Genomic DNA, 576,716 nt, shown 5'->3' with positions numbered 1-576,716 from the left:
GATGATTAACGAATTTTGTTTTGTGGCAATTTATCGATCGAAATTACCTGTGGAATTGTGATCCGAATACGTTAGTTTGAGAATGTATTTAGTATGAGAAAATAATTTATTGAAATTCGTTGCAGATAGTAAGTTATTGTGTATAATACAGTAGTTTTCTGAATAAATTATAAAAATAGTTTATTAATTGTTAAATGGTTATTTATATTATTATTATAGATTTAGCCATACGGCTCACACTCCCTCTAAGGGGAAAATTCACTCATCCCAGATACCTACGGTATCAAAAGGATTGAGCTCTGGTGGGACTCTTTCCATGTTATCGAGTCCTAGGTGACTTGGTACATCGGTGTATCTCCCAAAAATTTTCGAACGCATCTGGACGTCGAAAGTAGCACAGCTTTCTGCATGATCTTATATAGATGTTCATTTAGACCCAGCTTTCTTATGTTTTCTAGAAGGTTCTTCGGGATGACTCCAGTGGTAGAAAGAATAATAGGTATCGTCTGGGTACTTTCCATGGAGCAGATGTCGCATCAGACCATAACCCACTAATCGCTAATGTCACGCTTAAGCTTAAACGTATAAGAAAACCACAAAGAACTCCAAAATTAGATGTTAGAAAACTGAAAGAATTTGATATAAAAATCAAACTTCAACAGAAAATATACGAAAACATTGATAAATTAGATACTAACCCTTACGAGATAAACAAACAATGGTAAACACTAAAAAACTGCCTCCTCGCTCCATGCAAAGAGATATTAAAAGAACCGACACGAAAGAAAGACAATTGGATGACCGACGAGATACTCGGCATGATGGAACAACGAAGACAAGCCAAGAACAAAGACAGTCACAATTACAAAATCATTAACAACGAAATCAGAAAAAAGATAAGAAAGACAAATCAAACTTACTATGAGGAAAAATGTAAAGAGATAGAGGATCTTCAGAACAAATACGACCTATTCAACACACATAAAAAGGTTAAAGAAATGGCAGGACTGCAAAAAAGAAACCACAATAAAACTCTTTTAGATAAAAATGGAAATACTATGATAACGACTGACGAAAAACTAAAACGATGGGAAGAGTATATGGAAGAGCTCTTCGACGACGAAAGAGGAAACCCACAAGACTTGTCTTTTGAGGACAGAGAAACAAGTGCAGAAATTACAAAGGAAGAAATAATGTATGCATTAAAGAACACCAGAAACGGAAAATGCCCGGGGCCAGATCAACTGCCTATTGATATCCTTAAAATAATAGAAAATGAGTACATTGATGTCCTCTTAAAGCTTTTTAATAAAATTTATCAATCGGGTGACATACCCAACGAATGGTTGACCTCAACATTCATTTGTCTCCCAAAAAAGAAAAATGCTAGAGAATGCACTGACCACCGTACCATAAGCCTGATGTCTCACACACTTAAATTGTTTTTAAAGATCATTCATAAACGCATTTACAAAACACTTGATATGGATATTGAAGAAACTCAATTTGGATTCCGTAATGGCGTAGGTACCCGTGAAGCTCTATTTGCATTCAACGTACTAATCCAGAGATGCTTGGATGTGAACCAAGATATGTACGTCTGTTTCATAGACTACAACAAAGCTTTCGAGTCCGCCACAAAGAGCTAATGGACATCCTCAAAGCAAAACAAATACAACACAATGACCTTCGAATTATAACAAATCTATATTATAAACAGCAGGCACACGTACGCATTAATGAACACACATCAGAAGAGTTCCAACTTAAAAGAGGAGTGCGACAGGGGTGTGTATTGTCACCACTACTATTCAATGCATACTCTGAAGAAATTATGAAAAGAGCTCTTAAGGGAGAAACAGCAGGAATCAAGGTCAATGGAACACCAATTAACAACATTAGATATGCGGACGATACTATCATAATAACAGACAACCTCCGAGACCTCCAAAAGCTAATGAACAAGATAGTTGAGTATGGAGAGGAATATGGATTATCAATAAACATCAAGAAAACCAAATTTATGAGGATATCAAAAACCCAAAATAATGGTGAAAGCCTGACAATTAACGGTAGTTCTTTAGAACAAGTTGAAAACTACCACTATCTTGGCACAATAATTAATCACACAAACGATTATTCCAAAGAAATCAAAGTTCGAATAGAGAAAGCATCTGGACGTCGAAAGTAACACAGCTTTCTGCATAATCTTATATAGATGTTCATTTAGACCCAGCTTTTTTATGTCTTCTAGGAGGCTCTTCGGGATGACTCCAGTGGTAGAAAGAATAATAGGTATCGTCTGGGTACTTTCCATTCTCCATTGTCTCCTGATTTGTATTTCTAGATCTCTGTAAATTATTGGTGTTGGGTATCGCCACATCAATAAGTCTTGTTTGCTTAGTAATTTTATTAACTAGTATGACATATTATTATTATAATTATATTATTATTATCCAGATTTAGCCATACGGCTCACACTCCCTCTAAGGGGAAAATTCACTCATCCCAGATACCTACGGTATCTGGGATGAGTGAATTATTATTATATATTATTATTATTATTATTATTATTATTATTATTATCCCAGATTTAGCCATACGGCTCTCACTCCCTCCAAGGGGAAAATTCACTCATCCCAGATACCTACGGTATTAAAAGGATTGAGCTCTGGTGGGACTCTTTCCGTGTGATCGAGCCCTAGGTGACTTGGTATGCTGTAGTATCTCCCAAAAATTTTCGTACACATCTGGACGTTGAGAGAAGTACAGCTTTCTGCATGGTCTTGTAGAGATGTTCATTCAGACCTGACTTTCTTATGTTTTCTAGGAGGCTCTTCGGAATGACTCCAGTAGTAGAGAGAATAATAGGTATTGTCTGGGTACTTTCCATTCTCCACTGTCTTCGTATTTGAATTTCCAGATCCCTGGATCCACTTTGCGATCTTTTCGTTTTGTTTAACACGAAGATTATTGTTGTTGGGTATCGCCACATCAATTAGTGTTATTATTATTATTATTATACATAAGCGAGGGCAGAGGAACTAAGTCCCCATTATGCCCAAAAACAAAGAAATTCCATTAATAACCTACTAGTAAAAAACAAAAATTACAAATAAAAGAAATAAAATTACAATTTTTGGTTTAAAAGAAAAACAATATTTTAACTATAATGTAAAACGGTCACGTCTGTTTTTGAACCAGTTGGTAGAGGGAGCAGAGACAATGTTATCGTTAAGGTTATTCCAGCACTCAGAAACTCTATTTGGTAAAAAGTTCTGCCTTGATCTTGTAGAAAAATTGTCTTTCTCAGTTTGAACTGATGACCTCTGAGGCGTTCATCTTGATTAATGGTAAACATTTCATCGGGATTTCCAAAATTGAATTTTAGTATTTTAAAAGTTGTAATTAAGTCTCTACGTTGTCGGCGAAGTTCAAAAGAAGTTAGGTTAGCCATACTAAGTCTTTCTGCATAAGAAGGTCTTCTCGGTCCCAAAGAAATTCGAGTGGCTTTTCCTTGGACGTTTTCCAACATAGTCTTGTCCCGAACCAGATCAGGATCCCACGTTGGTCCAGCGTATTCAAGTATGGGTCTTACGTACAGAGTGTAAAGTTTACAGAATGATTGCATTGAAACTCTCAAAAAATACCTCTGAATAAAATACAGTCTGGAGTTCTCACGTTTACAAATAGAGGTAATATGGTCGGACCAAGTTAGGCTACTGCTTATGATAACACCAAGGTCGTTATACGAAAAAACAGAATCTAATGGCTGCCCGTTAACAAAGTACGGCACAAGTGGGTTTATATTTACCAATTCGAAGCACTACACCTTTTTCCGCGTTTAAAGGTAGTAACCACTGGGAACTCCAAGTTAAAATAGAGTCCAAGTCCATTTGGAGGGTTAGCTGGTTTGTGATTGGATTGGCATATATTTTTGTGTCATCAGCGTAGAACGATATTTTACTTGAGACATAATAAGGAACATCGCTGGTGTACACCGTAAACAGCAAAGGTCCAAGGACGGAACCCTGAGGCACTCCACTTTCCACTAACCTGTTCTGTGAGAAAGATTCGCCAACTCTAACTTTGTAATATAGATCTGTCAGAAAATCATCTATCCAACGAAGTAAAGTACCGCAAACTCCGAAATGTTCTAGCTTATGTAGAGAAATCTAGATAAACAACGTCGACCGGCTGCGAACTGTTAAGGGATGACGTCTAGTCGTTAACACAATGTAAGAGATTGGTTAGAGTAGAGCGACCAGAGACAAATCCATGTTGTTGTGTTGGAATAATATGTTCCTGGAGAAGTAATTTGGTCATCTCCTCGGAGATAATGGCTTCCATAACTTTGGCAACTACTGGCAGCAAGCTAATCGGACGATAATTGTTGGGGTCGAGTTTGTTGTCTTTTTTTAAAATAGGGGTAACGGAAGCTAATTTCCGACTAGAGGGTAAGGAGTTCTGGATGAAAGAAGTTTGCATAATTAACGTTAAGGGTATTGCAAGCGTGTCTGCGCACCTTTTTGGTTTGGTGTTAAACCATCTAAACCGGGTGAAGCGGCTGTGCAAAGTTTAATTAGGTGTTGTTTGACATGATCCACTGTGAATTCAACTTGCTGTAAGGATGCGTCGACACAATTACAGTTAATAGCAAGTAGATAACCATGATTCTTTAGTAAAAACCTGTGAAAATGCTAAAGAGAGAGTTCCGGAAGATTCTTTGTCAGAAGAGCCTAAAGTCGGGTTGGATTTTTGAAAAAGAGGAATGGAAACTTTAGACGTCATGTTTTTAAGTTATTTGAAAATCTGCGGTGGCTTTGGAAATCACTAAGAAGCCCGGTGTGAATAAATTTTCGCCATAGATGTCGTTTGTGACTAATTTGTTTAATTGCTGTTCGATTTATCTAGGGTTTAAGGTTGTTTTTATAACTCTTACGGAAAGTGGTATTTGTAGAAATTATATTGTGTACTTTATCGAGAAATGCAATCCACATTAATAAGGGGTCGTTTAAGCTTGCAAAAAATAAATGCCAGTCGATTTGAGAGAGTTTAATGTCCAATTTAGAAAAGTCGGTAGTAGCAATATTATTTTTGCGGCGTAATATTTGATTGAACTGAATGTGAGCCGTTATAACTGCATGATCTGACTTTCCTATAAAAGAACTGACTTCGAGAGATGAAATCAGCTGTTCGTCATTAATAAGCACTAGATCTAAAGTAGAAGGTTGGTTATTATTTCTAAATCTAGTAGGTTCTGTAATGAGTTGTATAAGGTTTGAATTTACTGCAAAGCTTTTAAATAAATTATGAGCGTTTTCGGCGTCAGATAATGAAGTTATTGGCCAGGTAATCTCTGGGAAGTTAAAATCTCCAGTAATGATAAGATTATCAAGAGATGAAAGTTCTTCAAGTTTTGTGAAGAAAACATTATCGTGTGCAAGTAGTGTAATAGGTGGACGATATATACATACTAAATTAAGGCAAAAAGAATTTTTAGTAACAGACAAGTGAATTGCATCTATTCCAGTAATATCTACTAGCGGACCAACTCGACATCGAGTTTTTTAAATGAAATTTTTATTTTGCGAGAAAAATATACAATATATACAATGACCGGAAGTAAAAATATTTTTATGAATAACTCAAAAACTATAAATGATAATTTCGTGAACTTACATTTTTGAACTCTACGTTGAATTCTCTATTGATTTGACTAATAAAAACGAAACCGGAAGTCGACCTCAAAACCGGAATGCAATTTTTAGTTCATCAAATGTCGACATGGATATCATTTAGCAGTTAATTTTGCATGCTGATCACGAATCCGGTGTCAGATTTGCTCTATATTGACGTTTTATGCGCGTTTCGGGTCACTTCCGGTGTCGGATCTCAACCGGAAGTACATATTTAGATTCGTCTCGACGAGACCTTTCGATCCATATATACATTGTGGGGTCTAAAACTTAAAGTAAATTTTAACTTCCGGTCATCTCAAAACCGGAAGTGAATTTTTGTACCAAAAGTATATCTTGACAATCTCATACGTAATACTAATAATATTCCGAAAAAATATTTTATTTATCTAATATGGTTTTTGAGTAAAGTGGTGGACAAGAAAAGGGCTTAGCGTTTTAGTATATAAGATTAGCTTAATGTTAATTTTGACAGTTGTGGTAATAATATTAGATAAGTAAATGCATACATCGCCACCCACACGATTTTTTCTGTCTTTATCTCTATATAGTATAAATATTACTAACACAAATACATTAACAAAATGCAAATGTTGGTTCGCAGTAAATAATTTTTTTAAAAATAAGCAACGATCTTGGTCTCCAAAAAAGAATTAAATAGAAATAAAATAAGTTTATTCATACGAATCGGTTGACAAACAAAGTAATAATTTAAAGGACTCCTTCTTCTTCTTCTATCCATTTTGGATGTTGGCGACCGTCATGGCAATCTGTATTTTGCAAACTGCTGCTCTGAAAACATTTGTGGTTGTTGTGTTAATCCACGTACGTAGATTTTTCAGCCAGGAAATTCTCCGCATTCCTGTTACTCGTTTTCCTCCTACTTTTCCTTGAAGAATTAATTGCAGCAACCCGTATCTTTCGCTGTTCCTCATAATGTGACCGAGGTATTTAATTTTGGCTGTTTTTATTGTGGTTATTTTCCTTTTTGGATTTTTAATCAAACGTCCTGGTTAGTTACATGCTCGGTATAGGATATCGTCAGGATTCTACAATAAAGCCACATTTCGAAAGCCTCAATTTTCTTACAGGTAGTGTCTGTGAGAGTCCATGACTTAACTCCGTACAACAGCGAAGGAAAGATATAACATCGTCGTAACCTGATTTTTATGGGTACTCATAAAGCGTGGCATTTTTTAAAATGCAGATCTTGCTTTCTCTATCCTAGATTTTATTTCTAGGGAATGGTCCCAATTTTCATTGACGTTCCTACCAAGGTAGGTGTTTATTTTTACTTTTTCTATTGGTTGACCATTCCTTCTTAGAGAACATTTTGTTTTCTTAATGTTCAGTGAAGGTCCATATCCCTAACTCTCTAACCCTCTCTAATCCCTAACTGTAATTCTATTCACTAACTCCTGGGGGCTTCATAACTGTCATCGAATACCACCGTATCATCCACGTCTTTGATGTTATTGATACATTCTCCAATAATTCGAATTCCGACTTCAACATCTTTTACTGCTTTTTGAAAGATTTCCTCAGAGTATATGTTAAACAGCAAGGGTGATAGTATACATCCCCTTCGGACCCCATTCTACAGGACAGGATTCACCTGCCTCTGTATGGATAAACGATGTTTGATTCCAGTAAAGATTGCTAATAATTTTTGTTACGTTCCAAATTTAAAGTAGAAAGTGCCACCTCTATTTTCAAAAATTTAAACAATTCTAGACGTGTAAGATCGGTTGCCTAAAATATATTATAAGCAAGATGGCGAAAATAAAATTAGTATTTTTCAAATAGGGGTAATGTCTGGCAAATTATGCTGAAGTTAAGGGAAAATGTCCTCTTTTTGTGAAGAAATTAATTTAGATCGTTCTTTCTAGAGTTATCTTGGAAGAATGGGAATCACAAAATTTAAATGTTTGAATCTCGGTATTATTCGGTGACCTCCGTGTGTCAAGTGTTCGGGAAGACCACAGAAAGAAAGTGATTCTAGGTTTGACCGTGATACCGAAAAGTTCGGGCTAGTTTAAAAACGATATTTTGTTTTTTTTTGCTGCTGTTCCATGTGGGATCTGGACTAGTACGAACCGTGTGGATATTCAAGGGGATTTGCTGCCTTCGTGGAAGGGTTTTTTGGGAATATCCACAATTTCGCTAAAAAAAGGCGGATCTACAGTACACGTGTCTACCGGAGTCGCATTTAGATCAAGAAATTAGCCTTAATCACGAGGCCAAATAGCCGACTACGTTTCGGTTCAATTTGGGATATTTCAAACCCCTAATCTGGCTAAGAAGGGTGAGTGTTAGAACATTTCGTTTTTAATTAATTAAAAAGTTGTAGTTATTTTTTTATCCCATCTCTAAAAAGCTATTCATATTTTCATAAGTTGTCATACATTCAATTTCAATCACTAGGTTTTTTATTTTTCATTTAAAAGTGTATTTCTCGAGATATTAAACCGTTTGCATAATTCTTCTAGGATATCAAAGTTATAAGCAGTAAGCAGTAAATTTCGCGAAATAATAGACCAACTGTTCCTTTTGGCACATCCTGTATAAAAAAAACGGAACTATGATAGTACAACTACATGAAAATATAAATCGTTCCTCATTAAGAGAGGAGTTTTACATGGCAACGTGGTATCTTCAAAGCTGTTTAATCTAGCCGTAGAAAATGCATTCAAAACTATGAATCGGTCAACACAAAGTCATCAAAGTTATTGATAACAATTTAAATCATCTCAGATTCGTTCACAACATCGTGATTATAGCAAGCACAATAAGGAATTACGAACTATTATGTAGGAACTCGCATATAGCTCCCAATACGTCGGAATCAAAATAAATATAGCAAACACAAAAACAATGATAAACACAGAAATATAACAATAACTAGGAATCAGATAGAACAAGTTCAAGAATATAGCTACATAGGCCAAATTCTAAAACTTGGCAAAAAGAACCAAAGTGCGCATATCTTCAGAAGAGCAAGACTGGCATAGGCAGGATTTGGAAAACTCACTTGGATACTTAAGAACTGCAAAATACCTCAATACTTGAGGAGCAAATGGTTCAACCAGTGCATCCTTCCTATAATGACATATAGATGTCAAAACTAGACTCTAACTAAGGCTTCAACAGAAAGGAAAATATTAGGTATACGTATGTCAAAAAGAGGAGCGACTGAATAAGATCAAATACAAAAGTGGAAACAAAAATTGCCAAGCTAAAATGGAGCTTCGCAGGCCACACTTCTAGACAAAAAAACTAATCCACAATACAACATTGGAGACCCTACAAAGGTAGTCGATCAAGAAGAAGACCACAGATTAAATTGCTAATTTTGGCATAAAGGTTTTTTCCAGTTCCACCGTCAGGGGTTGGGGGATCAGAGGTCGTTTTTGGTGTCATTCAATAGATTTTTGAAAAATATTGAACGCGTGTTTTATCCGATGTAAATTTCACGAAATATTTGACCGTCTGGCTTCTTTTGTTACACCCGGTGTATAAAATAACATTTTATCAAGTAAAACAAATGAATCTATTACGCATCATAATGTTTATTTGAACCACATAAAACTTTATAGTTCTTCAAAGCTAGAAATGCATGTTTCTTTTTTTAATCTCTAATCATATTATTACTGCATTGTATCAAAATGATAAGTAATTAGTTTAAAATGTCTTTATATTCGATATTTTCTATCCATTACCTTGAATTTATTGAATAGTTATTACTTTCCTTAATAGCTAGCGATAAAAAACGAAACATACAATTTATATAAAACTTAAGAGCTTTGAAATGGAAAACACAAATGTAGAATACAAACATAAAAGTTATTTTTTTATAATTTTTTATAAATATATTCATACAAACCGAGTGAACATTTTAGAATTTGTCATTATTAAGAAACAATAAATAAACAAATCGAAATTAGACTCTTTTATTAAAAGTCGAGCTTTCGAAACTGTTTAGGTTCTTTACCAAGACAACTAAAATATATTATAATTAGTTTTATGACATTCTATTAGTAAAAAGTAGTTACTAAATGTTGAGTTTGGAATAGGTTGCACGAAATAGGTGTTAATATGGAAAACAATACAATATGTACATAATTGCAAAATACAAAAATTCAAACCTATATCATGGGAAAATGAATCAATCCCTACCCTCCGCAGATTCCAGGTGTTTCCTGACCCGGGAAACTAGTATAATACCTGCTTAGGATCCCTTATCCAGGGCCACGGAAGTCCACAACGACAGCCACGGCGGAGAAGAATACCTACGGTACGGTGTGGATGGCGGAAGTGGCAATAACTTGATTTTAGGGATTGTATAAAATCACTTACCAACCCGACTAGTCAGCGTAGTGTTTTAATGCTAAAAAACCTCCTAACAGGAATATGGCGATATCTAAAACAAAAGGAATGGGTCCCCAGGTGGGTAGACCATACAGTAATGGCAAATCTCACTCCTTTGGAAAAAAAGGACAGTTTCATGGAATCTGGGGGAAGCAAGAAATCGATAAAAACCACACGATTGAACATCGCAACTCTAAATATAAGGTCCTTAAGCAAAGATGAAAAAGTCTACGAACTCGAAGAAGACATCAAGGACTTAAAATGAGACATAATTGGTCTAGATGGCGTAGGATTTCTAATTTTCAAGAAATATGCACATAAAGTAGAGCAATTCGTAGGAATATCTGAAAGAATTGCAATGATTGGGCTAAATGTAAACGAGAACATCTCCCTGAAAATTATTCAAGTATACGCTCCAACCGCAGTACATCTCGATGAAGATATAGACGAATTTTATGAAGAAACTAGCACGAATTATCACAGCACGTATACGATGATAATAAGAGACTTCAACGCTAAGATCGAACAACGACTTGAAAAAACCGAAAACTATATAGGACAATTAGGCTCTGGAGTTAGAAATGAGAGAGGAGAAACCTTGGTTACCTTCCTACTAGCACACGAATACTATGTAATGAACACATTCTATAATAAAAAACCTCAAAGAAAGTAGACGTGGCTATCTCAAGACGGAAAAACTCGGAACGAAATAGATTACATAATGTGTAACAAAACAGATATCATACAGGACGTAACAGTAATAAATACGGTGTCAGTAAATAGCGATCACCGAATGGTTAGAGCCAAATTAGAGATAAAACATAAAAAAATAGAAATTAATTTAGAAAAACTTGGAATATAGACACAGATAAACTAAAATCGAATAAAAAACAATATAAAAGCAAGTTAAAACCCGCAAAAGTATTAAATCTAGATAAACGTAGCTCATATAAAATCAATGAATTCATAACAAAACAACTATTAAATGCAAGCTCACAAGTGGCAACCGCTAACAGGAAACGAAAATCCAAAATAAGTGTAAAATCACAAAACCTGCCGAAACAAAGAAAAGATCTTCTGAGACAACACAAAAGAAACACTGCAGAATTTAAGAAACTTAATTGAGTAATAAGAAAACAGATAAAAGAAGACATTAAAAAACATCAAGAAGACCATATAAAGCAAGTCATAGAAAAAAACCGAAGCCTCAAATGCACCAAACCGAAACTAGGAAATAAAAACATAATAACCATTAAAAATCAACAAGGACAACTAGAAGAAAGTAAATCTAATATAGCAAACTCAATTGAAAAGTTCTACACCGATCTGTACCGTTCCAGAAACGATCCCTCTAACTCCTCAAAGCTGAACTTGAAAAGGCACATAACAAATGTCAACTCAGAAGTGATGCCCGAAATAAGCCACGAAGAAATAGAAAGAGCAGTAAAAAACATAAAAAGGAATAAAGTTCCTGGAAGCGATGGAATCCCAGCAGAAATAATGAAGGAAGGCGGAGAAAAGCCATCACATATCAAAAATACTATTTAATAAATGTCTATTCGAAGGTAACATGGAATACTGCTAAAACAATACTAATACACAAAAAAAAGACACCACAGACCTAAAAAATTATCGACCAATTTCACTTCTTTCACAACTTTACAAAGATTATTACAAATAGGTTAAACATTACATTTGATGGATATCAACCAGTAGAACAAGCCGGATTTAGAAACGGGTAAAGCACCTGTGACCATCTATATACTTGGCAAATCCTAATAGAAAAGACTATCGAATACAATCTCCTATTATGTTTGGCTTTTATAGATTATGAAAAATCTTTTGATAGCGTAGAACTGTGGGCTATAAAAGAAACATTAGTCAACAACCCTATCGACTCCAGGTACAGAATATTAATACATAATATTTACGAATAAGCTGAAATGATAGTGACGTTGGGTAATGGAATCGACACAAAACCAGTACAAATCAACCGAGGCGTAAGACAAGGAGACACAATATCTCCAAAATTATTTACAGCTGCTCTAGAAGATATCTTCTAGAGCTCTAGTTTAAAAAAAGTTTTAACCTGTTTGTCCTTGTTTAGTGTAGTGTTATGTACATTTTTATGTTTAATTTTATGTTTATACCATTCTGCGATTGTTGGATAGCCCAAAATTGACTAAATGCCCCTGAAGATGCTTTAGGAAGCGAAAGTACTTGGGCAAGATTTAATTATTAAAACTGTGCTCGATATCTGCCTTTATTTAATCAAAGTTCATCTATTCGACCATTCAACTTTATATCAATCCATATTTACATATGTCGATTTCATGGCAGCTGAAATTGAAGCAGAAAATACTTGACAGCCGTACCTGACGATGCGAGTAATAATGAACCTACAAATTCTGACGATAACTCTAATAATTCTGCGATCACACCAGATTGTTATTGCAGCCACAATAATTTATCATCTAATTCTCCCACTCTTCCATCTGGACCTAATAAGCAGCTTGAAACTATTTCCAAAACTAATACACAGCTTGATGCTATTTCTTCAACTAGTTCACAGCTTGTCGCTATTCTCACAACAAGCTTTTACAGAAAGTCTGTCACGCCTTCCAAAACACCTTGTGCAGAGCTTGGTGTAAAAAGAAAATTATTTGAAAATAAGCCCACTCCATCAATTCCTTCCATATCTGGCACTTCAAGAACATCTCTGCTAACACCATATGATTTTTCTCCCGTTGAAGAAAAAACCTCTAATCGTGGGCGTAAGCCAAGTAAGTGTTCAGTGATAACCTCTTGACCTTACAAAAATGATTTGATCCAATCTCTCAACAAAGACAAAGGGGAGTAAAACGAAGTAGGAAAAGGCAAAGAAAAAAGAAAAGGAAAGAAATAAAAAAAAGGAAAATGTAAACAGGTTACCAAAGTCACAAAGAATCAAAAAAGAAATCGGGTTCTAGTAGCGAGGATGAGAAGGAATATGTGCCTGCAGATGATGAGAGTGTTTACAATGAGTTTCCTTTTACACAGCCTTTACAAGACGAAGCTGACATAACGTCTATGATTTGCGGAGCACTTTTTTCAGAGGATAATATTGGTGAAATATAGGTCAAGTGTTTATTGTGCCATTTGTGGGCACATAACGAGTGCGCTGGGGCAATATGTGTGTGACGTTTGCAAATAGTTTTTCCCCTAGTAAAAAAAAAGAAAACTTAATACAATCAAACACATACGTCATTGTCTATAAGTTATTTGATATGTTGTTTGTATTTTAGATATTAAAATATATTTGTCACGCATTTATCTCATTTCACACAAATTTAAGAAAAATTTTTGTGGTACTTAGCTCATATTTAGGATCATTATTCAAACGACGCCAAAGTACCAATTTTTCATTATTTGTAGGCAGCTTTAAACTCCAAATTTTAAAATTAGTTACAATCTTACAGGGTGTTCCATAAGATGGTGGTAGACCAAGCTTATGTTTTTTTAAATGGAACAACCTGTATTTTATTTTAAATTTGAAATGTGCTTTACTTCCACATCACAACAATGTAAAGTTTTATTATGTTATACCGGGTATTTAAAAAGTTATAACCAATTTTACCTGAAATTCGTATCAAGTTTAACTCCCTGTGTAATTAAAAAGGAGTATAGGATTTATAACATTGATCTATTGCAACCATAGTTTTTTAATAATTGTTAAAAATTATAAAACATATTCGTTTTCATAATATTCGTTAAATCAAATACAGGGCAAGTCAAAATGCAAGTACATTATTTTCTTGGTAATTTTAAATAGAACACCCTGTATTTTATATTACTATCGAAAATTACTAATATCGTACTTCAAATTTTATGAAGTACTCCCTATACCTAAAGTTATCAGTTTTCTAGATATTTTTATTTTTCTATCAAAGTATTAATTTGGTAGATATTTTAACGTTTACCGATAATTATTGTGAGTTGGCCATGATTGATTTGTCAGAAACTGACAGTTTGACATTATTGTTTATTAATTTGGTAACGAAATAACGACACATAAAAGAAAACAATTTATTTCAAATAAAATTTATAAAAAATAACCGACGGAATATTAAATAAAATAACAATACATAGAAAAATAAAAAACAACAGTAATTTTAACTTATCTTACTTAAGTAAGGTGTTCAAAATGACCTCCCAAAACATCTATGCATACTTGAAAGCGCTCATTGAAAGAGTTGCTTACATTATTAAGCATTTGTAAAAAAATACTTTGAAATGTAATTCGGATTCTATTTTTCATAGCATCCTTTGTTGTTGGAGGTATTTTATATACTTCGTTCTTAACGTAACCCCAAAAAAATGAGTCCATTTTATTGAATTTTGGTGACCTTGGGGGCCATCTTACCGGTCCATCCCTTCCGATCCATATATCCACATTTCACCAAACTTATCATTAAGTTCACCACGTACTAATTCGTTGTGGTGCGCAGGAGCACCGTAATGTAGAAACCACATTTGTTCAAGTATATTAAGTGGAACCTCTTCTAATAATATCAGTAACTGATTTACAATAAAATCTAAATAAATCTCATTATTTAAGTTATCATTAGACTTCGGCAAATATGCATATTGCATATTTTGCATATTGTGCTTTTTTTTTGCAAATATTTCATATTTTGGCATATTTGTATAAAAGTTTGCATAAAGTGCATAAAAGTTTAGATTTTTATACTGTATTTGAAAATTTTTAAACATACCAATTTATTTCAATTCTTGTATAAAATTTTGTAGTCATTTTAATCAAGAAATGATCTAAATACGTAATCTCTACAGGTACAAAACATTTACAATTTCAAAGAAGATCAATTTAAGTAGCCCTCAACATTCTTAGAAAGTCTCGGTCACTGAGGCATTCAGTTATTGGATAATCGCTAAGGGTTCGCTCATTTGCATTTTATGATCTAATCCCCAAATCTATCTACAATTTATTGTATCTTAACAGCAGGTAAACGGCTAATAGTTTTGTTCCTAATTTAGGGATTTTCCAAAATCTCCCAGTTTATTGAATTAGGTACTTAAACATTTCTAATTTGATGCTCAGATTTGTAAATCATTTTTGTTTTGATATTCAAAGCGTAAACACTCGTTGTGCGTAACAAAAAGGAAGATTGTGATTTTATAATGCCTAAAACAACCAGTGCTTCAACTTGGATTAAACCTTATAAAGAGCTGTCTATGGATATGGGAAAAATCTACTGTTTGGTCTGTGGCAAAATTGTAAGTATCTAATATTTTCTATTAAATATCTAATATTTCATACATACAGGGTGTTTCCAAATGACACTTACAACGTTTGACTGTAGATACTTCTCGACAAATTGAACAAAACGATATAGTTAATGAGGGGTCAAACTTATTTACTTTTCGAGATACAGGGTGTTAAAATTAAAAAAAATTAAATTCTTTTAGTTAATAACAACAATAACTTTAAAACCAATAAACGTATTTACTTGAAATTTAGTACTCGTAGGTTGTTTTTAAATGAAAAATAGCTTCCTCTAGTGAGAAAAAATTGTCCATGGTACAATACAATGGTGTGTATTTAGAAAAATTTTTCACCTTTACTTTTTTTTTTTTGAAGTCAGCTATTCTAAAACACAATTATTTTTATTGTAATTGAATTAACAAAAAAAAACTTTTGTTGAATTTTAAAATAAGTTATATGATGTACTAATGGTTAGTAACAAAAACTAATTTGTGGATTAATACTGCATTTAAAACACTTAGCGAGTGTTTTTTTTCCAAACCAGTTATTTGATTAACCAAAAACACCTTGTATATTTTTATATTTTAAAGGTTGGGTTAAAATAAAGGTTTTTATTTTTATTTATAGATAGCATGTGAGAAGAAATTTCAGATAGACCAACATGTGAGAACTGCTTCACACATTGCAAAAAAAGGAAAAATAGGAGGAAAATATCAAACTTCAATGGCTAAATGTTTCCAATCTACTTCAAAAAAATTAGATGAGCAAGAAACTTTTAATGAAGACTTGTGTCGCGCATTAGTGTCTGCAAACATACCGCTTTCAAAATAAGCAAATGTAAATTTTAGTTCGTTTCTAAAAAAATATTGCAAACTTAATGTTCCAAGTGATCGGTCTCTAAGAAGAAATAATGTGAACGGGCTATACTCGTCGGTGTTAATTAATATTAAGGAAGAAATTGCAGATAATTATTTTTACATATCTGTAGACGAAACCACTGATTCCTCAGGAAAGTACATTGCTCATTTATTGATTGGTGTTCTTAAAGAAGATACCTTACCAAAATCTCATCTTATTTCATGCCAGCAACTTGAGAAAACAAATGCTTTAACAATTTCGCGTTTTATACAAGAAACATTAGCAACTTTTTTTCTTCCGACAACTATTCCTTCTAATAAATTACTGCTTATTTTATCGGATGCTGCTCCTTATATGGTGAAAGCAGGACAAAATTTAAAAATATTTTTCCCAGATTTAATACATGTTACTTGTGTAGCGCATGGATTAAACAGAGTTGCAGAGGAAATACGAAAAAAGTTTCCTCTTGTAAATACCATGATATCCAGTGTCAAAAAAGTATTTCGTAAATCTCCTATAAGAATTCAACTTTATAAAGAAATGCTACCTAACATTCCTCTTCCACCACAACCTATTTTAACGCGATCGGGAACATGGTTAGAAGCAGCTAATTTTTATGCAGATCATTTTGTTAAAATAAAGAACATAATTGATACGTTAACAGATGAAAGTTCCCAATCTCTTTTGGATTCTAAACAAACTTTTCAGAGTAACTTGCTTCAATAAGAACTTTCATTTATAAAATCAAATTTTAGTTTTGTTCAAAAAACAATTACTCAGTTATAATCACCAAAACTGTCATTGTTCGAAAGTACAGCATTAATAAAAGAATTTGCGTCATGTTGTCGGAACGTTAGAGGTAATATTGGAAAAGATATTTTAAAAAAATTTGAAGCTACTATGGAAAAAAATAAAGGTTACCATATTCTTTCTGAAGTAGTCAGTGTTCTAGCTGGAAATATTTTGGAAACAATTAATTTAGAACCAAATGTTTTGGTTAGTTTGAAAAATGCTCCCGTTACATCAGTTGATGTTGAACGAAGTTTTTCCATATATAAATATATGTACTCAGACAGAAGCCACAGAAGTTTTTGTTAGAAAATTTTGAACACCACTTGGTCATTTATTGTTACCATAATTCTAAATAAGTTTATTCATACTTAAAAATGATGTAGTTACTTAAAATAAATGTAAATCTTAATGAATAGTAGGAAATATTTAGTTATGTACACTTTTTTTTTAAATAAAATTGTTACTATTTTACGATTTTTTTATTTATTTGTATGCATATTTTGTAAAATATTTGCATATTTTCGGGTAAACACGTGCATATTTATGCGCATATTTTCTACATTTTTATTTGCATATTTGCCGAAGTCTAGTTATCATTAAAAAAATATGGTCCTACTACATGGTTACCGACGATACCTCCCCACACATTTAGAGACCATCTTGTTTGACTATGTGTTACTATGTGGTATGGATTATTTGTTGAATAGTAGTGAAAGTTATGCCTTTTAATAGAACCGTTTTGATGGAATGGAACATAATCAAAAAAATCTCTCTGCTCATTAATTTTTTCTAAGGCCCGTTCACAAAATACTATTCGTTTCTGAAAATCATCATTATTTAATTCTTGATGCTTTTGAATATGATAAGGGTGCATCTTGTTTTTAGATAGAATGTTTTGAACAGAGCAGTAACTAAGTTCTTGTTCATTGGAAATACTTCTTATACTTGTGTGTGGATTTTCTGTAACTGCCATCAACACACTCATTTCGTTTTCCTCTGTTACACTAGTTTTTACTCGTTCATGTTTTTCATAGTTCACTGCTCTGCAGGTTGCCTCCTATCTGGAAACCGTTCTTGATAAATTCTGGCTGATAGAAATGAATTTTTATTGCATTCGCCAAATATCCAGATAATATCTACCATTTCCTCAGTAGTAAAATTCATTAATGCTAATTTAAATTGAATTATTTACTCAGTTACTAAATAAAAATTGTTGCTAATTGACGGTGTACCCCAATACTGAATTAATAAACAATAATGTCAAACTGTCAGTTTCTGAGAAATCAATCATGGCCAACTCACAATAATTATTGGTAAACGTTATAATATCTACCAAATTAATACTTTGATGGAAAAATAAAAATTACCAGGAAACTGATAACTTAAGGTATAGAAAATGATAAAAAAGGTGATAAAAAATACAGGGTGTTCTATTTAAAATTACCAAGAAAATAATGTACTTGCATTTTGACTTACCCTCTATTTGATTTAACGAATTTTACGAAAACGATAATATGTTTCATAATTTTTAACAATTATTAAAAAACTATGGTTGCAATAGATTAATGTTCCTATACTCCTTTTTAATTATACAGGGAGTTAAACTTGATACGATTTTCAGGTAATATTGGTTATAACTTTTTAAGTACCCGGTATAACATAATAAAACTGTACATTGTTGTGACGTGGAAGTAAAGCAGATTTCAAATTTAAAAAAATATACCGTTCTGTTTAAAAAAACATTTGTTTGGTGTGATACCATCTTATGGAACACCCTGTAAGATTAAGATAGATTAAGATAAGTTTAAAGATGCCCGTAATTTTTGTCAATAACTTTTTTTTGTAATTTTTACTATAACAGATCTACTGAGCTTTCTCACACGAATCAATCACCCATCCAGTAAATAGTCAAAAATAATTTTTTTTTCCAAAACTATATTTTAGAAATATTTTATTTCAAAGCTCTCCGTGCTATAGCTAATGTTGCTTTTTATATATTATATCAAGAAACACCATCGTATTTGATGCAAAATGGCATAACCAAAGAAAAGTGATCAAATTAAGTCAAAAAAATTAACAGAAACTATATAATAATTTAGCCTAAGGCCTAATGAGACTACTTAATAGACGAAGGTTCAACAAAAGATCTCCAGTCAAACTTATAGATAGAATCCAAATGCAAGATTTTAATTAAACCTAATATGTAAGTGATCCGACTGCAGAATCAGGAATATGTAGGAAGGTGTTATTGAAAAATTTACTCAACGGCACTAATTAGATACACTAGACAACTTACTTAACGTAATTATATTATAAATCCTTAATAAATTGGAAAGCATAAAAAACTGAAAATTTTAAAATTAGGTTTTTACTAGATAAACTAAAAAAATTGAGTAAAGAATATAAAAACAATCAATGCAACAGATAATCGATAAGCCGTAGTAAAAAATAACAATAAAAATCGTTACGTTATGACATAACTAATGCATTACGAGCGTATTATAAAGACACTACTGAGTGTAAGAAAGAGTAGCGGGAAAAATTGAAATACCTTTTTAAACAATAACCATCCATACTATCTGATAGAATTTTTTTAATACTATCCTAATATTGTATTTCTGTGTTGACCGGTGCTCATAAATTAAAGCTGCAGGTATTTTATGAAGGTCATACATGGATGGATTAAAAAAGTTAGATAAAAAACTATTATGTTAAAACTTTGTGTGCACCAAGATATTTAAAATAAAATAAGTGACAAAGTCTTTATAGTATTTATCATTTACCTAAAATATTTGACAACAGATATAATTGAAAATATATTTTTGATGACTGTCATTAATTAAAATTAATAGTACTTAAGTTATTTTCTTTAAATTCCTGCTAACGATTAAAAGCATTTAGAACCTTTTTGTTGAGTTACAGTTTATTTAAATCTAAATATATTCAAAATGCAATAGAGTTGATAATTTTTGCTGAAATAGTTTTGATAATATAAAGTTTCTAATGGATAGATACACTTTATAATATTTAACCTTAAACTTTGGTAAACAAGAAGGCTTAAAATCCTCTAAGAATAAAAACAATTTCCCAAAATACCCAAAAAAAACCACTTGCCAGAGCATATTATTTATCTTCCCGCAAAATCTGACAGTAAAAATAAACTCACCTTTTTTGACAACGAATCGTAAAAACAAGCGGCAAACTGCAAACTCTACAAGGATCAGTAACAAGTGTTTTATCGTAACACCGGAGTAAAAATAACAACAAAATCAACAATTGCACTTCTTCACTACCGGATCATCGTATGCATCTGCAGTATCGCGCGCACAAATTCTGTCAAAATCAAATGCTTCGTTATCAGTCACAGTCACCGAGGACTACTGCGTTCTTTTGGAGCAGGATATAAGAAGGAGCAAGCGCAGGCGTCACATTAGATCGATAGGCATACCACGCATCCCGCACTCGCTGAGTCCTTACGGCAGCGGTGCAAGATCTCGAAAAAGTCTCAATTTTCATTACATTAATATAAACGATTTTCTGTTATTACATATATAACACCTTACACTCCACCACATAAAAAAAGACATAAATACAGTATGAAAAGATAAACAAATAAAGATTTAAAAAATATGATATATGATAAAAAAAAGTAATTAGATAAAGTTTCTTAAAGTTGCTATTTAATTTATTAATTAAACGTATGATTATTGTATATTGTTAAATTTATTAGAAATAATAGAATGAGCTTTTTTTTATTTAAACACAAAACTACGTCAACCGCGCAGGGTTATTAGTGGATATAACAAATACATGAAATATTACATTAAATAAAATTGAATAACTTGATATCTTTTAAATAGCTTAACACTGTCGAAATTTTTTTGGTGAGAACTGTCTTGAGATCATCATCTGTGAATCCGTGAGATCTTCTTTTTTTCTTGAATTGAGGACAATCAAGCAGGATGTGTTTCACAGTCAGTGGGTTAGAGCAGCTGGAGCAGATAGGTAGTGGTTCTTTTGTTATTAGGTATTTGTGTGTTGAGGCAGTATGGCCAATTCTTAAACGATTAATAATAACTTGGTTTCTTCTGTTTAAAGGAGTCTCCAGGACATCAGTTATTTTTGGGCAAATTTAATTTAATTGAGTACCTCATTTTTCCCAATAATTTTGCCAAGTATTAATACAGTGGATTTTAACCAGGTTTTTTAGATCGGTGTACGGATATGTCTTAAATTTTGCAGGATGTTTTGAGTTCATTCGACTTTTGTTAGTCAGTTGGTTTGCTTTTTCATTTCCGTAAATACCTGTTTTAACTATATTTCAGTTAACTAAAAATAAATTTAAATGGATTTAAATGATTTCAGTAAAGCAGCTATCTGTCTATAGATAATTTAGAAAATTATGAGCAGAGGCAAACAAAATATTATGACGGTGTTATAATATATATATATATATATATATATATATATATATATATATATATATATATATATATATATATATATATATATATATATATATATATATATATATATGTTCGGAAAGATTTCCGCGGTTAGTACAATTAAACTTAGAGCTAAGATTAATATTATTATAAAAATTAATATTAAACTCACCAGACATCCTCTCTGATGTCTTCTTCAGGGCTTCCGAGGTCTCAGTCTCCCGAGCCCCCAGACACTACTACACTCACTAGGCACTTCTAGTTCACTCACTGCAGTAGTGAACTAGTGAACTAGTGAACATCTTATTGTTTATATTTGTTATATAAAAACATTCATTGTTTATATTTGTTCACGACTTGTTTCACGACAGTGTGGCTAACAACTTACTTGATAGACTAGTTTTTAGGTTGATTAAAAGTTTTGATACAAGTTGACTGGAAGACTGTCAAGATCCAAGTTAAATTTTTAACGGAATAGATGACGCTCTCACCAAAATTTGTAATTTTTGTAACTGTGACAGATTTTGAGATAGAAAACAATATGAAATTGCATTAAAGCTTGTTGTAATAATCTTAAATGCCTTTTTTAAAGCAAGTTTATATGAACTAATTCTCATCTGGGGGAGGTCTGGCAATAAACCCGAGTTATCACTTTGATATTATGAATAAATAGATCCAAAAATGGAAATAATTTCGACGTGAACTATTGTTCTCGAGTAACAGTAGATATAGTAGTGTCTATCTTTTTTTGACAGTGATCCAGAGCACTACAAGGGTCGGCAGAATATTAAACAAAGAACTAAGCAGGCAGCACAAATGTGGTGCCGTTTTTAGAAAAATATACATCGTTAAAACCTTCCATAAATATCAACATAAATAAAGAGTAAAAAGCTTAGTACCGAAAAACCAATTAATGATCTAGAACAATGATATGAAAAACTACATTATCTAATGAATATTACAAAGAAAAAAGATATTAATATATTGCAAACGGTGATTTTTAATCCTAGTAGTTGCACACGGTTTGAATGAATGAAATTAATGAAAACAAAGTTGTATCATGTTAGTTACACAATTTATAACTTAAGAACGGCTGTACCGATTTGAATAATATTTGGTGTTTTGGATTCGTCTGAATCCATATAGTAAATATCGTAAAAGTTCACAACAAAAAAAAATAATCTTGATCTTACAAGTATTTTTCTAGGAGTTGGTAACACTGCAACAATTGTCAATATTAAAGAAATATCGATATCGATATAAATAGCGAATGTTAATTGCGGATATTGCTGGTAAATCTTCGTGGGTCGATATCATTTCAATACTTCGAACTTTCAAAAGTGTATTGTGTTTATCATTTAGTACACAAGTCAGCAGCTTAATTTTCTTAAAAACTGTAATCATTTGGACTTGACAATCGCTGAAGCAATTGTTTCTACATCTTCAAGTGACGTACGCTCATTATTTGCGATAATTATTTCGGCATGCTACCCACTAAATCCCAGTAAACTGTTAAACAAATTTAAAAATGACATGGCTGAAAACATTTTACATTGAATTTGTATTAATTTAGGGAATCTTAATCTAAAGGTAAATAAGAAGGTACACAACCACATTTTTCTTCTGATCAAAGACGTTTATGGTGTCATGTGTGGCAATTTGTTAGTCAAGTTAGGAATACCATCGCCAAGTCGCCAAATTAATTAAAAATTAAAACGTGATAGTGAAATGATCGAATGTATTATTGAACCAATTAGTTTGAATGACAGTATCAATGTTGAACTCACAATAGAAGGAAGTGCACGATAAATTAATGAAACTCGCTGACAACAAGCAAGTAAGTTGCATTGGTAAACGATCTGCTGAAGAGTTCTTCAAAGATTCGCTGGCTATCGGTAATACCCGGGTATAACCCGCGTTATGGCTTTCGACGAACCCAATGGTTTAATTTGGTTATCTCTAAATTTGTGACATTTCGTTTTAACAAAGTACGAGCGTATTAATAAAGTATTCGCAAACATCATTGCTAACCAAAAAAATTCAATTAATTGTGTGAACGAGCAATTTTAGCAGCAAACAACAAAGATATAGATTACTTAAACTTAATAATTAAAAAAATTGTTATTCCACTGAATTCCTTCAAATATAACGATTATTTAACAAAGACGTGCGCTTGGCTTACGACTGCAAAATTTACAACTCATGGTTAGCTCGGTAATCATCTAGAATTATAAAAGGGGATGCATTTGGTGATATAAAAACTTATAGGTATAACACGCATAAAGATATTCAAAGGAAAATTTAAGAATATGGACGTTCTTATTTTGAAAATTTCGATATATTAACCGATATGCCATTTGAATCATAATAAAAGTGATATGACAACTGGTATGTTCATTTAATAGATTTTAATAACAGTTATAGACCAGGTAATAATGGACCATTTTATGTATTTTTTGAACACAAAAATAAAAATTTAGGGAGACTTTTTCCAAATAAAATAGGGCACTTTCTTTTTAAAGTCATCAATTATATCACGTTTAAAACTTAATCATGGTCGCTTTCCAGCACATTTGTTTTGGATTGGTTCCTTAGATTCTCCGTGTCTTCACTTTCCAGAAAACATTTAGTCAATTTTCATAGAGTGTAAAAAATATACTGCACATACAGATATGCTGTACCAAGAACTGAAAAATTTTGTAAGTCTACCAACTAACATCCCTACTTTATTAGCACAACAAGAGAAAGAAATATACATTTTAATCAAGTTTGTTTTAGAAGCAAAAATATATATTTAGCTCATATATGGTTAAATATATGTCTATTTACAAACATTATGTAATTAGAATCCAAACCTCTGTTTTATCCCATTTGTAAATACGTCCTGCCCGTGACCTAGTCTAGTTTGTCTTAATAAAAATGTCTTGATTGGTCCCTAGACAAGAAACGAGTGGCCATGTTTTTATCCTTATCCTATCCTTAATAATAAAACAAAAATAAAAGTATTTTGTGGCAAATGGACATGTTCTAATGCCATCTACTATCTACACACACACATACACCTATACACACACACACACACACACACACACACACACACACACAAATATTTAGAACATTAAATAAAAATTTGTAGAGATAATCAGACCCATGAACTGAAGAAAATAATTGGTCTTGGGTGGGCAGCGTATGGAAAACAGCGAGAAACTTTTAAAAGTGAGCTGCCCACATGCCTGAAAATAGAAATGAAGTATTTGATCAATGCGTCCTCTGAGTGTTGACATACGGAGGAGAAACACACCTTATCTTGAGCCTCATCTATCACACAGAGAAGGATGGAGCGATCCACAATATCTTAATAACCCTGCGAGACAAAATAAAAAACGAACACATCAGGAGAAGATTCAAGGTGACTGACGTCATCGAAAGAATAGCCAGAACGACGGATGGGCGATAAACAAATAAGGTATTGGAATGGTGACCAAGGAAAGGCAAGAGAAGCGTCGGTTAATGTGCGAACGAAGAAGACAAAATAAAAACTTTATAAGAGTGACGCGAGATAGACAAGCTTGGAAACACGAAGAAGTGACCTATGTTCAGCATTGGACTTTTGAGGTTGAATAATGATGTGAATAAAATTTAACTTTAAGTTGCAATTAATATTGTCTATGAGCACGTATGTTTGGTTATACAGTAACTTCCAACACTTCAAAAAATTAGCAAAAGTTAATTACTAAATTTACTAGATGGTTGGGACTGGGTTCAGTAAACACATTATACCTAACATTATATCTTCTCATTTAATATGATCCTGCTTATTATAGATATTGTCATAAATATTTATCTTTTAAAAGTTTAAAATCTAGATTAAATATCAACTTTTTTTAAATTTAGAAATGTTTATCTTTTACAGCGTTGAAAGCTAAGTTGAATATAATTTTTTTGTAAGATTTTATTTGTTCATGTTAATAATATCTTAAGACAATCCCCTTAAATCTATACTTTCTTGCTTATAAATTAGATTTAAATCTTTTTGTCCGCCATAATATTAAATTTGGCGGGAATATTTTACATGCACAATTCGGCAACACGGAAAACTTTTAGAAGTAGCAGCTTATTCTCCGACGTACCTGTATATCCGTACACATCGTATCGTAAAACAACATTGTGAATTGGGTGATGAAGCTGCCCTTTTACTGTCTATTCTTCGAAGGGTATCATCAATGTGTGTCCCTCTTTGATATTCTCAATGGAGTGGAACATTGAGAATTTTTACGTGATTAGATCGATTTGGAGTGAACACCAAAAAAAGAAAGATCCTTTTGTCCTTTCTTTTCGGAAACGAATGTGGTATATATAATAAGCGTTTGTAAAAATGTGTTAATCAACGAAGTATTCAATTGAAAACATTTTAAAGATGAAAACTGTTTCTAATTGAATAAGCTTAATATAATTTCTTTCCAATTTAGTGAAAATATGTTTATTTTGTTAAACAAATGATTGATAAAACGAAAGCCACAATTAAATCCATATACCTATTGATAGATTGTTTGTGTTAATTTATTCCTTCTAAGTAATAATGCATTAATATTGCCAAACAACAGCTCATGAATTTGATGAAAAACTTGACAATAATCCGCTTTCAGAAGCTATTTGATATTTTCAGCAGGACAAAAGTCCATATCACTAGTGACTGCAAGTTTGTGCTTTCCTAAATGACCATTTTAGTGATTGTATTGAGAGAAGAGTATTTTATATAAATATATATATAGCTAATAATATATATATATATATATATATATATATATATATATATATATATATATATATATATATATATATATATATATATATATATATATATATAAAAGCTGTGAAAAACCAGAACCGCCTTCTATAAATTAAAGAAAATTCTAATTACATAATAGAGATATATTACGTTAAACCAAAATCAGATTAATAGGCTGCTACATATTCTCCACATTTCTGTATGGTATAGAGAGCTGGAGATAGAGAGCAATTTGCTGTAGCCAAAACTGTGTTATATAGCCAAACTTCAGTAATGGAGAAGGCACCTTAAGAAGAAGATAGAGAGCTGGAGCCTTACAGAGACATTAATAAAAAAATTGGAGGCCTTTGAGATGTGAATATATCGACGAGTATTGCGGATAAGTTGGGTTGATCAAATAAGAAATACAATAGTTTCATTTTCAGTACCTGAAATTGAAAATAATATGACACAAATTACGATAGTTGGTAGGAATAAAATTAAGGTAGAACTCAATAATTTTGCTAGTGCTAATAAATTATTGGAATCTAAAAATTTAAAAAGCAAACAGTACGAGGCATATATTTCAACGTTTTTTACTCAAAGGAAAGGTAAATCTGTAGATAAAGAGATAGAAGAGGATGATTTGACATAATTAATTCAACCTAGGTTTGGAAAGAGGTTTGAAATTTTACATGTAAAAAGAATAATGCGGAAGTGGTATAAGAAAATTGATCTACTATCTACGTAAGAACAGGAACTGTAATAGTAACTTTTAAAGGTCAGTCTATATACGTGCTCAATGTAGACGAAAAGATATGTGTGAAAGATGCGGTGACGAACATAATAAATCAAATTGTTCCAATCCAAACAATATATTTTGTGTATTGTGTAAAGGAAAACATAGCCCTACTGACAAGGGAGCAAATTGTACGGAAAGAGAAAAACAGGAGTATATTAAAAAGATTATGAATACTGAAAATATTACGTAGCTAATAATAAATATAGAAAATATTATTCAACAGTAATTAAAGGTAGTATTAATAATAACAATAAAACGATCCAGTAGTATTATTTCTAGTAATGTAGACAAAGAAATAATGGAAGCGCACAAAAAAACTTTCAAATACCAAAAGTACAAAGTCAGCCTTGATATAATTTTAACAACCCTATTTATCTTAATAAAATACAGATACAAAACAATAATCAAAGTAATATAGGAGAAATTATAGTAAACTTTATTTCAACAACTTTAAATCAGATTAATCACAATTTATGTGAAAAAACGTTGGAATTACTGGAAAACAATATTTCACAATTATTATTAAATCGTGATGGCTAATATATCATTTGTTTAAAGGAATGCGCGGCCAATTAAAACAAATAAGGGTTATTTAGAAAAATTTGTGTATGACAATAAAAAAGATAGGACTAATATCAGAAACATGGTTAAAGAAAAGTAACTTTATTAACTTTATGGGTTATAATATCTTTAGGAATGATAGGGATGATGGATATGGTGGTGTAGCCATAATTTTGAAATATAATTTTTTATAATAGTATTACTTTTCATCCAATCAATGACGTCGTATATAATAGCATATTAATTAAAATTAAAACCGGTATAAAGATTATCATTTATTCTATTTATGTAAAACCAAATCTCAAAATTACGGTAAATGAATGGAAAAAGTTTTTTAATAGTATGGACAAGCCTTTTATAATTGGTGGTGATTTTAAGAGCCACAATTACGTTTGGGGTTGTGGTACTGTAGACACTGTAGGAAAAAATCTGTTGAAGCTATTGGCAACTGTAATCTCGTACTTTTAAATAACGACAATGAAACTGAGCGTAGACCTAGTAGTATTAATAAATCGGCAAAAGACCTTACAATATGCTCATCAAATATTAGTCATTGTTCCGATTGGGATGTTGTAAACAATACTTTAGGATCAAATCATTTTGCTATTGTTATAATGTCAAATATTAATGATAATAAAGCTGAATGTGTAAATACAAAATTACAGTGGAATATAAATAAAGCGGACTGGTCTCTTTTCTTTTCTATCACTGATAATTTCATGGAACTCGATAATAATTTTTTTAAATAAATTAAACGAATATTGTAAAATATGTATACCGGAGAAACGAACAGGGACTAATCCACGATTTAGGAAAACTTGGTGGAATGACAATTGTAAAAAGGTTATTCAAGAACAACAACTTGCTTCACGCAAGTTTAAGTTACAGTCCAATATACAAAATTATATAAATTATAATAAATATGTAGCAGAAACCAAAAAAGTTATATTAAAGAGTAAGCGTAATGCATAGAGAAATTTTTGTGACACTTTAAACAAAAATACACCAATAAAAAATATGTGGAATCAAGTCAAACGTTTACAAAACATCTTTAAACCACAAATAAATCCAGTGACCGAAGAAGATTGGGTTGAGGAGTTTTTGAGAAAATTATGTCCAGATAATATATTTTCAAAATTTAATGTAATGAAAAGGAAAAACTCTAATCATCCACTTTCGATGCCATTTAGTTTATATAAATTAAAAATAAGTCTTAAGAATAAGAAAAAATTTTTAATCAAATATGGCAATCAGAAGATATTCCAGATAGCTGGAGAGAGTACCGGGTGATTCCCATACTTAAAGCAAATCGAAATTATAATTCGGCAGAATCTTATAGAGAGAGGTATTTCATTAAGCTCCTGCGTAACAAAAACACTGGAAAGAATGATAACGCTTAGGCTCGAAAGATGGTTAGAAAAAAATATCACAAACACAATTTTTATTTCTAACAAAATCATTTTACTGTGGAAGCAGTGAGCCACTTGGTAACAGATATAAATTTAGTGTTTACGTCAAATTCTTCAGTAACAGCTCTTTTATTAGATATTGAATCAGCATACGACAACGTTAATTTAAGTATACTAAATAACAAATTGACACAAATCGGTCTTCTCGAATGTTTCTGTCAAAAAATAATAAAATTATATGACTGTAGAAAAATTTATATATCGGTAAATGGTAACACAATTGGTCCAAGGCTAGCGATGGATGATTTACCCCAAGGAGGATATTTAATTTATAATGCTGATCTAGTAAAAAAGTTTAACGTTACAAGAATTTTACAATTTGCAGATGATATAGTCATTTATCAAGAACACATTAAAATAGAAAATGCAGTAAAATCCATTGAAGGAGCCAAATATATTAAAACATGGAGTGAATTACATGGACTAAATATCTCTATCTAAATATTTTTACAAGAAAACGAAAAGAAATACCCAACTACATCTTAATAAACAATATCTTCTATCCACTGCAAAGTTATGTTAAATATTTGAGTATTACTCTTGATAGACAGCTTCTCTGAAAAGAACATATAGACAATATAGTTAAAAATAGTAAAGGGAATAAATCTTCTTCGATTCGTGTCACACTTACGATGGGAAGCAGATCCAAATATTTCTGTGTTATTATTTAAAAATAATATAAGAGCTATAATCGACTATGGATCAAGATTATGCAGTGACGCATCACAGTGTAATTTAAACAAAATAGACAAAATCGTTAATAAATGCCTCAGATTGTGTATAGGAGCTCTAAGAAGTACACCCGTTAGTAACCTACAAGTCGAATGCTGTAAAATGCCAATGGATATAGGACGAAAAAAACTTGGCATCATACTTTTAGTTAGATTGTACGGGAAAAAGTCAAGTTTAATATCCAAAACACATCAGCTGTTCTTAGCAGACTTAACAGAAAAATATTGGATAAAAAAGAAAACTCTAAATATAGTAGATTTCTATTCAGAAATGACAATATATGATAAACAACTATATAAATATGACATAAACCCAAATTACAATATTGACTTTAATACTATTTATATCTGACAGTTCACAATTGTTTAAAGATTGTTATATGCTATAAACAGTTACATTCAAAAGTCTCAAAGGTGTGGGATGCGCATAACAATATGAAAACAATAACAAAAACAGTAAAATGCTTAAACTCAATTTAATCATGAGTATATACACAGCTGAATTATTAGCGATAATGGAAGCCTAAAATATTTATCTAATATAAATCATTCAAAGTTTACAATTTATAGTGACAGCAAAAGTTCTTTAAATAAAATTAGTGCCATAAATCCTAAATCAAAACTAAATTACATAGAATTATATATATATATATATATATAATAAATAAAATTAAAGAACTTCAGCAACAAGGCAAAAATGTTAAGTTGGCATGGATTAAAAGCCACTGTGGAATAACTGGAAATGAAATAATAGATGAATTGCCAAAAAACGCGGTGACACAAGGGGTATTAACTCAGGAGTATTATCTTTGTACGTTTAGAGATATAGAATTATACATATTCGAAGTGCTTAAGAAAGGATGAAAAGAAAGGTATATTAATGAGAATATAATTATAAGAAACCAATACAGAGCAATCAGAAACCATATTAAAGATAAATCTTGGTTTTCTAAAATTGAGTCCACAAAGGATATGACAAGAACTATATGCCGAATGAGACTAACTACTGTCTTACACCATCATAATATATGTTTAAAATGAATCTAGCTGATAGTCCACAATGTACTTGTGGCCAGATGGGTAACCTACAACATAAAATTTTGGACTGTTTTCTTATATCTAATAAGGTTAAAATTTCTTTTAATTCGCTGTATTCTTTGACCGATGTCTACCATCCCATTAATTTAAATTATTTATTAACATTAGAAAATAAAGAGTTTTTATATAGATTATTGTATAAACATCTTTTAGATATTAAACACAAATTGTAATTGTAAATTAAGTAAGTATTTCTTTGTAATTTGTTAGAATATAAAAAAATATAAAAAAAAACAATAGAAAAAGATAATTAAAAAAAATAAATAAAAAAAATAAAATAAAAAATATAAGAAAAAAATAATAAATAAAAAAAATAAAAATAAAAAAATGTGTAACTTGGACAGTCCATAGTAAAGTAGCTGTTGAATTAAGTAGATAGCTGCAGAAGAGTTTGCAGTGGACCTCATCACCTATTTTATATATAAATAACTAAAAAAGCACCTAATAGAAAAAAAACTCGAAACAATTTACCAAAAAAAAAAGACTATATATTAGAGATCAATACTGGTAATAGATTTAGGATAAGATTGTATACGAAACAATGAGTAATGAAAAAATGAGTAAAAATTTTAAGATTGGCGAATGGATTTAGTATCTGCAGTCATATAAACACAAACAAACAACAATAAACAACTTTATTTTGTTTTTTTTTTTGCTTTAACCACGTCGTAACATATAAATATTAATAATAATTCATAGGGTACACTTTTAAAGATCAGGAGTTTATCAGATTTACTTCATTATCTCCTCAGCTACATGATGAAGAAACTACAAAAAGAATATACCAAGGCTGGCCTAGATATTAACCTCGCGAAAACAGAGTACCTATCTACAAGTGAAGAAGACATAGAAGATCTGCAGATTGATGACAACGTAACAATCAAAGAAAAGGATAAATTCAAATACTTGGGGTTTATAATCACGAAAAAGGCAACAACAGATGAAGAAATTACACAAAGATTAGGACAAACAAGAACAGCAATCCGACAACTTAACTCAATATGGTGGGATAGACACCTAAATATGAAGACAAAAACACAGATTTATAAAACATTAGTGCGAAGTATTATGATATATGGAACTAAAAATTGGATCATAAACAAGAAAAACAGCAGTAAGATAGTAGCAACAGAGATGAAATGCCTGCGAAGATGCTGCAGAGTAACAAGAATGGATAGGAGAAGTAATGACGAAATAAAGCAAAGAACATCAATAGAAACAGAAATACTAACATACATAGGACAAAGAAGACTAAAGTGGTATGCACATGTAAGAAGAACTAGCGACAGCAGATTAATAAAAAGAATAACCGAATGGAGCTCCATAGGAAAGAGGAAAAGAGGACGACCCCAAAAATCCTGGAGGAACGAAGTAGACGACGCCAAGAGTAAGAAAGGCCTAAACGATGAAAAATGGGACAACAGAGAAAGATGGAAACGGTTGAGCGAGGGAAGGCAGTGAATACTGTAGAATCCCTGAATATATATATATATATATATATATATATATATATATATATATATATATATATATATATATATATATATATATATATTAATATGATGACAAATTTTCCTATATCTTAATGATATTACTTACCTCTTTACTATGGAGTTTTATTAACGGTTCGATCTGTTTAAATAAAAACATAACTGTATCTTTTGTTAAAGGAAACCCAAAAAAAAAAATAATTGATCAAAAAATTATTCTAAACAGTTCATTCTATTTTTGTAAAATTTTGTAGAAAACTAAAATTTACACTTAAAGTGAACTTTTAATTAATTTAATGTTGACATTTAAATTGATTATTATATCGGGCATTATTAAACACACTATTTTATATTGTTATTAATTTGATGGGATGAAATTTATGACTTTTGACATTTATGATAAATTTTGTCGTTTGAGAATCCTTACAAATCGAATTTTAGCATCGATCTTTTATTTTTCTGTCTGTTTTACCATCTTTTATTAACAGATATACTTTTAATTTTTTAGTTTTCATTTAATTTTAGTATTTTGTTAGTTTCTTTTCATGTAGTTTTTAATTTATACCTGCTTAGAGTAAAAATATGATAACTAGGAACGAATTGATCGAGAGTAGCGAATCGACGTCAAGACACGCTATTGCATGACGCTACTCGTGACGGCTGCATTTTGTGGCGTTAGTTCCGTGACGCTCGCCTCACCATTTCACTATAGAGAAAAAGTAAAATACAATGTCAGTATAAAAGCTTCGTTTTAAAATATTCTGCTTTTCTTTACCCTTTATCATATTAAAGAAATAGATATAAATACAAGGGAGCTACAAAAACCTGAAATAGTTTCTACAACGTCACGAAGGCAGGGGTCGACGTTGTTGATGAGCTCTTAAGAATATATAGTGATTCACTAAATAGTAGAAGATATCCCAATACATTGGATTACTTTCTTCTAAACACCGCTACTCTAAACGCCTTGATTATTTGGAGATCATATAATACAGGTACAACAATTACCCTTTGAAAGTTTTTGAAAGAACTGGTAATTTTACTTAAAAAATAAATACACGTTCCAGAGGCAAGAAAATCCACACAGCAGAAACCTGGGAAAAGTATAGGAAAAGTCTTCAAACTCAAGGTGAAAGTACATGTTTCACACCAGTCAAAGCGATACATTGATATCGGGTAGACGTGTTTATCGATAAAGTCATTAAGCTCCCAGTTTTTGTGACAATTAGAATATTTAAATTTCGTGGTGTTTAAAAATATTTACATATTATTGTAAAATAGTGATAAAAAGTGAAAATATTCTCCCCTGATGGGGGAGAATACCAATAAGACGCCAATGCGCGAACTAAATACTGCTGAAGTTGTTAGTGTTAGTGAACAAGATATGGATACAGGAATTAATACCACCGTTTCTCCTGCTACGAGGGAAGTAAAACTTTTTAATATCAATTCTAATAATTACGACTTTCAAAATTGTTGTGTATATGTTGAAAAGACCAATGATCAGAATATAGGCCGATTGCACCCTATGGTTGTTGGTGATATTTTACATCAAAAATTAAAAATCAACAATATTAAGGAAATTAAAAGTATAGGAAGAAACCGTGTTAAAGTAATCCTCAAATCTATTTTGGATGCAAATAAATTAGTCAGTAATAGTCATTTAAAAGACGATAATTTAAAGGCGTACATTCCCAATCACCTCTTAGAAATCAAAGGGCTGATACGTGATGTCGATACCAAATACAACATTGAATATTTGAAAAAATATATGACCTCTAGTTCACAAATTATTGATATTAAAAGAATGCACAGGAAAATAGAAAAAGATGGAAATACAGAATATGTACCTAGACGTAATGTTATAATTACATTTGAAGGCAATTGTTTACCAAACTATGTTGTAATTAATTATGTATATTTTCAAGTTGAAAAATTGTTAGGTAAAGTTACACAATGTTATAAATGCCTCAAATTTGGACACATTTCTAGACAATGTAAAGGTACACAGGAATACTGCATACGATGTGGAGAAATAAAAACTGATACACATACATGTGATGAAAAAAAAATGTATTGCATACATTGTAAAAGTGATAAGCATATATCGATCTCTAAAAACTGTCCTTTTTTCGAACATCAAAAAAAAATAAAAAATATCATGATTGAACATAAAATTTCATATTTGGAGGCCAAAAATTTAAACGATTCTTCTTTTTCTGGTCTTATTTGTAATAACAGATTTGAAATATTGTCAAATTCAGATAGAGAGTTTCCAAAATTAACTAACACATCTGAAGTTAATAAACCTGCTTATTCCAACCTATTGAGGCCTAATTTACAGAAAACCAAAAATATTAGTCAACCAAGTTGTAGTAAATCAAGCACTGATTATAGAGAAAATAAAAAAAGAAAAGTATCATCTCCAACTTCCGAATATCCTACATCTCCTCACATCCCTTTCAGATTTGGACCATCTCAACCTTTACCACCCTTAAACAAGGAAAGTTTTTCAACTGTAGACAATGATAAAAATAAATTAGTAGATTCTTTAGTAATTCTTTTCTCAGATTTTATTCAAAATATTAATTGTTTAGAACAGGCAAAATCACTTGATATCAATATCTTAACCAAAGGTATTAATAATGTTTTAGATAATATTTTTAAAAAATAACTAATCTAATTACTTTCAAAGCTAAACTCAAAATAATACAATGGAATGCTCGATCAGCTGTTGCTAACAAAAACAGCCTTCTCAACTTTTTAATAACCGAAGATATTGATATAGCTTTAATAAGTGAAACTTGGTTTAAACGGGATGTTGTTTATAGTTATAGAGGTTATAATGTAATACGCGAAGATCGGGATGACGGCTATTCCGGAGTTGCTATTTTAATTAAAACTGGTATTCCCTTTGAAAACATAAAAATTAAAAAAAATTATAATAAAGAATTGCTTGCTTGTGGTATTAAAATCAACTATAACAAAAGTCATTTAACTTTACTCTCTGTATATAGGTGTCCGAAAGCTAAAACTAACACCGAAGATTGGGATAAGTTATTTTCTCAATTAAAACACCCTTGTATCATTGGAGGAGATATGAACGCACATAATTCTCTGTGGGGCTCATCTAAAAATGATAAAACAGGCCATCAAATTGTGGAGACAATTCAGAATCTAGATTATGTGGTAATGAATAATGGACAACCAACTTGCCAAACGAGACCAGGAAACACAGATTCCATGATTGATGTCACATTTAGCTCACCTTCTCTCTTTGATAAAATTTCGTGGTCTGTAGATACTGATACCTTGGGATCAAATCACTTCGTTATAAGGATTGTAATCGATATCTTGGGAACTGATGCGAATATCATTTATCCCAGCAGTAAGTGGAACATTAAAAAAGCCAATTGGTCATTATACTCTCAGTTTATTGAAACCTTATTAACTAACAACCCTCACGCCTACTCAGACACGCAAGAAAAATATAATTTCCTTATTGACTGTATTAATGAAGCTTCTAAACAATCAATTTGTCAATATAAATCATTTAAATGTAAACGTACTCCCGCTCCGTGGTGGGATTCGGAATGTGATGAATCCGTTGCGGAAAGAAAGAAAGCATTAGTAAACTACAAAAAAAATCCTTCTTTTGAAAATTTTTGTAAATGCAAAGAAGTGAATGCTCGTGTCAAAAAATTCCTGAAATTAAAGGCCAAACAAAGTTGGGTTGAATGGTGTTCAAAATTAAATAAACAAACTCCATCTAGTCTTATTTGGAACCAAGCAAGGAAAATGAACAGGAAAAAAGTTAACTTTCCACTGCCTCTAAGTAACACATGGGTAGACGACTTTTTTGATAAAATAGCTCCACCTTACGTAAATAATCAGATAGATGTAATACCATCTGAAACTCTCTCATCTGATCAGAATCATTTTCTCTTAACACCTTTTTCAAGAGCTGAATTAGAGTTTGCCCTTGATAATCGCGTTAGTACCTCACCAGGATATGATGCACTCAAATATCCTATGATACAAAATTTGCCAGATAACGCAAAAGAATTACTTTTAAATATATTTAACCAGATAATTTTTGAGGGTAAAGGCATAATCGATTTTAAGCGTATTATAGTTGTCCCTATTCCCAAACCGGGAAAAAACCCTAAATTAGCTGAAGCTTACCGACCTATATCATTATTATCATGTATATTGAAGACTCTTGAACGGATGATTAAAATTAGGTTAGATTGGTGGCTAAGGGATCAAAGTCTCTTACCCGCTAACCAACATGGCTTTAAGAAAGGTTATGGAACCTTAGATTCCTTAACAACACTTGTTGTAGACATTCAGAATAGTTTTACCAGGAACAGTTATGTACCTGCTTTATTTTTAGACATCGAAGGTGCTTACGACTCGGTATCTCTTACAATTCTCCAAGAAAAAATGATTTAAATTTTTTCATATTCCAGCGCAGTTTGCTTCTAACGTTGTGAACTTGTACACAAATAGGATAATTTATTTAAAAGACAATCATACTCTTATAGGACCTAGACTTAATAACAAAGGATTACCTCAGGGCTCCGTTTTGAGTCCTATTTTGTTTAACATTTACACAGCAGATCTACACAACATCACTATTACTAATATTGCATTTAATATTGTACAATATGCTGACGATTTCTGTTTGTATACAGAACACAAAAAATATCAGCAATCTATTGAAAACCTGAATGAAGTGTACGGATTCCATAAAAAATGGTTTATAGAAAATGGTTTCGAATTATCCTGCAGTAAATCACAAGTTTGTTTATTTACCAGACATAACTTTCCTAATGCTAGTGCAATCAATTTAAGTGGGCAGCAATTTTCCCTTAAAAACACAATTAAATATCTGGGAATGATACTCGACCAGAAATTGACCTGGAAGTTACATATTGATGACATGTTGAACAGATGCAATAAGGGATTAAACTTTCTTAAATCAATTAATAAAACTTGGTGGGGATCGGATGTTGAAGTAAGTTTATTATTTTACAAAGCTAACATACGATCTATTTTGGATTACGGAAGTGTTTTGTATGGATCAGCAAGTAATGTACTACTAAATAAAATCAACGTTTTACAGAACTCAGCCTTACGAATATGTTTAGGAGCCATGAGATCCACTCCAGTACAAGCTTTATATTTGGAAGCCTTAGAACCTCCTTTAAATATAAGACGAAGGTTTTTGTCCAAAAAATATTTAATGAAAGTATACATACTGAAATCATCTCTATACGAAAAGATAGTCACTTTGAATTGCCATGACCTGACAAATAAATATTGGCAAAAAAAGAAATCTCCCTTACTTTGCGAAGCGTATAATCAAAATATAGCACTTTTAAAAAATATAGATAGAACGAACTACATATTAAAAAATTACTCTTCTTTCTTTTTACATACAGATATTATTGTACCAAATTATAGTGAAAATATATATTTAAATAAAAATATTGTTCTATCTATAACAAGCAAATACAAAGAGGCAATAGCTCTATATACAGATGCGTCTAAATCTCCAGATGGAACCGGATGCGCTTTTTTTATACCATCGGAACATATAGAAAAGAAATTCAAACTGAACCCGAAAACTTCGATTTATACAGCAGAGGCTATTGCAATATATGAAGCTTTATTATATGTAGCTGAAGTTGAGTTTGCCCATATTCTAATTTTGTCGGACTCCTTAGCAGTGTTAAAATCCATTGGTAAATATGGACCACCTAACTTACAAGACTGCCCATACATTTATAGAATTAAACATATTATTCAAACTCTTTTAACTAAAGGAATCAATGTACATTTTCTCTGGATTAAAGCACATGCAGGATTTGAACATAACGAATATGTCGACTTATTAGCCAAAGAAAGCATTTTAACCGATACTGGTATTCTACATAAAGTAACGCTTTCTGACAGTATTGTTTCTTGCAAGATAACATTACTTCGAGAGTGGAGCTACCAGTGGAAGGAATACTCTTTTGTGAACCAAAATAGATACTCGATAATTCAGCCAGATATTCCCAAATTTCCTTGGTACAAGTCTTTTAGAGCTTCCAGGAGGCACATAACCTCCATTATTAGAATACGTTTCGGACACGCATGTTATCCAAAGCACCTATTTAAAATAAAGGTTTTGGATGATGACAAATGTGAGCATTGTGGAGAGGAAAGTGATTTAGATCATATATTTTTTGGTTGTTCTAAAAACAGAGTCTTCTCATCCAAACTTATAAATGATTTATTAAAATATAAAATAGCAGCTCCTTGGAATATACTATATTTATTATCACTTGGCTCTGTAGATATTTACAACTCCTTAATTAAATTTTTAAAAGACAGCAAATTATCATTATAATTCTCTAAAAATTATTTAGTTAATCTTGTTACCTTTGTCTTAAACCATTTGTATAACTTCCTCCTCCCCGTGACCTAGTGTTGTTGTGTCTTATATAAATAAATTTGAGGGGGGCCTAGGGCCTTGATAGGTCCCTAGGCGAGAAGAGTGTGTCCCTGTTCTCCTAATATCGATGTAATAATCTTTTATTTTGATAGGGCATTTAGGTAAAAATTATAATGATGACTGTCTTAGTCCTTTTGTGTCTGGCTGTATGACGATAAGTCTAAGCCAAAAAAAAAAAAAAAAGGTGAAAGTAATATTAATTGTCAGAGATTTTTACGATGATGTCATACGTATTTCAGGAAATCCCACAGGAACTCATTTTATTGTAGCCAGTAAAATAGGCCTTTATGGGCCACTGTAGCCATATTAGCGACGAATGTTAGTACAGTTCCTTCGACAGTACTTAGAGTATCTTTTTTCTAAAACTTAATGTTATTGTTTTTTTATGTGACGCTTTACCTTTATGTTATTAATATAATTGTAGACTAAGAAATCTTTTTGTTCCATTTAATAGTTTTCTAAGTTTGCCTGATTTTATTGTTCTTGAAAATGACAAATTTGAGTAAAGTTGGTTTTGACTACATACAGTATTTTATTTAGTTGTTTTTAGGTAAAGCTCAATAATTTTTTTTATACCTGTGCGGTGTTTGTACACTGCTATCTGGTCACAAATGACCAATTGTCATTTATTTTCCGACCTAACTTAATAAACAGCAAATACTTAAATCTAAGGGCTTACCCTATGGCTTATTCTTATTTTATCTATCAACTACTGCACTACAACTAACATGCAATAACTTCACAGCACTATACTCTGCTTTTTACACTAAACTGTTACACATTTACACTAACTCAAATGGTTTTGTCCTTATGAGTCTTCTCTTTAGTTCAGTGTTGTCAAGAACCTGGATTGCCTCGACGTTCACATGACTATGCAGCCTCTGCTCGTGACTTGGTGCTGTTCTCTTGATTATTTCGATCACAGTTTCCATACCCAGGTCCTAGTGGAGGTTACTGTTACGGATATACCAAGGAGCATCAACAATGTTTCTCAGTACTTTGTTTTAAAATCTCTGGATAATATGTAGATTACTAGCTTTGGTACAGCCCTAGAGTTGGCACCCATATACCCATACTGGCCTCAGTATTTGCTTGTAGATGGATAATTTATTATGAATTGATAATGTTGATTTTTTTCCAATCAGCCAATACAATTTCTTATATTTAATATCAAGCTCCCCTCTTTTCTTTTTGACATGGACTTTCCAGCGCAGCTTCGCGTCTAGGGTGATGCCCAAGTATTTTGCTGATGTTGCATAAGGAATTTGGGTATCATTAATTCTAACTGGGAAATTTTCTATTTTTTTATTTGTAAAGTTAATGTGTGCAGATTTAGTCTCATTTAATTTTATTCGCCATTTTCTGATCCAGTTATGTATTTTATTTACTGATAGTTGCAAATTATCAGTCGCTTCTTCACTAATGTCTCCTATCGCTAGTATGGCTGTATCATCCGCGAAGGTGTTTTGTTCTAGCTCTGGAATGTCACACGTATACAATAAGTACAGGACCGGACCTAAGACACTCCCTTGTGGCACGCCAGCTTTGATCTCCCTTAAGTCGTTTTACACTTCTTCTTGTTTTAATCTTGAATATCTATTCGAAATGTGTGATTTCAAGATATCTGAATACTGTTTAGGCATGAACGTTCTTATTTTATAGTTTAAACCGTCATGCCAGACTTTATCAAACGCCTGTGCTACCAAGAAGACTGTAGAGCAGACTTTCTTTTCTTCTAATGTTTTTTCTATTATATTAGTTATTCTGTAAACTTGATCTATAGTGGAATGTTGATTTCTAAAACCAAATTGATGATATGGTATAAGATTTTTTCTTTCAATTATTGGTTTTAATCTTTTCAATAGAAGTTTTTCAAATAGTTTTGACATCACCGGAAGGAGTGATATTGGTCGATAGGATGTCACTTCATTAGGAAATTTACCTGGTTTGGTGATCATAATCACTTCGGCTACTTTCCAGAGTCTGGGAACATATCTCAATCTAAAAGCAGCATTTATTAGGTGTGTCAGCTTAACTATGGCTTTTCTTGGTAGATTTTTTAATAGTTCTCCTGTTATGAGATCATATCCTGGAGCTTTCTTAGGATTTATATTCTCTTTTATCTCTGTTGATACTTCTCTAAATGATGTCAACGTTATTCTTTCTTCAGTTTCGAATGGTTCTTTCCATCTCAGTTCTTCACCATCATTGTCGTTGAGTTTGAACGTCCTTTCTAAATGATCTGCAAATCGTTCTGCTTTCTGTTCGTTACTTCTAGCCCAGTTGCCGTTTTTCAACTTGATAGGAGGAGAATGAATATTTGGTCACTTCATTCTTTTTGTTGCCTTCCATAACAAGTAATCTGTGTTATGGTCAGCCGTTAAATTACTTAAAAAATAATTAATTGTTGAATTTTTTATATTCTGTATCACCCTTGTTAGTTTTTGTGTAGCATTATTTAGACTAGTTTTGTCTCGTGGAGATCTGTATTGCTGCCATTTTTTTCTTAACTTTCTTTTTTCTACTATGAGTTCTCTGATTTCTTTTGGATAGTTGTTCCATTTTGTTCTAGAAGTTATTGTAGGAGTATTTTCCCAAGCTACCTGTTGGGATATGTTTTATAAAAACTTCTAATTCGTCATCAAGTTGCCTCGTGTTTCTTAATGGCACAGCAAGATTAATTTTATATTCAAGGTTTATTTTGAAGCTCTTCCAGTCAGTTTTTTTATTAGTCAATATTGATTAAACTCTTTTTTAATCACTGTATCACTCATAGTTAAAATTATCGGTGAGTGATCAGAGTTCATGTCCCAGCCGTCATTGATATCCAGATAATTAATTAAGATATTTTTGTAAATAAAGAAATCCATCAGGTCTGGAATTTTGTTTCTATCGGTAGGCCAGTATGCTGGTCTACCAGTAGAGATTACTTTACCCTTTTGTTCCTTAACAGCTGACAATAGTTATTTTATTTTAGTTGTAGTTAGGCTAGAGCCCCAGTAAGTATTTTTTGCATTAAAGTCGCCACCGATGATGTATCTTTTTCCTAAAGTGTTCATAAACTCTTTTATTATTCTCTTTTAATGGAGTGTCTAGGAGGACAATATATTGAACTTATATTTACGGTATGTGTTTTCATCTTCACACAGACTGTTGTAGCTTGTATGTGCTCAGTTGCATATTTTAATTCCGCATGATGCAAGATATATATATATACAAGGATTTCCACAGTTTTCACTGTATTCCTTCACTCAACCGTTTTCTCCAATTTTTCCTGTTTAGCCAGTCCCCTTCCTGTAGGTTTCTTCTGCAAGATATTATCTTTAATTATACCGCTTCCTCCTTTCGCTGTATTATCTGGGTATACAGTACAATATACTCTATACCTCCTATATTTTACATATGACTGTTTAGTAAAGTGTGTTTCAGAAACGAGACACAGATCAATTTTCTCAATGTCTAGTAATGCTTGCAACTCGATCTGATGTTGTAACAGTCCATTTGCGTTCTACGCCACTATTCGTAGGTCCTTGTCCATTTCTGATTTTCGGAATAGCTCCTTTAGCGCTATGCTCTAGTCGGGTAACTCTGATATCGATTTGAGTTATTTTGTCATTAATCTTGGTGAGCTTTTCCAATATCATTTTTAATGTAATATCAATTTCTTTTTCTTGTTGCGATGATGCATGTATCCTTGCATTCTTTGTTACATCGCTGTAACTTCTATTTTTACTGACCTCTGCCGTTTTTAGTTTTTTGCTTTCAATAACTCTATGGGGCGCTTTTATAACAGTGTCTTTGATAGTTCTCTCGTTTCTAATTGTTTGTAATTTTTTAACTACATAACATCCGCGGTAGTTTGCAGGATGGTTTTCTCCACAATGAACACATTTTGGTTTATCTTCTGGTGGTTTTTGGCAATCTTTAGTAAGGTGTTTACCAATACATTTTACACATCTTGGCTCTTTTTTACAGTATTTCCACGTATGTCCGTAAGCCTGGCATCTTTTACATTGTGGGACCAATCTGGAACTCCTTAATGGCTCGATTTCAACTCTCGTACTAAGTATGTGTTATGCCGTAAATCCTATTTATATCTTCATCCTGTATAAATGTTAGGATGAACATATCTAGTTGTTTTTTAGTTTTCCATTTGAATTTCTTGTCAGCTTTCATGGCTTTATATTGTCGTTTTTGTAGGTCTTTTACTATTTTCTCTGGTGGCCATGTGTGATGCAATTTCTTAACAACAACTCTAATTGGCCTCTCTTGCTGATTTTCATAAGTGTGGTACGAAAGGTTACGCATATTTAATTTCTCTATTAAAGCTCTGTAATGATCGCTATTGGCTGTAATAATTTTTATAACTTCACTGTTTATGATTTTCATAGTGAAGGTAATACCAGCCTCAGTCAGGACCTTGCTCAGGTCAATAGCACTTTGAAAACCTTCTACTACAACCGGAGGTGGTGGTTTTGGTTTTTTGATAGGTAAGCTCAATAGATAACACTAAAATTGTATTTAAAATTACCTGAAACTACTAAAATATGAAGTATGATATTTTCAATGATTTTTTAATTTAACGTACGTCATACCTAACAGTACTACTGATGTAACTTTTATATATGATCATATAAATATATGATTTAGCTGTGCTGTTCCACACCCACATCTGCCTGTTCGGAGAACAACGATTTTGTGTAAATGAAAATATCCATGCAAATATCCATACTTAATACGACAAGTTAAGAAATTGGTTAAGAGCTACTGTTAGTTATATTGTAAACAAATTAGTGTCTCTACATTAACCGAACTGAATCCAACGTCGATCACATTTAAATTTATTACACTGGTTAACATATGCAAGGAGATCACATGTGTTAAATTTTGCAATCAATATATGTGGGTGCTTTAGTGAATTTTTAGCTATTGAATCCCAATATGTCCGAATTTCCCTTAACCCATACAAAATTAATATCACATTAAAAAGCAGATAATTTTAGTAACTTTACTGTTTTAAAATTGTATACTATGTAAAATTAATACCACACTTTAAAATATTGTAAAGGTTTTTTAAAAGACAGGAACATTATGCAGCGTCCAATTAAAATTCCTAAAACTGACAACAATCCGGTAAGTTTCGAGTATACTTCCCATTTTCAAATAGAGCTCGGAAATAAAAAGAGTCTGAAAGGAAAAGGGACTCAAGCGAAAATCCGCATCGGACGGAGGGATTTCTACCAACCATCAAACCTACAAATATTTGCCAAACTGCCTAAACTTTTGTACTCAAAAGGACATTATATTTTATACGGGGCTATCAAGTGTATTTTGAATAAATTATTATATATTTGAACGTATTTGTATTGGCGAAAATATTTTAATATTATTTTTAGCATGATTTTGTTAGCATTCGCCAAGATATATTTAATATATTTATGCTCTAGCCTTTGGCATTGGCTTAAAGCTTTTCTAAATATTGCATTTATATGGGATTAAGCGACAATTTATTGTAATAAAAATTACATTTCAAAGATTAATATAAAGTTGGGAATTATTTTAACCTGTAGTTGTTTATTATATGGCGCTATTATTTCTTACTTCTTAGTTGTTTATTACTTAGCCTCGATATTGTAGCCAAATAGCCATGTTTTGAGTTAAAATTTTGAGGGTGATCTTGTACTCTCGGATTGATATTAAATTCTGATGTTTTGTGTGTTTATGTAGTTAATTGTAGATGATATGACTTCTTTTAGTATTGGTAACCAGAGACTGCTTTATTCTGTTAATGGGTTTGCTACAAACTTTTCTTCCTTACGTAAACTGAGGGCTGCTTCTTTGATTTTTCTCTTTTCATGGTACTCATTGAGCACAGAGTACAATGCAAATATGTACTAAGGTACCCTTATTGATCAGACATGTAAGGAAGAAACCGAAATCAACCTGCGATTGACCAAGAGCAAGAGATGTGCTGGGGCCGTGAACAAAATAATTAAGGCCAAAGATATATCTCGTAATACAAAAAGATATCAGCTATCAAGAAATTCATACAGAACAGATGGGAAGCATGGGAATGAAAAATACTTCGCAGAATGTTTGGTATAAAAGTAGTAGAGGGAGAATGGAGAAGACAAACTAATGCAGAAGTATACCAATTGTATGCTAACTCTACTATAAGAAAAGTGGTGAAAAAACGTAGACTAGAATAGCTCGGATATCTAAAAAGAATGCAAGGTAATAAGACAAGTCAAGAATATTGGTTCGAGAGTACCTGAGGGTAAAAAAAAAGAGAAAGGCCAAGAAAGAAATGGAAAGAGGTAGTGATGGAAGATGTCAGAGAGATGGATATCAGAGATTGGAAGCTGGCAGCTAAGAACAAAAAACGATGTAAATTATTTATCCAGAAATGGGCCTAAGAGGCTTGTTAACGCTACACATACATACAAGATGTTTAAAAATAATAAATATTTACCTATATAAAATTATTTTAAAATGAAAATTTTGATCAAAATTTGAACAGATAATTCAATACTGGCAATACATTTATGACTATTAAATTTTAACAATCGTTACGAATCGAATCTTTTATTGACAGATATTCTTTTAATTTTTTACTTTTTATTTATTGTTTGTATTTGGGTATTTTTCAGGCAGTTTTTAATTTAAATGTGCTTAGAACAAATATATGATGACTAAAAACGAATTATTGATTTAGGGCAGTCACTCGATGTGTAAAATCGCTATTTCGTGACGCTGCCCGTGACTCCTTCTCGTAGCGCTAATTCCGTGACGCTTGCCTCAGCAGTTTACTATAGAGACAAAATTAATACAACTCCAGTATAGAACTGTGGCGTCAATAATATCTATTTTATCTTTATGTTACTAACTTTGCATATTTAATTTCAAAAATTATTTTTGATACATGTAAGTTTGATATTACAACAAAAAAGGCGGCAGAACTCTTTAAATCCGCCAAAATGTTGAATCAAAAACGTCTTTTAAAGACTCCCCAACGGGTTCTTATCCAAAATCGCGTATCGTACAACGTAAATTGCTGCCATCTACAGCTACTTATTATTCCACATGAGTTTCGTTAAGGTATATTATAATAGGAATATGTAATCAGTACATTGTGCAATCCCGTTTTGTGTGTTTCTGACACACATACACCGAATCAGAAACGTTCGATTCAAGCATTGAGGTAATATAGGTACAAGAGACCTATTTAAAAGCGGATACATGATTAATTGTGTATGTATTATTAAGAATAGAGTTCCGTGTAGCTTATTTTTGATTTTAGATTTTTTTTACAATAAGCGTAGAGGAAAAAGCAAAAATATTGACAGGCGTAATACGAATATTATATCTAATTTATATTGGAATCAAACTGCCAAGGTAAGAGTTGACAAACAGTACACCCAAAATATCAAAATACAGAGAGGAGTTTGCCAGGGTAGCGTGCTGTCCCCAATACTTTTCAATGTCTACAGTGAAGCGGTGTTTCAAAAAGCGCTCTCATAATAGAAGGTATATCTATCAATGGAGAAGTTTTTAATAACTTAAAAATAATGTTTTGCAGACGATACAGTAATAATGACGGATAACAACAATGATTTACAGAACGTAATGCAACGCCTTAATAAACGCTGTCATGAGTACGGACTGAAGATAAATTTAAAGAAAACTAAATGCATGATCATGACTAAATTTGCACATGCAAATATCCAACTGACTATTGAAGATACTGCATTTGAGAGTGTTAATAACTATAAATACTTAGGAACATGGATAACATCAGATGTAGACCAAACCAAAGAAATTAGGACACGCATTGAAATAGCACGTGCATCATTCATTAAACTTAATAAGTTTCTTTGTTGTCGGGATATAAGGTTAGAACTACGCCTGAAAATGCTTCAATGTTACGTATTCTTTAATCTTCTTTATGGCTTGGAAGCGTAGACACTAAAACAAGTCCATCTGAATAAGTTGGCCGCCTTTGAATTTTGGTGTTACAGAAGAATCCTACGAATATCATGGTTTCAAAGAATGTCAAACGTGGAAGTAACTGGAAAGCGAAATGTGGGAAGACGAAGAATATCCTGGCTTAAGAACTTAAGGGAATAGTTTGAATGCAGTAGTGCAGAACTTGATTTCCAACTATGATTTCCAACCTTCGATAGAAGATGGAACTTAAAGAAGAAGAAGTAGAGGAAGCTGCTTGTTTCTTTGTTTTATCAATATAAAAACAAACAAAAGATAAGATGACAAAGACAAAGATCAACCCTCTTTCATTTATTTATAAAACACGACAGGCCTAGGTCTATCATTTTTTTTATTTATATTTGATTTTTAGTTACTATATTTAATTAACTTTTATAATTGTTCCATATAGGTACTTGTTTACTAGTGCTTTATATATTCCTGCGTCTAATGATTTTTCATGAGCCTCTAAAAAACTGTTTTCACGAAGAAGCATTTGAAGCATTTAGACTCTACGTAAAATTCAAAATAAACAATCCGTACTGGTGGGATATGGCAATAGAGGAAGAAATCAAATATAAAACAATAATATTTACGTTTCAACGGAACGCGTGGGAGAACGTGATAAACTGACATATTATGTACACAGCAGGTATAGTAAACGGTATGCGGTGTGTATAGTAACAGATGCTATCCAGAGGAAAGTATTTCATTTTCTGCACATACGTTACGATTTAAAGTACTGCAAAACTGTACATAAAAATGAAAACTATGCACTGTATGACTATGATACTGAATGTTTGTTTTTTTTATTAACCACATTAACCACTGAGGGTTATTAGCGGAAGGACAAAATACAATAATTGTAATAATAAGATAATTAATAATATAATTAGAAAGTACGGTAAAACTTCTGTTAACGGCCACAACGAAAACCTCTGCTAAACGGGCAGTTTTGCCTTTAGATTTTCTAAGAAATTATTGTAATTTTACCTGCCAACAACGGACAGTCAGGTAAAGGCGATTTAAGGATTACAAATGGGTCTAGGAAAATCCAAATATGTACATAACTTATTTTAGTCACAAAACTAATTATATAAGTAGGTACTTATGGTTATAAAACTAGGTACTTTAGGTACATCAAGTTTAATTTGGAAAAACCCATTTTAGAATGTATTCATCCTTTGTACACTTTTCTAATTTAGTTGCGATATTCTGATCTAAGGGTAACAATGTCTTCGACTAAAAAAAATTTTTTAGAATTATTATTTAGCGTATGGCTAAATACACGGAGTAAATACAGTAATAATTGTAAAAAACGTAAGTACATAATTCAAAAATATAAACATAAGATTATATAAAAACGAACATAGACAAAATACAGATAAAATACAAGATAATACAAACAGATAAGGTTATATCTTTAAGTCAAGTTGAGCTATCCATTCAAGGCTTACAGGCGTAGTTTTGAAAAAGTCTTTTGGGTCCCCTCGATATGCCCTCAATTCACATGTCTCCACCATGTGTTGGATGGTTTGATCTGGAGCTCCACAGTCGCAGCTGGAGGTAGGCTGTTTTCCCCATTTATGTAGGTTGTGTGCGCATGTCCCGTTCTAATTCGGTTTAGGCTCTTCCATATGTTTCGTGGCTGGTCGAAGTCATCAGGCTTTTGGACTGGGTCAATAAGGTTGGATACTTCAGGTGGGGCTTCCTCAGTCCACAGCGTGCGCCATCTGGAGGTAACATTGAAATCACCTGCTGTTAGCTGTTGGGCTGTTCTTATGGGTGGTTTTCTGGATGGGAGTCGGTTTGCTGCTAAACTCGGGATGTCTTCATGGATTGGTAGTTGCAAGTTGCTATTTACTTTCGAATACTCCGTTATCAAGGCCTTTTGTCTTAGTAGAATAGGCGGAGGAATATGGCTAAGGATCGGAAGCCAATATAGTGGAGTAGTCTTGATGCAGCCGCTTATCATTCTCATTGCTATATTAAGCTGCGTATCAACTATTTTCACATGATGACTATTTAGCCAGACCGGTGCACAGTACTCTGCCACAGAATAAACCAAACTTAGCACAAATGTTCGTAGTGTGTCCGCAGATGCGCCCCAGTTGGTACCACAAAGATTCTGGATAAGGTTATTTCTACTACTTATTTTTTGTGCAGTTATTTGTAGATGTTTTTTAAACGAGAGGGTCCTGTCCAAGGTAACCCCCAGATATTTTGGGTAGGGTTAGGGTAGGGGTAGGGTAGTGCTACATTTCTCATTTTGACCTCTAATTTTTGGTTTGCCTGTTTGTTATTGAGGTGAAAACAGTTTACCTCAGTTTTATTTAAGTTGGGTATCAGGCGCCATTTTGTGAAATATTCATATAGTTTTTGAGGTCATTTGTCAGCACGTTTTGAGTAATTTCAAACTGTTTGTGTTGTACTGCTATTGCTAGGTCGTCAGCGTAGCCAAACTTTCTTCCATCAGTGTCAGGTAGGTCCGATATAATATATAAGTTGAAAAGCATCGGAGCAAGGACTGATCCTTGGGGTAGTCCATTATTTAATTTCCTCTGTTTGCATATGTCATTACCGTGGATTACCTGGAAGTATCGATTAGAGAGCATGTTGTTTATTAGTTGCAATATTCTTTGGCATAAGATTAGTTTGGTTAGTTTATAGAGGAGCTTATAGGCAGCTGTCAAATCCACAAAGACTACAGCCGTCTTTCGTTGCTTTTGGAAGCCTGCTTCTATATGCGTAGTTAGACTTAGGACCTGATCTGCGCAGCTTCGATTAGGTATGAAACCTGCTTGTTCGAGTGGGATATGTTTAAGAATTTGTGGGCCTATTCGGTTTAGGAAAAGTCGTTCCAGCAGTTTATAGCAGCAACTGAGAACCTACAAATCTATCGTAGCTTTCCGGTGTGGTTGGAACCCATCTTATAACTTTATAAGATGGGTATATATAAGAAAAAAGAAGTACTTGTGACTCGTTTGGAACAAATATATAACTGTTTTGGATGGGTTGTAGTCAATAAAAGGGCTATTGGTTAACTATTTTTTTAATCTCGAGCTTTCAACTGTGTTTACAATTATTATCAAGAGCTAAAAAAGACAAAATATCTTACAAGGTTGAACTAAAAAGAAAAAACAATTTTTGTTAACTTACCAAATAAAAATTAGTTTAGTAAGTAAAAATTACTGCTAATATATCTTCAAAATAATTAATATAAAAATGTTTTAATCTAATAAATGTTTCTCTGAAAATTTTTATAATTTTGAAAACATTTTTTTTTTAATACAAAAATAATTGAATTTATAAATAAGTTAAAATAGCAACCAATTACAAATAAGCCTCAATGTCATAAATGCCAACATAAAATTTTTATTTTTGACAATTATATTGCCAAAAGTAAAATTTCGTTTAAACATTCTTTTTTGTTTAGTAACAAAAAAGAAGAAGATTTATTCACCGTTGACAGGTGTCTGAAAAAATGTAACAGATATATGGAGAATTAAATATGACATTTTTACAATTTTTATATATAAATCATAAAGAAAGAATATAATTATAAATTTTGCTTAGATTTTGAATTTCTGATCTTTTGTTTAAATTATTATCACTTTTGCTAATACAAACCATTTCCAAAAAAGTCCTTTTAAATTTATTACTTTCACTACATAAAATTTTAATGTTATCAAAATCCATAATATCGTCTTTATCGATTACATGCTCTGCCAAAGCACAAGATGGTTTTTTAATTCTGCAATCAATTTTGTGAGAAATAATGCGGTTTGAAAGATTTCTTCCGGACCGGAAGCCCTTTTATTGACTCCAACCCATCCAAAACAGTTATATATTTATATATATATATATATATATATATATATATATATATATATATATATATATATATTGTTATGATATGTAAAATCGAGAAAAATATTGGTTTGTTTAAAAATATTTCAAAGTTCAAAAACATTAAAATAATTCAGATAAGTAGGATAATATCCAACAAACCTTTCGGAGAAGGAAAGTTATTAAAGTCTTGAATTACCTGTACTAAACAAAATGTAAAGCTTTGCATAAATTATTTCTTTGTTATACTTGAGTGACCCGCATAATTATAAGTGAAAACAAAAAGACAATTGAACGGGGTTTTCCAAAATACATTAATGCAGTGATTAGAGACAAATAGAAGAGATTTTAGAAAGAGGTTTTTGTTAGTTTTTAAGAATTATAGAAAATATTATTTGTAAATAAGTTTTAGGAAATTTTATAATTATAGGTAAAAATTTGTTTGTTATCGAAATGAAAAAATGGGGGAATTGTGACGAGTTTTGATTGGCGGAGATTGAAAAAGGTGGGATAAGTATGTAGGAAAAAGTTTAGCGAGATTGAGGAGAGAGAAAAGATAGGCGAGTTGATTTTCCAAGTCTGAAAGACGAACAGGGATTGTTCTCTAGGTGGTTCCCAAGAAGTAGCAAGCAGTAGTGTTGAATGTTAGTGAGTTTTTGTGGAGTTAGTGTATCTGACAGAAGCTGAAGCAGCAAAATATTGTAAGTCATATTTTCCTACTTATATTCCAAGAGTCACTGTTCAGGTCAACGAGAGATTCAGTTTATCGTAAAGAGAAGATATTCCAAGAGTCAATTTTTCACTCGGGCCAACGAGAGATTCAGTTTATCGAGAGGAGAAAGGCTATCATAATTTGAATGATTGTTGCTTTTGAAGGAGATCATTAAGGACGATATACTTGCAACAATCTGTTGTAAGATTGCTGATTACATAGGGAGCGGTTGAGAGGAGATAATACAGTCTACAAGGAACAAGGATTTGGATCACTCATCATCAGAGAGAGATATTTTTGTTTTCTGCAGTTTTTTTTTCTTTTATTGATAACACAATTTTTACACGTAATTTAGAAAAGATATAAATATTTTGATTAGGAGAGTTAGAATAGTTTGGGATTTTGAGTTTTCAATTAATATTGTTTGTACCATTAATTTTGATTGTTCACGTACGGAGAACAAAATTTTGAGAATCCTTATATGAGATTTGTTTATTGAAAACTTTTGAGTGTGAATTATTTCATTATTTTTATTTCAATATATAGTGTTAGATCATATGTGTTTTTTATTATTCCGGTATTCTCTGGACCTTACCTTTCACATGTAATAGCATAGATATTGAAGCACGAATTTAACCCTGAGATAAAAGAATTAAAATTTGTGATAGAGTCATAATCATATCATTTAAATAATTTTAATTAATCAAAAAAATTAATTAGCTAATTATTGCTTGGCGCACCAAGACTTTAAATATCACAATAACTGGCTTCCAAAACGTGGGGCTTGAAAATATCGCAGCTTTACATTTGAAGGAAGGGAAAGAGATCTGGAATAAGTACAGGTGATCCAGAGATAAAAACATATAACATTGAGGGAATTTGAATTTGAAAGTATTTTGACAATTTTTCCAGGGAATATAAATTTGATTTATTGATTGATCGTAGTTAGTGGATATTTACTGCTATTGAATTATTTGATTTTATTTTCTTTACCAATCGTACATTTGACATTTATTTTGAATTATTTGAATTTTACTGATTGCATATTTGATATTTGTCGTGAAAATTTAATACATTTGGGAAGAAATATTGTCGTGTTCTGAAACATATAGAGTGTTGTAAAATTTCACATTTGGCGGGGACAAAAACAGTAACGAAAAGAAACAACATGTCGACCACAAGGAGTCAAAGCAAAATGCAAGAAAGGAAGGAGGATAACAGAGAAGAGGAAACAATTGTTGAAGAAGGATCGGATAATGAAGAAAATGTTACAATAGTTGAGGAGAAAAAAGAATTATCAGGAATAGATAAAATATTACAAATAATGCAACTCCAGTCACAAAAAATGGATAGAAATCAACAAGAAACAAAACAAACAATAGAGAGAAACCAACAAGAAACATCACTAAAAATGGATAGAAATCAACAAGAAACAAAACAAACAATAGAACTAAATAACAGAAATATAGAGCAGCGTTTGGAAAACTATGAACAAAAATTAGAAGAAAATGATAGAAAAATGGAAAAGCGTTTGGACAAATATGAAAATGAGGTAAAAGTCTGTTTAGAAAAAGTCAGAGAAGAAACAGAGAGGAAACTAGAGATGCAGAGAGAAGAAATAGAAACTAAAATGAAAGATATTAAGACTCTACAGAAAAAGGAATTAGAACAGTTAGAAACAAAATTTGAAATGGCTTTACAAGAAGACAAGAAAGAAATAGAAAAACAAATTGAGGATATCAGAAAACAACGAGATATGGGAGACAGGAGAGAAGTACTCATCCAAAGTCCGGGTGACATAAAAATACAGTTTGGCGGGGATATTCGGAAAACACACCCAGTACCGTTTGTTAAAAATTTGAAAACCAAATTACAACATATTAGATATTTTGACGATTGCAAAGAAACAATTAGAAACCATTTGAAAGAAGGAGCAGCGTTATGGTATGAAAGCAAGGAAGATGAGTTTGAAAATTGGACAGATTTTGAAAATAAATTTCTCAACTATTTCTGGGGGAAAAATAAACAGAGAGAAATCAACCAAGAGTTACAGAATGGAAAATATCACGAAAAAATAGGAATATCTGAAGAAAGATATGCTTTGCAGAAATATAACAATTCAAAATATCTAGAATACAAATATTCTACCGAACAGCTGGTAGAAATGATCAGCAGACATTTTGAGGAAACGTTGGAAGATCACGTGATTTTGAGAAACTATCAAGATATTGATAGTTTGTGCCAATTCCTTCAATTAAAAGAAGCGAAAAGAAAAGAAATGAGAAATAGAAGACAACATGACCAATATAATGGACCGGAAAGAAGGTATTCATCAAATTATGACCAGAGAAACCGACATCCCAGATCAACAAACGAATATAGGCCGAGAAATTACAATAATTACAATAGACAACAAAATTACGATAACCGGAATGATACACAAAATAGAACAAATGAAAATCACAACAGGAATAGAGATGCACAAAATCCTCCGAATAGGAATACGAACGAACAAAGGGACGATAGAAATAATCAGAGATTCCAACGACAAAACAGAAGAGAGATGAATCATGTGGCAATAGAAAAGGAGGAAGAAGAAGTATTCAATTAATCCAGACAGGATTTTCAATAAGGCATCCACTAAACAAAAGTAAAAAACTCTCCGGTATATTTTGTCACCCGAGAGAGTTTATACAGTTGGCGGGAAACGAAAAACAAAATTCTAATTCCAGTCTAATTTTTTTAGATGCATTTATAAAACATAAAGCGATTAAAATTCTGATTGATTCTGGATCGGAAATTTCGTTAATCAATAAAAAACTAGTAAAAGAATTAAATATGGACAGATTTGTGTATAAGATTCCGAGGGTTGCTTTAGTGGGTGCAAATAATAAAAAATTGACGACAGTAAACGAAGGTTTAGGAGTACGGATCAGAGTGGGAGACCAATTCTATATTATGCAATGTGTGGTGATCGAAGATCTAAATCATGATATGATAGCGGGAATTGATGAATTGAGTGAAAAACATATCACCATCAATTTTTCGGAAAATCAACTGGAAATCAGAGCAGAACCAGACAACATAGAAGAAGAAAAGGAAACAGATAGGAGAAAATTTTCTAAAAGGATAAATGGACAAGAAAAACATAAAGAAATCAATATGACGGTAGAGGATAAATCGAAAGCTCAAGAAAAAAATCAATCCGAAGAGGAAAAGAGAATAAAAAAAAAGAAGAAGAGTTCGAAAAGAAACCAGAAAAAAAAGGAAGTTATAAGCAGAAAAATGGAAGAAGCCGAAACATGGTGCTCGGAATACCAGATAGAAATTAAAGATAAAGAAAAAATAGAAGAAGAAATAACGGAAGAGGACAGAGAAGAAATGGCAATTATGGACGAGAATCCAGAATTTTGTGAAGAAGTAATACGGACAGTGAACACATGTGAACAAACTGAGGATGAAAGAAAAATAATATGTGGAGAAAACATGGAGAAGGAAATAGACAAGATTTTAGACAATTATGGAGATCTTATTAATGAAGAAAGCCGAGTGGCTAAAAATTATGAACATTCTTTTAAAGTTAAAAACTTAGAAAATTTTAAATCGAAAACATATCCAATCCCGTATAAGTACAGGCAAAGCGTCGGACAGGAAATTGAAAATATGATCAAAGACAAGGTGATCGAAAGATGTGACTCTCCATATATCAACCCGATAGTATGCGTAAAAAAATCAAATGGTGATTTGCGATTATGTTTAGATGCAAGAAACATTAATTCGCACACAATCGCGCAATACGAAGCGCCTTTGAACATAGAAGCCATTTTTGGACGAATCACAGGATCACACATTTTCTCCAAAATCGATTTGAAACACAGTTTTTGGTTAATACCTTTGGCAGAAAAGTGTCGAAATTATACCGCTTTTTCTATCGACGGAGTGGTGTACCGATTTAGGGTAGTACCATTTGGACTACAAAGTGCATGCGCTGCTTTGGTTCGCGCATTACACACAATTTTAAATAGGCATGGAGAATTTGTTGTACATTACATAGATGATTTATTAATTTTCTCACCGGATATAACAAGCCATCTACGACATATTCATACTGTTCTCGAAGAACTTGATCAAGCCGGATTAAAACTAAATATTCAAAAGTGTCAGTTTTTCCAAAAAGAGGTATTGTATTTAGGATTCAAATTAGACACAAAAGGGATTAGTCTTGCAGAAGATAGAATTGAAGTCATAAACAACTACCCTAGGCCAACCAATTTAAAAACTTTGCGGGGATTTTTAGGAATGGTAAACTATTTCAAAAAGCTGATACCAGACCTCAGTACAAAAGAAATACCGCTAATAGCATTACTTAAGAAAAATGTCAGATGGAAATGGGGAACGGAACAAGAAATCGCTTTCAAAAATTTAAAAGGATCGTTTTCCACAGCTGTAAGAGTGCACCACCCAAGATATGAGCAACCTTTCATTCTCAGGACCGATGCTTCCATAAAAAAATTTGCAGGGGTGTTATCACAGATACAAGACGACATAGAGGTGCCAATATGTTTTGTTTCCCGTGTAACCAAAACGTATGAGAGAAAATACAGCGTTACTGAATTAGAGTTTGCCAGTGTGTTATTTTGTGTAAACAAATTACGTTTTTACCTACTTGGGGCAAGATTCACCATTGAAACGGACCATGCAGCGTTGATACACATAATGAAAAATAGGTTGGTAAATAATAGAATTCATAGGGGCATTCTTTTACTCCAAGAATATGATTTTGAATTTAAATATATCAAAGGAACGGACAATATTTTGGCTGATGCGTTGACGAGAGATGAACAATTCCGTAAAGAGGATCACAAAACTCTCCACGTAGGCATGAACATAATGAGAGAAGAAGCAGGCTTATTTTCTTTGGCCAAAATCAGGGAAAATCAGGAAGAATTGAATGAAAGAGAAAAGCAAAGGGCTGAACAAGAAAATAACCTATATTTTAAGAGGGTCGACGGTAAAGAACTCTATGTAATCACGGAGCAAATGGCAAAAGAAGTTTTTGTAAAGTTACACTGTGACAACGGACATATTGGAAGTAGAAAGGTGTGGCTTATGTTCAGGGAGAACTACATTTGTCGACAGGACTATACAATAGCCAAAGAGATGACTCGAAATTGTGTGACATGCCAAAAGTGTAAAAGTAGGAACTTTAAAAATGAAAACGTCACAAAAAACGTCGTAGCTCGGAAGAAACTGGATATTGTTGCTATTGATATGTTGAGCGATTTGATACCAACAACTCAAAGGAATAAACACATATTAGTTATGGTGGATCTTTTCTCAAAATATGTTAAATTGTACGCATGCAGAACCACAAAAGGAATTGAAATACTTAGGAAGATAGACAATTTTATAGAAACGGTGGGAAGACCAGACAATATTTTATTGGACAATGCGACATATTTTAGGAACGAACGTTTTAAAAGGGAATTAAGAGAGAGGGGCATCGATACAAAATTTATAAGCATCCGTCATCCACAGAGCAACCCATCGGAGCGTTTTATACAAGAAGTCACAAAATTTCTACGAATTGCCGCGGAAGAACATCATCGACATTGGGACAGAAAAGTGTTTGAGATCGAGACCTATTTAAATTGTGCTCCAAATACGGTTACCAAAGAGACGCCTTTATATATAATGAAAGGAACAATGCCTACAAGACCGTGGGAAGACACCGCCCCCAGACAATACGAAGAAGTGATCGAGTTGGTTCAAAGAAGATTGAGACGAAGTGGAGAGAAATATCTCCAAAGACAAGAGAGAACCCGAAGAAGAAGGCCGATCAAATTCCAGAAAGGAGATAAAGTCTTAGTGAAGGCACTGAGGGTGTCGAATTTACAAAATGGTATTTGTGCTAAATTGATGCCGATATTTGAAGGTCCATATAGAGTCAATACGGAAAATGGGGTAAATAGTTATGAATTAGCGCACATAGAGACAGGAAATATACGGGGTATTTTTAACATTCACGACATCTATCAATATCATGAATAGATTTTAATATCATAGTGAAATAATTTGATCCTAGAAAACTTTTGTCATTTTTAAAATCTAACAAAGAGTTTTCGGCAGATCAAATGGCGGGGATTTGTTATGATATGTAAAATCGAGAAAAATATTGGTTTGTTTAAAAATATTTCAAAGTTCAAAAACATTAAAATAATTCAGATAAGTAGGATAATATCCAACAAACATTTCGGAGAAGGAAAGTTATTAAAGTCTTGAATTACCTGTACTAAACAAAATGTAAAGCTTTGCATAAATTATTTCTTTGTTATACTTGAGTGACCCGCATAATTATAAGTGAAAACAAAAAGACAATTGAACGGGGTTTTCCAAAATACATTAATGCAGTGATTAGAGACAAATAGAAGAGATTTTAGAAAGAGGTTTTTGTTAGTTTTTAAGAATTATAGAAAATATTATTTGTAAATAAGTTTTAGGAAATTTTATAATTATAGGTAAAAATTTGTTTGTTATCGAAATGAAAAAATGGGGGAATTGTGACGAGTTTTGATTGACGGAGATTGAAAAAGGTGGGATAAGTATGTAGGAAAAAGTTTAGCGAGATTGAGGAGAGAGAAAAGATAGGCGAGTTGATTTTCCAAGTCTGAAAGACGAACAGGGATTGTTCTCTAGGTGGTTCCCAAGAAGTAGCAAGCAGTAGTGTTGAATGTTAGTGAGTTTTTGTGGAGTTAGTGTATCTGACAGAAGCTGAAGCAGCAAAATATTGTAAGTCATATTTTCCTACTTATATTCCAAGAGTCACTGTTCAGGTCAACGAGAGATTCAGTTTATCGTAAAGAGAAGATATTCCAAGAGTCAATTTTTCACTCGGGCCAACGAGAGATTCAGTTTATCGAGAGGAGAAAGGCTATCATAATTTGAATGATTGTTGCTTTTGAAGGAGATCATTAAGGACGATATACTTGCAACAATCTGTTGTAAGATTGCTGATTACATAGGGAGCGGTTGAGAGGAGATAATACAGTCTACAAGGAACAAGGATTTGGATCACTCATCATCAGAGAGAGATATTTTTGTTTTCTGCAGTTTTTTTTTCTTTTATTGATAACACAATTTTTACACGTAATTTAGAAAAGATATAAATATTTTGATTAGGAGAGTTAGAATAGTTTGGGATTTTGAGTTTTCAATTAATATTGTTTGTACCATTAATTTTGATTGTTCACGTACGGAGAACAAAATTTTGAGAATCCTTATATGAGATTTGTTTATTGAAAACTTTTGAGTGTGAATTATTTCATTATTTTTATTTCAATATATAGTGTTAGATCATATGTGTTTTTTATTATTCCGGTATTCTCTGGACCTTACCTTTCACATGTAATAGCATAGATATTGAAGCACGAATTTAACCCTGAGATAAAAGAATTAAAATTTGTGATAGAGTCATAATCATATCATTTAAATAATTTTAATTAATCAAAAAAATTAATTAGCTAATTATTGCTTGGCGCACCAAGACTTTAAATATCACAATAATATATATATATATATATATATATATATATATATATATATATATATATATAATCAAGTTCAATAGAGAATTTTTGCCAGTCTGCCTTTTGAAAATTCCCTCAACACGCCGTCATATAGGACATTTCACAGAATGTGACCTAGTACTGAACCCTGCGGAACACCATGGGACAAACTGATGCTGGTATCTTTTTCTCTTATGGACCTGTCAGTAAAATATTTGTCCATTACGTTAACCAGGTACTCACTAACGCCCAATTCTCTCAGCCTGGACATGAGTTTTTTCCATGATGCTGTGTTAAAGGCATTCTTGATGTCAAACAGGATGAGAGCGACCCACCTCTTTGTATCCTGCGTGACTAAAGAGGTTACTTCTGCATACCGAACTGAGAAGGAAAATTGGCCGAAATCGCACCCCTTCCTCTTCACCTCTACCTTTCGGGATAAGGACAACCTTAGCGTCTTTCAACTGCGTTAGAAACTGCTATTGTTCAAGCAGTTTGTTAAGCAATTCTAGGAAAACCTGCGGGTATCTTAGTGCGGCGATTCTTACTGTCTCCGAAATGACTCCATCTATGCCAAGTCTTGAAGCCCTGCCCCCAGATATCCTTTTCGAGATCCTGAAGCAAGTAGTTCACATAGTAGAAAAATAAATAGTTTAGTGTTGGTTAAATACTTTTGTAAAATGTGTACTATTTTTGACGAGAATAATAATAATTTTGATTTCCGAAGTGGAAATCGAAATGTCAAAAATAAACCTATTTTCAAATTAAATTGGGGCTAATTCCCATCAAAAATAGTAAAATAAAATAAATTTAGCTCTTGTTTTATTTTTGTTTTATTCTATGCTTTTTTAATATTTTTTTCTTTTTTCAGCGGAAACTTTATGCTTTTTAAACGCTTATTGTAACTTTTTTATCCTGTTTAATGTGGACCCTAATTATAATATTAAGACATATATGTTTCCTTTATAAGATTGTATTTTTCGACTCTAAAATATAATTTTAGTTCGTTTCTATCTTTACGCCCTTTATGTTGATATTTTGTAAAATAATTTAAATTATTTAATTCATTTTACGATTTACATCATTCAACAAAGAAGGCACATTTATACTTTTACATTAAGCCCCAAATCAAAAACATCTTATTTCTCATGAATACAAATCACAAAACAACATTCATAAATGAAAGGGTGGTCTTTCCGTGTCTTTTGTCATAAAACAACACTATAAAGATGTAAATATAAAGGCAACAAACGTATAACGAGAGCGTTGACTAGGTGAGTTAAGTATGAAGCTGCATTTGCCAGTTACCATCGAAATATGCAATTTCCAAGAATGTCTTTCCTCCACTCAGTCGAGCTTTCCATTTCGCAATAGATGTATGCGACAAGCGGATATGAGACGTAAATTAGGTGGAGAAAAATAGATGAAAAATGATAAAATGTGTCCAATGGGAGTTTATGAAAGGATTCGTCGTAGGAAGCTAATATGTTCGTATCCTGTTAAACAGAAAAAACGTAAAAAGAGTTTGTCGAAATATATCTACCTATATATATATATATATATATATATATATATATATATATATATATATATATATATATATATATATATATATATATATATTTATATATACAGGGTGTTTGGTAGGTCGATGGAAATTTTTTAAGGGATAATAGGGGATGCCATTTACAAAATTTTTTGCTAATAATGTTAACGTTTCCGAAATAAAGTAAAATTTGTCAATATTCGACAATCCGACGTTTAAAAATTATCTAGGCGTACTACCTCCCTGTTTTACGAATGGAATAAAAATGTAAACCTAAAACACTGACTCTTCGCATAAAATTTCCATCAGCTATCGTCATTCTCCGAACGCATAACAAACAAAAAACAATATACCTGCTATGGTATGCTATGGTTCAACAATCACTATCCCACTAGGTGGATCGGACGAACTGGACCGTTTTTGTGGCCTGCTAGATCGTCCGATTTAACACCGTGTGACTACCTAATCTGGGGCAGATTCAAAGAACTTGTTTTTCAAGTTCCAAACCTAACTAGAGCTTATTTAATGGAAAGAATTATCGAAGAAGATGACATTATAAGGGCAGAATTGATGTTAAAAGTAACCACATCAGAAATACGACGCAGGGCAAGAGCGTGCATTAGGAATGGTGGTTCTCATTTTGAACAACAATGACTGTTTTCTGAAGTTTATGTACATACTTAATAAGGCATAATAAATGTTACAAAAAGCATGATGTATCGTTGTTATGTTTTACCTTTCTTACCCGTTTCATTAATGAAGGTTACTTTAACAATGCATTGATATTCAACGAAGGGTTTTTGCAATCTGAGCAAGTAATACGTAAGGTATTTTGTATGTCAGGGAAGTCTCTGGCTTGGATAATTATTTTTAAAAATAAAATGAAAGAGCAGCTTTATTTTCGAATATTGACAAATTTAACTTTATTTCGGAAACCTTAACAGTTTGAGCGATACATTATTAGCAAAAAATTTTGCAAATGGCGTCCCCTATTATCCCTTAAAAAATTTCCATCGACCTACCAAACACCCTGTATATATATATATATATATATATATATATATATATATATATATATATATATATTTATTGTATATATATATATATATATATATATATATATATTTATACATTTTTTCAGACATCTATCAATGGTGAATAAATCCGCTTCTTTTTTGTTACTAAATAAAAAAGAATTTTTAAACAAAATTTTATTTTTGACAATATAATTGTCAAAGGTAAACATTTTAAGTTGGCATTTATGACATTGAGGCTTATTTGTAATTGGTTGCTACTTTAAACTATTTATAAATTTAATTATTTTTTTGTTAAGAAAATGTTTTCAAAATTATTAAAATTTCAGGGAAGAATTTATTAGATAAGGGCATTTTAGAATTAATTCTTTTTGACATGTATTTGCAGCAATTTTTATTAACGAAACTAATTTTATTTGGTAAGTTAACAAAAAATGTTTTTCTTTATAGTTCAATTTTGTAAGATATTTTGTCTTTTTTAGCAGCTCTTGATAAGAATTGTAAACACAATTGAAAGCTCGAGATATTAAATAGTTAACCAATAGCCCCTTTTATTGACTCCAACCCATCAAAAACATTATATATATATATATATATATATATATATATATATATATATATATATATATATATATATATATATAATATACACAAAGAAATAGTTAAAATAGCAAAGGAAGAAAAAAGTAAAGGAAAACACAAAAATAGGCTATAGGAAGTTGTTCGTGAATGGGAAATAATGAATATGGGAGGAAGAAAAACAACAACTAAAAGAAAATACCAAAGAAAAATAGCCAAAAAATTAGTAGAAGAAAAACAACCGGGGAGAAACGGCAAGGCAAAGTAATACGACTATTGAAAACGGAAAAAAAAAGACAAAAGAAAGGCAACAATCCAAGGATATAACAAAAATTGGGACTTGGAATGTGAGAGGTACTTATGAGCAGCGAGCTTTAAAAAACTTAGATCAAATCATGGAAAAATATACAATATATATTCTTGCCCTGAAAGAAATGAAGCAACTGGGAAATGAAATATAAAAATAGGAAAGAGCACACTGTTCAAGAGTGGGGGAACCAAGAGATATTTTGGAGTGGGATTCATGGTGTCGGAGAAAGTAAACAAAGCAGTTGTAAATTTTTAACCAATATCAGATAGGGAATATACAGAAATACGATATAAAGATAATCATTTGTCACATGAAATCGAAAGTCAAAAAAATAGGAAATATATACAACAATAACAGGGGGACGAAGTTTACATAAGGAATCAAATGAAAACGAGAAAAGTTAATAGAATTTGCTACAGAGAACAAAATAAAGGTAGCTAGAACAAAGTTTGATCACAAACACATTCATAAGGTAACATGGACTTCTCCCGGTGGAAAAATAAAAAATCAGATAAGATCCTAATTAAAAGTAAACTTGATAAGGCCATAATCGATTGCAGGAGTTACAGAGGGGTAGATACCAACAGTGACTATACACTAATAATAGCAAAACTAAAACAAGAACTACCAATAATACCAAAACCTGTTAGAGATACATTAAATTACCAATTAGAGCGCCTTCAAGAAAAGCAGGTTATAAACAGACTAGAGGAAGAAATAAATAAAAAACTAGAGAATTTAGTCAAACAGGATATAGATGAAGAATGGCAGACCATACAGACAGCCATGTCGGAAGCAGCAGAAAAGTGTATAAGAACAGAGCATATAAAAAGAGAGCAAGACTGGTTCGATGAAGAATGTAGGAATGTTTTGGCAAGAAGAAGCAGGACAAAACTACAAAGAGATAAAGAAAATACCCAAAATGCGATCGAAAACTATGTGGAAAGAACAAGGAAAGTGAAAAGAATTTGCAGAAAAAAGAAAATTGAACAGCTAGAAAAGCAATTCAAAAACATAGAAGAAGCCTACATAAACAAATAGGTAAAGAATTTCTACCAAGAAGTTAAGAAATCCAGAGAAACTACAAAGAATAATCCACAATATTGCATAAAAAAAGGAAGGCTTACTTCTAGGTAAAACAACAGAAAAATTAAACAGATGGGCGGAATATTTCGAAGATTAGTTAAATATAGACCAACAAGAGAAACTTGTGAAGTGCAGGAAAAAGTGGTAACCCAACTAAGATTTTTAAGAAAGGTGGCGAAAATTGAAGGAAATGATATTTTACTTGACACTAATAATTTGGCAAAAGGAAGGATTGCCGAAACAATGGAATAGTGCTTTTATTTGTCCTATCTATAAAAAAGGAGACAAAACGGAGTGCAAAAACTATAGAGGTATAGCACTATTCGAAGTAGTCTAAAAAAAATTATTAGGAAATATTAATAAAATATGATAACAAAGTGATTGGAGAATACCAGGGAGGTTTTAGATCAGGAGGAACAACTACTGATCAAATGAGTATGTTAAAATTATTACAAAATAATAGCTACGAACAAAACTTAGGATTACATATGTTATTTATCGATTTTAAACAAGCATATGACTCCCTAAATCGAACGATGCTATATGAGGCCATGACAACATTAGAAATACTAGAAAAGCTTATAAGACTAGTGAGAATGTCGCTTAGGAAAACGATATATAGGGTAACAATAGAAGGAAGCTTTTCAAGACAGTTCACAGTGAGTAGAGGTTTAAAACAAGAGGATCCGCTATCAACGAATTTATTTATCCTAGTTTTAGAACAAATCGTAAGAAGATCAAATATAAGCACAAACAATAATATTTTTAATAGCAGAGAAAAGTGCATAGCATACGCGGAGGATGTGGTGATACTAGCGAGAACAAGATCTTATATAGAAAAAGTTTTCCAGAAATTTGAAGAAGAAGCGAAAAGATGTGGGATTAAGAATAAATCAAACAAAAACGCAATAAATGGAAATGAGAGGAGACATAACAAATAATAACAAATATATCAAAATGAAAGAAGCAAAGACTGTCTATAGTTTTGAAAAAGTGTCAGAATTTGAATACTTAGGAGTAACCATAACGAACATGGGAACAGAAGAAAAAAAGATAGACAAAAGATTAATGAAGGAAAGCAGAGCGATAGGGTCACTAAATTCATTACTGAAAGCAAAAAATGTGTCAAGAACAGCTAAACTGCGAGTCTACGAGACAGTAATGAGACCCAGAGTGGTGTATGCCAGTGAAACGTGAATTATGAACCAGCAGGAAGAAAAATAAGTAGAGATCTGGGAAAGAAAGGTGTTTAAAAAAATCTTCGGAGGAATAAAGACGGCAGAAAATATTTGCAGAAGACGAACGAATAAAGAAATAATGAAGCTGTATGGAAAACCAGCACTTACGGCAAAAATACGAGCCCAAAGAGCTAGATGGCTTGGTCACATTATACAAATGCCAGAGAATTGAAATGTTAAAACAATACTGAAGGAGAGAGAAATGGGGAAAAAAAAGAGGACGTCCAAAGAAGAAGTGGTTGAAAGCAGTAAAGCAAGACTTGTCAGAAATAGGCGTGAGAAATTGGAGAGAGATAGCAAGGGACCAAAAAAAATTGAGGAAAATAACCAAGTTTTTAGAAGCCAGGTGCCTACAAGGCCTGTAGCGCTGTTTTCTTTATACTTTTTTCTTTTTTCTTTCTTTCACTTTCATTTGCCATTTATTGACCGAGGAAACCTCTGCAATTCAACCATTGAATATATTTTAAAATGAAATGAAAAACCATTGAATATATTCATTCGGAAAATCCGAATGAAAGCATGTATATGTGATAACAAAACACCAGAATACACCACAAAGATAAAAGTCGAAAGCTTACAGGATGACTCCACAAGATACCTATTCCAAAAAAAAATAACCGAAAAAAGCAGAAATACATATATCACAGAAAGTGATGGAGTCGAAGAAAGCTGGGCAAAAATTAAGTCTAATATCTTAGCCTCGGCCAAGGAAGTTCTTGGTGAAAGAAATATAAGTAAAAATAAATTGTTTCCCAATGCGAAGAACTCCATGGTTTTGTACAGAAGTAAAGGAAAAATGTAAAGAAAAGAAAAAAGCTTACCTGAAATACATAAGAGGCATACCATAATTACAAGACAATTAGAAACGAAACACATGCACTTGAAAGAAAAATAAAAAATGATTACTGGGAACGCTTTTCGAAAGAAATGGAACATGATTTTTACGGACTGCAAAAGAAAATATGTCGCTTCATAGGTGGTCAAAGAACGGAGGTAAAGGAACTAATAAAACCAAAACACATACAAAAGGATACGTGGATTGACTGCCTAAAAGAGCTATATGCAGAGGAAGAACAAACGACGCTAGAACAGGAAACACAAGAAATTACCACAAATGACGAACTTAATATAAATGTACAGAAAGTTCGGAAAATACTTGAAAACCTGAAGAACAGAAAAGCAGCAGGTAAAGACGGGATACCAAACGAGTTACTAAAATATTGTGGAGCAGCAATGACAGAACAATTAACAACGTTAATTAATAAAATTATAAAACATAATAAAATACAGGAAGAATGGAGAACAAGCGAACTAATTCTACTATTCAAAAAAGGAGATAAAAAGATCGAGAAAACTAAAGAGGTATAAACTTGTTAAATACTACGCTAAAACTTTACAAGTGTTAATAAATCAGAGGATAAGTTTAGCAGATGAACAACAGGGTTTTCGTAGCGGAAGATCGTGTACAGATGCAATCATCATCATCATCATCAGTGGCATTAAAGCTCGTTATTAGCCAAAGCCTTCTTCAGAACAATCTTCCATTCGCCCCTGTCTCTGGCAACTCTTCTCCATGCTTTAGCTCCGATGGATTTTAGATCATCCTCTATGTTATCTTGATACCTAAGTTTTGGTCTTCCTCTGGCTCGTCTTTCCACTGGTCCTCTTCTGTCGAAAATTTTTCTGATCATTGTATCTTCATCTCGCCTAATTACATGCCCTACCCATCGAAGGCGTGCTAATTTAATATATTTTACAACATCAGGTTACCCAAAACTTCTATATAACTTAAAGTTGTAGCGCCTACGCCACAAACCCTGTTCTTGGATTCCTGCATATATTTTTCTTAGAATTTTTCTCTCGAAACGTTTAAGCAATTCTTGGTCTATCTGTGTAAGTGACCACGTTTCAGATCCGTATGTTAACACTGGCCTTATTAGTGTTTTATATATGGTAACTTTAATTTTTCTGAGTAGTTTTGGGGCCATATGTTTTATCAAGCCATAATAGCACTTATTGGCAAGGACTATTCTTCTTTAATTTCTTCGCTGACATTGTTGTTTTTGGTCAGCAGCGAGCCCAGGTAGACAAAGGTGTCCACACCTTCCAGTTCCAGATCATCAATTAATAGTCTAGGTATCTATTTGCCTGATCTAGTACAATACATATACTTGGTTTTCGCACAATAAACGCACAGAAAACCAAGTACAGATACAATATTAGTTATAAAACAAATTACTGAGAAATCACTAGAGTATAATAGACCAGCATTTCTGTGTCTGATTGACCTAAAGAAAGCATTTGATAGAGTAAGACTCAAAGATGTAATTAATTTTCTGTATAATAGAGAAGTTCCCCTAAATATTATAAAAATTATCGATAACATCTACAAAAACAACAAAATAGAAGTCAGAATAGATGGACAACTTATAGAACCTATAGAAATAGGCAGCGGAATAAGACCAGGAGAATAACAAGAAGGAGGATACAGAATAGGAAACAAAGAAATCAAAATACTTTGTTACGCAGACGACGTAATATTAATAGCCCAAGATAAAGATAGTTTGCAAAGACTGGTCCACAGATTTAACATAGAAGCAAAAGAATTTATTATGACAATCTCATCTCAGAAAACTAAAACAATAGTAGTCAGCAGAGAACCAGTCAGATGTAAAATAGAAATTGATGGCATCAGTATTGAACAAATAATGGAAACAAAATACCTGGGAATTACACTGTTTAGCTATGGAGACCTGACAAAGAAGTGAGAGATCAAGTACAAAAAGCAAATAGACTGGCCTTAATAACACTGTATGGCGAAACAAAGACATTGAAACAGAGATGAAGTCAAGAATTTATAAAGCCAGTGTAATGCCAATAATGACATACACCTCAGAAACAAGACCCGACACAGCCACAACACAAAGGCTACTGGAAACGAAAAGTATTTAATTGACGGCATTTGGATATGCGTTCCATGATACAAGTGCAATTTGATAACGACTTTATGTGACAGTTCGTTTTGCGTTTATTTTTAACTGGACTTTCTATAACTGGATAGATGAATTTCTATATCAAGAACAATCTTCTTCTTTGTCAACCCTTTTCCATACACTCCTGAATGTAGGTCTCTCCCAATTGCTTCCATCTTTCTTTATCTTGCGCCAATCTAATCCACTGGTTGCCTGCCACTGTTCTTATGTCATCTACCCATCTTTTTTGAGGTCTTCCCATGCTTCTTGTTGTCGTCCTTGGCCTCCATTCTAGAATTCTCCGTGTCCACCTGTTGTCATTATATCAGGCTACGTGACCTGCCCAACGCCATTTCATTTTTGCAATTTCTTCCACAATATACCTAATCTTCGTTCTACGTCTTATCTTGGTGTTTCTAATCTTGTCTCTTAGTGATATTCCAAGCATGATTCGTTCCATACAAACAATAGAACACTAGAACTTTCATATTTCTACATTAGAGTCTATACTTATTATTTTGATGTTTTTTTTTTCTCATTAAACTCTTTATCTTAAAACAATAAATGTGAGTAAATCTGACTTAAATGGCTGAGGTCAGATTTATTGCTTATGGTTTTCTCTAAGATAAAGGCATCTCAAGAAAGAATATTTTAGAATAATTGTTTTTAATTATCTATTATTTTATTTTAATTACTTCATACGTATTTTGAGCATGTCCAGATAAAGTGTTATTTTTTATGTCTACACATTTTATTTTATTAAATATGTTTAATATAGAACACATGACTTGTTTATTTGCTAAATCTATTTTGATCTCTTTTCCACTCGCAAACAACTTTCCTGAGAAAAAAGTAATCCACAGCTAATAAAGCGCTCCAGAAAAACTTAGACATATTGCCTTTCAAGTATGGGCGGTCTGTGTGTAATAGCGTAGAAAAACGTAGAATATGAGAAAGAAAAAGAAACAAGAGCAAAACGAGCACATATTGATCAAATACCGTACAGTTTGGTGCGTGGGATGCTGCACACCGTGACGTCACGAACACTCCGAGGGCGTGCAGAACATGTCGTCACACTGTGTCGGATATCGGAACGGGGTTATTGTGCACGAGCAAATAGAGGGAAAACTAACACGGGAAAGGTAAATTATCCGTAGGCGAAAGGTATCCGACATGTTTATATTCACTTGACTGGCCACTGTGGAATTATCTCCTTAGTAAAAAAAATATATTTTTTTAATAATCTACATGCATCTTTATTTTCGCACTTTAATAATATGTACGCGAAATAGACTGATGTAATGTTCGTTCGCTGTATCTTTGCACATGTATAAAATTATTCACGAACATTTTTAAATTTTGTCTCATTTCTACTCACAGAATATAAAATGTTGAATTTAAGCCGCTTGTCCAACATTTAATAATACATCAGACAAAGACAGTAATATACCAGTCTGTGATAAATTCTCATCATTGAACCAGCTTATTGTGAACTTCACAGCGTTGTGGTGTTTACAAAAATTATATTCATATTGTTTAATTTTCCATTACATTTTCGTGCCTTGAGTTTATAATTTTTCTCAAAAAGAGTTGTTATATCGACTAACTGCTCACTTAGTGTTGGATTCCTTGATGTAATTATAAATTTTGCAGTTAAATTTTCTTACCTTTAATTTGACGTATCATTTTTGAATCTGGCTAAAACTCTGTCTAACGGATCGATATAAAACATAATTTGTTGACATAAATATCAAAAAAATTTCAAACGGAATATTTTTTCAATGTTTTTATTTTTAGAGTATTTCGGAAATACATCAATCTCAGCAACCCGTGCTGAATTTGTATGAATATTTTGAGTTGGAAAAAAGGAACGGAGGACCCTTATTGGCATCTTTGGCTTGTGTTCAAGAGGTATTGTAATGAATTGTATGGTGTTTAATAGTTTACCTATCATGAAATTGTTTTTAATTTAAGAGGGTAGCGGCTGCATTGAAAATATCACGGCGTACAGTATGTACAATTAAAAAACGAAAAGAAAGCAATCCTGTCCTTTCAAGTCCAGGCAAAAGTAGACGTCGTCGTAAAAGCGAGACAACTGATCTGCCTGAAGGAACTAAAATGGCAATACGAAACACTGTGTACAATATGTACTTACAAAGTAAGTATAAGTTCATATTGTACAAAATAAAAACGATCTGGTTTATACCCCAGCCAATGTTTGTTTCATATCAAAATTCACTTCTAAAATAAAGTTTCACTATTATTACTAGTTTTTATTTTTTTTTTAGAAAAGCATGTTAGTCTACAAAGTTTGAAATGTGAATTAGAAGAAAAAGAAGTTGTTACTATGGGAAAACATCCTTGAGCATCGTACTGAGAGATATAGGATTTAAATATAAAAAGGATGACAATCGAAGATCATTATTCGCACGAACCAATATTGCTGCTTTAAGAGCAAAATTCTTTCATAAGTACTTCGAAAACCTGGAAAGTGTGCACCCAAGAGATCTTGTTTTTTTGGATGAAACATGGATTTATTCAAAAGGAAATAGAACAACTTTCTGGCAAGACACTAGTAGCAAAAGTGTACGTAAACCAGAAGGTTTTGATGGTAAACGTTTCATAATTGTTCACGCTGGTTCTTCTAAAGGATTTATTTCTGCAGCAAGTTTGTTGTTTTGTTCTAAGTCTAAACATATTTATTACCATGGAGAAATGAACAACGACATTTTTACTAAGTTTATAAGGACACAAGTAATTCCCAATTTAAAAGAACCATCGTTGATTGTAATGGATAATGCTCCATATCATAGTGTTCTTTTTAAAAAGCAACCTACCACTGCTTCAAAGAAAGATGAAGTTGTTACCTAGCTGAGAACAAATAACATCCAATTTGACCCAAAATTTACAAAACCTGAATTATTACAAGTTGCAAAAATAAATAAAAAAGAAAATTTTCTGCAAAACGTATCACAGCTGCACTAGAACATCCTAAACATTCGCCTAAGGTTAATAACATGTCAGTGTATTCAACATTTGAGTACATTTTGATTTGATTTTGCAAATAACAAGGTTTCAAAACTCTAATTATTGTTGATTTATCGTCATAACAATCAATAAATGTCAGATTTCCATGGCACACTTGGAGAAAATAGAGGTATACCTATTAGAACTTTATCATTACTACCAGCATCAATTATTACTGAAAAGAAATTAAAAGAAGAATATACAACACCTTAATAAAAAGTATCACAACATATGGATGCGAAGTGTGGCCCCTAAAAGACAGAACAGAGAAAATGCTTAGAGCAACAGAAATGGACTTCTGGCGCCGCTCGGCGGGAATCTCCAGACGCGACAGAATAACAAACGAGAGAGTCCGAGAAATCATGGGGGTTACACATAATATTGTTGATGACATCAAAACGACACAACTCAGATGGTACGGACACGTAAGGAGAATGCCGGAGAATAGAATACCAAGACAAATTCTTGAATGGCAACCAAGAGGTAGGCGAAGACCAGGAAGGCCTAGAAGAAGTTGGAGAGAAGGAGTTGATAAAGAAATCAGAGAAAGAGAACTGGAGGACGATCTATGGAACGATAGAATGAGATGGAGATTGGAAATCGGAAGACGTCGAAGAACGTTGTAAACCGACATTATATATATCAATTATTACTTCATAATTTTCAAATCAAAATATTCCGAAAACGGTACACCGTATCTAGTTTTACCAAGAATACCTTTTTCGTGTAAAATTGAATGATGTTTAAGTTTACTTGAAATTTTGATTAATAATTATACTCTTAAAAAGGTTATATTGACTAATACTTAGTACGATCCGTGTAAATAGCGTCCTCTATGAGAATCAGATATAAAAACAAATTCATGGGCTGTATCAGCTTCCAAAACATATTCATATAAAATTTCATTACAATGATACCAGTAGTTTCGGCAAAATCGTAAAAAATGCGTAAATTTTTTTGTTCTTCAACGCCCTGTATCTTGAAAACAAATGGCGTTACAAAAATTTTTTACTAAGCAAACCCCAATTATTTTTCAGTTTTTTACCTACCCTAGAGACGGGGTTACCTTTTTTTGAAACACCCTGAATAATTGGAAATTGAAACGTCAATAAAGGTACTTTAACCTTTAATTGTGGCTTATTCCCATTCAAATAGTAATTATTTTGTGACCATTCATGTATATACTGTACGTTACATTTTCTCCTACTGTCTTCACTTCTCTTTTAATCTCTCAGCGTATTTCCCGTAATTCTTGTCAGTACTTCTATCTCTGCCGTTTCCAGTAGCCTTTGTGTTGTGACTGTGTGGGGTCTTGTTTCTGAGGCATACGTCATTATTGGTCTTACACTGGCTTTTTAAATTCTTAACTTCATTTCAGTGTTAATGTATCTGTTTTGCCATATAGTGTTATTGAGGCATCCTGTCAGTCTATTTGCTTTTTGTACTTGATCTCTCACTTCTTTGTCAGCGGCTCCATAGCTGGACATTGTAATTCCTAGGTATTTTATTTCCATTACTTGTTTTATACTGATGCCACTAATTTATATTTTATATCTGGTTGGTTCTTTGTTGACTACTATTGTTTTAGTTTTCTGAGATGAGATTGTCATCATATTAAATTCTTTTGCTTTTACATTGAATCTGTGGACTAGTCTTTGCAGAGTATCTTCATCGTGGGCTATCAATATTGCATCGTCTGCGTAACAGAGTATTTTATTTTTTTGTTTCCCATTCTGTATCCTGTTTCTTTGTTATGATCTTTGATGATTTCATCCATGATTAAATTGAAAAGCGCATAACTCAATGAGTCTTCTTGTCTTACTTCACTCTCTACTTCTAAAGGTTCTGTAAGCTGTCCATCTATTCTAACCTTCATTTTGTTGTTTTGGTAAATGTTTTCGATAATTTTTATAATATTTAGGAAAACTTCTCTATTATACAGTAGATGGATTACATTTTTGAGTCTTACTCTGTCAAACGCTTTCTTTAAGTCAATCAGACACAGAAATAATGGTCTATTATACTCTAATGATTTCTCACTAATTTGCCATATAACGAATATTGCATCTGTACATGATCTTCCACTGTGAAAACCCTGTTATTCATCTGCTAAGCTTATCCTCTGATTTATTGGTACTTGTAAAATTTTTGTTGTAAGTTTTAGGGTAGTATTTATAGAGCTTACACCTCTGTAGTTTTCTGGATGATATTTTATCTGTTTATTTGTTTTATAATTTTATTAATTATTGTTGTTAATTGTTCTGTTATTGCTGCTCCATAGTATTTCAGTAATTCGTTTGGTATCCCGTCTTTAACAGCTGCTTTTGTGTTCTTCAGCTTTTTAAGTATTTTACGAACTCCCTGTATATTTATATTAAGTTCGTCATTTGTGATAATTTTTGGTGTTTCTGGTTCTAGCATCGTTTGTTCTTCCTCTGCATAGAGGTATTGTAGGTGGTCAATCCACGTATCCTTTTCTATGTGTTTTAGTTCTAATAGTTCCTTTACCTCCGTTCTTTAGCCTCTTATAAAGCGCCATATTGCCTTTTGCAGACTGTAAAAATTATGTTCCCTTTTTTTCGAAAAGCGTTCCTAGCGAACATTTTTATTTTTCTTACAATAGCATGTGTTTCGTTTCTAATTGTCTTGTAATGATTGATTGTCTTTATTATTTTTTTTTAATAAACAAAATATAGTATTGGACCTAATTTGCAAGTTAAAAGCCTATATAGAAAATTGAATGGGCTTTAAAACGATATTTTATTTAACCCCAATTGGTTATAAAAAATTTTGGGGTGATTTAAGGTCCTGCCTTAAGAGTCAAAGCAACATAATCGAAAATACCGGGAAAATGTTTTCCCCTTTAATCGAAAATCGGTGTGTCGCTGGGTTTTTCAAAAATTTCGCAATTCCTGATAATGCCTCTGTTTCGCTTTCGTCCGGCTACCCTGTATATGGGTAGTAGTGGTATTTTCTTATTTCTATGGTATCTTTTATTTGGTTCATGCTTCCTTAATGATTTTTCATAGACATTCCCTCTCTTGGGTGTTAAGCATTTTATTATTTCCTTTGCGATTTTGTCTTCCTTTATTGGCTTTTTCAATTTTTAGCTTTTGTAAATTCTATTGTAGTTCTGTCTCTGGTATATTTTGACTTTGTTTCCACATATTATCTATTGATTAATTTTTCCCCGATGTGTCGTCTTTAGTTTGTTGTTTTTTCTTTAACTAGTTTGGTTACTTTCCTTCTAAAGCCTATTCATGTTTTCATCTACTTCAATATTGTAAGTTTTTGATCCTATTTCTTTTATTTGCCTCATAGACTATTCAGCTTTATTCTTTGTATTCCTCTTCGTGATGTCATTTCCTTTTCTGTTTTTTCTTTATGCTTTAATTTGGTTACATATTTTCCAAGAGTTTTTATTTCACTTTACTTTTTCTCTATAATCAATGTTTAACCGTTCCGTTCAGTTTGTATTTTTTGTTCTAAATTGCTTTCCTCATAAAAGCCGGTCATTCCTTCCATAGGGCCCACGTATTCTCTATTTCTGTTATCTTTTGAAATAAGTATTTATTTATTTTTCTCCAAATTTTTTATTGCCCATTATTTTATGCATTATTGTTTTGCTGTATTAGTTCTTTCTTCTGTTGTTGAGACACCGTTCTTGTGCTACTCATGTGAACTTATCTTATAACATTCTTACTAAAAGTTTTAACATTTTATTTTGTTCCAAATTCAATTTCCAAAATCATTTTTCCTGTATAATTCAATCATTTCATATTATTTATATTCATTTTTCCTATACCATAGCTTACCGTGCAGCTCATGCTTCTATTGTAATTGTTGCCTATCCTGGCCTTCCTATAAGCAATGAGTTTTAGCGATTTAGAACCCTTTCTAGCTTCGTCAACTTCATTTTGCTGTATTTTTTTTTCCACCTTTGGTTGGTACATATATATGTTTAATTTTTGCCTTTTTGGTTCGGTTTTAGCCCGACCTCTAGTATTGTTGTGTTACATGATTCTTTATTTATCATATTTTATTCCCCTGAGTGTCATGTCTGAATGAAAAGTTCAATTTGAATTTTAAGTTTTTATTTCAAAAACATTTAATTCGAAAGAATGTAAGAGAACACTTTGTATATTAAAATAAAACTATGTTTATCAACGGAATATAGGTATATTAGAGAGACACAAATGCATATTTTGATGTGTACATTCCACTTTGTTAGTATCTAACCATAAATATTGTCTATAGAACTAGCGAGATAAACGTGGTCAAATGCGAAATACAATTTTAGTTTTAATTATATAGATGGATAGATTCAAATTGTACTATAACTAAACTGCATCTCACAGCTAAACGAAGCAAGCCTGAACTACTAATTTGTTAATTCCTTTTAATTTTGAATTTGCCCGAATTAATACATATAGATTTTTAATTAGTCAAGTTCTTAGTTATTTTCTTTGACTGAATACAATCATAGATCTTTTTTTTATAATATAACATGGGACGTTTACCTAAAACAAATCCACTAGAAAACGAAGTTAAAATGGCAAAACAATCAAAGAATTGATAAGTAATAAAACGAAAAGTAATGAGTATGGCAAAAATCATGCGTCACCAGACAAAATTTGCTATTAAATTAATAAAACTTTTTTTTATTATATATAAATCGTAGTACCATTTTCCAATTAAAAGATAAAAAATAAATACAAATATAATAATAACGAAACAGCTTCACATTTGTCAAATACTTATCCGTCAGCATACTTGGAGAAGGACCACGTTCCACTGGTGGAACTGTTAGGAGACAAACTCAAAAGAGTACATAAAAGAAAACCACAATCATACGATATATTTATAGTAAAAGACCTTAATAAAACAAAGGGGAGTCCAAGCCTCGTTAAACGAGCAAGTGACTTAAACTAAGTGTTCAAGTTAAACTATTATAAACAGATTACGGAAATAGTTCAAAATATAAACGAAAAACACTAAAGGCAGATAAATCGTTTAAAAAAAATAATGGATGACAAATGGTATACAAGAGCTGGTAGTCGAAAGAAGAAAATTCAAATATGACAGAAAGCGATAAATATATCAATGAGAGGGAAAATCAGGGAAACGAAAAAAAAGGCAATGGCAAAATGCGAAGAAACTAAGACTCTAGAGTTAAAGTACAATAGCCACAATGTACATAGGAAAACTAAAGAACTCACAGAGTTAACAAAGACGTAAGGGAAATCTAAATGATACTGACTTAAACATCATCTTGAACAAACAAAGTAAAATACGAACGTGAAAAGAATACATAGAAAAACTGTTGGAAGATCTAAAAGATAGCACCTTTGAGCTAACAGAGGAGGTAAATGGTGGACCAGAAATATTGTATCAGGAAATTTATTCTGCAATAACACATCTAAAGCATGGTAAAGCAGCAGGCCCCGATAATATACAAGTAGAACTACTCAAACTAACGGACAACGAATCAATAGCAATAATAACAAGAATACTCAACAACATAAACAACTCTGAAGAAATACAAACAGAGTGGCTAAAATTCGAGTTTATTGTACTTAAAAACAAAAAGGAGCTAAGATATGCAAAAAATACCATACGATAAATGCTGTTGGTACAAAAAAAGTCTTATTTAAAAGATACCGAGACGTCAATTGCGATGTATACGCATGTCTTAATGATTAGGAGAAAGCGCTTGATCGAGTAGAGCACGCTAAAATGAACCTTTACTGGAATCAGACCGCAAATCTCAGAATTGAATGTGAACACATCGAATAGGAGAAAAGCATGCGGGGATTAAGGCAAGCAAGCAAGCAATAGTTTAATCCAGGCTGAGAGACTTGCACACCTCTTAAGTATTACATTAGGATGATACAATTCAATTAACCGAGGAGGATTAACTTGCGTACACAAAAATCACTCCACCCTGCTCCAATGCACCAGACCATTCACTTTCCCCCCGATAGAACTCTGATGCGCTATAGAGGCTCTTTTCTCAGCAAAGTGATTGTTATGTGGAAATTCTGGGTACAAGGCCTGCTACACGAAATTCTACCACGAACAATACAGACCAGCGTAAGGCGCTACACTCTCGCTATTTCTAGTGACATATCATCGAGTATGGCAAGGCTATATGTTGTCTCATGTAATCTTCAGTCTCTACTCTGAAAAAATATTTAAAAGTCATCAAAAATATTTAACAAGTACTCACAAATGAGAAAGTCAAATAAAGAAAGGCCGAGAGATTCTAACCATCACCAAATCTCAAGCTATAGTACTTCTAACACATGCAAAATGAATCTAGATTTGCCCTTCTACAAGCCAGGCTACAAGAAAAAATATTTAAAATGCGAGGTGCAGGAAGAAAAAGAACATCCTGGTTAAAGACGCTCAGTACCTAGTTCAACACAACATCTGTGCAGCTTTTCCGCACTGCTGCAGACAAGATAACGATTGCCATGAAGATCGCCAAGAAACAGAATATACACATAAAAAAGTAAAAATATTATAGATTTTTTTATTATAACCAATAAATTAAAGAAATTACTATTTAAATGGGAATAAGCCACAATTAAAGGTGAAGGTAAGTTTATTGACGTTTCAATTTCCACTTGGGAAATCGCTCTCAAAATACTAACATTAGTAAATTAAACAAATTTTTTTTTTTTTGTTACTTAGTGAAAAATTCTTCCAATAATTTAAATTTATCTGACTCATTTATATTGACCATTCAGAAATACATTATACATTTTAAAGTTTTTAACATTAAAATTGTTAACGGCAGTCATAAAAGATAAAATCGAGGAAAAAGCGAACATGGCAGATGAACAACAAGGCTTCCGAAAGAACCGCAGCACAATAGACGCAATTTTTATTATCAGACAAATAATAGAGAAGTCTATTGCATATGGAAAACCAGCATACATGTCCTTTGTAGATTTAAAAAGTGCTTTTGACAGGGTGAAGCAAAATGACATCTAAAATTTATTACAAGCTGAACAAATAGACCATCAGATAATAAGGACAATTAATGAAATTAACAAGAACAACAAGACCAGAGTTATATTGCCAACAGGGGAAACAGAATGCATAGAACTAAAAGGAGGAATCCGCCAAGGAGACTCGCTCAGCCCATTGTTATTCAATATGGTGATGAATCAAATAATTCACGAAGTAAGAAAACAACACGGATACCACATGGGAGCGCATAAAATCAAGATACTATCTTATGCCGATGATGCAGTACTAATTGCTGATAACTAAGCAGCTCCACACCTTCAATATCACAGCAAACAAACTTAATATGAGAATATCAGTAGAAAAAACTTAAGGTATGGTGATCAGTAAAGAGCCGCGTAGATGCAAACTAGAAATAGACGGCAAAATTGTAGAACAAGTAATGAAATTCAATTACCTAGGAGTACAGATCACTAGTGACAGGGATATAAGAACAGAGACCATAAGGCAAGCATCAAAAGCGGCAAGAGTAAGTGGTTGCCTCCGAGAAACCATATGGAGAAACAAATATCTGACCACGGAAAGCAAAATGAAAGTATACAAGACAACAGTAAGACCAATCCTAACATATGCAGCGGAGAGAAGGACCGATACAAGAAAGACGAAACAATAAATCAACAATATCGAAATGAAAGTATTAAGATCAATAGCGGGCATATCATTAAGAGACAGACAAACCAACAGAAGTATACGCGAACAATGCAAAATTCAAAATATTAACAGGTGGATAAAAACAAGAAAAAAAACTGGAACGAACATGTAAACCGAATGGGTCCAGATAGATTACCGAAAATCTGTAAAAACAACAAGCCGTATAGCAGAAGACCCGTTGGAAGGCCGCCAAAAAGTTGGAAAGATAATGTACAGTCAACAACGACTGAAACAGAATAAGAGGCAGACAAACAGTAGTAATCCTAATCGCGCGAAGAAGAAGAAGAAGAAGATTTTAAATTAGATGACTTTAAAATGATATTGCCAATATTGTTGAGCTGCGTTCCTGGGACGACCTTACTTGTAGGATAATTCATTCGATTACATGAAATCAACTTTAACTTGAGAATACTCGTTAGAAAAATCATAGCATGTAATTAGTCTTTAAAAAGACAACCACATACCATGATGACAGTAAAATTAGTTAGTAATTCCATAGACATAAAGTAAGTATATTAGGGGAAGTCTAGAGGTGGCACAAATTGATACTCAACGTCTAAACTCTATTTACTCAATATGAAAAAAAGCTAAACTGCACGGTTCTGGGAGCTGTAGAATAGGAAGAACAAAGAGAACCTCGCGACAGGATATGTTGGTAAAGGGGATTGATATTGGTATAATCTAACTTATGGAGAAATCTAATTAGGGAAACCGACACCGCATAGGGATAAATGCAAAAAGAATGATGATAATCAAATCATCAATATTCGTATATTCCTACAAATGATCTATATTTAATTTTCTTTTTTGTTTTTGATTTAAATACTTAGTAAATAATCTAAAAAACACTGACCTACTTAGATCATTTAAAGTATATTTTACCTTCTGCACTTAATCATTTAAATTTGTTACATTTTTATTAAACTTTTCGCTTGTTTACCGTAAGCCCACTCTTAATTCCACTCACAAAAACTTCCTTATTCTTTAAAGTCAGCCGTTTTTTCAAGTGTATAATTGGTATCATCAATTTGAGAGTAAAAAAGTAAAAATGACAAAACAATTACTCAAGTTTCAACGTTTTTATTAGCGTGGGTAGATGTGGTTTACGGGCATCGTTTCATGGGTAATTTAAGAAGGAAATTGAGCTGCTAGCGTAGGAAGGCATTGGCTTTGTTCCTCATGTTTAATTTTTTAAATATTTACGTGTATCGAACGTTTTAACTACGTTAAAGGTCAGTTTTATTTTTTACTGAAAACGGTTTTTTTAAACTGCTAATCGAAAAGGGGTTTTTCTTATCTAGACTTTATTGAAATTACAGTTTTTGTACAATTTGTTTTATTTGAAACAACATTTTGAATATGTTTAAATTATTCATTACAAATAATTGTTTTATTAACTTCTTTTATCGTTATTGAGTTTTATAAACAGCTTTATAAAAAAAAAATTTCTTTTCTTCTCTTGTTAAGTGTTTTTCATGTCTATCCGAGCAAGGTGTAAAGTGATACAAAAAAATTTTTTAAATTTTATGCATTATTGAATTTGTTTAAAAGTATGTTTCCGTTAACATAGTCATGATCTTATAACCTTATAACTTGGGGTTATAAGGTTATTTTTTTTGGTAATAAAGATAAAAGTATGGATTGGCGAAAGAAAAGAAAAAAAAGAAAGAAAGAGAAATAAAAGCCAGGCTTAACAATTGGATCAAACGAGAGATAAAGAAATGTTGAGAAATAGAGGCAAGTGATATTAATGGAAGGGAATTTAAGTGAAGGATAGTCAAGGTTGTTAACTAAAATTTAGTGAGTGAGAAAGAGATAGAGAACAATAAGAGGATGAGACGTAAATATTCAGGGAATGGAGATCGGCTGGCTTTTTGTGCCATGTTAGAAGACAATGGATGCTGATAAAGAAACAACAGATAAAAACCGAAGATCGCAGAAGAGGAAAGGAGTTGAAAACAAAAAAAATGGGCGCCAGGAGTAAAGGTTTGTTGGAACTTCTACTCCGTTGATATTACAGTGGGAGTGCTACAAAGTATAGTGATAAACGATAAAAGTATAATTTAATCCTAAAAACTATTTAAAACCCAAGTAGCTTAGAGAGACCAGGTGTAGGTAAAGTGAAACGCAATATATACAATATGTGGTTTTATTCTAGAAAAATGTAAAAAAATGGCTTGATTATATAATATAACGTATAGAAATGTAAAATATATGATATACTCTTTTTTTTTATAATTTTCCCTTTGTTTAAATCAAAAATTTTTACAATATACAAAAAAAACCTGAGCGATTCCATATCAAAACTTCAACAAAATACGGACATAAAATTTTGAGTGCTTTTATATTAAAACTTTAACAAGATACAGATAGAACATTTTGAGTGATTTTGTATTAAAACTTGAACAAGATACAGGCAGAACATTTTGAGTGATTTTATATTAAAACTTTAACAAGATACAGACAGAACATTTTGAGTGCTAGTGACTGAGCGCATACATGGTTGTACCATGAAAAATTATAGTTATAACAAGATTTAATTAGCTTAATAAAAGTTTTTTTTTATTTAAATACCAATACTTAGGTTGATAAGTACTTACTATTCCCATCTAGTTTTGCTTTAAATCGCTTGCCAACTAGCACTGATTTTCAAACAAGGCGGCCAGTTCAATACTTGGTCCGTATAATTAGAGTTCTTTTTTGCTCGATACATTAATTGATATGAAAATGGCTAAGGTTACGGTAGCGTAGTGCTACAATCTATTCAAAATATTCATTATTATATTTCAAATTAACGCGACGAAAAAATTTTGTTACTTAAAGTGTAGAATGTATAAAGATGCTGATCCCGAGCCTAAGGGACTGGGTAGATTGTCTGTTTTAGGGCGTATCTTCATAGGTTCAGAAAGACAGATACAGATAAATGCCTATACTGCGAATATTCCGACATTGTTACTCACACAATGCTGGAGTTTAATAGATGTACAGTGGAGAGAAACAGAATGTATAAAGAAATAGCTATGAACCCTGTGACTGTAAGAGATGATCGTGAAGATGACGGGAAAGACGGAGGGATGGAATAGTGTTCACAATTACATCCAAGCAGTCATTAAAAAAAAGAAGAAGAAGAGATACACCAACCGGGCTAATGACAGAGGTAAGATCTAATTGCTATTTTAATGGGAATAAGTCGCAATTGAAGGTTAAAATAAGTTTATTGACGTTTGAATTTTTGATCTTTGATCTTGCACTGATAACTTGTTTATACTCCAACAATTATTATAAAAAAGAATAGCGGTTGGTACAGAAGTACATCCAGCCTTCATCGACCTAGAAAAGGCGTATAATACAGTTCCAAGACTTAAATTGTGGCAAGCTTAACAACAACTCGACATTAGTCCATACCTTTTAGGAATAATTACAGAAGTATACAGAGATATCACTACTTACCTAAAATCGGATATAGACTATCAGAGCCAATAAAAGTAACTAAAGGACTAAAACAAGGATGCAGTATGTCACCCTTACTGTTTAATTTATATATTGAGGTAGCCCTAGATCTAGAATTTATGATAAAGCGTCTATAGAGAGAATATTTAAAATGGGGGTTACAAGTCAGCATGAAGAAAACGGAATATTTACTTAATTATCAGTTCAGATGCAAGGTTTGAATTGTTGATAGACGAGGACGTGGAAATCAAACAAGTGAAAAGATTTAAATATTTAGATCCACTCATTGCTAAGAACGGCTTAGGAGAAACCGAAATTAAACACGAATTAATCAGGGACGTAAAATTGTAGGATGTCTGAACTCCTTATGGTGGGATCACCACATTTCCAAAAGGAACAAAAAAAGAATAGGGCAAACCATGGTTGAATCAGTTCTCTGTTATGGCTCTGAAGTATGGACAATTAATGCAGACCTGAAAAAAAGATTGTTGACAGTTGAAATGGATTATTTGAGAAGAAGTGCTAGAACATCAAGGCAAGAAAGGAAGACTAACGAATCTATAAGAAATAACATGAATGCTACAGAAACGGTCATTGACAGAATAGAAAGAAGAGGTTCAAAATGGTTTGGGCATCAATTGAGAATGCCTGACAAACGTTGGCCCCAAAAACTTCACAAATGGAAGCCCCCTGGAAGAAAAAAAAGAGGTAGACCTCGACACTCATGAAATGAAGGAATTAGAAGAGCGATGGAATCGACAGGTTTGGAGGAGGAGCATGCCTTGGACCGGGAGGATTCCCGGAGGAGAACGGGAATACGGCGATAGCCGTCTTCAAAATGTATTGTATTTACAAGTTGGATTAACGTCAAACGTCAATAACCTAATTTTAACCTTCAATTGTGGCTTATTTCCATTAAAATAGTAATTACTTTAAAATGCCACAAGAAAATAGCTTCAGAACAATAGATAAGATCTAGATAAGAGAAGGGAGTGTTCCAAAAATGTCGTCAGCCTTACAGTGGCCACCCCACTTTCAGAGTACAGTACGTGCGACAGTCAACTGCGCATAAGTAAGAGAGGGTGGTTTTAGTTGGTAGGCAGGATAATAGATACCTGAATCTTTGGAACTGCTATCTTTAGTACTTTAAATTAAACTAAAACCCAAATTGTAGGGACTCAACACGGAGGTAGCATAAAAAAATTTCAAACCCCCCCCCCTAAGACAAATTCTGGGTGCGCCACTGCTTCTATAATAATCAACGAAGTAACAACAAGATAACAGCAATACTTCTAGAAGTTCTAGGGGCAGTCTGTAATTTTAAGAATATTATAAAATTCTTGAAAGACATTAATAATTACCACAAAGTTTAAAAGATATGCAATCTATTAATTTGTCGCTAATTGGTCAATACGAATATCTAACTAAAAAAAATTGAATTAAATATGAATAAAAAAAAACTAAGAAATTTGTTGAACAATTTTCGAATGTATATTAAAATCAGCCACCGGCTCTATTTCGATCCATAGCTAAACAAATGCGAATATCTTGCGAATGATGATTATCAATATTCAGTGACACTCAATGAAACGTATTTTATTTTAAGGATATTATTTACATTTTACAGCATTTGTGTCTATAAAGGGTCGTATAATCGAATATGTATTTTATCTAGAATATCCAATTTCGGATTATAAATTCCAATAAAAACAATCAGAACCATAATCCAGCGAAAATCCCGGTTTTTACGAAAGTTTTACGCTTGATTTCAGGGGAAAATGAACATCCGAATTGAATTGCGTAAAACGGAGGATGTGAATGTTTGCTCACAGTAAATTGGTCAATAGCGATAAAGGTTTCGTTTGCTAAACCGCTAGGTGTGACATAAATCAACTTGATTTTCATATCCATTAAATGCAAATACATTTTCTAGAAACGTATAGGGATGTTAGCATGGTTTTCAGTTTAGAACATGACACATTTTTAAGTATTACGAAGCTTATATAAACTGCTCGTCTAATATTATGGATTTTGCTTTTTAAATTACTATTCATTCCTATTTCAGAAGCCAACAAGTGAAGGGCTTCTACTAATCGTATTTTTAATAAAAACTTGTTAGTTTAATGTGATTGTTTATCAAGTAAATATTGGTAAGTCGATATCACTTAAAGACTTTCGACAAATAAAATTAGGCCAGTCGTTTCTGGACATACTTAATATTTTGGCATCCAAAATCATCATCGTCTTTGGCTCGACAATCCTCTGTGGATCTTGGCCTGCTCTAAGATTCGTTGCCATTCTGTTCGGTTTCTGGCAACATGTTGCCATCTTCTGATTTTTAATATCCGTAAGTCGGTTTCATCTCTATCTAACCACCTAATTCGCGGTGGGCATTTGCTTCTTCTTCCTACAGGTGTTCCTGTGGTTAGCTTTTTAGCAATCGTATTTTCTGGCATTCGTATTATGTGTCCAGCCCATCTAACTCGCTGTGTTTTAATGAACGTTATGACATCTGGCTCATCAAAGAGCTGATACAATTCAAAATTATATCTTCTGCGCCACTGCCCTTGGCCGTTCATAGCTCCAAATATTTTGCGGAGTATTTTACGCTCAAATATTCCCAAGTCTTTCATCTTTCTGCGTTAGAGTCCATGTTTCTGCTCCATATGTGAGGACCGGCCTCAGCAATGTTTTGTATATAATAATTTTAGTTCTTCTTTGAATGTTTCTTGGAGTGGAAATGCTTTTGGAGTCCAAAGTATACCCTAAACTCAAGCCATTGTTATGAACGCTATCCCAGAGGTAGTGCTATTTAATTACATAAAGGTAATCGGCGAAATTGTTACCCCTAAAGAAATAACCTTTGCTTTACGTATTTCTAACCAGCGTATATGCATCTATCTTTCTTCCGTAATCGTAGTAGATAATCTTCTAAAAAATAATCCGACTATTCACACCTGCAAAGAGGCTACTACTTTCTAATGTGTGTCCTTCGATCCCTAATTCACTCATTGAGCAAGCACTTAAAAATGAACTTGGATTACAACTTGCTTCCCCTGTCTCGCTTATCCATTGTAGTTCACCGGAAGACGAATATGCTCACATATTCAGTTTTCGACGCTCAGTCTTTGTGGTACCAGATAAAGAATACTTTGAGTTAAATACTTCAATTATAATCTCATATAAAAATACAAATTATAGGATCTTTATTACTTCGGACAAACTTGAATGCTTTTTATGTAAGCAATCTGGACACACTGCAGACTCCTGCCCTAACCCTCAAAAAATATCTAGCAAGCCCTCTTCAAATCCAACTTCTAGCCAAATCCCTTCTATTATCTTCCTTCTACTATATCTCCTCTTTCATCCTCCTCAAAAGAAGAAATCTGTTCAAATAATTCACCTACTGACATAAAAATCCCAAATGAACAGTCTCTAACACCAGTATCTGTCTCTTCTAGTTCTGGCATAAAAAGAACTCATTCCACTGATACAAGTCTTAAATCACCTTCTTTACTGGTTACCGCTAGCCCCCTAAACTTAAACTCTAATAACACACCAAACTCAACAACCTTCGCAACTCCTAAATCAGCTCCTAAAATAAAAACAAAAACTGATGACAAAGAAATTGGTAAAATAAATCCATCTGCCATCATTACAAATGATCAACAAACGTCTTTTATGGTATTTTGGATTATTCCAAAGGAACAATCTGGCTACCAAATACAGCGCTCCACAAGAGATAATCTGGTAATACTTCAAACCCATATCTCCAACGCAATAAATTGCAAGCAAGATTTGATAGCAACTATATTTGATATAGGGGGGGCATTTGATACCATCTCTAGAAATGCAATCCTTGACAAACTTTTTGAATGTAACCTTACTGGCAACATATACGCATTTATCAAAAACTTCCTAACATCTAGATCGTTCAGGGTTTCTGTCAATAACTTCCTTTTTTCTCCACATATCCAACATGATGGAGTTCCTAAAGGTTCAGACTGTCCAGCGTTTTCTTGCAATATGCTCTATGCAAGAGAGATATTCTCTATTCTCTCTTGCAATTCTCTAGGATTTTTGCAATAAATTACAAGTGGTCTTTCTTTATAGATTTCTATAACCATAAACTCTTGATGCATGTATGATTTCTTTGCCATAATAATTAGTTCTTATATTTCAAAAGTTATACTAACTGGTTTTCACAGTGTAATAACATATTGTTGTACAACATCTTACAGCACACAATATGCAAAGTGAAAACTATAAAATGCAAAACGCCGTATACTGGATGCAGATTTTTAAAAACAAAGTTCCTGCATCAAAGCAACAAAATGGAATTATCTGAAAATTCAGTTACAAATGGAGTCGAATTACAACGCCCGCTGTTATGCAATTGTATTTAAAAATAGCAGAGAACATAAAAATTCATATGTGACATATAATATCCTTCGACAATAAAATTGAGTTTAACTTTGTACATCCTGGTTATAAGCTTTTAATTATTTATAACAAAAATTGTTTCGATCATTAAATTTTCTTAATTGGGAAGTTCGTCTAATTAATTTTATGCGTATTGGTATTTTATCACTATTTTTGTATTTATTTTTTAATAATATTATCGCATGACCTGTTTTTTTTTCGTATTAGAGTTTGAGTATATTTGCCAAATCACTGTCCAACCTTCATGCACATTATAACACATTATACAAAAAAAAGATGTTTCAAAAAAGGTAACCCCGTATCCAGGGTAGGTAAAAAACTGAAAAATAAATGGGGTTTGCTTAGTAAAAAACGCATTTTACGCATTTTTTACTATTTTGTCGAAACTACTGGCAACATTGTAATGAAATTTTATACGAATATGTTTTGAAAGCTGATACATCCCATGAATTTGTTTTTATATCTGATTCTCATAGAGGGCGCTAGTTACAGGGATCGTACTAAGTATTAGTCAATATAACTTTTTTAAGAGTATAATTATTAATCAAAATTTCAAGTAAACTTAAACATCATTCAATTTTACACGAAAAAGATACTCTTGGTAAAACTCGATACTGTGTACCGTTTTCGGAATATTTTGATTTTAAAATTATGAAGTAATAATTGATGCTGGTAGTAATGATAAAGTTCTAATAGGTATACCTCTATTTTCTCCAAGTGTGCCATAGAAATCTGACATTTATTGATTGTTATGACGATAAATCAACAATAATTAGAGTTTTGAAACCTTGTTATTTGTAAAATCAAATCAAAATGTACTCAAATGTTGAATACACTGACATGTTATTAACCTTAGGCGAATGTTTAGGATGTTCTAGTGCAGCTGTGACACGTTATGCAGAAAAGTTTCCTAGAAGAAACTTACCAAGTAAAAAAACATTTAGAGCCATTGAACGACGTTGTCGAGAAACTGGGAATGTGAGACCAAATAAAATAAATTCTGGTAGACCAAGAACAACAAGAACAATTAATAAAGAAAATAATATTTTAAATTTACTTGATCAAGATCCAGCAGTTACCGTAAGGAATATAGCAAGACAAACAAATACTTCTTCTTCAAGTACTTGGCGAATACTGAAAGAACAGCAATTACATCCTTATCATTACAAACAAGTCCAAGAGCTCTTGCCAGATGATCTACCGGTTAGAGTGGATTTTTGTGAAACATTGCAACAAAGGACAGCCCACAATCCAAATTTTTTAAAATGCATTCTTTTTACGGACGAGGCCACCTTTACGCGACAAGGTATGTTTAACTCCCATAATGCACACTACTGATGTGATGAGAATCCACGAGTCAAAAGGGTATCACATTACCAACACTCATTTAAAGTTTGGGCAGCAACTTTAGGTAACAAATTAATAGGTTATCATACTCTACCTGGAAATTCAAATGGTGATATGTATCTTGATTTTTTAAACAATCCCTTATTCGAGATATTAGAAGATTTAACGCTAAACGAGCGAAGATCTTTATTTTTTATGCACGATGGAGCTCCACCACACTTTGATAGAAGGTGTCGTAATTGGTTGAGTAATCATTTTCCGAATCGATGGATTGGTAGAGGTGCAGAAGCTCCGATCCATTGGCCTCCTCGGTCATGCGATTTTAACCCTTTGGACTACGCAGTTTGGTCGTATATTAGGGGAAAAGTCTATACTACAGAGGTAAATTCACGCCAAGAATTGGAAGAAAGAATTCAACGTCAATTTAATGACATCATAGCTGATCCCCTACTGTTTAGAAGGTTAATGGAATGTTTAGAAAAAAGAATAGACTTGTGTATTCGCGAAAACGGAGGGCATTTTTTTGAACACTTACTGTAATTGAATTTTATTTTATCTTCTTAGTTATTAATTTAATTTTCTTTTTGTGAGTTTTGTTTAATTACTAACTATTTTATACCAGCATCAATTATTACTTCATAATTTTTAAATCAAAATATTCCGAAAACGGTACACAGTATCGAGTTTTACCAAGAGTACCTTTTTCGTGTAAAATTGAATGATGTTTAAGTTTACTTAAAATTTTGATTAATAATTATATTCTTAAAAAAGTTATATTGACTAATACTTCCTATTTATATATACTATTTATATAACTATTTATATATATATATATATATATATATATATATATATATATATATATATATATATATATATATATATATATATATATATATCTAGTTAATGTATTTTTGACTTCTTTTACACTAAAGATTTCTGAATGTTAACAATGAAAAAGTGACAAGAACAATAGACATCTCAGAATTCTAAAAGAAAATAAGAAATAAGTGTTAAAGTAGCATGGACTGCTCTTAAAACTAAAATAACAAAGATAAAAGAAGAAGACGTCGGTTTCACGAAAAACGACAAAAAATAAGAATGGATAAAGCAAAAGATCATGGACAATATGAACGTAAGACGTTAATATAACACAAACCCAATAGAAGACAAACCAATCAATAAAATCATTAGAAAAAGTGCAGAGAAGCTAAAGAAAACTGGATGTAAATAAAATGCCTAGAAATTGATAAACTTCGACAAATAATACGACATGTATTATTACAATTATGTAATTTAATGTTTATCAAAAAAATAAAAGTAATGACCGGTAGACACAGAACGAGACAAGAGAAAAATTAAGAAATAGTAATAACGAAATAATTAAATTATAGGTATACAAGAAAGAAAAAGTTATAAGTTATAAGTATACGTTGAGATAGAAAAAATACATTTAGAGATATTTTTACAAAGATAGACCTTGTGCTTCACCATCCACAGAAGGTCGAATAAATGAAAAAGGTCCAAAAATAACCAAAGAAATAATTTATGCAGTAAAATCTCAAAAATACGGAAACGCCACAGGCTCTGACAATATCAATGTCGAAGTGCTTAAATCAATTGCAGACAACGAAAGTTGCTGCAAAACTTAGTACCAGCACTATTCAATAAGATATATGATAGGTAAAAACCATTAGACTGGCTAAAATCAACATTCGATATATTCTAAAAGAACCCAATTCTTTACAATGCGATGACTAGCAAATATTAAGCTTAAAGTCCTAAAAACTTTTCTCAGAATCATCTACATACATATTTACAAAAAGGGAGTTTTAGATATGTGATACTCAATTTGGATTTCGAAACGGATTGGGAATACCAGAAGCTCTGATGTAAAACCACCAGAATAGAGTTAAAAAGATATACAAATCCGACTCGGAGTGCAACAGTGTTGTGTCTTATCACCGCTATTATTTAATTTTTATTTGGAATCCATATTCAGACAAGCATTAAAAGAGGTCCAAGGTGGAACCAAATTAACAGAACAAGTATATCCCACATAGTTACGCTGATGATACCGCCCTGCTAAACGATGATAGAACTGCTAAAATATAAAAAATTCGCTAATCCGTTATAGTGAAATATTCAGCTTAAATCTATGCAAATGTTGTCAAAACTAAAATTATAGTATTTTTTAACAAGGTACCAAGGAATGTTCAATTATATGCCAAGGGACAAATAAAACACCTAACATCGATAAAAAATTTGGAAGCAAATTTTAACCGCCAGTTTAAGCCAAAAAAATCTATCAAGAACCGAACAAGCAAGAAAAACACTCATGAACATAAAAACATTTTTTACAAGATCAGACCTTAGTCTAGAGCTCAGAATACGACTGATCAGATGGTTCGTTTTCATTACTCTGCTGTATGGCTGTAACAGTTGGACAATGGACTATGAAACAGAAAATAGAATAAATGCCTTTGAGATTTTTAATATACACACGGATTCTAAGAATTCCATGCGTACTATAAGTTACCAACGATAATATACTTCAGCGCGTGAGTAAACAAAAAGGATTACTAAGCATAATCAAAGGGTGGAAAAAACAATACTTGGGTCATGTTTTTATAGGTGAAAAATATAAATTACTTCAAATAATATTGGCAGGTAAAGAACAGGGCCTTCTCCTTCTCCAGCTGATTCTCCAGGGGAAGGTAAATGGTAAGAGAGGACCGGGAAGAAGACGCATTTCCTGGCTTCAAAATTTACGAAAGTGGTATAACACGACTACCACTGAACTGCTCCGCGCTGCAATAAACAAAGTAAAGATAGCCGTGATGATCGCCAACATCCGAAACGGATAGGCACTTTAAGAAGAAGAAAGAACAGGGCAACACATCAGTAGGAAGATGCTAAGACTCGTGGCTGAAAGACCTGAGGAGATGGTTTAACCGCTCATTAGCAGAAATCTTTCGTGCACCGGTTTTCAAAGCTGTAATTTCTATTTGGATCGCCAACCTTCGAAAGGATACTGAGCAACAGGAAAGACCTGAGGAGATAGTTTGACCACTCATCAGCAGAAATCTTTCGTGCAGCGGGTTCCAAAGCTGCAATTGCTATTTGGATCACCAACTTTCGAAAGGATACCAAGCAATTGAAAGAAGAAAGCTTTTATAAACATGTGATTGATATTTGAACTTTCCAATGCTATCCTCAATTTTGTTATTAGGATGGTGTGGTATGCTTGCTGAAGATATATAATTAATATGTAAGTTTCTAGGTTCCTTACTGATCTCTTTATATGTTTAGGATAGGATACATTGTCAGTGCATGATCTTCTTAAACAAGAGCTACTTTGTTATTCTAAATAATATTTTTCTTTAGACATATTTTCTATAGTTCTTGTTACAATTCGGTTAATCCCTTTTTGTGTCTGGCAAAGTGTGCAAATCTATCTTTTAGTATTTAGTGTTCACTTGTTTATATTGTTATTGTTATTTGATATACCATTATATTTGTTTTGTTTATAATGTTAGGACGATTGATTAAAAAGTAGGGCTATCGAAAATTGTGTAGTTTCCATTCTTGAATAATTCCTTCAGGTACGAAAGATTTCCCATTCCTTCTTTAGAATTTTTTACTTTTTCCATGTCTATACTTACGTATTCACCTGGTATGTGCATTGATTTTATCGTTAATTTAGCAATGTATTGCTATTGAGTTCTATTAGTAATTCTTCATAGTGTTTTTCCATTCTTGAGGTTTTACGGACTAGATATAATTATGAGCCTTGAATTCGTAATAAGTTTTTTTTTAATTTTACTTTTCTCTTTATCTTCGTAATGTGTACCGTTCGTTATGAACTTAAATTAATAAGCACTTACATTAGACATTTTTTTATTACTGTCATTTGCTTTCATTTGAGGTCATTTTTATTTAGATGATTACATTTTAAGTACCTTAAAATCAAAAAAAACTAGTTCTATATACGGGAAAATAACATTTAATAGATTTTCCATTTAAATATACTTAAAATTCGAACAAAAAATACCACAATAACTTAAAATGGTTATAAATAATATAATTTATTATAGACAAATGATCAAAAATTAAAAATAACGAAATGATGAGATAATAAGGATCTAAGTATAGATGGTATATCTAGGTATAGATAATTTATCAATTTTAAATAACTGCTAGGAAATAGATTATATTAATCGGAGACAACAAAGCTTATAATTTTATGAAATATTCCGCTCAGAAGCTTGTTGGAGCTGTAGGAAATTTTGATGGAATAGGTGATGATTAATTACGAAATTGAAACTTTTCATATAACACGTAATACTTGGTATCACTTTGACAATACGTAAAAAAAACTGGTTTTAAAATGCATGAATTTATAGTTTATTTTTATGAACGAGAGAGTAATTAGCATAATTTTAACTGGTAGCTCCGACCACTCCATGGGCGTGCTCAAGATTAATTGAAAAATTACTTTGAATAATTGTAAAAAATAAATAAATTATTTCAGTGTTATAAAGTGTTATGTGTATGTAAACAAAAGTGACCTCTTTTATCACACACTATATTAGAACTGACTGGCCTACATTAAAAAGGGTTTTAAAAAATTCACATTTTTTTTAATTTTTAAAAATTACAAAAGAGAAAAAGAGTTTTTAAAACCGTCTAAGGTATGTTAAATAGATGAATAAAAATATTAATATAAAACTTACAGCTACTTGTTACAAATCCAAATCAGATTCAGAAGATGAACTTTCAGAACCAAGATTTATAATAACTGGCTCGATCATTTTATCAGTAATATTGTCCAGCTTCCACATTTTTTCCTCTTCTTTAATAGTGTGATTTACTGCCTTTTCCCAGTTTTCAGGTTTTACATTATTTACGGCCTCCAAAAACAACTGTTTAACATCATGAATTTTAAAAGTGGTATTTTTTCTTGAAACTTCACTCTTTATCTGTGCCCATACCAGTTCAATCGGGTTTAATTCACAATGATATGGTGGGGATCTAAGTACTGTCATTCCACGATTTTTGGCAATTTCATCAATTTCGTATTTTTTAAATTTTTCTTTATGAAGGGCACACAACGAATAAAGTTCCTTTCTTATAGATCCGGGATGGTACGTAATATTTTTTGAACTCAGCCAATTCTGCAAGTCTTTTTTTAACCACTTGGTTGTGGGCAGTCCTTCTATAAGTCTGGAGTGATAACTTGCATTATCCATTACTATTACACAGTTCTTAGGAAGAAGATCTATCATTTGTTCGAACCATTCTTGAAAGACATCAGCGTTCATGTCTTCATGGTAGTCACCGGTACGAGTTGATTCAAAAGTTAATAAACCACCTTCAACAAAACCGTCTGAACTGCCAATGTGTACTATTATCAGCCTACGTCCCTTTCCTGATGGTGGGTTTAAACCAGTAGATAAGTTATTTACAAAAGCGTGCCTTTGACTTGTAACAGTTTCATCCTGCCAAAATTTATTTGGTGTATGACCCTCGTTGATCCATGTTTCATCAAGATAAAATATTTTTCTTTTTTGGTTTCTCATTTTCTTTATGGTTCTTAGAAAATGTCTTCTCCATATGACAATATCGCTTCTTTCTAATAAAATAGACTTTCTGGGATTCTTTTTCCAGCGGAAGCCTATTTCTTTTAAAAGTTTCCATAACGTACTTCGACTCATTTCTGGGTAATCCTTATCATCTCGAACTGAGACGAGAGAGAGAACTAATTATCTAGTCAATTACTGTCGTAGATTCCTGGAATTGAAGAATTAAATGTTTGATTGTTGAAACCCTTACTTCGTGGAATGCACTCATTTTGGATAAAATAAAACGTTTTATTTTATCTAAAGAATTAAACTTTATTTTGCAAATAGGCAAAGAATTAAACTTTATTTTGCAAATAGATAAAATAAAACGTTTTATTTTATCTAAAGAATTAAACTTTATTTTGCAAATAGGTAGGTACTTATTAAACTTTTATTGGTTATATATAACCAATAAAATAAACATCTTACATTTCTTGCAAATTCATTAGTACCTGTTAACCTCCATCACTCCGACACTGGCAAACTTATTTAGGGATTAGTAATGCTCACAACTATTGTATTCTATTCTGCTTCAACCTTTATACCTGGTGGTCATACTCAATTTAAAATTGTTTTCCTACAGTTTAGGGATTTGCATACATAATTTATTGTTTTATTACTCTCTCATACATAAAAATACACTATAAAAACAAGTGATGCCTTTCTGGTCTGACCTATTTTAAGACTAATCGTCTTATAATTTGTGAATTCGAGTAATAATTAAAATTTATTTTATGTAAGCGTTAACTGAAAACACATTTAAAATAAAACACTCACTCTTAAAGAAAAAAATTCACTCTTCCTATATCAAACAAATTGATGGTTGGAATCATAAGTATGCTGTTGCTAGTGTTGCCCAAATGCAAGAACAAGACGAGACTTAGACAGTCTTAGTCTTGGTCTTGCGCCAATATACCTGGTCTTGGTCTTGGTCTTGGTATTGCGCTTGCGGTCTTGGTCTTGGTCTTGCAAGTCTCGCAGTTACCCATTAGCCTATTGCTATTTATTAAACGTTACTTAAAATCTTAGAACATCGCAATAGACTAGGTACATTTTAAGCTTGACTTAACATAGCCATAATAAAGACCAACCAAATTAATAAATGTCTAAACAACTGACACCGAATGGGATTTGAACCCACGATTTCAGCGATCCGTATTTATGCTCTAACCAACTGAGCTATCTACCATGTTTCACTGGGGTCAATCTGTTTCTTAATAAACGTTTGCATTTAAGCTAACATGTGATTAAACATGGTTAAAACACAAAAAAAAACAATTTAATAATAAATAAATAATAAATAAACTTGACTGTATTTTAACGAACATTAAGACGCAAGAGTCTCGCAGCCTTACTCTTGTTTTTGCTCAAATCTTGCACGGTCAGTCTTAGTCTTAGTTTTTCTAAAATTAGGCGATCTTAGTCTTGGTCTTCGTCTTGGTCTTGGTCTTGCAAAAACGCAAGAACAAGACCAAAACTGCAAGAACAAGACCAAAACTGCAAGACCAAGACCGATTTTGGGTAGCACTATGGTCTGTTTTTTAACCAGGAGGAGTAATTCAAATTTTCCGCGACGTAATTCTTGTTTCTAATTGGTCCAACCGCAGGCAAGTTTACTCCACTAAATTATGACATTTTGACACTAATGACATTTGTGAAATTTTAAATTTCAAAATATATATCGACGATTTTTTGTATTTTCTGCGTTATTCCTTACATTTTTTTAGATTTTTCGTTTGTATTTATATAAAAACAGTTCTTTTCAGAACTATTTAGCGACATATTAGTGTTATTAAGATAACAATATGGATTCAATTAATTTTTCTTCCACCAAAAAAAACGCCGAGTAGATTTGGGTCATTTATCTACAAATGAGAAACAATGCATTATAAACATGTATAAACAAATCAAAAGTGATAATTCTGGAATGAAAATAACAAAAATAAAACAGGCAACAGGTTAGTTTTGCAGAATAGTTATAGTTAAATCAAGACTTACTAAAGTAATGTGCTAATTTTAGGTGTTGGGAATTCAACTATTTACCGAACAATTAAAGAATATAAGCAGACCGGAACAGTAAGATGTTCTAAAAATATTGGCGGTCGACCTTCTATTCTTGCAACATACGATGAAAAAGTTAAAACATCTATACGCCAGAGAGTACACAGCTTCTTTTTCAAGAATGAAATGCCTACATTAAATAAAATTTTAAGTGAAGTAAACAACCGCCCAGATCTTCCAAATATGTGTCGTTCATTATTATATAAATTCTTGAAGCAAATCAATTTTAAGTAAATAAATATAGGTTAGCCATAATTATATAGTAAATAAAACGTGCCACCCAAAAAATATATTATGTCTGAATTAGGGAATCAATTAGAAGATAAAGAGCTTTAAAAATATTTAAAAATTACTGAATATCGATTTTTTTTTGTATTTTCTTTGCTTATAACTTTAAAACTATTCATTTTGGAGCAAAGCCGTACAAAAATAAAATAAAGGTAATGATTAAATTTCCTGTAATGGCTCATTGATGCAAGTATTAATAACAGATGGATACTCTGCAAGTACTACTACACCAAGATTTCCCAATTAGATTTCAGAAGATGTATTGCTTAGTCATATCTTAACAAATATACAAATGCATGGTGGAAGACCCAGTTCTTTGAAATTTAGTGTCTAGCTTAATAGAATATCAGACAACCTAAGGTGCGATGGAAACAATCACCTTTTAATAACTATATCTAACAACAAAAGATGTTGCTGTGAAGGATAGGGGTGTAGCAGTAGTACTCGAACAATGTGTAGCAAATGTGATGTCCGCATGTGTATTGACTGCAATAATTATATTTTTCATATGAGGACATTCTAGTTTTAATACAAATTTCGTTGTGTTTCTTAAGAATATATTTTATTTTAGCTACAATACTATAATGACCTAGCATTACATTTATGTAACACATGTTTTTTGTTAGTTAATAGATTTTTAGATTAAAAAATTATTAATTTGTCTATTATTATACATTTTTAATAAACATATATTAGTTTCTTTAATATATACATTACAAAAAAACTCGGGTCATAATGGGTTAAATTAACATTCATCAAAATAGGACCACATAATATGAGGAAAGATGAAATACTTTCCAAAATAAACAAATGTCAGATGGACATATAACACGAGGAAGACCAAAGATTAGATATAGGTAAGGAACAAATACTTAGAATAAGTCATTGAAATAGATTGGAATTGAGAAATAAGTATTCCTGAAGAGACCAAACCCCAAACAAAAAAGGTTGTCAAGCCAATGATTATGATCACATTTTGAGAAATAATAGAAAAAAAAACATTTAGTATGACATTCAATAGTATTCTCATTCTCATGCAAAAAAATTGTTGAATAAAATGTCTCCTAGAATTTAACCATTGTTCCACATCATTAACATTTCTATTTACCAACACATCAACATTTTCTACAAAATCATCATCACCATCATTATTTTCCCTTAAACCCAGATTGTAAGGTAATTGCTGTAGCACATATTATTGCAAGAGATGTATTTAATTTGGATTGTAGACCTTGTTGAAAACAAGGAAACTGTCTTTTTCAGGTTCCAAAATAGCTTTTCTACAATACAATATTTCTTGTTCTTATATGTGCACTATTGTATCTATTTTCTTGATCATTACCTAAAAATATACATATATACATACAATGATTATACATACATATATACATACACTTATTCTAAACATGCCAGTGGGGGTGGCTTCTATGATTGTATTATAATCAGTGTACAAGAGAGAAAGTTTTTAAGTTCAACAACAATATCCATAATCTCCCTTCTATGACCAGAAAGAGCTACAATTCATTTAATGGAGGCTGCATAATGAAAATGTCTATTAACTGTACATTTGAAAAATGGGCAATCCCATATAGACGATTGCCCATTTTTCAGACTGTGATAAATAAACTCTAAAAATTCTTCAACTTCTTCATAGCAGTCTAACATTTTTTTATTGTAATTAGAAAAACTAAATAATATATATTGGAAGTGAATTGGAAAAAATTATTATTCAAACATAAACAAACAAAATTAGGTTAGAATCGATGTGAGGTTGTCCAATACTGATTACTGGATTACCGCAAGGCCGAGATAAGCAACCAAAAAAGAAGATGTATTTGGTGACTTTTCTAGTAACTTTCTTGGGTGTGAATCTGTCTTTTTAGTTTACTCCTCGTGGTTAAAAAAACAGAGTATAGCTGTTGCCTATAAGATCAAGACCAACTAGGTCAATTTACAACACGTTTGCTTATACCATTATTTCCTAGAATTTTTAAAAATGATCTGTTTTGAGAACGAATTCCGCAGTGAAAACCGAAGCGTTAAACGTTAGTTAGTTAAAAATGTATTTTTACATACTTACAAACAATTGTGGCCTAATCCCATATAAATACAATGGCGGATAAATATGGGGAGCGCACTTCACACCCACCCCCTGCCCTTGCTGTCTCATTTTCGTTATTGCCTGCTCCAGTCAGCCTGCACTCTATTTATTCGTATCTTTCTTTAGTCCTCGATACTATAACTAACATGTTAGTCATAGTATCATTCTTCAATCGGCTCTAGTGAGTCCGTGAGTCAAGTTATCGAGTAGTTGTACTGTCGTATGCAGCACGCGCAGTCACGTCATCTTATTTTATATATTTCTGTATGACACATAGTTATGATCTCGAAACGTTATTCTGTCTAGTATTGGTTCGAGCATCGCAAATATTCTAGTGCAGCGGTGCTCAAAAGGTCGATTGCGATCTACCGGTCGATCGCCAAAGTTTTTGAAGTCGATCGCGATTCACGGAGAAAATACGGGGACTGTTCTGACTCACCACACGTGCATGATCGAAATAATTATGATGCTATGTACTTTTCTTTGCAATTTGACGAGTCAACCGATATGACTGATACCGCCCAGTTGTGTATTTTCATTCGGATGGTATTTTCTGACATGTTGGCTAAAGAATAATTGTTAACAATGCTGCCTCTGACAGAAAAAACTCACGGAGAAGATATATACAACGTTTTTATAAATTTTGTGAAACAATACGAGCTACTGATTTACAAACTCGTATGTATTACAACAGATGGTGCACCATCCATGACTGGTGTTAAGAATGGATTTGTTGCATTATGTCGAGCTAACGATGAATTTCCATCGTTTTTTTCATGTCATTGCATCATTTACCAGCAAGTTTTGTGTTCCAAAATTTTAAATATGGACAACATCATGAAAATGACAACAAAAATTGTGAAGTCAATAAGAGCGCGAAGCTTGCAACGAAGTCTTTTTAAAACACAATTGGAAGCTAGCGACTCTGCTGAATACACTGATTTACTTCTGCATACAGATGTGAGGTGGTTGAGCCGTAGAAAATTTTTAGATAGGTTCTAGAAGCTCTTCCCGAAATAATTTCTTTCTTAGAACGAGGGGACGACACTCATCTACTTTAAAACGAAAAATGGCTCAGTGCTCTAGTTTTCCTAACAGATTTAACAAATCATTTGAACCTCCTTAATTTTGAACTACAAGGTAAAAATAAAACAGTTATCGATATGATGAGCGCAATACATTCTTTTGTCAACAAATTAAAATTATTAATTGAACAAATTAGCAGAAAGGATTTAAACAACTTTCCATTGTTGAAAAAAAGGGTAGCCGCTCATTTGAATTATGTTTATTACGAGACGGAGCTGCAAGTACTTCATAGCGAGTTTGAAAGACGCTTCGCTGATTTTAAAAAACTGACAGCTATTAACATTCATGTCTAATCCATTTTCTTGTCAAGACGTGGAAAAAATAGCCACTGAAATATCAGTTACGTTCAATATGGAGATTATTTCCGTCCAAAATGAGATACTGACAATAATTTGGATATACACCTTAAATCCAGAGTGACCGATACGACATTTTGAGACAAGTAGCTCTGCAGCTCACAGCATTATTTGGATCAACATACTTGTGTGAGTCTGCATTTTCCTAAATGAAGATAGTGAAATCAAAATATCGTAATCGACTAACTGACGAACATCTCTCTTCATGCTTGCGTTTGGCCCTCGATAATTACGTACCATCATATGAAATAAAATTAATATGAAAAACATGACTTTAATTACAACTCTCTGTAGTTACAACTTTTTATCAACTAGAAATGTACAATAAAGTTTTTTATTTTCAAAATTGTTTTTTTTTACTATGCTTTGTTTTTAAACCAGGAGGATTAAACTAAAAAGACAGATTCACACCCAAGAAAGTCACTAGAAAAGTTACCAAATACATCTTCTTTTTTGGTTGATCATATCGGCCTTCGACGGTAATCCAAAAATATTATATTATACTAATACGTCGCTAAAGAGTTCTAAAAACAACTGTTTATATATAAAAGCAGAATAAAAATTTAAAAATTAAAAGAATAACGCAGAAAACAGAAAAAATCGCCGATATAACTTAATTAACCTATAAAATGCCATTAGTGTCAAAATTTCATAACAGTGGAGTAAACTTGTCTGAGGTTGGACCAATTACGAACAAACATTGCGGCCCGGTAAATTTGAATTGCTCCTCCTGGTTTAAAAACAGGGTATAGGAGTCGATCTCCGGACGCTTACAGTTTGTGGTAGATCCCATGCAGTATAAGTCTGAGCCTGAGCACCAGTGTTCTAGTGTTTTTTTGTACAGAGAATCTTCGATATGTAGCCTTATAAAGACGGGTTATTTGCCGGATCGGAAGCTAGTTTACATTCAAAAGCAGAAATCTTTAGTGCGAATAAAGTGTTTATTCCAGAATAACTGGCATCTAATTCACCTACGTCGTAACATTATAATAAAAATGGACCGTTATGTAATAAGAAACAGAAAAGTAGAAACATCTGAATATTCCGGTTACTCACTATACTTTCACGATCATTTTCATTTTCTTTTAGACTCCCATCATATCTATGTCCCCGCAAAGGAATATTTTGCTTTCCATAAAATATCACTGTTTTGAGTATCAGTACAAAACGGTCTTTGTTTTCTCTAATGCTTTCTATTCTTTGTGTTCACAATTCATTTATAACCTCAAGTTCGCGGTTGTCTTGTGTCGACAAAAATAAGTTTGCATTTATTGACGCTTTTACGTGGTACTTGAGCTGAGAGTGGGTCTCAAGGTTACCATCTTTACCAATAAGTTTGACAAACTTTGTTAGTGTTTCAGTTAGAAATTTTTTGGTAATAATGGATTTCTTTCCTTTAACCATTTTGGTATTCACAAAAATTGAACAGGTAATGCAAAAAAGTCTCTTTTAACTTATAAGATCATCAGCCATGGATTCTGATCAAAGTGATTATCATGCACTTATCTGCATTCAACCCGTCCCCTCTTGTTGTGCTTGGAAGTGGGAAAGACCTTTTTTCAGGTTTCTTTTGAGCTGTAAGAAGTTTGTATTTTATCTTTTCACTAATATTTTCTGGTCCTCATTATCATCATCACTGGCTCGACAACCCTTTTTGGGTCTTGGCATGTACCAGAATTCTTCTCCATTCTGATCTGTTTCGTGCTTTTTTTCTCCAGTTTTTTATTTTTAAGGTTTTTATATCATTTTCTGTTTTTTCTAAGTATCTCAGTTTCGGTCATTCTCTTGTTCTTTTTCCTACTGGTATTTGTTTGAATATTTTGTTTGGTATTTCGCGTTCTTCCATTCTTTCTACATGTCCTATCCAACGCAGCCGTCCTATTTTAATGAATGTTATAATATCCGGATCCTGGTATAGTTTGTATAGTTCAGAGTTGTATCTTCTTCGCCATATTCCGTTTTCTTTTGTGCTCTTATATATGTGTCGCAAGATTTTTCTTTCGAAGGTGGCTAACAACGTTCCCTCTCTTTTAGTGAGTGTCCAGGTTTCTGAGCCATATGTGAGTACCGGTCTTATTAGGGTTTTATATATTTGGCATTTTGTTTTTCTTGCGACGTTATCTGATCTTAGTTGCCTAATTAAGCCATGGTAACATTTATTTTATAAAATAAATAAATGTTAACATTATTATAACATTTTGTATTACGAAGGTAACATATTGTATTACAAAGGGCACAAAGAACAAAGTCTAAACGGCGTAGGATTTCTGGTTTCTAAGAAACATGCTAATAAAATAGAACAATATGTGGGAATCTCAGATAGAATTGCAATGTAAAAATCATTCAAGTGTACGCCCCAACTTTAACACACCCCGATGAAGAGATAGATGAGTTCTACAAGAAAATAATAGAAACCAACACGAACTATCACAGCACTTACACACTTATAATAGGAGATTTCAACGCTAAGATTGGACAACGACTAGAAGAAAGCGAAAACTATATTGGTGAATTCGGCTATGGTGTTAGAAATGAGAGAGGAGAAACCCTGGTAAACTTCCTACATAGCAACAAATATTTCGTAATGAACACATTTTATAAGAAAAAACCGCAAAGAAAGTGGACGTGGTTATCACCACACGTGATTACATCATGTGTAACAAGAAAGGTATCGTAGAAGATGTAACAGTAATAAATAATGTCTCTCTGGGTAGTGATCACAGAATGGTTAGAGCTAAACTAAGGATTAAGTATAGTAAACGTAGAATTAACTTTAATAACACGATACAAATAGACACAGAAAAGCTAAAAGTCGATAAAGAAAAATATGCTAGCAAATTAAAAACCGCCCAAGCACTAAATGTAGAACAACTCAGCGTTAATAAAATTAACTCAGTAATAACAAAAGAACTATTGAATGCTAGCTCAGAAGTAGCAACCCGCCATAACAACAAAAAATCCAAAATAAGTGCAGAATCGAAGAATATGCTGAAACAACGAAAAGAGCTTCTGTCACTAAACAAAAGAAATACCACAGAATACAAAGAACTTAATCGAGCCATACGAAAACAGATAAAAGACGATATTAAAAAACATCAACAAGAACATGTAGAAAGAGTGATAGAGAAAAATCGAAGTCTGAAATATACCAAACCGAAATTAGGAAAGAAAAATATTATAACTATGAAAAATCAACAAGGCCAACTAGAAACAAACAAAGCTCAGATATCAAACATAGTTGAAAACTTCTATACTGAGTTATACCGCTCAAGAAACGATCCCCGCGACTCTTCAAAGCAAAATCTGAAAAGACAAATAACAAACGTAAATTCTGAAGTATAATAATAGTCTCCCGTTTTATACCGCTGTCGCGGCTTTGGGAGTATAGCAGGGTAGTCTGCTATATCTAGGGCCTACGGTATACAAGGAAGGTAACATGGCCAGTGCTACGCTTCAACCGTCTATTATTACCCCTGGTTTTACCCAAGGTACTCATTTTTATTCAGGCTGAGTCGACCTGGGGCCTATAGACATTTTTAAAATGTCTAGATGTTCTTGCCGGTGGTGGGATTCGAACTCCGGACCACCGGCTTGCGAGGCAAGCATCCTACCGCTTGCGCTACGCAGGCCCTGAATTCTGAAGTAATGCCCGAAATAAGCGAAGTAGAAATAGAAAATGCAATTAAAGAATTGAAAAGAAATAAAGCACCGGGTAGTGACGGAATTCTGGCAGAAATGTTGAAAGAAGGCGGAGAAGAAGTCATCAGGTATCTAAAAATATTTTTTAATAAATGCCTATTTGAAGGAAACATACCAAAGGAATGGAATACTGCTAACACAATATTAATACACAAAAAAGGGGACAATACAGATCTGAAAAATTATTGTCCAATATCACTACTATCACAACTTTATAAAACATTCACAAACATAATTACAAATAGATTGACAACAAAGTTCGATGTATATCAACCAGTAGAGCAAGCCGGATTTAGAAAAGGGTTCAGTACATGTGACCATCTTCACACACTAAAGGTCCTAATAGAAAAAGTTAACGAATACAATTTACCAATCTGTTTAGCATTTATAGACTACGAGAAAGCTTTTGACAGCATAGAATTATGGGCTATTGAGGAAGCACTGGTCAACAACAGAATAGATTCTAGATATAGGATATTAATACATAATATATATCAACACGCTGAAATGGTAGTCACGATGGATAACGGAATGAAAACGAGGCCAATAAAAATCAACCGAGGAGTAAGACAGGGATACACCATATCTCCAAAACTATTTACTGCCGCACTTGAAGACATCTTTAAATCACTAAATTGGGAAACGAAGGGACTATCGATAAACGGAAAGTATTTAAACCATCTAAGACATGCAGATGACGTAGTACTAATAGCTGACAGCTGGAAAGAACTGAAGACGATGATCGATGAGCTTCATACGGAATCCATAAAAAAAGGACTGAAAATGAATCTGAGTAAAACTAAGCTAATGTTGAATAAAGATGATCAACCGACGATAACCATCCAAAGAACAAAAGTGCAACATGTACAAGAATACATATATCTGGGTCAGAATATCAAGGTAAACAAAGAAAACCAAACTACCGAAATAAGCAGACGAGTAAGAATGGGATGGGCCGCATTTGGAAAACTCTCATACATACTGAAAGACAAAAAGATACAACAAAACCTTCGAACCAAAGTGTTCGATTCTTGTATCCTTCCCGTTCTCACTTACGGAGCTCAAACCTGGACATTCACAAAAAAGAACATGGACAAGATTCGAAAAACTCAGCGAGCCATGGAACGACAGATGCTTGGTATCTCACTAATAGATCGGCAAACGAACGAAGCAATCCGGAACAAAACAAAAATAAAGGACGCCGCGAAACAAGCAGCTAAATTAAAATGGAAATGAGTTGGACACAACGAACGTCTCGAAGATGATAGATGGAACAAAGAAGTCGGAAACTGGCGACCGTACGATGCGAAGAGACCAAGAGGAAGACCTCAAATGCGCTGGAGCGACGATATCAAAAGAGTCGCAGGACCAATGTGGAAACGCCTAGCACACAACAGGGATGAATGGCGAGAAATGGGAGAGGCCTTTATTCGACAATTCGGATAGAAAAAGGGCTATAAACAAAAACATTTATTTGCAATAAATATTCGCCTCTTTTTCTATTTAGTTCTATTTTTGCCTCTCTAGTTCTATTTTTGCACCTGAATAGTTACTGGAATCTTCAGGTGTTTCTACTTTTCTTTTTCTTATTACATAATGGTCCATTTTATTAAATTGTTACGACGTATGTAAATTAGATGTTAGTTATTCTCGAATAAAGACTTTATTCGCACTAAATATTTCTGCTTCTGAATGTAAACTAGCTTCCGATTCGGCAAATAACCCGTCTTTATAGGGCTATAAATCGAAGATTCTCTGTACAAAAAACACTAGAATATTCGCGACTTTGCTCGATCCAATGCCAGACAGAATAACGTGTCGAGATCACTAGAATTTCCGCGACTTTTCTCGTAGATGTGTTAGCTATCTATGTGCCAGACAAAAATATATGAAATAAGATGACGCCGCCGCGCGTGCTGTATAGGATAGTACAATTACCCGATAACTCGACTAACGGACTCACTAGAGTAAATTGTGATACTATGACTAACATAGTATCACATTAGTTCTAACGAATAGAGTGCAGGCTGACTGGAACGAGCAGTAATGAAGGTGAGACAGCAAGGGTGGGAAGCGCGGGCCTTACATGTATCCGCCTTTGTGTTTATATGGTATTAGGCCACAATTGTTTGTAAGTGAGTAAAAGTACATTTTTAACTAACGTATGATGCTTTGATTTCCACTGCGGAAATCGTTCTCAAAACAGATTATTTTTAAAAACTCTAGAAAATAATGGTATAAGCAAGAAAAATATTCCAATTTTTAAGTTAAGAAAACTTTTCTTGATATTCTAAATGTTTAAATATGTGTCTTCCTTATATGCGGTATGCAGTAAATCTAGTTAATCTAAACCCAACTATTTCAAGTAAAACTTGAATCTGCAAAGTTCTGACTATTATACATACAGGTAAATTACTCCTCCAATAATAATAGAATATAACAGCATGCTACAAACTGGCAAATGCAGAATATAACAAGAATTTCCAAGCTGAGATGAATTGTTCGATGAGTATACTAAATTTATAAGAAGGTCTAAATATATCGTTCTCAACAAAATTGATATCAGTGTGGAAGCAGTATTTAACGTAACCGTACCTTATAAATTTTTTTAAGAAAGGTTCTGGGTAATATTAATCAAAAATAATATTATTGAAAATACAGGGTGAGTCATGAGGAATTGTGTATACATCTATCTATCAAATGACCATTAAAAAAAGACTGCCACCAAACGTTATACTACTACCACCTAAGCAACTCATTTTTATTCAAACTAGAAAAAAATCAGGTTCGGTTTTAAAACATTAGTTTGTTTTTTTTAGAACAAAATACTTGCAAGAATTAAATTTGTTCAAAAAAATATTTAATTTTTAAATATTAACACTCAGCTGTACGGATAAGGTCTGTCATTCCGGGCAAAACCCTTTTTTTGCATTAACTTTACAACTATTTGCTAAAATTGTGCGATATATTAAATATCTTTTAAGGTTAAGAATCTGCATATAAAAAAAATAATACATTCGAAATATAATGCTAAATGGACTGACAGGCCTCACTCGTCCGTTTATATTGTAACGAAATATTTTGCCTATCACATAGGGTATTACTATGGGAGGTTAAAAATTGGGGACAGAAACTATTGGGGCAGAGATAGAGCAAGCCAAATAAATCGGAACTTATGCGAACGGCACTCAGGGTTTATTTGGAGTAGCTGGGTCGTGGATAACTGAATGAAACAGGGGGATTAAACTGGGGCAACTACGAAAAAAAATGAAACAAAACGGTACTTACATGAATCTCCCACGGCAAGTGGGAGATGCTATAAAACTTGTTACTGGGCTATAAATTGTGGCAGAAAAAAAATTATTACAAATAAAGAAGTATCTTTAAATTGAAACTATTTATAGAGAGGTTAACCTTCTTTTAAAAACAAAACAACCCAATGTCAAAAATAATAAAGCTAGCTGTCATATGTCAACATTGAATTTTAAAACGGATAACAATTAAAATTACAGCTAACCACGCCCTAAGATATATAATTTTAATTATTACAATTTGTTTTTCACGTGACAACGTCTTAAATTAGGTTGTGGCTCGGAGTCATTTAAGAAAAAGTGTAACGCCCGCACACGTCTGTTACAGTCAGTCGCCGAACGAGAGAGAGGCCCGCCGGACCGGCGAATGCCTTGCGTCTCTCTCCCACTCAAACATGATCAGTCCGCTGCGCGCGGCACTAGAGAATTAGGCGCGTTGAATCGCTAAAGTTGAAAATCGTTGAAAGTATCGTCAGCTGTGTCTGTAGTGAAAATGTGGAGTGCTTAGATTCGTCATTTACAACAACTACAACAATAAAGGTAAATAATTGTACACTAATATTTCATTATCGTAAACTATGATTGATTGATTAATTGTTAGATTGACACAAAAGTTGAGAAACTGAGTTTATAGGTTATGTCATACTATTGACAAATGTTGATAGTGTTAAGTAAATTATTAGTTTAAATCACTCTGCAATCAATCGTAATTCAGTCGATTGAGAAGAAACAGCGCGTATTGCTAGTCAAACATTTAAAATAACAAATTATAACTTCTAACCTGTCAAAACAGGGCGACCAAACAAACGAACTAAACCGACCAATCACCACGCGCGGAGTTAGAATTTAACTGTGTTTAGCAAGAATTTCAAATTCCAATTTTAGTAAATGTTTTAATTTTCAACTTTACCATTTACATTTACAAATTTTAATTAATTTCAAATTTATTTAGCAAAAATTTGAACCTTCGATCTGAATAAGTGTTTTGATTTTCAAATTGATTCTTTAAAATTAAAAATATTAAAATATATATAATCAGAAGTGAACGTCACATAACATTATCTGTACTTATTATTATTTAATATGTAGGCAAATACATGTGACCATACTTGGTAGACACAATTGGAAATAGTAATTTTTTATAACTGAAAAAAATAAATATATAAAATACTGGTAGCAAACAATAACTTCAATGATCGATATCTCCGCAACTAATTGATATATCGAAAAAAATTTCAAATAAATTTTGTAGAAAATAATAAGATCAATAATATAATATAAAATAAATAATATATAAAATAATATATAAAAATATAATATATAAAATATAAATAATATATAAAATACCTAATAAATCGGTAATGCAATTCTTATTTTCATTCAATTCCTTGTTCCTATTGTGCAATTTAATAATATTCATATCAATAAATATTCTACCGAGAAAAAGACGTTGTCACGTAAAATCTTCGCCCGTAAAACCGACTTTACAGGCAACCGATTTTTTTTTTTAAATTATGAAAGCAAATTATTATTCGAAATGTTATTATTCCTTTAAAAGTTTAAAACAAAAAAAGTTATCTTGATTTCATTAAGTTACATTTTACTTTAAATTTCTGGGGGTAGGAACTTGAAGTCAAACTCTCAATTCATCTCCATACTATGAAAAAAGTATCCTGAAACGGCTGCTTAGGACGAATACAAGTCTGAGGCTGAAAGTTGAGGTATTGGAACACACCTTGGACTCGGCTTCTCACAAAACAGGAACCATCTTGGTTATATTTCAAATTTGTAGTACACGACACAAATCTCTTAGATACGTAGAAAAATAGCGATTACTCTTTCTAAACTGACATATTACATAGAGTGAAATTTACTATTTTCAACAAATTTTGCCGGCTTCTATAACGACGTGTGTCCCATTTGACCAAATCTTCCAACCTGACTTGAATTCACTCCGACCTTTCTAATCGTACCGGCATCTCCCGTCTCTTACCCCGCTCTCGCAGAGAAACAACCCAAAATTCTGGTTAAACACGGCATCTGACCTTGAATCATGCTTGCTTTCAGAATTGCAGAACTAAGACGTAATATTTGAAATATTTTACTGCCAGTTCTTGTCAATGCGTCTCAAACAAGTTTTTGTAAACACAAAATTGGGGAAATATTTAATACTTGCTACAATGTATATATATATATATATATATATATATATATATATATATATATATATATATATATATATATATATATATCTCCATATATATTATATATATATATATATATATATATATATATATATATATATATATATGTATAATCAATAACCCTTCTACCCTAAGGTTTTGGGTGTAAAGTTTTTTTTAAGTTTCATATACAAACTTCCTCCAATTCTTCTTGTTGCTTGCCAATTTCTTCGCTTGCTCCTTGGTGACTCCTCTCCTGTCTAGGATGGCGGCAATTTCATCGTCCCAGGTCTTCATCATGGGTCTGCCCCTCGGTCTTTTCAAGGTTCTTCTCGCTTCCCACACTTGTTTCACTTGGCTTTTTTATCCATCCTTACCATGTGGCCGTACCATCTCAGCTGGGCTTCTTCGATTTTCTTCTCTATTGATTGAACTTTAAGGCGTTCTCTTATTTCATCGTTCCGTATCCTGTCCATTCTGGTCACCCCTAGTACTCTTCTTAGATACGTCATTGAAATACTTTGCAGTTTATTTTTTAGTCTGGTGGTGAGCGTCCAGCTTTCACATCCAAATGTTAAGATAGGTACAAAAACTGTGTTGTAGATAGCTATCTTTGCTTTTTGGGATACTTCTTTTTTCGATAGGAATGTGCTCTTAATTGCGTGGTATATCCGGGAAGCGTTTGCTATTCGATTGTTTATCTCTGCTTCTTGTGTACCCCTACTCTCTAGTTGCACTCCCAGGTATTTAAAGGTTTCGACTTGTTCTAAAGTATAGTTATTAATTTTAATGTTTGTATGTTGGTCTGTTTTCCCACATACCATGACCTTGGTTTTACTTTCATTAATTCTCAGGTTACGTTTTTCAAGTTTATCTCTCCATATCTGGAGGTTTCTCTTAAGTGCGTCCTCGTTTCTTCCAAATACGACGAGGTCATCTGCAAATGCGCACTCCGCTATCTGTATCATGTCCAGGTTTCTATGTCCAACAAATATTCTGTTTCTTCTCTAGTTTCCTTCATTACATCATCTAGTACAATATTGAACAGGATGGGGCCTAGTACACCTCCTTGTCGTAAGCCATCATTGACTCTAAACTCTTCTGATTCCATATTATCTGTTCTTACTTTATTTCTTGTGTTCTTGTATAGGCTCATAATAGCTTTTCTGAGTTTGCTGTCTACTTCTCTGTTTCTTAGGCTTTTGTCTATTTCGGTTCGCGGGGTTCTATCAAATGCTTTTTCGATGTCTATGAAGGCTTGGTATAGTTCCGTGGTTGTATTTCGTGCATTTTGTATTAGATGCTTGAGTGTAAAAACATGGTCATGGATGCTTCTTCCCTTTCTGAAACCGCTCTGTGACTGCTCCAGCTTATGGTCTACTTCTTGTAGTAGTCTTTTCTCCAGTACTCGTTCGTAAACTTTGTAAGGGATACTCAGGAGAGTTATACCTCTGTAGTTGCTGCATTCTCGTCTGTCACCTTTTTTGAAAATGGGTAGAATAACGCCCACTTCCCAGTCTTTTGGGATCTTGTTCCCATTCCATGGTTTATTGCAAACTTTTCTAAGCATTTCATTTCCATTTTCTCCCATATTTTTTAGCATTTCCGCAGTTATCTTATCATAGCCAGCTGCCTTTCCTCTTTTGAGCCTGAGTATTATTTCTCTTATTTCTTCTATTGTTATTTCGTTTTGGTTTGGGTTCTCATATGGGTTTTCTTCAGTGTTGTCTATTTCATTATTATAGTCTTTTTGAGTCAGAAGGTCTTCGAAATATTCTCTCCACCTGTTCATAATATTTTCGTTCTCGCAGAGGATGTGGCCATCTTTGTTTTTAATTTGTTTTGGTGTTTTTTGTCTGTTCTCTGTTCTTAGGCTTCTCAGAGTTTTGTAAAATAGTTTTTGGTTAGTGTGGTAGTCCTTCTCCAGCTTATTCTCAAAATCCTCCCAGCTTTTCTTTTTTACTTTAATCACCATGTCTTTTACTTTTGCTTATATTTTTGATAGCTTTCTGCATTCTGGTTCCCTAGATATTTCTTCCACGCTAACTTCTTGAATTTGACCTCTTCTTTTATTTCATTACTCCACCAATTCGTACATTGTCTGTTTTTATTGATTTTAGCTATTCCGCAGATTTTCTTGCCCCCATCTAGGAGGGATTCTTTAAGTTTTTGCCAAGTTTCTTTTAAGCCATAGTTCTGGTTTAAGTGCTTTTGTAGACTATTATTCACATAGCTTTTGTATTTCTGTGCTATTTTCTTATCTGCTAACTTGTATGACCTAATAACTGCGTTGGTGAGGTTTCTTGGGGTTCTGTCTCTTTTTCTTGGTAACTTCTGCGTGCGTTTTTGTTCCACACCGATATTAGTTCGGGATACTACCAGATAATGGTCGCTATATATTTCTGCTCTCCTTCTGACTCTGACATCTTTAATACATTGTCTTAAAGGTCTGTTTACCAAAACATAGTCAATAATGAACTTTTATCCTCTACACTTGACTTCTCTGGTATATTTGTGCACATCTTTGTGTTGAAAAAACGAATTCATAATTATCAGGTCATTCTCTCTACAAAAGTCTATAATTCGTTGACCATTATTGGTTCTTACTTGTTCTCCGTGTTGTCCTAGTACATCCGAGGATTCTTGGTCTTTTACGCCTACTCTGCCATTGAGATCGTCAATTATTATTATGTTACTTTCTGCGCTATCTATGATCTCCGTCGCCTTTTCCCAAAAAATGTCCTTGGTGTTCGCTCTTTCGGTATCGTTTGGTCCATATATAACAAAGATGTTGACTGGTTTCTTCTCTTCGGTTGTCATTCTAATTTTTAGGATCCTTTCGGTAATACATTCCCAATCTTTAATGCTACTTGTCAAGTTTCTATTGATGAGACAACCAACTCCTTCACGTGCTCTTTCTGACGGGGGTACTCCACTGAGTATTAAAAAATGGCCATTTTCCAGAAACTGTGTGCTGTTACCTTTTCTTTTGATCTCTGTGATTCCTAGTATGTCTAGGAATCATGCTACAATGTAACTTTTGACAATATACACAATGTAGTTCCATCTATCGTTTAAGCACTGAAATACGATGCGGATGATTCCCCAATTAATTAAAACTGTATCCTGTGGTTCCCCGTTCTTTAAAAATGCATTTGTAAATAATAAAACAATAAATTGAAATTGTCATCAGGTACATGTTTAGTTTTTGAGTTTTTGAGTAGTGAGCACGAATTAGGCACGCTTAAGTGGAGTAGATGTGGTAGATATAATGGCTTCAACGTATAATGTAGACAAGGCCACTAGAAGATGGACAATGGTAACATTTTATGGACTGCTAAATGTGCTTGTAATTAATGCTTTTGTTATAACTAGGCGCAATAATCCAGGCATACCCTGTAGCAAAGACGGAAGAATCTTTCAAAAAAATTTAAAAATTGACTTGGCTAAACCCAACATTGCAGCACGGGTTTTAAATGGAGACGTTGCCTAGCGGTGTGCTCCAGATTGCCCCAAAATATGCACATATTACGGACTGTTGTGGCGAAGTGTCTAAACCAAAATTAAAAAATAGTGCCATTTCTCATTACGTGTCCGAGATATTCTAACTTTCTCCTTTTAATCGTATACATCAGTTCTCTTTCTTTCTCCATTCTTTGTAGTACAGTCTCGTTGGTTATCTTATCCGTCCATGATATCCTTAGGATTCTTCTGTATAGCCACATCTCGAAGGCTTCTAGTTTTTTCTCTATCGCTTCAGTGAGTGTCCAGGATGCAACTCCGTAGTATAATATCGAGAAGATATAACATCGTAGGGGCCTGAATTTTATCTCCAGATTAAAGTTGTGGCTTTTAAAGAGTTTGACCATGTTGTTGAATGTACACCTAGCCTTCTCTATTTTACATTTTACTTCTTGTGATTGATCCCATTGGTGACTATTGTTCCAAGATAGGTAAACTGTTTTACTCGGTCCACTGGTGTATTCTTGATAAGCATTTGGACGTCTCTAATTTTATTTTTGCTGATGACAATAAATTTAGTTTTTGATATGTTTACTTGTAGTCCAAATCTTTCACTTACTTCATTTACTTTGTTTATTAGTTGCTGTAAACTGTTTAAACTGTCTGCAAAAATAACGGTGTCATCTGCATAGCGGATATTGTATAAGCGTTCTCCATCTAAAAGGATTCCATGTTCGCAATTATCCTAGGCTTCACTAAATATTTCCTCTGAATATAGGTTGAATATTATGGGTGAAAATATACATCCTTGTCTAACGCCTCGCAGAATCTGGATCGCTTCCGTCGCTTTATTTACAAGATTTGTTCTTATTGTGGCTGATTGGTTCCAGTATAAATTTTGTATTATACGCCGGTCTTTATCATCTATTTGAACTTTTGTTAGAACATCCATTATTTTTTGGTGTTGAACTGTGTCAAATGCTTTTTAGTAGCCCACAAAGCAAGTGTAGATATTGCAAGTCATATCTCTGCATCTTTGGAATAATGGAATAATACCTGTAGACTAAACAGATCTCTCGTACCTACGCCTTTCATGAATCCGAACTGTGTGTCTTGTATTCTCTCCTCGCATATCTTGTATATTTAGTTTTAGGTTATTCCCGCATTGGACTTATTAACCTATATTCTTCGCACTTTTTCGCTCCCTGTTTCTTTGGTATCCTAATAAATTCGGAAACTAGCCAATCTTCTGGAATATTGCCTATGTCATAGATATTATTGAAGATTTTAGATAGTATTCTTAAAGATTCATCATCAAGAAGTTTAAGAAATTCAGACTGTACTCCGTCTGTTCCTGGAGCTCTCCCTTCTTTTAGTGACATTATGTGACATTAGTGACTGGTTCTTCCTCTCATCAAAAAATAAATTTCGTATGTAATTAGAGAATGTATTTAGAGAAATAAATAAATTGCTGGTGTGGGAACGTAAAATTCTTCGAATGATATATGGCCCTTGCAGAGACAGCGTGACAAACGACTGGAGGGGCAGATACAATAACGAGCTAGAGTCTCTATTCGGAAAAGAAAATCTAGTCAGATATATAAAGGCCAATAGACTCAGATGGGCAGGGCATGTGATACGCAGTAACGACAATCGCCTTATTAACAATGTGTTCTGGGAAAGGCCAGAGGGAAGAAGGTCTGTAGGGCGGCCTAGAAAAAGGTGGAAAGATGCAGTCAAAGAAGATCTAGAGAAAATGGGAGTGCGACAATGGGAATTACTGGCACAGGACCGACAAACAATGGAAGGCAATAGTAAACGCGGCAAAGACTCACGAAGAGTTGTAGCGCCATTGATGATGATGATGTAATTTTTGCAGGTATTGTCACCCCTTCGTTGTCAGTAACAAGTTTACTTATTCTTCTGTTTTTAAATTTGACTGTAATTTCTCTTACCTTTTTATGCACGTTGAAGTCGTTGTTACTTTGTAGAATTTCGATTTCTTTGCATTTTTTCTCCAGTTCTTTCTGTTTAGCTTCTCTGAACTTTCTCTGTAGAAATGAGTCATATAGTTATTGTTCTTGTTTTTCCTTCTTTTTTCCATCAGCTGCAGAATCTCTGTCATCATCCATGTCTTATTTTTGCCTTCTTCGTTTTTCATAAAATTGTCTTTAATGTCGTCTATCATTTTATTAAGTGATTATATCTTCTCTCCTGTGCTTTCCGTTGATTTTTTTGAATTTTCTGTTTATTGTTTTGCTGACTATTTCTTTTAGTTCACTACATTTCAGTTTTCTCATGTCATGTTTTTTTACAGTTTTTCTTACATATTTTCTTTAACTTGGTTCTATACACGCCTACTAAAGGATTGTGGTCAGATTGAATATCAGCGCCTGGGTAGGTTTTAACACTGTTGAAACTATTTCGATATCTCTTGTTAACAAGTATATAGTCTATTTGTTTTCTTATAATAACGTCTTCTCCGTTGTCTCTAGGTGAATTCCACGTATACGGGCGTCTAGGTGGTAGTTTTTAAATCCTTCTCCTAATCCATAAGAACACATATGATAATAGGACCCTTCTTTTCCGTTACCTATTTTAGCATTGAAATCTCCCATGTCTTATAAGGTTGCTTATTTGTTTGTAAAATTCTGATATTTCCACATCACCGTGGTCTGCTGTGGGTGTATAGACTTGTATAATGTTAGTGTTTATCTATGACATATTTATTTGTAACAAGAAGATTCTAACGTTCACTGGTAAGAAGTTGTTGGCATGTTTGGCTATACGTTTATGTGTGATAATTTCGACTCTGTTTTCATATTTACCATTTTCTGATCCTGAATACTATACTCTGTATTCTTTTATGTCAGAATAACTTGAGTTGGGCCATCTCATCTCGCTTGTGCCCATTATTGCTATTTTCAAGCGTTCCATTTCTTTGATTGAGCATTGGATTTTTCCTGATTGAGCCATAGTCCTAACGTTCCAAGTGGATATTCTCTTCAGAAAATTCGTGTGGATTTTTCTTAAAGGTGTGGTATTGGGCATTTCACAGGGATTTTGCATATTAACGACCCGGGAGACCCTATGGTCATGGGAATCACCTGTCTTGCCGGATCTTGGTCTCCGATGTCTATGATTAGTAAGCGAGTTTGTGTTGTACAGCGATTATGATTGTACTAGAGATATGTATAGGGATCTTTAATATAGTGGTTTCTCTTTATCTTCTATATTCTTATGCCGTTGACCAAACCACTGATTCTTCCGCCTTTGGGGCCGGTTTCTCAGCACCAGGACAAAAGAGTGCCGCACCACCTACCAACTCGTCCGCCCGAAGCCGTTGGTCAACAAGTGAGGGATTGCTTATACCGGCAACCATTCGATGAACTACCTGTTGGTCCACGGGAGGTATTGTATTTTCCGTTTCCCCGTTCACATGTAAGCTCTAGAATTTTAGTCTCTTATCAGGATATTAGCAAAAGTTAAATAATAAACCTCATGCAAAACATAAATTGCACCCTTACAATTTTTTTTTATTTGCTATGAATGAAGTTTTTTGTTAAAAATATCATTTTTTCAGATGAATCTTCATTTTATCTAAACGACACCGTAAATAAACAATACTGTCGATACTGGGAATCAACAAATAGCAAGCAATCCTACAGAAAATTTTATTAGACATTATTTACAACTATCTACAACTTTATTTTTATTACTTTTTATCGTAAAATGGAAAATTAAAAACGTTATTAACAAAAATAGCTATAAAAATTTTTTAACAAATTTGCTTTTGGGCTTTATAACTTTTCTTCTAGTCATTTTAGAATAAAATTACATTTAAGCAATAATATAGAGATTTCTTCAAAGAATAAATTTCGCTGCAAATTACTATAATTTCATTAATTTTTCGAGGTTTTACAGCGCTCCGAAGTTGACCAGGTTTGACTACTCGTAAGTCTACGATAAAAACGAACGTCTGATAAAATTTTCCGTAGATTTGCTAGTTTACGAGATACACCGCGAAAACCCTTTGCACCCCTTATTCCAAGATGAGAGTATTCAACAACTCGGTTAATTTCGGAGCGCTGTAAAATCCAGAGAAATTAATAAAATTAAATAAATTTGTAGTGAAAATTATTCTTTAAAAAACCCCCCTATGATATTGATTTAATGTCATTTTATTTTAAAATAACCAGAAAAAAGTTATTAGGATCCAAAAAAATGTGTTCAAATGTTTTTAGTTATTTTTTTTTATAATATTTGTATTTTCCGTTTTACGATTGAAAGTAATAGGAATAAAGTTTTAGATACAGCGCGAAAACCGTAAATGATTTGAAAATTATGAACGGATTCTACAAACACAAAAATATACATAAGTACACATGGACTCAAGAGACAAGAAAACTAAGATCCATTATTGACTACATTATCATGAACCACAAAAGCTCCATCAAAGTGAAAGACACCAGAGTGAAAAGAGGGGCAGAGTGTGGAACAGATCACAAACTTGTGGTGGCATGGATGGAATTCCCCTATATCTGGACAAAACAAAAACATACATCGATTGTTACAACGGGAACGACAATAAACGAAAAGAGGCTCAAATTACATCTATTGCAGGAAGAATCAATAAAAGATTTATACAAAAGAAGACTAGACCAAAAACTAGAAGAATTCAGATATGACACGTTAGATGAAATGCATGAACACATAAAAACCTGCCTGATTTCAGCGGCCTTAGAAGCTCTTGGAGAAGACGACCAAAGGAACACCCATCAGAATATCAAATTAAGGGAAGACACATTGAAATGCATAAAAGAAAAGAGAAAACTACACATAAAATACCTAAACACCAAAAACAGGAAGACTTAGACCTATATAGAGCGAAAAACAGAGAGGTAAAGAAAAGAGTAACAAATGAAAAGAACGAACGATGGGAACAAGCATGCACAGAGATAGAACGACATATCGGAGGAACGAGAAATTCAGAATCATGGCGAATATTAAAAGCACTTCAACGAAATAAGACAGAGAAAACCCAGATCGGCAAAATTAGTGAAAACGAGTGGCAAGAATACTACGTAGAACTACTTACAGAAAACCGTCCCCAATTTCAGGAAGAGAATATAGAACATGCAGGAAATGGGGCATACGACCAGATAGAAATAAGCCTGGCAGAAGTTAAGAGAGCAATCAAGACATTGAAGAACAAAAAAGCCAAAGGACCCGGAGGAATACCAAACGAACTAATTAAAAACGAAACGGAAAAGTTATTCCGCATCCTACATAGAATGTTTGAAAGAGGACTAAATGGAGAAGAAATACCTGCGGAATGGACACAAGCATACATCACATCCATACATAAGAAAGGAAACAGGAAAAAATGTGAAAACTATAGAGGAATTAGTATAATATTGTCGGTAGGTAGACTTTACGGAAAAATTATTAAGGAAAAACTAGAAACTGAAATAATAGGAAAAATTGGAGAAGACCAAGCAGGGTTTACAGTAGGAAAATCATGCCTAGATCATACGTACACATTAGAACAACTGATAGAGAAGAAAATGGCAAAAGGTAGACCGGTCCATCTGGCCTTTGTTGATCTAAAGAAAGCATATGACTCAATACCTAGAGTCAAATTATGGGAAGCAATGAATGATCTCGGAATCCGACAAACACTAATAAAAGCAGTTAAAGCACTATACAAAGAAAACAAAGTAGCTATTAAATGTGGAAATAAAGCCTACAATCCATTTAAGACGACAAAAGGACTTCTACAAGGCTGTGCTACGTCCCCTACTCTGTTTAAAATATTCTTGGAAAAGACACTCAAACCATGGAGGAGAAAGTGCGAAGGAATGGGCATACCAGTAAGAGACGAATACCTATACACCTTAAGTTTTGCCGACGATCAAGTAGTCATCGCACAAGATGAAGAAGATCTCAGCTTTATGCTCCGAAAACTAGAAGAGGAATATAAAAACAACGGAATGGAAATAAACTTAGAGAAAACCGAATACCTAACAACAGAAAACAAGGATATGAGAAACCTAGAGATAGACGAGGGAAGACAAATAAATGGAACAGATAAATTCAAGTATTTAGGAACCATAATATCGAACCAGGGAACAACAGAAGAAGATATAAACAACAGACTGAGACAAACAAGAAACTGTATAAGACAACTAAACTCAGTGTTGTGGGATAAGAACATTACGATAAAGACAAAAAAGAGAATATATAATACCCTGACAAGAAGTATCCTGACATATGGGTCCGAAAACTGGACAATAAACAAGAGAAATAGAGGTAGAATAAGAGCAGTAGAAATGGAGTTCCTGAGGAGAAGCTGTAGACTTACAAAAAGAGACAGAATTGAAAACGCAGAGATTAAGCGGAGAATGGGAGTGCAATCAGACATAATCGACTATATAGAGGAGAAGAGACTATCCTGGTACGGCCACGTCAGAAGAGCGGGCAGAGGACGCTGGATAAACAAAATCACAGAATGGAGCCCGATTGGAAGAAGAAAGAGAGGAAGACCCCGAAGGTCATTCAGAGATGAAATCAACGAGGCTATGGAGAAAAGAACCCTGCGAGATGGAGACTGGAATGACAGGGAAAATTGGAGAAAACGGTTGAGTGAAGGAAGACAGTGAAAACTGTGGAAATCCTTAGTAGTAGTAGTAGCGAAAACCGTTTGCACCCCTTTTTCCAATATGTTGGCTAGCCGAAAAGTCTGGCGACCCCACAAGCTTGAACTTAATGTTATTGTTAATCCCTCTAACATATCAAGAAAATAAAATTGCTCCATTTTAAAAAAAACAACCCTGATGTAATTTTTCAATTGACTAATTGGCAGTACTATGCTACTAGTTTCTATTATATTATTTTACGTTTAATATAATCTGTGTACCTTATTCAATTTCAAATATTTTTAAAGATTTTATTTATGCCTATTAACATTTAATAGCGGAAAATATTATAAATGTTTAAAATAGTAACAAAACGCTATATTAGGCGTTTCTCTATTACTCGACTTAGTTCTATTTCTAAAACGCCAGCTATCAGATTCTGGTATATCTCCTTTATTTTTGGCCTCTTTTCCATTGTATCATTTTTGGCGGAAACTAAACTTCTCCTGCGGCCTCCTGGGGCACTTCTCCTATTCTATCCTACAGGAGTTGCCAACTGCAAGCGGTTTCTTATTATCTTCATCCGTTGATAGCCAGAACAGGGCTGTATCACACTTTATTGTCTGGTCATACTGTTTGATGTAATTTTGTATTCAATGTTTATAATATATTGTGTAACGTTATAAACGTGACATCTTTATTAATTTATATTTAAATAATTATTTTATTTTAATTTCTTTATTAATTTATTAATTCCATTACCTTCAGTTTCTTTTTTACTATTTTTTCTTCAAAAAGTAGTTGGCGCCCTCTCTTTCTCTTTCTTTCCGGTAGAATAAATATTTTTCTTCTCTCCCTCTCTCTGTCCGGTAGACTAAATATTCATATTACATCATAGGCATACGTCCAATGTACAAACTTTATCAACAGAAGCATCAATGATAGAACTGGAGAATGAACTACAACACATAAAATGGGATATAAAAAGTTAGGCGTCGAAAAGAAGATCAAATAATACTTAAGTCTTTAAATATGTTTCATTTCAGAGGAAACGAAGATTAATCTTGGAGGAGTGGGTTTTTTAATTCATAAAAAATGGATACCAAACATAATTACAATAAAAAGTATATGTACCAGAGTCATTTATCTTATTTTTTAATTTAAACCAAGATACAAACTTAAAATTATACAGGCTTACGCACCAACTACGAGCCACCCGGATGAGGAAGTTGATCAATTTTATGAAGATATCAGAGCAGCTATACAAACTTCAAAAACAAATTACACATTGATAATTGGAGATTTTAACGCCAAATTGGGATTCAAACAAGATGATGCAGAATCTGCTATGGGAAACTTTGGATTTGGTGAGAGAAATGAGAGAGGTAACAGGCTTCTTGACTTCTTACATCAGGAAAATCTCTTTGTGATGAACTTATTCTTCGGAAAGAAACCCCAACGTAAGTGGACATGGAAGAGTCCGAACCAAAGAACAAAAAATGAGATTGATTTCATAATATCAAATCGAAAAGATATTGTTCAGGATGTAACAGTATTGAACAAATTTTCAACAGGGAGCGACCATAGACTAATTAGAGCAAAAACCACTTTTAACACTGAAGTTGAAAGAACAAAAATGATCCTCAAAAATAAAAGTGGAAGGTGGCTGTTCCCAGAAGATATAACACTTTACGAAGAAAATATTAAGACTAGTTTGGATACGCACGACTTAGAGAATATCAGCATCAATGAAATGAACAATAATATTACTCAAATATTGAAAGAAGCTGAAAAGAGATACTGTCCTTGTCCTGAAAACAATAACAAAAAATTAAGCCACAACATAAAACATCTTCTAGAGGAAAGAAGAAAACTTAGGGAAAATCAGGATCATAACCAAAATGTACTAAGAATTTTGAATAAGAAAATTAAAAAGGAAGTTAGAAAAGATTTGAGACGATACAATACGATGGAAATAACTAGAGTAATAGAAGAAAACAAAAGCTTGAAAGTACTCAGACACAGCATGTCCATTGGAAGAAAAAACGTCCACAAATTAAGAAATAAATAGGGGCAAATGATTAAGGATAGAGTTCAAATTATGAACACGATAGAGAGTTTTTATAGACAACTATACAAAGAACAGCAATGTAACCGTAGTGGATAATTACCAAAGATAATCAATCAGAGATCTGAAATTTTACCGGACGTAACACCCAATGAAGTTTAAAGGTCAGTTCAAGAAATGAAAAACAATAAGTCCCCCGGAGACGATGAAATAGTGGCAGATGCCTTGAAAGTGGCTGAAAAAAGATTATGGCAGGTCCTTGCCAAACTATTCACTAGATGTTTGCAGGAAGCAATAACACCAACCCAGTGGTATAATGCAGAAATTATCATACTTCATAAAAATGGGGATGCTACCGACTTCAGGAATTACAGGCCCATAAGTCTACTTTCACATATATATAAACTATTTACAAAAATAATTACGAAACGACTAGAAAATAAATTGGAATTTTATCAGCCCATAGAATAGGCGGGTTTTAGAAAAGGCTATGGAACAAACGATCACCTACTGGTAATAAAAAATTTTATAGAAAAATGCACTGAACAAAATAAACCACTAGCTTTAATATTTGTCGACTATGAAAAGGCATTCGACACCGTAAATCAACAAAAAATGTTGGAAGCCTTGACAGAATGCCGAATTGACTATCGGTATATAAATATAATTAAATACATATACCAAAACGCAACAGCCAGTGTTAGAGTGGGTGATCGTCAAACCTAGAAATTCCCGATACAACGTGGAGTACGCCAGGGGGACACCATATCGCCGAAACTGTTCACTACGCTTTTGGAATATATATGTAAAAGGGCAAAACTGACCGACAAAAGCATAAACATAAACGGAGAAAAGCTTAGCCATCTAAGGTTTGCAGATGATATTGTACTAATAGTCAGCGAAGATATATGCGTAGGAACAAGATTCATAGACCAGGTAATGGCCTATAAATACCTAGGTCATGAGATTCGCATAGGAAAAGATAAACAAACCGTTGAGCTTCTCCGTCGGATAAGACTGACTTGGGCAAGCTGAACCATATTTTTAAATCGTCTGATATACCAATATGCCTTAAAAGAAAAACGTTTAATCAGTGTGTTTTGCCAGTGTTAACTTACGGTACGGAAACGTTGACTATAACAAGGAGAACTGTTCAAAAGATCCGTGTGTGTCAAAGGGCGATGGAGCGTGCTATGTTGGACGTTTCACTACGAGACAAGATCCCAAATCGCCAGCTACGACAAAGAACAGGTGTGGCTGATGCAGTAGAGAGAGTAGCAACACTGAAATGGAACTGGGCAGGTCACGTGGCTCGAATGACAGATAATAGATGGACAAAGCAGATACTGGAATGTAGACCAAGAGATGATGAACACGTTGGACTGACGATCTAAAACGTTGCCATAGGAATTGGATGCAAGAGGCACAAGATCGAAATAGATGGAAAATTATGAGGGAGATCTATGTCCAGCAGTGAATAAGCGAAGATTGAATGATGATGATACGTATACGATATAAATACAGACAATACAGTTACTTCGTCCCAATGTACAACTAACATTGTCCCAAGGGTAAGCCATATTTTGAACCTTGGGACTAGTATATTACTGTAAGTACTGAGTTACACGTTGGTTATTATCGATATTTTTATTATCAGTTTAGTTAGTGCCTAAATCTACCTTCTTTTACCTGGATCAAATACATTTTAGTTTTAGATGAAAGAAAAAAACATAAAAAATTAAAAGCAAATTTTGCTCCAAGGTACACGCCTTTCCCCTAATTAAAATATATGTGTAGAGACAAATAAATGTTAACTTTAATATTACTATTATTGCTATGACCCCAATATACATTATTGGGATCTTGGAGTTATTTTTTTGGATTTAAAAAAGATCTAATTTTTAATTTCTGTACGAACTTCGTAAAATAAAATACACTTTTAAGATATGAGATAACTTGAAGTGTTGTAATAAAAACTTGGTAGTTATACATACTTTCCGCTTCGAAAACTAAGAAAAGTTGCTATTTACTTACGCCTGTTTGCATTGTGCTTACTTTGAATTAAATTCTGGAATAAAACTTTACACGCGACTTCATAATTATTCCATGAAATTTAATATTTAAGCCAAAAAGTCTTGGTAAGATTATTTTACTATTCTAATATTAGAAAGAATATCACGACTTTTATTATTCTTCGCGAAAAGTTTAGAAACTTTTTTATAAATAAGATAGTAAGCCACTTAAAAAATTAATTGAAATACTAATGTATTCTTAAAATGAGTAAAATGTATGTTTTCTTCTTTGAATATTTTCGGCCTTAGGTAGTCATGGGAGCTATGCTGCAATATTTGCAGCCTATTTACAATATCAGAATTGTATTTAAAATGTTAAAAGCTGATGTTTTTCTTTTAAAAGTTAATAGGCCAGGAAACAAAGCACCCTACCTACCAATTTTCCTCATCAAAATAAATCGATGGGAAACTTTTTGCATTCGATTCGGGAAAGTGTCAAGAAAGTTTGTGAACAAAATTCATAGTGGTCAAAGTATTTTGAAAGTGTATAAAAAATGAAAAATGTGCACCTAAGAAAATATTGACAGAAATTAGTTTAATTTTGTTTCTCGGGGGTGTTCAAAGCCGCTAAACACGAATATACTAACGACAATGGTTCTCGAGCCACCTGTTGCTAAGGGTGGAACTCATCTGCTGGAGTATGTTAATTTCATTTAAATAATTCAACAGTAGTGGGTTTTTGAGGTCGCTGAATACAAGTATGATAACCTACCAGAATTTTCAGTTCGATTGTAGCATCGGAAGCGAATAGTTCTCTGTGTGATCGAAGTGCTAATTAATAGAGTTGTTGTTGTTTTTACCAAAAAATGGAATTAAATTCAGATGGCAGAGGAAATCCACCTGACAGAGGAAGGATTGACGATGTTGCTAGTAATATGGATTATAAAGTTAATGAAAAACAAAAGCAGTCTGAGGAAATTATCAATATTGATATTAATACACAATCAAAACAGGTACCGATAACAAATTCAAAAAACTTTTTACCAGATTATCAGGTAAGCAATAAAACAAATATTAATATAGGCCAGTCCATAATGTCAGAGGTGAAAAATAAATACAGTCAAGGTGACCAAGGTCCTTATTTTATTTTTATGCAGAATAAGGAGGGTAACAAGAATAAAGCGAAAAGAAAATGATCAACTGGTGGAGACGGGTACGATAGTGGTGTCTTTCAGAGGCCAAATGATTCCAAAACAAGTAATCATTGAACGAATGATATACCAAGTGGAACCTTACGTTCCGAGAGTAATACAATGCCTTAATTGCATTAGATACGGACACGTTACGTCACAATGTCGAGGTAAGAAAAGATGCAGCAAGTGCGGACAGGAACATGATTCAGATGTATGCGATTTAACAGATCCCACTTGTATATTATGTTTCGGAAACCATTCAGCATTAGATCGAAACAAGTGCGCTGAGTTTGAAAAACAAAAGGGTATTAAATATATAATGGCAAATGAAAATTTATCTTTTGAAGAAGCAAAATTAAAATGCAGCAGTAGCTATAGGATAGTCCTGAATTTAACAAACACAGTGGAAATAGGTACACAGTGACAACCAAAAGAAAATGGAGCGAAGGAGCTCAAAATAAATCAGTTTATCCTTATTCAAAAGAACACGAAAATATACTGGACACTGCAAGCGCTTCTGCTTACCCGTCGCTACCAATTATAAACAACCCATTATACCAAAATCAAACAAAAATAGTCCAACAAAACTCACTAACTAGTAAACAAATTACTGATAATATAGTAACAATATTTAAAAATTTCTTAGACAAAAACTTAATTCCAATAGCAAACAAACAAATTTTAGACGACATTAAAAGTAATATAGAAAAAGTTTTAAATGGCCCTAGTAAATAATAAGATTTTACAATGGAATTCACGATCAATAGTGAACAATAAAGGCCATTTTGAAAAGTACATTTTCGAAAATAAATTCTTAGCTGTTCTTTTAAGTGAAACTTGGTTAAAACCGAATTCAAAGATAAGCTTTTCCCAATATAACATCTTCCGTGAAGATAGATCAGATGGTTATGCAGGAGTAGCGATATTATTAAGAAAAAATATCAATTTTCAGAACAATTTAAATTTTTATAAAATAAATGTCATGTGCGTTGCAGTACAGATTAAAATAAATAATAAAAACTTAAATTTATATTCCATTTATGCAAAACCCAAATTATGTGTGTCAAAAAACGAATGGGTTAAATTTTTTAAAAGTTTACAAAAACCTTTTTTAATAGGGGGAGATTTCAACTGCCATTTCCAGTTTACTTAAGGAATGCCATGTTTAATGTGGATATAGAAACTTTATTTCCGGAACATTACCAAATTTATACCGATGCCTCAAAAATGAATTCGAGAGTGGCCGCTGCCGTGTGGGACCCTAGGACAAGGTATAAAGAGGGTATACGACTTAACATTTAACATTTCATTTAACTCAAAATAACATTTTCAGCAGAACTTATTGCAATACTGAGAGCAATGCAGTATGTAAGCAGTATAAACAATAACGAAGAGAAATTTCTAATCCTTACAGACAGCAAAAGTGCTTTACTTAAACTGGAAAGTTTGAAGGACATATCAAACTACATATATATTGACATTATTAAAGCATATATCGCACTTAAGGCTAAGGGCGAACAAATATCATTTTGTTGGGTAAAAGCTCACTCTAATCATAAACACAATGACATAGTAGATACTTTAGCTAAGAAGGCCACCGAACAAGAAAATGAAAGTGAATATAAATTAACATTAAATGATGTTTACGCTAATATTACCAGCAATAAAACCAAAAACCTGGCAACAATGGTATAACAACTCAACTAAAGGGCTATTCTACAAAAACATACAATTAAATATTCCAGCTAAATCATAATTTAATCATTACCACGGCGAAAAAATCGCTGTTTCATACATATGCAGACTTAGATTTGGACACTGCCTAGTTCCAGAACACAAATTTAAAATAGGTGTTAGTGATAGTAATCTTTGTGAATGTGGTGAGTTAGGATCTGCAGAACACATGATACTAAACTGTAGACTAAAGATAATAGAAATAAATCAATTCATGAATCAAGTATATAGAGAAACCAATATTACAAGACCTTTTAATCTAAAAACAATATTATCTAGTTTAGACGAACGTGTATATGAGATCCTAATAAAACACATATTTAATATAAAATTAAAATTGTGAACTATTAATACATGTGTTTATCCCATTTGTCTACCTATCTTTCCGTGGTCTAGTCTTGTGTGTGTGCATTGCTCTGAAAGACCCCTGAGCAGAAGTACTCCTTGTTGACATTCCTTATAATGTAAATAAAAAACAAAAAAAAAGAATATATAACTATAATATTTTATGATATAGATATATCTATATGTGTAATATTGTATGATTGTAGCTGAAGAATAAATTATCCATTTATTGTTATAGAATCTAGGTATATCTTTAAAATACAAAATCTTATTTTAATAGTAATATGTGACATAAATATCTGTAGAGCAAACATAAGTTCGGCTAATGGATTAAGTCCACAGTCAGGAAATTTGATGACACACACATACCAGAATTTTATGTTATTTTTTTCGAAATTAGTCGAAAATCATTACATAGGGGTTTTCGAGAATATTATGACGGCGTTGGCCCCCGAGATACCTGATGTCCACCGGTGTCTTCTGAAATTTTATGTTATTTTGATTCAAAATCAATCAAAATTTATAATATTATTCAGCGACCTTAAAAAACCCCCGAGTAATGACTTTTGACAGATTTCGAATAAAAATATCATACAACTCCAGGAGACGAGGTCCAACCTCCACCAGGTAACTCGAGAACCATCGCCGACATAATATTCGTATTCAGCGACCTAGAAAACCCACGAGGAATGACTTTCGTGTGAAAATTTCGAATGAAAATAACATAAAACTCCAGGAGAAAAGGTCCACCCTGAGCACCAGGTAGCTCGAGGACCATCGTGGTTATCTTATTCGTATTAAACGACCTCGATAATTTCTAACTAACAAAGAGTTGCAAAGTTTTTATTTTCTATGAATTTTGGAAATGCATTTTCCTTATGCACAAAACTGCAATTTTCATTTTATCATTCTGGTTTAGATCCTTTACAAAGCTCTTTTTACAATGAAACTGAAGAAGGGTCTAAACATGGTTGTAACGAGAATTCTGGAGAACCTTATCGAGATGATTTTAATTTTTCTAATCAATGATGTAACTGGAAACTGGAAGCAACTTCCCAACTGGACTTTGTCCTTTAAAATTCTAACAGCATAACTAATAAACCAAGTATAAAACTTATACTCAGAATAAATCAGGTATAGGCAAAATCACTACCAATAAACATGGAATAACTTATATATAGATATAGGTTATACTTGATATAAGAATTTTATTCCAGGATTATACCGACCCACACTTTTGTTTAACCTATTTTCTAAGTCTAAGTCTAGTATAACCTACTTTATGAATGTCATAGTCATCAGTGACAAGAATATATTATTTTTTGTATTGTTTTGTGAGTAGCTATATAATAAAAAAATGTGTTTAAGAGGTGTTGCGGCTATCGAGGAAGTTGATAATTTAATTAACGTGACGGAAAATACACGAAAAAGAAAAACTTTTAAAGAAAAAATAAATCCCTTTTCAAAATACATTGATAGAGAATTTAGAATAAGATACCGCTTTTCTAAAGATGGTGTAAGGTTTTTAAAATACTCAAACTCAACATATAAGATAGCAAATAAAGATATATTTTTGGTGTCAGTTGTCATTGTCAGTTTTCACTCAATATGTCGTTGTTTTATGTATTTGTGCAAAAGATTGCGACATTGCCAAACTATTATTTCGGAATTAATTGGGAATACTTATAACTAACATATACCGAGTTTATTTGTAACATATTATTTTAGTATTATATTTACCTTATACTTAGGATAACTCTTCTAGGTATAAATACGGAATAACCTTAGAATACGAGTGTTTTATTAGTAAGATAGTGAGTGAGTTATTAAAAATTCATAAAGAAGTTCCTGATCTTTCTCATTTGGCTGCAGATCCTAGAACCCTTCTTGCTTCACCCAGAAAACTTGAATTGAAGGATGTTTTCTCTGGAAAATATTTCTACTTTGGTCTTAAAATAAATACTCTGATCCATATGATTCAAATTTCAAAGGTATTTTTATCTTCGCAAAGAAACAATGTTATAGAAATTTGTGTAAATTTTGACGGAATCCCACTACAAAAGAGTTCTAGTAGTCAGTTTTATCATAGTTTGTGTAATTTGTTTATATATCCAAAAATTGTAGGTTTGATAGACATTTACCATGGTTATGAGAAACCAAAATTTACAAATGAATATTTGATTGATTTTGTAATAGAGGCTGGTTTTTTATTAGATAGCTTAAAATCATAGCATAGTTATGATTTTAAAAGGTTTGTAACTTGTTAACATAAATCAATTTAAGGTACATTTAAGAATTTACATTATCGCTTAAGTGGCCACCTACTGGCTGATGAAGCATATCGTTAACTGTGTCTTATATGTAATTTAGATGGCAAAATTTATTTGTTTTTTAAGTGTCAAAGTGTAATTACTGCTCATTTGGTCATTAGAAATAAATACCAATGGTTGGGTTGGTATTCTTCTAGTTCAGGCGAGATTCATTAAAATTAGAGCATTTAAAATTCATGTGTTTAATTTTACGCCTTTGAATGATGATTTATTCACAATAAGCAAAGTATAATGAACTAAATCTGAAATTAGTTTGTTCAATTTATAAATGTACATTAATTTTGTTTTTAGATGCTTCTTGGAGAAACTCCAAAACCAGCGCTGCCATGGGGAAGGAAATTGAAACTTGATAATGAAATATCTGAAGAGATCTAAAGAGAGGGCAGATGATGAAATTAAAATATTAATTATGTAATGGTTAAATTGTGTGGTTGGTGGACAGAAAGAGATAGACAATTTTTTAGACATTTTTATTTAAATGCTGCTGAAATAAAACAGACAAATTTTCATATGAAGTACTGATCTTTTTCAACTTCTGATTTCAACTTTAAAACTCAAAAATTGACTTGTCTGCTTTACCGACCACAAAATTGTAAGGGAAATCAGAATGGGAAGGGATAAGGGAAGTTAAATGATGCTGTTTTTAGTGAGCCACAGTCATTTTCAACGATTTTGTCAATTTCTTTAGCAGTATCCACAATCCTTCTTTCCCCTGTCTAGACAAGTGTAGTCAAAGACCCTATATCAGTCACAGCCATATTCACTCTTTAACTATTAAAATTTTTGACATTCTAGCATGCTTACAGTGTCTTAATACCAATAAATGTCTTGGTCCAGACAGAATATCCTAACTTATTTCTAAGGAATTGCATTCTTTTATGTAGGCTTCTATGGCTTATTTTTATTAAATCTGACTGAGGATTACTTTCCATCACAATTTATTTATTAATTTCATCCTTAAATCATTGATTTTTGATTATTGTTCCATTATAATTCTTTCTGCTATTCCTAAAATTTTCGAGGCTTTACTGACTGATTTTTTGACAGTAAATCTGAAGAATCAGCTTCATACTGGTCAGCATGGTTTTTTGTCTGGTCGTTCAACTTCTACTAATTTACACTGATTATGTTATAATTGTATTGTCTACAAGCACTGACTTGTCTACAAGTATCCATTGTTCTTGTAAATTGTGAAGATCAATTCTTATTCTGGTATGATCAATTTCCTGAATCTGGATTCTCTTACCAGAAGAGTTACCTTTCAATCTTTATTCTTAAGCTTGTTCATAAAGTGACCAATCTCCTGAATTATTTCAGCTAGTTTGCGTCAGAAATCACATTTCCATGTTCCTTACCGCAGAATTAATTATGTTTCAAATATAGGTATGGTCTGAAACTTCTGTATCAATAGCTTTAGGTACACTAAAATGCAAAATGATATTTTTTATAAATGTGTACTTATTTATTTTATTCATGTATATTTTATTTTCAACTGTAATTTTGTGTATTTTTCTATAATGTTGCATTTTTGTATAATTTTGACAGTGGATTTGTCCCGTATGTTAATAATAAATAAATATAAATAAATGTAATAATAAATTTAATATAAGTTTCTATAAACATTTACGTGTTATTTCCCAAAATACATTCTTAATATGCACAGGATGACGACACTTTTAGTACTTTATACAATGGCGTTGACGCCTAATTTACATCCCCATCGCTAAAATAGACGCCCGATGTTATTGAACGTTACTAAAAATAATTACAGTTTACCAAAAATTACATTTAAAAAAAGAGCCGATGACGTCATCACTGTAATGTGTATCACCTTGTATAATGAAATTTTATTGTAAAATGTAGAACATTAAATTTAACAATCGGCGTGTTTTATATTTTTTTAAAAAGGCGTTTCATTTAGGAAGTATTGAATTTATTCCATACTTTACGAACACTCTGCATATCCGTCTCTAATTATTTGTTAAGTACCCTTCAAATTTAATTTTATTCTCACTATCTTTTTATCGAGTTGTCATATCTTATTATAATAATTGGTCTTTATTTTTTGTATAACCTGTTTTTCCTATATCTCTATTTTAGTCAGATTCATCCCTTTTTTTGCTTTGTGCAACCGCGTAAATTACTTTTTATTGTTGTCTTCTGGTATGTCAGGTTCTATTAAATATTTCTCTAACAATTATAAAATAAAATAATTATTTGGCGTCTCAGCTCCAAATATTTGAGTATAATATAAATAGAAAAATTTAATACTTTTCTGTTAATACTGTTTTACCTCTGTATAAATACAATATTTTACATAATGTAATCTAATTTAATTTTACAATTTTATTAGGATTTTCAACCACTTGTGACCTCTATTATCAAGTAGACAAACTAAAACGATATTTGGCGTGTTATGCAACTAACTTAACAAGATCGTAGAATGAGTTGCAGCCTTGTGATATCTATTTTTTGTGAAAACTAATTAATGCATAAGAAAAATAATAATGTTTTTAACATAATGTATTTTTAAAAAATAACATTTACAACCAATCTAACATTGCAAATTTATTTCAAAAAATGTATAAACTGGCTAAGGAAGTTAGTTTATTTAACTGTTTTGTTACTTTTCGAGTAGAGGTTTTTTAAATCTGTTCTTTGCTAATCGTGAACTAATAGTGTACTTAATCTTGAAGACATTGTATTAGGATATAAATATTTAGTATTATAATACAAGACTAAAATTAAACAGGCTGTTTAATTTTAGTAAAATAATGTTGGAAAACCGAATATAAGTATAGTCTAAAAGTTTTTGAGAGCTGCTATTCGCTTTAGGAATTGTGTAGACTGTGAGTTTACAGTTCAATATTAGGAATCATAATTTATCCCCCACAGAACGATCGTCGCTGCCACGCTCGTTCCGTGGGTTAGGTTCAATTTCATTATGTTTATGTTGTGTGTCTGTCAGTTTTCAGCTTTTCTTTAAGTTGAGAAGTAATTTAATATTTCTTGTGTGTTTCAGTGACTTTTAAATATCCTTATTAAAGACTTTAACTACTATTTTAGTGTTGTTAGTGAAAATGTCGGACTATGCTACTAATTTCCCACCTCAAACATACTCTTCATCCTTTTATATAAATTCATTGGCAGAGGTAAGTGTTATTTTTCTAGGTTATGTTGAACTGAAAATATAAACATTGTTGTGTATAATTTGGGTTACAGTTAAATACATTGATTATTATATGGTTATAAATTATAAACGATAATTCGAATAAACCTTTCGGCATGTATGGTCAAAAATTGCATAAATTTAATAAATCAGTTGTATACATAATCATTCTCAATATGAATTTATTATTAATAGCCTATAAACATAAAATATAAATGGATGTTATTACTCTGACGTCAACCGGGTAAAAAAATAAATGTATATTTGTATGTTTGTCCTTCAAGACAATTATCTCACAGATAAAATCCTACAAATACGAGAAACGGTCAAGAAAAATACCTAAAGAACAATTAAAACAACCTCGTAGACAAATAAATAATTAAATTGTTTGTTAGCTGAAGTTTCAGGTATAGCCATAAATAATTAGTTCCTGGTTAATTAGATTGAGTCATTAAACCACTGTGTTAAGTCTACAAAGTAGTTTTTTCATAGAGAACAGAAAAAATTTAGTATTTTGGCACTGGCTCTGTTAAAGAGAAACAAATAAATTAATCAAATAAGAGTGGTATACGGAAGGTATAGAAAAAATTGTCTAATAATTATTTTTTACTTTTCATCTTCTGAACTGCATTTTACAATATACAGGTTCCCGGCAATTTGTCATCATCCATCCTCAATACATGACCAGTCCATCAAAGTCTCTGGAGTCTAGCGAATTCTGAGATTTACTGAAGTGTTACCTTGAACAGTTTGTATGATTATATCTAGATCTGCATATCCCAATTTCCTGAAGATCTTCCTTAGAATTTCTCATTCGAAAACTAGTATTCTAACTAGTATATACAATTATCGTTTTATAGACCTTAATCTTTGATTTCCGATCTACGATGTACGATTTTGGAGCGGAATATATCAGTTAGCGGGAGATAGGCTCTGTTGCCCTTCATTATTCATTTTTGAATTTCGGCCTCTTTTGTTCCCCCTGTATCTAATTTGACTTCTAGATATGCGAAGCTGTCCACTGCTTCAACATCGTCCTTTGCTTTATTTTGATTTCTGGATCTCCACGCTCTTGTTTGTGTTAGTGGTTTTTCTCTTTTGTATGTTTAAGTCCAATCTCATTGGCCGCTCCTTTTAGTTGTAAATCTGTTAATGTTGTCCACGTAGGCGGCAAGTTGTATAAAAATTTTTGTTAGATTTCCTCGTCCGACAAGATTTATTTAAAATTTGTTTTACAGTAAACAGCTGATCTATTGTCGACCTTCATTACAGGTAACTCCTTTGATACTCCCCAATAAAATTTTTATTTATTGAGGATACTTAGATATAACAATTTTAGCAACTGAATACAAGCTGGTTATGCCTCGAAAATTTTCACGTTTAAGATGGTCCCCTTATCTGTACAATAAGTGATCAGATCCACAACATGCTCCTCTTCGGCTTTTTACACACTAGATGTTTGTGGCGGCCTTTTGTCTATTCAGGTGTGATTAACTTGATAGGCGACTACTCCACCCAGCATGATCTATGTTGCTTTATGTATTTTCAGATGCGCAAAGAGCGTCGAGCTTATGATGATGTTTTTTTTTTGGTGCTCAAATTGATTTGTCTCATACTTATTTTTTCATGTAGTGAAGTGTTTGCCAATTATTCCTAAGAATTGTGCTTCTTTGCCTATTTGCGCATTCATATTGTCAGGGTGTCCAGAAACTCTCCTGACAAACGGACCGAAGATTCCTCAGATAATTTAAGACAGTTTAACCCAAATCACCTGGTCCGAAAATGCTTTGCAAGGGAGCTATAGACCTACCATAATTACGAAACTCTTAACCAGGATAGTAAATGGTGGATAGGGTAAAGTATAAAAAAAAACGATTAAGCTGCTGCCAAAAAATTTTTATTAATAAAATACCTATTTTTTGTACCATTCAACTTCTCGCTTGTATGTACTTTTTTTAATAAAATGTTATTTTTTTTTTTATTTTTTCGTAAAAATCGTTAAACGTCATAGTAAAGTTTAATTTACAGTATAGTAATGCTTGTACGGTAGACTCCAACATACGGCTTCTATCGTCCGACTAAATATGTTTCATCTTCATCATTGAGAAGACACAAGGATCTAGGGATCCCACCTTAAATTTTAACCTTTACCATGCGAGATGCGCTATGCACCATTACGCAGATGATTTTAAGACTTTGACATTTTTGTTTCTCCTAACCTAACCTGTATCTTTTACCGATTAAAAAAGGAGATCAATGCTCATCATATTATAACCACAGTATAAATAGTCTATACTGTGTTATAACCAATAAGAATAACCTTGGTCCATCCTTGGCCGTTTTCTTAGGTTGTTCAAAATTTCTATAAATATTTTGAGAACGATTTCAAAACATCAAACTTTGGTTCATTAAAAAATGTGATTTTCATTACAACCAATAAATTGTGGCTTAATCCCATATAAACATAATATTTAAATTAAAAAAGAAGTTTAAAAAAGTTTCACTGTAAAAGATTTTGCTATTTAGTAGTGGGAATAAAATGTAAAGAAACATACAAAAAACCAGTAGAAGTACTCAATGTTTGTCAAATAAAACAAGAAATAGGCTTTTTGAAAGAGGAAAGAAAGAATTTTGGAAATTAAGATAATATATTATGAATAATATGAAGGATAAAATTTTCTTTTAAATTAAGAATTAGTTGTAAGTTTTTTATTTATGAGATTTGCTAGTCATCATTTAAATCATAATTTCGATAAGACTACATAAATGAAAGATTATAATTGGTTAATTAAACATCTAGCTTAAATCTAGTTTTCAAATAAATTGTCAATTTATTATTTCTTGAAAACACAAGCCAAAATTTTAAAATCATAATATGCGTAATGGAGCATCGCGCAGATCGCATGATAAAGGTAAAAATTTAAGGTGGGATCCCTAGATCCAAGTTGAGAAGACACGCTCTAAAGGAGCGGAGGTGCCTGGTAAGCATAAAATATATTGCACCATTTTTACCAGGTTGGGTGTATCGATGTGTTGTTCATGAAAATGTTTAAATAGTAGAACAAATTTGTCAACATAATGAATTTGTATCGTCGTGGAATTCCATTCACCATTCTTTGATTCTATAAAAACTTTCTTAAGTGACAGCTCGTCAAAAAGGTTGTCAGTATTAATATTTTGTCGATCGTCCGAATTGTGTATTTTATTTGTAATTTCAGCAGATCCTTCGATGTCGTCCCATAGCAATACATGATTCAGTCCAATCCATTCGAAAACGTTGACTCCTCCGAAACTGTCTTCCCACAATTCAATGTATGAAATGCATCGTCGGTAAAAATGAGTTACTTCTGTTTGAAATTTATCAATATCCTGGCTACTACCAAGATTCTTTAATAATAATTGTTTCGCTCTTTGTGGTAAAAAATTGCTGTCCATGCGTTCTTGAAGATTAGATTTCAATCTTCTTAATTCCAAAATAATGTCAGTCGCCTTGCTTCACTTTTTTCCATGAGTAGTACAGTCTTGTTAAAATTGTTTAATTGTCCATGCACAAACCAAAAATATAACTCACCCGTTTCACTTTCAAAAAAATCTCGCATTGCACGTGGACAGTTATCTTGGGAAAGGAAATATGCTTTTAGTCCTTCGAATATATTTAAAATTTTCTCAATTGACGGCAAAAGAGAAAGAAATTTGGTACTTCCATGTTGGATTAGGTTTTTATATTCCATATCTACACATTCACAGAATTCCTTCAACTCAGTTACTCGAACTGTGTAGATATGAAAATGTTTATATATTTTGACAACTAGTGCTTCAATTTCGATTGGTAAACCATCCACAGCATTTTGAAGTGCATTGTGTACAATATGTGCGCCACATCCAATTCCTACAATATCAACACCGAGTTCTTGTTTAAGTCTTCTGTAAACAATATTTTGTCCTCTTCTATGCACACCTCCAAAATTTGAATTACAATTGTCGCCACAAATTGCAGCTACTTTTTTTGTAATGGCATGACGACGTAATGTTGAAATTATATTTTGAGTCAATATTTCCGATGTCTCACCCTGAACGGACTCAAAATTCAATAGTTTCACATGTACACCTTCTAATGTACACGTACACATGTACACCTTTTTATTTGAGGTGTCGTTAGTAACACTTACGAAAAAAGCCTTCTGTAAGTCGGTGTGTAATTCTGACAAAGACAAAGGTGCCAACATATTTAAAATGATCGCTTCACATTTGGTGCTCAACCCCAAATTTTGATTTAAAAAATTTTGAAATCAATTTCGAGGTATAATCAGATGTTTTGAAGCTTATATCATGCATTGCCGTGTGATAAGCGAATGTGTCCTCTTTAGCTGCAATAATTAAATCGTTTTGAATGGGATCATCATTTTTAAAAAAAAATTTTGATAGAAGAAGTACTTGCAATCGCCGTTACAACAGTCTTGTGTGTTGGCACACTTTAAGTGATCTTATATCTGCTCGCTCACCGTGTGCAATTGAAAATTCTGAAAAGCATTGCTGGCATTTCACCCTGCTATTGTCACTACAAAGCTTTTTTATAAAAGTATAATCTCTTTCAAGTTCGCTTGTGAATTTGCAATTTCTTTTCGGCATTTTAAATCAAACACAGAAATTAAATATAACACAAGTGTTTTCGTATTTTACCACCGTTCACAAAAAAACGAAATGTAATCGCACTGCAAATGATTAGGGTAAACTGAGATCTGTTTTTTTTTTTAATTCATCAATTCTTGATTTTTTTAATGTTTATATTCTTTAACGACTCACTGAAATAATGTGTTTAAGAAATGTGATACGGTGAATTGCTGAATTGGTCATTTTGATGATTTCGAGAATTAAGCAGTCTTCTGTGGGAACCCTATTAAAATATCTTATCAATCAGATGTGCAGTCATCATTATTAGAATTGTTTATATAATACGAACGTGAATAATCTTATTTATTATCAGTAAATATGAATCCAGGAGGAACAAAATCATTCGTATGAAATCACTTAAAAAAAATTCAAAATTACGACAGTTTCGTCAAACCGGGACAAAATGACAAACGGGCCGGGATTCCGGGATCGATGTCCAAAACCGGGACAATCCCGGTTAAACCGGGACGTATGGTAAGCCTAAGCTAGAGCTCTCTGAAGATGGCGCCTTGTAATTAGTTTTTTTTTGATACCTCCAGAATGCTTCTATTTACAAAAACGAAAACTAGTACGATTAATTTTTTTATCCTCTAGAGTTGAATTGATTCCATCAGTTGCGAAGTTTTAGTACCGGTTATAGGCGTCCGTTTTAGATAGGTCAACTGTTATTTTAACGAATAACTTTTTTGTCTTTATTTTTTAAGCATTCTTGATACTAGATTTATTAAATTTGTATGTATTTTAGTACATCCTACTTAAGTGGGTAGGATACGCTATTTTCTAGAAAAATTGATTTGAAGTTTTTTCGCCGTGAAAGTTAAGTTAATAGTTACCTTACTTAATTTGATAAATTAAGTATCTTTTGTTTCAATAAATGAAGCACAAAATTCGTAACAAAAGTTTATCTATGAAAAGAAGCAAAAATCAAATTGAAACAAAATCTTCTTTAAAGATTTTCAAAAACGAAGTATTTATTACGATGGAACGAAAGTAACACAAAAGAACAAGTACCAAAGGTAGATAGTTACAAAAGATGCTCGATGTAATGACCATTAGTCTCTATGCATAAATTTGCCCTTTTACTTACAGATTGCCGAATTCTTGCAAAAATTCCAAAGTTATTTCTAAATTCGTTGCAAGCATCTTGTATCCTAAGCCAGAGTTGTGCACGATTTTGTATCGGAATGAAATAAACAAATGCTTTTATGTATCCCCAAACACAATAATCGCAAGGATTCAAATCCGGTGATTGCGGGAAAAAGCAATTTAACCGCCTCTTCCAATGAAGTGGTCTTCAAGTATCAAGAAATTCTCGTACATTCCTATCAAATTGGGCCCGACAGTTATTGTGCAGAAATTATAAGCTTTACAGAATATTTAAAGGCACAACATCTAACAAACCAGATAAAACATTTTGCAGGAACTGTAAGTAATCAGCACAATTTAAACGAGCAGACAATTCCACATGTCTAAGTAGATAATCACCAACGACTCATATCCAGATGTTTATGCTAAACCTATGCCGATGCTTAAATTCTTAAACAACGTGGGGATTCTCACCAACGTACGACTAATAATGTGCATCATGTACATTACAAATTCCATTTTTTTGCAAATGTATCTTCATTGGAAAACAAAAGATATCTGAAAGAAATCTTCATTTTGATTTTTCTGATGTTGTAACCGTTTAGCGAGTAGGAAAATCTCCTTGAGCAGTGCTTTTTGTACCTTTGTAAAATGAAAAGGATATAATAAATTTTCGTTGTGTAAAATATTTCCCACGGAAGGCTTTAAAGTTGTTGGATACATGGCAGATGGTCTTCGAACGCTAATTTCTGGATTTTCCTCAACTTTCATTAAAATAACATCTTCATGTGCTGTTGCTACATCAGTACGTCGCCCTGTTTCGTTATGTTTTGGGACCACTGAACCTGTTTCTATAAATCGTTGATGAAGAGCTGTAAATGTTGAGTGAGTGGTATGCTCACGATTGGGAAAATTTTCGGCGTATCTACGTTGTGCTGCTCGAGCGTTACATCTCATTTCGACTTAAACTAAATGCATATTAGCGTATTCCTCATTGGTAAAAACCATTTTTGTTGAACTGAATTTGTTGTTTGAATGCCACAAATTGAAAAACTAAAAGAACTTCGAGGATTGTCGATTGTCGATTGTCAAATGTTGTCAAGTGTTGTTTTCATTGTCAAATTGATTGACATCAATTTGACAATGAAAACGTAGGTTTTACTTGTTGACAGTTCAAAGCCAATTAGTGCAAAAAAGTATTAATTTAACTTTCATGACAAAAAAACGAAAAATTTTCAAATCGATTGTTCTAGAAAACAGCGTATCCTACTGACTTAAAGTAAGAGTACCTTTTAGTACTAGAAGAGCTGAAAATTTAATAATCTAGTATCAAGAATGCTTAAAAGTTAAAGACAAAAAAGTTATGTGTTAAACTAACCATTGACCTACCCAAAACGGTACTAAAAATTCGCAACTGATGGGACCGATTGAACAGAAGATAAATAATCGTACCAGTTTTCGTTTTCTAAATAAAAACATTCTGCAGGTATTTAAAAAAAAAAAATAATTACAAAATGCTATTTTCAAAGAGCTCTAGCTCCATTAGGAAGCATATTCGAAAAAGGTGAATTGAGTTACACTGTCTTAGCCCCCTTTCAGACGAGGATACTGTATCCGAGATACGCGTATCCGAGACGCAGATATTACATAGACTCAAATGGAGCTTTTCAGACGGGACGCGCGAGAGATACAGTATGCGAGATACCGAATTCAGTATCACCTTTCTGTCGCCGGCGACTGAATGCGTATCCCAGATACAGAAGAAACATTACGTTAAATGAACGCTTTCAGACACGAATACTTTTGCACCACATTCCATAGACGCGCGATTTTCTGTCGAATAATTGTGAATAAGCAACGAAAGAAAGACGGTGTTTTCTGAATATAGTTATACGTTCCCTTGGTTTCTCTTAATTCTACAATAGGATGAACCCACAAATTACGTCGTCTTTTCAGATTCTTTTTCTTATGTACCACAGCATAACATACTCTTCTAAATCCATACTCCAAAAATATAACCGCACTGCACTGCTACTATTTTCATACTGACGAGCATGCCCGTGAATCCGATACAGTCGCCATCGAAAATTCTGTATCTCGCATACAGTATCTCGGATACAGTATCCACGTCTGAAAGGGGGCTTAAAATTATGTGAGGAATCTCTGGTCTTCGTTTGTCAAAAGAGTTTCTGGACATACACCCTGTATGTAAGTGGTTTTACGGTAATAAGTATTGTTCTGAAGCTATTTTCTTGTGGCATGTTAACAACTTAGTATCTTTACTGGGAATACCTAAGCCAGAATTTTACTTTAAAATAAGTTTATTTTGACGATTCGATTTCCAATTCGGAAATGTATTTGGAGAACGATCTCGGGTTTATTCAATGTTAAACATTCCACGAACCGAATGCTTAATCCGTATTCGTTTGCATGAGTCGTCGACGATAAGACTGTCCTATCTGAGGGTGTCTGAGACTTGTTTATTGGTCTCCTAATAGTCACATTTTTCTTTTGCGGGGATGGGTGACTGACCCATTGCCCAACCCTCCTGCTTTGCCCGGGCTTGAGACCGACTGTCACACCGTGACTACTCAATCCAACCAGGAGTTCTACAGGTTCCACAAATTTAAAGAAGATAATTGAAAGGCCGATTTTTCAAGATATATTTTTAAAATTATTTGTAACGTTTATAACGAACGTTTGTAACTCGCTATAAAGTATTTAAATTCCTGATAAGCGTATGAGCTATTAAAATCCGTGTTCTGTAGACCAGGGAAGTAAACGTCACTTTTTTAATGATAAACAATACATAAACAATGTATGATCGCTATTTGATTTTAATTCCTAAAGGTGAAGATCGGTAAATTTATGGAAACGACGCAATTTAACTGAAAAAACATAGAAAATCCTTTAAACTGATAGTTTGTAAAGTTATTTTTATTAATTTGTTGCCTAATTATTGTAAAAATAGCACCAAAAATCGATTTTTTAAAAATAATTAGTAATTTTTATAAAAATGCACAATAACCTTTAATGTAACGTTTAGAATGGGGACAATATCACAAATATAAATTTTAAGAAGTTTTACTTAATGTTTATTGCAAAATTGAAATTGTTTATCCCAAAAAGCTTTATTAAGAGCGTTAAAGCGTTATTAATAGGTCTACATGAATTAACGATTAAAAATATTGTAAAACAGGTTTGCAAAAGTACTGTGATTTTAAGCTTATAAACAAACATTGGTTTGAATAACTTTTCAAATTAAAGAGGATATGGTTTAAAGCTGAATAGAAGAAAAACGGACGGGATGCTTGAGTAGAAAAGCGAAAAGCGTGAGTATTATTCGGTAATGAGAATGTTTTTTATAAGAATTCAGAAATATGCAATAATATCTTTCTTCTTCTTCGTGTGCCTCATCCGTTAAGGACGTTGGCAATCATCATTACTTATTTTATGCCAGTAAAGTTAGCATATCCATTTTAAAAGGCCGAATTCAGACAAACACTATAATTTATTGCTAATTTATTACGGAAAGGAAAAAGTTTCCGAGAAACAGTGGGTATGCTAACTTTACACGGTAAAGCTAGCATAGCCATAGCTATATCTCGGCAAGGTAAAGGAGTACAAGGCCCATCTTGGCGGCATATTTTATTGGTAATTAATTGCTGTTGATTGGTACAATAACCCATTCCCAAAAACTACCCCATCATCACTCAGCTCAAAACACATCCCCGAAAAACCTAGATATCGGCCGAAAAACCAACCGCAAGGAATTTATTGCCGAAGTTTTACGCAAAGAAACAATATATTGCTGCAACCATTACCGAGAAACAATGACGGTACTAACTCTACGGTAAAACTAGCATAACGATAGTTATATTTCGACAATGAAAAGGGTCACAGGGCCCATCTTGCCGGCATGTTATTTTATATATATATATATATATATATATATATATATATATATATATATATATATATATATTTAGAGATTCTACAGTATTCACTGCCTCCCCTCGCTCAACCGTTTCCATCTCTCTCTGTTGTTCCATTCTTCATCGTTTAGGCCTCTCTTACGCATGGCGTCGTCTACTTCGTTCCTCCAGGATCTTCGGGGTCTTCCTGTTTTACTCATTCCTATGGGGCTCCATTCGGTTATTCTCTTTATCCATCTGCTGTCGCTAGTTCTTCTTACATGTCCATACCACTTTAGTCTTTTTTGTTCTATATATGTTAGTATGTCTGTTTCTATTGATGTTCTTTGCTTTATTTCGTCATTACTTCTCCTATCCATTCTCGTTACTCTGCAGCATCTTCGCAGGCATTCCATCTCTGTTGCTACTATCTTACTGCTGTTTTTCTTGTTTATGATCCAATTTTCAGCACCATGTGTCATAATACTTCACACTAATGTTTTATAAATCTGCGTTTTTGTCTTCATATTTAGGTGTCTATCCCACCATACTAAGTTGAGTTGTCGGATTGCTGTTCTTGTTTGTCCTAATCTTTGTGTAATTTCTTCCTCTGTTGTTGCCTTTTTCGTGATTATAAATCCCAGGTATTTGAATTTATCCTTTCCTTTGATTGTTACGTTGTCATCAATCTGTAGATCTTCTATGTCTTCTTCACTTGTAGATAGGTACTCTGTTTTCGCGAGGTTAATATCTAGGCCAGCCTTGGTATATTCTTTTGTAGTTTCGTCATCATGTAGCTGAGGTCGTCTTGGTCTTGTGCAATCACTACTTGATCGTCTGCAAAGCTTAACGTATATAGGTATTCGTTCATACCGGTACTCCCATGCCTTCACATTTTCTTTTCCATTTAGTCAAGGCTTTCTCTAAGTATATTTTGAATAGGGCTGGAGATGTGGAACAACCCTGACTGCAGGAGCCTTGTTGTTGTGGTGAAGTCGCCTATGATTCTTGTTCCCATTTTAATGGACTCTTTATTTTCTTTATACAGAGCTCTTGTAGCTTGTATGAATTCCGTCTGTATTTCTAATTTGTACATTGCCTTCCATAGTTCTGACCTTGGTACAGAGTCATACGCCTTTCTAAGGTCCACAGATGCCAAGTGTATATCTCTATTTTTTGCTTTTTTCTTTTCCAACAGTTGTTCCAGTGTGTATATGTGGTCTATGCATGATCTTCCTGCCGTGAAGCCTGCCTGATACTCACCGGTTTTGCCTTTTATCGCTTGCTCTATCTTTTCTCGCAGTATCTTCCCATATAATCTTCGTATTGATGATATTACGCTTATTCCTCTGTAGTTTTCGCATCGTTTTCTATCTCCTTTCTTAAATATAGATGTCATATATGCCTCCGTCCATTCCTTTGGGAGCTGTTCTCCATTTATGGCTTTCTGAAATATCCATTGTATAATCCGGTGTAATTTTTTTGATCCGTATTTTATAAGCTCAGGTGAGATGCCTCCAGGTCCCGGTGCTTTTTTATTTTTGATTGATTTTATGGCCGTTCTCAGTTCCCTATCTGTTATTTCTATTTCTTGTTGTGGGAATCTGCTTTGTCTTCGCCTGTTTTCTTTTCCAATGAATTGTGGTCTTTGTTCTGTTAATAGTTCCTTGTAGTAGTCCTTCCGTTCTTTGTCCTGTAGATTTCCCAATTTAATTTTTTCTTTTGAGTTTTGTTTCAATCCTCTCAGTACTTTCCATGACTTCGAAGTTCTTGTACCTCCTATATATGTTTCAATATTTAAGCAGATTCTTTCCCATTCTTTATTATTTTGCTGTGTTATTTGTTTTTTCACTTCTCTATCTTTTTCTCTATATTCTTTATAAACTTCATCGTTGTTTGTAGTCAGCCATTTTCTGTATGGTTGCTTTTTTTCTTCAATTATTCTTTTTGTTGGTTCATTTATTTCATAATAGTGCTGTTTATTTATTATACCTATGTTCTTTTTCCCCAAGGGCTTCGAATGCTGCTTGCTTTATACTCGCCTTTATATGCTCGTATATTTCTTCGATGTTGCCGTATCTAAATTCTATTAATTTTTGGCCTAGACGTTGTTGGTATAGTTCTCTTATTGATTGTTCTTGGAGTAGTTCTATATTGTATTGTTTTTCTCTTATAGTGTTCAACGGTTCTTCTATGGAGGGGGTCTTGTTGTGTTTCCAATTAATGTTATTTTATTGCTACTTTATTGCTGTTGATTGAGACATTGACCAATCGCCAAAAACTACCAGATCATCCCTCTATCGCAAAATTCATCCCTGTGAAAACCAAGATATCGGCCAAAAACGTTGAAATCCGAAAAGTGAACCACTATGAAATAATTTCTAATTTATGGCTGAAGTTTTATGCCAAGAATCGCTTTATTGCTGCAACCGTTTCCCAAAAATAATGATGACTGAACCTATTTTAGCGTCGTATTGTATTGCTAATTAAATTTTGTTGAAGAATGTTCAACTTAATTGCTAAATAAATAAATAAATCTTTTTGCTATATATTTTGCATAGACCAGATAATATTTCTCTTAAGCTATAATATCCATATAATATGGCAGCTACGAGATACAGTTCATATTTTATTGATAAATTTTTGCTAATTTAAAGTACTTCTCACATTAATGCGACCGTTAAAAATAAAGGTCGTGACATATTATCGTGCACGTTGCGTTTCCAGCACATAGCGTTTAGTTTCCGAAAAATATAATTTAAATGGTTTTAAATATGAACAACGCACACTGTCCGGAACATAGCGTTTCAGACACTTTTCCGTTCGTATATTCGAAAACAATATTTTACTGATGCCGACGGCTACGTAACGAGTCGTAACCGGTTGGTAAGGATAAAGTGAATTAGATGTCCGTCGTTTTCCCCTTGTTGTTTATTTAGGTATTTGGTTGATTTTGATACAGAGTATTTAAAAAAATAATTTTCGAGGCTATTTTGTCATTTATGCATGTGTTTTTGTTGCTCTGTGACAATTAATCACGGAAGTGATAAACAATTAGGACTTTTGTACGGAAGTGATACCTCTTCTTTTTAAAAATACTTTTTGGTTTGATATGTATGGCTTCGTTAAATGTAGTATTTTGTTTTTTAACTGAAGGTGAAATTAAATTTAAAACATATTTAAACTGAATCCTATTCATTCTAAAATATCCATAATATTTTTCATCGTCATCAATTAATTCTCTGTATAAAGTCCAGTATTCACATTCCTTCTTCCTTTCTCTTAGCATTGGATGTACTTCAAACCTTCTTTTTAACACATTTTTTCATTCTTCATCGTTAAAAAGAAGAGCAATTGCACATAATTTTTGTCGAGAAAAGCGAGATCATATCTTCACCGAACCAAACTGAAACGTTCTATGTATAAAAATGTGAACGCGCAGCCCAATTGCTGGAGTGGAAACGCTACGTGCCGGAAACTATACGTGCACGATAATATGCCGCGACCTTAAGAGTGAATTCTCAAACAGTGTGTAAAAAAGTATGTATAGATATGAGTAGTGATCTTAGTAAACAAATATGGATAGTCGAAAATAAGGTTTTTTTGTTTTGTTCTAGGGTGATAAAACTACCCTTGTCATCGATACTGATGATGAAGATGACAACCCGAGTGAGAGCCAGGTTAAGAATTCTCCTTTACTGGATTGCTTTATTTCAACGGTAAGTAAGCCTGTTTTAGTAGTGATATATTGCCTTGTGTTTTATAAATCAGCCTTTATATAGAGAATAATAATCCTATTGGAGTTATGTGATGTACTAAGTTACCGAAAACCGAACAACCATTATAAATTATTATACTTTATTTTGTACAATTATACAGAGTAGCAAAATAAACAAACGATCGAAATTTCAATATGAATAAAACAACTAACAGGGTTAAATCAATTAATCATGTGTTGATGCACATCGATGCTTCTGATTAGCTTGTCAATATCTTCCTGGTGTATCCCGTTCGCTGCCGTAATTAACTCCGTCCGAAGTGCTCCCAGAGTTTGAGAAGGATACTCAAAATTAACAAGTCTCCGACGAATCGTGTCCCACACTTGTCTAATTGGGGATAAATCTAGGGATCTTGGGTTCCAGGACAAAAGATTGACTCCAGCCTGTTAAGAGGAGTCCGTGGTAACTCTCGCAATATGTGGCCTTACGTTAGTATGCTGATGAGGTTGATGATATATCTGAGATGAGGTTCCAGCATTTCTTCTACGTCTCCTATAAAGATTGGAAGTGACCCTTATCCATAAGCGATGGCACCCCACACCATAACCTCAATAGTGCGGTTTACGTGCCGTTCGACAAACACTCTGAATTTCGGCTTTCACCAAGTCGTCTTCCGACCCTAGTTCAGTCATTGTGCATCCCAAACAGACTCGAGTTTCATCACTAGAGACCCATTCCATTTCTGGCCGTTCTATGCATCATATAAGACAATTACGTCGATGTTCAGATGTAAGAAGTAGCACTCAGTGTGGCCGAAATGGAAAACGGCCAAACATATAAATTCGACAATAATTTGTTCTCATCCCTATTGATCTTCCATTTTCTATAAACCATTGATTTGCAATAGACCTATTAGTGATGAAGAGATTTCTTAGAGCCATCATTCTTAGGTGCCAATCTTGACGCTCTGTTCTTCGGAGTCTTCCTGCGCCCTTTGATCTTTCTTGATCGGCCTTCTTGGCGTCATGTCCGATAGCATCTTAACACAGTATCTAAACTTCTATGAACACTATCCACAATTTGCCGAAAAGAAAGGCCTGCTTCTCTTAGGTCAACTATCAAACTCGCTAGTTGATGGAAATTTCCGCGTCATCGTACTCTATGCACTGTAAAAGACTTAAGGTGACTTTTACTATCTAAATCGGAAAAAAAAAGACATTTTTAAATATTCAAATCAAAAAAAAAAATTTTTTGCCACTTTTAGTTGTTTTTCACCACTGCAGAAGGCGTCTTCCAAAAGAGGCATTTTAATTTGGTAGACATTTTTCAGCCTCCTGTAATTTTTTTTTAATTCCAACGGGATCAAATTCGTCAGTCTTACACTAATAAATAAACCTTTAAAAATTTTATTTTTTTTAATCGATAAACACATGTTTTGTAGATAAATTTACCCCTCTAATAAACAGGAGGGTTGGTTTTTTAACTTTTTAGAGGTTTATTTACTAGTCGTATGTATAAAGTAAAAAAAAATTAATATAATGAGATTAGTGTAGTAGATTTTGAGAAAAACGTATCCCAATATTGTTCTAAAGCTATTTTCTTGTGGCATTTTAAATTAATTACTATTTAAATGAGAATAAGCCACAATTAAAGGTTAAAATACGTTTATTGACGTTTCAATTTCCACTTCGGAAATCGTTCTCAAAATACAAACATTAGTGAATGTTTTGAAAACAAAAAACGTATCCCAGTTTTGAAAAGTGTGAATTCGAGAAAAACGTCTTTAAAACATTTTTAACACAATTTTATACAATAAAATAGCCATATTAATTATTTTACTTAAAATCTGCGATTCCTGGTGCATATAGGATTTCCCCACTAACCAGTAAAAAATGTAAATGATCGGTCAAAGGTTTTGTTTTCCATAACTCTGCCCTTTTTTGATGTCTCGCTGTTTGTCCCTTTTTTGATGTCGCAGAGATTTGACCCCTAAAAATCATACTTAGATAGAACAAGCTTAATTTTGCCGAGAATATCAATTTTTATGACCTTAAAAAAGTTGCAAAAAAGTTTACCACTTTTACCCCCGGAAGTACCTTGGTATTACCCTTGACAGGAAGTTAACATGGAACTCACACTTAGATGGTAGAGCTAAAAGAGCATCTATTGCCTATGAGTAGTGTCGACGAATGGTCGGACGCACCTGGGGCCGTACGCCCAGGGTGATCGCCTGGGTCTACACCGCTGTCATTAGGCCAATGCTAACTTACGGAGCTATTGCTTTGGTACCAAAAGTGCTACAGGCAACAGCGATTAACAAACTAAACCATATTCAGCGGATGGCTTGCATAAATATAACAGGTGCCATGAAAACCACACCAACGGCTGCAATGGAGTTGATCATTGGCATCACGCCTCTAGATATATATGTCAAAGAGGTGGCGCTAGTGACAATGATGCGACTGCGCTCAGCTGGTGCAAACCTTGATGTATGAATGGGACAATTAAGAACTCGTTTCTGGCGGGGATAGCTGGATGCGCTACTACTGCTACAGGCAGGCTGCGACTCAATTGATCCAAAGTTTGTCTTTAACAAACCCTACAAAATTGAAACAAGGCAGTATATGAAGACAAACGTGGCAAATGCCTATTGCATATACACCGATGGCTCCAAAATGAAAGAAGACTCAGGATGCGGGATATACTCCAGATCACTGAACCTAAGAATAAAGTGGGGTATGGGCAAAAATGCCAGCGTAGTTCAGACAGAACTGACTGGTATCTTCATAGCCGCAAAAGAGATAACCCAAAAAGGTATAGCCAGGGAAAACTATAATGATCTGCACAGATAGCAGACAAGCGCTACTCACCTTGAATAGACCACGTGTCACATCAGGTTTAGTAATGGAGTGTCACGAGTCACTAACTCAAGCTTCGGATGGTAATACCATCATTCTGAGGTGGGTTAAAGGACACAATAGGAATAAAGGCAACCGCATTGCTGACCAATTATCTAGGAAGGCGGCAGGCCTAAGACCTTAGGACCTGGGGATCTTTTTGGTTGGTCAACTACAACAATCGCGGAAATTGTCAAATGTCACTCCCATACGCAAACCGTAAAAAAATGGGAAGAAGGGCAAGGATGCAAACTTGCCAGGGTAACACTAAGTAACCTTGAAGAGTCAACATAAAAGAAGTACTTGGGAATGACCAGGAAAAACCTACGTTTGGCAGTTGGTTTTTTGACTGGTCATTGTCAACTAACCAAACAACTCCACACACTGGGGCTAGCAGACACACCTCTATGTAGAAAGTGTAAACGAGAAGACGTAACTGTAGAGCATGTCCTATGTGAATGCCCGGAGTTATCGTTAATACGAGAGTACGCGTTCGGCGAGTCCTGGTCCACACCTGCCCACATAAGAGAAATGTCTCCTGGTGACTTGTCCACCTTCCTAGAAATGGCAGGATGGACAATGAGCTAAGGGTGACAGCTCCCTGGGAGGATGCACAATGGGTCAACTGTTGCCTAAGTGCTGTGAAACTTAACTTGCCCTCCCTACTCTACAGATACAAATACCCCCGGACTTCTCCTTGTAGAGGGGGCTTTTAGGGAAAGGTAAAATCTCAAAAAAAAACGATTTACCAAAAATCTGATTGCCGTAGACAAAAATATTTCCAATAAAAAATGTAGCTGAGATGATTTTTAACACAAATATTAATTAGCACTTTTTCTGTAGAATAAACGGTTCTCTCAGAAATAACGAAATTGAAACGATCGTCAATTTGTAATGTCAGTTACGCGCGCGAAATTAATATTCAATAAAATTTGTATCATCTCGACGGTAAAAATTCGGTATCTTTTGATCTGAGTGTCTTATTAACAAAAATCAAGATGCGCTTTAAAAGTGACGAGTGCATCTTTCTTGTGCAATTTTTGTATTTTGTCGCAAATGAAGTCAATTTCTATAAATGTGGTCAATAGATAAACGTTGCGCGATTTTTGCCTTTTTTTTACAGTTCTCATGAGATCAATAAAATTTGTCACTTTAATTGACCGGTCATAGTAAAATTTCAATTTTTAGAGACCAGTCTTCAAAACCTATAAGATGAAATTTAAATTTTGGGCTGTGGCAACAAATTGAGGATTTGAAATATTAAATAAAAAACGCAGAATTTAAACTTTTACGTTACAAACAATCGCACGTCACGGGAACTCCAAGAAGATGGTTTTGAGTGTAATTCGTAGCAGAAGATGGTAGTTTTAAAAACGTACTAGCATAATTAAAAAAAACAGTTTTAAATGTTTTAGATCGTTTGTAATGCGATAGTTTAAATTCAGCGTTTTTTACGCATATTTCAAATGCCTCACATTTGTTACCAAAACTCAAAACTAAAATTTCATGTAATAGGTTTTAAAGACGGATATTAAAAATCAGAAGATGGCAACATGTTGCCAGAAACCGAACAGAATGGCGACGAATCTTAGAGCAGGCCAAGATCCACAGAGGATTGTCGAGCCAAAGATGATGATGATGGAGTTTTAAAGATTAGGCTCTAGTTATCGAAACTACACAGTGGCCGGTCAATAAAAGGGATAAATTGTATTGATCTCATGAGAATCATAAAAATTGGCAAAAATCTCATAACGTAAGTTCATTTAACACCTTTATAAAAACTCAGGTTATTTGCGGCAAAATACAAAAATTGGGTACAAAAGCTACACTCTTTACCTTTAAAATGCATCTTGATTTTTGTCAATAGGACACTCAGATCAAAAGATACCGAATTTTTACCGTCGAGCTGATAAAAATTTTATTGAATATTAATTGGGAGCGCGTAACTGACATTAAAAATTGCTGATTGCGTAAAGCGTTGTTTCTGAGAGAACCGTTCATTCTACACAAAAAATGCTACTGAACAGTCTTGTTCAGAATTATCTTAGCTACATTTTTTATTTGAAATATTTTTTATATGGCGTACAGATTCTTGATAAATCGATTTTTTCCGTTTTCCTCCCTCTACGAGGGGGGTTTTAGGAGGAATCCCGAGGGTAAAAGTGGTAAACTTTTTTGCATCTTTTTTGGCGTTCTAAAATTGGCATTATCAGCATAATTCAGCTTGTTCGTATGATTTTTAGGGGTTCAGTGGCATTTTGGTCTCTGACGACTGAAGTATTTTGGCTTGAGCAATACGAGTTTCGTCGATATTTTCCAACCAATCCGTTTGCTATTCTCCAATTTTCGTTCCAAGTTTTATCTTAAATTTTGCCGAGAAACTAAGTAATTCAGAATTGTTTTCTGCAGTAAACTAATACCTTTGAATTTTATTTTTATGCCTTTTTAAATGCGTGCCCTTACTTCTACTGTCTTTTAAATGACCATCAGATTTAGGCATTGTTCCAATTTTCAAAATAATAATTTTCGATAAATTTCAATAACATTAAACACGTGCTCGCTTTATAAGTTTTCTAAAGGAACTGTCGAGTTGCTGGTGCACAGGTGAAGCGGGGCGCACGGAGTTGCATACAACCGTATTTTAGCTCTGCTGCATATCGTTATAAATACAGCCATAATTTCGTTTTTATTTTGAATTTCTTAATACAATTTTAGGACAATATTTCTATGATACTAAGGATTATATTTACGTAAAAAAAATTAAAAAATCGATTTTTTTGAAAATTTCGAAAGTAAAAGTCACCTTAAAAAATCCAAGCTGATCGGTATTAAACTTAAAAGTTAAAATTTTTAGTTAGCAAATTTTAGTGTTGCAAATTTAGAAGAAGAAAAAAATGAATAAAAAACAAAAACCTAAATTGATATATATATATATGAAATTCTACTCATTTATTGTTTTTTTTAAGACAAGACTGTATGCGAAATGTTATTAAAATAAAATAATTTATAATGGATGTTCGGATTTCTATGTCACTTAGTATATTGTTGCTATTTGATTATAAACTATATATTTTTTATTTAATTTGTATAAACAAAGTGCGGGGATATTTACGATACTTAAATATGTATGATAAATTGTACTGTTGTTTTGATAAATAAAATCGTGAGCCATCAAACGTAGAAAGACGTTTTCTCAGGAGACGTGACTGTGAAGCTTTTCGAATAAGAGTGACGTGCCAGGATGAACTGAATTATCCTTTTTCCTTTATTGAATAAAAGGATTTTGAATCTTTGCTATAATCTTTAGAGAAATATAATATTGTATATTCTGTAAGTAAATGGAAAAAGGGAAAATACAGGAAATGGGAAGAGACAAGGAAAATTGGTATGAAATTTTTGATTATTTAACAATAAAACATCGAAAACTTTGTTTTCAAAATTTTCACAAAATTTATATGTATTATCACTACAACTGTTTCGGCAGAATGCCTTTCTCAAGTGATCTATATTTGGTATGTGTTTACACTTTATAGTCTTTAACTGAATAGGTTGAGGAGGGGAGAACTGTTTGTCTCAAGTTGGTCATTCAGAATTATGTCTGTGTTTTTTAATTTGTTAATTTCCATAGATTCTAATAAAGATAGCTTATGGCCTTTATTTTGAATGTGAAGAATTTGAAATTCGTCATTAAAAGAATGATTATGATCTAGAAGGTGAAGTGCGTATGTAGAATCTGTTTTTCTATTATGAAAGCCCTTTTATGTTCTGCTATACGTTTGTTAAAAATTCTACCAATTTGACCGATGTAAGTTTTTTTTTTAATTTTTGCTCTTGTTGTTTTTAATATATTTGCATAAGTTGTTGTTTGTTTTAAAAGCTGATGTTATTTCTTTCTATTTTATGTATTTGGCTATTTTTGTTGATATCTTGCCTGTATATGTAATCGAGTAGAAGGTACTGGGTTTTTTCTTTGGTGGTGGAAATACTAATTTTAGGGCTTTCTTGTGTGGTTTTTGATTTAAAATTTTATTGTTTGTTTGTTGTACCCATTGTTTACTGCTATTTGCTTAATGATATTTAATTCTATCTCAAAGTTGTATTTTGACATAGAAATTTCTATTAATCTATGTAACATGCTATGGTAAGCTGCCAATTTATGTTGTGTAGGATGAAAGGATGAATTGTGTATAGTCGTATCAGTATAGGTAGGATTATGAGATACGAGAACACATGTTTGTTATTAAATCTGATAATTTTTAAATCTAAAAAATTTATGGATTGATTTTGTTCTGTTTATATTGTAAATTCAATATGACTATGCAGTGAATTAATATACGGTAAAAATTGGCCAAGTATTGGACTGTATTAAAAAATACAGACATAATTCTGAATGACCAACCTTCTATACTTTGTCTCAAAGTGACTAGTCTGTACAGGGTAAGATATGCAATGCTAACCTTATGGTATTTTCGCCGAGACGTTGCCAGTTTTATGCAGTGGACGATGGCGTTCTCTATTGGCTATCTTTCAAAATAAACGGAATAAACCAGGAGTTCTCAACAAATCCTCACGTACAATTTTATGTAATTTACAAATATCGTTTGCTAATAATTTTACATAATACTATACATTATTTGTTTCTAATAGTAACTTATCATCTTTTATCTTTTATTAGTAGCAGTAGTATAATAAAATGTGCATTAAATAAACATTTGTTTCAAAGTTTAAAATAATTCCGGTAATTTCTACTAACTGCCAAATAATTTAAAATGTTATTTATATCCCTGCGGTGCTAATTACTGCCATAATGTGTAAGGAATTTGTAATTTTGGTTGATATCAACTGCAAATACTTTCTTCTAAGTTATTCAGTAATTAAGAAGCAATTAGAGTAATTCTTGTACAGAATATTTTTAAAAGCTTGATACATCCAGGGCCTTCATTAGTCTTTATTTGTTCTTCGGAGCGCGTAAACATATTCGAGTTACGATTATTTGTACCATCTTGGATGTACTGTTACTGTTTTGTTATTGTTATTATTTGTTGGTGGCTGTTGTTGTGATTTGCTGATGGCAATTATTGTTATTTTCTGTTGTTGGCTATTGTTATATTTGACGCCGAATTTTACCGCAAAATGGAGTAAATTGTTCAATGGAAACGTGAAAAAGCTCTGAAATTTTCAGAGAAGCAGATACTAATGAATATTATTAATTATCATCTTAATCAGGATAACAACGATTATGTATTAAGTGTAATTAGGAAAGTGTCAGAAATGAGTGGTGTTTACGAAAAGACTCTGTTTCGCATACGACAGGAATATTCATCACCTGCTGGATTACAATCTCCAAAGAGCAGGCCCAAGAAGCGAAGGATTGGTAATTCTCGTGACAACAAGTACGATGAAGGTGTCAGGGGCCAAATTGATAGAATAGTTTATCAATTTTGTCGTGACAACATACCACCAACAATAAACACCATATTAGCTGTTGTAAATGTCGAAGAAACTTTGCCCAACTTTTCACGGGCCACGCTACATCGCTTGCTGAGTGATATGGATTTTGTGTTTATAAAACGTGGCAGAAATTCAATTTTGATTAAAAAACCAGAAATCATCTCTTGGCGTTATCGGTATTTACGCGCAATTCGTAAATACCGTGCAGAAGGATACAACATAGTGTATTTGGATGAATCATGGGTAAATATCGGGCACAGTGTGAAAAAAGAATGGGTTGATAAAACAATTACATCTCATCGCGATGCTTTTGTTCGCGGTCTGACAACAGGATTAAAAGCTCCAACAGCTCGTGGTGTACGGTTCGTTTTATTGCACGCAGGATCTACCAGTGGATTTGTTGATGGAGCAGAGCTCACGTTTTTGGCAAAGAAAAATACTCAGGACTACCACGACGAAATGGATGGACCGACCTTCGAAGATTGGTTCGAAAATAACTTAATGCTAAATTTGCCAGAAAAAACCCTAATTTGCCTCCTATCACAGCAGAAAGTCAGAACAAATTCTCAACAGTTCAACACTAAAAAAAGATATTCAAGACTACCTAAAATGCGAGTTACGTACCAGGTCACTAGGCCAGAGAAACGGAAAAACTACGTAAACCACGTAATAGCAACAGAAAAAAAAATGTGGGAAATTGACAATTTGTTGGATGATATCGAACCAATTATTATAAATATAAATAACGGAGATAGTGATGACAGTGACGATAATAATGATAAAGGGAACTAAATATAATGGTTTATAATTACGATTACTTACACACGAAATTAAATACAATGACTTCTTTTATTTTCAACTTATTTATTAGTTTTATTTTTGGATATTTCTACGTTTTGTTACTGCCAACATATACAGTGCGGTTTTTAAAAGTCCTTCCCCTCTTAACTTTTGAACGGAACAATACAAATAAAATGTTTCTTTATACTTTAGTTTTATTTTATTTATTTTATTTTTAGATTTATCTATAAACAAATGGTTTGTATCGCTAGCACATACTGTAGAATTAAAAACAAACTACTTGTGTGACATAAATAAAAGGCATTTCTTAATTTCTATTTTATTTTAATTTAACCCAAGTATATTGTAGCAAATATTATTTATGTTTGAGAACCACTGACAGAAGGAAGCCAGGCAGGGTCGTTGGTGGGCATTAGTACTTAAGCTACCCTCAACACAAAAGATGGATTAGGATAAGTAGTTATAAATAGAAGTGACGTTTATTTTAATACAAGTTTGCAAAGAAGTATGGCATCGATGTTGTGTATTTACCCTGTACAGACCAGTCACTTTGAGACAATCTATAGGTCATTTTTTTAATGACGAATTTCAAATTCTTCACATCCAAAATAAAGGCCTTAAGCTATCTTTATTAGTATCTATGAAAATTATTAAAATAAAAAATACAGACATAATTCTGAATGATAAGACAAACAGTTCACCACTCCTCAACCTATTCACTTAAAGACTATAAAGTGTAAACACATACCAAAAATAGATCACTTGAGAAAGGCACTCTGCCGAAACAGCTGTGGTGATAAGACATTTTATAAATTTTGTGGAAGTTTTGAAAACAAAGTTTTCAGTGTGTTATTGTTATATAAAATGAATTTCCATCAAGTAATGGTCGAATCCATCACTTTTTATTATTTCTTCCCATGGGCTTATGCTGTTTTGATTGTTCTTGTTCTTCAATATTGCTATCGCTTTTTGTTCAAATAAGGTGTAATATTACAGTATCTATTATGTGATCCAAGTTTGTATCATTTAATTATTTTCATGATTTATTCATGTTCTTTTTGGCTGCAACTCGTGTAGTGTGCATATTTTACTGCGCTTAATTAGGGATTTAATCGGTATTTAACATACTTGACACAGCCCGGATGGTGATCTAATCTATCCTGGATTTCTATATGTGCTTCAATTTTTACTATGCGGTTAAGGTATGTACGTCTATAATTTTAGCTAACTACTTAAACTCAATTTGGCTAAAGTTTTTTTGTGAACAATTGTGAGTTACAATTGATGCGACGCATTTTTTTAAATTTTAATCGTAATAAGTTTTAAATTCAAGAAATTCGAAAGAAATTTAGCATGCTACAACAATGCAAAACGTAAGCTCATGCGTTAGAATTCAAGGACAGAACTCTACGTTCTTTGATATTAACATTGGTCTGCTAGCATGCCTCTTCTTTAATATTGCCTTGAAAAAGGCAGTCAGGCAGATAAATTCGCCTTCTTTGAGTTCCGACAATAAAGGTTGGCTATAACCATTGCAAATTCTCATCTATTTTTTGCTTTTCTTAAAAGCGTCTGTGTATTCAACCAGGTCCAATCGCGAAAATTTTTCTGCCAGGATATTTATCGTCTACCAGGACCCCCTTTTCCTTCGATTTTATCCTTCATATTCAGCTGCAACCACTTATACTACTCATTTCAAGTATATGCCTGAAAAATGCTATCTTTCTCCTTTTAATATTGGTCAAAAGTTCTGTGTCTCTTCCCATTCTGTGCAACATAATTTCGTTCGTAATATGATCGGTCCATTGTATTTCTAAAATTCTTCTAAAAAGCCATATCTCAAAAGCTTCCAGCTTTCTCATTATGTCAACATTAACAGTACAAACTTCGGCATCATAAAGAAAAATAGAGTGGGTATACCATTTTACAATCCGATATCGGATTTGCAGATTGAGTCTTTTACTGGTAACCATGGTTTTTGTTTTCTTTATGTTTATTGTTAAACCAAACTGTTCCCCATTAACGTATGGTCCTAAAGTTAAGTTTTGGGAAAAATTTCAAAAGCATATAACTCTGACCACAATAATCTTATATTTTTATTAAATTATTCAACAATTTAACTTAACTATCCTTATTATAAATCAAAATTCAAATGACAGACAAGGGACCGTTATTTTCGATTTGCCTAATAATTCCCCTGACACGTTACATCATCCTTTGGACGACCTCGGCGTCAATTTCTCTAATTGTTGTATATGTTTGGCGTCTTAACTGTTCCTGATTTTGTGCTTCCCATCCGTTATTATAGACTTTCCGACTTAATATTGCCCAGAACTCTTCAATTGGACGAGCCTGAGGTAGGTTGAGGGGATTGTCTGCTTTCGGTACAAAGGTAAAGTAAATTTTCGACTTGTTGACGAAATGCACTCGCCTTAAGGTTGATCTTCACCCTCGATTAATTTGTTTCTGATCCTAGAGATGGCTCTACTGCGGCATACTACTGTGGTAATTTTTTTAACTTAATCGTAGATTTCTACATGATGACTCTGTAATATTTTCAAACCCTAATATAAATTACAGTTTTCTATCATTATATCCATTGGCTGAGTTGCCAAGTTGTGTAGACAATAGTTTTATCAAATACCTAGTAGACCAAATAAGGAAAGATATCTTTAACAACATCTTTATGTATAATATTTTACTGCTCCGCTGTGTCAATCGGAATATATTAAAGTTACGCATTTGCAAGAACATAATCCACACATATCATTGAAAAATGACACATATTTATTATGTAAACATTTTTATCGACAAAGAGGTACTTAGCGGCGCTATCTGTGAATATCGTATTACCATTAAATTTATACATGCAATCATATATTAGATTTTTGTTGATATAATAGTTAAAAATTAAATAATCTGGTATTATTTAATATTTTAGTGGGATTTATATGAAAAATGGTCAATCGTCAAAAATGTTATTTAAAACATGCGAACATGTATTTCTTTTGGTCTGGTTATTACTGGTTTCAGGTTTGTTATCTTCCTTATTAGTGCGTCTTTTTCTCTTCTTTGTATGTGTCCAAACCATCTCAGTCTGTGTGGATTAATAAATTTCACTATGTCTTCCCCTTCGGTTATATTTCTATTTCTTATTTCATGCTTCATTAGTCTTCTATATTCTCCTTGTTCGGGCTTTATTGGGCTGTTTATTCTTATCATTTTGCTTTTAATAATTCTTACTTTTTCTTTATATTTTACTTTTTATTTATATTTTTATTTTCTTTATATCTATTTTCGTAAGACATATTACTTTCGCTACGTATGCTATCACTGGTCTAATTGCTGCTCTATATATTTTTGTCTTTGTTTTTTGCTGTTTTTTATCTTTAAGTAGTGAATGATATTTCCAAAACACGATGTTCTTCTCTCACCTTGTGTGCGTGGTAGTGTCATGCGTTGGATGTACGATTTGGGGTAGTTGATGCCTATTTAGTTATCACGGTTCTATTTGGTCTAATTAGTTCTTCAGTTTCCGTATTCGACCATTTTATAAAGCCAAATGAGTATGTGAAAAGTGGTATTGCGTATGTGTTTATTGCTTTTACTATGTGCTTGGAATTAAGTTTGCTTTTGAGTATTAGTATCCCAGATTTAGTCATACGGCTCACACTCCATCTAAGGGGAAAATTCACTCATCCCAGATACCTACGGTATCAAAAGGATTGAGCTCTGGTGGGACTCTTTCCGTGTTATCGAGCCCTAGGTGGCTTGGTATGTTGGAGTATCTCCCAAAAATTTTCGTACACATCTGGACGTTGAGAGTACTACAGCTTTCTGCATAGTCTTGTAAAGATGTTCATTCAGACCTAGCTTTTTTATGTTTTCTAGGAGTTTCTTTGGAATTACTCCAGTAGTAGAGAGAATAATAGGTATTGTCTGGGTACTTTCCATTCTCCACTGTCTTTGTATTTGAATTTCCAGATCCCTGTACTTGGCGATTTTTTCGTTCTGTTTAACACGAAGATTATTGTTGTTGGGTATCGCCACATCAATTAATGTTGTTTGTCTCTTTAGTTTATTAACTAGTATGAGATCTGGTCTATTATGTGCCACTGTTTGTTCTGTGAGTACAGTGCGGTCCCAGTATAGCTTGTAGTTGTCATTGTCAAGTATACTCTCAGGAACGTATTGATAATATGGAAGAAGGTTTGTTTGAAGAAGTCCCAGTTTGATAGCTATCTCTTGATGAATGATCTTTCTTACTGAGTCGTGCCATTCCTTATATTCAGTTGCAGCAAATGCCTGACAGCGTCGGTAAGATGTTGGATGGTTTCCTAAGCTTAACATCCATATCGGCATTTGTTATTCTGGACCTGAGGGTCTTTGACGATATATTTCAGGTAATTTTTGGTTTGTATAACCTGATCCTGAATGGCCAGTAGTGAATCTTCTGTTTCAGGGAACATCTTTCCTGACGTCAGCAAATAGTTCGAGGCTATATTGTCGACATGGTCTTGACTGACCTCATTGGGATGTCGCCCGTGCAGAGGTTCACCCATCAAACAGAGTAAGAAATAGGTATGAACCCTGTGACTGTAAGAGAGATGATCGTGAAGATGACTGGAAGTACGGAGGGATGGAATAGTGTTCACAATTACATCCGAGCAGTCATTAAAAAGAAAGAAGAAGAAGAGAAATACCAACCGAGCCAACGACAGAGATAAGATCTAATTACTATTTTAATGGAAATAAGCTGCAATTGAAGGTTAAAATAAGTTTATTGACGTTTGAATCTTTGATCTTTGATCTTGCACTAATAACTTGTTTATACTCCAACAATTAATAGAAAAAAGAATAGTAGTTAGTACCAAAGTACATCTAGCCTTCATCGACCTAGAAAAGGCGTATGATACAGTTCCAAGACTTAAATTGTGGCAACAACTCGACATTAGTCCATACCTTTTAGGAATAATTACAGAAGTATACAGGGAGAACACTACTTACCTAAAAATCGGAAATAGACTATCAGAGCCAATAAAAGTAACTAAAGGACTAAAACAAGGATGCATAATGTCACACTCACTGTTTAATTTATATATTGAGGCAGCCCTCCATAATTGGAAAAACCACTGCCTGGGAATGGGAATACCCATAGGAAATGACGTACTGTTCTCCCTGAACTTTGCGGATGACCAAGTCGTCCTAGCTCAAGATTTTTATGATCTAGAATTTATGATAAAGCGTCTATACAGAGAATATGTAAAATGTGGGTTACAAGTCAGCATGAAGAAAACAGAATATTTAGTTATCAATTCAGATGCAAGGTTTGAAGTGTTGATCGACGAGGACGTGGAAATCAAACAAGTGGAAAAATTTAAATATTTAAGTGCACTCATTGCTAAAAACGGCTTGGGACAAACCGAAATTAAACAGCGAATTACTCAGAGACGTAAAATTGTAGGATGTCTGAACTCCTTATGGTGAGATCGCAACATTTCAAAAAGGAACAAAAAAAGAATAGGGCAAACCATGGTTGAATCAGTTCTTTGTTATGGCTCTGAAGTATGGACAATTGTCAATGCAGACCTGAAGAGAAGATTGTTAGCAGTTGAAATGGATTATTTGAGAAGAAGTGCTAGAACATCAAGCCAGGAAAGGAAGACCAACGCTACAGAAACGGTCATTGACAGAATAGAAAAAAAGAGGTTCAAAATGGTTTGGACACCTATTGAGAATGCCTGACGAACGTTGGCCCCAAAAACTTCACAAATGGATGCCCCCCTGGAAGAAGAAAAAGAGGTAGAACTTGACGCTCATGGAATGAAGGAATTAGAAGAGCGATGGAATCGAAAGGTTTGGAGGAGGAGCATGCCTTAAACCGGCAGGATTGGCGGAGAAGAACGGGAATACGGCGATAGCCGTCTCCAAAATGTATTGTATTTACAAGTTGGCTTATTCCCATTAAAATAGTAATTACTTTAAAAGCCACAAGAAAATAGTTTCAGAACAATAGATAAGATTTAGATAAGAGAAGTGAGTGTTCCAAAAATGTCTTCACCCCACTTTCGGAGTACGGTACGTGCGACAGTCAAATGCACACAAGTAAGAGAGGGTGGTTTTAGTTGGTAGGCAGGATAATAGATACCTGAATCTTTGGCATTGCTATCTTTAGTACTTTAAATTAAACTAAAACCCAAATTTAGGGACCCAAAAATAGGGACTCAAAATGGAGGTAGCATAAAAAAATTACAAACCCCCCCCCCCCCCTCAGACAAATTCTGTGTACGATACTGGTTATGCAAGAAACACTATTCTTATAAATACTAAAATAATTAACTAAAAACGCCTAAATAGGTTTTTAACTAAATAGGTTTTTTATAGATATATGACTTATAAAGTGTAAATTTTATGATATTCTACTTTCAAAATAAAAGTTGCAGTATCTACTATTCTGTAACTCTGTAAGTTTAAGCATGACCGGTTCAAAGTTCAAACCGATAACATTCCTATTAAATTTTGTTGTTATCTGCCAAAGTGTTGTACAAAGTAATCGATATGGCAACCCTGTTAGTGTGACGTTTTGCTTGAAGCGTTTCGAAGCCGAACGTAATGCTATCTATCGATGATAAATACTACCATTGCTTCAGATGGAGCCATCTCCCTACATTATAATTTGAAGGCGGCAGTTCAAGACATAATTCTTGTTTAACGAGATTTTTCATATGTTTAGGAAAAAATATTTAACTTTTTGTTGCAAATATTTTCCACTTTTACAGTTTTATATATGTTGTTACTAAAAAATTTTTCGGTTTCTTACCGGTAACTTTATTATAAGCCGAAACATATTATTTTTTCCTATTGGAACAAAACTGTAAATTCAAAAATTTTCAAAAAATTCATAAGTATTTCTTATAATCATATCTTGATGCTGTAAAAAAAATTAACAAAATCCTATGTTTGGTTTTCCCGCTTTATACTTGGTAAAAAGTAGTTTTTTTGAGTTTTTTCAAAAACGAAAACATGAAGTTTGTTTAAAAGTTGTCAAAATACTTCTAGACATCAAATATACCTTCTCAAATTTTTTCAAATTTTTTGAATTTGGGGTTTGTCTTTTGGGGGGTGCAGATCAACCTTAACGCGCGGCAACATCTCGGAATTCTCTCTAATTGATCCTCTGTGTATTTTGGAGCTTTCCTTCTTTTCCCGTAGATAATATTGTTACTCGATAGGGTCCTGTATACTGTAGTCTTTCCAACATGAAATCTTCTGGCCAGTTTTCGCTGTGAGACCCCAATTTTGTTCTTAGCTGCTTCAATCAGTCTTGCCTCTCTTATATGGTTCAAAATCCGCGGTCGGCCACTTTTACGCAAGTTAACACATGGTATCCCTTCTTCACATTCTCTGATTGTGCGATAAATTGTCGATTTGCTTATGTTTTGATCTCGATAAATATTAACAATATCGACATTCGCCCAACCATATTATAAACACCTCGACGAATATCAATTGTATAAGACATTTTGCAGAGCACAAACCAAAATATTCTGCTTTGTTTATTAAATGTCAATAACTGATGACATTTCAATTCCATTGCCTTCTTTGTTAAATGCATTTTGCTTCTCAATCAGACCAGGTGAAATTTTTCCCAAAACTTTAGGACCATACGTTATCACAAATTTTGTTTAGTAGCGTCTGCAAGTCTTTCTCACTTTCAGCGATAATAACTGTATCGCTGTCATTTTTTAGGTGCTTGTGTAAATAACTCTTCGGAGTATATATTATAGTAATGATGAAAGTACACAGCCTTGTCTCACACCTCTACTTATCTGTTGCACATCTGTACTATTTTCATCTAATGTTACCACAGCCTGTTGATTCCAATAGAGGTTTCTCACTATGTTAATATCATTTTTGTCGAGTCCTTTTTGCTTTACACATTTCATGAGAATGTTATGTTTAACTTTGTCGAAAGCTTTCTCATAGTCTATAAATGAGACGAAAAGATCTTTTTGTTGGTCTCGACATTTTTGAGCAAGAGTTGTGAAACTATACACCAAACTGTCTATTACTCATATCTGCTTCGCACTTTCTGAATATTCTTGCATGTATAATGTATAACCTTTAAAAACGTTTTCAATAATTGTGACATTAAGCTCATTAATCTATAGTCATTACAGTGTTTGGGATTCTTGGTTTTTAGCAGCGGAACAAGGTCGATAGCAGCCATTCTATAGGTATCTCACCAGATTTGTATATGTTGTTAAAGAGGGTATTTATTGCGCTTGTTGCATATAGCATGCTGGACTTTAGATTTTAATATTATTGGAGCTTCCTCCCTATTAATTTGTGTAGGTTCCGTTCTTGTGTCCATGAAAAGATCTTTAATATATTTAGTCCATATCTGTTTTATTTCAATTTTGTTATTAAGTGGTTTATTATTTTTATCAATTAATCGATTTTTTACAAGTATATACGTTGGTTACTAAAAACCCCCAAAATGTTCAACAGATAATCCAAATTAACAACCTTGGAGCACGTCAAAGAATTCAAATAATTGGATCGCTAGTAAACACAACAAACACAAGAAGCAACAAAGTAAAAAGACGCATAGCAATAACAAACAGAACTCTCCATGGTCTTCAGGAACATCTGAGAAATATAAACCTAAAATGTGCAATAAAGCTTAACATATACATTAATAAAACCTGTTTTGGTATATAGTTATATGGTATATAGAGGTATATGAAACATGGACTTTATCCCAAACCGACGAGAGATTGCTTGGTATCTTTGAGAGAAAAATACTTTGTTTCTCTTTAATATTCAAAACAACACATAGGAGAAATCAAAGAACTGGATCTATAAAATACTTTGTGGATGCAACAATTTTTATATGAGGGAAACCCCAAGACCACTACGTGTTGGGATAAATGAGCATGAATCATACATCAAAAACAAAGACTTAACAGATCTCACATATGCAAACATGCCTGGGACAATGGTAATGGAAAGATGCATCAATAGTTAATTATGGAAAAAAACATACTGTAAAAAGAAAAAAATTAAAGTAACAGGCCTTAGGATAGGATAGGATAGGAATATTTTGATCAGGAGATTTAGAACAACAACTTTGATTTGAAATTTTAATTTGAAATTTTAATTTATATTCTATATACCATTGATTTTTAAAGGTTCACGTACGTATAACAAAATTTTGATAATCATTATATGCGATATTTTTTATCGAAGATATTTGAATATATAATGTTGTATCATATATTTTTTTTATTATTCCGGTATTCTTTGGACCTTACCTATCATATGTAAAGCGTAGATATTGAAGCACGAGTATAACCCTGAGATAAGAAAATTAAATAGTGTGATAGAATCATAATTGCATCATTTAAATAAGTTTAATTAATTAATTAATTAGCTAATTAATCTTTTGGCGCACCTCAGACTTTTAATATCGCATTAATATATATATATATATATATATATATATATATATATATATATATATATATATATATATATATATGCTCGTAAAATATGCACGGTCATCCATTTGAGAAAAAAAAAACCGAAATTCCCATTGTCTTATAAGATTGTCAGAATATCTGATAACAACTTAAATACCATTATGACGATTGGCCATATTATACAATGCCGATAAAACAAAATGCATAACTATTCTATTCGCCGTTTCTTAATTTAAGCATTCCAAAAATGATCCTCACATTCTATAATTGAATATCACGATTGTAAAATTTATCGGTATGTTTTTCTGTTGTAAAATTAACCGCAAACAATAGACGAAATAGTTACAAACTAATCGTTAATATAATAAATAAATAACGTGTTGATCAAGCCCACGGTATAAAATATACATATGAATGAACAACACTGTTCATTCATATGTATATTATATACATATGAATGAACATAGGGGATATGCTGGATTTAGGTGTAAATATGTCAGAGAATCATCTTCATCATCCTCAGCCCATAGTCGTCAACTACTGAACATGGGTCTCATCTAAAAATTTCCATTTGGAACTATATTGCGCTGGCGCTGTGGCAATCTCCAGTTGGTACATATCCTCTTTATCTCGTCAGTCCATCTCGTAAGTGTTCTTCTCGGGTTTCATCTGTCCGTTCTTGGTCTCTACTCCAAAATTTTCTTGGTTTATCTATTATCTTCCACTCTAGCGATGTGTCCTGTTCACTTCCATTTAATTTTAGCTGTGTTTTGTAATTTTCTCTATATCACTTCTTTTACGAATTTCTTCATTTCTTCTCTATATCTCAACGTTTTGTCCAACAATGATCGTTCCATTCTACGTTGCGTCAATTGTAATTTACATGCAGATGTCCCTGTGAAAATAAGTTTCTTCGCGGCATATGTAAGAACTGGTAGAGCACATTGATTAAATGCTTTTCTTTTTAAGATAATACGTTCGTCACCTTTAAAAATATCACGCAGTCTTCTATATGCTACCCTTGCAATCTTGCAGTGCCTTTAGAAGTGCGGGTAGTTCGAAGTACCAATATATCAAACGGTTTATGAAATTGTACAAACGTTAGAAATAGTGGTCTATTATATTCTATAGATTTTTCGATCAAGACTTTAATGCATTGTAGATGTTCATTTTATACCGTAGTTGGAGTGAAAACCAACCTGTTTTCTTAGCTGATACTGTTCAAATTTTGTTTCCAATCGATTGATTATTCTGGTGAATAGTTTGTATAGATGATTGAGTAGACAAATCAGCCTGTAATTCTCTACGTTCATGTTGTCTCCCTTTTTATGCTGAAGAATTGAATGGAGTTATTCCAATTTATAGGGAATTTTGACTATACGAGGAGAGATTTAAGGAGTCTTTTCTTTTTTTCAGAAGAGAAGTTCCCCAAGTTTCTCTAATTATTCCGTCATCACCGGACTACTGGTGTTTTTCATTTTTTTTTACATCACCATTTTTACCCCAAGCTGCAAAATTTCTTTTCTGCTTGTCGCCATTTTCCGTCTCATTACCTTCATGCTTATATTTATTTTAAGTATAGTCTGTACATTTTTTTTATGTTTAAATTTCCTAATATCTGTTCTCGCGGCTTTCGATATGTATTTGTGGGCCAATGTCCATATCACTTTGTAACTGCCTTCTCTCTATTATTTTGAGTTGGTAGAAATAAACGGAAGATTTGTTGCATAAATTAGGATGGCGATCTTACTACCATTTAGAGCGTACTAAGTAATGGAATGAATTCCAAGTCGAAGGACCACCCACTAAGGTGGGAAATAACAAGCATTAAACAATACGTAATTTAATGATTAACTTTGTTACTACAACTAAGTTAAGATCTAGCTAAAGTTTTAGCGCAAAGTTTTCTAAACCGCCGATCACTATCCAATTTATACGAGTCCGCGAAACACCACACGAGAACACTGTTACAGTTTAAATATGTTTCTAATAAAATTGTCAGATAAACCAAGGATGTTTTCTTCAGTATTAATATACTTGATTAAGAATGAGCGTTTGTGAAACATATAACCTTTAAACTAAAAGCTATATAACAATAACTAGGTATACTCAATACACGAGAGTCTATAACTCAAACCAGAAATGCGTCGAATTTGATCGAATACTAAAATAACACTAACCTATGTGCTAGAATTGAAAACTCTAACCAAGACGCGACCAGCTAAGCTGGGATACAATTTGATACTGAATACATGACTACTTTCAAATTATCATTGTCTCACCTATCAGAGGTCAGGGGAAATTTCTATTAGGAAGCTGAAACCCCCTTTTAATGATTGCTGACTGGGATTTCCAAGGTACCAGTTTTCAATGGTTTAAAACAGCTTTTGAATCTTTATACCAGAAATTTCTTTGGAATTTGCTAGGAGAAAGTTACCTCGGTAGATTTTACGAAATTAGAAATTGTTTGCTACCAGTGGCGTAGCAACACTTGGATAAATTTTTTTACAGAAATTATTTATCCATGAGTTGTATTTCTAAAGCAATCTTTTCATCTCGTTAAGTCCTTGACAAAATGGCTCTTGTCTGAGTGTGTCAACTATGTGTTTGTTTTCTTATCTACACCGTCTGATGTTATGATGTGTTCAAAAGTGTAGTTATTTACGTGCTCTTCAAATGCTTGTTTATCTTGTGGGCGTGTTTAGTTAAAGTATTTCTTTTTTCGGTAAGATAGTTTCGAAACAAATTCAGATTTCTGCTTTAATCTGGAGCCTTCTAAAAATTGCAAGGCATAGCCAGACGTTGATAAAGACGTTAATAGAGACATGGGGAATCTAAAATTTGCATACCACGACATGTCTCGTCAACTAAGCAGAAATCCTTAACGAATTTGTTTCTTGTACTCATACAGAGTAGATCCGAATAAAATGAAAAAGACAGAAAAGATTTGATTTCACGTTCAAAGCGTCTATGTATCTGTTGATACGTATTTCGACTTAATAAGTCTCATCAGAACAGTTATTCATAGCCGTTCTTAACGTGAAAAATAATCTTCTCTGTCTTATTAGGAAGCAACAATAAAATGGCTTCGTTATGGACGCAATAGCGACATCTGATAGAAAAATCGGTAAGATAGTTTCGAAACAAATTCAGATTTCTGCTTTAATCTGGAGCCTTCTAAAAATTGCAAGGCATAGCCAGACGTTGATAAAGATGTTAATAGAGACATGTTATAATTAGGTTAATATCTCAATGGTCGCTCTAATCATCCTATAATCGTTGTTTGTTGAGAATTTATTATAAACGATAACATCATTTAAATGTACTTTTTGTCTGTAATAAAGGCAGTAAAAGATAAATAAAGATAATAGATCCTTAAAAATCTTTCTGCGAATCTAGAGTATCTCGAATATGAATCCTAAACTTGAAAATTCCAAAAACTGGGCGGTCATTGAGATACACACCAATGAATAAGATTTAAATTAAGGTCATTGAAAAGGTGAAATAATATCAAGACAAATAAAATTACCAAATAAAAAATGGTTCGAATTAAGATGTAGGAACCTTCAAGAAATCTGTAAAACTCATTCTACCATTTAATAGAACGAATTTATTTTTTACGTGAATCATTCCGCAAGTTCATTTAACGAGCATGTTTTTTATTGGCAAAATGAATTATAACTAACAAGCCACTAAATCATAGCGTGATTTAATCAATCAGTACTAAAAATAACACTTGCTCGAATAAGAAAATATTATTTAGTGTATAAAAAACCTTACAGAAGCCTATTAAATTAATTCGATTTACTCGAACGAATTGACATGCTGATGAGTGTAAGGAGAATTTGCGTCACGAGTGTCTTGGCCTTTTTTTGTCGACAGAGCGCCGCAACCTGCATTATAATAGATGAAATTCATTTTTACTATATATACAAAAACAAATAAAAATACTTAATATCATGGACATATTCTCAACATATATATATATATATATATATATATATATATATATATATATATATATATATATATGTATATATATATATATATATATATATATATATATATATATATATATATATATCTAAATTAAGGATCACTCGAAGAGAGGTGTGTTTTCGGTCAAAAGGTGGAGAGAAAAAAGACAAAGAAGGTGGCTACTTCATCTATTTATTGAAGACGTTTCGCTTTCTAATCATAAAGCATCATCAGTTCATCTAAAAAGAACAATATGAAAAACCAAACATCCATAGAAAATTATTATAAGTGTGTTATCTCAAAAAGACATGTAGCAGTCAATGATATTAAATATGTAATATGTACTACGTATATATATATATATATATATATATATATATATATATATAAGTGAGGTTCCTACAGCCTCTGCCATTTCTCACATTTCGACCGCCATCGTTTTCTATCCATCCACTCGTCTTCTTTGATGGCTCTATATCTCATTCTGTGCCGTACATTTTCTTCCGAGGCAACTGAAAGCCTTCACCTTCTTCTTATTTGTTGTGGTATGTAATTTAAAGCTTTCTTTGGTCATCTATCTTCATTCATTCGCTTCACATGACCATACCACACTAGTTGTCTCGTTTCAATTCTGTCCACACTGGAATATACAGTATTTGTCCTCCTAATATCTTTATTCCTGATAAGATCTTTTTGGGATACACCACATGGTCTCCTTAGAAAATCCATTTCTACTACTTCTATTCTTTTTCTATCTTTTTTCGTGATCTGCCAAACTTCTGCCCCATAAGTCATAATAGACTCTACCAAGGTTCGATAGATTGTCAATTTCGTTTCTTATCTAATATGTTTAGACCATAGTAGAGAGTTTAGAATGTTTACCTTTTTTTTTTCCCTGCTTCGTTCTGTTTTCGATGCCTCTTTTGGTAGTGCCTTCTTTAGATATTATAGATCCGAGATATTTATATTCATTGCATATTTTTTGTTTCTAATTTCTAACTCTGGATCTTCTTCGTCATCTCCTATTTATGTGTATATATATGTCTTTGACAAATTCATATTGAGGCCCCATTTTTTCTATTCTTTCTTTAGTTTTCTAAACATGTAGTCCATGTCTTCCTCATCATTCGCTAGGACTACCTGATCATCTGCGAAAAATAAAGTTGTTAGACATTTACCACCGCCTATGTCTATTCCCATTCCGGATACTTGTTTCCTCCACTGCTCTAGCAATGATTTAATATATATTTTAAATAAGGTCGGAGATAGGGGCTTAAACATCCTTGTTTAAGCCCCTTTGTTATTGGAAATGATTCAGATATAAAGTTTCTTTCTTTAACGACACTTCTTGCATTCTTGTATATATTTGCGATAGCATCCACATACTCTCTACTGAGACCTACTTTCGTCAATGTTTGAAACAGTTTTTTCAAAGGTACCGTATCGTATGCCTTTTCTAAATCTACAAACAATTGCCTTCCGTTTTTTGATTACCTGCTGCAGAACGAATATACCATCAGTGCACGATCTTTTGCACGAAATCCATTTTGTTCTTCTATATCTTCGTGTTCTGTCTACGTCTACATATTCTCAAAATGAAATAAAAAATTTAAAGGAAGAAAAACGCCAAAATTTCTGTCACAACATGAGAATTAATCCGAGAAATGTTCGGCTTTAATTAATAATACAAGGAAAGATAGATGATAGACCAGTGCCTAGAAAACGCCGAATTTATGTTCTTAAAAATCTGCGTGTTATATGTCGTGACATGCAGAAGTCACGCAGCTGCCACTGCAAGAAGAAAATTCTCAAAACGTGGTCGTCAATTACCATCAACAATTAGAAACGCACATTCTCTACCCAATTTCATTTCAATTCCCTCCTTCCTCGCCATGCACATGAAGGATATGTAAATTCATCGGGGTATTTTAAAGCAAGAAGAATCCTGAATATATCATGGACCGAGCATGTAACAAACAACGAAGTCATGAGAAGAATCAACAAAAGAAGGGAAGTATTGGAAACCATCAAGACACGAAAGCTGCAATACCTGGGGCATGTTATGCGTAATGAGAGATACAACCTACTTCAATTGATTATCCAAGGGAAAATCCAGGGCAAGAGAAGTGTAGGAAGAAGAAGAATCTCATGGTTGCGTAACTTGAGGGAATGGTACGGATGCACATCAATTGAACTATTCAGAGCAGCAGCATCTAAGATCAGAATAGCCATGATGATTGCCAACCTCCGTCGCGGAGATGGCACGTGAAAAAGAAGATTTTAAAGCCGACTCAACGGATACGAAAATGTCTTTTTATAGAAAAATCTACTTTCTTTTTGTTTATAATGTAAGTACTTTGCCACTGTTACACTGAGGCGGTCACTAATCCTTTAAAGCGGGGCGGATCTGATTAATGGTGGCATTCTGATTGTTGCAGGAAAAGTTGTGTGATAACTTCACTAATAATAATTAACTTATCCTCCCTCTAAAAATCGAAAAAATTAAAATAATATTTAAAAATTACTAATAACGTCTTTTTTTCTATTTTCCTTTCTTAACTTTAAAAAGATTCATTTTGGAAAAAGTCGTAATGAAATAAATCAGCAACAATTAAATTTTCTATTAGATACGACTGGTTAAAAATATTTTTAGCAATAAATATAAAAGGGGGGGGGATAAGCCTTTTCTTATTCAATGTTTTTCAATCACTTAGAACCTTTATAGTTGGCCTAGAAAATCTTCAAAATTTTTAATGCAATTCTATAAATTAATTCTAATAACCTAATAATAATAATCTCCCGTTTTTATACCGCTTCGCGGCTTTGGGAGTATAGCAGGGTAGTCTGCTATATCTAGGGCCTACGGTATACAAGGAAGGTAACATGGCCAGTGCTACGTTTCAACCGCCTATTATTACCCCTGGTTTTACCCAAGGTACTCATTTTATTCAGGCTGAGTCGACCTGGGGCCTATAGACATTTTTAAAAATGTCTAGTTATTCTTGCCGGCGGTAGGATTCGAACTCCGGACCACCGGCATGCGAGGCAAGCATCCTACCGCTTGCGCTACGCAGACCCTTTTTAATAACCTAAAATATTTAAATATTATGGTTGTATCGGATTAAGTCAAAGTTATTGGTTGTAATGAAAATCACATTTTTAACTAACTAATATTTGATGTTTCGAATTCCACTCCGAAAATCATCGTTTTCAAAAAAGATTAATATACAAATTCTGGAAATGTGTAATCAAAGTTTTTTTATTGGTTATGTCATCTCAAAATTGACATGCTTGATCTCGATCTTGTAGGCAAACAGCATGTTATGGCTGAACAAAACTTGAGGGTGGTGTTTTTACCCTAGTAATATCAAATTATGACAGTTTTGTGTATTTTGTGTTATATGTTTTTGAAAAAAACTCTATTGTAACGTAAATTGAGCATAAAATATGGAAAGTTAGCAACATCATACTACATCAGGTAAATTAAGATTCAATCTGAAACTGGCTGTTTCCCGAGAATCCACTACCTCCCCGTGTGTATTGTGTTTATAGATAAGTTTAAATATGTGTTTATGTGTATTGTGTGCTGCATGTGTGTTGTGTGTAAGATTGTAGTACCTCCTATTACTCCGCTATTGTTGGTATATTCTTGGTGTTGACTTCTTTTAGTATTGGCAACCAAAGCCTTCTACATTCTGCTGATGGGTTTGCTACACATTTGTCTTCGCTGAGCAAGTTTGTGCCCTAGATCTTGCGGAAAATGATAGAACAAGGTTTGAATTTAAATTTAGGTCCTTGGTAAATTTAAAAATAATTTTTTACGTGTGTTTTTGAGCTTGAAAATAGTAATTTTACGTTTTTCTCAGTTTTAAATTATTTATAACTCGAAAGCGATTAAGTTTACAGAAAAACTACAAAAGTCTTATTTTATTCAGAATGATCCAATTAATTTAAAAAAAAAAATTGTCCGGGCCGAAAAAATTTATTGTTACAATTTGTTTAAAAATAAATTGTTTAAAAAAATTTGAACCATTTTTCGCATGGGCGACCTCTTGAACCTTGTTTTGGGGACTAATGTCTAGAGCCTGACCCACTACTCGGTGCAGACTTGCGCAGTTCATTGCTTTACATTTCTGAATGTGTCAATGGGGTTTATGTGTATTGTTGGTTGCGAACATTTTTTCTTATAAATTAATAATAGTATAATTTCATAATAAGATCAAAATTGAACTAAACTTTTTGCGCATTTTTTCCAATAACAATTTGTTATTTTATGTACAGGATGTTGACTGATTAGGTTAGGTTAGGTTAGGTTATAGGATACAGGTTATATTAGTTACTATGATACCAATTTTCTTATTTTAAATGAAACATTGGTTATATCATAAAATTTTTGGATTCTGCACAAAATTCCCAGAACTTTTATATATTGCATGTTATAGTTTTAATTAAGTTATTTTAGGATACAGGGTGGTTAATAAATAGATCACTCTCTGTGTGTCTCCTTATGACTTTAAAAGGTTCTAAAAATAAATTCAATAAAGAAGAGGGAGTCCACTGTCGTATCTTAACTTGTTTTTAATAATGTATATATGTACTCTAAGATATGTACCTATATTCTTTTAAAATACATATGTCAAATAAATTAAATCTGCCAATACTTTTACCAGATGTCATATGGAATGTACATAGGTAGGTATTTTAAAGGTTAAACATTTAAAAGTTAATATAGAAGGGATTGTGTATTTAATACATTGTATATTAAAAACAGTTAAATAAAAGCATGGCATGCCAATAGATTAAAGTTTTTTGAATTTTGTGTAGGATACAATAATTAAATAATATACCTGGTGTTCCATCTAAAATAATAATGTTGGCATCAGTATTTACATGACATCACATTATGTACAACACATTTTTATTGGAAATATATGCGCAACAAAAAATATTAATTGACGAGCAAATCCATCATGGGCATGATCCATCATTTAATAAATAAACTTTATATAACTGTGCTGTATAATGCATTTCGAAACGGACAAATTATTCATTTATAGATATTACAAAAAAAAGGTCTCTAAAACGTTTTTGAGCAGGCCAAAAAAATTCACATTATAAGGCATGAATGAATCAAAAAAATAAATGTTCAAAAAGAAAACACAGAACTGTGAACGATAGAAATAATCGAAAATTTATTAGTGTAGTCTGTAACTGTAACAAACAAGACAAGAAAACACTAAGTTGTCACGTCACTAAGACGTCATACGTAAGTCTGTCAGTAATTTCCCCGATTAAAATTCATACTAGGCAACTTACATTACGCGGCTCAGAGTAGTGGGTCAGGCTCTAGACCAGTGGTGCTCAAAGGGTCGATCGAGATCGACCGGTCGATCGTCAAAGTTTTTGAAGTCGATCGCGATTCACGGAGAAAATACGGGGACTTATCTCTTCCTCTTCACCCGAAAGTTGCGATAATGCCGATTCGGCATATCAGCATTCACAGATAAATTATTTAAACTGCGAGTGTGCTGTATCGGCATTGTATTTCTGTTAGACAAGCATTAACCATTCATTACTAGGTTATTACTAGTAAAACATTTTAGTTATATATTATTTACACTAATATTTGAAACTGGATATAAGTGCCGCGAACAAGAGTAAAACATACTGTTTCCTATGGTGAAAGATAAGTGTGTTAGTCTTGTTTGTCGGTCTTTGTCGGCCTTGTAAATGCAGAAATTTAGAACAACATTATAAAACTTCGCATAAAAACTATGAAAATGGCTTTCCGCAAAACAATTTGTTTAGAAAACGGAGAGTGTAAGACTTGAAACGTACCTAATTTAAAGACGGAACAATCAATGTTCACTAGGCCGGTTAAACAGTCAGTAGCTGAATCAATTGCGTCGTTCAAAATTTCTTATATATTGGCACAACATAAAAAACCATTTGAAAGTGGAGAGGTAGTGAAGGAAGCATTCATTGAGGCTGCGAATATATTATTTGAGGACTTCAAAAATAAAACAGATATTATGTCTGCCATCAAAGAAGTCCAGTTATCACGTCCAACGGTTACTAGACGTATCGAAATCATCATCAAAGATTTGGAAAGCCAAGTTAAAAGTGATGTTATGAAGTATATGTACTTTTCTTTGCAATTTGAGAAGTCAACCGATATGACTGATACCGCCCAGTTGTATATTTTCATTCGGATGGTATTTTCTGACATGTTGGCTAAAGAAAAATTGCTAACAATGCTGCCTCTGAAAGAAAAAAAACTGGCGGAGAAGATATATACAACGTTTTTATAAATTTTGTGAAACAATAGGAGCTACCGATTTACAAACTCGTGTGTATTACAACAGACCGAAGTACCGGTTTACAAAGCAGACTAAAAATCTAAAAATTAAAAGAATAACGCAGAAAACGCAAAAAATCGCCGATATAATTTAATTAACTTATGAAATGCCATTAGTGTCAAAATTTCATAACAGTGGAGTAAACTTGCCTGACGTTGGACCAATTACAAACAAACATTGCGCCGCGGTAAATTTGAATTACTCCTCCTGGTTTAACAACAGGGTACAGCAGTCGACCTTCGGACGCTTGCGGTTAATGTGGTAGATCCCATGCAGTAAAAGTCTGAGCATCACTGCTCTAGACATTAGTGTTTTGGGGTATCGCAATGAAAGTGATTATGTGAAAAAATCTGATAAGAATATTTTTCCAAACGAACCCGAGCTTTTCGCCTTCGTCTAATGTAAATGTTTATGATTTGGCAATCATTTCTATTTTAATGGATTGATTCGAAAAAAATTAGACACATTAAATTTTCATACCAGATTATTTGCTGTTATAAATAAAAACATACTTAATTGCTTTGAATACTTCTACCGTAGGTGTTTGTATACGGGGTCCTGTAACGGACATTCATATTTCTAATTTTATTTACAATATGTTTGTTGTTATCGTGTCTATCATATATTTGGCCCAAACAACCTTAAGTGATATGTAAGGAGTTTTTTAAATAATATATTAATTAGCGTTCTCGTACTTAAAATTTTGATGGGTGCATAATTTTATGCAACAGGTATACGTTTTGAATTTAACTAGTCCTAACCAATATCTAACTTTAACGTCCGAATTAGGCCATCGTTCTAACCCAGTCTTCTACGCGTTAGAGGAAGTTGGCTTACACCAAGATCCAGGATACTCTAGGAGTTTATGGCTTCGGAAGCTTCAAAAGCTTTTTCAACAGAATCACTTTGATCTGGTTCGGTTGGATAAACGCTGATTTAAGGGCTTCCTTTTTTTAATAGTCACAACCGGCACTAACATATAGAAACTCATAAGATTAATTAGGAGGTATTTTGCTGTTATACTCTTAACCACTAGACTTATCTTAGACTCAAACGCAACTAAAAAACTTGTCATTGAAAGGTTTGACGTCAACAGACAACTTTTTTGGAAAAAAAAGATACAACAAAAGATATAGGCTAAATTAAAATGGGTTAATAAACAAAAAAGTTATTGCAAACTAACAAATTGCCAACAACAAAATCGCTGTTTTTGAATATTGTTAATAACTATTTTATTGTTTATTAAAATTGGTTTGAATGTACCTGACCTTTAAGATCTTATCCCGTTTGAATTGTGTGCAAAAGATGGGTGAGATCGGTTGAATAGTTTTTGCAAAATTTAATTTGTTTATAAGATGTTTTGAAAAATGAGCCAATTTCTAAGGCCGGTCCAGATAATTTGACTGAATGTATCTCAAAAATCCGGGCTTATTTTCTTTGTTAAGACGTATAACCTATAAAAAAAATACATTTATGTGCACACAAAATTATTTAATAATAAATATTACTTTTTAACATTGTAAAAATTTACAATAACTCCGTAGATAACAATTTGATACTGTTGATAAATATTATTTATTTGATATAATTATATTTTAAATAAATAATTAAAAAAATATCAATAAAAAGCGACTTTAGAAAAGGTTTTGCACATACCTTAGTTATTAGCTGCTTTGATTTGGACAATTTTGCAATAAAAATACGATAAATGTTATTATTTTAACGTTTTACCCCAGTTTAAAATAAGAAAAAGCAAATTTAGTCCAGTAGAACCCGAGATATGTCATTTTTTTCCTATCGCTTTATCTTGAAACTGTGTTAGATTTTTTAAGCAGGGCTGGCCCTTCATTCGGCTAGCCCCACTCCTTTTACTCTAGTCGAAACGAAAATTAGAGTATGTTTCAGGCGTAGTGGCGGAAATTACTAGGAACAGTAAAGCCTCACCAAACAAAGCAGTGGCGTTACAAAAAATACTTATGATTTAAATCAAATTGTTAAAGATAGGTACAGACAATTTATTAAAAAATAATATTAGGATATATTTTTGGCAATATTGTACCACATTTTAATACATACTATTATAATATATCACATACATATATTGTCTGTATGTGAAACCATATGGCGGGAGTTTTAAAGAAACATGTCCACATTCTTGCAGCACTTTGTCAAATTTATATTGAATAGGATCTTGTTTGTATCTTTTGATGATTTCATACAATTGCGGTTTTAACATTGACGTTGCAAATGGTAAATTTTTTTCTGTCAACCAAGATATCATATCCATTTTTTAGAATTGCTAGGTGTACGGGTAGGTGCTTTATTAATTTGTACATTGTAATATGACGCATTATCAGTAACAACAACAGATCCAACAGGCAAATTGGGGATTAACTGTTCTTTCTTCCATTTTTCATAATTTTCTGAATTCATATCATCATGTTAATCTTCTGTCTCATCTCCTGACCTAAAAATCAAAAGGGCATTCTGTATAAAACCCATCTCCCCACCACCATGTACGATAACCAACCTACTTCCGTTTGAAGTGTTTTTGAACAATCCTTTGCCACTGTCATCTGTGCAGCTATTTGGCGTAGTGTGTCCTGCATGCACATAGGTTTCATCAACATATTCAATTGAGTTACCTTCACTTCTGTAATATTTAATTTTGTCTAAATATTTAATGCGTAAAGCACGAATATCATTCCGTTTAATTGATAAACATTGATTTATCTTTTGTTTTCTTCCATTTAAATCCCAAATCTTTCACAATTCTGTAGAGAGAACTCACACTTCCAGTCCACTCGTACACCTCTTCAAGTCTTTTCTGCAAAAGCTTCAAGGATACACGACAACGTTCAGTCTTAAGGTGGGTACACATATGCGAGTCGAACTGTTTGCGAACTGCTCGTGAGCTGTTCGCGAAGAGTTCGTTGAAAATATGTTTATGTTCAGGCTATCCAATACCCTAAGTATCTAATAACAAACCGAGAATTAATTTACTTCGTTATTCTAAACATTTCGGTATTTTGTTTAGATTATCTGTTATTAATTTCTCTGGTTACTTTTGAATAAGCCGCGCCCGTTCAGCAATTTTGTTTAACCGAATGATCTCATCACACACTTAGCAGAAACAATTTATAGTTCTGCGAACATTCTTTGTGTTTGTCCCAAAAACCGACAGGCTGTGGTTCCTGACGAGCAACGAACGAACAGCTCGCAAGCGGTTCGTCCCGTCGTACAAATTAACGAATATAGCGTTCACAAACGGTTCGCGAACAGTTCTGCTCGCATATGTGTACCCGCCTTTATGAAAACAATTGAATGGGATTTATAATGAACTGTTTGTCATACTCCCTCAAGTCTGTCACGGTTGCCTTCCTTTAAGCAAGTGTTGTAGCTGGAAATGTTAGTGTATTATTTGACTCTGCGTTTGTTAACATACTCGCTTCTTGAATTATCCTTTCTACTGTACGTAAAGATACTCCAGTAGCTTCACTCGCACGTTGTTTAATACTGGTTCGATTATCTTCAGGAAATAGTATTTGCATATATTTAAATACATTGTAAACTATTCCTTTGGATTCTGGTGTCAATCTGATCTGTTTACTCGTACTACACTTAATCATCTCCATTCTACAAAATAGTTGTAATACGCGTGGTAGCACCTTTCTTGTTTAGACTCGACAACATAATGAGACTAAATTACGAACTCGTTCGAAATCCAGTGACTAGAAATTCTCAGACATAATTCTTATCAGTTTTTTGTATGTTCTTAACGAGTCGTTAAGGAGTCATTAATAATGACTTCATAATTACGGTTTTAAGGTAACTGATACTAAATTAGAAATTAACTTTTACGAAACTTTATAGAGTATCAATTATTAAAGATGCTATTATAACAAACAAAAAGTTTGGTATCTATAATAATTTCTGTGTACAATCAAACTTCATTTATTATTTAAGTGAGTAATAATTTTATAATTAGTGCTATTTCAAATAATTTAATTTTTTTAATATTGCAACGCCACTGCATGGGTCTGATCATAGATATTCTATTGTCTGCGCGATTAATTTCGTGGAAGCGATCGCCACTCGATTTGAAATAAGCTGTATCTTCGTTTACAACACTCCTGTTTAACACAATAACAAACACGATAAGACGCTTAATTTCAGTTACATAAACAAATTTTAACAAAGAATAAAAAAGTTATTAACAATATTCAAAAACAGCGATTTTGTTGTTAATTTTGCAATAACTTTTTTGGTTATCATCCAATTTTAATTTAGCATATACCATTTTGTGTATCTTTTTTTTCTGAAAAAATTGTCTGTTGACTTCAAATCTCTAAATAGACAAGTTTTTAAGTTATGAGCAAAATTATGAGTTTGGCGTTTTGAGTCTTTTTGTAATATCTTATACTACACATTTCAACTGTCAAATCCGTCTATACAGTCATGACGAAAAAATTATTATTTTGTATTATTTTGATTGGTCTATTAACAGGTTGACTGCCAGGCGGTCGTATACGACCGACAGTTCAATAAGTACTTCATACCACGATGGTCGTATGCGACCTGTTTGATGCGGTCTGTGATATAGTTCCTGTTTTGCCAGAGGTTCTAGAGAGAAGCGGAGTTATCGCAGCATTAGACCGCTGTGGCATACAGTCGTCGCATATACATATCGATATCAGTCTTCATTTGGGCAAAATAGGGGAGACTGAATTGATATCGAAATCTTGACATATATTTCTTTATTTTGAGTAAAAATATAATATTCATTCCAAACTAAATAACATATTAAAGTTAAATAAAAACATGAACTAAATTAAAAATTATTAGTTATTTGGAATGTTTGTATTAACAGTCTCAACAAAAGTGTGGTTACTACTTTTTTGACCAGATTTTTTGTTATGTTTCACCAAATCTTCTCTTCGTAGCAACTTTTACAGTATTTTTTTCATTTTATTAAAAAGTCCTTAATTTTTCACCAAAGTATGAATTAGCATCGATCTCCTTGTCATTCGTATTTGTTGTTGTTCCTCTTTGGAATAATTCTGTGCCTCTATGTTCTCTTCATAATTTAGGAGCAAGTTTCTTACAAGCTCTCTTAATTTAGCTATTTTCATCTTTTTATCGGCTACTTGGTTGAAAATAATGTAAAATTTACAACTGATGTTCCAATAAGAAATTTTACAGCGAGCTTTCTGTATTATTTCAGTGGTTCGTATTATAACTTGCCATTAGGTCTTACTGATCAATTGAGGACTTTGCCTCATTGTATTTCACTTCAGTGTATTCTAAACGACTTCGTCGTTTAATTGCTAATTAAAGTTTTGGTAAAGTGTCTAGTAGGTAGTAACAAGACATCTCTTTTATCTTTCCACTTCAAAACGCAGATACCTCTCTTTCTTTTTCCAACCCGAACGTTTCTCATTTTTTCAATTTTTTATTTAGTACTTCTTTTTGGATTCCACGACGATTTACTCTTAGCATCCCAATATAGTGCATTTTCTTGTCAAGTAAAATGTTAGCTAATTCGAGGCTTGTATAGTAGATTTTAGCTACTATCGTACTTCCTGAATTCAAAAGGCGTTCTGATAGGTTAATCACTACATTTGTTGGTACATAAGCATTACCTTTATGTTTCTCCTTACGTGCATAAATCCTTATATTAACTTCATACTTATTCGTTTTTTGTGGTATGTACTGCTTTATTACTAGCCGGCCTTGGAAAGGAATAACAGACTCATCAATACAGAATATACGCCCTGGTGTATAAACTGCTTGAAAGTTTTTGACAAGTTTATCTAGCAGTGGTTTTACTTTGTGCAAGCGATCACCATCTGGACACGTCCAAGTTCCATCTGAACCTTGAAACTCTCAAAAATGTTCGTACTAATAAATAAAAGTGTATTGTTCAGAACAATATATTGCTTATTGTATACGTACTTCAATCAGTATTCCTATTTAATTTATTTACAAATATGAAAATAATAGTTATATATTACCTGAACGTTTATTGTTTAGAACAATATCAACCATCACTTTACCGCGACCTCCCATTTTATTTCAAAAAATTGTTTTTATTATTATCTAACTTTGTATGAGTCGTGTATCCCTAAAAATAACACGAGCACGTTGTCTTACTAACAAACAAACCTCTGATGAAATATTAGTTAATCCAACTACTCGCCAATGGCAAGTCTCATCATAAACAGAACGACCGCTTGGCACCACGGGAATAAGTATGTCGTCTACGTCCCGGCGGTCGTATTCGACCGCTAACATATTTTTCAAAAATTGGGACTTAAAATTAAAATTATTGAAACATTAGTAACGGAAGTATTTCACTTGATTAGATGCACTATTTTCACCATAGACTTTTCTAACATTTTTTTGTGGCAGTCAACCTGTTAATGGAATTCTAACAAGTAATATTAAGATTAATTAATAGCTAGTAAACGGGAACAGACATTTGATTTTTGTGTCCTCTCTGTATGTAAAAACTCTTTAATCTACTAATTATTGGAGATAAACTATCGCTATCGTTTTGTAAAGTTTGCAGTACCCTGTATATACATCTGGTGATAAGAAAATTCCATATCGACGGTCAGTGTAACAACAGAACGACCATTTTATTTTTATTGTTCCAAAGAGTTTTAAGTTTGCTGATAGTGGCCGTAGCGGCATTTTTCACATAAGGTATGTACTTTTCCTTTTTTCTCTTACTAGCTGCTATAGAGCCTTTAAATTATTGATGTTTTAATCCAATACCGTACTGTTCGGAGCAGAAAAAACACTTTAAAGGTCAATTTACGTTGTTTAGATATGAGATTTCCTTCGTATTCGTATTGGCGATTTAAAACATTAATATATTTTTCTCTTATAGGAGTTTTTACAGTAATAGTGGCTTGTTTATATTTAAAAAAAGATTATTTTAATGTTTTTAAGGGTAACATACATTTTTAATGTTAAATCACTTCAATGTGCATCTAAAAGAAGTTAATTGACTAAAAACTATCATAAACAATCATATAGGTAGAGTAAAAGGATGCATTAATACCCTAATAAATGTAGCAGCTTATTTTACATCTAAAATTATTAGAATTGTTAAAGTTGTATGTCTTAAGCATAAAATGCCTGAAGTATATTGAACACCCAACCTTTAACTTAAAAGAACTTATTTAACTATACTGACAGTACAAAATTAAAAAGTGGATAAGAATATAATTGATAATGTTCCAAAATGTGTTTATTTTATTTGCAATCGATCAAAGTAAGTAAAAATTAAAGATAGTTTTTTTAATAACTAATCAGTTGCATCTGATGAAAGACGTTTCTTAACTTTCCGTTACAGCGAAAGAAACTTACATCACGTCAGTTCTTTTTAAGAACAAATAACATAAAAACATACATTACATGAAAAATAGTTTACCAAAGTCTTTTTGTCTTGGAAAATGTTATTTTAAGCTTAAATCTACTACTAATAATAATAATCTCGAAAAAGATTATTATTATTAGTAATACATTTAAATCTGTATCTGGTCTTACATCTTTATCCTTTACTACAAAGTTGCTGTTGAGCACTCCATTCCCTTGTAGATCTTCTTTCGATTATTTTTCTCCCATCATTTTTATACGTATATTATGTGTATAAATTGTATTGCATCATGGTATATACAACGTCCGTTCGGATGAAGATTCCTTATATTACTACTGGATTACATCGCCATATAATATAAAAATGTTTCGTCTTGTTATTTATTTATCGTTTGGCAAACACATTTAGAACAAAATTACAAACACTAGTAATATAGGTATATTATGACAAACTTTAAATAGTTACAAACAAACATCAAGTGTATTAATATAATCAATTTACTCTGAAGTTGCAAACAGGAAGTCTTCAGGGCTACCATTATAGGATCTTGAGGGACACTCTTCAATAATGTGGTCGATGGTTTGGTTCTTCTCACAGTCACATTGAGGAGACGAGTTCTTTCCCCATTTATGTAGCATGTATGCACATCTGCCATGTCTGGTTCGTATCCTATTTAGAGTGGACCATGTTTTGCGTAGAAGATCAAAACCTGGTGGCTTGTGGGTAATGCAGGGCATGTTATTTTGCCATGCGTTCCATTCTTGGGGCCATGCATTCGTGATGTTAAACTCCTCATGTATCATTCTTGCCGTTTTCATTGGTCGTTTTCTAGAACGGAGACGGGTATTTCGTGCATTCTCGGTATCTTGGTGGATCGGCAGGTGTATATTGTTCATGATCTTTTTGTATTCACGTGTAAGTACGTCAACTCGTCGTAAATGTGGAGGTGGGATGTGACTTAATACTGGAAGCCATTGGGTGGGAGTTGATTTAATTGTACCAGCTATCATCCTCATAGTGCTGTGCAGCTGAGTGTCGACCTTTTTTACGTGTGGACTGTGTAGCCAAACTGGAGCACAATATTCAGCGGTCGAGAAAACAAGGGCTAAGGCAGTAGAGCGGAGAGTGGAAGCCGATTCTCCCCAGGTGGTACCGCAGAGCTTCTGTATAATGTTATTTCTTGTACTGAACTTTTGGGCAGTTTTTGTTAAATGCTCTTTAAATGATAGCGTTCTGTCTAGTGTTACGCCCAGGTACTTCGGTGTTTTGTTGTGGGTAAGTGTGGTATTTTCAAACCCTATGTTAAGTTCCTTTCCAGTAAGTTTATTGTTCAGGTGAAAACAACCCAAAATTCCAGAAAATATTTGCCCAATATATATAAGTCTGCCGTCAGAACTTCTTCAGACGTTTCTAGTGTTCTGCATCGTGTAGTGAGGGCCTAGTGTTCGTCTGCTAGTCCGGCATATCTGCTAGGTATAAGCTAAATAGTAGTGGAGAGAGCACTGACCCCTGTGGTAGACCATTCTTAAGTTTCTTTGGTGGGCTGATATCTGTGCCCATCACTAGAAAAGTATGGATTTGCACCAAATGAACGTATTTAAATATCTTCTTCTTCTTGTAGTGCCTATCCGTTTCGAATGTTGGCGACCATCATTTAAATATAACACCAACAAAATGCGTGTACCAGTAAACGGTCCTCGATATAGCAGCGATAATTTTGGTCACATATGTATAGGTTGTACTCTACCCCAATAGAATGGCTTTCGCTATCGAAAACGATGTCTTCGACTACAGCAACCACAAAAATGATGGCGAAACAGCCTCCACCTATAACTAAGACACGACTGTCTTGTTCGGTCGATGGAACGACTCTTTCTCGGTAAGGCGTTGGTGAACGGATTGTTTTTTACCAGTTGAGGCTACGTGTGTGCGATAATTACCCAAGCGATCTACAATTTTAACGAAATACATTCATTTCTCTATGTTTCATTGTTAACATACTACAATATATGGATGAACAGCTCAATTCATTGCAACATTGTATAACAACCGTTTATTGTTCGCTAGCGTCTGTGTTTTTGTACACGAAATCTTGGCTAACAACAATCTCTAACAAAGCGTGTAATAATTTTCTTTTTGTAACGTTCTTGGTTACAGTAACAGTAACTTAGTGCTCATTCTCATCTTCATCAAAATAAGGACAAATTATACTAAGTCCAGACACAGCACACCAAATCATAACTTGTTTTCTATGCAGTGGTTTTCCTACAATGGCATTTGGAAACTTCAAAAAATCGAAATCTTCGTACACTAGAATCAACACTCGTACACAAAATTTCTCTTGTACGTGTATTTGCAACTTTTAGTCTTTGTCCAATTTGAATGCGGTAAGGACAGTCACAAAAAATTTAAACAGTCGACATGTGGATGTTTCACTAATATTCAGTTTAGTAGCAGTCCGTCGAAAACTTCGCTTTGGAGACTGTAATATCTGATTGATAACGCGTCCATGATTGTTGTTAAGAAGAACTGTTTTTAGACGACCGGAAGATCCCTTGCACTGACACAAGTAATAATTTATTGAACTACCTTACTTAGTAGACTTGGAATGTCAGTACAGAATTTTTGAGGGAATGACGACTTGAGTGTTTACACACGATATATAGTACCTATATGCTGCTTTACTGCTGTTCATTCGTCGTTCATGTTTTGCGAAATTTTAAATTCTGTAAAGCGACAAGATTGGAGTTTATGTCTTTTTTATGTTAAAATATTGTTGTTAAAATAAAATATTTTTATGTGAAGATTACGCACATATAAATACATTAAACAATATTTATGGTTTTTAGATCTTAATGGAAAGCACAGCGACCCCTTTAAAAGGTTAAAACTATCTATCACTTATAATTCAAAATGACTATTTTGTTTTTTTCGACGCGTCAATAGGAACATATAACAATCTAAATGCGGATTGCAACAGTTTGTCGGGTAATTAATATGTATCACATGTGCGATTGAAAAAAAAATCGTCATTCCATTAGTCAAACTCAAGGTGTAGTCAGACTTGATTCTACACCTCAAATTAATAATTCATATGCGGCCATCCAGAAACATGGTCATTGCTGCGTACGACACATTAAAAAGTGTAATTTATGGTGTTAGTTGTGACATTAATATACAGATCGTCTAAATTTAATTTATTACATCAGAATGGAAATAATATTGACACCTATTTAATATATTAAGGTTGGAGGGAGACGAATAACACACAGTCAAGATATCTACAGTGTGTCCGTAAAGTATGGAATAAACTCGATATTTCCTAAATGAAAAGCCTTTAAAAAAAAAACAAAAACACGTCGATTTTTAAATTTAATGTTCTACATTTTACAATAAAATTTCATTACACAAGGTGAAACACATTAGAGTGATGACGTCATCGGCTCGTTTTTTAAATGTAACATCCTGTATTTTTTGACATTTTTAGATCGATAAAAATGAGCTGATTCCAAAAAAGTATAATACTGGGGGTCTAACGGATATAATTTGAAAGACATGCGCTTAGAAAATTAATTTTTATTGATTTATAATGATAATAAATTATAAACAAATTATAATAAATAACTTAGTAATTAATACATGAAATAATAATACATAAGAAAGTAATCCAGTAATGAATACATGACTTAATCTTAAATGTTCGAATTGTAGCCCTTGTTGTATTTGACAGTAACCCAAACGTTGTACAAATTCTTGTAGAACCTGTTTATGCTTTCTTAAGAAATATTGTTTATTTTTTTACGAATTCTTGTTTTTAAGTCTCCAATATTTGCAGGTTTCGTTTTATAAACAACATTCTTTAAATGACCATACATAAAATAACCCAAAGGATTGAGGTCTTGCGACCTCGCTGGCCATTCAATATTTCCACGTCTTCCAATCCACCTGTTCGGAAAAATTTCGTTTAGGTACCTTCGAACATCTAAAGCATAGTGCGGAAGCGCACCATCCTGTTGAAACCATAAACTTTTATCAAAACCTCCAAGATTAATTGTACTGGGGAATAAATTAACTAAAGTAGGTACGAGATACCCACTTAAAACTGAAGGTATGCTAGCCCGTTTAAAGTATCTTCGAAATTGTAGGGTCCAATGATTTTATTTCTTACAATGCAAGCCCATACGTTTACCTTTTGCGGGTGTTATGTATGATGTTCCCGCATCCAGTTGGAGTTTTCTTTTGCCCAGTATCTACAATTCTGACGGTTGACCTCGCCATTTAATTTGAATGTAGCCTCATCAGAAAAAATAATTTGAACCAAGAGAGGGTTTCGGTGGCTGTTATCCATTATTATTTCGCAAAATTGTATTCTTTTATCTGGATCATCCTCGTTTAATTCCTGTACATCTGTGCATTTTACTTACTTTACTTACTTTTACGTACTTTGTATACCGTTGTTTTGCAAACATCGAGATCACTACTAACCTTACGAACAGAAGTGTGCGCATCTTCTTCAAAAGCAAGTAGAACATCTAATGTTGTAACATAATTTACAGAGAGGCGACCTGATTTGCGTGCATTTTCAACCGTACCAGTTTCTCGAAATTTCTTTTCAATCTTACTTACTGTTGACTGCGTGATGGGTATTTCTGGATATTTATCATTAAATAAATTACACACTTCCATCTGAGTTCGCGATCTGTCTTCATACCCAATCATCATGAGTATTTCAATTCTTTGCTTTACACTCAAATTCATTTCTACTTAAAATTAATTCTAATAATACAAAACATTCACGAATTAATACAATTATTGTACTACTTAATTCTTATTAAACGTTACTAAAAATAATTACAGTTTACCAAAAACTACAAGTAGGCTACTTTTTTGCAATTGATAATAAATAATTTATTTTCTAAGCACATATCTTTCAAATTATATCCATTAAACCCGAGTATTATACTTTTTTGAAATCAGCTCATTTTTATCGATCTAAAAATGTCCTAAAATGGACATGACGCACACTATAATTCACAGTTCCAAATGCTATGAACCTTGGACTGTGGAAGTTGAATCAATCTTCACCTGTTGGCTGACTAACCAGTCACAACGTAGATTTTATAATATATGATATTTTGGATTGACCTCGCTTGCTTTGTTCATTGGTTTTCTCAACCAATCACTGGGGCGAAAATGGTGATCTTAACCACCATTTCCTTTCATTTTTTGGCTTTTTAATGACAAGTTGTCACCCAAATTTATCATATTCTTTAAATGTACCGCTCTATTGCACTAGAGGTTGGTATTTCGCCTTACGGTTCTGTCATATTTTCACCTCAAGGCCACTGTCTTTTCAAGTTGTTGGCGTGTGTGTTACACCTGTTACATTCATTTGCCTGCGGCACCTAGTAAGCTAAAGACTGGTAACTTCATTTTACTTTTAAATATTATATTTCAATCTTATTCTATTCAATAATGTTACCTAAAGTCAAAATTAAATTTAAATGATAATATACTGTTGAAAGTGCATCTTATGATCTTTCTAGTTCTCTACATATCAATATTAATGTTTTTTACCTAAGTTTTTTACAAAAATTTTTTTATATACATGGATGAATATCACATGTTCTTTTGCTGTGCTAAGTTTGTTAGTTTCAATTAATTCTTTATACAACTTAATCTCAAAATGTCCATTGTCATAAGCTTTTTCACAAATTTAATATCATTTAATATCATTTAACAGTATATGTACAGTTTACAAATTAACAAATTTAGCACAGCAAAAGAACATGTGGTAATTGTACATGTATATAAAAAAAAATTGTAAAAAGCTTAAGTAAAAAACATTAACATTAATATGCAGAGAACTAAAAAGATCATAAGATGCACTTCCAACAGTATATTATTAGTTAAATTTAATTTTGACTTTAGGTAACATTATTGAATAGATTAAGATTGAAATAATATCTATAAATAATAAATAATATTTAAAAGTAAAATGAAGTTACCAGTTTACTTTTAAATATTATACATAAATAAATATATAAATATATAAATATTTTAAATAATATACATATATATATATATATATATATATATACATATATATATATATATATATATATATATATATATATATATATATATAGATATATAATATATATATATATATATATATATATATATATATATATATATATATATATATATAAATGTATGTCCCTGAGAAAGAGAGAAATATGCAAATTGTCGGATTGTTATAACAAAATTGTTAATAAAACATTTTAACATTTTTTTAAGTTGCCCATGAGTTTTTTTTATTTTTGTCTAATTTTACTGCACTATTCTAAAAATACCGTAACAAATACATTACCAGTTTTGATAAATGCATGGAAGCATGGTTTATCAATCAATCGTACTTTGTGATAAGAAAAACTAATTAAAGGAACTAACTATATTTAGATTATTTTAATCGGACATTGCTAATTCATTTAATGTTTTTGAAACCCAGCAATACGTTCGTTAAAGAACCTATTAATTTATTGTGGGTGTTGAGGTTTTTATTTTATTCATTAATTCAAGTGTTACGGTTAAGGTATTTAGTTTTTGTAAAGATTTTGTCTGCTTTGGAAGTTATAGTTTTATAGTATTTTTTATGATTAAAAAAAAAGTTTTTCGGTTCACGTATTAGGCCTGTTAAAATAAATTTCATTCTATTGGGCATCCCACACGTCTCTTTCTTGCACATTTATATCTGATAGGTTTAGCGATATTCCGTATTGAATTTTCTATTCCCTTATTTAGATTACATATATTAAGCTCAGTTATTAAGATAATAAATACAAGAACATTAAGAATTGAATACATAAACGTATATTTGCTTCGTGGACTTGAAAAAACGTTTGATCATATGATAAAGAAACACTATGTTTATCATTATATAAAAAGCAGCTGTTCAAGACATCTTATCTATCTAATCCATCTAAAAAACCTAAATTGTTCACTTCTGAATGTAGACTTGCCTAAGTTTCTGCCACTTCTCTCTATCTTGTATCCTTTTCATCCAGTTTCCAATAATTTTCTTTATGTTGCCGTTTTATCTGCTGGGTGGTCTGCCTCTATTTCTGTACGCTTCGTGTCTGGACAACGTTCCTCTATCTTTTTTCTCACCACTCCACCGTTATTCTACCATATCCGGCCGAATTCCATTTTAGATGTATAAAAGCCTCAACTGCGTCTCGCACATCAGTCTTGTTACTAAACCCTTAATTAGGAACTTGTTTCTTTTGACTTATTCACAGCATTGAACTTTCATTTTCTCTGCATTATGTCTATTTTTTGTATATTCTTTTTTGTCATACTTAGTGTGTTAGCACCATAGATTAGAACAGGGAGTGCCCATTGATTGAGAAAACTTTCCTTTTTAGACATGGGAATATCAAACTTCAATATGCACTTTAATTTTCTCCAAATACTGCCCAGGTAAAAGCTATTCTTCTTTGAATCTCTTATAAGTTTGATTGTCTCTTTTGATCCCTATCTCATGCCCCAAATACTTCTACCTAGCTACTTGAATGATGTTAATGATATTTCTTTGTAGAGGAGCATTAGTGACTAAATTTAGTAGAAACTGGGTTTTTGTAGACGTATTGAAAGATGGTTTTAGGGAAGGGGTAAGGGATTTTATTTAGGTAGGGACATAGGGAATATCAACATGCCTTGCTCTCGATAAAGGGATTATAAAGAAAGAAGAAGAAGAACTTTGAAGAAGTAGACCTGTCCTACTGTGTTTAAGTCCGACATCTATTATTCTTAGTTTTTTAAAATACTGCAATTCTTTGGACCAATTAGTAGAATAGGGGATATGAAAAGAATGGTAGTTAGAGACAATTTAGTTGTCAGAAGATCTAAATTAACCTTAGATTAACGGACTTGTTTAGCCGCACGTGATTACCGGACTATCGTAAATTTTAATACCTATAAAAAATGCCTTGTAATTACACAACGTATATTCAAAATCTGAACAGGAGACTTTTTATCACTATGATAACATATTTTAAACGAATAAAAAATAGAATTGGTGAATGTTTTAAACACTCGGTGCAATTTTTTCCACGATACTCACCGCATATCGCATGCTTGCATACTTGGCAATATGTAGTTGTCATTCACCGTTTTTGGCTTGGACAATAAGAGCAAATTTTTCTTTTTCTTTATTGATATGTGGGAACTTCTTCTGCAGCAGGTATCTTTAAAATGTGATCTATATCGTGACGAATATTTCGACGACAAGTAGCGGTTGCGAATCTTTGTCTCATCCATGGTTCGGTAAGAAACTGGCTTAAATCAACCATATACTGGTACCGAGAGACGGGCTTTTTACCTCGTTTTAATGTGTTGTATGTGTAAATGACATAGGAATTAATACTGGCTATACCTAATAACCATATCACAGAATACACACAACGGCTATCTTCGGGTTTTTCTGTTACATCTCATATTGGAACACATTTGGTCAAAAGTATCTACGCCTGATTTTGTGTTATTGTAATTTTTTATAATTACAGGCTTACCTGTTTCTTCTGGTACTTCTGCCGTTTCATGCAAAGTTGAAAGCAGTAAAACTAATTTCTGTTTTTTAGGGACGTAAGATAACAAAATTTTCTTTTAATCAAAACAGAACATCGGAGAGTTTGCATTTCGATCTTTTAGTGTCAACATCTCTGTGAGAATTTCTTTCTTGTTTTTGCGAAAAGTACCTTATGCTGTTAATTTATATGGCTCTTGTAACAGTTCATCGACTAGTTTCACTGACATAAACCAGTTTATATGGTTACGTTCCGGTTTGATCCATGGACAGATTTTGTTAGTTCTTTAACATAATGCTCTGCTAGTGACAAACCATTGGTATTAGTTTTCTTTCCCAAATAGGGACTTACATCCAATATATATTTACTGGAGGAATCACATAACATAACAATCTTAATCCCATACTTTGAAGGTTTATTGGGGACGTACATCCTGAAAAGGCATCTTCTTCGGAATCCTAACAGTTGCTCATCAATTGTAAGATATGATGATGGAGTATATGAAGTGCGGCATATTTAATGAAAATATCCCATATTCCGCGGATATGAGTGAAAGGATCATTTACTTGTCTCTCTTGCCTTGTTTGCTTTTCGTCAAATCTTATACAATTTAGTAGAAATGTAAAGCGATTACAACTCATACACGCTCTGTAAAACGTTCCTGAAATGGAGGTGTTAAACATATTTTTTGCAGATAAATGGTTATCTTTTTGAGGCAGAAAGAAAGGACAAGAGGAGCATTAAGGCTCTTAATTCTTGAATTGATATTTGAGACACATTTTCATGATTATTATGTTTCTCAGCTTGTCTTACAATTTCTCCATTTGTATGTTGCAAAATAATTTCAAGTAGCGTGTTTGGAAAGAAATGTAAGAAGTGTTCATTAAAAGTATTACAGTTTTTAGCGGTACCTCTAAATAAGATGCCTCGCAGCTGTCCTTCTTGATTTATGGGGAACTTTGGTCGACCACTTATGACCGTTCTTACCCTTAAAACTTTTTTTTGTTGGGACCACTACATACTTTGATTCTCCAGATATCGATTTAAAAACTTTTTCAATATCCGAAATGGCATCTTGCCTGTCGGTTCATTAGAACAAGGAGATACAATCAAATCTTCGACAGTTTCATTATCTGAGTGTGAAGATTCTATCTCTAGTTTATCTTCTTCCCAGTCGCTGCCACTGTCTTCGAAGGGATCTGAGTCAAAGTCTTCACCATTCATAATACGCGCAGCCTCTTCTTCAAGTTCTTTTTCTGTCAGTGGCCATTTGGAATCGATTGTACTGAAATCCAAAATATATTGTTCTGAAGCTATTTCCTTGGGGCATCTTATGTAATTTACTATTTTATTTGGGAATACAGCCACAATGTTAGTTTGAAATTAAATTACTTAACGTTTCGACTTCCTCTTTTTGACAAACACTTTGACAGTGTTTGCTTAGTTGACAATAACCAGGTAAAAAACCAACTGTCAAGGTTTTTCCTGGTCATTCCCAAGTACTTCTTTGTTGTTGACTTTTCAAGGTTACTTAGTGTTACCCTGGAAAGTTACTTAGATGTTACTTCCATCTCTTTCTTGGTCGCCCAAGAAAGAGATGGAAGGACGCAGTAGCCAGTGATCTACGCAAAATGGGAATACAGCAATGGGAAATAGCTGCTCAGGATCAACAAAAATGGAGGGAAATAGTAAACGCGGCCAAGACTTACATATAGTTGTAGAGCCAAATAATGATGATGCTGATGACTTTCACTTCGGAAATCGTTTTCAAAATACCAATTACAAAAAACGATTTCCAAAGTGTAAGTCGAAACGTCAAATAAATTAATTTCAAACTAAAATTTTGGCTGTATTCCCAAATAAAATAGTAAATTCCAAAATTTATATTTAATACAAAAATACAAAATAAAATAATGAGCTAACAACTTACCTCTATGAAATTTATTCGAAGACGATGGAAATAGGCAAAAGAAAATGTACACCTTCTAATAAAACTATCGTAGATTCCAGAGCTTCGTAAAATTGACGACGAAGGTGTGAAAACTATATTGTAGAAATTTTAATTGGTACAACTGCACACGACACTATCTAGCTAACGACTAAATTAGAAGATAACGAGCGGCCTGAGGCCGAGTGGTGACCGTAAGTAGCCGAAAATACTTAAGAAGTATGCGAATCGTAAAATTTACGAATGCCCGGTAATCTAGGGTTAAATAAAGAATATAATCCGGTACTAGTTCGCGCAAAAAAAAACAACATGCACAATTAAGAGACGACTGGACAACAACAGTCAACAGAATGGTATAACGTCATTATATCCATTTATTTCCTAAACTTTTGTGCTTCGGCCACGGAAGGAGCAGTTTCGTGCTATCTGCCCTTGTCAGCTTTTGAAATCTAGAAACAAAAACCTGCGAACACTGATGTTGAGCACGTGACTATCTAGACATTATTTAGATTTAGATGAGATTAAATTATTAACATTTAGATATGAAGCCTTTCTTCGCGTCATACCTTTGTAGTATAAGACTTTGAAGATCATGTCTCCTGATTCGTATTATACCAATCTTTTGCAGTTTGTACATAAGAAGCATTTTACGATGGATGACAATCCAATTGGGTGTAACAGCATAGGTAATCACTAGGCATGGTAATGAACAGCATAGAGAAATATGTTGTAAATAAAAAGTTTTTAACTGTGACTGCTGGAATGTCATTAAATATAAGTTCGAAATGTGGTTACACTATAAAAATATATATAACTGGATAACATACACATGTATGTGTATTTTCTATTTAATGATTCCCGTGGCTTTTATGATCAACATAATAAAATTGCCACGTTTTCCAAAAATACTATATTTCATTGTGTTCACTACCAGTTTAATAAAAGTTCGTTACTCGATATTGTACATCTGGGTCCTGATTCTAATTGAGATTTCGACTCAAAACATGTCGAAATTAATATGGCGACGTCGAAATGCGACTTTGCGAACCTTGTGGATTTCAGCTGAACTAACCAAACGACGTCACTAATTTTCGACTTATCGAAATTAATTTCAACTTCAAGAAAGTGGTTGAAATTTCATTTCGAGTCGAAATTAATCTGTCATGACTGACTGGACTGGGAGAAGTGAACTTAGGTTCAGTTTAAGTAGGCGGTGTTTTGATCCTTGCAAGGAAAACTGAGGCAAAAAGTATCAATATGGCTGTGTTTTACGGACATTTGCTAGTTTTGGAGGAATTAGAGAGGTTAGATATCCGACGTTCATAACGGAGGATAAGAAGAATGTTACGGGATACTCAAAATTCTTTTTCACTAAGTGATGCTCAATTTAGGCAGCAATTCCGGCTTAATAAACAAGCTGCAAATTATTTAATAAGGGTATTAGAACCATATTTGGAAGAAGGTGTTTATGCCTCTAGGATACCCAAAATGTTTAGGGTTAGTATTACTAAGCTGCAGTAAATTTAAAAATATATTAGAATATAACCACTAAGTCAAATCTTAGTGGTTATAACTTAAGGATCTCCCACATCGCCTTTTTTTTTCTTGCCATCTTTTCTTTCAATTCAAAATATAATTGAGAATGGCCAATATTTATGATTTAACAACTCAAACAAGAAAAAAAAGACGTTCACGTAACGTAAACAAAACAAACATTCAACAAGCGTAGTGCAGCCAATAAACAACAGGGCCAACCCAAATTTTCAGCAGTGTCAAAATGATAAAGTAAATATCCCCAGTTTTAACTACAATCGAAATGAATGAGAATCGCTAGCGATTGCGACTGTCATGGCGTAGTCGCTTTTAAATTTCGACATCGAAATGAAATAGAATCAGGGCCCTCGTTGCCATATGTTTTCGACAGTTTACACATTGGGAAATTGGGAATCAACAAATTTTTGTCAAGATGGGAAAGTACATACCAAGAACAAGTCTTTGTTTATAAAATTATCTCGTGTCAAATATTTGGCTTGTGATAAAATTATCGTAAATACATATAATTTAGACGTACAGCCTCGAAATATGTATTTTGATACGTAATAAATTTATTTAAAACTGTTGTTAACAAAAGAAAGTACTTTAATAAGTGCTAGGCTAAACTTTTATTAAATAAGATATTTTTAGAAATCCAGTCAGTGAAATCTGAGGACTCTTTTGACTATGACCAATCAGATTGGACAACGATTTAGGAATAGTTTTTTTTTTTAATTTGAAATAAAATTAAAATAAAAATTTTCGTTAAATGTAGATGTAGAGAATTAACAACACATACCAATAGTGTTGAACTGATAGCCAATATCAGTCTTAATACATAAATTTGTCGACAAAGCGGGAAACCTTTTATTTAGGCCGATATACGGCGATACCGCGTAATTTTCTATGCATCAAGTTGCATGAACCATCAAGTTACATGAATGTTTGGATTTAGGTTCTACTTACCCTCCACATCACTTTTGAACTTGTGCCGTTGGTTGCTTTTTATCTTTTAGGGGTGAAAACTACCCCTATTAGAAGACAATTATAATTGTAAATTAATCGGGTAATTGATTTAAATCATATTTTAATGAAGCGAGTGAATATCAATTAACATTAAATAACATAATTTAATTTTTTATCACAGTTTAACCGGTAAATCTCACCCTCTAGAATAGTTATAATTAAAACAATGTCATTGAATACGTTGTCACCACTGATTTACATGGAAATTTGGACTTAGGCTATAATTACCCTCCGCTTCAAAATTGGACTTGTGCCATTGGTTGCTTTTTATTTTTTAAGGCTGAAAACTACCCCTATTAGAACAAATCATATAATTGAAAATTTGAGCAATTTGGAAATATTTAATTGTACAGTGATATTAAATTTAGATTTCTCTACTGTTTTAATTTTTTACCACATTTCTAGCCTTATAAAACCACCCCTTGCGAAAAAATTCGTATAATTATAGTATTTTTGTCATGGAAACTATAAATACCTACAATACTTTTTTTAAACAAATTGTTATGACCTTATTTTATTTCAACTTAAAAACAACCCTTCTTAGTTTATAAGGACCTCATTTTTCATGATAACCATTTCAGAATTCTGGAACCCTCTGCTATCTTGTACTAGTTTAGTGAACAGATACCATGTTTTTGAGTACACTTTTTGGTCTCCAAACAGTGTTGTAACCTGCAATCTAGAGCCTTGCAGTCATGCAAAATATAGTTGACTATTTTATATTTTATACCATAGAATCTGCAGTTTAAGTCTCCAAGAAACAGACCCGTTGCATGTAGCTGTCTCTTGACTAATGCATATTCATTAATAAAGTTTTATATTAAACTGAGCTGTGAGAGATTGTGTTTGGATCCATAATTTTTCCGGCAGTGCTTTTCGGTACTCCTAAAGCCGGCTCTAAACCGAATTATTTTGTAGCGGATCCAATTTTAAAACTCATCAGCTCATTCGTTGCCGTGTATTCCTCGATGAACTGGCATCCATAGCAATGTAACACTGTTATACTCCGTCAGTCTATCGTATTTTTCTCGACATTCCTATACTAGCCTAGTGATTATCTAAGTGCTTCCTTAACCTAATTCTCGCTCCTGACCCTTCTGCTGTTTTAGACCAGTCTGTGTACCAGGTGTCACCTTTGGGCTGTGTGTTCACTTTGTCCTAGCCATCTGTATCTGGGAGGGCGAGTTAAGTTTCACAGCACTTAAGCCACAATTAACCCATTCTGTTCTTGGCTCATTCTCCATCCATCCATTTCTAGGAAGGTGGACAAGTCACCAGGGGACATCTCCCTTATGTGGGCAGGTGTGGCCAGGAATCGCGGAACGCATACTCTAGTACGATAAATCCGGGCATTCAAATAGGACATGCTCTACAGTTTCGTCTTCTCGTTCACACTTCCTGCATAGATGTGTCTCTACTAGCCACAGTGTATGGAGGTGTTTGCTTAGTTGACAATAACCAGGTAAAAAACCAACTGTCAATGTTTTTCCTGGTCATTCTCAAGTACTTCTTTGTTGCTTACTTTTCAAAGTTACTTAGTGTTATCCTGGTAAGTTTATATCCTTGTCCTTCTTCCCATATTTTTCCACGATTGTTGTAGTTGACCAACCAAAAAGATCCCAAGGTCCTAAGAGTCTTAGGCCTGCCGCCTGCCTAGCAAATCGGTCAGCAATGCGGTTGCATTTATTCCTATTGTATCCTTTAATCCTCCTCAGGATGATGGTATTACAATCCGAAGCTTAAGTTAGTGACTCGTGACACTCCATTACTCACCCAGATGTGAAACGTGGTCTATTCAAGATTAGTAGCGCTTGTCTGCTATATGTGCAGATCATTATAGTTTTCCCTGGTATACCTTTTTGGGTTATCTCTTTTGCGGCTATGGAGATAGCAGCCAGTTCTGTCTGAACTACCCTACCATTTTTGCCCATATCCCACTTTATTCTTAGGTTCAGTGGTCTGGAGTATATCCCGCATACTGAGCCTTCTTTCATTTTGGAGCCATCGGTGTATATGCAATACGCATTTGCCACGTTTATCTGCCTATACTGTCATGTTTCGGTTTTGTAGGGTTTGTCAAAGACATACTTTGGTTTAATTAAATCGCAGCCTGCGTGTATCAGGGGTAGCGCATCCAGCTCTCCCCGTCAGAAACGGGTTCTCAATTGTTCCATTCCTACATTAAGGTTTGCACCAGCTGATCGCAGTCGCATCATTGTTACCAGCGCCACCTCTTTGACATATATGCCTAGAGGCGTGATGCCAATGACCAACTCCATTGCAGCAGTTGGTGTTGTTTGCATGGTACCTGTTATATTTATCCAAGCTATCCACTGAGTATGGTTTAGTTTGTTAATCGCTGTTGCCTGTAGCATTTTCGGTACCCAATCAATAACTCCGTAAGTTAGCATTGGCCTAATGACAGCAGTGTAGACCCAAGCGATTACCCTGGGCGAAAGACCCCAGGTGCGTCCGACCTTTCGTCGAGTCCGTACTCGTAGGCAATATAATATGCTCTTTTAGCTCTACCATCTAAGTGTGAGTTCCAACAAACAGTGGTGGTTGACATGGATTAAACCATACTTGAAAATATTAAATTATATGGCAGTATGTCGATGAAATTAGATTGCCAACAGGGAACATAAGTCCATACTCGAAAAAGTTTGCTACATCCGAACTGTAGGAATGTTAAATACCAACTAATCTGAGACGCCGGAAGTGATAATTGACTGTTTGCAGTGACAATGACATTCGGAACAAGATTGGTAGTACATTTTTAAAAAGTCAACCAGGTCAGTGTTAAACTCTATATAAATTTTTATTCGATTAGTTTATTAAAATTAAGACAGTAGGCTCATTTTTATTATTATTTATACATATTTGGTTCTATTTTATGAATTGACTATAAAATTAAATTGATCAGTAAAATTGGAAGCTGACTTAGAAAAAAAGAAATTAAAATGTGAGAGAAAGTAAGTGAATTAAGAATGAGTTAAACGGTTCAATGATTAAATGTGGAATAAAAGAAATGTATCTCATAGAAGACCACTGGAGGGTTATAATGTCCTGTAGTCTAATTATAGCTAATTGCGTGTGAATAAAGTAATAAGTTGATGATGAATAAAGTAAAAACAAATTGGAAATTTGATGGTCAACTGTAGAGTTGGTTGTATATGTCTAAGGGGAATTTAAATTTTAATTGTTGTAAAGTAAAGATTGTATTGAAAAAATCTTTACTTTGCAACATGTTTTTTTCATGTTGCAAGGATCTGGATCTTAATTCATTAACTGCTTTTTTGGGTAATTTGAACTTAAGGTTCTTAACAAACACATTTTGGGACAATATAATAATTATGTGTAATATAATTTGTTAAAATGTATTTAAATCTGTTACATAATTAAAAACATACTTCAAAATTGTTCCTTAATAGAATATCACATAACAGATTTGTTATTTTTTACCTGAGTTAATTATAGTTTTGGTTTTGTATAAATAAGTTGTTATTTAAGCTATTTCAATATAAGCAAGCTACAAACTTAATACACACTTCTGAAAACTATGAAAGCACTTTATTATATCAGAATAAATGTATGGATATAAAGGCATTCGTGCTACTGTATATATGCATTTTGACTATAAGAAATTATTATTTAGAATAATCTAAGTCGAGAAATTTTGATTCTGATCTGATTGATGACAATTTCTTTTAATTTAAATTCTGATAAGTTCCACATGTTTTGCAACGCTCGCATTATTTCTTTGACAAACTGATTTATATCACTACTAAAAAAAGATGCAAAAACATTTGCCACTCGTACCTACGGTCTTCTCCCTAAAACCCACCCTTGTAGGGGATAGACGAAAAACATCGATTTACCGAGAATCTGTATGCTGTAGAAAAAAATATTTCAAACAATACAATAAACCGTTCTCCCAGAAACAATGCTTAGAGCAACCTGCGATTTTGAATGTCAGTTAAGCGCACGTAATTACTTTTTTAAATAAAATTGGTATCAACGCGACGGTAAAAATTCGATATCTTTTGATCAGAGTATCCTATCGAAAAAACTCAAAATACATTTTAATGGTGAATAGTTCAGCTTTTGTATGCAATGTTTGCATTGTGCCGTATATGAAGTCAGTGTATTTAAAGCTGCTATTAACTTTGCGGGATGTTTGCATTTTTTTACGATTCTTAGAGATCAATAAAATGTATCACTTTCATTGACCGATCGCTGTGTAATTTCCATTGTTGGAACCTAAACTATAACATGAAATTTCAATTTTGAGTTTTCGCAACAAATATGAGACATTTGAAATATGCCCAAAAAGGCTGAATTTAAACTTTCACATTACAATTTATCTAACATTACGGGAAATGCTTCCACGAAGATGATATTGAGTGGAATTTGTAGTTTCTGAAGTGTACTTGTGCAGTCGAAAAGAATCAGTTTGAAACGTTTTAGATCGTTTGTTATGTGAAAGTTTCAGCGTTTTTAGACATATTTTAAATGCCACGTATTTGTTGCCACAACTCAAAATCCAAACTTCATGCTATTAATTTTAAAGAAGGTCAATGGAAATTTCATAGTGACCGGTAAATAGAAGTGATAAATTTTATTGATCTCATGAGGATCGTCAAAAATGGCAAAAATCGCGCAACGTTTATTTATTTAACAGCTTCATAGAAACTGACTTTGCTGCAAAATGGAAAAGTTGCATACGAAATCTGCAGCCTTCACCTTCAAAACGCATTTTGATTTTTGTCGATAGGATATGATGAAAAGAGATACATTAAAAATCTGAGAGAACAGTTAATTTTACAAAAAAAAAACTACGGAATTATCTCAGCTATATTTTTTGTTTGAAATATTTGTTTCTACGGCGTACAGATTCTGTAAATTGATGTTTTCCGTCTCCACCCCCCCCCCTAAAAAAGGGTAGTTTTAACGGGAAGTTCGGGGGTATTAGTGGCATACGTTTTGCATCGTTTTTGGTGTCCCAAAATTGACATTCTCAGCAAATTTCTTGCTTGGTCGTATGATTTGTAGAGGCCCAATGGCATTTTCGTCTCTGACGACTGGAGTTTTATCAGTATGCATTTTTTTTTATTTCAAAAATTACCTAGAGAAATTTAAAAATGTGCTTTCCCCCAGTTTTCAACCAGTAACCATATATTTCACAGCTTTCATTAATTTTTGTTAATTTTAGATGCCAAAAGAAGTCTTCTTCATGCACTTAGCTTTGCTAAGCTGTGTGGCTTGCCAATCATCAACCACGCAAAAGTTTGTAACTGAATTTGCAGAAGCTGTATCTTCAACAATTAATGAAACGAAGGAATGTTTTGAAGACAAATCTGTTAAAATCAGAACTTTTCCAAGCCTTAACGAATATCAGAGTAATCATGCTAGTTTTGATCCTCGCCATTCTACTTATCAAGGAAATATTGTCAACTTCAGTTGCAACACCATCGAAAGTCTTCCGAAAAATAGTTTTATCAGTTTTGGTTCTAACAGCATTATGAAGATCGATCTCCATGATAAAGCAATTAGTGAGATAGGACCTGGAGCATTTTTAGAATTATTTTGTCTCCAGGAACTTAATTTAAGCCATAATAACTTAACAAATTTGTCAGAAGGTAGCTTTGAAGGATTGAGGAGTCTGGTACAATTAGATCTTAGCTTTAACAATTTACAAGACATTCCGGACAACGGCTTAACTTTTATGGAGTTAAAGACTCTTAGAGTACTAGATTTATCGCATAATGAAATCCACTCTTTAAATCATCTCTCGTTCATGACTTTAGATGCTTTAGAGATACTCAGAATGGATCATAATAAGATTAAAACTGTAGATCCAAGAGTGTTTAACTATCTGGGAGCTTTAAAACAGCTGTACTTAAACGATAATGCTCTAGTTGAAACGTCAGCTGAACAATGGAAGGGTCTTACCAATCTGACCGATTTAGATTTATCCAACAATTATTTGTCATCCTTTGACATGACAGGCAATTACAGTTTTGTTCATTTAAGAAATTTAAATTTGAGTGGCAACACGTTGCAATATATCAACATCTTTGGAATTAAGCAGACATTTCCCAATTTATTTAGTTTAGATCTTAGTAACAACAATTGGTTTTGTCAAGATCTAGATGTTTTAAAACACGGTCTACACGATTCCAAAATTACTTTACCTACCCCTGTGGAATGTAAAACGGATAGTAGTACTTCTGCAACGAGTATCCCTGTTAAAACTCCCAAAGTAGAACCTGTACCAGACAGTCAAAATACTGAAATAGAAAAGGGGTACGAAAAACATATTCTCGATCAAAATAAAATGATCATGGATTCCAATGCAAAGATCGCTGATGCTGTTCAAGAATTGAAGAGTATTGTTATATTTCTGTTCATAGTTATTATTTTGTGTGTTGTGGTAGAAGCTGGTGTGCGATTAGGTATTTGTAGAAGTTGGTACTATAGCCTTATGGGCAGAGGCGGTAGAGGTTATTTGGATGCTAATGATTCGGAAAGTGTAGGATTAATACCTCGTTGATCGAGGTCTAATAAATGACTTTAACTTGTTTTAATTTATTCATTGTAGTCAATGTCTCTTAACTTGTGATATGCTATATGAAATGTGGTCGAAGCGTGGCGTCCCTATAAATTGATGAGGTTATTTGGAAATTACCCTATAGTCCAGACGAGATTGCTCCAGCTAAAAAGTTCGAAAAAAGGTTAAGAAACTTTTGCGCAAGAAATTTTTGACAGAAAATTTAATTGTTAACAATTTTAACTGCACCCATTTTTGTCGCAGATATGATGCTTTCCAAGGGATTGAGTTTGTTATTAAAGGTTTTTATTAATAAAGGTTTGATAAATATTTACCGTCCTAAAACTTTTCTATCTCCTTTCCACTTGAAGCATATTCAAATTGTAATTATATAAACAACTCTACGGAGATATTTCTATAAAAATCTAAGGTTTGACTCAATATACCCATCTTAGCTATTTTTGTAGAAATCTCGCCTGGACTACTCCCCTGTTTCTAATATGCTTTTATAATTATATACTAGTCAATCACATGATTTCGTGATTATGATTATCTTTTCTGTTTACTTTTTAATAACTTTTTTTGTCATTTATTCCATTTATCTACAGTAAATATTTTGGACATAGGTACTCTCTATATTTTTGTTGGGGACGTGTTCTGTATGGAGGATTTGCCTTCTATTTTTCACAGCATCCTAATATAATTTGTTTCCAAATTCGGCTATGTAATAGCTATGTAATATGTAATATAATTAGAGGGTTCAGAATAGAAATCAACCAAGTCCACTTTATCTACATTTGAACTACAGAGCTTTAAAGTTAAAGCTTTATAACAAAATTACCTGTTAACATTTTTAAAAGTATATATTTAATTTAAGAAGGTCAAGGAGTAACTTAGACATTTACATTGCTTTTATTGGCTAAATTTCAAAAAATGCAAAAAAGTGGACTTGATTCAAGAATATTAGGATGATAATGAACCAACTCCAAGTGTTGTTAATACACTTTATTTTTACATCTACCTAGAGATCATATTAGAAGTATTAAACAAAATATCACTTCTTAGTTGAAAGGAAAAGTTATTTGACAAAAAAAAACGAAACATTCGACGAATTGGTATCATTTCCTTCAGTTGCTCCGTAATGCGTTGGCTGACTCCCTGGAAGGTTTTTGAAGTATCCATGATGAATAGACGGTATGTAAGATAGCAGAGACAACATGTCCCCCTTTTTTTGAAATTCAGTTGTCTTTTGATTGGGTAAAGCTGATCCTGCTGTACAGTCAACAAGGTTTGCACTTCCACGGGTCTTCTAAGCCATGCTTTACTTTATCTTTACATGTCTTGTTTTAGATGTCCAAGATTCAGAAACTCAAAATTTCACTGAAAGATTCATTTATTTTTATTTGAAAAGGTGCTTATTTTTTAAACCCAAACCACCGTATCTTTAGCCAATTGATTTGTCTACCTTCAGTGTCTTTTTTCTATTTGTAATTGAATCTTCGAGGAATTTGGTGCTCAAAAACTCTTCTCGTAGTTTTACAAGTTCCAACTGAGGTTTTTTCACTTTTGCAGTTTTAATGATATTGTACCAGTCATTAGGCACATTGTTGGTCCTATGTTTCTTGGCTGCTCTCTCTATTATACTGAATTCAGTATCATTGGGTAGGAATGAGTGGTCTGGTAACAGAAGTTTTAAATAAATTGTTTCCACATCCAATAGAGAGTCTTAAACAAGTTTCAGCAGAGTAATTACCCAGTTACCCAGTGCATGATTCAGAAAACAAATCAACGTGCTTGAATGTCCTGGCATGTTTATACAAATATTTCCTAAGGCATGAAACTAGATCTTCAGAACCCCTTTCACCATTAGTCTCATCCCAGACATGCATATAGGCAGTGTTGTTATTAAAACAAGGGATTGTGCCGCTTCAGCGGCATCTTTTTTCAGTTCTGCGTGCGCTTGATCTGCCTGCTCGCCTTAAGTGCAGTTCTCTTTCTGTCTTTAAGTCAGCTATCTTTTTCTCGTCAGTTTTAGCACTGATTTTTTGAAATAACTTTTAGCAACTTACAGTTGCTGCAAGTGTCCTTAAAGTGCAATTTAAAGTTTTGACTGAAGATTTGGTAGTAATATTTTTCTTTCGCAGTATTTCTGTTCTCACTTTCACATTTATCTTTGTATAAATCATACATTTTAATATTTAAATTTGGACTTAAGTATATTTTGTTCTCATTGTCCTTTTTTGTATAGTCGCTAAACATCTGTATAATATTTCCCAACTTATTTGTAACATGGTAGGACAGTAGGTCTTACAAACTCTCAGCTGATCTGCCTGTTTCCAAAATGAATTAAAAAATTATTTCAATGTATCTTCAGAAGAGAACTTCGCACAGCACTTTTTGGTGCATTTACAGTCATATCTAGAGCTAAATTTCTTTATTCTCCCAATCTGAATGGACAGGGGGAAGAATGATGTTACTGTAGCAGTATCCAAGACAGGTACGATCACCTTAAAATTTAATTGTAAAACGTATTTTTCAGGGATTTAAATACCTTTATCTCTTGATTTACTAGGTTAAGTCATATCATGAGAAATGTTTTTGGTTAGAAGGCTCTTGGGCGGACGTCTCCGTTTTAAGTTGACCGACAGAACAGTCTTGTTATAGTCAGATGAAGTATATGAAATTAGATGTTTCCTGCAATAGGTCAGGCTATGATACACGTTTTAACCAATATAAAACACTTTGATTAGCAATCCTAAACTAAACTATAACAACATTGTATTTACCTGTGTCAAATTCGCCTAGCGACCACTCTTCACCTGATCCAGATGAAATATTCGTTTCATAATAAAACTAGCCAACATTCATAATGTGTAATAAACTATCAAAAGCTATGACTAGAGGTTTAAAGCACGTCAACACAGAACTGTACAGAGTGAACAAACACTACCTGGACTTGGTTCAGTAGTACGCTGACAGAAAATAACAATCTGTCAGTAAACACCAGAACTTGCTACTGTCTAGCGGATATTAGCAACTAGAACTTAATTCATTACTACACTGAAAAGTTATTACCTAGTTGGTGCATGTTATAGCGTTGTTAACTCGTAAAGGACAAAAAGTGGTCCACTTCTATTCGGAACCATCCAATTATTTGACTTGCTTGACTACGAAATATGGAATGCCATAAAGCATTCCATGTTTCGTAGTATACATTTTTGGGCTCTTTTCCAGATATTTAGAACTAATTTCTGTTATTTTTTTTGTTATGATAACTGTTTATTTGACTACTTTACCACTTTGTAAACGTAGTGCATGAACTTATTTTTATAACATCTACATAACGTAATATCACAAAGCATCTTTATATCCAATATGTGCGTGTTTTATTATTTATAGAATTTTATGGATTTTAGTTGAGTGTTTTTGTTACTGATTTACGTAGGTATTGCTAAATTTTATACTTTGTAAATATTGTAAGATTTACTTTTATATTGTGTTAGTGATTTAGTTAACAAGAATTATACTTCATTCCAATAGCCGATGCAGGAAATGTATGTAACCGATTATAATATACCACTTTGATAGAGATATTTTTGCACGTAATTAATACTACTGATGGTAACTTTGATGGATGATGTTTTGAGTATAAACTTAAGCTTATTTGAGCCAACGATAACTAAACTGACCACACAATATCTCAGAACGTTTAGTATCTATTTTTTAGTGAAAAAAAAAACGTGGTCCTAATGATATTTTACTTATATTGGAACTACACCGTTCTATTACATACTCTGCGTGTATAATTTGAGTGAAGTAAAGACTAGAATAGACTTGGTTCTTTGTGTTATTAATTTTAATCAAATAAAAGACAATTGTGAATTTGTAGTTTAGTGTAGTTTTATTAAAAATCTCCGTAATGCTTTGATTTTTATTCGAGAAATATATAATTTGTGTTTAGTTGAAGAATAAGCTGGAGTAAATTCTCAGAATACTCATCTTCTAACCTCGAAATACATAGGCGTGCACATCTTCTAACTAAAACGTAATCTTAAAAGAAAAGTTTGCGTTAAATTTATTTGGATATTTAGAACAAAGAAATAAATCCAATCCAATACTGGTTTAAAATAAAAAGATACACATAAAAAGAATAAAAATTCTATTATTTGTGAAACATACAGTTAATATAAAATAATAAAATACAATAAATTATAGTGAAACGTAAAATACAAACACAAAAACTGTAAGTTTTTATATATTCCTATTAATAAATAATAATATTTTTAATACTAATAATATTGGAAATAAGAATGAAAATTATATTAGCAATAAAAAATAAACAATGAAGTTGACGGTAATTAGTTCAAATGTAAAATAAACTTCTGTGCTACAGTTTAAAGTTAAGCTTCCTCATATTCTGTTTCAGACGAAGTGTTATCCGATTCGGGATGAATTATTATAGGTTCTATACTGCTATCTATTATATGATCAAGCTCCCACATATTCTTCTCAATATTCATAACGTGATTAATACATTTTTGGCAATGTTAAGTCGTTACTTCAGATATTGATTTATGAAAAAAATTAGTAACATCTGACAATTTAAAAGTTGTATTATTTCGAGCAACGTTAGCTTTAACTTCGGCCCATACTAATTCAATCGGATTTAGCTCGCAATGATACGGTGGTAGGCGAAGTATTTCAATTCCTCGTTTTTTGGCTATCTCCTCAATTTTAGCAATCTCTAATAATTCTGCTTTTGTCATTGTATCGTCAAAGATTAAATTCTTAGAAGTTAACCACATTGCAATTTCATCTTTCCTCCATTGAGTAGTTGGTAAACGTTCAACTAATGTAGAGTGGTAACTTGCATTGTCCATCACAATAACTGAATTTTTAGGTTTGAATTCAATCATCTGTTCGAAATATTCTTCAAACACGTCTCCGTTCATCTCTTCGTGATAATCACAGGTGTTTTTTGATTCAAACAAAAGTAAACCCTCCTTAAGAAATCCATTCATACTACCTATATGGGTAACAATTAATCGTCGACCTTTACCTGTTGGTTCCTTGAAACCAGGTGAATATCCTTCCAGAAATGCTTGTCGACATGTTTTTATAGTTTTGTCTTTCCAAAATCTCCCTACAGTATGCCTTTCATTAACCCACGTTTCATCTAAATAATAAATGTTTTTATTTTCTGTCCTCATTAGTTTTATTTTTCTGAAGTAGCCTCGTCTCCAACACACAATTTCTTCGGAATCGATAAGCATTGACTGTCTGCCCACTTTTTCACACTTAAAGTTTAACTCATGTAAAACTTTCCAAAGTTTGTCTCTACTTATTGTGGGTAAATCGGGATCGTCGGTAATGACTTGTAAAACTTTATCTAAAGTTTCTATTTATTTGTTACAAAAAAAATGAGTGGACCATTCTACGAATTGCATTTTTGAAACATTCATCCACATTCACTTTCGACAATTTTGGTCTTCCTGGTCTCGGTTTGGTTGGCGTTATACCAGCTGATTTTTCCTCTTTTAAAATGTTATATACAGTTGATTTTGAATATCTCATTACTTTAGACGAAATTTCAACTATACTATCAACAGCATTGGAAGGATTGTGTTGCTTAAAATAATTGTAGACGTTAAGGATAACGCTCTTTTCGTTAAGTGATAAATGATTCAACTTTAATTTTTTAACTGGTGTATAATCACACGTTAATTCCATATTCTATAAACTTACTATTCACTCTTGCAAAAAACAACTGTGTCAGATCTCTTCACTCGCTTATAATCGACTAATTTTCTGATATTAATGAATGACTATTTAAAGACCATTAACCATTTTATTAATCATTGGTTTTCCAAACAAAATCGAAATTTATACTATTTAAGATAGCGTTCACATTATCAGAAACCATCTTTCGCTAATCGACTTTTTCTATCTAAACTATCAAAAGACCATTAACTAAATACCTATGTATTTTAAGAGTTTCTTTATTTCTTGTTATTTAATGGGTCATTATCATAACAACAAAAATAACCATAAATAACGTTACTAAAATAAACAGATTTATATAAATATAATATGCTTTGAAAATGGTTTAAATATTTAACAAACCGAAACAAATAATGTAATACCCTTAAAGTACGTCTATGACCAGCTGAATAATCCCTAGCCTACACAGTTCTAACAATAGTAGGTATTTAAATTTTACGATAGTCCATGTGACATGGAACAATTTCTATCTATCTAGTCAAACCCAACGTAAAATAAGCTAAAATATTGACGTACGAAAAGCACACGTACTAAAATATGCTTAACAATTTAGTTTTTTTTCTGAGAATTTACTCCAGCTTATTCTTCAAATATACTATAGCAGGTTTTAGTAGTGAGACAGTAAAAAAGAAGTGTATCGTAAACAATCTCAAAATAACCACTTGTCCACCAAACATTTCCATAACACTTGATGAATGAATGAAAGAATTAATAACTCCAAAAATTCCTCACCTGCTGACCTACCAACAATTTTTATCGAAAAACTACCTATTAGCGCGAAGGTTACTTTAGTAGAGATCTTCAACAAAATTTATTCGACACGTAAATTTCCATATCTCTGGCGCGAAACAATATAAAATTTTAAAAAGACAATAAACCAAAAATCTTCCTCGTATCGACCAATATGTCTTACCTGTATCATTTGTAAAAAAAATGGAAAAAAGTAAAAGATTAAAATGGTACTTAAAAAAGAAAAATCTCCTAAGATTCATCCAAGGTGGATACAGATCAGAACGGTCTACAATAGATAATATAGCATTAGAATCTGAAATACATGAAGTCTTCATACATAAACAAAAATTAATAGCAAGTTTCTTTGATGTCACAAAAGCATTTGACACCACGTGGCCATATTACATCTTAAAAACAATAAAAAGCTGGAAGACAGATGGTAAATTCCTAGCCTTCACCAAAAGCTTCGTGGACAGGGTAAAAACAGAAGTATAAAAGGTAAAACAAACGATGTCATATCAAGTACGAAATCATTCGAAAATGGCATCCCTCAAGGATCTGTATTAAGCCCCTTGCGGTTTTTAATAACAATAAACAACGTATTCCATTTTTAGCTTCCAGTAAAAGTAAATCATTACTCGAATGATCTTATAATATATCTGAGAAGTAAAAAAACCTAAAATCAGCTGCATCAATATAATAAAATACATTAAATAGATTATAAGGGAGGTCATTAGATAAAAGCTGAGATTTGCAATCCAAAAAACTAAAGTAATAATATTTAACAAAAGGAAAACACTACATCACTTAAATTTAAAACTAAACGGAACCGCCCTTACATCAAATAACGAAATCAAATTTTGGGAATAACATTCGACTTTCATCTGAACTGGACATCGCACATCATTGGACTAAGTAAATTACGTCAACAGGGAATAAACCTTCTAAAAGTCCTTTCTAATCACAAATGGGGTGCAGATACTATTCTCTACAATTATATCAAGCTCTACTTAATTAGAAGCAAACTAGATTAGGGATGTATATGTATATGCTACGAAACTGCTACTAAAAGTAATTTAAACAAATTGGACATCATCCAATTCACAGCATTAGGTACGCATAGTTTTCGCAGCTTTCAGAACCACGCCAATTATCAGCCTTTAAGCCCTAGCAGGAGAAACGCCATTTTTTTAATGTGTTGTGCTACTAATTATCTCAGTGCAAATGAAAACCCTTTATAACAAGGAAAAACTCTCCAAATCTGTACTTAAACTCTTCCTTGGCTCCTTAAATTACTACATTAAAATTGTAGATTCACTTCCACAATCAGATGTCAGTCTCCTCCCTGGAAAGTTCAAATACCAAAAGTAGATTTCAGCTTACTTAACTATTCCAAACATTCACATAGTCCTTCTGAAATAAAACAACAATTCCAGTCTACCATCTCCAGACATCCTGATTTCAAACTAATTTTTACTCATTTTAAACAGCTGCAGCTATGTAAAATGTAATGGCATGTCTGGCAAAACAGAAAACCAAAAAAGGTGTATCAATGGAAGGCCGTATATACGTATTTCTGACTATTGGTCATCTTCAGTACGGTACAGCCAAGTTAGAAAAGGAGCATGTTAACTTGCGAAAGGATCACTACAGGAGCAATGCGACCAATTTGTGGCATTAGAGTTAGAATACCCTGATGGTTTCCAGGGCAACAACTAACAATAACCACGGAGGAAGCTACAGCTACCTGGGGAAAGGAATGCCAAACGTTGAAACGTTTAAAAAAATGGAAAAGGTTAATGCGAGTGGATTCACAATTCTTATTTTTTTTTTTTAGTTCTCGTTACTTTAACTTTAGGGCCTGCGTAGCGCAAGCGGTAGAATTCTTGCCTCGCATGCCGGTGGTCCGGAGTTCGAATCCTACCGCCGGCAAGTGTTGCAGTTTCGCAACTGTGTATAATCATTTATAAAATATTAACAGACTTTTTGATAGTTTCGATTCTCCCCGTATAGTAAAACTGAGATTTGCCTGTACGAAAAACACAGCGGCTTTAAGAACTAATTTGCAAGACCAGCCATTTACGAAATAATAACATAGGGGATGCATTCCATACACAAAAAGAGTCGAGTTTTATCTCTCAAACCACACACATGTGTATGGGCGTTTGGGTAAAAGGTACCTAAGACACTTGGCATCGGTCCTTTGACCGAGAAAGTCGTTTGATGCAGAAAAGTTGCATTAGGAATTTTGTGGTTCCTGTTGTTCGTCGGTGAAGACATCTTTTGCGGTAGCCGGGGTGCATCTTTTCATTGGGTAAGGAACAATACACCATTAATCTATGTTGCTGCATATATCAAGTACGTGCATTTGGTATATTTATTTGATATTTGTTTGGAACTTTATCGCATTTGTGCCGCGATCGCGGTTGAACGTTGTCAATTGGACATTTTGCATTTGTTTTGTTTTATGTAATAGTTACTGTATTCTTTTTTTTTGTATTTTGTCATTACCGATTATACTTTGAATTGAGTTTCATATAATACATATATGTTATGTTTGATTGCATTTTGTGTAACTTTATTAACAAGGTTTGTTCATTTTACCACAGATTAGATATACTATTATATGTGCGCATATTTTTCACTAGTTAAAGTTTAATATCAATTTATGCTTTATTTTTTAATCATACTCAACCATTGCAATCGAAATCTTAAATTTCTTTGTTGTTAATGTGTTCTAAAAACCTATTCAACAACATCTTTGTTTTGGTTTGTAAATGGTTATCTTTTTGGTGTTGTTTCATATTAACTAATATTTAAGTTTGTACTATATTCTTCTTCTTTTAAGTAATATATCCTTCTTTAGTTATAATTGTATATTGGGTTATGTGTATTCATGTTTAATTTCACCTCTTTTTAAAATAGAGTTTTATACAGTCCACTGGCTTTGATTTCTTTTCTTTATTTGAATATACATACCCAATCCGAAAGGGGGAAACCAGCGAGTTCTAGATTGAACAGAATATCATTCCCTCCCCCTTCAGGATGACCCCAATTGTTATATTGAGGTCATCGTATGTGCAGAACGCAACAGCAAGAACAACTAGACATTTTTAAAAATGTCTGTAGGCCCCAGGTCGACTCAGCCTGAATAAAATGAGTACCTTGGGTAAAACCAGGGGTAATAATAGGCGGTTGAAGCGTAGCACTGGCCATGTTACTTTCCTTGTAAACCGTAGGCCCTAGATATAGCAGACTACCCTGCTATACTCCCAAAGCCGCGAAGCGATATAAAACAGGAGACTATTATTATATACTTTAACTTTTTTCTGGACCCGGTAACGTTGCTTTAAATTCGGAGAGAGATATGGTTTTAATTAACCTAATGTACGATAAATGGTTGTTATTTATTATAATATATTGTTTCTTTGTAAAAACGTATGTACAACATTTAAGTTTTGGTTCTTTTTACACAGCCTCCAGTTTGTACCTCCAGCGTTCTTTTCTAAAATTATTTTTTACTATTACTCTTGCATTACGAGTTTAAAAATACGTGAGTAATAAACGTTTTGATATTTATCTAAAGTAAGTAAATAAATAAATACTACACTTAAATTAAAACAATAATTCTTATAAATCACATCATATTTCCATTGCTGCCGTTGTTTGAATCTGAGAAGACAAGCTAACATTAATCAGGTATTACTCACTGAAATTGCATTTCATATAATTTACATTTCATTGATCGAAGTGGTAATGACATTATATGATGTTGATATTTCTTTTGACTCGGTATTTTGATCTTAGATAATAGGAATATGATCCTAAAAATCATTTAATGAAGTTATGAGAATAACAGAAAAGAATCATTATAATAAATAGTCGAAAGTAATTAGTTCTTACACAACATTCAGGGCCCAGGAACTATCCTTATGAAAAACAGGCCTCGGTCACATAAAACGAAAGTTCGGTCCATGATAGTCCTCATTGCGTAGATTAAAAAAGTTAATGGGACTTAGGTCTGAAAAACTATTATTCTTTAGCTACAGTCTTCTGAAGTTATTGAATTCAGGTGCTCAGCGTACGTCAATAGCATTAATTCACATTCAAGTAAACGAAAATATTTATTTTTGAAAGAACAGACACACTTTTCTTAATGCATATTTGAACGCTGAATACTGAATCTGTAAACAAAAATAGATTCGTATTTTAGTCTTCAGAAAACTACCGAAAATTCTTCGAAAAACTGAAGAATGGTGATAGAAATTGTGCTGCTGGAGCGACATACGAATTATCATGTTTTCAATAATGCCGCACACTTGTCCAATATTAACCTAGCTGCAAATCTGCCTTATCTTCATAAAACTAGTAAAGCGTCTTCAAAAACCTGAGGAACAAACACAACAACAATTGCTGCTAGAGCGGCACAAGACATATAACGCTCTTACACATTCAGAATACATACAACATCAGCAAGGAAACAGCACCATTTGTATTTTAAAACAACACTGTATCATTATTAAAAAAATGAAAAACCGCGACAGTGACAAGGAGCTATGGCACAATTAGATTCAATTCAATATTTTTCACAATAAAGATTATTTGAATGGGTGATCTACTATTTTACTATTGTTCCTATTATGTCGAACAAAGCCATGAAAAAACTGTCACTTCATCACTGATACATCAGTAAGTCTCTTTTAATAATGTATCTACATTTTTTATTTGCAAAAACAGAATCAGAATACGTATATAAAATAAGTTCTATACTATACTTACTGTAAATCTCGTCCGATTAGTTATATTTATAATTATTCTTAAATTATTAAAAAGCAATCATCTCTAGCGGTTATAGTTCTGCACTAGGTCTTCGAGTCAACACGTCAACAGACAAGTCTCTTCGTACCATCGTCATACTCTTTGCACACTCGAGAGACTTACACCCACGTTTTTCACATTTTTGCGCTGACGGCGGCCATCTTCTAAACCGCCACAATTCTTGCTCTAACAATAGAATTTATCATCATTGCATCACACAAATAATGAAAACGCTATAAAAACAATTTGCAATTGGCAAATACTGCAGTAACCAAAACTATGTTGATATTAATTTTTAGGAATTTAAGTAAGAGGCGCCATTTTTTTCAAACCTTTATCAAAACAACAACTTCTTTTTAAACAACAAATATTAATGTTACAGTGTACAAAACAAGGCAAAAAGTGGCGCTAAATTCAGAATTATTTAAGTTTTGTTTTTATTTACTAGGTATTACTTTTTACATTTGCAGTATTTGTTTTAATTTTCGTTTTCTTTTACGTTTTAGTTTCTTTCTGGCGATAAGAAAGCTGCCAAAAAGCCTGAAATTAAACAGACGATAGACATAAACAAGGTAATTACATAAACACATTTTCTACTTAATTACACTTTTAAATATTACAGCTTATACAGGTAAACAGAATTAATGACAGAATACGTAAACTTGTAATGAAAGAAAATAACACCAATTTTCCAAAATTAACATCATTCTACACAATTAGGCACAGTAACAAAAAAATTAAATTTTTTTCAGAAATTGTAACAAATTAACTCCAATTAGTAAATCGTTTTCCGTATGAAGTATGGCAAACTTTCATAGCCCGTTTCGTCAGTTGTTTATGTTATTGCCAAACAAACCGTTACCAGCTGGAAATTTTGTTGTTATCTACACTAAGTGTTGAGAAAAGCGTATTGAATTCCTTTCCTCAGAGGGTACAGTACCAAATATTTTAGGACCATGGAACTGTTAAAAGATATTCCTTCGATATAACTTAGCACACGTCAAGGCGTTGATTTAGTGTGTGTTTGGATTTAACAGTACACAAAAACCAAATAAAAGAGTTTGTTTTACAAAATTGTTCGTTTATAACCAAGTTTGAATATATCGCGAAGTTTAATACTCTTTACTGTATTTTTGAGAGAGCGTCACACACACGTGGTGGCTTAGTAGCCCAGTCTGGTTATACAAAAATCATCGATTTCACGGCAAAATGTTTCGCAGATATCTGAAGCTTTTAAGACATAGGTGGGGGTTACTAGATGACGAATAGATAAAAAGATACTCCTATTTTCACCTTGCGTTTTTTTTAAACAATAATTTATGGTCAGAATTTGATTTTTTATCTTTAAGTTTTTTCCCTTATAATTTATCTTTAAATAAAGAATATCTTTATTTTCCCGTTCTTTCAATTAAAATTGATAAATGATTTACGGAGATATTTACAAAAAAGCAGTTTTTTTGCACTAATTTATAAATTTAATTAATTTTTTTATTAAAAAAATAAAATGGTACTAATACATTTCAACATTGAGTAATTACCGTCCTTTAAATTTGTGCGAAATTTCCCCCGATCGGTCAAATAGTTTAAAAGTTATTCAATTTGTTTATCCCTGGGACTAATTATTTAAACCATTGAGCTTGCCCTATGAATGATGCTAGACACATTTAACAAATTTCGTAGGATTCTTTAAGACTTATACTATCTCAGAAATTAAATGCATATTGAGTTTTCATCGAAATTATTTACAAAATAAACGTTTGAAAAAGGGGTATGTTTTTTACTTATAAACAATTGTAATAACTTCTATAATTTTTCAAGCTACAGACTTGTACGTACAACCATTAGATAGCTGGTAAAAACCGTCACATTTGACAAAAAAATAAACCTTCTATGAACAACAGGAACGAAGTTAGCGACAATTTTTTTGTTAATTATATCTCCATTGTTTATAAACATTAAGAAGTAAAATTTGCACAAATTTTGAATGAAAATCTAAACTTTATATTGAATTTTATAGCTATAAAATTCATCCAATTTCTCGAAACTTAGAACCTTTCGAAACGAAGTTACTTTCGAAATTGTTTTAGCTTCTCGCTGCAAAATTTAATATTATGGTTACGGATTTATCATTCAAAAGCTTCAACTGTTATGTAGGAATTTCATCATGTCAATTTGCTTTTCCATTTTTAGCGTTTCTTATTGCGTATTCTACTTCTTCTTTCAATATGTCTGGCCCAGTTGCATTGATTATCTGAGTTAAGTTGTTTCTATCGTCTTGAAATTATTCATTCAGGTATTCTGTCCATATTTTTATTTTATTCTCTAGATCTACAATAATATTTCCATCAAGTCTAGTATATCTTGTGTCATCCACCCCTTATTCTTTGTTGTTGTTTTTCTAAGATGTTTCTTTCCTGCTATTTGTATAGCTGTATTTATGTACTTTAATTTTTGGTTAACGTTGTTTGTATCGTTAATTTGTTGCTGCACTGAACGGAGGTTTTCATTTATTTCTTCTCCTGTTTCTTGTCGTATATTTTTGTTCCCAAGTTTATTTAAATCTAGTGCCTTTCTGTGTGGTCTTCCAATCTTTTTTGGTCTCGCCTCTATTACAGTAACTACCGGGTTATGATCTGAGCCTATATCAGCTCCTGGGTACGTCTTAGTACATTTAACAGCATTATGATATCTCCTTGCTATCATAATGTAGTCTATTTGATTTCTCACTATTTTTTCTTTGGTATATTGTGGAGATGTCCATGTATATAACCGTCGAGGAGGTAATTTGAAAAAGGTATTTGTTTTTACGCAGTCTTCACTTTGGCAAAATTGAATCAATCGATCTCCTCTGTCATTTCTGTTTCCAATCCCATATTTTCCTACTTGTTCTCCTACCTTACCTTGACCCACCTTGGCATTAAGATCGCCCATTAATATGTTAATGTATGAAAAGACTGACTTAATAAGTGAAGACAAACAACCTGCAACAAAAAGGTTCAGACCTGACAGTGAAGTCGAATAAATGAACCAAATTTTAACTTTTAAACCAATGTATGTAAAGAAAATAAACAAAGTAAAGTTCAATAAACATTGCAAAATTTAATAAGGCAAGTGATGAAAAAATCGACTTATTTTATGAAAGCAGTAAGGCAGATTAGATTAATATTGTATATCATATTTGTAAGAAAAATAGAATAAAAATCAATATTGTTAATTATAAAAATACAAACAATTATAATTAATATAAGGAATATAATAATATAATGTGTAAAAAATTACCTGAAATTTAATTTATAAAATATATAAGTATTATTACATCATTGATATAAAATGAAAAAACATATGTTGATTTTCCGGGATTTTCCGAGATTTATGGGGGGTGAAAATTATGTCACCATTATTAATACTGCGACAGACTATTCGAGCAAATTAAAAAAAAAGTAAGTATTTAGGGTGAATTTCAAATGGACTCAATTTTTCCGAGTTTTCCCATATTTTCCGGCCAGTGAAAACTATGTAGTTTTTCTTATTTCGACGAGCTACCCCAGAATAAAAAAAGAGGCTTTCAGCTGCAAAGGAAGCGTGTTGCAATTTGAAGTTCCGATGCCGAAAAAAAAACGGAGCTGAAACAGATATCCTCTCCTTCTCTTATCTCCTATCTCTCCATTTTCCTATGTCGATCTTTCGAAAGTACCTTCGTTTCGAAAAATTAGATAAATTTTATAGCTATAAGTTTCAATATAAAGTTTAGATTTTTATTCAAAATTTGTTCAAATTTTACTTCTCAATGTTTATAAACAATGAAGATATGATTTTTTTAAAAATAGTCACTAACTTCGTTCCTATTGGTCATAAAAGGTTTTTTATTTTTTAGTGTGAGCTTTTTTACCAGCTATCCAATGGTTGTACGCACAAGTCTGTAGCTTGAAAAATGTAGAAGTTATTACAATTGTTTATAAGTAAAAAACATACCCCTTTTTCAAACGTTTATTTTGTAAATAATTTCGATGAAAACTCAATATGCATTTAACTTCTGAGATAGTCTAAGTCTTAAAGAATCCTATGAAATTTGCTGAATGTGTCTAGCATCATGCATAGGGCAAGCTCAATAGTTTAAATAATTAGCCTCAGGGATAAACAAATTAAATAACTTATAAAATATTTGACTGATCGGGGGGAAATTTCGCACAAATCTAAAAGATGGTAATTCCTTGATGTTTAAATGTATTAATACCATTTTATTTTGTTAATAAAAAAATTAATAAAATTTATAAATTAGTGCAAAAAAACTGCTTTTTTGCAAATATCTCTGTAAATTATTTATCAATTTTAATTAAAAAAAACGGGAAAATAAAGATATTCTTGACATAAAAAAATGACATAAATATTGTTTATTTAAAATATAAGTGAAAAAATTTATAGAAAAAAAATCAAATTGTGACCATAAATTATTGCTTAAAAAAAACGCAAGGTAAAACTAGGAGTATCTTTTCATCTATTCATCATCTAGTATCCCCAACCTATGTCTTAAAAGCTTCAGATATCTGCGAAACATTTTTCCACCTTTTTTTAACCAGACTGGGCTAAAACAATTACTGGCTATCGGAGAATTTAAAACAAATTAAAAATTATAAAAAACATAAATATAAATATGAAATTAAACAATGTATTGCAAACAAAACATCACAATTCTATGAAGAACTGATTAATGGTCAATAGTAATAAATAATAAATATCTAAATAGACTTTTATTACCAACTACAACATTTCTTGAATTTACTGCAGTTAATATCATGTACTCACATTTATGTACTCACATTTTTTGTCACATACTATATTATAATTTAAATTTATGTATTTTTGTAAGTGCTCATATATATTCATACTATTAATATTTACACATTAGTTAAACATTTCTTTGTTTGAATATAATTTTTTTTTTAATTATCACACACAAGGAATGCTATTTTTATGCTAGCTCTACTGCAGTGAGTTTTTATGTTTATTTAGTATTTAGTATGCTTTTTATTTCTTGTAATCTATATTATAATGTAACTTTCCTAAATAGAAATTATTAATATTTTTATAAACCAATAATTCTACATATACCAATCATTTATTAAATAAAATCATAAATTTATTGATAGCTTTTAAATTTTACATAAATTACTAATTTTATATCAAATAACTTTTGGATTGTGTTACGTACAATATTTCTTGTTCAAAATAGTTTGAATGGACACATTACTTATGAACTACCAATACATACCTCTTTCTTGACTTTATCGGCAATAATTTATAAGTAGCTGTTTTAGTAGCTTCACTTATCTCAGGTGGAATCAATTCGGCGTCACTGTCACTACTGATTGATATTTTTTTAAATGAAAAATCGAAAACACTTTCGAATCTTATATGACAAGCGCTGTCATAATAAAAAACAAGTTGATGTTTAGTAGTATTAAGGCCGCCTACGCAGATACTCAAAATCGTTCCAAAAGTAAAAAAACTCGTTAAAAAAGCGAAAAAAAATCGTCCTGAAAAGAGTTACTTTCGGTACGATTTGTGTAAAGTGAAACTTTCGATTTAATAAATCATACCGAAAGTTTAGTTTTCGGGAGGGCTATAGAAAAATATTATTTTTAACTGCATTTTAAAAACTAACGCTATTAAAAATACTGACTTAATGCTTAACAATAGATATTGAAAGATCACCGTTACTCTTATAACTGATATAATTATAATTACATACAAAATAATAAAGACCTCTTTTATGCAGGTATAAATATTGTTAGCACACAAAATAATTTAAAATTATCATTATTTTAAAGAAACTGATGTTTCGAAAAAAACTGGTGATTTGTTCGGCTCCGTTATCGAATATTTGTTAATCAATTAATTAAAATCCTTTGTAAGAGGTATATATTTAAAAACCCAAATGGGCTGTGTTAGACAAAACGTTTTCGGAATCCATCATTCCATCATCAGTGTCCTAGAAAATATGTAACCACTTAATTAAAAAGAACATGAAGTTTAAATTTTGACCAAGGTTAATGTAAGGTGTGGTTAATACTTACTAGGAGTACATGAATGTAGCCACTAAATATATGGGTAAAAACCGGTTAACAAATAATTAGTTACATTTGTTTGACAGTATTTTATTTAACAAATGTAACTAATTATTTGTTAACGGGTTTTTACCCATATATTTAGTGGCTACATTCATGTACTCCTAGTAAGTATTAACCACACTTTACATTAACCTTGGTCAAAATTTAAACTTCATGTTCTTTTTAATTAAGTGGTTACATATTTTCTAGGACACTGATGGTGGAATGATGGATTCCGAAAACGTTTTGTCTAACACAGCCCGTTTGGGTTTTTAAATATATACCTTTTACAAAGGATTTTAATTAATTTTTTAATATTATGGTATACAGCCAACTACAGGAACGTAGATTCCTTGTGGATTTGTTAATCATTTTTGGTATACTTACCTTCATGATTTAAATATTGTTTATATCTGCTTTTTCCAGAAAGAATGTAACATTCATACAATAACAGAACCCAGACTAATAAGAATTGTCGAAATAGACGAAGAAAATTGATATCTAAAAAAAGAAAGTGCAGTCAAAATATGCTTAATGTAAAATTAGTAACGCCCCCCGGTGAACCACCTGTCGAAATTAAAGTCTGCATCAATTAATAGTAAGGATATATCTTTTGAAAGTAAAAATAAAAATTTTGCAAACCAAATGTGGCTTTATTCCTACGTGTTATGAATAAACCATGATGTAACCTGCGTCAGTGTGATGAACTTTGCACCATAAACAATGAATAAAATAGATGAATCATTTTACATACTATATTGCATTGATGCGTACTACAATGTTCGATAACGTTTGTAAAAACCTATAGAAAGAAAATTTTTCAAATCATATGTGTGTGAAGTCATCAAGAATTGTTTAATTTTTTATACTACTGTATTAATCATTCCATTAATTAATATAAAGAAAAACATTTTTTTAACACATTACTAGAAATTGATAGTTATAGAACAACTCTAGTCTTGAGAATCGAAGGTCGACGGAATCCCGACCGTGCAGGATCTCTTGAATTAAAAATTTAAGGGAATGTTTTGGCTGCATAATAAAGGACTTGTTTAGAACAGCCGTAACAGACGTTGATAAAGATGTTAATAGAGACATGGACTATGAATAACTGTTCTGATGAGACTTATTAAGTCGAAATACGTATCAACAGATACATAGACGCTTTGTGCGTGAAATCAAATCTTTGCTGTCTTTTTCATTTTATTCGGATCTAGTCTGTATGAGTACAAGAAACAAATTCGTTAAGGATTTCTGCTTAGTTGATAGACATGTCGTGGAATGCAAAGTCTTTTAGAGGATAAAATCACTAGCACTTAAAAAGAATAAAATATTAATTTAAATATTTTTTAACTTCGTAATTAAATTCAATGATTTATTGTTTAGTTTTGAAATAACCCCAATAAAAAAACAACAAAATACCTTAAAATACGTTAAAAAATAATTAAAGTTTTAATCAAACAATAACATAACCTTAACACTGATAATAAATATCTTAATACTTTGATATTCTTACCTCACAAATTCACCAACAAAAAATAATACCAGTCACACAGAATTAATGTGCATAACGAAAAGTCTTTACTTACTATTAAAACAATTTAAAAAAAATAACGAATAATTGTTTCCGCCGCATTTTTGTAGAATCTGAATTTTGTCCTCTTCATTTTGACAAATCTATTGAGATATCTGAGTGACCAATGCCAGTGTCCAATGAAGATGAGTTACTTTGGTTCAGTTTTCTGAAGCTCTAAGAATAGTTATACGCAGCGTTAGAAGTGCTCCAGTCGTCAGAGATGAAAATGCCACTGAACCTCTAAAAGTAATACGAACAAGCTGAATTTTGCTGAGAATGTCAATGTTATGGTTTTTGGAGTTTGATGAAGATGATTTGATGACAACCCAAATTCCTAACGATCTTCCTGGAGAACTTGAAGTTATTATTGACGAGTTCGAAGATGAGGATGACTATAAAACGGTGGATGATCCTAACTACGATGATTTTGATAATAGAGATGGCCCGGAAGAATCATATGATGACATTCAATTGTCCAAACGAATAAAATCATCAAAGAGGGAACTGACAGCTAACAAACTTCCAAAAAAGCAAAAAAGGTAAAAGCTGAGCTTGCAGAACTAACTACGTTACAAGTTTTTGAAAAGTTTTTTGATGATGAAGTTGTAAATCATATTGTAGAGCAAACCAATCTGTACTCAACAGCCTCCAATAATCATCATTGTATAATTACAAAAGATGAGATCAAAATTTTTGTTGGAATTCTTCTTTTTACCGGTACCATAAATTACCCCGTGAAAGGATGAAGATTAGAATTTGGATGAAGATCTGAATGTTCCATTTATTTCCAATGCAATGAGCAGAAATAGGTTTACAGAAATTAAAAAGTATATACATTTGGCAGACAATACTAAACTCAACAAAATTGATAAAATGTCTAAACTACGGCCGCTAATGGATTTACTGAATGCTAAGTTTCAACAATGGGGCATTTTTCATGAAAATTTATCCATCGATGGGGCAATGGTCAAATATTTTGGCCACCATTTGGCGAAGCAATTCATCACATCAAAGCCCGTACGTTTTGGCAAGAAGGATTGGATGTTGTGCAGTTCTACTGGCTACTGTTATGCTATTGATACGTACTGCGGAGCTAAGCCTTCAGCTAACGAAGAACAGATGAAACCGAAAAAGTCTAAACTGCCACTATTTTCACAAGTTGTTTTAGACCTCCTTAAAAAAGTATCAGAGTACGAGCACAGTTCGTGATAATCATTTAAAAAAGTGTCCTCTTATACAAGGCAAAGGGATGAAGAGAAAAGATCGTGGATATTATTATCATTGCTACGATGAAGAAAGTGCTATATTATTTGTAAGATGGAACGACAACAGTGCTGTAACCATGGGTACCAATTACGATAACATAGAGACCCTTGCACAAGTGAAGCGTTGTTGTGTAAAACACAAGGAAAAAGTAGCAGTGTCACAACCTCAGTTATTCAAATCCTACAATTTATCAATGGGGGGGTGTGGACTTACTCGATCAAGGGGTAAATAATTACAGAATCGGCATACATGGCAAAAAATGTTGGTGGATACTCTTTACTCATATGATAAATGTGACAGTTATCAATTTGTGGAAGCTATCATCATCAGCCGTTTTGAGTCCACTGCTGGACATAGGCCTCCCGTAAATAATTCCAATGCATTCTATCTTGAGCATCCTGAATCCAGGTGTGCTGAATGCAATTTCTTCGTCCACCTTCCATCGTTTAATCTGGCAACATGCCCCGCCCAGTTCCATTTTAATGTTGTAATCCTTTGAACTGCGTCAGTAACACCAGTTTTTCTCCTAATTATTGTATTTGGAATACAATAATTAGGAGAAATTGTGGAAATTAGTAAAAACGTGGAAACTATATAGGATTACAAATGAAATGACAAAATAGATTTACTACTATTTCAAAGAAATATTGTCCGCCATTACTGTAGAGCTTTCAACAAAACCATACAAAGACTGTCCACATCTATGAAACCATCTGGTTCGCTGCTAAAGAGTATACTGGATACTCCTGATGGCCGTTTTCCTAAAAGAACCACGAACCCTCGAAGATGTCGCCAATGCCACATGAGAGTTAGATGGATGTGTGATAAATGCAATTAAACTCTTTGCACTGAGTAGAGAGAGTGTTTTAAAATATTTCGCTCATAATTAATTATGTGTTTTGTATGTATATGTATGTCATAAATGTGTTGCTTGTGTGAGTCCATTTTAAAAGAGGTAAAAAAGAAATCAATTAGACTTACTCACAATCAGTTTAATTTTACTACCTAAGACGACCGGTTTCGCTTTCTAAAATTTGCAAAGCATCATCAGGTCAGTGGTACAAAGTAAATTAAATGCTGAAATTATAAAAAGCCCATATTATGGTGCTGTCTTATAAGGATATAGATAAAAAAAATCTATACCAGAGTTACCAACCTCATTATTAATTAATAACTAGAATTAATTTTTGGAATTTGTTGCTATAAAAAATTTATCTATTTCTCTGGTTTACACATTAATATAATAAAACTAACATGAAGAAGTTTAAACATACCATTGCAGAATGCTCGTCCACATCTACAGTAATTGTTTTCAAAAAAATTTTGTATATTTATTACACATTTAGTTTATTATCTGTTACCAAATACTCATCTTAAATTTATTTTGTAATTCTGGTTCTTAAAAAAATTTTTCAAATTTTTTTTATATAAAAATTATTTCAATTAATTTGATTGTCACACTTAAAAAAATTTTAAAGTTAAATTTAATTCAGCAAGTGATTGTTAAAAGTATGCCAATATTATACACATTGGCTTACATTTTCAATTTCTTTTAATTGTTTAACTACTAAGGTCTGTTAGCTTCAAAAACTTAGTTAACTTTAGAAATAGAAGAAGAACTGTCACACTTTAACCTACATTATCTTGTCAAATTTACCTCTTAAAATACTAGTAGCCAACAAAAAAACCAATTCCTCCCTTAGCAAGTAATGTAGTGCCTATAAGCCCCTTTTTTTTAAGTTTTATGCTTGTTTTGTCATGTTAATTGTGTCCTGTTTGTTCCTAATTGTGTTTTAATTTATTATTTTAACATTTGACATCACAATTCTCTGCCTAGCAGAAATTAAATGCTTTCAATCAAAAGTTGATAATTACAAGTCAAAGAAATTGCACACCCACAAAATAGTACAAGTACTTTCAGTCATTGTCATATAACTGTCCTCTTTCTTTATAAAATTTTCAACAATTTAACACAAATTTCAAAATATATCTCTTCAATAAATATAAATAACTTTAATAATTTAAATAATATAAAACATCACATTTTCTTTCAACAAACAATAACATATACCTTACTCCTATATCATCTGTTAACATAGCTCCCCTCAAGAAACTTCCTCCTAAGTTGTTAGACAGTTACAACATTGACCGAAGATCACTCATTATCAGTAATAATGGATAGTTTGAACTATGAATCACCAATCACTATATAATAACTCTTGTACCGGAATGTAAGTAGTATTTTGTTTATTTCTAATTTAGTACAATTTAACAGATTTTTTCCCTTACCAATTTGTGGTTTGTTATTCTGTCTGCTAATGCAATTTATGCATATTAATTAACACACACACATTAAAGAATTCGAAGATACGGCACTCATATACAACATGGAGATCTCAACAGAGAAAACTAAAGCGATAGTGATATCAGCGGAACCGAGAAGATGTAAACTAGTCGTAAATAACAAAATAATAGAACAAGTGATGGAAACTGAATACTTGGGAATAAAACTGTCAAGCTACGGAAAAGTGGAATAAGAAGTACAAAAACAAGTGAACATGGCAAACAGAGCAGCAGGATGTCTCAACAACACAATCTGGAGAAATAAATACCTCACAACGGAAACGAAAACCAGGATATATAAATCAACAATAAGACCGATAATGACGTACACAGCGGAAACAAGAGCAGATACGGCGAAAACACAAAGTCTACTGGAAACAACAGAAATGTAAGTCTTACGAAAAATAACAAACCAAACTCTAAGAGTCAGGGTAAGAAGTGAGGAAATACGAGCGAGATGTGGTATAGAGGAAATAAACTCGTGGACCAAAAAAAGAAAAGTGGAATGGAATCAATACATTTTTTTATCTATAACTTTTTTTGATCTATATCCTTATAAGACAGCACCCTAATATGGGCTTTTTATAATTTCAGCATTTAATTTACTTTGTACCACTGACCTGATGATGCTTTGCAAATTTTAGAAAGCAAAACCGGTCGTCTTAGGTAGTAAAATTGAACTGATTGTGAGTAAGTCTAATTTATTTCTTTTTTACCTCTCTTGTATATGTATGTATTTTTAATAAATGTTTCCTTGGTCTGTATGCATTTTTATGTTCATTATTTCTACTGGTTATATATAATTATTTTTTATATATTTTATACTGATTGTTCCAGTGTACCTGCTTGGGTACACCATTTTTTTTTTTTTCAAAAACCAAATTTAAAAAACGTACAAAATATTTTTTTATATAATTATGATCATAATTAAAAGCAACTCCTAAAGGATTTAGGTATTTTTAGTTTCTCGTTTGGCGGTGGGCATTAATGGGTTCAACTCAAACAAAATTAGTATGATTGAATAGATATGTTCAATACCTTTCAAACGAGATATTACTTTATCAAAACATTTAAAATTGTCAGTCACGGTGGCTATGTAACTGTTAGTCGTCCATTACTACTACTACTACTACTAGTAGTCATCTATGACTATTACGTCACCTGTTATGACTGGTTGAGAAGCTTAAGTCCATTTATTTATATAAGTTATAAATAAGTTATAAACCGTTAAGGTTTAAATGCTTTTTTTAACAATCTTCTGGTTGGAAATCGATACGTTTATATATATATATATATATATATATATATATATATATATATATATATATATATATATATATATATACCCGGTATTTAGGCGGCACACGCCCTTCCGGTAGGGATCTATGGAGGAGTATCACCAAGCCGCAAGCCCTTATCTCTTGCCGTACTGCTCCACCATAGGCCGATTAGATACCAGCATGTTCTAGACTAAGCCGCAGATTCATTTAGAATTTTAAACTGCTGCGTTAGCCTTTTTGTTTTCTGTACACCGAGCTGGAGATTGAACTGACATCTCTCGCAGTGAAGCGAAGGAGAAGCCAGCCGCCCAGCCCGCTTGGCTATCCGATCGATACGTTTAACCAAATATAAAACGTAATTCTGATTGCAATCAATTGTGGTTTACTATCGTCTAAAATACTACATATTTAACTTAAAAATGCCACAAGAAAACAGTTTCAGAAACTATTTGTGTTAGCTGTACGGAATTTTCAATGAGACCAAACGATTACTTTAAAATCTAAAGTCATAAGTGACGAAGAAAAATATAGTGATAAATAACGTGTTCACGTTATTTATCGTATCATTTATCACGTCAGAAATAAACACCTGAAAAAAAAAAGCAGACCTGTGTACAAAGAAAGAAAGAAAACAACGAAAAGAATAATGTGAACGTTAAACGCATACGCAGGTATGTACAAAACTTTTAGTAGAGATTTTTTTATGAACATTACAAGTCAACTATAAAATTGTTTATTTATTCACTTCTATTTGCTATCTTTTTTAACATATCCATATAAAAGGTGCTAATCAAAACATTAATAATCAAAACAGTGCTAGATTAACATCGAAAGAGTGATCCCTATTTTGTTTTATTAATTATGTAATCACCGTTATTATTTGTGCAAAAATTTTCACATTACAGCTTGTATATTAATAAACATCAGTACTTGAAACTCATAATCGCACCTCCTTACAAATAATATGCAATTCCTTTTAATACATTGCATCAATTAAATAACCACGAAATGTTTTGTTTACCTTAATTTTAATCGGTAGGTATTTTAAACAAAACATATCAACAAACTATGTATACTAATTTAATGTTTACATAAACGGTCAGTTTATTTTTATTATCGTACAGATCCGGATTCCGAAGTATTCCTAATTTATGTACATCTTTATAAGCAACTCACTGCAAAAGTGAGTCAACGCTTAATAGGCAACGTTCCGTGCATATCCGCTAGGATTTAAAAATAATGTCATCATTTAAAATTGGATGATGAAATAATGTTAATGAATTAAGTACAGATCCAAGCTATCATACAAATTTTCAGATTGTATAACGTATACAATTAAACAAAAGTTAGAACATAAGTTAATGACTATCGGAAACAGACAATTTCACATAAACTCAACAATTAATAGCTATTCTAAAAATAATCGTAAAAACATTTAATAGATACAAAAAGTCAGAAAACTCTAGCGATAAAAAACCAATCAAAAAAGCGACAAAAACATCATTAAGGTAGATGAGCTAGAAAACAGATGAAATTTGTACAAAATTATGGAAAATTTATAATTTTAATAGGATATTTAAATAATACTTGTCATATATTGCGCTTTCGTCCGATCGAAGGTTGATTTCGGTACCTTAAGACTGATATTCAAAGTAGAAATAAATTTGTGATGGATTCGACCGTTACTTGATGGAAATTCATTTTACATAACAATAAAACACTGAAAACTTTTGTTTTCAAAACTTCCACAAAATTTGATATAATATCTTATCACTACAGCTGTTTCGGCTCAGTGCCTTTCTCAGTGATCTATTTTTGGTATGTATTTACACTTGATAGTATTTAACTGAATTTTACTTCTTGTAAAAGCAAAAACAAACATAAGTACTCCGTATTTCATAAACCTTCACGCACTTCACCTTCTATACTCTAGACCATAATCATTCTTTAATGTCGAATTAAAAAATACTTAGAAAAAAATAACTTGAGAGAAACAGTTCTTCCCTCCTCAACCTATTCAGTTAAAGACTATAAAGTGTAAACATATACCAAAAATAAATCAGTTGAGAAAGGCACTCGAAGGTTGAATAATAAACTATAACAACTGAGACTGCTTTTTACTACGAAATAAAATGAAGACCAATTTATGATGCAAAGACAATGCTACAAAATTCAAGTTATATTTAATACGATAACAAAAAAAAATAGTTACCTCTTGACCTGAATGTACAGTAATATACAATACATTAGATACTCTCTCCAAGTTCCGTTGGTTCTCTACGCTTGATCTAAAAAGTGAATACAGGCAAGTAGGAATGGAGCCAGCTGATCTAGAGAAAACAGCAGTCTAGATAGGATCAGGTCTTTGGCAATTTACGGTTATTATCCCTTTTGGTCTATTTAATGCACCCAAAACATTTGAGATGCTACTTGGGATCATATTTGGTTAATTTGGATGATTTAACTGGGACTGGAAGAATATTGAACGAGCGTTCCAAGAATATGGGCGAAGTGTTCGAACGATTACGTGCGGCTAATCTATAACTAAGCCTAAATAAATGTAACGTGTTACGACTGAAAGTGAGACTGTTACGCAGTATTATATCCAGCAATGTTGTAACAGCTGACTCTGAGAAAGGAGATTGGCCAGTACCAAATGATAAACACGAAATTTAAGTTTTCTAATCTCATGCAAATATTACCGATGATTTGTCAAAAGATTTGCTAATATCGCCAAACCTTACAGAAAGCGTACATATATATATATATATATATATATATATATATATATATATATATATATATATATATATATATATATATATATATATATATATATATATATAAATAACATAATATATATAAACAGAAAATATAACACAGTTGAAGGTAACCGGGAACGACCCAATACTAAGGAAGCAATAAAAAAGGGCTGCTTCTAAGTGAGTGTCTTTTATTAAAAGTCAAGCTTTCGCCACATAATTTTGGGCTTCATCAGAACTTGCTGTAATGGAAAAACATTCTTTACAATCATCATAATTAAAGATGTTATTTTTAATCTTACCTTAATGTCGACACTATCTCTTAGTGTATAATAAAATTGATATGGAAATACACATATTTTTAAAAACAAACCAATCGCAACTGAAGAAAAAATGGCAAACAAAGCCTTTATTGAATATTTAAAATTATTTTTTATAACCATGTGGCCGGCGTTGTTGACAAGTAATTGTTAATTAAGTCATGTGTTGTTTCAACTGTCACTTATCGAAACAGCACATGTCTTAATCACTTCTTCTTTTTGTTAGCATACAACACTAACATTATTCAGTCAGCAATATTAGACAAATGTCAAATGTTAAATGTCACACAAAATTAAAATTAAAAATATATATAGGTCACTTTCTATATAAACATATGTTTAATAAATTATTTGGTTTGTATTTAGTGTTGGGTATAGTAGTCAACACTCCGGTGACATGCACGTATTATATACCTTTTGTTGAAGAAACAAGGGTATCAGTGATGTTAGGTATGCTTAATTAACAATCAAGTATCATATAATAAGATTTCATTACAATACTAAAATACAGGGTGTTAATTTTGCTACGAAATTAAAAAAAAAAACATAATTATCTTTTAAACTACCTTGAATAAGACTGCCGAAGATTATATTGAAAAAACGAGAACATCGAGAAGAGTCCAAAAATGTAAAAATACACAGGGTGTGTGTGTGTGTGTATCTCTGAAAACAATGAGGCAGAAAAAAATTATCATTTCTTTAAGAAGTCGTTCCATGTCGTCCTTGTCCCGGGCTTCTTAAATGTGTTCAAGTCTTCCGAAAACGTTACAATACTTTCTCCAACTGAAGTCATTGTCTGGGCAACTTCATTTTCAATAAGATGTCGGTCTATCTATACAGGATGGGAAAAACAATGACTGAAAAAAATTTAATGTTAGCTGTACGAAGTACTGGCGAAATCAACGAAAAACGACAAACAAGAATTCCAATTACTGAAGGAATTTGAGCAAACAAAACAAAACAAAAAAGTGTATGGGTTGATTAGTTGATTGTCATCCAGCTCTGCTAATCGTTCTAGTAAAGCTTTTAAACTTTGATTGTTGTTATTTCATTTATCTATAAAATAAGTAGTGATGAGATAATTTTGTCCAAGAGTATATACATATTATATATAACGAATTAGTCATTTTAAAAAATCGAAACAAAAACTAAGAAACTAAATTAAACAAAGAAACCAACAATGTGCTATGGAAAAATATAGAGAAAATTTAAAACATACTAAAGCATTATTTTATTGTAACACAAAAAGGTATATCGTGTACATGTGTGTTTATTTTATATTCTAAAACACTAGTTTATTCATCACAAGTTCATTCACTATTCACTTTAAAATTTGAGGCATACAAAATAATATCCTTGATATAATTTTTTCCCAGAAGTGTTTAAAAATCAGTAGAATAAATTGTAAGAATGCAATTCTTCGACATACTGAAGCCAATAAGTTTCTTTGCTAAATTTGGTCATCTTGCTCTCTTATATAAACGTAAATATATATTATATACGTCAATTTAGTTAGATGTGTTGCCACACAAAGGTATATTGTAATTTTAATGATGAATTTCTTGAATAAAATTAATGATTAAAATTAACTTGTTTGTTTGTGCTGTCGGTTTTGTTTTTACTGTGTGAACTCAATCCATTTGCAAAAATTCTTGATTGTCAAATATATTAAACTAATTAACAAAATTAAATCTGATTTCAGAAGTTTAGAACAAATAATATTTGAGTTGCGATTTTTATTCTGAATATTTAAAGCAAATCCGGTTCTGTATCAGTCTTCTAATGTTCCAGTGTATTCTAAGAGATGGCGCCACATATACTACAGTGGCTATTACAAAATGTATATTGTGTTCTGTGTTGCCATCTAGTATGGTTAAGGTTAACTGCAAATAGAGAAAATTAAAAATGATTTATAGTCGGACTGAAATTAAAAAGGTTGAATTATTATTTGGTTTTCAAATTCAATACTTAAAATAAAATTGCTTAGCCAGATTAATTAATACTGCTAAATAAGTATTACCTAACTTATACACGTATACATAAGTTATACGTGAAAAAAGAGACTAAAAATGTCTTAGAGAACTTTATAATTAATTGCAATATTACAATAATTAAATGATTCCAATACAGTATATAAGAGTATTAATAGTAATCTTGTAATATAAAGTAAGGTCTGCTTGCCATTATGCTAATTTCAGTACTGAACAGTACTAAAAATATTAGTTAGGTGCTCGAGTCAATTTAGTATGAAAAGTGAATGTGTTTGCAACTATCTCAATTTTAATTAGCATGTAGGCATACGCTTTACCAATTTTTCATTGATAACCTAACCTATCTGAAGTTTGTTTTATGATTAGAATAAACAAAACAAACAGGTAAATAATGATAAAAATGGATTGAGAGAAGAGGGTTGGGCAAAAGAATATTAAATATGTCAAATGAAGAATTATTAGTAAAAGATCCTTTGGCATATTAAAACTTTTTACGAATGAATAATAATGTGTTTAAAAAAATTTTAGGACTAGTTTAGAATAAGATAAAAAAACAGGAGACGCAATTTAGAGAAAGTATTTCAGCAAGATGCTGTTGCGGTTTGTATCTATCTTATATTTAGGTAGATCTATAAATTTCATGCCTGTTTTTTTGTTTAGGTTGGAAAGTTAGAGTATTGCTTAATCCAATAAATTTAAATGCAGATAGAGTAGAAAAAATAATATTAGCTTGTTTAGCGTTGCATAATTTATTAGTTTCAGAAAATTTTAAAGCATATGTAGAACAAGATGAATCACAGGTTATGTTTTCAAATAGATTAAGTAATCAAGCAGGTAATCGTTCGACAGCTAAAGCTCATAATGTACATCATCGCTACCAATTCCGCTCTTTACAGATGATAAATATCTTCGAAGTTGTTGTAAGAAGTTTGTTCATAAATTGTTAAACTTGGCTTTTATCTCTACCACAGCTACATCTACACAGAGTTTGTACAATTCCGCCTTTATTTCTTCCAAATCTTTTATTCTCGCATTCCTATTTTTGTACAATGTATGTTTTGGCAAATATAAACAAGGATATGCTTTAGATAGCTCGATTAAACTTTCTGTTTGATTACGCCTCCACATATTTAAAAACAAAATATAACCAAACGTAACATAACCTTACTTTTTGTTAATATTTGATCATATTTAGTACAAGAAATTAGATGAAATGAAAAAAGATGAAATTAGAATAATTTTTAGTACTTCATCGGCGCGCGCACCTAATTTGTAGATACAATATTTTTAGTACTAAATTTAGTACCTACTGAATTTAGCATAATGGCAAGCAGACCTAAAAGGGGAAAATCCCAGTGGTTGGCTGTATACCATAGTTTACAAAAACTTACAGAGAAGTAAAGACTTCCGGTGTATAATGGTATATTTTATAATACATAATAATATTGTAATAGCTTTCTTGAAATTAATTGTTCAAGATTTAGATACGGTTTTCCTAAAGATACTACATTAATTATAGAAATGTTCTAACATCCAGGGCCGGAATTTTGATATTTGATGGGGGCAAAGAATCAGTTTGCTGCCCGTTTTCCAAATCCACCTCCTGTCACCATTGTAGAGTATTATGAAATAAATCTTCCGTAAGCTATTTCTTGCATGGTTTGTGCATGCCTTAATTTTACAACCATTTTTCCGACACTTATACGAAGTTGTAAATAATTATATTTAAAATAAAAAAATCTAATTGTCCCACAAAAATGTTGGGGCAAACTAACAAAAAAATAAATTCTTATTGTATATCGCCGTTCTTAAACTGTAAAGATGAGTTTATGCTTATGATTTTCTATATACATATTATATGTAATAAAATTTACTTGTACCTGTAGTTTAAATATCTATTTTTTTTTTAATTTTAGAATTAAAATCTCCAAAAAATATAAATTAGTAAAAGCAGCAATTGTTCTAAGGTCACAGATACGTACACAACGTTTTCTATACATTTTAAATATGCATTTGAATATATTATATACATAGAAAGTGCCACAGGCCAGGTGGGCTGTGTAACCTTGTAGCTCCAAAATGAATCCCCTCTCTCCAATTTCATTTCGGAGCATTTGCTTTGAGGTATCGTGTAATATATAGAGCACACCTTAGTTTTTTTCCATTGATTCTCACGCTTGCACGTTTTCATTCTAGTTTCCAAGATTATTTAATATTTTATAAAAAAGTTGTAAAGTATAGTGGCTCTATAATGGTTTTAATAATTTAAAAATGCAGTACAAATTACTCTATAGAGACTTATAGAGAATTACTATATATAGAGAAATCGTCGAGAAAATAAAAATAATGAAAACAATTACTTCTACTAAGTTATTTTTTTAAATTATTTCAGTTGAATCACTTTCAAAAGATTCCATTAAATTTATTATGTAATGTTTAATTTACAGGATCCATTTCTAATGATCCGAATAATTTGGAGGCAAATAGATCTTACGATGAAAGTGAAGAGGAAGAGATAGGGGATTTATCCGCCAGTGACTGATTGAATTTTTGTTCTAATAATAATGTTTTTTTCAATCTATTATTACATTAAATAAATTTTTTTCACTATATATGAATGCATAAAATAATATATATTAACTCACCTTTACAGTTTAAGAACGGCGATATCCAATAAGAATTTATTTTTTTGTTCGTTTGCAACAATATTTTCGTCCGACAATTAGATTTTTTATTTAAAAATGTAATTAATTGTAACCCCCTACTTTTGTTGGAAAAATGGTTGTAAAAATAAGGGATACACGAACCGTACATGGATTAACGACATCGATTACGAATAAAAATTCCGTTTTTTTGTCCGACTATCGATTTGCCCCAATATTTTTATCAGACAATTTGATTTTTTAGTTTAAAATATAATTACTTACAACCTTCTTTTTTTGTCGGAAAAATGGTTGTAAGTAAAAATGTTGCATAAAATTGACATCTTTGGCGCGTTCGACTGCGCACATGCCCCGTGAAAATTGTCCGACAAGGTTGCCATAATTTTTTAAACAGTTTTTATGATGAATTGTGTTAAAAACGGCTGTGTGGTAATAAATTTTTTTTCATAAATTTGACATGTTTAGAGAGTCCGACGCGCCAAATGGCCCATTACTTTTGTCCGACAGCATGTTTTTCGGTGTTATTATAATAAAAACTATTGATTAAAATAAAATGACCAATGTGGTCGTAATTTTTTTTTACATAAAATTAACATGTTCCTTACAGGTTCACAGACCAATGCCCCACTACCATAATGCGCCAGGCTCTAAATTTGTCCGACTCCATCCAAATAGCAACTGAAAAAAGTTTGGAGAGTGTGTCCATAAAAAAAATTAGACGGGGGCCCAAGGACTAACACTGATTAAACGTTTTTCTTTTAAGGCATATTGGTATATCAGACGATTTGAAAATATGGTTCAGCTTGCCGAAGGCTGCCCAAGTCAGTCTTATACGACGGAGAAGCTCAACGGTTTCGTTATCTTTTCCTATGCGAACCAGAGTAGCCCAAAAATCTTGAAACATACTGAGTGAAACAAGAACGTTCAAAAAATAATGTATGGCGTTCCACATATTGTCATTTATGAAAAATGTCGATGACGTCATGTTCTGTATATCAATAAAAACAATTAATGCATATCCCAATGGGAAAAACTGGAAAAATAAATGAATATATTTGAGCATTTTCTATAAAATCAGAGGAGTGCGAAATTATTACACATAGTCCATAGTTTATTTCCACACTGGGCGTGGTTATTAAGACTGGACGACACTATAAAAAATGTTAAGACAAAATAGTAAATAAATAAAAAAACAGAATTAAGATTTCTACGTTTGAACAATGAGAGCTTTAGTATTATGATAAATACTGCAGTGTTGTAAAGCATTCATTAACATATTCAAAATAAACCTTGGACTGGCAATAAATTATTTAGTAGTTAATTGATGGGAAATTATGTTTCATACTATTTGAACTAGATGATAAAATAGGAAATATTTTATCTAAAAAATACCTACCACAAGTCAAATGTCGGTGTACGTGTTGTGGTATTCCGCATATTAATATATATGTAATTAGCTAGTTACCCACAAAAATTAACATTTCCCGAAATTGTGGTAGTTATTGCGTAGTAACACCAAAGGGAAATAACTGTATATTAATAATATTGATAAAAAAAAAGTAGTTCATAGTGACAGCGTATTTAGGAAAAAATGTTGATACATCGCTACAGCTACAAGAAGTGAAAAGTAAAGTGAAAACATTATTAATAATATTAGATCCTTTTTAAGTATGATTACACTACAGTTCAATGTCTAAATAAAAATTAAAAATATGTAAATCCGTGAAAAATTGCTGATATAATAGTGATCAATAAACTAACTACTATTACTTTCTAAACTTGTTAGCGTTCAGCGTTAGTGAAAATAGTAATTCATAGTAAACTTATTCCAGATCGTCAGTCTAATTTAAGAGAACAACATTTAACACTCGACCAATTACACACATTTCTTAAAATACTCACTTTTTCTGCACTTTTCCTTAATCTTAGCTGATATTTTGGTAAAGTTCGGCATGAAGATCTTCTTCTTCTTCAAGTGCCCTCTCCGCTACGGAGTTTGGCAATCATCATTGCTATTCGTATCTTTGAAGCTGTTGCTCTAAATAATTGGTTAGATGTGCACTGGAACCAGTCTCTTAAATTGCACAGCCAAGATATACGTCGTCTCCCCACGCTTCGTTTGCCCTGAATTTTTTGTTGGATAATTAACTGGAGCAATCGGTACTTTTTCCCTCTCATCACATGACCAAAATATTCCAACTTTCTTCTCTTGATGGTGATCAACAGCTCCCGTTCTTTGTTCATTCTTCGAAGAACTTCACTATTTGTTACTTTGTCTGTCCAAGGTATTTTCAAAATTCTTCTGTATAGCCACATTTCGAAGGCCTCTAATTTATCAATATTGCTCTTGTTTAAAGTCCAAGTCCAAGAACCCTTTCTCTTCACTAGCTGTGACTACCTTGTTTAAAATGGCTTGCAGGTCTTCTACTGTCTCCGCCATTAAAACCGTATCATCTGCATATCTAATATTAATTGGTTGGCCGTTAACTTTTATCCCAATCTCTTCTTCCTCCAATGCTTTCTTCATAATTTCTTCCGAATAGAGATTAAATAGCATTGGTGACAGCACACATCCTTGTCTAACTCCTTTTTTAATTTGAATTTCATTTGTTGTGCTATTTTCGATGCGTGCGACTGCTTTCTGATTATAATACAGAGTAGATATTATTCTTATATCGCGAGTGTCTAACTGTTTAGCTTCCAAGATCTCTAAAAGTTGGTCATGCTTGACGTTATCAAACGCCTTGTTGTAATCAATGAAACAAGCAAATACATCTTGATTCACGTCCAAACACCTCTGTATCAAGATGTTAAAGGCAAATAATGCTTCGCGAGTTCCATATCCCTCCCGGAATCCAAAGTGAGTTTCTCCGATATCTTCTTCCAATTTTCTGTAAATTCTATTGTGAATTATTTTGAGGAATATTTTTAAGGTGTGGCTCATCAGACTGATCGTGCGATGATCACTGCCCTGCTTAGCATGTGCCTTCTTGGGAAGAGGGACAAACGTTGATCTTAGCCATTCTTCAGGAATTATACTGTTTTCATAAATCTTGTTAAATAAGTCTAATAACAAGTGGATTCGATCTTCGTCTATCAACTTTAGTATATCCGCTGCTAGCTCGTCTGGTCCTGGAGCTTTGCTATTCTTTGATGACTTCACCGCTTGCATTACTTCTTTGTTTATTTCTGGACCTGTCTCCTCTGGAAAATTATCACAAGGAGGCTGCCTTTGATCGTCACACAGTTCTTCTATGTATGTCTGCCAATGTTTTAGTTTCTCCTCTGTTTCCATTATCATGTTCCCTTATTGGTCTATAAGGACTGTCTGCTTCTCGTTTCTATTGTTGATCATTTCTTTAACTTTCTTGTGAAGATAGAACGAATCATATTTGGCTTCCAAGTTTTCAATCTCCTTGCATTTGTCTTGTAACCATTGTTTTTTAGCGTCGCGGATTTTTCTTTTGATCTCTGTGTTAATTTGCTTATACTGTTCTTCATTTTTGCCTTGCGATAGTCTTCGAGAATTCATCAATAACAAAATTTCGTCACTCATCCATTCTTTCTGTTTCTTTGGTTTTTCTCTCTTCAGAATATTTTTAGCGGGCTCCAGCAAGTTCTTTTTAATAATGGCCCAGTGTTTATTAATGTCTAGTTCTGGTATCTTCTCTGTCTTTTCAAGTTTTTCATGATGTTTAATCGTTTCATCATTTAAACGATTGATATCTATTAATTGTTTGGGCTTAGGTGTTTGTACTCTTTTAAGTTTTATTCGGAATTGTGCCACTACTGGATTGTGGTCTGACCCTATATCTGCTCCTGGATACGTTTTCACAGATTCGATTATGTTTTTATATCTGTTGTTTATGGTTATATAATCTATTTGATTTCGCATAATATGGTCTTTAGTGTCTCCAGGAGAGTTCCAAGTGTATACTCGTCTTCTTGGTAGTTGATAAAATGTGTTTTTAATTATAAAATTATTTTCCTGGCAAAATTGCAACAGTTTGTTCAATGGTTTTATAAAATTCTTCTGTGTCTTCTTCGGTACTCTCCGCTGTAGGAGCATATATTTGAACTATATTTAGTTTTCCCTGAATGGTTGACAGTTAGGAAATAGAAAGATGTAGAAATGAAGATCTACTTCAAACTAAAAATGATAGTTTTGAAATTAATCATTGACGGAGCTGGAGGGTCTTCGGAGACTTAACCGCTACCATAATCTCTCTAGTCCCTGCTTGAATTTTGGCTAACACTTTAATGCCACTGTTTTGATGGTTTTGTTCGAAACAAACCAACTGCCAGGTTTCTTTTGGGCTTTTTCTAATCTTAATATGGTAAGCTTAATTGAACTGTTTATTAATTGCAATTACAAAAACTGACTGTGCACCATAAATAGTTTTGCTGCCATCATCACTGCATTGGGGAATGAAATTGGAGATGTCAACAACAAAGACACTATCGAAATAAAAAAAATCTTAACCTAAGTCTTCTAGTTTTGTGGTTTTAGTTTTTATAAAGAAAGACATTCGTCATAGAATCAATCTCTTGAGCTAAATTCATCATCATCATTATTCTAGCTTTACAACCTGTGTAGGTTATAGCGTCCTCAACCATTTCTGTCCAGTCGTGCCTATCCATCACCTTTCTTCGTCAAGCATATATTCCCATATTTCTTATGTCTTCATCGATGTTATCAAGGAACCTTGTTCTGGATGTTTCTCTTATTCTCTGACCAATGGGTATACCAAGAAGCGTCAAAATTCATTTTGTTTCATCGCCATTACATGCCATACCCACCTCAGACGTTCTATCTTAATGTATTTAGACACCGCTCCTTAGATTTGCCTTAGTACTTTTGTTTCGAAATATCATATAACATGTTTTCATTGGCAGTTAGAGTCCAGGTCTCTGAAGCAAATGCTAGGACTGAGCGTTTGGTAGAGTTTTATCTTTGTAATTCTCGATATAATTGAGGATTTAAGGAGTTTGATCCCAAAGTAGCACCTATTGGCCGTGCAATTTCTGCGGGTTATCTCTACAGTAATGTTATTTTCAGTGTTGACAAGCACTCCAAGATATACAAATTCATTAACTGCTTCGTTGACGTCGTTTTCTATAACAAGTGGCTGTAGGATTTGTGGTTGCGTGCTTATTGCTTCTTTTAGTGCTCCATACGCCTCTCGTACAGCGTTTTCCATTCTACAATATTGATGTCGTCAGCCTAGGCAAGGATGTGCACTGATATATTGAACCGGTGACTGTGATTTGTGACATATGTATTACTTTTTCAGAGCCAGATCGAATAGTATACAGGTGAGAGGATCTTCTTGGCTCAGCCTGTTATTTGCTTTGAAAGGTTCAGACAATTCCCCCTAAATACTTTACACTCAACTTTTTCAAATTTACTAATGTTTGTATTTTGAGAACGATTTCCGAAGTGGAAATTGAAACGTTAATAAACTTTTTATAAGGTTAGTTTTGTTAAATTAACTGATTGGGTACTCTTAGCTCTTTCATTGCTCTAAACATTTCTCTTCTATTTACAGAGTCGTAGGCTGCCTTGTATGCTATAAATATGTAGTGAGTATCTACGCAATATTTCAATGATTTTTCTAAAATGTTTGTCTGCCTCTTATTCTGTTTCAGTCGTTGTTGACTGTACATTATCTTTCCACCTTTTTGGCGGCGGCCTTCCAACGGGTCTTCTGCTATACGGCTTGTTGTTTTTACAGGTGTTCGCTAATCTATCTGGTCCCATTCGGTTTACATGTTCGTTCCAGTTTTTTTTCTTGTTTTTATCCACCTGTTAATATTTTGAATTTTGCATTGTTCGCGTATACTTCTGTTGGTTTGTCTGTCTTTTAATGATATGCCCGCTATTGATCTTAATACTTTCATTTCGATATTGTTGATTTGTTGTTTCGTCTTTCTTGTATAGGTCCTTGTCTCCTTGCATATGTTAGGATTGGTCTTACTGTTGTCTTGCATACTTTCATTTTGCTTTCCATGGTCAGATATTTGTTTCTCCATATGGTTTCTCGGAGGCAACCACTTAGTCTTGCGACTTTTGATGCTTGCCTTGTGGTCTCTGTTCTTATATCCCTGTCACTAGTGATCTCTACTCCTAGGTAATTGAATTTCATTACTTTTTCTACAATTTTGCCATCTATTTCTAGTTCGAATCTACGCGGCTCTTTACTGATCACTATACATTTAGTTTTTTCTACTGATATTCTCATATTAAGTTTGATTGCTGTGATATTGAAGGTGTGGAGCTGCCTTTGTAGGTTATCTTCGTTATCAGCAATTAGTACTGCATCATCGGCATAGCATAGTATCGTGATTTTATGCGCTCCCATGTGGTATCCGTGTCGTTTTCTTACTTCGTGAATTATTTGATTCATCACCTTCGTGAATTTCAATCTGCTGAGCGAGTCTCCTTGGCGGATTCCTCCTTTTAGTTCTATGCATTCTGTTTCCCCTGTTGGCATTATAACTCTGGTCTTGTTGTTCTTGTTAATTTCATTAATTGTCCTTATTATCTGATGGTCTATTTGTTCAGCTTGTAATAAATTTTAGATGTCATTTCGCTTCACCCTGTCAAAAGCACTTTTTAAATCTACAAAGTACATGTATGCTGGTTTTCTATATTCAATAGACTTCTCTATTATTTGTTTGATAATAAAAATTGCGTCTATTGTGCTGCGGTTCTTCCGGAAGCCTTGTTGTTCACCTGCCATGTTCGCTTTTTCCTCGATTTTATCTTTTATGACTGCCCTTAACAGTTTTAATGTACTATTCATCAGACTAATGCCTCTATAATTTTCAGGATTTCTCGAGTCTCCCTTTTTAAGTATCGGTCTCAGGGTTGAAATCTGATGAATTGTCGATTTAGCCCCTGTGAAACCAGCCTATTATTTTTTACTATTCTTTCTGAATATGGTCCCATACCGTGGCATAGTACTGTGGAAAATATTTTATACGCTGCATTTAGAAGCGTAATTCCTCTGAGATATCTCCCTTTGTGCGTATGGCACAAAGTATTCCAATATTCCAATCACTGGGGAGGAATTTTTGTGTCCATATTTCTTTTATGAGCTGTTGTAGTGTCATTACGGTATCCTGGCCACCTTATTTATGTAGTTTGGCTGGAAGTTTATCTATTTCGGTTGATTTGTTTATGTTTATGTTTATTATTATTATTTTTATGATGGCTAGACTCATTTCGTTGGCGGTAATTTTTGTCAAGTGCTTTAAAGCTTTTATAAAAAACTAATATAACTTTCCTTAATTTCTCACTCTTGATTTTATATTATGATACTCATGTTAAGCAAAATTTAATGTAAGCAGACAGACCAACCGGAAGTGTCAGACATTCCCCTAGCCTAGGCATACATAAAGGTTGGTTAATACGTATATAAAGGTAGATAGTTAATTTTAATGAAAAATGTAAAATTTTCAGCCCGTCCTACAAGGCCTGCTAAGCGTTATAAATAAAATTTTTAACAAAGCTTTGTAAAGCTTTGTTACAAATCCCGGCCCTGGGATCTTGCTCTATTAGTGATTGGTTGAGATTATTTAGACTGATATTATTCACTTTTGACAGTAGATTTGTCCAGCTGAATCGTCAATTTAAAGATATACATTTTTTCGTACGTTTCTTTTTTTTTAATCAAGTTTATGAGCATACAATAAACTGCCTCAGGTATATTTCTTTATTGGGTTTAGAAAATTGCGATATTACCGATCTGAGCTAATATAAGGGTTTATTGGAAAACAAATATTTTTTAAATAATGGTTATTTTTTTGAAACAATTGTGACTTCCAATGTTTCACATCTAGGCATCTATAATATTATTAAATAACTAATTTACTAATATTTAGCTCTTACCGAATGGTAAACCCATTATTATGGTTGAAATGAATTTTTAACCGATTTAAATTATAATTAACCTCAACCAAGTGAATCTAGTTAAAAAATTGTATCCTATGATAAAATCAAAATCGCCTTCATTAAATGTATAAATCCCAATTTTTTTAGTAAATTTATTGTTTTCTGTTCCTCCCACTTAACGAGGGCTCATTGTTAACGAAACGTTCAAGGACGATTCAACGTTATATAGAGTATGTCCGAAAAAATATTTCGACAAAGCGAATCTAAGATCGTCCTACGTTAAGTTAGCATCAAACTCAGTAAACTGTCTTCCTCAGTTTTTAATGTTGGGTTTTTATTGTCCGAGGTAACTGGTTTTCCTCCTGTATATGTTTAGTTTTTGAATTAAATTGAACAACAGTGTATATTTTCAAACAAACTCTTCCATGGCTCAAGAAGATCTAGAAGACTATTATTTAAGGACTGTTATCTGTTTAAACCAATTTTGTCTAAGTACATTGGTCTCAATCAATTTTTGATGAGAATAAAATTTTTGTAATTCAAATTAGTTTTACTTTAACAAAATTCTGCGAGATTAGCTAAACCTATTGGCTATTTCCGATCGGATAGATTGCTAGAAAACAAAAAGCACGTTTAAGGGAGCTACATAACACCTTCAATCATTTATTTAAAAGCGTGTACTGTTCTGAAAAAAATAACAAATAGGTGACATTTTGATAGAAGAGACATTAGTATTTTACAAGATGTGCGCTTGTCGCACTTGGAAGTTATATAGGATCCATATAGGTTTGAAAGAGGATATATATTGGGTTATGTATAAGCCTAACTGATTAAATATTGTATTATACACTCGCGATCATAAAAACCGGGTCACCTTGAAAATTGCCGTTATTTCATTTTTAACGAGCTTTATCGTAAATAATAATAACACAAATACAAACTAATGCATGTTTCTGAGAATTGTTGTCGGCTTAGCAGTTTCCTTTGTAACAAAGAATTCCAATATTGCCGATTTCGCGGAAAACTATACACCTCCCAAAATGAACGGTACCTGTAACTGCCGCTTGTTTTAAATGTCTCATTTGTGCTACGACTTTCTGTTCAAACGCAAGAAACAAACGTTTATTATTGCCACCATTAGTGTTTATTAGTGCCATTATTAGTGTTTATTATTGTTTATTTTTTGCCAAAAATGCCTTGACTATTGTTGAAACGGCACGCATTGTTGCGTTTGTGGAGGTTACACTCAACAGCAAGTCGCAAGAACTGTTGGCGTAAGCCTTTCTACGGTTCAACGAGTGCTTCAACGCTTTCAGAAGACGAGTTTGCTAACCAGACGACCTGGCTCTGGACGAAGAAGAACGACCACGGCACGAGATGACATTTCCTTGTGTTTCAGACTTTAAACCGGACCTCAACTGCGGTTATGCATCGAAATTGCCTACAGAAAGTACGAAATTGTAATGTTAGCGTTGCAACAGTCAGGAGAAGACTTCATTCTTCTGGACTATCTTCTCGAGTAATGGCTATAGGACCGCCACTTGGCCGGGCGCATCGAGTTGCACGACTAGCTTTTGCTCGACAATATGCGCATTGGAGAATTATTGATTGGAGCAAGGTGTTATTCTCAGATGAATCTCGTTTCTGCCTAACTGGATCCAATGGACGTGTAAGAGTTTGGAGGAGAACCGGTGAACGATTTTCACAAGCTTGTATTGCTCCAAGAATGCCATTTGGTGGAGGCTCAGTCATGGCTTGGGGAGGTGTATCGACTTCCGCACAGAATTACCCTTCATCGAAAATGGGTCCTTAACTGCACGAAGGTACATTACGGAGATTCTGGAAGAACATGTTATGCCCACCATGGCAGGGCTTGGAGAAGACGCCGTTTTTATTCAGGACAACGACCGCACGTTGCCAGGATTAGTATTGCAATACTTGGACGAGGTTATAATTACGAGGTTATCCTGGCCAGCGAGGTCTCCGTACCTGAATCCCATCAAAAAAACGTATTCAAACCCATACACTTCCTCCTAACAACGCACAGGAGCTTAAGGATCTGTTAGTGAGAGAGTGGAATAACATACCACAACATGTAATCCGGAGAAAAATTGAGAATATGCCCTGTCGTCTGCAAGAGGTTGTTAGAGCAAGGGGAAGCAATACACGATATTAGTCATTGAATTTCCACTGATGTTTTACCATGTTCTGTATTTTTCATTTTTTCTTTCGTATGTCTGTTTCAACAATTTGGTTTGTTTTCTGCTTTTTCAATAAAAACAATAAAAAAAAAAACGTTTTTTTTTCTTTCAAAACAAACATTGATGACAAATAAAAAATACATTAGCCTAAAAAAAAGTTTATTACTGCACCAGATGCAAAAATATTCAAGAAACTTGAAATTTGCAAGGTGACCCGGATTTTATGATCGCGAGTGTATATATATTTGATATACTAACCTTTTCTACTTTTCTAATATCACATCCGACAAAAAAAAATGTAGTAATTGGTCTAACTTGCAAGAGTTATATATATTATAGAATATTCAATGTTCGTATTTTGTTTAAATGCTTCACATTTATGCCATCCATGCATCGATAGGTCTTACGACAATATTTTACATTTTTATATTTTCGATTCATTAATTTTCCTTTTAGCAAATACACCACTGGCTTTTATTCATTTCATCGCCTTTATAAACTCGTATACTTGAATCTATAACATCAAATTGGCAACACTACACAGAATAATGACGGGATATTGAACGCAAGAGGATACTGCTTAATTGTGTTTGCTCATATCAACCAATACTGTCATGAACACCCGATTCAAACACCATATACGCAGACTATACTTGGAAACATCCTGGAGTTAGGTTGAAAATCAAAATCGATTACATCGTAATTAATATTCGCTAAACATCATTAGTTAACGGTCAGATTATATACGGAGGTAATATGCGGATTAGATCATATTCTTCTCATCTAAAATAAAGCTTAGACTTAAATCATACAACAAATGCAGTAAGCCAAGGAAGCTAGATATAAGAACTAAGAAAGACCTTCACCGAGAGGTAGAAAGAAATATGCCTTCTATTATTAATGGTACATTCCAAGAAATACTGAAAACTGTTAAACATTGTGTAACAACAACAATAAACTCTTTAAAGACAAATAATTCTATGAATTGTAAAAACTAGATGTACAGTGCATAAACGAGTGGACACTAGATAGAAAAAAAAACAATGGAATAACCACATAAGTAAAATGGAGGAAACCCGTGTGATCAAAATAGGAATAGATAAATCACCATTCGATAGAAAAAGTATCGAACGACTGCGGAAAAGATGGAGTGACAACCTTCCATAGAGGTATCAATCCTCCAATTAATAAGCAGAATTGCTTATAAAGAGCAAGAAGAAGTTAACAGGCGAAACATTTCAAATCATCGAGATTAAAAGAAATCTTTGTCAAACTGGTGTACAAACAGAACGCGAAAGAACTAATCTTGTTGAAAAATCTCAACAAATAAATAAAACGAAGAACCAATGCTAACAAACAAAAATATTACCATAACATATGCAAGCAAATTGGGAGCCATGGTTAAAACAACCAGCTGAAAGACCTGTGTAGAAGGATACTTAACAAGAGACTTCAAAGTATTAACTTGAGCCGCTGAAGATCACACGGAAATCCTCAGGATAAACAAAGATGTAGCAAAGGCGTGAAGTTCATACTGCCAGGATATATATAAAGAAGTCACCAGAACTGTGATGAAATAGAAAAAGAATATGATATACTCAAAAATAACGGAAGATAAGCTGTCAATAAACTCAAACTACACAAGGCATACGAGCTCTTACAGAGTGCAGTATTATGTATATATATATATATATATATATATATATATATATATATATATATATATATATATATATATAGATATATATATATATATAGATATATATATATATATATATATATATATGTATATATATATATATATATATATATATATATATATGTATATATATATATATAAATATATATATATATATATATATATATATATATATATATATATATATATATATATAACAGCGCAACAGCTGCAGTGAGAATGTACCATATCGACACAAACACATTTCCCCTGGAAAAGGGTAGTAGGCAAGGAGACACCATCTCTTTTAAACTATTCATTGATTTATTACATCGTGCTATGAGAAACAATAATTGAACAATATTGGAGTCAATATAAATCGGGATTTTCTGAACAACTTGAGGTTGCAGACGAAATAGTCCCATTGCAGACCGGGTAGATTATACCTGCAATGGATGAAACGCAAATTAAATTAAAGTCTATATCTATAAGTGTCTGGACCACGAAATTAAATTAGAAAAAGACAACCAAACAACAGTGTTAGACAGGACAATAGGACTAATATAGGCACCTTACGGACAATTGGGGGAAGTCTTTAGACCAGCTATTCCCAGGTCTTTGATCAATATATACTCGCAGTTCTAACGTACGGAGTAGAAACATAGTCCCTTACTAGAAAAGTAATTAATAAGAAATAAGTGGCACAGGGGGCAATGGAGAGGTCAATGTTTAATATATCTCTCAGATACAGAGTTTCAAATCATCATCATCATCATAGTCATTAACATCTTGGCAGATGTGTTGTGGTTCATCATTGAGCTTCAGCAGCTCGGATAGTCTGATCAATGATACTTCTTCATTGATCGCGGTCATCTGTTACATGTACTGCCTCAGTATACTGCTTGTTGTGAATCTTTTTCATGATGTCTGCCCACCGCTGTGGAGATCTGGGCGTTGGTGTTGACGTTGACTCTGAAGGTCCAAGGATCTTCTTCGGACCACCAACCGCTCCATTTTATTATCACTTCGATGAATATGATCAAAGAACTTTAGAATTCTAAAGTAAACACTACCGCTCATTGCGTAATAGTTCGAGTTTCAGGAATATATGTTAAATAGTAAGGGAGATAAAACGCATCCTTGGCATACTCCCTTCCCCAAAGTGCATTTGTTAGATAGCTATCCGTCTATTCGAAAGTTTGCTAGGTGGGTCAAGTGTTTAGGTACATCCATTGTCTTCATTATGTTCCATAGTTTGTCCCATCTAACATTATAAAATGCCTTTGATTTTTATACTTGGGCTCCCTGATAACCAATAATGGCGGTTGCTCTTTTTCGCATATCTCACATGCTACAAGATAAAGCTACAAATCTTCAATGAGAGATTGAAATCTTTCTTACAAAATTAAATACCAGAAGAGCATGCCTCATTTTCCGAAGGAAAGAGGTATATGAAAACACCTTTTGAATATTAAACAAATGATCGGAAAATCAAGGGAATTCAATATCCCGTTATACATTTGCTTTATCGATTATCACAAGGTGTTAGGTATAGGTTCCAAACCACCCCGGAAAATACGCTGCAATGAAAGTGCTGACAAATTTACCAGAAGAGGATCAGCTACGAAATACTTCGGTTTAGAATAATGGATTCAAACACAACATGGGAACTCTTACTGAGATAGAGTATAGAGTATAATCGGTCAAGCACATTGCAAAATATACATTGGACGGATATGCGCTACTAGGGCAGAAGATAACAAGCAGGAATCAGCTCAGTGTAATAACAGGCTTCCTTACTTTACATGCGCTAGTCACCTACTGCAGACTTAAGCTGCAGACTCTGTGATAGAGAACACGAAACAGTCAATCATACTTTGCATACTGTGGGTACTAGATCAAAGAAGGCAATTTTTTTTTATTTTGCCAAGTGACTAAAAAAATATATATGGCATCCATGCATTAGACCTGTACATGCTAGCAAAGGTTTCAGAATTCTGATATGCGTATCATGAATGAATGGAAGATGTACAAAAAAACCAATTGTTTTCACTTATAAATAATCTAGTCAAACACACCACTGGATCAGCAAAAGTCCTTGAAATACTTTCAAAGGAATTCCACTGAGAACAACATGTCCCACAAGAATTTATACTGTCTCTCCAACTATTTAATATATATTTAGAACATGTTGAGAGGAGGACATCTCAATAAATTGCATATATATGTTAAGATGTTAAAGTTAACATCTTAACATATAAGATCGAATAATGTAATCTAAATTTAAACTAATAACATTTAACGGGTTTTTACCCAAATATTTAGTGGCTCAAAACATGTACACCTAGACAATGATGATGGAATACAGATTCCGAATACGTTTTGTGATATAGCCCGATTGGGTATTTTAATTATATAACTTTTATAAAGGATTTTATCGATCGGATAGCCAAACGGGCTGGGCGGCTGGCTTCTCCTTCGCTTCAATGCGAGAGATGTCAGTTCAATCCCCAGCTCGGTGTACAGAAAACAAAAAGGCTAACGCAGCAGTTTAAAATTCTAAATGAATCTGCGGCTTAGTCTAGAATATGCTGGTATCTGATCGGCCTATGGTGGAGCAGTACGGCAAGAGATAAGGGCTTGCGGCTCGGTGATACTCCTCCATAGATCCCTACCGGAAGGGCGTGTGCCGCCTAAATACCGGGTATATATATATATATATATATATAAAGGATTTTAAATAAATTTTTTGTGATACATGGTATACAGCCAGCTATAGTAACTTAGTTTCCTTGTGGATTGCATTTTACTTTAGTGTTCTTCATTAGATCCAAGAGCTTGGCTGGTTTAAAATACATTATTTTTTTAAAAAGTTATATTAAATTGAGTATATATACAGCTCAACAGGCCCCAAGGGCCCATGGCTTATGGCTTATGTTTTATAAATCTGTGTCTTTGTCTTCATATTTAGGTGTATATCCCACCATACTGAGTTAAGCTGTCGGATTGCTGTTCTTTATGTCCTAATCTTTGCTTAATTTCTTCCTCTGTTGTTTCGTTTTTCGTAATTATAAACCCCAATTATTTGTATTTATCCTTTCCTTTGATTGTTACGTTGTCGTCAATTTGTAGATCTTCTATGTCTTCTTCACTTGTAGATAGGTACTCTGTTTTCGCGAGGTTAATATCTAGGCCAGCCTTGGTATATTCTTCTTGTAGTTTCTTCATCATGTAACTGAGGTTTTATAAACTTCTCTACCGTAAAAAACAATGCAGATATGACCGATTAAAATGTATGTCTTGGTGTGATCACCCTCTGTTTCGAGTGCTTCACACCTTAATTTTTCAAAATAGAAAGGTAGTTTGGCTTTTTAATGAACCTAGCCTTGTAGCTCTTGAAATTACCTTTCAAATGGTTATATAAATTTATATGGAAGCCGAAAAATTAACTGACTTATTGAAGAAAAACCAATGATATTTTTGGTAGATAATTTTGGAGCGTGAAAAATATACGTATTTTGGAGTTTTCACAGATCTAAAGTACGCATAATAGTTTTTTAAATGAATATCTCGGCACTCACAAACAATATTGAGTGCTTTGTACAGTTATTAGCATTGGGGGTAGTTTCTAAGCGTGAAAAAAGTTGCAACCAAAAAAATATTGTTTCATAAACAAGGAACAAATTTTTATTCATTTAAATACATTTAGTATAGAAGTTTAGAATTTTAATGCATACAAAACTATTTTTAACGTTGTAGTTGTTAGATGTGATTTTTAGGGGTTGAAAAGAGTTTAAACTAAAGAAAAATCGTTTCATAAGCGAGGAATGAATTTTTAGTTATCTAAATGGAAAATTAAAACATTTTAAACTATAAATAGTCTATGTAAGTATTTTTTTTGCATAAAGGGATACTTTCTAGGGTTTCAAAATTTCACAAGCGATGAATGAATTGTGATTGATTTTAATTCATAGGTTAAGCATTTTACATTGGAAAAAGTAGTTTTTAACGTTATTTACGTCATAAGCTGTGGTTTATAAGGGTTGAAAATTTTTACCAAAGTACAAAGTGTTATTAAATATGTTTGTTTTATTTAATTCAATCAGATTTTAATGTATAAAACGCTTAAATACGTGTTTTGTTATTTTTTTCACTTACGGATAGTTTTAACCCCTTAAAAACAAAAAGCACGCTTTACCTACATATAACTTTTGCAAAGAATGGGAAAGACAAGCTTAAATCCAAATTTTCAACTTAATCCATGCAGTCCGACAGAATTGGGTCGCCCGAAATAAAATTAAAAATACTTGTTAAGATGTTCTTTTTTTCATAGAAACGGCGCCCCATATAAAAAAAAGGAATGTTTTGTCACAAATTAAATGGAGAATATAAAAATAATTTTTAATTTAAAATATCTGTGGCGTGGCATTTTTTTCTTTAAAACAATTGAAACTATTACCCTTTTGCACGCCAATGATAAATACAAAATTTTTAGTTGTACGGGAAAAAATGCGCAATAACTACCTCCTCCAGTTTGTAAGTAATAATATATAATATTTCAACACCCTGTATCCCGGAAAACGAAGCATTTGCAAACATTTATATAGAAAACTGTCATCATTTTTTCATGCAGAATCATTCCTTGAAGTTTGTTGTAATTATTTACTAACACTGTATATATTATACAAATAGGTATTATTCAAATGGACCAAAAACCGACACTTTGAAACTATTTCACTCAGAAACAATTGATTTCTGAGTCTTAGGGCAATGAGAACTTTTGATCAATATGAAAAAAGCTACCTCCCTGGACAGTTTCAGCCAATTTAACTGAACCCACTTTTACATAAGAGAAGTTCCGGTGTCTTTTGGGTGCTGTCGATTTTACCTTCATGAATTGTAGAATTCGTTGATTAATTTTTAAGGAATATCTTGATTTCTGGAAGATAAGTCTAAGAATCGAATGATGTATTAATCAAGTCATATTATTTGTTTAAAAAAAAGAAATAAGTATGTTACTTAGAGATGTTTGATTTATAATATAAGTATGTCTAGTACGATAAATTCGGGAATTTGTCGGAATCTAATTTAATATTATTTTCCACATTTCCTAACTCAGCTTTGGGACATGCTTTACAAATAATACCAGAAGAATACCTACGCTGGTAAATAGCGATGTGATGTTGACAGAAAGAAAGGAGAACATGTCTTTGGTTATAGTCGGTAGTCACAATCACCCACCGCACACCGCACCGATTGACGTCAATGGTGACCTCTGATTGTCTAACCGTGGATTCATTCGGTTTAATGGCTGCCTGCCTCCGCACTTTTCTCTTATTGCCATGTAATCTCGCTTTAAAGTTACAGATGTCGGTAAGGTTCATACATAGGTGTAAAAAAACTCGGTACTACGAGGACGAAACAAAATTAACATTTTAACGAGATAATTAAATGCGTATTAATAACACAGCACAGGCACGTTGGTTCTCAAACGTCAATCAGAAAAAACATAATTCAATCCAAGAATAGTGTTTTGGTAAAGAAAATGGTACAAAAAAAGCTCACTGCAAATTGAGATAGCTCATCTACTATGGTCGAACCATTGTCAGTTTATATCATGTAATAAATATCATTTTTAATTTACTTACAACTGATAATTACTAACATATACTAGGTAAGAAAAAAATTTAAGAATGGTCTTAGACCAAAAGTCAGAGCACACTAATAGAAAAATTGGGATTATGCGTTTTCTACATCAGGACAATAAACAAAATATCTCCAAAAAATATTGTGCTAAAGTTTCGTCGCGCAGATTTCAGGGCATTGGTTAAGTAAATCGTGGCAGTGAAACAGTGACTGGCGTAAGTCTGTTTGAACAGCAGATACCGCAGATTACATTTAGCAGTAACTAACACCTCGCAGTTACGCCACTGAATGACTGCTGAGCTTTCGATCATTTCGATGGTCAAACGACTCTTGTAACTCCTGTAATCAAAAATATGTTATTTCGCGCACTTCACCATAAATAGCATTTGCAAATGTTACTGTGTATAATCTATTTAGTTACCAGGTTTTGTATGGATTCTTGTAAAACTATGATAAAATAACTAAGAGCAGAAATATCGTGTAACAATTTCCATTGATATAAAAAAGCAATAAATATCGAAAAAAAAAATTGGCAAGGAAAGTATTTAAACTGGTATTCTGACGCAGAATTTGCCTTTATCTCTATGCGGAATCGACTTTCGTAATTACTTTCGTAATTTACCAACATGTCCTGCCTTAGCCTCTCCCCAGGTCTTCGTTGGTCTTCCTCTTCTACACGTCCCAATAACTTGCAAGTCAGCAATTATTTGTATTGGGTGATAAATGTCTCGACAATCTCAATAACTATTACGTTGCAAGTCCTTATGTTGTTATATATCTTCTTTTATTGACTTGAAATAATCTATTTGGGAGTGATTTTTTTCACTTTTGTATGTGAGAAGTTGACTTTCTCTCTTTTGAAAGAATGTATTAACAATCGCCATATCTAACACTGTTACTTATTCCAACATATTATCTTCAGCTTCATTTCCAGGTCCAAAGCCTAGTCCTTGGAGATACTCGAAATATTATTAGCTTGCTGTATCCATTGACTACGATCCTATGCCAGATAAACAGCTTTATTTAGGAATTTTTCTACCACAGTCTTCATTTGGTCTGCACATCTTATTGGAAATCTTTCTTTCTGTCGTAGGCCTGCTAACTTTCCTTCTACTACCAATAGTTTCATAGTTCTCCTTCTTCTGACTATGTGGCTGAAGTAATGTAGGTATGTTCGGTTTACTTTTTTAATCGCCTGGCTTTGATAATAAGCTTTTCCAGAATTGACAAGCTGGTCCTTTGTTCTATCCAGACAACGCGTAGAATAGTTTTGTAGAACTTTATTTCGAAGGTTTCGATCATACGTCTATCGAATTTTTTAGCTACGTAGGTGAATTGGAAAAACTAAGGGCATTGACCAACCTTAGCTTAGTATTCCTTGTTATTGTTCGGTCTTCCCATATTTTAATTAATTGAACGGTCGCGGTTCGGGCCATTGCTAGACTAGGTTGGATTTCTAAGGAGCTATCATCATTGTTGATTGTCACAAAGCCCAAAAGAACATCAATGAGTAGGTAAGAAATAAAATAGTAGAATTGAACGACCATATAAGCCAAATGATAACAAATAGAGTAGTAAAGACGACGAGAGACGGTTTAATAATAGGAAGACGATTAGTAGAAAGACCACGAAAACGATGGAACGACAACTTACTGGAGGCACATTGAAAAACACAGAGAGTCATGTCTACATAAAAATAAGAAGAAGAAATATCCTTTCTCTCTTTTTCTCACTAACACATGTAATGGGACACAGTCGAGGATCACCCAAAGAGCAGCCGCAGACACAGTCCTGTAAGCACTTGGTACCTGCAGCAGACTAGTTCTCTCCGCACGTACCAAGAGCATCTTGTACGTTTGTGTTTCCACAGTCGCACTCCTACTGAGAATGACAGACTGCACAATTCTGTGTAAAACCCTTCTTTCAGATTTGGGTCTCCCGATACTGGACATTAGCCTTCCCAGCGCATCCGTTCTTTCAGTTACCTGACGGGTCACCTCCCGGACGTGCTCCCCCCATTTCCCATTCATATGTAAGACCACCCCAAGTACTTAACGTACTTCTTAGGGATGATCCGCAAACCCGCACAATAAAACACAATTATATCTCTCTTTCTCGCGCCTTTAATTACTACCACCTCAGTCTTCTCCGCTGCGAGACTCAAACCATGGTCATTCATCCAGTCCTGGATCAAGACACTGGTATACCATACCCGAAACAAGAGTTCCTTCATATCCGGCACTGCTTCCAGCACAGCGAGACCATCCCCGAATGAGAAGGGGTTACCAAAATGAGAAGGGGTTCTTATTTGCCACCTAGTTATCTCTTTTAATAGACAGTTTACACTGTCCAGTCACCATTTCAGAACGATTTTTAGCTCTCGTCTCCGATTCATTAGACTCGACGAAAACCTCCTGTTCATGTTGTTAATGATTTTCTTTTGCTTCTTAAGGTAATGCTTGATTTGGGTTTGCTTCTAAAGGTTTGAATCTCCATTTGTTGTTATTCCACTCTTCCGGCCACTTTTAACTCTCATTTCGATCAGTATATCTCTTGATATGCCTTGATATAACACGTTTTGAACCTTTAAGGATTCTCTTAGAAAAATTCTAGATTCTTTTGTCGCAAACTGTGAGTGCAAAAAATTGAGCTTAGAACACCGAAAAGTATTGTGATATCCTAATCTGAGATCTACGGTAAGAAGCCGTGCAAGTATAGCTCTTCTACAAGCCAATCTGGTTCTTCTAGTATTGTCTTGACTGTTAAAGTAGACATTCTGACAGTAGCACGAGTATGTTCATTATGAAGCGCTCATCAATGGCCTTCTTTTTATTGTGATCTAGTGTCATCACATTTTCTGAGGTGTAATCCAGTTTCCTTAATATTTTAAACATTCAACTATTTGTTGAATAATGCATACCTGACCCATCAACAGAAAAGAATTCAAGACAACCACAAGACAATGCAGAAGTCAGAATGGCTTCATTAACAACAAGGAAAGATGTATTGAATAGATGGGTGAAATAATTTAACCAGGCACTTAATATAGAGGAGGAAGAAGAAAACCTGGAAGACGAAAAAGATGAGGTAAGGGGAATAGACGAGAGGGAAGAGAAACCACCAACGATTCTCGAAGTTAAAGATGCAGTTAAAAAACTAGCTAGAAACAAATTACCCGGAGTAGATAATCTCCCAGCTGAACTATATAAAGAAGGTGGCCTCGATACCATAATCACATTACAGCAGCTCATTAAAGAAATATGAACACAAAAATCTCTCCCCAATGATTGGAGTATTGGAATACTTTGCACCATTCACAAAAAAGGAGATATCTTTGAATGCTCTAACCACAGAGGAATTACGCTTCTAAATGCAGCGTATAAAATATTTTCCACAGTACTTTGTCACCGTATGACATTATATGCAGAACAGATAGTAGGAAAATACCAGGCTGGTTTCATAGGTGGTAAATCGATAATTAATCATATTGCAACCCTGAAACAAATTTTAGAAAAAACAATGGAATAGGGCATTGATACTGATCACATATTTATACACTAAAAAGCAGCCTACGACTTTGTGAATAGAAGAGAAATGTTCAAAGCAATGAAAGGGCTAGGAATACCAAATCAGTTGGTAAATTTAACAAAACTAACTCTTGAAAAGTTGAATGTAGAGTACGAATTCAGGGGGAACTGCCTGTACCTTATAAAACAAATAACGGGCTGCGCCAGTGAGACCCTATCTTATGTATACTGTTCAATATTGTTCTGGAAAAAGTAATACGTGTGTCACAAATCACAACCGTTGGTTCGATATGTAATAAATCAGCGCAAATCCTTGCCTATGCTGATGATATTATTGTTGGGAGAACTGAAAACGCTGTATGAGACGCATGTGTAGCATTAAAAGGATCAGCTATAAAAATGGGTTTAATAATCAATACTAACAAAACGAAGTATATGAAAATAAGCACGCAACCACAAATACTACGACCACTTGTTATAAAAAACTAAGTCATCGAAGCAGTGAACGAATTTGTATACCTGGGAGCGCTCCCTCACACTGAAAATAATACTGCCGCAGAAATAAACCGCAGAATTTGCAAGACCAACAGATGCTATTTTGAGCTCAATTTTCTTCTTAAATCCATAATTATGTCGAGAAATACAAAAATAAAACTCTACAAAGCAGTAATATTCCCAGTCCTAACGTATGGTTCAGAGACCTGAACTCTAATAAATTTCGAATGAAAAGTACTAAGGCAATATATGGAGCAGTGAATGGCAATGGAGTGTGGAGAAGACGATACAACTTCGAACTTTATAGAATATACCAGGAACCTAATATCGTAAAACATATTAAGATAGGACGTCTGAGGTGGATAGGGCATGTACTGCGGATGGAACCAAATGACTCAGCTATAAAAACGCTCTTTGATAGACCCATTGGTCAGATTAGAAGAAGAAGACCCAGAACAAGGTTCCTTGATGACGTTGATGAAGACATGAGAAATATGGGAATACGTGCTTGGCGGAGGAAGGCGATGGATAGGCACGACTGAAGAGAAATGCTTGAGGAGGCTAGGACCCACGTAGGGTTTTAAAGCCAGGATGATGATGATGATGATGATGGTAAATTATCCACATACCGCATACTTCTTCGCTATTCTAGTAAAGTTGCAGCTGCTACACTCCACCATTGCTTAAATGACGTTTGAATAGGTTAAATATTTATTTACGAACTAATCCTTTTTATACAAAAAAATAATAACTTAAGTAGTAACTTTATACGACACAAACACAAAACTGATATGACAGGAACTAAGCAATTGTTTTTCTCTTAGTCAATTGGCATATAATATATGGCAATAATTCAAAAGTGCCACAATACCTGCTTGACATGTGCCACCTATGATTTCTTACAGTACACGTCAATATTGTCTTAAATAATCAAAGTTAATGATATAATGTAAGTGATACGATAATTTTGAACGTGTTTCTAATTCTAGTTCTAAGACTAGTTTTTGTTTTGAAAAAAAAATATATTATTTAATCATCACTTATCACATCTTCTCTAAGTGCTTAAATTAGTATATTAGTATTACCATGGTAAATATAGGAAATTGCCGAGCTAAGAAGCTAGTTGTTCAATTAGTTATTATTTTTTTTATAATTTTAGACATCGGATGTATTGATTTATTGAGATTTTTATATATCTTGTCACCTAATTTTTTATGCTGTCGGTTTTATAAAATATTTTTGCAATAAATCTTTTATACTTGTTTGTTTGCCTTGTTTTCTGTTTCAAACGAAAAGATCTTATTAATTTGCGGTATTTTAATTGATGAAGAGGGATAGAAGAAAATACTATGTGATTGGTCTAACCTAATCGATTCTAGTGAGTATTTTTTAAATAATGTTCCTGGTATACTCCTGGATATAATTAAGTCTCTTCAAAGAACTGTTGTCATTTTCTTGTTAATTTTTGCTAATATTAATACCCATACTAGTCCACGATATGACTATAAAAATGGTAGAAAACCTCTGAATTTCTTTATAACGTATGGTCCTAAAGTTTTGGGAAAAATTTCACCTGGTCTGATTGAGAAGCAAAATGCATTTAACAAAGAAGGCCATGTTATCAGTTATTGACATTTAATAAACAAAGCAGAATATTTTGGTTTGTGCTCTGCAAAATGTCTTATAACATTGATATTCGTCGAGGTGTTTATAATATGGTTGGGCGAATGTCGAAACGAGATATTGTTAATATTTATCGAGATTAAAACATAAGCAAGTCGACAATTTATCGCACAATCAGAGAATGTGAAGAAGGGATACCATGTGTTAACTTGCGTAAAAGTGGCCGACCGCGGATTTTGAACCATATAAGAGAGGCAAGACTGATTGAAGCAGCTAAGAACAAAATTGGGGTCTCACAGCGAAAACTGGCCAGAAGATTTCATGTTGGAAAGACTACAGTATACAGGACCCTATCGAGTAACAATATTATCTACGGGAAAAGAAGGAAAGCTCCAAAATACACAGAGGATCAATTAGAGAGAATTCCGAGATGTGTCCGCGCGTTAAGGCGAGTGCATTTCGTCAACAAGTTGTTCGTGATGGACGAAGAAAAATATTTTACTTTGTCCAACTCTGAGATGAAGGGTAACGATGGGTTTTACACGAACGATTACGAAAATGTACCTGATGAAATAACATTCAAAAGTAAGAAAAAATTTGAGGACAAAATATTTGGTATGGTGTGCAATTTCTGAGGCTGGCTTTATCTCACAGCCCTACATTGGTGTTGTTCGAGCCGAAGCCTTAAACGCAAATATGTCTCTCTAAATTGCTTTAGTTTATGAACACACATCATGAAAATGATCAAATAGTCTTTTGACCAGATCTTGCTTCATGTCATTACGCGAGGATCACAAGTGACTGGTACGAAACTAACAACATTACCTTTGTACCGAAAGCAGACAATCCCCCCAACCTACCTCATGCTCGTCCAATTGAAGAGTTCTGAGCAATATTAAGTCGGAAAGTCTATAATAACGGATGGGAAGCACAAAATCAGGAACAGTTAAGACGTCGCATATATACAAAAATTAGAGAAATTGACGCCGAGGTCGTCCAAAGGATGATGCAACGTGTCAGGGAAATTATTAGGCAAATCGAAAATAATGGTCCCTTGTCTGTCATTTGAATTTTGATTTATAATAAGGATAGTTAAGTTAAATTGTTGAATAATTTAATAAAAATATAAGATTATTGTGGTCAGAGTTATATGCTTTTGAAATTTTTTCCAAAACTTTAGGACCATACGTTATACATCGATTTACTTGATATTTTGACAGTAGTTAAAAAATAGCTCAAAAATCAAAATCTACCCTATGCAAATATGTGCTTTTCCTCTGAAGGTGGTCACCACTTTAACTCGGGGTGGAAAAACTTTATCAAAAAAAAAACCATGGTAGTCGCTAAAATAGTAAATTTTAAGACAAGAATGTTCTTTATAGTTTTTTTCAAAAAATCAGAATTTTGACTGAAAGTTCACAAATTAAACGTCAAAAAAGCATATGTTTTTAAGTGGTTTTTGTAACTAAGTACGAATTCTAACAGCACATAACCTGTCTTTCCAGCAAAATTTCCGTGAGAATTTTAAGCATGTTGGAGTTCGCAAGTATTATTGACCCATAGTCATTTTATCTTTATCGTTTATTTTGGTTAGTACGGTAAATGTATACACGCAGGATTTCTTTCTGTTTTCAATGATATCGAAATGTCAATTTCACAAAAAAATGGAGTTAGCAACTTATCACTCAGGGAAAGCGCCCACCCAACTGGCATGGCAAGTAGCAAGTAGCGAGCGTCTAGCTGTCACCTCAGGGGAACAAATATGGGTCTAACCACCTTCTGATATCCCCGGGTGCTCTGTAGAGGGCTTCGGAGTAAACGTCGTGAGCTCCGAAGGTTAAGTCCATTTTCGGGATATGGACTCTGAAAATATTTATATCTTCGGTGTCCTGCCTTGAAAAAGGCAAGATATTTCTTACACAACAAATTCCTCGTCGAAAATGGTACATTTGTGGTCTTCCGATGGCTTGTCTTGAATAAGACAAGATATTTTCTTACATGACAAAGGATTGTCGAAATAAAAACACCAAGTTAAAGTTGAAAATAACTCTCAGCCACAGAGTATGGAAAATAGAACAGGAGCAGAGCCCCGAGAGCACTAAGCTCTCGGAGAGCCCGCGAGGAACTGACCTGGCTGACCTGAAAATCGCCAATATTTATATGTGCCGTTCGAGCGATGAATAAGGATTTCCAGGTCAAGAGCCAATGGGAAAATTTGAGGCGGGGCGATGCGCATCGAAATGCGGAATAGTCCACAGACTATGGCATTCGATGACAAAGCATGTTATTATACTTAAAATGTAACCAATGTAAACGAATGATTCAGCGCACGCCAAAATGACAGTGACAGTGGCTTCATGCAGCTTGCTACGCCACGTCGTTAAACATATAGCTTATTTTACTGTTTGCCATATGCTACTTGCATTTTGCATGTGTTGGTTAACAAATTTAAATCAGACAGTCGAGAATTTAATATTCGTTTTGTCTCATTAATTGAGAAATTTCCAGGTATCTATAACAACACAAGTCCGGAATTTTTTAATTCTTTAAATAAATTAAATCTACTATGCGATACTAAATCGATATTTTGAATTTAACTAGCCTTTTTAATGTCATGCTACTTTAGTGTGCTCCACCTGCCACACCAGTGCCATGCCCGTGCTATGTCACTGCCACGTTACATGTCACGCCAGATTGGTGGGCGTTCTCGCTTAGACGACGATATGTACTTTAAGGGTATTAAAAAACATATATGTATGTAACTTTTCTTATTATTTATGCCTTTTTTTATGTTTTTTCCTCCTACAAGTTTTTGCACTTTTTCGCAATTGTTTAAATAAATTAGGTATCAACCAAATTTAATTTAGGATGTCTCAAATGAATCTTCTTTTCATAACCTTTCTAAAACACAAAAATGAAAACTTCTAATTAGGAAGAAGAAGGAAAGAAGTATTGAAAAAAAATTAGAAATTTTAAATTTGCGCTGATTTTTGCTATAAAATCAATGTTTAAATAATGACGCCGTTATTTTAAACAGATACTTTTGACATAAATCCATATTTTCATACCAAAACTTCAATTTTTTCAAAGATTCTAAGATACGATCAGTGGGGCGTTAATATTTAATTCCGATCGCTTGAAAAGTAAAAATATTTAATTTCCTGTAGGTATTTTATGTTCAGTAATAATATTGGATTTTAGTGTATCAAAGGCAAATAAAATAAATATAATATGTATATACAGGGCGTGTTAAAAGAAGTGGGGCGAAATATTTCGAATACTCGAAATTATTTGTCGACATCAAATGTTCATCAAGGTCTCTATAAGTCCCTATTTTGCGTAGAGTGCAAACTATACGAATGGTTTTGCATGCAGTAAAATTGGAAAATACTTGCCAAGTTGCTGGTATGTCCAAATTTGAATAAAATACATCCAAGACTTTACTTTCTGCAGACACTGTATTAAATATAGTAGTCCAGTAATTAATACAAGTTATTGAGAGCATGCAGTCCAGTGATTAGACCGAAGATACTTTATCGTTTAACTAAAACACACCACAAAGTCCGAATTGAATTCCCGAAACACTTTTTTGTTACTTCTTTTTAGCAAACGATTTGTCCTATTCGCTGTCTGATATTTCACTATAAGAGTCGTCACTATCTGAATTGTCTATCCGAATAATTAGAGGCCGGACCTCATCTATAACTCGCTCGGTTTGAAAAGACAGAACGATTATGTCTTCCGTATGTCTAATACAAGTTTGCCATTGTTCTGCCTTTATTTGTTTTAGCGATTATTTCCATAAACTAAGAACGCTAGCGTATTATAAAAAAATTTTGGCTATACCCCAAACTAACTCAATTGCATTATAGTGGTAATGGTAGGGCGGAAGTCGAAGAACTTCATGGCCATATTTAAGAGCCATTTGGTCAGTAACAAATTTCTTTTGAGTTTTGTGCTCTTCACACCTTTGAAGTAAATCGACTTTTAAAAATATGTCACTGTGATAAATTTTCTTTCTGTCAACCACAACTTTATTTCTTCTTTTGTCCAGCTGCTTGAAGGAAATCTCTCTTCTACTCTTGAGTGGTAGGATGCATTATCCAACACTATTATGGATGGTTGCTCCAATTTTTTTAACAAATATTCTTCAAACCATTCTTCAAAAATATTTGCATCCATATTTCCATGGTAATCACCTGTATTCTATGTGGACGAAAAAATTAAACTAGCGTCAGGAATAAAACTCTCATCATTTCCAGCATGAAGTATAATGCAGCGTTTACCATTACCGGAACGACTAGAAGAATAACATTTCGTGGTGCCATCTTGCCAGCATGATTTTGACATATTTCCTTTATCTAAGTTTCATCTAAAATACAACTTGCCTCGGACTATCAGACATTTTATTGTTCGTATATTTTCTTAACAAATGCCACTGTTTTTATGCCACAACATTAGAGGGTTCACACAATACTTGTCTATTATTTTTCTTTTTATATCGAAAACCTAAATGTTTTAGCACTTTCCACAAACTTGTTAAACTAATATCACACAGTTCCTTGTCTTTTATTGTTTGTAACACAGCACTAATTGTTACATGTTCTTTGGCTTTATACATATTATATATAATATTTTTAATTGCAAGTTTTATTAACTGGTGCAAATCTAAAGTTTTTGGATGTCGACAATTTCTCTTGCTTACTTTATTTCATTCTCACTCATTTTATTAATTCTTTGGAATGTCCTCTTTGAAATACCACAAGCGTCGCATGTACGTTTCTAAACTGCCATAACAGATGTCAATGGACCCATATTATTTTTTTCCAAATTGAAATAACTTTCCACTTTCAGAACGGAACGCCGTTCTTCTGGAGATAACACTCTACGTCTCGACTGCATTTTATTTACCGCTTCACTATACTACTACAAAAAAATAGGTACTTATATACAACTACTACATCCTAAAAAGGACGAGGGTTGTACAACAGACGAAAAAATCGAACACAAATTATTTAACAGCCAATGCTAAACAAGCATGGACAATGCATTGATTGGGATTGTGTGCAAAAACCGTTCGCATGTTTTAAATAAGATTTTTGCTGATTATGTATTTTGCTAAAGTATTAAATAATACCAATACATCCTAAGACCATCAATTAATTTTTAACGATAAACAGAAGTGTAATATGATGAAAAGTTTGAATTTGATCTACTATGTCGATAACAGTGTCGTTAACAGAAAGATATTTTTAAATAGCATGAATCATTTTTCAATGATTGTGTGGATTTAAGAAATACTGTTTGGGAAAGTATGTACTATTTCTTTTCATATTTTTACATTTAATATTTTTCTTTTAATGTACTATAATGTGATCTAATTCAATCCTGTATTCTAACGACTCTGTTAAAATGTATTGCTTCCGGTTATTTCGTAAAATTGTTAAACTGGCTATCTCATTTATTATGTTTTAAGTACGGAGAGTTTGACTTCTTTTGTTATATTTGTGTCGCCAATACACACAAGTGTGCGGTTTCGTATTATGGTCACAATTAACTTAAATTATCGCCACTCAAAATCGCAACACAATAGAGTGATTTATTGCTGTACCCTCTTGGTATACAGACCACACGCAACGGTTAGAAGGTTCTTTTCTGACCGTCTTAAGTCTCAAAACACTTCATCCCAAGACATCGAACCAAGCACATCTAGTTTGATCGGTCTCGTATTATTAGCCTCGGCGTCCCGGGCGTCGTGATGCACCGCTACCAAATCTTCAGCCTGTTACGAATACATCCACATTTCAAAAGGTAAGTCTATATTCTTTGTACAGACAACAATAATGAGTAAGACCAGTTAATTTCTTAATTTATTTACAGTTGTATTTGCTATTTTTCGCTAATTTATTTACAAACAAAATATTACATTTTTTCTTCATTATTATTTATCTAATATCATTTAACCAGCGACCTCTTAAGTTTTATACAAAACAAATACATTACTAAACACATTTTTAAAGTGTGTATAAAGGACATTATTATGACACATGGTACTTCTTATTTTTCAAATAATATGTTCTTTTAAAGGCATAACTTTGATTATTGGGTAAACCTACATTATACGATACGTCAGAAGAATTTTAAAAAAATTAACATGTAATAAATTCACTGTTTAAATAAATATTTCGTACTCGTACTATTGCAATCAAATATTAAAACCAATAAACGATAACTTGTTGAGCAATGCTGATTGAAACAACAGAGCAGTAAAATGTAATTCATAAAGGTAGTGTAAAATGTATCGCCTCTTATCTGGGCCGCTAGTGATACAGTTACCAGCATTTAATTGCAAAGCGGTCTTGTTAGGTGGAAAATACTTTATTAAATGATCTACAAAAACCGTTGATCCTGTGGTGAGTTAAAGAAAACGGCAATAAATCTGCATATTATAGCATTTACGTTGCGAATGGAGTGTCAACTATCTGCGAATATAAACAAAAGCAAAAATAACATCAGAACTGATGTTAAATCCTTATAAATATATTTATTTTGACAGCTGAGTAAATTGCGGAAAGCACATCTGGATTACAAAGACTGTCGGATGAATTTACAAAAATGTATTGATTTTAGAACCAAAAATCCTAATTAGACCTTAAATATAAATTATTACTGTGCAAATGTGTTCTAAAGCCACTCTGAAGTGAAAAGAAGAAAACCGAAAATACTCTAATTTGTCGAACCTATGATAGTGATGAAATTAATGACCGACCTTAAAAGAGATGGTACATAGGAAGACGGTGTTAGATAGATGAAACTTCTAAAATTAAATAAATGTGGCAAATGCTTCTTATTGAAGAAAATCGCTTAAAAAAAGATGCGAATAAATTGTTCTAAGAAATAATGTGAGTGGCCTTATATTATGAGGAGCAGTGGAGATTTGGAAATTCCACTAGAGAATATCTCGGGGGAATTCGATGGGTGAAGTATTCTGAAGTATGCAATACCGTGGTAAGATCGCATTGAAATACTTAGACGTTTCTGCATGCAAAGCGATGATTGGTAAATCTCAAAGCACCCGAAACATGATAATCATTGTGTAATAGGTATAAGTGATTTTGTGATGTGTGTTTAGTGGCAAATCGCAAGGTTAAGGTCAGAATTTTTATGATAAATATTTGAATTTGTAGAAGAAATTTGAACTTTTTTCTCTTTACATAAAATAACAACCAATTTGTTACAAATAATGATAACTTGGTTAACATTTTAACTTATTCAATTTATCACTACCACTATATAAGTACCGTGAAATGGGGTGAGACGTTAACTTTATTTTTTTGTATTTTAAAAATTTTTGTATTTGTTCTGCCTTTAACACTTCAGGTATTATATTAATATCTAAAGAGTAATGCTTTCACACTAGTTTTGTTATAATTGTTAAGAAAATCAACTTATACGAGAAGGGTGATCAATCTTAGACCCGTGAATGGGGTGAGATTGATCATGACTGTTTTATAGCATGAAACAGTAGTGCTTTTAAATATAATACACTCGCGATCATAAAATCCGGGTCATCTTGAACATTATAAGGTTCTTCAATATTTTTGCCTCTGGTGCAGTAATAACCTTTTTTTTGGCTAATGTATTTTTTATTTGTCATCAATGTTTGTATTGAAAGAAAAAAAAATGGTTTTTTATTGTTTTTATTGAAAAAAAAAAACAGAAAACAAATCAAATTGTTGATAAAACAGACATAGGAAAAAATATGGAAAATACAGAACGTGGTAAAAAATCAGTTAAATTTCAATGACCAATATCGTGTATTGCCTCCCCTTGCTCTAATAACCTCTTGCAGACGACGGAGCATACTCTCACTTACTCACTCACTAACAGATCCTTAAGCTCATGTGCGTTGTTAGGAGGAGGTGTATGGGTTTGAATACGTTTTTTTTTCAAATCGTCCCAGAGATGTTCGATGGGAAGGTCCGGAGACCTAGCTGACCAGGCTACCCTCGTAATTCGAACTTCGTCCAAGTATTACATACTGATTCTGGCAACGCGCGATCGCACGTTGTCCTGCATAAAAAAAGCGTTTTCTCCAAGCCCTGCCATGTTGGGCATAACATGTTCTTCCGGAATCTCCGTAATGTACCTTCGTGCAGTTAGGGACCCATTTTCGATGAAGGGTAATTCTGTGTGGAAATCGGAAGATATACCTCCCCAAGCCATGACCGAGCCTCCACCAAATGGCATTCTTGGAGCAATGCAAGCTTGTGAAAATCGTTCACCGGTTCTCCTTCAAACTCTTACACGTCCATCGGATCCAGTTAGGCAGAAACGGGATTCATCTGAGAATAACACTTTGCTACAATCGTTAATTACCCAACGCGCGTATTGTCGAGCAAAAGCTACTCGTGCAACTCGAGGCACCCGGCGAAGTGGCGGTCCTCTAGCCATTACCCGAGAAGATAGTCAAAAAGAACGAAGTCTTCTTCTGACTTTTGCAACACTAAAATTGCGATTTCGTACTTCCTCTAGACGATTTTGATGCATAACCGCTGTTGAGGTCCGGTTTCGTAAAGACTGAAACACAAGGAAACGGTCATCTAGTGCCGTTGTCGTTGTTCTTCGTCCAGAGCCAGGTCGCCTGGTTAGCAAACTTGCCTCCTGAAAGCGTTGAAGCACTCGTTAAACCGTAGAAAGGCTTACGCCAACAGTTCTTGCGACTTGCCGTTGAGTGTGACCGTCTTCCACAGGTGCAACAATTTGTGCCGTTTCAAGAGTCAAAAGCATTTTTGTCAAAAAATAAACACCAATAATGGCACTAATAAACACTAATGGTGGCAATAATAAACGTTTGTCCGTTGCGTTTGAACAGAAAGTCGAAGCACAAACGAGACATTTAAAACAAGCGGAGTTACAGGTAGCGTTCATTTTGGGAAGTGCGCACTTTACCGCGAAATTGGCACTATTGGAATTCTTTGTTACAAAATAAACCGCAACAATTCTCAGAAACATGCATTAGTTTGTAATTGTGTTATTATTATTTACGATAAAGCTCGTTAAAAATGAAATATCGGTGATTTTCAAGGTGACCCGGATTTTATGATCGTGAGTGTATAACCGATCTCAAGCCTGACCAGTTTTTCGAATTTTTCCAAAGGAGTGAGATTGATCTTGCAGGGTGAGAATGGTCACACTATTTTTATTGTACTATTCTTTATTTATACCAAAAAAAAACAGATTTTTAAGAATTAAAAAGGTAATTCAAAACATTTTGAAGAAAAATAAAATTGGATTTAACATTATTTTAATTTCTTCGCCAAAATGATACTTTTGTATCCTATCAGAAACCGCCTCATGTGTCGGATCTGGTAATAGAGCAACTAGTTCCTTGAAGGAAACAGTAGATATGTCATTTTCAAATATTTTGAAAAATCTTTCTGGATCCTGTTAACGACCTTGAACTTCGATTTCTTCTCCTTTTAAAACTTCTTTTACTTTACACACATAATGAAATTCCGTCTTTTTCCGAGAACTAGACAAAAATTTCACCAGCAGGAATTTTCCCTTGGTGATTTTTTCTAATGTAGGACAAAAGTATCCAACCTCCTCTTCATCTTTGTTAATATCAACCTAGTTGATTGACCACTGACCTGGTTCAGTTGCAACAGTTTTCTTTTACCTCCAGTCTTTCAAAAAGTTAGTAAGAGAGCATCTAAGCGTGACTTGATCAATAGCGTCTTGTGGTAGATTTTTCCAAAACTCGATTGGAGTTGAATGGTGCAATGCCACATGCTTCAAAACCAGAAAGTAAATTTCTTTGCTCTCCGTCTGGATTTTTAGGTTGTACTTTTTTGATGATTTTAAACGTTTGCTTTAACAGCTTAGGAGAGTAGAATGGCAAGCATGCCAATATTATTTTAATGTCTTCACATTGTCTTAGAACGTCTGGATTAAAATGCGATGGTAGGTTGTCTCATATTAACACCTTTTTTCCATCGAGTCGCCTAGCATGTGGTAAGAAATAAGTGACAAACCATAAACCATATTACTCCAACCATGTGACGTTCGATTATATCATGTCCCCAGTGAGCAACATGGCTGTTCGTAGCCTGGGCTGCCCTGTCCAAGTATCTCATAAATTGTTTGACTGTATCCCATAAATTGTATATGACGAAATGTGGCAAAAGTATACCTGAGGCGGATCTACCAATCATAATCGATGTAGCAGATTTTGAATGGTCCCCTTTTTTTTAGGATATTTAGTACCTCTTCGGTAGAAGCAGACTTTTGATGAACATTCTCAAATCCATTGGTGGATATCTTCTTCATTTGTAACACAGATTGCCCACCCGTTATCTTAATCTTCCTTCCATGGTACTTGGTATTTAAATTTCCGTAGGCCAATCTGTGTTTTTTTGCGGCTTTTCTTAGCGACAATCCATTTTTCAATATATCGTGCAACGCCTGATTAACTTGTTCGTCATTAAAATTGCCATAATTCTACTGCATAATTTTCTTCTTGTAAGTTCTTTCCTTTTGATTTATATTCTTAAATCTGTAACAAAAAAATCGGTTGCCTGTAAAGTCGGTTTTACGGGCGAAGATTTTACGTGACAACGTCTTTTTCTCGGTAGAATATTTATTGATATGAATATTATTAAATTGCACAATAGGAACAAGGAATTGAATGAAAATAAGAATTGCACAAATTTTAACTATAGAAATATATTTTGTTTACTAAAACATTGTACATGTAAACTTAAACTTAACTAATTTCTATTTATTGTTCAGTTTCTCAACTTTTGTGTCAATCTAACAATTAATCAATCAATCATAGTTTACGATAATGAAATATTAGTGTACAATTATTTACCTTTATTGTTGTAGTTGTTGTAAATGACGAATCTAAGCACTCCACATTTTCACTACAGACACAGCTGACGATACTTTAACCACACGTGTGAACTTGTATTATGACGCTTTCTCGGTTTTCCAACGCCAAGAACGCTCGAGAAAGACAGAGACACAAGCACGCACCGATTCAACGCGCCTAATTCTCTAGTGCTGCGCGCACAGCGGACCGATCATGTTTGAGTGGGAGAGAGACGCAAGGCATTCGCAGGTCCGGCGGGCCTCTCTCTCGTTCGGTGACTCATCGTAACAGACGTGAGCGGGCGTTACACTTTTTCATGAGTGACTCCGAGCCACAACCTAATTTAAGACGTTGTCACGTCAAAATTAAAAATTAATTTCTGGAACGTACGTAACGTGTGGTTAGATTGATCACTTGACCAATGTCACACCATTCAATATTATCCGACATCATAAAAAAGCTGGCGTTAATTAAAATGCTACATTACTATTGCAGAACCATACAAAATAATTGTATAACACTAGAAATAGCGAACTTACCTCAGTTTTTTCTACCATCAAAAGTACACAAAACTATAAAAATATGCCAAAAGTTATGGTTCATTTCAAAGCAACAGAACTTCTTCTCAATGTCAATTATTGTAAAGTAACAACAGCGTGAATTGATCATAGCCGAGACCCAAGAAATAAGTATTTATACGCGCAGAAACAATTTTACATTGTTGCCGGTTTTATCTACATATATGTGATACAATGACAAATGATCAATGTAACCCTGAGATATCAATCTCACCCCATTTTACGGTACCAAGCATAGATAAGCTTTCAAACGTCCCATACGCGGTACTACTATTTAGATTTTAATAAACAATTCTTAGTTAGATGAGTAACCTTATAACATTTTTTTTTGTTTCTCCTTTTTAGAATAATTAAAAAGCTCATTTTCTTTAAATGCCATCTTTATGTAAAAGTTTTGCTATGCCTTTTTATTTTTATTCCCTGATTTTGGTCTCTGATTGGGATTATTCAGACTTATTTGGGTCAGTCACAGAATTTGCAACTGGGGTCGCCTCTCTGCTCTGTTTATCTACACATGTATTTATGGACTCAGAAGAGTCATCATTTACAGTCCTTTTCTGTGCCTTCTCTCATGCCGATTTTCCCGGGTCGGATAGAACGTGCTGTTAGGCATGGCAGTGTGCCAAGGCTATAATCTCCCAGAAGTTTTTAGCTTTGTGCAACCTGTACGATGGTGTACACCCTGAGATAGGGAGCGCGGTAGTCGTAGAACAAATCTCCGGGTATGTATTAATAATTGTGTTGCAGCTGTCTTTATGCTGGTGGTTTGCTGATTGTGTGTGAGTGTGTGTTATCTTCAGTCCACAAATCCATTGTTAGTGACATAGCTGCAGCCCTTATATCATGTACTTAGTGGATCCGGATGTGTTTATTTGGTTATACCCTATTCACTCCCTCATGGTCCTAAGTATATACCGATAGGAGTCCCTCTAGATAGATAGATTTAGAGAGGTGACCTTTTGGCCTATTCCACTGCGACCTTTTCAGATCTATTGCGGTCCTCTAGTCCTAGATAACATTCTCTAACATGACTTTTTTGCAAAAAGTCTAATAGCTTCGAGACTGTGCCTTCCATGTAGCTATTTGCCGGTGGATTTTCTTCTCCAAATGCAAAGAACCGCACATTTGCCAGACTCGTGCCTTGATACCCGGTACAGGCTACCGTAACCTTGCTACGGTCTCCTAGTTTATTTAGGGCACACACACAATCCCATACTAGCTTAGAATTGACCTCTGCAAAATTGAGTGCCTTAAGTGCTGCCTGACTATCTGTGAAAATGGCAACTGAACTGAACGTTCTTTCCTGTCTTTCTATTTCTTCTACGCTGTGATAGATTGCCGTTATTTCCGCCTGGAAAACTATCACATCCTTAGATAGACCGGGAAATGTGTCCCTTGATTTGTCCCTACTATGCCGGCTCCCACACCCTCCCATGTTTTTAAGCCATCCGTGTACCAGGTAGCAGCAGCTTGTATGGGTACACCTACATCTTCATTCCAGTCTTCCCTGCCTGGTATCTTAATTGTGAACTTATTGTTAAAGCTCTTTTTCGTAGCTGTTGCATCGATAGGTTGTCCCATCACAATCTCGGCTTTTAGCTCCTCGATTAGCTTTCTGTTGTCAGCACCATGCATCTGGCTTATATGTCGCTGACTATTAGAAGGCCCCCTATTAGCCATTGGAAAGCGCGTAGTTGGGGGTTAAATGAATAAAATTATTTTTTTTAGTGTGTATTTTTGACACGGAAAAGGGAATTCGTAGTTTATATGAAAAAACTAATGTGTATCTTAATGTTTGACAGTACCGTATAGTTCACACTGCACATAAGTACTTACTGGATCTGACATAATATAAAAATTCAAATATATCCTGACAAGTTTAAAAATCCAAATATTTTTCAAGCAATTTTCAACTGTTGGAACTAAATATAACCGTAATATAAATTTGAGAAATCTGTAACGGATCAATTCTGATTTATAAACTGCACATTGTCCGACGAGTCTGATATTTGATTTCTAATTTTCAGAATGTTTACAATAACATATCAATCATTTTTTGATAATTACAACCTACTTAAATATACATAATAGTTATTTTAGTTTATTTAAGCGTTTAACGTGTCATTACTGTGTTGTGAAAAATGTTGTTATTGTTTACCTTCATAAAGCGTGGCCACCAAACGCCGTTTGCTATTGTTATAAATATATGCCACTATGACATTTCATAAACGACTTCAAACGACATCAAGAAGAACGAATCGAGAAGATTATAGAAGAAAACAGAAACTTAAGATCTATCAAGTCCCACCTAGGAAGAAATAAAATCATAGAAATGGAAAATAAACAAGGTGTAATAGAAAAAAGCAGAACCCAAATATCTAAGATAAAAAGGAAATATTATAGTGACCTCTACAGCTCTAAAAACAGTCCACCTGATACAACTCAACAAAACCTAAAAAAGAAAATAATGAACGTAAACTCTGAAATATTACCCCCCATAACCGGAGAAGAAATAGAACAAGCAATTAGAGATATGAAAAGAAATAAGGCTCCGGAGACGATGAAAAATTCTAATTGAAATGTTAAAAGAAGGAGGGGAAAAGATAAAAGACTGCCTAAAGATACTTTTCAATAAATGTTTGTTTGAAGGACAAATACCGCAAGAGTGGAACAAGGCAAATACAATTCTGATATATAAGAAAGGAAATAGATCAAAATTAGCTAACTATGGACCAATATCTCTCTTGTCACAAATCTGTAAAACTTTCACTAAGGTGATCACAACTAGACCAAACAACAAATTTGATGCATACCAACCAGTTGAACAGACAGGATTTAGAAAGGGGTACAGCACAACCGACCACCTTCACACCCTTAAAATATTGATAGAAAAGACCAATGAATACAACCTTCCAATATACCTAGCGTTTGTTGACTATGAAAAAGCGTTTGACAGCATAGAACTATGGGCAGTGGAAGAAGCGCTAGTTAATTGCCGAATAGATTCACGGTACAGAATGTTAATCCACAATATATATCAAAACGCCACTATGAGAATTCAGCTAGACAGAGATTTGCAAACTCCATTAGTTAGAATTTGTAGAGGTGTCAGACAAGGGGATACAATCTCACCCAAACTATTTACTCTGGCGTTGGACGACATTTTTAAATCTATAGACTGGGACAATAAAAGGATTTGTATAAACGGGAAATATTTAAATCATCTAAGATTCGCCGATGATGTACTCCTGATAGCAACAACTATGGAACAACTACGAATAATGATTTCAGACCTAGAAAAAACATCTCTTGAGAAAGGACTAAAAATGAATCTAAAGAAAACTAAAATAATGACTAATACAGAAGACAGATCAGTAATTACCATAGGTGGAACAAACATAGAACACGTCCAAGAATATATTTACTTAGGACAAGCTATCAGCTACCAGAAGAATAAGAATGGGGTGGGCTGCATTCGGAAAACTCTCAAACTATCAAAAACCAAAAAATACCTTTAAAATTAAGAACGAACGTATTTAATGCATGTGTCCTACCTGTTCTGACATATGGTGCCCAGACGTGGACGTGTACCAAGAGCAACTTTGATAGAATAAAGAAAACTCAAAAAGCTATGGAAAGACGAATGTTGGGAATATCGTTGAGAGATAAAAAGAGGAACGAGTGGATAAGATGCAAAACCGAAACAACAGACGCTGTCGAACATGCATTGAAATTAAAATGGAAATGGGCTGGACATCGAATAGAATATAGAAGATGGAATAAAGAAATTGGCCGCTGGAGACCATATACTGCAAAAAGGTTAAGATGTCGACCGCAAATGAGATGGAAAGATGACATTGAGCAAAGCGCAGGTTCAATGTGGAAAAGACAAACAGAAGACAGAGACAAATGGGAGAGGCCTATATTCAACACATGAATAGATTTTGGGCTATAGATAGATAGATAGATGACATTTCTTCTTCTTGCTGTGCTTATCCTTTCCGGGTATTGGCATAGCATCATGGCAATTTTGACTTTGTCTAGAGCTGCTCGAAACAGACCAGCGGTCTACATATAATACTTAACTTGTTAAGTTATGGAACCAGTAAATACGTCGTCTTCCTGGGCTTCTCTTACCAAACACCTTTTCTTCAATAACAAAATGAAGTAAACTATATTATTATACTTCTTTTTCTACTTTCTTACCCTACTCCTTTTATTGAAACAGCAAACAATATTACAATACTTGATAATAACTAACTGAATGCCAGATCTATTCAAAAACTCAATTACTACTTCTACTTGAACTGTCAACTTTGTGTTTATATAAATTTTCTGACGTTTTAAACCCGCTCTCATTATTTGTGACAAAATTTTCGTGACATAGATAAAAATAGGCATTGAGAAGGCAAGATCAGCATTCATCAAAATGAAAAAGATTTTCATTAGTCACGATCTACAACTCCCAATTAGGGTCTGCTTGCTAAGATATTATGTTTTCTCCGTTCTTTTGTCGAAGTGGAATCGTGGATCTTGTCCGAGGCATCCATGGAGCGCCCTGAATGGACAGAGTTATTACACTTGAGTGCAAAATAATCGACTCAAAAGCGATATTTGAGATTACACCTTCTGTTTCAATGTATGAAGTATTAAAATAAAAAGATGTAATCTGCAAACAATAACTTTGTTATTGAACTTTCAAAAACTGCTATTGCATTATTTGGAAGTCGCAATAATATGCAATACGAACAGAGTTGGTTAAATATTCATCATTGGACCTAACGCAAGAGAGAGGTTATGAACAGAGAAATCATCAATTACAGAATGAATTTCTTTATTTTTCAGTATTTGATATTACCACCCCTACTCCTAATTATACTTATAATCGATTTCGCATGGATCGGATGACTTTTCTAATAAATTATTGAGGCGTTGCTTCTTATTCATCATAAAGCGCAGCTCCCAATTCCATTATTTCGGTCCCGGACCCTTCGTTTAAGCTCATCCCAAACATGCTCTATTGGATTTACGTCCGGGCTCAACGCACGTCAATTTATTGTAGGTTTTCCGATCTGTCAGATAGGTGATGGTGACTCGTGCGGTATGGCATCGTGAATTATCGTGCATTAAAATAAAGACGTCACCAATAAACCCCGCGTATGGAACCACATGTTCCTCCAAAATGTCTCTGATGTAACGATCCGACGTTAAACCTCCTCCACGTCGTTCACCAGGCACGAAAACTAACTCGGTTTTCCCATCCATGGAAATTTCTGCCCAAAACATACAAGAACCGCCTCCATATGACACTGTGGCGTACAAAACCGAATCTATATAAAAAAATTACAGAATGTACCAAATATAAATCAGACGTACACCCGGAAAGAAAAGTACTATACGGTGACAGTCTGGGAATGGCTCGCGGCTAGACAAAACAGTGGAGATGGTCGTGCGGTCCACAAAACAAAAAAAATCCGAAGTTATATCAGGGGCGCCAGGTAAATTGGCCCACAGCCTTCCCTACGTTGCTATTCAATAAACCACCAACTTACCAATAGGTTTACTACTAAAATACTAAGTAACAGTATACAACCTGAATAAATAAAAAAATAAATGAAATTGTCAGATTAGAATTTAGTCAATTTTAATAAATAGATTCCCAAGATAGTTGAAAATAAATACATACATATTACATATTACAATATTATTTAACTTTACCATAGGCTTAATAAAAAAATAATATAAAAATGCGGCTTCTGCTTGCCTAACAAAAATTCATAAGTTATTTCTATTTAACAGAACAAAATGAAAGGTAGGACGTATCAAAAGTACCGGACGCTAAGGGGTGTGCGGTTCAATACCAACCAAAAAAAAATAATTAACGCAAATAGGACACCACGTGAGCTCAAGTGCGTGCGCAGAAAATAATATAAAAAAATAAATCTCAAATATATAACCCCCCCTTAGACGCAGTTTACAAAATTAAAATAGGTATGTGTAAATATTGAATTAATAAAATAAACCGCAAATTATCTTTAAAAAAAAATCTGTAAAGTATTTGTAAATATGAAAATAAAAACTAACAGCAAATAATCTTTAAAAAAAACTATTGTATTCCGCAAACCAAATTAGACGGCGCTTAAATCTTCCGTTGAAAATTAATTATCGATCCATACCTCGAATTTTCATATACTTCACCGCGTGGAATTCCAGTTATAGTTCAGCGTGTCTTCAATCCAAAATCCCGTACGATTGCCGATGTACATAGACTTGTGTGACAATGTTGAAAAGTTGAAAATTACAGCCAGATGGAAAAATACGAAGAAGAAGAAGCAGAAAAAAACAAACAAACCAACCAACCAACCCCTTCTTAGCCAGATTAGGGGTTTGAAATATCCCAAATTGGACCGAAGCGTAGCCGGCTATTTGGACTCGTGATTAAGGCTAATTTCTTGATCTAAATACGACTCCCGGTATTCACGTGTACTGTAGATCCGCTTTTTTTAGCGAAATTGTGGATATTCCAAAAAAAACCCTTCCACGAAGGCAGCAAATCCCCTTGAATATCCACACGGTTCGGACTAGTCCAGATCCCACATGGAACAGCAGCAAAAGCAAAAAAACAAAAATGCCGTTTTTAATCTAGCCCAACCTTTCAGTAACACTCTCAAACCTGGAATCACTTTCTTTCCGTCGTCTTTCCGAACACTTGACAACTTGACACACGGAGGTCACCGAATAGTACCGAGATTCAAAAATTTCAATTTTATGATCCCAATTCTTCCAAGATAACTCTAGAAAGAACGATCTAAATTAGTTTCTTCACAAAAAAGAGGACGTGTTCCCTTAACTTCAGCACAATTTGCCAGACATTACCCCTATTTGAAAATTACTAATTTTATTTTCGCCACCTTGCTTATAATATATTATAGGCAACCGCTCTTACACGTCCTGAATTATTTAAATTTTGATAAAATAGAGGTGGGACTTTCTACTTTAAATTTGGAACGTAACAAATTTTGGCCAAATTTTCATCCCACTTCTTATGGTTGTCAGCTATATAAGTTGCCATCATTGTTTTAAGGGTTCGGTTATAGCGTTCAGATGGATTGCACTGTGGATGATACAACGCATTATAACGAACTGAGACACCATAGGTTTCCATCATTTTCTTGAAAATACCCGAAGTATACTGGACACCATTATCACATAGTAACAGACGTGGAACTCCAAATACGAGGAAAACTTCTTCTTCTATTTTCTTAACGACATGCACGGCTTTTGAGGATCGCAACGGAAATACCAAAGAAAATTTACTAAACACATCCATTACCACTAAGATAAACTTATAGCCTTGAGTTGATCTTGGGAAAGGTCCCATAAGATCGGTTGCTACTATCTCCCATGGTTGAGTAGCTTTAGGTTGAGGAGTCATAAAGCCTTTGGGCTTACCTTGTTCCACCTTATGCATGGCACACAGTGAGCAACGTCCAACGTAACGAGACACATCACTCCGCAGTTTCGGCCAAAAATACTTCTCGTTAATACGCTTATAAGTTTTCAGGATCCCCATATGACCTGCTAAAGGACTATCATGACACAACTTCAGCACTTCCAATCGTTGACCCTTAGGAACGACTTCCTTCCAATTGTCCGCTTCCTCGACCAAAAATCCATAACTGGGACGGATGTATTTATAAAGTTTGCCACCAGACATTCTCCACTGAGGATACTTCAAGGGATTAGACTCGATTTTTCTACAAAGTTTATCATACCAACTATCACCACTAGGAAGCGGTACAACCTCTTCAACCATATCAAGCACGGGAACTGACCGAGATAACAAATCGGGGACAACATGTTCTTTTCCTTTCCGATGCACAATCTTAAAGTCATATTGTTGCAATCTTACCGCCCATCGAGCTAATCTTCCAGTAGGATCCTTCAAATTTTGAAGCCATACGAGGGATGCGTGATCAGTCACGACCGTAAACGGAACACCCTCCAAATAAGGACGCAGTTTTTCGACTGCCCATAACACAGCTAAACATTCCCGTTCCGTCGTGGAAAAATTCCTTTCTTGACGCGTTAGTGATCTGCTCAGGAAACTAATTACTTCGTCACCATCCGGGCCTGGCTGCAATAACACGGCGCCCACTCCATATCCTGAGGCATCACATTGGACAACAAAAGGCAAATTGTAGTCAGGACAATTAAGTATCGGAGCAGAAACTAGACATTCTTTTATTTTCTGAAAAGATTCTTCACAACTCGGGGTCCAATTGAATTTTCTTCCTTTCTTCAATATCGCTGTAATTGGAGCTAGTAGTGTCGCAAAGGAAGGAATAAATCTTCGATACCAGGAAAATGTGCCTATGATGCTACGAACTTCCTTGACGGATGTGGGTGTTGGGATACGTAGCATAGCCTTGACCTTATCACCATCAACATGTAGTCCATTCCTATCAACCACATGACCCAAATACTTTAGTTCCGGTCTACAAAATTGACATTTATCCCAGCTAACGGTTAACTTAGCTTCTCTCAAGCGTCTAAAGACTTCCTCTAAGATCCTTACATGTTCTTCAATAGACTTTGTCACGATGACCACGTCATCCAAGTAAGTAAAAACATAGGGTTCCAACTCCGGACCGAGAACACGATCTATCAACCTCTGCCATGTAGCCGGGGCATTATGTAATCCAAAAGGCATTCTGCAAAACTGAAAAAGACCTCGACCAGGAACCGTAAAAGCAGTATAAGGTCTGGAAGCCTTAGCAACAGGTACCTGCCAATACGCCGACTTAATGTCTATGGTGGAAAGATAATGCGCGTTCTTCAATTTATTTAAAATATTAGAGATGTACGGTAATGGGTAGCCATCCCTCTCTGTTACGGCATTAAGCTTTCGATAGTCTACGCAGAACCTCCATTTTGGTTCTTCACCTTCTGGAACCTTTTTTTTCACCAAGAGAATCGGGGACGACCAAGCACTATTCGATCGCTCCACTACTCCTTTCGCCAACATATCTTCTAGCTCTTTATCAATATGGCTTTGGATTACTGGGGATACAGGATAGTAACGTTGTTTTATGGGTGCAGATTTACAAACAATCACATGCTCAGTGACATCAGTACAACCAAGAGAAGTGCCCATTAGTTCACGACTTCTATTAATAACTTCCTCCAATTGCGACTTCTCTGCATCGGTCAAAATAGTTTGACCTCGGAGATGATCCACTGAACCTACCATTGCTGGAGCGTCCGAAAAATACCATTCGTTATGCCTCAAATCTGGAACGATACCCATAACACGCCAAAAATCAGATCCTAAAATCAGAATGTGCGGTACGTCCAAAATAACTAATACTGGCAAGACACGCAAGCGATCCCTAACCATGAAAGGTACTAAACATTCCCCCAACGATTCACACATCTGACCATTCGCCACTCTACAAACGGTCTTCTTCGAAGTATCCAACTCTAAACCCAAGTTTTGTAAAAATTTCCAACCAGTTCTTCCTACAATGGTCTTTGAAGCACCAGAATCCAATAATCCCAAAATTTCCTTTCCTAAGACTTTAACTTTCAAATATGGACGTTCATCTCCTTCGGAATGATGTAAAATAAAGTCTAAAATAGGACGTAGGTTGGTCGAGTCAACGTCGGCAACACCTCTTCGACCAGTTAGGTGCGCTTCCTTCCGTTTCCCGAATTACACGAAGGACAAGTTCTGACTGTAAACCCTTCTTTCTTACACTTAAAACAGTGAACAGCCTCCTTCTTCATTAAACACCCTACTGCCTTATGGCCTGACTGATTACAACGATAACAGACTAAAGTCCTAAACTTTCCTCTAGCTGACTCCGATTCGGATGAAGCAACAGGACCCTCACTAACACTACTACAACTTTCAGCATCCACACTGATATAAGCTAGGTCCTTTTCCAAAGTATTCATTTTCCTACTATTCGGTTCAACATAGTTCCTAATACAATCACGTCTTTCCTCCATACTGCGACATAGAACACGAAGTTCCTCCAAGGTAGCTGGCAAAGGATCACGTAATCTATCTTGATAGAACGGATGCAAATTCCTAATAACTATAGACAATTTAACTTCCTCTGGAACATGACAACGCAAGCGATTAAAGTAACTATTCATTATTGCCAAGTAAACTCCAATAGTCTCAGACGAATGCTGAGTTCTCCTCCGAAGCTCTTCAAAAAGCGCTTCCCCATGGTGAGCTGACAGGTACTCCCTACGAAACTCTTCAACTAATTCAGCCCAACTCCCTACACGTAGACGAACATCTTTATAAAACTGATAGGCTTTATCCGAAAATAAATCTATACCTGATTCCAAAAGTATACTACCTGGTACATGACGAGCGAGACTCAATTCATTCACCATCTCAAAAAATGCAGAAATAGACATACCCCTAGCAGAACCTGAAAACTTTTCTATTCCCCATTTATGAGGAAGTATCATCCCAGAAGAAAAACTAGAGACAGACCCTGAAAAAACATTATTACCAGCTTGTGACATCGCTCCAGGAGAAGAAGCATGAACTTGTCCTACCCCTGCCTGAAAAGACTGATTTAAAACCGAAATCACATCGAGCGCTACTGGTACCGAACCAGATCCGATTGGATGCTGCTTATCATGTAAATCCTGTGACAACTTCAAAATCTCAGCAAGAAAGTCTGACTTAACAACCTGGGCTGCGTCTGCATCATCACCTGTTGGCATTACCATAAGATCAATTCTCCCCAAGACATGGTTAATCTGTGTCCGCAATCTCAAGGACTCAGCACAAGTAGGAGTTCCGGCAAACTTTCCAACAGCCGTATTCAGCTCCGCAAGTTTAGTCTCGATTGCAGTTTTATCCTGTGAAAAGGTGAATGGGTGCTCAGGATATCTAAAGCTTTCATTTGCTGCCTCACGACTAAGTGCATCAGACAGACTAGACCTCATAGACTCAACAGTGCCAGTAGACACTCCACGAATTTTGAGTTCATATTCCAGTTCCTCTTTCCTTAAGTAGTTGGGTACAAGTTTTCGCACCATCTTGCCAAAGTTCAAAATTTAAAAAAATGTATCCACCGAAAGGAGCAAATATTCAAACAAAATCAAGATATAAGTAAAAATATTAACACACAGGTACAGTTTACTTTATTAATGGGAGCAAACCAAAAGCAAAATAAAAGTAATAGTCGCTTTATTCAATCTATAAAATTTCACAAAAGATTTTCAAAATTTCATTGTTTCAGAACAAATTACAAGTCACAACATAATCTCAAAAAAAAAAGATTTTACATTCCCTAACATAAGTAAGTTAAACCACAATGTAGAATTTCGAAGTCCAACTTCTCAAAAAAATAAATTTGAACTCCAACTGAAATAGAAATATTTCAAAGTCCTAATATATCTATAATTCTTCTAAGTTCCACAACACCACTTCAAAGTATCTTCTTTTAAGTTCCATTTTTGGCTTCTTCCAACTTCACGTCACACAAAAAAAAAAACTAGTAAGCACTTCTTGGCATACACTTCCACTAAACACGAAGTTCTAAGACTACTACTAAGTGCAAAACCAGTGGTAAAGTAAATAAATCAAAGTTAGTCAATTAAAGCCCAAACACGTTAGGTTAACTAATTAAAAGGAATCTACACAAGGGGTTGACAAAAAAACGGTTAATTAATTAAGGGCCCCACGTTGGGCGCCAAAATATGTGGCGTACAAAACCGAATCTATATAAAAAAATTACAGAATGTACCAAATATAAATCAGACGTACACCCGGAAAGAAAAGTACTATACGGTGACAGTCTGGGAATGGCTCGCGGCTAGACAAAACAGTGGAGATGGTCGTGCGGTCCACAAAACAAAAAAAATCCGAAGTTATATCAGGGGCGCCAGGTAAATTGGCCCACAGCCTTCCCTACGTTGCTATTCAATAAACCACCAACTTACCAATAGGTTTACTACTAAAATACTAAGTAACAGTATACAACCTGAATAAATAAAAAAATAAATGAAATTGTCAGATTAGAATTTAGTCAATTTTAATAAATAGATTCCCAAGATAGTTGAAAATAAATACATACATATTACATATTACAATATTATTTAACTTTACCATAGGCTTAATAAAAAAATAATATAAAAATGCGGCTTCTGCTTGCCTAACAAAAATTCATAAGTTATTTCTATTTAACAGAACAAAATGAAAGGTAGGACGTATCAAAAGTACCGGACGCTAAGGGGTGTGCGGTTCAATACCAACCAAAAAAAAATAATTAACGCAAATAGGACACCACGTGAGCTCAAGTGCGTGCGCAGAAAATAATATAAAAAAATAAATCTCAAATATATAACCCCCCCTTAGACGCAGTTTACAAAATTAAAATAGGTATGTGTAAATATTGAATTAATAAAATAAACCGCAAATTATCTTTAAAAAAAAATCTGTAAAGTATTTGTAAATATGAAAATAAAAACTAACAGCAAATAATCTTTAAAAAAAACTATTGTATTCCGCAAACCAAATTAGACGGCGCTTAAATCTTCCGTTGAAAATTAATTATCGATCCATACCTCGAATTTTCATATACTTCACCGCGTGGAATTCCAGTTATAGTTCAGCGTGTCTTCAATCCAAAATCCCGTACGATTGCCGATGTACATAGACTTGTGTGACAATGTTGAAAAGTTGAAAATTACAGCCAGATGGAAAAATACGAAGAAGAAGAAGCAGAAAAAAACAAACAAACCAACCAACCAACCCCTTCTTAGCCAGATTAGGGGTTTGAAATATCCCAAATTGGACCGAAGCGTAGCCGGCTATTTGGACTCGTGATTAAGGCTAATTTCTTGATCTAAATACGACTCCCGGTATTCACGTGTACTGTAGATCCGCTTTTTTTAGCGAAATTGTGGATATTCCAAAAAAAACCCTTCCACGAAGGCAGCAAATCCCCTTGAATATCCACACGGTTCGGACTAGTCCAGATCCCACATGGAACAGCAGCAAAAGCAAAAAAACAAAAATGCCGTTTTTAATCTAGCCCAACCTTTCAGTAACACTCTCAAACCTGGAATCACTTTCTTTCCGTCGTCTTTCCGAACACTTGACAACTTGACACACGGAGGTCACCGAATAGTACCGAGATTCAAAAATTTCAATTTTATGATCCCAATTCTTCCAAGATAACTCTAGAAAGAACGATCTAAATTAGTTTCTTCACAAAAAAGAGGACGTGTTCCCTTAACTTCAGCACAATTTGCCAGACATTACCCCTATTTGAAAATTACTAATTTTATTTTCGCCACCTTGCTTATAATATATTATAGGCAACCGCTCTTACACGTCCTGAATTATTTAAATTTTGATAAAATAGAGGTGGGACTTTCTACTTTAAATTTGGAACGTAACAACACAATTTCTCGTATACAACATTAAGCAAATCGGTCTCCTGGCCTTCTATAAACTCGATGCATCTTGTCTTTGCCATATAGGCAGATCCTACTTTCGTTGGAGGATAAGACCTGACTCCATTATTAGTCGTGCCAATCCAGATGTTCGCGAGCAAATTCTAATCGCCTTTGCTTCTGGGCTGCAAAGGACCCGTAGCTACCCTTTTTGGTCTCAGGTTGGGTACCTTCCGTCTCCTTCTGACTATTCAAAAACGCTGCTGGTACCGCTGCTCTCTAAACCCGTCTTTGAGCACTAGTTAAATGTCGATTTCGATACAAGAAATCTCTCATCTCTTTCCGTTGTTATATGTAAACATTTGTTTAAGTTTAGTCAATTCGCCACGGCCCCCTGGCTCAGGTCTTCTCTCAATAATTCTACTACTTCAGCTGCTTTGACGGATGTGCGCAACTGCATTACAAATGGATACCACTCATAAGTGTTCGCCACTTAAGTGACTGATATATTAGTGGGTTGCTATGGAAATTAATGAGTTCGATGTTAACTAAAATAAGTCAGTGCGTATCGATTTCAATGAGTCAAATTCTGACCCCTTCTCTACGTGTTGCATTCTCTATTTGTAATACGTCATCCGATTCACCAAAAAACAAAACTTTTTTAAAACTCAATAGTGAGGTTAATGATTGTACACTAAATATTTTTAAATTTACACTTTTTAGATTGAAACAGGAGACTTACGCAAAATAATTTTGAGTCGATTATTTTGCACTCAAGTGTAATAATAAGTGAATAAGAAAAAACCGCGATATGAGCATAGGTATGAAATGACAAAAACTTAAATCTATGGGCTACGTATTGCGTCACGAACATTGCTACAGCCTGCTCCAAATCATTTCTCAAGGTAGAGTACACGGCAAAAGAGTTCCAGGAAGACGTAGGATATCAAGGTTGCGCACTCTCAGAGATTGGTACTACTTAACGACTACAGAAATTTTTAGAGCAGCAGTTGTTGGTAACAACTGGTTATCAACAGGTCCTCGAAGACACTTTGTCTCAGGACCGTATAACCTATGTAGAGCCATACGTTGCCATGTTACCAATTCCAACGGTAACTTAAACAGCCTAATTTATAATAATATATAATGTAACATATCTATAAATTAATAACATTTAACGGGTTTTCGCCCATATATTTTAGTGGCTCATAGCATGTATACTTCGTTACACTGATGATGGAATTTACATTCCGAAAACGTTCTGTAATGTAATTGTGATATAGCCCGTTTGGGTATTTTATTATATACCTTTTATAAATGATTTGAAATAAAATTGTTTGTATAATAAATTTTAAAATATTTAGTGGACATCATGCATAATAGGTCTGGGTGAAGATAGCCTCAAATGTCTCAAATGAAGTTTCACAGAACGAAATATTGGTTTTTGGCAGTGTTGCCATGTCCTGATAATGTATATGTCGTATGTTTCAATATAGAGAGAAAGCTTACAAAAAGTGCATTTTTATTAGATTATTTTATGGATTCTGCAATTTTTTAATTTATTTAAAACATTATTTTTGGCAATTGCCCTTTGATATATTAGCGGATAGATCTGGCACTAGAATCAGAACCCTCAAACCTCCAGTTGCCAGATTGAAACAGATGTCTTTTTAACTTTATTTTTTATACTGAAATTTTACTATTTAAGTTATAAAAACTGTTTTAAAACTATTTATTTTTCTATTTTGGTAATTCCAAACTTTTCATTTTTATATATCTTATTGCTTTTAATTGCTTATGTTTCATTTTTAATGTAAATTTCAACACTGCCGAACACCAATATTTCATTCTGTCAAGCTTCATTCACCCAGACCTATTATGAATGATCTCCAATTCTGTTTTTGTTTATTAGGTACTATTTGAATTGTTAAATTTATACTTGATTGCATTTATTGTTCCAAATATCGTTGTTTACATATTATATATGTATGTATATTGTCTAATTTAAAATTTAAAAGTGTGTAGATGATCTACTGAATTTTGCCCAAGGTATCTACCCATTTTGGAACAGCTTGACGAAAGCGTTTGCTTAGTTTGCTAGTCATTGGTATGCCAGTATGCAAGGTACCGGCATGCATATTGTCGCCTTATTATTCTGAAAGTCAATTACCAATTAGGGTGTCACGCGGGATAGCGGGACACGTTCTTGTCCCGCTATCCCGCGTGATTCATCTGTCTCATCCCGCAGCTATTTCTCTGTCCCCCTCCCGCGTCCCTTATATTACAATTTCTGAATAAGTAAATATATTTTTGTAATAATGGTATAAAGACAAATTTAATATCTATATTTTTTTCTGAGCATATTTTATTGTTACAAATTGACAATTTTTCAATACGAGTTTTTATTTCGTAGCTATGATTTCAAGTATCTTTAATATGCCAGCCTAGATAGCATATTTTCTCCACTCCTTCTAACGGTGCGTCGTTTATTATAATTTGGGCGTTTATGTTGGCGTTCTTACTAATGATCATTATTTTTGTCTTCTTACAATTTAGTCTTAGGCGGCATTTGTAACTTGTTTCTACAACATTATCCATCATCCTTTGGAGCCCCTGCGCACTATCTGCCAGAAATACGGTATCGTATGTATATCTAATATTATTTATAAGCCATTTACTGCAATAACATCTTCTGATTCGTCCAAGGCTCCTCTAAAGATGTTTTCTGAGTTTATGTTAAATAATGCTTATGACAGTATGCAACCCTGTTTAACTCCTTTTCTGACTGTGAAGACAAGAATCGCACTGTTACTTTTTGTTGGAGGTATAGGTTTGAGATTAGTCTTATATTCTTACCATCGTAAGAGTGGTGATATTTTTAGAATATCGATTAGTTTTTCATGTGGTACTTCTCCAAATCAATGAAACATGCATCATATATCACATATCAACAAGTTGATATCCCTGACATTCTGTATTAGAACTTGCAAACTGGAAAATGCTTCCCTGGTTCCGAGTCCTCTTCTAAAACCAAATTGAACTTCACTTAGGTGACTTCACATATATATATATATATTTATATATATATATATATATATATATATATATATATATATATTTAGGGATTCTACAGTATTCACTGCCTTCCCTCTCTCAACCCTTTCCATCTCTCTCTGTTGTTTCATTCTCCATCGTTTAGTCCTCTCTTACTCATGGCGTCGTTTACTTCGTTCCTCCAGGATTTTCGGGGTCGTCCTCTTTTCCTCCTTCCTATGGGGCTCCATTCGGTTATTCTCTTTATCCATCTGCTGTCGCTAGTTCTTCTTACATGTCCATACCACTTTCTTTTTTGTTCTATATATGTTAGTATCTCTGTTTCTATTGATGTTCTTTGCTTTATTTCGTCATTACTTTTCCTATCCATTCTTGTTACTCTGCAGCATCTTCGTAGGCATTCCATCTCTGTTGCTACTATATTACTGCTGTTTTTCTTGTTTATGATCCAATTTTCAGCCCCATATGTCATAATACTTCGCACTAATGTTTTATAAATCTGCGTTTTTGTCTTCATATTTAGGTGTCTATCCCACCATACTGAGTTAAGTTGTCGGATTGCTGTTCTTGTTTGTCCTAATCTTTGTGTAATTTCTTCCTCTGTTGTTGCCTTTTTCGTGATTATAAATCCCAGGTATTTGAATTTATCCTTTCCTTTGATTGTTACGTTGTCATCAATCTGTAGATCTTCTATGTCTTCTTCACTTGTAGATAGGTACTCTGTTTTCGCGAGGTTAATATCTAGGCCAGCCTTGGTATATTCTTCTTGTAGTTTCTTCATCATGTAGCTGAGGTCGTCTTGGTCTTGTGCAATCACTACTTGATCGTCTGCAAAACTTAACGTATATAGGTATTCGTTCCGTACCGGTACTCCCATGCCTTCGCATTTTCTTTTCCATGTAGTCAAGGCTTTCTCTAAGTATATTTTGAATAGGGTTGGAGATGTGGAACAACCCTGCAGGAGCCCTTTTGTTGTGGTGAAGTCTCCTATGATTCTTGTTCCCATTTTATTTCTGGACATTTTATTTTCTTTATACAGAGCTTTTGTAGCTTCTATGAGTTCCGTCTGTATTTCTAATTTGTACATTGCCTCACATAGTTCTGACCTTGGTACAGAGTCATACGCCTTTCTCAGGTCCACAAATGCCAAGTGTATATCTCTATTTTTTGCTTTTTTCTTTTCCAACAGTTGTTCCAGTGTGTATATGTGGTCTATGCATGATGTTCTTGCCGTGAAGCCTGCCTGATCCTCCCCGATTTTGCCTTTTATCGCTTGCTCTATCTTTTCTCGCAGTATCTTCCCATATAATCTTCCTATTGATGATATTACTCTTATTCCTCTGTAGTTTTCGCATCGTTTTCTATCTCCTTTCTTAAATATAGATGTCATATATGCCGCCGTCCATTCCTTTGGGAGCTGTTCTCCATTTATGGCTTTCTGAAATATCCATTGTATCATCCGGTGTAATTATTTTGATCCGTATTTTATAAGCTTAGGTGAGATGCCTCCAGGTCCCGGTGCTTTCTTATTTTTGATTGCTTTTATGGCCGTTCTCATTTCCCTATCTGTTATTTCTATTTCTTGTTGTGGGAATTTGCTTCGTCTTCGCCTGTTTTCTTTTCCAATGAATTGTGGTCTTTGTTCTGTTAATAGCTCCTTGTAGTAGTCCTTCCATTCTTTGTCCTGTATATTTCCCAATTTAATTTTTTCTTTTGAGTTTTGTTTTAATCCTCTCAGTACTTTCCATGACTCCGAAGTATTTGTACCTCCTATATATGTTTCAATATTTAAGCAGATTCTTTCCCATTCTTCATTCTTTTGCTGTGTTATTTGTTTTTTCAGTTCTCTATCTTTTCTCTATATTCTTTATAAACTTCATCGTTGTTTGTAGTCAGCCATTTTCTGTATAGTTGCTTTTTTTCTTCAATTATTCTTTTTGTTGGTTCATTTATTTCATAATAGTGCTGTTTATTTGTTATATGATCTTTTTCCCCAAGGGCTTCGAATGCTGCTTGCTTTATACTCGCCTTTGTATGCTCGTATATTTCTTCGATGTTGCCGTATCTAAATTCTATTAATTTTTGGTCTAGACGTTGTTGGTATAGTTCTCTTATTGATTGTTCTTGGAGTAGTTCTATATTGTATTGTTTTTCTCTTATAGTGTTTAACGGTTCTTCTGTGGAGGGGGTCTTGTTATGTTTCCAATTAATGCCCATTTTTGCTGTCAGTAGTCTATGGTCCGTTCCACATTCTGCTCTACTAATGTGTTCAACTAATTTCTTGTATATGCGCGAGTGAATGATAGTGAAGAGTACTTTAGGTACACGGCTTATCAAACTAATTAATCTATGTTCTTCACATTTCCCAACGTTGGCTTTCAATTAAGGTTTCATTAATATAAATTTTTAAAACAGAAAACATTTAAATTTCTATAAATATTTTTACGTTGCAAACATAAAGCCGAGATTGTATGACTTGAATTACCAAATCATTACGGTAATAATAAAAGTGCAGTTTTTGCGGTACATTCGGGACGTCCCGCGAGACAAAGTGCGGGACGGAACGTCCCGCGTTCATCCCTATTACCACTACATAAAACATGTTTAGTGGCCTTCAAAGATACAACTTTTTCGCCTTATTCGATTGATTCTTTATTCCCGATTTATGATTAACATCGTTAGGCAACAATTAAAGGTAGTTAATCATTAAGCTAATCATCAGACCTCTTTACATAATTTCGTGTCAGTTATCTTTCGAATTACCAGATCATTACAAACTGCATATTTATATAAATGCCTATTTATATCTTAATGATAGATGTTTTGTCGTTACTGAAGCGGAATTCTACTATACGGTTTTTTAAATCAAAATGCCATTATTACCACACTTTTTTCTTGAAAACTCTTTGACGTCAATAGTTAATGTTATTGATCCAGATATCGAAATGATAAATAGAATCCATCATGTAGAAGGGATTTATTGGGTTTCGAGTTATTTATGTACGACATAAAATGTCAATTTTCTCATCAATAATTTATTTTCATTTAACTGGACATTATCTTGTGATAAATTTTACTTCGTAATAATTTTGGAAAATTTCTCTATTTGTTTACTAATAATAGAGTGTATAGTATTCCAAAATCTGCAAAGAAAAATTAATTTTGACTTTTAAAGCTATTCTCCACGGATATTCTCGTCAATTTTTTATTCCTCAGATATAACAATTTCGATAATGACTGTATTCTTCTTCTTAAAGTGCCCTCTCCTCAATGGAGGTTGGCTACTACAATTTTAAACTCTTCTCTATCTTCAGCTGTTCTTATTAGCTGTTCAAAATTTAGCCCTGTCCATTGTCGGATATTGCTGAGCCACGATAGTCTTTTCCTTCCTAGGCCTCTCTGTCCCTCGATTTTTCCTTTCTCTATAAGTTGGGCATATTGGTACTTATTATTTCTCAGTATGTGGCCTAGGTATGATGTTTTTCTAACTTTTACTGTGTTAAAAAGTTCTCTTTCCTTGCCTATTCTATGCAGCACTTCTTCGTTTGAGGTATGCGATGTCCATGAAATTTTGAGTATTCTCCGGTAGATCCACATTTTAAAGGCCTCCAATTTATTTACGGTTGATGTTTTAAGGGTCCACGTTTCAACTGCATATAGAAGAGTCGACCAGACGTAGCATTTTGATAAACGTAGTCGAATTTCGAGTTTTATTCGAGAATCACAAAGCAGTTTTTTTATTTTTTCGAAAGATTTTTTGGCCTGTTCTATTCTCGATCTTATTTCTAGATCAGGATTTAGGCTGCTATCGATCCAATATCCCAGGTACTTAAATCTATTGACCTGTTCTAAAATGTGCCCATTTATCGTGCAAGGTTGAGGTACGTTTTGGTTTTTTCGGATTGACATCACTTTGGTTTTTTTAATGTTTATTTTCATACCAAATTGCTCACAGGTCGAGTTGGTCTTGTCGATGAGTCGTTGTAGACCTAAGTCGGAATCCGCAATTAACACTGTATCATCGGCGTATCTGATACTGTTGATATTTACGCCATTCACCTTGACTCCATCCTTGGAATCCTAAAATGCTTCTTTAAATAGAAACTCGGAGTAAAGATTAAACAGCAGAGACGACAGAACACATCCTTGTCTAACTCCCCTCCTAATTTCTACTTCTGCGGATGTGGAACCTTCGATCCTAACTCTGGCGTTTTGGTTCCAGTACAAGTTTTTTAAGAATTTGATGTCTTTTCCATCTAAACCGACTTCTTGCAAACGTTCTAATAGTAGGTCGTGTCTTACTCTATCAAATGCTTTTTTGAAGTCTATAAAGCATATAAATATATCTTTCTGTTGGTCGTAGAATTTTTGGGCGAGAACTAGTAAACTGAATAGGGCTTCTCTCGTTCCTATGCCGACTCTGAATCCAAACTGATCGTCTCCGATGATTGTTTCGCACTTTCCATAGATACGATTATGTATAACGATACATACGATTTTTACGATTTTTAGTAGGACTTTTACTGCATGACTCATAAGGCTTATCAGACGGAACTCATTGCAGTGTTGTGGGTTTGGCTTTTTTGGTAGTGGGATGAATATTGACTTCAGAAAATCTTGGGTATTTTCCCTGTATTATAAATGCGATTGAATAAAAGGACAAATATTTCGATATTTTCTTCGCTGATTAATTTTACCGTTTCTGGGTGAAATGACTGTATTAACTTATTTTAATAGACTAACCTACTTAGATACTTTAAATATCACTTTGCTAAGTTTTAAAAAAGAGTTATTAGCGAGAACTTGGGACAAACAGTTGTTGGGATTTATATTCGAATATAATCTCAGACACTACAAAAGCCGGGATCTCTTCTGACCAATAAAGAATATCCTAAGACGATTTATAGTCCAAGAAATGAACGTGAATTACGGCGATACCCTATAATTTTTCGTGTCACCACCGAATTACATGAAAAATTTGATTCAGGTTCTACTTACCCTCCACTTCATTTATGGACTTGAGCCGTTGGTTGCTTTTTATTTTTTTTGGGATTGAAAACTACCCCTATTAAAAAAAATCGTATAATTGTAAATTAAAGCAATTGATTTAAATCATCTTTTAATGATGTGATGTGATCATCTTTTGATGAAGTTATTTAAATTGTTTATAAGCCTAAACTTTACACAATTTTTTAAAAAATTCCAAGGCTCTTCTAATCGACCGATTTTAATTTTTCAAAATGGGTTTGAAATCTTGACTGATCTTCTATATTTGAAAAAAATTTCAAGTATTAAGTTTTTGGCCTGCATAAGTTTGAAAACTATCAAACAATAGATTGCAAAATTATTTTGCAAAAACTATTGAATTTATCCTAATAAAATTTTGTGTGATTAAACATATTAAAAAGTTTTCTTTCTCGGAATATGAGGACCCTAGTTCTGATTTTTGTATGGGAAATAAACTCGCAAAAACACCTTTTTCGGTTTTTTAATATTTTTTCAACAATTATATAACTTTTAAGGATCAAAAACATCAAATTTTTTGAATTTTTTTTATATTTTGTTTAATAAAAAGTTAACCACATCTTACAACTCACGCATAGTGAAATTGTCGTCGAAATTTGTAGTGATATTTTAAAACGATTTATGCAAAAAACTGCGTTTACATAATTCACACCCAACTTAAGAGATACCGCCTGGATCATAATATGCGAGGCAAACGACACTTTTGAAATCTATGTAACTATTTTCGTCCATTATTTTTATACACATGTTGATTGCATTAAAATTTTCTATTTACTTTATTTCGGAATTCTGTGGTTGTACTTTGAAGTATGATTAAAGTGTGTTAAATCAGAGTAATTTTTAATTAAGGAATGTCAAAGTATAAACTTAATAAAGTAGGAAGTTGAGCCCACTTGCCATCTAATTTTAACCCACATACACACAATTTTTTTAATATATAAGAACCTCGTTGGTTATACACTATATTTATCGCATTTGCATTGACGTCAATGCATTCCCAGTAGTAGGCACCTGGGGGGACGAAGAGGGTCGTCCTCTTGGTCTAGAGGCGATTGATCCATCTAATATCCATATTGTGATCAGTTGAGCTTAGCAGAAGAACTATAAATCATTATTAATTTGATTTTTTATGAAGTAACTAGTAGGATAGCTGGTTTTAAATATGTTTCGTTAGTTAAAAATAAGATTGTGATAATAACGGACTTCTCTGACTTAATTTGTAATAATCGAGATGAATTTTATCTTGTTTTAATTTTTAATTAACTTTTGTTTTTCTTCGTATACTTCCTTCGCGGTGTGAACTAGACGATGTGGTGCTTTTACGTTTTATCATCTATTTGCATAGCAAGTAAGAAAATTTATTTTTTTTAATTGTCTGTAAAGGTAAACATGTTTGTAATGGCACTATAATAATTACTTGTCGGTATATTGAAGATCTTGGTATCTCTCTTATTGGTCTATTTTTCATATCATGTTTTGCCAGACGTTTTAATTCGCTATTCGTGGTTTATGGAGCGTGAGTACAAAAGTACTAAAAATAAATATAAAAAAAATTAAACAATGAAACATAAAACTACTTACGAAAGGTGGATATTTGTAAAATATAAGCTTACGAATTTTCAAAATATTAATAAACTAAAATTTAGATCGAAATGTACTAAAAATTATTATTTGAGAACACTTTTAAATGGCAGTTTTTGTTCTATCTATTTTCAACAATATATGGCCGATTTTTGTTAACTGGACCACCCTGTATATTTATATTATAAATAGTTTTAACACAAAATCAAATTTACAGTGCACCATGTCTTTTGATTTAAAAATACTAAATATTTCAGATATTTTCTATTTATATATTTAAAATACTCTCGGTATATAGATCCCGGACCGAATCCTTACGAATAAAACTACATATTAGATTACGACAATATTTTGCTGTAATTCTTAAAATTTATACACACGAAAATTTCACGAATACACGTTTAAACGAAAAAATACCATTGAGTGGAGCTAACATTTAATAAGTTAAATGAAATTCTGCAGTGCAGAATAGATTTTGAGTTAAGACTGTCTGTCGAAAGTACAGGTATTATAATCAATCATATTAAATGGTCAAAGAAAACACAAAAATGTAATAATTACTGTTTTAGTGGGAATAAGCCACAATTAAACTTTAAAATAAGTTTATTGACGTTTCAATTTCCACTTCGAAAATTGAAAGTTCACAAATGAAAAGAGGAAGTCAATAAAAAGAAAATACCACGATTAGTAAGTTATAAGTAACTTACTAGATATTAGTATTACTAATTAATTAGTAACATATCGAGGATACATCATTTATGTTTTCTAAATAACATACATATAAAATCAGAATTTGGTGTTTATTGAGAGTAAACTAAATGCAAGAACAAATACTTACCATGTATTACGAGGTTTTTTTCCTCGTGATTTACTATGGAATCACTAACAGTAGAATTTTACTGACATCATGGCATGTAGTTGTCTTTTTAAAGACAAATCACATGCTATGATTTTTTTCTAACAGATATTCTCAAGTTAAAAGTTGATTTCATGTAATCGAATGAACTATCTTACAATAAAGTCGTCGTAAAATCGTAAAATTAAATTATTAGAAGAATTTTTCAGCAAGTAACAAAAAACAACATTTGTTTAATTTATTAATGTTTGTAATCTGAGAACGATTTCCGAAGGGGAAGTTGAAACGTCAATAAACTTATTTTAAACTTTAATTGTGGCTTATTCCCATTATAACAGTAATTACTATAAGATGTCGCAAGAAAACTTCAGAACAATAACAAAAATATAAAATAAACTGGGCTATGTAGGAACAAAAATCATCCATTTAAAGATATACCAATGTACCGTGTACATCAAAATAATTGATCTAACAGAAGTACTTTCTTTGAACAAAAATTGATAGTCCAGAATATAACGGTTTTCTGCTCAGAATTATTTTTATAAACATTGATTTGCTTGAAATTTTGACAAACGGTAGAAACTAGATCAATGATCAAAATCTACCGTTTGCCACCTCAGTGATTGTGATTATCACCTCAACCCGAGGATGGAAAAAATTAAAAAAAAAACATGTTAATCACTCGAATAGTAAATTTTAAGACAAAAATGTTCTTTATTTTGAAAATTAAATATTTTTAGAGTTATTCGTGACTTAAAGTTCACAAATTACACGCAAAAAAAATCATGTTTTCAAACGGTTTTTCGCGAATGTCTCCAAAAATTTAGATTTTATAACATTAACGTAATGATGTTGAAGAACCGGAAAACGGTAAGTTTTTCATGGAAAACTTATAGAAACTTTTCTAAATATCTTAAGAAACCTTTAAAATTACTAAAATAATAAAAGAGTAAAGTGATTACTGGTAAAAGTTAATTGCATCAAAATTAAATAACTAAAAGTCCGCTTTAGTACTCCGCAGAAAATAACAAACTCAACCCCGCCAAAACGACCCTAATAAAAACTATTCGTTGTTCATTTATAGTTTACTTCATTTATATAAAAACATTACACTGTGGAAGTTTGGAAGTAACTGGTTTAGTTTTGAAAAATCCGTTTTAAAGTGTAGACACTATTTTCGGATAGTGTCTTCGGATATATTCTCAAAAAATCACCTTTTTTCACCAACCAAAATTCACCAAAATTAAAAAACACCATTTTCAAGCTTTTTCACCGCAACCCTTTTTAAAAAGTCCTTCGGTTTAAATAGAGTTGCGCTGAAAAGGCTTAAGGATGGTGCTCAACGCATACGAATATAACATTTAAACAATTATATCTCGTTTAATTTATCTAAAGCATTAAAAAAATTGAAATCTTCAGTAAAAAAAACGCTACAGCTATCTGAGGAAAGGAAGCTGTAGGTTCCTCCGTGGTTATTGTTAGTTGTTGCCCTGGAAACCATCAGAGTATTCTAACTCTAATGCCACAAATTGGAATTACAATTTCTTTTTTAAAAAACAAACATTGATTTAAGAAATGAGTAACAATAACATTATCACAGGACACTTCATTGCTAGCAAAGCTTTATTGCTAGGTACAATGTGAAACTTTTTTTACAGAAAGTTTTTTTCGGTAAAATAAAAATTGATAATGCATTGAATTGACGGCATTAAGATATGTGTTCCATGATACAACAAGTGAAAGTTGACAATGACTTAATGTGACAGTTTTTTATTTACAAATTCGCATCAACCCGAAGGTTATTAGCGAGAATGAGATTTACAATATTAAATATATTCTATATTAACAAAATTAATAGCTTTTAAGTAGTTTAACATATTTGTGAATGAACAATTTGCACCAAGTGCTTTCTCTAAGTTTATTGAGATACCATAATTGATTCTTGCTTTGGAGAAAACTGGGCAGTCTACAACAACATGTTTCACCGAGAGTTTAACGTTAGACTGCTCACATTTTGATTCAGATTCTTTAGTAATTAAGAACTTGTGCGTGGCACTGGTATGATCTAATCTAAGACGAGTTATTGTCACTTGATCCCTTTCTTTAGTGTAGTGTTTTGACATTAAACCATGGAGATGTTTAGTAAAACATCTCCATGGTTTAATGTCCTGTTTAATATTCCGAAGATTGGACACTGAAAATTCCCACCGGTTTTGCCACTCACTTAGGATCCGCCATTTGATAACACTTGAAACATCACTAGCTATCACGTATTTCACAATAATAGAGTCAGCTGAATTGACAGCTTCACGCGCACACTTATCTGCTTCTTCATTACCTCTAATACCATTATGTGATGGGATCCAAATAAAGATTACCTCCTTATTACAATTTTCTATCTCTATCAGATTTTGTTTTATTTTTTCAAGAATATGATTCTCTGGGTATATTCTTCCTATAGATTGTAATGAGTTTAGTGAATCAGTCAAAATTATATATTTCTGATTTGGTGAGGATATAATATATGTGAGTGCCTGGTATATGGCATATAATTCTGCATTAAGAGTACTATAGTGTATTGGCAACTTATATTTTTGACACATATTAGAGGATATAATTGCTGCTCCCACGCCATCTGTTGTTTTTGAAGCATCTGTATAAATTTGAGAGAAATTTGTATACTTTGATAATAAGTTTTGCAGATTTTGATGTATTATACTATGGTTAGTAGTGTGTTTGTCCAATGATGTTAGGGTAGTTATTATTTTAGGTACTCCCAAAGTCCATGGTGCAGCAGGTTCAAAACTAACGGGAAAGCAAGGAGGTAAGGTGGTGTTCAGAGATGAGAGATCCATTTTGATTCGGTGGTAGAAAGGTTTATGTAGACGTGGTTTATTGGAGAAACATGTTGATAATCGGTTAAGGTGATCATATTTGAGGGTGTGGTTGTTAGGATTTGCATTTGATTTAATTGCATAGGTTAACTTTAAGTACATTTTTCTGTGATATAGTGATGGTTCAGCTGCTTCACAATACAGGCTTTCTATTGGTGTGGTTCTGGAAGCTCCCAAGACAATGCGGAGTGCAGTATTGTGTATTGAATCTAAAATTTTAAGGGAAGACTCAGTAGCCGATGAATATGATATCGCGCCATAGTTTAATTTAGATCTAATTAGAGTTCTGTAGAGAGAGAGAGCATAGTTTGTCTATCTGCCCCCCAGTCTTTTTTACATAGTGATTTAAGGATATTAAGTCTTGCTTGGAATGTGACAGTTTGTTTTGTGTTAATTTACAGCTGGGCTCTCCCTTTACTTTAACTTTTAGATTTCTACATAAGAATCTACATTGTTTCGATATTGTTTTCTTTTTATTGAACTATTGAACTATCTAAAAACAGTAACTGTGAGTAAATCTCACTTAAGTGGCTGATTTCTTGTTTATTGTTTTCTCTGTTCCAGAGATAAAAGCCATCTCAAGAAACAATCTTTTAAAATAGTTGTTTTTAATTGCTAATACCTTGGCTTCTATGTAATTCATTGTGTGATCGTTTTGGTTAACGGGCATAGATAAGCTACACCTATCTGGAGATTTCTTCGAATCACTCTTGTGGGAGGTGATACGGTCCTTTAATCGCCTTGCAGAATGGTCAATGTATTGTAAATTACAATTTGTACAAGGAATGCTATAGACTATGTTAGACATATTATATTGAGTTTGGAGAAGACTGAATTTATCGTTAAAACTGTTTTATTAGCAAACTTAAAGTCACCAACAGAATTGAATATTGGTGTCAGTTTCGGTTTGACATTTGGTATATATGGTAGTATGTATATAGGTTTTTGAAATAGGTATAATAACTGTAGTGTCACTTTCCTGATTCACAGCAGCAGTGTAAATATATAGAGGAATGATTTTGTGTACTGTTATATATTTCAGACGGTATGCTTAACAAAATTTTCTTTAAAAGAGCCGGTGGATAATTATTGTGTAGGAACAGTTGGTAGAGGATTCTCAAGTTTTTTTGTTGTAGTGATGTATCTGAAGTTTGTATGATCCTACATTTCATTTGTTTAACTATGTTTAATTTTATAGAATGTTTTTGGTAGAACATACATATAATTTAAATACCTCCCTGAGACCATAGATTTTCTGTACCAATCTACCAATTTATTTTGTTTTGGTTTGAACAAATCAACTTTGTGTCCAAAAAGGTAGCAGATTGTGATTCGTCTTCAACCTCAATTTTATTGTGAACTGGATGTATGGGTCATACCTATTACAAACGAATAGTTCCTCTGTTTTATCACTAGGGATGGCTAGTATTACGTCATCTACATATTTTTTTAATGAAACTTAGCCGGAAAGGTAAGACTGCGATAAAAATGTCTAGCAAATCGTCTATAACATAATTAGCAAAGATAGGGCTAACCTTGGCTCCCATGGGTGTCCAATTTTGTTTTATAATTCTTTTCTCATAAGTGAAATAATTATTGAAAAAGAAGAAATCAAGTTAATGAGACTACTGATGTCCATCTTACAGTGTCTACTGTTAATGAGAAAAAGGTTAATGTGAATTAATCGTAAAATAAGTATGTATATATACAAGTTCTTAGTTTAATAAACTGTCATGACGAGTGTGCTTTTCTCATCGCTTTTTGGCATCCTTCTCGTGAATAATTATTTTCTTATTATCGTCTCGGATACATCCAGTCTGACTAAAACCTTTTGGTTTCTTTAACCAATGTATGGCTGTTTATAGATGGCTATTTATGCTTGCTCTTTTCGCCCTTCCTGGTATGAAGTTGATTGTATAGAATTGAATACGCTTCGACTTTAGCTTTTGTTACTGCTACTTTCGTTTTCATTTTTCGGTCACACAACTTACTTGTCTAATATGGTAAGTGAACCAAATTTCACACTTTTGTGTTTTACGAGGTAAATATTTGTAATTTAGAAAATGTGAAAATATTCCATTTTGAATATCAAAAATATGAAATTAAATAATAATATTCACCCAAATATTTTTTATTTTATTCTATCACTTGTATTTTACGTAATGTACTGCTTGTAGCTATATTAACAGTGCTTTTCACAGATATAACTGATGAAAATAAAAGTACAGAACGGGATTTTCGCAAAACTTTCTATGTACGAGAAATTTCTCTACAAGTCGAAAATTAACACATTCAGTATCAAAATTTCACTTACGTTATACCTAAAACAGAAAGTGAATATAACAAACAGATAAATATCTTTACGTATATGAAACTAGGATAACTGAAATGGCACGTTTAAATAAATTTAAAACTCCTTAAACCACAGGAGAATATGAAAATATTCAAAATTAACAATTTGTTAGTTAATATTTTATGAATTAGTCGAGTGACTCGGGCGGAAAATAGGACCTTACGTCCGAATTCTGTCGGTCTGCATGGATTTAGCTGAAAATTTGGATTTAAGCTCTGCTTACACTCCTTTGCAAAAGTTATACAGTGTGTCCGTAAAAACACGTCGATTTTTAAATTTAATGTTCTACATTTTACAATAAAATTTGATTATACAAGGTGATACACATTACAGTGATGACGTCATCGGCTCTTTTTTTAAATGTAACTCCCTGTATTTTAGGACATTTTTAGATCGATAAAAATGAGCTGATCCCAAAAAAGTATAATAATGGGGGTCTAACGAATATAATTTGAAAGATATAATTTTTATTGATAGATAGATAGATAGAACGTTTATTGACCACTTTACATAAAGTTTGAAGTCCGTATAAAAAATACAATAAAAGATATAATAATGTAAACTTAAAATTAACTTAACCATATTGGCTAAAGTAATATACATATGTAAGTATTAGCAGAAGAATTAAAATTAAAAATTTAAGATAAAAAAATCTCTAACCAAAAAAAAAACAAACCTAAACTGTCACATAAAAAATGTTTGAAATATGGAAGTAACAAAAATGTGCAAATAATTAAGAATATTCCCGAATCGATGACTAAATAAACTAATACATAAAACTTAGTACATTTTAATAGCAATAATACAATGTGATATGTAGATAGTAAATCGACAGTATTCTGACCAAACTGGGTACACGTTATAAAGGTGTATTGAGGTATTCTGTCTTTGAGTAAAAACAATATGTTAAAAAATGCTTTCTGATCCTATTTTTAAACAGTGGTGGAGACAGAATTTTTATTTCGTTAGGCAGATAGTTATACAAGTGAATATCAATTGAATTCTTTGTGCTCTTTGATAGTCTGAATCGTTGTGACCTAATTAAATCCCTCGATCTTGTTAGATGATCATGTAATTGGGAGTTTATAGTAAACCTATTTTTATTATCGTGAATTTCCAACAGTGTTGCATACATATAAAGCGAAGGTAGAGGCATAATACCCATGTTCAAAAATAATGGTTTACAATGATCCCTTAAATTCGCTCCAGCAAGTATCCTCACCACCTTCTTTTGTAAATATTCTGTCGGCATGACCAGAGTTGCCCCAAACAGCTATTCCATATTGTATATGACTATGAAACAATGAAAAGTAACACATTTTAAGGGTACTTTTAAGTACCAAATAAACCAGGTTACGCATTACAAATATTGTACTGGCGAGTTTAGAACTTAAGTTGTCTATATGGATGCCCCAATCTAAGTTGTCATCCATAAAAATCCCTAACAATTTGATGCTATATCCAAAAATGTGTCTTCGATCTGAACTGAAAACTATATTTTGATTTTTATCCTCGTTTAGTTTTAGTTTATTATGTGTAAACCAGTTTTTAATTTTAAGCACATCGTTTCCTATTTTGTTATTTAAATTATATTGATTCTGGTCGGTACTAATAACGGTTGTATCATCTGCAAAACATATACACCTTAAGGGGTGGGTATAATGAAATATATCGTTGAGATATAGAAGAAAAAATGTAGGTCCTAATATAGACCCTTGGGGAACTCCATGTTCAACATTGTGAAAATTGGAGTAGTTATTATTTAAAAAAACGGCCTGTTTTCTGTTTATTAAATACGATCGAAATAAATTAAGAGCATTTCCCCTTATGCCATATTTGTGCATTTTGTCTAAAAGTAAAGTGTGTGAGACACAATCAAAAGCCTTAGATAAGTCACACAATGTTAAAGACACGAAGTGACCTCTCTCTAGGCCATCAACTACTTCCCTTACAATTTCCTGAATTGCTTGAGTAGTGCTGCATTTTTTTCTGAAACCATATTGATTACAATGAAGTATTTTGTACTTTTCTATGTACTCTATTAAGCGGTTATTCAAAATACTTTCAAAAATTTTACCAAGAATGGGAATAATAGAAATAGGGCGATAATTTTCAATTTCTTTTGGAGATCCTTTTTTGAGTAGCGGTAACACTTTTGTTACTTTTAATACATCGGGAAAGATTCCTTCGATAAGGCAAAGATTATAAAGTATGACCAGTTTATCAATAATAATATCCAGAGTTTCTATCACTCTTTCTATCTATTATTGATTTATAATATTAATAAATTATAAATAAATTATAATAAGTAACTGAAAAGTAATCCAGTAATTAATACATGACCTAAAAACGTTGTACAAATTCTTGTAGAACCTTCTTTATGCTTTTTTGAGAAATATTGTTTATTTCTTTACGAATTCTTGTTTTTATGTCTCCAATATTTGCAGGTTTCGTTTTATAAACAACATTAAATTGTCGCATTAAATGACCCCACATAAAATAATCCAAAGGATTGAGGTCTGGCGACCTCGCTGGCCATTCAATATGTCCACGTCTTCCAATCCACATGTTCGGAAAAATTTCGTTTAGGTACCTTCGAACATCTAAAGCATAATGCGGAGGCGCACCATCCTGTTGAAACCATAAACTTTTATCAAAACCTCCAAGATTAATTGTACTGGGGAATAAATTAACTAAAGTAGGTACGAGATACCCACTTAAAAACTGAAGGTATGCTGGCCCGTTTAAATTACTTTCGAAATAGTAGGGTCCAATGATTTTATTTCTTACAATGTCAGCCCATACGTTTACCTTTTGCGGGTATTGTGTATGATGTTTCCGCATCCAGTTGAAGTTTGACGGTTGACCTCGCCATTTAATTTGAATGTAGCCTCATCAGAAAAAATAATATTTTGAACCAAGAGAGGGTTTCGGTGGCTGTTGTCCATCATTATTTCGCAAAATTGTATTCTTTTATCTGGATCATCCTCGTTTAATTCCTGTTCAACTGTGCATTTTACGTACTTTGCTTACTTTTACGTACTTTGGGTACCGTTGTTTTGCAAACATCGAGATCACTACTAACCTTACGAACAGAAATATGCGCATCTTCTTCAAAATCATGTAGTTGTAACATAATTTACAGAGGGACGACCTGATTTGCGTGCATTTTTAACCGTACCAGTTTCTCGAAATTTCTTTTCAATCTTACATACTGTTGACTGCGTGATGGGTATTTTTGGATATTTATCATTAAATAAATTACACACTTCCATCTGAGTTCGCGATTTGCCTCCATATCTAATCATCATGAGTATTTCAATTATTTGCTTTACACTCAAATTCATTTCTACTTAAAATTAATTCTAAGCAATAGTACAGAACATTCACGAATTAATACAATTATTGTACTACTTAATTGTTATTGAACATTACTAAAAATAATTACAGTTTACCAAAAACTAGAAGTAGGCTACTTTTTTGCAATTGATAATAAATAATTTATTTTCTAAGCGCATATCTTTCAAATTATATCCATTAGACCCGAGTATTATAGTTTTTTGAAATCAGCTCATTTTTATCGATCTAAAAATGTCCTAAAATACAGGGTGTACAATATCACCTTGTATAATGAAATTTTATTGTAAAATATAGAAAATTAAATTTACAAATCGACGTGTTTTAGATATTTTTTTTAAAGGCTTTTCATTTAGGAAATATCGAATTTATTCCATACTTTACGGACACAATGTATATATGCGAAAGGTGCTTCTTGTTTTAAAGGGGTAGTAAAAAAACTACCCCTTAATGGCAAAAATAGGATAACACGTATTTAAACGTTTTATATATTAAAATTTGATTGAATGAAGTAAAATAAACATATTCAATGGTACATTAATAAAAATTTTCAGCCTTTAAAACCACCGCTTATGGGTAAATATCGTTAAAAACTAATATATTACGATTTAAACTGCTTAACTTACGAATTCAAATCCTTAGCAATGCATTTATCACTTGTGAAATGATGTTTCATTGGTTTTAAATTTTTAACCCCTAGAAAGCACCCTTTTATGCAAAACAAAATACTTAAAAAGCTTATTTAGAGTTTAAAATGTTTTAATTTTACGTTGAGATAACTAAAAATTTGTTCTTCACGTATGGAACGATATTTTTTTAGTTTAAAATCTTCAACCCATAAAAGTCTTATTTTAAAAATAGATAGGTTCCGGCGCCAATTGCATCTGTAATACTGTTTTAAGTAGCTAGTGTCGATGTACACTATCCCAGGGGAACCGCCGGCTTAACGTGCCCTCCGAAGTACGGTGAACGGCTCGTATTATTTTTAGAAATAAAAATGTCATTGGTTCCAAGATATTCATCTACAAAACTATTATGCCTACTTTAGATATGTGGGAGCTCCAAAATACGTATATTTTCACGCTCCAAAATAGTCTCCCAAAAATATCATTGGTATTTCTTCAATAAGTCAGATAATCTTTAAGCTTTGATATATGTATTCATAGCCATTTGAAAGGTAATGTTAAGGGCTACAAGGCTAGGTTCATTAGAAAGCCAATCCATCCTTCAATTTTTGAAAATTAAGGTTTGAAGCACTTGAAACAGGGAGTGTTCACACAGACATACATTTTAATCGGTGATATCTTCATTGTTTTTTACGGTAAGGAGGTTTATAAAACAGGAAAACATTGATTAAAAAAGGAACTACATTTTTTAGTGTCATTTTTTACGAACATATTATAGTTTTTAAGGTATTTTGGAAAACAGAACATTTTTTAAAAATTTTAAAAACAGACGATACAGTTTGATATAACTTTTTTTAAAAATAAACCAATCAGTTGCCTGTATCTAATAAAGAACAATAAAATAAAATATAATGTAGAAGTAAAATGATTAATTTTGATTGTGGTGGATATTAGGGTAATTATACTGCCTTTTTTTCTTAAAATATTGGAAGAGTCCATCCTTTACGACCTGTAACTTACTCAGTTTACATGCAAGTGCTTTTTGTAGTGCTCATTTTAAAGGTCTTTTCATGTACTATAAACAACTTTCATATTATTACCCCCGAAAAAGCAACCTTAATAATTTAACGTTGAATACATCGATCCGTATATTCGCAAAAAAATGTCTCCTTTCATCGACCATATCTCACTTTGTATTATCTAAAATAGTTTCTAAAAATAAATCTCAACCTTCTCTTATAAGCTTTATTTTTATTTTGCATACTTTTTTTATTAAAGGCATATTTTTTTAATTATTCATGAAAAACCGTTAAAAAAATTTTTTCGATGAAAATTCGCTGTTTTCAACCATAAATAGCTAAAATTTACACTAAATAGTAATTATTTTGAGCAAAAGAATTTCTACTTCCAAAAAGGAGTGGGAACCGCCCCTGGGGCGGAAGCATATATTGGTGTTATACAGGGTGAGTCATAACTATTGGGACATAGACTAAGGACAGGTTATTTGGACCAAAATATGGCTATTGGGCCAAATATGCCTTAATAAAATGTTGCTGAGAAAAAAGATACAGGGTGTTAAAGTTAATTTTTGTTTTTCGTTTTTTGCTAATAGTCTCCCTGTATATTTATAAATTGCTATCAAAATTGACACAGAGGCATAATCTTACAGAAGAAATAGTATTTTATTTACAATTCCACTATCAAATACCAAACTAATAAACAAAGTTGCAACTAACGTAAGGTTTCCGTTTTGACGATAAATCAAAACTAAACACACTTTAACTTAAAAGAACTCACAAAAACTCAAACCAAATGTTCTATATTGTCTCCTCCGATTTCTATGCCTTTCTAATTCTTTTTATAAAGGATTTTCGGACGTTAAAAAAAATATTATTCTGTCCCCTTATAAGATTAGCTGCATTTTGAATGTATCTCCAAAGTTCGTCTCGTGTATTAATTTCATTGGCATAAACCAAGGACTTCATATGTCCCCAAAAATAAAAATCTAGCGGGTTGTACTCAGGACTTCTTGGTGGCTATTGAAAATCACTGTCTCTGCCAATCCATCGTTGAGGAAATACGTCATTAAGATGATTTCTAACAGCTAATGAAAAATGAGGTGGCGCTCCATCCTGCATAAACCACATTTTTCTTCTTACATCCAGTGACAGATTATCTAAAATATCACTAAGAGTATTTTCCAAAAAGAATAAATAAGAATCTCCATTTAAATTCGGAGGAAGAACATAAGGCCCTAGTAGTTGGTCGCCTATAATGCCACACCAAATATTAATTTTAAACTCATGCTGAAAATGTCTAGCTTTAATAGCATGCGGGTTTTCTTCTTCCCAATAATGACTATTTGGCCAATTAAAAACCCCTCGTCTGGTAAAAGTTGCTTCGTCGGTGAACATAATATTCTTAATAAAGTGTCTGTCATTGCGATGTTTATTCAGAATACGTTGACAAAACTCTAACCGTCGTGGAAGATCTGTTGGAAGTAAATTTTGAACAGGAGTGAAGTGATAAGGATGGAGGTTCTCTTTTTTTAGAATTCTAACAATAGGCGACTGACTTACTCCTGTTGCTACTGATAGATGTCGTGAACTTATTTCAGGATTTTCATCTACTCGAACCAAAAGTTCATCTTCTTTTTTAGGTGTGATTTGTTTCGGTCGACCACCCCGATTTTTAATGTGAAATGACCCAGTTTCACCTAAACTACGATATATATAATCTTGCAAAAGTTTTGTGATTTGGTTGCCTTCTGTTTGCGTATAACATTCCATACCTTCTGGCTGCCGAGCGACCGTAAAAATTTTCTTGTGCGTATACGCAAATCATATCTCGCATTTCTTCATTAGTAAAATGATTGTGACGAGGCATTTCAATCAAAAAAAGTAATGATTACTTTTAAAAAATGCAACATTACACTACACTGTCACATCAAAAATAATTTACTCTGAACAAATGACATTTACCAACAACAATTATCTGACAGTCCAAAGCATACTTTTCATAAATGAAATAATATATTTGAAATCTTTTTTTAAGACTCTAAGCAGTTCGACTGCGTTTTTATCGAAAACGGTTGAAATTATCATGTTTAAACAAGAGTACCAATTTTACGTAAAAATGATGTTTACGTCATATTTTCTAATAAAAATTACTAAAAAGTTTCATCAGAAAAAGTTTAGACTCAATTTGATCATTAGGAATGATCCACGTGGCGCCCTCTATGACAAAACGTAAAATTGTAAATAAAATACTATTTCTTGTCTAAGATTATGCCTCTGTGCTAATTTTGATAGCAATTTATAAATATACAAGGAAACTATTAGCAAAAAACGAAAAACAAAAATTAACTTTAACACCCTGTATCTTTTTTCTCAGCAACATTTTATTAAGGCATATTTGGCCCAATAGCCATATTTTGGTCCAAATAACCTGTCTTTTGTCTATGCCCCAATAGTTATGACTCACCCTGTATAACTTTTGTTATTTAAGCACTTTCCTATTAACCCACTAAATTTCAAGTGGATCGGTTCAGTCCGATACGATTGGGAGGTGGATAGCCCGAGTGACTAAATGTACCGTATCAATACCAGCTATCATATTATAATTTTTTTATTTTTTGTAGTTCTAATTCGTTTTTGATTATATAATATTTAGTGCCCATAAAACTAACCTTTTTTGCAAGGTGTTTAATATAAGCATACTCATAAAGTTTATCGTTATTTTGTACATATCAAAGTTAGGCTATTTTTAAAATTATAGTCTTAGAAATAGTTTTTAAATGAAAAATGTTCAATTAAATTATAATTTTCAAGCCGTTAAACACATTAAGATTAGTAGCGTTTGCGTCAACGAATTTTTGAATTTTTATTCCATAGAATTGTTAAAATAACAATAGATAAGCAGTAAATAAAAAAGTTTACTTGAGAAATGATATACAAAATTTTATAGAAATGTTACTGTAGTATTTTTGATAATTCCAACTAGGAACAGGAATATTTATAGCTTCTATTTCCGATTCTAATAAAAGTTTTTCTGGTTTTAACGTTCATCAGACTTCCATCATACCGTAATGGCGGATACAAATAAATAAAAACTACTGCATATTATGTGGGTGACTTTTTGATATTCAGTTTTTTTGTTATTTTATTGTGCTACAAGCCTAACATTCAGAATGGTCTATTCCGCCCGTAAACTCATTATAAAAGGTTGTTGTTTCTAGGTACGTATGATCTTTCTTTTTACCATTTTTCATTTTTATTTTAAAGCGTATTTTCAGGATTATGACAATTGCTATAAAGAAGAACTTCTTGCGTGTCCTGATAGTGAAAACAAATCAACCTGCTATTCGATACCGTGCCTTTTTTCTGTCGAGAATTTAAAACTGAATTTTGGGATGTTTTATATATTTTTATGCAAGTTCCAACATCAGCAAAGGTCAACTGTTTAAAAAGTTTGTGTGATGTGAAAAATCTATCAATGCATAAAAGTTATTGTTTCCATAGTTTGATAGGTTTGTTGGGTATATACTGTTTCAGGCTAGACCTACCTTTGAATTTGGTTATAGCCTCGTCAATACCTTGGACAGCCGAGACTACTAAATGAAAGCGATCTCTTGATATAGTATTGTTGCCTTAAGTAATAATGCTTTCGAAGATCAGTACTAACATATATGAAATTATAGCACTTTATTGTAGGATATAATAAACGTACCCTCAAAAGTACGTACGTGCGTACCATAAGTTCATAGGAGGAAATTTCCTCTGCAAACTGTTCCTATTGCGGTAAACTAAAGGAAAAATAGGTTATAGGGGTGAAGGGGCACCTTTCAACATTTTTTCCTACAGGAGGTCTCCACGCTTCTAAAGAAAACACAAACAATATTTTATTTTTCTTCAGTCCATTGATATATATTTTGTACTGTATTTGTTTTTTTTTTAACTATACGTAACATATTTTTTTGGGAATTTTTGACTTTTTTGTTGAAAGGTTCCTTCCATGGGGAACATTTGAACATTGCATGGGGTTCTTTTGAACAATATTAGCACATATTACATTAACTAATTTAACTTCATTAAAAAAATTAATGACAATAATTTATCGAAAATTAAATTGATTTTGGTCAAACCTAAACGATTAAAGATTAGGTTCTTTCGGTGCGGAGATGGCATTTTCCGAACTACATCGTCTATTTGCATTGTCGAAATTTCCTTGACTTCAGGAATATAGAATGTTGATCCTTTCTTTCTCATAAATGACATGTGTAATTCACTATGCGCTTTTTCGTTAATTTGTGCAACGTAGTGAACAACAGTTTTTTTTTCTACAAAATTTAACAATAATGTTAAAAACAGGTCTTCGAAACAAACATCATCAAAAACACATTCGTCATCAGATAAATTATCGGAATAGGAATTATGAACTGAAAATGACTCACTTTCGTTAGATGTCTCAATTTCTTGTAAAACCTTCTTCGTAACCCTAATGTTCTTTAAAATTTCCTAGGAGAAGTAAAATTGGGTCAGTCCCAGTGCATTTAGTATTAATTACCAAATGTTCTAGCGTTTTTTTTAGAAAAAGCGATACGTTCATCCATCCACTAGTTGGAATATTTACCAAGCCGAAACTACCAGATGAACAACTAACCATAAAAGTATTGGAGAACCTTGCCCGAGGGAAAATAAAAAATAAAAATTCGTGGTAACGAGGTGTTCACGTTCGCCAGAAACAGCTTGTACCACTTGCTTTATTCCTTTTTTTGAGATTGTGTTTGGAGATTGAACAACCGTCATTACACTAGTTTAGAGTAGTAGTAGAGAGTAGTAGAGTAGAGAGTAGTAGTAGTGTAGAATGAACCATTCTGTTAGAAACAACGCTTGAAGCGACCGTCGATTTTGTATGTCAGTTACGCGCGCGAAATTAATGTTCAATAAAATTTGTATCAGCTCGACGGTAAAAATTTAATATCTTTTGATTCAAATAACCCATGGACAAAATTCAAGATGTGTTTTAAAGGTAAATAGTTCAGTTTTCGTATGCAGTTTTTGTATTTTGCCGCAAATAAACTCAGATTTTATACAGGTTTTAAATAAACAAACTTAAAGCGATTTTTGCCATTTTTTATTATTCTCACGAGATAAATACAATCTATTACTTTCATTGACCGGCCACTATGGAGTTTCCATAACTAGAGCCTAACCTTTAAAACCTATAGCATGAAATTTTAGTTTTGAGTTTTGGTAACAAATGTGAGGCATTTGAAATATGCTTTAAAAACGCTGGATTTAAACTTTCACACAACAAACAATCTAAAACATGTAAAAACAAAACTTCTGCAATAAACTACACCCAAAACAGTATTCTTAAATGCATTTCCTGTGACGTGTAATCGTTTATAATCTAAAACATTAAATTCTACCTTTATATTTATATTTGAAATGCCTCATATTTGTTAATACAACTCAAAATTGAAATTTTATGTCATAGGTTTTAAATATTGATCTCTAAAAATGGACATTTTACTACAACTAATCAATGAAAGTGATCAATTTTATTGATCTCATTAGAATCGTAAAAAATGGTAAAAAACGCGCTACGGTAATGAACGTAACACTTTTATCAAAACTAAGTTTATTTTCGGCAAAATACAAAGACTGCACACGAAAGCTGCTCTCTTTGCCTTTAAAACGCATCTTGATTTTTGTCGATAGGACATTTGGATCAAAAGACATCGAATTTTTACCGTCGAGTTGATACAAATTTTATTGAACATTGATTTCGCGCGCACAACTGACATGCAAAATCGACGGTCGCTTCATGCGTTGCATTCATGCATTTTTTACTACGGTGTACAGATTCTTGGTAAATCGTTTTTTTTGCGTTTTTTCCCCTGCGAAGGGGATTTTAGGGGGAAGCCTAGAGGTAAAAGTGGTAAACTTTGTTGCATGTTGTTTGGGTCCCCAAAATTAATATTCTCTGCAAAATTTAGCTTGCTCGTATAATTTTTAGGGGTCAACTCTCTGACGACTGGACTATATGTCTTTAGAAGTTCTTCTTGTTCACTACTAAAAATCTGCCGAAAAGTGTGCTTAGAAGAGAGGTATTCTTGGGGATTTGTAAGAGTATCACGATCGCCCAGTTTTTTCAATCGATAAAAAAGTGCAGTGTTAGTTAGTCCATAAGCTTCGGCAGCTTTTCATAGTGATAGGTCTTTTCATTTTATGCATTCGATTGCTTTTAATATGTCTTCCTCGTTGAATTCTGGTTTGGTCCGTTTTTAACGTAATTTCTAAACATCTTTAAAGTCTGAAATAATTGTATGTAATATAAATATGTATTAAATAAAAGATTAGTCTACCGTTTATACTCGTGTGCCTATATTAAACGATTTTTTTAATTCCCGGTATTGTTCACATCAATAACACCATCAAAACACCACAAAAAATGTTAACCAATGCCATCCTAAAACACGAAACTTTTATGGATAATTTACTCAATAACAACTCACCTTTTGAAAAACTAATGATGTCGAATAAAGTGCACTGCCTGTGTATGCGTAAACAAAATATCACGGAACTTTACAAAACGATTATTTTAACATATTTGTTTTGATAAATTGATGGGACCAGTAGTAGATTTGGAGAAATTTAGTAAAAACATAAATATTTGTCAAAACGCCGTGAATATAATCTAAATAGAGGTTAATTCCAATATTAGGCTTCTATTGACGAGGGTTTAAGTGAAATTTTAATGATTTGGTCTGTTGTTTACGGGAATCATTAGAAGAGGCAACGAACGCATCAATAGGTGGAAAACTAAATGTGATTAAATATAGTTTTAATCGTTATATTACAATTCGAAACATTAATCAATAATACATCTTTAACAATGTCAAAACAGAGAGCTATTCTGTTTAGTGTGGACGTAAAACAAAACCCTTTAAACTGGTACAACAAGCTCGTAGTATGTAGAAACAATTTAGGTATAGGAGAAGGTGGGAATATGGCCCCTGTTGGTAAGTCGGCCCCCGAGTGAATTGGCCCCCGACTGTTTTGGAAGAAGAATCGCTTTGCTTGCACAACTATGTGAGTTTTGAAATAGCTAGCAAAAGACAGAAAAGAGAGAATAAATTAATTAAAGCGAATGCAGAATAAATACAGGAATGAGATAAGATCTAAGAAAGAAACATGGAGTAACCTGCTTCAGGTTACTGAATAGATAGGCTGAAAGAGATATCTGGGGGCAGAGCTTCAAGATTGTCTGTACCGAGTTGAAGGGGAAAAAGACACCCTACCCCCTGCCTGAGGAGGAGAAACTCCGTTTAATACGGGAACTCTTTCCTCAGGTGGAGGATAGGCGTGAAAGGGTTATTAGTTTCGTAGATGCGGAACCTTTTACTGAGTTGGAACTTGGCGAGGCTGTTGTACGGATGAAGATCCGAAAGGCACCTGGCATAGATGGAGTCATGCCAGAGACAGTAAGACTTGCCGCACTAAGATACCCGCAGGTTTTCCTGAGATTGTTAAACAAACTGCTTGAACAGCAGCAGTTTCCAACAATGTTAAAAGATGCTAAGGTTGTTCTTATCTCGAAAGGTAGAGATGAAGAGGAAGAGGTGAGGTTTCGGCCAATTTGCCTTCTTAGTTCGATAGCTAAATTGTAGGAGCAGTTTGTAAAAGGCCGCCTTGAGCGAGAGCTAGAAGAAAAGCATGCGCTGACCGACCGCCAATATGGTTTTAGGGCCAAAAGGTCCACCATAGATGCGGTTACAGAAGTAACCTTTTTAGTTACACAGGATACAAAGAGATGGGGGACTCTCATCCTGATGGACAAGAATGCCTTGAACACCGCATTATGGGAGAAAATCATGTCCAGACTGAGATAATTGGGCGTTAGTGAGTACCTGGTCAATGTAATTAACAGATACTTTACTGACAGGTCCATAAGAGAAAAAGATACCAGTTTGTCGCAGGGATCATGTGGAATGTCCTGTACGACGGAATGTTGAGGCTACAGTGTCAAGGAGATGCACTCTTGTAGCTTATGCCGATGATCTGGCACTGGTTGCGAAGGCGAGTCAGAAAACTGACATGACTAATACGGCTAACACAGCCCTGCGTCGCATTAGTAGGTGGATCAGAGAGAACGATCTACAGCTAGCGTCTCAGAAAACTGAGGTGTTAGCTCTCAAAGGGAACCGGGAAAAATCCTCTCTTCGCTTTATAGTGGAAGGTGTGGAGGTTGCACCGGTTAAATCGATTAAGTATCTGGGAGTCTGGTTGTCGGAAGGACTAAGGTTCGGAGTACACATCAAAAAGACGGTAGAGAAGGCGAACGGAAATCTGGAGGCGTTGATACTGCTGATGCCAAACATTGGAGGCCCAGGTAGCACCAAAAAAAAGGTGCTAAATGGAGTTTTCCAGTCGGTGGTAATCTACGGTGCCCCCAAGTGGTGTAGTGTACTGAATACTGCGAAATACGCTAAGCTGATGGAGACTTCGCAAAGGCGAATGCTCCTCAGGGTATCTGGGGCATATAGAACGGTTTTAAATGAGGCTCTATATGTCATTGGAGCGGTGATACCGATCGTTTTGTTGTGCAAAGAGCGAGCGAGGGTGTATGCGAGGAGGATGGATGGAAATATATATGAGAATGAGAGAGAAAGAACGATAGTAGAGTATCAGAGAGAATGGGCGAATGATAGCGGAAAGGCAAGGTGGTCGAAGGAGCTTTCTGAGCCGTGGTGGAAATGTAAGTTCAGAAAACTAGAGTACTTTCTGCCGCAGTTTCTGACCGGACATGGTAGTTTTGGCACCTTCACAAATAGAATAGGCAAATCTGCCTGGCAGGTTGTACTGTTTGTGGGGTACCGGACGCTCCCTCCCACATTTTTAACTTCCAGATATGGGCAAATGAGAGGGAAGATTTCGAGAGGCCAATGGGTTTCGATCGGGATGAAAGAAACATGGTAAACATAATGTTGAGAGGAGAGAAAGAATGGAGAGAAGTACGCTGTCTGATTTCTGGGGTGATGAAAAAAAGGAGCAGGAGGACAGAGGAGGAAATTAAACCAGGGATCTGAAATTTGTGGTTAATATTATTTATTATTTTATGGCCTAACCTCTGAAATGTTTTCTGATGTACGGTAATAGGTATGGTTATTTATAAGTTTTTAGATTTTTATTTTAGTTGGTTATTAAGTGGCAAGACCACCTATCTGGAACGGTGGTTAAGGTTTAGCTGGAACACGGTTAATCCGGCACTACCCTGGAGTCTTCTAGCCCAGTATCCTACTTGGCCGAAAGATGCCAGGGTGTCTTGTTCCGTGGCGTAGATGTCCAAAAAAGATTTCTCACCGTTGCCTGCCAGAAATCAATGAATACACGGCAATTTAAAAAAACTATTGCGTCGTCAGTACATCTAATTTTATTATCGATTGTTTTAAAATATGTTTAGTTGTGGGGGTAACGAACCCCAGAAGAAAAGCACATATTGGCATATGGTAGATTTTGATTTTGTGAAGTGTGTTAGCTATTTTATATCTACTTTCAAAATTTCAAGCAAATCCAAGCAAATAAAAGGAATGCTGAGCAGATATCCCTTATAACATGGATTAATATTATTTAATAATCCCAACTTTACTATTCTCTTGTTTGCATTTTTTTAATCAATCGTTATTTATTTATAATTTTTGGATGAAATTATGTGCAATTTGTGATCTATATATAGACATATATAAGTTTCCTTACATTAGTGATGAAATAAAATCAGGTTAGATGATATCTCCATACATAATGGGAAAAATCAAAAGTCCGAATTGCCATATTTTAATTGATTTCCAGGTGACGTAAATTCGCGAGAATGTGGTTTTTAGACTGCAGAACGAGATATTAGACATGTAGAGAAAGAACCAATCGTGAGAAAGGTAATTCCTAAAGGAAAGAACATTAGAATTCTGCGAATATCACATTATTGATAATGATTACAATAATAGTTTAAAATAATTTGTTAATTTAGTAACATATGCTATTTGTATTTATACGTAATCGAAAAACAGGAAAATACAGTTCTAAACGTTCTGACGTAGTGGTAAATAATATCCAAGCTTTTATTTAAATATCAAAATAGATTTCTACAAAATTGTGACTATTTTTAGCATTATATTTTGATACCAGATAGTAATAACTTGACGAATAAGTGTACTACATATTAATTGAAAACTGTTTTATATATAAAGAACAAAAATCTTAGTGGTTGTAAATTCTTGCAGATAATTTTTTTAAGCCCTTCTCTCTATTCGGATTGCCTAATAGAGGGCTCTCCTAATTCTCGTCATTCATCTCTGTTGTTTGTGAGACGTTTCCACATTGTGCCTGCAGTTCTTTTAATATCGTCGCTCCAGCGCATTTGCAGTCTTCCTCGTGGTTTTTTGGCTTCATATGGCTGCCAATTCTCGATTTCTTTATTCCATCGGCCATCCTTAAGACGTTCGTTATGTCCAGTCCATTTCAGTTTAGCTGCCTGTTCGACAGCATCTGTCGTTCCATAGCTCTCTGAGTTTTTCAGATCTTCTCCATGTTTATTTTAGTGAATGTCCAGGTTGGAGCTCTATATGTAAGTACAAGTAGGATACAGGAATTAAACACTTTGGGTCACAGTCTTTGAGGTATATATCTTTTTAAGTACATATGAGAGTCCGAATGCTGCTCATCCCATTTTTACACGTCTGCTTATTTCGGTAGTCTGATTTTCTTTGCTTACCTTGGCATTTTGACCCAGATATGTATATTCATCTACGTGTTCTATCTCTGTTCCTTGGATGTTTATCATAGGTTTGTTATCTTTGTTTGACATTAGTTTAGTTTTGCAGAAATTCATTTTCAGTCCTTTTGTTAGGGATTCTGTGTGTAGCTCTTCAATCATCGTATTCAGTGCATTCCACGTGTCGGCTATTAGAACTACATCATCTGTGTATCTAAGATAGTTCAAGTATATTCCGTTAATAGGGATTCCCTTATTTTCCCAGTCTATTGACTTAAAAATATCTTCTAGGGCAGCTGTAAATAATTTTGGAGATATTGTGTCTCCTTGTCTTACACCTCGGTTGATTTTTACTGGTCTTGTTTCGATTCCACTACCCAACGTCACTATCATTTCAGCTTATTCGTAAATAGTATGTATTAATATTCTGTACCTGGAGTCAATCCGGTTGTTGACTAATGTTTCTTCTATTGCTCACAGTTCTACTCTATCAAAAGTTTTTTCATAATCTATAAAAGCCAGACATAATGGAAGATTGCATTCATTAGTCTTTTCTATTAGGATTTTCAAAGTATATAGATGGTCACAGGTGCTGTACCCTTTTCTACATCCGGCTTGTTCCACTGGTAGATATCCGTCAAATTTAATTGTTAACCTGTTTGTAATAATCTTTGTAAAGGTTTTGTAAAGTTGTGAAAAAAGTGAAATTGGTCGATAATTTTTCAGGTTTGTGGTGTCTCCCTGTTCGTGTATTAGTATTGTTTTAGCAGTATTCCATTGTTCGGGTATGTTGCCTTCGAATAGACATTTATTAAATAGTATTTTTAGATATGTGATGGCTTCTTCTCCGCCTTCCTTCAGCATTTCTGCTAGGATTCCATCGCTTTCAGGAGCTTTAATCCTTTTTATTTCTTTTACTGCCCTTTCTATTTCTTCGTGGCTTATTTCAGGAATCACTTCTGAGTTGACATTTGTTATCTGCCTTTTTAAGTTCTGCTTTGAGAAGTTAGGGGGATCGTTTCTGGAACGATACAGATCGGCGTAGAACTTTTCAATTGAGTTTGCTATATCAGATTTACTTTTTTCTAGTTGTCCTTATTCATTTTTAATGGTTATTATGTTTTTCTTTCCTAGTTTCGGTTTGGTGCATTTGAGACTTCGGTTTTTCTCGATGACTTGTTTTATACGGTCTTCTTGATGTTTTTTTAAAGTCCTCTTTTATGTTTTCTTATTACTCGATTAAGTTCCTTAAATTCTGCAGTATCTCTTTTGTTTTCTCTTAGAAGATCTTTTCTTTGTTTCAGCATGTTTTGTGATTCTACACTTATTTTGGATTTTCGTTTACTGTTAGCGGTTGCCACTTCTGAGCTTGCATTTAATAGTTCTTTTGTTATGACTACATTGATTTCATTTAAGCTAAGTTCATCTAGATTTAATACTTGCGCGGGTTTTAACTCGCTTTTATATTGTTCTGTATTAGATTTTAGTTTATCTGTGTCTATATTCCAAGTTTTTCTAAAATTATTTTTATTATGTTTTATCTCTAATTTGGCTCTAACTTTGCTACTTACTGACGCCGTATTTATTACTGTTACGTTCTGTATGATATCTGTTTTGTTACACAGTATGTAATCTATTTCGTTCTGAGTTTTTCCGTCTGGGGATAGCCACGTCCACTTTCTTTGAGGTTTTTTCTTATAGCATGTGTTTATTGAGTCAGCATACAAATTTGCTTTTAATGGTAACTCTATTTATTGTGCAATATTATTAATAGCTAATAAGAAAAGTGTAGGGCTTAGAGTGGAATCTTGTGTCATTCCATTTTGTAAGTGCTCAGTCTTTGAATTGATGCCATTAACACGAACTTGAAATGTTCTGTTACTCATAAAATTTTTAACAAAGGCTAGAAAGTTTCCTTGTATGCCGCAGCTAGCCATTATTTTCAGAATGCGATGTCGCCATGCAGTATCAAAGTCTTTTTTTATATCGAAACATATCAAAATTACTTGTTGATTATTTCTAAAAGATTCACACATATCATTTACGAAAGATATTAGATTGTCATTTGTCGATCTTTCCTTTCTAAATCCATTTTGGATGGAGGTCAGTAGCTGGTTTTTCTCTAGAAACCAAACTAATCTATTATTTAAGATTTTTTCAAGTATTTTACAAATATTATTCGTAAGAGACATTGGTCGGTAAGAAGAGGGGTCAGTTTTTGTTTTTTATGGTTTTAAAATGGGGATGATTATAGATTGACACCAGATTATAGGAAAGGTTTTTTTAATGAAAATCTGATTAAATATATCTAGAAGGATTAGTTTACCTGAGAGTGGGAGGTGTTTTATAAAAATAATTGGAATATCATCAGGGCCTGGAGAAGTATTTTTTGATTTTTGCAAAGCCTCTTCAAACTCTTGGTATGTGATAGGCAAAAGCCGTATAGTGTTATTAAGACCGTAGGCGCAAAATTTCGGGCCAATGCTTTTTAAATGCATTTATTTTTTTCGAATCCTGGGAAAACTAATAAATATTTTGGAAAAATTTAAACACAGAATGAAAGACTATATTATTACCGAGGGTCGAAAGTCCCTTAAAATAAACAAAAAGTTTTTTTTAATGAGATATTTGAAATTAAAAATCACACTTAATTTTCTCTTTTTTTTCACCCCTGTAACTTACTGACTTTATCTCAATGTTAACGTGTCTGTTTCGCCGTATAGTGTTATTAAGACCGTAGGCGCAAAATTTCGGGCCAATGCTTTTTAAATGCATTTATTTTTTTCGAATCCTGGGAAAAGTAATAAATATTATTGAAAAATTTAAACTCAGAATGAAAGACATTATTACCGAGGGTCGAAAGTCCCTTAAAATAAACAAAAAGTTTCGTTTGAATGAGATATTTGAAATTAAATTTTCTATTTTTTTTTTTTTTTTCACCCCTGTAACTTACTGAAATAAACATTATAGAAGTTTTCACGGACTTTCGGCCCTCGGTAATAATGTAATCTTTCATTCTACGTTAAAATTTTTCAAAAATACCTATTAGTTTTCTCAGGATTCGACAAAAATGAATGCATTTAAAAAGCATTGGCCCGAAATTTTGCGTCTACACTCTTAAGCATCCTGCCAGTCTATTTGCCCTTTTGTAGTTAATCTCTCACTTCTTTGTTCACGTCTTCATAGCTGGACAGTGTAATTCCCAGGTAGTTTATTTCCATTACTTGTTCAATGCATCAATTTCTATTTTACTGGTTTATCTGGTTGGTTCTTTGCTGACTACTATTGTTTTAGTTTCCTATTTGTCATATTAGATTCATTTGCTCTTATGTTAAATCTGTGGACCAGTCTTTGCAGACTATCTTCATCTTGGGCTATCAATTTTGCGTTATCTGAAAACAGAGTATTTTTATTTCTTTGTTTCCCATTGTGTATCCTCTTCCTTTGTCAACGCTTTTGATAATTTCATCTATGATTAAATTGAAGAGCATGGGGCTCAATGAATCCCTTGTCTTATTTCGCTGCCTACTTCTATAGGTTCTGTAAGTTCATCTGTCCATCTATTCTAACTTCCATTTTGTTTTTTTGGTAGATGTTTTCTATAGTTTTTATATTATTTAGGAAAACTTCTCTATTATACAGAAGACTGATTACATCTTTGAGTCTTACTCTGTCAAACGCTTTCTTTAGGCCAATTAGACACAGAAATGCTGGTCTATTATACTCAAGTGATTTCTCAGTAATTTGCTTTATAACTAATATTATTGTTGTTCATCTGCTAAATGGAAATTTAGAAATTCTATCAGGAAATATAATTTAATATGCTTAAATATATATGTAATAAATTTATAAAAAAAATTTTCTGCTTTTTATGTTTAACATAGTGAAATTAATGCGTCAAGCAAATTAACATTTTTTTACTATGGACTAAAAACTTAAGTATAATGGTATAAAACTTATTACAAATTTTAAAAGTTATCCAAAATGGATTTATAAATTTTTAGAATGTTTTCAGTCCTATCGGACCATCCTCAGTGAAAAACGTCCATATAGTATTTGGAACTAGCCAAATAACGAGGTCAGATGACCCTTAAATCCTCTAGCTCACTTTCCGCAGGGGTCAGGCGAGATCGCAACTGTGCATCGTTTACGGGGAACGTTCTAGCCTCGAAACTACACATAGTTTTAAAAGATATGCATCACCCCTAGTATTTACGTTTTTTACACTTTTATAAATCAGTATCTTGATCACATATTTAATACGCCTTTTCCATATAAAATATACCGTTTTGGTTTTTTAGTTTATTTAAATACCCATTTAATTGATCGGGTTTTACCAAGGTGTAAACATTTGAAAAATTTATTTTGGCAACATTTTTGCAAACGTGATTTATAAAGAATCGTAATTATTTAATTTCTGAATTGGACCATGCAAGAATTATAGCTTTAGTAAAAAAAGGTCATTGACAGCGGTTCGTGGCGGAAAGAGTGGGTGTTTCTCGGAGTGATGTCTCATGGATAATTCGATACATTTAGAACTCTCTCTAGTAGACTGCGAGTTACCAATCAGCAACAGAATAGATATATCAGAAATTCCATTCGGAGAAATTCTTCTACTACCAGCCCTCCAAATAAACTTCAGGCATTCTACAGGAGAATAATTTCAGTGTTATGTTTGAGGAGTCGTCGACCAATAAGAGTTCTTCAGCCACAACCTAGACATGTTTTGCACCGCCTCCAGTGGGCTGAAGAACATATACAGCTCCCACAACGTCTTTGTAATTTTGTGTTTTTTTTTTCAGAATGCGCCAGAATCTGTTTAAATAGTGATATAAGGCGAATTCGTGTTTGGCGAGAGCCAACAAGAGCTACACAACTAGCACATGTTCGTTCCATACGTCTTTTCGCTGGTGGCAGTGTTATGTTCTGACTAAACTCGGATTCACCAGTAGATTTCAGCGTTGGCTCTTACGGACAATGTTAATCAAATGGAAGAAAACGCTGCAGCGTTGCTAGTTCATCGTCGGCCTCAACGTGGCAGAGCCGGCTTCGAATTTAACACTCCCTTACACACGGAGCACTTGCAATTTTGCACTAACATTCACTGATATGCCCTAATGACTGTTCCAGAAAATATTCGGACGTCGTCGTAATATGTTTTGTGTGTGCATTCGAGAAGGTATGTTAACTTGTCAAAAAATAAGTGCAATTTATTTTTAAACTTTTTTTATGTACTCTGTCAAAAACATGGAGCATTTAGAGGTGAAAAGTTTCAAACAAGGACAAATCTTCGATTTATATGCGCGACAAATTATTTTGAATATGTTGATATATACAATAAAAACAAATTCCGATCTGACTCCAACACAAATTGGTTCTACAACCAGTACAGCGCTGGGTGTTAGCGATAGGACAGTCTGGAAAATTCGTCAGGAAGGATTGGATCAAAATGGAGACTTACCCAAAATTCTGAAAAACCCACGTAAACGGACCAAGAAGGAAACCAATCGGGAGTTTACCTACGATGAGAATATCAGGAGCCAATTGAGAAGACTTGTTCACATAGAATTTTTCTTAAAGAACATACCTGCTTCAATCAAAGCTATCCTGGATGCCGTTAATTCATACGAACATTTGCCTAAATTTTCCAAAAGTACTCTATATCGACTATTGCGAGAGATGGGGTTTGTTTATGAAAAAAGAGGAAAGAAAGCAGTAATGATGGAACGTCCTGACATAATAAATTGGAGGCATAAATTTCTTAGAAAAATACAGAATTATCGGAAGCAAGGATACAATATTTTCTATTTGGATGAAAGTTGGGTAAATATCTGACATACAGTAAATAAGGTATGGATGGATTCAACCATAACCAGTTATAAGGATGAATTTTTAAAAGGCTTGACTACTGGTCTAAATGATTCAAAACAAAGAGGTTCGAGATTTGTCTTGTTACATGTTGGATCTGATAGAGGTTTTCTACCAAATTCAGAATGTATATTTTTAGCAAAAAAAGATTCAGACGACTACCATGACGAAATGAACGGCGAGTTTTTCGAAGACTGGTTTGAAAATAAACTAATCGCAAACCTCCCAAAAAAATTTCCCAAGAAGCTCCTGGAACAAACAACAAACTCAAGAATGGTTACGAAAGAAGGATATATTTTATGAAGAAGATTATTTTAAGTCAGAACTATTGGATGTAGCAAACAGTTATGCAAATATATACGACAAGTATAACATCGAAACTTTGGTCGAGAAATAGGACGTAAAAGTATTACGATTGCCTCCCTATCACTGTGAGCTTAATCCAATAGAGATGGTTTGGAGCCAAGTTTAACATTACGTTGCAGCCCGAAACACTGACTTTAAAAAAGATCGTGAGCAACAACTCATCCATGAAGCGTTTGCCAATGTCTCTGCTGAACAGTGGTTTACATCCTGTCGGTATATAAATTAACAATTTAAATTTGTAGCCACTACGGACTACGAATTTTTTTTTGTAGCAGTTTCCCTAGTAGACTCCGTTGTGTTATTACACCCTGTATAATTTAGTAAAAAAGATTTCAAAGAAAATAGTTTTATTAAATTTTGTGTAATTTGCAAAATCTTGAAGTTGTAAATAATGTTACATTTACTTCTAATAGGATTGCATGATTTAATGCTATCGTAAAGGAGGGCCAACGCGGTCCTGTATCACACCCGCAGACTATGAACGTGCCTAGCGGCCTAAGCGGCAACGTCGCTTCTCATAAGCACTGTACTGAAATCCTCTCATGCATTTGTCTATAGGTATTATGGCAGGTGGCAGGAGATTATGTTTTTTAAGCAGCTTTCCAAATATTTTTTAGTCATTTAATTTAAACTAAACGCTACGGTGTTATTGTAAATGTTTATATGCTTAAAAAGTGCTATTTATTATTAAATCATTTTGTGTACATAAATGTAATTTTTTAAATATTTTTGTCATATTTGTTAGTATACGTCTTAAGGAAGAAAGTAAGACCCCTATTATTGAGATCCATTTAGTCAAATTATCTGGACCAACCTTAGAAATTAGCTCATTTTTCAAAAAATCTTATAAAAAAATTAAATTTTGTAAAAACTATTTAACCGATCTGACTCATCTTTTGCACACAATTCAAACACGATAAGACCGTAAATCTCAGGTACATTTAAATAAATTTTAATAAACAATAAAAAAGTTATTAACAATATTCAAAAACAGCGATTTTGTTGTGAAAAGGAATGCTTACGAGTCGCTTTAATTTTTTGAACGACCCTCTAATGTTTTGGACACAGTTTTGAATTTATAATGCTATCAAGCTCAAGAGGACAGACTATATTTAAAATATCCAAACGACTAAAACTACGCCTATAGAAATCAGACTATTTCATGGTTTTCTCAATATCTTTGGTTACTTTTATGTAAGCTCTAATAAACCACCGCCAAAAAAAGAAAACTGTTCTCGTCTATGAATGGCAGATTATAATCATTTGATAACAGTTACGATAAATGGTAATATTTTATAGAAAAGCATTTATCTTGACATGTGTTACCAGGTTAAAATATTTTCTTACTTACTATTTTTAAATTGTTTAGAAACATTATTACAAGATTCATTGCTATAAAGTTCCTGCTAGCGGAAAATGTTTTTATCGCTATTTCATTCAAAATAAAAAGTCATTTTTTCAGTGTATTTATAATTTTATATTTGTTATTTTAGGTCGTATAGTTTGTTTAATTGAATAAATAGATAGCCAGTCAATCGTATATGAAAACACAGCCGATTTATCACATACAAATGATTGCATAAATTTTAATAAACGTCTATGAAAGTAACACAATACCGATTGTTTATAAATGGCAACTCGAAAGACGTCATACCAATCTATTTTTATTCCATTTACATAGCAAGGACCTTATTTTATAGAAACATATAGATAAAAAGTATTTTGTTTTTAAAAAATAAGATTAAGTTTTTATTGGCATTGACTAGATAAACCACTAGATCAGGCGATTTCGTAACTTTATCGCATCATTGAGTAAGGAGAATTAATATTGGAGAAAATGTAAGTACTGAAGAATGCAGACAACACATAGCTAAAGTAGGAGATGAATAGTACATTAATTGAATAGAAACAAAAGCCGATATAAGTACTAACAAACACGGGGTGGTAAATAATGTAGGAAGTTAAATCCAGAAGTAGACTAAGAAACTGTGATATTTGCGTCTATCTGTTTTGTTTTTATACAACTGCCCCCTTCTTGCTTAGGTTATCGCCGCTTTAGGGAAAGGCCCACTTGCCACAAGCCCAGATGCTTGAGTCTTTCCCGTCTTTAATTTTTTCTTTTAATACGTATTTTCTATTTCTTCTCGCTGATAACGAACACCACTCCACGTTTTGTCAGATCGCACCTATAGGCAGCATCTCACAGCTCAAGGAGAGACGCTCTTCGCTGGTTTACGTATGCAAAAAGAAACAGAAAATCGATATTAACGATCAGAAAAGAGACAACGGTTGGCTCCCCACGTTACTGTGAAATTAGTAAATATTTGCTTTCTGATAAACGCACTCGACCTACCCCAAAATGTAGTTGGACTATTCGGATGGTGAGTATCGAGGGTTAAGTCTGTTGTACACCATCAGTGTTGGCGAAAAATTTTGGTAAGTTGGGTAATTTATAGAATGATAAAAATGTCAACACAACTTCTTTAGACCACTCCATAGTAAAATTACCACGACACTTACCGTACCTCTTGTAGCCGTGTCCGAAGGGTTGGACATTCGATGCATCAGCTTCCAATAGTCTTTTGAACCGGGTAAATTTACCGCTAAATAACGGGATAGCACGCGTTGTCCATAAATAGACAGTTTTGTCCTGTCCAAGGAGTCTTAAACCACAAATATTTAAAAGAATTACGGTATTCCACGTTGTGTTGGTTCCCGTCTTTATATTTTGTCTTTTTCTATTACGTATTTTCTATTTCTCTTTGCCTATAAAGAACGTCACTCCACGCTCTGTCAGAATAAAAAAAGACAAAATATAAAGACGCGAAAGAACACAACATGGAATGCCGTTTTTCTTCTCAATATTGAGGGTTTGCGGTACATGGGAGAGGGCAAAACTATCAATTTATGGCCGGCGCATCATATCCCGTTGTTTGTCGGTAAATCGACCCAGTTCAAAGGACAATCGGAAGCTGATGCACCGCATGCCCAACCCTTCGGACGCAGCTAGGGAAGGTACGGTCAGTGTCGTGGTAATTTTAATATGAAGTGGTGTAACGAAGTAATGTTGGAATTTGTATCATTGTATAAATTACCAAACTTACTAAAATTTTTATCGCCAACACTGGTGGCGTGCAACAGAATTAATCCTCGATACTCACCATCAGAATGGTCCGACTACATTTTGGGGTAGGTCTAGTGCATTTATAAAAAAGTAAATATTTACTAATTTCACAGTAACTTAGATGCCAACAGTTGTCTCATTTCTGATCGTTAATATCGATATTCTGTTTCTCTTTGCCGACGTAAACCAGCGAAGATCGCCATTCCACGAGCTGTCTGATGCCGCGTTTAAGGTGCGATCTGGTAGAACGTGGAGTCGCGTTCTTAATCAGCGACGATAAATAGAAAATACATAATAGAAAAAGACAAAATATAAAAAAGTGAATCAACCCAACGTGGAATACCGTTTTTACCCACAATATTTGTTGTTTACAAACACTGGGAAAGGGCAAAACTGTCCCGTGGTTTGTCGGTAAAATAACACGGTTCAAAGGAATTTTCAAGCTGATTTTGCTATGAAGTAGTCTAACGAAGTTGTGTTGGAATTTTTATCATTGTATAAATTACCCAACTTACCAAAATTTTTCGCCAACAGTGATGGTGTACAACAGAGTAAAAATTTTACCGGCAATACTGGTGGACAAAACTAACGTAAGCTCTGATCTCTACGTAATTTTATATTTGTTATTTTAGGTCGTATAGTTTGTTTAATTGAATAAATAGATAGCCAGTGAATCGTATATGAAAACACAGCCGATTTATCACATACAAATGATTGCATAAATTTTAATAAACGTCTATGAAAGTAACACAATACCGATTGTTTATAAATGGCAACTCGAAAGACGTCATACCAATCTATTTTTATTCCATTTACATAGCAAGGACCTTATTTTATAGAAACATATAGATAAAAAGTATTTTGTTTTTAAAAAATAAGATTAAGTTTTTATTGGCATTGACTAGATAAACCACTAGATCAGGCGATTTCGTAACTTTATCGCATCATTGAGTAAGGAGAATTAATATTGGAGAAAATGTAAGTACTGAAGAATGCAGACAACACATAGCTAAAGTAGGAGATGAATAGTACATTAATTGAATAGAAACAAAAGCCGATATAAGTACTAACAAACACGGGGTGGTAAATAATGTAGGAAGTTAAATCCATAAGTAGACTAAGAAACTGTGATATTTGCGTCTATCTGTTTTGTTTTTATACAACTGCCCCCTTCTTGCTTAGGTTATCGCCGCTTTAGGGAAAGGCCCACTTGCCACAAGCCCAGATGCTTGAGTCTTTCCCGTCTTTAATTTTTTCTTTTAATACGTATTTTCTATTTCTTCTCGCTGATAACGAACACCACTCCACGTTTTGTCAGATCGCACCTATAGGCAGCATCTCACAGCTCAAGGAGAGACGCTCTTCGCTGGTTTACGTATGCAAAAAGAAACAGAAAATCGATATTAACGATCAGAAAAGAGACAACGGTTGGCTCCCCACGTTACTGTGAAATTAGTAAATATTTGCTTTCTGATAAACGCACTCGACCTACCCCAAAATGTAGTTGGACTATTCGGATGGTGAGTATCGAGGGTTAAGTCTGTTGTACACCATCAGTGTTGGCGAAAAATTTTGGTAAGTTGGGTAATTTATAGAATGATAAAAATGTCAACACAACTTCTTTAGACCACTCCATAGTAAAATTACCACGACACTTACCGTACCTCTTGTAGCCGTGTCCGAAGGGTTGGACATTCGATGCATCAGCTTCCAATAGTCTTTTGAACCGGGTAAATTTACCGCTAAATAACGGGATAGCACGCGTTGTCCATAAATAGACAGTTTTGTCCTGTCCAAGGAGTCTTAAACCACAAATATTTAAAAGAATTACGGTATTCCACGTTGTGTTGGTTCCCGTCTTTATATTTTGTCTTTTTCTATTACGTATTTTCTATTTCTCTTTGCCTATAAAGAACGTCACTCCACGCTCTGTCAGAATAAAAAAAGACAAAATATAAAGACGCGAAAGAACACAACATGGAATGCCGTTTTTCTTCTCAATATTGAGGGTTTGCGGTACATGGGAGAGGGCAAAACTATCAATTTATGGCCGGCGCATCATATCCCGTTGTTTGTCGGTAAATCGACCCAGTTCAAAGGACAATCGGAAGCTGATGCACCGCATGCCCAACCCTTCGGACGCAGCTAGGGAAGGTACGGTCAGTGTCGTGGTAATTTTAATATGAAGTGGTGTAACGAAGTAATGTTGGAATTTGTATCATTGTATAAATTACCAAACTTACTAAAATTTTTATCGCCAACACTGGTGGCGTGCAACAGAATTAATCCTCGATACTCACCATCAGAATGGTCCGACTACATTTTGGGGTAGGTCTAGTGCATTTATAAAAAAGTAAATATTTACTAATTTCACAGTAACTTAGATGCCAACAGTTGTCTCATTTCTGATCGTTAATATCGATATTCTGTTTCTCTTTGCCGACGTAAACCAGCGAAGATCGCCATTCCACGAGCTGTCTGATGCCGCGTTTAAGGTGCGATCTGGTAGAACGTGGAGTCGCGTTCTTAATCAGCGACGATAAATAGAAAATACATAATAGAAAAAGACAAAATATAAAAAAGTGAATCAACCCAACGTGGAATACCGTTTTTACCCACAATATTTGTTGTTTACAAACACTGGGAAAGGGCAAAACTGTCCCGTGGTTTGTCGGTAAAATAACACGGTTCAAAGGAATTTTCAAGCTGATTTTGCTATGAAGTAGTCTAACGAAGTTGTGTTGGAATTTTTATCATTGTATAAATTACCCAACTTACCAAAATTTTTCGCCAACAGTGATGGTGTACAACAGAGTAAAAATTTTACCGGCAATACTGGTGGACAAAACTAACGTAAGCTCTGATCTCTACGGGACACGCTTCATTACGGTAGTTATTAAAACGTAAACATTTATCAATATCACACGCCATTCCACGAGCTGTCTGATGCCGCCTTTACGTACGCAGATACAGTAGTAAACCTGGTCTTAAATGTGCTTGCCAGTAAAGAACAATAAACTTAAGGAGATGAAATCTTGTGCTAGGAACTCTAGATAGAGACGAACCCTCCCAGCCACAATGCTGCCTAAACCGTTATACGTCATGTAGTCGTACCTCATATAGTCATGTGAATGTCATGGATAATAAGACATTCAGTTATCAGTTGACGTCTTTTTCGCACTGTATACAGGACAGCGTGAGGCGCTATAGTCTCGTTCTCATCTTTATGTCGTGTCGTTATGTGTTAAACTCTAATTTCACTATTTGGAAGAGTGAGTCATCGTTTGAAGGCGTAGAAGTGGGGAAAGACGTATGAAAATCCAGTGGCGTACACTCACTTTTATTTCAACGTTAATTATATTATATTGTTTAAATATTATTGTTCAAAATAGGCCACAATATATTTATCTGCAGGTTTTTACTGAAGTTTCTATCTCTATATCCAAAGACCGTTTTCAAAGATATAAATTATAGTTATATTTATTTTATTTGTTTATTATTATATATTTATATATTCTTATATTATTTTCTTTTTTTTTTCTTAACTTTAAAAACCCTCTCAAAAAGCCACAGAAAAATAAATGTTGCTATCATTTGTATATTTGAAAACGATCTCTTTATATAGAGATCGAAACGTCAGTAAATTAAACATTTCAATTAAATATATTGTTACTTATTCCCAACATTATTTCTAAATATACAGAACGGCAAGCAAAAAGCCATAGAAAAATAAATATTACTATCACTTGTATATTTGAAAACGATGTCTTTATATAGAGATCGAAAAATCAGTAAATGAAACCTATAAATAAATATTTTGTGGTTTATTCCATACAGTCTCCTAAAAATACAGAATGCCACAAACAAAAAGCTATAAAAAACAAGTAATTTTGCAGAAAGCTTACTGATGCCACCAGGCTGTCGCGGAAGTTACGCTAAAACGTCTTTTGGCGTGACCCGTCCTTAAAGAGTTAAACAATGAAATTTTTTTAAAACAAATTTTACGACAGTTTCCACACCAGCCGAGATGTATGTCTTATGGCGCGTCACTTTTTTTTAAATGGCTGTTCGCCAAGAGCCATATTGTCCCATTAAATAAAATAAACAAAACACTTAAACAGTATAAAACAAAACAAAATAAAATCCTATAAAATAAAATAAAATTCTATAAAAACTAAATAAAAATAATTTTGGATGTAACAAAACATTGTACTATTCTATTTAAACACAAACACTATACACACTTACTATGTTCTTCTCGTTTTTTTTTGTTTTTGGTTTTTTTATGCTGATGCCTACTAAACTATTAGAAAATATTATTCGCTGTCTAAATCTGAAGATGCAGTGCTGGTATCGCTGTCATTATCTTCACCTGTGTAATTATAATTGGCTCTAGTAAAACTTTGACATGAGTGTCAAGTTCTTACATACGATATTCTTCTTTAATTATGTGGCCTATACATTTAGCCCATTTCTCTGGAGTTACATGGAGGATTGCTTGAATCAAAAGTTCCTTAACTTCGTTTAATTTGAGCGTTTTGTTATTGCGTGCTACTTTTCCTTTCACTTGCGCCCAAATAAGTTCAATGGGATTAAGTTCGCAATGATAAGGTGGTAGACGTAGAACTTTGACACCATAATCTTTTGCAGTTTCATTCACAACATATTTAAAATATTCACTTTTCCTTAACCGTGCAATGTCAAGTAGTTGAATTTTGAGCATTGATTCTTCGTATGCAATCCCCTTTTCTGTAAGCCATTCTTGAATTCTCCCTTTCCGCCATGCCGTCGTCGGTAATTGTTCTAGTCTGCGGCTATGATATGGCGCATTGTCCATAACAACCACAGACCCAGATTCCAATTTTGGTAAGATTCTCTTAAACCAGCGCTCAAATACTTCGGAAGTCATTTCTTTATGATAATCACCTGTTTTTTTCTACTCAAATTGAAGCAAACCATCATCAAAGATTCATGTATCACTTCCTATATGGGTGATGATTAAATCCGCCCCTTTCCTCATGGAGCTTTTAATCCTGTAGAGCAGCCTTCTATAAATGCTTCGCGTTTACTTTTGACATTTAAATCTTGCCAAACTTTTCCAACTGTATGACCTTCGTTAATCCAGGTTTCATCCAAATAATATATTTTGCATCCAGTACTGCAAATTTTTCGTATTTCTTCTAAATATTTTCTTCTCCACAGAATAATTTCATTTTTTTCTAATAGCATACTTTTTCTGTTGCGTTTTACATATCGAAAGTTCATTTCGCGCATGGTTCTGATTAAGACCCTATGAGATATCTTGGGTAAAGAGTCATCGTTTTTGAGTTCTTGAGAAATTTTTTTCAGTGTTGGAATTTGACTCCGAAAATAAAATGAATGAATTTTTCGACGTATAATATTCCTTGTCTCGTCATCGAAAACAATGCTTTTCCTACCTCTAGTTTTACCTTTTTCTTGCTTTTTATTTTCCGATGTATTTTTAAGTACACGATAAATACAGCTAACGGATACTTTTGTTAAACTGCTACAAATATCGACCGCTTGGCTAACATTTAATGCCATTTTTCTGCCGACAATTCCTTCATAAACGTTTCGTATCATTATCTTCTCTTCGGACGTTAACATTTTCCGTCTCTTTTGCGGCTTTTCATTTTTGGAATCAACATCAGAATTTTGCTGTCTTCTCTTGGAACAACTCGGTTTTTCGTCCATTGTATTTCAATAATCTGGGTATATACTATATATACAATAATTTCAACAATTCTGTATAAGAATATAACTAAATATTTACTATAAAACGACAAACTATAACACTATAACATCAATAACACGTGTTATTGATAATAACACAAACTTGTTATTATCAATAACACGTTTTATCAATACTACAATACAGTATTGTTAAAACAGTATTGACAACAATAAGTTTACAAACTTATCACATAAAATATACTCACAAATACACTACCCATAGAAACGCCAATGTAAAAGAACCATTTCTTCGGCGAAAAAATAATAAAAACTAGTTGTACGGCATGTCTGGGTCCGAATTGTAAAACGGAATTTCCTCGCTAATTCCAACATTGCCAAACGATTGAAAAATAATGTTTTAAAATATCGATTTTTATTTTATAAATTTAAATATGTAACGAAACGGAACATATAAATAAAATTTATTTCATTACAATTTTGTGCTTAATTTTTACTATTGAAAAAATCATGTTTTTTTGTATTTTTATGACGGTAATAATCGCTGCGTGGAACAATACAGGTTTTGTATGACCATAATTACTACTTGTGAACAAGAATTGGCTATACTGTACGACAACTTCTGGTCAAGTCTACTATAGAGAAGCACAAATAAATATACTACTTTATAATATATTCTGTAATTTCTTATGAGGAAACGCAAATTGCAATCGAGGAAACGCAGTTTTCGAGGGCCGCTGTGTACATTTAAATTTGAGAATATTCGGCGTTTAAACTATGAAATTACTCTTCTGAATTGAGGGTTTCTACTATAGGTGTCCGGGAGTCAAGTCAGAGCTCATTGCGATTACTCGGCACTTGGTATACGAGGCCCATTTTAGCCCTGTTTATGTGGTTTTTGTTATTAGACGTTTATGTTTGCTATTGCGGTTTTGTTTGCGGCGAAGGCCGTTTTTAATTTTTGTTTTTTTCGACAGAGGTGAATACATCATTTCTGTTACTTTCTATTTTCAGCTAATATTTTCCATTATTTGAGTGTTTTCTGCTTAATTAAATATTCCTAATTTCGTGTTTTTGCTTTTTATTGTACTAAGTTACGTTCATTAAGGGTTTATGATTGTTTAGTACTTTAATTTTTCTCATTTCTTATTCTGCTTCATGGTGCTTTAGCAAAGGTTTTTACTTTAAAGAAACAGAATAATACATTTAAGATTATTTATTGTTAACATTTTTGAGCTGTTTTTTTTCAGGACCGGACTTTGGCCCAGGGTTATTCTAACAATTTCTTAAAAATGCCTTAATATTTCTTCTTCAAGTTCCGCTCCTATCGGATATTGGAAATCATTCTGGCAATTATAATTTTGTACTTTTAAAGTACTTTTTTTATCTTTTGTTTCATATCCCTTTAAAACTGTTACCATGAAACATACATTCACATACCACAATTCAACGTAAATTGTACACCCGCAAAAGATCCCAACCATCACAGAAGCCAGAAATGATTTTTCGACCAGGAAACGTCATTGAATTTGTTTCGGGATTCTAATAACATTATCTTGGTCCGCAAAAAATTTGCCTTTAAATCAAAGCATTGGTCACCATTCATGATTTGAATTTTTTTTTATTAATACCTTATGTGGGGTAAGTTTTTTAGATATATTTTGGAAAAAAAATCTAGGTTTTGTCTCAAAGTCAAATTAAAAAGGTGGAAAAATCATTGAGATAACTAAAATCACTATAACGAAAAATATCGGCGTTCCAATAAATTGGAAGCCCAAGAAATAAAATGGTGAAGAAGGACGTAGCATTTTCAATTTGAATAATACTTACTGACTGGTTATCAGGTCAATGCCGTTCATATACTGTAAATAAAAATATTCAGCACCATTTCTACATTTTTTTGTTTAGTATTTGAAATAAGTTCAAGGGCAAAAAGTGTTAAACGCCTTTACCACAATACAACTAACAGAAAATAAATAACGTTTGCGTGGAAGTACTTGACGTCATATTATATTCGTGACGACGGTATATTGCAACATGCAAAGCAGATATTTATCATAAAAACAATTGTCGACTTGTTACATGTAGGTGGATCCGAGAGAACTGTCAATTGTTCCAAGATGTGAAACGAGATAACTGATTGTAAGAACCCTACTTAGAATAACAAAAGGCTACGAGCGTCAGACTGTCTGTACAATAACCCAAAAGTGTGCAGAAATAATAAAATCATATTTGAAGTAGTAATATATTACCATCCGCTTCAGAAAATGGTGTATCGTACTGAGAGTAAACCACAATTTCAAAATAAATGTTTTATTTTTAAATGTTTCGGCCTCCAGGGCTGAAGCTGTTATCAAAATACAATAATAATATATAATTAATACCTATTTCCATATATACTCAGATGTATAAAAACAGTCACATTAAAATGTTAATAAATTTTGATTTTCAATGGCTTTTTAATTGGTGGTCCAGTTTTGATAATTTTTTGGAAAAGTTTCATACGTTTTGTTATCTCGATTCGCTTCAAAGTCTTGAACTATAAAAAAAAGCATTGCTGTTTTGTTGTTCTTTAACCTTTTCAGGACTGAATAGATTCCGAAGGTATCCAAAATTTTTAAGACAAAAAAATATGATCAATAATCTTATAATGGTATCCAAAGTGATCTTTTTTTTTAAATATTCCTAAATCACTGGGTAGGATATGGGACAACTGTGTCCCAGTAGTTTTTTATATTGGAAACAATGGAAAGTAATACACGAATAAATTTTGAAGGTAATTTAATTGAAAAAATATAAAATCACATGAAAAAAATTAACAGTGATTTGGAAAAGAACAGGTCTTACATACTGACAAATCACAGGCGACAGAAATTGTTTTGGCTCTTGTCTTTTTCTTACTGAGAGAACATCTATGGTATCTCCCCCTGGTAGAAATGTGCTTTGGAAATGATCCCCGTCATTCACCATGCTCTTTTGGCGTTTTAAAATTCTTCTAGAGCTACCACCTAAGCGTCTCTTCACTTTGGCTTTGGATCTGCCATGCTCTACAAGCTCCTCTGCCAAAGGAACTAGAAAACTCTGGAGACTACTCTTTTCTTATTTATATCGTCGAATATTATCCACGAGTTAACTATTGCTGACATCAACAATTTTTAAAAAAATTTCCGTCACTATTTAGCGGAAAGCAAGTCCTATAGATGTATTGTGATAGTTAATCATTAGTAATACACTTTTTGTACCTTGCCACCTACATAGTACTCAGTACCTCTTTTTCACTTCAAATGTTTGTATTTTTTCGATTGCTTATATATTTGTTAACCAAAAGGCAACCACTAGTTCACTCAATAATTTTACAGATGTGAAAAACCTGTCAAAACAGAGACACACATCAGAAGAACGTATTTTACTAGCTAGTTTTTTATCACACTTTCACCTAAAGTACCAACATCTTTAACCTATTTACCAGGGTAAATGTTGAGATCATATATGTATCCGGTAAAAGAATCAGACCTTTGCCAGAGTTTTATTTCCCTTTTTATTGATTTTAGTGGAATATACTGTTTTAGGTAAAACCTACCCTTGAATTTGGTCATAGTTTCATCAATAGACTGATGAGAGCTCTCTGTTCTGGCTTTTCCAAAAGCATGCTTTAAACATGAAACCACTTCGTTCAAGTAATAGGTCGTAGGTAAATTAATAGGCCTTTCAGGATCATTATAGTACATTTTTGATAACAAATTGGCCACGTGCAACATTGGCCACGTGCTATAGCCTTTATTGGGACTGGGTTGCCAAGGTTTTCATTATTCGACCAATCGTCTTTCATGCTCGGTAATTTGTTGTAACACATAATCATGGTACAACCAAGATTGATCATTATTTTGTAGTGGTTAGTTTCTTTATTCTCTTTAGTATTTTTGTGTTGTGCAAGTCTTAGATTAGTGCAGCGAGCGATGTGCATAATTAAAGATTTTGGAAACAACTTTATAAACAGATCCCACTCACTGGAACCTCGTCCAATATTTAAAGTAACTACTCTTTGCCTTTGATTGGGAATATCATGTTTTGGCTTAAATTTCGTGAATCGTTGTATTTGCCTTACGAGACCAGACTGGTCGTCATCTGGATCTGACTTTTCCTCTTCTTCTTTAGAGTCTATCCCTTCGATATTTCTCTTAAAATCTTCCTTTTGCGAAGAATATTCTTGGATTTTATCCTTTATGAGACTCTCCGTCACTGGGTAGATATTCCTCAGAATCTGATCTAGGAAAAGATTCTTCTGGTTTTGACAAGTCACTTCAAAAAACACAATTTGTTTAATTTGCTAATGTTTGTATTTTGAGAACGATTTCCGTGGAAGAATGTAATATTTTATTTCATGTTTATTACATTCTGCGCTTGTTGGATAGCTCAAAGTTGACGAAATGCCCCTGATGATGCTGTAGAAAGCGAAAGTACTTGGGCAAGATTTGATTATTAAAATTGTGCTCGATATTTGCCTTTAATTTTTCAAAGAAAATTGTTTTGTCTAGGTACGAGTAAAAACTAGAACAATAGTGTTGATCTCAGCTCTCAATTCCAAAATATCTGTTTCTCTTTTAAAAAAGATCCTGTTGTAACACATACATAAATTAAGTAAATAAAGAAGAAATTTTTACGTACCACCTTTAGAGTTATTAGCACCAAGAAAATAAGCAAGTTCCAGTTTGAGATGGTACTAGGGTTAAGATAGCTAAAGCTACGACATACTTCTTCTTTTTTTGTACTTCTTTTTATGTAGACATAACTCTGTCTGTTTTTCAATGTGCCTCCAGTAAGTTGTCGTTCCATCGTTTTCGTGGTCTTCCTACTGATTGTCTGGAACCGTTTCTTGCCGTCTTTAGTACTCTATTTGTTGTCATTCGGCTTATATGATCGTTCCATTCTACTCTTCTAGTTCTTACCCAGTCCTTGCTGTTCTCCACCTTGCATCTATGTTGTATATCTGTATTTCTAGCTCTGTCGCATAGTTTTTTACCATTAATTTTTCCAAGTTTTTGCATCTCTGCTGTTTCTAACACACTTTTTTGTCCCCTCTGTGTCAGGACGTGTTTCTGCCGCGTATGCCATTATTGGTCAGATGACTGTTTTGTAAATTCTGCCTTTTATTTATTTCCCGATATTGATAATGAAATGTCTAGATATTTAATTTCCATCACTTGTTCTATTATCTAACCTTCCAGCTACAATTTACATGTTAGTAAATTTGCTGCTATAACCATGCATTTTGTCTTTTTTGGGGAAATTAACATGTTAAATTTTCTGGCGGTTATATTGAACTAGTGCAGCATACGTTCTAAATCATCTTCACGTTGAGAGAGTAGTATTTCGTCGTCCACATAGCAGATTATGTTAAGTTGTTTTTCTTCCATTTGGTATCCTTTTTTAGTTCTTACTTTTTTTTATTATTTCATCCATAATCAGATTGAACAATAAGGGACTCAGGGAATCTTCCTGTCTTATCCTATTGCCAGCTTCAATAGGGTCAGTTAGTTCTTTTTCTACTTTTATTTTTATTGTGCTGTTTTGGTAGATATTTTCGATCGTTTTGATTATTCCTAAGGGTATCTCTCTTGCGTACAATAAGTGGATAACGTCCTTTAATTTTACCCGGTCAAATGACTTCTTAAGGTCCACGAAACAGAGATATGCCGGTTTATTGTATTCTATTGATTTCTCTTGCACTTGCCTTATTATAAATATAGCGTCGGTGCATGATCTTCCCGACCTAAACCCTTGTTCTTCTGCTAGTGTTATAATTTCATTAAGTTTATTTGTTATCACTTTGGTTGTTAATTGTAGTGTTGTGTTTATTAAATTAATTCCTCTGTAATTTTCCGGGTTCGATTTGTCTCTCTTTTTGAAGAGAGTTAGTAGGATCCTTGATCTTCATTCTTGAGGAATCCGGTTTTGTTCTATTATTTTTTGGATTAGTTTTAATAGTTGTTTGGTCAGATCTGGTCCTCCGTACTTTAGGAGATCTTTCGATATTCTGTCCTCTTCTAGTGATTTTCTGTTTTTTAATTTCCTTCATACTTTACCTCTTCCTCCTCAGTATTTATTTCTTCGTTTCCCGTCACCTCTGGTGTTAGTGGTTCATTATCGTCACCTTTAGCAAATCGTAATCGAAAGTAGTGTATCCATGTTTCCTTCTGAATGTGTTTCGTTTTTATTAGTTCGTTCATTTTTGGCGTGACAACGTCTTAAATTAGGTTGTGGCTCGGAGTCATTTAAGAAAAAGTGTAACGCCCGCTCACGTCTGTTACAGTGAGTCGCCAAACGAGAGAGAGGCCCGCCGGACCGGCGAATGCCTTGCGTCTCTCTCCCACTCAAACATGATCGGTCCGCTGCGCGCGGCACTAGAGAATTAGGCGCGTTGAATCGCTAAAGTTGAAAATCGTTGAAAGTATCGTCAGCTGTGTCTGTAGTGAAAATGTGGAGTGCTTAGATTCGGCATTTACAACAACTACAACAATAAAGGTAAATAATTGTACACTAATATTTCATTATCGTAAACTATGATTGATTGATTAATTGTTAGATTGACACAAAAGTTGAGAAACTGAGTTTATAGGTTATGTCATACTATTGACAAATGTTGATAGTGTTAAGTAAATTATTAGTTTAAATCACTCTGCAATCAATCGTAATTCAGTCGATTGAGAAGAAACAGCGCGTATTGCTAGTCAAACATATAAAATAACAAATTATAACTTCTAACCTGTCAAAACAGGGCGACCAAACAAACGAACTAAACCGACCAATCACCACGCGCGGAGTTAGAATTTAACTGTGTTTAGCAAGAATTTCAAATTCCAATTTTAGTAAATGTTTTAATTTTCAACTTTACCATTTACATTTACAAATTTTAATTAATTTCAAATTTATTTAGCAAAAATTTGAACCTTCGATCTGAATAAGTGTTTTGATTTTCAAATTGATTCTTTAAAATTAAAAATATTAAAATATATATAATCAGAAGTGAACGTCACATAACATTATCTGTACTTATTATTATTTAATATGTAGGCAAATACATGTGACCATACTTGGTAGACACAATTGGAAATAGTAATTTTTTATAACTGAAAAAAATAAATATATAAAATACTGGTAGCAAACAATAACTTCAATGATCGATATATAACATACCTAATAAATCGGTAATGCAATTCTTATTTTCATTCAATTCCTTGTTCCTATTGTGCAATTTAATAATATTCATATCAATAAATATTCTACCGAGAAAAAGACGTTGTCACGTAAAATCTTCGCCCGTAAAACCGACTTTACAGGCAACCGATTTTTTTTTTCTTTGTTCTCTGATCATTCTCAATATTTCTTTGTGTTTCGTAGAAGTCGTGTTCCATCTGTTTTGAAAATTTCTGCCAGTGTTCTCTTATTTGTCTAACTAGAGTATTTGTTTATAGTGGTTGTATGCCTGTTGTGTTTATGTTGTTCTGTATTGTAAAAAAGCTTTTTTCTTTTCTTCACATTTTGTCTTTACTTCCTCTCTAAACAATGGGGTTTTGTTTTTGATATGGTAGTGTTTGTTACTTTCCTCTCTCCCAGTGATTGTGTTGCTACCTTAATTATGTTATTTTTGGGGTTTTCCCAGCTTTCCTCGATGTTATCGTTTTCTAATACTTCATTCCCAGCAATCATCGCTGATATTCTTTTTATGTATAAGCATTCCATGGAGTCCGTATTTAGTCCTTCGACTCTGATTTTTGTTTGTGTTGGCGCCGCTCTCTTACGTGTGCAGTATTTCATGATGATTCTTATTTTACATAATACTTGTATCAACGTAATTTCCATATATCAATATGTTCTCAGTTCCTGAACTTGGAAAACAATGATTTAAATCAAACAAATCGCTCTTCCTGAATGGTAGAAAATATAAAATAATCTCATTAGCATATGTATAATAAAATTCTTCCTCATGTCATTAACAATCACTTAAAACTTGTTTGTTCCCACATATATCAGATTACTTACATAATTTATGCCGAGAAAAGAAAGAGAAGAACAAATTTCGAAAATTACAATAAATCATGTGATATTAAGGTATAGATATATTAACAATTTTCTGATCTAATGTACGTTGCTATTTACAATTATACCAGCTATTGCCTTTTCGGAAAAACTTATTTAAATATTGGGGAAACTTCACGAATACTCGAGAAGAAGCTATGTCCCTTTAATCCTGCGATCTTTTTGAGTATCGTGATACTCCTTAAAAATTTTGACTATATTATGAATATATGAACTAACTAAATATCTTCATAACAAAAGAGACGCTATTCATGAAACTTTGAATGCAAGTACGGTGACATATATTACAAAAACGCATCTGACGACATATTTTTTATTACTACTGTAATTTCGCTTTCACCGGAAGAACCCTTTTTAATTTAAATGTGACACCCTGTATATTTTTGCAGATTTTAAAGGAACTTGTTATTCTTAATTCATACATACCACGTTTGGTAGAAAAAATTTGTTAAATCGATCAATAATCCATAGGCTGGTTGATTCTGGTGCCAAATCGCATTTCTTTAATTTTGTTGTTTATTTAAAGACCAACCTTCTTTAATTATCTATCCAATCTATCAAGCGGCCGAGGACAGACTTTTTGCATAATTATCCCATGATCCTAGAAGGAACAAAAAGAAAATATTATACTTTTTACTTAAATTTAAGTATTTTTGATTAATTCCAAGAACTTAACCCACAAACTCTTAAATCTGAGAATTGCAGATATGCCAATGGTGTAATAACAGTTCGAAAGTAAATAGGATGTTTTGATTGTTCTTGACGTAAAACCCAAATAAATTTGAACTCGTACGTGATAAAAGAATCGTTTTCAGTAACCGAAAGACTGCGTTTTCTGTATATTTTATGCAAGTTCTTGGAATTATGCGTATGAGAAAAAACTAACTGGCTATTGTATAACATAACTTTTAATAACGTTTTAAAAATAGAAACTCAATAATTGAATGTTTCACATGCATTCATTGCAACAAAAACAGAATTTAGATTTGTTGTGGACTATTTTTAATCGAGAATTTTAAGTATTTTAGAAAACAAATTTAAAAGTAAATTATTTTGAATGAGAATCAAACAATTTAAAATATACGGCTATGACGATTATCATTCCTGATAAATGAATTAATTACAAACTTAAAAGGAATTAAGACTAACACAATGCGCTAAAGAGGCGGCTAATGTCCGTTTCACCCTTTTTGGCCGATTTGATAATGAAAATCACTAAAGTAATATGAAACTGTCAATCAAATTTCCAATGGCGAAGGGAAATATGTTTTCTAAATTAAAATTAATCAATCGTAACTGAATTACAAATACTTACAAATAATAGAAACAAATTCATTTATACATCATCATCTGCCGTTAATAATAATAATTCCAATGCATTCTATCTTGAATCCCTGAATCCAGTTTGTAACAAACACAAATGAGGATTGATGTAACAAAACAAATAAATTAAAGCTGGCTAGCTGAATGTGCCGGAGAGTGACTACTTAACACTCAAAAGAGGATTCGGCAAATTTGCATGCCCTACAGAGACCGTAGAATAAGAAAATGAATGACAAGGTAATAAACAATCTATAGGTATATAACTAAGGTAAATAAAAATGATTATAGAAGTTGCTCCAAAATGTGAGTGGGCGCCAGGAAAGTATTAACATAAACTTTCCAAGGTATCTTGTAAAGCTATTTGCTGAAATACAAAAAAAAAGGATACAGGTATGAATTGAAAGATTTAGTTTTCATCAAAAATTTAATCCCTATCCAATATATACAATCTAAATTTACCCTAAAATACCCACCACCAATTATGTACAGTCAACTTAGTTAATTATATACAAAAAAAATAAATGACCTGGTTATACGCAACTGATCCTTGATGATCTAAATTTACCAATAATAAGATATAGGAAAAATTGTAATGATTGACCTAAAAAGGTAATTTACTTGCCTCAGAGATGCAACTCTGTACTTTGGCTTTCAATTGAAGGTTGTAATAAAGTAATGAGGACAATATCCTGAAGGGATAAATGTCCAAAGGTTTGAAAATATAATAATAATAAAATCTTAATAAATAACTCTCTGATTAGATGTGTACACATAAAATCGCACAAACTGAGTTAAATGGGAGGATTTAAAACCTCGACCTGGACGTGACAATTTTAATGCTTATATATTTTATAATTATTTAGAAAAAATGACGGGTCTTTATTATTAAATGAAACAGTATGATTTAAGATTGGAAACAAAATATTATAAACAAAATTATTAACAATTAATGAATAAAAAAATATATAAAAAATGAACAATGTTCCACACTCTAAATAAGGGAGGTCTTTCGGGCTGGTATCCTGAAGTGGTCCGAGAGTAGTCTGAGAGAGCTCTGGACCTCTGATGGAATAGACGGGCAAATGGGCAAATTCAAAAACGCAAATTCTTTTCCTCCTTGTAAAAAAAATCCCCAAAAATAAATGAAAAAAAAAAATCCTCGATCCTGGATTTAACTTCTTGGGGTAGGCTAAAAAGAACAATTGTGTTACAGTTCTTCCTTACGCTTAATAAAAAGAAGGGAAAAATACAAGGTTTATTAACAAATGAAATAACTTGAAAAATATTACAAAAAGTTGCTGGGAAGCTTGTATCAAAGAAAAAAACTGTAATGATTTTGTAGATAATGTGACCTTCGCATGGTCTGACAATATTTGATGTAAAATAAATTGATCAAATAGATAATTTTTAACGAAAACTTGCTACGGATATATTTTTGAATGTAAAAGAACGATATGAGGCAGAATATTTTTACAGATAGTCTTAATAGATAATAGATAGTTTTGAAAATGGATAATTATATGTTTTTAAGGCCGGGAAGTAAAATAGAAAATTGATATGATTTTATAACATTACTATATCTAAATCCAGAATGTTTCTTAATGAAATAATGTGATAGATGACAGATAGATATATCACTAACGAAGGGAAAAATGAGGATATTATAGAAGTTAAAATGGCTGATGGTTTTTACACTTTTATTTATAATTGAATCAACTTACCGACTAGAAGTGGCTTATAAATCAACGGGTATACACTACGAAACAACTAAAACTATATATTCTTCCTTCCCAACGAAATTAATATTCTTTAAAACAAATTTAGCCTTCTTCTGTCGCCTACCCTTTTTTTGTTAAACGATGTTGTCTACCAAAAGCAGAGAACAACCAACACATTTGTGTTGTTCTGTTATTCTATGCCAAAAGGTTAAAACCAGAATGAGCGCTAATTGCTAGCCGGATGATCATGTTGCCCTACATCATCGTAGGTGTCGCTGTTTAAGCCAACTTAGAAATTCAAAATTCAGAAAAGCATTAAGAGGATTGGGATTTTAAAATTTTATTTAAAAATGTTTACGGATTATTAAAGTAACGGACTCGTTACAAGTTGTCTTGAATGCGCTTGATGTCATCTGACCACCTTGTTGGAGGACGTCCTCGATTACGATAAGCATCGTGTCTAGGTCTCTATTACAGAATTTTATTCGTAAACCTTTCATCTTTTAATCTAGCAACATGTCCCGCCCAGTTCCATTTCAATGTTGTAATCCTTTGAACTGCGTCATTAACACCAGTTTTTCTCCTAATTATTGTATTTGATACTCTGTCTCTGGGGGATATATTCAGCATTGACCTCTCCATCGCTCTCTGTGCCACTTGTATTTTATTGATTACTTTTCTGGTAAGGGTCAATGTTTCTGCTCCGTACGTTAGAACTGGGAGTACACATTGATCAAAGACCTTCCTTTTCAAGCACATGGGAATATCTGATCTAAAGACTTCTCTCAGTTTTCCTTAAGCCGCTAGCCGCCCATGCCAGTCCTATTCTCCTGTTTAGCTCCGTTGTTTGATTATCTCTTCCTAATTTAATCTCGTGATCCAGATATTTATAGCTATACACATGTTCAATTTTTCGTCAGTAGTAGGTTGGTCATATATTGTGTTTTGGAGAAATTAATTTTAAGTCCACTTCATGTACACGAGCTATGAAGGTCTTGAAGAAGCTGGCAGGCATGATCTACCCGGTCTGCCATAAGGACTCTGTCATCTGCAAATCTCAAGTTGTTCAGAAATTCTCCATTTATGTTGACTCCAATATTCTCCCAATTATTGTTTCTCGTAGCATTCTGCAACAAAGCGGTGAATAGCTTAGGAGAGATGGTATCTCCTTGCCTAATACTCCTCTCGAAATGAAATGTATTTGTGTTGCCATAATACATTCTAACTGCAGCTGTTGCGCTATTATATATATATATATATATATATATATATATATATATATATATATATATATATATATATATATATATATATATATATATGTATATATATATATATATGTATATATATATATATATATATATATATATATATATATATATATATATTCCGAAGAAGAGTTGTGTACCTGTGATCAATACTGCACTTTGTAAGAGTTCTTAACATAGAGCTATGCTGGACCGAGTCAAACGCTTTCTCAAAGTCTACAAATATTAATATGAATGGCTTCTTGTATTCTGTAGCTGTCTCTATTAATGATTTTATTACTTGTAGGTGGTCATTTGTTCCAAAGCCACTCCTAAATCCGGCCTGCTCTAATGGTTGGTGAAAATTCAGCTTAGGTTCCAGTCTGTAGTAATTATTAAATAATAAAAATAATAACTTCGAAATATATAAAATTTATAAGGAGATAAGGACTAAAATACGAGCTGCAACAGCAGCATACTGGTACGGATGGCAAACTGATTATCACTGATTTGGATAAAATAGACAAATTGGAAGAATACGTTGAGAAACTCTTTAATGATGAAATGCTCAATCTTGAAATTAAAGAATTAATGACAGGACCTAACATAACTATAGACGAAATTGAATGAGTAATAATATTAGCATATACCAGAAAAACGACTGTGCCGGATGAAATACCAAGTGAAATAATAAAGCTCATCGAAAGTTTTCTGCTTTATTTTGATTAAACTGGCTATATACCAACAACTTTTGTGACGATACCCAAAAACGCAAATGCGAAATGATGTAGTGACTACCGAACCATCGGCTTAATGAACCATATTTTAAAAATATTTCTTCAAATTTTGCTCTCAAGAATGTCCAAGCAAATAGATGAACAACTTAGTGACACGCAGTTTGGTTTCCGTGATAACCTTGGAACCAGAGAAGCACTATTTAGCATTCAGGTTATTGTACAGAGAAGCAGATTGTCGGCCATTTAGTTTATGTGTTTTATTGACTTAAAGAAAGCCTTTGATCAAGTAAAACATAATGAAATGATAGCCATTCTTCAGCAAGTAGGTATTGATGATAAAGACCTACGTATCAATTACTATTTAAATGGGAATAAGCCACAATTAAAGGTTAAAATACGTTTAGTGACGTTTCAATTTCCACTTCGGAAATCGTTCTCAAAATACAAAACTAATTGAATATTAAATTTATTTAAATGTATATCTCTTTGTTTAATATATGAATTTTCATATACTATATGTAAACTAAAAATAATTTGATCAAAATCAGAATTTGATATCACATCGAAAAGCAAATCTTCAATACTTACAATATCTTGTTCAACAAAAAATAAATTAGATCTATGATATTGTAACCTTTCGCGGATCATGGACAAGCTGGCTCTATGTAGAATGTTGTTCAACCTTCTGCTTGAATATGCTGGACGTAACTTTAAGCCCTTTGGTATTAGGTTGTTGTCTCTACATCTTCGTAAAAATTTGATTGAATTTTGACAATGTGCCAGTTTCTTGTATAGAATTTCCAATCTCCGAAAATTTTGAATAACGCTAGGCCCATAACGGTTTCTTAATATTGTTCTGAAGCTATTTTCTTGTGGCATTTAAAATTAATTACTATTTAAATGGGAATAAGCCACAATTAAAGGTTAAAATACGTTTATTGACGTTTCAATTTCCACTTCTGAAATCGTTCTCAAAATACAAAATTTTGTATTTTAACCTTTAATTGTGGCTTATTCTCATTTAAATAGTAATTAATTTAAAATGCCACAAGAAAATAGCTTCAACAATACCTACGTATCAATAAAAATCTTTACTGGCATCAACGTGCAAACATCATAATTGACCAGAAAAAATCTGAAGAGCTGTTAATACGAAGAGGAGTAAGACAAGGCTGCATTTTATTCCCTTTAATATTAAACATCTATTCGAAATTCGTTTTCAATAAAGTATTGGATGAAGTTCAATGTGGTATCAAAATTAATGACATCAATATTCATAATTTGAGATACGCTAAGTGAATTGCAAATAGTTACAAAGAACTTCAAGATCTGATTAATAGGATTACCACAACGTGTTATGAATATGGACTGAAGCTAAACACCACAAAGACATAGGTAATGGTTGTCAGTAAAACACCAATACAACCAGAAGTGGTAACAGATGATGAAGAAAATCTTATGTGGAAACAATATTACTTTGAGACTAAAAATTAGATTAATAAGATGTTATGTGTTCTCCATTCTTTTATATGGTGTCGAAGGTTGGACTTTAACAGACACACTTGTAAGAAACTTTGAAGGCTTTGAAATCTGGGTGTATCGGAGGATTCTGCGAATAAGTAGATAGAGTTTGTAATGAGGCTGTTTCGCAGCGGGTGGAAAAGTTATGGAAGTGGTCAGAACTGTCAATCATCGCGAACTAGAATATTGTGGCCATGTTACGAATATGCGTCACCCAGAGAGACATAATATACGTCATTTAGTAATATAAGGAAAGATAGATGAAAGACGAGGGCAAGGTCGGCCCTCTCCGTGTAATTGTTAAAGTCCTGTGATGTGCTGGTTTTCATTTGAACGATTCCACTTTTGCACTCCTGATGAAGCTAGTAAACAATAGCAAAATATCGAGTTTGGCGAGATAATAGAATCATTTTATTTTTTTACCTAAAGACCTGATCCACTCACTAGTTATAAACGTATATATATATATATATATATATATATATATATATATATATATATATATATATATATATATATATATATATATAGAAAAGAAATTTAATCTTTGCAGATTAGTTAAATAGTAAACTCTTAAATATTGGGGAAATCTGCAAGAAATACTCTAATGTGTATCAATTGTTTCGCCGAACGTTTTCGCCAAAGAGAATTAATTTGGCTTCTTCAGGGCTAAAAGAGAATAAATTATAATTAGCTACCATATATTATCTATTAAAACATTATTGATCTTACCGTAACTTAGAATTGTAGAGTTAGAATATTAAAAAACTTTGCTAGTAACATAGTGGTGTTTTTTGTTACTATGTGCAAAAAAAGTTTTTTATAAGAATTGAAATGTATGGTAGCTTCGAACTTGACACGTAAAGGCTTACCCAAGGTTAATCGAAAAACCCAATGCAACTACATTTAAAAGGAGGTAATTCTTTGAAATGTCGGCAATAACTAAATTTTTGATTTTAAATAGTTAAAAGTGAGGTTCTGTTTAAGCCAGAACGCAAGCGCTGACAACTTCATTATAATTGGTATGAATCTTTATGTCGTTAAGGTTCATTGGTAAAAAACGAATGAATTTAAATCCCAGTAAAGGGAAATATTATTTTGATTTTCTTTATTTAATTATATTATATTGTTCATGTATTATTGAATCTTATTGAGACGTATCTAAGAAAAGCAAGGGAATGAATATATTTTTTGTTAATGAAAATTAATTATAAAGGTATGTTAGTTGTTAATGGATATATCAGTTAAGTTAGTAATCTGTGATATAGTATTGTTCTTGGTATCTGATTTAAGTAACAGGTGGTATATATCGCTTAGATTCTTGATGTCACTCTTAACATTAATGGAGAAATCGTTAAGAAAAATATAAGACATTTCAATGAACTCTCTTTTAGATTTATTGTTCTCACGGTGGAGAATTCTGATACTCCTATAAACAAATATTTTTCATTACCATATTTCAGAGATATCACTCCGGGGTTAACAAGGATTCTGAAAAGTGTTGAAAATAGCTTTGGCAATAATAATAACAACATTAAACTTAATGTAGCTTGTAGATCAGCCCTAACAATTAATAATCTTTATTCTAAGATAAAAGATAAGACTCCCATAGATAGGCTTAGTAATATTGTCTACAACATTCCATGTCTCTCTTGCAACAATTCCTACATCGGTCAAACATCTCAATTATTGAAATCACGTATTACACTACACAAAAGTGATTCTCGACTTCACCCTGACCGTTGTGCATTAGCCAAACATGTCCATTCCACTGGTCATCTCATGGACTATACCAACACCACAATTCTCCACCGTGAGAACAATAAATCTAAAAGAGAGTTCATTGAAATGTCTTATATTTTTCTTAACGATTTCTCCATTAATGTTAAGAGTGACATCAAGAATCTAAGCGATATATACCACCTGTTACTTAAATCAGATACCAAGAACAATACTATATCACAGATTACTAACTTGACTGATATATCCATTAACAACTAACATACCTTTATAATTAATTTTCATTAACAAAAAATATATAACATTCCCTTGCTTTTCTTAGATACGTCTCAATAAGATTCAATAATACATGAACAATATAATATAATTAAATAAAGAAAATCAAAATAATATTTCCCTTTACTGGGATTTAAATTCATTCGTTTTTTACCAATGAACCTTAACGACATAAAGATTCATACCAATTATAATGAAGTTGTCAGCGCTTGCGTTCTGGCTTAAACAGAACCTCACTTTTAACTATTTAAAATCAAAAATTTAGTTATTGCCGACATTTCAAAGAATTACCTCCTTTTAAATGTAGTTGCATTGGGTTTTTCGATTAACCTTGGGTAAGCCTTTACGTGTCAAGTTCGAAGCTACCATACATTTCAATTCTTATAAAAAACTTTTTTTGCACATAGTAACAAAAAACACCACTATGTTACTAGCAAAGTTTTTTAATATTCTAACTCTACAATTCTAAGTTACGGTAAGATCAATAATGTTTTAATAGATAATATATGGTAGCTAATTATAATTTATTCTCTTTCAGCCCTGAAGAAGCCAAATTAATTCTCTTTGGCGAAAACGTTCGGCGAAACAATTGATACACATTAGAGTATTTCTTGCAGATTTCCCCAATATTTAAGAGTTTACTATATATATATATATATATATATATATATATATATATATATATATATATATATATATATATATTACAAGTGATTATTTCGACCAAAAAATAATTGATAAATACGTAGGGTAAAGTGGTATCTAATAAATATCTTTTGTTTTTTTCTAAGAAACTCAATATTTCGCTATTTATTTGATAGCTTCATTAGGAGTGCAATGTAAAAGAAGACATCATATGTGCAGTTCCATCATATCACATCAATACCACACTAAATATTTTTAATTCATTTAATAAACATCTTCAGTTTACAATTTGAAACTGAGACAGATTTTAGTATACCATTTTTAGACACAATATTTTGACATTGGATTTGTACCAAAAGCCGACAGCATCAGGCAGGTATATAAATTACTATTCAAATCATACCACCCGTCAAAAATATAATACCGTACTAGGTATGAAAAACAGGATAATGTCCATTGTTGATGACAACTATTTACAAAAAAATCTGGACATATACAAAATTTTTCGTAACAACGGATATCCTAAACAAATTTTAATAAAACTGATTTACAGCAGTAATTTCTATGACGGTTCCGTCCATGATTCTAATAACAAATCAATCAAATATAAAAAACTCCCCTTTATTAATGTCCTATTCTGTCATGTCCATATTCAAAAATGTTCCTAATATTAGTATAGCTAAATATAATACCATGAACAGCAAACAACTATTTTCAAAAATCAAAGACAAAGTAATGTTGCTTGTGAAATACCGTGTCTAGGATGTCAAAATAGCTACATTGGCCAAACATTACAATGGCTGAAACAACGCATTACAAAAAATAACAGTGATTGCCGCTTGGGAAGAAATACTGGTGCAGTAGTTGAGCACTATGAAAACACCGGTCATATGCTAGACTATAACAAAGCTCACATTTTTGCACAGGCTGATAACTACAAAAGTAGATTATTTCTTGATTTGTATCACATTAACAAAAATAAAAACACTTTAAATTATAAAACGGACACTGGACAGTAACATATATTGTAATATATTGAACAAAATTTATAAATATATTTAAAATAGCTAACATTCACCTTAATAACAACTAACCTTAATAATTCATCAAAGAAATATCATTCTTCTAACGTTTCTTTTATTGTTATTTTATTTTTACATTTGAAGTAATTTTCATTTTTTTTATCGTATTGCTGTAACGAACGTGCTTAAGACAATTTAATCTTGACATTCATTACAAACTTCAATGTCAGTTTTTATTTGTAAAATATTTAAATTTCTGCAAGCATTTTTTAAATGTATTTGTACGCCTTTTGTGTAATGTTTAAATTGTTTTACAGTGTACTCCTGATGAAATTATGAAATAAATAGCGAAATATTGAGTTTCTTAGAAAAAATAAAGATTTTTATTAGAGACCACTTTACCTGATAATTCCTATATATATATATATATATATATATATATATATATATATATATATATATATATATATATATATATATATATATATGTATATATATATATATATATATATATATATAATATATATATACGTACTTTACAAGTAATTGCCCAACAATACCACAATAAGGACTACCACCGACCCATCAAAAAGATAATTTGAAGAGATCGGAAGATTGGAAGAGACGAGACGAGTGCACCAGAAGCATTTAAGCTTAACGAAAAATTCAGCCAGCAACATTAAAACAGCTCTGAGAAGAATGAAATATTTAAATTTAGAATCATAGCTTTAGGTGAATAATAAAAAACGCAAAATACGAGTAATTAGAGCAACTATTAGGAAAAAATGGATATTACACAACAAAGATAAATAATGGAAAATTGGGAGAAGATAAATTGAGTACTAGAAAACAAACGTAGCTATGTTGAGATGACTACACGTAAATTAGACCTAAGACGCTGAAACATTATTGGAATATGAATGAAATCATCCCATATTATTCATTCGGATATGACGGGAAAACCGAAAGTTGTCAAGGTTCTTACAGATATGGTAGGACTACCTTTTGCAATTATTAACCGAACCTCGTATGAATATTGTTCTCAAAAATGTTGGTCCGTGTACGTTATTGATCAGTCTTGATTTATTTATTTTAAGTGCACTGGATTTTACGAAGCAACGAAATCTCCCAAAATGATTCATCCAACATTGAAGTTTTGTTTTCAGACAGTTTGAGGCCATACGTTTATGAATGCCATCTATCATGATCAAATATTTATACTTGTCGAAAAATTTGAAATATTTTAGTTTTCAAATTATTTTCTTTGTTTTAGGTAAGGCAGATTTTAGAGTAAACAATCGAAGAAAAATCGTTGTGGTGAGTTATTTTCGATATTTGGGTTATTTATCTTAGGTGTTAATGATAGGAGGCTGGTTGAAACGGATTAATGACGTATTTCAAACTATGAAAAATCATTTGGATACAATTTGGTCCAAAAATATTTAGTTAAAAGGTTATAACTATAAACATATATAATTAATAGGCATATTTGTTTTCATTGTTGGGTAGGTATTGGTTCGGAAAGTAAAATTTTAATGATTTGAAAGGATGATAAATACTTTAAAGAATGAGTATGTGATATTTTGTACACGATACCTACAATTTAAGAACGAAAAATAGGATACAGAAATTATAAGCTTTTACGGATTTAATCTGTACTTTTCTAGCAATCTCGAGTTTTTACATATTTGCATTTTGTTTTTTGTTGTTTAATTACGCCTGCTCTCTCCTCTGCCTATCGTTTCCAATAAAACAATTCTACAACTGTATTAATCTTTGTCCTACTCCTCACTCAAACTCTTAACTCCAGGAACAACTCCTTATCTTTAGACACAAGGATATCTCAACTGATCGACTTGGTCAAATATAAACTATACATCTATTTTTTACTTACAGTATGTCATCTGCTTCTTCGATTTCTTTTGCCTGTTACCACAGTTGGAACTCTTTCCACAAACACAAAACACAACTTTTCACGGGTCGTCTTCGGGTCTTCAAATCTCAATTATGATCCACTAATTCGGAAAAACACTTAATATCCCTAATACCTGGCTTGTATTTTATAAACTTAATATTACTGTGTACAGGATGTTGCGATTTTGTCGGTCGGTGATTTGTTTTTTATTTTTTTAGAAATTTGAAATCCTAATAAGATTAATTAATATTTAAATGGGAATAAGCCACAATTAAAGGTTAAAGTAAGTTTATTGACGTTTCAATTTCCACTTCCACACAGTCCTCTGCCACACAGTCCTTCAATTTTCTCCTCGGTTTTTCATAATGTATTCAAACTGGTCGTCAAGCTTTCATAGAAAGCTTTATGTACTGAACTAAAAATGCTTGTCTTTACTGAAGTGGTTCAGTTATTCCAAAAAATCATGTATTCATTAGGCATAATTCCACTGATCTTTTTTGTTCTGGCTAATTGGCTTAGTTCCAGTGCCATAAAACAAAACACACACACACACACACACACACACACACACACACTGATCTTTCGCGATTATATTAACAAAGATCATTGCAGAACATTGAAAGGATGCTGTGAATCATATGATTCTTCTGTTTATTCTTATATATCACTATAATGATTCGATTGACTAAATTTTCTGTCTCCTATAAACGCGTAGTGTACTTAATAAACACTTAGTAAATTTTCCTAATACCTTAATTTCCGCCACTATCAAAATATTTAGTACAGTTAATGAACATTTGAAACCTTATTTAATTTTTTGGTGTATTTTGGACTTAAATGGAGAGGTATGTCAGAAAATACAGATATTTACCTGCTTTGGAATTCGAATTTTAGTAGTTACTATTAATCAGTATGTGATAGATATTTCTCCTTAATAAGACTGCAAGAAATGCACTATCGTTAATACGTTACTAATATTCAGCCCCGTTCAGTTACGAGATGATGTACTCGAATTCTGATGAGTCACTAACCTATGTTTATAGCATTCTTAGTACGCGTGGTACTAGCAGCTGAATGTTAAAAAGGACCTCATCATTGTTTTCAATATTCCGTCCCATAAAGGAATAGATTTATCGCTATTCAATATATCATTTAAAGAAAATGGGCAATTTGAAATCTCATCATGTACGGATCTTGGGTGGTCTTAGGTATTCCTGATGATAGAGCAGATATCTTGTGGCGTATCAGTTGTAAATATAGTACCTAATAGAAAGCGTTTGTAGTCCCACCGCGTATTGTTGTTTGTTTTTTAGTTTTCCAGTAATGAATTCTTGTGATTTTAATTTCGCACTATAAATGATAATTCGTTAAATTTGTTAATACAATTTTGTTTATTTTTCGGAGCGTGTTTGCAGATATTTATTATTTAAGGCACAATGTTGTTTAAACATTTTAAATAAATCATTTGGGTATGTCTTTAGATTTTAAGATTAGATTGTCACTTCTTAGGAACACTAAATAAAGATCGTTACTTTAAAACACTTTTTAACTCAACGCTCGAGTTAATACGTTGTTGGTTCAGTAATGTTACTAGATATATCGTAATTGCATTGTTGTATTACATTGGGTTCGAGGCCATTTAACCCCAAAACGAACTCAACAAAATGTCTGAAAGCAATACAAGAAAAAGTGCCGTGCCTTCATTAAAAAATTTAATGCAATGCTGGATAAAAAAATGTATTTAAATATTAAAAGGATTATTAATTAAATTATTTAAAAAGATTAAATGGGATTTCTTATGTATTACGAATGATAATTATATTAATTATTGTACTAGCTTTACTAATAAATATATTTATTTTGTACCCTGGGTTTAGTTATAGTAGTTAGACAAGCATGGCACAGGCAGACTCTGCTGATTGCATGCAAGGTACCCACTGGGAAAATACACCTGGATATATTGATCGGAGATGCGCTAATAGTGGTAAAGTATTGCGTAAAATAACTAGAAAGCAGCTCAGAGTCATAACAGGTTTCCTTACTGTGCAATACTGTATATGCGTCAGTCCAAGGACACCTGCATACAATGAGACTGTTTTATAGTGACTTAAGCTGCAGACCCTAACAGAGAGCCTGAAACCATCAATAATATCTTTCATGACTGCCAGACATTAGATCTCAGGCGGTTAATACTTTTTATAGACCACGAAGTGACTCCAAATATGTGTGGTATCGATCCTCTAAACTTGTACAAGCTGGCATAGGGTTTCAGAATTCTAGAGTGGGTATCATAACCAAAGTCGTCTCCTCCTCCTCAACCTTTTTTTATAGTGGCGTCATGTAATTTATTTGACTATTTCTGTCCAATTATCTCTCCTGTGCGTGTTGTTTTGCTTCGGAGTATGAGTAACCAGTCATCTCCTTTATTTGGTCCGACCATCGTACTGGAGGTCTTCCTGTGGATCTTTTACCCGCTACGTTATCTTCAACTATCATTCACTTCATACCTTCTATTCTTCTAGTTATATGTCCAAAATATCTCAGTATATTTTGGTTGATAGTTCTAATGAGTCCAGTTTTTACGTTAAGTTCTGCTAGAATTGAATTATTGGTGCGATGGGCGGTCCATGGTATGCGCAACATTCTACGATAGACCCACATTTCAAATGCCATTATAGGCTTTGAATCGGCTTTTTTTATTGTCCAAGTTTCTGAAGCATAGGTGGCGATAGGAAATATTAATGCTCGAACAAGGCGTAATTTTGTGTTTTTTGAGATGTCAGTGTTCTTTCAAATTTTTGTTAGTTTGGCTGATGCCGATGTGGCCATTGTGATGCATCGACGGATCTCGTCTTCGCATCCTCTACTGTTAGTAATATCGGAGCCTAATTAATTAAATTGCCTGACCACTTCGTAACCTGCCATGATTCTTATCTCTGCCTGGTTGTTTCTGACTCTATCGATGATCATCACTTTGGTTTTCTGCATATTTATTTTCAAACCATACTCTATACTCACCGTGCCTAGCCTATTCATAATTTGTTTCAGTTCTTCTGGTGATCACAAGTGCCAATATAACAGTGTCATCAGCATAACGTAGGTTTTTGATTTTTCTTTCTCCTATCGTTGCTCCACCTTGCCATTCCTCAAAAACTTGACTCATAATATGAATCAAAGTCGTATAACCGGTTTATACCAGACGGCTTTTAAAAAAAAGATCTTAAACCTTGTTACTAGCTGGTCTTCGAAAGAGAAATCCTTATAAAAAACTTACAGCTCAGACGCTTGTTTGTACGTAATGTGTGGACCATGAATGTCATACTACCATTCTCGAAAGAGTTAATTATATTGGAGTGATCACCCCCTTCAATCGACTCATTTGCCACATCCAAATCTTCGTCCGTCAACTGTTGGGTAATTCCACAATTCCAGCGGGGTCGTTATTACATTTTCTTCAGGATGAAATTATTTTATTAAAAATTAATTCCATCGTGCTCTCTCTGTATCCACCTTTATCATTCCTCAGTTTTCTTACTTCTCCAGGTTTGGTTCACTATTATATGAATATAGGTACGTGACTTCCAACGGTTAATGCTTTTCCCTGAATTTATTTCTTTCATTGAAAAATAATTCATGTTACCAAAATACTGTAATGTCATTTTACATCTTTACCATCTCATAGTCATAATAATCAGAATATCTTCTATAGACAAAGAAATATGTTCTGCGGCGACATCTCTGAATATAATTTACGATCGAATTCTTACTTGTCTTTATATTACATTTTTGTTTATGGTTGAAAATTAAATGACCTGGTATTATTTAATAGTTGTTATACTTCTCAGTTAAATTTATGTATGATCGCTTCGTCAGGATTATTGTGGTATTCATTTTGTTAATTTGTTTTTATTGTAAAATAAGATAGAATATTAAGTTGAAGTAAGACAATATTATGCAGTGTAAATTTGATCTGTTTTTCTTAGATTGAAATAGATATAACAAATGGTACAAAAAATGCCTGGAAGATACATGAGAGTAAAAAATATTAGCTTCAACGGAAGCCGTTTTTCACTGTTCTTTTTTAACAGGATTATCAGTAGCTACAGTTACACGTTTTGTGCGTGAAAAGAAAAAAGATAAATGCATTAAAAAATTCTATACAAATCAGTACGGATGAATACCGATTAAGTTAAATAAAACCCAAAAAACTATACTCCGTAGATCTGTACATTGGTTTTTTTCTTTGAAAATAGGGCTTCACCGCTCAAATATGTATTAAGTAAAATAGGCGAAATCGATAATGTTCCTAAAATGAACTGTGAATCATTAGAAAAAACATTACATGATCTTATACATTAACATATCACACCATAGCATTGATGAAGGACGAGAAACTTGTGGAACTTGAAAACGAGTTGAAGCATATAAAATGGGATATACTTATTTTATCCGAAGAACGCGAAAAGCTGTAGAACAAATAATAAGGAACAAAGAATATGTGACCACACAGACGAAGATGTTGAATGGTTCTACGATGACGTTAACTTTGCGATACAAGAGGTCTTCTTCTTCTTGACGTGCCTATCCGTTACGAATGTTGGCGATCATCATGGCAATCTTTATCTTATCTGCAGCAGCGCGGAAAAGCTGCACAGATGTTGTATTGAACCAGATTCTGAGGTTCTTTAACCAAGATGTTCTTCTTCTTCCTGAATGTATATCTGGATTCATTTCGCATAATATGTCCGAAGAACTGTAACTTTCGAGATTTGATGGTGGTCAGTACTTCTCGATTCTTATTCATTCTTCTGAGGACCTCCTCATTTGTGACTCGGTCAGTCCACGGGATCTTAAGCATTCTCCGATATAGCCACATCTCAAATGCTTTCAGTTTTCTGCACATAACTTCGTTCAAGGTCCACGATTCAACACCATAAAAAAGGACAGAGAAGACGTAGCATCTCAGCATTTTTACTTTTGTATAAAGAGAGAGGTTGTGACTCTTGAAGAAGGCCCCCAGCCGATTGAAGGTGGATCTATCTTTTCCGATGCTTGCTCTAATCTCCTGGTTGTTGGTCCATTCTTCATTTATTGTGGTGCCGAGGTAGTAGTAGTGCGTCACTCTTTCTACAGGGGATTGGTTGACGTAGAGTTGACCGTCTGTTATTCTTTTCTTGCTAATTATCATAAGCTTTGTCTTCTTAACGTTTATATTGCGTCCATATTGTTAACTGTAATACGTGATTTTGTTCATAAGAACTTGTAGGTCTTCTAAGTTATCTGCAAATACTATGGTGTCATCTGCATATCTGATGTTGTTTAACCGGCAACCATTTAGTAGAATATTCTTTCAGAGTACAGATTAAAGATTAGAGGAGATAAAATACAGCCTTGCCTCACTCCACGCATGATTTTCACATAGTCAGTGTGTTCACCTTCAACTCTGAGATTTGCTGTCTGATTCCAGTAGAGACTTCTAATTATTTTGAGATCTTGGTTGTTAATTCCTGTTTCTTTTAGTATTTGCATCATCTTGGCGTGCTGTACTCGATCAAACGCTTTCTCGTAATCAACCAGACATGCGTATACGTCGCAGTTGACGTCTCTTCATCTCTGGAATAAGACTTGTACTGAGAACAAAGCCTCTCTAGTACCAACAGCATTTGTGAACCCGAATTGGTTGGGGGAAATTTGACTTTCACACAGCTTGTAGATTCTCTTATGAATTATCTTTAGGAACAATTTTAGGAGATGACTCATGAGGCTTATAGTACGGTAATCTTCGCATTTTTTGACTCCTGGTTTTTTTGGAAGTGCAATAAACTCAGATTTTAGCCATTCTGTGGGTATATCTCCAGAGTTGTACATGTTGTTAAATATCTTTGCGATTATTGCTATTTAATCAATAGCAATACAAGAGGTAACCACCAATTATACTATACTGACGGGAGACCTAAATGCTAAAATAGGCCACAAGCAGGATGATTCTGAGTTTGTATTTGGGTCTCGCGGATATGACGATAGAAATGACAGGGGTCAATCTCTTGTAGAATTTCTTTTACAACACAGGCTATATGTCATGATCACTCATTTTAAAGAAAACCACCGAAAGAAAGTGGACTTGGTAATCACCAAATGGCTTAAACAAGAACGAAATTGGGACGAATACAAGGACAAGGATGCAAACAAGAACAAACAGAAGGCCATACCAGGAAGACATAGAGAGTAACCTACAGAATGACGTGCAAAATAAAAACAATATTCAGCAGCCTAAGAAAATGTTGGTGGACATCCTAAAGAAGGCACAAAAGAAGTGCCAAACCAAGCGAACAAGGAAAACTTAAAAACTCTCAGAAGAGACCTAATACAAAAAAGAAGGGAAATTAAAGATAAGCACACAACGAACATTGCAGAGTTAAGGAGTTTAAACAAAACCATTTCAAACGCCAGTAGGAAAGACATAAAGAACTTGAGAACACTCAAGATCTAACAAATACCATAGAACAAAACAAAAGCCTAAAATTTTTAAAACGAAAGTTGAAGGCAGGAACGAGGATTATTGTATAAGTTAAAAAATAAACAAGAATATGCCATATATGATCCACAGGAGATCTGTTTCTTCTTCTTGTTCTTCTTCTCTTTATGTAGATATGACTCTGTCTGTTTGTTAGTGTGCCTCCAAGTTGTCGTTCCATCGCTTACGTGGTCTTCCTACTGATCGTCTTCCTATTGGGGAACCGTCTCTTGCCGTCTTTATTACTCTATTTGTTGTCATTCGGCTTATATGATCGCTCCATTCTACTCTTCTATTTCCTACCCAGTCCTTGATGTTGTCCACCTTGCATCTACGTCGTATATCTGTATTTCTAGCTCTGTTTCGTAGTGTTTTACTGTCAATTTTTCCAAGTGTTTTCATCTCTGATTTTTCCAACATCCTTTTTGCCATCTCTGTGTCAGGTATTGTTTCTGCCGCGTATGTCATTATTGGTCTGATGACTGCTTTGTAAATTTTACCTTTTATTTCTTTCCTGAGATTTTTATTTCTCCATATTGTTTTATTCAGGCAACCGGCGGCTCTGTTTGCTCTATTTACGTGATCTTCCACTTCTGTTTTGAGCTTTCCGTAGGCAGATAATGTGATGCCTAGATATTTGAACTCCATCAGTTGTTCTATTATCTGACCTTCTAGCTCCAATTTAAGTCTTAGTCAATTTGCTGTTATAACCATACATTTTGTCTTTTTTGGAGAAATTAACGTGTTCAATTTTCTGGCGGTTATATTAAATTGGTGCAGCATACGTTGTAAATCATCTTCACTCTAAGAGAGTAGTATTGCGTCGTCTGCATAGCAGATTATTTTAAGCTGTTTTTCTCCTACTTAATATCCTTTTTTAGTTCTTACTTTTTTTTATTATTTCATCCATAATGAAGTTGAACAATAAAGGACTCAGGAAATCTCCCTGTTTTATACCGTTGCCAGCTTCAATAGGGTCAGTTAGTTCTTCTTCTACTTTTACTTTTATTGTGTTGTTTTGGTATTGAATTTGGTTTTGATATTTTTGATCGTTTTGATTATTCCTAGAGGTATCTCTCTTGCGTACAATAAGTGGATAACGTTTTTTAATTTGACCCGATCAAATGTTTTCTTAAGGTCTATTGGTTGTATTCTAATGATTTCTCTTGCACTTGCTTCATTATAAATATAGCGTCGGTGCATGATCTTATCGTCCTAAAATCTTGATTTAATTTATTTGTTATGACTTTGGTTGTTGTTAATTGTATTTAATAAATTATTCCTCTGTAATTTTCCTGGACCGATTTTTCTCCATTTTTGAAGAGAGGTATTAGAATGCTTGATCTCCATGCTTAAGGAATTCTGTTTTCTTCTATTATTTTTTTGATTAGTTTTAATAGTTGTTCGATCGGTGTTCTGTCCTCTCCTGGTGATTTTGTGTTTTTTAATATAGGGATCGAAAGTAGTCTGCGCCTGTTTCCTTCTGAATATGTGTGGAAAAATATCCAATAGGAAAACTTTACACAAGTTCCGTAGTCTACATTTCCAACGCTTTCAATTTAACTTGATTTATTTATTTTTATGTCCACGGGGAATTGATGAAGACACCTGGAGAGATAGAAAAAGATGGCGATCGAAATGCGGGAAGCGGCAGAAGCTGTAGGATCCCCGCTTATATATATATATATATATATATATATATATATATATATATATATATATATATATATATATATATATATATATATATATATATATATATATATATGTCCACGGGGCCATTATATTATGTTCTGGTGGGTTCCACTATACCTACTTTCATTTAAGTCTATTTTTCTCCGGCTATATAAGCTCCTAATTATCTATAAAACTTTCACTTGCTTAGGATACGATTTTTAAGTATGATATATTTTTGTTTTCTCGCAAAATTTGTTCTGTTTTATTTATGTTTATTTAAATGTGTTCTTCTGTATTGTGTTGACCTCTAATAATGCAACACTATAAATCGGTATTGATAGTTGTCTCCTTTAAATTATTAAACTAAATTTTAAAATGTACGATTACCTCGTCTTTCGAGCGATGTGATTTTTTCTATATGCTGCTTTATGCAAGGTAGACATGAAGTCTACCGTAATCAATCCAATGCGCTATACACTTGTGTAATGTCGGCAATGTGGTTTAATAAATGTTTAAATTATTTACTCTGGCATATATCATTGTGCAAGGCATTCCTTGATGATATCTTACACAAAATAAACCAGATGGCTATGAATTATTTAATTGAATGTTTGTGTTTTTGTCCGTATTCCTGGTAGGCGTGTAGTCACCAGTTTTTCATCTGCCTAGAGAAACGGCTCTAGAAACAAATAACTGCACCAACGAAATAAACTTAAGATTTTATGTTTTATGATAAACTCTTGACGATTAAAGAAGATCCGGACGAGAAACCTATAACAAATAGGAATTTAAAAAATCATATGTAATTGTACAAACAAAAACCGTAGATTCTGCACTTTAAAATATTACGATTTAAGCCAACTTGCTTTAATAAAATGTTGATATTAAGAAAGATACAGGGTGTTAAAGTGGAAATTTAAAATTTTATTTTTTGCTATAACTTTTACGATTGTAAATATTTTTGGACAAAAATTTACAGTTGGATGCTTTTAACTAAGATAAATTATAATTTTATACTTACTTTAATGTAACTAATAGAGGGCGCCACATATGCTATTGGCGCCCTCTATTAGTTACATTAAAGTAAGTATAAAATTATATCGCAAAAATTTAAGCACAATTTTATGCCACATATATGTGGCATAAAATTGCGCTTAAATTTTTTGGTCTTTAAGTTAGCTCTATGTGTGTTAAAAAATATTAAAGACACATTATTTTTACAAAGAAAAGGTATACTTGTTAATAACCTAAAAATTTAACCGTTTTCAAGATAAATGCATTTTATAAGTCAGCTGCACAATAATTTTAAGTTTGATATTTGTGCGGTAAAGCACTGAATACTTGTAGATAAGCATAATTCATAGTTTATTTTTATTAAAACAACTTAAAGATGATAAGGTAACATCACAAAATGCTTTGTGATATGGGCTAAATGTTTTATTGGAGAAAAGATATTTCATCTTCTTCTTTAAGTGCCATGTCCGTATTCAGACGTTGGCCGTCATCATGTTTACAATTTCCCTTTGCTATAGCTTCTTAAGTTTCTATAATGGCGTTGTATTACTTTTTCTCTATTGTAAAATGCTAAAAATCCAAAATATGTGGTTTATGGAAGATGATACACAACCACATTCTAGAGAGAAGGCAGTTAGAACATATTTAAATATAACTTTTCTGAACGTTGGATTGGTCATGGTAGTCATATTCCTTGGCAATGTGGTGAGATATTGATATATGTAATTATTTAATTTATAAAAAATCCGAAAAGAATACTTATTGTTCATTACGTAAATTTTTTACACATTTTTATTAGGACAAATAGAAACTAGAGCACAGGTATTGAATAACACATATGTGTTCTGTTTCATAATACTTTTGCTACAAATCTATCCTGAAAGACTCAGCAATTTTACAAAAACATCATCGTTGTCATAATAACCGATATTGTTATAGTAATATAGTAAACACACAGGCAGTTTAGTTCAGCAGGATATTAGTTCGTTAGTAAATCATAATAGTCCATTTGTTCGAGATGTAATTATAGTTACTCGTTAAGCTGTAACGTAATCATATAAATGAGTAATGTCATCGATATATTCGTCTATTATACATTATAGCCACCACATAGCCCCGAATTTAATCCGCTTGATTTTGGTGTATGGGGCGCATTAAAACAACGTGTCTATAAAAATCCCATAAACATTCGCAACCAACTATGGGAAGAAATAAATACTGCTGCAGATTCTTTAGAACCAATGATGCTATTTAATATGAGACGATCTTTTATGGAATATATTAACAAATGAATTAAAGAAAATGGTGTACATATCGAACACTTACTTTGACAGAAAGTTATATTATTTAGTTTAACTATTTCTTAATTTGGTTTGTAAACAAAATGTTTTGATTATGACTTTAATTTAACGTAAAACGTAAAATGTTTTATGTAAAATCCTATTATTCTGTTATTTTGTCAAATCCTATTATTAATTATCCTGCTGATATATTTATTTTATTTAATATTTCGTTAACTATTAACTTTAGTTAAAGGTATTTTATACCAAAATTCAGAAGTATTAATGTTTTTGTCTATTTTTTCTTCGTTGCCTGGAGTAATTGCCTTAGGACAGAATTATGCAGCTGATTTTTAAAATGCGATTATCTCGAAAACTATTGGGATTTGAAGTTATTAACAAGTATACCTTATTTTTGTTAAAATAATATATCTTTTATATTTTTTGTCCCAAATATAGGTAACTTAAAGAGCAAAAAAGTTATGTGCAAATTTATACCACATATGTGGCATAAGTGGCGCCCTCTATCAGTTACATCAAATTGTGCACCAAATTATAATTTCTCATATTTAAACGTACTTAGTTGTAAATTTTTATACATAAATGTTTACAAACATGAAAGTTATAGCGAAAAATATAATTTTAATTTTGAACTTTAACACCCTGTATCTTTCTTAATATCAAAACATTTTATTAAAGCAATTTGGCTTAAATCGTAATATTTTAAAGTGTAGAATCGACTGTTTCTTTTTGTACAATTACTTAAGGACCACCCTGTATATATATATATATATATATAAGTAAACGTTAAATAGTATATATATATATATATATATATATATATATATATATATATATATATATATATATATATATATATACAGGGTGTTTCAAAAAAAGGTAACCCCGTCTCTAGGGTAGGTAAAAAACTGAAAAATAATTGGGGTTTGCTTAGTAAAAAATTTTTGTAACGCCAATTTTTTACGATTTTGCCGAAACTACTGGCAACATTGTAATGAAATTTTATACGAATATGTTTTGGAAGCTGATACATCCCATGAATTTGTTTTTATATCTGATTCTCATAGAGGGCGCTAGTTACACGGATCGTACTAAGTATTAGTCAATATAACTTTTTTTAAAAGTATAATTATTAATCAAAATTTCAAGAAAACTTAAACATCATTCAATTTTACACGAAAAAGGTACTCTTGGTAAAACTCGATACTGTGTACCGTTTTCGGAATATTTTGATTTGAAAATTATGCAGTAATAATTGATGCTGGTATAAAATAGTTAGTAATTAAACAAAACTCACAAGAAGAAAATTAAATTAATGACTAAGAACATAAAATAAAATTCAATTACAGTAAGTGTTCAAAATGCCCTCCGTTTTCGCGAATACACAAGTCTATTCTTTTTTCTAAAGATTCCATTCTAAACGGTAGGGGATCAGCTATGATGTCATTAAATTGACGTTGAATTCTTTCTTCCAATTCTTGGCGTAAATTTACCTCTGTAGGATAGACTTTTTCCTTAATATACGACCAAACTGCGTAGTCCAAAGGGTTAAAATCGCATGACCGAGGAGGCCAATGAATCGGAGCTTCTGCACCTCTACCAATCCATCGATTCGGAAAATGATTGCTCAACCAATTACGACACCTTCTATCAAAGTGTGGTGGAGCTCCATCGTGCATAAAAAATAAAGATCTTCGCTCGTTTAGCGTTAAATCTTCTAATATCTCGAATAAGGAATTGTTTAAAAAATCAAGATGCATATCACCATTTAAATTTCCAGGTAGAATATGATAACCTATTAATTTGTTACCTAAAGTTGCTGCCCAAACATTAACTTTAAATGAGTGTGGGTAATGTAATACCCTTATGACTTGTGGATTCTCATCACACCAGTAGTGTGCATTATGGGAGTTAAACATACCTTGTCGCGTAAAGGTGGCCTCGTCCGTAAAAAGAATGCATTTTAGAAAATTTGGATTATGTCCTTTGTTGCAATGTTTCAAAAAAATCCACTCTAACCGGTAGATCATCTGGCAAGAGCTCTTGGACTTTTCTGTAATGATACGGATGTAATTGCTGTTCTTTCAGTATCCGCCAAGTACTTGAAGAAGAAATATTTGTTTGTCTTGCTATATTCCTTACGCTAACTGTTGGATCTTGATCAAGTAAATTTAAAATATTATTTTCTTTATTAATTGTTCTTGTTGTTCTTGGTCTACCAGAATTTATTTTATTTGGTCTCACATTCTCAGTTTCTCGACAACGTCGTTCAACGGCTCTAAATGTTTTTTTTACTAGGTAAGTTTCTTCTTGGAAACTTTTCTGCATAACGACGTGTCACAGCTGCACTAGAACATCCTAAACATTCGCCTAAGGTTAATAACGTGTCAGTGTATTCAACATTTGAGTACATTTTGATTTGATTTTACAAATAACAAGTCATAACAATCAATAAATGTCAGATTTCCATGGCACACTTGGAGAAAATAGAGGTATACCTGTTAGAACTTTTTCATTACTACCAGCATCAATTATTACTTCATAATTTTCAAATCAAAATATTCCGAAAACGGTACACAGTATCGAGTTTTACCAAGAGTACCTTTTTCGTGTAAAATTGAATGATGTTTAAGTTTACTTGAAATTTTGATTAATAATTATACTCTTAAAATAGTTATATTGACTAATACTTAGTACGATCCGTGTAACTAGCGCCCTCTATGAGAATCAGATATAAAAACAAATTCATGGGATGTATCAGCTTCCAAAACATATTCGTATAAAGTTTCATTACAATGTTGCCAGTAGTTTCGGCAAAATCCTAAAAAATGCGTAAAATTTATTTTCTTCAACGCCCTGTATTTTGAAAACGGATGGCGTTACAAAAATTTTTTACTAAGCAAACCCAATTATTTTTTAGTTTTTTACCTACCCTAGTGACGGGGTTACCTTTTTTTGAAACACCCTGTATATATATATATATATATATATATATATATATATATATATATATACAGAGTGGACCACAAATTTAGGAACGCCTAATTATCTATATATATATTTAGGGATTCTACAGTATTCACTGCCTTCCCTCGCTCAACCGTTTCCATCTCTCTCTGTTGTTCCATTCTCCATCGTTTAGTCCTCTCTTACTCATGGCGTCGTCTACTTCGTTCCTCCAGGATTTTCGGGGCCGTCCTCTTTTCCTCCTTCCTATGGGGCTCCATTCGGTTATTTTCTTTATCCATCTGCTGTCGCTAGTTCTTCTTACATGTCCATACCACTTTAGTCTTTTTTGTTTTATATATGTTAGTATGTCTGTTTCTATTGATGTTCTTTGCTTTATTTCGTCATTACTTCTCCTATCCATTCTTGTTACTCTGCAGCATCTTCGCAGGCATTCCATCTCTGTTGCTACTATCTTACTGCTGGTTTTCTTGTTTATGATCCAATTTTCAGCCCCATATGTCATAATACTTCGCACTAATGTTTTATAAATCTGCGTTTTTGTCTTCATATTTAGGTGTCTATCCCACCATACTGAGTTAAGTTGTCTGATTGCTGTTCTTGTTTGTCCTAATCTTTGTGTAATTTCTTCCTCTGTTGTTGCCTTTTTCGTGATTATAAACCCCAGGTATTTGAATTTATCCTTTCCTTTGATTGTTACGTTGTCATCAATCTGTAGATCTTCTATGTCTTCTTTACTTGTAGATAGGTACTCTGTTTTCGCGAGGTTAATATCTAGGCCAGACTTGGTATATTCTTCTTGTAGTTTCTTCATCATGTAGCTGAGGTCGTCTTGGTCTTGTGCAATCACTACTTGATCGTCTGCAAAACTTAATGTATATAGGTATTCGTTCCGTACCGGTACTCCCATGCCTTCGCATTTTCTTTTCCATGTAGTCAAGGCTTTCTCTAAGTATATTTTGAATAGGGTTGGAGATGTGGAACAACCCTGCAGGAGCCCTTTTGTTGTGGTGAAGTCTCCTATGATTCTTGTTCCCATTTTACCTAATTATCTCTTTAATAAATAAAACATCCTTTATATTCTACCTTTATTGAAATCTCAACTTTAATATCAGTTCAACCGTGTACACTAATTTCGATTTTGTGTCCTCGGGAACATCTTAAAAAGATTAAGCAAAAGGCTGTTCGTCTCAATAAATGTTTTGATTCAAAATATGTACAACTAAATTTAAACATAATAATTAAAAGTTTACTACATTGCAAAATTAATTTTTACCTAATCAAGTGTTGCGTAAACAATGGTATGCATCTATTACATTTCTCTATGTTACTCTTGAAATTAATAAGGATTCATCAATAAGTCTTTGCATTAGCTCTGCAACACTTCCTGGTTTAGTGTGATAAATTATAAATTCTACTTTTTAAGTATTTCCAATAAAAGTAATCTTTAGTGTTCAAAACGAGGAGACCATACTACCTAATCTACCAATCCATCATCAGGGGAATGTCTGATCTAAATAAAGCCGAACATTTACACCAAAAATTAGATGGAGCTCCAAAAATATGCAAAAACCATATTACAATTATCCCTTGTTTTTCAAAACAGGTACAATTTCATTTCTAAGTAGCATTTCCCGATTATCATTTGTTAAATCTCCTTCTATAAAAAACGCCTAATTAACTGAGTACCCACTATACCAGCTATACCCACTATTTAGTTTTTGTTTTATTAGAGCTTTATTGTAAGTTATAACAATTTTTGGTCTACCTGTTCGAATGCTATCTTTTACTCGTCCAGTGTTTCTCAAAGCTCTTAACAATTGTTTGTACCTTCTCCTTATAGATAAGAGAATGGTATGCGAAAGTATCCTTGAACAGGTTGGCTACTTCACCATAGGATCTTTTTCTGTAGCCGTCACTCCTTATCACTAAACCAGAAATTGGCTCTTTTTCATTAGAAACCATGATAATTGTAGAGCTTTTAAAAACACATAAACCTACTGTCAGATTTAGTTATTAAGACAATTTATTTTACAAAACTTTTGAATAAATGTCAAAATATTGTTAGTTTTATGAATTAGTGTCAAAATCCCAGCATTCTATACTTACTAAATTGCTTCAAAACTATGTGGCACTGAGAAATTTTATTTATTTAAGACCTTCGTGACTAGATAAAATACCAAGTGTTACATACGGTTAAACTCGTATTAAAGTAAGGATTCCAATAATAATCATATATAGAGAGGGTTGTATTTACCAAAGTACTATGATCTTAGAAAAATGGTAAATATGGCAACATTGTAAATATTAATTTTGTACAATTTGGACTGTCCATTTAGACTACCCACGTTCTGAAAGGTTTCTGCGTTAGTACAATTAAACCGAGAGCTAAGATTAATAGTATTACAGGAATTAATATTAAGCTCAACAGTCTTCCGGGTTGAACCGCGTCGATTATCATTGTGTCGAGCTTACGACATCATCTTCGATGTCTTCTTCAGGGCTTCCTTGGTCTCAGTATCTCGCGTCCCCAGACACTACTACACTGATCACTACTCAATGCGTTACTGTGGCTAGGAATAGAGGACGGGTCATTTATACCGGAGATGGTGACGTGGCTTGGAGGGCAGCCTGGGGATAGGCGCGGGGGTTGGCGCGAACATTTCTGACCGTAGAATTTGGTCTTTTTTCAATTTCTATGGCTTCTCGGATAATTCTTGGTCTCGGAGTAGTACTTGGCCAATGGTTGTGTGGGGCAGTTGTATGCACTGACAATGGGACGTAGAGGAATATCTGGTTTGGGAATTGTGGGTTGGCCATATATTTGAGGTGTTCTGGAACACTTTTCACGAGGAATTAGAGATTGTTTTATGTCAACTGGAAGAAAGGTTTTATTGATAATGGCTTTTGTTGTTTTCTCCAGATAGGTTGTTGGATTATTAGGAATTGGTTTGTAGTACTAATGGGATTTGAGAGTTTATTAATATAACAAGAAGTGTTTAGAATGATAGTGGCATTGCTTTTATAGGCGGGAAGAATGATTAAATTTGGATTTGACCGAAGTTCTTTCAGGGCTTTTTTCTCGGATTCGCTGATGTTCGGAGTAGGAGGCTTTGAGTTTCTAAGAACTCAAGCAATGTACTGTCTAGTTATTTCAGCATCTTCGGAAGGTAAACTGAAGATGGCTTCTTCAGTTTGACAGATGATTGTCTCAATTGGAATGTGACTTGGGGTAACAGAGTAATTGAAACCTTTTGCTAGAGCTTGAGTGGCAATGATCGAAATAGGAGTATCAGAAAATTTAAAAACCACTGTAGTGGGTTTCAACGTTGTTGTTTTTGGAATTTTTTCGGCAATTAGATGCGCTAATTTGCGCTTCTGAGTTCCAGACTTAGATTCGAAAGGGTTTAGGGCTGTCTGTGTGTTAATACGGTCGAAACTGTCCCATAAGATTGGATGTATATTGAAAGAATGAATAGATGACCAGATATTAAAAATACTGATATTTGTGACATCTAGTTTTTGTCTAGTGGAATGAATCACTTTACAGAGAAGCGCCAAACTGGTCTTTATCAGAATTTGAGAGATAGAAGAAGAAGAAGTATACTATTTGAGTTTTAAAAACTTAGAAATGACTTTATGGTGTCGACAGGCTTTAAGAAATGTTAAATCACAAAGAATACGATTCTTACGTGGCAAAAGTTTGCTATATGATTTAGTGAGCTGGTAAAATTCCTCCCCGTAGATGCGAATAGTAGTACAATTAAACCTAGAGCTAAGATTAATACTATTACAGGAATTAATGTTAACCTCAACAGTCTTCCGGATTGAACCGCGTCGATTATCATTGCGTTCGAGTTTTCGACATGCTCTTCGATGTCTTCTTCAGGACTTCCGAGATCTCAGTCTCCCGAGCCCCCAGACACTACTACACTGATCACTAGTCAATGCGTTACTACAATGGGAATAGAGGATGGGTCATATATACCGTCGATGGTGACGTGCTTTGGGTGGAAGTTGGCGTGAGGATAGGTGCTGAGATTGGCGCGAACATTTCTGAACGTAGAATTTTGATTGACGGGTGAAGCGGACGGTATTTTCTTTAGGAGAGGTCTCCAAGTCGAAGGTAACCGTATGCCATCATCTCTTTTATTGAGACAATTTTGTCTTTTTTCAATTTCTATGGCTTCTCGGGTAATTCTTGGTTTATAGAAGCGGATTGTGGCAGTAGTTCTGGAGTTTTCAAAATCAATTTTGTGATCTGTATGGAGATGATGTTGACCTAGATCTTAAATTGAATCAGAATTGGTAACAGAAATGAAATGTTTATAAATACTATTTTGGATTCTACGATTTTTTGGGTTTATATAAGATCAGGGGCAGACTAAATATAGGATAATAACAAAAAAAACAACGATACATTTTAGGGGTGTACCGATAAAACGGTTGAAAAATACAATTACCTGCGAACCTGGACTTCAGAATATAATGATTAAAAACAGAAATAAGGGTCAGGATAGAATTAGCAAGAAATGCGTTTGTAAAAATGAAAGCAATTCTCTGCAATAAAGACCTTAAATTGGAACTGAGGGTAAATGCTCTGAAATTTTACATATTTTCGATACTACAATATGCACTTTAAAGCTGGACACTGAAGCAAGAATATATAAATAAGCTACAGTCATTTCAAATGTTTTGTTACAGAAGGACGCTTAGAATAGCATGGGCACAGAAGAAGACGATAAGGGAAGTATTGCGAGAATTGTACAAAATAATAAACACACTAAAAATAACAAAGGTAAAATATCTGCGACACGTAGTGAGATGACAGTGATATAAAATGCTATGATTGATCATACAGGGAAAGATAAGAGGAGGATGGAGTGCGGGAAGAAGGAGAATGCTATGGTTAAAAAATTTAAGTGACTGGTTTAAATGCAATTCAACACAACTCTTCAGAGCAGCAGTAAATAAAGTAAAGATGGTAATGATGATATCCAACTTCCTATTGAGAGACGGCACTGAAAGACGATATTATTATTTTATTTATTACGTGAATCAAAATCCTTCTACCATCGACAATATTGAAACCGTTAAAAAATTTTATTCACGTATGAAATCAGAAGTTGAACTTAATTATTCAAAGATAAAAATGATTACCGATCTGAATATAAAGAATAAAACCATCAAATTTGCCAAAAGTAAATAAATTTCGATGAAATTTTAGACTTCCACTTAGACGACATTTTATAGCACCAAAAAAATGGTTGATTGCATAATTAATGAACTTAATTACATTATTAATAAGACAATACAATAAAAGGTTGTAAAAATATTTTAAACAATATGTTTGTAAAAATATTGTTACATTATTAATAAGACAATACAATAAAAGGTTGTAAAAATATTTTAAACAATACATTATGTACTGTTTAAACAAAAATTATAGCTTTTTACTATTATGTAATTTTAAAATTGTATAAACATCCTATCTCTAATTTCAATAAGCGGTTATATATCTGTTCGAAGTTAACTGTTTTTTAATTATGTAACTATCTTTAATTGAACATAACATTGGGTTCTCGTTAATTCTACGTTTATCAAGATATAATTTCCTATATTCACTAATTTCGTAACGAATTAGAAAAATGAAGCGATACACACGTATACCAGATTAAAACAAATCAATGTAATATGGCTTATAATAATAAGTGCTTATGCTTTAAAATTTCATTTTGCTCGAGAATAGTGAAATAGAAAGTTGGACTTTGTTTGGAAAAGTCGTATTAACTATTTTACGCTAATAAACAATCTATATTGAATAAATTGGTAAACTACGTAAAAATAAAAATCAGACTACAATATAAGTTTTCACATTCGTTTCACGTGTTAAAACATCAACTCTTCTGAATGACTTAAGGTACTTAAGCTCTCTTTAATGGAGGATGGCTACTACGATGGCAAAGTCGTCTTTGTCTTCAGCTGTTATTATATCTTATTAACTGTTTAAATTTTATTTAGTTGTGGAATGTGTCTTATCTAGCATTATGTTTCCTCCTCCTAGTCTACGATTAAAACCCGAGTGTTTTTGATCGAATTTATCACTATTTAAAATGACATCCTGCGTTGCCAGGCGTATGATAAAAATGAAAACAAACATTTCTGGGTCGCTAAATTTCAAAATCTGAACGTAACGTAAGTAAAATAAAAAAAAATAAAACTAGTGGATGAAATGGAGAGGGAACATTTTTTACCTATTTTTGGAATGAATTTTACCAAAATTTGTGGAATTAAATAAATTGCACCATTGCACCTTTTATTCCAACCAAGTATTAAACATCTTTTTCAATCTAGATTACAAAAGGAACTAAATGAGATACATAACGATACAAAACGATAATAAAAAAAAATTGCTTATGAAGTATTAGGAACAGAGAACAACGTCAAAGAAAACCACGAGCTACCATGGATGACAGAAAACGTAAAAGAAATGACACAAGAAAAAAACAAAATATATAAGAAATGGCTAACAAATAAAACATCTAGCAATAGAGTAACGTATCAAAGGAAAAACGGAGAAGTATGCAATCAAATAAAAGAAGCAAAAAACAATTTCTGGAAACAAAAATGTGTCCAAGTTGAAAATTTAATCGATGGTTCTCAGACTACGGAAGCATGGAGAACTATCACTAATCTAAAGAAAACCACCCATAACTCCTTAAGGAACTTTATTCCTATAGAAAAGTGGGAAAATCACTATAAAAATTTACTCCAAGAATCCAGATTGGAATATATGGGAGAGGAATATTGTATGGAGAGACAAACAAATATTAACATTAATACTACTAACAACGAGGTTGTAGAGTTACTTAAAGCAGGAGGTCCACTCCTAACAGAACGAATAACTTTTCTAATGAGTCAATGCTGCCAACAAATTAAAGTACCATCTGAATGGAAAACCGGTCACTAAGTGTCAATTTTGAAAAAGAGTAATCGAAGAGATTCTAACTGTAACAGAGGATTAAGTGTCCTACCTACTTTCGGGAGATTGTTTGGAAAGATAATAAATGGAAAAATACAAGATGATATAAGAAATCTAATTAGCGAAGACCAAAGTGGATTTACGCCTGGTAGATCTCGCACTGATAACTTAATTATACTCCAACAATTAATAGAAAAAAGAATAGCGGTTGGTACCGAAGTACATCTAGCCTTCATCGATCTAGAAAAGGCGTATGATACAGTTTCAAGACTTAAATTGTGGTAAGCTTTACAACAATTCGGCATTAGTCCATACCTTTTAGGAGTAATCACAGCAGTATAAAGGGATAACACTACTTCCTAAAAATCAGAAATAAACTATCAGAGCCAATAAAAGTAACTAAAGGACTAAAACAAGGATGCAGTATGTCACCCTTACTGTTTAATTTATATATTGAGGCAGCCCTGAAGCCCTGAACTTGCGGATGACCAAGTCGTCCTAGCTCAAGATTCTTATGATCTAGAATTTATGATAAAACGTCTATACAGAGAATATGTAAAATGCGGGTTACAAGTCAGCATGAAGAAAACAGAATATTTATTTATCAATTCAGATTCAAGGTTTGAAGTGTTGATAGACGAGGACGTGGAAATCAAACAACTGGAAAAATTTAAATATTTAGGTGGACTCATTGATAAGAACGGCTTGGGAGAAACCGAAATTAAACACCGAATTAATCAGGGACGTAAAATTGTAGGATGTCTGAACTCATTATGGTGGGATCGCGACATTTCCAAAAGGAACAAAAAAAGAATAGGGCAAACCATGGTTGAATCAGTTCTTTGTTATGACTCGAAAGTATGAACAATTAATGCAGACGTGAAGAGAAGATTGTTGGCGGTTGAAATCGAATATTTGAGGAAGAAGTGCTAGAACATCAAGGCTGGAAAGGAAGACCAACGAATCTATAAGAAATAACATGAATACTACAGAAACAGTCATTGACAGAATAGAAAGAAGAGGTCTAAAATGGTTTTAACATCTATTGAGAATGCCTGACGAACGTTGGCCCCAAAAACTTCACCGATGGAAGTCCCCTGGAGGAAGAAAAAGAGGTAGACCTCAACGCTCATGGAATGAAGGAATTAAACGAGCGATGGAATCGATAGGTTTGGAGGAGCATGCCCTGGACCGGGAGGATTGGCGGAGGAGGACGGGAATACGGCGACAGACAGCCGGCTCCGAAATGTATTGTATTTGTAAGTTGGATCCTGTAATATATATATATATATATATATATATATATATATATATATATATATATATATATATATATATATATATATATATATATATATATATATAAATTTTCCCAAAGCGATAAAGTAGTTGATACATAATTTTTACGAAAATTGCAGGGGTTTCTTGATTACAGCTTGTATGGAAGTACAAAAAGAAATGATTGTGTAGATCCAGTTATGGACAAGATACATCTTGTAAATAAAAGTACCTTTAACAGTAGCCAAAGTCTTTAACACGAATACCAAAATTGCCCGAATTTGTAATTCTTAAGACATGCAAAGGATGCAAAAGATGGATAACAATTGGAGGAAACTTTTACAATACCAGGATATTCCAATATAATTAAAAAGTCTGGATGAATTCTATTTTAAAGTGGGTCAAATAAAACATTTTTTAACGTTAATCCTTTATTTGCTAATTTGAGTGACTTTGTCTTGTCTGTGTTAACTTTATCTTATTTGAATGCAAGTTGTGAGAAAGGCAATATTCAAAAATAAATTTAATAAGGAAGAAGTGTAGGAACCGCCTGGTAAAACAGACACTTTATATGGCATTATGCATCCATCCCCATCAGTTTATATTTAAAGAGTTGTGTCAATTTTACACCGTCAAATATAATGGTTACAACTATGAATATAAACAATTTATACAATAAATAACCTGATGATAAACTGCAAGAAGTTGAGTTCACATTAACTGAATGGTGTAAAAGTTTTTTTCTTTTAAATAATTTGTATTATATTCGTATAACAGCATACAATTTTCTAACTTCAATGGCCTTGCAACGCTGGTCTTACAGAAACATACCTAATAATAAACGAATTGTTTGGTGGCCAGACCTAATAATATAGCTAAACCGTATTCATTTTACAAATTCCCAATCGTCAATAGAACCACATATAAGCCAAACAGGGTCGTACTGATGTACGACGTATGTATCATATGATTTTTAAAAATATTTACTTTTGAAACTGTTAATGTAAGAATTTCTTGAAATTTAATCATTATATCATAATTAAATTAAACTCTAAAAAATATCACGACCAGTAAATAACTTAACAATAACTATAATATAAATATAATACAACATATTAACTTAAAAATCAACACGATACAATTTGAATTTAAAATGCTGGCAAGTTGAGTGAGAATCTGTCTCGCTTAAGGTAATAAATTATATTTAATAGCCTCTTGACGAATGAGACGGCGAATATCAACACATGCTCATGTTTACTGATGGGAATTTGGTAAACGAATGAACTTTATATCGTTTTAAATATGTTTCTCCCAGTTCCTCCTGTTAAAAACGCATGCCTACCGTAAATTATTGCCGATACTGTATAAATTACACGCTCGTTTACTCGTACAGCGCCTCAAATTGTACTTTATAACTTTATTTCAAATAATCCATCTCTGTTATAAGTTTCTATTTCCTTTAATAACATTCAACAGAAACAGTACAGTTGCTTCCTTTGTGCTTATTTTCTATCAGAAAAGAAACTTAAACATTTGTGACACTGCTTAACCAAAGTATATCCAAATATTTTTAGATTTTTGATTCTGATATTCTAAGCTCATGACGTGGTCCAGAAATTCTTAGTGACGACAAAATTTTATTCGAAAGTGGTTAACATCAGTGGCCAGTGATGCAGTGGGTTACCAGATAACTAATATTTTAAAGAGACATCTTTTAACGAATAATAAACAAATCAGATCTGATCAAGAACATGAAATTTTGGTACAAGTTGATGAAAATCCTGAAGTAAGGTCACTTCAACTATCGGCACTAACAAGAAGAAGTTAGTCGACTATTATATCATTAAAAATTAAAAAAAAAAAGAAATTTTCGACTCTTATCACTTCCTCTTGTTTAAAATTTGCTTCCACGACGGGTGAAGTTCTGCCAACGTATTTAGAAACAACCAAAATACTGATAGATAATGTATTAAGAAAATTAGAATAAGACGTCTAAGGTGTACGTTTTGTATCTTTATTTATCTTATTCCCTTACACTTGGCTTGAAGTCAAAACAATTATATCTTGACCTTTACTATTTGATACAAAAAAATGTGGCGAATGGGCATATATTTGGGTAAGAAAAAAAAATAATATAACACTTAAATGCTATTAGAATAATTTGTTCAAGATGCTTAACTTATTTGAAGGTGGATTATTTTATTTAAGCAGTGCAGTTTCGGTATCATACTTTTCAGTTCTTGTCAATGTGGTCAACCATTGAGATGCTTGCATATATAAAAAATTCCGCTATTTCTACTACATGGTACACCTGCACGCACACCATTAACGATTTTTCTCGATCTAACATTATCATAACCTATGCAAGGTGAACGGTTTACGTAATATTCTTTAAACGATTAATCAATCTCTGCGATCTCAGACATTTTGATTTGTTGTTGAGAGTCAGGAAAAATTGTAAATCACGTATTTTTGAATCTATTAGGCGAAATATGAAGGAACAACTAAAAAGGTGTGTATTCTACGTCAAGAATGTGTTTTTTAAGGAAAATGTCGATAAACAGGAAAATAGCTATTAAAAATTGCGTTTAACCTTAAACGTGTAGTAAACATTTTATCAAAGGAAAATGCCTGTAAATGCTTTTTTTATTAGTGGTAGATTATTCAATAGGAATAAGATCAAATAGACAGAAAAAAAACAATAAAAAAAATGTAAGTCTTATAACCATGATCGACAGACAAGTAAAACCGCTGCTTTATGGTTAGTCGGTAAAGCTGGTCAGTATATCATTGCATTATTGCGGTTTTAAATGCGAATTTGGGTATGTTATGTTTGTTATCTTTTTTAATTGGCTTAGCATGTAAAACCGCGTTTTTAATAAAAATAGATCTGTATGCCTCTGTAAAGTAGGTGATCGACGTACGAGCCATAATGCCGCGGTTTTAACAAAGATGGTTTTAGTCCCGGCTCTTTGGTCCATACAGCTAACATATCGAGTTCAGCTGAAGTCAAAGTTAGATCGAAAAAAAGGCAACAGTTCACGCATACCCATTTGATCCGTGAATTGTCAGCAGAACCACTTGATTACAGAAATTATCTGAGAATGTGTGTAGATTTTCTGACTTGGAAGATCCTGCGTAGACGCCGTATTTGTACTCAGACAAATCACAGAAAAGGCCATCGAATACAATAAACCAGCAAACCAGCATATCTATGTTTTATAGACCTGACAAAGGCTTTCGATCGCGTACAAGTCAAAGACATCTTACACCTACTGTATAAAAGAAACATACCAATCAATATTATACAAACCATCGAAAACATCTACTTCCATAATCGAATACAGGCAAAAATAAATGGAAAACTAACACAGTGTATATCAGTACACAGCGCCAGCGGAGTGAGACCGGATGACTTGTTAAGCCCACTTTTTTTATTATAATAATGGACGAAATAATACATGCATTACGAAAAGGTCTGTATTCAATATCATTCTCATTATCGGACATATGATTTTCGTGAACAGCAACACTAGTTTCATTTTTTCGCGTAGTAGTATCTCCGTCTGATTGGTGATTGCCAACTGGGTTCGTCAATTGCTGCTCATTAGTGAGTTGATTGTCTTGACTGTCTATTGGGTCTCCAAACAAAACATTTTCAGTATCCGGCCCGTTATCCAGATATCTGTTTTCATCTACAACAGCACTGGTTTCAATTTTTCGCACCTTTTTTTTTAAGTAGTATCTTCATCTGAAGTAGACGATAGATCAATATCTTCTGAACTTGAAGGTACATACAAGTCTTTCTCATAATCCAATGTGCCCGAGTCGTTACCTTCCTCGTCAGTTTCTAAAATAATTCTCATTATTTACTTACTCGGCGTACGAGGCTATTATCCACTGCTGGCGCCGAAGCGGTCAGATCGGCCGAATTTGAGTTTTGAACGGTAACTTCTTAATTTTTTTGTGGAAATTATTTTGCTTTTGTAAAATAATATTTTATTGTCTCCTTATTACAATATTCACTTTGGCACCAGAGAAAAATTTCACGAAAATCACCTTGGCAGTTAACCTGTTAATGTAAGAATTGGACATATATGACATAGCCGCCGATATGTTTTCATTTGGAAATATAATTTCAAACCTCTTTTAATCTGAGCAGACGTCCCTTATATCAGCGATGTAAACTATGAATTTAGAGAATTGGAGCAGACTACCGAATAACAGAACGGACGGTGCAGTCAATTGATTTAGATTCGTTTTCTCTTAAATGTATGTAAACTGTCAGTAATATGATATCAGTTCATCATATTCCGACCTTGGACTAGCCACCGTGTTGATTTAGATGTTTGAAAAACTGCTTCTTTAGTTATATTAATAAGCGTGTCTGATTGATATGCAATGTGACATCCATAAATATACTTTTGAAAATAGTCTTCTTTATCAATCGAGGTAATTAATGGCGTATTTCTGTTTAAAAATAGACCACGGAGGTAGAGCAGTTACGTCAAGCAGCGACCACCCGGCCAGCAATAGACGTTGATTTGAATTTTAATTGAATTCAAAGCCATTAGAAGCGTTCAATCACCAACACCATCAAAAATATAAATTACGCGTATAAAAATAGCAAATGTCATCACCGGTTTTCTAATTCTGTTAAATAATACACAGATTGTATGTTACAAACGATAAATTTGTAAAATATAATTTGAAATTTGGAAAATAGAAAAACTGAGGGATACATAGATAGAACAGTTGTGGCGACAAAAATTATCTCGATGAAAAAAAAATTTTTGCTTAAATTTTCGAAATGCTGTGATTTGAATATTCTTCCAATGACTACAATTCCGGGATGGTCATCTAATACTCGTTTTAGGATGGGAAGCCTACACGGCAAAAACAATGAAAGTCAATTTTTATAGTAAAAGGGAATATTGTACCAAAAAACTACTTGTAAAAAGTAGATTCGAATCGCCTGGGCTGCTTGGCAGTATCGCTGTAAGTCTAAGAGTTATTCACAAACTAAATAATCTCATCCACAACAAAAACGGCGAAAGCCCATGTGAAACACTGCAAAAACGTTATAAGTCTTTCCGCGCGGTCGCTATACGCCGCGTGGTTAAAAAGATTAGTCATTCGTCTCGTACACGTGCAAGTATGCGGTTTAGTTTAGAGTCGGCTTTGTTTATGTCCATTGTTCAATTTTTTCACATGCGAAAAATCATGTCATTTTTTCGCTGTATTACTAGCTACCATTCTACCACAATTTTACAATTATTTCCCGTTCTCCAACCCTTCCTACTCACATTTTAACCCCACTCCATTAGAAATACAGACAGTTGTAAGATAGCAAAGAAGAAAGACACTCTCTTCTCTGTTGTCTCTCGATGATAACGGACACTCTCTCTTGACTGCTGACTGTTGCTAGAAACAGTCGTCCTCTCTGTCGTCTGCTGAGTCCTACTAGGCAGACGTATAATCTCTCTATCGCTACCTATCGCTTGGTACAGCCTTACCACGCTTTTTCTCCACTCTAATTATCTCTCTCGCTTATAGTTACGCGAAAAATACCGCAAATACTATTTTAAATCTTGTACAGACGCAAATGTGCTATATCTCGTGATCTCACTGTTAGTACCGCGAAACACGTGTACAGAAACCGGTAACCGGACAGTTTCCCCGTATGAAGAACAACCGCGACTGAAAGCCTCTAAATACCGCGAGTGTGTGTATGTGCAGCAGAAGAATTGGTAAGACCTTGTATAAACATAATTTGCTATAATCTGTATAACCTTTTACCACCTATCCTAATAATAATTTGAACCAGCCCTATGTAATGCAGTCCTAATTAACTGGAATTATATTCATAATTTCACATATGTACACCCTTTTTGTACATCCATCTTCAAATAAGTAGTAGTATATTGTAAAATACTATAATGGAAAGAAAGACAGAGACTGTAAATTCTGACAGCAGTGCTGAAAGTCCTGTGCAGAACTTAAACGTGGGATCTAAGAAGAGAAAAAGAAGTAGTGGAAGATTATGTGATGTTATGAAGCAATTGAGAGAAGCAATTCCACGAGCTGGGCCATGTTAGGAAGGTAAAAAAAAGAAGCTGCCAATGCAATAAGTGAGGATACCAAATTTCTTCCATATTTTGAAGTTGACTCTCTAAAAGCTCTCTTTTCTTTCTTCGGCAAATTTTCTTTACTGATTTCCTTTGCCCATTGTATCTTTCTTTATGATTATCATTTTTTGTTTGCAACATTTTTTGTCTATATATTTGCTTTAACTCTGTTTCTTTTTTACATTCTGTGTCCAACCATTCTTTCTTCTTTTTTACTTTTACTCTTTGTTATATTTCTATGCATAGCTGTTTTTATACTATTTTCGAGTATTTGCCAGTTTTCTTCTATGCGATTTAATTGAACTGTTACGTCGTCGCGGTTATAAATATTTTCTAGATCTTGCCTATACTTGTTGGCTACTTCTTTTGTTTTCAATTCGTCGTTGTTATATCTTGTATTTTGCCTTCTTTTGGGCCTTATTTTTTCTGAATACTCATACTTTAACTTAATTCCGACCATATAATGGTCTGAATCAACGTCATCAAAGTGCATTTAATTCGAGTTAAAAATAAAAACTTGAATCTCTTTGTCAACCATTTTCCATCCACTCCTGAATGTAGGTCCCTCCCAATTGCTTCCATCTTTCTCTATCTTGCGTCAATCTAATCCTCTGTTTGCCTGCCACTGCTCTTATGTCATCTACCCATCTTTTTTTAGGTCTTCCCATGTCGTCTTTGGTCTCCATTCTAGAATTCTCCGTGTCCACCTGTTGTCATTATATCGGGCTACGTGACCTGCTCAGCGCCATTTCATTTTTGTAATTTCTTCCGCAATATCCCTAATCTTCGTTCTATTGGTGTTATCGGTGTTTCTAATCTTGTCGTGTTATCGTTATCTCGGTGTTTCTAATCTTGTCTCTCAGTGATATTCCAAGCATGATACGTTCCATTGCTCTTTGCGTTGTTTCTAATTTTTTAGTAGATTTTTAGTAAGGGCTACTGTCTCCAAGCATGTGTTATACACCTTTTTCTTTAAGTTTACAGGAATGGAGGTGTTTTTCAAGATATATGCTAGTTTGCCGAAAGTGCCCCATGCCAGTTGTGTTCTTCTTTTAATTTCAGCATATTGATTTGGTTTTCCTAGTTTGATGGCATGACCTAGATATACATAATGTTCAACATTTTCTATGGTATGATTTTGTATTGTTATATTTGTCTGGTCTCGGCTCAGTATTTTTGTTTTGCTGTAGTTCATTTTTAAGCCTACCGCTCCTGAAACTGCATTTAATTGTTGTAACATATCATTTAGTTCTTGGATATTATCGGCTATTAAAACTATGTCATCTGCGAATCTCAAGTGGTTTAAGTATGATCCGTCTACGTTAATACCCTTGTTCCATTCTAGTTTCTTAAAAATGTCTTCTAGAGCAAGGGTAAATAGTTTGAGAGAGATGGTGTTTCCTTGTCTTACTCCTCGTTGTAGTCTTATGGGATTAGTTTTTGTGCTTTCGTCCAGCTTTATCTGCATGGTGACATTTTCATATATGTTTTTAATTATGTTAGTGTATTTTGAATCTATACGTGCATTTTCTAGAGATTTAAGCAATGCCCATAATTCGATGGAATCGAATGCTGTATGGAAATCGACGAATACCATATGAATTGGAACATTATACTCGGTGCATTTTTCTATCAGTGTTCTTACGGTATGCAAGTGGTCTACGGTACTAAAATGTTTTCTGAATCCAGCCTGCCCGATAGGTTGATAGAAATCGAGCTTATGTGTTAGGCGGTTGGTTATGATTTTAGTTAGTAATTTATACAGATGTTATATCAAGGATATTGGTCGGTAATTCTCGATGTTTGCTTTGTCTCCTTTCTTGAATAGTAGAATGATTTCGGAGTTGTACCATTCTTGAGAAATCTTTCCTTCATCAATTACTTTATTAAATACAATATTTAATACCTGTTCCATTTTTCTGCCCCCAATTTTCAACATTTCAACTGTAATTTTATCCTCTCCCGGACATGTATTCGTTTTTAGTTGATTTAGGGCCATTCTTATTTCATAGTCGGTTATGTCCGGTATTTCTTCTGAGCCGGTGTTCATTATTGTTCGTTCAGTACGTCGTTGTTGTGGTTGTGTATTTACCGAGTATAATTTAGTGTAGAATTTTTCAATGGCCTCGCTTATTTCCTTTCTGTCTCGGACGTTGACGTTTTTCTCATTTTTTATTTATATGATTTTTGTCATGTTGCTTGAGTTTTTGCTTTCAGTACTTTCATATTGCAGTTATCTTGTATTATATCTTTTATTAGATTGTTAGTATAGTTATGATCGTTCCTAATTTCTTTTTTCACGTTTTTGTTTAAACTTTTGAAGCTGTCCGAAGTTCGATCTGTTCTGTTTCGTCTCTCTTGGAGTAGTTTAATTGTATTAGGTTGGAGTTTAGATGTTTTGGCTGTTTTCGTATTTGAGCATATTTTCTTAACCGATGTTGTTACAGGTACTTTTATTTTATTGGCTAGTCCGTTTATATCCATTTGTTTCAGTGTCTCTATTGATTTTAGTCTTGTGTTTAGCTCTTTTTGGTATTCCGTTTGTTTTTGAAACAGGACATCGGTGGTTGGGTATCGTTCTCGTTTAATAAGTTTGTTTCGTTCTACTCTCGTCTGTATTATAATATTCACTCTAACCAATCTATGGTCACTCCCGGTATAGAATTTGTTTAGTACTGTCACGTCGGTGCATATGTTTTTGTTATTGGAGAGTATGTAGTCTATTTTGTTCTTAGTTTTCTTGTCTGGGCTGATCCATGTCCATTTACGTTGTTTAGATTTTTTAAAGAAAGTATTGAAACAAAATAAATTTTCGTTGTTTAAGTAGTTTTACAACATCTCACCCCTTTCGTTCCTGTTGTCCAGCCAAAGCGACCGATATATTGTGTGTTGCCCTCTTATTTGTTCCAATTTTTGCATTAAAATCTCCTGTGATTATTACGAAGTGTGATTTTTCTTGGTTCCTTGCTGTTGTCAGATCCTCATAAAATAATTCAGCTTCCTCGTCTGTTGAGTTTCCTGTCGGTGCATATCCATGTATTATCTGTAAGCTGTATCTGCTGTTCAAAGTGATGACAAGATATATAACTCTGTTTGATACTGCACAGAACTTCGTTACTTTATAGGGAGCTCGTTTGTTTATCAGGAACGGTTTTTCTGATATAGCTGGTGACCAGATTTTAAGATGGTACATGCTTCTCCCGATAAGCGAGTTTCGCACAGTCCAATTATATCCCATTTGATATTTGAGAGCTCTTGTTCTAGTTCGTCAAGGTGTTCTTGGATCCTCATAGTTCTTATATTGTAAGTGGCTATACGAAGCAATGATGGGTAGTTTTCTTATTAGATTCAGTCGAATATTTGCGTCACCCAGAATCCATGAGGCTGACTGATTGCTCAGTTTGAGATTCTGAGTGTATAACTCTACTCAGCTGAGGTAATTTGGGGGTTGCCGAGTGATTCTATACAATCCCTAAAATCAGGGGATTGCCACTTCCGCCATCCACGCCGTACCGAAGGTATTCTTTTCCGCCGTTTCTGCCGTTGTAGACTTCATCCGTGATGAAGGATTTCAAACCTCTGAAATCTGCGGAGGGCAGGAATTGATTCATTTTCCCTGATAGGACTATCCAGAGAAGTTCCTACCCGCTACCCTAGAAAACTTGAGTAATGGACAAATTCACCCTTTTCTTAAAAATGCACTCCTTTATATGATAGCACTCCTCGGTTTTTTCATATATGTGGGTCCATTGACCATATGAAACAATAAAACCCCTAATATTGTAGTTCCTTGTAGCCCTCTAGCCTACTACTCAACATACGCAACACAACATTATCATGTAGTCTACTTGACCTAGACAAAAGAGCACGAATAGCATCTAAATCAGGTTCAAATATCTATTTGTAAAAATTGGAGGTAAAAAGCTTTTAAACGTGTTCTTATGCAAAATAAATTCATTTGTCAGTTTCAATAAATGAAGTTTAAAAAATCGTATCCTGTTAATGTTGTTGCCGAACGAACAAAAAAAACAATCTATCTTAATTAATGTCTCGTTTTTGCTGGTTGACTGGTTAAACAAAATGTTTTCTTGCCACAGTTAACGCCTCATTTCTTTTACGTGCGTAAATCATCGTATCGACCTTACCTTGAAGAATTTGTTGAAAAATTGAATAAAATGAAAACCTTACCGTATTAGCACACGTAGCTTTACATTGTTTCACTACTTTTTACGATAATTTACATTAACTACGTTAAAAATGAATGAATAAATCATGGATTTATAATTAGCTGACACATATATTTGTGTAGACAGATTTTTTAAACTCTTTTTTTGTTTTTGAGAAATTAAATTACCTAGTCTTATCTAATATTAGTTCAATTTTGTGATTTTATTTAGTAATTAGCCAACTACATAGTATTCTACTTTTTACGTATGAGCATAAAGTGCAGTTTCTGTACTGTCGAATTAATAACCAACATTAAACATTTTTGATGTGCTCATTGTAAAAAAGGCATTCTTCTTTTTCCTAAAATAATATTATCTAATGTTTTAATAAAAATTAAAAATAAGAAAATGGGTGCACATGAATTGGCTCCCGCTTGCGGGTAATAAGCTCTCTATCGATAAAAGAGTTTGTGTGAATTGGCTCCCGATGAAATTCTTGGAAATTTAGCTGGGTATGCGATGGATTTTATTGATGTGGATGGTGGATGGCCAGATAGAAATTGGATTTTTCCATCATTCTTTAAATTCGTATACCCTTCGCTGCAAACTTATCTCAAATTAGTTTACTGATTAGTTTGCGTCTTGCTTGTACTTGATTATATCGTCGTAGAATATGCAAGCTACTGAAAAGTGCTAAGCGAACAGGGAAAACCCATGCTAGTGGCGAAAAGTTTTAAATATAATTTCCACAAGTTGCCATGACCCTCAGCCCTCTATCTTCCCTTCAATTATTATTTGTAGCAGATTATATGTGTTATTTCCCATGTAGCCTTGTTACAAGGTCTTTATTTTCTTAATCGTTTTTATAATTTCTAACGCTCTATTTATGGTGTTTAATACTATTCAATTCGTAATGTGTTTTGTCTATGATGTTCTAAGCATTTCGCGGTAATGTCTCATGGTATTTAATTGTAATGTCCAGACTTCAAGTCCATACAGAAGGAATAACCAAACGTAGCATTTAATAACTCTAATTCAGATGTCTAAGCTTAGTTTTCAGTTATATATTATAATTTGCTTCCATATATTGTACATGTTCCTAGCCTGTTCGTTTTTTTATTTCTATATCTGGATCTCACGTATCGTTTAGTACTACTCCTAAATATCTGCATTGGTGAACTTGTACTAATTGAGTGTTATTTAGGTAAATAAGACAATTTTCATCCGTTTTGCTTACTTTAGTTTTTTAAAAGATTTATTCTTAGTCCCATTGTTTCACTTACATTATTAACTCTGTCTACTATATTTTGTAAGTTTTCAATTTTTTTTGTTATCAGACAGCATCAGATAAACAGCATCAATAAAGAAATCTCTAAAGCCATCAGGCGGGATATTAGAAAATACAACAACGAGAAAATTATAAAAACTATAGAAGACAACAAAAGCATGAAAGCATTGAGGAGAAAAATGGAAAATGGCAAAAAAGAAATCTTCCAACTTAAAGACAAAAATGGAAATATTATCTCAGATAGACCAAGCATATTACATATAGTGGAAAGTTTCTATGATACATTATATAAAAGTTAAGTTATTCCAGAGCTCATCGAATAACCAATACAAAAGGTACATAATGTAAGATCGGAGGATATACCAGATATATCACGAGAGGAAATTCAACATGCCCTCAAAAATATGAAAAATAATAGAGCTCCGGGGGAAGATGGTGTAGTCATTGAGACAATTAAACTAGGAGGTCCACTTTTGATGTCCCGAATCCAAACACTTTTTAATCTATGTCTGCATAGTGAAAACATTCCAAGTAAATGGAATAATTCGGTTACAATCCTCCTCCACAAAAAAGGGGATAAATCAGATCTCGAAAACTATAGGCCAATTAGTTTGCCTAACCACCTATACAAGCTTTTTACTCGAATACTGACAAACAGATTAGAAGCAAAACTCGATTTCTATGAATCAGAAGAACAGGCAGGATTTCGAGCGGGACACGGAACAAACGACCATTTGCAATGCCTTAAAACTCTAGTTGAAAAGTCTATCGAATATAACAGACCCCTTGCTCTTATCTTTGTCGACTTCCACAAAGCATTTGACACAGTCGAAACAGTTGCTATCTTAAAAGCACTATCAGAATGCAGAATAGATCACAGGTATGCAAATATTATTCGAAATATATACGAAAATGCGACAACCACCGTTAACCTCCATTGCATGACTGAGAAGATAAAAATTGGCAGAGGGGTGCGGCAGGGAGATACCTTGTCGCCAAAACTATTTGTCAAATAGTTTAAAAGTTATTCAATTTGTTTATCCCTGGGACTAATTAAGGAGATACCTTGTCGCCAAAACTATTTATAACAGTTATGGAGTACGCATTTAAACGGCTAGAGTGGGAATCAAAGGGTATTAGCATCGATGGAAAGATATTCAATCATCTCAGATATGCCGATGATATTGTTCTCATAACAGACAACGTAGGAGAAGCCAGAGTTATGCTACAACAACTACAGCAAGTAACCCAGAAAGTCGGTTTAAAAATAAACTATGGAAAAACAAAAATGATGACCAATCTCGTCCCCAATGAGCTAATAGAAATCGAAAAGTCGCCCATAGAACTTGTGGAAAAATATGTGTATTTGGGTCACGAAATAAGGTTAACGCGAGATAACCAAACATGCGAGCTACTCAGAAGAATAAGTCTGGGTTGGGCTGCATTCGGAAAAATGAGAGACGTATTTAAAACAAAAAATATACCGATCCATTTAAAAAGAAAAGCTTTTAACCAGTGCGTTCTACCAGTTCTCACATACGGAGCAGATACCTTAACTCTCACAAAAACATCAGCCGAAAAATTGAGAAGGACACAACGAAAGATGGAGAGATCAATGCTTGGAATAAGCTTAAGAAATAGAATAAGAAACGGGGCAGTTCGTAGACGAACCGGAGTGGAAGACATTATCGAACATATTACAAAAAAAAAATGGAGATGGGCAGGACATGTTGCAAGAATGAAAGACGACAGTTGGACAAAAAAATTGCTTGAGTGGAGACCACGGGCTTACAAGCGAAGCCGAGGAAGACCCCCAACGCGATGGACCGACGACCTCAAAAGAATCGTGACCAATTGGATAGCAGAGGCGCAGAAGAGAAGCAGATGGAAAAGTCTAGAAGAGGCCTATGTTCAACAATGGACAACTCAGGGCTGATTGATGATGATGATCGTCTGGATACTTGATATTGTTGATATATTTACTGTGTATTTTTATAAAAATTTCGGCGCCGTCTAGTGCTTGTTTGATTTTTTTTTTTCGAAAGTAATAATAAGCTTTTACTAATATTCTAACCTCCAATTCATTCTTACATTTGACAGAGCCAAATTTACATTTGGAGCTTTGGTAGAGGCATATTCTTTGCATGTCGTACGACATTATAGTACGACGTTAGGTTCATCTTTTTTCAAAAGGTTAGAAAACCCTTTAGCACGATTAGTGTGAACACTGTACTCTGCTTTAAGCGTTTGAAATATTGCCCCAGTTTTTTTCAACTTTATTTTTTTTTATAATGAAGACAGATTTAACACACATCTGTGGAAGGCCTTTTAAAGCTAATGCTGAACCTAGTTACGAATATGTGTCGAAAAAAGTGTTACGAATATGTGTACTTTAAATTCATCAACAACTGATTATTCGTACATCTTCCACATTTTAGAAGCAGACAGGGTAGAATCAAGATAAACACGAGTACTCCTCGCTCTACTGTAATGTGATTATGTGCCTTTAAACTGCTTTACAAAATGTATTACAGAATCATTTTTTTCCTGATATGTGTTGACCTTCCTATAACCACCTCGAGTTTCAACGGGGATGTGACATCCGTCTTTTTTAAATCTTGTGAAAACACCTTCAACTCTGTGTTTTTTGATTCCCAATACATTAATAAACGTGTTCTCACATATCTCTAATCTATTTCATGCTGTTGTTTCAATACAATATTGGTAGGTTACGTCTTTAATATGTATTGATCCGTCTCCTGGTCTGGTTCTTTTTGGTTGTTCTGCTGTGCAATACTTAAGAATGAAAGCGTCTTGGCTGGCTTTTGTCTTTTCTGAATAAAGTGCACTTTGAAACCTATTTATATCTATATCTTCAATAAACTGCAATTTTTCTTCACTCTGTGGCCACATGAAGGAGCATCAGGTAATCCCTTTGAACTGTACCTAAAACAAACATTGGATTCAAAACCAAAATACAAACTGTTTTATGCCAGGGGAACTTATTTTATTCTAACATAAATTAAAGAAAATTAAAAATAATGTGAAGTGTGAATAGGTTAGGCCTACTAGAAATTGGCCTAAAAAAAACTACATTTTCACTCTAATAACTAGGCCTAGGCCTAAGCAGTAGTAACTTTGAGTGAATGTTATTAAGTTTGTTCAATGTTAGGTTACGGTTTAATACTAACCTCAAAATCTTTTGTTTGGCTCTTTTCCAATTTGAAGGATTTTGTAGTTTCTTTCTTCCTTTCCATAAAGGAGAGTCTTTAACATTAGTTCCTTCCATGTTATTTCTGCAGGTTTATTACTTTAATATCTCTTTCGTATATTAGTAAAATTTTAAAATACTAAACAATAAAACAACGCCAGTCACAACACACCAGAATATCTCAGTTCACTGCTGTCTTCTGTTTCAGTTGAGACGGTGTGGTCACTTGACAGAATGAAGCCATCTGGTTGGTGCTTTGTGGAGATAGCTGTTTTTGTCACCAACATATTTGAGAGCTGGCCGATTTTGTTACCAAGGGTACTATTTGAATGCAGCTTTAACATTGTTCTGGCCATTTTTGACACCAAAACTATTTAGATTTGGATTCCCCATGTTATTTTACACAAGAATCCGTCAATATCTGAATTTTCAAAAAAATTGAGTTGGCCATCTTTGAAACCAGGCTACAGATTTCTTCCTTGCGTGTCGCCTGTACATGAACTACAGCACATTAATGAAAGCGACGCGGCAACGGTCGCAACTGTGTTTTGCTTGGGTACTATTGATAAAAATTTTATTGATACATATTTCGCATTGATGTTATTGGAAATTTCGGTACGACTGGAGACAGATTTCGTAGTTTACATTCTGTTTATCCTGACTCTTTCTTGTAAAAAGGCGCTGATAGTAATGCAATGCTGTTAATCTGTTTCTTCGAATAAAATTTGGAAATTGTCGTGTGTGATGGTGTGGTATGTACTGTTCTACTGCTTGAATTTGCGAAGCTGAATATTTGGGTAAAGGATTGAAATAACTAGAAATAAAAGAATATTTCGTTATCAGTATAGACAATAACAATATTCAAAGTCCATCATTATTTTAATTATATTTCTCATTATTTAGAATATACCTACAATATTTATTACATAGTCAATTAAATGTGTTTTTCGCTTGCTTCTACTATTTGACTGATTGTTGTATAAATAATAATTTGTGCCCCGATATCGTTTTGTCTTTAACGAATATGATTTATGTAAAAAGTCCTGTAATTGCTCAGTTGAGTGCTAGCTGATCTTTAATAATATGTGGTGTGGCTGTTCATCAGTAAGTTTGAAAAAATTCGTTTAATATAAAAATTGATGTTTTCGAATTAAAAATATGTATTTTATTGTATGATTATCATCATGATTATTATCTTATATATAAAAATACTTAATATATTTATAAGATTTGAGTTTATTACCTATTACAAAAATCTTTATACATTTCATTTCTTTGCATTTAAAATTTGATTTTATTGTGTTTTAAAACAAAATTGCCTATGTAGTATTGCACAATCAATTTGATTGTTATACAGACCAGACCTTTACAGTTGATCTTAGTTAAAGAAGTACGTAAGTGTTATCTGCTAACATATCTTACCTATACGTGTTCTTTTAGTATTCGCGTATTTAGTATTTAGTATTTAAACTGTCACTTTGATATTCTTAATAAGCAACAATGATTCGGAAGCGGAAAAGTGTGTAACGCAATATTTGTATTTAAAATAAAGAGTTAAAAAATCAATACAACAAACCTTGAAGTATACCTATGCTTTGTGGACTTAAAACACGCTTTCGATACAGTACGGCTATCAGATGTAATACACCTATTTCTACTATACGATAGACAAGTACATTGACAGACAGTGGGTATTAATGTTGCCCAAAATTGGTCTTGGTCTTGTTCTTGCGTTTTTGCAAGACCAAGACCAAGACCGCCTAATTTTAGCAAGACCAAGACCAAGACTGACCGTGCAAGATTTAAGCAAGAACAAGACTAAGCCTGCGAGACTCTTGCGTCTTGCAGTGTTAGGACTGAGTGTGGTTTTAGCGAGTACAGTAGATCGGGTGTATGCTTAAAGACTCTATGAGACGCAAAAAATATGTAATTAAAATTTGAAAAACTGGACTTATGCGCATTACAAACAATACCATAAACACATACCGAATCAAAATATTGATTAAAAAAACACATTTGACACGTACTCAAAGGTCATAATTACAATGTAAAAATAAAATATTTTGTACATTCTTTTTCAGCAGACGACTTCTTCGCTCTGAAATTAATTGTCCATATTTTGAGAACAGCCGCCCTCTAATCATAAAAATAATCTTCTTGCATTGCGATGCCGACAGTAATATCGTATCGATAATTTTTAAAATATGTCACCCTAGCTAATAAAAAATATAATTGTTACGAACACCCACTTAATAATTCAATTTTTTCCCATTATAATTTAGTCAGGAGGAATCTAAATAAACAAATCTTATCGGCCTAAGACTATAAATTGTTTCTGCTGGGTGTGCGATGAGATCATTCGGGGAAACAAAATTGCTGAACGAGCGCGGCTAATATTCAAAAGTAACGAGACAAATTAATAACAGATAATGTCGCCTACTTTGTATACAAAATACCGAAATATTTAGAATAACGAAGTCAATTAATTCTCGGTTTGTTATTAGATACTTAGGGTATTGGATAGTAACGAACAGAAAGTAACTATATAGTAGTATAGTAGTTACTTTTTCGACATCACTTAACTTCATTCCCAATTGAGCTTTCCTTTGAGTCTAATGTAATAATTGTAGAGTGACGGGGCAAAGTGATCTAAGTGCCAAAAAATCAAAAAATCACTTTTTCCACTCAAAGTGTTTTATGTGCCATCGCCAATAGCCCCACTGTGATTTAAGTCCCTATTCTACTGTTACCTAATTTAAAAATTGACTGCATGATCAAGCTAGCGGTATGTCCTTCGGACGTGTCCGGCCAAACTGTTCTAAGTGCCATGCTTCTTTATTAGTATTGTTCCATGTCAGTAGTTGCTTATAAACGTTCGGGAACGTGTCGTTTTAATGTTAAAATTCCTATTGTGCATGAAATAATGAATGAACAAGCATTTTGTCGTGATGAAACAGTTAAAAACAAAAAACGTAAGAGAAAAATACAGAGTGAGGCATGAGTTAGTGGAAATTCGTACACTACCGATAAATTTAAAAAACTAGTTCCGGCAAGACGTAAACCTAAAAACGAGGTTAGTATTAATTTTTATTTTCGAGTATGTGTGCAATAATGACGTTAGCAACAAAAACCAATATTTGCAATGTAACCTTATATTTTTTTGTTTTCAGGTTGAATGCAAATGTAAGAACAGCTATTGTAAGGAACTGACTGGAATAGAGAAGATGCAACTCCATGAGTCCTACTATTCACTGGATTTAAATGCACAGGGTAGTTATCTTATGGGACTGATTCAGATACTTCCGGTGACACGACGTCGTCATGGTACTTACGATGTTGATTCAGAGAGCCGACGCCAATGCACTATGAGTTACACTGTTCCTAATGGTAAGGGAGGTTTACAAAAAGTTTGTAAACAGACATTCATGAAGATTTTTGCTGTTACTCCCCAAAGGATTACAAGCATTGTCAAGAAGAAAAAAAGTGGGGATTACATGTACACAGACAAGCGAGGTGGTGCAAAAATGTTTAAATTCACTGTCCATGATCGTCGTTTAGTGAAACAACATATTAATAGCTTCCCTAGAGATGTCAGTCATTACAACCGACTTAAGTCGGACAAAGAGTATTTGAGCTCTGATCTGAATGTGCATAGGCTTTTCAGGGCATTTCAAGAAAAGAATCCTTGTACTCATATTTCACACAAGTTTTACCGAAGTGTTTTTTTGAAGGATTTTCCGAACCTATCCTTCCGTCGACCACGAGTGGATACTTGCAAAACATGCGATCAACTGAGCATATCAACCAAAAGTTCTGACCCAGCAACCAAGAAAACAGGGACAACAAAACTTGAGTTACATCACCGCCAAGTAGAAGCTGTTTTCGCATCTATAAAAAGCGACTTTATACGAAGCACCTTGCCTCAGTGACACGTGCACCATAACAATGGATTTGCAGAAAGTTTTTTCGTTACCCAAACTAACTCACAGTAGTATGTACTATTCCCGCCAAATATCTGGTTACAACTTTGGTATTCACGTGGCTGATACAGATGATGGATTGATGTGTATTTGGCATGAGGGGCAATCAGGAAGAGGAGGCAACCAAATGGCATCTTGCCTTTTACAAACACTAAACTGTGGACTACTCAATACATACAAAAAAAATCTGTGCGTTTGGAGTGATAACTGTGCAGGTCAGTTGAAAAACAGAATGCTTTTGTTCTTGTATATTTTTCTTGTCTGCCATGAAGTTTTTGAAACGATTGATCATAAGTTTGTTGTATCAGGTCATTCGTTCTCAGCTTCAGATCGGGATTTTGCTTTAATCGAAAAAAGAGCAAGACAATGCAAGCTAATTAATATGCAGGATGTTATGAAGGCGATAGTCACAGCGAGACCTTCACGTCCTTACAAAGTTCTGAACATGGGTGACGAGAAAACGTTTTTTGATTTTGATGCAGCCTCTTCCGCGTTTCTGAATACAGCCAAACTTGGAATTTCTACAGCTGTTTGGATTCGAGTTTCAAAGAACAACCCTGGGACGTCATGTACAAGAAAGTTACAGTGATTTAGCACCGTGGGAAAGTTGTATAGTCCTAAAACCTGGCATTACTGCCACTACCATCAAAAATGCTACACTGTCTTCTCTTCCAAATTGCTTACCTTTAAAAGAATCTAAAAAGAAAGACATTACTGCAATGTTGCAATTTCTCGATGATGACAATAAACAATATTTTTTAAACATTTTGACAGTTTAAGCACTTTATCATTTTCATTTTTTGTAACATGTGTTATATTTGAAGCATGTTTAATATTTAAAATGACTTAATGTAACAGTTTTTATTTTTAAATAAACGATTTACGACAATAAATTTGATTCAAAAACGGTTTTTTGTGTTTTCCCAATAAAATGTTTTTTGGCACTTAGATCACTTTGCCCCATCACTCTACAATTGTTTTTCATCTAATCCTTGTTGTTCCCGGAGTGACAAGTTTACAATTTGACATGAGGGAGAAAAATTCAAATAGTTCTAGTCGGAGTAGTGAGCGTTGGAGTTATAAATCTAAAAGACTTAACAGCAAATTTGATGAGTTTTTCAAAATAATTCATGCATCCCAAATTGCTTTGTGTAAATTGTGCCTACATAGAAAGGTTGAAATGAGAATGATCAACTTGACCAAGTAAGATTTAAGGAAACATCTAATATCTTTTCACAAAAAGGAGTTACAAATATTTCTTCCTGAAAAACCAAAATTCGGTGGAGATATCATAAGCTTTTTAATAATTGCTAGAAAAAGTGGACATGTAACAAAATATACTTATTACCTTATTACCAATTACATATATTATGTCCCTACTACTTTATTTTGGTAAATTAATGTATTTATTAAGTAGGATTTTTTGATTACCATTGCTTTTTTAACTATTCTGTATTTTTTCAAGTTAGTTTTTTATATAAAAGTAGAGATAAGATTGGTAAAAACATTTATTTTGCCTTAATAAGTGGATTATAGTTTGTTATCTTATCACCTAAAAAATCTGTGCCCTTGATACATGTATGTGGATTTTTTGCCCGTCATGTCCATCAATTCCTTTCTAGACAGATAATGTTCTTTAAAATAGAGGCATGCTTATGTCATTAATTTGTTTCTTTTTGTTTTAATCATGTTTTAGCGCATGTAAGCTTAGTAAATGCAAACATTTATTAAGAAACAGATTGACTTCCGTGGGGCCTGGTAGATAGCTGAGTTAGTTAGAGCATAGGCACGGATCGCTTAGATCGTGGCTTCAAACCCCACCCGGTGTCAGTTGTTAAGACATTTATTAATTTGGTTAGTCTTTAATATGGCTATGTTAATTCAAGCTTAAAATGTACTTACTCTGTTACGTTGTTCTAAGATCTAAAGTAACGTTTAATAAATAACAATAGGCTAATGGGTAACTGCAAGACTTGCAAGATTCTTGCTGCAAGACCAAGACCAAGACCGGGAGTGCAATACCAAGACCAAGACTAAGACCAGGTGTATTGACGCAAGACCAAGACCAAGACTGTCTAAGTCTCGTCTTGTTCTTGCATTTGGGCAACACTAGTGGGTATCATAACACTGGTATAGAACATATATTTAAGAAAGCTGAAGGAAGATTACTGACAGAAAAGACATAATTCATTCAAACAACAACTGAAATTAGACAGGGGTCTTATTATGACCCCTAATATTTAATCTAATCTTACTTAATAATAATAATAAAGTCGATTTTGATCTAAGTGAAATAATCTTGGTATTTCTATTAAGAAATATATAGTCGTATTTTTTATGAATCTCCAAGCTAAATATAGATTTATTCATAAGTCATACAATAGATCTCCCGAGATTTGTTATACGTGTAGAGCCAGTGTTTGAATTTTCTAGAGGCAAACCTCCAACAAATATAAGTTGTATAATGTTAGACCTGTATGTTACCTGGATCAGTTTGACAGTTACTCGATCTTTGGCAAATTCGAGATCATATATTTGTCCACCTGTTAAATTGATATTAAGTACTAGTTTAGTTACACAGGTTACAGGTTACACGAACTTTATTCCACTGTACTAGAGTCATTGTATTTTGATAACCACAGTGCCGAAATTTAATTTAATAAACAGTGCCGACAGTTAATTTAATAAACCCAGCACCGTACCAGTTTGATTTTTATTTGCAACAAAGATTTTTTAATTTTTTGTTATGTTCGTGTTACTGTCAAAATATCGTTAATTGTTAATAAATCATATTGTCAGGGTTAAATTAGATTATTAGGTTTATAGTTTAACTGAAATTCGAGTTCAGTTCCGATCCAGTAAAGATTAGATTTTTTATGTTATTAGATTTTGTAATTAACTTCTCTCTTAACTGATCACATATTATTTGGCATCCAGTTGTACGGTAGAGAATTGTTTATCCGTTTAGTGTTAATTTTTTACGTATTACAATTTATTCAATTAGTTCTTAGTTTTATTATTGAAAATGTTTGTTGACACAAATAACTTATACCAATCATAGCCATTGTTTTTTGAGCGTGGCAACTATATTTGGGTATTGTATCCTTATGAAATTCCAATTTACTGCATGTTTATTAGTTTAAGTTGAAGGTTAAAAGGCATGGAAAAAATGTTAAGTAACAGTTCAATTTGCTTAAAATCTAGAAATCTCTTCTCAAATTTCTCATGCAGTTTCTTCAGTTGTTGAGCGAACCTTTGTAAGTTTTTTTCTGAGGCAGATGTCATACTGCCCATTTTGGGAAAATAAGCAAGTTCATTTTTCTCTATGCATCTGGAAAATAATTTAAGCTGCAGTGTGAAGGCTTTTAAATGTCCCCAAAACTAATATAAGAATTGATTCTTGCCTTGAAGCATCGTATTTAATTTATTTAGGTGTGACAGCAAATCTGTAAAAAATGGGAATTCAGAAAGCCAATTTTCGTCAGACGTGATCTTCAAGTCGTCCCATTTGTCATGCTTCGTCAAAAAGTCTTGAATCTCTTTATTGAAATTCCATAGTCTCTTAAATGCGTTACCGCAGCTTAAACATCTCACTTTAGTATGGTAGAGAAGATCAGAAAATTCGCTTTCGGTGGATTTTAAAAATTCTTGGAGTTGTCTATGCATCAAACCTCGTGAATGTATTGTATTTATAAGTTTAACAACCACCCTCAATATGATTTGTATGTTAAGAGCTGCTTTACACAATACATGCTGGTGTATTAAGCAGTGCTAAAATAATACATTACTATTAGGATTTTTACAAAACATTTCCCTAAACCCCACATTTCTGCCCATAATATCGGGTGCTTCATCCGTGGTTATATTACATAATATTTCTTTAGGCAAGTTTAACTTTGAAATACCCTCAAAACAAGAATCATAAATATTTTTTCTGTAGTATTTTCTTTCAGTGATTGCAAGCTTTTGATCTATTCCTCTAATAAAAATCAGCAAGTGGGCAATATCGCCCACGTGTGTGCTCTCGTCCATGGTTATTGAAAAGTATTCAAAACTTTTGCATTTTTTTAACTGTGACGATAACTGTACAGCTTAGTAAAAAAGCGACCCTCTCAAGAGTCGAGTGTAAAGTTATACTGCAGAACGGAGTTTCCAGAAAGTTCCAGTCTCAGATAGGACTTAGACAAGGGCCTATCATGCCTTCTATTCAATATTGTACTAGAGAAAGCGATAAGAGAATCTGGAATAACAACCAGAGGAACTATTATTAATCGCAGCGTACAATTACTAGCGTACTCGGATGACATCGACATTATTGCAAGAAGAAAGGCGGACGTGGTCGAATCATTCAAGGCGCTTGAAGCAGCAACAAAAAGAATGGGACTAAAGGTTAACACTAGTAAGACGAAGTATATGAAAGTATCAAATTATTTATATACAAGCAGCACAACCCGAAGATCTAACGATCGGAACATATACTTTCGAAGGAGTAAGAGAGTTTATATACCTAGGCTTACAAATTAATCAGAATAATGCAGTAAGTGTAGAAATTAACAAATGGATATATCTAGTAAATAGAGCCTATTATGGAATAAAAAAATTTTTAACAACAAGCCTAGTTACAAAAAGAACAAAACTAATGATATACGGAACTCTTATCAAGTCCATCCTCACCTACGCGTTGGAAACATGGACGATGACAATGAGCGATGTATAACGTTTAAGATGCTTTGAACGTAGAAGCCTCCTTCATATCTATGGAGGAGTACAGGAGGGCGGATTATGGCGTAGATGCTATAATTTCGAACTTTACTGCCTGTATGACAAGCCTGATATTATTCAACATCAATTAGCCTATATTTGTCCACTGCTGAACGTAGGCCTCCCGTAAAATTTTCCACCTACTTCTATCTTGAGCTTCTTGCATCCAGTTTGTGGTGATGCGTTTGATATCATCCGTCCATCTAGTCGGTGGTCGTCCTCTGCTTCGATATGCCTCTTGCCTTGGTCGCCATTCCAGAATCTTTCTGGTCCATCTATCATCCGTTAATCTGGCAACATGTCCGGCTCAACACCATTTAGCCATGGCTATTTTTTCACCTTCATCTGTTCAGCCAAAACATATTTATAACCAAAGAATAGATGGAGTAAGAAGGAGAGGCAGACCCAGACCACGATTTAAGGATCAGGTGGAGGAAGACTTGCGAATGTTGGGAGTACGAAACTGGAAAGCCAAGGCGAAGATTAGGAGAGAATGGAGACATATCCTTGAGCAGGGCAAGACCCACCATGGGTTGTGTAGCCAATGATGATGATAAATGTACAGCGATACCGTCAATTCCATCAATTATCGTTCATCGTGATAAAGCTTAAGACTAAAACTCGTTACTTTTTTCTGGAGAAATAATGTTTCTTACAGCTACATGCATTATTGTACAAATTCACCATCCGATAATGTTTTGTTACTTTTAGCAATTTTGTAAGCTACAACATAACTTGCCAGTGTTGCAGTCTTGTGAGTATCAGATTGCTTCGTAAACATATTTTTCTGCCCACGTAACTTCTCTTGTTGCATTTCAACAAAAGACTTTCTCTCTGCCTACACTATTATGTTTATACTTTGTATTTGCATGTTTTTAGAGAAATGTCGAGATAAATTAAAACTTTAAAAACTACCACTGATTCATTACAAATGAATCAAATTTTGCTGCTGTAACAAAACAACAAACCAATATCAATGTATCGCTCAACAAGCGCATATTAATTTTATTATTGTGTGATTTACTTATGTATGCCAAATTTCAGCTTAATTGTTTGAAGATATCTGCTTTAAAATGCATTTGAACATGTAAATTGAAGCAAAACAAAACTACGAATGAGGCTATCACAGGAGCGGACAGACAGTGGCAGTGGCGACGACACGACACGCACCAGTCAAGCGCGCGGTCACTCAAACACACCTGCCCACTACGCAGGGCGAGATTTTAACGCTTAGCGGACCAGAGATGTTCCGCGGGCCATAGTTTCCCCATCCCTGGTATAGTCTATACTCTATACGCATTTACCAAAGTGATGCTAATTCTGCATTCCAAATAAAGCCTTCAACCACTACAAAATTCACTTATAAAAAAAATGCTTTTTCGATCTTTTATTTTTTTAAAGTGGGTGATCGACGTGCGAGCCATAATACCGCGGTTTTAAGAACGACGGTTTTACTCGCGGCTCGTTGGTGGTGATCGACTAGCGAGCAAAACTGTCAAAACTGTCAAACAAAAATGTCGTGTTCAACTGAAAGTGAAGTTTTACGTTACCTCGCTATAGCATACTACGAAATTACAAAAAAAAAAGCGGAGACGGCCCTAGACGTTGGGTATTTAAAAGTTTAACATATGCGGTAAGTCGAGTTGTTTTGTTTTTGTATTCTGGCGATGTACATTTCCATAAACAAACAGTCTCGTAAACAATATATAAATTCTAATAAAAAGTCCAAAATCTAATAAAAAGGTACAAAAATCCAGATATATAAGACCATAATACGACCAGCAGTCGCGTATGGAAGCGAAACATGGACGCTAACAAAAAGGGAAATAAATAAATTGCTGGTGTGGGAACGTAAAATTTTTCGAAGGATATAAGGCCCTTGCAGACACAGCGTGACAAACGAATGGAGGGGCAGATACAATAACGAGCTAGAGTCTCTATTCGGAAAAGAAAATCTAGTCAGATATATAAATTCCAAGGGCAAAGGCAAGGGCAAAAGGGCAAAACTGACCGACAAGGGCATAAACATAAATGGAGAAAAGCTTAGCCATCTAAGGTTTGCAGATGATACTGTACTAATAGCTGATAGGATAGATGAGGCCAAAGAACTTTTAAATCAGCTCTACCTTTCCTCGCTAGAAGGGGGATTGAAAATAAATATATCTAAAACCCAGATGATGACAAATCTTGTAGTCAGCGAAGATATATGCGTAGGAACAAGATCCATAGACCAGGTAATGGCCTATAAATACCTAGGTCATGAGATTCGCATAGGAAAAGATAACCAAACCGTTGAGCTTCTCCGTCGTATAAGACTGACTTGGGCAGCCTTCGCAAGCTGAACCATATTTTCAAATCGTCTGATATACCAATATGCCTTAAAAGAAAAACGTTTAATCAGTGTGTTTTGCCAGTGTTAACTTACGGTGCGGAAACGTTGACCATGACAAAGAGAACAGTTCAAAAGATTCGTGTGTGTCAAAGGGCGATGGAGCGTGCTATGTTTCACTACGAGACAAGATCCCAAATCGCCAGCTACGACAAAGAACAGTAGTGGCTGATGCAGTAGAGAGAGTAGCAACACTGAAATGGAACTGGGCAGGTCACGTGGCTCGAATGACAGATAATAGATGGACAAAACGGATACTGGAATGGAGACCAAGAGATGATGCCTACCGAAGCAGAGGTCGTCCACCAACACGTTGGACTGACGATCTAAAACGTTTTCATAGGAATTAGATTCAAGAGGCACAAGATCGAAATAGATGGAAAATTATGAGGGAGATCTATGTCCAGCAGTGGATAAGCGAAGATTGAATGATATAAAGGCCAATAGACTCAGATGGGCAGGGCATGTGATACCCAGTAACGACAATCGCCTTATAAACAATGTGTTCTGGGAAAGGCCAGAGGGAAAAAGGTCTGTAGGGCGGCCTAGAAAAAGGTGGAAAGATGCAGTCAAAGAAGATCTAGAGAAAATGGGAGTGCGACAATGGGAATTACTGGCACAGGACCGACAAACACATGATGATAATAAAAAGTCGTGGCTGAAAGTTCGTATATCCATGATTAAAAACTAATCTTTTCACTTCAACGGTCGCTGAAAACTGCCAGTTTTGCTCGCCAGTAGTGATACACGCACGGTTTTAAATGACGAGCCAAGTAAAAAATAAAACAAACTGACGAGTCACAAGCCAGGCTCGTCGGTATATAAAACCGCGGTATTGCAGTGATACACTGGCGACCTTTACCGACGAGCCACAAAACCGCGGTTTTACTCGCCTGTCGATCAGGGCCTTAATATGCTAAAAAAATTAAATGTAAACGCTAAACCTACCATGGTTTAAATTTAACTTAGCCGTTAATAGATCTAGAATTTTACATTTGTAACATTGATTTTATTATAACACCTTTCAACTTCATTCTTGTACACGTGCGATCTTGTTCTTTGACAAATAAAGAACATCTTTGTTGTTAACTACTATTTTATGGGAACAAATTTCAATTTTAGTTAAAAATACTTTATATTTAGTTTCGATTTCCACATCGGAAACTGTTCTCAAAATACATTTAAACAATTTATTTTGGTTTCTTACTTGAATATGGAACAGTTCTTCTAATAGTAATAAAATTGTTCAATGGAAAACAGAAAACAGTGTTCAATATTGCGGAAGGTTGTACTTGAGACCTGTTTTACGAACAATGTTGTCCTAGTACATAAACGATCAATTTTTGGCATATTACCTCTAAACAAACAGATAATGATTAAATTTCATGTTAATTGAAAGTCAGAGTAATTGTGAAGGAATAATTAGACAAACTTTTGTATACAATGTTGCATTTCAATGACACCAGCAGAGTAATGCGCAAAATAAGTAGTGGCCTTTGTTACCTTCATTGAATTTACAAATTCGTAAGTTGTTTAAAAGCTATAAATTTTATTATTCATAAAAAATTATTGTTTTATGGCTGTGGTAATTTTATTATGAATGCAGCAGGTTATTTTGGCGCCAAAATATGTGTCTGTACCTGACTGTGCCAGGATTATTCTTTGCCATTTCTGGTTCTGCTATGGTATTCTAATATTTACAGCAATTAAAAAATATATTTTAAAAAGAAATTGGCCCAAAATACTTATCGGGAAATAATAGATCAAGGTTTGATGTTGAATTTAAATCCTTGGTTAATGGCTCAAAAAATTCAAAAAAAAATCGGTTGCCTGTAAAGTTGGTTTTACGGGGGAAGATTTTACGTGACAACGTCTTTTTCTCGGTAGAATATTTATTGATATGAATATTATTAAATTGCACAATAGGAACAAGGAATTGCCGCTTAAACTCAGTTTCTCAACTTTTGTGTCAATCTAACAATTAATCAATCAATCATAGTTTAATCATAATATCAAACAAAGGAACAACGGAGGAAGAGATAAAAGATAGACTAGGGCAAACAAGAGACTGCATACGAAAATTGAACCCGGTACTATGGGATAAGAACATCAGCATAAAAGCAAAGAAAAAAATATATAATACCATGACAAGAAGTATCCTCACTTATGGGTGTGAAAATTGGACAATAAATAAGAAAACCAAAAACAAAATAAGAGCAACAGAGATGGAATTCCTAAGGAGAAGCTGCAGAGTAACAAGAAGAGCCAGAATAAATAACATGGAGATTAAGAGGAGAATGGGAATGAACTCCGACATAATAGACTACATCGAACAGAAGAGATTAACATGGTACGGACATGTCAGAAGAGCAGGCCAAAATCGGTGGATAAATAGAATAACAGAGTGGAGCCCGATAGGAAGAAGAAAGAGAGGCAGACCCCGAAGATCTTTCAGAGATGAGGTGGACGAAGCCATGAGTAGAAGAAACCTACAGGAAGGGGACTGGCTAAACAGGAAAAATTGGAGAAAACGGTTGAGTGAAGGAATACAGTGAAAACTGTGGAAATCCTTGTATATATATATCATAGTTTACGATAATGAAATATTAGTGTACAATTATTTACCTTTATTGTTGTAGTTGTTGTAAATGACGAATCTACTCACGAATTGAAGACAAATCTCACGATCTCACGATTAAGGTCTTACATCTTACGATTTTTAAATTTTTTTTAAATTTCAAGTGTTTCTAATAAAATGCATGGGAGGAAATCAGCTTTTTTTAGATTGTCACCTTGAAATATCCATAAATTGACTGTATTTTTGTATCAAAGTGGGCTACTCCAATTAACTCAATTAATATACACAAAATAATATAAACAAAGCTTAAAAGGTTCTTTATGCTTTGAAAGTGGTTTATAAACAACTGAATTGTAATGTATATTTTACCGCCTTTAATAAATATGAAGTATAGACTAAATTTTGTGTAAAGAACAAACATTCAACAGACCTAATAGTAAAAACATATTGATTTAAGTGTGAATTTGAGATAATGTGCTGACAAAATGTTAAATCCTAAGAAAACAATATTATGTTTTTATGTATATTCATTATACTTAATACTCTTGGGTAAAATACCTCATATCATATATGTCTTTAGACACAGTTAATAATTTTCATTGAAGTTTAAACTATAAAGAATGTTTACAATCATTGCTCAATATTAAATGGATAAATCCATAGCAATATTATAAAAGAATATAGGTCCCTAGGTAATTTCCTAAAATTATATCTGATACTGGTGGTTCCCCCTAAAATAGGACACTGTAAGCACTCCACATTTTCACTACAGACACAGCTGACGATACTTTCAACAATTTTCAACTTTAGCGATTCAACGCGCCTAATTCTCTAGTGCCGCGCGCAGCGGACCGATCATGTTTGAGTGGGAGAGAGACGCAAGGCGTCCGGCGGGCCTCTCTCTCGTTCGGTGACTCACTGTAACAGACGTGAGCGGGCGTTACACTTTTTCTTGAATGACTCCGAGCCACAACCTAATTTAAGACGTTGTCACGTCAAAAAATAATTGTCCGGGCCGAAAAAAATTATTGTTGCAATTTGTTAAGAAAAAAATTGTTTAAAACTTTTCGCCTGACGACCTCTTGAACTTTATTTTGGGGTATCTCATGAAAGTAATAATGCAAAAAAATCTCATTCGAATATTTTTCCTAACGAACCCGAGCTTTTCGCCGTCTAATATTTGTTTGCAGTACTAGGTACTAGATAAATATTTCATTACGGTAATCTCTTTTTTCGTTTTTTAATATAATAAATATTCTTCTTCAATTTGATTTGTTTTCGGAAGAAATTATTTATTTACATAATAAACAGTGTTATAAAGAAACTCGTTATCTCTAACAATTAAGTGAACATAAAGTTAAAAACATTCTAATCGTATTTTATCATTTGGGTAATTGGATGTTTCAATTTAAGGTAATTATTATCGGTGTAAGGCAAGTATATCTAAAGATGTTGTCCTCATTAGTTTTGCGTGGCCCACTAATGTATTATACCCATAAAGATACATTACTAACATTTTTGTACTGGAAAAATTTTATACAAAAAACACTTTGTAAGTCCAGTGTCAAATAGATTCGCATGGTATGTTATGATATGTTGGCTTCCTTTAAAACAATAGTAATTAAATATTTATGTTATATATAAAAGGCTATATATTCTATTTTTTTTTTCTGTTTTTTGTATTTTATAGGCTTTTTTTATTATTACCTATTATTATTATTAACTATATTCCTCTATTTTTCTTATGCTGTTTATCGCTAGAGTAGAAATATCTAAAAGGACTCCATATTTACAGTAATTTGGAATAAAGATTTTACGAAGTAAATTCAAATATCCAATGCTAGGTGGAATTTGTAAGTAATTTTTTCATTCGTTGAAAGGCTGATTTGACAATTTCCATTCACCTCATGGTAAAGATCCGTTGTTATCCTGTAGCATGAGACTTCGGTAGTATCTGTAACCACTTGCTGTGTATTGCTTCTAATGTAATTTTCTACACCGGTGATTTAGATTTCCTGTGGCGGTCTTCTTCTTCTGGTGATCTACGCTATTTAGTGTGTAAGCGATCATGGTGGTTGTAGTATGCGTAAGGAATCTTCTTCTGCTCATTTTAATATTGTATTGGTATTAGGTATGTCACACCAGTTTCTTATGTCACTAAACCATGATTGTCGTTTTCGACCTTTCTTTGTTTGAGTTTCTTTCTAACCCAGTAATATCAAGGAGCTGGGTGGCCGCCTTGTTTCTTAACATTTTATTTTGGAATTTTTGGATGATCTGGATATTACTTGACTTGGCACAGCCGCAGAGTTGGCAACAATACGTCAATACTGGTTTCAGTATTTGTTTGTATAGCAGTTGTTTCTTATGTATTGACAATGCTGAGTTTCTTCCCATCAACCAATACGTTTTTTTGGCACGGTGCGGTGGCTTGGAATCATTTTTTTTCCAAAAAAAATTATTAAAAACCTTTGTAAAAGGTATATATTAAAAAACCCAATCGGGCTATGTCAAAACGACAAAACGTTTTCGGAATCCACATTCCATCATCAGTGTCTAGGTGTACTAGATGTTTAGAGCCACGAAATATCTGGGTGAAAACCTGTTAAAAGTTATTAGTTTAAATTTATTTTACATTATTAGATCAATTAAACTAAATTTAAACAAACAATTTTTAACGGGTTTTCACCCAGATATTTAGTGGCTCTAAACATCTAGTACACCTAGACACTGATGATGGAATATGGATTCCTAAAACGTTTTGTCGTTTTGACATAGCCCGATTGGGTTTTTAAATATATACTTTCTGTAAAGGATTTTAATAATTTTTTGGGATACATGGTATGCAGCCAGCCTATTATTTTTTTTAGCTGAAGTTTCTCAAAAACTTTACCATAACTGGTAAAAGTGATAATGGCCTATATGAGGAGACTTCACTTTGTGATTTCCCTTTGTTGGTATCATGATAACCTTAGCTATTTTCCATAATTTTTGCGACATATCTTAATCTAAATGCAGCATTGATGATTTTGGTCAATTTGACTAGGGCTTCAAGAGGCAGGTTTTTTAGTAATTCTTCAGTAATTAGATTATATCCTGCAGCTTTTTTAATATGTTGTCTTTTATTTCATCAGTTACTTCATTCGGTATTTTATTTGATTCTCTCTTCTGTCTGATTAGGCTCTAACGATATTTGATCATTAATTTGGTCATCATACGGTTTCAATGTGTTTTCCAAATATGTGGTAAATCTCTCTGCTTTTTGCTCATTGCTTTTCAGCTACCCTTTTTTAGAGTACTGGGTGGAGAATGGGTTACTGGTCTTTTTAGCGTTGTTGTTGCTTTCCATAAAGAGTACTCATTACTGCTTTCATCCGTCAACTCTCTCCGGTAAGAATTGATTGAGAGCTCTGGTATGTTACCACTTTCTTCTTAGTTTTCTTTTCCTTTTAATTAACTTCTATTTTCTTTCTGATAGTTGTTTGCTTTTACTTTTGATCTTAGAGGAGTACTTTCACATGCCGATTTTTGTATATTTTGAACATAACTCTACTTTCTCATCTAATTGTTCAGCTTTTTTTAATGGCACTGCTACAATTCCATCTTCAAGGATTGATCTAAAACTTATCCATCTGTTAGTTTATTTGTTAGTATTGGGTTTCAATCCTTTTAATAATCATATCATTCACAGTCAATATTATGGACGAATGACTTGAATTCATATCCCAACCATCATTAATATATCTATATAATTGGATGAAATATTTTTAATAATGAAGAATTGAATTAAGTTCGGTTTCTTGTTTCTATCTGTTGGTCAATAAGTTCGTCTACCTGTTGATATTACTTCACGTTTCTGTTCTTTTATGACTGCCAGTAACTCTTTTCCTTTAGTTGTTGTCAATCTTGATCCCTATTGGGTGTGCTTTGCATTAAAGTCATCTTCAATGATATATATTTTCCCAAACTTTTCATATATTCTACATAGTGTTCTTTTTAATAGAATGCTTAGGACTCCTATTGTTACGTCCCTCCACATATATTCTTAGTTTTTTATTAATAATTTTTATTATTTTATTTTATATTTAATTCTTTAATTATTAACGTGTGTGTATGTCTTGTCAATCGTGAATTAATACGGACCTGTACAGTCCGCCCCCTAACAGTCTGAAGGGAGCGAAGCTAGAAGACGACACGCACTTCAATCTTAGATATACAGCCGGTTTCCGAAAGGCTGATCATTATCAAAATTAGGTAATCTACTGTTAACCGTCGATTAAATGCATTTTGAGTTGCAGAAACATCGATCAAACTTCAATCACATAACACACATTAACTAATCTAACAAGCAAATAATCGATGATTAACAGCCTGTCAGAAGTATTTTGGGTTTCCCAAACGCTAATTATCGTTTTATCTATGTCAAACTTCTGTCATACTAGCTTGTCAGGTAATCTGAGATTTTTGGACGATTAATCTTATAATCTTTGGTTATGTACCAATGGTTGTAAGTAAATAAAATAAAATCTTTGGTTACGTTGTAAGATACATAAACCTAAGGTGTTTTATAAAAAGCTGTTGTTTAGAAAGAACCCAAAAATATTGTTACAAAGGTTCAGTTTAAGAATTAAAGATGATAAATGACAAATTGGTAACATTAACGAATGACACAAAATTATTAGTTAGTTAGGTTATGTTTGTTTGTTGATTTTCAGAATGCAGATTACACATAAACAGGAATGATGGTAAAGTGAAACAGCAACATTACTTTCTTAATTTAGAGCAAGATAGAGAACAATTCGTACAGAAATAATAAACGATTACAATCGATTCTACTGTTTCCATGTAAAATCGTATGTCAAATAATCTATAATCGGTGATCACGTAATTTTCCATAATTTTCGTTTCGGAAACCTGTCGCTTGTTAACAATTGATCAAATTTGATACTTGATTACCTGTTTCTAGAATTGAATAACGTTTCGGAATCCGGCCGTTAGTTTTGTATAAATCAGCGCGATAAACACTCCAACAGTCTTGTATAAATCAGCGCGATAAACGCTTCAGTATTTTTTTGTGTAACCTGACCACGCGACTGAGAAGATTCTGTCCCATCCGAGTCAACCTAGTGCACTAAGGAAAAAGAAGAAGTATTACATCAACATCACAGGTACCGTAATTTGATTGCATACACACATAGTATTTATATTAATTGATAAATTTACATATAACTTATTTTCATATTAAAATTATACCAGCACCTAAATAATCGATTATGAGTGAGTGTTTCTCTTATAGAATTTAAAGCTCATTCACCTATAAATTGAGCTTACACTAATTTCGCAACAAGTTTAGAGTTTTATACATATTGTAGTTACTTGTATGTGTTCCAGTTTATATTTTAGCTCCTTATATGCTCCTTATGTTGAATGTGATCTTTATATTAATGCTAATTATCATTAATTTCGTTTTTGTGATGTTAATGTTGACCATATTTCTCTCTCACCGCATTCTTATTATTTACTATCTCTTTTAATTTTTCTGTTGTTTACTATGATAGCTGTATCATCAGCATATCGCAAATTATTTATGGGAATTCCATTTATTTTGAAACCCATTTCATTCTGCCGTGCAAGTGAAGTTTCTGCTGTGACGGTCATTACTTTAATTTTCACAAGTGATTCACAAAATACAGTTTATTTCGTTATTATTTGGTAGATTAAATTTTATAGAAAAACATAAGAATAACTTATAAGAATTAGAATATATAAGTTAATAATTATTAATTATAGGAATATATATAACTGAGCGTACTGGAAATGGCACAGTTCGAGAAAAAATAATAAAATAAGTCCCCAGAAAGGTTTCGTACCACTTACCTAAATAATAGAAACGAAATAGTCGGGCCTCTTTATTCATAATATCACAATGTAAGAAGTGCACCATCCCATCCGATGTAACTTCGTATTTTAAAACAATTTCTGGTGAGAAACTATTTTTAACAATTTATTTTTATTGCCGTTACAGAAGAAAGTACTCCGCACATTAAGTAATTAGATACAAAAACATGATCATAACAATTTAACGAATTTGCGAAACAATAAAGTTAAAGAACTTTATAAAGTACCTGTTTAAACAATTTGATAAAGTATACGTTGTTTATAAACACCACAAATTACTGGTTATTAAAGGAGGTGAAAGTCCTCACTTGATACTTTGTTTGGTTTTATTATTATATTTTAGATAACAGAGGATATTAAAAAAATAAATTGAAGAAGAAAAGATACGAAACAAATTAACGTTACCTAGGGTCACGGTTCGTAGACTTACTACGGTTGCCTCTTCCGACTAACCAATGAACAATAAGCCCGAAATTACGTCACGAGAGTACAGTAATTTGATCGTAACATTGTTAATCGTCGTTTTAATGTCTTTGATGTGTGGAAAATAGTAAAGATAGTTATGAAATAAAGATGTCTAGTGGATTATAATACCTAATTATGGAGAACTGTTGATATGTGGGCAGTTTGGTACTTAAAATTAATCAGAACCGGTTGTTAACGTTTATCCAATGTTAATGCAGGATTTACGTAAACCTAGGACTTCAATCTCAATTTTACACTGAAAATTTGTTCATCTTCTTCAGATGCAAATCCACTAATGGATGTTAGCGATCACATTTTCCATTCATTCTCTATTTCTTGCAATATGTATCAGAGATTGTATGTCGTTAATCCCTGTCCATTGCCTTATGTTTCGGAACCAGGACATTTTCTTGCGTCCCTTTCCTCTCTTGCCTTCAATTTTACCTCGATTATAAGTTGGAGGAACTGGTATTTTTCATTTCGCATGATGTGACCTAGATACGCCGTTTTCCTTTTCTTGATGGTTTCGAAAAGTTGGCGTTCTTGGTTTATTCTTTTAAGGACATCTATATTTGTGATTTGAAGTGTGAAAATTTGTCGCGTATACTGAATTTCCATCAATACTGGATTAACTATTGAATGAATTACCGAATTACATAACTATGTTTTCCATTTTGTTAATATCTTTCCTACACACTACAACCTGTGCCTGACATTCTAAAATTTCATCAACATTATTATTACGTTAATACACAATGAAATTTTAAAGTTTTAACCTACCTTATAAAAAGATACGAAGACAATAGGTACGATGTACAACTACAATAAATAACGTTTCTTCGATCATTCAAAATAAGTTTTTATAGAAAACAACACCAAAATTTCAAATACAAAAATATAAAGTAAACTGAGATATTTAAGAAACGATAAATAATAAAGCAAATAATAAACCGAAAGATTACCACGAACAAACTGTGATAATAAATGGGTTTTGTATTCTTGTGTACTCTGGTGACGTAACTCAAACATCCCCACCCCAGTCGGAAGAGGCAACCGTAGTAAGTCTACGAACCGTGACCTGATGCATATTTAAATTCGATAATAAAGCTCATGCTGATTGTGACTGGCTGAATGACAATTGTCCAAGCCAAGAACAAAAAAAATAGGGTCCTAAATCCAAAGCGGCCATATTGTTCAGGTTATCATCATTCAATCTTCGCTTATCCACTGCTGGACATAGATCTCCCTCATAATTTTCCATCTATTTCGATTTTGTGCCTCTTGCATCCAATTCCTATGAACGTTTTAGATCGTCAGTCCAACGTTTTGGTGGACGACCTCTGCTTCGGTAGGCATCATCTCTTGGTCTCCATTCCAGTATCCGCTTTGTCCATCTATTATCTGTCATTCGAGTCACGTGACCTGCCCAGTTCCATTTCAGTGTTGCTACTCTCCAGTGTTCAGGTTATATCTGTCATTTATTCAGTCTATTTTGTTAAACTGGCGAACGTATTGCCGAGGAAAGCAACACAGGAATATTTATAGAGAAATGTCAGGCGAGAAGGTCAGGCGAAAAAACCAAGCCAGAAGTATCATCGAGTATAACAAACACAAAGCTTATGTAAGTAAAATGGTATAGAAAACTGGCTATCGAATTTATAGCTGGTTCCTGTGTTGTAAACGTTTATGTGCTCCATCAACTCATAACTAATGACAAAATGTCTATTACAATATTCCGAGAAGAAGTGATCAAAGGTCTTCTAAAATCTGCAGATCTACCAAATTTCGAAGACAACCAGAAACCAAGTCACAATTTTGAGGATAGTCAGAACAAGAGGTCTTGTAGTAGATGCTACGACAAAATTTCAGAGGAATCAGGGCGTCAAGTTTCCAAAACTAGAACCCCCACAACCAAGTTTAGATGCAACGTATGTCAAAAACACTTTTGTTTGCAATGTTTTTTGATTTACATATTTCTGAAATAAAATAAATATTTTTTTGCTAAAATTTTAGTTTTAGATTTATTTTTTACCTTATAATTTTTTTCTTATACTTACACAATGGCCAACTGATCTCCCATTTTGCTTAACATCTCTACAAAAAATTTCCATATAGTTTACATTGAAATGTCGCATTAGTGTTATGCGATGGGGTCCTAAGTGATTTCTGGTTCGTCGGTTTACATCGATCACCCACGGCCAGAAGGCATTAAAATGTTTAAGCAGAATGGGGGATCACGTTGATCCCCTATGACACTTTACGTGTTAATATTGCTTCGAAGCTATTTTCTTGTGACATCATAATACAATTTACTATTTTTATTGACAATAAGTTACAATTTTACTTTAAAATAAGTTTTGACGTTTTACTTTCTACTTCGGAAATCGTTCTCAAAACAGAAAAAAAAACGATTATGGTGACCGTAAAATAGGCGAAGAGCGGTACATTGCTCGAACAGAACATCAATTTTGATAAATGTTTGATGAATATTAGTCGATTTTAAAATATTTAAAATAGAACTGACTTTTTCCCTTGTTTTTAAATGAAAATAAATAATTTTTAAGAATGGTTTTAATTTTAACATTTAATTCATTTACCAAATACTTTATATAAAACTCAAGCATATTAGAGTGTGAAGGGGTCGACTTAAAACGCATTTTTAAAAATGTATCTATTATTTAAGAGCCATTTATCAATCATTCTTTGCGACTGCATAATGTAACTCTATGAGTCACCAAAAAAATGTAATCCTTTTGAAAAAATTCTCTTAGTCACAGTCATTAACTAACTAGCAAATACCTCTATTGTGTATGTTATTTTACTTAATTGCGTACGTCAGTGAAATGTTTATTGTTGAATTATTTAAAAGTAAAACAAATATAATGATTAAATTTTCAAATCGAATAATAAAATCATTTACCCATATGTTAAAGAGGAAAGACTTGTTTGTTAATTATTTATTATTTGATAATTCGCTTACTAATTACGTGGAAAAACCTTTACATGTACTTTTCCAAATATAGCCAATTTTTTGCTGTTCTGGTTTTCCTTTATCTATGGTCATGGTTGCACAGCTGTCCAAAGTTTTAGTACCTATTTTAAAATATTTTTTCGTGGAAAGGAGTGGTAACTGTTATCACTACCGTCGGTCATTTTTTATTTCATGCAAAAGTAATTTTTTTAAGACTCCGATAATTTTTTAGTCATTTTTCTAGGGAAATAAGCAAAAAAAGTACCCTGTGGACACTGAACCAGTCAGACAAACGATAGTTGTTTTGAGTAGTATGGACCTCTGTAACAAAAACCTATTATGTTTCTAGCAGTTGAGTTTTTGGACTTACAGTAAATCTTTACTTTCTTCGTCTATCAGCAAAAAGTGAAGCATTTGAAACAAATTTAAGAGTAATACACTTATAAGTTATATAAAAACACTCACAATGGCCTCAACTTTTTTAAAAAGTAACTCAGAACCTTCATATTACACAGAATGTGATTTTAAATATTGATGAAAAGTGATTTTAAATATTGCAAAATCATTTTGCAAAAACATATAAATTTTTGCTTATTGACAATTACAATAACTTTTAACTTTTGTCTGCAGAAAAATTCTTTTTTCATTTTTGGAAAGCATGCATGTTTCTACAAATTTAGAAAAAGAAAAAGTTGTCTTAGGATAATGTTGGGCGTAGCCTTTTTTTTAATTGGCGCAGCTTTGCTTATAAGAATTAAGAGATATAACTATCGTCATTTGAAACAACATACTTTGTATGTAAAAGTTTTACTGGGAAAAAATTTGAGAAAGATTGCCTTTTAATGGAATCGTTTACAAAGCTTCGATAGTGGTCATAAAAATCGGCCGGCTTTGAAACTCGCTGGAGCGGGAGAGGGGGAAGAAGCTGTTAACTGTATCGCTGGTTCTGGTTCTGGATTCCAATGTTCCTTTTTTGAATTCGTATGTACTTTTTGCGTACATTACAAATATTATTTCAACAAATAAATTGTTTCATCTAATTTGTTTAAGCAATTTTTTTTCAATGTTTTAATTTTTTTATGTTAAAACATAAATATTTATGAATAATATATACTTCTTCAATAAACATCGAAAATAATTTATTTATAATAGATTTTATGAAAAAAACAAATTATCCTGTTCAATGATTTCTAAAAATAGTATTGTTTAAATCAGCGGTTCTCAACCTTTTAGCACTGGCGCCCCCTTTGAACACTGAAGATAGCTCATGCCTCCCCTCCAGTCAATAATTCGTTGGTTCAAGTTAGAACAGTGAAATTGTGAAACTGACGATGCTAACTCTACGTTAGCAAAAGCTGGGATGCAAAATAAAAATCCAGATATATTTAAATACGAAAGTTTATTTGATGTCTCATTAAACTTAACATTGTTTATTTATTTGAGAAAAAGAATGATCAAAAAATCAAATACGCATATAAAGTTGAAAGTATTATATGAGTGTTTTTGCGCTTTCAATAAGAGGGTTGGCATTGTCTGTTCTTGACAAGTTTTTCGATATTCGGTTGAAACTGTGTCAAAGCACACTTCAAGTCACTTTCAACGTCCAGCCTTTAACGTTACTTTGATTTTATATACGCCAATGCAGAAAAGCCACATTCGCAAAGATATGTGGATGAAAACTGGACTAATAACTTCGCAGATACTAAAACCACTTCTGGGTAAACAGGAAAGTAGGTTAACCAAAATTCTTCCAAGACCATGTTTGCAAAATCTGCTTTTGCTTGTGAATCACATTTTAGGTCAATTGCCTGCTCTTGAAAGTTAACTGGAAGAATGTCAACTTCGATATGAAAAGGATCTCTTGTCAACTTAAATTCCCAGTTTTCAGAGCTAACATCTGGAAAGTACTTTCGAATTTGATTTTTTAGTTCTTCCAAATGCCGTGATTTGACGTCTTTCAAATCTGAAACTAGATGTAGTGGAAGGGTTTAGGTTTAGGAAAAGAGGAAAAGTTTGGCTTGGAACTGTGAAGGCGGCGTTGTCAAAGCAATATTTTTTCTATAAACTCCTTAATTGCATCATAAGTGTTTAAGCGGTTTGTACGGCCTTAAAGCTTCAGATTCAGGACATTAAGTGTCTCAAAAAAGTAAGGCAAATAAGCCAAGTAAAAGATATTTTTATCATCTGTAAATCTTCTGTGAAGATCTTCTTGTTTTTAAGTCATTAACAAAATTTGAACTTCTGACTTTAAATTGAATAATCTTGCAAGCAAATTTCCTTTGCATAACCACCGGATTTCTGTGTGAAACAGAAGGCGTTTCTTGATCACTATTCAGTTCTTGACATAGTGCTTTAAAGAGCCTAGTGTTTAATGCACTGGATTTGATGTGGTTAACTATTTTAATTGCTAAGTTTAATGTGACGTTGTGAGGTTCAGGTAAAGTCTGACTAGCTAAAGCTTGTCTGTGAATAATGCAGTGAGAACCAATTATCCTAGGGTTCTTTTTTTGTCAACTCCATAAATTCAGAGCGACATCCTGTCATGTTTTGGGCCCCATCAGTACATATGCCAATTACTTTCTCCCATGGAAGTTCATTGATTACTAAAAAATCTTCAAGAGCAGAAAATATGTCGATGGCTTTAGTTGTTGTTTCAAGAGATGTTGAAAATAATATTTCCTTCAGCAACCGTTTTCTGTCAAAAAATCGACAGGAAAACAATAACTGTGCATGCTTTGAAATATCAGTTGTTTCGTCACACTGCAAAGAAAAAAACGGTGAACCTTTTAATTTTTGCAAAAGTTGATTTTTCAAATACAGAGTCATGTCATCAATTCTACGTTTTACTGTGTCGTTTGAGAGAGAAATTTTTTTCTACTTTCTTACAACTGTCTTCACTAAGTACAGTACTACAAGCAGTAATTAAACAAGGTTTAATTAGTGACTCACCAATAGTATGTGGTTTCTTGTCTTTAACTATCAAAAGTGCTATTTTGTATGATGCTTCCACAACTTTCTCATTTTCAACACGAAAATTTGCAGTAGAGTCAAGTTTCATACGTTTTGGGCTGCTTTTTTTTGGCAATAAAAATTCTGGGCCTTTATGTTTCAAAGAAGAATGGTTTGTAATTAGATATCGTTCCAAACGTCCGGGGCGCATTGCATCATTACTAAGAACAGCATGGCAGTTGACACACTGAGGTAAATGACTGTCGTTTTTGTCCATAAAGGTAGAACCTGACTTGATATAATCGTCTGAATACAATATTTTCTTTGGAAGTGACGTAGCCATTTTCAAAGCTATTACACAACACTATTAAATAATTCACAAACAATCACTCTGTTATTAAATAACGATTACACTGATTGCTACAAACATCACACAGACGCTGTCGACTGAGACTGACGCGTGAGACGGAGTCACTAAACTGGTAAACTGGACCCAGGAGTACTTGAAATACAGTGTTGGTAAATATACTTTGCGCTCCTACGATGTTGCCATACACAAGACTGTCGTGTTTAACTCAGGTTGTGTGTTTAAGTTAAACGATTTTAATCACGTTTAAATAAAAAAATATTTCTAAACAAAATAAAAATACGAAATACAACGTATTTTGTTTTTTAACAAAATATATATTTTTTTATTCTTTTTTTTTTGTACCCTCACGCCTCCCCTGAAATTCTCTCACGCGCCCCCAGGTTGAGAACCACTGGTTTAAATAAACCTGTCTATACAGTCGTGTCGAGTAAAAACCTAAATGGCCTAGTAGAACAGTAATCGTCCAATAAGCATATATCTTTCTACCTTTTGGAAGTGGATGTGGTATAGGTAAGTTTCCTCCTCTTTATGAATTGCAATTTTTAAACGACAATATATATGTTATGGAAATTATTATTATACGTTTAACATAAGATTTCAAAGAATCTTTTGTTGCAATGTTTGTCGCATAGATGTTGTTCATCGTTTGTGTTTTGAAAGCAACTAATAAAATATTTTGTACAGATGAGTCTAAAATTAAAAGATCCTTATTGTCGAGTAAGATTAATTACATTCTGTCAAGGTAATTAAGGTTAATCAATTGTTTTTAATGTCAAACGCGAACGATACATCGATTTAATGTTATTTGCCAAATTGTTATTGACTGCATCAAATAGTTTATGTCAGAAAACATTAATTAATTGCCTTTTTAAGCGAATCCTACCTGATATTTAAAGGAATTTGAAAGAAAACAAAGGTTTTTCGTTTTCATGATTTATTAATTTTATATTCGATGTCACACTACTTAATGAACAAAACTCATGTTCCGGTAACCAATGTTATTAATGTGACCAAGGATATTTTTATTTTCTAAATCGTGTTTTAGGAACTTGACTTGTCTGAAAATAAACAAAAACTAGTTAACATCATTTATAAACGAACTTAGAAGTGACGTATTGTTGGTTAAGTAGAATTATGAAACAAAACATTTTTAGAAAATGTATTATTTCTGGATGAATAAAGGAGAAAGTACACTCGCGATCATAAAATCCGGGTCACCTTGAAAATTTCAAGTTTCTTGAATATTTTTGAGTCTGGTGCAGTAATAACCTTTTTTTTAAGCTAATGTATTTTTTATTTGTCATCAATGTTTGTTTTGAAAGAAAAAAAACGGTTTTTTTATTGTTTTTATTGAAAAAGCAGAAAACACACCAAATTGTTGAAACAAACATACGAAAGAAAAAATGAAAAATACAGACCGTGGTAAAACATCAGTGGAATTTCAATGACTAATATCGTGTATTACCTCTCCGTGCTCTAATAACCTCTTGCAGACGACGGGGCATATTCTCAATTTTTCTCCGGATTACATGTTGTGGTATGTTATTCCACTCTCTCACTAACAGATCCCTAAGCTCCAGTGCGTTGTTAGGAGGAGGTGTATGGGTTTGAATACGTTTTTCAAATCGTCCCAGAGATGTTTGATGGGATTCAGGTCTGGAGACCTAGCTGGCCAGGGTTACCTCGTAATTCTAAGCTCGTCCAAGTATTGCATACTGATCCTGGCAACGTGCGATCGCGCGTTGTCCTGTATAAAAACGGCGTCTTCTCCAAGCCCTACTATGGTGGGCATAACATGTTCTTCCAGAATCTCCTTAATGTACCTTCATGCAGTTAAGGACCCATTTTCGATGAAGGGTAATTATGTGCTGAAGTCGGAAGATACACCTCCCCAAGCCATGACCGAGCCTTCACCAAATAGCATTCTTGGAGCAATGCAAGCTTGTGAAAATCGTTCACCGGTTCTCCTCCAAACTCTTACACGTCCATTGGATCCAGTTAGGCAGAAACGGGATTCATCTGAGGATAACACTTTGCTCCAATCATTAATTCCCCAATGCGCGTATTGTCGAGCAAAAGCTAGTCGTCCAACTTGATGAGCACGGCCAAGTGGCGGTCCTGTAGCCATTACCCGAGAAAATAGTCCAGAAGAACAAAGTCTTCTCCTGACTGTTGCAACGCTAACATTGCAATTTCGTACTTCCTGTAGGCAATTTCGATGCATAACCGCAGTTGAGGTCTGGTCTCGTAAAGCCTGAAACACAAGAAAACGGTCATCTCGTGGTGAAAACGTGCCGAGGTCGTTCTTCTTCGTCCAGAGCCAGGTCGTCTGGTTAGCAAACTCGTCTTCTGAAAGCGTTGAAGCACTCGTTGAACTGTAGAAAGGCTTACGCCAACAGTTCTTGCGACTTGCCGTTGAGTGTGACCGTCTTCCACAAACGCAACAATGTGTGCCGTTTCAATAAACACTAATAATGGCACTAATAAACACTAATGGCGGCAATAATAAACGTTTGTTTGTTGAGTTTGAACAGAAAGTCGAAGCACAAATGAGACATTTAAAACAAGCGGCAGTTACAGGTACCGTTCATTTTGGGAAGTGTACAGTTTTCCGCGCAATCGGCATTATTGGAATTCTTTAATTCAAAGGAAACCGCTAAGCTGACAACAATTCTCAGAAACATGCATTAGTTTGTATTTGTGTTATTATTATTTACGATAAAGCTCGTTAAAAATGAAATAACGGCGATTTTCAAGGTGACCCGGATTTTATGATCGCGAGTGTATTTTTCTCAAAAACAGATTTATTATAAAATATTAAACTAGACTAAAGCATCTTTTCGTTAATATCGATTTTCTGTTTGCCTTTGCCGACGTAAACCAGCAAAGAGCGCCTTTCCACGAGCTGTGAGATGCCGGCTTACACCCTTGTTTTAGGCTCCTGTATTGATTGTTATTGATTCAGTTTTGTATGGTTCGTTATTTAAATAATAATGTCCGTATTGTTATGTAGCCCTTTTATTATTACAGTTACATGTCTACGGTCTAGGGTAACCTCTTTTGTTCATCATATTCCATATTCCGTCATTCTAGCTATGTGTCCTGCCGATCTTCATTTTAGTCTGGCTATCCTTTCGATGACGTCAATCACCTTGGTTCTTCTCTTGATCTGTTCGTTTTTTATTTTGTCTCGCAAAGTTGCTCCTAACATGGATCGCTTCATTCTTCTATGTGTGATTCCTAGTTTGGTAGCCGACGCTTTTGTTAAACAAAGTAAGTGTTTCTGCTCCGTATGTCAACACTAGGAGGACGCATTGATCAAAAACTTTTTTTTTCAGACATATGGGCAGCTTACTTTTAAAAGTTTCTCTCAGTTTTCCGTATGCTACCCACCCAAGACCGATTCTTTTCTTAAGTTCATGAGTGATTATCTCTGCCAATCATAATTTTATATCCTAGATATTTATATATCTACGAGTTCTACTTCTTGTCCACCAACACTGATGTTCTGGTTGGTTACCAAATTTGTTATTATTTTTGTTTTCGAGATACCTAGATTTTCTCTTAGTCACAACAAGTTCCTGTACCATCTCTCTTGCCATTCCTCAGCTATTATGACAATATCATCGGTGAAACATAAGATATTCTTCAAATAAATAAAATATAAAATCCAAATTCTTAAAAGCATGTTCCAGCACAGTATTAAAAAGTTTAGGTGACATTGGGTCTCCTTGTCTAACCTCCTGCTCTGTTTTTATGCGATTACTATTAGCATGTAATTTGACAGTGGTTGTTGCCTGTAGGTATATATTGTATAATAATTTTGTATACCTATAGTCTAGCCCGTAATAGAATCATAGTAGCGTTGTTCCAGTCTGTTGGAATATTGACGTTGTGAAGGCAGATATTGAAAAGTAGTTTAATTTTTTCAAGTAATAAATCTCCTCCGATTTTTAATGCTTCTTACAGTAGATTGCATATAGGGAAATGTAATTAACTTTGAATGGACTTATCAGTAATATTACTACTGAAAATAAGTCGCCAAGAATATCTTAAGAAACTTTTAGAATATCTTAATCAACAACTCCATTATTTAATGGAATATTCATCTTTCTGTCCATTATATTCTATAGTTTTCTAAAAGTTAAGCTCGAAGTCTCAGCAAGCTGGCAGACTTATTTCGATGTAAATAGTTAGCAATAGTATAAAATCCAAATTAATTTTCAATTGGAATTTACGAGAGAATTGAGTCGGTGGATTATTAGTACTCCTAGAAAATATGATCTGATGTTTTTTTAGAAAATACGTCGAAACCATTGTATACATATTATTTATGAAATATTTTATAAAGACAGAACTTCTTATCGCAAAGCTACAAGGAATCAACAACGTCATATAAGACCTTAAAAATAAGTAATTAAAATTGATATATTTTATTATTATTAATTTGTTCTTGTTTTTAGACTGCAACTACGAATTAACAATGCCATTCAAAACCTAAAAAATAGGTAATTAAAATTGATATGTATTATTATTATCAAGAAAACACAAATTTGTTTGTCGACAACGAACCAAATTGTTATTTATGGGTTAATTCAAATTTTTAATAAATATGTATGTATAATCTATTATACAGCTTTAGAAAAAAAAAATAGTAAACTGTCGTGGCTGTCGCTTTAAAAATAACAATACTTAAGTTATAATAAAGGGTAAATTTTTATTCATATCTCGAGTCCGACAAAAGCTATCAACATGCGGTTTGCGCCATTTTGTTACGAATTTAATCCAGTTTCATTATAATTTACAATAAATAGGTGTTTAAATTAAACATTTTGAAGAAAAACAAATTTTAATTATTCTATTCGAAAGTACCCTCTACCCATGACAATTAAAACTAATAGCAGTTGTTTTATAGTAAATTAGATCAAACCAAAGTTATAGGTATTTATCCACAAATACTTTCCCACTCTCCCCCAAACTTTATTTGAAAAAATAAAAAAAGAGTACTTGAACAACTTTGTGCGGAATTTAGGTCTATGATTTCTAGTTTACTTATTTAACACTTGGTATAATTGGGCATATTTCACAAAAAACTGGTTTTCAAATTTTTCTTCACAGGTTACGCCCCCTAGTGGTTAACCCAGAAACTTGAAAGTTATTTCCAGCGATTTCTCTTTTTACCAGCCACTTTTACTAAAGAAATTTTTTCTCCTAAAGTTATAACATGAATAGTTTCTGATATATAGCCGAGAGATCGGCTTATTGGACCACCCTGTACAAAGGAGTTACTTATGGAATTTTTTAGTTTGGGTTTCCGTTTGGCTCCATGATGCAATAGGTCGTTAATTTATTTTATATTAGCATATTGTTTCAGTATAAGCATTATCAAATTTGATGTAACGATAAACAAGAAGTGTTTAATATTGCCAAAAGTACCTTTGAGACAATGTTAACTAAACATATAGTCAGTTCGCTATATTTACGCGGGTTTCGGATTAAAAATTTTATTGTAAGTACCCAGTTTTAATTACCTGCTCTTTGGGGAAATATCAACTGGTCAAATGAAATGAAAAATAATCCATAACTTTTTTTAATTAAATAATAATGGAAAATCTTTTATATAATTGACAGTATAATAACGAGAATTACTTCATTAATGGAGTCTAATGTGGCTAATATAAACCTAATAATAATTGTATATTACACTTCACACAGAAAATATGGTCTATGTATATTTGTTCCATGGAGAGAATTTCTAATGAAAAATAAAAAAATTTAACTTGCCAACAAAAAAGGAAATCAGTCATTATCATCAAAAATATCATAATCGTCATGATCATCACTATCATCACCATTAATTGTTATTATGATTGGACTTATTTCGTTTATTTTATTTTCACGAGTCCACCAATCTTCTATTAGTTTCTCGCACTTGAATATACAGTTGCACCACACTTCTGGAGTTACAATTGAAAGTGCCTTTCGCCAAGTTTCCCGAACTGCGTCGTCGCTATAACTGTTAGGCCCAATATGGTTGTCATAATATTGTTTTGCTATTCCCCATATATATTCGATGGGATTAAACTGTCAATGATACGGTGGCAGACGTAAAACTTGATGACCGTAACTTTCAATAATCTGATCCACAACAAAGGTTTTTGGTTTTGCGTGGATATTTGCCAAGCGTAATAATTCTGATTTTAAAATATGTTGTGTAAATGGTATATGTTCCTTTGTCAACCATTCTTTAATTTTATTAACAGTCCAAGAATTCGTTGGACTTTTGTTTAATACTTCAGAATGGTAAGGTGCATTGTCTAAAATAATTACGCTGGGCTCACTTAAACCTGGGAGAAGTTTTTCATGTAACCATTTTACAAACATTTCTGTGTTCATATTATCGTGATAGTCACTTGATTTTGATTTAGATGAAAATATTAAATCAGCACCTTCTATAAAACCCGATTTCCCTCCTGCATGTAAAATTATGTGTCGCTTCCCTTCTCCATCAGTATGTTTGATAGACTTTACGTTATCATCTTGCCATATTCTCTTGGTTGCACCCCTAGAAAATATCCATGTTTCGTCTAAATATATAAAATTTATTTTATATATTTTTTTTCTTCTTTTAATTTAGAATATTTTCTTATAAAGTTAATTCTTTTATGCACAACAGAACTTCTTTCACAAAGGGCTTTTCTGTTATCCTCCTTTTGAAATTTGAAACCCAAATTATGTATCACTTGCCATAGACTTATTCTGCCAATTTCGTCAAATTTTCTATCTTTTAATTCCGAGAGAATTGTATTTAAGGTCACATGTTCCTTGTTGGCTCGCATTCAATAAATGGTATCACGAATTTCAAATTTTTCTCCATCTGGAATATCTTTCGTCTTCAATGATAGGCGAGTTTTTCGGTGATCTTCTTTCGGCCGTTCATTATTGCGATTTTGTAATACTCCTCTTAGTTTGGTTTCACTAATTCCTAGAGCATCACATACGCGTTGTTGAACAGACATTACCGATTTTAAAGGACCGCCATTTTCTTTTTCATCCGTAAAATACTTATGTACACTACAAATTAGACTATCTACATCTAACACACGTCTAGGCATTTTTAAATATTTCCACCAAACATACAATGTCAACACTGGCAAAGAATCAATTCAACTGCAATATTGTAACAAATTTATACCTACCCTAATGTTATTTTAATGTATTTTAAAATATGACCATTAATGCAGTTTTTACCTAATTTTCTGGGAAGTTGTTTACTGCAACTGGTTATCAATGAGTCATTAGCATAATTTTGTTAGTCCGAAACCCGCGTAAATATAGCGAACCGACTATAAATACTTATATTAACATAAAATTTACCACGGGTATATCTAACTGCGCCCATCAACTGTAATCTTCATTCTTTAATCTTTCATTTACTGGAAATAATAAGCCACAATTATTGAAGGTTAATATAGGTTTATTGACGTTTCAATTTCAACTTCGGAAATTGTTTCAATTTACAAAGTGGAAATTGAAACGTCAATAAACGTCAAATAATTGAAAATAAATAGTATCTACTTTAAAATGCCACAAGAAAATAGCTTCAGAACAATACCTGAAATTGTATACTTCAATTTTTGCAAATTGAAATTTTAATAAAAAATATTCTCTTCTCGTATTAAAGTTGTTATAAACAAATAGTTTGTTTAGTATTTGGCAAATTTATTAATTTGCATATCTCTATGACCGCTAGATTTCGCAGAAACAAAACAGTTTACAAGGGTACTGTTAATTGAATTTCGATAATTTTTGCGGCTTCCTTCCGATAACAGCCAGGGTTTTGACTCTCAATGAAAGTACTACCGTGTTTTGCATACTAATCGAATATTTTCAATTTATTTTCACAATGGCACATTTAGGTTTGTGATAACACTGAAGGAAATTTGAAGGATTCTGAATAAATTCCCTCAAACGAGTAACAAAGTCTGTATTAAGATATAAAAAGAGTGCAAATATTTTAACTGCAGTAGAAATGTGAGCTGCAATAATAATATAGAAATATGCCGTGGACCAATAAATTAAATTATTTCTGACTAAATATTACAGTCCTTCTTCTTAACATGCCATACACCAAAGTGCGTAGGCGACTATCTCATTACTAGAATTCTGTTCTTGGCGGCGTGACACAGCTCGCCTGTATTGTGTATTCCTGTCCATTCTTTAATATTTCTTAACCAGGATAATTGTTTGCGGCCGGCTCCTCTCCTACCTTCGATCTTCCCTTGTATGATTAACTGTGGTATTTCATATTTTGCTCCTCTCAATATGTGCCCAAGGTAACCAATCTTGCGTTTTTTAATTAATTTAAAGAGTTCTCTTTCCACGCCGGCTCTCTTAAGGACGTCATCGTTTCGAACTCTATCCACCCAAGGTATGCGCATCATTCTTCTTAATGACCACATTTCAAATGCTTCAAGTTTGTTGATAGATGTTTTTTTTTCAAAGTCCACGTTTCCATGCCATAAAGCAAGATGGACCATATGTAGCACTTGACCATTCTGTAGCGTATTTCGAAATGTAGCTTTGATTACATAGGAGCGGTCTGAATTTCACAAAAGCTTGTCTTGCCATTTGTATTCGGGTTTTTATCTCTTGTTGTGGATCCAATCCACATCCTTGTTGATTGTGGTGCCAAGGTATTTAAAAGTTTTCACGCATTTTATGCGATCGTCACCTATGCATATTATCGGGTTTTTTGGAGGGCTTCTGCTAATGACCATATATTTCGTTTTCAAAATGTTGATTTTGAGGCCATATTTTTTACCTATGCTATTCACCCTATCAAGTAATAACTGCTGATCTTCCAATTTATCAGTTATAATCACTGTGTCGTCCGCATAGCGTAGGTTGCTAATTGGTATGCCGTTCACCTTAATGCCTAATTCCGTGTCTTCTAATGCTTCCGCAAATATATTTTCAACATATAAATTAAAAAGCATCAGAGAGAGTATGCAGCCTTGGCGGACACCTTTCCGGATTTCAAATTCATCCGTATATTGGTCTTGATCAATCCTCACCTTTGCCATTTGGTTCCAGTATAGATTCTGAATAATTCTGATCTCCTTCTGGTCAATGTTGGCCCTATGTAGTAGTTCCATCATGATATCATGTTTAACATTGTCAAATGCCTTCTCGTAGTCGATGAAGGTGAGGTAGACATCTTTTCGTTGATCTAAACAGTTTTGTATTAAAGTGTTCAAACATAAAATTGCCTCTCTTGTTCCTAGTTCTCCCTTAAAACCGAATTGTGTTGACCCGCTAAGTTCTTCTAGTATCTTGTACATTCTTGAGTGTAATATCCTAAGGAAGAGTTTCAGCAAGTGACTCATTAAACTGATTAAGCGGTGTTCATTGCATTTTGTGGCATTAGCTGTTTTTGGGATCATCACAAAGGATGACTGCAGCCATTCTCGCGGAATGTAACCAGTATCATAAATTGTATTGAACAGCTTTACCAAGATTTCGATATTCTCCTCGTCTAGTAGTTTTATTGCTTCTATATTAATTTCATCTGGACCTGTTGCTTTATGCATCTTTGTGGTTCTAACTGCATATTCTATTTCACTTCGCATTATTGATGGCCCTGATAAGTTTTCGGAAGGAAGTTTGCGCGTTGGTTGTGTTGGTCTTTCGTCATTAAAAAGTCTTTCTGCGTATTCTTTCCACGCCATTGCTATCTCCTCTTCTGACTCTATGTATTCGTTTCTGTTGTTGCGTATTCTTGTTCTGTGGTGGCTTTTGTGTATATTCGATATTTCTTTGATCTTCTTATGTAGTCCAAAACTATCTCCTTTTTCCTGCAATTGTTCTATTTCGTTGCACCTTTCCACCATCCAACGTTCTTTTGCTTTCTTAATTTTCTGGCGAATTTCTTTGTGTATCTGTTTGTATTTGTCTTGATTACGTTGTTGTTTATGTTGCCTTCGCTTTTCCATTAGATCCATAATTTCGTCTGTCATCCATTCGTTATGCTTTCTCTTCCTGATCTGTGTTTTAACTTCCCTGTTTACTGCCAGAATCGTTCCTTTAATATCATTGACCATCTCTTCGATATCATCATTTTGTTCTATTATTCGCATTCTTTCATTAATTTGAATTACATAACTCTTCTTCAGATTTTCGTCTCTAATCAGTTCTCTTGTATTTATAGGCGTACTGGTGTTTGTATTTATTTTCTTAATTTTTACTAGTTTTAACCTCACATCTGCTATTAGCGGATTATGATCGGATGCAATATCAGCACCTGGATATGCTGCGATTCTTTTGATAGCGTTACGAAATCTTCTGTTTATTAAAATGTAGTCAATTTGGTTTCTAATGATTCGATTTGGACGGTCTCCTGGTGATTTCCAAGTATATAACTTACGAGGTGGGAGCTGAAACCATGTGTTCATGACGACAAAACCGTTCTCCTGGCAGAATTCACACAGCAGGTCGCCTCTTTCATTTCTAACTCCAAGGCCGTACTCTCCAATTATGTCTTCATATCTTCCTTTTCCCACCTTGGCGTTAAAGTCGCCCATTATTATGTTTATGTCCTCTTTCTTTGTTAGTCTTATTGCTTTTTCCAGATCTTTATAGAACTTAGTTATTTCTTCTTCTGACTTATCTGCTGTTGGTGCATATGCTTGTGTCACATTTATGTTTACTGGTTTGCCTGTCATTTTGATCAACGTAAATTTTGATCGTTCGGAAATTGGAACAAAATCTGTCACCGATTTACTGGTCTTCCTGTCAAGAGCAATAGCCACTCCATGTCGGTGATGTCTATCTGTTGGGTCACTACACGAGTAATACATAGTAATTTTATCTTTCGTAAACTGTCCAGATTTAGTCCATCGTACTTCACTGACTCCCATTATATTTATTTTCAGCCGATTCATTTCCTTTATAAGGTTGTGTAGTTTTCCTGGTTCGTAAAGACTATTACAGTCCAGTGGTCAGATATTTAATCTCTAAAAACGAGACGAACAGGCTGAATTTTGCTGAGAATGCTAATTTTGGGACACCAAAGAAGATGCAAAAATGTTTGCCACTCATAACCCCGGGCTTCCCCCTAAACCTCCACCACCACTCGTAGGGTGCGGGACGGAAAACATGGATTTACTAAAAATCGGTACGACGTAGAAAAAAAAGTCTCAAACAATAAATGTAGCTGAGGTAATTTTGAACAAAAATGTTTATTAGCATTTTTTGTGTAGAACGAACGACAGAAGCAACGCAAAGTCGCGCGCGCTATCAATTTTTTATATAAACTTTGTACCAACTCGACGGTAAAAATTCATTATCAAAATCATAATCGAAATGCGTTTTAAAGGTGAAGATTGCAGCTTTCGCATGCAATTTTCGCGTTTAGCCGCAAATGAAGTCAGTTTCTATACAGCTGTTAAATAAATAAACGTGAGATATTTTATAAATCATGAGATTTATAAAATTTATCACTTTTTGTCGCTGTGGAATTTCTACTGTTCTATTGTATTCAAAACCTATAACATGAAATTTCGATTTCGAGTTTTGGCTACAAATATCAGGCATTTGAAATATGTCTAAAAAACGCTGAATTTAAACTTTCACATTACAAACGTTCTCACGTCACGAGAAATGCTTCCACGAAGACTGAATTGGGTGAAATATGTAGCTGAAGTTGTGTAGTTTTGAAAGACGTATGTACTTATGCTATCCAAAAAAGCAGTTTTAAACGTTTTAGAATCGCGTAATTCAAAGGTGCTTTTTCTTTTTAAAGACTTATATTTTATCACTATAGCGTAAAACAAAACCAAAAAAAATATTTTGCCCCCTATTTATTACATTACATAAATGTATGGTTAAACTCTTTTTATACACATTTAAAGCTGAATCTCTAAAAGAAATCGGTGGCATTCGATACTTAATGACCTATATTCAAAAATCATTTCTAATTAAAAGAACGCTTTTTTTCTCTAAAAATGAACAATAATTTTGTCCTGTGGAGTGATGGCATAGTCATTGTAGTGGCTCTTAGACCGACGCGGTGCTAAAGAAAATTGAATTTGGAACTTCAGATTGGCGGAGTTTGGGCAAATTTGTAATATCTCGGTAAAAACCGATTTCGATATTTTTTCTTAATTTGGGTAGCACAAAAAAACAATAATATCAACGTAACTTACTTTCTTCGTGAATGCTTATTGAACTCTCGATTATTTAGAAAATAAAGAAAATTAGCAATTGAAAGCGTTTTACAACAACGATTACGCGTAATGTGCGAAAAAAGCTCTTATTACTGCTTTTCATCTTTCTCAGCATGCTTGCAAGTAAATTTTGGACATATCCTTGGGAAATTGCATTCCAATCATTCTGTGCAGCAAGCCGAAGCTGCTTTATCGTATTTAGAACGGGATTTCTTTGTCGTATGCTGCGTTTTAGGTGATCCCACATGTGCTCTATTGGATTTAAATCCGGGCTAAATGGTGGCCAATCCAATCTTCGAATTTGGACCTCATCAAGATAATTACTCACTATGGCAGCGGCATGTCGTCCAGTATTAACGTGAATCTTTCATATTCAATGTAACCAACATATGACAAAACATGATATTGCAGGATGTTTTAAACGTAAGAATCATCAGTCATTCGTCCAATCACTTCCACAAGTGCGGTACGTACCTCCCAACTAATACCTTCCCAAAGAATTATGCCATCAACTCCAAAACTAACGGTCTTGGCGAGACTTCAGCTGACGAATCGTTCTCCAACTCTTCTGTAGACGTAGTTTTGACCATCTGGCTTCCATAATAGGATTCTGGTCTCATCAGTGAAAAGAACGTTTTTCCAGTGGTCGATATTCCACTAAATATATGTTCTTGAAAATTCCAAACGACGAGCTTTATGATTTTGGAGAAGACGTAAAACTTTGGTGGGGCGTCTGGGCTTTAAGTTTGGGCTTCTTTCAATCTTCGTCTAACTGTTTGTGAACTCACATTAACTTGTCTAATATTTAATAGCTCATTTTTGAGGTGCATCGATGCCAATGAACGATTTCGTGTAGAATTAAGAACCAAAAAACGGTTATCAATTGCGGTTGTACACCTTGGACGTCCTTGACCATGCCTTCGTACAAAATTTCCTGTTTCGCGGTACCTGGTTAGAGTATTCGAAACTATAGATCCAGTTCTGCTGAGACGTCGTGCGATACCTTTTTTTGCCTATCCTTCCTCGTACAAAATTACAATATGTGCTACTTGGGCTTCATTGCAGTGTCGAATTGGTGGGATACTTGTTTTAAACTTAGTTAAATCAAAACAATATTTAATTAAACTTAATAAATTAAACTAAAAATAAGCGAATTAGTATGATTTTTCCTTTACGTGAAGAAGGTTTTTTATGATAAAATGTACGAATGACACTAACCACTGAATAAACGTCAAAATAAACATCAAAATATTCCAAACCAGTTGAGTACATCCGCCTACTATATGAGGCTATATCAGTAATCTAAAATTATTTTGAATAATAGTGACTACAAAAAAAATTGGAATATATATATATATAAATATATATATATATATATATATATATATATATATATATATATATATATATATATATATATATATATATATATATATATATATATATATATTGGTTCGTAAGGTTTTCTTATGCAATTTGCTATTTATTTAAATTTTGCAATAAATTGTGTATTTTATTATTTTTTATTTTGTGATATTTATTTGATGTTTGATTTGATATGATAACAATTTAAAATTGTTATTGTTATTTTTCTGTGTTTTTGTAATCATTGTCCATAAAATTTTACAATTTTCAGTGACAATAAAGCATATTTCTATTCTATTCTAATTTTTATATAAATAAGTTCCAATAGAAGTTTTAATATAAGTTCCAATTAAAGCAACAAATTATTTTTTAACCGTCCCATATTCAAATAAAAAATGACATCGTTAACATTACTTTACACTACCTCCTTCTTCTTCGTCGCTGGGTCGTGAAGATGTACCACATTCGATGACCTTCAAGTGAGCGCAGCGTAGAAGTAGAACCGGATACGGAACTGTAACCGTTTTTTAAACAAACGCTCATTTTACTTTTTAAAAAGTATCATCTCGCCGTGCCCTCAGTAACTAATTCACGTTTAGGATCTTTCGATTAATTACCTGACAGTGTAAGTGCTCCGGTTTTGGATTCTTTTTGTAGAAAGTGTTCGCAAGTAATTGAGATGATTTTAGTAAAGGTGATTGGTATAAATAAAAGCGGGCTAACGAAATGGAGTGACAATCATTATTATTATAACAACATACCAGGGCGGATCTGTGAAAAAACGACTAAATTTGGAAGTGACAGATTAGGATTCGGATTTTTGCAGGAAAAGTCGTGTGGTAACTTCAGTAGTAGTAATTGACTTATCCTTCCTCTCAACTAGGTCGGGAAATGCTTATAGAATTAAAATATTTAAAAATTACTAAAAACATCGATTATTTTCTACTTCCCTTTCTTATAACTTTAAATCAATTCATTTTGAAGCAAAGTCGTAAGGAAATAAAATAGCCACAATTGAATTTTCTGTAAGATACGGCTAGTTAAAAATGTTTTAATGTATTGCCCTTCCTGCAAAATAGCAATAAATACAAAAATAAAGAGGAACAAGCCTTTGCTTATTCATTGTTTTTCAAATACTTAGTTTGCACTTAGGACCTTAGTTCGTCTGGAAAATCTTCATAACATAATAAAACAGCACACCAAATTTCATTAAAATCGAAAATAAAGAGGGAGACTGCTATTCTTCTTATTTCCGCCTATTACTTCTTGTAATATACAGAGTATAGTAAGAAAGGCAGAGCAATTCATGTATCGCTGGAAAGGATATAACGTAAAGAATACAAGGACAGAAATCAAACATGGTGACCGGTCAAAGAGGCATTAAGTTTGTAGAACGACATGTGAAGTATCACAAGAATAGAAAGAATACGGTTCGAAATGTATAGTTACAGAGGAAGTTTGCAGATTACGTTATTGTTTACAGAATAAATAAAAAAACAAAAAAAAATTAAATTTCTTTTTATTATTATTATTGTAAAATTCAAAATGTTTATTCATCATCATTGTCTTCATTATCGTCTTTATTGTCGTCATCAGCTGAAGCCGTCTGGTATAAACCGGTCCCACTGCAGCCAGTTGACTTATTGTACATCTTCCATTCCTTCATGATACGCATTCCAGGATTATGAAAACCTGTACCAGCTTATACAGGTCTAGTGGATAGGTACCACATATTTTTGGAGTCACTTGGTAGTTTCCAAAAAGTTTTTGCCGCCTGCGATCTAATGCCTCGCAGTCATGCAAGATATGGCTGACTGTTTTAGGTTCTCTGCTATAGAATCTCTTAGTTCTCCATGAAAGAGTCCCAATATATGCAGGTGTTGCTTAACTGGCGCATGTCCCGTAAGGAAGCCTATTATGACTCTATCTGACTACTGCTTGTTTTCAGCAGTACAATGTACATTTTGCCATATGTTTGACCAAGTATATTTTTCCAGTGAGAGTTATGTCGCCTTTGGATCTAGGCTTTGTTCCGGTCATGAACGATACTTTTTGGCAGTCTCGCCGCTGGCTCTTGACCGAAGTATTTTGAACTTTATGCTCTCCTGACAAATTTATCATCTCTTTTACTGCCCTGTATTACCCGGCGACACGGAATTCATAGCAGTATGACTCCGTTATGTTCCACCAGTCTGATGAGCTCCTCTCGACATTCCCACACTAGCCGAAAGTTACCTTAGTGCTTATGAGTGACCCAATGGCTTCTTGGCTACCTGTGCATGTATTATTCCGCTTCAGTTCGCAATAGCAATTTTTCTTGAACTCTGCAAGATTGTACAAATATCTGCTGAAATAAAGAGATTTATTCTCCTAGAGGAATAGAAATGTTTAAATTTTCACCACTACAGAATATTCCAGTACCTGATCCTTCTGCAGTTTTAGACCCGTCTGAACCCATTATGCGTTTAATTTATCTAACGTCATTCATTCTTTGGGAGAAATTTGCCAAAGATATGGAATACGACCTCTGTGGATCCCAGAAAAAGGTGTGGAAGATGATAAGGAGACAAAAAACAGAAATGACTGAATTTGTACGCATAGATTTGTATACATAGATCACATTACGGAGGAACAATGGACTGAGCATTTCACGAAATTATATGGAGAAGAAGAAGAAGAGAACAGAGAAATAATCATTAACGAAACTCACGATAGAGTACTAATGTCAGAAGAAGAGCTACAAGAACGAATAAAAAAATTAAAAAACAGAAAAGCACCTAGTCCTGATAAGATAAACAATGAACTGCTAAAATATGGAGGAACAACACTACGCAAAAGGCTCCTAAAATTATTCGTCGATATAATAAATACCGGAGTAGTACCAGAGGAATGAAAGGAAAGTCTCCTGCTACCGATACTTAAAAAGGGAGACTCGAGAAATCCTGAAAATTATAGAGGCATTAGTCTGATGAATAGTACATTAAAATTGTTAACGGCAGTCATAAAAGATAAAATCGAGGAAAAAGCGAACATGGCAGATGAACAACAAGGCTTCCGGAAGAACCGCAGCACAATAGACGCAATTTTTATTATCAGACAAATAATAGAGAAGTCTATTGAATATGGAAAACCAGCATACATGTGCTTTGTAGATTTAAAAAGTGCTTTTGACAGGGTGAAGCGAAATGACATCTTAAATTTATTACAAGCTGAACAAATAGACCATCAGATAATAAGGACAATTAATGAAATTAACAAGAACAACAAGACCAGAGTTATAATGCCAACAGGGGAAACAGAATGTATAGAACTAAAAGGAGGAATCCGCCAAGGAGACTCGCTCAGCCCATTGTTATTCAATATGGTGATGAATCAAATAATTCACGGAGTACGAAAACGACACGGATACCACATGGGAGCACATAAAATCACGATACTATGCTATGCCGATGATGCAGTACTAATTGCTGATAACGAAGATAACCTACAAAGACAGCTCCACACCTTTAATATCACAGCAAACAAACTTAATATGAGAATATCAGTAGAAAAAACTAAATGTATAGTGATCAGTAAAGAGCCGCGTAGATGCAAACTAGAAATAGACGGCAAAATTGTAGAACAAGTAATGAAATTCAATTACCTAGGAGTAGAGATCACTAGTGACAGGGATATAAGAACAGAGACCACAAGGCAAGCATCAAAAGCGGCAAGAGTAAGTGGTTGCCTCCGAGAAACCATATGGAGAAACAAATATCTGACCATGGAAAGCAAAATAAAAGTATACAAGACAACAGTAAGACCAATCCTAACATATGCAGCGGAGACAAGGACCGATACAAGAAAGACGAAACCACAAATCAACAATATCGAAATGAAAGTATATATAAAGAAAAAAAAACTGGAACGAACATGTAAATCGAATGGGACCAGATAGGTTAGCGAACATCTGTAAAAACAACAAGTCGTATAGCAGAAGACCCATTGGAAGGTTGCCAAAAAGGTGGAAAGATAATGTACAGTCAACAACGACTGAAACAGAATAAGAGGCAGACAAACAGGAGTAAGCCTAGTCGCGCGAAGAAGAAGAAGTCATTCATTATCATCACATGTCCAGCTCAGTTCCACCTATGTGCTAAGCTTTCCATAGCAGATGTAATCCCTTTTCGGGCTCTTATTATTATATTCTCTCTGAACTCTCTGACATTATTTTCAGCTCGTCAAATTGTGGCATTATTGTCCTCGCCTAACTTGATTATAGTTTTGGTTGTCCTGCGTACTTGTTTTTATCAGCTGAGATTTAAAATAGTAATTTATTTTTTTATACGTATTGCAGGCAAAATCTACATACGAGTTTAGTTTTCGATAGATTACCATATTTTGATTTGTTGCAATAAAGTTGTAGGCTTAATTAGACTAAATAGTAAAGGTAACCTTTTATTTGCCTTTTACCAATCGATCTTTATTTTGTTTAAAAATAAAATAAACCACGCCTTCTTAAAATATTTATCATAAATTATTCTAATTATATGCATTTACATTTTTTTTGTATATATCTTGTGATCTACTGTTAAGACTATAGTGTATTGGCTTGATTAGGACGTCTTATGCAAATTTTTAAAATATCGAGCTATAAAACATCAACAAAAGTGGATAAATCAAATCGTTTGACGTCAATTCTATCAAATTAAATTTGTAATTTCATCACATTTGGAAGCATTTGATAATTTAGTACCATTTCAATTGAGTTTTATTGATATACGGAATCGAATGATTATTCTCATTATACAAGTCATTGAAAAATATGAAAAATGTATGTGGGTAGTTGTATATTTATACAACTAATTCGTAATGAGCGACCTACTCAAAAAGTTATAAAGAAAAGGAAAGACTATAAATATAAGATAGCTTCATGGTATCATCATTGATGTGCTGAGAGTACATCGTGGTAAAAGTTTAGGAAGAAAAATGGAATCATAAATAGCAACAAATTTGTAGATAAAAATACAAAATTCAGCAGTACTAGATTTTGTGCTTCATGAATATTGTAAAACCATTAAATAGACTCACGAATATCTTTAGAATGATGTGATTTCGAAATCGATCCGATTATTATTTTTACAGTAATTAAGTTCTTAATACATACATAAATGAAAACAACAGACAGACGATGCAATGTACGGAAAACAAGAACGGATTGTTAGTCCACTAGTCTAGGTTTTGAATTATTTGTAAAGCGATCAGTACTTATTCAATTGAAGTTTTACGTCACAATCATTTTACAAATGAAGAATTGCGGAATATGATTTATGTATACTCATAAGAAAATTTTTGCGGTCGTTTGGCAGATGTTATGGATTGCTATATGCAGACAGCGAGGAAACCAAACTACAAAACTTTTACACATTGCAGAAAAGACAGTTAAAATTTGATTTCACGTATAGTACTTCTACAATTCGCTTATACGTATTTCGTCCCTTTAGGACTTATCAGAGAGACTCAGTAAGAAGCCCTAAACGTGAAATCAAATCTTTTCCATTAAAGGAAGTAATAATGACATAACATCGGCGACATCTAAGCAGATTTTTACTTTTTACTTTATTCTTAGACGTCGCCGTATACGTATTTAGGAAGTTATTTCATTATTACTTCCTTTGACGGAAAATATTTGATTTCACTTTTAGGGCCTCTTACTGAGTCGCTCTGATGAGGCTTTGAAACTTTGCACCAATTGAAATGCAAAAAAATGTTAGTCTGTCCAGTTTTTTAAATTTAAACCTATCTACATTTATGAAAGAAGCATAAAAGTCAAGAACATTGCTACATTTTAAATGAACAAACTTTATTATAACGACAATAGTAAAAGTACAAAGTTAATCCCACCACAATTTATCGTATTCTTGAACAATTATTATTAATATTATAGATTTAGCCATACGGCTCACACTAAGATGAAAATTCACTCATCCCAGATACCTACGGTATCAAAAGGATTGAGCTCTGGACTCTTTCCGTGTTATCGAGCCCTAGGTGACTTGGTATGTTGGAGTATCTCCCAAAAATTTTCGTACACATCTGGACGTTGAGAATAGTACAGCTTTTTGCATGGTCTTGTAGAGATGTTCATTCAGAACGAATCTCCTTGAAATAGGCCCCGGTTGATTGCAATATTTTCAGTTTCGATATAGTTTTCACCAGGTATTTTGATGTGAATTTTTGTCTTTCAATCTGACATTATATGTTTTAAAAAGGTCACTATGTTATCATCGACTTTATATATTTTTAGTATATCTATAAGCCATTCATGTGGCACTGAATCAAACGCTTTCTGGTAGTCGATGAAAGCAGTAAAGAGATTCCGTTTTTTGCTATATGCTTGGTTAGAAATGACAGAGTCGATGATAAGTTGTTCTTTGCAGATCATGGAACCTTTAGCGCATCCTTTCTGTTGAGGCTCTATGATATTGTTTAGAGCACAGTGTTGGTTGATACGCCGGGCTACACAGGATGTGACCAATTTATACAGAGTTGGAAGACAAGTAATTGGGCGGTACTTGGTTGGATCTTGGGTGTTATTTTGATCTTTGGGAATTAAATAAGTCGTTCCCTGGGTTAGAAAAGATGGTATTTCCTGCGGATTAGAAATAGTGTGATTAATTATTGCTGATAAGTACTCATGAATATCCAGAACTTTTTAAGCCAGAAGTTCTGAACGCCATCTGGTCCAGGAGATTTCCAGTTATGAAGCTCTTTGATAATATTTGAAACTTCTTTACTAGTGAAGAGTTCGTAGGGAGCAGTAACGTAGTGTTGGCAGTTGTGCGCCGTATCTTCGATCCATCCAGCATTGGTGTTAAGAGTAGCTGGTGTGGAAAGTTGATTTCCCCAAAACTCATGGATTTCTTCTCGACTTGGGTAAGATTTATTGGCACTTTCTGCAGTAGAATTGAGTTTCCGATAGAACGCCTTCTCGGCATTTTCAAAAAGCGTATTGTCAGATTTTCATTTGTTACTAATTTTGTACCTCCTTAGTCGGCCTGAGTAAACGGAAAGCTTTTGTTTTAATGTATCCTGGCACTGTTGTGCTGTGTTGTTTTCTGGATTATAATGTTGAGTGTGTTGCGGTGGTTAGCATTATTTCTTCAGCTCTTCTGATTAATTTTCTACCTGTTGTTCCTCGAACATATTCCGTGATTTGACCAATGTCCCTACGTAATGATTCAATTTTCGTTTGCAGCCGTTTTTCCCAAGGTGCAACTCTGTTATCTGTCCCTCCGATATTAGTACCCCGTCGTGTTCTGTTCTTAATGCCTATAACATTAGTAACTGCTGTTCCTGCACAGTAAATCAGCGTGTGCATATATTCCAATGTATGGGCTGCTACGACATAATTGGGCAGGACTTCAGTGTTCAAAATTTGTAACAGCACACCTAGTTTCTTATAAGAGTTTACTCTTGGTAGCGGTGGTCTGCTAAGTGGGTTTGTTCCATTAAACTCTTGTACGGCGCGTGCCATTTCGTTAACTAGGCTATCGCGCAACTCTTTGTCATGCTGTGTATTATCAAGTTGAGTTTCTTGTTCTTGTATGACAACCTCAGGAATTGGCTCTTGTATTTCATTAAGGGCTTGATTTCCAACTACCTCTTGATTATAAATCTCCCGTTCGACTTCGCTTCTGATGGTATTGCGTCTAGTCTCTGGGATGAGATTATTTCTGATAATTACCCGATATTGATGTGTTACTCGTTGTTCAGATACTTGCATTTCTGGGTACTCTCTGTAAAATTCGGCACACAGAGTTTGTCGATAGCCGATCGTTTTTTGACCGAGGTTTGTCACCTTATAATAAAAGCGCAAAATGGATGCAGCGAGTGGAGCTCTTGTTGTTGTTTGGCCCGCTTGTGGTTGTTGTTCTTGTTGGGCTCTAGCTGATTGTATGACAGGGGCCCGCCTCCTCAACACCCTGTCACCGACGTCCCGCATGCTGTCATGTCCAGCGCCAGCTCCAGACGTGCCCTGGCGATCCCCAGACAGCGACCCTAAAAATAAATTATTATGTATTATATATTAATAATATTTATTATATATTATATATTATATATTATATATTATATATTATATATTATATATTATATATTATATATTATATATTATATATTATATATTATATATTATATATTATATATTATATATTAGGTATATATTATATATTATATATTATGTATTATATGTTATATATTATATATTATAAAATAACATAACATAACATAACAATATCTTTATTTTTAGAAAATAATATACATTCCGTGAACATAAAATTATTTAAAAAAATCAGTGTCACAAACGAAAATATTATTTACTTATTCCTAACCGTTACATATACAAATAGTCCTCCACAGAATATGGCTCAAGAGCTACCAGTAATTTAAATATTTGATGTTTATACAAACTTAATCTTTCCTCCCTTTTAATAGGTTCAGGCAGTTTATTAAACAATTTGATGCAGCAATAAAGAGCGTTTTTTTCTGTTATACTTAATCTGTGTATTGGAATTTTATAATTATATAACCTGGTATTTACTATACTATTGGGCTCAAAGTTCCTAAAGAGTATTTTATTCTTATATAGAAACAGTAAGCATTCTTGAATAAATACAGCGTAAACTGTTAAAATATTATTACTCCTAAAATGCCCTCTACATGATTCCCTACTTTTTAAGTCAAACATAACTCTGATTATTTTTTTCTGAACCAGAAATACATTATTTATGTCCCTACTGTGGCCAAAATTTATTAGACCATATCTAAATTTTGCTTCAAAATTAGCATGATACACTGTTTTTAATGAGTTACTATTCATGTATTTTTTTAGAACTCTAAAGCTGTAAATCACTTTACTCAAAGACATACATAACTGGTCAACATGTTTATCCCAACATAAAAATTTGTCAATATATAATCCTAAAAATTTGGTACTGCTGCTAATATTTAAAGTGTCATTATTTACAATAATACTGTTTGGCATATCTGAATGTGCATAATTTGTCTTAAACAAAAGAAGATCTGTTTTATTTTGATTTAAAACCAACCTATTCATAGAAAACCAGTCTTTAGCTTTCTGGAACTCTAAACTAGCATTAACGCTTAGAACAGACATGTCTTTTATCATCATATATTATATATTATATATTATATATTATATATTATACATTATATATTATATATTATATATTATATATTATATATTATATATTATATATTATATATTATATATTATATATTATATATTATATATTATATATTATATATTATATATTATATATTATATATTATATATTATATATTATATATTATATATTATATATTATATATTATATATTATATATTATATATTGTATATTATATATTATTATTAAACATAAGCGAGGGCAGAGGGACAATTCCCTATTATGCCCAAAAACAAAGAAATTTCATTAATAACCTACTAGTAACCAACAAAATTACAAAAAAAAAGAAATAAAATTACAAGTTTTGGTTTAAAAGAAAAACAATATTTTAACTATAATATTATAAACCGGTCAAGTCTGTTTTTGAAGGAGTTGGTAGAGGAGGCAGAGACAATGTTATCATTTACGTTATTCCAGCACTCAAAAACTCTATTTGGTAGAAAGTTCTGCCTTGATCTTGTAGAAACATTTTCTTTCTTTAGTTTAAACTGATGACCTCTAAGGCGTTCATCTTGATTTATAGTAAACATTTCATCGAGATTTCCAAAATTGAATTTTAGTATTTTAAATGTTGTAATTAAGTCTCCACGTTGTCGGCGAAGTTCAAAAGAAGTTAGGTTAGCCATACTAAGTATTTCTGCATAAGAAGGTCTTCTCGGTCCCAAAGGAATTCGAGTGGCTTTTCTTTGAACGTTTTCCAACAATGTCTTGTCTCGAACCAAATCAGGATACCACGTTGGTCCAGCGTATTTAAGTATGAGTCTTACGTAAAGCGTGTAAAGTTTACAGAATGATTGCATCGAAACTCTCGAAAAACACCTCCGAATAAGATACAGTCTGGAGTTCGCACGTTTACAAATAGAGGTAATATGATGTGACCTAGTTAGGCTGCTGTTTACGATAACACCAAGGTCGTTATAAGAAAACACAGAATTTAATGGCTGCCCGTTAACAAAGTACGGCACAAGTGGGTTATTTTTACCAATTCGGAGCACTACACATTTTTACACATTTAAGGGTAGTAACCACTGGGAACACCAAGTTAAAATAGAGTCCAAGTCCATTTGGAGGGTTAGCTGGTTTCTGATTGGATTGGCATATATTTTTGTGTCATCAGCGTAGAACGATATTTTACTTGAGACATAATAAGGAACATCGGTATAAACCGTAAAAAGCAGAGGTCCAAGAACAGAACCCTGAGCCACTCCACTTTCCACTAACCTGTCCTGTGAGAAAGATGTACAAGCCCCGTCTGGAAATTTTCTTGGGAGGGCTTATGGCGCCAATTACATTGTCTCACGAATTCCATATTTTGTCGCATCTTTCTGGCATTTCCAAAACTTTAACGATTTTGCCATGTCATTGATCATCGCTCCATCATTTTCTATCGCTGTTGTCACTCCATAGTTAACATGATCTTCATAGAAAAATAAAACGTACTCTCCAATATTTTTTTAGCATCATGTATTTCAGAGTTTTTAACCTATTCAGCAATATTTGTTATAAGAGAACCTGAGGCGAAGTACACCATTGTATGAACCTAATCAGTTCATTACGCATGAACTTCAAGTCAAGACTTTTAAAGAACATATTACAGAAAGCTCCTAAAAATATGCTTTGCGGCTTGAAAACTACCCCAACGATCTTGCAACGAACCTTGTGAGGTCACTATCACATCGAAGACTAAAGCGACACACTCCCAGTGATCTTCAAAAATTTCTAAACCGAGTTATTTGTATTTTTTTGTGCACATCCCAAATTTACAAATGATATTTGTAAAATTAAAATATAATAGGAAATTGTCATGGGACAACTTACTTATAAAATTACTTGTAAATAATTACATAATTTACTTAAATCAAAACCTCAAATTAAATGTAAAATGTAATTCTCATTATAATAAATTGTAGTATAATCCTATATAAAACAATACATATTTTAATTTCATCTTTTTGAAAAACAAAACAGTTATCCGGATCTATAGCACGTGATGATCTGTAACAGGAAATATAAAATTATTATTATATTAATAATACTAGTTTTCTATTAATGACTAAGAAAATTCAATTAAAAGACACTTAAGTATTCGCTACTCCAATTTTCACGAAAATATGAATCACATTGTACCTAAACAAATTCATATGAACAACGGAAGTTAGTTCATCTAACAAACCACAAGTTTTTTATAATGATATATTAGATATAAGGTAATGATTCATTACCGAAATATTGTTCATTCAGTAAAGCAGCAGTTGTTTATCGTTAATGTCGTCTTAAAGCAATTTGAGGAGTTGACACTGTCGTTTATCTGAATACATGATTTTGTCGAAAGTTTGCATACACAAAAGTTTTGTCGCAAAATACGTAGATTAGATGATGCGTGAGACATTTCGAGTTTATCTTATTAGTGTTCCTGGTATCTCTTCACATCTTCACAAAGTTAAATAAATCTAACATAAAGTTTAACGTTCAGTTATAGAGTTTCTACTAATATAAAAAAAAAGAAAAGAAGTATTGGAAGTAAAATTTTTAGTCAATAAGAGACATTTAATAAATTTGGACAATAATTTCATCTTATAGTTTTACTAAATATTGTATTCTTTTAGCTATTAATCTATATTTAATATGTATTTATAAATACAATTTATGTATAACATAACCAAAATTCTTACTCTAAAAAAGCGGCAACACTTTAAACAATTTTGCCACACGCTGAACTGTCATTAAAATTTAAAGTATTCCCGTATCAGTTGCGTACAATTGTCTAATGTATTTAAGTAAAATTATTTTGTGGAATATTAGACATAAAATTTATATTATTAATAATAACAAATGTTTTTGGTTATTTAATCAATATAATTCTAAAATTCCCAATATAATGATGATTACATTTTTCTCATTATTATAACATGTTGACGCCTATGAAAGATCGACCAGGTCCGTATGGGTTTCGTATTATTAGTTGCGTTACGAAAATTTGAACTCTAAGGTTGACGTTCTGGAAATTTTAAATATAAGTGACGTCACTTTATATAAATTGTGACGTGCAAAGTTTTTACTTTGAAAAATGGAATATTAGAATATACTGTTAAAAGTGAATTCCTTTTTGCAGCACTTGTTTTGTTCCTCTCCACAGATTATGAAACATTCTTTAGTTTGTATTTCGACTTCCATATAGGCAAGAGTTTTAAATTTATAAATTTTAAATTAAACAACTATGTTGATCGTTTTATTCGTAATATTTGATATTAATATACTTTCTACTTTTTTGTATTCTTTTAGTTTTAACTTTTACCAATGGTTTGTTCATTACTAAGCAATGTTGGTTTGTTCATTACTAAGCAATGTTGGTTTGTTCATTGATAATTACAAAGGAATAGAATAATTGTTGTTTACATATATACCAGGAAATAGTAAAATGTATAATATAATGATCAGCGTAGGAGTTGCAGTTAACGGACTGGTGGTTTGATGATGGTTATTAACAATAAAATTACTATTGTTTCTATTTATTCACATTTACGGTTTTCGCAAAAAATACGTTCTTGAAATTTCAGTTATACGCGGATATCAATGAGTATTTAATGGATTGTTTAATTATTTAGTCATCATTCTTTTTGTTTTCATTCCTACTCCGGATTAGCTTTCTTAATTACATTTTATTCGGAAGTTTCTGTCGTGAATCATGCCAATAGTAATATCCTTTACAGGCGTAGCTTTTCTAATCGTTGTCCTTTTTGGCATTTCTCTCCTATTTCTTAGTATCGCAGTTAACGATTGTTCATATTGAGTAATTATTATTTCGATTTTGAATATATCGTGTATATCTCATGTTGCCATGGATTGATGTATTTAATGGATTGTTTGGTTCTCTTTTTTCCCCTTACGTAAGATTGGCTTTGCTAATTATATTTCTTTTGCAATGTCTATCCTGAATCATGACAATAGTAATACTAGTCATCATAGACAATAATAAACACCTATAGTTCTACTAAATTCATTCGCTTTTTGGTTACTCGATACGTCCATATAAGCATGCTGAGTTCTACAACAAGTAGTTGTTCTTTTTTTTTAATATGTTATGCAGTAAATCTTAGCTGAACTGATGGTAACGCCTCCCTCCATTTCATTCATCTAACTTGATTGCACGTATCTCTAGTTAATTTCTCACTGGTCTGATACCTTCTTCTTGTACTTAATGTATATTTGATGATTTTTTAGTTCCGTTGTTGGAGTATTTCCTAAGACTGTCAACTATCTCTTCCTCTCTTTGGTGATCCCCCGGTGGTCGCTTGCTAGCTGGTTTTCCTTATAGCGCAATTCTTGCTAGCCTGTGCTCCTCCATCCTTTTTACATCATTGTACCAATTTCTTCGTCATTGCCTACATCATCTCACTACATCTTGTACGCCGCAATGTTGCCTGATAATGTTGTTTCCTATCTCTGTTGACTTTTATTGTTATTTAATGCTTCAGTTATGTTACTGTAGAGTTCTTTATAGTGTAATTCTTGGTAGTCTGTGCTCCTCCATCCTTTTTACATCATTGTACCAATCTCTTCGTTATTGCCTATTCCATCTCACTACATCATGTACGCCGTATTTTTCTCTGAAAATTTTGTTTTTTATTTCTGTTGACTTACTATATATATATATATATATATATATATATATATATATATATATTCGATGTTCTCGTTCGAAATGCCATCGAAAAGAGAGAGAAAACGTCGACCCTTGTCCAACATGTCTCAAACACAGGAACCAAAACTATGAATATGTTGTTCGAATATACACCATGTATTTATAGACGATCAAGGTATTGAGCAGTGTTTATCGAAATTATCTCTCCTTGCGGTTTAAATATTCGTAGTATTAAATATGTTTTGAGACAAGATTCGGTTGAAAACTACAACGACAACTAGATACTTGTAGTGAAGATTTATATCTGTAAGAAACATTTATGAACGCGAGAGAAAACCGTTTTCCATATTTTATAATAATATACGTTTAGAAACCACTAAGAAATTGGAAAAGTTTTAGATACCATAAGTTTCTGAGAAGCTTTTAGACTTTTTGATGGAGTAGCTAAAACTTTTCGATTCTTTACAATTTTGTCGATAAAAAATTAATATATCTGAGATGCTAAAAATAACATCATCAAAATATCATGCATCGCCGCATATTCACTTACTTAATAACAGTTGTTATAATTATATAGATATATATTTTCGATTACAGATATATAGGTTTGTTGAGATGTTTATAACAAGCTTATTTGATAGGGAAATATTTTTATATCTTAAACTTTAAAATGATCATTATATAAATTAGAGAGAAATTATATTTAAAAAAAATGATAATGTATTTGCTTAAACAAGATATTGTGTAACACTTCAAGTGAGGGACAGTGTTTGAGGCTTACAAAAATAAACGAGGTCGCGTTGCTTAGAATCGAAGGATATGTTGGTGTGGTTATTTGGATCATTTATACTAGCACATAAAGAAAAGAAAAATTAGAAGATGGTAGCTACTAGAGCTAAGCCAAAAATACTGAATAAACAATAAAAAGAAAAATCATAAATAATTTGCCAAAAAGGGCGCCACCTTGTCTTTTTTGTAAAAAACATTGAAAACTCTAACCCAAAATGCATATATAAAAAAATAACAATAAACAATCACACTTACCTTGTATATTCGCTCAGCAAACCTGTTAGAAATTATTTATATGTGGTCCAAGAGAAAAGAAGATTGTTAGCGAAATCAAGAATACCGTGTTGTTACATATTTATTATTAACCAAAATATAGATTCAATTCGACATATTATTTTACATCTGACAACAGAAATGTGTTTTAAAAATTAATACCTTCTTACATCTTTATAGAAAGTTTAATGTAAATTTATCTTGATAACCTGGTAAAGATATTTAAAAATGATCTTAATATTGAATGTTAGTTAAAAAAATATATAAAAATTTAGAATTTAAAATTTATCTGGGTCATAATTATGTCATACGTAGTTTTTTGGTTCTTAAATTCTACATACAAAATCCAGTGTTGTATACAAAAAAAAAACAATAGTAATCAAAACATGCAAAAAATTAAGGGGACATACCTGGTTAAAAAAACTAACACTGCACCGACAATAAGTACATGAAATGTTAATGAAAACTGTAAATGACAACAGGTGTTTTCCCCCTTCATAGATCACCATCATTGAAATATTCAACATAGATATTGAGTCTGCTGATACATGTCAGATAATTTTTCGCTGGAAAGAATTCCACCTGCCCGCAATATTATGATTTCCGCTAAGCAAACAATTGGTTAACCTCGGAGGAATATATCAAATGACAGAGCATTTGGCAATTTGTAACTTATCTGTTTAATGTAATTCTTACAAAGAAAGCGATTTAATATTGTTCTGAAGCTATTTTCTTGTGGCATTTTAAAGTAATTACTATTTAAATGGGAATAAGCCACAATTAAAGGTTAATTTAATTAATTTCCGAAGTGGAAATTGAAACGTCGATAAACGTAATTTAACCTTTAATTGTGGCTTATTCCCATTTCAATAGTAAAACGATTTAAAGAGAACGCGGTTGCTTTTATTCAGAGGTATTAAGACTTGTACAAAACACTCATAATATGTCATTCTGTTCGGAATTCAAGTGTTATTTGTTTAAGTGTTTTTTACAACGCAATTTTAAATCCTTATACAGGGCCGCGCAAACGTTGCTTTCTAAATTAAATTGATTTTTTTTAACAAACAAAATTTTTTTTAATCATTACAATTAAATATTGTATTTATATGATATTAAACCACAATTGATTGTAGTCGAAATACCTTTGTTTTGACTTTTCGATGTCCAATCCGAAAAAAGTTTGCAAAAAAGATTAGTATAAAACAGGAGTTATTTTAACCTGTATTTATTTATTAATTAATAAACTATACTTATTATAGGTATACGTATTAAAAATATAGTTAATACTTCGTTGTAGCCAATTTGACAGGTGAGTTAATGCGCCTCGATGTGGTACGTAAATAGCCATGTTTGTAGATGAAATTCAGATGGTGATGGTGTACCTTAGGACATCATTTATTAAAATTAAATTATGTTACCTTGTACACAATCTTTTAATATTATTTACAGCCAATTTTTATCCAACATTTTCTTTCCATAAAAGCTGTCTATTATAAACCAGTCATACTGTACCATATGTTTTTGAAGTTATTCTGTACCATAATATATGTTTTTGGAGTAATTCGGTAATCTCCAAAAAATGTTTCAGCTCTTCTGCTACAGAGTCTACAACTTAAGCCTTTGTGAAACTATCCCATTGCATGCATATGTCCCTTGATTGGCGCACGTCCAGTAAGGAAGACTGTTATGACTCCAAACTAATTCCTGCTTGTTTTCCGCAGTACTTCACCCCTATTAGCACATGTCCGTCCAATATACATTTTGCCATGTGTTTGACCGGGTATATTTTTTAGTGAGAGTTATTTAGCTTAGACGATGCTTTTTGGCATTCCCACCGCCGGGTCTGGACCGTATTTATTTTGTACATGATGCTCTGCTGAACCATGCAGTGCCGTTTCCTTAGAGAAGAGTCTTTCTCGATACTGTTCCTGATGTATCGGAACAACCAATTCAACCAATTTATCATCACTAGTTTTTCCAGAGTCTTCAGTAGAAATGACGCATGACGTCAGACGTATCGGTTTGTCAGGTTTGGCTATAAAAGGGGGCTATATGAGCCTCCTTGCTTTTGGTATGTACTCCCGTCCTAAGTTAGCCTGTAGTATTATACATAGTTTTTTGTACAGAAGGTAATTTGCCCTCTAGCCACGTGAGTTGTGGACACTGTTATATCAATTACCTCATTTCGTTGAGAAGTTACAAGACTTGGTTTGTTTCCTACGTATAGATGTCTAAATCATGTTCTATCTCAAAATGACTCACCTCTTTCAGTGATATTTGTACTGTCCCAGTGCATGATCAATTGCAGTCGTTTTTTCCTGCAATATCTCGCTAGCTGTTCCAACTCCCTTGTAGTGGTAGTTGTACGGGATGATCATATGGGAGGTAATCTGATCCTAGAATTATTTATTACTAGTTATTTATAGATTGTGATGCTTTGATTTCGGCTCATTAATTATATTGTTGTTCATTACTAAGATCCTATATTTACTACAGCAGTTTGCATTTTTCATTTTAAAAATCTATGAGAGAAGACATGATTTGGATAATGTATCTTGTATAATTAACTAATTTGATTTGTGTTTTTGGTATACTCCGATATTTCCGTAAAAAGGACGAAGAAAGTAAAAAATAGATAACGCAGAGTAAATGTAGATGATTGAATTAGTATGCAGATATATTTTTATTTCCTTCTCTGCGTAAAGTGATTGATTTTAACGCTTTTTTAACTATACTTTCATTTACATTAATTATTATTTTATCCTAATAAGTAAATTATAATAGGAGATAATACAACTGACGTGGACATAATATGCTTACGTCTTTCAAATATAAAAATCATGATGTTTACTTATTTATACCCATAATCGATGTATATCAGATAGACAAACTACTGGTCACAGAAAATATTCTATATTTAGTCCGAATGACGCTAGATATCTAAAATTATATCGGATTAATACTATTATAATTACTAATTGGTGTTCTATTACCGAAGGATTTATAAATAATGCACATTTCTCAAATATTTTAAAGCAAACCGCATAGATTTGTTCATCATAATATAATTTGAAATGTACAATATGCGATATGTGATCTGTCAATGTTAAAAGTTTTTGTAAGCCGCTGTCAACAACAATCTCAGTTACAATGAGATCGAAATATGTTCAAACTTTAACTTTAACGCGAAACTCAAAAATACTTTTGGGACATTAAAGGTGAGACAACAAATTATACAGCACCATTGCTTTTTAATTTCAGTAAGTTCTGGATTAAGAGCGTAGGGCCAATCCTTTTTAAATGCTTTCATTTTTTTCGAATCCTGAGAAAACTAATAAGTATCTTTGAAAAATTTAAACTCAGAATGAAAGAATGCATTATTAATGAGGGCCAAAAGTCCCTGAAAACTTCTATAATGTTTATTTTAATAAGTTACAGGGGTGAAAAAGAAGAGAAAATTTAGTGTGATTTTAATATCAAATATCTCATTCAAAAAAACTTTTTGTTTATTCTAAGGGACTTTCGGCCCTTAGTAATAATGTAATCTTTCATTCTGCGTTTAAATTTTTCAAAATATTTGTTAGATTTCTCAGAATTCGAAAAAAATTAGTGCATTTAAAAAGCATTGGCCCGAAATTTTGCGCCTACGCTCTTAAACATATAAATGATATTATTAATTGTGATACGGACCCATGGTATAATAAACGACAATATACGGACCGCATCCTCAATAAATTAAATTCCTTTATATAAAGAAAAAGAATAATATTAAAAAGGTGACTATTTTTTATTCAAATCTCAAACTTTAGGCAAATATATTTAAAACTAATATTTAATAATTGTACTCGTACATTATAGTACAAAAAAAGAAAATCTATCTACTAAAAAAGATCGATTTTTTTAAATATTTAAAGAGGCCAATACATTACATTACATTACACAAAAATTAAGTAATAGTTAACAATACTTAATTTTTAAAAACAAACATTTAAAAATTTAAAAACAACAAAACAAACAAACAAAACATAAAAAACACTTACACAGTGGTGTGTACAAACTTAAATGTGGCGACTGCCCAAAAACTTATATTGGTCAAACGGGTAGAAATTTTAATAAACGAATAGCAGAAAATAAAAGGGCTTGCAATAATAGAAAAACAGATTCTACATACGCACTTCACCTTCTAGATCATAATTGTTCTTTTAATGACGAATTAAAAATTCTCCACATTCAAAATAAAGGCCTTAAGCTATCTTTGTTAGAATCTATGGAAATCAACAAATTAAAAAACACAGATATAATTCTGAATGACCAGCTTGAGACAAACAGTTCTTCCCTCCTCAACCTATTTCATTAGAGACTATAAAGTGTAAACCCATGCCAAAAACCGATCACTTGAGAAAGGCAATCAGCCGAAACAGCTGTCTTCTTCTTCCTTTGCCCTATCCGTTTCGGACGTTGGCTATTAACAAGGCTATTTTGACTTTGTTTACGGCACCTCTGAACAGTTCGGTCGATGTTAGTCCGAACCATTGTCGCAGGTTATGCATCCATGAGTGTCGTCTTCTTCCCGGTCCCCTCCTACTACTGTAGTGATAAGAATTTAAAATAAATTTTGTGGAAGTTTTGAAAACAAAGTTTTCAGTGTTTTATCGTTACAACAAACATTGAGTCGACAAATATATTAAATTAAATCTTTGGTCGCAAATAAGAAATCGGCCTGATTGCAACTGTAGGAGCTGATCGGGCATTTCTACATTAAATGTTTAATCGTTTGTATGCTGTCTCGCAATCGCAATTTAATGAGGATATTAATTTATTAATCTTTTGAACAAATAACTCTGTATACATATTTTTTAAAAGATAATATGATTATGATAATTATGAAGATATAGTTAAGCGGTGTAATGGTTCCGGAATTTACAGTTTTAAAGAAATAAAAATTAATTTTAATGTCTTTAGCACTAATCATATTATCCCAAGACGGTATTTTACATTTTCACTTTTTATTTCAAATAAATAAGTTAATCCCCCATAAAATTTCACTTTTAACTTTAATACATTCTCCAAATCTATTTTTAAGTGTTTACTATTTACTTCACTTTCAGACTATTGGAATTTTCTGTCGATTTGATGTTTACATTGTAATTTTTTTGTGTAGAATTTTTTTTAATAAACACGAATAAGATGCTTAACAACATTACAATCTGATCAAACAATATGAGACATGAGGAACTTTTTCCTAGCGTAAATTATTACTAAAGACTTGATATTAAGGGCAAACTCATTAGTATCCCTAAGGTTCTGTTTATTTATTGCACAAACATAAAACTAGCATCTTTTGCACTATACTCTGCTTTTCACTTAACTAACTCGAAGGGTTTCTTCCTCTTGAGTCTTCTAGCAGATTCGTGTGGTCAATGGGTTAGACGGTCTTAACGTTGACATGTTGAAGAAGTCGTTGTTCGTGACTCTTGACAAATGTTTCAGCGATCTTATCCATTTCTAGATTCCTAAAGAGATTGAAACTATGCTTACTAGTTTAGATGCAGCCTGGTTTGAACATAAATTTTGGAAAGACACAATACATGACAAATCTGGTACCAAGTGAAAATCCAAAAATCGACTGCAATGAAATAGGATTAGTTCATAAATATAAATACTTAGGTCATCAAATCCAAATTACTAGGGACAACCAAACTGCTGAACTGCAAAGAAATATCACTTTAGTATGGGCCGTATATGGAGCTCTATCGGACGTCTTCAACAGCAAGATGCCAAATTATTTGAAAAAGAAGACGTTCGATCAATGTGTGCTTCCAGTCATGACTTACGGCGACGAAACACTTTCCTTAACCCAGGCTACAACAACCAAACTCAAAGTAGTCCAAAGATGAATGCAACGCTCGTTACTTGGACTGACTCTCAGAGACAGAGTTCGAAACGAAGAAATAAGAAGGACAGGCGTCACAGATTCCAGAGCGCATGGAAGAAATTAGGGGAGGCTTATGTTCAATTTCGGACAGTAGGCTGGATAATGATGGATGTCACTGTTTCTGTAGTAGTAAGAAGCGGTGACAATAGTCCTTAGCATTTTGTTTTGTAATCGCTGGATGATGTATAAATTACACTTACTAGCGCAACCCCACAGGTGGATGTCATATGTCTATATAAATTTTAGAACCTGTTTATACAAAAGTATTTTGTTGTAGATTAACAAGGTGGATTTTCTTTCCAATAGCCAATATTTTTTTTATACTTGATGTTGAGCTGTTCGCTAATACCCAAACATGTTGCTGTATAGGCATATGATATCTAAGTATTACTATATACATAGTTGTTAATGATATAACATTAACAGGCAAGCGTTCTTTTTTCTTGTTTATAACATTATTGTGCACTGACTTCATTTCATTTAATTTAATTCGCCAGCGTTTAATCCAGTTGTTATGTCTGTGAACAGAGGTTTGTAGTTTTCTTGTTGCTTCTTCATGATCTTCATCTACAACCAACATGGCAGTATCATCAGCAAAGGTAGCTATTGTGTATAATCTAATTCCGGGATATCTTCTTCTTCTAGTTCTCCACTAATGAAGGTTGGCTATAACAATTGCAAATTCGTCTCTATCTTCTGCTTTTCTTCAGAGCGTCTGTGTGTTTAACCCGGTCCAGTCGCGAATGTTTTTCAGCCAGGATATTTGTTGTCTACCAGGACCCCTTTTTCCTTCGATTTTACCCTTCATAATCGTCTGCAACAAGTATATGCCCCAAATATGCTGTCTTTCGCCTTTTAATGGGAGTCAGAAGTTCTCTGTCTCTTCCCATTCTGTGCAACACCATTTCGTTCGTAATATGATTGGTCCATGATATCTTCAAAATTATCCTAAAAAGCCACATCTCAAAAGCTTCCAGTTTTCTAGTTAAGTCAACACTAACAGTCCAGCTTCGACACCATAAAGAAGAATAGAGTGGATATAATATTTTACCATCCGATATCGGATTTAAACATTGAGTCTTTGGTTACTCAGAAATTTCCTTATCTTCAAAAAGGCTGCTCTTGATTACTCTACTCTTGAGCAAATTTCTGATTTCGGATTCAGATCTTTCGTAATCCAGATTCCTAAGTATTTCATTTTGTCCACTTGCTCAATATCTTCATTTTTTATCTGGATCCTTGTAATGACTTTGCCCCTCTTACTGATAACCATGGTTTTTGTTTTCTTTATGTTTATTGTTAAACCAAACTGTTCCCCAGTATCACAAAGTGTGTTTAGTAACGGCTGCAGGTCTGTCTCACTTTCAGCGATAATGACTGTATCGTCAGCATAACGGATGTTATTTATATTTTCACCATTTATCTTGATCCCTTTTGTACAGTTTTCAAGTGCTTTCATAAATAACTCTTCGGAATATATATTAAATAGTAATGGTGAAAGTACACAGCCCTGTCTCACTCTACTTATTTGTTGCGCATCCGTGCTATTTCCATCTAATGTTACCACAGCCTGTTGGTTCCAATAGAGATTTTTCACTATGTTAATGTTATTTTTGTCGAGTCCTTTTCTCTTTAGACATTCCACGAAAATGTTATGGAATATCACTAGTGTATAATAGGTACAGGACCGGTCCTATCACATTATCTTGTGGTACACCTGTATTGATTGCTTTAAATTCCGAGTTGTCTTTCTGTTGCTTAATCCTAAAAACTCTATCTGAAATGTATGATTCCATCAATTCGGTATATTTACTTGGCAAAATCCTGAATTTTTATTTAAGTCCTTCGTGCCATACTTGATCACAAGCTTGCGCTACGTCGAGGAATACAGAGGAGTAAACTTTCTTTTATTCAAGTGACCTCTCTATTATATCTGTTATTCTAAGGACTTGGTCGATAGTTGAATGACCTTCTCGAAACCCAAATTGGTGTGATGGAATTAGTACCTTAGCGTCAATGAGAGGTTTCAGCCTTTTCAGTAATTCTCGTGTAGTTTTGAAATTACAGGTAGTAAGGAAATCGGCATGTACGTTTACGATGATACTGTATTTGGTTGCTTTCCATGTTTAAGAATCATTATGACCTCTGCCACTTTTAATATCTTGGGAATGTATCTCAATTTTAGTGAGGCATTATAATTATAAGATATGTCAGTTTTACTATGGCTTTTCTACGATGGATTTGAGCTTTCCCGGGATTGATGTTTGCTTTAATTTCGTTGGACTTTTCTTTTGAAGTGACTAGTCTAATTTCATCTTCTTCCTGTGTGACGTGTCCCCATTCAAGTCTGTTATCACCTTTATTTGGCTGAAATATTTCCTCGAGATATTCAGCAAATTTATAAGCCTTCTCTAAATTGCTTTTTACCCAACTTCCATCTTATTTCTTAATTAAAGGTTTCTTAGTGGCTCTCCAGAGGGAATGATCAGTTGTGCTATCATTTGTTAGTTATCTTAGACAGTTACTAATTGATTGGTTTTTATTTTTTCTTTCTCTTTTAAGCTGTTGAGTAGCATTATTTAGATCAGTTTTATCAGGTGGGGCTCTAAAGCCAGGGCCTTTTTGTTTCTTTCTTCAAAGTTTTCTTATCTCCACGATAAGTTTTCTACTTTATTTACGGTAATTATTACCTTTAACTCTATGGATCAATTCGTGTGAGTTATTCCATGCAAATTGCTGAATTTTTTTAACAAAAGATTCCGTTTTTCCTTCAAGTTCATGTTTAGTTTTAATGAAACTTTTAAATTGATTGTTTCTTTTAAGTGAAGCCGAATGTTCCCGGATTTATGAATATTTTTCTTATTTGTTTTCAAAAACCATAACGTCTACTGTCTGGAAATTTTCTCCTTTATATTATGCGATTTTTGGTCCATTTTGTAATCCAATCTGATTAGATTGTTCCACAGAACTTTCTATTGTCTTTTTATTTTTAACAATATTCGGCCGAATTTCATAGCTTAGTGTCAAATGCATACAAAAGTACTACCTTCAAGTAATTTTTCTGCCAAATGACGATATAATACTGAAGCTTTAAAAAAAATAACAAAACTAATATTTTACAAATTTGCTAGAATACCAGCAAAGAAAGTTGAATGACAGAGGAAATTCTAAATATGATAGAAGAAAAGAGAAATTTAAAGAATAATGAAAGAGAATAGAGAGAAATAAATAAACGAATTAAAATGAAAATAAAAATAAATAGATAATTAAAAACTCCGAGTACTACTTGTAAAATATAAATCTTAAAAAACTAAAAGAAATAACAAACACCTTCAGGAATGGTAACTACTCAAAAATAATAACATACCATAACATCGTATCAGATCACAACGAACTATGCAAACTCTGTCAACGGAACATCCATAAACTACGTCGTAGGGAAGAGGGTGGAGGAACTTTGCTTATTAGAAGGCTTAGTTGCTGCAATTCTGCAATAAAAAAATGTTATAGACAACTGTTTTATTTTCATTCATGCAGTTTGAAAAATCGTCAATTTGCTAAGTGTGGATTCACTTTTACACTAAATGTTGTACATCGTATTTTATTATGAACCATTTTTGAGAATTTTTCGATTACGCACGAGCATTAGGGATTTTTTCCAAGTTGATGCTGGTTAAACTTTTAATATCAGGTCTACGGTACAAAGACGCAAAAACTTTATGTGATATAGCCACTTTTCTTTAAGAGCGTAGGCGCATTCGGGCAAATGCTTTTTAAAGGCATTGATTTTTTTCGAATCCTAAAAAAACTAATAAGTATTTTTGAAAAATTTAAACGCAGAATACAAGAATACATTATTACTGAGGGCAGAAAGTCCCTGAAAACTTCTATAATGTTTATTGTAATAAGTTACAGGGGTGAAAAAAAGAGAAAATTTAGTGTGATTTTTAATATTAAATATCTCATTCAAAAAAACTTTTTGTTTATTCTAAGGGACTTTTGGCCCTCGGTAATAATGTAATCTTTCATTCTGCGTTTAAATTTTTCAAAAATATGTAATTGTTTTCTCAGGATTCGAAAAAAAAATGATTGCATTTAAAAAGCATTGACCCGAAATTTTGCGCCTACGCTCTTAAGAATCGGAACTTCTTGAACTCAGTTTTTAGTTTCAAAAACTACACAACTCTTGTGGGGCTATTACGTGTTTATTCGAATTACGGCTCGGATTTTTTACTTTAAAAAATATTGGTCCATCTATTGTCCTTTTTCTTTTGGATGTCATTTACCAACTGTTTATTATTAAATCGTGATAATTATGATAATTTATTGTACCAATTTCCAAAAACTAGTTAATTAAGCATTAGGATCGGATGCGCATGGTATGACCTATTTAGACATTATGGAATTAGAATACATAACGCTTGTTGCACATCTACGTATCCCCAATGACGAAAGAAAAGTAATTGATATAAAATATAAATATTTATATACTTTTCACGTACGAACTAGGAAATATGGTGCCTATTTTAACTGACGTGATAAAATTAATTGTTGCGAATATCTTTCATTGACATTTATTTTTAGTAATATTGATATTATAAGATAATTCGGTGAGCAAGTTGTGGCGTAAGGTCGAAGTTAGAACATACTCAATCATTGAATAATAAAAATTGATGGACGAAAATTTTAGAAATAAAGCACATAATTACTGTTTTGTAAATTGTTAGAAAATGTCTTAATCACCACGTATTTATTAATATCACGTTTCGAAGTTAAGGCACCTTTTTCAGGTGAAGGATTTTAATATCTGTATACTCTTGTAGGTAGGAAAGATTATTTATTCTCGTTAAAAACTAGATCTGTGTGAATCAATATATTGAATATTGATTTCCATGGACAAAGTAACCTTTTAGTTTGAATGTAAAAAACGCGTAAATGACTTAATTAGATGAAAAGTTATTTATTTTTTTCGGTACACGACGTACGACTCCCAGTCGTAAAAGAGTGAGTCAAATAACATGGTTCGAAAAATTTGGTTTGTTCTTCCTTACTTTAAATGTCTTTTAGGTGATAGGTCCATACGGACTGGGCTGTATTGTAGAAACGGTCTACATACTAAACGTAATAATTTGATAAGATTAAAGTTAACAAGGATGTTAGATAGAGCATGTGATATAGTTGTGAATAGTTTTCGCCTGTAGTTTTTAACTATTTTCCTTATTTAATAGTTTTTTCTTGGGAAATGTATTATCTAATCTACTATAACTAACAATAAGTTAGGGCAAATTAACTTTAAACGCTTATAACCGAAAGAGGTTCTTTGGAAAGAAATTTCAAAAAATTAATAAACCATTTTCAAAGTAAAAGCTCATAGGCAATATAGGACTCATATTCCTGTACCTGTGTCTATACTTTTAGTTAAGAGTAGTCTTAAATAATAATAACATTAAGGAGGATCATTATATGAGAGGAACTTATTGAACTTATTATGAAGACAATTATATCTGCCGTGGAAAAAGTACCACAGAAAAATATTTTAAATAAAAGAGGAAAGTTAAGTTAAGATATGAAAAAACTAATAGGTGGTTGAATCTGGTAAGACGGAAAAAGAGATACACTGTCTAATAAGCAGAAATAAATAAACTCATTAGAGAAAGATAATGAATGAGAACTTTAACAAAAAGAATTAGGAAATGATCGCAAAACTTAAAAGTAGTAAACTAAGTAATAAACTTAAAAGGGAAGATTGGGAAACAACAATCGATGAAAATCAGATGGATAAATACCGGGAAAATGCTACCAGGAACTATTCAGATTCGGAAATAGGGGACCAACGACATCAGAGAAGAGGAAAATCTAGAAAATGTGGTCAGAAAAATTATCAAATAATCGAAATAGATGAAATAAAAGCAACATTACAAAACGTTAAAACAATACTGAAGATATTGTTATTTCTAAATTATTGAAACTTGTAGATAATGAAATACCGGAACAGCTAAAGGCATTATTTAATAAATATTTTTATAGAATGGAACATGTCATTCGATGGTTAGATGAGAATAAATCATGCTAATATAGAAGAAATTAAATAAATGTGAGTTAGAGACAAATAAGTAGGACTGGAAAATATTGCACTAAAAAGTTTCTAAAATATGCATGCTATATGAATTTTATAACATGCTGAATATTTACAAATAGCACAAATAATATGCGAATAGGCATTTCTAATTTAAATATATGCAATTTATTACTTTTATAAAAATAATTTTAAAGCTTACTTTAAATACAGTGTAGTTTCTAGGTACAGTGAACTCAATTAGGGAATAAAAATTTATGATTGGATGCAGCTTTCATCATATATGAGAAAGCATCACTAACCATTAATAATATTTTTTCAAATGGTACTTGATCAAGTATAAAAAAATTCTTAGGGATTTGTTAACAAATGTAGCTACTGTAGCATAATTTGTTTTTTGTGAACATTTTAAACTAATTAAATGTAAGTTCTTAAAATCGACAGAGTCCTTAAGAACTCCAACAATAAAGCCGGATTTATAACAGGACATAAACGTAATTTTAGTATTTAACCATAATCTTATTATATAAGCATAATGTTGAAAGTTAATAAATAAATGTACCCATTTAAAAGTATCCATAATACATAAAACATAAATTTAGTCCTTAAAACGTGTCCTTCAAAGTTGGTAACTTTCAACATTTATTAATTAAGTATTAAACATTATGGAATTGTTGGAATATGCGCATGCGTTGGTAGAAATGCGCATGCGTTGCTGGCCAAAGCAACTTTTCTATTAATCTTCATATTTATTTAACATTATTTCACTTTTCTATGAATCTAAAGACCAGAAAAAAATTCTTTGAGCTCTATAAAAATTTGGTTAGGTTTGTATTTTCTGAAGTAGTTTTTAAATATTATGGTCTAGTTATAAACCAATCTTAAATCTTATGAATTATGATTGTGGTTAAAGTTATGTTTATGACTTATGATTATGTACTATGTCCGTTTGTAAACCTTTGTATCTGTTGTTTAGTTGACGGAAATCCAAAGATATTCGGCGTTTAACTGTTTTTTAATACCGGTCATCACATTTTTGTAACATGCACAGACATATTTCTTCCGAAGAGTTGAAGAACTTGGTATTTGAACTGGTTTATCTTTAATCTTGCAATGAGTTGTTAAAAAGTTTTGACACGATTTATTTTCTAACTTGTGCAGAGGGATATTGCAGCGTAAAAATAAATTGCATAAATTCTTTACGAAAGTTTCTTGTCCAGCTGACGTGTTCTGAATCTGGAAACACTTCTGTAAAATTGCTGCCAAAATTTATTTTCATTTTTTGATAGCTTATTTTGGTGAAGTAAAGTCTTTGGTGAAGATCTAAAATGATCGAACTTTTTAAACCTCCCGCATTTTTTGTATTTCTTAAACAGAAGTTAAAATCATCAAACTTTAAATCGAAATAATTTACTTTTAGTATTTATTTTAAAAAACTATGATAAATAGTGGAAGTGTCACTGAGAAAACAGGACAGTCCCAACGGTACGGAGAATTATTACAAATTTATACCGATATCAGAAAGCCATAATGCGATTAGACCTTCAAAAAACTGAAGATATACCTATAAGAAGAGAAGTACGACAAGGATGTGTACTATCCCCTCTACCTTTTAATATGAGCACAGAAGAAATGTTTAAAGAGGCACTAGAGGACATCAATTAAGGCATATAAATTAACGGAACACTAGTGAATAATATCAGATATGTAGACGATACAATACTCCTTGCGGACAGCAGAGAAGAGCTCCAGATGCTGTTTTTGAAGCGTTAAGTAGATTTCGAACCATCAAACGAAAATAACTCAAATTCCCACCATGACTTGCCATTCAGTAGTTAGAAGAGAAAAAGAAATTCTAAAAAGAGTAATCAGTTGGAAAAACAGTTTTCAAGAAAAGAAAGTAATGGCTCTAAAATCGACAAGGAAAAGAAATGTCCTGCTCAGAAAACTCCACCAAACGAAGAACAATCTCCAGAAATTGTAGCTAACGAGAAGTAAACTCGGTTGCCGTCGAGTCTAAAAGGTAAAAATGGACAAAGATGGTCCTCTCAGCCAAAGGCTGCTAATAAAACTTCAAAACGTTAACATTTTATTCAAGGCCTCACTGATAACACCAAGAAAACACAAACTCCCTTAAATACGGTTCATTGTTTTATGAGTCAAAATTCACTGGAAAAAATTGTAGGATATACAAATGCTGAAATTTCTGTTTCAAATAAAACTGAAAATTGACAAAGCTGAAATTACAAACTCCAAAGTAAATTTTGACGAATTACATGCACTCCTAGGACTACTTATTTTTGCTGCTGCTGAGATGCTGAATATAAATTCGACAAGATAAATGTTTGATGACAGAATAGTATGTTGTAAGATATATTAATCAACTATGACCTGGGAAAGATTTGAATTGTTTATAGAATGTTCACGTTTTGATGATAAAATGTCTAGACCAGGTAGAAAAAAAACAGACCTATTAGCAGCCATTCGTGAAATATGGGATGAGCTTATACTTAACTGCAAAACGTCTTATAAGCCTGGATCATACCTAACAATCGATGAGCAACTACTGGCTTTTAGGGAAAGATGTCCTTTCCGCATGTATATCCCAAGCAAGCCAGCCAAATATGGACTGAAAATAATGTGTGAAAATGCTGTGTGACGTAGATACCAAATAAATGTTCGATACAGAATTGTTTTTAGGAAAGGGAACTAGAACCAATGGACAGCCTCTAGGAGAATAATATGTAAAACAATTAACTCAGGGTGTTAATCGGTTTACGTCAGTAACTTTAGTAACAGAGCTGTTAAAACCTCCTTAGAATTAGACTATAGTTGATACTCCACGGCAAAATAAACGTTACCGCCCCTGATTATAAATCTCAAAAATCGTGAAATTTGTCTCCAATAAACAAAAGTAAATAAATATGTGCTTCTTCTGTCGACATCCACAATGGTCCAATAGAACGTGATTTAACAAGAAACCAGATATCATTAAATTTTATAATGCAATCAAGTACGGAGTAAACACATTTGACCAAATTGACCAAAAACATTTCTAGAAAAAGAAGAAGATGGCCTTTTGCCTGTTATATGGCATGTTAAATATAGCTTGCATAAACTCTTGGATAATTTATAATCATAACCAACAACGACAGCAGAAAAGCACCATCACCAGAAAAAAATGTATGGCCATTTTGTCTGAACAACTGGCCAAACCTTGGCTACAACATCGTGTAAATTGGTCAACTTTGAACCGCTCGGTAAAGTTTTCTTATTGAAAATGTTTTAAATCCGAAGCTACAGCAAAAACGTACTGTGTCAAAACGTGTCATGTATCAGTTTTGTTCGTGTAAAAAACGTCGAATGACAACCCATCATTACAAGCACTGCCGACTCCATTTTGTGCTAAACATCGTGCTCTTTGTTGTCATCAGTGCAATTCTAAAATGTTGAATTTATTATCTTTTTGTAATTTTTAGGTTTTAGAACATCTCCTTGTTCAAAATTTGTAAATTTTGTAAAATTAAGTTACATAAAATACTTTTTCAGCTATCACTTTTTTTCTCAGCGTAGTAAATTTTACGGCGGTTAGTGTAAATGAAGGTAAAAATAAGGTTAGTATTCTAGGGTTAAATAATTGAAGCTAATAGATCTAAGTGCCAAAAGTAAAATTGTTGGGAAAAGTAAAAAAACTGTACAGATTTCAACAGAATACAATTTTATTTACAAAAAGTGGTTTTAATCAAACAAGTTAATGTAAATAGATGGTTTTGTAATTTTTGTACAGTTTTACAAAAACGAAACAGAGAAAACGCATGTTAACCATATACTTTTTTAAAACAGATCTAAGACCATTGATAGGTTTCACTTCTAAGAGATCTAAGTCCATTGATATGTTTTACTTTCTAAAATCTAAGTGCCATCACAGAGTATTTCATAGTAGAAATCGCTGTTTTCTTCATTAATGAAACCTAACATGCTTCCTAAGACCTCTTTTTTTTTGTTTTCAACAACCTTTACAACCTTTGTTTGTAGAGCAGTAAGCTCCATGGAAGCTATGTATAAGCAAGATAAAAGTCAATCATTACGCAACACACTCTACTATTAGGCATTGTGCTGTCAGATGCACCTTTTTTTAATATACTTAAGGCTTTTTCACTTTTTCTAGGATGTAGTTCTAGCGCTGTCTTTACTTTATTTGCTGCAGCGACATCTCCGTTTTTGGTCTGAATATAAAGATAGTCGCACGTTTTACAAGTGTCTACCCTTGGTCTTTTGAACGATAAATTTGGGAAGTCTTTTAAAAATACTTTTCGATCGAATTTTGCACTTACAACACTATCTAGATCTTTCTGTTTAAAAGCAGCGAAAAGCCTAGTCATGTTCAATTTGGAGCTTAAGTACTCCTTGTGCGACTTTGAACGGCCTTAGTGACGCTCTTCTCGCGGCAAAGAATTAATGTGGTTTTTAATCTGTTTCCTGCCATGCTCCGTAAATTTAAATGTAGTGAGGCCATCCCAGTGGGATTATCTTTAAAAACCACGTCATCACTTTTCTTCTTTTTCACAATAAGTGAGATTTTTTGAGGTGAAACTCAAAAAATATTTAAAAAAGTTTTTTACATACTTTAAGGAACTCCCCTTCCCCATCAGATACCCTGTAACTTAGAGTGCTTTGCCTTCGGTTGCTTTCTGGTTCATCGTAAGAACCGTGTGGTCGTCTGGTAATAGGAAGAATGTCTGTCAAACCCATCAAATAAGAACCTTGGTCATTCAATCCAAGTTGGTGGTAGGACTTAAACAGTTTATTCTCTATTTCAAATGAAACTTAATTGCATCTGTTTTTACACTTGCAAATTACCTGAAAAAAAAAAGAAATGAGTTAGGGTATATGTTTTGTGTGGTAATGTGTAAAATGTGGATCGAATAGTGATACCGGTAACCAAAACCTATTCATTAAATTCTAATAGGAAACTGTTAAGATAAATAAACTTTGTCATCAACAATCACACATGTACATAAACAGCAGAATTACCTAAATTACAAAATTTTGTAAATAAATATTATACTAACCTCTTCACACGGTAGTGGCTTTGCTGGGGATTTCTTTCTTTTGGTTTAGGGCAACATAGGATTTACCACTTAATCTGGCTGTTTTCTGTTTCTTCCTGAAGATGTACGAACTGATGTACATCAACAAAATGGTTGGTTGACATCTGGCACATAGATCAACTAGCACTTCCATTGCTCTGGGACTTGCGCACGGTGCGTTATGTTGGAATTTATTTAAACCGTTTGGAGGGGATTAGGCACTTGATCTTTCAGCACCAGCAGTGCATTTTCGTCAGGACATAGATCATTTTGTAGGAATAAAATAAAATTGGTAAATGTGGCACTTCAATTATTCGTAGAAAAACACCGAATTAAGGATGAAATTGGAGATTAAAGATATATTAGATATTTTTAAAAGTGCGTGTTTATCAACTATTCGTGGAATCTGCCAACCATTATTATTGTAATGATATAGACAATGAATACAGTTTTTGTTCAAAAGTTCAATTTTTTAAACAATTTATAATTACAGCATATTCTAGTACATGTAATCTTGTAATATATTTCTAGTTTAATTTGCGTCAAAACTAAGTTTCAATTTAATTGAAGTATGGAATTTCAACTTAGGAACATTGTGTCGTTGAATGTAAAATTTACTTTATAAAAATAGAAAATTAATTACATACTAACAATGTATCATTGAATATGCCCAAGTGAATAATCGAAGTTACCAATCCACCATATTTATCGCTAATAATTTAATTTAATGAATTCATCAATTTTTTTCATTCATGATGATTCATCCATTATGGGTGCTAATGACAGGGCGATGTTCCCTTAAAATCCGTTTTAATAATGAATCAAATTAAAATAGATTACATTGTTTTATGTTAATATTTTACTACGTCAAAGGTGTTTAATAAATCAAAACACCTTTTACAATTATACTTTATAAAAATTTGGGATGTTTAATTGATATTGTTAGCGATATACAGGGTGGGGCGCCATGAGTTTTGAGTAAAAATAATGGCGTATACATGTTAAAAATCTGAAATTACGAAGTTGTAGGTTTTTGATGACGCTGCTGAGTTGAACAATGTTTTCCTGAAAGTTACTTTTTCGCTTATACCGGAAGTATACGTCAAATTTGTTAGTTTAAATAGAACCTAATATTTTTTAATTTATTTTCGAATTCTACATAAAATTTTAGATAAAGTTGCTTACTTTGAGTAGAACACCCTGTTTTATTTTATTTTCCGCTGTATTTTTTAAGCCAGTTCGTTTGGTATCGGTGTTCCTTATACCTAAATCCAACCACTTTTGAGATATTTCATTGAAATTGTCCTGAAGCTATTTTCTTGTGGCATGGTAGATTAATGACTAATTAAATGGGAATTAGCCAAAATTAAAGGTTAAAGTACGTTTGTTGACGTTTCAATTTCCACTTCGGAAATCGTGCTCAAAATACAAACATTAGTAAATTAAACAAATTTTGTTTTTTTGTTACTTGGTGAAAAATTCTTCTAATAATTTAATTTTATCTGACTCATTTATATTGACAATTCAGACATACATTATACATTTTAAAGTAGACGACTTTAAAATGATATTGCCAATATTGTTGAGTTGCGTTCCTGGGACGACTTTACTTGTAAGATAGTTCTTTCGATTACATGAAATCAACTTTAACCTGAAAATATTCGTCAGAAAAAATCATAGCATGTAATTTGTCTTTAAAAAGACAAACACATGCCATGATGACAGTAAAAATCTCCTGTTAGTGATTCCATAGTAAATTATGAGGGAAAAACCAGGAAAAAAAACCTCTTTTGGTCTAGCAATGGGCTCTAGTTTATCTCCATTATTAGCCGATATATTTATGGAAGATTTTGAAACGAATATTATTTCTAAACAAAATTTAAAACCCACAGTATGGTGGAGATATGTAAATGTGTATTCTCAATATGGCCTCATGGATCAGAGCTGTTGGACGCATTTATGAATGATATAAACGATAAAGAAGAGACAATAACATTTACCATGGAAAAGGAATATAATAACACACTACCTTTCCTGGATGTTTTAATCTCTAAGAACGATACTGGATATGAGACTCAGGTGTATAGAAAACCAACACACAACAACAGATATTTAAATTTCAAATCAAATCACAATATTAATATTAAAAAGGGAATCATTAAATCCTTATATGATAGAGCCAAAGTTACTTGTTCTAACGAAAATTCGTTCTCGGAGGAAAAACATTTGTTAACATCTGTTTTATTAAAAAATGAATCCTGTATCATTTATAAATAAGGAATTTTCAACAATGGACCGAATAGAACAGAACAACTTAGAACGAGATCCTACAGCATACACAAGGAATAATACGAGGAAAATAACAAAACAACAAACACATTGAGATCTATTTTTTCTAAAACCAAACCTAACAATGAACCAGAAAGGACGAAGAATTGTATTTATAAAATACCTTGTGAATGCGATCAGTTTTATTTAGGTGAAACATTAAGGCCATTAAATGTTAGAATAAGTGAACATCAATCTTATATTAAAAATAGAGAATTTGATAGATCTCAAATATGTAAACACGCATGGGATAACGAACATAGGGTTCAATGGAATGATTCAAATATAGTCCTAAAAGAAACGGATGTTAAAAAGAGAAAAATCAAAGAAGCGGATCTAATTATGCTAAATGAGACCAATTGTGTCGCAAATTCCTCGGCAGAATGTAGTAGGATCTGGTTACCCATATTAAATAAGGAAGTTATTAAAAGGAAAATATCAGTATTAGTAAGTCGGTAAGTCAGATAAATGAGTATATCTATCTAGGACAAGCAATCAGAGCTAACAGAGAAAATCAAACACCTGAAATATCGAGACGAGTAAGAATGGGATGGGCAGCGTTCGGCAAACTTTCTTACGTTCTAAAAAATCAAACAATTCCTCTATACTTACGAAGCAAGTTATATAACTCCTGTATAATACCGGTGCCCACCTACGGAGCACAGACATGGACATTTACACAGGCCAATTTGGATAGGATAAGGAAGGCACAAAGAGCGATGGAGAGACAAATGTTGGGTATATCACTTAGAAAACGTAACCAGTGGATCAGAACCAGAACAAAGACAGTAGACGCGATAAAACAAGCAGCAAAACTGAAATGGAAATGGGCTGGACACAATGAACGTCTCCAAGACGGACGATGGAACAATGCCATCGGAAAGTGGCGTCCATACAATGCAAAGAGATCAAGAGACAGACCATAGATGGCAGAGAACTACTCAAGATAGGGAAAGATGGAGAGAACTTAGGGAGACCTACATCCAACAATGAAAGGATAGAGAATAGGTTCAAAAAAAAAAGTCGGCAACATATAGGGGATACATCATTTATGTTTTTTAAATAACAAGTCGGTCAGATAGCCAAGCGGGCTAGGCGGCCGATTCTCATTCGCTTCACTGTCGAATGGTTCAGTAGACGTGGGTTCGAGTCCCAGCTCGGTGTACAGAAAAATAAAAAAGGCTAACGCAGCAGTTTAAAATTCTAGATGAATCTGCGGCTTAGACTAGAATATGCTGGTGTCTGATCGGCCTATGGTGGAGCAGTACGGCAAGAGATAAGGGCTTGCAGCTCGGTGATACTCCTCCATAGATCCCTACCGGAAGGGCATGGCGCCTAAATACCGGTGTATAAATAATAAACATATAAAATCAGAATTTGGTGTTTATTGAAAGTAAACTAAATGCACGACCAAATACTTACCATGTCGGGATAGTATTATGAGGTTTTTTTCCTGGTTTTTCCCTCATAATTTACGATGGAATCACTAACAGGAGATTTTTACTGTCATCATGGCATGTGTTTGTCTTTTTAAAGACGAATTACATGCTATGATTTTTTCTAACGGATATTCTCAAGTTAAAGTTGATTGAATTTGGAATTTGACAAATAAGAATCTACTTTTCATGATCTACATACCACTCTGCTTCTACTGGGTCCACAGACTTCATAAGTAGGCCATATTTTTTGATTTTTTTTTGTAATATACATTTTTGATAAGAATGATTTTTCGATAAATAGTTAGTTTTTGAGTTAGTTGTGAAAAACTGTCTGAAAATGTGGATTTTATTGTGAGAAATGAACATTTTCTCTTGCAAATAATTTAAAAAGTATCGACTTAGTGAAAAAACACTATAGAATATAAGTTGCTTAGAATTAATCGAGTTATCCATTTCCAGACTTAATTTGAACGTATATGGTATTCACCCTCAGGAGGGGTGGCTTTCACCCCTCAAGTAAAAGCAACCCTGGGCTCAAGTTCAAAAGTGAAGTAAAGGGTAAGAGGAACCTAAATCCAAATTTTCAAGCAAGTAGGCAGGAGTGTGTTGAAGGTCCAGAGGCAATGTACTAGTGATATGTTATTTATTTAAAACAAGTTTTTACGTATTTTATGAACTTGAACGCAACCTTGTGGAGGGTACCATGGTACCATCTTATTTTTTAGTATAATATTAATTTAAGTACAAATGCTATTAGTAGTCTACACCTCCTATTAAAACGATATTCTCGTATATATACTAATTAGACTTGATTATTTGTTTTTTTTGGAAATTTACAAAGCCTACAAAAATTTTAAGAACGTTAACACCTACTTTCTTGAATTTTATTTGGTTGCAATTGGCAGCTCATTACAAACGCAAATTTTCAAAGCGCAGGTAAGGGTGATCAAACTTAAATCAATCAAAATAATATCCTATCTGATTGAAATGTACTTGTCTGAAAATAAAGGACCAGTGTCGGAGCATTCGAAAGGAACAGATTTTTGGGGAGAAAGATTATATGTTAAATAAAATTAATGGTAAAGCGGATAAATCTCATTTATGTTTATTTAAGTATAGAATATTTAGTGAATGTAGATAAATTAAAAGCATACTGATTAATTTAGAAATTATGGACTTTCATGTTTTCATCTTCATCCGAATCAGATTCGTTGTTTGATTTGATAGGCATGGTTATAAGTTGACAAACTTATGTTATTATCAAGAGTCCACAATCTTTTTTTTCTCCTTTTTGTTGTGGTTTACGGCATTGGTCCAGTAATCTTTCGTTACTTTTTTTATCAAATTTAATAAAAGTCTTTATGGCATCCCATTTTTGACATCCTTTAATTTGAAAGTTTTATTTTGTATGTCCATTTCACCTTTTATTTGAGCCCATAATAACTTTATTAGTTGACAATGATAAGGTGGCAAACTTTACCGTAACTTCTCTTGTTTTTGACATTTTGGCAATGTCATATTTTTGAAGTGCCATTTATATTTATAGTGGAATCATACAGTATCATTTGTATTGTATTGTCTTGCGCTGGAGCCAGTCAATGGTACTTATTTTTTCCTTAAACTGTCGGTAACTTTTTCACTAATTCATTGCCCAACAATGAAAATGCTTCGGACTTAAAAATTCTGTATTTTTAATTGCAAAATTTAACATTGTTAATAAGAAATACCAATCGGCTCTTGTTTAGGAGATACAGTAGACACTTTTTTCTCAAAGGTAAAATTTATTATTTCCAGAGATACTTCGTTTTTGACAGTTGGCATACCTGTAAATTGACAAATCTCAATAATTAATGTTGTTTTGAAGTTATGTTAAAAAGTGAAGCGTGTTTTGGTGGTTGCTACTATTTATTGTGTAATTAGCGTACATTACTAGATTTTGAATGTTTATAAAAGGTAAAATTTTAAAAATTTAAAATGCCAAGAGATGTGTAAATTCAGTGGACAGTTTTTGTTATATTTGTGATGAGATAAAATTTTCGTCACAGAAACGCAACATAAGACCAATTGTAAAAACGGCTTATCAGAATTACTTTGGAATAAAAGTTGGAGACCAGGATAAACCATGGGCTTCACATATATTCTGTAACACGTGTTTAGTTGCATTGAGAGAGTGCATAAAATAAAAAACAATCTTCGACTTTTGCTTTTGTCCATGAAAAAAAGAGGAACAGTAATATACCCTAATATTCCATTTCATATTGGACCCGTTCCACATTTGGACATTTTACCAGTTCCTACCCCACCAAAAAACTATGAGTTAGAAGCAGGAAATAAAGACGATGAAGATGAAATAAAAGACGAAGATGGATATAACAAGCCTTCCACGTCTAAAGATCCTAAATAGATGAAAGACCACACAGATTGAGTCAAATAGAATTGGGTGATCTCATTCAAGATTTAGATTTGTCACAGGAAAAGGCAATAATTCTAGGATCAAGACTACAGCAATGGAACCTTCAAAGGAACTTCAAAGTGATGTAAGGGCCTCGGAGTACAGGAATTGTCGGCGAAATTAGCTCACCTTTTTCGAGAAGAAACTATTACTATTGCCTATGCAGTTCACGTGAAAGAGACTTATATAAACACGAAAGCTTTCCACGAAGCAGAGGGTAAAGAAAAGGAAGCCTGGGAAGATCTTAAGGGAGTGATTAAAGAATTTTTGGGAAATAAACGAGAAGAAAACTACACTCAGGTGGTAGCAGTACTTCTATAAAAATGCTGTAAACTCGGCTGCAACATCTCAAGATACATTTTCTTCACTTTCGCCTAGACTTTTTTCCTTTTAGCTCTGTCAGTGACGAACATGGTGAAAGATTTCACCAGGAAATTTCTATAATGAAACGAAGGTATCTAGGCCGGTGGAATGAAGCTATGCTATCGGATTACTGTTTAGCCCAGTCTGGTTAAGCAAAAATCATCGATTTCACGGCAAAAATTTTCGCAGATATCTGAGGCTTTTAAGACATAGGTGGGGGTTACTAAATGACGAATAGATGAAAAGGTACTCGTATTTTAACCTTGCGTTTTTTTTAAACAGTAATTTATGGTCACAATTTGATCTTTTGCCTATAAGTTTTTCCCTTATATTTTAAATAAACAATATTTATATCATTTGTTTATATCAAACATATCTTTATTTTCCCGTTTTTTCAATTAAAATTGATAAATAATTTAGGGAGATATTCGCAAAAAAATTTTTTTGCGCTAATTTATAAGTTTTATTAATTTTTTATTAACAAAATAAAATGTTATTAATACATTTGAACATCGAGGAATTACTGTTTTTTAAATTTGTGCGAAATTTCCCCCCGATCGGTCAAATAGTTTAAAAGTTTATTTTTAAACTATTTGACTATATTATATATTATATTTATTTATCCCTGAGGCTAATTGTTTAAACTATTGAACTTTCCCTATGAATGATGCTAGACACATTTAGCAAATTTCATAGCATTATGAAGACTTAAACTATCTCAGAAGTTAAATGCATATTTTTTCATCGAAATTATTTACAAAATAAACGTTTGAAAAAGGGATATGTTTTTTACTTATAAACAATTGTAATAACTTCTATATTTTTCAAGCTACAGACTTGTACCTACGGCCATTGGATAGCTGGTATTAGCGACTATTTTTTAAAAAATCATATATCCATTATTTATAAACATTAAGAAGTAAAATTTGCACAAATTTTGAATGAAAATCTAAATTTTATATTAAAACTTATACCTATAAAATTCATCAAATTTTTCGAAACTTACAGCCTTTCGAAACGAAGGTACTTTCGAAAGATCGACATAATAAAGTGGAGGGGAAACTGTTTCAGCACCACGCTCCAAAATTTCGTCAGTCTCAGTGTAGTGGCTTTAGAAAGCAATATACTTATACTTCTTTGAGTAAAATATTTTGTGTATTTTGAACAAAAAAGTTTTAACTAAACGTATTGAATTACTTTTTGATTGAAAATTGTAAATAAGTAATATTTAAAACTATTGAATGAATCATTAATTATAATAAATAATTATAAAAAAAAATACAACGATATACTTTCTTTAAATTATTTAAGATACTAACAATTCAACAGAAATATCGGTAAATCATCTTTTAAACTAGAAACTCTGCCACCAACTGAAGATACAGCCAAACAGTATGTTCTTCGCGTTTACTATCAATTACAAATGTGGTTAGGTAATAAGTTAGATGCTTGTGCCTATGGTTGGAGACAAAGTGCCACTGGTTTTGAACCAATTTATACTCTAGATAATTTAATTCCCGAAGAGACATTAAAGCACATTACATGCAAATGCACCACAGGTTGCAAAACTTTTAGATGTGGGTGCAGAAAACGTGGTTTGAATTGTAGAACTTGTGCATAAATTGTACTGAGGAAGAAGTAGATGAGAAAATATGCTGCAACCTCGGTACAGTTACGTTTGACGACGAGAGTGATTCTGAATATGTATATTTAGGGGACTGATTTAATAAGTGAAGACAAACAACCTGCAACAAAAAGGTTCAGAGCTGACAGTGAAGTCGAATGATTGAACCAACTTTTAACTGTTAAACCAATGTATGTAAAGAAAATAAAAAAAGTAAAGTTCAATAAACATTGCAAAATTTAATTAAGACAAGTGATGAAAAAATCGACTTATTTTATCAAAGCAGTAACGCAGATTAGATTAATATTGTATATCATATTTGTACGAAAAATAAAATAAAAACCAATATTGTTAATTATAAAAATACAAACAATTATAATTAATATAAGGAATATAATAATATAATGTGTAAAAAATTACCTGAAATTTAATTTATAAAATATATAAGTATTATTACATCATTGATATAAAATGAAAAAAAATATATAAAAATATATGTTGATTTTCCGGGACTTTCCGAGATTTGGAATGGAAGATTATCCGGGATTTTCCGAGAATGGAAGACTATTCCAGCCAAATTAAAAAAAAAAAGTTAGTTTTTACGGTGAGTTTCAAATGGACTCAATTTTTCCTTCTCAACCTTGATACTTGTTTCTTTTTTTCTTTCAGGGTTCTTCAGTTGTTAGATGTCTATTTTTCTTGCCACTTTTTCCATTTTAACTTTCAAATATATTTTTAGTCTGAAATCCGTTATGACTGGATTTTGAGCGCTATGAATGTCAGCTCCAGGGGATGTTTTGGTGAAGATTTTATATGCTTCCTAAAGTTAATGTCAAGCAAAATTAACTCAATTTGATTCCGCACAATTCTATCGTTTCTGTCAGCAGGTGATTTTCAAGTGTATAGCCTTTTAGGATGTTGTTTGAAAAAGGTGTTGGCTATTATCAGGTTGTTCTCTATGTCTAAATCTATCTACTCTATTTTTCCTGGTACCGAAATCTGATGCTCCTATGTTGTCTCCTTCTGCACCACGACCAATTTTTGGCGTTAAAGTTGCCCATGATTATCGTTATCTCGCCTCTTTTTGTCAGTCGCATTATTTCATCTATGTTGTTATACATTTTTTCAAATTCTCACTCTGACTTGTCACTTCTTGGAGCATAAACCTGAATAATATTTGGGTTTCTATGGATTGTTCGTAATTTCAACATTACTACATTATTTAGAATTTTAAAACTTTATATAGGGCAAGATAGTTTATCCAATTGATTTTTCTTCTTTTATTGGATCTCTGATTTTGCTTCGGAAGTTCTGTGAGTTTTTAAAGTTGTTTTAACTTTGTACATTTCCCCCTTCTTATGGTCCTCACCAGGATGGGTTGGTTTTCGGTATACTATATATCCTAAGCTTCCGTGTCCCTTCTTTATAACCAACAGATTGATGAATGGAAATTGTTGTTTATTCTCCCGTTCCATGATAAATTGTATTTTGGGGTGGATATTCTTGATGTATTGCAGGAATGTGTTTAGTTTATTTTTCTAAACGTTCATATAACTGAAAGATCTGGAGGATTAACGGTAATAAAATATTCTACAAATAGAAAAATTTAGAGTTTTATGTTACTATTTATTCACACCAATTAACCAACCAATGATATTATAAGCATATCGTTAAAACTGATATCAGCGCTCATTAAATTAAAAACATATCATCCCTAAAGATCCGTATCACATAGTTGTTTCCAAACATATTTATCAAAACTAAAAAAAAACCAATTAAAAAACATTTTCGGAACATCGCTTGTCGATTATTTTATTATCTAAACACAGTTTTAATGATTTATATAATTAATGATTATTATTATTGACGTGCGACTTCACGTTTGCGGAAACTTTTTGATATCATTACAATACGTAAGTATATTTAGACATCTAATGCATATTTCCAAATTAAAAATGCAAGCTCCAAAATCGTTTTCTAGAATGATGGAATTTTACTTCGTAAAAAATGAGGCTGCTTATAATAGCGATAATAATTAATATGTTTGTCTCGTGGTATCATATTCTCATCAAATTAATTGCTCTTATTAGCTTTGTTTTTAATTTGAGATTTAATTAAGAAAAAATTGTCATTTCTAATGTCTACAGCGTCTAGCTGTTATCTATACATGAATATAATATATTCTCCAAATTAATTTCTTATTGCTATTTGGTTGCAAATTAATCTTTTAATCAAAACATTATGAATACTTTTGAATTGCAAAGGTAATAAGAAGAAGAAGGTCATAACTATGAAGCGGATCCACAGCGGATCCAGCAAAGTTTCACGGCTGTGGGCATTGGAAGGCGGTATCTCAACTGCGCAGTGGGCAGGATTCGAAGACTGGAAACCTTAAGAAAATCCACGCCCCACACTTCAACGATCAAGGAACTTGGACTTTGCCAAAGATCTCCGGGATGCAAAGTCTTGACTCTCCTGAACGCTAACTACTCAGCAATCCGCAGATAGGGTATAACAGGGAGCATGCGAAGCGTTGTCAATATCCAGAAGAAAGTTTATCCTTTTCTGGCAGAACCAATGCCACTGCGAGTCCGCTTCCAGATGAGGGTGAGACGCTCCTTTCCGCAGTACCTATGTTGCTACATAAATACTCGCCAGTTATCCTTCTGAGGGCAAGCAAATGTACGCAGGTGGGAATAAGGTTTCACCTCGCACGTTAGACAGGTTGCCGCCAAGGTCTCCAACGCGGATACGTCCAACAAGCGCACGTCTAGCTTGGGGCTAGACGTATATGAGCTTGTTTGTAGACCTCCCATGAAGGTTACGTGGAATGAAAGTAGAGTGGCCCCACGTGAGCGCAGCCCTCTGGCTTCTAATAGGCCCAACACCGACACCTTAAACGGCGGTCACATTATTGTGCATTACGTAAAGCGTAAGGCAGATGGCGCCTTACGTTCGTTTCGTATTCGTCTCGTCCTTTCGCTCGTAGGTAGGTCGTAAAAGCAGCAGTGATAGAAATATGTGTATATATATATATATATATATATATATATATATATATATATATATATATATACTTGGGAGGTCTAGATCTGAGACAGATCACTAGAGTCTTCTTCTTCTTACGGTGCCCATCCGGATGTTGGCGAATATGATTATCGGAGCAATCACCAAATGATAAATGAAGCAATGTTCTAGTAGGATTTATTTAGTAAACTTTTTTAAAATAGGTTTAGAACATGTCAGGTTATTGTCCCTGTTTAGGATTTTCGATTATCTTTTTTAGAATTTGTGGTTATCGGTTTTCTGTATTTTATTTTCTCAAAGTTGAATTTGAAATGTTCCAAACGATATTGCTATTGGAATGTATCCTTATTGCTATTGGAATGGATCGATATTTTTATTCATTTATTTCTTGTATGTGATTGTCAGTTTTTATGTACGTCTCTTGGATATTTGTATGATTCATGAAACTCCGAAAGTTCTCTACATCATCACAATTTTAAATTTAGAATCATTGTCAATCTTTCTAAAACTTTTCTTTTGATAATTAACTATAACAATTCGTATTTATCTACACGTATAGAATGTTTCAGAAACGGTTTACCCGTTTTCATTACCAATTGTAATTTTTTGTTTTTTCGCCATCAGTTCTTCATGGTTAATAATTTTATCTTTAAAGACGATTGTCAAGATCCTTTGATATGTTCACATCTTAAATGCTGTAATTTGTTAATGCTTTGTTTCTTTAACGTCCAGGACTCTAACTACACCATACAACAAGGCTCGGAAAATATTTAAGCATCCTTTCTCTATATTAAGCTTTCTATATCATTATTCTGATTTCTCGTGTATATTAATTTGACACGTTAATATTTGTTCCTAGATAGTTTTGTGCTCCTTCTCTTCTTTAAGTACAGGTTAATATTGTTCTTATGTCCCTTTGTGGTTATCATAAATTTCGTGTTCTTTGTAGAGAAGTTCGTCACCTTCTTGGCAACACTTATGGAGACCAATTGAGTGGAAGAGGTGGTCTAATCAACTGGCCTCCAAGATCTACAATTATAACCCTTGTGATTTTTTCATTTATGGTTACTTAAAACTGTTGATTTATCGTGTTGCAATAGAAACTCGTAACAAACTTTGGCTAAAATTTGAAGACGTATTTAACGAAATTAGTATTAAGCAAGGAATTTTTGCAAGACACTATTTACAGAAAAGAATAGATTTATGTATTGACACAGATGGCTGTCATATAGAGCACATGTTTTAATGCTAGTCCTGCAGTTATTTTAATTCCTTTGAAGTTTTTTTTTATAAATCGTAATTATTTTACTCTCGTGAAATACATAAAATATTCGAAATCATAACTTAAAAAAAATATAGAACAAATTTATTACTTAATTAAAACAAATAATAACAAATATTAAATGTCTGAATGTACTGTTTGCATACCTTAATAAATTATGAATCAGAAACACAAAAAGTTTAAATTGTTTTTTCTTGATAACGGTAGGTACATATCAGAGATTTCAAACAAGAGTCACTATCGTCGGAAAATACCTTATAGTTTTCAGGTTTGATATAAACTATGTCCCAAATTAAAATAAAAAATCTTTAAACACAGATACCCGTTGCCTGATCACCCGTTGTTTGGATAAAATTTACTTTAAAGATCCATCTTCAAAGGGATCTTTCTCCCTCCATAGCCATCCTTAAAGAGAAATTAATATTTTTTATTCACAAGTAGTTAATAATTATAATTACAGTATAATTACAATCTTTTGTTTTTTCTTGTTCGTTATTAAATTTAATTTCCTAAAAAAAGTGTTTGTTGTTTAAAATGTTTATTTCCTACCCTTTCAAGCTTTTCTAATAATCCTTCTACATATGGTATTGTAATTTTCTTCAAATCGTTTATGGAAGATGTTTTAGGATCCCGTTCAATGTTGTCCTGTTCCATTTTCACAGATTGCGACATAAGGATTCTTCTAGGAGGATTGTTCTGCTGTGATCTTGCCAGATGTCCTGCCCATCTTAGTCTTCCTATTTTTATAAAGGATACTACGTCTTTACCACCAAATATATGTGTATATCTCGTAGTTGTACCTCCTTCTCCAAACACCATTTTCACAGATGCCACCGAATATTCTTCTCAGGATCCTTAGTTCAAAGTACTTTAACATGCCACAAGAAAATAGCTTCAGAACAATTCTAATTATTGTGATGATACATTTAAGATCCGTTGGTGTTTGTTGGTTTTATGTATACCTACTTGCATCTCATTTTCAGTGTTCTCCTTTTAGATCAGAATATCCAAGAAAGATTATGAGCTATTCTATTCTTTAATATTCTAAACTTTATATTTAATTCTTTGGTGTAAAAATTGTATTCTACTTAGAATTACTTTTACATACAGTGTGTAAAAGCCAAATGGAATAAATTCATTATTTAGGTTACTGTACATATTTATAAAAAATCCCGAAACACGTCAAATTTAAGTTATAACTTGACATTCTTTAACGTGAAAATCCAACCTCTACCTTCAACCCCCTTATAATGACAGGTACAACCCCCAATTTTTCAAATAGGAAGTATAGGCTTGTGATATATCGTTTGAAAGGTCTTTTCATTCTCCATTCAAAAATGTTGTCGCTTTCAAGTTTATTAAGATTAATTAAGATAAAATAAATTAAAATCATGTGGTTACCGAAATTCGCTACATGTAAAATGTAATGCAAAACGTAATAAAATGTAGAACACGAAAAAGAACTATGAATGTTAATGAAGTAGATGTTCAAAATGTTCACCGCGAACGTCTTGGCAATATCCTAATCTCAAATAAAACTGTCTTCTAACATTATTTAACATAACAGGCGTGATCGACCTAATCGCAAGCGTTATTCGTTCTTTTAAGTCATTTAAATCAGAAGGTTTAGTTTTGTACACATGGCTCTTCACATATCCCCATAAAAAGAAATCTAATAATGTAAGATCAGGTGATCGCGCTGGCCATTCAATCGATCCTCGCCTCCCTATCCACCGATTGGGAAATATTATATCGAGGTACTGCCGGACATTAAGTTGGTAATGTGGGTGCTCCATCCTGCTGAAACCATATCGTATTCGCTGGAACTTGAGGGTTTCCTGGATCAGGATATAAATTTGCCAACGTTGGAATGACATCATTTTGAAGTAGTGCCAAATAATTGTTGCCATTCAAGTTGCCCTCAATGAAAAAGGGATCAATGATATTGTTTCCTACAATGCCTGCCCAAACATTAACCGTTTGAGGGTATTGAGTGTATTCTTCTCTCATCCAGTGAGGATTTTCCGTGACCCAGTAGTGGCAATTTTGCCGATTAGCATGACCGTTTAGTGAAAAAGTACACTCATCAGAAAACATAACGTCTTCTAATTGGATAATATTGTTATCCAACATGTCCATCATTTGCCCACAAAAAAAGTTCTCCTATCAAAATCGTCTTCCATGAGCTCCTGAGTAGGTATCATCTTATAGGGATGTAATTTATTTTCTTTTAATATGTTTACTATCGATGTATGGCTAGCATTGAATGTAGTGGATGCCTGTCTACTCGATGTATGTGGATTTTCCTGAAACTCAAGCAACACATCTAATTTGAGTTCATCACTCAGTGCATTGGCAGCTGCTTTTTATATCTGCCTTACATGACCAAACTCGCGAAACTGCTTATCTATTTTACTTATTGTTCCTTGGGATATAGGCGGTAAATTAGGAAATTTCTCATGAAATAGGCGAGTTACTTCCTGTTGTGTTCGGGTGTTATCTCCGTAACCAATCATTTGTAAAACTGTTATTTTATGCATTTCCGTTAATCTAACCATTTTTCAGAATTGAATTGAACGAACTTTTTACTTAAATTAAAATACTGACAACTTAAATAAAACAATTTACTAATGCGTGTTAAAATAACGTTGCCACGGAAATTCTTTAAAGTTTTTTAATGGTTACCATCTAAAAACCACATTGCTATGGTTTTTGTTCACTTTCTCATTATCAAGACCTAAACGGGAAATAAGTTTTGAGTATATTTTAGCGAATTTCGGTAACCACATGATTTTAATTTATTTTATCTTAATTAATCTTAATAAACTTGAAAGCGACAACATTTTTGAATGGAGAATGAAAAGACCTTTCAAACGATATATCACAAGCCTATACTTCCTATTTGAAAAATTCGGGGTTGTACCTGTCATTATAAGGGGGTTGAAGGTAGAGGTTGGATTTTCACGTTAAAGAATGTCAAGTTATAACTTAAATTTGACGTGTTTCGGGATTTTTTATAAATATGTACAGTAACCTAAATAATGAATTTATTCCATTTGGCTTTTACACACTGTATAATACAATGAAGGGCTGCACCGTCAGATGTTTTTAAGGTTTATGTTAAACGTGATTCACTGTTTTAGCTAAATTTTAGGATTTACATCATTGGAATCTTTTACCGTACTTGTTTTTCACTTTATACCCAGAATCGAAATAAAACTACGATCTTTAAATTATAATATATTGACGTTAACAAATTAAACACGTAATATTTTATTCACAAAATCGACGAAAATATTTATAATATTAAGAAAAAAGAACAAATGGCATCTGTTATTTAATAACAAAAAACGGTGGGTAAGACATTATAAAAACAAACAGTATTTAGCACGTTCGGGAGTTCCAAAATAAAGATGTTGAATACAAACATCTATGATACTATCACACTCAGTACGTTTACGTACTGCAACTAAGTAGATAAATATTTTGCGTGATGTAATGAATGTTACCTTGATCGAAATCTATAGTAGATACTTATTTTCTATGACGGCGAATGGGATAATAGACAAACCGAGTTTAAATATGTTATTTAAGTGTTTAATATTAGTGGGTGAACTTTTTATGACAACAATTAACGAGTACGATATCGAATAGCGATTTGCAAAAATTACGCACTCGCATTGGTATTTAAACGAAAATAGTTTTTTTTTTTGACATTGCTATTCTTCTTTTGCGATAAATCCTTCTCCACTCCTTCAGGTTAAGTAAAAACTCTTGTCAATAATTAAAAATGCTCAAATTATAGCATGAGTCATAATGACGGTTTAGAGACCACGAGAGGTGGGGTCGAACAAATATTGACATCGCTCAAAAAGAGAAGTCGCCCTTTTGATGATGTTTTGTCGAAGGACCAATGGAAAGTTTCGAACTTGGATTTGAGGTTCGAATCGGTTTGTAAATGCCCCTTTGTCCGCTTCTTGTCGGTCGACGATGATAGGTATAATAAAAGTTGAAGTTGTGGAGTAGAAGTGTTGATTATTGACAGCTACTGGTAATTACACAATATGATGTTCGTTAGGTAACTACTTATGATTGACTGTAGTAGACTTCGCTCACATGAGCTCAAATCCCCAATTTATAATCTTACAAATAATTCATACCTCAGCACAAAGGTTATTGCTTCCTATCATACCATACCAACAAACTTTGCTTACATACAATTTAATCTACGACTTAATAGCGACACTTAGGAAGTTCAATTAGAAAATATATTATTCGGCAATTTATTTAGTTGTAGGTAAATGAACTAATTATTAAAATATTATAACGATATTGTTTTACAATGTCATTTATACACGGTGAAACTATAATAGATTAAGAAGTTAAGAATAATGTGAGATTACAAATTAAGGGGTTAATTTGTGATTGAACAGTGAGGAAGAAATAGGAACCACACAGTTTGGCTTTAAAAATAATAGTATTGGAACACGAGAAGCTTTATTCAGTATGTACGGTCTACTTCAACGCTGCCGTGACGTTAATGTTGATATCTATATATATATATATATATATATATATATATATATATATATATATATATATATATATATATATATATATATATATATATATATATATATATATATATATTAGTAGCAATTTTTACTAACTAATTTTTATTTGGTAAGTTAACAAAAATTGTTTTTTCTTTCTAGTTCAACCTTGTAAGATATTTTGTCTTTTTTAGCTCTTGATAATAATTGTAAACACAATTGAAAGCTCGAGATTAAAAAAATAGTTAACCAATAGCCATTTTATTGACTCCAACCCATCCAAAACAGTTATATATATATATATATATATATATATATATATATATATATATATATATATATATATATATATTTCATTGATTGTGAAAAAGAGCTTATGATAAACGATAAACGATGCTGGCTGATCTAGTCATTTTCTTAAAGAGTCTTTCATCCGATCTTCATGTTTGATGAGATTCCATGATTGCTCTCACTTGGGTTAATTATTCTACCTATAAAATTGCTAATAGTATTAGACCCATACAAGAACTGCTACCAAGCTGTTCTCGGCAATATGCGCCATCCAATCAAAATCTTCTTCTTCCCGTCTCTCACACCCCACAGAATTCTTATAGGAAAAGTGGCCAACGGTATTATCTTTGACACAACCTCCATCGTTAAGTAGGTCGAAAAAGTCATTACTACTCGCGTCATAGCAGATCTTATTTCTTTACTTCCTGCGAGGACGACGAGATTCGAGGCCATTCTTCTTAACTGATGGCAATTGTAAGCATTGTTAATCTGAGGACAGCTTCAAATTGCATTCAACAATGTTTTGGCTTATTTTGCGAATTAATATTTTTTTATTTTTACTTCGTCCTCTGATTAATATATCTATATTTTCATATCCATTGTTTACACTTATACTTTCAGTTCTTAAATCATTCGTTTTTAGAGGGGGAGAATGTTTGGAAAAGAATTTAGTATTTACGTATAAGATGTCGTGGTGCGTACATCTTCAGTTTAACACAAAAGAATTCTTCTAGTGCGTCGCGATGTCAAGCGATGCGCGCCGACGACGATTTTCTACCTACCAATGAGCTTCGTTGCTGATTTTCTACCTGCCAGACTTTGTGGGACCAAATCTTGATATTTTTACATATAATCCATTTTCGTACAAATGCCAAATACTTCCGGTTTAAAGTATGGTCATTTTCTTTCCACGTAATGGGTTGGTTGGAATTATTTATTTTGGTAATAGGCTGTATTGAAATATCTCAATACTATGCACAATAAGGTGATAATATCAATTGTGAAAATTACCGAGGAATAGCTGTAAACGGATCTTTGAGTAGAATATAAGAGAATTTTTTAAAGAATCGAATCGAAAAAGAATATTTCGACTCTAAATACAGCAGAACAAGCAGGATTTCTTACGGGACGATCTAGCATTGACCACATTTTCTCCTTAACCCAAATAATAGAAAAAAGATGGCACGAAATCAAGAAATTCATATGCTGTTCGTCGACCTATAGAAAACCTATTGCGTCCCACTGAAGAAGCTGTGGCAATTAATGGAAAGTTCGAATATTAAATTGAATTAATAACAGTCGATAAAATACTATACAAACAACCCATTATAAAAATAAATACTGGGAAACAATAATAACAACAAGGTTTGTAACATCAAAGGGATTGAATGAAGGATGTTGCCTGTCCCTCAATGTTGCCAAAGATAGAAGCAAAAATGTAGAACAATGGGGATACTACTCACTAACATCATGATATGTACGCTCGACTATGCGGACGACCAAGTAGTGTTGGCTCAAACTTATGATGATTTAACTTCTACGATATACGTGGTCTAGAAGTCAATAAAAGAAAATTGAATATTTGTGCATTGGACGGCAACAAAAAGATGTCACATTTACATCGCAAAGAAAATAAAAAGAGGATAGATGAGACTATAGTGAAAAATATCACTCTATAGAGCTGTGAGGTATAACCACTGAAAGAAGGAACATTGGCAACGCTGAGAGCAACGGAAATGGATTTTTGTAGAAGCGCTGCATGAAGATCTAGGTCATGAAGATGAAGGGTTAATAACGAACTCAGAGAAATAATAAAAATCAAACCATTACCAAAGAAAATACTAAAATGGTAACCAGAAGGCAAGAGAAAACGAGGTGCACCGATGAAAATTCGAGGGAGGAAATAGACAAAGAGATGAGAGGAAGAAACATGACAGAGGACCTATGGAACAACCGGACGAAGTGACGATTGGAAGTCGGAAAATGGCGAAGAACGTTATAAAGCGATATGTAGTAGTAGTTAAATTCTAAGAGTGTCGGGTTCTTGTTTTTATTATTCTCTCTGATAGACTAAATAAAGTATATTTGTAGAATATTTGATGTTGAAATACTAGTGTTTAAAAAATACTTAATGTTTAGTCTTCCTTATTTTTTATGTTAAACCAAAAGATTTCTGATGCTAGTGAATTGAAATACTATGATTTTCAACCAAAAAACGGACGTGTTATCTCACGTAAACATATATATGTTCTAAATATAACAGAATTTTTTTTTAAATCTTATTACATCTTATTTTAAATTAAGCACACTATTATAGTATGATCAGACTTTACAATATCTTAAGTTACGGTAATAGCAGATAAAGTTCACGGTTTAGAAATTTCAGTTGTTATTAAATTGTTGTTTTAAATTGATAATTACATATTTTTTAATTAGATAATATACAAAACATTCCTATATTTTTAAAATTAAAAAAAAAATCCATATATAATTAGTGTTAGATAGTCAACACGCATAAATAAACTTCTTTTATTTACTTTTTGTACTGGCCACGTTGTTAAAATCAAATGTTTTTCAGTTTTATTTGTATTGTTCCATTATCCGTTATCTAGATTTAAGGGATAAGCCCACTATAGAATTTTCAGAAAATCCGTATTTTTTTGTTATCGTCTTAAAAGAAATGCATCTAACCTGTTATAATAATAGAAAAAAAGTTTTAGTGCCCTACAATTTTTTTTAATTCCAAAATGTTTGATAAGTTCGCTCCAACCGTATTGATTAACAAATGATTGCCTCTGTTTTATTAAAAATCTAACTGTTGGTTTTAAATGCATCAGTTAAGAATTAATATTTTAAAAATCACTAAAATGCCAGCAGCCAAGTCGTTTTATTATGAAATAAATATGTTTTTTCTTCAAACGTCAAATAATGATGATATTACTTATCTAACTTGATCCTGTCAAAGTTTGATGTCTCCGCCGGCAACAGTTTTTTTTCCCATTTCTTTACGGCGCGCGGAGGAAAAATGTTGTCATGGCAACAATATGAAACATGTCACAAAGCAACAATACAAATGTCATAAACAACAATTAAACATCATTTTTATTTATAGTAATATTAAAAGTACAATAAGTTAATGAGGCATTTTCAAAATTGAAACCGTGCAAAAATGTTCCCGACTCTTGATACGCATTGGTAATTGTTGATGATACTGATGGTCTAGAACAGCTTTCAGCAATCATTCCCGATGTTGGCGAATCATGAGGGTTTAAAATTTTTTGAGCATTATCGTTCTTATTTCTTATTGAATCCTCTATATATCCTTTGGCAACCGTGCTTGACTTCCAGAACCCAAGTTGTTTGAGGCATTCTAGATTTCCGCCTCCATCAATTAAAAGTGTTGCTGAAGTTCGTCGTAAAGAGTGACCCGTGTATGCGCTTGCATCGTTTAAATTTAAATAACTAGCTACTTTTTGGGCTACTGCGCTGATCGAATGTATTCCCATGACGCTTCGGTAACACTTTCCATTTTGGTACTTGATAAAAAATCGGTTTTCTGTGAAATTTTCAGGCCGCAGTGATGCATACTTTTTATACAGTTTAATGTAGTTCTGACCAATTCGTAAAAGATATAATTTGTCGTGTTTTACTGTCTGGGATTTTGATAATTATTACATTTTCTTTATCCTCAATGTCCACAGTCTTCATTTTTACCATTTCGGCGCATCGACAGGCGCCGGTAACCTCAATTAACAAAACAATCTGAAATATTTTTATAATTTAGTAGAGTATACTACATGCTTTGCAATATAATTTTTTTTACCTTTAATCCTAAATACAACTTCTCTGGCGCTTCAAACAAAAATTTATCAAACTCGTCTTTAGTGAAAACTTTAGACTTCTTTGCAGTATATCCTTCGCTTGTTTTTTTTTTCAGAAAGGCACGTAACTTTAAAAATTTCCATTTATTTTCATTTTCCATTATATTAAAATATGCCAGTAAAACGCCTTTGGTAACTTGCCGTACTCCTCTTGTATCGCACCACTCTTGGAAGTGCTTGTACGCTAACCGATACTTTATTCCGGACTTGGAGGGCCCCAAACGTGCTACTGCATCATTAGCCGCGGACTCAATTTCGTTTCGGTTTTCCATTTTCGCACTAAATTTGCGCATGCGGTTGCAACAACATTAAGCTGTCTTTAATAATTGCAAACAACTGTCAAACAACTGTAACCAGGGAGACGCAAATCCGACCGACGACTTAATTATTTTAATTTCTAACATCTAGACGACTTTGATAGTTGTCACAGTTAATTTCGAGTAAAAATAGCGTATGAATTGTACTATTTATGGTTGAAAATTGCTACGTCGGAAGAAAAAATAGTATACTTTATTCGGCAAAGAAGCGACTTTTCTTGACTTGCCCCCTATTACGCGCCTCACTTGGTTCGGCGCGTAATATCGGGCGCGTCAAGAAAAGTCATGCTTCTCCGCCTCATAAAGTAATATACTATTATCGTCAACCAACCGTCGTTAAAGTCATTCATTATTGTACTCATTTGCGGCAGTAAGGTATCACTTTATTGTACTGAAAGAAGAAGAACTTCATCTACCGCAAATATTAGTGAAGTTGACTGAAATTGAATGTCAGTGGTCGATGGCACTAATCGATTATTTATTTGAGTGAACTTAAATTTTATCTTATTCTAGTTATTAAAAATATTGTACAAAACTAACTTTATTATTAAGTAACATGATCAATAATAACATGATCGCAGAAAATTATGTCAAAGAGTCTGTTATAATAAAACTAAAATTGCAAAAACAATTTTAGGGGAAGCTTTTAATGGTAATATTAATACCGATATACACGTTAACATTGATAAAACATTTCCAACTCAAGAATTCCAACTTTCCACTTCATGAATTAATTTTATTAACGTGTCAAATTGTTCATTAGTATTTAATGTAACGCAACATAAATAAAACTGTTGTATTTGTGCAATATGTTCGAGCAATAAAAAGATTACACAAAATATGACTATGTTGTTGTTTTTTATGGTTGGCGTTAAAATTTTGTATACAGCACGTCAGTAAACACTCTTTATCGCACTCGTCTGTTACTCACCTCGCTCGCTTCGCTCGCTCTGTACGTAATATCAGACATGTCTATTAAAGAGTTACTTTATCGATTTGGTACATAAATAACTATTTTTTTTTGAGGACGTGAAAAACATAATTTTATTATATTCTTGTATATTATTATCCCCCTCTCCTTTCATAAAAATGTTGAAAAAGTGCTTTATAAGGGACTGCAGTCGCGTACATAGTTTTCAATATTAAAAAACTCGTATACCTACAACTAATAATTAGGCAACGAAAGTAAGCAGTATTTTAAGATCAAACGCTTTATCTTCATGTGATTTTATAACCCTTTGTTATATCCAATTAGTTATGTGCCCCCCTGTATATCTATCTAAGCTCATTCAATTCATTTTTGGAGATAGGTCTCCAAATGGATGGACCAAATATGAAGCGTGCCATATGCAAAAGGTGGTATGTGCAATTTTAAAAATTTTAGGAAGCGCAGTCATTTGTTTTGTTTTAGCTTACTATTTGTAGCTATACCATTTTTCAAAGTAAAACACTTGCACGTCACGATTTATACAAAGTGAGGTCACTTGTATTTAAAATTTCCAGAACATCAACCCTAGAGCAAATTTTCCTAATACAGCTAATAATACGAAACCCATACGGAACTGCCCGATTTTTCATAGGCGTCAACATGGTGTAATAATCAGAAAAATGTAATCATCATTATATTGGAAATTTTAGAATTATATTGATTAAATAACCAAAAACATTTGTTAGTATTAATAATATAAATTTTATAAAATAACTCTTTAAGTCCAATATTCCACAAAATAATAATTTTAATTTTAAGATATTAGACAATTGTACGCAACTGATATGGAAATACTTCAAATTTTATTGACAGTTCAGCGTGTGGCAAAAGTGTATAAAGTGTTGCCGTTTTTTTTAGAGTAAGAATTTTGTTTATGTTTTGATTTCTTACACAATTTGATCAAAATATAATATATATATTAATAAATTGTATTTATAAATACATATTAAATTTAGATTAATAGCTTTAAAAACTAATTATTGTTATGTATTGTGATTGTGCTATGCAAAAACAAATAAATAGTATGTAGAAAGCTGATAAGCTTTTATATAAGATAGATTATTTTGAACAAGAAATAATGGCGGGACGTTTTTACTATTAAAGCCCTTAAAAGGTAAGTTGAAAATGTAGAATATATAATTTAGTATTAAAATGTTTTTTTTTATGTATTTTAGTGTATTGCAGTAGTCTTAAAACTAAGTGTATTTACTGTTAATATAATAGTTTGACAAAAGGTTGACATTTTAAAAATTCCCCTCACTTACTATTCTTACTAACTATTCTGATGTTTTGGCAACGCTGTGGGGTTCAGACGTCGTAAATCTTGAATGACGTGCAAGCATTTTTATATGAAAAATGCTATATTTCTGATATCATTTTAGATATAGGCAAGTAATAAAGCACATACTTTAATGGAAAATTGGTAATAAATTTGTTATTCGCCATTAATTACCAAAACGTAGTATGTGCCAATAAAGTTGCACATGTATAATGGATGATAAAAATCGTATTTTAAACATGTATGATGTATGATGAACATGTATTGTTTTTCTGACACCTTTACTATACAAAACAGTTTGTTAAATACAATGTTAATATTATAATGCTAATACAAAACATTTTATTATAAACTTATAAGTTGTAACTTATTTTTATTCATTTTGTAGGGCCTCCTGACCCCCCACCAGTTTTTGATAAAATTCTTGATTGGCGAGTGAAATAAAAAGGATACTACTTCTAATTTCTTTAATTTTTTTCTTTGTTTCATTTACTGTTCCACCAATTCAATGTTTAAATTTTCAAAATATTTTGTCGTAACCTTTGGTTTAAACACACGCACTTTGCGCCATGGTGCGACCTCCGAGTACGGCGTTTTAACTTCAATTTGCTCCAAGTTGCCCTTAGATATTTAGATATAGCTTGGGAGATACCCAGGGTGAAGATTACTGGGGTAGTTTTTGCAATTTCCATCCAGTTGAAAAACCTAGTAGCGCATTTAATTACAAATGTATTTTATTATACGCACCAAATCCATAGGTACTTCAGGCTTAAGACCTTTTTTGGCTTTTTCAATGCACTCAAAGTCCCGATCACATGATAGGAATGTGTGGCCACTTTCTGGAAACTTATGCACTATCTCTTCGAAATACCCTTTGGCTACCAGGGCAATTCTGCCCTTCGCCGTTATCAGACCATAGAACCAATCTTCGCTTTGTAGTATTAAGCTCAGCTGTAACATAATCATACAATTTCTTCCGATTTCGTTAAAACCTCGTTTTCCAGCTGTTTCATACCATAGCTACATAAAACCTTTCCCTTCATCTGCAAAATGTATTCCCAGATTAATACAAGTAAACTGCCGACTATAGTACATCTGCGTATGAGTCAATGCTGGAATATATAGCTGCTTTTGTAAATCGTAAGAGAGCACAGGTTCATCAGACTGAGAACCTTTGCAACCTACTATATTTTGGGACATCATTTTTTGAGCGCTCTCTGCTTTACGTTGATGTAAGTCTCGATTAGACGGGAATCTTACTAGCAGCTATAGAAATTTTGTACTGGTCGTAAGTAGGACAGGTGTCCACTGTTGGGGCACCGAAGGCTAAACTGAATTCTTTGTTGAAAATTTCATTAAACCATTGTCAGAAGACTGGGGGCTTTGTTCTATCAAGCCGATGTTTTTCAAGAAAGGCATTATATAGCTTACGATCTTCGGTTTGTAACTTTTTCTCGACTGTAATGGCTTTCTTGCTAGGAATTGACGCAATAAAATCAATAATTTTTTGTTTTCATAGGGTTTTGGTTCTGGCAGGATGTTTACCACCTCGTCTGTCTTGAACAGATATGCCGGAGGAGAGTAATCGCTGACTAAGTATCTCCAATCTTCTTTGAGTAATTGCCAAAGTTAAACACAAAATACTGTTTACCTGTTACTGTTTACTGTTTACATACCTGAACTTTAGATTCTTCTGGAAGTGGTAGAAAATATTTAAATGAGTGTTATCGTCTGCTCTGGTTGGGATTATCGTAATTTTCACGTCTTCTATCTTTGATTAAAGTAGGTCGAATAAGGGAACGTAAAAAGTTCTGCTGCTCATTATAATCTGCCAGTTTCCAAAACTGCTCAAACACTCTTTTTCTTGCAACAACAGTAATTAACTTACAAGAGTACTGACAGCTGCACTTTGCCTAGAAGAATATTTTAATAAAATATGTTAATTCCCTTCAGGCAACTGAGTTCTATACGCTCTCAAAAAAAAAATTAAAACTTTTTACTTTACCTCTTGGCAAAAAAGTTTGCCAGATATTGCTCGCGTTTGCTTTAAAGTTAGGTATGCAGTATGCACTTCCAGAGTTTTTATTGCGTTTTACATCTTTTCTTACATTTCCAGTAATTTTTCTTTTTTTGGCACGTATTTCTTCAGGAATATCCATTTTTTTTTTTTTCGAAAAAAGTACACCCAAACACCACTCCAAAAGCTTTGCTAGGTTATGTTAAATAAGCAACTGTTCGTTGGCACTTTTGGCAAAAAGTATTGATTTATTTTAATAACTTTATAAGATAAATTTTGTTTAGATTTGTTCCTTCTATCGATTCCTGGGGTTATTTTTAATAAAATAATTTCCACCCCCGAGAAGGAGTGGCATCCACCCCCAGGGTAAAAGTGCAAGTTGACACCATGTCACTTTTGTTTCTTCATGAAAATCGATGGAGGTTCAACGAAATCGGAGTGAAAACGTAACCCTTCCTTTCCTCCTGTACCAATAGACTTTATAGTTCCACACTTCTTTTATTCTTGTTTCCATATGTACCTATCTATTTCTGCACATTTTCTTTCTCACATTTCATTCTTAGTATTGCCAACTTATTTTTTGAGTTCTCTATTCAGCTCAGTGTATCTTTTAGGTCTTCTGCATCTTTGTCGATTGCGACTTCTGTTTTGCCGTTTTGTTTCTATTTATAATTCATTTTCTATATTGTATTATTATTATTTAAAAACATCTTAAAACCACGTCTTATAAAGAAGAAAACACAAAGAAAATTAAAAATATACATAAATAATCTAAATTTTATTTAGAAATAATAAATACAAATAAAAATATTTTTATGGAAAGTACATACAGTACAGCACGCATTATCTCGATGTACATATTTGTAATACAAATTTTGGCGATGTTCTACTTATTAAAATTTCACAAACATCGGGAAAACCTCTATTATCTTTTACAAACATGGGTATTTTCAGCACAATATAAAATGTATATTAACCGATTGCTATATACCGATATTGCCGCTATTTTTTTAGATGTGGTTTGGTATTCTTTGGAGTAATATTAAAACGGTGTCTATTATTTGGTTTCTGGAAATAGTTTGGCAAGTTTAGATCAAAATTTTGCTTAGTTCTAATATAAGAAAGAACAACAATGAGATAATTTCTACATTGAATATGAACTTTTTTACAAACAAAAGACAATGATTTAGTTTAATTTTAATTCTATAAGCATTGTGAGTTGTTTGGTGTAAATTAAACTGCGTAACTTGAGGTGAATCTTACAAAAACGGAGAAATATTCTAAGGGTCTATTCTTACGATCGCACTGCCCCTACTCTAGGTACCCATACGCCCAAAAAATTATTCTGGCATCAAAAATAAATTAGTCTGTTCACAATAATGTTCTCGCTCTATTGTTCACCTAACCTCAAAATTGAGCACATGTGTTTGTTATGCTTGTGATTAATTTTCGTAATTAAACTAAAATAAATAATTAATAGTAACTTTTTTTCATAAAAAAGTGAAGAATTCTAAAGATCTTTGGGTCGAGGTTGTTGGTTTGGCAGATATTACAAATTAAATTATTAAATTAAATTAAATCTTGTAAAAAAATGTTTAAAACCTATCAATTATGATCGAATTGAGAAAGCTCCTAGATGTAATAGCTGTCATTTTATTTTCCTCTTGGAGAAAAAATTCTCAGGTCTTTGTGCAAGTAAGTAGAGAGCCATTGTGTTCAAAATTATTGGCCTATTAAAAAGCTTATTTTGTTGTTCTGTAAAGATTGTGTGCTTTCCTTTAAAAAACTCGAGAACAAGGTTTAGGTTCTTCTTCTTCTTCTTCATGTGCCATCTCCTCTAAGAAGGTTGGCAACCATCATGGCAATTCGCACTTTAGATACCGCTGCTCTAAAAAGGTCAGCAGAAGTGCAGTTAAACCAAGCTCTCAAACTGTTTAACCAGGAGATGCGTCTTCTTCCGCGACTCCTTCTACCCTGTATTCTTCCTTGCATTATTAATTGCAACAAGTTAAAACACTCGCCCCTCATGACATGCCCACCCTCATGACATGCCCAGATATTGTAGTTTTCTGACTTTAATTGTATTTAAAACCTCTTTATATTTTCCCATTCTTCTCAACACCTCGACATTCGTGACTCTATCCACCCAACTTATTCTTAATATCTTTCTGTAGGCCAATAACTCGAAGGCTTCTAATCTGTCCGAAACATCTTTCTTTAATGTCCAAGCCTCCAACCCATAAAATAATACGGAGAACACGTAGCATCTCAGAAGTCTTATCTTTAAAGAAATTAAAATGTCCTTGCTGCAGAATACTTTTTTCAGTTTGTTGAAAGGATTTCTTGCCTGTCCTATTCTTGCCTTAATCTCTTCTGTGTACTTGTTATTTTCGTTAATTATTGTACCCAGCTTTTATATTTTTCAACTTTTTTAATTTGTTCTCATGTATTGTTATGTTTTCTTGGCGCTGTTGGGCTTTTGTAATTACCATAAATTGTGTCTTTTTTGTGTTTGGGGACAGTCCGTTTTCTTCACTGACTTCTACCACTCTGTCAACCATTTGTTGTAAATCCTCAAGACATTCCGCTAATAAAATAGTGTCGTCGGCAAACCGTATATTATTGACTGGTCGGCCATTTACTTTTATTCCCATATTTAGTTCTTCTAGTGCTTCCTGGATTATTTCCTCTCAATACAAATTGAACAAAGTAGGACACAGGACAAAGCCCTGCCTGACGCCCCTCTCAATCTGTATTTCGTTTGAAAAGACGTTGTTCTCTTTTACCACAGCGATCTAATTATAATAGATAGCGCTAATGATCCTGATGTCTCTCATATCTAAGTTTTTCTTTTTAAGTAATTCGATAAGACGGTTATGTCTGACCTTATCGAAGGCTTTGTTGTAATCCAAGAAACATATATACCTACTGGCTGATTAACATCCATGCACCTTTGCACAAGTACATTCACAGCGAACAGGACTTCCCTCGTTCCCAGTTCCCATTTCTAAATCCAAATTGTGTGTCACTTATGTCCTGCTCAAATTTGTTGCGTATTCTCCGGTGTATAATTTTTAAAAATATTTTGAGCGTATGCCTCATTTAACTTATTATCCGGTGGTCTTGGCATTCTTTTGCATTTGGTTTTTTTGGTAGTGTTATGAATGTTGACATCAGCCAATCTCTGGGAATGATTCCTGTACTGTATATTGTATTGAATAAGTCGACCAATATTCCAATTTGCTGTTCTTCTATTAACGCTATTATGTCTATAGGTATTTCGTCAGGACCTTTGCCTTGTTGTTCTTTGTTCGCTTTATCGCCTCTAATACCTCATCTTCTGTTATGTCTGGGCCGTTGTCGAACTTTTCCTGCTGTAGTACTATCTCAGTCCGTTCGTCTTTAAATGGCTCTTGAATATATTCCTGCCATCTTTTAAGCCTTTCACCGACGTCTATAATTATTTTGCGGTTTTTATCCAGCAGTATGTTACAGACCATATATTACAAAAGATCAAATACTATTAGTATTTAAAAAAAAAACTAAAAATAGTTTTATATAAAAATTTATGCACAAAGGGTGTTATTACGCCCGGAGAGCAATATAATCCATCCAGAGGGACTCTGGCCCTAGAGATGGATGTTTGTCGATGGGCGTATTCATTCGGTATCACTAGTGGTATATATAAGACTTTATTTTTCACTTTACATAATATAAAAATTAAAATTGAAACGTTTTTACTTGTTTGAAGTAATCTATGACAGTTTTTGATACTTTGACGTTTGTTGATTGTATTATGTAGTTGTCAATTGGATTTATATTCAGTTATGGATTTATGTCATTTATTTATATTCAGTTATTAAAAAAATTGTACTTTCAGTATTTATATAGATTGTTAAGGTTAAAAAATGTTAGTTCTATAATATTTACTCCTTTCAAGTTTCAAAATTGTATAAAATAAAAAAAAAATCGTTTTATAACCTTTGCTTTTTTTTTCTTATACAACAGGGCGTTATAGGCCATAACGCCCGCTTATTATGCCCTAGGAGTAACAAGTGTGTTTATGGTAACCGTATCCAAGCTAAAATAAACAAATAATATGCAAGTGAAAAATAATTAGAACAATCGCGGTTTACAGGAGACTTACCTCTTTTAAAAATAAATTATAATCATTACCAATTTATGTAATTTATTAACCTCGTTTTATTGTATAATAGCTACTCTACAACAAGGCAACTAATTTTATTACATTATCATTATCAAAATTTTTTATTTCGCAATTTTAAAGGCTGCAAAATATAAACAAATCCTTGACCATTAAGTTATTTCTATCATATTAATAATTTATTAATAGATTACACACCAAAAAGTTATTTTAGACTTAAATCACGTATGTATAAAAGAATTATCTTTAATTGATTTTAGTAATGTTATTTAGCTATCTACAAGTGTACGTACAGTGGTCTCAAAGGCGGAGCTAGTATTGGCCATCTGGTTTTAAATATAGATATTATATTAAAGTGGACAGTAAAAAAGCAATCAAGTTTTAAGTACTGTGCTGAAAATATGAATCTAATACAATCCTTACAATTTTGTTTATCTTTAAAAACTTTACGTCCTTCTTTAACTTCAACAATTTTCATAATTAATTAGTAATGCAATAAGATATTGCAATATTAAAATTGAAAATATATAGGACAATAACGTAATTATATCTGTACTAATCGTTAATGATATTTTGATAATATATACTTATATAATTATATCTTATATTTATAACTTATATAATTATATCTACTTTTACAGTATGTAATATTATCGGTCATATCTAAATTAAACTACTATTATCTGCAGTATAGGTATGTCGATCTGTTCATGCAATTCCCATACGCTATTTCGATACCGGATATGAATTGTAACTACATTGTAACTCCACTTATAATGTTTTTCAACTATGGCTTAAATGACATTTACAAAGGATAAGCTTCAGTTTGGTCTAACAACTTTTATCCTATCTTATGTAAATATAAAGTTATGTAACAAAATAATCTTAGAGTCCTTTCAGACGAGGATACTGTATCCCAGATACGCGTATCCGAGACGCAGATATTACATAGACTCAAATGGAGCTTTTCACACGGGACGCGCGACGGATACAGTATGCGAGATACCGTATTCAGTATCTAGGACCTTCCTGTCGCCGACGACTGAATGCGTATGCCAGGCCAGATACAGAAGAAGAACGCTTTCAGATACGAATACTTTTGCACCACATTCCATAGACGCGCGATTTTCTGTCGAATAATTGTGAATGAGCAACGAAAGAAAGAAGGCATCTTCTGAATATAGTTAAATAATGGAGCCAGCAGTATTTGATAATGACAAATTTATTTGTTTGGTACAATCAAATCCCTGTCTATGGGATACAGCATCGCCAGATTACTGCAATAGAAATAAAAAGCAGCGGTGCTGGGTCGAAATTTTTAAGCAAATGTGCGACAATTTTGAGGCCATGACTGCAGTACAGCAAAATGAATACGGTAAGAAATAAACAAACATGTTTTTATTATAAATACATAGGTATTTTGTTTCATACCTATACAGTTTAGTTTTAAAAGTTTGCTAATTGGAATTTTGATTATTTAACGAATATAAAACTACATTATTGTGAAAGGAATATGGTCATTTTTTATTTAGGGCGAGGTAAACAATTTACAAATTGGAGATAAGTACATAGATTTATTTTAAATTTAAGTCATAGACTTTAACTTAAAGTCATAGAAAGCCGTTCTTTTGATGAAATACTTTTACGCATAGTTGTGTCTTTTTTACTCAATTGAATTTCCAAAATTGTATGTAGTTCTTCAAAAGACTCCACAGACATTCGAAAATAATTAAAAAACTTCGATGGATCTTGCAATAAATCTTGATACAGCAAATTATACGTTCCCTTGGTTTCTCTTAATTCTACAATAGGATGATCCCACAAATTACGTCGTCTTTTCAGTTTCTTTTTCTTTTTATTTAATATGTACCACAGCATAATACACTCTTCTACATCCATAATTTAAAACTATAACCGCACTGCACTGCTACTGTTTTCATACTGACGAGCATGCCTGTGAATACGATACAGCAGCCATCGCAAATTATGTATCTCGCATACAGTATCTGGCATACAGTATCCTCGTCTGAAAGCCCTCTAAATGTAAGTGCAAATTTTGAATCACTTGGTGAAAAAACGTTGTAACCAATGTTACAGTAGTGAAAATTTTTATTATTGATGAATATTTTATATAAAAACGTTGTAACATTGTATACAATATTGCAACTGCGGAAGGTTATTATTATGCGTGGAATAAAACCACAGGTAAAAAGGGGCGTAATGAAATAAGCAGTGCATTATTTTATTTTATTAAGAGAAAAGTTGCTGGTGGAGCATTAGATTTTGGATTTTATTCAGATTTTTGTGGAGGACAAAATCGAAATCAAATAATATATCCAATGTATATTAATTTATGCAGCTAAGATCATGAATATTAATATTACACAGACGTTTTTTGAGGTGGGTCACTCTCAATCTGAGAGTGTGCATGCCCTTATCGTCTATGCTTCGCCTAGCTCAGTCTCTCAAGTGTGAATTGGTCTTGTCTTAAACTATGAATTAAACAATGAACCCTTAGCTGGTAGCAAATAAAACAATTACTTAACTAATCATAGTTATTTAAGATAAAAAATAATATTTAAGTAGCAAAAAGAACCCTGCCTAATGTTTTACATTAAATAAATTTGAATGATACTTCGCTGGCATCGATGGGCTGCTTGCTTACGTGGCCTCCAGATTATGAGGGTAGGTCCTCTAGATGTGGGTAGGCCCTACTGACAGCTGCAGTTATTCTCTATTATTCCCGTAAACATATTCCATAAAATATTCAGTAAATTCTCCAATAAAATGTTCTAAAAATATTCCATAAACCAGAATATTAAATAGCCTGTATTAGAGAAACTACAAAGGGGGTTAACTTCCTTGCGAATTATTTTGACAAAATTACAATTAAACAAATAGCAAATGGCAAGGATAAAATGAACTAGAATTACTATTAAAATTAGCTATATTCTGTTAGATTGCTACATGCATAGAATTGAAAAGGTGGCTTAAAAGAAGTGAGGTTACGAATATTGAAAATGCTGTCAGAATTATAGAATATAGATTACAATGAAAGTACTCACCAAAAGGGAATTCTGCAGATGATAAAATGAACCTTATAATAATTTTTGCCTTCTTTTATAAATTTTAATTACAGACAAAAAAGGATATCCCACCAACAGAATATTTAGTATACCGGACAGGGAGAGAGAGAAGAAAAATATTTATTCTACCGGAAAGAAAGAGATTGAAAAAAAGAGAGGGGGCGAATATTTATTCTACGGGACAGAAAGAGGGAGAGGGCAACTACTTTTTTGAAGAAAAAATAGTAAAAAAGAAACTGAAGGTAAAGGAATTAACGCATAAATAAAGACATTAAAATAAAATTATTGTTTAAATATAAACTAATAAAGATGTGATGTTTATAACGTTACAGTGTGCTATTCACAGGAAAACCATACAATTGAAAAAAAACAAGTCAAAATGATACCTTGAACTTTAAAACAATATTAATCAACATACCAAATTGGAATTTAGATATAGATAAACGCCAAATACAATCTTATTTCTGACCAATTATCGTTTATAAACCTCGAACGCAAGCCAAAATTGAGCAAAGGGGCTACCAAATCCGGGAATAAAAATATATAAGATTTATGGGAACTACAATTTCTTTAGCATATAATGTATTACTTCCCATAACAACTTCAAAATATAAAGATCTTGTTGCTTTGTACTCTTGTAAAGGTATACCAGATAAACCGTAGGATTTTCAACAAAGTTCGTCCACGATTTTATCCCGTATGCCTTTGAGAATACTGTGAAGATGAAATCAAGGAGAATAAAATATATGAAAACTGTGTGGTTTCTTGGGGAACTTTTCGTGAAAATTGAATTTTCTTTTGGAAAAAAAATTTTGGCCCAAGGGCTACTGGTGCCCTAAGGTTGTTGTTCATGACGTAAACTTGTAATATTTTAAAGTTATTGTCCCTGATTTTCTCCTTCATGCCACTTGAAGGTTTGTTAGTTTTCACGATAAAGAATCTGCAAAAAAATGCATAAAGGTTGTCACTACATATTTTGGCGCGGTCGGCCGATTTTTCTTCACTTCTTTTTCGATCTCTCAGCGTATTTCCTGTAATTCTTCTCAGTACTCTCATCTCTGCCGTTTCCAGTAGCCTTTGCGTTGTGGCTATGTCGGGTCTTGTTTCTGAGGCATATGTCATTATTGGTCTTACACTGACTTTATAAATTCTTGACTTCATCTCAGTGTTAATGTGTCTGTTCCGCCATATAATGTTATTAAGTCATCCTGTCTGTCTATTTGCTTTTTGTACTTGATCTCTCACTTCTTGGTCCAGGTCTCCATAGCTAGGCAGTGTAAGTCCCAGGTATTTTATTTCCATTACTTGTTTAATACTGATGCCATCAATTCTTATTTTACATCTGGTTGGTTCTTTACTGACTACTATTGTTTTAGTTTTCTGAGATGAGATTGTCATATTAAATTCCTTTGCTTTTATGTTAAATATGTGCACCAGTCTTTGCAGACTATCTTCATCTTGGGCTATCAATATTGCCTCCTCTACATAACAGAGTATTTTGATTTCTTTGTCTCCCATTCTGTAACCTCTTACTTTGTTAACACTTTTGATGATTTCATCCATGATCAAATTGAAGAGCATGGGGCTCAACGAATCCCCTTGTCTTATTCCGCTGCCTATTTCTATAGGTTCTGTTGTCCATGTATTTTAACTTCCATTTTGTTGTTTTGGTAGACGTTTTCAAAAGTTTTTATAATATTTAGGGGAACTTCCCTATTATACTGAAAATGTATTACACCTTTGAGTCTTGCTCTGTCAAATGCTTTTTAAGTCGATCAGACAAGAAATGCTGGTCCATTATATTCTAGTGATTTCTCAGTAATTTGCTTTTTAACGAATATTTTATCTGTACACGATCTTCCACTATGAAAACCCTGTTGTTCATCTGCTAAACTTATCCTCTAATTTATTAGCACTTGTAAAATTTTAGTTGTAAGTTTTAGCGTAGTATTTAACAAAATTATACCTCTGTAGTTTTCTGTCTGGTTTTTATCTCCTTTTTTGAATAGTAGAATTAGTTTGCTCGTTCTGGTATTTTATTGTGTTTTTTAATTTTATAAATTAATTTTGTTAATTGTTATCTCATTACTGCTCCACAATATTTCAGTAATTCGTTTGGTACCCCGTCTTTACCTGTTACTTTTCTGTTCTTCAGGTTTTCAAGTATTTTTCGAACTTCTTTTTACTCCGTTTACCTCCTTCCGTTTACTTCCGTTCTTTGGCCTCTTATGAAGCGCCATATTTCCTTTTGGAGACCGTAAAAATAATGTTCAATTTCTTTCAAAAAGCGCAAGCGTTCCCAGTGATCATTTTTTATTTTTCTTACAAGTGCATGTGTTTCGTTTCTTACAAGAGCAATGTTGTAGTTTTTATTTGAATGTTTCCCACTCTCAACAAACACAATATTCGGATATTAATCTCTGAGTAAAAGTTTGCTAGGGGTTAATTTGGTTTTTTTGAATAAAATATTATAAACTGTTTTATAATTTGTAAATGTTCATTTTGTAATAAATAAATCAAAATAAAACAGATAATCTTTTATTTACTTCTTGTTAGTATGTATTATGTGAATTCTTAGATCCTTCTTTAAGTAAAAAATTACGTTTTAAGTAAAATCGATAAAAAAACTCGTAAAAATCTTTTTATTTTGATAGAAACAGACTTCAAAGAAACATACCTTGTTGAATTATCATTGTATAAACCACTTACATTGATCTTCACCTAAAATTCTTAAAAAACTTGGTATTGTAACTCGACCAAAATCAGGATCAGTACTTTTACCAACAATGTGATACGTGAAAGTGAAAAGCTGAGTAAAAGCTATAAAGTATCGATTAAGAAAACTACAAAAAACATAAAAGCTGACAAAGTAAAAAAATTAAATGTGGAAATTTCTTAAAATCGTTCCCTATACTAAGCAAAAGTGAGTTACAATGTTTTTCATATCAAGTATCGATTTCTTCTTTACAGATTTTTCATTTCCTCATCAAGTATTTTCATAAGAAATTTCTTTTGTGTTTTATAATAACCTAATACAATCTGATAGTTGACATAAAAAATGCATAGATACAGAAGTAATACAAAGGGACAAAATATGAAATAAATTACATAATGAGATAAAAGCCGAAAGTAGAATCTAACATATGAAATTATAAATATTAATTGATTCTATGTATTTAGGTCATAAAAAAAGTGAACTAGTAACTGAAACTTTAAAGATTTTATCACTGGTGATCAAAAATTTATACAAATATAGACGATAAAGAGTTTGCTGAAGAGATATTCATGGAATAATGACATTTAGCGGATAATCTGAATAAAATTATAGCAGAAAGGTTATCTCTTCCTTTCCCTAAGTGGTTTCTCAATTCAGGTTGGAGGTCAGTATGGCAAATTTTTCTATGTCTTGAGTTTAATTAATTATGTCGTTTCCTGCTGTGTCTATTTAACAAAAACATTAATATAAAACAATAAATCTATAAAACAAAAACAATGGTATTGAAACCCAATAATCAAGACTCTACAAATTGGGTAAGAGCTATCATGAAACATAATGGAGGAACTAGATCAGAACTTAAAAAACCAGAAGAGTACTAGAAGCAGCAGAGATGAAGATAGAATAATAAAAGACACTATTAGACAAGGAATGGACTGAAAGCATAATACATACATGCAAATCAAATACTTAAGGGTATTAAGAAAAAAACCTGGGTGAAATTAACGCATTAGCAGAATGGGAGAAGGAAGATTGGTGAGATTACTTAACAACCATTAGGCCATCGGAGCGTAGGCCGTCCTCGTTCACGTAAGTTATCATACTGACACAAACCCGTTAAAGTGGTAAACTTAGCTTTTATCTTTAGTGCTAATTAATTTGTAAAGCGTAATGACGCACGTACCTATTTAAAAAATGAATTAGGTATTAGTCTGACTGTGGTATCAGTAGTTTTTCCTAACTAGGTAGGAATATTTGCAGCGTTTACTTTTCTGTAAGTACATTTAAATACTCCAATCATTTCCAATTTGTTTTAATTAGATCAGGTTTGACAAATAGGTGGTATTCACGAGTTTTTAAGTAATAATAATTTTATTGATTTCATTTTCCAACATGTAACATGGTCGTTTTAATAAACCCAGTATATTTTAATAATATCCGATTAATACAAACTGATAGGTATTATGGTTGAGAGATTTAAATCTTCATCGTTATTTTATCTTAGATAGTGTTAGCACTAAATACTTTTCACTTTATGTAACAATAAAACACTGAAAACTTTGTTTTCAAAACTTCCACAAAATTTATTTTAAACTCTTATCACTGCAGCTGTTTCGGCTGATTGCCTTTCTCAAGTGATCTATTTTTGGCATGCGTTTACACTTAATAGTCCCTAATGAAATAGGTTGAGGAGGGGAGAACTGTTTGTCTCAAGTTGGTCATTCAGAATTATATCTGTGTTTTTTAATTTGTTGATTTCCATAGATTCTAACAAAGACAGCTTAAGGCCTTTATTTTGAATGTGAAGACTTTTAAATTCGTTATTAAAAGAATGATTATGATCTAGAAGGTGAAGTGCGTATGTAGAATCTGTTTTTCTATTATTGAAAGCCCTTTTATGTTCTACTATTCGTTTATTAAAATTTCTACCAGTTTGACCGATGTAAGTTTTTGGGCAGTCGCCACATTTAAGTTTATACACACCACTGTGTAGGTGTTTTTTATTTTGGCTCTTGTTGTTTTTAATATATCTGCCTAGGTTGTTATTTGTTCTGAAAGCTGGTGTTATTCCTTTCTTTTCTATGTGTTTGGCTATTTTTGTTGATATTTTGCCTGTATATGTAATCGAGCAGAAGGTACTGGGTTTTTTCTAGAGGTGGAAATACTAATTTCTTGTGTAGTTTTTGATTTAACATTTTATTAATTGTTTGTTCGTTGTATCGATTGTTTACTGCTATTTGCTTAATGATATTTAATTCTGTCTCAAAATTGTATTTCGACATAGGAATTTCTGTTAATCTATGTAACATACTATGATAGTCTGCCAGTTTATGTTGTGTGGGATGGGATGATGAATTGTGAATAGTCGTGTCAGTATGGGTAGGTTTATGAAATATGGAGAAGTCATGTTTCTTTTTAAGTCTGATAATTTTTAAATCCAAAAAATTTATGGATTGATTTTGTTCTGTTTCTATTGTAAGTTCAATATGACTATGAAGTGAATTAATACACGATAAAAATTGGTCGAGTTGCCTGTTAGTTCATGTGAAACATACCAGTACGTCGTCTACGTATCTCCACCAATATAAAAACTGTTTGAATATGGGATGTTTTGAAATCTTTGTCTCTAGATGATCCATAAAAATATCTGATAGCAATGGGCTTAGAGGATTGCCCATTATAAGTCCTGCACTGTTATTTGTATATATTTCATTATTAAGTTCAAAGAAGCCCACAGATATAATTCTGAATGACCAACTTGAGACAAACAGTTCTCCCCTCCTTAACCTACTTCATTAGAGACTATAAAGTGTAAACGCATGCCAAAAATAGATCACTTGAGAAAGACAATCAGCCGAAACAGCTGCAGTGATAAGAGTTTAAAATAAATTTTGTGGATGTTTTGAAAACAAAGTTTTCAGTGTTTTATTGTTACATAAAATGAATTTCCATCAAGTAACGGTCGAATCCATCAACTTTTCACTTTATTATTTTTGCCGTAATATTCATTTATTCAATGTTTCTGTGAAATACTTTTTAATTGGATATTGCAGAAAATTTACATCCTTGAAACATTGCCTTTCCAAGTGTTATATTGTATGGCTTTGAAATGCCACTAATGATTTAAGACTCACTTAAGCCCTATTTAAGACTCATCATTCTAGCGTTATCACCGTGTGTGGGTCCTAGCCTCCACAAGAATTTCTCTCTAGTCACACCTGCCATCGCCTTCCCCGCCTAGCACGTATTCCCATATTTGTCAGGTCTTCATCGGTGTTATTAAGGAATCTTGTTCTGGGTCTTCCTCTTTTTGTCTGACCAATGGGTCTATTAAGGAGCCTTTTTTCTAGCTGAGTCAGTTTATTTCATCCTCATTACATTATACCGTTTAAACTGAACATCTAATTTAATCCAATAAAGTCAAATTTAATCGATGCGTTTGTCTTCAACAGGTTCGCAATGAACTGTACGGATCCCCTTTCGTATATTTAAAATTCACGCATAAAAACTCCCACTCCAAGAACAAAGTACGCTATTGGTAGAACGTGCTTTGGTGGGTAATTTTCGTCTGTCGCCGCTAGTTATAGTAATGGTAAAGCGCATCCCTAACTCATGATAGACGACGCTTCACCAAGTTCCTTCGTTCACTTCTAAAAAATGTCTTTTACTCATTTTTGTGGAGGTCAAAACAAAAAGTCGCTTTCATATTTTTCTTTCTAATCTTTCATATTTTTATTTTAAATCATTTTTGTTATCTTTATTCTAAATAATGTTATCGCCTTTATTTAAATCATTTTCGGCTGTGGATGGTTCTTGAAACAGCAATTCTTTTAGGTGTTCGCACGAGACACCGGCATCCACAATTACGAGTCTCTGGGTCTCTGGGTGAGATATATAATTGGTAAATATAAAAATATTTAGAATATATATGTAAAGACTAAGCAGTGCTGCCATCGTGCCATCTTTGATGGACGTAAAATAAGAATGTCCATTAATAAGTTTTCTTCTTCTTCTAGTTCCATGACCGTTATCGATCGTTGGATATCATGTTGGCTACCATATTCGCTATGATTTTCCATACCATTGCCTTAGATTTTTCAGCCATGATGTTCTTCTTCTACCAGGACCACGATTACCTTGGATCTTTCCCTGAATGATCAGATGTAAAATATCATATTTTTCAGGGTGTCTCATAATGTGACCGAAGTATTCCAGCTTGTGTTTCTTTATTATATTGACCAGTTGTGTTGTTTGGTTCAGCTGGTTCTTGCTCTAAGGACCTCCTCATTTCTAACTCTGTCGACCCAGCTTATTTTCAGTAGTCGTCTGTATACCCACATCGCAAAGGCTGTCAAGCGTCTAAGGATAGCCTCAGTTAGAGTCCACGCTTCCACTCCATACAGCAGGACAGGAAAGATGTAGCAAGATGTCATTCGAACTCTAAGGTCAATGCTAAGATCGTGACTGTAAAGTACGTTTTTCATTTTTACAAAGGCAGCTCGGGCTTGTTCTGTTCAGCTTTTAATTTGTGCGGTTGGATCCCAGCTCTCATTGATATTACTGCCGAGATACACGAGTTTCTCTACTCTGTCCAGTGTGGCATCTCCGACTTTTATACCGTCATCCTGTATATAATTTTGTAACTATCATATATTTAGTTTTCTTAACGTTGAGTTTTAATCCATACTGATCCATACTTAATCCATACGAAAGTTTTCTTGTCGCGTGGATTTCTCCAGCCGCCTATGTTTTAATTTTTGGGTGTGACCCCAAATATTTCTTGCCGTGTGGACTTCTCCAGTCACCGTTTTCATTTTTGCGTGGCCTTAAATAGTTACTTCGTTCTATTTTCCAAGCAGTGAAATGTTTTTTTTAATATAGAAAACAATTAATATGGACAAATGCTCAATGTTTTTATCATATTTAATTCATTGTGTAACATCTAATTTTATTTATAAATATTTTAAATATGTTAAATTGTAAACTGTTGAAAATTAATATGCCGGGAAGAAAAAAAGATGAGCTCCATCCTACTCTAGAAATTTTATTAATTTAATTTACGGTATATTTTAATTAAAGGTTAATATTAGGTAGTATGTATATTATTTAACTAAGACACTAAAGATACATATGTCTAAAGATACATACGTTTTTGTGTAGATAATAAGTATCTTAACTCACCTCTTTCAAATAACTATACAGTAATTGTTTCGTAAACATAGAGAATTACCGACCAATATCCTTGCTCTCACATCTGTATAAATTACTAACTAAAATCATAACCAACCGCCTAACACATAAGCTCGATTTCTATCAACCTATCGAGCAGGCTGGATTCAGAAAACATTTTAGTACCATAGACCACTTGCACACCGTAAGAACACTGATAGAAAAATGCACCGAGTATAATGTTCCAATTCATATGGCGTTCGTTGATTTCCATAAAGCATTCGATTCCATCGAATTATGGGCAGTGCTTGAATCTCTAGAAAATGCACGTATAGATTCAAGATACACTAACATAATTAAAAACATATATGAAAATGCCACCATACAGATAAAGCTGGACGAAAGCACAAAAACTAATCCCATAAGACTACAACGGGGAGTAAGACAAGGAGACACCATCTCTCCCAAATTATTTACCCTTGCTCTAGAAGACATTTTTAAGAAACTAGAATGGAACAATAAGGGTATCAACGTCGACGGATCATACTTAAACCACTTGCGATTCGCAGATGACATAGTTTTAATAGCCGATAATATCCAAGAACTAAATGATATGTTACAACAATTAAATGCAGTTTCAGGAGCGGTAGGCTTAAAAATGAACTACAGTAAAACAAAAATACTGAGCCGAGACCAGACAAATATAACAATACAAAATCATACCATAGATGTATATCTAGGTCATGTTATCAAACTAGGGAAACCAAATCAAGATGCTGAAATCAAAAGAAGAAGACAACTGGCATGGGGCGCTTTCGGCAAATTAGCATATATCTTGAAAAACACCTCCATTCCTGTAAACTTAAAGAAAAAGGTGTATAACACATCCATACTACCAGTTTGTACTTACGGCTTGGAGACAGTAGCCCTTACCAAAAAATCTGCTAAAAAATTAGAAACAACGCAAAGAGCAATGGAACGAATCATGCTTGGAATATCACTAAGAGACAAGATTAGAAACACCGAGATAAGACGTAGAACGAAGATTAGGGATATTGTGGAAGAAATTGCAAAACTGAAATGGCGCTGGGCAGGTCACGTAGCCCGATATAATGACAACAGGTGAACACGGAGAATTCTAGAATGGAGACCAAGGACGACATCAAGAAGCATGGGAAGACCTCAAAAAAGATGGGTAGATGACATAAGAACAGTGGCAGGCAAACAGTGGATTAGATTGGCGCAAGATAGAGAAAGATAGAAGCAATTGGGAGAGACCTACATTCAGGAGTGGATGGAAAATGGTTGACAAAGAAGAAGAAGAATTGTTTCGGAGAGTCCAAGCCGGTGACAGTATGTAGCCTTCCTGGCGGTTCTGCTTATGAATTCATAGTCATGCCGTTCGGCCTGAAGATTGGATTTACAGCGTTCCAGAAACTCGTGACCAAGTCTTCGCCAGATACATGGACAACTTTGTCAACTTGTACATGGACGACTTTAGTAGAACCTCCTTATCTCTTCCGTACTGAGCAACCGGGGATACGTTATTTATATTTGTGCACGTACAGGGTAATCTTGTCTTTCTCCCCTTTTAGTATCCTTCAGACATCCTATCTAAATGTATTTTACGATATCCGGTTCATCGGATATTCTACAAAATTCGAAATTGTATCGTCTTTTCCACGCACTATTATAATTTACCAGTCGATAGATTCGCCTTAGTACTTTTCTTTCGAAACATCCTTTCCGAAAATATGTTTTCATTACTTTTTGTTAGAGACTTGGTCTCTGAACCACATATTCGTACTGGGCTTATTATTGTTCCTTTAATATATTATTAATACTTATTTAGCATAGTTAGCTTTAAGAAATAGTTTCATTCAGATTAGCAAGTAAAAGATCAATGCCAAATTTGGGCTTCTATCACTAAGACTAATTTGTTGAATTTGGGTTCGATTGATGCCAACGCTATACAAATATCTTCAAATCAAAATGGTCTCGTTGTTTATTTTCAATGTAGAGCAACGTCAGTAAATCCTTTTTGTATAAAGGTATGTAGTTGAAAAGCTCCTAAAAGTAGTTACTACATTACTACATAGTGGGATATGAAATACAAAATGTTATCCAAAATTTTTTAGGCACAAGATGTTAAAGTGGTTCCTACAATGCAATTTATTTCTTAATTAACTATTAATCAGGAACAAGTAATTCTTGTATTAATATATCATTTGTATACAGTATGATGCAAATGTATGGAATAAATTCATTATTTCAAAAACAGACGACTTTTAAAAAAAATCTTAAAACACGTCAATTTTAGTTTTTGAATGGCCATCAACTACTATAATGTGTTGGACATTACGTCATCAGTGTCGGCGTAATGACGTAAACGACAATTTTTTAATTACAAACCGAGATCATGCGACAGCTCATTTGAAAGGTCTCCTTATCGCCTTTGCAACGATATAATCATTTAAATATTTATTTCTACTGGGTTAACCAAAACTGTTGGTTTATTAATACCATTAAGTTACAATAAATGTTTACTTGAATACCAATTAAATTACAACAAATGTTCAAATTGACGACCTTCAGCAATAATACAATGTGAAAGATGAGCAATAAATTCTTTCCTAACGTTTTCGATTACTTCACGTGTTATTCGTGCAATTTCGATACACTCTGCTCTTTAAATATTCCCACCAAAAAAGTCTAATGGAGTCAAATCTGGAAACCTTGATGGCTATTCTATGGGCCCCCTTCTACCTATCCGCCTACCTGGGAAAACGTTATTAAAGTAATTTCGTACCTCAACGCTGTAGTGTGGGGGAGCCCTATCATGTTGGTACAACAAATCATTTCTATTGTTGCAACAGATAATCCTGAAGAAATTCTAGATAACAAGAAGCAGTTAAGTTTTCATCAAAAAAATATGGCCCTACAATTTGATTGTTTATAATGCCGACCCAAACATTCACCTTCTCGGAATTATGTGTCCTATACTCTTCCATCCAATGTGGATTTTCACTTGCCCAGTATCGATATGTCTGGCGATTTATGTGACTGTTCAGCATGAAAGACGCTTCATTAGAAAAAAGTACCTTTTTTATGAAATCGTGATCTCTGTTATATTTTTCATAACGGTTTCGCAGAATTCGATTCTTCTATCAAAGTCATCTTCTAAGAACTGCTAAAGAACTCTAATCTGCCTAGAACTGGTATGGGGATTTTCTTAAAACGCCAGTACAATGTCCAGTTTCTTGGCTTCGGATATCGATTTTCTACCACTTCTGGGAAGATCTTTAACATGGCTCGTTTCTCTAATTTTATTTTTCAATTTTACTTACTGTTGATTGAGTAATTGGTTCACGATTGGGGTAAATAGCATTAAATAAATTACGAACTTCTGCTTGAGTCTCTATATTCATAACCAAACATGATTAAAACCTTGATTCGTTCTGTTTCTGTTAGTTTCATTTTTGTAAATGCTTTTATTAATGTCGGCAAAAAACTCGAAAGGTAAAAATTTTACGTCTATTATTTGACAGATTCACTTATCATTGACAAATAAAGACGAGTCAATGACAATATTGATTTAAATATTTTTGAAAAATAACTTGGAATACTTACTACAATAATTAATTTCAGATTATAATGTAGCATTGTTTGTTATCAAAAAAAAATTCGAAAAAAAATGTATTTTTTTTTTTCGAAACGAGCAAAAACACTATTTTGTTTTATTTCCAGTGGCGTTCCTTAGTGTAGTTTAGTTCAATGAATGAATATTTATGGTAATTCCATGTTACTTAACAAAGTTCATAATTTTGGTGAACCCTGTAGAAATAAATATTCAAGTGATTACATCGTTATAAAGACAATAAGGAGTCCTTTCAAATGAGCTGTCGCGTGACCTCGGTTTATATTTAAAAAAATCGTCGATTACGTCAATACGCCGACACTGATGACGTAATGTCCAATACATATAATATATGTATTGGACATTACGTCATCAGTGTCGGCGTATTGATGTATATCAGTTGATGGTCATTCAAAAATTAAAATTGACGTGTTTTAAGATTTTTTTTAATGGTCGTCTGTTTCTTAAATAATGAATTTATTTCATACATTTGCATCATACTGTATAAGTCTTCCTAATAATAGTTCAAACTGGGAAATATAGACTTGTTCTGGAAACTTGTCTTTCAAAAATTTATGTTTCTTTAAACGAGTTCATAGTATTATTATGTTTAAGTATGAAGCTACTCCTTCTTCTCTTCTTCTTCTAATTGTTCTTCTTCTTCTTCTTTACTTTGCTTTTCAATGTGCCTCCAGTAAGTTGTCGTTCCATCCTTTTCGTGGTCTTCTTACTAATCGTCTTCCTATTGGGGAACCGTCTCTTGACTCGATTTATTGTCATTCTACTTTTCTATTTCTTACCCAGTGCTTGATGTTCTCCACCTTGCATCTACGTCGTATATCAGTACTTCTAGCTCTATTTTATCTGACTCATTCAGATTGACAATTCAGACGTACATTATATATTTTAAAGTAGACGACTTTAGAATGATATTGTTAATATTCTAGAGTTGCGTTCCTGGGACGGCTTTATTGTAAGATAGTTCATTCGATTACATGAAATCAACTTTAACTTGAGAATACCAACAGAATGATAACCACATGCAGTGGTGATAAATTCTCGCATTTTTATCATTCCATTTTACCATTCGACTTACTATACTCAATCACGTAATCATCTCAATTATTGATTGCGTATGTTAATCCATGCATTCCTTACAATATAGTGCATACAATTCTGCATTCATAATCAAGTATTGAATTATTATTTACCTTTCCACTTTCATTTTATTTTACTTTTAAATCAATCGTGTTAACATTCCACCAGGTGGTTTTCAGCCTGCTATAAAACCGATGTCTGTTCTATGTCTGGTAAATTTTGTATCTGAACTGAGTATAATTTTTTAAAAATAATTGAAAAATTTAATGATTTTAATGGATACCTTTTCTAGTCTGTAATAAGCCCTAATGAGCAGCCCTCAATCCTTTGTAGGAGACCTAGTCGACCGTTTAGACTAGGATTTGCGTGTCCTCCCCATTTTCCAACAACCAGTCTTCCGTCTTGATTTTGTTTCCTTAGACGTGTCCTTATAATTAATTCGTCAGCCCCTTTCTCGCAAAGGTGTTTGTTTTCTTTTATCAGAATGATGCTATAGGTTTGCCATTATAGCTACAACAGACTTAGAATTGGGGAGCATCCGCCATATTCTTCAAATTTGATTGACAATAAAGGATTTTCATCGGAAGCTGCGAGTGTTTGATATTCATTGTATCAATCAGAATCTCTATGAACATAAAGCAAATTACAAGCATGGCATGTTTAGTGTTGGGTTCGGCTTATCACATTTTGACTTTTTTTCTGTTTATATATTTTTTTGAATAATTTTAATTGTAATACTAAAACGTTTTACATTTTAGATTTAGATATTTTATAACAAATTTTATCTTATATCTTTCGAATAATTGCGGAAGTATTAGGGTTTTTTTGGCCCCGTGTGCGTCTGGTAATTGTGATTTCTTCATGTAATCTACAATTATATAACGTACTGTTTTATCTAAACTTCCTAGAGTGATAACAATCCGACAATAGTGTAATTTAATGATTATTGACCTATTTAACAATTCGAAGAAATTTAAAATTTTTTGTTATCCGAATACGTCATATACACCTAGAATTATAAGGTTCCTAAAAATTTGATCGATTTATCTCAACCGCAACTAAATATGCGATAGGTATAATATGAGAAACGCAGTAACTTTATTATCAAACCACAAGATAAGAGTGTAAGATATTACAAAGTTTTTTCTCCCGGTTACGATATATACAACGAAAGATTTGTTATTATTTACTATATTTCCTATCAATAATATTTTAGGAGAGAAGTTTACGAAAGATCTGAAATAAGGTCAGAGGAAGTTGAGAAATCAGTAGGAATGAGCAATGGTAGAACCAATTTGTAAAGGAAGTAGACGGGATTAGCATAGTATTTAAGAAAACAAAGCCAATAGACAGTATACGAGGGCAATAAATATATTTCATGATAGCTCTTAGACCCGATTTGTAGATTATTGTTTATTGTTTTTTACTGTTTTAGTTCAATAGACACAGCAGGAAACGACAGAATTAATCAATCTCAAGACAGAAAAATTTGCCATACTGATCGCCAATCTGAATCGAGAAACCACTTAGGGGAAGGAAGATATAACCTTTGTGCTATAATTTTGTCCAGATTATCCGCTAAATGTCATTATTCCATACATATCTCTCCAGCAAACTCTGGATCTTCTCTATTTATGTTAAATTTTGATCGCAAGTGATAAAATCCTTAAAGCTTCAGTTACTAGTTTACTTTTTTTTTATCTGGCCAGTTGGTTGTCAAAACCAGTGCCAATAAAACACATACACACATACACACACACTTTTTTTATTACCTGAACACATACAATCAACTGGTATTTATAATTTTTTATGTTGGATTCCACTTTCAGCTTTCATTTTATTATGTACAGCTGGTTCCTAAAAAAACTGATACGACTCTTAAAGCGTATTTTGTAGAAAATTGAGCAGTGTATTTTGAAGGATAAATACTTATTATTTACATACTGTCACTGTCACTGCTAAATCTTAAAATTTGTCAAATCGAAATTAGAAGATGGTTGGTCACTATCTGCCGTAGTGAACCATTTTAACGTAACCAGAACAGTTTTTAATATTAATAAAAGATGGATAAAACAAAAAACTCTCTACCGCTCATGAAGATCGTACGCTTTTGGAGAGATTAGCTTTTACACCACAACAGAAGCAATCAAGACTTATATTTGCTTTAAACAATCAGCTACAAAATCAAGATTTTTGGGACAAGATAATATTTACAGGTAAGAAAATTTTTCAATCTTCTAAAAAAGGCAAAATTGGGGTATATAGACCAGAAAATAGATTTAATCCTCTATATGTTGATAGATATCGAGCAGCTGTTCATTTTAACACCAATGTATGGGGAGGATTTTATCTAGAGGAATGGGAATGATATGGCGTATTGATGGCAGGTTTGTTGCGCAGACTTATCTAAATATTATAGAAAACATCATGTTTCCCAGTGTAGAACAGTTGTATCCAGAAAATAATTTTATCTTCCAACAAGATAATAATTGTCCTGTTCACACTGCAAATATAATAAACCAGTGGCTCCAGAATAACAACATCGAAACCTTACTATGGCCCAGCTACAGTCCAGATTTAAACCCAATCGAGAATGTGTGGGGGATTATTATAAAACGGTTGTATCGGCGTAATTTTATACCTCAACCTTCTGAAGAGCTGTGGCACGGTATACAACATGTTTGGGAAGAGTTCTCTGAAGAAGACAATTTCATAGTTCCTTTCACGCAGATGGACCGAAGACTACAAGCTGTTATCAATGCTGATAAAGATATTACAAAATGTTCATTTCATTTTTACATACCTAAATTTAGTATAGGTTTGGTCTTCCAGACCCTCGCCTTCTTTCGAGTGTTTCTTGTCCCCTCCATTTTTTATTAGTAGAAAAACTGTGGTGCTTTTTATATTAAAATGTTTTGCTGCCTCTGATAATGCTCAGTTATCTTTTAATTTGGTTACAATTCTTGCTGTAATATACTGTTAAGTCGTTTGTTCTATTCCTTAATAATAATAAAAATACTAAGAACTCTATTTGATGTAAAAACTATCATTTATGTACTCTTTATAAAATGCAAGAATTCAGAATAATTTAGACCTTAACACATTGGCTGCACAAATAGAAAGAAAAAAATTTCATTTCAGGCTCCAGACTTTTTTTTATTAATTCATATTAAAAATGCATAAGGTTATTAAATTTTTGAGTTCAGTTACAAAAAAAATATTTTTTCTTGATTTATGACCATGAATTATATTTAACGCACGCAGCTCTAGGACCAAAATACCACTTCCAGGCCACGTGCATTGTAGGTGACTCACGCAATATACTTTACCTACTGCTACAAGTCTTAGCTTGCAATTTAGTTTGAGTAAAGATTTCGTTAGAGTAACAGTGCTGTTCGAATTTGTTTCGTATTAGAACTACCTATTCTGTTTATTATGGCGAAAAAATTTGATACTTACGAGAAACAACAACAATATTTGCAGAGATTGCATAAGGATGAATACTTTGATATGAGTGATGAGGATGTAGATGATCCTTTCGAAGGTGACAATTCTGAAGACGATTATACACCATTTATGTCCAGCTCAGATAGTGAACAAGAAGAACCGGTAACCAAAAAATGGAAACGAAAAAATGCAGAACCATCAAGTACTGTAGATAAAGTGATAAGTAGTGTAATGTTGCGGGCTAGTCGTGAATCATTTAGTGATAGTCGTAAAACTGTGGAACAATCTTCAAGCCGTATCACGGAGACAACAGATCATCAATCTAGTGAATCATCTGAAGACACAGATCACGATGGCATTGAACTTCCTGTTACTCCTACCGAATTTCAAATTACATGGACTGCTGTAACGGGAAAAAATCTAAAGGTATTTGATTTCAATGCAGTACATCCTGGCATGTAACCTGAAGCTGCATCGCTATTAGCGCAAAAAGAACCCTATGATTTCTTTAAATTTTTTTCAACAGATGATATCATTGACTATATTGTAACTGAAACAAACAGATATGCTGAGCAGATCAAACAAAATGAAAATATTTCACAGTATTCAAGAGTCAAAAGATGGAAACCTCTAACAAATTCAGAATTTGAAATCTTCCTGGGTATAATTATGTGGATAGGTTTAAGTAAAAAACCTCGACTATCCGATTATTGGTCCAAGAATATCCTGTACGTCAATGATATCAAAAAGCGTATGTCACGAATTCGTTTCGAACTAATATTACGTATGTGGCATTTTTCTAATAATACAGAATGTCCAAGAGATGATCGACTTTTCAAAATTCCAACCTTAATCCCTTAATTGATCGTTTACTGGCCAAATTTCAAACTGCCAGAATTCCGAACAAAAACGTATGCATTGATGAGACTCTAGTACCGTTTCGTGGACGGCTGGCTTTCAAACAATATATCAAAAATAAAAAACATAAATTTGGGATAAAACTCTACAAATTATGCACAGAAAATGGGTATACTTTCAATATGAAAGTTTACTGCGGAAGAGACGTTTTGGAGCCAGGGATTTCAGCATCATCTTCAGTTGTTATGTCGCTGATGGACGGTCTCCTAGATTGTGGTAGAATACTCTACACAGATAATTTTTATACAAGTTTTCACTTGGCTCACCAACTTTTAGATAGATCAACACATCTCATAGGCACACTCAGATCGAACAGAAAATTAAACCCCCAAGAGGTTGTGAAAGCAAAGTTGAAAAGAAATGAAATTATTGCACGAGAAAGTAACACAGAAGTTGTTGTAATAAAATGAAAGATAAAAGAGATGTATTAATGCTTAGTACAGTACACACAGACAGCAAAGTAGAGGTTATGAGTAAAAACAACAAAATGACAGAAAAACCGCAAGCAGTGATCGATTATAATAACTGTATAGCGTTTGTTGACCTTTCAGATCAAATGAAGTCATATTCGAATTTACTACGAAGAGGAGTAAAATGGTACCGTAAACTAGCAGTCGAACTTCTCGCTGGATCAGTTATTAGAAATGCCTACATTATGTATAAAAGTATATCTAAAAATAAAATACAAATTACTGTCTTCAGAGAAGAAATAACAAAAAAAATATTAGAGGAACAAGTGCCGGAAGAACAAGTTGTACAACAAGAAATTTTACAAACTTGTCGACTGAAAAAAAAATGGAATCAGCAAGAAGAAGGTGTACAGTTTGTTATGAGAATCTGAAAACAGAACATGGAAGAGACTATGCTATGAAAAAATGTAAGCAGACTCCATACAAATGTGACATTTGAGACATTTTTCTGTGTGGAGTGTTTTTTTGTGAAACATAAAACTAAAAGTTTGATTTATAAAGAACTAAATAGTTTGTCACTTTCACAAATATCTACTTAATTTGATTGTTTTTTGGTAATACATAATTTACAGTAAAATGTGCATCTTATTTTCTACGGCTATTACAATAGTATTTTTCACGCAAACCATTGGGCTAACTTCAGTAATCTGACCACCTGGCCATGTACAAATGGTTTGTATATGAATAACGTGTAAACTGTGAATATTTGTCTCACAGAGCATAGAACCAAACCTGTCGTTGATTATTAGAATTTATGAATTAACATATGTAATCAATTTTTTGTTGTGTGTTTGTTTATGTTATTATTTATCTGTCGTAGTAAATATAATATGTCAGACCAATCAAATACACTGCTCAAAATGATCAAATCTTATCAATTTTTTTAGGAACCAGCTGTACTTTATTTCATATTTGGTCTCTTTGTATTATTTCTGTATCTATGTATTTTTTACGTCAACCATCAGATTGTATTATATTAGATAAACACACAAAAGAAATGTTTTATGATAATATAAAACTGTCTTAAGCCAATACTTGATGAGGGAATAAAAAATATATAAAGATGAATTAGCGTATGGGAATTGCATGAACAGACCGATATACCGTTACTGCAGATAATAGTAATTTAGTTTAGATATGACCGATAACTTTACAAACTGTAAAAGTAAACACTATCAAAATATCATTAACGATTTCCACAGATATAATTACTTTATTGTACTACATATTTTCATTTTTAATATTGCGATATCTTATTGCAATACGAATTAATTATGAAAAATGTTAGAAGAAAAAAGAAAGTTTTTAAAGATAAGCAAAATTGTAAGGATTGTATTGGATTCATATTTTCAGCACAGTACTTAAAACTTGATTGCTCTTTTACTGTCAACTTTAATATAACGTCTATATTTAAAACCAGATGGCCAATACTAACTCCGCCTTCGAGACCACTGTACCTACACTTGTAGACAGGTAAATAACACTACTAAAATCAACTATAGCTAATTCTTTTACATATACCATACGTGATTTAAATCTAAAATAACTTTTTGGTGTGTAATTTATTATTAAATTATTAATATGATAGAAATAACTTAATGGTCAAGGATTTGTTTATATTTTGCAGCCTTTGAAATTGCGAAATAAAAAATGTTGATAATTATTATGTACTAAAATGAGTTGCCTTGTTGTAGAGTAGCTATTATATAATAAAACAAAGTTAATAAATTATATAAATTGGTATTGGTTTTAATTTTTAAATCCTGCAAACCGTGATCGTTCTAATTTTAGTTTTTTTTTAATATTAATAGTATCTTCTCTACTATATGGTCTTGATTATCTTGCTCTAATGTCCACGTTGCTTATTTTATCTATGCATATATCTGTATTATATTAAATTCATAATAAAGTTTTACGACCCAAGCAGACAAAACGATCTTTTCATTCGAAGTTGTGTTGCTGAAAATGAAATTGGCTGTTTTAAATACCATGCTGTAGTTGAGATACTATTTTGTAGTAGTAGGTATGGGCGAAATTCGCCGCATATGCAACCTTGTTCTATTTTCAGCATCTTAACAGACAATTTTTTAGTATTATTTGCTATTTTATTTCATTTGAGAATATTTATAACTAGAGCTCGGGAAATATGCACTTAAAAAAACCCTAAAAGATGCATGCAAATATGCACAAAAAACAGTTAAAATATGCATTCCCAATTGCAGTTTTAATCGCTTCAACAGTAAATTGCATGCTGGAATCTACATATTTTTTTTCGTAGAGTCGTAGCAGAAGAAACTTGTGCAAAATCAATATTGCAGTATTTTTTTAAAAATTTTTGGAATAATGGATTATCCAATTTTGCAATTGGTATATTGCAAGTAAAAACACTACAGTGTACAGTCCTTTTTGTGTTTTTTCAATGAAAAATAAATAGATCCAGCATAATAAGGAAAAAATTTTTTAAATTTTGTTACCAAATGATCTCTCCTAGTTGTGATACTTACTTTAAATTCTTGACCATAGCTCTGAAGATGGCTTTTTAATCTGAAAGCGCTCAGCTAGGAATTAATTTTTTACAGACTTCAAAAATACTTTCGTTTTTCCATTTAAATAAATAAAAGAAAAAAAGATATTATAATATACCTTTATGGTTGTGCTTTTTAGATTTCAAGAAGGCATTTGACACTATTGAAACGAAGCCAATAATTTCGTTAGCTCAACGATATATCAATTTAATTAGAAAGATCTATAGTAAAACAACCTTAAGAATACAGCTACATGAACTGCCTATACATACATACATATATATAGTTTGTTATTTCCTGACCGTGAATATTTAAATACAAACTTTTTTTATTTCCTGGGTTTGTCGGTCTGATGTAAATAAAACTATTTAAATTTTGCTTAAACGTTTCGGCAAATTTGCCATTTTCAATAAGCACTTTATTAAACTTTAAACATTACATTTACATTTACATTTAATGGATTAAAAATTGGTATCTGACATTGACAGATGACATCTGGCAGATATCTTAAAGTATGAGTGGTTCAGGGTCGTATCTTAAAAATCTGCCATGGTGCATTTAAAAAACAACTCAATTTATTAAGTTATGATACATATTGGAAAGATCTTTGATGTCAGTCTTTTTATTGATGGAATTTGGACCTTTTTTATGTGAGTCATCTCCAATATGCATCTTTTGTTATAATTTTGTTCTTTTCCAAAATCTGTACATTTTCAAAATCAAAAGAATGGCTATTTTCTAGAGAATTGTTAGCTAGGGCTGTTGTATTTAATGCTTTGGTTTGGATACTATGTTTGTGTGCAACCATTCTTCTATGTAGGTATTGGTGTGTTTGTCCAATATATGTTGAATTGCAGTCTTTACAATTTATTTTCTAAATAACATTTAATTGATGGTCTTTATTAACTTTAGGTTTAAATTTTGTAAAATATTTTTCAGATGTTTTTTATGATTTATGTCCAACATTAATATTATACTTTGCAAACTTTTGACAGTTGTTCAGAAAATCCATTAATGTATGGTAAGGATATATAAGATTTGTTGGAGTTAGTGACATTATTATTATTATTATTAGGTATGGTTTGAGTTTGTTTTAATATGGTATTGGAATTGGATTGATTTTTGATAATATTTTTTATTTACATCAGACCGACAAACCCAGGAAATAAAAAAGTGTATATATAGTCCTGCCATAATATTACTGACTGTTGGTATGTACACTATTAGCTCGTCAAAATATTCCAGTTTAGTTTGAGCCGTTACGATAGAGTTGACTGTCTGTCAGACAGAACCGTATTGCTATCATTGCTCTTCATAAGTGTGTAATAGAAAGAGCTCGTTTTTGAAGTTATACTTCCATACGCACGGTCGGCGTTGGAAATTTGCACGGGAGTGAATCGGTGAAACCATTACATATGTAAGATAATGAGTAAGAGAAAGACAGAAGATATATTTTCTCTCTCTTTCTCTCTCGAGAATAAAAATGTTCCTTTTGTATATATATTTAATATTATATATATATATATATATATATATATATATATATATATATATATATATATATATATATATAATATTATATATAATATAATATGTATTAATATTATTATTTATGTGATATGTTTTGTATTATTTAAAATTAAACGTTTATAATTATTTTAGGCTTTTGTATTTCAAAATAATCACTGTTTTACCGAGAACTGTCAATTTTGAAATCCGTTAGTGTCATGTCTATTTGGCAAATCCTTTGGCAAAACGTGTTTGGTTCATACGCTGGTGGTTGTGAGTTCGAATCCCAATTATGAAATTCCTTTTTTATTTTTGAAATATTTAAAAACCTCACGTTAATCTTATTAAATATATGTAATATACGCAAAAAACATAAATTTTAAAATAAAATTAAAATTTACAACATAATCCGAGTTGTTGGTTTTTTATTTTTATCTTCGTAAAGTAAGTTATATGTATATTGGCAGTTTTAAATACTTATGAATATTACATTTTAATTTATATTGTATTATTATATTGAATTATGTTGCAGTGTATTTATTGTATTGTAATTTTTGTATTAATAACAAAATAAACAATGAATTTTACTGCAGAGTATGTGTAAACTTTTTTTTGCATTCAACTCCTTTTATACATATATAAAAAAAAATATATATATTTTCATTAAAATATTGTTACAGTCCTTCATTTACTATACTCCTATTACAGGTCAAATGTTTATATACAGCAAACGATGCACCATATACCTATATAACTAATTCTTTTTCTCTTTCTACTCTCTCTTACCTATAGCATTACATATGTAATGATTGTGCAGATTGACTCCTATATAAATTTTTAACGGCGAACGCGTGTATAGAAGTATAACTTCTACCGGCAGTCCCACTGGACTGCCACGCCCGTTTTTTGGAATTACTTCTTCTTCCCTTCTTCTTCCTCTTAAGCAATTCTGCTTGTTCATTGGCGGATTAATAGCTCTGAAGGTTGTCATCTTTTGTCCATCTTTTGCAGTCATGTACGACTGGTGTTACCGGATGATTATTCCCATCAAGCAACATTCATCTATTATGTCAGAGGCCCTATGGCTGGATTATGTTGCTCTCCGGGCGTAATTATCTTAATAACATCCTTGGTGCATAAATAACTATTAAACTATTCTACAATTAGAACTTAAACTTTCGTCTTGTCATAAGCGCTTTATTAACAATTAAAAACATTGTTTTAAAATGAAATAAACCCAAAATGCTTATAGGGAAATAATAGAACAAGGCTTGAACTTAAATTTAAGTACATGGTGAATTCAAAAATAATGTTTTTTTACTTGTGTTTTTGAGCCTTGAAAATCGTAATTTTTCGTTTATCTCAGTTTTAAATTATTTGTACGTCTAAAACGATCAAATTTACAGAATATAAGAAATTTATTTTGTTCATAATAATCAAAAAAATTAAAAAAAAAATTGTTCGGGCCGAAAAACTTGATTGTTACAATTTGTTTAAAAAAATTATTTAAAAATTAAAAAAGTTATTTGGGGTATCTCATGAATGTGATTACGCAAAAAAATCTCATGGGAATATTTTAATTAGTTGCTGAACATGGTTGATATGACATTTTTTGTTCTATATTATTCATAAAAAATTTTTATAAGTAGTTTTTCTATTTGTATCTACTAACACATTCAAATATCATCGAACTCTCATCTACTGAATATAGTGTTTAGCAACATACAAAATATAATACGTACAAAGCCCGATACCATCGAACTTAAGCCATGGAAGTGGCATCGTGACGCAAACGGGCCGCTTATCTATGCCAGCTCGATGCCAGTGAAAACAGTCGAACGTTAGCATCGAAGTAATGAGGAATACAAACACGACAGTTCATTCTGTAAACCCGTTGCTCGTTTACGCTTAAGTGATTTTCGTTTAGTGTTTTGATTTTTGGTTAGAGAAAAAAAAGTGACTTTAATTTACCTTTGTGACTGTACAATGTGTGTTAATCAATACACCATGGTCCCAGCAGTAGTTAATTTGGTAGCCACTAAGGGACGTGATACATACACTGGATTTATCAATGAATTTGCCTGTTTTAAATGCAGAAGCTTCTCGGTAAGATTGTATTCATCTTTTAAAAGTTTAAACATCATAGTAAAGTCACGGTATTAAGTAGAGTTTGGCTTATAGATTTATATATATCCTTAATACTGTTAGGGATTAATAAATTATTGGAGAGTCTAGATTTAAGCAGATTTAGATAATTAACCACAGTTATTTTAGATCAAGATCAAAAGAAAAAGGAAAACTCATAATAGTATATTATTTAAATATTAAAAAAACTGATTCAAATTGATTTTATATTATTTCCTTATTGGTTAAAGTTAAAAGCCTTTATTTTAAAGCTAACTCCAGAAAACTGGCTGTATATGTAGAAAAGGACTATTTTAAAGTTAGGGAGTGATCTTTTGCTCTAAAATTTAATAATTAAATATCTTACGAAACTGTTTCCGTATCTTGGGATGCATTTTAAAACTTCATTTACTTGACATTATTTTTCGATTCAATTATTTCCGTCATGATAACATTTTTCGATCTGTGTTGTAGATATTGTGGTTTCATAAAGATAACAGTAGATCTGGAATATTCGAATCTTTCTTGAATTTCTATTAAATTAACAATTAAGAATGGGTAAAGACCACCATCTCTCTTACCTTGTTTTACTCTCATTCTCCCCCTGTCCCTCTCCTGTGCTATTTATTTCCATCTTCGTTTATTTCGACTACTTATTTTGGAAGAGGGGGTAACTTTTCATTCTGCTATCGGGTTCTCCTAATTTTTGCTACTGAAAAAGTCCATATCGATGCCTTTTTCTTTTGCCGAGATAGTTGTGTTGATTTTTAACTTATGTAGTGGAGAAAGTAGAGATATTATGTGTACAGCATTGAAAACATATATGAAATGTTATTTTTTACTATTAGCGAGTTTTACTATATAGGTCTCTGATATATACGACATTTATCATCAGAATTTCCCAGCATCTGAAGTTTTCCATTTCTGGATATATGCCACACCAATGTCATCTCTCGGTCTTTATCTTAGATTAAAGAGTCTTTATCTACCCATCATGCATACAGGCAATAAGAAAATACAACGTCGTAGTCGTTTGTTGACTTTGCTATATACATGCATCCTTCCATAAATATAAAATCTACATACATTTTCTGTTGTTCTTTTGAAAAACGATTTGGTATTCAAATAACAATGTTTTTTTAATTAGTCACATGATATGTTTGCCTGTTTTGCTGAAAAAATTTTAGTAACCCTTTAGTAACATTATTAAGGAAATACCTGATGATTCCCAAAGTTACACATATCCTTTTGCGTCAGAACCACTTATTACGAGAAAAACCATTGCGTTTAGAAATTATGTAAAATGTAACCCATGGTTAACATAAAACCATAAAACAATATAATAGTTTCATTGTCTGTCTAGAGATATTTCGTCAGTGTTTTATTTTGGAATTTGTTAAGAATCGTTTTATTTAGATTATTCTACCTGACCAATTAATAACGAGCGTATTTTTCATTTATTCCTTCATTGTATTTAAAACGCCGTGTAGTATGTTCAAAATATTAAATAAATAGTTATTTAACAATTTTTTCACATTTCACATTAGAACCACTACCTATTTATATATTTTTGGTAAATCGGATAAATGCCAAATAGTTCAAATAACTGACGAATTTCAATATTTTAATCGTATAATGACAATTCAAAAATCTAGCAAAAGCTTTCTGTTTTCTGGAAATTACTTAGATGCTTTTCAAACCCGGATTAGAACCTGAAAAATGAAATATTTGAGGTTAATCCAAAGAAGTAGAATTGGTAATTTAAAAACGGCTATTATTCACAGATTTAAAATATATTGTTAGCCATCGAGATACCTTTTGGCTTTTCACTCAAACCACAAAAATTAGTGCTGGTCTAAGTCTACGGGGGTAGCTCTAAACTGAGCAGTACTCTGCAAAGGACAGGTCGAAAAGTTTTCATTGCCGACACGGCGCGACTTAATGGCTATTATGAAATGTCCTATGGACATATGGACGTTGCATGTAAGGAATCGACCGATACCTATCTGATGAAACTTTATATTATAAAATGTCTATCGGGTGTTGGCAGAAAGCTTATGTATTTGTATAGCAGATTTCTCGAGGTACCGAGAACTATATAATAGTTTATGGAAGATGTACAATAAGCCATTTGGCTACGGTGCGAACGGTGTTGAGCAGACGAGTTCCAGAGAAAAGAAGCCACAAATATAGATGTATCCACTCATCTGTGTTAGTGGTTTGCATATTGACTAACACCTACTGTCAAGCATATGTTGTGTCGAGGTCTTGCTTCAAGAGGTGCTTAAACCTTTTTCTCGTTGCGCCGCTCATCTTGGCTTGCTTTCTGGCGGACCTATATGTTTATAAATCCCAGGAGAATCTCACATGCCGGGAGAAAACGAATGCGTCTCACCTGATTTGCTAAGATGAGCTGTTTCGAGCTTCTACTCAGTCGTGTTTAAGAGACAGAATTCCACGATCAAATATCAAGATTCCCTCAAAAACCACGAATTATAAGTTAAAATTTTCTATTATATAAGTATTTAATGTAATACCTTCTATAGTACCGGAAAATATGCGCCTCCTACAATTAGTACTCAAATTATCTCCGTTTTTTTTTTTAACCAAAAGCTATTTTAAGTACTTTAATTGAAATCTGACCCTATTTAATATACTCATTGTCGCCTATCTACAGTTAGTATATATTATGTTAACAACGAGAAACAATAACATATTTTTGGTCATTGATATGGCTATTGATAAGATTATTTCTACATATTAATACTGTTCATATATAACCCTCAAATTGATAATAGAACTGTCGAACAAAATCCTATAACTTTGTGCGTTAACATAATCCTTCAAAAAAGTATAATTTTGATTACGAGCATAATATAGTTGATGTGTTGTATGTAAATTGTAATTATTAGTAGCGGTAGTACACGGTAAGTAAGGACACTGAAGACGTAATCGTCAAAAATTAAATATGCAGTAAGATTATAATATGTATGTGAATAAGGAATATAGACATGTATACAGAATAACATATATAATATGTATCTTTATGATATATTAGTTTTGCTAATAATCTCGTGATGGATACGATAATATTTGTTCAAGAATTTACATCTCATCTATAGTAATAAAAATTATCTTTACTAATGTACCTTTTAATGCAAAAAAAGCCGGCAACTATTAATTTTTTTATAGTCGTATAAGCGATTTTGCACTTACAATTGAAAGTGTATATAATTCAATTACCCGTATCACGTATATTAGTGGAGGGTTTCTCTTTTCGTATTAGAAGAAATTTATACATTTCCAATTATGCTCTGAATATTTTAATTAGGTTGTTATGATACCTTCTTTCCCACTTTTTTTTTAAAGCTCTACATTTAACATCTTTTTCTTCGGGTTACATTTATTTGAGACCGAAAATATCTAAACTTTTTTTAACCATTTATTTTATTGGTTCTTTTTTTTATTAGTTACTTAAACTCTATCTTCGTTTTCAATAAATATCAGTAGTTGTTGAGCAAATTGATCATCTGTAAAATGCTCAACAACCCTACAGAGATCATGAAAACTAGTTTCTAAAAACCGCTCAGCTTTACCATAATATTTACCCTAATAGAGATTAGTTAAAGTGAGAGTGATAATTATTTAATATAAAATATATCTAATTTAGTATTCCTGTATCAATGACCATAGTTGTCGAAGTGCTATATGTAAATAAAAAAGAACTTATACGGCAGATTAAGTTTATAACGTTTGGAACACGATTACAGAAGATCTTTTTATTCTTCTTTTAGAAGAATAAAAAGATCTTCTGTAATCGTGTTCGTTCGTTGTAAATAGAAGAAGATTCTTTTAATTATTATGTTTCTTTTTTTTGTGATAACAGGTCATATTTTTAATAATATTAGTTTCAGAACAGTCTCAAATCATTGAATTTGATGTATATATTCACTACCTTGGTTGTAATAAAACATTATACACTTCTTTTTGTTGGAAAGTGTCATACTAATGCGAAGGTCTCCTGAAATTATTGTTACGTAATAAAAAACCTTCACGAATTTTAATTTGTTGTACACAGAGTTGAGTGCTTTGTTTTCTTTTTAATACGTTGGAATTCTGATTTGTTAATATTTGAAAAGCATTGTTCTAAATTGATACAATTTCTATATTTTATGATGTCACAAAAAATTCAACACCTAGAAGGACAAATATTTTTTTAAATATTTATTTATGAAAGTATAAATATAATATTCTTATTATTTGATAATATTTTAAACAAATTTACATCGTCATTTACGTCAAAAAATTAATAATGAGTGGCCCCTCTTCGTTTTCTATACACTTAGTTACTCTATGGGGCAATGATCGAATTAAGGGATTTATATCATTTTGCGGAATACTCATCCAGATTTTTCTTTCGTGCCTACAATCACTCCTTTTGCGAAGTCGCTTAAATGACGAAATGGCGAAATTACTGCGAACTCTTGGCATTTTAAATTTGTTGGGTAATTAAAAAAAATTCAAAATGATTAAAGATTACAAATAAACTAAAGTAAAATACACACAAATAAACTTTATCTTTTTTGATTTTGCAAAAAAAAATAAAAAAAACTTCAGTAAAAGAAAAGATCGAGAGGTAAAAACTGTATCACATATATTTTTAGATAAAACTTACCAAGAAATACTTTTGATACAAATAAATATCCGAATACAAAGCATTTTTTTTGCCATCAGTATACATACATACATAGTTTTCTTTCGTATTTTTTCTCTACTTTCGTTTAGCATCTGCTTATCGTTAAATTTATCCTGAGAATTATAAAATATCGATGACATTGATAATATTTCCGGCTTAGTGAAGGAAAAATATACGTTTTTAATCTTTGATTGTTATCTTAATGACTAGGTAAATAGGTACAAACCGTGGTTTGACCGTTTCTGTTTGGTTAGGAGCGGTCTTTGCTCAACACATATTTAAAAGTTATCTATGACAATTAACACATGCAATGTATCTATATGTAAACTATACTGGCATGCTTTTTTAATACAAAAAGATTGCCAGCTTAGAACAAAGTCTTATTAATCACGATTGCCTTTTACTTTGCAATAAATATTATGAAATATAGATGGTTCGATTCTTTCACAGCAATCGCTAAGTTTGAGATTTCTTCTATAGTTTCATAAATGTCATACTATGTCTGGTGATTGAAGTAAGTTGCTAACTTTGGCAACCATTTGCAGAATTAGATGCATTATTTGCAAATGCATAATAAAATCAAATGAGTTTATTTGATGTAGTATTCCTTTACCTTTAGCTCTAGCTTTTTGTCTTCAACTGTCTCTTCAATGGCGTCTATAATTGCTTCAAGCTGATCTTTGACCACAGCAACTGCCTGAGCACGACAAGCCCAACACGTTTCAGATAATGATTTCAAAGTTTTTTTTATAAAACTTTTTATTAAATACTCGTACATATATTTTAAATACACTTTCTTCTATATATCCTATATAGAACATTTATCTTAAAATTTGTTTGTTTTTTTTTTTCTCCTAAACTTTCTTCTCAAAATTTTATTTTCTTTCGTGGTTCATTATCTTTTTTGATTTATTTAGTAGAGTAAAAAAAATTCACTCCAGGTATGATGTGTTGACCTCTTGACGTAAATAGTGTAACTGTATTTTTAATAATCCGAGACTTGGATGCTTTTAACGATTGGTATTTTTCCATTTGTTATTAATCGTCTGGTCAACAACTTTTTTCGCACGTAAAATGAATGTCTAATTTTTGACTTGAAGATTTTCGACTTTTTTTGGTACTTTTTAACGTCATTCAGAGTTTCGGACGTTCCAACGGTTTTTATTAATTCTTGATATACATACATTAGTCTTTATTATGTAACTTTTAAATTCACGTCAAAACATTGAATTAATTTATCATTCTTTGCTTGTCTACTGAAAATACCTAATTTGTTTTTACTATTTATTTTTTATCTATATCTAGAAATAAACAGAAAATGCGAGCTGCGTAATGTCTGATCTAGAAGTACCCCTAAGAATGCACTTGGTTCATGTGTGAATGTATATCATTCGTTTACAGTAAAGGGCCGCAGCTCAGCGGCAAGATACTGTATTTGTAAGTCAGAGCACGAGTCGATTCTCGACACCAACAATGACATCCAGCCGTTCCCCGTGCTTCGAAGGGCACGTTAAACGTTGATTCAGACCAACCGTCACGGGAGAATCAGATCACAGTCAAATCACCGTCAAGTCAATGGGCAACCTTTCACACACACACAGGCAGATCCCGCCAGTCTACTTCAGCATTCAGGTCGATCAAGATGCCTGACAGAAAATCATTACAAAATAGCATTACTTTTGGAAGAAGTTAGGCCTCATCGAGAGTGGGTACGCAAAATATTTTTGTCGAGGAAAGAACGGGATGTCGCAAAATTGTACCCACAACTAGTGGACAACGACACAAAATTTGTACAGTACTTTCGTATGTCGCGTTGTGATTTCCTTAATTTGCTGTATATGATTAAAGACGACATAACAACGATGGACGCTTACTATAGAAAAGCAGTAACTGGAGCCGAAAAACTTATTAATAGTTACCAGTCAAATAATTTTTCGTCCTCTATTGTTAACAAAAACGACGAAAATATGATACAACAACTGAAAACAGGTGACTGACTGACTGTATCCTATTCATACCAACCCGGCAGTCCGGTCCAGTCAAGATCAAGTCAGTCTTGATCGCTGGCGGAGCGACAGGACGGCAGTGGTCTTGACTGTACCGTCTCTGACTGTGATGTGACATGTGACTGATGTTGGTCTCAATCATGATACATAGGCTGAATCAACCTTAAGCGTGCGTCCATAACTAGGCGCCGACCCTCGCTCGGGCCATGGGATGGTATCATTTAATCGATTTTCGGTAAAATAAATGCATTACTTCAAATGCAAGCGTTCACCGTCAGTGCTACGCTCTAGGCGAGGAGACGGTGCGATGGTCTCCATTATGAACGCACCCTAATAAGTCGTCGGTGCCCCGATAGTTGAAACAGGGTTAAAGATGCAAATGACGCCGGAACTTTTCCGAAAGGCACTCCCTTTCAAAAATCCATACCATATTATTATTATTATTCTTTTACAAGGGGTAAAAGCCTGTTTAATGGTGCAATAACAAAAAAATTGCAATCGTTCGAGATTTGGACTCGAACTTTGGTATTTGGAAAAAGGAATGGTGCGAATATAATATTTATTAGAAAACGTTTTTGATGTGTTTGAAAAAGTGAAAAGAGAATCAAGTCAATCATTTACTTCAGAAGGTAGAAGTACACCAAGTTTCAGAATGTGAGAAAAAAATTAACACCAAGAAAATTATTGGCAGCAGTTGCATGGAATTATGTATTAGAGGCTGAGAAATCGTCAACAAATTTATTTTGATTAAAGACGGAGAAGAATAACTTTAAATTCTTAGTTGGTTAAAATTACATAACACGTTTAGGCGGAAAAATTTTAGCTTAAAAAATATCCGATTTCTGCTCAAATGTATCTTTAATAAAGACACTGCTGTGTTTTTGTTTTGGAATGCGAAAAAATCAGTTTTAATTAAATTACCTTAATCGAATAATTATTCAAATAAAACCAATTAAGTATCTCTAATTAATATATTAAACTCGTACGGAATGTCAGCTAGTGTTTATTTCTATCATCTCTTAGTGAGATACTGACCTCGGCGGTTTTTTCTCGATCTACTCCAAATACGATCAGTAATAACGTCAATTGTTTCATAAAATCGTTTTTTCATTTGGACGTGAAATGACAGATGACACGACTTTTGCGTAAACGACGACCGTGTAAAAGTGGACTGTTTGAAACAAACAAGCACTTGGTTATGTTTATTCAATAAGGATAATGTCGTTTTAAATCGCTCCGCTTTGTATACACTCATTTCTGTCTTTTATGAATACCTACGTGTTCTTTTTGAGGAAACATTTTTAGTAGTGTACATCCCGGAACATCGACTTTCTACGTAAACGTTGGCCCTGTACGCTTGATTATCGGAAATTATAGAGTCTTGTGGTTGTACTAGGTTGCAGGTGTTTTGAAATAAGTAAAGTTTAATAGCAGATATCATCTTTAAAGACATCTCATACAACTATTAAAGCAAAATTATATACCATATTTAAAATAATCCTCGCTTTAAAGAGTTTATTTTTTATTTTCTTTTATGTCGAGTAGATTTTAGCAAAAATAAGATTGTATTTTGTTAAAATTCCGAATTGTTGTATTAGCATAATTTCAAATATTTCTGGTTCTTGTCATACTGTGATCCTATTAAAGGAAATGTTGGTTTGAGATGGAAATATTTTGCAATATAAGTTAAAAGGTTTATAGATTCTGAATCTGTTTTCTTGTGTCATGTCACAAGTTAAATATTGTACCACATTAAATTGATTGTAATTAAAATTAATTTTTTGACTGGCTAAAATTTGACGCTTCGATGTCCACTCTAGAAATCGTTTTTAAAAATATTATTACCTAAATTATGTATTAAATAATAATTCGTTTTTGCCTTAGACCATTAAAACTTATAGACACGCCTTGTACCAAATCGTTGAAGCAAACACCTTCTGCGCAAGTGACGTCACAATATGGCAAGAACTCTAACGTTAGATTGGATTTTTCGAAAAGCCCTAATAAAACTACCTAATTTTTGATGAACTTTAATAAAACTGCAATATTTTGTAAAATATATGGGAGATAAATTATTTATCAAAGGAATCAATGAATATTTTTGAATTAAAGTAATTTTGTAAAAATAAATGTTTAATTTGAAAGTGTACCTACCTCTTCTTGTTTGATAATGAAAAATAAATTTAAAGGATAGAAATTTTACTTGTGGATGGAAGTTTCATTTTAGGGGAAAAATTATGAATATAAAAATATATATTGACCACAAAATAAAATAGATTTGTTAACTTACTTTTAAGTCTATTGACATTGTTATTGAAGTTCTTACTTTTATTACAATAATGAAAATAAATTATCTTTATTAGCTTTTTATATTATTTCCTTAAGATGTTCTAGTAAAGATTTTATTGATTTTAACAAGCCTTGTATTTTGTTGTTGCAACATTTTGATTTGTTTGTTTTTCTTTTGAAATAATTTGTTTACTACCACTTTATATTCTTGATCTCTGTTAGATGATTCTTGTTCAATAAAGTCACCGAGATAATGTCTTCGCTTTTTCAATGAAGGATCTTTCTAAGGTAGTTTCCTCTAGAATTTCTACTTGAGTCTTTATGGTAGTAGATTCACTCGTTGTTATATTTATATTTTCACTTTTAGAGCCTGTTGTTTTGTCTGAGACAGTTTCTTTTTTTACTAAAAATTTTCTAGTTTTAACTTGCTTAGGTAAACGGTTTGGAAAATCGAAAATGCTGGGTACAGTATCTTTTTTGAACTCCATCCGCTAGAAATAAACGAATCCGCCGTGAAATGCTTGGAGCAAATTTTAGAACTATTTGATGGTTTAAAATTTTCACGGTGCATCGCTATAATCCATTTTTTTGCAATGATGAATCTTTAGGAAATCTAAAACAATTTATTTACTTTATCCTTCAGTTTTCAAAGTAATTATAAAATAAAAATTATACAAGACTCTCATACCTGTGTGTCTATTTTAAACACTTTGGATGCTAAATGGGTGCTAAATTTCTGGTAGGTTTTCCAAGTTTAATTTATGAATTTTTTTACCCATTAAATGATATATCTGTCCCTTTTTGTATCGTTGCGTACAATTAAATGCACTGAAAGATAATATGATAATTTAAAAAAAAATAATGTATTGAAAAAGTTTTAAATTGGAACTTAACACTTATAAAAAGTTTGCAAATACCTCTATACACTTCTAGTTTTTAACGTTCTCTGCAATAAACTGACATCACGCATAGCTGCGCAAAGCAATTTATGTTTGCTTCACTCTTCGAAACGGCGGGTCTATAAGCTTTAATGGTCTAAGGTTTTTACCGACAAAATTGAGGTTATGTCTTCTCAAAAAATTGAAAGTTGACTTACTTGTAACTTGGCCGCAGTATCATAGGCAACAGCCATGCATGGCTGGAAAGATATGAGGGTGGATTTTATTCCCTATGGAACTTCAAAATTATGATTGTTATATGTGTTTCTGCATTGTTTGTAAGTGTTTATACGTTTGTGTGTGGGTAAAAGTTCGTGTATTGTGTTTGTGTGTTGCAGGTGTATTGTGTATGTTTGACGTCGTGTGTCTCGGAGTTTCTTAATCCGCAATTGTTGGTATATTCTTGTTGTTGACTTTTTCTTTTAGTATTGACAACCAATTCTACATTCGCTGATGGGTTTGCTACACATTTTTCTTCATTGGTTTATAAAAAATATACCCATCACCCCAATCATGGCTCGAGTTGGTTTCTAAGCCGGCGTCTTGTAATAATGAATTGGTTTTTAGGCTTTTTGCTGTTATCTGAACTTACGTCTTCCTGATATTTTGTCTGCAGCTATTGTAGATATGAAAGGTGATGCAGATACAGATTTTGATATCATTTACGGTTTTATTATTACTCATTACTGTCACTTTCGGTATGATTTTACTATTTGAAATTTTCTGTCAAATATTAGTTTTACGCTGTATTTCATCGTTCTTCTTCTGGCAGTATTTTGCATGTGAGATTATTGCTTTTTATATAAGACTTTTTCTAAATAACTGATTATAAAAAGCTTTTAAACTTACGAAATGTTTTATATTAGCTGTAACCATGGCAAATTTATCTAAACAGTTTATAAAATATTGATTTAATTACATTTTACGAGTTTACTTGAATATATTTATGGTAATATAAATAAAGAAAAATAAGATAACTATAAATGTTAAATTTTAATAAATTACATAACTGTTTACGTGTAAATTAATTGTGTTTATAATTTCTGTATGCGTATTCATATCACAATAATTTGTGTAACTTACATACTTTTCTTTTGTTACAGTCGAGTGAAAAAGACCTCGAAGTAGCAGATTTATGGAAAAAACGTGGAAAGACTGTACGATCTCCTTCACCGCATAATGCATTCAAGAGATGGCGTATAAAGACTAATCTAAAAGCAGCAGAATCAAAAAATGGAATCGATGGATCCAAGTTGGCAATCAACTCCAAGGAAAGAACTGAAGAAGACATGTCGTTGCTCAAATTTTTGGCCATTGTAAGTATTTCTATTATTTCTTTATTTCTGTACATTATCAAATTTTACTTATAACTGGTATTCTCTACTAATTATTAACTATCAATCAAACTCACTGAAATAGTAGGCTGAATCTTACCTTTATATAAGAAACCAAAGTTTTGCATATGGCATATGACTAACTACAAACGTCTTTACTCACAATCGGTTAGTAATATGTGGCTATCATGTGTTACTTTTCTTACCTGCAAATGTAACTCTCGTTTATATAAATGTCAGAATAATTTATCTTTTTTCTTTTTCAACGTTATGTTGTCGACATAGTCTTGGCTTACTTCATTCGGATGCTACGCGTGCAAAGGTTTCTCCCTTCAGATGTTCATTCCTCCTTTTATTGTGATTTAAAGTTTAAGTAAAAATGTTCTTTCTTTTAAACTTAATTATTATTAATATATTGTAAGTAGCAGGATGCATACCTGGGGAACTCATTCCAGCTTCTTGCTCATTCTTTAACCCCGGTTATAGCGCTTGCTACTTCTTCGATGATTCGACACTTCCTCGCTCGTTATATAATTTCATACATAGTCTTATTATTTTGAAACTATATCCAATCCCGTTAATTTTCTTACGTTTTCTATATACTTTATTCCGTTATTGAAACTTAATCACTCTATGTTGGAAGTATTTGAGCTGTGGTGGTATCTTCGAATTCTGAAATTATCGTGAACGATACACGCTATCAACGAGGAGGGTTTTAGGGAAGGTTCCATGATACTGTTGACATGATAATCAGCAATGTCCAAAAACTTTATTAATTAGTTTGGTAATTTCTTTGATTTTCTTGTGATTATCATTTCTCCTTATTAATAAATTTATTTTAATCATAAACTGAATACTCTTCTACATTGTACATCTAAGTGATCTTATCCAGAACTAGATTTCATAAATATTAGTGAATAATATATACCTTCTTACAGAATGTAATCGAAACAGAACGTTTGTATGTAACAATTTTGATTATATAATAAATAATCAATACTATCGTTTTCCTTGTACCCGTTGTTGTTTTACAACATAAACAATCCAAAGGTATGTTAAAAACATGTTTTTACTGTTAACCAGCGTCAATTGTTGCAGCGAGATACGCAGATTTTATACGAAAACAAATTATTCAAAGTTTTTCACTTTCTCACGGTAACAGTTGTCAACAGAAGTAGTCGTCCTTGGTAATTTTTATAAATCGAATGGTAATATTATTGATTTCACGCCTACGTGTGTCTACTATTTCTTAATGCTAATCAGATTCCAGCTTTCAGTTTGATAAAAAACCGTATAGGAAGCGTCCCCTGAATAGGAAGGAAGACATTTATTATTTCGCGCAATTACAATATCTCCGACATAAGAAAACGAAAAATTCAGTGTAATTAATAAAGTACGCTCCTTTAAAATGAGCAAAGGAAATTTAAATCTGTTAAAATTTAGATTAAGTATCACCGTCTTCCTAAGTTTGCATCAAGGTAAAAGACACACAAAACTTTTATGAGTTTTAGTTTATAAAAGATATGTTTTAGAAAGAACAATTTTAATATTATCTGATTGATAATAATACTAAGTTCATTCATCATCAATTCAAAAAATTGCTCAAAATCTTGCAGTTGCGTTAAAAATGAGATGCAATGTTCCGATTATTGCATTGCTTGTGTGGGGAAATCATGTCAATATTGAAATAGAATTTGATAAATGTGAGGAAACTCCAGAAAAAGAAATAGATTTTGGAATTGAAAGGTGATAATGACGAAGCCGAATCACATGAAGAAATTCAACATATTAATAAAAGGCTTTGATTAATTGTACGGTTGTATCTTATAAAATTGTTTAATTTCTTATTTTGGCCAAAATTAAAATTGTATAAAATATTTAATTTTTTGCACTTAAATAGTTTAAAAAATCACTTAATAAGTAATCGATCTGGGATTTATTAAATTAATTTAAAATTTGTACAGTTAACATTGATATTGTATTGCTAAAAACAAAAAAAAAAAAGGAAAAATGACGTAATTTTGCAACTGAAGATTAATTTAAACGTAAAAACATGAACATCGCTTTTAACAGTATCATTTTTTTAAGTTTTAACTCATGGGACGACAGTTTAAAAAAGATGATCAAAATTGGTCCACCAGAAGCGGAAATAATTTAAATTTTTAAGCGTGGTCGCTATTTTGGACGCGTGATTTCATTTTTGAGATGGCTGAAATTGTGTCTGTAGTTTTAAAGTTTTAAATCAACATTTTAACCTGGTTTTAACGAAGAAAAAAATGTGAAAAATATATCTACTAAGTACTTAGCACAATAAGTATTTATGTAAAAAACATTGATTTTTGACCCTTTTTAACGGTTTTTGCTAATTTTGCAATAATTATAATTTTTTTCAATTTTGCATCAATTCTATCTTATAGGAAATTTAATTACAAAACTTTTTTATCGTAACAAAATTTTTCTAACCATCATAGATGTCGAGATATTGCAACGAAAGGGAGAAAAAAAAATTGAATTTTTCCAATTTTTTTCACAAATGATATAATAAAAAAATTAGCTCACCTGTTGAAGTACCTGTACTGTTTTTATTAATCTAATTTATTGTCTGTATTTATTATCAAAGGTTCTACATTTAACACATTTACAAGTTTATTAGAATCTTTATATATTTATTACATTTTTACACTTATCACTAAGAACTAGAACACAACTACTTTAATTTATATCATTTATTTACAATATTTATTTCGGACTAAAAACTGGACTTCATATTCAAAACTAACTTTAACTTAAATAAAAGGTTCCTCTATATTTATACTAAACAACCGTTAGACTAGAATTCCGGCGATTCCCTTCGAACAGACGGGAAGGTCACCCGGACTGGTTTTCATTAGACCTTCTTCTGGAAACTTGGAATCGTAGGAGACCCGTCAGGTATTACCTGGAGTTTCTGCCGGCTGGTGTATGATCTAGAAAAGACTTGAATGGAATAGAATTAGAAATATAATGTTTACAGTTTTATGAGTCATATTTATCGTAACAATATATTGAATCGATTAAAATAAAAAAAAAACAGAATCATATACAAGTGGCTAATACAAAATAGATTTTCGGAGCAGCTGTTCTAAAGAGTTGCTTTGTGCTGCAAAAATATCGTTCTCTTAGCTTCCTCAGCCAAGATATTCGTCCTGTTCCCATACTCTGGTTGATCAATTTTGTATATAAACAAATTTTGATTTCGTTTTTAAATTGTCATTTTAAGGAGGCTACAGACACGCATGCAAGCTTGTCCAGCATGCTTGTTCAATCTTTTTGTACAAGTACGCTTAAGTGCCTGTAGGGAAATGTGGTGCAAGCTTTGTGATTGTACAAGCGGCTTGAGAATTGAAAGGATCTTAATTATGCATGCTTGAATTAAAACGGTACGTGTGTACCCAAGATTTTCAAGCTTGAAGAAGTTGGCGTCCGTTGTGTTGCTTTGTAACAAAGCAAAGAGGCATACAGCGTACAAAGTATTATTAGAAAACTATAGGTTAATTGATGTTAATACCGACAAGGATGCAGTTGTTAAAAAAATAAACTCCTTCCGGAGTAATTATAAAAGAGAAAAGAAAAAAGTTGAAGATGCGGATCCCTCAGGAATGAAATGGGTCAGTTGACTCCGTCCCTTCGTATTCGTGGTGAAAATAACAATAGATATTCTACAGATTATCCTTCACCTCAACATTAAATACTCATTACTCCCATGTCCCGTCAACCTTTCCTAAATCTCCGATACATTATGAAACCCTTTCTCCAGTAATAACATACTAATGACAGTAATAACAATTCCAATCAGTCTATCTCGACCTATATCTCTAATTTTAGCGATGCAAAATGTTATTTTCTAATATGTAGTTTATTAGGTATATATAATATGTACCTACTTTTTGTATGTTCATTAAAAAATTAATAAATAACTGAGTTAAAATAGTCGTATTACTCACCTTCAAATACCTGCTTCTTAGCATCTTGTAAATGACATGGCAGGTTTCAGGAACTAAATAACTTAATGCTTATGGTGAAATAATAGTTGAATGCTTCAGGTCTTCATAACTCCTTCCAGTCACAAAAAATCGCAATGTTGCCGTTAATCTTTCATGTGGTGTTATCTCATGATCGTATCCTACTTTGGAATCAAAGGTGATACAAGAGATAAAAGGTTTAAATACGTCTGCTCATCCATTCTAAAATAATTGTGCCAGTCACGCGGATATCTTTTCAGCTCAATTAGTAAGTTAATGTGAGAGTAGATTTTCTTTTTCATCGACCATTGTTTACACCACACCGCATTTTTTTTTTTTTTTTATTCGAGATTTTCTTTTTTTCATAAGAACAAAAGCGGCCAAAGCGAGCGTATCGTCGTCCGAGCTCGACATATTTTATTAGACTACCTCTGTTTTAATCAAGCATGCTTGTACGTGTGGTGCTAAAGGCAAATTGTGCATAATTGTACAAGAATATTGAACAAGCATGCTGGACAAGCTTGCAGTTGTATCTGTAGCCGCCTAAAATATAAGGCAAGGCCAATGTGTGAATATAAAAAATACGTGATTCAGAGTAAACAATGGCTTTATTTATATTTATAACCGTAGCAAATAATCTATGGTTTTTGTTGAACACTGTCACCAAAACAATGTTGTTGTTTCTGTTAACTATTCGTCAAATGTATCTAATCATTATTCTTTTGTGATACGTACAAACTTGGTGCAGTTGCTAGGTAAGGTTTTTATCGGAAAACTAAGCTGTTGACTAACAACGCATTACGGATTGACGTCAATGCAAGAAGAAAGTATAATAATAAGAAGCGGCGGATATGAGATTTTAGACTATTTCGAGGAACACTCGTGATAATTATTTCATTAGTATATAATAAGCCTCGATGGAAATGTTTTATTAATTTTTAAATAAATAATCGTTTTGGGTCTTTAGCAAAGCAGTTATGATCCATACCGCGATGTATTCAGATCCTCTTTATTGGTATAAACTTGAGTTATTTGTGAAACCGATGCGATTTTTAAAAAAAGTACTAGTAAGTAATAACCACTATTAGCAATCAAGATCTGCTTTTTTAACTTTTAAATGATATAATTAAAAGTATATAATTAAATCATAAATTTAACAATTATACGATATGCACGCCTTGATCGTTTACTACATTCATAGCAAAATTTGTACGTAATAACTACACTTAAAAATAATTTATACGGTTTTTTTTTTTAATTTGTGCTATTTTATAACCCAGTAAAACGAGAAGCTTTAATAAAAATAATTGTTCTACGTTAGTAAAGGTCATGAATTTCCTACGCAAATTTGTTTTACGCATATATACCTCATCAGACTTTTGCAATTCCCCTGATTTTTAAAACCAAGTATCATCTACACTATTCAACTAATTTAGTATTTTTTTTCAAGATTTTAAATTATATTAACCGGCAGTTTGTTTATTGATCTGAAAGAACTTCCATTAGTCCAAGAACCATTAATTTATCTAGAAACTAGTGTTCATACTAAAGTTGCGTTACTGTTTTTAACACATTTTTATTAACTTGCTTCTGCCTGTCGTTCTGATTTTAAACTGAGTTTAATGAGTTCGATAAAGACGGGTTGACACGATCCAAGAATGCTTGGATTCCAACTTGGACCAGGTTTACTTGTACAAGTGTACTTGTACCAAGTTGGTTGCCACGGTTAAATGACTTAGATGTCAAATAACCATTGTAAAGATGGCGGAAATGGTTGTGGAAGGTGTTCTAGAGCTTGAAATCCAGAAAAAAGGAATAAAAAAGAAAAAATTCCACACTTCTAGCATCCTTATTTTTATATTCCTTCATCCGTAGATTCCATAATGCTGCCTCAGGTTTGTATAACTCCATGAATGTAACACTCTCCCTTTCAGACCATTTTCTTTTTGTGTTTACTTCTCGTTTTGTATTTTTCGACACCGACCCATTTTAATTTTACGATACCACACTACTTGGATCCAAGGAAGCTGGCCAGCGTCCTACTTAACTTGGATAGAACCTGTTAATACCAGTGTACGTGGATGAACAGGTGACACGATCTAAGTAGCTTCCAATTGTTGCGCTCGCAACGTCCAAGCAGATTCTATTGCAAAAACTTAACATTTTAAACAGCGCAAAATTCGATTACAATTCTGTTTTGTTTTATATTTTAGAAAAATAATTGAATGGATTAATTTCTCGGAGATCCATATTCAATCTCAATACAGATTCATAATTATATACAAATTGTTCTAAAAAGTGTAGGAAGTATCACCGAGAATATTCATACAATAATAGTTCATTCATACTATTGAGAGCGCAGTAAAGTTCTTTTTATGTAATTACTTCCATCGTTTTCGTGATATTTCCACTGATCGTCTTCCTATTGATAAACCATCTCTCTCTGTCTTTCTCGTAGAACATCAAGGACTGGGTAAAAAAAGAAGTGTAGAATGGAACAATCATATAAGACGAATGACAACAAATAGAGTAGCAATGAAGTTGTTGGTTATTATTCATGAATCGATTATATATTTCATACGACCCACTTTTTGTTTTGAATTGTATTTTTATAGAAATTTAAATTTACTATCACATTTTTTAGAAAATTTCTCTTTTTTTTAATTCTAAATAGAATAACTTTAATTCTTTTCGCTTATTTCTTTTATTTTATGTGAAAGTAATAGTTTATATAAATAGCATTTAAGAGATAAAGTTAACGTTTACTTTAATATAACAAAAATGTGGATATTAATATTATGGAAGAAGAGAATCATATTTTTTTTATTTAAAATGAATATGTGATAAGTGATCATTAAATATTACAATCTCAGTTTTACACAATACAAGGCATTATGCGAAAGAACAAAAAAAAATAATTTCTTTTTCAATTTTTTTAATTAAAAAAAAAATATTGTTCTTCCAAGACACTGCACCGACTGAAGAGACCGTTATGAGCATTATTATGGCAAAAATTGATGAGTTGCAGAGCTTCCATAATTGTATTATTCGGACAAAAGATTTTTTTTTACAAAAACCTGTTTTTCATTTCAAATTAGGTTACTTATCACACCGCCTAGTAGTTATTTTATCTGATAAATTACACAACACGCTTTTGTTAAAAAATATTAAAAATTTTGTTGAAATCATGTTGTAGGTGACTCTTATTTCCGTCTTTTAAAATAAATCTTGACGCAAATCTACCGCTAAAGTGATTTTAATGATTTTTTCCTTATTTCTGTCGTTCGAATTGATAATCGTTTCATTACTAATATCGTTTTTAAATATTCTTTTGACGTAGGTATCTACACGCAGTGAATTTATTTGTCAAGCGACCTTACGTGAAGGTGAAAGGTGTATTTTTTCTTATTATTCCTCGGTTCATATCGTTTATCGATGTGGAAGAATATATTAGTGGTTCTGACAGATACAAGTAGTGTAGATTCGTAGTCTCGTAGTACTTATTCTTAATACCGATAAAAATGTTTTTGGAACTTAAAAAAAGTAATACTTTGCAATACCACATAAGTATTCTTGCCCAATCAATTTTCAAAAACGACTTTACGAATTGGGGAGGCTGTTCATTCAGTTCAAGCATTTGCTAACAGAATGTGGAAAAAACATGTAGAAGATGCTGAATAGGCTAGATATTAATATGCTCCAAATATGATAATGATTAATTACAGATTGTTATAAAATCAATTGTGTATTATGTTTAGGATAAAAAAACGTATAGAAACACACAGATAAAAAGTAATTAAATCAATTAATATATTAACGTCCATTTGTCATATAAATAAAGGACCGAATATACAAAACTCTTACTATTATTGGTATAATAACCTGTACAGCTAAGAGTAGAGCAGTTTCTTAGAGGATAGACAAGCTATTTTAAATAATATAAATGACAATCCTGTGAGAATAAAAATATAACTTAAAAGGAACAAAACAAAAAGCCAAATTCTTGAAATAATATGTAAAATAGACAATATTACTAGACTACAAATAAAGAAATTAAAATTAAATTATGACTTGTAAGGAGTGGTAACTGATGGACTCAATAGTTAAATCACTTAATATATAAAAGTCAATAGAACTTAGTATACAAAATGGTTGGATAGAATAGGCACTTGGCGACAAATTCTTTTGAATTAACGTAGGCTAATTGGCACCTAAAATTATAATACGCCAACATATTTCATGCACCTCTATCTTTCTTAAAGATATAATCGTTGTTCACAACCAAATTTGTAAATTCGCTTCATAAAGTGTGGCATATTACGTTCCAAAAGGCAGAAATGCCATGTGATGTCTCGCTGGGAGCCAGTTCGTTCACAATACATGTTTCATTTTATATTTGGAGTTCATCAGACAATGACAGATCGAAAATAGACCCAAAGAGAAAGAAAAAAGTAGGATTTTTAAGCAAATTTCCCACTCAAAAGAGTGTAAAAGTTACTTAGCGCCAGCTACCTTGGCTGGCAGAAAGTAGACATCACTGTATGTCTCTAAATTAACCACTTAAATATTTCTAAAATATTTAGTTATTTTGTATCACTATCTGACGAGGCCTAATAGGGCAAACATTGTCATAATGTAAAGGCGTTTGGGGAAAAAGGATAGGGCCTGCATGTCTTTTGGTGCCTCTAAATAATATGCCTTTTTATTTTTTTCCTCAATTTCATTGCTAAGTGGAAGCGTGTGTATGTATGTAGATACATATTACAATTTACACAACCTATTTTTTTTTATTAAATGTTTGTGTTCTAATTGGTCATTTACGTCAAACGGATGCCCTTGTACATTTTACCTGCAATATATTTTATCATATTGAATGAAAAACCATTATACGTATTTATGTACAATTAATGTTTCCATAAATTAATTCTTTAGGAGATATATTTAAATTTTATGCTGCCACATGATTTGGACACGTGAGATTACTGGAATTCTTTATCTTTATCGTGTATTCCAATACCATCGACTATGTTATGTACATTTATTTCTTTTTTCTTGCTGCCTTGCCTCTGGTGTCCCCATATTTTTGTAGTTTTTTCTATTCTTTTTTTATTGTATATACTACATAAGAGTAAACCGTACGTAATATATCATTAATTATGTTAACTTTAATTACATTTAATTTGTTTATAAACATGTCCTATTTTTAACCCAATTCTAAAAACTACTGTTAAATTTCCCCATTTTATTTTTGCGGGTAAAAGTTTTTAAAAAATAAACATATCTCTTATTTAATAAACACGTCTAGACTATCTTTTTGCGTACTCTGAACTCTGATATCGTTGGGGCATTGATAAAAATTTCCTTCATGAACAAATCCATTAGAGTGCATGCACCAGATACTTTCTATTTGTTAAGTGATTATGTATTCATGAATGAAATCGTGTCGATCGATTTGTGGTTTCTTGTCGTTGGCATGGATTTAATGATTCTTAAAGTTCGAGCTAAAAATAAAACAGCAGAAGCAGAAGTAGAAAATGCACACTATGCACTGTAGACACACATGTCTGGTGTTGAAATCACTTATATTTAAGCGTATTGATACACAAAATAATACAAACCTCCTAAGTTTTTGGCTCTTAAATTTCAAAACTAGTTGATTACAATATTGAAAAAATTTACTAACACACCTCAAAATTATACGATATGATGAGAAACAAACCACAATACTCTGTTTGTTATTATAAGAGAGTTTTTACAAGAGAAAAGGTTATGGTAAAAGGGAGACGTTTGAACAGAATTAAATTAGCCTTATTAGCATCCAACATCTAGAAGAGATATGAACTGCTAAAAATTAGTAGATTATAATCGTAACATCTGCTTATTACGTAAGCCTAAAAATATCCATAACCTTTTGTATTAATAGTTTACAAAATTCTCGTTTTCTTGATATTTCCATATAATTTTTAACGAATTCTTTTTGTTTGTTTCAGAACGCTTTAGATCTTAGTGCACCTGCCAGCGATGTACTGTTAAAAAGCCGCAGCAGTAATTGGTTCCAACTCAGTGGTCATCCCGATAGTTTAGCACCTGCCGGACCGGGAACCGTCTGGAAGAAACGATCTTCTAATTCTGATGACACTGAACGTATAGTATACGAAGAAGTATCCCAAGACCCCAATCTTTGCGATATTATTCCAAGATATTATAGAGAAGTTGAATATCAGGGCGAGAAGTTTATAGAATTGCAAGATTTACTGCATGGATTTCAAGTAAATATTTTTTTTTATAATAATTGCTTTAGTATTCTTCTAAACATATTGCGATGTAAGCTAATACATTATAACTATAACATTAACTGGTCACCCTCTGGTATTTGTGTTTTCAATATCTAATAATAATATTTTGTTTCAGGATCCTTATGTAGTTGACATTAAAATGGGCACTCGTACCTTCCTGGAATCGGAAGTCCAAAAGGTTATAGCTCGAGCTGATCTTTATCAAAAGATGATCGCCATAGATCCCCATGCACCTACTCCTGAGGAACACCAAGCTAAAGCGGTCACCAAACTCCGGTACATGCAATTTAGAGAACTTCAATCATCTACTTGTAGCCAAGGTTTCCGTTTGGAAGCTATGAAGTGTCGTGGATCCCCTCCGGTCACCGATCTGAAAAAAGTTAAGTCTAGGGACGAAGTTCATAACACTTTAGACATGTTCTTAGGCGGTAGAGAAGACGTACGACAAAGACTTTTAGCAAGACTGTGCGAGATTCGGTCTAAAATCGAAAGCTCTGAATATTTCACGACCAGAGAAGTTGTAGGAAGTAGCCTTTTTGTAATTTACGATGACACTAAAGTAGGCGTATGGTTAATAGACTTTGCCAAGACCAGCAAGCTACCAGAAGGAAAGACTGTCAACCACAGGACTCCTTGGGTACAAGGAAATCACGAAGAGGGGTTGCTCTATGGATTTGATAAACTTATTTCTGTAAGTATATATGTTACAAAAATAACAAATTTTTTATGATGTATGAATGTTTTATGAATCTTTATATAAACAAACGATCATTATAAGCTTCGATACATATTCCATATTTTTTATCGATGAATCCAGATTTGTATTTCAACCATATTCGCGTCGAATAAGAATATGGAGACGATCGAGAAATGTAGAACATATGAAATATGTCCAAGACGTCTACACATACAGAGGTGGTACAAGAATGGCATTGGCCGGAATAATTATGGGCGGCAGAACCGTTTCCATTTTTCCAAATTTCAATTATTATTTTAAAAATTTCATCATGATTATGCTCGTTGGCATGGCCACCATAATCCGCAGATCTCAATCCTACTGAACATATGTGGGACATGCTTCAAAGACGAACCACTACACTTATGGAATACAGTCACACCGCATTTCGCTTCTGGGAGCTTCTTACAACATAATGAGCAGATTTACCTCAAGTGAACATTAACAATATCATTTTGAGTATGACCGGTATAAATTGGCTCTAGAAAAAAAATAAATCTATATAAAAAAATTGGACTTTTCCGATATACATATATATATTTTCAAGTTCTGTTGCAATAAGATGGCTAACAGCATATTTTTTGTTACAGATTATAGAAAGCATTCAAAATCCGCATTCTAACAACCGGAAACATCATTTTACCAAGCCCGTGGCAGCTGTAAGAGTGAAATCTTGAACTTGATGGCTAGACAAATGTTCTTTCACATTGGCTCACTGGGCGTTCTTGATTGGGCACCTGAGTGGATTGTTTTTGCTGTTCCTGAGCCGGAAAAGCAAGTTATTCAGGGTAGCTTGAAACCCTGACCTGCGTGTCAACATATGTATGTGGATGTATCAGCCAAGAGTGGCGAGTGTATATTATGTTTTGTTGATGAAGTATTAAAAGAATTAAGTGATTTTTTGACTTTTTGATATTTTTTGTCAATTCTTAAATTTGTCTAGTCAATGTCCTGTAATTTCGTATTGTTTAGGTATTTATGATGTAGTTTTAGGAAATTTGTATAATCAAGATTTGTGTACTTGAGAAAACTGTAAATATCTGTATATACTGATTTTGTATTATTAAATTATAATTTTTTTAAATGTCTATGTACTTACATAATAAAAAAACCAACAAATAAAACGGGTTTTATTTTAGAAAAAATTATTGAGGATATCAAAGAAAATATTCCAACCCTAGCAACGGGTATACTGATTCGAAAATGCATGCTACGAGATTAGATTGAATTTAAATACTTTTTTATTCACATATAAGATTTTTTATAAGCTGTTTCACAATAAAAACAAGTTTTTTTTTTTATTTTTTCAATGTTAAAAGGAATGTAAGGTCTAGTAAGCACGAAAACGAAAACGACCCAGAACACAATGGCTGGGTGCTATTGAAGGAGTAGCTTCCACTACTCTAGGAACTATCAGGGTCGGTTAGATAGGTTCAAGGGATCATATCGTTTCAATCTCTTCACTTGTTGGTTGTTGAGAAGATTGTATACCAGGGTGTTAGGATGCACGCGCAACCTATTTTGATATTTTTCAGAAATTATTTTGCACTGTTAGTACCTACTCACAGATTTATGTAAGGCGTCATTCTGAATATACCAAAGGGCATTAGCGATTGTTCTTAGAGTTTTAGATTGAAATCTTTTTATTTTCATAACATTTGCTAGCCGATCCCTAAAGCTGCGAACCATATGACAAAATGGGTTTTATTATTACTATGTATATCATTATCTTGTCGATCGATAGGTGTGAGTTTTTTCCCAGCATCCAGTAAAGTATGCATCTTGGTTTTAGGTAGTTCGTAAATATGCCTCCTAAGATTTTCCAGGTTTTTTTGCCATCGTATTTAATAGTTCGCTGTAAAATTTATGTCACGAGTTGTTTTAATTCATTTATATCTGTAATTTTGGTGTTTTCGTTTGTTAGAGCAACGATTTGCTTCTTCCCAATGATTAGGGGAAGGGTGGGCAAGTCGACATACTCGAAGGTAAAATCGATTTATTTTGAAAAATGTAAAATGTATCATGAATTAAAAAGCGCCATAATACAAACAGAACATTCTTTTTTAATATTTTTCAAGTGAAAAAAAGAACAGAACTCCATTTTAAAACTGTAAATGTAAAACAAAAAAAGAGTCAAAATGTCATCTTGCCCTACCCTAGAGGACAAGACGGCATATACATAGATTTATACATAAAGTGATCAATTATCAAAACATAATTCACAAATAAAGTTCTTAGCCTTCATTGATAGTCCTGCACACTCTGCATGAGCCCACATTTGACACTTTTGGCAACGTAACCAGCCTTCTTGAGATTTGGATAGGCTATATAACTCATTGCAATAGAGGCATGCGCAATCATCGTCGTCGTCCTCATTAAAGGGCTCTTCACAGTCTGATTTTTTTTTCATAGATTTTAACTGCCGCACTTCGTTCACTTTTTCCTAATTTTCCGGTTCTCTTATCTCGACAATCTTTTTGAGTGTCGTTATCTCCACATTCTAAGGTACCAACAAACACATTTTTCTTTACTGAGTTTTGCTTATTCCCTCTAACCTCTCTCGCTTTCTTAATATTTTGTTGTTCGCGAAGACTCTGGAGGTATGGACTCGTGGTAAGAACATCTTGGTAACTATTAGCCTTTCTTCTTCTGGACTTTCTGGCATTTCCCTGAGGAAGAGGTGAAATTTGCAACAAAACATTTGTGACGTTATTAGCTGAAGACTCTACATGTTCATGTGGCTGTGTATTTACCGCTGTAGATGATTGCGGACCTTCTTCATTCAAATGTTCTGCTGCAGTGAAACATGCACCCGGATTAAGGGATTCAGTGTTTGCATTATCGGCCTCAAGTGGTACGTCAGTTACTGTGCTGGGCAAATACATGTGTTCTGGAAATATATCCGGGTTGAAAGGTGAGATCCCTGTTGCTTTGAATCCGCTTAAAGCTATCGTTGGTATTGCGGTTTTATTGTAGGCGGAAGAAAAAAGCGACGCGACCTGGTAAAGAGTGATGACACGACTTGGATTTTCCTTCAACCATTGAGTTGCTGCTGCATCGTAGTACTTACTTAGTGGCCCGAAAAAGCACACATCGAGAGGTTGGAGACGATATGTGCAATTTGAAGGCAAGCAAAATAGCACCACTGAATTGTTTTTTGTAAGTTCCAATGCTTCTTAAATTTTATGGCTGACATGCCCGTCTAAAATTAGTAGGGCTTTGTGTTTGGTTCGAACATGTTTAATAAAGTGTTCCATCCATTTTAAAAATAGTTCCCGGTCATCTAATTTGATTCATTGTACAAACATAAAGTCCCAAGGGGCGCTCCGTCGTATAATGTTGGATTGAATTTCTTCCGAGGAAAAATTATAGCAGGTGGAATATAAGTTCCCCCTGAACTCATGCACGCTACTACAGTTGAATGTACTCCCCTTTCCCCGCTGGTGATGGCACCCACTTGTTTCTTTCCTTTTAGCGCAAAAATTTTAGAAGTATTTTGTACAGTTGTCAACCCTGACTCGTCCATGTTGAAAATCATACTTTTGTCGATTTCTTCATTATTTATTACGTTACGTAGATTTTTAAAAAATGTCTTTACTTGTGGTTTGTTAAAACTTTCAGCGCGTGCCATTGATGTTGCCTCTGGCTGACGTAAAGATATATTCGGATGCCTTAGTCTAAAAGAGCGTAGCCAACCTCTGCCTGCAATGTTTTTCTTGTTATTGAATTGATGTTTTAACTTCATTCTCACTGCAAATTCATATGCCAAAATGCGGACATCTACGGTCGTTTGGCCAAAAAATCTGGCTTCCAGTGCTAGCATATGCTCCACTAGAGCCTCTTCTAGTTCTCGATTTAAGGTTGTTTCATGTCTGCCAAGATGCTTTATTGTACCAACTATTTTATTTCGATTCATGGCACGGCGGCAAAGTGTTGCCTGGGGCACTTGGTAATGCCTACTAGCCTTTAACCAACCCATGCGCTTTTCCGCTCCAGCCATGGCGCAACAATGACACAAAAACGTGAATATTTTTTTAAACGTACGGAACATCCACGCTAAAAGACTATCAAACGATTACTGTGAAGGAGTAGGTTGTAACGAGCGTGTGGACTGAACCAATAATGGACTAGTTTTCGTGGTGGGGGCAATGTGTCGTCTAGCCCGGCTATGTCAACTTGCCCACCCTTCCCCTAATTCTTTTCTTATAGTTTTTTCTGTTTTCGATTGCATTTTCCAGTCTTTCATCGTATTTTCTTATGTCTTCCTTAACACTTTTGCTTATTGTCTTACAAAGTTCTGTATGTTGCTACTTACTTTCATTCCTCTTCTTTGTTTTAGCATTATTTTGGTTTTATTAGCCAGTTTTTATGTTCATTTTGTTGTTTCGGTCGTCCGATTTCTTTGACACTATCAACGATGATTTTCATTAATTGAGAACTGTCGATTTGGTTATGTAATTCTTCATCAATTGTCCGTTGGTAGTTATCTGATTTTGCTTTTAGATTGCTTATATTTAGACCGGTAATTGTTGGTTTTGTGATTAATTTTATTCTTTCTAGTTTTAGATCTAGAACAATGTTTGCTCTAATTAGTCTACCGTCGCTTCCTGTTTGAAATTTATTTAATACACTGACATAGTTTATTGTAGCAATCTTGTTGGTTAGAATGAAGTTAATTTCGTTCTTAGTGTATTTGCAATAAGCATGTTTTGGAAGTGTGCAAACTGAACCAGTCTCTCGTTCTTTCGTTTTTCTCACTGACTCCATACTTTCCCATGACTTGTTCGTTGCTGTTTCTCTTTCCAACTTTGACATTAAAGTCACCAATTAAATATTTAAAGTGACTTTTATAATGTTACTTAAAGCTTCAGTTATGTTACTGTAGAGTTCCTCTATTTCTTTGTCAGTTTGAGTAATCGATGGGGCGTATATATTTGTATATTTTATTGATCATGATAGTTGTAAAGTTAAGCTAGCTACTCTGTCCGAGACACTAGTTATTTCTACTACTCTTCGTTTCCATTTCTTGTTGATTAGGAATCCAATACCGCCTGTTCTGCCCGTTGATTTTCCTCGGTAGTAGAATGTGTGAATTCGTTAATTCCAATAGCTCTTCATCTTTCCGTTTTACTTCGCTGATTCCTGTGACGTCCCGTTTTATAATTTCAGTTTCTTTTTCCAGTTCTACAAGTCTGGATTGATTTGATAGCGAGCGGCTATATGTCGCTATATAAAGCGTTGTTGTTTTATTTGGGTAGCGGTTTAGACTTCGCAAATTCTTAGAACCCTCTGCCTTTCTGGCTTGATCCGGAAAGCTACCCAGTTAGAGGCTATTTGGGCCTACGGAGGATGACTGAGTTTCTATTATCTGTTTTATGTAGAATATATTGTCAGTGCATTATCTTCCGGCTATAAATCCGCATCGCTCTTTTCCTTTTATAAATTCTGCTACTATTAGATCTCTCAATATACTTCCATGCAATTGGCTAATTGTGCTTGTGGCTGATATAAGTACCCTATAAGTCTGACAATCCTCTTCGTTGCCTTTTTTGTAAATGGACTATATGTATGCCACTTTGCATTGGTTAAAAACTTCCTGACAATTCAGGCATTTGTTAAAGATTTGTGTTAAACATGTCATGAGTTTCTTGTGCCCTTTTTTAATAATTCTAAGTACACTCCTTCTTGTCCGCATGATTTTCTATTTTTTTTTTAGTTTTGCTAATAGCTGTTTCTACCATGTCTACATACATTTGCACCTATTCTCCTTCAATGTTAACCGATGTTTGTTCCTGAATAAGTATATTTGGTCTTGTTTCATTTAATTGATTTTTGTAGTGGTGTAACCACTGTTATTTCTTCCGATATGTTTCGAAATAATGCTTTTTCAATACTTGTTGATCTAACTATCATAACTATAATATTTCAAAATAATAGAGCCAGTAGTTAATAAGAAGAAAGAACCAACCAATATCCAACCAAGATATTTGATATAATTAAGGTATATGAAAAGGAATTTAAATTCTTCAGTTAACTCAAGAATTACTGGTGATGTTATTGAAATCTAAAGAAAATACAAATATTATATAAACAAGCATCAGTGTAGAAGAATAGAGTTGTTCAAAAATTTCAAAAAAAACATTTCTTTTTAGCTGGTAGATGATAGAAATTCACAAACAACTACAAAATCAAAATTGATTAAGCAGGGAGGAGTATGACTCGCTGTCAATCATGTAGACTTGAAAAATAATGATGTAGGTACTACTAGAAAACACCTTTCAGCAACAAATAATGAAAAATAAGTACATATGTGCAGTAGAAGAACAAAACTCAGAGCTTAACAGACTATGTAGTGTATCCTAAGGTACAACAAAACAAATTTTGAAAATTGAAAGCTGAATTTAAAAAAAAACTACTTACTAGTAGAGGCACAATTCAAAAATATAAAAGAGTAGTAAGTAATACATGAATCAGATATGTTAGGTACACTGTTATGGCTAAAATAACATATGAAAATTGAGAAAATGAAATAGAAGGCAGATGTGAGGCACTAAATTTGCATACAACAGATAACAAAACAGGGATATAAATGATCGATGGTTCAAAGATAATAATTCTGACTTACACAAATTTTCTGGTTTCTAATTGCAACACATATCTATTTATACAGCCTTGAGATTATCATTATTTAAGGGGCAAGAAATGAAAGAGTAAAAGTTTTTCTTTCCATTTTTACTGATCAATAAGCATTATTAAGAGTCTAACATATCTTTAATGAAATAATGTCATTGCATGTCAATCTATTTAATATTTATTAAAGGAAAAGTCCTAAAAACTTGGTACACAGGTTCTCCTTAGTTCAAGAAAGGACTGTATTAAATTTGTAGTTAATATGCTGACTTGATTGTAGATATATAAATTATGAAATAACAAATAATTCATATTTGACTTTGAATAAATGAAATGAACAATTATGAGAGAGCACATGAAGATTTCTCCCCTATTTACACTAAATCAAACTCACAAACATCCAATAAAAAAAAATAACTATCTGATTTATAATTTAACCTTATATTAAACCCTATACTGGGTATAGCATATACCATATACTATAGTAGACGGTTGTAGCTCAGCAGCAAAATACTGGCTTCATAAGCCAGAGTGCATGAGTGCAAATCTTGGCACCAACAATGACATTTTCATTTCTAAAAATACGAGCTGTTCACCATGCTTCGGAGGGCACATTAAGCCGTCAGTTCCCTGGGCTAGTGTATAGATTAATACTAGGTGCTTGAAACAGGGTTAAAGATGCAAACTACACCAGAACCTGTACGAAAGGATATTGCTAACATTATGAAAAGATGTCTAGGGGTATTAAAATATAAAACAAATTACCCAAACACATTAAATGTAAATCTTTCAAAGCCAGCAATTTCAGTAAAAATCAAATAAAAAGGTCTACCACCAGCATACCATTAATTCTGAAAATCTTATCTTCAGTTTTGGTATTATATGTGTACACAATTTGTATTAGAAGTTAGAAAATTCTCTCTCCAGGCATTAGCCTTAGTGGTAACACTTTAGTATAGTACATCTAATCTAGTTTTATATAACATGTGCACTTAGCTGCTCATTATTTACAGCTAAGTTTATGCACACTTGATTGGATTAATTTGCTATTATTTTTTATAATTAATTTGGTTCAGATTCTGCATTCAATCATGCAGATTTTTGAGTTGTGGTACTTTAAAAATACATTTGGCATATAGAGAAGAGAAAATAAAACTTTAATATAAACTTAATATAACTAAATCTTTTATTATATCACAAGTCACACAGTATCACAAAGTAAGAGGTCTAATAAATTATAAACAAATTTAATCTAATCTCACAGCAAATGACGCTCCACATGAACAGCCCTGTTCTGCCAAAGGATTATTTACTATTTTAAAAGATGATTTAATTAATTCTTCATCATAATCTATTGTCGATCCTTTAATGTAATCCAAAGAAATAGTATCTACCACCACTGTCACACCATCCTTTTTAAAAATTTTATCCTCTGCTTCAATCTTTGTATCTAGGTCAAATTTGTATTGAAAGCCAGAACATCCTCCCCCTTCGACAGACACCCTTAATACTTCGTTTGTGTCACTAGTAATTTTTTTGAGACGTTTCACACAGGAGTCTGTAATATTCAGATCTGCTTTAATATTTTCTAGAGGTTTAATATTAGGATTCATTTGTACATTTGATTTTACTTGACTACTATAGTACCTTCTTTGTACTAGCAATCTTCTTACCAATCTTGGAAACATATTTATACTATAATTTGTTTACAATTTAAGTTTAAATTAATTTGTTTCTTAATATAGTAACTTTTAAACATGTTAACCTCACTTCTAGAAACGTCACTCAGACGTCACTGTCATAAGTATTCATATGGGGCAGTCCAACACATAACCTCAAACCGAACTGTCAAAATGTCTGGAGGGCAAACAATGGATAGAATTCGCGATTGAAACTGAATGTAGAGGGCAGGTCGATTACAGTGTCATGGCCGATATAAATGGTATAAACAACTAATGTTTACCATTGCTTTTGCATATTTAGTTTGGTTTAAGACGAGTTATTTTATCATTTATAAATGAAAATTAGCCTTAATGATATCTTTGAGTATTATGGTGAAGCAAAGAGTCCATTGGTTGAAGGGGAAGCAGTTTTCAAGTGATGAATTCTTAAATTTTAACTTTAATGTTTGGAACTGGCTTGTGTATTGATAAATCCAGAATTCTATTTTGTGTATACCTGGGAACCCAGAGTATAATGTTTTGTGTAATGTTTGTCTTACTACCTAATATATGCATTATTTTATATTATGCCTTGTTTTTAATATGTTAATTTTTATTTTATACTATTTTTTGACATGTAAGTACTTTATTGTATATTAACATAAATAAATAACTTTTTGAGTTTATTGGAAGATAGTTCATTTGATTACATGAAATAAACCTTAACTTGGAGAGTTACCTGTCAAAAAAGATTTGTCTTTAAAAGATTCCGTAATAAATCATGAGGAAAAAACCTCACGATACTATCCCAACACGGTAAGTATTTGTATTTCTCTTATTCAAGAAAATAAATTATGTATTCTCAGTATATTATTGACTTAATGATAGTGGTATTTTCTTTTTATTGATTTCCTCTTTTTCCTCAAGTTTTCCAGTTTAGGAAAGAGAAATAGAGAAATATTTTTTTTCGATCTTGAATTGCATTGAGGAACAGAACAATATCGATTTGATTTAAAATACTTTAACGTAGTCACAGTATATTGCTCTATAAGGAATATTCTTTGGCAATATACTGTGACATAGTCATAATGCTGAAATTTACTAAAAAAATTTAATAATTCTATTCAAATCAACAGCTGTCTGGTTTGTTTATACCACTTATAGTAGTTTAAATTTATTCCGCCAGAGGTCAGATACTTTGTTTTCAATCGCGAATAGCATTGTGATTTGCAGTAATAGACAAATATTTAATTGTAGTTATTCAAATATAATTAGTAGATGACCTAATAATTGATAAAAAACAATTTTCTTTAATATAATTCTTATTCACATTGATTACATGAAGATAATTATAATTTAATGAGGTAAGTTGAAAAGTTCCTAATAGTTTAGTTAAGTCGTTTAACAACCACAATTATTATCAATATATACTTATAATGATTGATAAGAATTTACTTTTATATATATTAGCGTATTCGGCATATCGCTAATATTTCTCAGTTATAGATTTAGCTTCATTTAAGCATTTTAGTATTACACAAAATCAGCTGCTGAAATTAAAATAATAATACAATTTTAATATTTTTGAACTAGGTGAGACTCAAACCATTTTTTTATAATATAGTAAAGACATTTACACCTTTTTAATTGATAAGAAACCTAAATGTTTATTAATTTGATGAATGTTATTTTGTTTCAGAAATGGATTGAAGTCATTACTTTAATAACTTGAAATTAGAGAATCCTGATGTAGCAAGCAGATATCTAGAGAAATTGAAAGTAATCAACAACATAGATCCATATATACTATTTCAGAAAGGGAATTAAGTTACAATCCAAATGATTTTCCCCAATAAGCAGCATAGATGTAGTGAGCTATTTAGTGTTGAGCACCAGTTTTTATACACAACAGCAAATGAAAGCCTACAAAAGCCTGCAAGCATACAAATAATTTGAAGCAGGTTTTGTGGGTCAAAAGTTGTACATGACAAGTTTATGACATTAGGCAAAGTGAGTATCGTATTTGAGGAGCAAATGTTTTATGCTAGTTGTTACAATATATTAACTTGTTCTTTTATTGTTACAGATTAAACATTCACAAAAAATGAACAAGCCACCACTATAAGCATGGGTTGTGTGTAACTAAGATGGAAGTATAGAAACAGGACATTGTACATGCATGGCAGGTGCAGGAGAAGTGTGTAGCCATGTTGGTGCGATATTGTATGGACTACAATATATAGCTGAATCAAAAGATAATGTATCATGTACAGATGTGAGGTCCCTCTGGAATTTGCCCAAAACTGCAAAGGTTGAATGTAAACCAATTAGAGGTATTGATTTTGGCAAAATATTTTCTGGATCAAGAATTCCCTTAGAAGTGCCTTGCATGAGTGATGACCATATTGTGCAGTTTTTGACTCACATTGAAGAAGCTGGAAGTTCATCCATTTTAAGCAGAGTGACAGAACCATTTGCTGAATCATTAAGAAGAATGTTGATATCACCAATTAACCCATTTTCTTCATTATATAATGACAAGTACATTTCATACACATACATTCAGTTAATGGAAGTTGTTAATAACTTAGTTATAAGTTTGGATGAAAGTGAATGTATAACCATTGAAAAGAGTACACTAGACCAAAGTAAGTCAGGACAATGGTTTCATCAAAGAAGAGGAAGAATAAAAGCATCAAATTTAAAGCAGCTGCCAATTCTCACATTGAAAAACCGCTTATCCCTAATTAAAACTATATGGTATCCAGAACAAAGTTTGTTCAAAACAAGTGCAACAGAGTGTGGGAAAATAATGAAAAAAATGCAATAGAAGCTTTTCGAAAATATTCATATAGTACCCATGAAGATCTAGTCATAAAAAATGCTAGATTTTTCATTAAGCCTGAATTTCCACAACTTGGTGCTACTCCTGATGCAATGGTTTTTTGCAAATGTTGCAGTAGGGGATGCTTAGAAGTGAAAAGATATGTCAATAGCAGAGTTCATTAACTTACCTTCATCATGTCTTATTATAAATTCTGATGGAGAAGAATAGACAACATAAATATCACTATCAAATTCAAATGGCTCTCTATAATGTTCAATATTGCTATTTTGTAATATGGTCTCCAACTGAATTATATCATGAAAAAATTATGTTTAATAAAGAATTTTGGAAATTTTACAGTTTTAAATTTTAAAGTTTTTTTCATAAAAAAATTATAATTCCCGATTTACTTTGCAAATATTTTAGCAAACTTAAAAACAATTTAACATGGTGTACATGTAAAGGAATTGACGATGGCCAACCAATGATAAAATGCGAAAATGAAAACTGCAGTATTTCTTGGTTCCACTTTAAATATGTGAATCTCTTAGAGGTACCTACCTACTAACTTATGGTTTTGTGATCTTGTTCTCTTTAGATATGGAATCTTTAATTTTTATTGTGTCAAGTAAATTTTTTGTTTGTAAATATTAAATTATTAATTTTTAAAACAAATAATTAAATTATCAATAAAACCAAAATATAGTAAATTTGTTTCTCAAATTATTATTTTTAATATTGGCGTTATCTTTATTTTGTAGCATTTTTGTATTCGAATATAATATGGTATATAGTTGTGAATAAAACAAATTCAAAATAAATGTTTTTTATTACAAATGTATCAAAATTATATGTCACAGAAATTAAATAACATTTATTAAGCAATATTAACAATATATAATAATAATGGTAATATAACTTTCTCCATTCCGTGATTGTCTTTTAAAAAAGGTTTCAAATTTTAGGGCAAATATGCTTCTTTATTCTTCAATTACAAATTCCAAAATAAAAGTACAATTTATTATGTTACTTTGAAAATGAGAGAGAATAATATGCTTACATTACAATTTAAGTTTCAAAAAATAAGGAAAAAACAAGAATCAAATTATATTAACAGAACTGAATGTACATACAAGTTGAGAGCATAATTTAAATAATAATAGCAAACTAAAAGCATAAAAATAAGTTTATTTATTCAAATAGGGAAAGCCCTAATACATACAAATAAATAATCAATTTATAACATTAATACATAATAAGATAAAAATAACAATTACACTTAAAATATAGTACCTACACTTATTAAAAATATAAAACAATAATATATAACATAAAACATGACTACAAAACAACTACCTAACTATTGGTGCTTTTAAAATGGTCCATTAATTTGCTTTTAAACATAATATGTAACTCACAAAAGTAAGCAGGGTCCAAATTATTTAAAATTTTATAAATGAACACCATTGTGAGGTAAAAGACACTTTGTTGAACTAAAACCCACTGCAGCATGCTAAGCATTGTTGCTATAGGTGTATATCTGCTTCCACCAAGAATGATTCTCATTTCACGATTTTGTAATTTTTGCAACTAGGCGGATTGATTTAAATTAAATAGAAAAATAACTGATGAGCAAAAATCGAAGTGAGGTTGAATAATTGCATTAAAAACTGTAATTTTAGTTCAAGTTGACAAATTTTTAGATATTCTTGAAAAAAAGCAGGTATAATTTTTTAGAAATCTTTTTTAATATGTAATTAAAATGGTCATTAAAAGACAATAAATTATCCAATTGAAAACCAAGGTACTTAATTGTGATGATTTCTATTTTATCATTGTTAATTTGAAGATTAATAGTATTTATATCAATATTTGAGTATTTGTATTTAGTTGTTATTATCATAGCCTTCGTCTTTAACACATTTAACTTTAGTTTGTTGATCTTTAAATATTTATTAACAGACTGCACTTCTTTGCTGAACCAACCTTATGGCTTATGGTTTCGTCATCTTGCCTGCCGAAACCTTTTAAAAGGGACTGTCGGTATCCTAAAATACCCCATATGATTCCTGTTAGATCTGTTGGAGCATCCCACAACAAAGCAAACGATTGACATAATTTGCTACCTAAAAATTTAACACATATTCACATTGAATTTAATTTAAAGACTATGTAAACAAACCTTTTAAACTAATTTTTCAGTTTCACAACAGAAGTTTTTTTGAAAAAGTCCTATTCTTAAATATTTTTTAAGCCGTTTATTTCCGTTTTCCAATCACTGAACTGATAATTTTACTCACAATTTATATAATTAATTGAAAACACTATTAACTTTCAATACGGCTAAATAGTTTGTTTGCCCTCCAGACACCATATTGGATTTAATTTGACAGCTCGTTGGACTGCCCTATTGAGTCAACAGACAGATGACACAACGTCAGTCGTCATTGCATTTTGCATTGGTTATTTTTGGTGTTGTTCGGTGTTTTGGTCCCGGTCACGTGGGTCACAGTTTTTTAAATCGGTGTGTGGTGTGTTTACAGTTTTAATAACCCACTAAATATAAATATATTTTCTAAATATATATTTAGTATCAGTATAGTAAGGGAGTAGAGTTTACTTGCCAGATATGGAATTTAATATTGAAATTAAGGATGAGTCTGTTGAATATTACCAAAGAAATATAGAGTCAGCATTTTTCTCCAAAGCCATAGATAATATATATTTCGTTCTATTGTGAGCCATCTTTTAAGTAATCAAATCTCATAAAACAACCGCAAAGAACCACGACTATAAAAACTAACACAAAATACCACAAAACAAGCGCCAAATTCAAAGCAAAATTTAAGAAATCAACTGTTCTTAAATGCAATGCACATACGACTGAACGAATATGAGATTTTTGAACATGAGATTTTGCGCATTTTAATTGAGCAACTATTGAAACACTGCAGAAAGATGTGAAATCGACTAACCACATTAACAAGAAAAATCTATAGCATCTACTTTGGGAACCAAGCGACAAATTTCAATTGCTAGTGGCTTTGAGAGACAAAAACGAGCAAAAGAAGAAAATGATACTTTTGTGGAGAATACAGTTAGTATGTGTCTGAAAGCCAACATTCCACTTCATAAATTGAATCATCCAGCTGTGCGTAAATATGTTGCTAAATATGGGCTCATACAGTTAATCTTGTTGGTGATATTTTTGTAGGAGAGTTCAAGGAGTTAAATAAGTTTACAGCAAAAGTCAAGTCAGCCTTTTGTCTTTCAAGACAAATGAAGAACTCTTACTTGAATTATTTGAAAGAAAACGTGACCAATCTCCCAGCAAAACTTTATCCAGCACCAGTTGTAACTAGATGGAACTCGTGCTTCACAGCAGTGTCGTATCTAAGTGAATATCTTATTCACAAACTCAATTTTTTTGATGTGTGGGAGAATGAAAATTCCAGTATTAAATTTTTCAAAGACAATTACGCCGATGAAACTTTCAGACGTAAACTAGAAATTCAAATGACCTTCATCACCGAGTTCTGTCCAAAATTAATGAAATTCATAGACGTTTTGGAAGGAGCCAGTTATCCATTCGCCCATCTTTTATGGAACAAATTAGAGGACTTAAAATCGTCAGTTGAACACCATCGCCAAGGTTATTTTGATGTAAAAACATCTCGATTGCTCACTGAAAATGAAGAAATTGACGCTACACTGAAAGAAATGCTTACGAAAGCAAACGACAAAGCCTTTAATAAACTAACTCTCCATATGACTTTAAAAGACACAAACGAGTGTTTCTTACACATTGGACAGTTATTTAACCCATGTATAGCTGCAAGTTTTACTGTGAAACCGAGTGTACTCTCAGTAAGCTTTTCTAAAATTCGTTTTTTTAGAACAATGACACAATTAAAGTACATAGATGCATATACTCACTTTCATAGATTAGTCCTTCAATCGATACGAAGGAACGAAGATCCCAATGTGAATGATATTTTGCTTACTACACATTGCAGTTTTCCGTAATTTGTTAAAGCAGCATTACAGAGCATCTGGAGTCCAACGAACAGCGTAGCCGCAGAACGATTCTTCAGCAAATATAATATTGTAGTGACAGATCAAAGAACAGCTCTTAAAGAGTCGAATATCGAAATTACAACGATGTTAGCTTTTAATTAATGTTTTTTGTTGTTTTACTCATAGTCTATAATATAAAAATGAATCGCAAAATGTGTTGGTAAGCGCACAACTCAACAACGAATGGACCAATCTGAACAATTATTTTTTTAAAATATTCCTTGAAGTATAAAGATGGTTTTTACGGCAAGAAAAATTAGAATAATTTCCGGGAAAACCCTAAAACAGCCCTTTTCTTTTTTCCCATACAAATATATTATATGTATTCTGTGAAGTGGCAGAAACGGGGATTGCCACATGTACACATTTTGATTTGGTTAGTTGAAAAGATATATAAACACAACTAATAGAACTGATAAAAGAATCTCTAAAAGTAAAAAGTAGAATCCGGATACAAAATGAATTAACGGAAACAATAGATGTGAAAAAGGGACTACGCCAGGGAGACGCTCTATCATGCATCTTGTTCAACATCGTGCTCGAGAAAATACTGAGGGACACAACAGTCAATACACGAGGAACAATTATTAATAAAAGCGTGCAAATACTAGCATTTGCAGATGATGTTGACATAATCGCAAGATCAAGAAGAGAAATGATAGAGGCATACAACCAAATAGAACGAGCTGCACAAAATAGTGGTCTTAAAATCAATCAGACCAAAACAAAATATATGCAGGTAATAAAAAACGCAGAAATAAGGCAGCCACAAAATATAACAATAGGAGAATACAACATAGAGGAGGTAAAAAACTTTATATACTTGGGATCCCTAGTCACGTCTGATAATAACGTTACGGAGGAAGTGAAGAGGCGAATATTTATTGCAAATAAATGTTACCATGGCTTAATTAGACACCTAAGATCAGATAACGTCGCAAGAAAGACAAAATGCCAAATATATAAAACCCTAATAAGACCGGTACTCACATATGGCTCAGAAACCTGGACACTTACTAAAAGAGAGGAAACGTTGTTAGCCACCTTCGAAAGAAAAATCTTGCGACACATATATAAGGGCACAAAAGAAAACGGAATATGGCGAAGACGATACAACTCTGAACTATACAAAATATACCAGGATCCGGATATTATAACATTCATCAAAATAGGACGGCTGCGTTGGATAGGACATGTAAAAAGAATGGAAGAAGGCGAAATACCAAACAAAATATTCAAACAGATGCCAGTAGGAAAAAGAACAAGAGGAAGACCGAAACTGAGATACTTAGAACAAATAGAAAATGATATAACAACCTTAAAAATAAAAAAACTGGAGAAAAAAAGCACGAAACAGATCGGAATGGAGAAGAATCCTAGAACAGGCCAAGACCCAAAAAGGGTTGTCGAGCCAGTGATGATGATGATGAGTTGAAAAGATAAGGCCAAATGAAGTTGATGCAGTAATATCAGCTGAAATCCTTAATGTAGACGTAGATCCTGGATTGCATGAGGTAGTTATCAAAAACATAATACATGGTCACTATGGAACTCTTAATCAAAATTCACCGTGTATGGTGGATGGTAAATGTTCAAAGCGATATCCACGGACATTAATATCTGAAACAATCACTGGTAATGACGGTTATCCACTATATCGTCGCCGATCGACAGCAGACAAAGGAAGATCAACAATTGTCAAATTAAATCAATTGTCAACAAAATATTGAAATAGATAATCGCTGGATTGTTCCATATTCACCCATTTTATTAAAGAACGTCAAAGCGCACATCAACGTTGAATCTTGCCATTCAGTGAAATATATTAAATACATTTGCAAATATGTACCCAAAGGAGGTGGTATGGCTCTGATTGGTATTAATGCAGAGAATTCCAATTATGAAGTTACCCAATACCAAATGGGTCGCTATGTTAGTAGTAATGAAGTAGTTCGGCGAATATTTTCTTTTCCTATATGCAAAGGAATTCTTATTCCTTTGCATATAAGAGACAACCTACTGTTGTTCATTTAGCTGTGTATTTAGAAAATGGACAAAGAGTATATTTTACAGCACAGAACGCAGTACAAAGAGCCGTTCAGCCACCATCTACTACATTAACCAGTTTTTTACGGACTGTTGATGGTGATTTGTGTGGATCATACAGAGAAGCCTGCCAACGTTTGCAATTGTTTTCCCGGGGCCTATTTCAAGGAGACTCGTTGAGCCCACTGTGGTTTTGTCTAGCGATGAACCCCCTATCCCAGCTACTGAACTCAACTGACACAGGTTTTAGCATCAAAAATAACACTACTGTTGTGGCAAAGCTTAATCATCTATTGTATATGGATGATTTAAAACTATTGGCTTCTACTCGATGCCACCTGGATCAGATGCTGAAAACAGTGGAAAATTTCTCTAATGACATTAGTATGCACTTCGGCCTTGATAAGTGCCGTGTCTTAAATATAATTAAAGGAAAGGTTCAGCCCGGTGGATTCGATATGCAAAACGGCCAGAACATCGAGGCTATGGGTGAAAATGATATGTATAAATACCTCGGAATAAAGCAAGCGCGGAAGATTGACCATAAGCAAATGAAAACTGAGATAACAACTGAGTTTATACGAAGGGTAAAACAGCTGCTTCGTTCACACCTTAATAGTAAAAATTTGTTTAAGGCACTAAACACCTATGCATATTCCGCGCTTAGCTACTCGTTTGGTATTGTTAAGTGGACAAAAACGGATATAGAAAATCTTCAGCGAAAAGTACGAACACACCTCACAAAGGCACAAAAACACCATCCTCGAAGTGCAGTAGAAAGAACGACATTACCGCGGTATTTAGGAGGACGAGGACTTATGGATATAAGTGAGCAACTAGAAAAACACATTACTAATTTAAGAACTTATTTTCCGGTGCAGGCTGAGACATCTACTCTACATCGCGCGATTTGTGCAGTAGATGATACAACACCGATCAAACTGAGGGAACCAGAAATGCGCATAAACCATCTTACTAAGGACGAAAAAATGCGCACCTGGATGGGTAAACCTCTTCACGGGCGACATCCTAATGAGGTCAGTCAAGACCACGTCGACAATAAAGCGTCGAACTATTGGCTGACATCAGGAAAGTTGTTCCCTGAAACAGAAGGTTCATTACTCGCCATTCAGGATCAGGTTATACCAACAAAAAATTACCTGAAATATATCGTCAAAGGATGTCAAGCTCAAGAAACCATCCAACACATTACCGGGGGTTGCCAGGCATTTGCTGCAACTGAATATAAGGAACGGCACGACTCAGTAGGAAAGATCCTTCATCAAGAGATAGCCATCAAACTGGGACTTCTCCAAACAAACCATCTCCCATATTATCAATACGTTCCTGAAAGTATACTTGAGAATGATAACTACAAGCTATACTGGGACCGCACTGTGCTCACAGACCAAACAGTGGCACATAATAGACCAGATCTCATACTAGTTAATAAACTAAAGAGACAAACAACACTAATTGATGTGGCGATACCCAACAACAATAATCTTCGTATTAAACAAAACGAAAAGATCGCCAAATACAGGGATCTGGAAATTCAAATACGAAGACAGTGGAGAATGGAAAGTACCCAGACAATACCTATTATTCTCTCTACTACTGGAGTTATTCCGAAGAACCTCCTAGAAAACATAAGAAAGCTAGGTCTGAATGAACATCTCTACAAGACCATGCAGAAAGCTGTACTTCTCTCAACATCCAGATGTGTACGAACATTTTTGGGAGATACTCCAGCATACCAAGTCACCTAGGGCTCGATAACACGGAAAGAGTCCCACCAGAGCTCAATCCTTTTGATACCGTAGGTATCTGGGATGAGTGAATTTTCCCCTTAGAGGGAGTGAGAGCCGTATGGCTAAATCTGGGATAATAATAATAATAATAATAATAATAATAATAACCTGTGGGAGTTTTTTGTCAGTTCTTCTATCAGGCGCGGCCCCCTGCGAATGGGGGATGCTCTCTGGGTATTCGTAGCGCAGATACCCAGAGGGTAGCAGGGATACCTGCCGTGGAACAAAAACTGACACCTGGCAGTAGGTATAAAATGCACACCCATGATAATGGAGTATAATAATTTATGTTTAGGGTCGCTGCCTGGGGATCGCCAGGGCACGTCTGGAGCCGGCGCTGGACGTGACAGCATGCGGGACGTCGGTGGCAGGGTGTTGAGGAGGCGGGCCCCTGTCATACAATCAGCTACAGCCCAACAAGAACAACAACCACAAGCGAGCCAAACAACAACAAGAGCTCCGCTCGCTGAAGGTGCTGCGCTGGAACATCAGCCGGCGCTCACTCAAGCGGGACGACCGAGGCAGCGCATGAAATGGACTGTGTCCATGAATGAAAATATTTTGCGCTTTTATTATAAGGTGACAAACCTCGGTCAAGAAACGATCGGCTATCGACAAAATCTGTATGCCGAATTTTGCAGAGAGTACCCAGAAATCCAAGTATCTGAACAACGAGTAGCAGATCAATACCGGGTAATTATCAGAAATAATCTGATCCCAGAGACTAGACGCAATAACATCAGAAGCGAAGTCGAACGGGAGATTCATAATCAAGAGGTAGTTGGAAATCAAGCCCTTAACGAAATACAAGAGCCAATTCCTGAGGTTGTCCTACAAGAACAAGAAACTCAACCTGATAATACACAGCAGGAGAACGAGTTGCGCGATAGCCTAGTTAACGAAATGGCACGCGCCGTACAAGAGTTTAATGGAACAAACCCACTTAGCAGACCACCGCTACCAAGAGTAAACTCTTGTAAGAAACTAGGAGTGCTGTTACAAATTGTGAACACTGAAGTTCTGCCCAATTATGTCGTAGAAGCCCATACATTGGAATATATGCACACGCTGATTTACTGTGCAGCAACAGCAATTGCTAATGTTATGGGCATTAAGACCAGAACACGACGGGGTACTAATATCGGAGGGGCAGATAACAGAGTTGCACCTTGGGAAAAACGGCTGCTAACGAAAATTGAATCATTACGTAGGGACATTGGTCAAATCACGGAATATGTTCGAGGAACAACAAGTAGAAAAGTAATCAGAAGAGCTGAAGAAATAATGCTAACCACCGCAAGACACTCACAATATAATCCAGAAAACAACACAGCACAACAGTGCCTGGATACATTAAAACAAAAGCTTTCCGTTTACTCAGGCCGACTAAGGAGATACAAAATTAGTAACAAACGAAAATGTGACAATACGCTTTTTGAAAATGCCGAGAAGGCGTTCTATCGGAAACTCAATTCTACTGCAGAAAGTGCCAATAAATCTTACCCAAGCCGAGAAGAAATCCATGAGTTTTGGGGAAATCAACTTTCCACACCAGCCGCTCTTAACACCAATGCTGGATGGATCGAAGATACGGCGCACAACTGCCAACACTACGTTACTGCTCCCTACGAACCCTTCACCACTGAAGAAGTTTCAAATATTATCAAAGAGCTTCATAACTGGAAATCTCCTGGACCAGATGGCGTTCAGAACTTCTGGCTTAAAAAGTTCTGGAGTATTCATGAGTGCCTATCAGCAGTAATTAATAACACTATTTCTAATCCGCAGGAAATACCATCTTTCCTAACCCAGGGAACAACTTATTTAATTCCCAAAGATCAAAATAACACCCAAGATCCAACCAAGTACCGCCCAATTACTTGTCTTCCAACTCTGTATAAATTGGTCACATCCTGTGTAGCCCGGCGTATCAACCAACACTGTGCTCTAAACAATATCATAGAGCCACAACAGAAAGGATGCGCTAAGGGTTCCATGGGCTGCAAAGAACAACTTATCATCGACTCTGTCATTTCTAACCAAGCATATAGCAAAAAACGGAATCTCTTTACTGCTTTCATCGACTACAAGAAAGCGTTTGATTCAGTGCCACATGAATGGCTTATAGATATATTAAAAATATATAAAGTCGATGATAACATAGTGACCTTTTTAAAACATATAATGTCAGATTGGAAGACAAAAATTCACCTCAAAATACCTGGTGAAAACAATATCGAAACTGAAAATATTGCAATCAACCGGGGCCTATTTCAAGGAGATTCGTTGAGCCCACTGTGGTTTTGTCTAGCGATGAACCCCCTATCCCAGATACTGAACTCAAGTAACACAGGTTTTAGCATCAAAAATAACACCACTGTTGTTGCAAAGCTTAATCATCTATTGTATATGGATGATTTAAAACTACTAGCTTCCACTCGAAGCCACCTGGATCAGATGCTAAAAACAGTAGAAAATTTCTCTAATGATATTAGTATGCACTTCGGTCTTGACAAGTGCCGTGTCTTAAATATAATCAAAGGAAAGGTTCAGCCCGGCGGATTCGATATGCAAAACGGCCAGAACATCGAGGCCATGGGTGAAAATGATATGTATAAATACCTCGGAATAAAGCAAGCTCGGAAGATTGACCATAAGCAAATGAAAACTGAGATAACTACTGAGTTTATACGAAGGGTAAAACAGCTGCTTCGTTCACATCTTAACAGTAAAAATTTGTTTAAGGCACTAAACACCTACGCATGTTCCGCGCTTAGCTACTCATTTGGTATTGTTAAGTGGACAAAAACCGATATAGAAAATCTTCAACGAAAAGTACGAACACACCTCACAAAGGCACAAAAACACCATCCTCGAAGTGCAGTAGAAAGAACGACATTACCGCGGTATTTAGGAGGACGAGGACTTATGGATATAAGTGAGCAACTAGAAAAACAAATTACTAATTTAAGAACTTATTTTCAGGTGCAGGCTGAGACATCTACTCTACATCGCGCGATTTGCGCAGTAGATGATACAACACCGATCAAACTGAGGGAACCAGAAATGCGCATAAACTATCTTACTAAGGACGAAAAAATGCGCACCTGGATGGGTAAACCTCTGCACGGGCGACATCCCCATGAGGTCAGTCAAGACCATGTCGACAATATAGCGTCGAACTATTGGCTGACATCAGGAAAGATGTTCCCTGAAACAGAAGGTTCACTACTGGCCATTCAGGATCAGGTTATACCAACAAAAAATTACCTGAAATATATCGTCAAAGACCCTCAGGTCCAAAACGACAAATGCCGATATGGATGTCAAGCCCAAGAAACCATCCAACATCTTACCGGGGGCTGCCAGGCATTTGCTGCAACTGACTATAAGGAACGGCATGACTCAGTAGGAAAGATCCTCCATCAAGAGATAGCTTTTAAACTGGGACTTCTACAAACAAACCATCTCCCATATTATCAATACGTTCCTGAGAGTATGCTTGAGAATGACAACTACAAGCTATACTGGGATCGCACTGTGCTCACAGACCAAACTGTAGCACATAACAGACCAGATCTCGTGCTAGTTAATAAACTTACAAGACAAACAACACTAATCGATGTGGCGATACCTAACAACAATAATCTGCGTGTTAAGTACAACGAAAAGATCGCCAAGTACAGAGATCTGGAAATACAAATAAGGAGACAATGGAGAATGGAAAGTACCCAGACGATACCTATTATTCTTTCTACCACTGGAGTCATCCCGAAGAACCTTCTAGAAAACATAAGAAAGCTGGGTCTAAATGAACATCTATATAAGATCATGCAGAAAGCTGTGCTACTTTCGACGTCCAGATGCGTTCGAAAATTTTTGGGAGATACACCGATGTACCAAGTCACCTAGGACTCGATAACATGGAAAGAGTCCCACCAGAGCTCAATCCTTTTGATACCGTAGGTATCTGGGATGAGTGAATTTTCCCCTTAGAGGGAGTGTGAGCCGTATGGCTAAATCTGGATAATAATAATAATAATATCTCGGAGTAAAACAAGCGCGGAAAATTGACCATAAACAAATGAAAACCGAACTAACTTCGGAGTTCGTGCGAAGAGTAAGACAACTAAATCGGTCATATCTTAACAGTAAAAATTTGTTTAAGGCATTAAATACGTACGCCTGTTCCGCGCTGAGCTACTCATTTGGTATTATAAAGTGGTCAAAAACGGATATAGAGGGTCTTCAGCGGAAAGTAAGAACACTTCTCACAAAGGCGCAAAAACATCATCCACGTAGTGCAGTAGAGAGAACAACATTACCGCGGTATCAAGGGGGAAGAGGACTTATGGATATAGGTGAGCAATTGGATAAACAAATTGCTAATTTAAGAACTTATTTTCAGGTACAGGCTGAGACATCTACTTTACATCGAGCAATTTGCGCAGTAGATGATACGACGCCGCTTAAACTGAGGGAACAAGAAATGCGCATAAACCACCTGACTAAGCAAGACATAATGCGCGCCTGGATGAGTAAACCTCTGCATGGGCGACATCTTAATGAGATCAGCCAAGAATATGTCGACAATACAGCGTCGAACTATTGGTTGACATCAGGAAAGATGTTTCCCGAGACTGAGGGTTTCCTACTTGCCATTCAGGATCAGGTTATTCCAACTAAAAATTACCTGAAATATATTGTTAAAGATCCTCAAGTCCAAAATGACAAATGCCGATATGGATGCCAAGCCCAAGAAACTATCCAACATCTTACCGGTGGCTGCCAGGCATTTGTCGGTACTGATTATAAAGACCGTCATGACTCATTAGGAAAGATTATCCACCAAGAACTAGCTGACAAACTGGGACTTCTCCAAACCGACCATCTTCCTTATTATCAATACGTCCCTGATAGAATGCTTGAAAATGACAACTACAAGCTATACTGGGACCGCACTGTGCTTATAGACCAACCAGTGGCCCATAATAGACCCGATCTCATACTAGTTAATAAAATTACTAAGCAAACAACGAACTATTCAGAGCAGCAGCATCTAAGATCAGAATAGCCATGATGATTGCCAACCTCCGTCGCGGAGATGGCACGTGAAGAAGAAGAAGAAGCAAACAACACTTATTGATGTGGCGATACCCAACACCAATAATTTACGTGTTAAATACAACGAAAAGATCGCCAAGTACAGAGATCTAGAAATACAAATCAGGAGACAATGGAGAATGGAAAGTACCCAGACGATACCTATTATTCTTTCTACCACTGGAGTCATCCCGAAGAGCCTCCTAGAAAACATAAAAAAGCTGGGTCTAAATGAACATCTATATAAGATTATGCAGAAAGCTGTGTTACTTTCGACGTCCAGATGCGTACGAAAATTTTTGGGAGATACACCGACATACCAAGTCACCTAGGACTCGATAACATGGAAAGAGTCCCACCAGAGCTCAATCCTTTTGATACCGTAGGTATCTGGGATGAGTGAATTTTCCCCTTAGAGGGAGTGTGAGCCGTATGGCTAAATCTGGAATAATAATAAACAATTAATTATTTCTATGTTTTGTCATTGAAGCACCCACTTTATAAATATTTTTCACCTTTAGGTTCCCACTATCCCTTTAGATTATTTTTCAATCAAGTTTGAACCTTAAGTTCCCCTCTTAGTTTGAAGCCCTCTGGCAGACATCCCAGTTGGAGTTTTTAGTGGGTCCAAAAGGGTGGTCAAAGTTCGTGGAAGCGAAGATACTTACAGACTGTTTCAAGTTAAGAATTCACAACTGAACAGATAGGCCAGTGCATTTCTTACGGGCGTATGTTGCCAATAGTTCACGGGACTATGCAGGGCCGGCCGAAATAACCCATTCTTTATTTATATTCAAATTTTTATTTATATTTTCCAATGTTAATCAAATTTATTTTAAAAAGATAGGTACGTATCTATTTAATAAGCTTAACGACTACAATTACTTATAAATATGGTTACATTTTCAGGGAAGTGATTTTAAAGATTATTAGAAAAATGTCTTTATTAGTGGTTAAAATATTAGGTTTTACGCAATTGGTTAATTATTATGGCACAGGTAATTCTGACAGCTTAGGTGTCAACTCTCAAAATTATTTATAAAATATTACTTTCACAATAGTTAATAAATAGAAAGCAATAATAATTAAGATATTGTGCTTAAACTTCCATTATCGGGCAAGCCGGGCTAACAGGCCCTAACAGTAAACAATATTGATTACTTTATAATTGACTATTAATAGTTTTCTAATTCTCTTTATGTACTTAGTCATTCCAAACAATAGTGTCATTTGGAAAGCACATTTGGAAAGCAGACAGATTTATGAGTTATAGATAAATGAGCGGTATGTTTTTCAAAATAGTGTAATTAGGTGAAGTGGAGATTATATGTTTGTCTGTATACATAAGCCCAAACTGCCCGATTACGTTTTTAAATTCTTCTGCCCGGACAAGGGTTAAGGCATAACCATCGCGCACTCAAATCTCAAGTGTAAAAAATTATATTGTTAAAATGGATCCAGTTTTGCCGTTTAAAAGTGGTCAAATTTTACATCTGAGTGCTAAAAAAGTGATCTTAAACGTAGTGAGATACCACATTAATTTGCTTCGAGATGAAAGTCAACGTATTGTATTCGACAAAGTATCCGCGATGACAGGAGTGTCAGTTCGTACGATTCAAAAAATCGTACAGGAAGACAAAGAAGGTGAGCTTTCTGAGGTAAAAACAAACAGAAAAAGAACCCGTTGCCGAAACAACTCCAGAGACTATACTTACGATGAAGGTGTTCGTATCGGCGTTCGTCGAACAGTGCATAGTTTTTTTTTTGAAAACATTCCTCCTACTTTGAATCGTCTTCTGCCAAAAGTGAACCAAGACGAAAACTTGCCAAATTTTACCCGCAGTACAATGTACAGGTTGTTAAAAGACATGAACTTTGTTTATGCAAAACGTGATAAAAGTGCCGTGCTAATAGAACGTCCTGATATAATTGCATGGAGGCATGGATATTTAAGGGCCATTAAACAATATCGGGCTGAGGGCTATGACATTGTGTATTTGGATGAGTCATGGGTCAATGTGGGGCACTCGGTTTCCAGAGAATGGAAAGACAAAACCGTCACCTCGGCAAGAGATGCGTTCATAAAAGGGCTAAGTACTGGACTAAAGCATCCCACTCAGCGTGGACCACGTTTCATCCTTGTCCATGCCGGAAGTGAAAATGGTTTTGTAAACGGTGCTGAAATGTTTTTCCTTGCAAAAAAAAACAGCGCTGATTATCACGACGAAATGGACGGTCCGTGTTTTGAGAACTGGTTTGAAAACAAACTGTTGCCCAACTTAGTTCGAAAAACGGTTATTGTTATGGACAATGCTCCATATCATAGTGTAAAAACCGAGTTGTTGCCTAACCAATCGTGGAATAAGAATAACATTATGGACTGGTTAAGACAAAAAGACATATTTTTTGAAGAAAATTATCTGAAGTGCGAGCTTTTGGAGGTAGTCGCGCAATTTAAACAAAATTTTGATAATTACAAAATTGAAGAACTTTGTAAACAACAAAATAATGTCAAAGTGCTTCGTTTGCCTCCATACCATTGCGAATTAAATCCAATTGAAATGGTATGGAGCCAAGTAAAAAGGCATGTGGCCGTAAATAACAGCACCTTCAAAGCGAAGGATATGGAGGACCTCATAAAAAAAGCGTTTTCAAATGTTACGTCTGATAACTGGAAAAACTATATTCAACATGTAATGACTCTGGAGAAAAAATTTTGGGAAGTGGACGGTCTAATGGAAGACGTAACTCCCATAGTTATAGATTTATATGATAGTAGTGACAATTCCGATTTGGATATGGACGAAGAATGTACATAGTTTTTGATAATTGTAATATTGTAAATATATAAATGTCAAACTAAAAAACCAAATAATTTGTTACATTTCTATGGTTCTGTTGTATTTTTTTTAAAATATACAGAAGTTTTTATTGTTTTTTTATGTTTTTTACTGACACTAATAATATCTACCACAATACTCACTCAATTTGTTCATTAAACAATTAAGAATATTTTTAAGAGTCTGATGATGACCTAAGCCGAAATTTAATAAATAACTGTTGTGAGAAAAAGACATGTCTTTAATTTTTATTTTTCAAAAAAACAAAAAAAATTTAAAGTTACCTAAGTGAAAAAACGTCTAATGTGCAATATAACATGCAGTTCGGCCCTGCTTTTTCGCTGCAACTCCACTACTCTCGCCTATCTCAGTCTATCGGTAGTTCTGGCATCACCGCTTCCCATAAGGCTCCTTTATGAATTCTTAACTTGACACAGACAGTAGGTCACCCGAGCTGACATTCACACACAGCTCTATCATCATGGTGATGGTTCTCTTCAGAAGAATTAAAGAAATAAACTGCCACATTCCAAATCTATTTGACAGAACGAAGTCTGTCGGGTCCGCTAGTTAAAAATAAATGCGAAATTTTTGTAATTATAAAAAAAGTAAATGCGAAATTCATGTTTTTTATTTGAAAAAATTCCGTACCCCTATCTATTATCATTGGTAGCCATATTTGTATCGAGGAGAACTGTTCGGATCTGTACTTCAGAACCGGACTTTAATATTTTAAAAACTGCAATTTGTTTTGAGTGGTGATATTTAATTTTGCTTATATCATTTTGATACTTCTACGGTATATTTGATAGTGAAATAAATTATTATAAGTAATTATCAATTCTAAAGCCCCACTGCAGATTAAAAAAAATAGGTAAACATTTAAAATACTATCTAAAACTTCTTTTTAGTTGTGTTATAATGTAGTATCTATTTTTTATAGTAGTAAAGAATTTCTGTATTAAAAAACATTAGATCCTTCTTGTACAGGTAGGGATGGAGGGGGCAGGTTTGAACGTTTTTTCTTCTTAAGTGTATTTATGACTTACATTAGCACATCTAATAATGTAATATTGTCTATCAAACTTACCAAGAAATTATCTGAACATACAAAAAAAATAATTTTACATATAAGAAAAATGTTCAAAAGTGCCCCAAATAGGGGTAGCTTTGAACTAAGAAGGGGCACATTTGAATGACTTAAAAATACTTTGAAATCAAACCAAAAAATACAGTTTATTGTTGAAAGGGTACAATAAAGTATACAAACGTGAAAAAACACAATAAGTACCTAAGTGTATATACATTCAAACGAGAAACTATTAATCTTTAATTTACATTGTAATTATCCATCAAATTTCATCCGTTTCTGGAAAGTGAAAAGTTTAATTTGTCCCTCTACCCTTAATTGTTTTCAAAAATTTAACTTCAAACTCTGAATTCACAGCAAATATTTCAGTGATCTGTCCCACATAATAATTATACAGTTTTTTTGTAACAAACTTCACTAAAATATAGTCATTCTGTTCATATTTGGCAATTTCTGTGAAGTTCTCCGATTCATCTGAACTGGCATAAACGATGTCTTCATCGGATTCCGAAGTTTCACTCTGTGGTAACTCCGCATTCTTCTTAGTAGTAGGAGTAGTCTTTCAAATGTTTCTTTTCGCCTTATTTGCTTGCAACTTCTGTTGTTTTTGTTCTCTTGCTAGAGTTTCTTATTCAATTTTTTTTCTGGTGTTTCTGTTAAAACTCTAGATTTAACTTTTTTTCGTGCTCTAATATTTTTTTTCGGGGTAGCCTTTGGGAAAGGTCGTACAATTTCAGGTGTTAGTGAGGTTGATGTAGATGGAAGAATTTCAATTTCAGGTGCTACTGTGGTTGATGTAGATGGAACAACTTCAATTTCATGTGCTACTGGGGTTGACAGATAGAACAGCTTCTGTTGAGTTGTTTACATTATTTCCTAGTGGTGGCCGGTCAGTAACAAAAGCACAGTCAAATTGCTTGTATTTTCGTCATCCGAAAATACAAGACGGTTTATAGGCCAAGTGCCCGTTTTTCTAAAACCTTCAACTATATTCTTCATGATAAATGAAGAAGTGTATGCCGTGTTTGTAATAGCTGCTATGTCATATATGGTAATTGCTCGAGCGGGATGCATTATTATCCATTCGTTCATAGCAACGGTAAGTTTTGATTTAAACGACGAATAAACCGCTACATCTAGCGGTTGAAGGCGATGTGAGGTGTGGGTGGAAAAGTAACTAATACTATACCATTTTTACGTTCAAAAATTATGGATTCAAGAGAACAATGAGTTTTTTGATTGTCCATCAATATTAAAATTGTCCATCAATAAAATTATATGAAAAATATAACGTTTAATGCGATTAAGAACCTTGAGAAACAGTTCCTTGGTCATCGTTCCTTGCAAACCGATGCTGCCATCTATGAGACAAGATAAGACTTTTGACCTACACCATTTTTCTTGCTAATCAATTTGAATATAGACAAAACGAATATGAGCATAACTCAATAATGACAAATATCTGACTTACACCACTTTTATTTTAACCGCCTCATATAATTCTTTTCCTTTTTTATACATCAGATTAAAATCATACCTCTGCAATTTAAATAACATTCTTTAAAGTCGTGGTGGCGCATTCATTAAAGGTTTCTTTACTATGGATATCAATGGTTTGTGATCAGTTTCTATATCAAACTTTAAAGCATAAAATATAAATAATTATGAAATTTCTCGCATGCCACCGGAACTCCAAGAAGTTAAGTAGGTACCTATCACAAGATTCGCACGCAGTGAAAGCTCTAAAAATACGTAAATAACGATTTTTACTTACTGACTAAAATTAAAATCTGGCGAATTAAAAAAATTTATGACGTATAACAAATTTGGACAGAAGTGTTCTACAACTCCAAAATACATGTAGAAATCATGATCTGATTCATGAGACGTTACGGCCCCAAAATTTTGTTTTTCAGTGTAATTTGTGTAAAATTATTGCGTATTGGCCGATATTGAAAATCTATTTTTTTAGGTGTAACTATTATAAATAAACTTAATATTTTATTTAAATCATTTAATATACGGTTCCGTAGTGTAGCGGTTATCACGTCTGCTTTACACGCAGAAGGTCCCCGGTTCGATCCCGGGCGGAACCACTTTTTTCAATATTGTTATATAATTGAAGAGGTGGATTCCAAAAGGCCTTAAGTCAAAAAAGAAAATTTTTCAGGAACGAATTTTTTCTATGTTTAAGATTTAACTAAATGTTTCTTTGGAATAGAATCAGTCATATAATTTGCAGGTTCAAATTCTTGTTTCACGACAATTGAAAGTAAGATTTGAACACAAAATCATGGCTTTTAAGAAGTTAAACATTTGGTTTTTTTTTTAAATGATCTTAAGTTAGTGACTTAAGCACTTTTGGAAAATTCATGTGGGAGACAACTTCATATTACTATTCATTTGTAAGTTTATTGATAATCAGAGCTTGTCTTTAAGATGTCAGCAAAGAAGACTATTTAAGTACATAATTAAAAATTAATTTTTATTCATCAAAATCAATTATTCACATTTTGTCAAAAGTTGAAAAGTAAAGTTAAAAAATCTTTCAAATAAAAGGCTTTACATTTACAGGCTTTATTACTTTTATTTGAAAATGAACAAACTCGTTGTTCAAGCATCAAAAAAAGGGCACTTCTTCAATAAAACTCGTTTTGCAGCATCCATGAAATCAAAAAGTTCCCAGTCTTTTCCTAAAACTTTAACTGTAGCTAAAGATGCAAACACTTTGTAGTACTCCTCTGGTTCAACTATTGTTTATTTTCTTCTAAATATTTTTTCAACACGTCCAAATACTCTATCAGGAGGCATAATAGCCATGTCCCCTGATTGGAAAGCAATGCTGAATATCACTAAACGCTTTTGTAGTAGAACTAAGTAGGAAATCCAAAACATTTTGATTTTTATTTTGTCCACTGCAAGCATCAGAATACAGTTGAAGTGTCAATGATTTCGCTGGAACATTTTTAAACTTGTCTTCCAAAATCCCCAAAAAGTTATACAGAGCTGAAACTATTTCATTGGAGCCTTGCCCACTCTGTTTTTCAGTCCATGTGTACACAAAAGTATTAATAAAATCTTGTGTATCTTCTATCAATACAAAAGTAAGGTTATAGACCCAAATTTGTCGAGAATAAAATACCTCACCAACTCTTAGTTTTGGAAGAGGCTGGTTTTGTCCCATGTCAAAAGATACCTTAACTGCATTAGCTTCTGTTCTTTTAAGCAGTTCATAAATTTTTTTAGCTCGTAACTTGTGCAATCTGTACTTAGTAATAAGCGAAGCTTTTTCTTGAAGGTCTTTGCATAAATTTATTTCACTTTTTGTTAGATCACAAAATGAACAAACGTCTGTCTTTGGACTGCCAAAACTTAGATTGAATTTCGTCTGGAAGATCTTGAAGAACTTTGAGCGTTTTGAGTAAGATGCAAGTGACTTCTTCTGTTCGTTTTGACTCTGTTTCCAAATACGCCACAATTTTTTAATAGATAACTCAGGGCTAAGGTAACCGCGGACGCTCCTACCCCGACCATAATAACTTTCACAGCACTTTAATGATTTTATGAAATCAATCATTGATTGAACTGTACTTGAATCTTTGGGTTTTTATCCCAGCTCCACCTCACTTTTCACGAAGACATTTTCCTGACTTTTTTAAAGCTTTAAACATTTAAATAGAAAGATCGATATAAAAAGATGTATTCTACATTTCATGTGCAGTTTGGCTAGAAGCTCGCAGATGAAATTCGCAGATGACACATTTAGTAATATTGATGCAAAAATAGTCGACTTGCATCGATTTCCTCGAAGAAACCTTGTTATTCCTGCAGAATTACCTTCCGTTAGTAATGCGCCAAAAGGTGTTAACCAGAAAAAGTATGAACATTTACAAAAATTACTGGAATGGGTGCCAATGAGTGACTTTTACAAAAACATGAACAGTCTGATACAGATTATCTACTTCTATAATAACAAAATGTTTTGTACACTTTTCAAAAAATAATTGTAAAATTCTGTTCCGATTAAAATAAAATCAGTTTTAGGAGTTAAGATGTTACTTTGTTATACTCACCTGTTCAAATATTTAGGGTCAAACAATCGTAACTCCTGTAATTGCCAACACATGTCATCAAATTGAACCAAAGATATTACAAAAAAAATACGTATTAGGTGGTAAAAAAACTTACTAAATCAATTAGTATTATGTGTCTTAAAATGAAAATTTTCTAAATTACGCTCTTCCAACATTTAAAACTTAATTTCTACAATTTTTAAAAAGTGGAGATACGGTCATTTACCCCTAACATACAGATCTGTATGCAACCATCCCGATCAACAATTTTCTGTCGTTTCTGTATGTCTGTCCTGTGTCGTGGTTGTATTCGTAGATGCGCGTGGTTATTTTTCTCTGTTATATTGCGACATGCTTCATCATACCAATCTCCAATCTGCTGTTACTCTTTGTCTTTTCTCATTGCTCAGTGTCTCTTTTGCGGTTTCTTGTATACAATTTTTAGATGTTTCGCATTATTTTCCAATATCTTGTTTCATCATGTTTTTGTAGATTACTTCATCGGAAGTAACCGATGTAGAGCCGTACGTTGCCATGTTACCAATTCCAATGGTAACTTAGACATCTTAATTTTTAATAGTATATAATGTAACATATTTGTAAATTTATATCATTTAAAGGGTTTTTACCCATATATTTTAGTGGCTCATAGCATATGCACTTTGTTACACTGATGATGAAATTTACATTCCGAAAACGTTCTGTATTTGTGATATAGCCCGTTTGGGTATTTTATTTATACCTTTTACTAAAAATTTTGAAATAAAAAATTTATTTTGTGATACATGGTATACAGCCAGCTACAGAAACTTAGTTTCCTACTGGAGTTTTTCTCTTACTCTATCGAGCTTTTTGGTAGTCAACAAAGCACAAGTGTAAGTCAAAGTTTACATCACGACATCGCTGAATCAGTCTGTTAATGGCATATAGTCGTTCTCGAGTAGAGGAATCTTTTGCTGCTTGTTTTTTAGGAATGGTTATAAACGCTGACATCAACTACTCTTGCGGTATTATTCCCGTATCGTACATCGTGTTGAAAAAATCTGCCAATACTTCAAAGTTATCCTGTTCCCACTAGTTTTAATAGTTCTACTCGTAAAGGTATTTCGTCTAATCCAGCTACCTTATGATCTTTAGATCGTTTCCTTTACATTTCCTTCTTTATTCTATTTGTAGTAGGTACCTAGTATTTCTTCTGCCATCCATTGTTTTTTAGCCTCTGACCTGACCTGACGTCTGACTTTATATTATTCCACTTTTTATTTATTTTGGTCTTATCTTTTGAGTTTAATTCTTTTTAATTTTATTTTCACCACATCAACTAACGATTTGTGGTCTGAGTGAAAATCTACTCCAGGATAAGTTTTAACTAAGGTTATAGATTTTGTATATCTGCTGTTTACGAGTATACAATTAATAATGCAACTCCGTGCTTGAATTTTTAGCAATATTATTCTTTCTGAGATTTAAACCACACATAGTACTGATTTTCTAATTGTGTTGCTTATGATGAATACTACTCCGTATCAATGATCACTTTTGTCCAGTATAATACATATGGTGGTTATTTATTGATATCTCTCCATTTCCTGACCATTGTATATCGATAACACAAGTTATATCTATATTTACCCTCTCTTTCTCTTTGATAACATTATGTAGTTTTACAGGCTGATACATACTTCTTACATACCAGGTAGCTATTGTTATCTGAGTGGGTCGAGTATTTTTTTGCTTTTGTGTGCAAGGGTTTCGCATGTTGACGACCGAGGAAGCCTTTCATTCTTATCGTTGTCCTCCTCTGCCGGATTTTGGTCTCCGATTAACATCACCAATAGTGTCCCTTGTGCAAATAGTGCTAGCCATTATAATTTGTACTAGAGATGTCATCAGGGACCTTCAATGCAGTGGTTTCTTGTTGCCTGCTGCATTCTGATGCCGTTAACCACTTTCTTGATTCTCTCGCCTTCGAGATAAGTTTCTCAGTCTCAGGACAATAGAGTGCCATTCCACTTATCAGCTTATCCGCCCGAAGCCGTTGGCCGTTGTAACATTTGACCGTTTATCAAAATTTTATTTATGGCGTTAGATGCACATTATATTCACTAGTGATTTTTAGCTCTATCACAATTTCCTTCACTGCAATTGTTATTCTTTTAATAAATTGCAGGATATATATTTAGAAAATCATTTATTAGCATTTCTCCTTATATCTAATCTCGTCTCCAAATGATTGGAGTAATTAATGTGGATTGGTATTGGAGTGAATAATTAAAGTATTTAATTTTTTTGGCTAAGATAAAAAATTTTTAGCTCCAGTGATATGGGAGATCTCATATATTCCATTATATTTGAGCATTGCTCAAATTAATTGTGTAAAAGTGAAACAAGAAAAACACAATAAACATTAATAATTTTTATTAATACTATCTAAATAAGTTTAAAAAATAAATAATAAATAAAACTGATCACATTAAAGGCCTGACTAGATGTATAAACTATAATATGATGTCCCAATTTAAAAAGGTATAAAATTGTTCAATTCGTTATTTTAATGGAACACCTCTTTGGACATAAAATTGCACGTTCATTAAAAAATAAGTGTTATTTTTAAGATTAGGTTTTTCTGATAATTTTACCTGCAGTTGAAAGAATGTAGCGCTGGAATAGATCATGATAATATTAATAAACATGTAGCTTTCTAAATATTATTATTAGTAAAATTCAAATCAATTGCTTAAAAATTAAGCTGTAAATAAGGGTTGTTTAAAATATTATTTTAAGAAAGTAGCAGTTATCGACGAAGGAAGACATATTATTAAAAAATGATAAAATAAAACTTAATTTAATATTATGTAATTCATTCATCTAACTTGATTAAATTGTTTCAAAAATATTGAATTACATGTATCAAGTTTATTGCTTTTGGATTGTCGAAATTCCCTCCAATTCAAAAATGATTATAAGCTAACAACCAGAATAATACCAAAAACGAAAGAAATTGAAATAAAAGAGAAAGAATGTGTATTGGGTTTAAGATATGAAAATGATGTAAAAGAAAAGACAGGAAGAAAGAACGAGGTTAGAAAAATATCTTCAGAAGTATAAGGCTACCAAAATATAAATGAAATTTACTCTAGCAAAAGCTAAAACAGAAGCTACGGCCTGCTTCTCAAAACTATCCGATCTTCGGTAATTAATTCGCGCCAAAACATTTCATTAAAGTAAAGGAAAGGAAAACTATCGCAACCTATCAAATATGAAACTGGCATTAGACAAGGAGATTCGCTGAGCCCATTAATATTTAATCTGATAATGGATGAAATCATAAAAAAAGTTAAAAAAAGAAGAGGATATAGAATGGGAGAAAAGGAAATAAGGATAATATGCTACGCCAACAACGCCATAATAACAGCCGAAAATGAAGATGACCTACAAAGAATAATTAAAGAATTCGAAGATACGGCGCTCATATACAACATGGAGATCTCAACAGAGAAAACTAAAACGATAGTGATATCAGCTGAACCGATACGATGTAAACTAGTCGTAAATAACAAAATAATAGAACAAGTGATGGAAACTGAATACTTGAAAATAAAACTGTCAAGCTACGGAAAAGTGGAAGAGGTACAAAAATAAGTGAACATGGCAAACAGAGCAGCAGGATGTCTCAACAACACAATCTGAAGAAACAAATACCTCACAACGGAAACGAAAACCATGATATATAAATCAACAATAAGACCCATAATGACGTACACAGCGGAAACAAGAGCAGATACGGCGAAAACACAAAGACTACTGGAAACAACAGAAATGAAAGTCTTACGAAAAATAACAAACCAAACTCTAAGAGACAGAGTAAGAAGTGAGGAAATACGAGCGATATGTGGTATAGAGGAAATAAACGCGTGGACCAAAAGAAGAAAAGTGGAATGGAATCAACACATCGAAAGAATGACAGAAAATAGAATAGTACGAATAGCAAAAGACAAATCGCCAAATGGAAGAAGATCATCGGGACGACCGAGGAAAAGATGGTCAGACAACGTCAATTAAGGCTAAAACCGAAGTAAAACAGGCATTAAGCCTATTTATAAAATAGGAAGAAGAAGAAGACAAAACATTTCAGTGCTCGCTGTAGAGTAAAAACATGACCAGTAGTTTTTCATGAACGGAAAGTTTCTACACATCTTTACACTGGATTTTTTTGTGTTCGTCGTATTTGGTGATCGTTGAAAATTACTAAAATACCAGCGATGAATTTGCATTTTGTTTTGCCTTTAACGCGAAAAAAGTTGTGCAGAAACTATTGATATAATGCAATGAGACCATTAGGGATGAATTTATGAACAAACACAGTTAAAACAATGATTCAATAGGTTTAAAAGTGGTAGCAGGGCTGTAGATAGTAATCCGACACTTGTCTACTTTACAGCACAACAGTAAAGTTGAGGCTGAAGAAGATCGTCATGTGACTACAACTGTGCATTAGAAAGCGATTTAGAATTCTGAAAACTTGTCTTTCGAGAATTCTAATCAAAAATTGGGAATGACCCACGTGCTATATTTATGCCTAGGCTTTTGATGTTATATCTTCATTCGTTTAGCTTTTTTTCTTGTTTATTTCTATATGTGTTTCTCTCTCTTGTCTTCTGATTGCGAAGTATATTATATGTAATAAATAGTGATCACTACCGCATGCCGCGCTTCTCTGAACTCTTACATCTTGTACTCTCAGTCGTTTTTTTAAGAGGCTGAGTTTATTCTGGTTTTCTATAAGTCTATGAATCTTTCACCATTGTTCTTCGTGATATCTTCACCGTATTTTCCTGGTATTTCATCCCCATTTTTTCTTCCTACTCTATTGTTACTACTCTACATAGCAAGATAACAGAATATCCTAGGAGGTTTTATAATGGACATTGACGAACTGACGAAACTGGCGAAAATATGTGAGACAGGTAGTAGGTATCATGGCTTAAGACAAAGCCATAAGCTATTTTTATTCAATAATAAATTACAAGGGAACATTCCTTGCAAAACATCACACAAAGGCCAAATAAAACTGTTTATTAATTCGAGTTCCAAACCAAACACGCTGTCAAAATACAATTTTAAAACTGGGAACCATTTTTCTGGAATATACAGTATAAGGAAAATATTATATTCTGTTGTAAAAAGTACCTATGAGCTTTTATTTTAGTATTCTGCCCGAATATATTATGTACCTTGGTTATATATAAACTATTCTTTTATTATATATTATTTTATTAATTTAATTTGCTAGCATAAAATATGGATATTTAAACAACCCTCTAATTTCATTATTTCCTATAGAAAGGTATAAGCATTGTATAAGTTTTGTTTTGAAAAAGTTTACCAAGCACGCAAAACTTAAAACAACTTGCAGAAACTATAAACATATAGTTTTTTTAATATCAATAACTTCTTGTATAAAATCAATCAACTAACCGACAATAACCTCAAACCAATTCGGATGAAGACCCGGATATAAGATTGAAAAAAGGATTTGTTATCCGGATCACGTCCAAATCGGATGTTTATAATAAATGCTGTTTAGTAACGTATGGTCCTAAAGTTTTGGGAAAAATTTCAAAAGCATAATATCCTTTTATATTATAACTCTGACCACAATAATCTTATATTTCTATTAAATTATTCAACAATTTAACTTAACTATCCTTATTATAAATCAAAATTCAAATGACAGACAAGGGACCATTATTTTCGATTTACCTAATAATTCCCCTGACACGTGGCATCATCCTTTGGACGACCTCGGCGTCAATTTATCTAATTTTTGTATATATGCGGCATCTTAACTGTTCCTGATTTTGTGCTTCCCATCCGTTATTATAGACTTTCCGACTTAATATTGCCCAGAACTCTTCAATTGGACGAGCCTGAGGTAGGTTGGGGGGATTGTCTGCTTTCGGTACAAAGGTAATGTTGTTAGTTTCGTACCAGTCCCTTGTGATCCTCGCGTAATGACATGAAGCAAGATCTGGCCAAAAGACTATTTGATCATGTGCATGATGTGTGTTCACAAACTGAAGCAATTTAGATAGACATCTTTGAATATAAATATTTGCGTTTAAGGCTTCGCCTCGAACAACACCAATGTAGGGCTGTGAGATAAAGCCTGCCTCAGAAATTGCACACCATACCAAAATTTTGTCCTCAAATTTTTTCTTACTTTTGAATTTTTTTTCATCAGGTACATTTTCGTAATCGTTCGTGTAAAACCCATCGTTACCCTTCATCTCAGAGTTGGACAAAGTAAAATATTTTTCATCGTCCATAACGATCAACTTGTTGACGAAATGCACTCGCCTTAACGCGCGGCAACATCTCGGAATTCTCTCTAATTGATCCTCTGTGTATTTTGGAGCTTTCCTTCTTTTCCGGTAGATAATATTGTTACTCGATAGGGTCCTGTGTACTGTAGTCTTTTCAACATGAAATCTTCTGGCCAGTTTTCGCTGTGAGACCCCAATTTTGTTCTTAGCTGCTTCAATTAGTCTTGCCTCTCTTATATGGTTCAAAATCCACGGTCGGCCAATTTTACGCAAGTTAACACATGGTATCCCTTCTTCACATTCTCTGATTGTGCGATAAATTGTCGATTTGCTTATGTTTTGATCTCGACAAATATTAACAATATCTCGTTTCGACATTCGCCCAACCATATTATAAACACCTCGACGAATATCAATTTTATAAGACATTTTGCAGAGCACAAACCAAAATATTCCTTTGTTTATTAAATGTCAATAACTGGTGACGTTTTAATTTCATGGCCTTCTTTGTTAAATGCATTTTGCTTCTCAATCAGACCAGGTGAAATTTGTCCCAAAACTTTAGGACCATACGTTATATCTTATTCAAATCACTTCTTTAAAGCAGAAGGGACATAATATAGTATTAATTAGATACACACACACACACACACACACACACACACACACACACACACACACACACACACACACACAATTACAATCACGATCATACGGATCTCAACTGGAATCAACGTTTTCCGATCTGGATTAATAATATAAAGTCCCATATATGAAGTATTCATAAAACAGTAGTCAAAATTATATCTACATTGCTTTTCAGACCTATCGGCCATGGTCTGTACTTATTTATTCGTAACGTTTCGTTTGAGATTGCCGCAAAGTTATTCAAGGTGATGGTGCAACGTGGAAGTTGTCTTCATTGTTTAACTGAACTATAAGGCCGGAAACCATAGTATCATTATAAAACACTATTAAGTGAAAAGTGGGTTTTTTTGGAAAATAAATTTAAGTAAATTTAAAAAACTTTCTTTGGATAACATTGTCCGATCTTTGAACATATTATGGATTATACTTACCAAATCTTCTGGAATATAGTAATCAGCGAAAATACAACTATAATATATATATATATATATATATATATATATATATATATATATATATATATATATATATATATATATATATATATATATATATATATATATATATATATATATAGTAAAATCAATACATACATAGTTATCAGACTAAAGTCTGTTTATATTTGTTTATTGATTGATGATATACAAGATGATCTCTTTAACACATTGTTGTTAAGGTTAACGTTAAGGATGGTCCGGAAATGGTCACGCTTGTAACAAGTTTGTATGATCTAAAGCAGCGCATTAAGATAATCACAAAAAATTTTAATTGACTAGAAAAATATTTAGTGGAATTCGTGCAAAAAGCTTCAGCATTTTAATAAGTATGAATAATTTCATAAATAATATAGTTATTACAATAATAAATTATTATAAATAAAGTAATAAACAGATAATTAAATAAATAAATAAATACCGCTATATCCGAATACATCAATAACCTATAAAAAGTTTTAAATAAGATATTAAAATATATACAAAATAAAGATATAATAAATACAATTTTTCTTAAATATCACAAGACATGCATCATTTACGTCACAAATATCATCATCATTCAAAGTACAATATTAAATTATATAGAATGGATCCTAAAGAATAAGTTTTAGTTAAAAATAAGAGATCATTATAATTATTTTAAATGGAATGCAAATTTAATACTATGTGTAGGTATTATAAACAATCCCTAAAAAATAGATGAGGCACACGAAGGAGATCTTTCCCCAAAAAAATTACGAGTTTTAACATACCAGTACACTGATATACTGAATGCTGAATCCGTGACACATGAGATCTGTTGACAGTTTTTTTAAGAAACGTATGACGTGCTATTGCTGATGAGAAATTTTTTTAAGGATTCTTTTTTTTCTGTACGTAATGTTTCTAAATGAAAGATAAAATACAAACTTTAAACAAAAAAATATACCATATTATGAAAAATGGAAGATGAATGGCTAAGTACGTAAAAATAGGTTTAGAAACGAAGTTAATGGGCGATAACAATCAGATATTAGCGATATCAGAAGTAGAGCAGATAGCAAAGACATATAAATAGTTCTTCTTTTTACACTGTAATCTAATTATGCATTTCGTACGTGTTTCACAAAGTAAAGGTATTTGCGTGAATTTGATATATAGTAAAGTCTCGGTCATCCGCCCTTCGGTTATCCGCCATTCCGTTTTATTCGCAGCAACATTTATTTTATTCAACAAAATATACTTTTGAAAATCGTCGCCCGCCAATGACTGTGCAGCAGCAATTTGGCCCAGACAAAAAAAAACTGACCTCCCGACCCCAGTCCCTGCACACAATATCTTGTCCTTCAACTTCACTTCAGTTTTAGTAGTACGCTTTCATGGAGTCAACTACTTTTCCTTTTTGTGAGTTCAGTGCAAACGGTAAACGCTTTAGTAAAAGTGTTTACCGTTTGCTATCAATCGTGGTTATGTAAAAACAGAAAAGAAAAAAGATTGTCTTATCAATGCAAGACAAACTAAACGCATTAAAAAGGCTTGAAAAGGGAAAACACTGCAGAGAGTGACTGATGACTATGGTGTTGGTCGTCGTACTGTTGGAGATTGGAAGAAAAACCGATCAGAATTGGAAAATTGGTGTTCTTCAAAAGTCACTGAAATCGACTTGAAAGACAGAAAAACCATGTAAAAAAAGTGATAACGAAAAAACTATCGAGGCTTTGTACATTTGGTTTGTCCAATTTAGGCATAAAGGAGTGCCTATATCTGGGCCTATCTTAAAAGAAAAGGCAACGCACTTCCGAAAGGAATTTCAAGAGAGTGAGGCAGATTTTATAGTAAGTATCGGCTGGCTAGGCCGATGGAAGAAGCCTTACGGGATTCGTCAGTTGTCAATTTGCGGTGAAAAATTATCATCAAACTTTGAACGAATATCTACATTTAAGAAAAGGTTTCAAGCATTTATTAAGCTTGAAAATTTAACAGGTTATCAAATATTTGATTACTTATAAAATGTTATCGAATAAGAGGCTTGCAGCTAAAAGTGAATCAGCAGCTGCTCCTGACTATAAATCCATAGGATTTAAGGAAATTGCAAAACATGCTCTGCCAGTGAAATATTGCAATCAGAAAAGTGCATGGATGAGCATCACATTTTTAAAGATTGGTTCTTTATTGATTTCGTAGCACCAACATAGGAGTTTTTAATAGACATAATCCATCAAGAAAAGCAGTTTTACTGTTAGATAATGTGCCGACTCATCCTGATGAAAGTGAACTTAAAGATGGGGATATAAAGACCATATTCCTTCCTCCGAATGTATTCGAATTCTTCTATCAACCATAATACAAGAAATGAACGATGATAATCCCTACATTGAAAACCATCAATTTAAATGATGTTTCCTACACAAGTCTTGGGATAAGCTGTTGAGCGATGATGA

At 33.0% G+C, this 576,716-nt stretch overlaps 3 protein-coding genes, 2 long non-coding RNA genes and 1 other non-coding gene across 10 annotated transcripts; 4 read left to right on the top strand and 2 right to left on the bottom strand.

The window, feature by feature from the left end:
- Positions 1-131,129: 131,129 nt before the first annotated feature.
- Positions 131,130-535,784, top strand: IP3K1 (inositol-trisphosphate 3-kinase-like protein). Of its 5 annotated transcripts, XM_072536988.1 has the most exons (7): positions 131,130-131,319; positions 144,625-144,726; positions 212,567-212,632; positions 523,404-523,616; positions 533,626-533,904; positions 534,047-534,622; positions 535,258-535,784. In XM_072536988.1, exons 1-7 carry the CDS (start codon positions 131,248-131,250, stop codon positions 535,342-535,344), a joined length of 1,395 nt encoding a protein of 464 aa, XP_072393089.1. In that variant the 5' UTR covers positions 131,130-131,247; the 3' UTR covers positions 535,345-535,784. The 5 variants fall into 5 exon arrangements, with proteins under 5 accessions (XP_072393089.1, XP_072393090.1, XP_072393092.1 ...); XM_072536989.1 differs by lacking the exon at positions 212,567-212,632; XM_072536991.1 differs by lacking the exons at positions 131,130-131,319; positions 144,625-144,726; positions 212,567-212,632 and adding exons at positions 289,667-289,750; positions 346,514-346,557.
- On the top strand, positions 180,246-204,617 carry LOC140445138 (uncharacterized). The gene is made up of 2 exons (XM_072536986.1): positions 180,246-180,405; positions 199,392-204,617. The coding sequence occupies exon 2, from the start codon at positions 199,392-199,394 to the stop codon at positions 200,730-200,732; it is 1,341 nt and encodes a 446-aa protein (XP_072393087.1). The 5' UTR covers positions 180,246-180,405; the 3' UTR covers positions 200,733-204,617.
- A 6,676-nt stretch (positions 535,785-542,460) lies between the features above and the next one.
- On the bottom strand, positions 542,461-543,100 carry LOC140446226 (iron-sulfur cluster assembly 2 homolog, mitochondrial). The gene has a single exon (XM_072538767.1). It carries the CDS (start codon positions 542,983-542,985, stop codon positions 542,545-542,547), a length of 441 nt encoding a protein of 146 aa, XP_072394868.1. The 5' UTR covers positions 542,986-543,100; the 3' UTR covers positions 542,461-542,544.
- Positions 543,101-544,176: 1,076 nt separating this feature from the next.
- LOC140446225 (uncharacterized) lies at positions 544,177-545,668 on the top strand. Its single transcript, XR_011951470.1, has 3 exons — positions 544,177-544,322; positions 544,658-544,968; positions 545,045-545,668. It is a non-coding gene; the product is annotated as an uncharacterized lncRNA (long non-coding RNA).
- Positions 545,669-546,953: 1,285 nt separating this feature from the next.
- Positions 546,954-548,192, bottom strand: LOC140446224 (uncharacterized). The gene is made up of 2 exons (XR_011951469.1): positions 547,968-548,192; positions 546,954-547,911 (listed from the first exon to the last, which is right to left on the bottom strand). It is a non-coding gene; the product is annotated as an uncharacterized lncRNA (long non-coding RNA).
- Positions 548,193-564,775: 16,583 nt separating this feature from the next.
- TRNAV-UAC (transfer RNA valine (anticodon UAC)) lies at positions 564,776-564,848 on the top strand. The gene has a single exon. It is a non-coding gene; the product is annotated as a tRNA-Val (tRNA).
- Positions 564,849-576,716: the final 11,868 nt, after the last annotated feature.

The sequence above is a fragment of the Diabrotica undecimpunctata genome, chromosome 7 (genome assembly GCF_040954645.1).
Source record: "Diabrotica undecimpunctata isolate CICGRU chromosome 7, icDiaUnde3, whole genome shotgun sequence".
Classification (NCBI taxonomy): Eukaryota; Metazoa; Arthropoda; class Insecta; order Coleoptera; family Chrysomelidae; genus Diabrotica; species Diabrotica undecimpunctata.
This window is presented reverse-complemented; position numbering and strand designations above follow the sequence as displayed.

Bases quoted from the DNA above. Each gene is read 5' to 3' on its own strand.
- IP3K1 (XM_072536988.1), top strand. From the start codon at position 131,248: ATGTCGGACTATGCTACTAATTTCCCACCTCAAACATACTCTTCATCC. The intron at 144,727-212,566 runs GTAAGTAAGCCT...TTTACGTTTTAG, and splicing joins TGGATTGCTTTATTTCAACG to TTTCTTTCTGGCGATAAGAA. The intron at 533,905-534,046 runs GTAAATATTTTT...ATTTTGTTTCAG, and splicing joins ATTTACTGCATGGATTTCAA to GATCCTTATGTAGTTGACAT.
- LOC140445138 (XM_072536986.1), top strand. From the start codon at position 199,392: ATGCCAAAAGAAGTCTTCTTCATGCACTTAGCTTTGCTAAGCTGTGTG.
- LOC140446226 (XM_072538767.1), bottom strand. From the start codon at position 542,985: ATGTTTCCAAGATTGGTAAGAAGATTGCTAGTACAAAGAAGGTACTAT.